This window comes from Pseudorca crassidens, chromosome 9 (assembly GCF_039906515.1).
Source record: "Pseudorca crassidens isolate mPseCra1 chromosome 9, mPseCra1.hap1, whole genome shotgun sequence".
NCBI lineage: Eukaryota > Metazoa > Chordata > Mammalia > Artiodactyla > Delphinidae > Pseudorca > Pseudorca crassidens.
This window is the reverse complement of record NC_090304.1, coordinates 94,760,269-95,256,298: the sequence shown is the minus strand read 5'-3', so window position 1 is coordinate 95,256,298 and position 496,030 is coordinate 94,760,269. Positions and strand designations below refer to the sequence as shown.

At 50.8% G+C, this 496,030-nt stretch overlaps 4 protein-coding genes, 2 long non-coding RNA genes and 1 other non-coding gene across 12 annotated transcripts; 5 read left to right on the top strand and 2 right to left on the bottom strand.

The window, feature by feature from the left end:
* The first annotated feature begins 26,178 nt into the window (after window positions 1-26,178).
* TMPRSS13 (transmembrane serine protease 13) lies at window positions 26,179-56,366 on the top strand. Of its 2 annotated transcripts, none has more exons than XM_067751162.1 (13): window positions 26,179-26,429; window positions 35,383-35,617; window positions 36,690-36,794; window positions 39,933-40,055; window positions 41,047-41,176; window positions 43,362-43,454; window positions 47,001-47,044; window positions 48,302-48,464; window positions 49,349-49,521; window positions 52,272-52,370; window positions 53,584-53,726; window positions 53,881-54,033; window positions 54,731-56,366. In XM_067751162.1, exons 1-13 carry the CDS (start codon window positions 26,193-26,195, stop codon window positions 54,746-54,748), a joined length of 1,716 nt encoding a protein of 571 aa, XP_067607263.1. In that variant the 5' UTR covers window positions 26,179-26,192; the 3' UTR covers window positions 54,749-56,366. The 2 variants fall into 2 exon arrangements, with proteins under 2 accessions (XP_067607263.1, XP_067607262.1); XM_067751161.1 differs by having other exon boundaries at window positions 52,260-52,370.
* Window positions 56,367-71,637: 15,271 nt separating this feature from the next.
* On the bottom strand, window positions 71,638-74,615 carry LOC137229729 (uncharacterized). The gene is made up of 3 exons (XR_010945817.1): window positions 74,078-74,615; window positions 72,806-72,868; window positions 71,638-72,334 (listed from the first exon to the last, which is right to left on the bottom strand). It is a non-coding gene; the product is annotated as an uncharacterized lncRNA (long non-coding RNA).
* A 5,330-nt stretch (window positions 74,616-79,945) lies between these two features.
* Window positions 79,946-106,136, top strand: FXYD6 (FXYD domain containing ion transport regulator 6). Of its 3 annotated transcripts, none has more exons than XM_067751156.1 (8): window positions 79,946-80,240; window positions 100,371-100,433; window positions 101,026-101,064; window positions 101,185-101,259; window positions 101,870-101,906; window positions 102,694-102,743; window positions 103,286-103,336; window positions 104,907-106,136. In XM_067751156.1, the coding sequence occupies exons 2-7, from the start codon at window positions 100,376-100,378 to the stop codon at window positions 103,312-103,314; spliced, it is 288 nt and encodes a 95-aa protein (XP_067607257.1). In that variant the 5' UTR covers window positions 79,946-80,240; window positions 100,371-100,375; the 3' UTR covers window positions 103,315-103,336; window positions 104,907-106,136. The 3 variants fall into 3 exon arrangements, with proteins under 3 accessions (XP_067607257.1, XP_067607256.1, XP_067607255.1); XM_067751155.1 differs by having other exon boundaries at window positions 80,105-80,240; window positions 101,029-101,064; XM_067751154.1 differs by lacking the exon at window positions 104,907-106,136 and adding an exon at window positions 104,656-104,889 and having other exon boundaries at window positions 80,105-80,240.
* Window positions 106,137-114,303: 8,167 nt separating this feature from the next.
* FXYD2 (FXYD domain containing ion transport regulator 2) lies at window positions 114,304-122,517 on the top strand. 3 transcript variants are annotated; one of them, XM_067751157.1, is made up of 7 exons: window positions 116,185-117,104; window positions 118,063-118,155; window positions 120,113-120,151; window positions 120,333-120,407; window positions 121,814-121,850; window positions 122,026-122,056; window positions 122,336-122,517. In XM_067751157.1, the coding sequence occupies exons 2-6, from the start codon at window positions 118,131-118,133 to the stop codon at window positions 122,048-122,050; spliced, it is 201 nt and encodes a 66-aa protein (XP_067607258.1). In that variant the 5' UTR covers window positions 116,185-117,104; window positions 118,063-118,130; the 3' UTR covers window positions 122,051-122,056; window positions 122,336-122,517. The 3 variants fall into 3 exon arrangements, with proteins under 3 accessions (XP_067607260.1, XP_067607258.1, XP_067607259.1); XM_067751159.1 differs by lacking the exons at window positions 116,185-117,104; window positions 118,063-118,155 and adding an exon at window positions 114,304-115,560; XM_067751158.1 differs by lacking the exon at window positions 116,185-117,104 and having other exon boundaries at window positions 117,646-118,155.
* Window positions 122,518-140,337: 17,820 nt separating this feature from the next.
* Window positions 140,338-482,218, top strand: DSCAML1 (DS cell adhesion molecule like 1). Its single transcript, XM_067751153.1, has 33 exons — window positions 140,338-140,660; window positions 156,136-156,453; window positions 159,968-160,114; window positions 380,675-380,821; window positions 386,599-386,877; window positions 390,342-390,617; window positions 392,852-393,148; window positions 395,097-395,369; window positions 404,743-405,021; window positions 405,449-405,568; window positions 406,457-406,633; window positions 431,434-431,633; window positions 432,239-432,335; window positions 432,924-433,052; window positions 439,749-439,916; window positions 441,110-441,180; window positions 446,649-446,889; window positions 450,240-450,386; window positions 452,678-452,833; window positions 460,545-460,684; window positions 466,624-466,777; window positions 470,026-470,143; window positions 470,524-470,687; window positions 470,970-471,068; window positions 471,817-472,005; window positions 472,388-472,675; window positions 474,344-474,499; window positions 476,330-476,360; window positions 476,509-476,627; window positions 476,930-477,082; window positions 477,702-477,896; window positions 479,108-479,419; window positions 481,191-482,218. The coding sequence occupies exons 1-33, from the start codon at window positions 140,429-140,431 to the stop codon at window positions 481,655-481,657; spliced, it is 6,339 nt and encodes a 2,112-aa protein (XP_067607254.1). The 5' UTR covers window positions 140,338-140,428; the 3' UTR covers window positions 481,658-482,218.
* LOC137229728 (uncharacterized) lies at window positions 333,222-337,249 on the bottom strand. The gene is made up of 3 exons (XR_010945815.1): window positions 337,172-337,249; window positions 334,535-334,672; window positions 333,222-333,364 (listed from the first exon to the last, which is right to left on the bottom strand). It is a non-coding gene; the product is annotated as an uncharacterized lncRNA (long non-coding RNA).
* TRNAD-GUC (transfer RNA aspartic acid (anticodon GUC)) lies at window positions 429,291-429,363 on the top strand. The gene has a single exon. It is a non-coding gene; the product is annotated as a tRNA-Asp (tRNA).
* Window positions 482,219-496,030: the final 13,812 nt, after the last annotated feature.

The window sequence follows — 496,030 nt, the reverse complement described above, 5'->3', positions numbered from 1 at the left end:
AACAGAAACAGACTCAGACTTAGAGGACAAACTTATGGTTACTGGTGGGGAAGGGTGGCGGGAAGGGATAGTTAAGGAGTTTGGGGTTGACATGTACACAATGCTATATTTAAAATGGATAATCAACAAGGACTTACTGTATAGCACTGGGAACTCTGCTCAATATTATGTGACAACCTAAATGGGAAAAGAATTTGAAAAAGTATAGATACATGTATATGGACAACTGAATCACTTTGCTGTACACCTTAAACTAACACAACATTGTTAATCAACTATACTCCAATATAAAATAAAAAGTTAAAAAAATAAAGTCTATTTTGTCTGATATAAGTATAGCTACCCCTACTCTTGTTTTGTTTTGTGTTGTTACCATTTGCATGAAAAACATTTTTCCAACTTCTCATTCTGTTCATGTATTGTTTTGCTAATTTCATTTAAACGTCTATCTGTGTGTTCTTGTAGTTTCTAAACTTCTTTAAGAGGATTATTCTGAATTCTTAGTCTGACAGTTCATAGATCTCCATTTCCTGAGGGTCAGTTATTGGAGCTTTATTAGTTTCCTTTGGTAGTGTCACGTGTACTTGATTTTCATGATCCTTGATTCCTTACATTTGTATCTGTACATTTGAGACAGCCGTCTTCTTTTCCAGACTTTACAGGTTCACTTTGGCAGAGACGGTTCTTCACTAGGCTTCTCAGGTTGGAGTTCTAGATGTGTCAGGTGGTAGCCTCCTCGGATAGGTGGGGCTTACTATCAGGGTCTATTTTTGGATGAGGCCACTGCCCAAGCTCTGAGGTTGGGGGGCTGCCATTGGCTGAGAACAGTTAGATAGGACTGCTGGCTTTGTTCCCTGCACATGCAAGGCTGCAGGATAGGTTCTGTGGTTGTCTGAGTTCTCTGGTCAGTCTTCCTAGATTGTTGGTACTGGGTACTATACTCAGCAGTAGATGCGGCTGTGAATTAGCTTCCCTGCGCTGCGGGGGGTGGGCAGCAGAACGGACCCAAGGCCTGCATAGCTTGTTTTGGGGACATAAATTAGGTAAGACTGTGCACTGACTTCCCAGGCGGATGGGTGCACTGGTTTTGCTCTGTAGACAGGAAAAGCTATGGGATATGCTCTCTGTTCAAATGCCACTGGAAGGAGGGTTGTTGTAAGATGGGCTACACAGCATCCTGTGTCCTCTGGTTAAGTTCCCTGGTTGGATGGGCTGAAGGCTGTATTCAGCAGTGGGTGGGGCTATAAGTTAGTTTCTCTGTTGGGGTAGGTCCCGCAAGGCTATTGTTTAGGGGTCAAAGTTCTCTGACCTGATGGGCCACCATCATAGCTATACAGATGGGAAGGACCACTGACCAGGTTCTTTGCTCAAGTCTTGCTGTAACCAGAGTTGCAAGATAGCTCTGCAACTAGAGATGATAGGTTTCTTGTTTGGGTCAGGCCAAGGGCTGTATTCAGCTTTGGGCAGAGCTATAAATTAGTTTCTCTGCCAGCTGGGGTTGCAGAACAGGCCCCAGGGCTGTCAGGGCTCTTTGCTGGGTGATCAAATCAGACAGACCTGCATGCTTAGCTCCCTGGACAGACATGGTCACTGAGTTGGCCCTGCAGGCTCAGAGCCACTGGCTGGGTTCTCCAGTCAAGTGCCACTGTAATCGGGGCTGCAGGGTGGGCTACTGAGATTCCCAGGAGCTCCTGTGAGGTTTCCTGGCTAGCAGGGTTGGAGGCTGTATTCAGCAGTAGGTAGGGCTATGAGTTAGCTCCCTTGCCTGGTTGGAGGAGCAGACCAGGCTCCAGGGCTGACAAAGCTTTTCGTTTGAGGTCCCAAATCAGGCAGACTTGCACCCTGCCGAGTTCCCTGGTCAGACTGCACCACTGTCTTGGCTCTGCAGATGAGTAAAGCTCCTGGTTGAGACTACCACTTAGGTGCTGCTAGTAGGAACTTGGTCTGCCAAAATCCAAACGCTGGTTCCTACAAGCCCTCCTCCCTTCTCCATCACAATCTGATTCCCAGTGGTCAAGCTCCACAGATTCCCCTGCGATCCCCCTGAAGCAAGACAAGAGTGGGACTCCCAAGAAGTGAGCCACAACAGTGGGGAAGCTGGTTGTCCAGCCTGGGCTCTCTTTTGCCTCTGGAGGAACTATAGGCTCAGGGGAGACCTCTCCATGTGGTGCTGCACCACATGGGGGAGGGGCAATGTGGTCAGCGTGTGGTTGCTCCCCTTAGCCTCCTGATGTGATCAGTCTTGGTCTCTGTGGTACGGGGTGTGCTTCAGCCTCACCTCTGTGTTCGAGGATTTTCACAGTCGTGTCTTGTCCATGAATAGTTGTTCGTTGTTCTTCTTGTGTGAGGGCTTGAAATCAGGACTGTCCTATGTCGTCATTTTGGTGACATCACTCCATCCCTGTCTCTGTTTAATGCAAAGGTTAAACATGTAAAAATATATATGGCTTTAATCATATTGCGGATATAATTTTGTTTTTGTTTTTCATATTTCTTATTATATCATGGGTATATATGATATACATGTGATATGTATGTATATATGTCTATGATGTATATGATACATATGTGTGTCATATGTGTTATATATTATATCATATATACTTTTTCATATTATAAAATTATTGCTAACACTGAGCAGTTACTAAGTGTTGAGCATTGTGTTAATTTTTTTCATTAATTATCTCACTTAATCTCACAATATTATGATGTAAAAACTTTTTTCATTAATTATCTCACTTAATCTCACAGCAATATTATGATGTAAAAACTTTTTTCATTAATTATCTCACTTAATCTCACAACAATATTATGATGTAAAAACTATCATTATCCTCACTTTACAGATAGGTAGTTGAAGCTTAGAAAGGGAATTGGTGGAGCTGGTATGTCCAACCCAGATCCATTTGAGGTCAGAATACAGGCTTTTAACCACTACTCTATTTCACAATGATTTAAAAAATTGTGATATAATTACATACGGTAAGATCCACAGACCTTAAGTGTATAATTTGGTGAGTCTTGACAAATGTATATACATGTAACCACAATCATTTTTAATGGCTGCATGATTCTCCTCTGAATCTAATTTGAATTTTTAGCCTAGTAAGTAGGAGGATAGCCAGTGGTACAATGCCCTGTCTTCCCTTCCAGGCTGCCCTGGACACCCCTCCCCAAACTTTTCACAGTCTGGCAGCTAGAAGGTTAACACCTGGCATAGTAGGGCCTTCAGAATCCTTATTTGTACTGGTTGTTTAATGTTTTGACTATTATTTCCTACCTAGCCAATTCCTCTCTTGTTTGACGTTAGATTAAAAAATTTTACTTAAAACACTGCAATGAACAACGTGTACACATCACAGTCTTTGTGTGACTCTATTATTATTTCCTTAGAGAAGATTTCTGGAAGTGAAATTACTAGATTAAAGGGCATGGACCTTTTTTTTTAAAAACAGCTTTTGACGTATCATTTTTGTGTGTAAAGGTTTTCTCTTTTTAAGATCATTTCCTTAGAGGAAATGTCAAGAACTGGGATTATTAGGGCATAAATATATGAAGGGTCTTTGATGTGCACTGAGGCAGGAGTTTTGCACGCTGACCAAGCCTCACTCCCTAGCTCACTTAGCGGATTTGAGTTTTGCCGAAAGTTAGCTTTCCTTGGGACGGTCAGCTGAAGGTTATAAACGTGTCCTTTCCATGGCCAATCCTAGTGTGGGGATGACTGGGTCTCAATGGGCCATTCCCCAACTTCTGAATGGGTAGCAAATTATCATCTGGGGAAGGGAAGGTACTCAAATTTCTGGGAAGCCACCCTGCCTCTCTGGTTTTTCTCCTGTCTCATAGTGGAGACCTTGCCTGCCTTGTCCAGCACCTGGAGGACACCTTATAAAAAGGCAGCTCCTCTGATGCATCTTTGTGCCTCCAAAGCTGGCATGGAGCCTGGCACATACTGGTATCCAATAAATAGTTGTCAAATAACTAAAATGAGCCTCTACTATGTAGGAGGTTCTGCTCTGTTTGTTCACATACAGTATCTAATTTAATAGCCAAAGCCATCCCGAGAGGTTGGCTTCATTATCCCTATTTACAGATGAGTAAATTGCTCAAAGAGGAAAGACACTTGCCTGAAGCCACACAGCTAAGGTGCAAAGTTAAGATTTGACTCCAGACATGATATTTCTTTCCATTATCATTGGAATGTGATATGTGAGTCACACCGTTTTTAAAAACGGTGAGGGGTGCTGTCGGTGCTCCGGTCGAAGCCTGACACTGAACTTCCAAGGAGAGGACTGTGGGTCAGAGACTCGGGGAGGGCTCCCTCCCCCTTTCTCCCTCCCTCACTCGCTCTCACCATCACTGTCTCTAGCTTGGTCTCTGTGTCTGTAGATACCAGTGAGCTGCAAAGAGAATTACCCCCCTTACATGAATAGGACTTCTCAAAGAGTGGGCTGCAGACCACAGGCATCAGAATCCCCCACCGCATGCAGATTCCTGGGTATCCCCACAGCTATTAAATCAGACTTTCAGAGTCGAACCCAGTCAAATCTGCATTGTAACCATTTCAGTATGTAATTATCATAAGCACACCCTCAAGTTTGAGAACCATTGCCTTAGGAAGAAGTGTCCACAGTTGGAGCTGCAGGCCTGGCAGGAGGGGTTGTAATCAGGGACAGACATTGTTCAAATTTGGGTCACCAAGGTGCCCTGGGACTGTCCAGCATGACTGAGAGAAGACCCTGGACTTGTCCCAGGTGGGTGTCACATCTCAGACACACAGAGCTGCCCTGTGCTGTGATATGACCAAATCAACAGTCCCATCTCAATTGACATTTGGTGGAAGCAAGATGTCATGTCAATTACTGATCAGACTGTCACTGGACAACAGACCAGAGAAGTGTTGCCTCGAAGCATAAGTATATGTTTTCGCCTTTTCTTCATGTTCTTAGGAATGTTCTTTGACCTTCGCTTGGCTTCTGGGGCCAGAGACTTCAAAGGCAGACAAGGTGGGTGGAGTGGAGGATAAGGGAAGGATGGGAGAGGCACTTTATAACATCAAGAGAGGAACTAGGTGGGGCCCCATGTTTTATTGAGAAACCACAGCAGAAAAATATCATCTGTGGTTGTTTTGGGTACAAAAGACTCTGGGGTTAATTGATTAATTTTCTTCCAAACTTTCTGTATCTTCAGATTTTCTTTAACAAACGTGGAACAATAATACCTACTATTATGATATCAGATGGCAGACACTCTTCTAAGCACTTACATGAATGAACTCATTTCATCCTCACAACTACCCCATGGTGGAGGTCCTATTTTTAGCCCCCTTGTACAGATGAGTAAATTGAGGTACAGAGACATTAAGTAATTGTCCCAAGGCTGCACAGCTAGTAAGTGGCATGGGTGGGATCTAACCCAGGCAGTTTGACTTCAGAAGCTATGTGCTTAGCCTCTATCCTCTACTGTATTTTATGTTTACAAGAAGATGAGCATTCAAAAAAGACTTTGACACAAAATTATTCAGAGCCCCACCCACACCCGTGTGCTGTCTCTTTCAAGTGGTGAAGTAATAACACCAACATTTACCCTGCACTTACTTGGGACCAACTGATTTCTTTCCATCAACTCATTCAATTTTTATTACTTCCTAAGCCTGCACTGTCCAGTATGGCAGCTACTCCCTACATGTGGCCACCGGGTATCTGAAACCTGGTTAGTCTGAATTGAGATGTGCTGTGTATAGTAAATACATGCTGGATTTCAAAGACTTAATATTTTAAAAAAAGACGATAAAACAACCCCTTAAATTTTTTCATTGATTACACGTTGAAGTGATAATCTTGTGGATATCTTGGGTTAAATAAAATACATTAAGATCAGTTTTGTCTGTTTCTTTTTACTCTTCATAATATAGGTGCTAAATATTTAAAACTCGCATCTCTGTGGTTTGCATTTGTGGCTCATGTTATATTTCTGTTGGATAGCGCTGGTCTAGAAGGTAGGCGTATGTTGCCATCTCCTCACTTTTCCGATGAATAAGCTGAAAGGGTAAGTAACCTGCCGGGGTGATCCAGAGGCAGGATTGACATCCAGGCTCTGGGCTCCACCTCGCCGCACTGCTTTCTTCTCTGCCCTCACAGAATCTCTAATCCCACTGATCGGACAGTCATGTGTATGTGAAATGAGTAGTGAACAAGGAGTTCCGCGCCGATACCCCAAGTCACAAACACGTGCTAGGCACAGGTCAGGCGGGAGGCGTGGTGGGAGACGCCACCGCCCTTGTTGCTTGGCCCCGTGCAAGGTGACAGCTACCATGATTGCTGACGTTTCCCAAGTGCTCACCATTGCCAGGCACTGTGCAAGGCACTTCATCCACATCCCCTCATTTAGTCCTCAAGACACCATTGCCGTTTGTAGCCCTGATTAACAGAAGGGAGGACTGAGCCTTGGCGAGGTTAAAGCCATTGTCCAGGGTCACACAGCCAGTGTGGGCTGCAGCTGGGACTCAGTCTCGACTTTGTCCACATCGAGAGTTTGTGCTGTTGAACCTGCCTTGCCAACCACAGACTAGGGGTCGGGAGGCAATGTACATACTCAGGGAACTCTTACAGTGTAGGAAGTGACAGGGGAGCCAGCACAGAGCCGCAGCACAGGGGACAGGGCCCCACCCCCCACCACCACCGCGAACTAGCATTGGTGAACAAGGGAAACAAGAGAGCCTCTTGAGAGCTAACCTAGAAAATCAACACATCCCAGGTCAAATCAGGAGACTTGTTGGCTTCCGGCTAAGAAAGATTCACCATAACCTGGACAACGTGCCCTTGGGAAGAAGACATGTGGGTGAGGAAGGAGGTCGGCAGGGGAACCCAGGTTTCCCTGGAACTGAGCACTTGAAGGTCATCTGCATTCAGGACTAGAATCTTTCTGGAAGAGTATAGCTTGGACAGTCCTGGGGTGAGAAAAGCACTTTCAAAGGAGACTATTAAGTTCATTCCTCTGTGGGGATTCCCTCCAAACTGAATGAGCAGTTGGTTTTCTGAGGGTCTGCTTCTGGGAAGAAGTTATTTCTATGCTAATGAGAACCTTCTAGACTGTGTGACCCTTAGGTTTCTTTGTGGTAAATTAATGAGCGTAGCTTTGGAGAATTCACTGGTCTCACTCACATGGGTGGTATTTGGCCTTGTTCCTGGGCTCTTTCCCTTTGGCTTTGTCCCTGTGGCTCTCAGACTATCGCCAGATCTTGATCTTTCTAGAAAGACTTCTTCTGGTATCTGTTCTCAGGTGCCAGTGCAGCAGGACAAGTGGTACCCAGGGCTCTTCTTCCCCTGACTGCCGGGGAAGGAGCTCAGATACCCCAGGACTTTGCACGGACTTGAGGTTTCCTTTCACTTTCCCCCTTCGTTTTTTCTAGAGTGTATTGCAATAGCGTCTATGAAGAGCGGGGAGGGTTCTTGCTTGTTTTGGTTTTGGGGGTCCATCTGCTTCAAAAATTTGAAAGCTCTAGTTCTTATGCTTTTTTTGGCTTGAGGTGAATCATTTCTTCAGGACCTTATCATCTTGGAGAATTCACAAAACCTAGGTTCTGGGTGCTGCTAGCTGAGCAACAGCTCCCTGACTGAGGTTAAGTCATCAAAGTAATGTTGAGTTGGCCAGCTAGTAGCTTTCCTCGATGACATCTTCCACATCAGAGTTTCTCAACCTCAGCACGAGGGACATTTTGGTCTGAATAATTCTTTGTTGTGGGTCCCATGCATCGTAGGGTGTGTAGCAGCATCCTGGCCTCCACCCACTAGATGCACGTCACCACCACCACCAACACCAACAACCAAAACGTCCCCAGACGTGGCCAGACGTCCCTGGTTGAGAACCACTGCTCTGTGGAGTCGAGGTCTCTTTCAAATTTCAACAGACCAGGTACTATGGGGGAGTCAAAAGAGCTAGGGATTGCTTGTGTCTGTGGGTGTCTGAGTGTTGGGGTGAGAGGAAAGGAGAAACGTTCATTAAAAAATTCATTGTATTCACATTGTAGAGTCTGATCCAGGGCACAGGGTTAGAGTCAGACTCGAATTCAAATTCTACGTCTTCCACTTATGAGTTAAGTAATTTTCAGCAAGTTACTGAACCTCTCTTACCTTAGTGTCCTCATCTATCATGTGGAAATAACAGTATATCTCTAAAATGAGATATTGGAAGTGAAGTGCAAGTGTGCAATGAACATTGGGAATTCTCTCTCTGCTCCGTGGGATCTAGCTAAGATGAGTTTGAGCCTCTAGTCCCAGACTGGCTGTGGTCTGAAACCCTGCTGAAGAGGAATTCCCAGGGGGACCTGTGAGCTCATGCTTGCCTTTATCTGTGAGTTTCTGTTTCTAGATCCATGTTTTCTGTTCTTCTCCATGGGTGACAATCTCACTTCTTTCCTTAACTTCCACCAAAACCAAAACAGAAACAAAAGTAAAAACTCCCTTGCAAAAAAATCCATGAGTATGATCGAGTTACTGAAAATGAGTGGCCACACTGTACCCCTCCATGCACACACAATTTTGAAAGTGTACATTGAAATTCCTGTCCTTGAAAATCACATGGGTTACCTTGCTTTGGGGAGGTCTCTTCTTGACCCTTCACCCCAAAGGTGAAAGGCCAATCCTCTGACTCCTTTCCGCCTCTCTTCCTGACTGTTCACCTTTCTCCTCCCCCTTGCTCTGTCTCCTTCTCACCATGCAGGTCCTGGTCCACCTCTCACCTTCTTGGAGAAGTCATCCTTGACATCATTTTATGCAAGTGCCTCCTTTCTTTTCTACTAGCCACTCCCTATCACTTTGTTTTCTTTATAACTCTTATTACTACAGAGGTCACCTAGTTATTTACTAGCCCAGTTGTTTATTGCCCATCTCGCTCCACTAGGATGTAAGCTTCATGAGGATAGGACCATTATCTCTCTGTCCATGCAGAACTCCTGTCCAGAACTGATCTGAGCTGTCCTGGCGCCTCTATTCCCACAATAAGGTTAGATCTGTAAATGGCATCAGGCCAACCTTAGCCTCCCTCCCCCATCTCTTGCCCAGTGTTGAGTTATTTGACGAGGCACCTCCCTGCTTGAACACCCCCTTCCGACTCTACACCTTCTGTAAAGTGTGCTGCATGCACAGCCTTTGGTAGTTGGCCCTTTGGGGAACAAAGCAACAGGGGTGTTGTCTGGTGGGGCACATGGTGCAGAAAAAGGGCAGCACGTGAACAGGATGTAAAACCTAGAGCAGCGAGCAAGGGTTCCAACATCAGCAGAAGAAAGAATGCAGATCTAAAGGTAACTCTGGGAAACGTAAGTCCCCCTCCATAATCCTTGGAGGTGTGGGGAGTGACCCCGGCTCCCCACTTGTATGGGCTTGGAAGCAGAGGGTAATAACTCCAGACAGCTGAATGCTTTAGGGACATATAAGTAGCTGATACACAGGTGACATTTTCCCTTAAAAGGATGCTCAAGACCAAAGCCGCACAGGAGGATTATAGTAAGGGTCTTGGAAGAGGATTGATTCTGCTTTTTTGGGGAACTTGGACTTTGGGGTTCTGGTTTCCTGGGTTACCAGCCTGGAGGACTCTGAGGCTGGCCCAGGTGGGGAAGGAGGTGGTGACCTGGAGAGCCTTTCCTAGGAGTGTCAGCAGGTGGCGCCCTAAGCCAAGCATGTCCTGGGCGGCTAAGCCAGCAGAGCGGGAGGTGGTTCTCCAGGCCACTTCCCAGGAAATGACTCACCAGGATGACTTCAACAGTGGGGTGTTCGTCACTAGGTTCAGTGGGGTGAGACCCAGGAGGACTGTATCGCCTGTTATATCTGAGGTGAGGGTGCAGCTGGGGGTGCCCTTCTTGACTCATTCATTCATCTGACATTCATCTGACGTTCTAATGAATGCCTGGACCGGAGGGACATGGCAAGCATTTCTACAAAGATACCCCTGTCCTGTTTCCTTCTGAGTTTGGGCAGTGGAGTGGAGGGTGGAAGTGAGGGCCAAAGACTGGTATCTGAACATGGAAAATGTGGGATGTGAATGACACAGTGGAGAGCGCCCCAGCCCAGCCCCGCCCACGGTTCTATCTAGTACTCTCCCTCCTTTGACATTGGGCACTACTTCACGACTGTACTACGTCTCTGACATTTATTGCAAACTGTCCTAGAATCTGATAAGCTTTTTCTAAGTACATATCTCTCCACCCAGCTGAATGGTAAAACATGCTAGGTCAGAAATTACGTCTCGTCTATCATTATTATCTTACCAACTCCCACCCCAGCCACTGCTTTCCGAGCATTCAGCACAGTGACTAGAACATAGGATGTTCAATAAAGATATGGTGATGATGATGATGTTGGTGATGATGGTGATGATGATAAATCCATGGGCCGTCTGTATCGAGGTACTAAGAATGTGACAGAGGTCCTGCTTGGCAAGCCCTGAATGTCACAGATACTAATAGAGATGTCAGTGGTTACTGAGACAGGGAGGTGTGTGGATTGGACTTGAGGGTAATCAGAAGTTCTGCTTCAGAAGCAGCCATGTCTCAGGAAGCAGGTGGCAAAGAGAGGCCTCTCAGCGAGGCCATCACTCCCCTCATTATCATCCTGTGCCTCTATACTTCAGAGGATGATGAATAAATTACATTTACCGTAACAGTATGAAACCCCCTAGGCAAGAACTTAACCCTTAGCCCCTACTGGTTTGAAATCTCCCAGTGATAGAAGGATGTAAGGCAGTGTTACTCCCTGGGCACGATTATAGGTAATGATATTCATTATTCATTCATTCATGCGTGCCTACATGTATTCATTTGTTGAGCACCTACTATGTGCCAGATACTGTGCTAAGTGCTGAGATCCAATAATGAGCTGAAACAGACATGGCCCCTGTCCTCACTGAATTTAAAATCTTGACAGATGTCAATCAAATTATCACACAAATATAGAATTACTACTGTGATAAGCTGCAGAGGAGAGGTATGTGGTGACATGAAAGCTTGTTCTAGGAGAATTTAGCTGGGAAAGGAGTCCCTCTGTCACCCCACAGAGGCAGGAAGCCAGCACGGTAACATGTCTGAGCAAAGCTAGATGTGGCTTCTACTGAGATCGCCTGACTTCCGTCCTCTCAGAGGCTAATGGACTGACTGTTTTGTATTTGGATTTGGGGGAGGTCATGTCCTGAAGGGCAGCTAGAAACAAAAGCTCTACCACATTAGGGATTTGATCAAACAGCAAGATGCCCAGTTGCTTGTCCAGGATTCACTGATCATCTAATCTATCATTTTAAGTGGAAAGAGCTACCGAGAATAGGGAGATAAATGTTTTAGTTAGGATGATCAACTTGTCCTGGTTTACCTGGGACTTTCCCAGTTTGGGCATTGAAAGTCTCATGTTCTGGAACTGTTCTGGTTTTAGAACTGAAAGCTCCACATCCCAGGAACCCCCTGAGTCCTGGGCAAACCAGGATGGTCATTTATCCTAGTTCAAGCCACTGCCCAACTCTGCCTCTCAGTTTCCTCCTCTGTGAGATGAAGAAGTTGGATGAGAACAGGGGCTTCTCAGCCCCAGCTGCTCATTAGAATTACTGAGGAAGCACCTCAAAAATACCAATGCCCAGCTTCTCTTCCAGAGCGTTGGTTGGGGTGAGGGCCGGGTATCAGTGATGCTGGTGTGAGGCCAGGATGGGGAACCATTGCTCTGAGAATCTAGAGTCCTTTCTGGTGGTCTGATCCTCATTTGCGGTGAGTGTTATACCTGAACCCATTCATTAATTTATCCCTAAGCTCAAGTGCTGGCCCGTGTGGCCACTGTTGTTCCTGCTGACAACAGCAGGTTCCTTTCTTTTCCCTCTTCTCCTTCTCCCTTTGCTGCTCTCTTGGTCTTTCTACCTCTGATACCTGGATTCCTAACGCTGGTTCTACCCAGCTTTGCCCACTAGGCCTGGACCAATCAATGGTCCTCTAATCAGTGGTCCAATGATATCAATGGTCCAATGACATCCCCTCCTCTGTCCTTCCTCTTTCTTGGCCTTCCCCTTCCCCAGCCTCTCTCAGTTCTCATCAGAGAAGCTGAAAGAGATCTCTAGGTTCAGATGTCCCCTCCGCTGGGGCCAGAGCCAGGCCCTGTGCCCCGGGAGTTCTCCTCCTCTCCCTCTTCGCAGTAGAGACCATTTCCAGTGTGTGCCTCCTCCCAGTTGTTTCCTAGGGATCACCCAGCCCGGGGGCCATGTGGCTGCCTGGAGGCCTTAATTTCATTCCTATTTTGGGGTCAGAGGCTGGTACATAGCTCCCTGCTTCAGACACTAATGTGCTCTGTGGCTACAGAAATAGACCAACAAATATATAGTCAGTTGAGTTTTGGGCAAAGGTGTTAAGGTAATTCAATAGGGAAAAGATAGTCTTTTCAATAAACGGTACTGGAATAATTGGATGTCCAAAATGAAAAAAAATGGACCTCGACCTTTACCTCACATCATACACAAACGTTAACTTGAAATAGATTATAGATCTAAAAGTAAAAGCTAAAGCTATAAAAATTCTAGAGAAAAATAGGAGAAAAATTCCTTGGGTTAGGAAATGACTTTTGTTTTTAATTTAAAAAAAAATTTTTTTTTTGGCTGCACTGAGGCTTGTGGGATCTTAGTTCCCCAACAAGTGATCGAACCTGGGCCTGGCAGTGAAAGCACCAAGTCCTAACCACTGGACCATCAGGCAATTCCCCAGGAAATGACTTTTAGATAAGTCATGAGAAACACAAACTCTAAAGGGAAAAATTGACATGTTGAATTTCATCAAAAATTAAAACTTCTCTTTAAAAGACACTGTTAAGAAAATAGAAAGATAAACTACAGACTGGAGAAAATATATGAAAACATATATCCAGAGTGTATAAAACATATTCAGAATATATGGAGAGCTCTTACAGCTCAATAATAAAGAGACAAACAATTAGATAAAAAGGGGAGGGGCCAAAAATATTTGAATAAACAGTAAAGAAGGTATGGAAATGGTCAATAAGCACAAGAAAGAATGCTCAACATCATTAGATATCAGAGAAATGCACATTGAAACCACGTTGAAATACTACTATACACTCACTAGAACAGCTGAAATTTTAAAAGGCTGACAATAGCAAGTGTGGGTGAGGCTGCAGAGCAACTGGAACTCTCGTATGTTGCTAGTGGGGGGTGCAAAAATGGTACAACCACTTTGGGAAACAGTTCAGTTTTTCTTATAAGGTTAAAACTTACCATAGGACCCAGCAATTCCACTCCTAGGTGTTTATACTCAAGGGAAATGAAAACATGTCCATACAAAGATGTACATGAATATTGATAGAAGCTTCATTCATGATAGCCCCAAACTGGGAATAATCCAAATGTCAATCAACTAGTAAAGGGACAAACCAATTGTGGCATATACATACGATGGAATACCACTAGCAAGAAAAAAGGAACAGACGATTCCTATTTGCCGATATAGATTAATCTCAAAAACGTTATGCTGACTGAAGGAAGCCACACAGCAAGGAGTGCGTATTTATGACCACATTTATATGACATTCGAAAAAGGCACAAAAAATGAATCTGTGGTTGTCGGGGACAGGGAGTGTGGACAGAGGATTGACTGAGAAAAGGTATAAGAGAAACTTGGGGAGATGGAAATATTGTCTATTTTGAGCACGGTAGTAGCTATGCAACTGTAATAGTTTTCAAAGCTCATCAAACTTCATACTTTAGAAAGGTGAAGTTTATTGTACCTAGATTACACTTCACAAAATCTGATTTAAAAAAAAAAAAAAAAAAAAATCAAGGGCTTCCCTGGTGGCGCAGTGGTTGAGAGTCCGCCTGCCGATGCAGGGGACCCGGGTTCGTGCCCCGGTCCAGGAAGATCCCACATGCCGCGGAGCGGCTGGGCCCGTGAGCCATGGCCGCTGAGCCTGCGCGTCCGGAGCCTGTGCTCCGCAGCGGGAGAGGCCACAACAGTGAGAGGCCCGCGTAGCGCAAAAAAAAAAAAAAAAATCAGATCAAGCCTCTACACTCCCCCCACCCCCACCCTCCCGCCACTTCCACCACTTACTTGAAAGAACACAATGGCTTTTCATTGTTCTTGGAATAAAATTTAGATCATCCCTGCCTGTGGCCTACGGGACCCTAGGACCACTCTTTTCCTTGCTCGTTCTGCTCCCACGATGCTGCTGTCTTTTCTTCTGAGCTCTTCCTTCTACCTAGAGCACTGCCCGATTGACTCTTTTTCATTATCCAGGGCCTTCCCTGACTGTACCATCCAAAGCAACTCCCTCATTCTGCTCCGTTTCATCAGTTTTCTTTCCGTTGCTATGTGAAATGATTGTGCTTATTTACTTTTTCTTGCCTACAGCCTGTCTTCCTTTTTAGAATTCGAGCTCCATGAGGACAGAACCTCATCTGTTTTCTTCACTAGAATTTATTCAGATTTTTTTCACCAGATTTGTCCAGAATCCCTAGCACCCAGCCCAGGCCTGGCACATAGGAAGCTCTCAAAATTATTTGTGAAAAAGTTCCTTAAAATGTTAAACACAGAGTTACCATATGACCCACCAATTCCAATCTTAGGTATATACCCAAGAGAACTGTAAACATATATCCACACAAAAACTTGTATATAAATGTTTGTAGAGTATTATTCATAATAGCCGAAACGTAGAAATAACCCAAATACCCATCAACTGATGAATGGATAAATTAAATATGAGATAACCATGCAATGGAATATTATTCCACAATAAAAAGGAGTGAAGTATTGATACAAGTTGTAACATGAATGAACCTTGAAAATATTATGATGAGTGAAAGGAGCCAGTCACAGAAGATCACATGCTGTATGATTCCATCTATATGAAATGTCCGGAATAGACAAATCTATTGAGACAGAAAGTAGATCAGTGGTTGCCTATGGGGCTGGGGGAGGTAAGCTCCAGCTTACCTCCCCTGACCCCATAGCAGTCACTAATGGAGAGTGACTGCTAATGGGTGGGGTGTATCTTTTTGGGGTGATGAGTATTCTAAAACTCATTGTGGTGATGGTTGCATAACTCTGTACCCTGTAAGTGGGCAAATTATATGGGATGTGAATTCTATCTCAATAAAGCTGTTAATTTTTATTTTTTGTGGGACGAATGAATGCATCTTCTCCTTCTGACCACTTCCTGGCTTTTAGGGGAGACAGATCAGGTAACACATGCCCCGTGAGCTGGTCTATTCTGCTCTATTCTGCACATGCACAGTTGATGCAGGCGTTCCATCTGTACACATGCCCTGCCTACCTCTGGGATTCCATCCCCATGGAGCCCCCCTGGATGCCATGAGAGACCTAATGGGAAGGGTGTCCTGGAGGGCCACACAGGGTCCAGGCCCAGGTGGGACTGCTGGAATTTTCTCTCCAGCTCTCTGAAGCTAGAGCAAAGCATTCTCTTAGTCACTGGCTCTGTCACCCCGCCCGGGGTAATTAACCCTCGTTAGCCCCTCTGTGTGTGTCATCCACACATGTGGGTGATTATACTGAACTTGGGCCTGATGATTCGGGCCACATTGCATCACACCAGCCTTGGCCCAGTGAAGGCAGGGAGAACCAGCTCTTCCAGGTGCTCAGGGTGAGTGGAAAGCCAGGGCACCCAGTACTGAGAAGAAAAGGGGACAGTGGTGACACAGGAGGGCTCTCTGGTCTTCCTCACTCCTCACCCCAAAACTGGAACCCAGAGCAGGTGGGGCCGTGGTGGTTCCAGCTGGAGCTGAGGATGGCTGGCTGGTTGGCCTTGTATTTAGCCTTGAAGCATTGAACTTAGTATAGGAGGGTCTGTGGTTTGGTGTTGAACCAAAGAAGCCTTGGGCAGCCTTCAGACTCTGAGGTCTGGGCACAGGCCTGGGTGGAAAGGCCAAAGGCAGGAAGTGGGTCTTTAGAATCCTGGCCTCTCAAAGCTCTGCCATAAGATGTCAGAGGTTTACCCTGCAATCAGAAATTTAAAAGAATGATTCAGAAAAGAGGATCCCTGAGGTTCTTCCAGGCTGGACCTTCTGTGAGTCTGACTGCGAACATCCACGGAGCACTTGGTCTGTGCCATGGCTGTACACGCACCAGCTCTGTTCACCCTCGCATAACACCATGAGGTGTAGCCTATTCACAGTAATTTTTCTTCATGATGGGGAGATCAGTGGAAGCAATTTAGTTATTAAGCAACTCCTGATAGGCACATAGTACAGACTCAGTAAAGACTTGATGACTGACTAACTGATTGCTCTGATTTGTGCTACACATTATGAGGAGATGCAAAAGAATTATATCAGTCAATTGGTGAATACTTATTGAGTGTATATTATGGGCAAAGTATTGTGCAATCTTGGAAGGGGAAGCAGACTTCTTTGGGGTTTTTAATGTTGGCAATTAATTCAGGTAAAAGTAATCCCATCCAAATTCAATAAAATATATTGTGGGGCTTCCCTGGTGGCGCAATGGTTGAGAATCTGCCTGCTAACGCAGGGGACACGGGTTCGAGCCCTGGTCTGGGAAGATCCCACATGCCGCAGAGCAACTAAGCCCGTGAGCCATAACTACTGAGCCTGCGCGTCTGGAGCCTGTGCTCCGCAAGAAGAGAGGCCGCGATAGTGAGAGGCCCGCGCACCACGATGAAGAGTGGCCCCCGCTCGCCGCAACTAGAGAAAGCCCTCGCACAGAAACAAAGACCCAACACAGCCAAAAATAAATAAATAAATAAAAAATAAATTTAAAAAATATATTGTGAAATAAGAAATTTATGTATTGGTCTCTGTTCCCCACAGTTCCTGTCACAGGGCTCCTGAAACCCTTGTAAATAGGATGCTAGGAGAATTTTTGGCTTTAATATTTAGTCTTTGATCCTGGTTCTGGACACAGGGTTCCTAAAACTCTTTTAATTTCCTGGGTGATAGGAGTGTCTTTTGTTCTAATGAGGCAGCTCTGTGTGGGCTCTTGAATGGCTCTTGGTGGAGGGCTGGTCACCAGAAAGACCAAGCCATGATGAGAAGCTTGGAATTTTCAGCCTCACAGCCCCCATGCCCTAATGAGGGCAGAGGGGCTGGAAATGGGGTTGATCATCGATCATGGCTACATGAGGAAGCCTCCATAAAATCCCAATAGTGTGGGCCTCAGGGAGCTTCCAGGTTGGTGAACACATCCATGTACTGGGAGGGGTAGGACTCTACAGAGACAGAAGTTCCTGCCCTCCCAGACCTCACCTATGTATCTCTTCATCTAGCTGTTCAGCTGTGTCCTTTATCATATCTTTTAATAAAGTGGTAAGTGTAAGTGCTTCCCTGAGTTCTGCGAGCTGTTCTAGCAAATAATTGAATCCAAGGGGGTGGAGGTCATGAGAATCTCCAATTTGTAGTTAAGTTGGACAAAACTGGTGGGTAAGCTGGGCTCCTACTACTTGCAGTGGCATCTGAAGTTGGGAGGCAGTCTCGTGGGATGTGACAGAATTGAGTTAAATTGTAGGACATTCATCTGGTGTCACAGAATTGCTTGGTGTGGGGGAAAAAACCCGCCGACTGGTGTCAGGGTGTTGTGGGTAAGGTAGTAATGGAGAAATATAGGAGGAACACTGAGTTTTTCCCATCACACACATCTTAATCCGACTAGAGAGAAGCTAGTTTTCAATGTTTGTTTTAGATTTTCTAAATATGGTAAAAGTTCCAATATCCAAGACTATTGAAAACATTGTGATTAAGAGGAAAGTTGTATGGTAACATACATTACCGTTTTATCTCATTTAATCTTTAATGGGGTATTGTAACCCATCAGATAGGTATTATTTTCTCTTTTGCAGCTGGAGAAACTGAGATTCAGATAGTAAACTTGTAACTAGTGTGACCAAAATTTCACCCTAGGGTGTTTTTTTTTTTTTTAAACCATAGTCTAGTTTACATTCTTAACCATTATGTTATATTGCCATATAGAAAAGCAGCTAGCCTAGAATGGAAAACCAACCATAGAGAAAATTGGAAACTTCTCTATACAAAGAATTAAGTAACATCCTCTAAGAATCTTGGAGTGGACAGACCTTATTTAAATCTTCATGAATTCTCTGGAAGACAAAATGACCATTCATATTTCTATGTCTGAAGTCGATGGTGAGTTGGGAGACTGTATAGAGAGGCATAGAGTAGCATTAGAAGCAGTTTCAGAAGTCCAACAGAGCTGTTTTCAAACCCATTTCCAGCATGACTAGCTTAGTGGTCTTGGGGCAAATTACTTATCCTTTTTGAGCCTTGATTGCTTCTTCATCTGTAAAATGGGTATAAAATATCTATTTATAAGTTTGATGTGGCAATTAATTAAGACACTGTCCACAAAGAGGGTGCAATACACATTAGCTATTCTTTTTCTGGTAGCAAAGTCCCAGGGTGGGGAGGGTGAGGATGGAGGAGAGTGAGGCTCTCACGGAAGGGTAAGCTTCATAACGACGGGTGTGATGCTGGGCTGCCCCTGCTAGGTTTTAGTGGCCTGAGCAGTACCTGGTATACGATAGGTGCACAGCAAATAATCGTTTACAGATGTATAAAAATCAAGCAAGATTTCAGGGGCTGAGTGAGTGGGCTTTGATTTGGTAAGTGAAAGGGAACATATCTCAGCAAAATGATCCATGCACTAGCTTTAAGGTCGTGGGCCCTGAACCTTCTGTCTTGACTCAAGAAAGGGATCTAAACGGTGCTACAAACAGTTTTGGATACAGCCTACCAGTGGGTGATCCAAAGGGTAGTCGTGATCCAAAGGGTAGTCTCAGCCCAAAAGGCCGATGGAATCTGGCTGTTTTCAGGGAAACATCAGCTGGAAACCTTGTCCTGCTCTGTGTAACAGCCTCCATTCAGTGCTTCCGTGATTAAGGATCTCCATGAGAAACTGCTAGAAACGTCAGGACCCCTCAGTGTGGGAAAACTAAAGCTGAAAAAATAAACCCAATATAATCTTATAAAACTTGGAAGGCTGAACTGAATTCTGATGTGTTACAAAAGGGCACATCTTAGCGGTCAAAAGCATTGAGGGAAGACATACTGTAGGGAGATCTGTTTACACAGAGTTTTAAGCTGATAGTAATAACATCCTATATCCTTAGAGTACGTCAGCGTTTCCCAAGAGCCATCTCACAATATCATTTGATCCCTAAGGGACAGGCAGAGCAGATCTTACCTTTGCTGGATCGCAGTTGAGAGAACTAAAGTGAAGTGATTTGGCCAAGTTTCCACTTCTGGGAAGGAGCTAAGCCAGGGCTGGACCTGGGTCAAGGTGCATTGTCCCTAAGCAGTGCTCTAGGTTGGATATAAAGATAGTTTCAAGGGAAGCATTTGTCTTCATGAATTTTATGTTGATCATAATTATTAAGGGCCCCTGTTTGGGGTGTACCATTAATGTGAAATGCACAGACTTGGAGACATTTCGGCTGCAGCTGGACCCAGCCACGCCACCAGCCTTGGGACCTGGAGCCTCTCTGGGCTTTCCTGAGATCACCTGTCCTGTCTGCTTTGGAGGGCTGTCCTAAGGGCTAGAGGAGATGAAGAGAAAGTGCTTTACAAATGTGATTACTCAATGTCTTAATATCCATGTGCATAGAGAAAAAAAAATCATATTCCTTTAGATTAGTTTGTTCTAAACTGAGAAGTCTTTTGAGGGCCAAAAAAGCAGAAAGGCTCATGTTCTCTTTCCAAATTCTGAATGACCTATTGGAGAAATGGAATAATGTAGTTGCATGCTCAGACTCACAGACGTAGAAAACAAACTTATGGTTACCAAAGGGGAAAGGGAGGGAGGGATAAATTAGGAGTTTGGGATTAGCAGATACAAACTACTGTATATAATAGAGAAGCAACAAGGACCTACTGTATAGCACAGGGAACTATATTCAATATCTTGTTATAAACTATAATGGAAAAGAATCTGAAAAACTATATATATATATAACTTAATCACTTTGCTGTACACCAGAAACTAACACAGCATTGTAAATCAACTATACTACCAAAAAAAAAAAAATCTAAAGTTTCTCATGTTATCTAAAGTCTGTATAACTTTGTATCTTTTAAAAAATAATTCATATTCTAAAAGCCAAAATCTCAAAATGCATAACATTTCCCTTTCGCTGAGCAAACAATATAAATGTCTATCTTTTGGCGACAGTTGGCAAAACACAGAATGATTAATCTGGGGACCTGCAGGGATTCACCTTCAGTGACTTCACACTTATCATCTGCTCTGATAAAAACACATCTGCAGCAGCTGAAAAAATGAAGCTAGGGAAAGAATTACATCCAAAGGAAGCGTTCCTTTTAAAATACTCTGAACTGTAAAGACTATAGATAAAGGTTCTAACAATAATGTACATATTTAACATTCTATACTGTTTATTATCAAAACAGTGTATTGATAGTTTGGAAAATTTAAAAATATGATGATCCGTTATACCCGTCTATTACAACAGACACTGTCATAGTAAGAACATAGATCCACATGGAAGCAGAGAATGTGGATTTGAGCATTCGCTCCATCCTTCATAAGCTGTTGACAGGGGAGAGTGTATTTATTTGACTCTTTGCTCCCTGTTGCAAAATGCAGTTGTGTTCTGAGGACAAAGTGAAATAATATTCGTGCAAGTGCTTTGCAAATGTGAGTTATTATTTCCTGGTGTTCTTTTTATATTTAACCATGAAAAAATATGTAGTTTCTCCTCATAATTCTTATTTACTGCACATTGCACCTGTTTTTCCTTTTCCTCTGGGTTCTGACCCCCCTTCTGTTCTGTCTTCCTGGGCAAAACCTTTAGGCAGCATTTTATTCTTTCTCAAACTGTAATTCTATTTCTTTCTGTCAGATTCTCTGTTCCTCAGCTCTTGTGCAAGGATCTCCAGACTGCCTGGTCACCTTCACTGACTCTCTTCTCTTGTGCCCAGTCTCTCTACTTAGAGATTAGGTTCTCCAGAGCTGAAAGGGACCTCACTTTTTAGAGATGAGGAAGCTGAGCCCTGGTGCCCCTGAGAAGTTGCTCAGCAATAACAGAGAAGCAATAAAAGCCCAGTCTCGTGTCTTAGCCCAGGGCTTTCTCCACCAAACTGTCAGCAAAGGACCATTTTCTCCGGGCTTTGAATTCAAAGCATACGTCTTAGCCCTCTCCATACCTGCTCAGAGCACTACCTGTTGTTCAACCAGAAATTATATCATCTCACAATGGCTCACAATGGCTCACAATGGCTCACAAGTTATGTCATCTCACAATGGCTACTACTTATTGGTGAGTACTATGTGTCAGACCTTGCGCCAAACGTTTCATACAAATGATTTCAGTGAATGGACATAAATACTCTCTTTGAGAGGAACCATTATCCCCTTTTAAGGAAACTGAGATTCTGAGATGGGGAGTAACTTGCCCAAGGACACAGAGGGAGTACCCGAAGAGCTCTGATTCCATGACAGATCTCAAAGTCTATTGTACAAACCACTCAACACTTCCTGCTCTGAACGTTCCTTTGAGGACTCTCACACCCTCCTTGGCAGCCCCAGAGTGCCAGGCTGTCTTACTGCCTGTCTCTCACACCTTCTGGAATCCCACCTCCTCCTCCAGAAAGCCTTCTCAGATGGATCGGAGGGGAGTAGAGATGCTCCTGTCTGAATGTGGGAGTCTCGTGGTCACAGCAGTGTCTCATTTGTCCTCACTCTGTGAGTATTTGAATGTGGCTGTGGCTGTGTGCAGGTGACCCGTGTTTGCCTCTGCAGGACTTAATCCCTACCTGTCTTTCAGCACCGCTGGTCTCTGGGCAGCTGCTTCAGTCCTGTGGAAAAATTAGCAGCAGCCCAGTTGGTGGTTCTGGTGAACCACTGGTTGGTTTTATCTCAAGGAGGAGCCTGTAAATATTGCTGTGGGGACAGTGGCTCTGGGACCACCCTTCAGGGGGGCCATAGTGCCCGTGGGCCTGCTTTTGGAGAAATCCATGGAGGGAAGAGGACTTGACATCACCCCACACCAGGAGCAAGTGAAGGAACTGGGTGTGCTCAGGTGGGCAGAGCGCCGACTCAGAGTCACCAAACTGTTCCCTCAAGTGTGAGAGGGGCTGTCGTGCTGAAGTGGGGTTTGACTTCTGCAGGGAGGGGAACTGGTAAGACAGAAAAACGGGTGTGGGCGAATCACGAGGAAGAGCAGCTGCGTCAAACGCTTCTTTGGAAACAGGTGGCACCTAAACAGTCAGAACTGTCTCCGGATGGTGGTATTTTCCACTCCAATCTGGGCACAGCTGGGTGACTTCCAGGTAGGCGGGTCACAGGTTGTCCACCTGAGAGGACTCGGCTGCCCTGGCCCGGGACACCCTGGAGGGCGGGGCCGGCCCTCCTCACGGCCCATGGCCCACTGTTTAAGGGGCTGGTGGCCAGAGTGTGCCAGAGGGAGTCTGGGGTTCTGCCAGAGGCTTTCTACATAGTTTATCCCATCTAATCACGGATTTGGAGTGATGCAACCAGAACTATGATAGTTACGGGGAGAAGAACAGGGCTTGGTCCCTCTCTGCCTCCTGTTGGTCCTGAACAAGACAAATGGGGCAGCAAATTCCATGACTAAGGGGAACGCTGGCTCCTGGGTTGAGGGTTCTAGACTTTCTGAGGCCCTGACCTGCTGGGGGGTCATCAGGTGGTCCTTTGGCCAAGCTCAGGCTTTCTGGCCAGCTTTCTCTTCTGGGTGTGGCTGGCCTTCCTCCCTCCCCTGTCCCTATTACTCAGCTAAGAGGCCCCATATCTGCTGGATGTGGGGAGCCTCAGAGTTGCCCCACCAGCAGAGTCCCCTGCCAGCCTTCCTTAGGCTGGCTGAGGGGCTCCGCTTAGGCTCACGAGCTGTTTCCTCTGGGTTTGAAAAAAAAAATACTGCCACCCTCTCCAGCCTCCCTTTATAATATCCGGGAGCACCCTTAACCAAGCACCTGGTGTGGGTCCCGGCCAGTAGCCTTGCTGGTCTGGGCTCAGGGAAGAGCGCTGGGGTGGGGAGAGCAGGGGCTGGGGGAAGAGTCCAGGCTCTGGGGTGGGGAAGGTGTCCTGGCCCAGGGGGTCTCTCCTGGTGACTTATTCCCTTGAGGGTGGGCTTGTTTTGTCCTCTCTGCCTGGCCTCTAAGTATGTGGTCTGTGTGTCCCAGCTTCCCTTAGACCTGGAGGGAAGTCCCTCTGTTGAGCTCTAAGTGATGGAGAATCTCAGAAGTGGGCTACACAGGAGGGATGGTACTCAGAGCTTTCGCGGAGGGAGCGGGGAGGAAATTCACAAGTAGGGCTGATGAAGGAGGACTCACGAACCAGGACTGTTGACAACCAGGTGGGACTAGAATGGCCAAGAGCCCTGTTTCCCGGTCTGTAGGCGCAGGAAAGAGCTTGCAAGGCGCTGGGTAGTGGCAGCTGGAGCAGCCATGAAAGCAGAGCGCTAGGAGTTTAGTCTCAAAATAGTAGTGAGATTTCTGTCACTCCTCACTCTCTTGGGGCTGCCTTGAGGCATGTACTTGTTTGCATGGATGATATATTTTCTGGAAAACTCCCTCCACCCTAAATGAAATGAACCAGAGGCGGGAAAGGACCAGGCTACTAAAAGCCTGGAGTCCCCCATGAAGGCGAGGTAAAAGGTAGAGCAGATGAACACCTGGGCCCAGTGCGCTGCTCCCCTCTGGGTGGAAAGTCGTCGTGATCAGGTCTCTGGAGGGAGGAGGGCGGGGAGGCAAAAGAAAGGCGGTAGTCAGAGGGATGCAGGGATGGCACGGACGGGGTCTCCTTCCTTCCAAGGAGACAGGAAGAGGCAGAACAAGGCTGGAGCCGGGTGCAGAAGCCGGGGTAGGTGGTTACTAAGGCCAGCTCTGTTGGGGGAAGAGTCCAGGCCTTGTGCCACCCCAGGACCTTCCCCTCTGGAAACAGGAAAACCACCAGCAAAGAACTTCATGCCTCAGTGTCCCCTGGCCCCAACGCAGGATATTGCATGTTCACCCCACCCCCCGGGGCAGGGTCCCCACACTCCTGTTCTTTGCCACCTTCACCTCCAACAGCTACGGCGGGGCCTGGTGCCGAGCTGTCAATGCTGATTGAACTGAACGGACGGCTGATGGGCATTTCCATGTGGGTCAGCTGGTTTGGTCAGCAAGGACCCTGGGACGACTTGTGCCTCTGATGGACCCAAGGAACAGAGCAAGAAATACAACCCACGTCTCTTCAGAGCCTCCCCAGGGCCGGACACATTCTCTGGGTGGCTGTGTCATCACGGTCTTCCAGAGGGTGAATCTAAAGACCTCCAAGTTCACATTGCTGGCATTTACCTCCGAGGTGGGGTTTCCAGCCCCGCCCCCCGCCACGGGCCCAGAGTCCCAATCCTGAGCTCTTACCAGAGGACGGGGGGACCTTCAGGGAATGAAGCCAAGGGTGACCCTGGGAGGCCAGTGGTCTGCCTGGGAGACAGAGTGGGGTTCCTCAGGTCTGGTCTATGGAAGGAAAGGCCCAATGCCAGTCTCCAGCCTCAGAGTCCCCGGTGGCCTGAGGAGGGGTGGGGTGCCTCCCTAGGAAAGAGGGAAGAGGAGGTGCTGAGGACACAATTCGGTGTCTCCTAGGGACTGGATGACCACGTGGGAGGGGTCCCTCTGCCCTGGCAGGCTGGTGGCGGGAGGAGGGAGAGATTGGAGAAGCCTAGGGTCTCTGCCTGGGCCCACCATCCTTCTGCCTCTGGATTCCATTTCCTTCAAGACACCTCTGGAGCCAGCAGCTTCCACTCCGAGCTAGAAATTCCTGTTTTCTTGTATGTAAATGGAGAGAAGAGTAGTCACTTCCCTTGTCTTTGCTTAAATGTCAAGTCAGTGATCCCCTCCCTGACCTTCCTGTAACTCTGCCTGCCCAGCCCTCTGGATCCCCTTCTCTGCTTTGTTTTGCTCTGTGGCCCTTTCCACTTTCTGCTACACTGTATCATCCACCTATGGGCACCACTGTTGTCTAGCTGGTTTTTTTTTTTACATCTTTATTGGAGTATAATTGCTTTACAATGCTGTGTTAGTTTCTGCTTTATAACAAAGTGAATCAGTTATACATATACATCTGTTTTTAAAATTCGTTTTGTTTGCCCCAACCCACCCGAATGCTACTGCCATAGGGTGGGGGTCTTCGCTGAGTTTGCTCACTGTGTCCTTAGTACTTTGAACAGTGCCAGGGACATAAGCACTCGATAAATACTTGTTGAATGGATGAGTGAAGGATGGATGCACAGGATTGTTGCAGGAATTAAATGCATTGCTGTATGTAAAGCATTTCATAGGACACCCAGCACCTTATTATTATTGCTGCCGCTGTTGTTTGTTAGATGTGACTTGTGAAGTTTCCTCAGCTGCTTGACTCTCTGTCTCTCCATCTGTAAAATGAGGAGATTGAATCACTAGATGAACTCTGAGCTTCCTTCCATCTCTAAGGGTCTGCAGTTCTATGATCTCTATGCCCCCAAATACTCAGAGGCTGGAAAGTTCTTCCCAAAGCTTACATTCTGCTGTTCTCAGCAGTTCTGCTGGGTGTGGAGGTGCTAACTCTCCCTTCGCAGCAGCGTTTCCTCTGTTTCTTTAGACTATTTCTTTCGACAGGCTGGGGCAGAGGTAGGGAATCATGAGTCAGCATAGTATTTCTTGGAATGGTTTCCATTCCAATATATGTATGTTTTATTTTCATTGGTTTTGATGTGTTGTTTCATAACATTTTATTATTTTCAATAGAGGCAATTTATTATGTGCGTAATTAGAAGCCATTTGATTTGAATTTCCTTGTTGAGAGTTGTTGTGGAAATAAGCAAAGTTCAGGAAAAAACTTCTTTTTGCCAGCCTACGTGCCCTGATTTGGGATTTGGGCATGTGGTCCTTGGAGATGAAGGTTCACTCTGTCCTGCCCTGGGTAGGCGCTGGTCCCTGATCTTGGACGATCCTTATGGGGACAGGGTCGTACCTCAGAGGGCTCAGAAACACCTGTTTTAGGGGCCCAGGTTGGCATGGCTAAGATTGTCCTCCCAAGGCCTGGGCCACTTCTCCCCAGAATCCCCCTTTGAAAAAAGGTGGTCTGGAACCCCTGGTTTCCCCACAGCTGACTCTGTGGGGACAGCTTTGGGAATAAAGGTAGCTTTATCTTCCCAGTATTTGGTATTTGCTGAGTAACTAGGATGGCCTTGGAGGAGGGGCGAGGGACAGGTCTGGCTAGTTCTGCCCTGTTGTTCATACACAGGATTACCTCACATGTCCCAACTGGCTTCCCCGCCCATCTGGTGAGGGCTGGCCCTCAGCCCTCCAGCCCCCTTTTCCTTACCTGCCTGGGAAGCCAAACATGGATCTTCCCGTCAACATCAGCTGAGCCTGGAGGCTTCACCCCTCTGGAGACCATGGAAAGAGACAGCCACCTGGTGAGTGCATCTGTGGAGCTCGGGCCAGAACCTCCGGCACTGAGGAAGCAGGGATGGGGCTGGAAGCTAGGTGGGGCAGCGGCAGTGTGCCTCGGTTTCAGGGGAAACTGAATGTGCCTTTTACAGTTTGAAGCTACTGGGGATCACGATCATGCAGCCTCCTTTTATCATGGTTCCTAAAAGGGGCCCCATGGGAGGAGAAGCTGATGGGACCTGGGGTCTGGTCAGGAAGCACCCCGGGGCTGTGTGGCTGAATCCTGGGCTCCCGCTCTGTGGCCCCTGAGTACCCCAGCCAGGACGTATGTGCTGTTGGGACAACTTTGCTGGTTTGAGAATCATGGAAGCTTAGCATTCTAACTGGGCTTCAAGGTTATCTTTGGGTAACCCTCTCACTAGACTCATAAACCGTCTTAGAAAAGGTGGTATTGAAGATCTTCAAGGGGATTTTAAACTTCTCTTGGTCATTATTTTCAGGCTTAATAATCTTCATGCTTGGAAAGTGATTCTTTATGTCTAACCATGATTCCTTCTGCTACAACTAAGATTACTTTCCTCTTCCGTTTTTTGGTAGAGAGCAGCTAAGTGTCCTCTGTGGGAAAGCCAGTCATATACACGTGAAGGTTTCCAAAGGTTTTTTTTTTTTTTTTTGCGGTACGCGGGCCTCTCACTGTTGTGGACTCTCCCATTGCGGAGCACAGGCTCCGGATGCACAGGCTCAGCGGCCATGGCTCACGGGCCCAGCCGCTCCGCGGCATGCGGGATCTTCCCGGACCGGGGCACAAACCCGTGTCCCCTGCATCGGCAGGTGGACTCTCAACCACTGCACCACCAGGGAAGCCCGGGGTCTTCTTAAAGTGGAGCAGGTTTTCAGTCAGCCCAAGACCACAGATGCTGTGCACTTGAGAATGGCTGGAGGCCCCAGGGCTGGTCCAGGATGAGGCACCGTCTTTAGAGGGGGCTGGGCAGGTTCCCAAGATGGCAGACCAGTAGGCTCAGGTCGCTCTGCTATCCCCTAGACCCCAAAGTGCAGGCACCCCCAGGATTCCTGGCACCTGCCCTTTGTCCCTGCAGGTATGCTGCCCTCACCTGAACCTCTGTGTTGCATGTTGGCACTGGTGCCGAGCAGCCTTACACTGGGCCCAGCCCACCCTGCCTCCCCCTGTGTTGTCCCTGTGACCTGGCAAATGTAAGCATGAAATGTGTGGGAGTGTGTGTGCGGGGCTCTAGGCGGGGTGCTGGGTGGGAAGGCTGACTGATGGAACAGTAGCCACTTGGCTTAAGTGTCCTGCTTTGGCAAAACAGCTTCCTCTCGGTACGGCAGCAACGGTGGTGGACGGTGTCCAGCCAGGCAGGGAGGGATGCCAGCACCGGGAACCCAGGGCTTTGTCAGCCAAGTGGAGGCCTTGGCGATGCCAGGCGGCATCTGGCTCCTGTGATAGGGAAGCAATACCCAGGACTGTCCATGGGGCCCCCCTTATGTAGCAGCCCTGTTACCACCCCAGCCTTGCAGAGAGGGGGCATGGGGAGAAACTGAGGCACCAAGGTCCTGGGCAACCAAACGTTATTTGTTTGGCAATAGGGGGTACTCAATGTTCTTTAAACTATTTGATGAATGAATGAATGAGCAGGAAGGTGTTTTGATTCTAGCCTAATAGGGATCCCCAGGGTTTTTTCACGTGTATAAGAGGCATCATAAACTAGAAGAAGCCTTAGCATCCAATCAGACCTGCAATTTTCAAGTTCTTTGCAGTAGCAGCCTCTTTTGTTCAAATGAAATCTTATGTGGAACCCACTGCATAAAACTGAAAAGTTAATCTGCTCTGTTTGAAGTGGGGTAAAGGACTCGAAGTCCTTTACCTACAAGCTGGCCTCCAAGGCATCTCCACGGAACTTCTAATGCTCAGTAGAAACTTGGTTGAAAATAGATGATTGTCCAGCCTTTTCCTTGGTTGGACCCAGAAAGGAATGTGACTATCCTTAAGGTCATGGAGCTGGTTAGGAGCAGAAGCAGGGCTCCCTGGAGCCTCCTGTGCCTGGGGTGAGAGGGGCCTCGGGGCTCTGGCCCGAGCCCAGTTTGATTAGACTGGAGCCCAGTTTGATTCGTCTGGAGCCCAGTTTGATTCCAGGCCGACTGGGGTCCCTGAGGTTAACGTTGCATGTATGTGGGGCGTGCTGGTGGCTGGGTGGCAGGAGGTGCTGGGAAATCTGCCTGTGGGTTCTGAGGGGGCCTGTATCTGCGTGGTTTCTCTGGGTCCAGGGAGCGGGAAGGGTAGGACGGAACCCTGTGTACCTGGAGGTGTAATGAAGCCTGGGTTGGGTAGTGAGGACGGGAAGAAGCATCAACCACTCCTATCCAGTCCAGTCCACGCTGGAGGGGGTTCAGGCTCCCCTGCCATGGTCCAGGGGGTCCCCAGGCTCCCAACAGGCAAGGAGGCTTTTTAAGTTCTGTGAAAGGGGGCTTCTGATCTTTCTTGGTACCGCTTGTGCTTCTGGTGGGGATTGGGGAGCACCTCATCCTGCGTAGCCTGGAATACTGGGGTGCCGGCTTGGGGTGCCACCCTTTGAACATCCTTGATTCTCAGGGTCACTGGGAGAGAGACGCTGCCACCGGGGCCTAAATCTAGCAAGGGGTCCTTCCTTGTTGGAGCGTGGTAAGGGGCAGGCAGTGGGAGAGCATGGAGGTGTGCAGCAGCCTGAGGACGGCAGTCAGAAGAGCTGGGTTCTGGTCCTGGCACTGCCCCCAGCTGGCTGTGTGATCTTAGACAAATCACATCGCCTTTCTGGGCCTTAATCGCTTCATCAGTAGGAAAATGGGCTGTACTAGAGGGTTTTCAAGATGCTTCTAGCCTGTGGTATGCCCAGCCTGAGCGTGGCCCGGAACTGAGGAGGGAGGCCCAGTCAGCTCGTGCTGGACTTGAAGGGGCCCCGAGAGACATGAAAACGTGTTCAGGTCACTGCAGGTGGACATTCTTAAGCCTAGCGTGAGACTTTATTATGGGGTTCTTCTCCCAGTAATGCCGGGTGCTCTGAGTGACCCACAGTGCATCTGGGCCGGAGATCAGGCTGCCGCCTGTGGGTAAATAACAGTCTCTATAGAAAGCCCAGGGCACAGTCCATGGGGGGAGCCACATAACCACTGAGGTGAAGCGATCCAGGAGGTGACTGTGACATCACTCAGCACAGCAGAAGCTCCCTCCTCTCTGGCCCTGCTGGCTAGGCCTGCAGGAGACCCAGAGAGGCCAAGGGTAGGACCCACTTGGGGGCTTGTTAACTTACTCCCATCCCCCACCAGGTAAGGGCCCAGGGCAGAGCTGCCGCAGGAAACCGTAACACTGGCCCAGGTGCCATGGGCTGGGGAATCTACCCCGGAAACTGTGGTATAGAGGGCAGTGGACCGGGTGCAATGGGACTCGGGTTTTAGTCCCTCTTCTGCTCTAAGACGTATCTGAGCGACTTTGAGCAAAGCACACAAATATTTTGGGCCTCTCCTTCCTTGTCTATAAAATGCGAATAATGATCCTTATCAGCTCCTGTCCCGGAAGGTGCTTGGAACGAGCCCCAGAGCCAGGCACTGCTCTTTCCGGGCCTCTCCCTGGCCCATCCGCTGCTGTCTTCCTGTGGACCCTGCCCTGCCCGCTGCCTCCTGCCGCAGAGTGTCTTGAGGGGACTGGATGAGTTTTGAGTAGGGGTCCCCGGGAGCTGCAGAGACACAGGCAGGTGGCATCAGTGACAGCCTGGGGTATAGGCCTGGTCCATGACACAGTGAGGGTTCATGGCTGTATTAGCCCAGGGGGTAACCCCAGAGACCATGCCAGGGGTGGCGGGGGCAGAGAGGCAGAGAATGATTGGCAATGTTAGGCCAGGGAAATGGCCAGAGTCACCCACGCTCTGCCCTGTCCCCCTGTCCCCATGAAGACCGAGGAGCCTCTGGTCTGCAGGCAGGTTGTGGAGAGTCTGGCCTTGGTCATCTGATTCCCAATCCTGGGTCTGCTGCTCGCTGGCCAAGGCTAGGAGTCTGGCCGGTTCTGGTCCAGGCTCTGTCCCTTGTATCTCAGGACCTTGGGCAAGAATTCTCCTCCCCTCCCTGTTCCCCACCTGCTCAAGACATCTGCTCTGAGGGAGAGGTCAGGCCTCCAGGAGGGATGCTGGAATCTCAGCAGTTGATCTCCAAGAATTAAGGAAGGGAAATGAGTTCCTGCTCTAGTAGGTTAGACGTCAGGAAGAACTTCCAGGAGGGTGGGGTGGAAGGCTGTGAAACGGGTAAAGAAGGAGAGCTGTGGAATCTCCTGCTCGGGTAGTCCTAGAAAATGAGAACTCTTCCCAGCAGCGTCCTGGAAGTGTGATGGTTTGGAGTCAGGAAGATGGAGTAGATGGCCTCACTCTGGAGGCTGTGTTCCTCTGGTCTTGGCGCTGCGCTTCCGTCCTGCTGTCCCTTGCAGCTCTCTACGTGGGCAGCTCTATCTGGCACTTTGGGGACTAGGGCCCTTCTCTTGTCCTGCTCTGTGGGGCCAGAAACTCTCCACCTGTCTCCCACCCTGTCCGACACCACAGTGTTCGTTCTCGAGGCCAGGGCCTCCAGGGCCTCCCAGGCCTCCCGCCCCTTCTTGGGTATCACCCTTTCTCCCCTCCCCGCCAGCTTCCCCTCCATCCCCACACCCCACTCTGCCCAACCTTGGGAAGACTTTGTGCTGGACCGCTGAGGCCCAGAGGTAACAGTTTGAAAGAGTCTGGCTGGAGACTACTCACCCCTCCACCTGGTTCCTTGGGTAACGAGCCCCAGGTTAGTTCCATTTTACACGTCCCACCTCCCTCTAGACTCAGAGAAGAGGGACCCAGGTGGCTCTCCTCCCCACTTCCTGCCGGCCAAGGCTGTGGGTGGGCGCGTTGGGACCCACCTGTGGGTGGAACCAGCACTGGGGAGAGGGACCCGCAGGGCTCAGGAGGTCTCCCTGCCTCCCTGGCTGCCCCCGGCTTCCTGCTATGCCTGCCTGCTCCCTGTTCCCTCCATCCTCCCCCAGGTCTCCCTACCCATCTTCCTCTGGGCCTCCACCACCTGTGGACCTCTCAGCCCTCTCTCTCGTTCAGGCCCTGCTGATGGGGTGACAGGACCCTAGCTGGTCACGGGGTCCCGCTCAGGTGGAGGGTCTGAGCTCTTGCTGGGGAGGTCAGAAGTTTGTGATAAGAGTCCCAGGGCCACTAATCCTTTCTGGGGTTTTAGGCATGCTCTTGTGTCCCTCTGAACCCCAGTTTCCTCGTGTAGAAACTGGGGATGATAACTCCTGTCCAGCTTGCTAAACTAGGAGCATGGTGAGAAATCAAGTGGAATAATGGGTGTCAACGCTCTTTGCAAATTGTAAGCCCTGAAGAAATGCAGGAAGTTACTGTGGGCATTCGTGATCATTTGGGGCCAGACTCAACTTGCTCTGAGGAGGCCTGGATAGAATCCAAGCCCTGTCACTTCCTGAGATGTAAATTTGGGCATGTTCTAACCACCTGGGAGCTCAGTTTCAAAACCTATAAGATGGGGTTAATAATACCAACCACAAAGGGCTGTTATGAGGTTGAAATGGGATCAGGTGAAATGCCCAGTGGGGCTGTTCCTATTATTACGGTGATAGGCGTTTATAAACCAGCCTCTTTCCTATTTATTCCTTGTCAATCTGGAGGAAGAAGGTAAGATCATTCCCATTTTATATGCGGGGAGACAGATTCTGAAGGGTTAATGTACTGGCCCAAGCCAGTTAGGAATGGATGTAGTCAAATTTGAACACAGAGTTTTCTATTTCAAGCCCAGTGTCTTTAGCAAACAAGCAAATAGACAAACACTCACCCACCATCACAGCTAACGGTCACCAAGTCTTACTTTATGTACATCAGCTATCACTGCGATGCTGTGAGGCAAGGTGACCGGCTCACCGCACAGGTAAGGAAACCGAGATGTGAAGAGGTTAAGTCGCTTGCCCCGTCGCCAGCTGGCTTTGAGAGTACTGCAGGGCTGTGATGCCACTGCTTCTGACGACCAGGCTTGTCCTGGCAGGCCACCAGGCCCAACCCTGCTTCCCACTGGAAACTTTCAGTTCCCTACTGGAAAGACCAAGATCCCTGCAGGAAGCCTCGGCTCCACCCCCAGGCTCCCCATGGCACTCCCAGCCCGGCAAGGTCCCGGGCCCGATTCTCAAGCCACGTCACAGATGCAGAATGAGCATCCCATGCACAGGGTTCAGAGGAAAGACTGGGAAGACTCAAGAAGACAGGAGACTCAGATGCAGCTGGGCTTGGGCCAGGTTCCTGACTATGTGATTCTGGGCAATCTGAGCTCTGAGGCTTGGATTCCTCACCTGTAAAATGCGCTTCTAAACATATCAACCTCTCAGGGATGGAGTGACGACCTCAGGAGGCCAGAGATGTGCAGGTGTATTATAAACCCTCAATACCATACATTGGGAGCTATAATCAATCATATTTAATTATATAATCAATTATATAATCAATTTATATTTATTGGATTGAGTTATGGGAATTTCCCCTGAGGTGAGGGACGATGTACACTGTGAACATAACAGGGAGGGAGGCCTGGCATGCCAGCTGAGGTGCCACAATGCCAAGGTCTCGCTCAGGTGCCGAGGCTGGGACCACCACTTGTGGGAAGGAAGCACAGGGCTCTACACAGCCTGGGCTTGTTCCTCTTGTTGAAGGACCTTAGTCTGGCCTTCGTTGAGCATCCTCTTTTCTCCCAAGATGAGCTCACACCACCTTTTAGCCTTTAGAGGCACCTTTGGCCAAGCCTCAGGGCTGTTAAATCTTAGCACGGTGGGCGCTGGGTGTGCCAGTGCAAAGGGGGGAGAGGAATGACCGTTTCCTGCCCAGCCACTGTGTGCCAGGCACGGGCAAGAGATTTCCTATTTTATCTCATTGAATCCTCAGGAGTATTAGTCCTATTCTACAGATTAAGAAAAAGAAAAAGGAAAGTTAAGTGCCTTGTCTAAGGTCACACTTCTAGAACTAGGATTGGGACCCAGGTCTGCCTGACTCCAAAGCCAGTGCTGTGAACTGATGCATTGTACGTTTCAGCATATCCTCACCCCCTCTCCATGCTGCAACCCCAGTCCTGTTCCCCTTGAGGCTTCCAGGGGCTAACGGGTCTTCGTTTTGTGGAAATCTAGTCTCTAGACAGCAGGGGTGAGAGGGAAATCTGAGCTCTGGTTCAGCTGCCCTTCATATCCCTAAACACACACGAGTGTGTCCCTGCTCTGCTGGCTGGGGCATCCGGACTCATGTGTATTTACCCATGTTCATCAATTAACCCCTGGGATAGTCACTCCTGGTCCCTGCCTCTGGCAAGCTGAGTGTGGTCAGGGACTCAACAACCCTCCTTGAATACATCCCACAGCCTCCAGAAAAATGGAGACGTGACCAGATCCATTACCTCTGACTCTTAGAAGATGGAGTTAAAAAAAACAAAAAACCCCACCCTGCCTGGCAGGCTTGATGGTGTTCACTTGAGCCGGATGCTCTAATGAAGAGGACTTTTTATTAACTGAGCTGCTTACTAATGTCAAATGCTTTTAAGCACAGTGGTAGGTGAGGGAAGAAATAGAGGTGCCCAAGGTCCAGAGCCCGTCTCTTCCACACAGCCCTGCCGACTGTGCCCAGAACGCAGGGTCCCTGAGCACAGGTCCCTTCCCCCACCATTCCTGCTGCTCCCCGGCTGCCCTCCTGGGTGTCCAGTCAGTGTTCAGCAGAAATGATAGTGAGGGGCAGACGTGGCCAGGTCAGTTTCCAGCTCCCCCTGCTGTTCTGCTTAGAAAGCAGAAATGGTGTGAGGGAGGGCAGAGGGAGGAGAGAGGATGCCTAATCTGGTGACAGGGACTGGGGTTCCTGCAGACCAGGGCTTGGCCACCAGTAGAGGCTGCTTAAGGACTTTCCATCAGCCCTGGCTGCCCACCAGCTCCCAATCCCAGATTCAGTGCACGCAAAGGCTCAGACTCTCCAGGAAGGAGCAGTACTGGTGTTCACTGATTGCCTGCTCTGGCCACTGCTGCATCATCTCACGCATCCCTCCTCAGAGAGGCAACAAAGCCTGGTGGTTGAGTGTGGCCTCCACAGCCCAACTCTCTGGGCTCAAATCCTGTCTCTGCCACTCTAACTCGGAGAGTTTGATCAAGTTACTGAATCTCTCTGCCTCTGTTTCCCCTGATGCAAAATGGGGATAATAAGAGTTCCTACCTCGTAGGGTTGTTCTCAAGATCAAGTGAGTAAATACATAGGGCACTCAGGGAATAAGTCCTCTGTAACTACAGATTAAAGTGCTGAATCTAAATGAAAAAATCACTCCACCTACAGCCGAGGAAGGTTAAGGACCTTGGTCACCTCCTTCCCCTTCATCTTGCCTCTCCTTTTTCCCTGACGTATCGGGGTGTGTGTGTGTGTGTGCGTGCGCGCGCGTGTGTGTGTGACTTCCTGTGTTACTGAGAACAGTGGGGTACAAGGCAGGTCAGGGTTTTCCTTAGGTAGTGCTTTCACACTTTTTGATGACAGCTCATTGTAAGAATGATGTTTTATAATATAACACACATACACAGAAGGGCGGGATGCAGGGGCGTGAAGAGGGCAGAAAGGGTGGTTACTTCCCCCTCAGAGTGAGGATCCGGTCCAGCAACCTCTTTTCTGAGGGTCCCTAGACACGTGTAGCCAAAGCAGGTGCCCCCATACCCCAGGCAGATGACCCACAGCCCTCTGCCCACCTCCGCAGGTCCCTGTGATGGGGAGAGACTGCAGGGAGTAGGGTACCACAGGCTCTTTGAGCTTTCCTCCATCCCTGGACATTCTCTTCCCTGTCTGGGAGGTCTGTTCAGCCCCTAGCCGCCTGCTCCAGGGCATCTATCTCCTGGCCCAGCAGGGCTGACAGCTGGGTGGGAAGCAGCCTGAGAGATGGCTTTCACTCTGCTTTCAGAATGCCTCCCCAGCAAGGACGCCTCCAGCCCGGGCACCGCTGGCCTGTGCATGCCCAGCCCGGGTATCACCTCCCAGGTCATCGCCCGGCGGGTCATCGTCTGCCATGTCAGCCTCCATGACATCGTCTCCAGCGAGAGTACACCTTGTTAGAGCCACACCAGTGAGGGCCGTGCCTGTCGAGGCATCTCCTGCCAGGTCCACACCAGCTGCCAGGGCCACCAGGGAGAACCCAGGTAAGAGGGGCTCCTGCAGGGAAGGCAAGAAGAACAGGGAAGCAGTCCAAGGGCGGAGTGTGGTGCAGTGGGGGGGAATCTCCAAGTTGTCACTCTCTGCTCCTCTAGCTCTTGAATAACGATGACTGGGAAGGAGCGGGGATGGTCCGGGTGGGCAGTGGGGGACCTGGGGAGGAGGGGGCAGAAAGGAACCGTGACATGCAAACCCAAGGCAGTGGGAAATTGCAGCAAATGGGGTGGAGAATAAGAAAGCAGGACCGACAAAGCAGATGGAACTTCGGAGGCTGCTCAGTCTGGGTCAAGGTGCAGATTTTGAGAGCCAGGGCTCCTGGTTAGAAACCAGGGTTCTTTCCTGGGGCTGCCCTGGGGGTCTGCCAGGGAAGCTGGGGTCTGCACTGGAGCACAGTCATGATCGTGGGCTCATCTGTGGGTAGAGGGGCAAAGAGAGAGATTCTGAGCAGGCAGGCATGCCCCACCCCCAACTTCCCAATCTGGCTGATAGGATTCAGCTAATAGGGAGACAGAGACGTCAAATGGTCCTCAGGGACTGGCTCTGCCCTTAGGGAAGCAGCCTGTCTGCCCATCCCAACTTTGCCCTCTTCCTGTCCTCCTGCCCCAGCACTGCAATATAAACAGGACTGGAGGAGCATCCCAGATTTGGGGCCCAGTCTTGCCCTTTGCAGGACCGGTGAGGCACTTTGGTGCGGAGACCTTTGGGATCCGACACATTTCATTTGAATCCCTACTCTGCCACTCACTAGCCAAGTAAGCTTGAGCAAGTTATTTAACATCCATGGACCTCAGTTTCCCCATCTATAAAATGGGCGTAATGACACCCAGCACACACAGTTGCTGTCAGAATTAAATGAGGTAACACACGCAAATGCCCAGCTGGCCCACCGTAGATGCTGAGTAAAAGGGAGCTTGGTTTCAGGCAGGGGCGGTGCCGTATTCTGGGTGGAGTGGTCCTCACAGGGCCCTCCTGGGCCAGCTTGCTTTCCTTCTCCCTCATCCACTGTGCCAGACTCCCCTCCAACAGCCTCACCCTCCCCTACTTCTGGCCTATTCCCAGGTATCCACTTGCCCAAGTTCACCAGGAAGGAGGGCCTGAAGCAGCTGCTGCTCATCGGATGTATCTTCTTCCTCATTGCCCTCGTGGTGTCCCTCATCGTTCTCTGTGAGTTTAACAGAGGGAGCAGGGCTGGGCTCTGGTCACTGCGGGGTGCAGTGGGGTTCAGGGATGGGGACACGCAGCAGGGAGACGAGTGGGGAACACACACTCACCGGCTGCCATGTTCACAAAGGGACACTCCTGCAAATGGCCTGGGCCCGTGGCGCCTCCAGGCCCCTTGGAGACAGTTGGATCGAGAGGGTGGGAAGTCAGAGGAACCTGGCTTTGGTCCCATCTGTGTTACTTACTTGGGCGAGTAGTTAACCAGTCTGAGCTCGGTGTCTGTTTCTTCAAATGGGATTAAATTCATTCATTCAACTTATTATGTGCTCAGTAAAATTTCCTAAAGATTTCACTGGGTTATAAGGAATAACTGAGCTACTGGCATAATGCCTGGCACAAAATCCCACTCTAAAAGAGTTAGTTATTTAAAAAACAAACATAAAAACATTGATTAGGAAAAGTCCCCAGGCATTTTTAATCAATGGGATAAAGTGTTCAGGGGTCCAGGCTCCCTCAATTCCTCGCCCTCCTTTGGGAAAGATACTCAGGACATGTCCCTGGACTCCCTGCCAGGGAGCCCAGCACAGTGGGAAACCTTAGGAGGGAGCGAAGGGGATCACACATCACACCACCCTGTCCTCAGGGAGAGGACTGTCTCCTGGGGGACGTAGGTGGAAATGATTAAGACCAAGTGGATTTGAGTGTGACCATCAGCAAGCGAGGACAGCTGTATGGGCTGGCAGGGGACAGCTCCTAAAGGCCGTAGGGCCAGATGAGGACCTAGAAGATGGGGGGGGTGCGTCTTGGGCAGGGCATCTGAGCAGGATGAGGAGCTGCAGGAAATGTGGGGGGCAGATGGGCAAGTTGGCATGGGGAGAGGGAAGGGACCCACTTAACCAGACAGAATATTCATTTGGGGACCTGAGGGCTGTCGTTTGGTTGCACGTGGCTGGGCCACATTGTAGAGAGCTTTAAATGCCAGGCTGAGGGGTAAGGATTCTGTTAAAGAGGCAGCACGGGTGGCGAAGGGCAGGTCTGTCTGAGGGAGAGGATTGCGTGGGAAGAAGTTGCACGCTGGTTAAAAGTATGACTTTATGTTTCCTTTTTTGGTAAGTGGCTTGAGGTGACCTCTAAAAATGATTTGCTCTTCACTTGACCCAGAAAACCCCACAAAATCATGCAAGTCAAGAGGTTCAAATCTTCGTGTTCACTTTAAGAACACTTGTGAAACTGCCCAGGCCATTAAGGGTATGCTTATCCGAAAAGCCATCAAGTATCTGAAGGACGTCACTTTAAAGAGGCAACGTGTGCCGTTCTGTCATTACGATGGTGGAGTTGGTAGGTGTGCCCGGGCCAAACACTGGGGCTGGATGCAGGGTCGGTGGCCCAGAAGGAGCGCTGAATTTTCACTGCACATGCTCAAAAATGCAGAGAGTGATGCTGAACTTAAGGGCTTAGATGTAATTCTCTGGTCATTGAGCACATCCAGGTGAGCAAAGCCTCCAAGATGCGGCACAGGACTTACAGAGCTCATGGTCGGATCAACCCATACGTGAGCTCTCCCTGCCACATGGAGATGATCCTTACTGAAAAAGAACAGATTGTTCCTAAACCAGAAGAGGAGGTTGTCCAGAAGAAGAAGATATCTCAGAAGAAACTGAAGAAACAAAAACGTACGGCCCGGGAATAAATGCCGCAAAAAATAAATACAAATAAAAGTAAAAAAACAAACAAACAAGGAGTATGGCTTTAGGACCAGACAGACCTGCCGAAGCATCTCGGCTCTGCCACTTACCAGCTGTGTGGCTTCATCAAGTTAATTAACTTCCCGAGCCTCAGTTTCCCCACCTGCCTGACAATGCATGTGAAGGCGTCAACACAGAACCTGCCGCCACGTGGCATGCATGTGAACCTCCCGCTGGGGTGCCCCACCCAGCTGCCTCCCTTCCCCACACGGGACATCTGCTCCAGTAGGAAATAACCCATGGAGGGGGGAGATGGCAACTGAGGGCAGGTGCTCAGCATGATTTCACAGCATTCCCTGAAGCCCCCTGACCTCCGGAATTCCCAGGGAAGTGGTCACTGAGCAGCTGTGCAGTGGGGTCAGGACTAGAGCCCCCGCCCCCTGAGAGCTCTCTCTGCTACACATCAAAGTGATCCCAGGAGCCTCAGTGCCCAGGACGTGGGAGAGGGAAGGACCAGGGCACAGAGAGGAGGGGGACGTCCAAGAGGTTAGGAGGGATTGGTGTCTGGACTTGGAAGGAGCAGTCACACAGGGCTGACCTGCACCCGGGGTGACGGAGAGCATAGTGGGACCAGTGGGATATGTGAGGGCTGAGGAACAGGTTGCAGACAAGAGGCAGGGTGAGGAGTCAGAACCGGGGTTTCTTAGGCATCCAAGGGGAGGTGTTTCCGGGAAGGAGGGATGACGGTTCCTAGTTTGGAAAGAGATGGGTCTTAGAAGAAGTCATGAAGCTGATTTTCACATATGGTTTGTAAAGCTGTCGGCTTTTCAGCACAACTTGTACGTTTAGGAATCAGCCACCTGGAGTTGCTCGCGGAGTGGGAAGACATTTAAAGGCATCAAGACAAGTAACGGGGCAAGAACTGAGCCAAGGGGACATCCCTTGTTTAGAGAAGAGGGAGGAGGAAGAAAATCCAGGAGCTTCTGAGGCTGGGAGGACAGCCTTTGCGAAGACAGGACAGGTAGTGGTTGCAAGTGTATGACTGAAGATGGAAATGTCTCTGCTACAACCCACAGGGCACAGAGGCAGAGGGATGCCAGAGTGGCTCTGAGAAGGGGCCTCTGGGATGGTGGAGGAAGGGCTTTTTCTGACCACCACTCTGGCCGGCACATAGGGCAGGGGAGCTCCCAGAGTAGTAACCGTCTCCACACCTCCCTCCCTCCCTCCCTCCCTCTCTGGGTGGCCGCTCTTGAGTGCTGCCCTGCTTGCAGAAGCTTTCTGGAGCATTCCGGAGCATTCCTGAGCAGCCTTTCTCTCCATACAGAAGGGGGACGGGAGACCCAGAGTCCAGGAGGGATTGCAGATCAGTGTCTCAGAACACCCAGGGCCATGGGCTGCTTAGTGTCATGTCTCTCTGGGGCTGGCAGTGACCTGGCTTCTGCTTCATTTTTTTCAGTCTACTTCTGGCAGGGCCACGTAGGGATCAAGTACAAGGAACCGGTAGAGAGCTGCCCCAAGCGTGCTGTGCGCTGTGATGGGGTCGTGGACTGTAAGCTGAAGAGCGACGAGCTGGGCTGTGGTAAGGAGGCCGGCTGTGTGTGTGTGTGTGTGTGTGTGTGTGTGTGTGCACGCGTGCACGCGTGAGCATGAGCAAGTGCACACCCGCGCATGTGCACTCTGGGGACTGCAAACTGGGTATCAGCTCAAATGGGAGGCAATGGAGAGAGACTCAGAGGATCTGGGTTCTAGTTACAATAGGCTGGGGTTTGGAACCTGGCTTTGAGTGCTGTGTGACTTGGGTTAATCACTTACCTTCTCTGGGCTTCAGTTTCCTAACTTGGAAAATGAGTGGATTGGACAAGATTAGTGGTTCTCGGATACCATCTGACAGCTCGCAGCTACCAGACTGAGCAAAGCAGGGCTGCTCTGGCTGGAGGCAGGTGTGGGGTCCAGAGCTCTGTCCATGTGCCCAGCAGGTGACCTCTGACCTGCCACCTCTATGGTTCCATGAAGGTCAGTTTGTAAATGAAGGCTTTCATGAGCACAATGATCTCTTTGAGCGCTGGTCCTCAGTGGTTTTTACTTGTGTTGTCCATGTACAGCCCCAATGTGGGTGTCTGTGGGTGCACAACTGGCCCTTTCCACCTGTGTGTACATGTGTGTCCTTGCCCATGACCACATCCATCTGTGACTGAGCCTGTCTAGCGAGCACTCAGTTGGATCACCACTCCCCTTGTCCCTCTCTTATTTGGGCACATCACTGCCCTCGTGGGGTGATAGCTCCTGGCAGCGCACACCCCTTCTCCCAGTGACGGCTGTGGGTCCCATCGGATGGAGATCTCTTTCTGCTCTGCCCCAGCCCCTCGCCTTGGCTCTGCCCTTACTGAGCATCTTGGGCTCTGAGCACTGGCTGACGACCATCCCGTCCCGGGCCAAGCTCCCGGCTGTTTGCAAGGCCTCAGTGAGAAGCCTTAGGACAGGAGCATCTCAGAGCCTTACTCAGTTCATTCCTCAAGAACTTGGAGCTTCCTGGTGCTGAGGCCCTGCCTTGACCTTTTTTTGCCCTGCAGTGAGGTTTGACTGGGACAAGTCTCTGCTTAAATTCTACTCTGGATCCTCCCATAAGTGGCTTCCCATCTGCAGTGACAGCTGGAATGATCTCTACTCGAACAAGACCTGCCAGCAGCTGGGTTTCAAGAGGTAAACCTCCCCCATGAGTCCCAGCTTCAGGGGCGCCTCAAACTCTTCACAAGGGCATCTCAGGATCATTGATGGAAACACATACTAAAAAGACTCTTGGGGACCAGGGCTGAAGTCACTAGCTAATAGCATACTTGAATTATTCAAAGGGACAGTGGCCTGGGGAGCCCAAGTCTGGGGACAAGCTGTTTCCAGGAGGCCAATGTAGTTATTTGCAGATCTACAGCAGGATGACGCTCCTGTATGGTTTTTTGCATCAAAGCGTCCTCGTGCCCACGCTTGCATTCAGTGGTCGCAGAGGCCCTGTGAGGTGGGTGGGCATTCGGGCAGGTCTCGTCTTCTCCTCACATCTGGGAACCAGCAACTCAGGCTGTGCAAACCCTTCAGTGGACTTTGAGCAAAAAAGCAGCTGCGGCTTGGGCTAGAATGCGTCAAACGAGGAACGAGATGGGCAGACGTGGCTAGATAAAGTCATTAGCATCTTTGGCCCTACAGATCTGAAACAAGAAGCTGGTACCAGTGGGTGGAGTAGGGAGTGGGGTTTACCGTGACCTTCCCCCTTGAAGGAGCCCCCGGTTGGCAGGCCACATAGTCACCTCCATCCTCCCCCTTGGTCTGGGTTTCAAACCAAGTAGTTCGGGGGTTCACCAACGTGTGTGAAGTTGTAGCGAGAAAGGTTTGTTTAGGATCTCACTGTGGGCTCTCTGTAGAAACCACCTAGAACACCAGGGCTTGGGGACGAGGACTTAGAACCAGTTCTCTGCCCCTACCTCAGCCTCAGAGTTCCCATCTGTGAAAGACGATCTGGGTGATCTAGTTGGAAGACAACGGACATCGTTTATCATTGAGTTGTGTGACCTTATGCAAATGCGAGCTTCCTTTGGGCTTCAATAGATAGTGTCATTTATTCAAAGAACATTCATCGAGCTTTTATTATGTCTGAGCCATTCACCCAGACAAGATCCCTGCCCTTGGACAATCTCTGGTATGGTGCGGGTGAGCGAGGCTTCAACCAATAATCACAGCACCGTGTGATGTGTAACGGAAAGGACACGTGGGACGCATTATGCACACACAACGGAGAGGGTGCCTGACTGTGCCCGGAGGTCAGCAGAGCATGGACGAGGCCCCTGGGTAGAGGGACAGTGCCCGCAAAGGCATGCTGTCATGCAAGGGTGTCCCGTGTTCTAGAAACACACCGAAGGGCCACGCAGATAGCGGTCCATGGATCATCCACAGAAGAATCACCTGGGGTGCTTGTTAAAATGCACCCTGAAATCAGAATCTCTGGGATTAGGATTTCAGACCTGCTTAACAACACCCGGGGGTGATACTTAGGCACGTTGTGGTCTAAAAGCCAAATGGTTCTCAGGCTTTAAGGTGCAAACCCATAACATGAGGATCTTTAAAATGCAGAGTCTGGCTCAGCAGGTCTGGGGTGATACTGCTGCTGTCAGTCCGTGGATCACAGTCTGGAGAGAAAAGGGCTAGGTCAGTGTTTCTCAAACTTGAGAGCGCATCAGAATCACCTGGGGAGCTTGTTAAAACGGAAAACCAGAATTCTTGATTTGGTAGGCCTGGGACAGGGCCCAAGAATTTGCATTTCTAACAACTTCCCAGGCAGTGCTAACATTGTCCCCTGGGATTGGACCACACTTTCAAAACTACTGGGTTAGGGGCTTCCCTGGTGGCACAGTAGTTGAGAATCTTCCTGCTAATGCAGGGGACACGGGTTCGAGCCCTGGTCTGGGAAGATCCCACATGCCGCGGAGCAGCTGGGCCCATGAGCCACAACTGCTGAGCCTCCGCGTCTGGAGCCTGTGCTCCGCAACAAGGGAGGCCACGACGGTGGGAGGCCTGCGCACCGCAATGAGGAGTGGCCCCCGCTTGCCGCAACTAGAGAAAGCCCTCGCACAGAGACGAAGACCCAACACAGCCAAAAAATAAAAATAAATAAATTAAAAGAAGGCTCAACATTAAAAAAACAAAACAAAAACTACTGGGTTAGTGCGTAGGGCTAGTAGGGGCCAGTGGTGGAATATGTGGGTGGGGTCTGAGATTGTTGGGTTTTAACTGCCTTTGGCCTCTGCAGCAGGGCTCGCTTGGGACTCTAATGCTGGCTGGGGAGCCATGGGTGTGCGCTGTCTCGAGGAGGTTCATTCTTCTCCCCTCTCCTCCCTTGCAGTGCTTTCTGGACAGCCAACGTGACCAACAGGAATTTTGACAGCAGTTTCTCAATCTCCAAATATAGTTCCACCTTCCAGGAGAGCATCTACAGGTGTGTGAGGCGGCCCAGGCTGTCAGCTGTGAGCAGGGGAGTGAAGGAGTGCTCTGAGTCAGGGAGCCCCTCTCCCTCGGCCTTTCTGGGATCCCACCTCCAGGAGTCCCTCGTGAATGTCAAGAGCATCTCAGAAACAGCTCTCATTCATTACCTGCCTCCTGACTTGAAAGCAGTCGAAGCTGGGTGCACAGAGCACCTCGAGGTCAGAGGGGCCCCCAAGAGTTCACCTGGTTGGCAAAGACAATGAATAAACCTCGGGGCCACTGGTCAGCCTGATGTTTGGACAGAAAGCTGCTGCAGGGAGGGGGCTTGGGGTGGAAAGGGGGAAACATCAGTGGGGTGGGGAATGGGGCGGGGGAGCTTCAGCAGGGGGAGTGCCAGGTGCAGGTAGTTAGGGGGCAGGGAGGCCCATCTGAGGAGCATCGCCATCCCCCTGGGCCTCGCCATCTGTCATCTTTGCACTGCAGCTGCTCTTTCCCACCACCACTGGGTGGAGGGGAGGAGTGGGGGGGGGGTGCCCCACCAGCTAGCAGTGTTTACCTTGGGGAGGGGAGAGAAGAAACCAGGCTGTGAGATAAGTAGGCATGGGGAGGGAAGGGAAGCAATGAGCTGCCTCCTGGATGCCTGCTTTGTGCTGGGTGGTTCACATGCTACGTTGCTGGCTGAACATTGAGCAACTGTCAGGGGAATGTTGGGTCACCTGTTTAGCTTGGGAAAGATGCTGGGACAGTGAAGTCATGAGTTCAAAGGACATGGACCTAGCCAATATGTGCGATCTGCCACAGAAAAACGGACGTTGGGAGAAGAGTGGGCATGTTTTGCACTAAGCCATCCCCATTCCTGCAGAAAGCACTGGAAGGGTCTGTCCCACTGGGAGGGAGAAAGGTCAGAATCTCCATCTTCAAGTGGGGTTTATCCCAGGAACGCAAGGATTCTTCAATATACGCAAATCAATCAATGTGATACACCATATTAACAAACTGAAAGATAAAAACCTTATGATAATCTCAATAGATGCAGAAAAAGCTTTTGACAAAATTCAACACCCATTTATGATAAAAACTCTCCAGAAAGTAGGCATAGAGGGAACCTACCTCAACATAATAGAGGCCATATATGACAAACCCACAGCCAACATCATTCTCAATGGTGGAAAACCTGAAACCATTTCCTCTAAAATCAGGAACAAGACAAGGATGCCCACTCTCACCACTGTTATTCAACATAGTCTTGGAAGTTTTAGCCACAGCAACAGAGAAGAAAAAGAAATAAAAGGAATCCGAATTGGAAAAGAAGAAGTAAAGCTGTCACTGTTTGCAGATGACATGATACTATATAGAGAGAATCCTAAAGATGCTACCAGAAAACTACTAGAGCTAATCAATGAATCTGGTAAAGTAGCAGGATACAAAATTAATGCACAGAAATCTCTTGCATTCCTATACACTAATGATGAAAAATCTGAAAGAGAAATTAAGGAAACACTCCCATTTACCATTGCAACAAAAAGAATAAAATACCTAGGAATAAACCTACCTAAGAGGACAAAAGACCTGTATGCAGAAAACTATAAGACACTGATGAAAGAAATTAAAGATGATACAAACAGATGGAGAGATATACCATGTTCTTGGATTGGAAGAATCAACATTGTGAAAAATGACTGTACTACCCAAAGCAATCTACAGATTCAATGCAATCCCTATCAAACTACCACTGGCTTTTTATCACAGAACTAGAACAAAAAATTTCACAATTTGTGTGGAAACACAGAAGACCCTGAATAGCCAAAGCAATCTTCAGAAACAAAAATGGAGCTGGAGGAATCAGGCTCCCAGACTTCAGACTATACTACAAAGTTACAGTAATCAAGACAATATGGTACTGGCACAAAAACAGAAATATATCTCAATGGAACAGGATAGAAAGCCCAGAGATAAACCCACGCACATATGGTCACCTTATCTTTGATAAAGGAGGCAAGAATATACAGTGGAGAAAAGACAGCCTCTTCAATAAGTGGTGCTGGGAAAACTGGACAGCTACATGTAAAAGAATGAAATTAGAACACTCCCTAACAGCATACACAAAAATAAACTTAAAATGGATTAAAGACCCAAATGTAAGGCCAGACACTATAAAACTCTTAGAAGAAAACATAGGCAGAACACTCTATGACATAAATCACAGCAAGATCCTTTTTGACCCACCTCCTAGAGAAATGGAAATAAAAACAAAAATAAACAAATGTGAAACAAAAGCTTTTGCTTAGCTTTTGCATAGCAAAAGAAACCATAAACAAGATGAAAAGACAACCATCAGATGGGAGAAAATAGTTGCAAATGAAGGAACTGGGATTAATCTCCAAAATATACAAGCAGCTCATGCAGCTCAATATCAAAAAAACAAGCAACCCAATCCAAAAATGGGCAGAAGACCTAAATAGACATTTCTCCAAAGAAGACATACAGATGGGCAACAAACACATGAAAGGATGCTCAACATCACTAATCATTAGAGAAATGCAAATCAAAACCACAGTGAGGTATCACCTCACACCAGTCAGAATGGCCATCATCAAAAAATCTACAAACAATAAATGCTGGAGAGGGTGTGAGAAAAGGGAACCCTCTTGCACTGTTGGTGGGAATGTGAATTGGTACAACCACTATGGAGAACAGTATGGAGGTTTCTTAAAAAACTAAAAATAGAATACCATATGACTCAGCAATCCCAGTACTGGGCATATACCCTGAGAAAACCATAATTCAAAAAGAGACATGTACCACAAGGTTCATTGCAGCACTATTTACAATAGCCAGGACATGGAAGCAACCTAAATGTCCATCGACAGATGAATGGATAAAGAAGATGTGGCACATATATAAATGGAATATTACTCAGCCATAAAAAGAAACAGAATTGAGTTATTTGTAGTGAGGTCGATGGACCTAGAGTCTGTCATACAGAGTGAAGTAAGTCAGAAAGAGAAAAACAAATACCATATGCTAACACATATATACGGAATCTAAAAAAAAAAAAAAAAAAGGTTCTGATGAACCTAGGGGCAGGACAGGAATAAAGACGTAGACATAGAGAATGGACTTGAGGACATGGGAAGGGGGAAGGGTAAGCTGGGACGAAGTGAGAGAGTAGCATTGACATATATATACTACCAAATGTAAAACAGATAGCTAGTGGGGAGCAGCTGCATCGCACGGGGAGATCAGCTCGATGCTTTGTGACCACCTAGTGGGGTGGGATAGGGAGTGTGGGAGGGAGATGCAAGAGGGAGGGAATGGGGGATATATCTATACATATAGCTGATTCACTTTGTTATAAAGCAGAAACTAACACAACATTGTAAAGCAATTATACTCCAGTAAAGATGTTACAAAAAAAAGAAAAAGAAAAGAAGAAAAGAAACTCCATATTCTTGTGCAGAGGGGATGGGATGAGACTTAGCAGAAACCAATCACGGAAGGCTTCCTGGAGGAGCCAGCTAATGTGCCCTTTTCTCATCTTTTGTGTTTCCTGCTGCAGGTCTGAATGCCCTTCCCAGCAGTATGTGACTCTCCAGTGTCCCAGTAAGAAGATGCCCTTTCTCCTGGATAGTGGCCTGTGTGGGGTGGGAGTCAGGGGGCAGAGCAGTGGGGTCCCTATGAGGGAGAGGGCCAGCCCTGGGTGTCCAAGCCAGGAAGAGGGGCTGGAGCAGCAGGCCTGTTTCAGGGCCAGGGTCCCTGTAAGGCACCTGGATGGACATTCTCAGGGTAGCATTTCCCCTTCTCCTGACTCTGCTTAGCCCAGCAACCTCACCATCCAAGTCTCCTGGATTCTGGGCAGAGGACAGAGGACTGGGAGAGCACATCAGGGCCAGCTTAAAGCTCTGCTATCGATAGATGTGGAGCTAGATCCAGAGCCAACATTTACGGAGCACACTGGGTGCCAAGGCACTGCGTCTATGGCTTTACAAACGTGATGACATTTAATTCTTATGAGGCAGGTGCCATTATTGTCCGCTTACTGAAAAGAGACTGAAAATTTTGCCTTACTTAAGGTCAGACCGCTGGTAGGTAAGGAGCTGGTATTGGACCTTGGGTCTGACCCCAAAGCCCAAACTGTTAACCGGTCCATGAGTGCTGTGTTCTCATGATGGCCGGGCGGGGTGCTCCCCTGAGCAGGCGGGCACAGTGCTGCGGATGGAGCCCCTCGGACCACCGCTGGCTCTTCACTCGCTCCTTCTTCAAAGAAAGAACACACATGTGAACAAACTCTGTCCATGATTTCGGGGGGAGGACTCACTCCAGAACATGTTTGGAAATGTTCGCTTGGGGTGCAGGGTCCCCAACAGCACAAGATGACCCACTGAGGAAACACGTGGACGCCACCTGCCTGTGCATCATGGGAAGGGCTTTTCTCCTTTGTTTTGAAACGATCCCCCTCACAGTGCTTACCAATTCAGGGTCATGTTAGGCTTGGTCTGCTTTCGCGAGGTCCTGACAGCAGCCCTGGAATTCACCGTTGTGAGCCTGGCACAGTGCGCAAAGCATGAGGTATTTAGGAAGCATTTATCGAATTAATGGAAGAATGAATGAGGGGGAGGAAAGAGGATCTTTCCTAGGACCAAACTACCCATTGGATGATCCCAGAAGGCTAACCCACCATGTGGGAGCTCTGTTGGCAGGAAGCAGCTGTGCTGCATCAGATTAAGTGAGCAAAGCGGCCTCCTGAGTGGGTGGTACCCTCAGGATGCGGCTGCCTGAGATTCCCTGGGCCTGGGAGCATGGTTGCAGCTCTGAGAAAAGCTGAGTTCGTACTAGCTTATCTCTTCTACTTCTCCCCAGGCTGTGGACTGAGGGCCCTGACCGGGCGGATCGTGGGAGGGGCGCTGGCCCGAGAGAGCAAGTGGCCTTGGCAAGTCAGTCTGCAGTACGCCCACACCCACATTTGTGGGGGGACGCTGATTGACGCCCAGTGGGTTCTCACCGCCGCCCACTGCTTCTTCTTGTAAGTGCCCAAGGGGGCAATGATGCGACACCGCTGAGGGTCGGGGACGCCAGCAAGGGCTGAGGGCAGACTACTTCTCTCTGTAGAGGGGGGCTTTGTTGGTAAGGCTGGCCCCTGTGGGCTGGGCAGCTCGTGTGTGGTGAGGACCATGGTTTGCCATTGGTATTTGGTCCTGGGACTGTGAGTCGGGATTACTTGTTCTGAGCCAGTACAGATTGGTGGCTCCAAGGGAGAGAGAGAGGCAGGTAGAAGGAAGGAATTGTGAGCCTGCCCTAAGGAACAGGGTGAAATAAAGAGGGTTGGGACTTGTTGCTGCTTCCAGAAACTGCAAGTTAGAGGGGAGGAGCCCAAGACATCAGGAATGCTGTCCCAGGAATTGAGGGATGGGGATTGTGGGAAGGGCAGTGCGGTCAGCTTCTGACAGTCACCAGCCAGGCCTGTCCTTTGAGCTGGTGGACAGGAAAGGGCTCGGAGACAAGGCCTCAGGGGCACTGGCTTCCCCAGTAGTGAGGCTTCAGTGGGTCACTTTGTCCCATCGAAAGCTCCGTTTCTGCTGAGGATACTACCACTGAGATGTGTCCCACCTGCCTTATTTGATCCTTGGTGGCGTCCAGAGGAGACAGTGGGGCCAGTGGTCCTAGAAGTCTTACTCATCCCCTCCCGTTTTCTATCGTAAGGTACAGAGCCGCCAGTTCAGAGCGGTTGTTTGGAAGTAGGGGATTGTCCTAGATCCCCGGGCTAAGATAGAGAGCTCCCCCCAGAGGTCATTTCATCCATTCTCCTGCCTCCAGTGGCGCTCTGGCCGCAGCTCCCTGTGTGCGGTGGAAGCTGCCAGAGGGCTCTGCCATGTGGTAACTGGCCCATGCTCTCTGTGGCCCTAGCAGGACCCCGAATAAGATCCTGGAGGACTGGAAGGTGTACGTGGGCACCAACAACCTGCACCAGCTGCCCGAGGGAGCCTCCATTGCCCAGATCATTATCAACAGCAACTACTCGGACGACGAGGACGACTATGATATCGCCCTCATGCGGCTCTCCGAGCCCCTGACTCTGACCGGTGAGTGAATCCATGCCTGTCACACCCCACCCTGCTCATCCAGCAGCCCTGGGGCCCAGCCTTGACACTTAGCAGCGTCCACTGACCCATCCCAGGGTCCAGAGCTTCAGCGTGGTGGATGTCAAAGATTGTTAGAGATCATTTAGTGGAACACCTCTGTCTTACAGTTAGGGGAACTGAGACCCAGAGGTTGGAAACAAACTTGCCCCAGTGACACATCTGACATTGCAAATTGGTGACAGAGCCAGGGGTTGGATACTGGCCTTCATCAGGATAAACAGATCGAATTGTTTCACTGGTATATCGAGCACTTAACAGAGACCAGACCCTGTGGTAGGCACTTTACATATACAATTTCATTTACTCTTCACAACCCATCCTGTGGAGCAGGTACTATTATTAACTTCATTTTACATTTGAGAAGAGGAGCTTGAGAGAGAGAGAGTTCCCCGAGGCCATGCAGTAATGAGTGGCCGCTCCAAGACTAGGTCCAGTTGGGTCTGGCTCCTAAGCAGTGCTCTTCCCTTGCTGCTCTCTGCTGGCAAATTGCCAACGCCAAAGTTGCGAACACAAGAAAAGTACCTATACATCCAAACATCTAACTGCCGTGAGAGCTGAGGGTGGAGCTGAGGAGCAAATGGGGCTACAGGAAGGAAATGCTACTGAAGTTCTCAGGAGATCAGGGTTTATCTTCATTACTTCATCCACCCATTTGTTCACGCGTCAAACACTGTGTGTCTCCCACATAGCGGCTCTGCAATTTCACTGCAAAGAGAACAAAACGGATGACACACACAAACAGCCACTTAGAAGCTAGTGATGTGATGTCGGGGGCACCCCGGGGAGCCGTGGTGGCACAGATTCGGGCACCTAATCCGTCTTGGCAGGCTACAGAGGCTTCTGGAAGCCTTGGAGGGCTCTCTGCTTAGTCCAGCCTTTCTGGTGCTCTGGGCCTGTGAGGGGGCCTTTGTCGGCACGTGAATTATGGAGGCGGTGTTGGTCCTGAGTCACAGCGGTTAGCTCATCACAGCGGTGTGCGGAGGAGAACCCCAACCCCAACGCAGGACTGGGCTGGGTGGAGCTGGCCCCCAGCGGATCCCAGCAGAAGCCAAGCCCACCACCCGCCACGGGCGAGCCCTCTCAGCCTTTCTCCTGCCCCTCCTAGCCTCGTCTGTGGAGCCTGGGGCGGTGAGATGGGAGTGCCGTGCTGCCCCTGCCCTGCCCCTCGCGCACACATAAAAGCGGGCAGGCAGTCTGAAGGATCAGAACAGGCCTTCCCAGCCTTGTAAAACCCAGACTTCATTTGACTAACCGTCCAGATCTTACCTGCCATCACCCCAAACCCCCTGAGTATTATTTGGAATTCCAAATAGAATTAATTTGTAAAACTAAATTAAAGCTATATAGCACTACCTATGCTTTTCAGACTGCAGCAGTCCCTCTCTAGACTCTGATAGCCGCTCCCACCCCCTCCCACTCTCCTGGGAAGGAGGAATATCTCTAGGCTGAGACACTCACAGCTTAGATTTATGTAGTCCTGTGGTCAGACCATGTGCGCTGATTTTTGGTTTAGAGATCAGGGCAGAGTTTCTTAAACTGTCTGGTAGGCTGAGCGCTTCGAAGTCACAGTACTAGCTGAGGAAACCTGTGGAGGCTCACTGATAAATTTAATTATCCCATAAAAAGAGTAGAATATATAATAGTGTTACATGGTTTTAAGACTGCATGTCTCTAAAATAGACACACACTATTTTAAGAAGTCAAGTTTTGTGTTTTTGCTTAATAATTGATGGCATCCCTTCATTTATTTTTTGTTTGTTTACTCTCTAGCAGAGAAATGTGTTCGACTCCCAATTTACAGGAGAAAAATTTTACATTAATTCTCCCTCCCTCTGTCTTTCTCCTCCCTCCATCCCTCCCTCCCTCCCCCCTCCCCCCTCCCCCCTCCCTCCCCCCTTCCCCTTCCTCCCCTCCCTCCCTCCCTCCCTTCCTTCCTTCCTATGAGCACTTTCTATGTGTCAGGCACTATTTTAGGCACGGGAAGCTGCAGTGAGCATAACAATCGTGAACACTGCAAACATTCTATCAACTCTTTTCTTCTTGCAAATTGGTCGATGCTCTAGTCCACATGGGAACACTGGTCCTCAGAGGGAGCTTATGAACTGATGCACAACCGCACCTTCTATATGATTCTGAGTGTGGGAGCAAGGGAGCAGCAATTTCGTGGCCTGTGCCTCTAGGGATGTGCTCTCCCCACTTGGAGAGGTTGTCTCACCCTGGAGAGAGAGGCTCAGGCCCTGGCCAAACAAGGGTGCCCTCCCCAGACCAGGCAGGACACACCCTGAGACGTCATGGCAGTAATACCTGGGATTTAGCCTGCACTGCTCCCTGCTCTGAGGGACAGGCGTGGAAGAGGCTCAGCTGGGACAGCCACTCTTGAAGAGAGAGACCCTCAGCCACCCAGTACCAGCTTGGCACAGGGGAGCTTCCAAGACATATGCATTTGCCCACATGTCACCCACCGAAAAATCAGAATGTCTGGGGGACTCTGACGGCACCCTGAAGGCTGGAGGGGCAAGATAAAGTGATTGAGTTTCTTGCCTGGTCCGTTCGAGGCCCTGAAAGATTCAGAAGCACTCTGGGGGGAAGGAGGAGGTCCTGGGACATTGGTACTCCTGTCCCTCCACACACACCCCCCACCAAAACCTCCAGCCTTGTCCCTTCACTGATGTCTTGAGGTCTTGTCACAGCACATGTGCAACCTGCCTGCCTCCCCATGCACGGACAGACCTTCAGCCTCAACGAGACCTGCTGGGTCACAGGCTTCGGCAAGACCAAGGAGACAGATGGTGAGAGGCAGATGCTAGAGTGTGTGTGTGTGTGTGTGTGTGTGTGTGTGTGTGTGTGTGTACATATGTGTCTGTGTAGAGTGTGGGGGGGTGATATGTCAGGGTATAGAGATGAGGGTCTACCTAGAGGAGGGTTTGGATATATAGAGTCATGGGCCTTGGTGTGAATGTGTGTGTATATACACCTGCGTATACATCAGAGCAGTTGCCGTGACAAGGCCCCAGCCAACAACACAAGGAAAACCCCTGTCTTTGAAAGACCTGGGTTCATTGCTCATTGAACCGAGGGAGAACTCACACCAGGGAGAACCGTGGGGCGTCTCAACAAGAGGGTGTCAGAAAGGACTTATAGGATTCGGGTACTTTGAAGGGGGTTCAAAGAAGTGAAGTATTTCTCTAGATTGGTTGCCTGTAGGAAGCAGGGATAATCCTGTGAGTGGATATCTTAAAATCTCATTTAGAAAGAGTTAATAGACTGCGTCTAAAGCTATAGTTGGTGAAGAAGCAGGAGCTGCTCCTCCTGGCTGGGACAGGGGGCTGTTTGGTCCTTTCGTGGTTTGACCTACCTTGTGTTTTGTCTGTGCTGAAACGAGGCTAGGAAGCGGTTTGGTTTTCCCTCACTTCATCGTGATCACAGGTGGCCGTGTCTTGTGTCCGGTCTGTAAGATTATGTATACTGGGCAGGAAGGCACAGCAGTCAGCTGGCCTTGCCGTGAGCATCGCAAGCTCGTGGCCGCTGCAGGTGTCGGGGCCTGCTCGTGGGATGGAGCGGGGACTGGCCAGGAGCAGCCTCGTTTTGATCTTGGCCCTGTGACTGACTCGCTAGGTGACGGTGGGCAAGTCCTTCCTCAGCCCTAAATTTCTCCTTCTATAAATGGATTCATCACACCTGCTCTCCTCAGAGCACGTGGTTACCAGAAACAAATGATCTATTTGACGTTGCTTTGGACACAGAAAGGCATTGTGCAGCATGTGAGGCAGCCTGAAAGGCCTGTGAGTTTGTCTGGGTACGTGTGTCTCTGTTACGTGTAGTGAGTTGTATCTGGTGTGAGGGTGTATGTGCCCATACATCCTGGGTGGCCTACCATGGGAATGGTGCCCTCCACGCCCAGGAGGCTGCCAGTCTGGGGTGTGGGGTGGGCAGCTGGAAGGCCACAAAGCCGCCCAGAGTCTCACTCCCTTCCCTTCTTCTCTCTCCTCCACTGCACTGAAGAGAGGACATCCCCATTCCTCCGGGAGGTGCAGGTCAACCTCATCGACTTCAAGAGGTGTAACAACTACTTGGTCTACAACAGCAACCTCACCCCGAGGATGATGTGTGCGGGGGACCTGCGGGGAGGGAGAGATTCCTGCCAGGTGAGGCTGCTCCCACGTGAGGCTCAGGCCCTGGGACCCCAAGGGAAGGGAGGAAGGCTGAGGTTTTGGGGTCGGTGGGAGAGTCAGGTGCCCACCGTTTCCTGCCCAAGGACTGCCTCTCTCACCCTGCTGATGCGCGTGCACTCCCCTGTAGGGAGACAGCGGGGGGCCCCTGGTCTGCGAGCAGGACCGCCGCTGGTACCTGGCAGGAGTCACCAGCTGGGGCATTGGCTGTGGCCAGAGAAACAAACCCGGCGTGTACACCAAAGTGACGGAAGTCCTGCACTGGATATACAGCAAGATGGAGGTGAGAGCCCTGCGGGGTGTGTGTACCCAGCAGGCGGGGACTCCTAAAGGTGGGGTTCCTGGAAGAGGGCCTAGCCTTTCCCCAGGGTCTCGGCGAGGTCCCCTTGCCCCCTCGCCTTTGGGGGTGTTCAGAATGTGGAAATGACCAGGACAGGACAGGAGTCAAATGTTGGGCCGACCCCAGCTGCCTGTGCTTCTTCCGCCCCTTTTCCTCCTGCAAAACAGAGCTCAGAGGGTTGGAAAGTGGTGGGTCTAGGCTGGGTACTGGCCCCAGCCTCTGCCCAGTGATGGCCGCGTCGTGAGCCCACATACTGACAGGAGGAGGCCTCCCCTTATTGGCAGGAGGTGGGTCTCCCGGGAAACTGGGCATCAGGAAACGGAGGTCTACCCCCCACCTCTGTGGACCCGGTCCAGCTCCTACCTTCCCTGGGCCTGCATCCTAGCTGTAGGGCAGGGATGCTGTGCCAGCCCTTCCCTTCTCTGCCCAGGCAGTAGGGCTCAGGTGGGGATGGGAAGGCTTCTCTGGAAGTCCAGTGGGGCAGGTCCTGTTCCCATCTTTTCCTCTGGGCTGCCCCTCTTCTCTGAGGAGCAGTGCCTGATGACAGCTGGGCTGAATTTTAGGCTCTGAGCCCCCACCTTCAGCCTTCTGTGTTCCAAGCACACCCTGCCCACCCTCACCCTGTTCTCCCTCTCCTCAGAGTGAGACGCGCTTCTAGAAAGCCTGAGTCCGGCTCCACCGCACGGCACTGGCTGCTGTAAAGACTCTGGCCAATGTGACCGGGCCATAGGCACCATCATCTGGGCTAAAGGCCACCAGACACCATCATTACTGCCACCTCCACTGTCTGCTGCCTCTGTGAATACACATGTGTGTGTGCGTGGGCACATGTGTGTATCACTGCTTTCCCAAGGTCTTCAGAAACCAGGAGCGCTGTCAGCTCTTCTCAAACGCCAGGCTGGAAATCACCTGAAGAGAACTGTTTGGACACCATGGAGGTTCCCACAGGGGTGACCATAATGGATGCAGGAGGTGGAGCCCAGGGAAGGGCCTGGAAGGTCACATCAGGAATTCTTGCTTCTCTGACCCTAACTTGGAGACTAGTCCAGAATGGGCTGCCCCCCCCGCCTCCAGTGGCCCAGCCATCACTGCTGTCAGGGGCCAGTAATATGTTTCATGGAGTACTGGGACCATCCCTAGTGGGAAGATATTCCCACTGACCTTCTGCGTGGCCTCTCCCCTCTCAGCCCTCCCGCTGGGGCCGTGTCGTGGCTGTCCCCGCGGACAACTCAGGACAGGGCTTGCTGTCCTCGTTTGGTCACAGGCTGTTGGAGGCAAATTTCATTTCATTTTATTTTTATATTCAAGAAATAGAAGTAGATGTATTTTTAAAAATTCTCCACAAATCCCAGGAGCAAAAGAATCTAAAAGAAAAAAGAGTGGATATGTGTACACGTGTAACTGAATTACTTTGTTGTACACCTGAAACTAACACAACATTGTAAATCAACGATCCTCCAATAAACATTAAAAAAAAAAATTCCAGGAGCCAAGAGAGCTAACGTCAATCACCTCAGGAACTCAGAGGGACTCCCGGCAGCTGTGCCCCTCTGCAGTCCCACAGAAGGCTCCTGCCCTCAAGGGGCCCTTTGAGATACTCAGGGAAGCAAATCCTCACTTGGGCTGGCGGACAAATCCATCATAAAGAGAAACACAACTGTTGCTGCACCCAAGGGCTGCAGGAGCATGAAGGAACCGATGCTGCTTCTCTGCTGGCCCCGGAGCCTGGGAAAATCCAGGTGGATGGACATCCCTGGTACCCAGGGCTGTCCTTGGACTTTGGAATTTCTTCTCAGCTTTCTCCATTTCAGCTTCTCATAGACACAGTGTTGCCATGAAAACTGCCTTGGAGAGAAAGCTGGCTCTGTCCCCAGGCCCTCCAAGCAGCTTTTCTGAAGGATCCGAGTTGCCCCTCCTGCAGGGCATCAGTGCGTCTAGTCCCCGCACCAGCTGAAGTCCTGGACCTTCCCCATCCTTTTCTCTGGGGCACCCGATCCTCCTGCAATCCCATTCTCCTACCATCTTTGGGCCTGTCTGGTAGTGTTATGGCTTCCATCGGCAGGGTCCGAGCAGATCAGCCCAGCCCAGCCCAGGCAGGCTGCTGCTCGGGGGAGACACTGTTCTGGAAGAGCAGTTGGAATTGGCTAGCGTTCACTGGGCAGGGTCTGAGGGGATTGGTGACATGTTATCACAGCTGGGGCTTTTTGGGGGACGGCAACATTCACATCCACCCCTAGCAGTGGTCTTCAGCAATAAATGTTGTGTGACCTGAAAAATGTGTCGCTGGATGTTTTCACGGTACCCTAGGTAGAAAACTGAGATTGTCCACCCAGGTGCCCAGACATCCTCCGTTTTTGTTCTTAGTTTTGGTTCTTCAGTTTGGGGTTCTGCTCATTGAATCATACATTCATTTATTTATTCATTCACCCACCGTATGGGTGCCTGCTCTGCACCAGGAACTTGCGCCAGGCCCAGGTGGTACAAAAGCCACAATGGTCCTCAGGAAGTCATGGTCGTGACCCCGTGTGATAGAAGCTGTGATTCGGTGCGGACACCGTGCTTGGAACACAGCCAGTAGCTGCACCTAGAGAGGTCAGGGAAGGCTTCATCGATGAGGTGAGATTTGAAATGAGTCTTAATAGAGTAGGCGAGTCTTCGCCAAGCAGCTGGGGTGGGGCAAGAGCAGGCCAGTGCCTGTTCTGTTTCCCTCCTTCCTCTTTCTCTGCCTCTGACTTTGCCAGCTCAGCAAAAGGCATGTTTACAAAGAAGCCCCGGGGCTCACTCAACTGTTTCCAGGAGAATTGGGTGGGCGGTCCCACTGGCCTCTTCTGAAAGCTCTAGCCCTCCTTGCTCTGCACTTTTCCTCCGTTTAATATCAATATATTGACTTCACCCATTATGATCCACGATGAATTCCCAGCACCCTCAACACACACGCATGCCTCTAGCCATGAGCACAGACTTCTCCAGACCTGCCTCCATGGGCCTGGCCTTTGGACACCCCAAGATTGTTTAATCTCCCCTGTCAATGCCAGGGGAAATCCTTCCTCCAATTATTTTCTCGCTCCGTCTGCACGACAAAGCATGGGGAGGGGGGCAGGTGCCAGGCTTCCTATATTTAGCAGTAGGGGTAACACAACTGCTGTCACAGATCCCCAAATTTCCCACAATCTCAGTGGCTTGACCCAATCCAAGTTTATTTCTCATCTACCTAACAGTCCAGTGAGGGTGTCTGGCCAATGGGAGGCTTTCTTCCACATGATTTTTCAGGGGTTCAGATTCTTTCAGCCTAGTGACTTTGTCATCTGCTTCCAGCTGGTGGACAGAGGAAAGAAAAGATGAAGAAAGCATTTCCACTTCTTAAATGCTCTGGCTCCGAAGTGACACATGTCATTTTCACTCATATTTTATGGGTGTCAACATATCACATGGTACCACCTAGATCAAGTGGGAAAGACACTAAGAAAGTCAGTCCCTGGGCAGTTCCCATGCAAGAGTAAACACCTGTTTTGGAAGCTAACCAACCATCTCTGCCCCCCAGAGGAAGCTGGTCATATCCCAGAAGCCAGGCCTTGGGGCCGAGAGTTAGGGCTTAGGGCATTTCTGTTCGATTTTACTTGGGAACCAGACCCTTTCTCTCCTCTCTTGGCTTCCTAGGGCAGAAATTGATTTGCTGGGGGTGCAGAGGTGTGTGTGTCAGGGAGAGGTAAGAGAAAAAGCAGTATCTAGATGGGAAGAGAAAAATATTCCTTAGGCCCAGGACATCTACAGAGGCTATAAAAATCATGGAGGGTGGGTGATGAGATTTCCCACACTGATCCAGAATCCAGGGAGATGGGCGTGTGTACTGAGGGGAGGTGTTGCTGGTGACACTGTCCTATGGTCCCTGGGTCCCAGGCATCTCCAGGTTCCAGTCAAGCTCTCTGGCTTTGTCAGCTCTGTTGACAGCTGAATTTCCCTGGGGAGAGGGGGAGGGTCAAGTGAGCGCATTGGGGGTGGGACAGGTGATGACGGCTCTTTGGAGAAGGAGCCAGTTACAGCCTTGCTGCCCATCCAGCTGCCTCTGGGGTTTGGTTAGATTCCCAAGACCTATTGTTTTCCATAATTGCTTAGCCAATGTCCTGATGCAATTGGGAGGACATTGAGAGATGCACGTGGAGAGAGCTCCTCGAAATGATAACGAGGAGGACGATGACAGTAATAGCTAGCCTTTGCTGAACGCTGCTACGTGCCAGATGCTGTGCTGACCACCTGACGTGTATTATCTTCTGCGAGCATGAAGTAGGCATTGTTATTATCTCTATTTTACAGATGAGGAAACAAGGCCGAGAGAACTGGAATAAGCTGCCCCCAAACTAACAACTACTAAGTGACAGAGCTGGACTTTGAATCCAGGCTGTCTGATTTTAAAAGCTGCTCTAGAAGCAGGTGGAGGCTTCCTAGCTGCCGCCTCGTGGGGTCTGCCATCTGGCTCTGCGGATCTTTCTGTTCTCCACCAGGCCTGTGCTGTAGGAGGGGCAAGGTGGCACAACTCCCAGAGGAGGATGGGCATATCCCTCAGAGTGTCACACGACCAGAGCCTTAGACCATGCAGCTTCTAGAACCTGGGACAAATGCATCGTGGATGGGACGAGGCCCCCTGGCACCTTCCCCACCACCCCCAAGTGGATGGTTTCTGGGAGACCCTCCCATGCCATGACCCACTATGGCCCCAGGACACCTCCATGTCTCCTCCATGTGGGTGGGTGACTCTGAGAGGTACGTGCCACTCATTCCCTACCTCCTCTGCACTGGCCCAGGCTTCCTGTTCCTTGGAAACTGCCACCCAGCCCAGGGAGAAAGCCCCATGCTGGTTTTATAATGGGCCTACCCAGGGAACACAGAGTGCTGTGCTCGGGCGATAAGCAGCTGGGATGCTCCAGGCAGGAGCCTTTATTGGATGAGTCCTTTGAGAAGGGAGGAGCATGGCTTGGTCTTTGGTCCTTCAAGCTCAGTTCTTGCCAGCGAAACCTGTGGATATAACAAGCTGTCTCCTCTGTCCAAGTCCCAGGTCCCAGAATTTCTTCACTTTTCATACAAGGAGGGAGCTGGGAGCCTTCTTTGAATAATTCCTCCTAATTACACTATGTTGTAGTGGAGAGAGTCCTGGAGCTGGAATCAAAGCAACGTGGAGGTACAAATTCCAGCTCCGCCGCTTGTTTGGCTCTGTGGCAAGCTGATCTGCTCCCTCATACGTGAGATGGGTGTATCTAGGCCACACGTTGTTGCAGGATTAAGTGGGAGGATGCATGTAAACACACAGGGCAAAGTGACTGGCATATTAGGACCTCTCAACAAATGTTGAGTTTGCAACAAAAGGGCCAGATCCTTCACCTCCGTATCACTTCACTCAATAAGTGAGATAGGAGAGGGAAATTTGGAAACATCTCCAGGGCTTAGGAAATTTGCCATTTCTCTCCATAAACTTTCCTCTCAGTCTCATAGCGATGGCTGATCTTCCATGGAGATGACACTACCATCTGGGGTAGATGGCCGTCCCCGACGGGTGGCTTCTCTAAGTCACGGAGATGCACTGAATAGAGCTCACTCTTCTCTCTCATCACTGATGGGACCAGGATGGATTCCTGTCACTGGCCCTGCTCTGGTGGCATCTGACTGCTCAGCCAAAGGAGCTGACAGTTCAGGGCTGTGAGGGGACACACAGCCTTGTTCCCCATGGACTCCTCCATCCACGGCCATCTGGCTCCTGCCCCATCATGTCAGTGAACTGTCATGTTGCCAAATCTGATGGAACATTTTTAGTCCTCATCTCACTGGAACTGCAACATTTAACTCTTGAGTACTTCCCACTTTGTGAAATTGCCACGGCTTCTGTGGCACCAAGCTCTCCCAGTTCCCCTCCTGACCCTCTGGCTGTTCCTTCTGTCTTCCACAAGCTCTGTAAATGGTGTCCCCAGGACACCAGCCTCAGCTCTCTTCTCAGGGTAAATGTTCACCCTGGGTCATCTCATCTATCCCTGGGTTTTCCAGCTAACATCGGTAGAGCCAGTAGGAATTTGTTCCATGTCATTGAAGTGTAAGAAATGTCATCTTTGTCTTTACAAGTAGATTAAAATCTTTGAACTGCTGCAGCCTGGCTGGAAAACATCTCTCATCATGTTCTGCCCCAGGAAGCTCAGCCCCAGGAGAGCCTGTCCGCTGCTCTTCAGGCAGGGTGCTCAGTCCGCAGCCATCACAAGCACCCTCAGGGGGTTTACAGGTCAAGGGAGTAGCTCACAAACTCTCTGCTCTCTGTACCCCTAGTCTCAGGAACCCCACTCTCCCTGGGTCAGGCCCAGGCTGCTCCCCTCTCTTCAACCCCCAAAGCCCTTCTGCTTGCAGACAACTCAGGCCTGTCTCTTATGAACACTGTACAAAGGCCAAGAAATTCTCTCTAGGATCAAAGCCATTCTTTCCTGATGAGATCATGGCAGAAATCAAGATAAGCATAGATTTCAAAGATCGTGTACAGATTTTCATGTGAACCTCAGTTTTCACTCCTCTAGGACAAATTCCTGTAGGTGAGATTATGGTTACCATATGTTTAACTCTATAAGAAACTGTCAGGCTGTTTTCAGAGGGGCTGTACCATTTTGCATTCCCACCTGCAATATGAGAGTTCCAGTTGCTCCGTATCTTCACCAGTTCTTGGTATTGCCAGATTTTTTATTGTAGCCCCTCTAATAGATGTGTAGTGGTGTCTCATTGTGGTTTTAACTTGCATGTCTCTAATGGCTAATGCTGTTGAGCATCTTTTTATGGGTTATTTGCCATCTATCTAGCCTCTTGAGTGAAATGTCTGTTCATATTTTTTGTCCGTTTGTTGGGTTGTTTCTTATTGTTGAGTTTTGAGAGTTCTTTATATATTCCAGACACCAGTCTTTGTTGAATATGTGATTTGTAAATATATTCTCCCCATGTGGCCCGTCTTTTCGTTCTCTTAATTGTGTCCTTACAGAGCAAAAGTTTTTAATTCGGTGAATTCCAATTTATCGATTTTTTTTTCTTTTTGGATTATTCTAGGAACTTTTTGCCAAATCCAAGCTCTAGAAGAATTTTTCTGATATTTTCTCTTAAGAATTTTATTGTTTTATGTTTTACACTTGAACCTAAGATCCATTTGGAGTTACTTTTTGGATACCACTGAGTTATAGATTGAGGTTCATTCTTTGTTTGTTTCTTTGTTTGCAAATGTATGGCCAGTTGTTCTAGCACCATTTGTTGAAAAGACTGTACTTTTCCCATCCAAATGCCTTTGCATTTTGTCAAAAATCAATTGAGCATATTTGTACAGGCATATTTCTAGACTTTTTATTCTGTTCCATTGATCTACATGTCTATCCTTCACCAATGCCACCCTGTCTAAATTACTGTAGCTTTATAGTATGTCTTAAAGGTGGGTAGGGTGAATCCTCCAATTTTGTTCTTTTTCAACATTATTTTGGTTATTCTAGCCTTTACATTTCCATATAGGTTTTAGAACCGGTTTTAGAACTATTGAGGTTCTTATTAAGGTTCTTATAAATATTGAGGTTTTAGAACTATTGAGTCTTCCAAACCGTGAACACGATATGTCTCTCCATTTATTTAGATTTTACTTGATTTCCTTCATCTAGGTTTTGTAGTTTTTAGCATACAGATCCTTTTCCTATTTCATTATATTTGTAGCTGAGTACTTAATGTTAACAAAAATAATGTTTTTATTGAAATAATACTTTTTAAACAAAAAAGGGAGAAGAGTGGCATTGCTTTACATTTTTGCAACTGTCTTTAATGTCTGGCTGAATGAAATAGCTGGATTCTCATTTTTGTTTCAGTGTTCAATCTGTTGTGATATGTTGTTTGGGTTGAAATATATGAAGAAAATTCAATATCACATAGATATAGAGTTGGAAAGTGGAAACATAGTTTATTAGCCTTTTCAGGTAATTGTGGATACTTTTTTTTTGATAGTTACTATACTCAAACTTGACAAGTGGCAGTTTCGTAAAGGTCAGATGCAATGTGGAATCTAAAACCTGTCAATGAACTTTTTTACTCAGTTACATTAAAATCTCTTGGTCTGTGTTGCACTCCAAATGGGTCTTTTTACCCACGCCTAATATTGTAACATCATGCCTTCATCATTTGGAAAATATTGATTCTGAGTTATGAACATCTTCCACATGCTGACACACTTCATTATACAATATCAAAAATAATATGTGTTAATATTACCACTGATCTCGGGACTTCCCGGGTGGCACAGTGGTTAAGAATCTGCCTGCCAATGCAGGGGACATGGGTTCAAGTCCTGGTCGGTGAAGATCCCACATGCTGCGGAACAACAAATCCCGCTAGCCACAACTACTGAGCCCACGTGCCACAACTACTGAAGCCTGCACGCCTAGAGCCCGTGCACTGCAACAAGAGAAGCCACTGCAATGAGAAGCCTGAGCACCTCAAGGAAGAGCAGCCCCTGCTCGCCACAACTAGAGAAAGCCCGTGTGCAGCAATGAAGACCCAACGCAGCCAAAAATAAAAAAATAAATAAAAATATTACCGCTGATCTCTTAGAAAAGTATTTAAGGATTGGAAATCAGTCAAGCTCATGGGAAGGATGCAAATTTTCCAAAATTCTAATGTTCAATTGAGAGTTTAAATTCTATCCCTAGCAACAAATATTGTCTGTTGTTTTCCTTGCTGCGACAAGCTCATTCTGTTCATTTTTGAGAAAATGATTGCCAACTATCAAGTCTGAACAGTCATTTGTATGTTAATCTTCATTCAAGGAAAAATGGTATTTCACGAAAAAAATGTGGCTAGTTCAGCTTGCAGCTCAAAAATATTGGGTTGGCCAAAAACTTCGTTTGGGTTTTTCTGTAAAAGCTGTTACAGAAAAACCCAAACAAACTTGTTGGCCAACACAATACAAGGCTTTTCCTCAAGAAAACCTTAGTACTTTGGGATGCAGCAGAAGTGGTTCGTGCATATTTCCCATTTTTTCACACTGAACGTTAAAAAGACATGTATTTAGGATTGAGATTAAATAAAATGAATACTTTTCAATAATTAATCATTTCTACCACTTCATCAAAGATGTTCTTAAGTGAAACTGGCAAGAGTGTGCTGGCAAAGAACACAGTGACTACACACACGGTTTGGTGCCGTGGCCTTGATTCATGGTAAGGAGCCTGTAGTTTTGCACACCACTGCTTTTGTACCATTGGTAAATGTCAACACAGTGAAAAATGCGAATGACATCATAGCATTATTACGAAAATAGTTTTGACCCTGCTGATCCCCTGAAAAATGTCTCAGGCACCTTAAGGGGTCCTCAGACCACACGTTGAGGACTGCTGTATTAGACCACACAGCAAGACAAAAACAGGGAAATCCGCAGGTATTGATTTTGGATAGGCACTTTCTGGAAATTCTACTGGAACCATATCTTGATCTTACTTTGCTGCTCACTCTGAGGAAAAAGTGAACAACCTCTCCCGTGAAGGGGGCTGAGGCTAGTCAGGTTTATGTGGTGATGTTGGGTCTTGTTGAAGAAGAGGGATGTTAATTTAACTGCAGTTTAATGAAGAGCTCAGTGGGTGGGAGAAAGAAGAGTGATTGGGAATTTGCATTTTCTTAACTTCCTCGGCTTGAAGCATCCCAGGTGTGTGTGCTAGAAACACTTCGATCATTCTGCCCAGGATTGGGGAAGCATGGCCAATAGCTTCAATATTGCAGATGAAGCCTGTGTGGGGTCTGCTTTGTGGTTGGGACTGGAGATTAGAACTCCATCAGGCTCTTCTCTGATAATCCTTCTAATTGGACTAATAGATGCCCCAAATTCTGTTGAATTCAACAAATTATGACAAGCAGTCACTAGTGCAAGGACTGCATTAAGTGCTGGGAGCAGGACTTGTGGTTGGAGTGGAGGACACACACCTATATCATGGTGTTCCTTCCCTGCCCCTTTCTACTCTGGTCTTTTTTTTTTAAAGCTTGATTGTTTCTGTAATTTTGCAATTAACTCTCACTACAGGAGCATCTGAAAAAAATCCAAACAATCCTGAAGACTATAAAAATAATATAAAGGGTACCATTTATTTGCCAGGCATAAACTCTCCACATCATCACATATTTTACTATCTCATTTAATCTCTCAACAACTATTACAATAGTAGGTACTATTGCAAAGAAGAAAGTAAAAATCACTTTAAATCCCACTACCCAGAGGTAAATATTATTAGCCCTTGGGTAAAATCTTTCTAGATCTCTCTCTATGTATCCATAGAGAGAGGTCTACAATTTCATATGAATGGGATCATACTATACAGATTATTTTGTACCTTGATTTCGTTTCCCTCAACAATAAGAGATAAACACCTTCCCCAGGGGGACGGATATTATCATCTTTAATGGTTGTAGAATACTCCATTGTGTAGATGTATCGATTTACTTAATCTGTCAGTGGACGTTTAAGTAGAGTAGTTAGTTTCCAGATTTTGATATTATGAACGTTAACGCCATAGATTTCTCTGTGCATGCTTCATTCTGAAGCAATGATCTCCTAAGGGTAAATTCCTGTAAGTAGGGTTGTCTACATATTTATCCAAAATGCTAAACTCTTTTTCAGAAGAGTTTAATTAACTTCTACACCTCCACAGTGTCTAGGTCTGTTACCCCATGCTTCAAAGAATGCTAAAGGCAGACATAAAAGTACACATGAACGTGTTCTTACATGAATACCTGTGTGTCTATGTGAGCTGTCCACATGCATGAGGGGTTCATTTATTCATTTAACAAACATTGCTAGCATCTACCGTGAAGCAGGCACACAGCTAGGGGTGGAACTTTGAGAAACTCAACGTGATCACAGCTCTCACGGACTCAAACATACATTTTTTAAATATGTGAAGAAAAATTATACAAAGATATGACCAATGTTGATGAAAAATTAATCAATACTCAGTCTAAGAGAGAAATGGAAAATTTTATTTGCACCAATCTAGGGATTATAACCTGGGAGACAGTCTTTCAAAAAGCTCTGAGAACTGTTCCCCCTACCCCCCAACATTGCTATTAGACAAAGGGTTATATGTCAAAGGATTATACATCAAAGTAATATACTGACAGTTTACACAGTCCAGCAAGGTGAGTAGTTGGCCATTTTGACCCCTTACAGGATTAAGGAAGGAATGTTATCTCCTAAGGAGTTACCTCGCTGGCACGAGGAGGAAATTTCTTTTCTTTTTTTCTTTTTGTGGCTAATAGGCATTGCTGTGTCATCTAAGGGGATCTAGTTAAAGTATAATGCAGATGCACAATGCATACTAAAGAGGGGCGGTAGTGGCTCAAATAGCAGAGACAATTTTATGTTAAATTTTTTCCTTTCCTGACTTAAAATAATTTCATTTTATCACCACCTATAATTAGACTCTGCCCTGGTCTAGTGACGGTGGTGGGAGTGGTAGGGGAATCAGGAAGGCTTCCTGGAGAAAGAGCTGTTAGAACCTAGATCTGAGGAGTTGGTAGGCATTAACTAGACAAAGAGTAGTGAAACCGAGTCCCCCTAAAACCGAGTTTTCATACCGAGTTTATGATTCATCTCTCTAGCCAAAATTTTATTCTTTTTTTGTCCCCTCTTACCTCAGTTCTATGCTAACTGAACACTAATCAGAGTCAGACTAAAATTACTGTTGTCAATAACACAGTTAGCATACTAAAATTGCCGTTGGTGTTACTGAACCAAAACCTGGGTCTGCTCGCCCACTGCACAGCAAAGCCAATCTACTGACACCGGGTTGTGGTGAAGGAGAGTACAGTGTTTATTGCAGGGCACCGAGCAAGGAGGATGACAGCTTATGCTCCAAAGACCTGAACTCCCTAATGGTTTTCAGGGAAGAGTTTTTAAAGGCAACATTTGGGGTGAGGGTTTGCAACTCGTGGACTTTCTTCTGATTGCTGCTGGTGAGGTGAGGTAATAGGGTGGTATTCAAGGAATCTTAATCATCAACCTTCTGGTTCCAACCAGTCTGGGGTCTACATGCTTGTGGTCAGTATGTAGTCACCATCCTCCACCCATGTGGGGGCTTAGTTTCTGCAGAACAACTCAAAGACAGATTGTTCTGTATATCCCTTGAGGAGGAACTAGGACTCTGCTCTATTGCTGAACTCTTGTTTAAGCTATCATTACTTTTCTTGCTAGACTGCTTCTCCTTTGTTTCTGCATTCCCTCACTTCCCTAATTAGGACATACTTCAGTCTATTCTTTGGAATTCAGGGAAGGCCTAGGAGACTAAAGCCTTTTTCTACAAACGAGAAACAGGAAACACGGAGGGACTTTTGAGGAGGGCCCCTCAGGATCCCACTTGGTTTCATTGCCCACAATGTGAATATACTAAGATTGCTATTATACACATCATCATTAACATACAAACTCAGGTTGCTTCTCCAGGGCAAGCTGAGCTAACAGACCCCCCAAGCTATGGACCACCTGGCCAGAGAATTATAAACCAGAGGCATTCTGACTCCCGAAACTATGATTATGAAATATCACAAGACGATGATTAATCTCAGTCTTTTTGTTCTCCTTTTTAAAAACCGCTAGCTCAAAGGTCAAGTGGAAGTGGATGTGAGGCTTGTCTCCCACTCCCTTGCTCAGTGCCGTGCAGTAAATCCTTACTTTGATGCAAACTCCCACTGTCAGAGTTCAGCTTTCTGCACCACAGACACACAAGCCTTTGCTCAGTTTCAGTAGGAGAAAGTGTGTTCCAGGCAGAGAAAGTTTTTGTCTCTTGTTCCAGCCTCAGTGAGAACCATCTTGCCAGGAGAATCTACTGCCACTTCCCACTGTCGACTGAAAAAAAAAAAAAAAAAGCACAACCTAAAAGTTGAGAATTATGTTTTATTCCGCAGACTTGCTGGGGACTTAAGCCCGGAAGACAGCAAGGAGCCAGGATATATAGGAGTTCTTGAAAAAAAAAAAAAACCCGGGCAGCTGGAACACCAAAAGATTATTGTTAATTAAAGAAAAAACAAACAACTAAAGTTAATGAATTTAGCACTTTTCTATGTATGGGAAGATGCAAAAGTCTGGCTTAATGAAATCATTCCTTTGATATGCACCTCCACTATCTAGGGCCGGTATCCTGTTCTTTTCCATCCTGAATCCCCTCCAGTGTATACCGTTGGGGGCGCTACAGTAGCTGATGGTGTGGTGGCAGGCAGCCTGTTTGTCTCCATCCTGAGTTCCCTCAGGGCGCACCGTCAGGGTAGCTGCAGTGGCTGATGGCTTGATGACTGCAACATCCTCTGTTTGCTGATTCAGCAGGCAGCGTTCTTGGTCCACAGCTGACCACAGCACACATGAGCGGTTCTGCTTTTCTGCCTCAATTTATTGCTCTCCTACCTCTCTTTCCTCCTGAGGCAGGAGGACCATGGCTTGAAGAATGCAGAGAAGACTGGAGATACTGAAGCCCAAAGACTGAGGGAGAGAGTGGGGCCAGAGGATGCTTAAGAGGTGGCAGGACCTGTGTCTGAACACGTGTGTCTTTGTGTGTACATGCATTGCAGCACACGTGTCAGTATCTCAGTGCTGTTGGTAGAGGCATTATTAGTGGGCTGGTTCTCAAAGTGCGGTCCCCTGGGGGCGGAGCCCAGCACTCTGTTTTAACAAGCCCTTCTGGTGGTTGTGAGGCTCGAGTCTCGCTTACATTCGTGAACCCCTCCTAGAGGACCTGTTTGTCTGAACACACCTGTGTGCACCAGGCTTGGGATAACTGACTTGCAGGTGGAGATTTGCATGTAGGCCTCCTGGCAGCAGGAAGCTCACTCCATCTTTCTTGACTATGTCCTCTCAGAGCACTCCCGAGTCTAGGGCAGGTGCTCTGGGGGCACTTAGCAGATACCAAATGATGACAATAATGACAGTAGCCAGATGTGTCTCCAGCCTATTTCTTACCAGTTTCTGGTTAGAGCAGCCACAAGGCACCCTTCTTTGATCACAGACAGAAGTCTAATCTCAACAATACAGAAAGCAGGAAGTTCACGATGGGAGACCGAGGGAGATGGCCTATTCAGAGGGAAAAAAACTTCCGAGCACTTCCCCTAAACAGGTTGCTGGGACAAAGAAAGCAATTTCCTGCCTATCCCTGGCTAATGGCTTCTGGAATGCAGAGAGGGCAGGGGTGGGTGCCAGCGCCTCAGCCCAACACAGGGCAGGGGTCAGGGGTGGCTGGTGGCTATGAGAGGGTGTCCTTGTGTCACAAGATCATGCATAATGGGAGCCCTGGGGATTGGGGTCTTCTCATGGGGAGAAGGGGCCAGGAGTGCAGAACCCCTGGAAGCTGTGAGCCGAGGTTGCATCCTCACCAAACAAACCCCAAACAAGTACTTGCTTTGCACCTGGATTTGGGTCCTGGCTCTGCCACTGATCAACTGAGCAACTTTGGGAAATTGCGTCATTCTTTTAGGCTCAGTTTCCTTGTCTGAGAAATGGGGACAAAAATAGGATCTGCATCGCAGGGCTGTTGTGTGGATTAAATGAGGGCGAGGCAGGAGATAGATGGGCTCCAGGCTAGACATTTACAACTGGCCACCTGTTCACACTTCTTGGGGCCGGAAAAAGATGGGCTCCAGGCCGGACACTTATTACCAGCCTCCTGTTTATATTTCCTGAGGCAAGAGACAAGTGGGCTCCGGACAATGTATTTATGACCAGCCTCCTGTCCTCACTTTGAGATCTGCACTTTGATATAAAAACAACAGGAATAGGGTAACTAGCCAGACATAGCACAATTTTATAGCAGGAACAGAGAGGGACTAAACCCTGTTTAAAAGATCAAGAGGTCACTTACTTCCCATCCTTGGGGCAAGGGAGACATGACACATGTGCAGAAAGGCTCCGTGGGGTCGAAAAGGCAGGGGACGCCAGACCATAATTAGTCTTGCCATCCTCCGCAGACGCCCTTGCGCTGAAATCCACCTTTGCTGAGGGGTTCTTGCGCACCTAGGGGAGGGCCCTGAGAAAAATTAGCCATGGGGTCAAAGCAAGACGATTGGCCAAGAGAAGAGCAAAGTCCCAGAAGACTGGCCCCTTATAAAGGATCTAAACTTCCCAAAGGCATGACTCTAGCTACTCTCTCGATGAGTTCGCCCATGCGTCTTTCCCCACATATTCTGCTTTTCTAATAAACGCTTTACTTTCATCTATACCTTCTGTCTCCTTGTCAGATTTTTCCTCTCAAGGCAGACAAGGACTGGGGATTTAGACCCTAGACGCTGGCCCCCATGGTCTAGCAGTTAGGATTCCTGGTTTCCACCCAGGCGACCAGGGTTCGATTCCCGGTCAGGGAACTAAGTTCTCTTCCAGCTGCTGCTTACCGCAAGCTGCCACTCCCTGCTGCGTGCACCCGAAAAGAAGAGGATGTATGTGAACTCATCAGTGCTGTGCCAGGCCTGTGGTAAATGCTCAGAGGTGGCTGTTGGCATTTGTATCTCCTGCAGAATCCTCTCCCAACCAGAGAATGGTATTCAGTTCTCTTGGTCACTCCCCGAGCCAGCCTGATGAGTTAAATTGGATCAATCAGGGTCCCCCAGATACGGACAGGGTTAGCAGAACTTGGCACTTTCATCCTTCGCGGAGCACCCAGTTTCCCGCCGACGTGCAAAGGTCCACAGTTCAGAGCAGGGGGCGTGTCCCTCTGACCCTGCAGTCGCTGCTGTCTTGCATCTCTGCACCTGCTAGGACTTTTTGTCACAATGGTCTGCTACAGGGTGGAGTTCACAGGAAACTGGGAATCGGGAACACCTGGCACTCAAGGTTGTTGTGTGAGAAGGAGTGGGATGCGCCTAGTTCCCTGCCTGGCACACGGTAGGTCCGTGATAGGTGTCAGTGACAGTTCTCTGTTGGGGCTGGTCAAAGTGGGCTTGGATAGTACAGGAAAGTCAAGAAACAAATGTCTGTTGAGCAATCGTCATTGCCAGGCACTGTGGTAGGTATCTTACACGTGTTTTCTATCCCAATCCTCATAATAATCCCATGGAATAGAGACTACCAATAATATGTCTTCACAGGGGAGGAAATTGGTGCCCAGAGAAGTTAAGCAGCTTGCTTAAGACCAACAGCACTCGAGTCCAATCAGTGATTATCCATGTCTGTTCTACGACTGGCTCACCGCCTTCCAGAAGAACCTGTTCTCTGGCATGGCGTTGTGGATCTATCTCTCCGATGAGCAGGAATTATTTACCAAGGAAGTAAATTTACCAACCTCGCTCATTTTGCCCACTCTGATCACAAGGGAGTTCTTCCCTCTACGGGCCTTGACCTCTCCTACTACAAGCAAAATCCCTTCTCTCTTGTAAAATCTTGGGCCAAGGGCAGTCGGGAACATATAAATTGTGTGCTCCGTGCCTAGCAGTTCTTAGGAAAGAATGGGAAACTGAAAAGAAACTCAGCTGGGTGGTGTCTCTGAGGTCTCCCCTAATGATGAAGGGGGGGCTGGACTTTCAGGGGAGAGGGGGGCAGAGAATGGAATTCTGACACCAAATTCAGGTGTCCAGGTCCTCCCACTTGGGCACCTGCCAGGCAGCCCTATCTCTCCTCCACTGGTGGAGGAACCAGACAAGAAAAACAGGCCCTAGATGGAAACTTACAAACCCCGGTGCCTTCCCGGCAGGGCTTCCAAATCTGCCAAGTAGATGGCCTGCACCTCCCTCACATCTTATTCCAACCTCTGAGCCTCAGCCTGCTCTCCCATCCCAACCCCCAACCCTCCTCCTTCAAAGCCCAACTCTTCCAGGAAGATGCCCCTGATTAGTCCCACCTCTTATTCTGATCCTTCTCTTGGATTGGGACATTAATAATAGGCACTCAAGTACACAGCTTAGTTAATATTTTAAAATATTTTCCATGCATTTAGGAAAGCGTGAGTTTTCTCAACTGCTCAGTTAGGACACAGAAACCCCGAGAGATGGGTGGGGCAAGGGAAGAAGGATAGGCCAGTCCTCAGGAGACCTTGCTCTGGTCCCCACTGGGCCACTAATAAGCTCTGTGACTTTGAGCCAGTCAGTTCCCCTCTCTGGGCCTTGGGGTCCCAATTTGCAAAATGTTCTCTAAGGTCTCACCTGGCTCAAATATTCCATAGCTCTGTTTCCTTTGACTCTCCTGCTGTGTCTAGTTCAGAGCTCCACACACAGATATCTCTTGTGCCCTGTTTCTTCGAGATTCTGCCTTTCTGAGTCTGTTTGATCTCTCTTACTCTGTGTCCCTGGCCTGGGTTCCTGCAGCTTTGACCCACTGAGTCTTGGGTCACGGGTGAAGCGGCCATGGGAGGAATAAGGGGGAGACCAAATTCTCCTTCTCGGTGCCAGGGAGGGCCTGTAAAAATACAGATGCCCAGGTCGATCCCTGGAGAGTCTGGTCCATGGGCCTGCGGGGGACCCAGTCACCTTGTTTTAGTCAGCTATGGCTGCAGAACAAAATGTTCCCAAATTTTCTGTTCATTTATTATACTTATTTATATATTTATTATTTTTAATACCTGGAAGACCCACGTTTCCTGGACTGAGAATCAGCGTGTTGGGCCTCAGTGTGCTCTGCAAGGGCTGTGACCTGAAACTTTTTAAAGAACCATCCACATTTTGGGGAAGCATTTCTGAATTGTCCATCACCAACCATTTCTTCTTGGATACCATCATGAAACACCTGTTTGCCGATTGGAGCTGTCCTTCAATTTGATGCACCTCTCGATCCGAATGAAACATTAAATTGTCTTCCTTCATCAGGCGTACAGTTTTTAAACTATCATTGGCATTTCAAGTCTTCTGAAAACAACATGGCAGTCTATGCACCAAATTTTCTGTTTCAAACAACAACCGTTTCATTTACTCCTGATCTGAGGAGCAGGAATTCAGGCGCCACTCAGTGGTTTGCGGTCAGCCTCACTCAAGGGGCTGCCTTCAGCTCGGCTGGGCTGGGAATGTTCACGTGGTCTGTCTGTCTGTCTTTCTCTCCCTCTCTCTCCAGGAGGAGTCTGACTTCTTCCAAAGCAGATGGCCTCCAAGAAGTGGCATTCCAAATGTCTAAGGCAGAAGTCGCAGATCTCTCAAGGCCCAGTCTAGAAAGTTACACGATGATAGTTCTGCCTCTTTCTGTTGCTGAAAACACGACATAGAGCCAGCCCAGACTTTCAGTGGGAAGAGTGGTGAAGTTTCACTGTAGAAGAGCCTGTGGGATGGGAGAGGCCATCTTTGGAAACACAATTTACCATAATTTAAAACATAGTCTCCTGGGACTTCCCTGGTGGTCCAGTGGTTAAGACTCCATGCTCCCAATGCTGGGGGCACGGGTTCGATACCTGGTCAGGGAACTAAGATCCTGCATGAAGCCAGGCACATCCAAAAAGGAAAAAAAAAGTCTCCAAATGAGTCTGCTGCACCCGGTGTCTGCTGCAAACCGCGTCTCAGGGAGCCTGCTTCCCATCTCTCCCTTTCTCCTTCCCGTCAGACAAGGCACAGCTTCCGACTGCCTCACAGCGCCCATATAGGGGCTAATTATTGACGCGTGGTGGTCTTCTCTGTCAATATCATTCCCATCATTTGCATTCAGTAAATACTGACCGTACACTAATTATATTGGTGAGTGGGGAGAGGGTTCAAAACATAACCCAGACACCCCTCCCGTCTTCAAATTACTCACCATGTAAAAGTAAACAACTTAGTCTGTTCCCTGGGTGAAATCATTGCATCCCTTCTCCTGATTCTGAAAAAGAAAGTCCTGAGCTAAATTTAGGAAGATGATTGCAGATTCTCTTTTTAACAAGGTCTCGGGAAGGAGTTGTGTGCCATGGGCTATATAAATGTTTACAATTAGAGTGAGTGGCTAGAATGGTGAGTGTTTTATACCTGTCACCTCCCACAAGCTACATCTAAGGTTCCGTACAAGGCCTGAAAAATGAAAATCAATAGAGATAATGCTTGAAATGGTGGACATCAAATACGCCTCTGGTCTGAGAGGCAATTACTTGAACAGCATCATCAAAGAGACAAGTGAATTACAGGAGGGTTGAGAGGGACAGAGCAGGCAATGGTCCCAGGAGTCCAACATAAACAGAGGGAGAGACAGAGCCTCCATGACCACAAGGGGTCTGCTGACCTGCCCAGGATGCCAGGCTTCTGGCTACTGCCCTGTCCCCCTCGGGAAAAATGCAGGTTTGTCTCTAGGCACCCGATTTTGCTCTGTAGGGAAGCTCCTCCCCTCATGGTAGTTAATCTGCAGGCTTCATGTGACTTCTCTATACAGAAGTTCAACAGTCTGCCAGCCCCAAACCATTTTAATTTCTTTCCTGAACTCTAGCTTGGGCTTTGGGGTGGGGCGGGGGGGAGTTGGGGATGTGAGAAATAATAAGTGGATTCAGATCAGTCTTACTTGACCAGCACATGTGCCTAGACTAATGGGTTATTGTCTAGTTGCAAAGCTGGTTTAGAGACTGAATGGAGGTGCCTTCTGTGTCACTATAGTTCTTCCTGGCCCCCAAACTCAGCTACAGCCTCTGTTCTGAGCCTGGATCCAGTGGGTTGGAAGAAAGTGTATGATGATAAACAGGTGTCTCTCTCCATGAACGCTGGCTCCAGGCACTCAGGGAGGGGCGGGGAGTTCAGATGCCTGCTTATGCTAACAGGCTGTCAGCTTCTCTGTGCATAGGGATAACAGAAACACGAAGCTATTCTGGTCTTGTTTGGGAGCCATTAGGTATTGAATTTCCAACGTTATTATCTCCAAAGGGCAACACCACTCAGTTTTCTCCCATTTGCATTCACTGGGAAAAGACAAATGGGTGCATATTTGCAGAGTGGAAAGGCTGGGTGGGGGGAGGAGTGGTCATGTGCTCTAACTTGGATAACCAGCGGCTCTGGAAGAAGTGTGCTCATAATTAGAGATCAGCACCTTGAGGTGACGTTACACGCTTACAAGTTTAAGTTAATCAGGCAGCAACTGGTTTTCCAGACTACTGGGATTGGGGTGAATTTTTCACTTAGAAACAAATCTCATCCGTGCTTTGGCACGCCTTGCTTCCTGACATACGTCATAGTTTTCCTGTGGGAAGATAGGGAGAGATTATTTCAGACTTCCCCCGCCCTGACTGCCTTTGCTTTCTTCCTTTTCGAAAAATCAAGACCCAGATAAAGAGAGCTAAGGAAAGGGACCATGCAGGACGCACTCCACAAAGAGTGACGCTGGGATTTGCGTTTCTGATGTGCTGGTGTGTGTCAAGTGTGTGCCAGTGGGGCTGTAAGTGGCAGGTGTAGGTTTTATAGGGGAGGAAGGCTTGTGCTGAATTTCTGCTTTCTCATGATGAAAGGCTGCTCTCCCTTCTTGTATCCCTTAGGGGTGTGTTGGCTGCATGGGACAGAAAACCAACTACAGTCGATTTATGTACTGGGGGGTACAGCCGGTGCCACCTCTGACAGACTCAGCAAGAAGAGCCACTGTCAGCCTCTGACGGGAGGGAGGGGTGACCTGGCCTGTACAAACTTCTGCCCCCCATCCCTGTGTCCTCATCTTTAAAAAAAAAATTCTCAGCCTGGAAAAAAAATTTATGTACTAGGAGCTGAGTTTTCTCATGTAACAAGAACTCTGAAATGAGGTAATTCAGATGTCGTTGATGGCTCTTTCGAGCTGCTGCCCTGTCATCCTTAGCTGCAGACTTCTTTCTTCATGGTTGCAAGATGGCTGTTTCATCTTCAGGCATCCTATCCATGTTTCTGACAAAAAAAAAAAGGACAGGACATAGAAAACAAACTTACAGTTGCCAAAGGGGAAAGGGGAGAGGAGAGATAAATTAGGAGTTTGGGATTAACAGATACACACTACTGTACATAAAATACATAAACAACAGGGACCTACTGTATAGCACAGGAAACCTTATTCACTATTTTGTAATAACCTATAATGGAAAAGAATCTGAAAAAGAACACAGGTATATATATGTATAACGGAATCACTTTGCTGCACACCTGAATCTAACACAGCACAGTTGTTATAAATTAGTTATAAATCAACTATACTTCAATAAAAAAAAAAGGAGAAGGGGGAGGGGGAGAAAGGACAGGAGGAAGAAGAAAAGGAACAGAAGAAGGGAGAAAAAGAAAAGGGCAAAGGGCAAAAGGGACATATTACTGTGTCTTTCTTAGAATTCTTCCTGAGTATAGTTCTGTTCCCATCTCCTTGGCCGGAACTGGGTCATATGGACACCCCTAGTTGCTGGGAAATCAGTAGTTTAAACTGAACACGTTGCAGCTGAATTAGAAAAATGTTCTGACAGAAGGGAAAAGGAAGCGGGGGAAGGGAGAAATTAGGAGTTCGGGACTGACATATACACACTGCTCTATATTAAATAGATAACTAGGACCTACTGTATAGCACAGGGAACTCTACTCAATACTCTGTAATGGCCTATATGGGAAAAGACTCTAAAAAAGAGTGGATATAGGTACATGTATAACTGATTCACTTTGTATACCCCTGAAACTAACACAACATTGTAAATCAACTATCCTCCAATTAAAAAAAAAAGGTTTCATTGATGAGGAAATGAAGAATTAAGTGAATTAACTAAAATCAAATAATAAATCACATTCTAAGGGGAAAAAAAAGAAGGGAAAAGGAAGAGAACGTACCTGGTCTAGGGAACCAGGGGTGTCTGCCATCCTACCCAGTCCCCACTGCTCCACCCACAGTCAGAGAAGTCCTGCTTTTCAACCCCCAATGTCAGTGTCAGGGTTCCCTGCTCCTCCTCTCCAGGCAGTCTTGCCTGGGAACCATTCTCTCCTCTGCCTTGGGCCTCAATAGCACTAGTTTCCTCATCCCTTCATCTTGGGAAGAGAGAACGAAGCAGCTGCAGCTCACCGGCGTGGTCTGGGCCCAGGGTACCCGTGCCCAGGGAACCAGTTCTGAAGACACTTTGGTTAAGCTGAGAGGTTGCTGGCTGGAGAGAGAGCATGGAAGAAAGTGTTCGGAATGCACCTGGAGAGGTGGGCTGAGGCAGGATCATGTAGAGTCTTGTGAGCTGCAATTCACTTAAATTCAACCAGTTATAAGAGAGTCACCATGCAAGACACTAGGGCGTATAAATGGAGTGAGATGCCTGGCTGATCCCAAGGAGTTCCCATTCTACTTGGGCCACACACACGTGCAATTAAACACAGTAAAATTCAGACTATGATATGTACAAGCACAGATGAAGAGACACAGTGCAGTTCATGACAGTGTGGACAAGACGGCTTTAATTTCAAGAAGGTGATATTTGAATTTCACTTTGCACGGTAGGTATGACTCATGTAAGTAGAGAAGGGAGGGAGAGGATATCTCAAGCAGAGAGGATTATATGAGCAGAAGTTTTGGGGTGGGAAAGCAAGCAATGTATTTGGATAATTGTGAGTGGCCCTCTTGAGCTGGGGGACAGCGTTTGCAAGGACTGGGGTGACCAGAGTGATGAGATGGGGAAGGCAGGGCAGAGAATGGGTCGGAGAAGAAGCAGAAAATGTAGGTGGGTGTCAGGTGGTAAAGACTGAATGTTGGATTTTAAGAAGTTGGATTTTAACTTGTAGAAAATAGGGAGACTTGGAAGGTTTGAATCACATCTGTGTTGTGGAAAATTATTACCAAACAAGAGTTAGTGTGGGGTGGGGAGACTGAGGCAGAGGCACCAGCGGGAGGCTGGTACCTAGAACAGAAGCAGTGCGGGGCAAGGCATGAGGATGGTACACACTTCTCTGGATGAATAACTGAGTTGGGAAGGGATCAGGACCAAGGAGTGCTTTTGAAGTGAGAAGAGCTCTTTCAGCGAGGGGCTTAGCATTCGGCCGAGGGTGGGAGAGAACACGCTTTCAAAACCCTACAAAGTAAAATGAGTACGAATGGACCCAAGGTAGCAATTGGTGGGCAAGTTCTGCTCTGCTTCTGCAGTCTGCACCCTAGGATGAAACAGCACCCAAAGCTTGCTGTTTCTACTAGGAACTGCTAGGAGGGACGAGGGTCTCCTCGGGTGACTCCTGGTCTTGCCCCTTTAATTTTCCCTGCAGGCCCTCTGCTTCCTGTCCGTAGCTGTGTGACCTGGGTACTGACATATTGCAGGTCTGTTTTTGCCACAGTACAAGGGAACTGGGGCAAGTGTTATCCAGATGGAGTTTTAGCTGAACAATTGCAAGATACTTAGCTCAGCACAAGTCCTTTAAGTTCCCAACACTTACACTATCCTTCCAAACCCTACGTCCTGGCATGGATCTTATTCTGGGCATGGGGGGGGTGGTGAGAGTGGGGAGGGTTTTAGAAATGGCTTCTGTGCTTTCGCGCCCTATGCCCACCGTGGCTGGGCACACCTGCCCCAGCTCTCTCTCTTTGCTCCTTGGCCTCTAGAGAAGCAGGGTTCCCTTCAGTTGGGATCCAAGCCGATTTCTCAGCTTCAGATGAGCACTGCTCTCCTGACAGCTCCTGATTCTTGACTGTAGGGTCCCCCACACTATGGAGCCAGCAACTCCCCAATTCTTGCTTGCAGTAGTTTTCTTAATGCCCTTCAGTGGCTTCCCACTGTCGGGAGAATAAAAGCTGGACTCACCCAGGAACCACCAGGTCTGCCCAGTCTGGCATCTGCTTCCTTCTCCAGCCTGTCTCCTCTGCTCCAGAGCCACTGTGGCTCCTTTCACGACATGCTCCTTCTGCCTCAGGGCCTTTGCGCATGTGGCTTCTGTTCCCGTGTCAGAATCAGTTCCCAACCCTGCCTGTCACTCCCGTTCCTGGCTCCTTCACCTCATCTCCTTAACACCTCCTGACCCTTCAGCTCGCTTCTCAAACGCTACATCCTCAGGGCTCTGAACGCTGTTTTAATGACACACTTCTCCATGGGATTATTTGATCAATCTCTGCCTTGCCAATTAGCTCTAAGGGACCGTGACTATCCTTTCACTGTGGAGCCTGGAGCTTGGCCCAGGGCTCACTGCCCAGTAGCTCCTCATGCCAATAACTGTGTTGCAAGAATGAGGCAGCTGGTGACCTTTTTTTACTGACGCCCACATGTTTCATAGGGGCTAGATGTGTTTATTCCTCCCCTAGAAGGGAGCCAGGACTCCCGCTAGAACAAACTTGTGTGTGACTTCATAGCTGTGTCACCCCAAACTCCCTCAGCTGTGCCTCTGGATGGACTGGGGAGAAGCACATTTCAGGGGCAAGCCAAGGTCCTTCCGCACGTGAATGTAGCCCCGGCTGCCCCTCTGCGGCCTTTCACTGCTAAGGGGCATCTGAGTAATTTGGCCAAACACCTTGGAATTCTCTGGTAAGACAAGGGCTGGTACTAACAGGTGACTCGGCTTTGGAGTTCTGACCCCTGGCCTGTCTTTCTCAAACAGACTTTCAGACCTGGGTTTGAAGTGTCCTCACCGGGAGGAACTCCGAGAGGCAACACAGTGAGATGCTGGCAGGCAGTCCTCAAGGGCGTCTGCGAGGGACTAATCTACTTGCCCAAGGACATGGGCCTAGCGAGTGATTTTCAAAGGCACCCAAGGAACTTCGGGACTGGGCCAGAGAGACGTCCACTCTGTCCAAGGTTCTGTGCTCATGGAGTCCAACCTGTCCTCTCGAGGGTTCCCCACTCTTTCTCAGTGGCCATTTATGGCTTCCACATCTGTGCGAAGCCTTCCGGAATCCATGTATACTTCCTGCTTTGGGGTTTTGAGACTGGACCATTCATTAAAATAATTCAATCTAGGGTTCGAGCTGGAAGGGGCCTCTGGATTATCTAGCCCATGTCCTTCATTTCACAAATGAGAAAACTGAGGGCCAGGGCTTGGGGTGTTGAGGTAGGGCTGGGTCGCTTCCTGGCAGTACCCAGCGTACTAGGGTTCCGGGTGTGTAAGGAAGTCCCTGCGGCTCCTCTCGGGCTTGGACAGTTACAGCCTCTCTCAGGAACCGGCCCCCTCTCCCCCACCCCCAATCCTGTCGATCCCCCTCCTGGCTCAGGCTGGGCAGCCTCATGGCCGGCAGCATGGCTTCCTGGCTACCAACCGAGTGGCCAGCCCTTGCCGTGTCCGTGGTTTCTGCCAGTGCCTGGCCTCGGGCCTCGCAGCGACTGCCGGCTTACAGAGCGCTCGCTCTGAGCGCTGGGTTCAGCTCCCGGGGGTCAGGGTTCTCATCGCCGTTTCACATGGAAGGAAACTGAGGCTCAAGTGTTCCCTTCAGTGCTGTGCTCAAGGTCACATCACAGGTGCAGGTGCGGAGCTAGGATTTAAATCTGTTCATTAAGTTTGTCGTCTCGAATTTGGACCTGAGGAGTGGACTGGGGAGGGGGCGGTACTGTGAGCCGGCAGGAGCAGGACGAGGGGCCCTGATGAGGGGGATCTGGGCAGCAAATCTGTGGTTCTAGCGAGCCCCCGCCCTCAGCAGCCCCCCTGGCTCTTGCTGAAAATGACAAGTCCGGCCAGAACCGGCTCGCGCTCCCACGACACAGCCATTCATGCTTTAGGTGCGCATCCCACTTCATTGTCAAGACTTCCAATGAACGTGGGTTGCTGTGTCTGGTGCTGGGTTGTTTTCTCGTATTTTTCCGTCCCCCCTCCCCCCCTCCCCGAGTTTACTATTTCGGAGAGACACTTAGCTCTGTCATCGTGTTTGTCTCGCTCCCTCCCCACCCTCAGCAGAGGAAAACCAAAAAGCCACAGCTGGCGGCGAATGCGCGCCGGCGCTGGCCCGCGCCCTCGACGGCGGTCTCCTGTTGCTTCTCGGAGCGGCCCGCCCGCCCTTTGAAAAAGAATCTCTCCCGCACCCGGGAGCAGCGGCGGCGCGCTCCGAGGAGCCGGCGGCGCGCGGCGAGCAGGAGAGGGTCTGCGCGCGGACGCCAGCCGGAGGTCGGCGGACGGTGACATCGCGCTCGCCGGAGCCCAGCCCCGGCTGAGCTCCCGCCCACCACTCCCCACCCCTGCAGGACGCGCCTCTCCAACAAGCCCCAACCCTTCCCAGCAGGGGAGGCGGGAAAAAAGCGAAAGCCTCGCCCACAGCCCTGCCCCCAGCCCCGCCGCTCCCAGGCTCCTCTGGACTCCGCGCATCCTCCTGGGATTGTCTCGGAGGGGACCGCGCCGTGCAGGTAAGTGGCTGCGGTCGTGGCAAAGTTGGGTTCTTCTTCCGGAGAGGGAGAGAGGCTGGGGTGGGGACAGATCGCGGGGCACCGGGATGCTGCCAGGGTTGGTTTGTTTCGGTGGGTGTGAGCGGTCCTCGCCGGGCAGCTGTCGCCTGGGCCGCGGAAACCGGGCAGGGGATGGAAACCCGGAGGTGGTCGTCGGAAGAGAAGAGGGGCTGCCGAGGGGAGGCAGGCCGTGGCGGTGGGAGTGAAGGTGTTCTGGAAAGGGGCTTGCCGCTACCTGGAGCTTGGGGCTACGGTTTTGGGAGAAGGGGAAAGGGCTGCTCTCCGCTGTGTCCAGGGGGTTTTCCTTTGTTACTTGGAAGCTTGGACTCTTTAAGTGGAGTGTGCGGAGGTGAAGAGAGGGAGGGCGCCGGCTGTGTGTGTGCACACATAACCATACAAAATGGAACTTGCTGGCTCGGTGCTTGGGGGACAGGGAGAGCTGGGGCTGGGCAGTGGGCGCTGGGAATGGGGGCAGATAAGGAAGGCTGATTCCAGGGCATGGGGCTCATGAGAGTGGCTGCCATCAATTTTCCTCTCCTCTCGTCTAACCAGTCCTAGCTTCTTCCAGGGGGCCCTGACCGCCCCCCCCCCCCGATTCCCTCCTTTCCTGGTACCCAGCCCTCTTTCCCCAGCAGGGCTGGCCCTGGCACAGCCTTCCCCATTGTGTCTCTTGGGCTTCCATGGAGACTTGGAAGGGCCGCCTGGGGCTTCTGGCGCTCGCTTCTGGGCTCTTACAAGTGGTGGCGGGTAAAGGGAGCACCCGACGGTGGGAGCAGGGAGCAGCCACACTGGAGCAATGGGCCTGGCTAGGCCCCTGCTGCCCACCTCCAGACACGGTGGGCTGTGGCTGCCGGGGCTTCTCGCCACGAATGGGGCCTCTGTCTCCACTTGCTTTGTCTCCTTGGCGTTGTGCTCTCTGGCTGGGCCCAGATTTCCAGGTTTGGAGATGGATCAGTGGGCAGCCCACGTCCTCTGTTGAAGGATCCCTCTGTGAGGGCCCAGTACCCTCATACTGTGTATGTGTGGATATGTATATCTGTTTCCGCAACTTAGCCTTTTTCACGTGACCTGCCCGGTAGTTGCCATAGAAACCCCTCTTCAATTCTCAGCCTCCCTCCTTTTCCTGCCCATTCTTTACCTCCATATCTCCTCCCCTCCCCCCAACATGGTTGCCTAGATACTGGTTATCCCTGACTTCTCAGAGTAGGAGACTCTGGAGAGCTAGCTAGCTCCCAGCTCAAAGTGATGTGGCCCCTACCCCATCCAGGCCCCCCAACACACAGTACGCATCACAAACACACCCCAAACATATGCACACTTGCCACACCACCTATACACTCACACACACACCGCACATCCTACTTGCCACACACACTGCATCAACACACCACACACACACATATATCATACCACACGTACACCACACAACACGCCGAATACACCATACATATACCACACCACAACACGTCACCCCCAATGCCACACGTACAGTCTGTCATCGCACGGTGTGTGCTTTCACACATACCAGCAATAACATCCCATTGCTTCCCCAACACACACGCAGTACTTCTTCGCAGTAGGTCTCAGGCTGGAAGAGAGAGGGCAGTTTCCTAGCTCTATGCCAAGGAGCATGTAGGGGAAGGCTCAAGACGGCCAGAAGGAAACACCTCCCCAAGAACCCTGCAGAAGAAGGTGGAGAGGAATGCACTTCCAGATGTCCTCAGAGGGCAGCCCCTCTCCTAGGTGCTAGATGCAAGAGGCTGGGCATGGACCAGAATTTAAATCTCTCCATGGCAGCTTTCTACCTGCCGTGACCCTGAGAAAGCCTGAGGCTCCTGGCCCCTCCTAGGAGGCTGGACTCTGCTGCTGAGTCTTCCTGCCTAGCAGAGGATCAGGCAGCTCTGGGACCAGCAGGAGGCTCTGAGCCTCCCCAGAGGAGGGAGGAAAAGTGTGACTGTGTTTGGAGAGCGGAGAGCGGAGAGCAGAGAGGGCAGGGAGAGGAGACAAAGCCTGGATGGGGGCTGGGAGGAGAGGGGAGCCAGAAAGAGGAGCCAGGTGAGTGTAGAAAGTGTAGGTAGGGTGATGGCAGGGAGGAGGTCCAGGCTATCCTCCCTCCCGCAGGTACACTTTCCTGCTTTCTCCTTGGCTCCGCCAGCCACATCTGTGCATCTAGGAGAGGAAGTGGGTTTGCAGAGGGCTCCTGGATTGCCAGGGCTTTTCTAAGACCTGTCGCTTCTCTAGGGGTCCTCGTGGTAGTCACCGGAGGCAAGGGTCTCCTTCCTGGCCGCCTTGTGATCTCTGGACTGACTTAGGCCCCATTTCATTCAATTATTCAAGGAATTGTTTTAAGTACTTACAATGTGTTCATTGCTAGGGCCATGAGGGTGAGAAGGAAGACACAGTCCCTGACCTCAGAGTCCTAGATTTCTCAGAGCCGGAAGGGGAACATCCAATCAGGACATCACGTAGATGGGGAAACTGAGGCTCGGGGTCACACACCCAGCTGTGGCTGAGGCCTCTGACTCTTTAGCCAGGATTTGTGACCCCCATACTTCCTGTCCCACATCACTTGCCTTCTTTTCTTTATTGCCAGCAATCCTCTGGGGACCAGGATCCCTTCCAAAGTGTGGGTGCCCTAGTGGGTGGGGAGCCTGCTCCATCCTATTTTCTGGGAGAATGTGGCCCGGAGAGGGGCCAGGAGGAGCACTTCCCTAGACCCTGGAAACTCCCCACAGCCATAGGGAAGCCAGCCCACCAGACCCCCCGTAAGTCAGAGCCCAGCCCTGTTGGACCTAGCTGGCTGCCATCTGGGTGGCAGACTGTGCCAGGCAGCCCCCAGGACTCACTGTCTGACAAATCACCCACCAGCTTCTGCCTGAACACCCTGGAGGAAGCAAACCAGTCATGACAGGCACAGCCCCTGGAGGCAGAGAGCCTGTAGCAGAAAGGCTGTGAACTGGAGACAGACCCAGGTTGTAGTCCTGGCTGTGTTCCAGGGGGAAGTGCATTCATGACACAGATATCCTTTAGGATACAAACTGGGTTTCTGGCAAAAGTCAGAAATGGTTTAGACTGATCTCAAGCAGCTGAAAGCCTCCACGATTTTAGACCTCTGTTTCCACATCCGTCAGCAGAGGGGCTAGATTTCATGATTTCTAAGGCATTTCTGCCTCCTAATTTTTATAGATTGTACAGTCTTGAAAGAGATCCCTTTTCTCTCCGGGTGACAAACTGTACTCATGATTTCATAACACAGGGTTGTAGCTGAGCTGAGCAGGAAAGGGGCTGGTTTCCGGTCACTCCGGAGAAGGCCTCCCCTTTCGCCCCGTGGGCCAGGAGATGCTCAGGCAGCTCAGACTGGGCTTCTTTCTCTCAGGCTGCAGTAGCCGGTCCCCCTGGACACCATGTGCACCTGGTCTCTTCTGCCAGGATGAAAACTGGGGCTGGGTGGAGTCTTGGGAGATGTGGTCTCTGGAGAGGATGAGGTCCAAGGCCATCATTTGCTGGGTCTATGAATCCTCTGGACGGAGAGCCTTGGACCAGCTGGAGAGCATGACGGGAGGTGCCGATCAGGGTTTTCTGTCTCTAATGAGAAGCAGGGTGTCTCTGGCCAAGACAAAAGCTTGGAACCAATTTGGCATCATCTTCTCTTCTCTGGAATGGGAAGGGGGAGGGGCCCTCTGACCTGGGAAAGTATGAAGTCAGCTTGGAGCTCACACAGGAACACACTTGTTACAAAGATGCGCGGGGGAGCGGGGCTGGGGCCCTGGGAACCAGGCTGGGACCATGGGAAGGTGCCTGCTGAGCTCAGAAGATCTGATCTGAAGCCAGGGATGAGGGAGGAATGACAGTGCCCCCCATGCAGCTGGAGGGCAAAGCCAGGCCTGGGAAGGGACAAGAGGCGAGGTCTTAAATTCATACAAGCCATCCCTTGAACAAATGTTAACTGAGTCCCTCCCCTATGCCAGGCCCTGTGGGCTTCCCAGGACCCACAGAGCTGTGAGAAAGTCAGATGCTGGTTTCATTCACCGGAGCCCTCCTGCACCGGTAGATCCATCCATTAGCCCTGTCCCTCCCTCTCTCCCCAGCTGACCTTACCCGCACCTCCCCTGGGAAGGCCCTGCAACGTCCTTCTTCAACAAGCAGGGCTCCACGCTTGCTCGTGTGTCGCTCACACTGGCACACACTCTCCCCTTCTCACACATACATAATCTCCGTACCTAACACACAGGCATGAGCTCACAGGTTCCCGAGCACCCTCTCACCTCACCCCGGTGCAGTCTCTCACCCAGACCATTGTGACCGCCTCTTCCCTTCCACTTTCTCAGCCCCCATCCTTTTACCACTGACCTTGTGGCCCCATATGTCCGATCTCTCCATTGCCCTTTTTTTAAAAAATTTTTTTTAAAAATTATTTGTTTTATTTATTTATTCATCTGTGGCTGCATTGGATCCTCGTTGCGGTGTGCGGGCTTCTCACTGCGGTGGCTTCTCTTGTTGCGGAGCACGGGCTCTAGGCACATGGGCTTCAGTAGTTGTGGTATGTGGGCTCAGTAGTTGTGTCTCACGGGCTCCAGAGCGCAGGCTCGGTAGTTGTGGCACGTGGGGTTAGTTGTTCCGTGGCATGTGGGAGCCTCCGGACCAGGGGTTGAACCCGTGTCCCCCGCACTGGCAGGCGGACTCCCAACCACTGCGCCACCAAGGAAGCCCTCCATTGCCTATTAATGAGGACAGGTACTTGGCACTGGCCCTCGAGGCTCTCAGGAACTCGGCTGCAGCCATCTCTCCAGGCCCCTTCTCCAGATGGTCATCCTGAGCCTTGCACTTCCTACCCTCTGCCTCCACTCAGGCCCTAACAGGAATGAGCTGAGTAGGGGGTAGCGGCCTTTGGAGACGCACAGACTTGGGCTGTAATCTGGGTGCTGACGCTTCCTAGTTTTCTTAACTCTTCTAAGCCTCAGTTTTCTTATCTGTCAAATGGGCATGAGGTTTGAGCCAGGGGTAAGCTATGTCAAATGCTTCTTGGTGCCCAGCATATGGTAAACACTCAGTAGATACTAGCTGCTATAATAATAACAATAGTAATAATAATGACACATGGTTATTATTAAAATGACATTGTTGTTGTTATAGCATCCTTTGAGGCTTCTCTCCAGTGCTCATTCTTTCAAATAGCTTTTCCTAATTCCAAGTAAACAGACAAGCTTTCCTCTTCCTGGTACCCGTGAAATGCTGGGTTGACTCTTCCCTTAGAGTACACGCCTACCGAGCCTTCATGTAGCTACTTATGTCCACACCTGCTCCCCACACCTGCTCCCCATACCCGCTCCTACCTCTTCAAAGGCAAGGTCTGTTTTTTGCCCCACACGGGGCCTGGCACAGTGTCAGACATGGAGAAAGCCCAGAGACCATCTGTGAACTGAACATATGTGGGAAAAAGTCCTCACCCACCAGGGCACGGTGAAAGCCCACTTGTCCCTCTAAGCTCTCTCCCACCTGTCACTGCTACCCAGGTACCCACCACACATACCTGAAGGATACATTCCTTTATGTCCATGTGTCATTTCAGTCTGCCTGTTCCTTTGGTAGAGTCTGAAAACTAAGAGTCAGACCCTATCGGAGGTCTGGAGGTGTTTAAGAGCTGAAGGCGATGGAAGGAAGCTTATTCATCACAGCGTTTTGGTGATTGGGGCTTGACGGAGACCTGGAGAGCTGGCTGGAGGAGGTGGGGGCAGGGGAGCACTGAGAAAGTTTTAAAATTCCTTTAAAATTCCACACAGATCCTCAGGTTATTCTGGGCTTAGATTGGATTATGACTAAAGGCATAACGATACTGAAGCATCCATTCATTCAGGCATGGGCATTTACTGAGCAGCTACTATGCAAAGTGTTGGAGCTTCAGAGATGCCTAGAATGTGCCTCTGCTTCCAAGGAGCTCACAGTCTGATGGGAGAGACGCACATGGTCGTGATGGTGGTACCTGGAGACAGGCGTGGGCCTTGGCTCTGTGGGAACTGGGGCAATGAGGCGTGTGGCAGGAGGGAGGAGACAGTGCATTTCCCGAAGCAGAGGTCGGGTAAACCTCCACGCAGGCGACGGGACCAGGTTGGGCAGGTTTCCAGGTATGCAGGCCCACGGGTCAGGGTGCATCCCTGTGTCATTTCTACCCTCAAGACAACGTGAGCATAGACAAAGTGCCCTGTAGGTTCAAACGCGCCGCCCGGAGCTGTGCTTTCAGAGGAGGTTGGCTGTTGAGCGGAGGCTGGAAGGGGCAGGGACTGTGGTCTGGCTGTGGGCAGGGTTACTCGGGCCTGGCCCCTGGGCCTCTGGCCGCTGCTCCGAGTTTCTGTTTCTGCTGCTAGGACTGTTCGTCTGGCCTCTCTTGAATGGGCCTTTGTCAGTAGGCTGCCCACCATCCAGACTCCCCGGAACTGGACTGAGATCCCCCGGGGGGCAGGGGCACGGGCCCCTGGGCTGGCAGGTGGCAGGCATAGTCCCGCTCCCTTACTCACTCTGGACAACTGTATCACCGGCCTGTGCTGGGGTTGGCCGCACAACGCTGCCCTGTGTGCCTGCCTCTGAGGGCTGTTGGGACAGCCCACAGGGTGATGTCTGGGATGGCGCTGCAAAGACGGTCATAGTCGGCAGTGATGGGGGAGGGGGAAGCAAGGCCCTCTGACCCTGCTGGTGGGCCAGCTTCAGGTCGCTCCAGGGAATCTTTTTAGAAACCAGGCCTGTGTTTGTGATTTGTGAATTCGGTGTGTCCGCTTCTAGGGAAAGGGTCTTATTTCTTTTTGTGGTCAGGTCTTTTCTTCCTTTGCCTCAGAAGTAATCCCACATTAAAGATAAAGGTGCCTCCGAGTTAAAATAGTAAGTTCTCTGTACGTGATAAAGCAGTTTTGTCCCTCCCATGCCCCCTGTGCAGCCGGGTTGGATTGGGTCTGGGCTCACGGAATGGGAAGAGCTTTGAGTCATGGGGACCAGCGGGCCCAGCCTCCAGCCTCCCAGCTGTGGGGTGCCCTCCTCCCTGAAGGAAGGACGGTGGGGCAGACCCAGGGATGGGGCTACACAAGGGGGCCCTGCCAGGCCTGAGGGCCCTTGTGATGAGAGGGGTCTGGTAGGAAGGGGCCACCCTGGTGGGTGTCAGCAGCGATGATGGGGGCCAGAGGCCCGGCCCTGCTTGTAAGGAGGTCCAGCTGCCCTGGGGCAGTGCAGAGAAGTCAGTAAAGTGACAGCAGCCACTGTGAGCCCCTCGACCTGTGAGAATGTCACCACCCTCTGCTCTCTCCTGAGTCCCAGGCTTTGAGTTCTCTCTGCTCTTCAGCCCTTCTCTGGAATTTTATAGTTAGGCTATTAAAGAGAATAATTTATGTTTATGCTTATTTGATGAGCGTTTAACATGCAGATCAAGGGAACACGTTGCATGTTCCTCTGAAGGGTACAGGTCCATCAGCAACCTCTGGTTGGACCCAAAGCACTTGTTTGAAAAGGCAGCTCTAAAAGCCTTTGCTGGATTTTGGCTCTGGTCTGAACCAGAAGCCCAGCCCCTATCACAGAAACATCAGACACCACCAGCAGAGCACAGGGCTCCACACCGCTTGCCAGGAAGGTGAGCATGTGTGGTTGGGGAGCTGTTTTGTTTTAAAATGAATTAAAAATGTATTAAGTTATTTTTAATAGACTGTTTAAAGAAAAATTTTAGATTTACAGAAAAACAGAACAGCTAGTACAGAGAGTTCCAATATAACCCTCCTGCACAGTTTCCCTGATTAATATCTTACATTAGTGTGGTACATTTGTTACAATTGATGAAATAATATTGATATATTATTATTAACTAAAGACCATGCTTTATTCAGATTTCTTTAGTTTTTCCCTAAGGTCCTTTTTCTATTCCAGGACCCCATCCAGTTAACCACATCCCATTTAGTTGTCGTGTCTCCTTAGGGTCCTCTTGGCTCTGACAGTTTCTCAGACTTGCCTTGTTTTTGATGATCTTGAGAGTTCTTGAAGAGGACTCGTCGGGTATATCGCAGGATACCCCTCAATGGGGATTTAGCTGACGTTTTTCTCGTGATAAGACTGGGCTTATGGGTTTGGTGGAGGAAAATCACAAAGGTAAAGTGCAACTTTTATCACATCAGCACGATTCATCACTGTCGTTGTTGACAGCGCTGGGTTTCCAGTCCCTTTTAGTGCCCCCACTTCAGCAGGGTTCCAGGGCCTGGTGATCAGAGCTGTGTTTTCCACTCCTCGAGACAAACATCGATCTGTCAACCAGCACTCGCCGGCTGTCTGCACCGCCCCAGGTCTTACAAGTTGTGGAGTAGCACAGAGAGCTTCCAGGCAGGAGAACCTTATTAAAGAGAGCATTAAACCAGAATGTGCTGTGTGGCAAATCAGTGCTAATGACAGGTCACAGGCTGGAGAAAGAAAGTCAGCCCGTGGGCTGGAGTGGCAGTTGGACAAAGACAGCATTTTTCAACCTTGGCTACACGTTAGAATGAGTGGAGAGATTCTAAAAATTACTGATGCCTTGGTCCCACCCCCAGAGTTTAGAATTTGATGGGGCATAGTTGATCCCCATTATTATTATTATGAAAAAGCTCTCCATGTGATCCTGAGGTGCAGCCAGAGCTGAGAACTGGAATAAACAGGGGAGGGAAGGGCATTCTAAGTGGAGGGAACAGAATATACAACGGCCTGGAGATCAAAACACGCGTGGCAGGGGATGGGAGTAGACCATCTTAGCTGAAAGTAATGGGAGAAAATACTGAAAGGGTAGAAAAGGGATAGACTTAGAGGTATTTATATGCCAGAATAAAAAGTTTTGATTTTTTAAAAAATAAATAGAATATGGAAGCACCATGATACACTTGAGTTTGGGAGAGAAGTGATCAGCATACCAGCAGCCCAGGGGCGCAATGATGAGGGTCTGAACTATAGAGCGAGCAACGGGAGAGAAGACGATAGGGATAGCGCAGGAGTCAGCGTGGCTGGGACTTTGCCACCGACACCACGTGGAGTTCGGCAGGCGGGGAGGAAATCCTGTGAACTCAGTTAAGACTGTAAGCTCCATGAGGCAGGGACTGTGTTGCTGCAGCTCCCCCAGTGATGACTACGGTCCTGGGCAGCAGTAGGCCATCAAGAAATGTTTGTTAATTTGGTTACTGGAAGGATAATGATGCCACTCTTTCCAAAATTACACCTTGCTCCAAAATTATCCTCTCTTCTCCACCAATTTCTCCACCTAAGTGCAGGCGGATCTCAGCTCTTTGGAAAGCAATCTGATTCAATAACTCAGGCCGAGATATAAATAACTGTTAGGAATGTAAGTATTTACCTTTTAAACGAAGCATTTGGTTGAGTTAAGAACTCTCTCCTTGGGAGAATGTTGTGGGCGTGGATATATTTTTGAGTAGGGGTGGTCTTTATTTCAATTCTACACCCTAATCTAATTCTGAACCATACCAGAAGAGAAGGGGATCTGCAGCTTGGCAGTCTGCTCTGAAAGGCTGTCCGTTGCTGGGCTGGTAGTTCTGTTGGCATCGCCTGTGAGCTTAGCTCCAATGGACAGGATGCCCTACAACTGGTCTGGGATGCTGTGTAGCTCCCTGCATACATACACTGATGTTCTGCTAGGCAGAGAGCATCAGGGTGCCCAGCAGCTGCTGTGGGGAGACTGGGGAGGGACAGCAGGGACCGTGGTGGTGCTGAAGCTCAGCTGGGAGCAACGGGAAGACCTGTGAATAGCTGGGGGCCAGCGATGGCTGAAGGATATGCCAGGCCTCCTCCCGCCTCCTGAGGGGCTCCAGGGTCCCAGCCTTCACATCAGTCGTAGTGGACAGAATAGAGTTGAGCAGGAAACTGTGAAAGGGAAAAAATGACAGAATACATGCCAAAGTTAAATAAAGCTATTTAATTTTATTTGGGTTATTCTCTCACACTGGTTTTTCTCCCCTGGCCTGGGTAAGAACACTCCCGTCCAATGAGCCCTGCATGGTCTTGGGTCAAGGTCAGCATTTTGATTTCCCTTAGTCCCCATGCATTGCCACATGTGCCAGGGAGGCAGCAAGGAAGAGTGGAAAGGGCCTAGCATGTGGCATCCACAGAATTAGGAGCCGATGCCAGCTGTGCCATTGTTAGCTGTGGGGCCTTGAACGAGGCAACGTAACTCGGAGCCTCACCTTCTCTAATCTGTTAAATGGCAATGATATCCAGCATCGCCTGCAGTTGTGATGTTCCTTTGAGCTAATGCTTGTGAAGTTGCCTGGTGAGTCGGGTGTCTTACAGATGTTTGGTGTTATCAACATCACCACCATCACCCTCATCAACCCCTTCAGCCACCGTGGGCAGGTAGCAGGAGCAGGGTTGGGTGGAGCGTACACAACACCATCGGTCCCCCTTTGTCTTAACGACAGCCACAGGTACACTCGAGGGTCTGGGGCTGTAGGACAAGAGTCTCTGCGCTGATATATCTTGCCTCAACCTCCCTTAAATCCAAGAGGCAGGAGGACCAGGGTGCACAGTATCCCAGTCTAGCAGAAGTCTGCTCGGCCCTGCCCAGCAGGCTGCTTGGACAGCAGAGACCCTGTGTCTTCCACTGGGCAGCTGTCCTACAGTCAGGGAGGGGGATGAAATGTCTTCTCCCAGGAGCTGCAGCTGTCCGTTGACTCTCCTCCCCACGCCCTGCCCAGGGGCATTTTCCCTTCTCTGCTCTTTGGAGCACCCGTGTGACTGGGGCAGGCAGGGTATGGTGGAGGCACACAGGCAGCCAAGGATGGAGGCCCAGCTGGGGCCTCATGGGGAGGGCTCCCAGCGTGGAGCCTTGCTTGATGTTTCTACAAAGCCGATTTCTTTTCTCAGCAGTCTCCGCCTCTCCTTGCTTTGTCACCGTGTGCATCTCTTGCTCAGTTTCTGCTGGGAGCCCCTCCCCTTGGCCAGCCTCCGTTCTGTCCTGCAGACTCTTCCTTTCTCTTCCCTTTGCCTGCCTGTCTCGCACTTCTCTTTGGGCCCCTCCCCGTTCAGCCGCTCTTCCTCTGGGGTTTCTTTCCTCTTCTGTCTCAGGTCCTGTCTTGCTTCTGTGTCTCTTGGTAGGGGCTCACCCATGTGGCCCCGTCCCTGCTGTCCCAGGCAGATCTGAGCTCCCCACGCCACTTGTTGGTGGCCCTGGGTGATGCAGCCTGTTTTTCTGGAGGCCAGTGGCTCTGGGGAGCCTTTTGCATCTGTAGAGCCCTCCTCTGCCTGCTTCCTCTGCGGGCTGAGGCCTGTCCCCCGCCTGTGTTGGGAAGTGAAAGGGGGCACCCGGGGCCTTTCCCCAGCTGTGTTCTCTGTATCTCTTCCCCATTTCCCAAGAGAAGCTAGATAATAAAGGTGGAAGCTGAGGAAAGAGTTGGGGGGATGGTGATAGAATCAACAGTTGACACTTAAAAAGCAGTTGGTATTTACCATGCAGAGTGCTCGGCTGTGACATGGTATCTCTTCATCGCAAATGACCCAAACAGCACTGCATCTGCCTGGGGGCAAGGCAGGGATTACCGGTTCATAGAGCCGGCCGGCCTGTGGGATGGGCAGAGCAGCGCTGGGCTGAGAACAGATGAGCTGGAGCACGGTCAGCCACTACCCTGTCCCCATCTCTTCTCCCTGCTTCTCTCCCACGGGCTCTTCACCTGTGAGCTGCTGCCTGACTGCCCCCGCCAGATCCCCCCACCCCCAGATTTCACAGCTTGGCTGCTTTGACCCTTCTTCCCTTGCCTCCAGACGATGTGACAGCCCCTGGGGGAATACCGAAGTCTCAAACCCAGTCCTTTTAGCAACAAGGGAGGGGCTGTGATTGGCAGCCCCCAGTAGACCTGTAGCTTTGGAGTGGGGGAGGAGCTGTCTCCCCTCCAGAGGGGAAGGTGTGGGCAATTAACTGTGCATGCACAGAGGCTGGTTCATCTAATCCTCCCAGCTCCTGAGATGCCTGTTATTGTTCCTGTTTTACAGTTTCAGAAGCAAAGGCTCTGAGAGGTAGAGTGACTTGTTCAAGGCCCCAACGCCACCGGGTGGCAGAGAGGCAGGATGGTGGAGTGGTTCAAAGCGAGGACTCGGTTTGCAGGGCAGAAATAGAGGCACAGATGTAGAGAACAAACGTATGGACACCAAGGGGGGAAAGTGGCGGGGTGGTGGTGGTGGGATGAACTGGGAGATTGGGATTGACATATATACACTAATATGTATAAAATAGATAACTAATAAGAACCTGCTGTATAAAAAAATAAATAAAATAAAATTCAAAAAAAAAAGCGAGGACTCGGGAGCAAAGACTTTAGACAACTTGCTTAACCTTTGTGTCCTCAGTTTCTCCATCTGTATAATGGGAATGATCAGAGCCATTTCCTAGAACTACTGTAAGGATTGAATGAGTTAGTACACGTAAACCACTTAGAACAGTACTTGGCATGCCATGAATGCCTAATAAATATTAGGTATTCTTATCACAGAGCTTCACAGTTTACAAAGAACCTTCACATATATTATCTCACTTGACCTTTGTAATAGCCTTGGAGTGGGCAGGGGAGTTGGCTGATCCCCCACTGCTCCCGACACCATGCTGTCACCTCTGACCTAATCAACAGCATAAATCCCATAATCTGTTACCAAAAAAAATCACCCTCTCCAGTGAACAGCTCTCTGTCCAACAAGGGAATAGAAATTCTCTTTTGGGGGTGAGCTGGCAGGCACTGTCCATGCCGCTGTCTCCTTCTCTCGTGAGTATGTATGAAGCCAACAATGTTAGAGGGCTTGGTTGGTAAATGTTCACCCAGAGGCAGGAACCCCTCTTTGCAGAGTTCATTTGATTCTCTCAGGGGGCTGAGCCTTGCAGCCTAAGCCCGCTGGACTGGGACAGGAGTAAGGAACAGAGTGGCAGTTGCTTGGGAGGTAAGCCCTCTGGGAGCAGCAGTGCAGGTGGCCCATCATGGCCCTTTGCCCTGAGTGGGTGTGAGCCCTCCCCTGGGATGTGGGGCTGGGCGGGCTGGAATCCACGACTCACAGCAGGAAGATTACCCTTCCTACCCCCAGCAGGGAAGCAGACTGAGCTGGGCAGAAGTTTGGGATCCAGCTCTCACTCCCCAGGGGACTGCTCTTCCTCTGCCTCAATTTGTTTCCCTTTAAAATGGATTTGATGGTAACACATATTTCACAGGCTACTTTTAAAGATTAAATGAGAATGAATACTTAAAGTAGCAGAAATAGCACCTGACCTGTATGCTGCTTATCGTGATTATTATTATCATTTCTTATATCCAATCCAGGCCCCAAGCTAGGCTTCAAATATGGGCTTCCCATCCCAGAGTTTTCATTTCCTCTCATTTCCGCCAGGGAATTCTCCCAAGATGGTGTTCTCATGGAGAGCCCAGGAGCCTGGCAGTGCTTCTCTGCTCCCCGCCTCACTGCCCTCGTCACCCGCATTCCTAGAGGTGCCGTGTCTTCTTTCCTGGCTCCGGCTGGGCTGCCCGAGGGCTCTCGGGCATTGCTCAGCCTTCCCTGCTGCCGTCACTGTGCTCCTCTCCTCCGGCCCTGGCCCGCCCACTGCCCAATCCCAGCAGACCAGAGCAGTAGGCAGGGGCTGGAGGCGTGGGTTCTGGGCCCGGCTCTGCCCCTGACTAGCTGGACGAATTGGCTGCAGCACTCCTCTTGGGGCCCCAGTCTCCTCAAATAAAAAGTAAGAGCTTTCATCTCAGTCATTCGAACTCACTGGCATTCTGTGATTCTAACTCCGTCTGGCAAACCTCAGATCTTGCGTATATCCTGTTTATATACAGTGGGATTTTCTTTTAACCAGCTTCTTTGTCGCAAAGGTTTGGATACGTCATAGGCTAAATCATACAATAACGTGTCTAGGGTAACCTGTTAGCCTAAACGTTGGGGCTCGGGCGTTCTGTGACCCCATAAAAGGCTCCCTTCTGGCATGTGCTGTCTGGAGAGGGGGCCTCATCTTTCTCTGGGGATCCTGCCAGTACCCAGGCCTTGATGATACCCCTGGGCATGTTTTTGATGGGCTGAACCCAAAGGAAGGCAAGCAGGTGGGATGGAAGGGATGGGAGGTGAGGCCTTGGGGGCTGAGTGAGACGGAGATGAGGATGAGATAATGATGTTCCACTGTAATTTGGAGCCTATACATTTGAAAGGGAGGTCATTTCTGAGTTATTTTCACAATAGAACTGGGTATTCTGATCTACCTCGCTGCTGCGTGTAATCAAAAATAACATAGCATGATGCTGGATCATCAACTAGTGGCTTCTCTTTCTGAGCAGCTTTACCCAGCAATTATGTGAAATTATGTGACTCAGATGGAAAGATAATCACCGGAGAAACTCTTCTGATTGCTTTTCTCCTGCACATGCAGAAAAGCAAGTGTGCAGACAGCAGAGAGATCAGGGAGGAAAATTAACATGGATGTGCTATTGCCGCCCAACGTGTCAGCTGTTTACCAATGTAGAGATAAATGAGAGCATGGAAGGGAGCAGAAAAATGAATGGAAAATCAATCCTTTCTCAGGAGATGCTGCCGAGGAAGCAAAATGTGACTGGTTCCATTTTCTACATGGGGAGGATGATCTGAATGATCTAGAGTTCAAGACTCCCCATCTAACAGTGATGATTTCGCCAGAGCCCCCTCCCAGGGAGCCAGGTCCTCAGGCAACCCCAGGTAGGGGGTCCATGACCTCACATGCACGGGAAGCTAAGGTAATATTCCCGAACGTCCTCTCCCAGCTCCACCCAATTCTGCCTTGCTTTTCCGTCCTCCAAAGATCCCTCCCTCCTTTCTTCCATCTACTTCTTAAACTCTGTGGCCTGGAAATGAGATGTACCACTTCTACCACCTCTTAATCTCCCCCTCCCCCTAGCCAGCCCCAGGCAGCCCAGCTTCCTTTCTGGGATAAAGGAATGTGTGGGAACTGGGAGGGTGTAGGACACAGAGGGGCGGCTGTGTGGGAGGGAGGGAAGGCAGAGAGAGAGTCTCTGGTGCATCAGTGAGAGAAAGGTGTTTTGTGTCCCGTCAGAGGCTCTGTATGTGTACATGGCCACTCGACTCGAGGGCAGTGCCAGGGGTACCAGCGGGATTTTAAAAAAATGGGTGTGGGGGTCCAAGAGGCACCCTGAGGAAGCTTGTGCTGAGGTGTGGCTGGTATAGTCCAGGCCTGGGCAGCAGCTTGACCGAGCGAAGTTGGTCCCTTTTCAAATCTGTAACAGTATTTCTTTCAGCTCACTGTAACTTGATCAGGAATGTTTTCTTTAGAATACAAAGACAGGTCTTTACTCTTTAGCCTGGCATTCAAGATCTCTAGAGGCTGTCTCCCAAGTGTCTTACCAGAATTCTCACCACCCACACCCTCATGCTTTACACAACCCGATTATTCACTGTTTTGGAAGGTATCTTACTCTAGAAATGGCAAATACTTTGCAGATGGCTGTCACGGCCCCCTCCTGCGCTATGTAGACATTACTAATGGATGAAGGCCCTCTCTCCTGCCCCACTTCATTCAGAATCCTTCTGAGGAAGCCACTAAAGGTGGCCACTTTTTTTGTTTTGTTTTTAATTTATTTTTGGCTGCATTGGGCCTTCGTTGCTGTGCGTGGGCTTTCTGTAGTTGCAGTGAGCGGGGGCTACTCTTCATTGCGGTGTGCGGGCTTCTCATTGCGGTGGCTTCTCTTGTTGCGGAGCACAGGCTCTAGGCACGCGGGCTTCAGTAGTTGTGGCACATGGGCTCAGTAGTTGTGGCTCAGGGGCTCTAGAGCACAAGCTCAGTAGTTGTGGCTCACGGGCTTAGTTGCTCTGCAGCATGTGGACCAGAGCCCTGGACCAGGGCTCTAACCCATGTTCCCTGCATTGGCAGGCGGATTCTTAAACACTGTGCCACCAGGGAAGCCCAGGTGACCACTACTGAATGAAGAACCTTGAGGTTCCACTTGAACCGAACTTGAACTTGAATACTATTTGTTATCCCCGCTTCCCATTTTCCCTTCTCACTGCCTTTGCTCATGCTGTGTCCTCTGCCAGAATGCCCTTCCTCTTCTCTCTTCTTACCCCTGTCCATCAAAATCCCATCCTGCTTTCAAGGTTCAGCTGGAATGTCAACTCCTCCATGGAAATGTCCCAGGTCTCCTGTTGTATTCCCTGCTCCCCTTTTCCGTGCCCTGCTGGCTGAACCTTGAATGTAGTCTCTGCCTTTTGTGAAGCTCTCTTCACATTTGCTGATACACCAGAGCCCTCTGCTTTCAAACCTTGCCGCCCTGTCCTGTTCACCTGTTTATCCCTTGCAGAACCCGCTATCGTATAACCCCGTCTAGGAATTCAGTGTGTATGTGTGTGGGGGATTAACTTGAACGTGAGCATCTATGGAGGTGATTGGGGGGAGCTGAGGGGAAGGTGTAGCAGTGACTAGTGGCCTGGAACCCTTGATATGTGTCCTTCCTACTCCCAGGAGGGGCCCTGCTCGCCTAATAACCCCTCTCCTGGCTAGAAGAAAGTCCCAGCTGCTACTCCTGTTCAAGGGGAGGGGATTACACAAAGGTTTGAATACTAGAAGGTTGGAATTATTGGGGATCACATTAGAGTCTGTCCACCCAAAGGGTGAAATTATAAACAAAAACTGAGTTTACAACTAATAGATCTTCATTAAAGAAAATTCTAAAAGATGTTCTCTGGGAATTAAGAAAATGGCTTGATGGAGGTCTGAGATTCAAAAGGAATCACGAACAAATGAGTTAGTAAATAAGTTGTATTAGTTATCTGTTGCAACATAACAAATTACCGCCAAACTCAGTAGCTTAAAACAACAAACGTTTGTTATCTCACACAGTTTCTGAGGGTCAGGAGTCAGGCAGCAGCCTAGCTGGGTGGTTTTGCTCGAGGTCTTTGATGAGGTTGCACTCAAGCTGACAGCCAGGGTGGCAGTCAGTGAAGGCTGGAGAACCTGTTTCCAGGCTCACTTCCGTGGTTCGTGGCAGGCTTACTTCCTAGTGGGCTTTTGAACTGCGGCTCTCAGTTCTTTGCCACGTGGGCCTCTCCACAGGGATGCCTGAGCATCCTTAAGACATGGCAGGTAACTTTCCCCAGAGCAAGCGATCCCAGAGAGAGAGAGAGCAGGAAAAGAAAGCTGTGGTGCCTTTTATATCTAATACTGGAAGTGACATATCAGTTCTGCCATATATTATGGGTCACACAGACTAACCCTGGTGCACTGTGGAAGGGGCGTATACAAGGATGTGAATACCAGGACGTACTGGGGGCTCGCTTGAAGGCTGGCCACTATACACGTGGGTGAATCTAAACAAATGTTCTTTCCAAGAAATAGAAACACTAGCGTCTGTTTCATAGGATTAAGAAAAGAACTGAAAATTGGTACAGTAATAGCATATATATCATGAAGGGGGTGATTTGTATTTTTCAAGAAGAGTATTGTACCTAATAACTATTATACATTTTAACTTTAGACTTTTAAAATCTTTGTTAAGTTGAATACTGTTTTGGTCTGTTCAGAGGCTGCTATAACAGCATACCATAGACTAGAAGGCTTATAAACGATAGCGATTTATTTCTCACAGATCTGGAGGCTGGGAAGTCCAAGGTCAAGTTGCCAGCAGATTCAGTATCTGACGAGGGCCTGCTTCCTGGTTCATAGACAGCGTCTCCTCACAGACCCCTCACATGGAAGAAAGGGCAAGAGGGCTTCCTGGCGTCTCTTTTAGAAGAGCACTAATCCCATCACGAGGGCTCCCCCCACTACTAGAGCACAGGCTCAGTAGTTGTGGCATATGGGTTTAGTTGCTCCATGGCATGTGGGATCTTCCTGGACCAGGGCTCGAACCCGGGTCCCCTGCCTTGGCAGGCGGATTCTTAACCACTGTGCCACCAGGGAAGCCCTGGTTATATAGTCTTAAATGCTGATATTAGAAAACAAGAAAGGCTAAATATTAATGAACTAGGCATCCAACATAAGATAAATCTAAAGCAAAAAACAATAGAATAAACTCAAAGAACCTATAAGGACATGTATTTTATGATACTTTTATATGAAATGTCCAGAATAGGCAAGTCCGTAGAGACAGAAAGTAGATTAGTGGTTGTCAGGGACTAATGTCAGGACTGGGAGAAAGGCAAAATGGGAAATGACTGTCAGTGGGGACCCGCTTTCTTTTTGAGATGATGAAATGTTTCTTAGTGCTGATGGTTGCAGTTTTCTGAGTATACTAAAATCATTGAATCATACATTTTAAAAGGATGAATTTCATGGTATGTGAATGGTATCTTAATTAAAAATTTTTTTTTGAAGAAGAGCAAGGGACTGATTAAAAATATATATTCAGGGTACTGTTTACTTTTGGGAGTAAGGCAGAGGGATGGGTTGGAGGAAAATAGAAGTAAATGTAGCAGTACGTATAAAGTTCTAGTTCTTAAGTTACTTAATGGGTGTCTCCTTTATGTTTCATTACATGTGTGTTATATATTTTTTTTAAATTTTATTTATTTATTTATTTACCTATCTTTGGCTGTGCTGGGTCTTCGCCTCTGTGCGAGGGCTTTCTCTAGTTGCGGCGAGTGGGGGCCACTCTTCATCGCGGTGCGCGGGCCTCTCACTGTCGCGGCCTCTCTTGTTGCGGAGCACAGGCTCCAGACGTGCAGGCTCAGTAGTTGTGGCTCACGGGCCCAGTTGCTCTGCGGCACGTTGGATGTTCCCAGACCAGGGCTCAAACCCGTGTCCCCTGCATTGGCAGGCAGACTGTCAACCACTGCTCCAGGGAAGCCCACATATATTTTTGTACATATAAAATGTAATGTGAAACTTAAAAGAAATACAAATATTAAATGAAGTAGCATTGAAGGCAAATGACTGCCTTATGAGAAACGCTCCTTGAATTGGGAGTCCAGAGTTCTGGGTCTGTGCCTTGGCCTGACCCTGGATGGAGCTGTTCTGACCTCTGCTGGCTGGGAGGTGAAGGGCAGCTGGGGGCTGCTGGCTGCGGGGCCGGAATGGAATAGGGCGTGAACCGACAGAGCAAGCATGGTCCTGGCCCCTAGACAGTGTGCAGGGGGTTAGGCCGCTGCCAGTCTCACCCCACTAAGAAAGAGGAAGCAGCCTTGGGCTTCGTGTTTCAGGTTTCATTCCCCTTTCCTCTCTGGCTCTTTACCACATTCCTTTAATTAAGCCCAGGAATGAGGTGTGTGTAACTGCACCGAAATCCATCCCTGGGAGGGACCAACCGGCCCTGCCCTCTGCCTCCATCCAGGGGCCACTGACCCCAGAGACCAGGGGCTTGAGCTCACGAGCAGAAGTCTCAGGCCCTTTCTGGGGAAGGAGAGACCAGGGCGCCGATGCTCAGAGAGCATGTCTCCGTGCTCCCTTTGTTTAATCAAACCACCTATCTGGAGGATTATGAACTAAAGTCTATAGGAAGAGTTGACCTGGGCACTCTGGAGGGGAGAGCGTGAGGGGTACCTTGATGGAGAGCTGTCAGCATTTCAGGGTTTACTCTAACGAGTCCAGGAAACAGCAGGCCTTCCTCCCCAACCCCTGGCTTACCTGCCCCATTTAATCTGATAGAAAGAAGAACTTCCGCCAGTGGGTCTCAGTTGTAGGGAACCGGGCCAGAAAGTCCCAGACATCTTAATGAGCTAGAGATGGCCACATCTCTAGGTGGCCCAGAGAGGAGGACACAGGTGATGTGATCTCCCAAGCCCTTGGGGTTTTATGACTTTGGCACCAGAGAGGCAGCCGGGCAGAGGCATTCCTGAGCTGCGTTGGGATCCAGACTGCGCTACTCGCTACCATGAGTGCCCTTTCACCTCCTTAACCTCAGCCTCTTCACCTGCGAAATGGGTTGGTCGCAGTGCCTGCTAGTTGAACTGATTCTGTTGTAATTGAACTCATGCGTGCAGAGCACTCCATAAGGAGTCTATAAACGTCAGCTGCTTTGGCTCTGTTGTCTGACCTCACACCGTGTGGAGAGAGCTCAGAGTCGGGGTGGGAATCCAACTGGGGCCCTGAGGGTTGGAGTGGGGAGTCTCCTACCCAGAGAGTCATTTTCCTCCCTCCGTCCCCAGACGCCATGGAGGTGGTGTTGCTCTACCTGTGCGGCCTGCTGGCCCCGGCGGTCCTGGCCAATGGTAAGTACCCCTTTCTGGTGGAAGGTCCAGGCCCTTTGGGACACTAGGGTTGGGGGGCTCTCAGGTTCTACATGTCTGACCAGCTGTCCCGCCTTTAGTCAGCAAAGAAAGTCCTGGAAGGCAGCAGCTAACACAGCCCCTATTCCAGCCTGCCCACCTCTCCCCATGGGCTCCAGCCCTCAAGCCCACCAGGTCCCTGTAGACTTTTAACCAGAACTTTGGGAGTCAGCCTTGTACATCAGTCTCTAGATTGTGCAAGTCACGTGTCCTTCCGTGGTCTTAGTTTCCCCACCTATAACAAGAGGAAAATAGACCCTGCCTTTTGATGATGACGTAAGGTACAAAGGAGCAATAAATGTGGATGCTGTGAATGCAGACTGATTGGTGCTCTGAGCTGCACCTGCCTTTGGCTTCTAGGCTGGCCCTGGCAGGCAGGCCCACCCTTCCGTGCTTCTCTGGGCATCCCTGCTTCGTGGGCCCTGTTTCCCAGGAATTCCTTTGTGGGGAGTGAGGCCTGTGAGACAGGGTAGGATATTTGGGAATCAGGATGTGTAGCTGTCTCCCCCTTGACCACACCTGTTTGTTTTTCTAGCAGCTGAGCAGGAGAAAGAAAAGGACCCTTTTCATTATGGTGAGCAGGGACAGTGACCCTGGGTGGGGAGGGGGAGGCACAGCCCCGTCCAGGGGAGGGATGGACACGCTCTCCCTGGCCCTTCCCCTCTTTCATCTCTCACTCTTGTTCCTCTGGCAGACTACCAGACCCTGAGGATCGGGGGATTGGTGTTTGCTGTGGTCCTCTTCTCGGTGGGGATCCTGCTTATCCTAAGTAAGTTTGTTTGTTCCTTTGTTCACTCTAAGGGCAATGTCTGCAGCTGTGAAGTGAGTGGGGAACGGTGTAAGAGACTGGCGGTTCTCTTTTCTGGAGAGGGAAGGAGCCTGTCTGTCTTCCTAGTTACCTCCAGGGCCTAGTACACTGCTGGGCACATAATAGGTGCTCAGTGAAACAGTGAAGAATGAACAAAATAAGTGCTCGATGAAAACAAGCACAGATACGAAGGGGCGGAGGTGGCTGTCCCCCTGCTGTCCCCATCAGGGCGCGAGTGGGGGAGTCACAGGAGAGGAGACAGGGGCTGTCTTTAGAGTGCTCCAAGGGGTGTGCCCCTGCGTGTGTTTCCCCTCGTGAGCCTGGGCTGCATGGAGCTGTCTGCGTTTACATGGTCAAGCAGACAGTGGTGCTGTAGCCATCCAAACTGCTGACGGTTGAACCTTGGCCGCCGAAGAGCCCTGCTCCAACCAGGGATCGCCGCATGCAGCTGTGCAAGCCGTGCAGTGCCCAGGAGTCGGGGCTGCTGTTCGCACAGTCTCACAGACTCACTGGGCAGCCCTGCTGTGGCTAAGGCAGGACATTGACCTTGGATGGTTTCTTTGCTTTTCAGGTCGTAGGTGCAAGTGCGGTTTTAACCAGAAGCCGCGGTAAGGATGCCATGGCTGTGGACATCTGGGGTGATGACGCTAAGAGGGGACAGGGAGGGGCCTGTGGTGTGTGACCCCAAATGAGTGTGCTTTTGGATTCTTGTCTCAGAAACAGGCTGTGTGTGTTGGGGTAGAGGTGGAAGTTTTGAGGATTGTCAGACAGTCTTTGGGGCAGAGGAGAGGTCAGAACATCAAGGGTTAGCCCATCCTTCCTTTTTCTGATGTATGTGTGGGGTGGGGGAAGGGGGAGAAGATGCTGGATCCTTGTCTGGAGGCCCTTGAGTTGGGCTTGGGAGAAGGGAAGCAGAGGGCCTCCGGGCCTCTCCTGAGATCTGTCTCCTCTCTTCAGGACTTGTGACACTGCCCTGTGGTCACCTGCTCATGAGGTTCTTTGAGCTTTGTGGAATGTTGGGCTTCCTTTCGCCCACCCTCTACCTCCACCTAAGGGCACAACCCATTAGTCCACCATGGTAACCCAGGGCAGCGCTGGACCTCAGGAGTCCAAAGTCTGTGGCAGGACACAACCCAAGACCCCATGCAGCCCTAGGCCATCTCTTCCCAGTACTTAGCTCTCTCAGGGGCCGACATTGAAGGGTACCTGTAAGTTCCCCTGACTACATCCCCTTTGGCCCTGGCCTCCCCCGCCCCATGAGCCCCATGGTGGGGAATGATCCACTATGACTTGGAGGAGAAGGATCCTAGGGCCCTGCCCCAGCAAGGTGAGTGGCGATGCTCTCTGGGTTTGCCCTGGAGACCTCTGACGGGCTTGCATTTCATCCTCTTGCAGGGCTCCAGGGGACGAGGAGGCCCAGGTGGAGAACCTCGTCACTGCAAATGGTAAGTGTCAGGACCACCCGCCCAGGTGGGATGGAGGGAATGGGCAAGGGTTCTCCTACAGCTTGAGGGTCGGGGACGGTTGCCAGGTGCCGTCGTCTCTTGAGAGCTGGCCGGTCAGACGTGCTTGCATAGTGCCAGAGTGGGGGGTCCCCAGGGCTCTGCTGTGCATCGCTCCCTCCCCTCCACCAACAGGCTGCTGCTCCTGAGGGCTGCTGTTTACAGGGAATCTTCTTAGTGTTTGGCATGATACAAAGTGCTTCACTTCTCATTTAATGGGCGCACAGCCCCTCGGGGTAGGCGTCGCTCTCCACATTTTACAACCAAGGGACTCAGAAAAGTTAAGGAACGTGCCAGGTTCTCTAACAAGCGAATAACAGGACAAGGATCTGCCCCAGGTCTGTCTGACTCGAAATCCACATGAGTCACCTTTGCTGTGCGGGTCAGGTTCCCCCCAGAGACAGGCACAGTCACGGCTGTGGCAGGGGGTGGCCCGCTGGGGTGAGGGGTTCATGCACTACCCTCCATTCTGGTTCTCTTTCCAGCAACGGAGCCCCAGAAAGCAGAGAACTGAAGTGCAGCCCTCAGGCACAAAGGTAAGATGCTGTCTGCCTGCATCTTCCTGTCACCATCACTGTTCTGACTGAAGTCCGGCCGAGGAGTCATCAGGGAAGAACTGGGCTAGCTCTTGCAATGCGCCCAGCTTTTATTATGAGCTGTGCTCTCAGGAGGCTCATGTCTGAAGGGTGATGAGACAGACGGATTGAAACCTCCCAGGTGTACCACACACACACAGAATGAGCAGTCGGGAAATAGAGCTTCCGTAGCAACCCAGCAGTCAAGTTGATAGGGTGCCATCCTAGCTACCACGTGGGCATGACTTGGGAGAGAATTAGTCAGTGAAATACTCCTAATGTCAAAGTAGCATAAAGACAATGGCTTTCAGTGATGATTCAGAGAGTACCTTCAGGCCGCTTTTTAAAGTTAACATTTTAGTCTTAAACTTTCCAACCCTACGTAAAAGTAGGGAGAATAGTATATGACCCCCCCCATACCAGCATTATCAGTTCTTGACGTTTAGGGGCGCTGTTTTTAGTTCTATTTAGTATCCGTTTCCATTGTTCATTATATCAACAGTAATGCAGGAAAGTAATAAATGCTGCCACAAACACAAACTCACTCAAGCCTGCCAGAAGATGTAAGAAGGACAGGTAGGGTTTAGCCCCATTTTACAGATGAAGAAACTGAGGTCAGACAGAGTAGCCATACATATAGTAAGTAAGCGGCTGGAACTCGAGCTCAGGGCTTTGTAGTTGAGTGCTGCGTCTCACTACACCCCTCTGCTCCTGCCCGTCTCCCTTGGTAACATACCCTGGAATATACTGGGGCGTGGCGGGGATCAGTCTTCTCTCAGCTCACTTCTGCCTTTTTTTCCACACAAATAAGGGATATACTTTATCCTAAGTCGTAAGTTAAAGGAGATTTCTGGATGTAAAATGCCTGGCACGCCAGCTTTTACCATCACGGTAATAACACAGGGCACTTGTGGAGCATTTGAATTCTTTCCTAAGGGTGGGCAGAGTGGGGCTCATTACCTCCTGTCTTCTAGCTGGGCCTCGGGAAGGTTAAAGATGCCTCAGTTTGACGTGGCCATAGATCCAATCCAGGAGGCAGGCATCCCAGCTGCAGCTCGGTGTTCTGTCTATGTCATGGCAGCTGGCAGCTCGGAATCTGGGGAGCGGTGTGGGAAGGCTCCAGGGAGAGAGCCTTGAGCCAGCAGTTGTCTTTTTTTTTTTTTTTAACTAGAACTTCCTCGGAAACCCTGTTTTCCTGAGTCTCAGGACTGTGAGCGATTCTTGGAGGTGTCCTGAGATAGAAATCCCGGGTTTAACAATTTCCTTTCCACATCTACCAGGTTCCATCCCCCTGAGAGAGCCCTTCTCCTGAGCTCCACGCCCTCCTCCACCTTCATCTCCTGGCCCTGCTTCTCAGGCTCGTCCTCCTTGATTTGCTGAGAATAAGGCACTCAGAGTGGGTCTCATCTTGGGAGTTTCCGTGGGCAGAGGGTCTGTCCTAATTAATGGCTGGGAGACGAGCAGGTAAAGAGTTTTGAAAGGAAGCCAGAGCTTCGTTTTAATTTAAATTCTCTCTCACTTCAACCTCCAGAACCTGAAGGCAGCTGCTTGAACCTTTAGATGCAAATTCTGATGCTTAAGAAAACCGGCCACTTCAGCAACAGATCTTTCCCCAGGAGAAGCCAAGAACTTGTGTGTCCCCCACCCTCTCCCCAACCCCTCGACACCTGTCCTCAACTTGATGATGCAACCCCTGCCTCCCTGCCGCCTGTGGTCTCGTCCGCCTCCTGTGACGTGTGTCTGTGTGTGTGTGTGTCTGTCTGATGATGTGGTCTTTGTGGCTGCTTGTTCGTGGATGACATTGTATCTTAGTGAACCTGGCCCCACTTTCCCGGGCAGGAGCTGAGCCATGTGGCTGTCAGCTCGTCTCTGCTCTCCATGGCCCCATCACCTTCCACTCCCGGGAGTCTGCTTTGTCCCTAAGAGGCCAGTTCCTTCTCTTGATTTACGGGTGGATGGAGGGGTTGGGCACGGGCGGAGTCTCCGATCGGCTTGGGACTTGGGAAGGTTTACATCACCTTCGTGATCCTTCTACATGGCCCGTCTTCACTCCTTTTATAAGAACCTTGCTTCCATATTTGTCCCTGGACCAAGTCTGTTCTGAGGTCTCTTGGCAGTGGGAGGTTCCCAGCAAGGAGCCGATGAGCCCGCTTTGCCCTGGGGCAGCTTCACCCCTTCCCTGGTGCCCATCTGCCCCACCTTACTCCGCCCCTGGGGAACGTGCCCCTTGCATATCTTCTCAGCAATAACCCCGTGGGCTCTGGAACCCCACCCCCTTCTCCAGCCTTTCCTGCTCCCAAGATGCCCATCTATAGCCCAGCTCGTCTGGACTCAGACTCCTGTCCCTGGACTGAGGCTCTGTCAGGTGATGGCTGAAGGGGTGCATTCAGCTGGGGCCGGTGCTCTGGGGAGGGGCAGCTGGGAGAGCAGGGGTCCTTTGCTTCTCTGTCCACATCCCACTGGCCAGGCAGCAGCGGGGGCTCCTGCACCCTCTGCTCGCCTGTCGCCGGCCAGAACGGCAAGTGCAGCGGCTGTGCTGCGGGTTAGGGACCCGGCAGGGCTCCGCACAGCCCTGCTGCAGGGGGAACAGCACGAGGTCGAAGCTGGTGAAGAGAGTGGAAAATCAGACCCCGCCCCTCCCGCTCATCGTGTTCTCGTGGAAACTAACCAAACCGTGCCGCTGTGACCAGGACTGCTGTTCTCTGTGTCGTGATCTCTCCTCAACAACGACGAAAAGGAATAAAATACCACTTGTTTCCTAGTGGCTCTGAGGTGCTTTCCTTTCTGTGAAAGAACTTGAATATTTGTAGGGTCTGTGGTGCTTGAAGGGCTAAAGGGACCGTGTCCTCGGTCAGAGGGAGGAGGTGACAGCTGCAGGGCCAGCTGGGAGGTGTTTTATTTCCGGGGGTGGGTTTATCTCCGCTGCTTGACCACTTAGCTCCTCCCCTGTTTCTCCTCGTGCCTCCCCTTCCTCTCCCCTCCTTTACCTGCACCCCTCCTCCTCACCCCTTCCTCCCCCTGCTTCTGCCCCCAGTCAGTGGGTTCAGGCTCCACCCCATAGCTGGACCTGTGCCTCCCACATGCCCTAGAGAGAAGGGAATCACGGTGGCTTGACCGAGGGCTTGCTGGCCTGGAAGGAAAGGTTCTCGCCTGTCCCTTTGGTCAAGTCTGGGGCCACTACCTAAGGACCTGACAAAGAGGGGTGTGGGCGGGTTACTTGGGTTATGATCAAAGCCCTTTTACCCTTTCATCTTTCTCTAAACCCAAATACCCCCTCCTCTGTGAAGCCTTCTTGGACTTAAGGTAGATGAGTCCCTTCTTTCTATGCTCTAGTCACACTGGTTCCTGCCTTTATCTTCATGTTTAATGCCCTATGCCTTGGATCACAACTGTAGAGGCCTGTTGGATAATGTCTGTCTGGTAGTGACACAATAGATGGGGAGCATAGGGACCTGGGGTCACCTCGAGCATCCTCCCAAAGACATTCCAATTCAGCTTTTTAAAAAGTACTGTTGGGCAAACAAATACAGCTGTGAGCTGATTCCCTTGGAGGACGCCCATGTGTGGCCCCCACCTCTGCGTGTCTTACGTGTCTTTATGGTGTGACCCAAATCCTAGAGGGCAAGGGCTATGTCTTGTTCTGACCTAAGAATGCCTGCAACACCTTACGTTCTCAAAAAAGTCTTCATAGGGTCTGCCTAGATTCTTTGAGTTGTTTGGAGCTGCAGACTCACAAGGCATGGGTCCTGAGGGACTTGGGGGTCCAGCCACTCACGCCTGGCCACCCCTGGGACATCCGTGTTGCCTGTCCTCCTTCTCCACTGCTTAGGCCCTCGGTCCCCCAGGTCCTTGAAAAGACTGAGGCTTATAGTTGAGGTGAAGCTCGGCATTGTCGACCCAGAGATCATGGTGGTTAAAACATCTCTGGTCATGCTTAAACTTGGGAATAAGCCAATGACCCCCCGATCATGGAACACTCACTGTGTGCCAGGGAATTGCAGCAAGTTCAGAGGAAGGCTGGATGGAGATGCTTAGAGGCCCCAGGTACACAAAAGTTGGTGGGTACCTTCCCACATTCGTTATTGAAAAGAAAACATTAAACTACAGAAATAAGTGTAAGGAAGTCCAGCGGGGAGGTTCTGATTTTTCTCATAATAATTATGTTAACAATAGAGAATGGTAGTTCTCATCTCTAGCATAGATAGAAAATGGTTACCTCTACTCTGGCAGACTCTGAGAACCTACCTATTTTTCCTGCTGGTAATCCAGCATGATCTCTGAGCTAGATGTTCACGTTGTAGATTCTCTCTGATAAACTTGTGACTGGTCTAGGGCCACACGGCTGGCAGGTAGAGGAGCTAGGAGTTGAGCCCAGGCTGTCTGTCTCCAGAGCTCTTTATAGTACACACGTGGCCTGGCTTCCTTCTTCGGGAGGCTGATATCCAGATAGAGGAAGAGGATCGTCTGGGCTGGTGAGGCTGCTTCCGGTGCCTGGCGGCCCCTTCAGGGCATAAACTAGCTGAACTGTGCTCTGAGGAGAGTCCTGTGAGAGGTGAGTGGTCTGGAAACAAGACACGTAAAGAACAGTCAAAGAAACTGGCGATCAAAATAATGACAATAACCAATGAATGGATGCAGCTAACATTTATCAAGCACTTACCGTGCCAAACACTGGGCTGAAGTCTTCGTGCACCAACTCATTCAGAACTCACGACTCTGTACGATGGCATCCCTATTTTACAGATGAGGAAACTGAGGCTTGGTGGATCCTGCCTGAGTTTGCACTGCTGGTGTCAAAGCCAGGGTCTAGCCCAGGCCCATCCAGCTCCAAGCCAGTGTGACCCTGTGCCACAGAGGCGAGGACCCAGGCCCATCAGCTGGACGTGAGCAGGAGGTGAAACTTGGCCTATCGTGAGTGAGGGCTTAGTCCCCAGGCTACGGTGATCCCGAACTGGAGTGAGCTCCCAGTCACCGGAAGTGTTCAAGGTGAGGGAAAATAACCAGCAGATAGGATCCCCTAGGCAAGATGGACTCTGAGAACCTACCCAGAATGACCTGAGTGTCCGGGCCTGAACGGATGACCCCCTTACCTCCCAACCAATAGATGAGCTGCTTCTTCCTCTTTGGTCTAGCGCTGCAGGGCCAGGGCAGAAGAATCCGGAATCCAGGCATGGGTCACTGCTTAACGTGTGTCTTCCTTCTGGGCCAGAATCCCATGCAGGCAGGACCGCGTCTGTCCACTCAGCCTCTAGGCACGCAACTTATATTTGTGATTTGACTGAATATAGCAGATGTAACTCGGTGGAACAGGAAAGCTGTCGTGCTGTGCCGGTTCCCAGAAAGGTCTCAGATCTCAGGTGTCCTGCACGTTTCACCTCCCGGCTGTACCCGCTGCTCCCCACCTCCCCATGAATTTCACTCCAAAGATTTTCAAGTCTATTTACATGAGCTGTCGGTGCTACTTAGTACCACATAAAAAAAGGTCAGTCTGCCTTCCGGGTCCCCCTGGGCTGTGGCCCTCCCCATCCCTTTTTTTTTTTGCAGGTTGTGGATAGGAACTTGCCAAATTGTTCTTGGAAGAGAGTCAGAGGCCCAGTGCAAGCAGCAGGGAGAGAGGGGTGGGTGAGGGGGACGCCAGGCTGAAGCACACCTCAAGGTCAGCGGGCTCCTTCTCTTCTTGTGGGGAGGAGGGTGCTGCCCTCCGCAGGATCATGGGCTGGCAGAGCCAGGGTGGGAGAGTGGTCCAGCTCTGTCTGGTTCCCCCAACCTTGTCCCTGGTAGTTCTGCCTCACCCTGGGCCCAGAGAGAGTGAGACAGGTGGTGGGGGGTAGGTCAGGTGTGTTTGCCTGAGCCAGGGGAGGAACCTTGGAAATACCTGTCTCTAGGCCACAGAGGGGGAGCGGCCACCTCTCACCATTAGTGTGATTCATGGCTGACACAGTTGAACTCCAGGGGGCCAGGATCAGCCAGCTCAAGCCAACCGGCTGCTGACGTTACGGAGCCAGCCCCAGCCCCAGCCCCGTGCCTGGTTGCACAATAGTGGGGCACTTTCCAAGGCGGGGATCGCAGAGCAGGTGATGGCGTGATCGGGTATCCTGAAGGACTTGGGGTGTTAGGGGCTGCCAGGGGGTGGGCCCCCTGTATCATCCAGAGGAGTGGGTTCCTGCCTCCCAGCCAGGCTTGGGGGTGGCCTGGTGGAACAGAAAGAGGCTCAGGACATTTCCTTGTGTTCCCTCTAGCTGTGTGATCCAGGGCGGACCCCAGCGTCTTTGTCAGTTTCCTTCTCTGCAAAATGAAGTCCTTCCTAGCCATGGGGTAAGCTGGGCTCCTGTGTACACCTGGGAGCCTTGGTTTCCTCAACTGTCCAGTGGGCCTATCAGTATCTTTCCTGTTACCTCACAGGGTCAGAGTGACACGATGGACATAAAAACACTGAAAATTTTACGTGTAGATATTATGTTATTGTCGACAATAACACACAACCTAAAAGTTGAGAATTATGTGTTATTCGGGGGTACTACTGAGGACTATGGTGTGGAAGACAGCCTCTCAGATAGCTCTGCGGAGCTGTTCCAAAGAGGTAAGGGAGAAGCCAGGATATATAGGAGTCTTTACTGAAAAACAAACAAACAAACAAAAAAAACCATGTACAGCTAAACATGAAAAGATTACTGCTAATCACAAAAACCAGGCATCCCAAGTTAAGGATTTTAGTGCCTTTCTATGTATGGGAAGATGCATGAATCTGGGCTCATTGAAATCATTCCTTTGATATTTATCTTAACTGCCTAGGGCCAGTATCCTGTTTTTCTTCACCCTATATCCCCCTCAGGGTGTACTGTCACCAGCAGTGGCCGATGGTTTGATGGTGGGCGACATTCATTGTTTACTAAAATATGGAGGCAACATTTTTTTGTCCACGTTATTAATATTTACATTACCAGCCAGTTCCTTATGTGCTCTTTCTTTGATAGCAGGGTTCCCCTTCTGTCTTTTAGACTGGGGTTCAAGTTTTGACTTGTGCATATACCATGGGAGATTCCTCTTCTGTAGGATGGGTATCTCAAAACTTGCTTGACTAAGTCGTTGGACGGAACGAAGCAGATCAAACAGGCAAGAGTTCTTTGGAACAATCAAGAACCATAAAATGGATGGAATTGTTACCAAGTGATCTGAGATGGGCACCAGACTCAGTGAAGACAGACATTTAACAGACCCCATGAACTGTGTCCTCGAAAAAGCCAGAATAGACTTGGTAGTCTTGTGAAATAAATGCTGAAGATGATTACAAAGCCAGGTGTGAGCCGTTTGGGCCATGTCAGTGGCATCCAGAAGGTCATGGAGGAAGGGTGGGAGCGGCAAGGGGCAGGCTTGATCCTGGAGGTCTTCCTGGAAGTAGTGAGTTGGGACCTGCCTTTCAGAGGTAGGGAGGGATGTGGTTACTGGAAGGAGAAGGGCTGCAGCTGGAGAGAAACAGCCTCCGCTCTAGTTCAAACCCAGAAGTGACTGAAAAAAGTCAAGAATGCATTTCTCTCCAGGGTATTCACTGTGGGAGAGGTGGGTCAAACGGCTTTGCCCTTGTCACCAGCTGTAGACGCAGAAGGGGACGTCCCCATCTCCTGCCTGCTCAGGGAGCAGAAAGACCTGGGCGACCTTGACTCTGAGTACATTGCCCTTTGGCAGCTCCCAGGACCTGTGTGCCCCATGGCTTGCGCCATCTTGAAGCCAACAATTAAGGAATGGACCCTCCAGGGCCCACCCCCTCCCAGCCCTGCCTTATAAGACCCCAGGGACCCTGGCATTCACAGCCACAGCAGGAGACAGGAGCCAGCGTTCCTTGGGGTTCGGGACACCTGGGCAACACAGATGGGGCCTGAGAGTCACCACCTTCCCTGCCGAGTGACCACACGTGCCATGGAGCTGAAGACGGACCTGAGCCGGGAATCGGGGCTTTCTAGGGGCTTCTGGCTTCTCTCCAGCTGTGAGCCAGCACCAGGAGGATTGGCTGGGGGCCTGGAGTCCAAGGCTGTGCCCTCTGCCTTGCAGCCCCCACACCCAGGGCAGGTGAATCTGGAGGATCCTGTCTCGAGGAGACGTGATGAGGGCCCTCGCCTCACTGCTGGTTCTTGAGCACCAGGGAGACAAAGCTCAGCCGATGTCCCAGTCCGTTAACTCCCTGCCCCACGAGCCCAACCATGACCACCCCAGAGGGCTGCCCAAGGCTGAGGAATCCGGGGACAAAGGAGGCCTGCTGGGGGAGGACGGGAGAGGCTGAGGCACGGCAGCTGAGGACACTGTCCCTCTGGACAGGCAGCACTGAAGGAGGGGTCTGGGAGTTGGGACTGCCTCTCCGTACCTCCCAAATTGCTCCTTGATTTCTGAGTCTTGGGGGAAAACAGCAGAGTGTGCCCCTCTTTGGCTCTAGCCTGGAACAACAGATGAAGGAGGAGGGCTTGGGGGTCTTTGCCTTGTGGTCTTTCCAGGATGGAAGAGTGGTGCTCCCACCCCAGTTGCCCCCATATCCCAGAAAAGACTGGAAGAACAAGAGGTAGGGCCAGATGCCAGCAGGGAACAGCCGTTTTGCATGGGGTTTCGGGGGAAGAAGGGAAGGCTGGGGATGCCGGATGGGTGGTTGGCTGGCAGAGATCATGCTGAGGGTCTGGGACAGAAAGGTGCCCCAAGAGCCTGCTTTAAAGATCACCCCACTGGCGACTGAGCCCAGGGAGGGGGTTGCCGCCAGTGTCCACAAGGAACTGGAGGGCCAGCTCAGGGTGAGGGTAGTGAAGCTGGCCCTTATCAGGACCCTCTTGCCAGGCCTTCTACCTACATCACATCTATTCCTGCGACAGCCCTGCAAGGTAGGTGCTATCATCCCATTTTACAGATGGGAGAAGAGGACTCGGAGAGGTAAAAACCTTCCGCAGCATCACGCAATCCGTAGTAAGGAGTCGGGATGCAAGAGGATTTAAGCGTGGGTGCATCTGTCTGCAAGGGACCCCTGTGCTGCTCGCAGAGATGCGTGGGGGGAGGCTTCCCTGGGCTTCTCTCCGGGGGATCGTGGCCATGATCCAGGTTGAAGGAGCCAGGGCCTCCCTGGAAGGCTGTAGGGTCTCTGGCGGTGGCGGGGGGGGGGGGTCCCTGTGCCCAGTGTCAGCCAGGCTGATGACCTCAGTCAGGACAAGGAAGGACTTGGTTGTGGGTGAGGTGAGAGGGGCAGGACCTCCTTGACTCTTAACATCTGGCTTCCCCTGAACGGACAAACGAACACTTTTATGAAAATTGCTGCAGGGCTCCAGGTGAAGCGCTGGAGGGAAGCAGGAGGCCGGGGCCGGGGAACTCCCCAGGAAGGACTCTGGGGAAGCTGTCTGCTGGGGGTGGGGTGTGCTGTCTCTCCGTGGGGACAAACTAGTTCTTGCTACTTATTACAGGTGATTTCATGGGAAGAGGCTGCGTTAGGCAAGTTGTGGGTCTGCCTGTGCAGCTGGCAAAATTATTTCACCTCTGGAACTAATCCATTCATTTAACAAAACTAGGGATCCGCTAAGTGCCAGGCCCTGTTCTAGGCACTGGGGATCTAGGAATGAACAGAACCAACAAAACTCCTTGCTCTCCTGGAGCTTAAGTTTTAGTTAGGAGAGAAATGAGAAAGAAGATAAGGAAAATATGTACTTAATCAGATATAGTAAGTGCTACAAAAAAAGAACCCGAATTTGAAATGTTGCAGAGTGGGCGTGTAAATACTAGGCGGGGATGCAAGGAAGGGTCTTTGGAGTCAGTCTTTGAAGAATGACCTGAGCAAATTCAGCCAGGAAGTCCTCTGGAGGAAGAGTCTTCAGGAAGAGGGAATAGCTGTGTGAAGGTCCTGAGGCAGGAGCGTGTCTTGAGGATTAGAGGACCGTAAAGGGGACCAGTATGGCTGGAGTGGAGAGAAGGGGCAGGGAAGTCATTGGAGACAAGGTCAGAGAGGTCAGCCCTGTATCTAGAAGCCGGATAAAGACGGGCTTCTAGGACACAGAAAGGGCTTTGGCTTACACTCTGAGCCCTCAGAGTGTAAGCAGGAGAGGGAACCCTTAGTGAAGTGAGGGCGTTGGGTGGGATGACCTTGGAGGCCCTTTCTGGTTAGTCTATGATGCAGGGTCTCCATTTGGGATGGAGATGTCTTTCTTCACAGTGTTCGTGTCTGGGAGTGTGTGTGTGTGTGTGTGTGTGTGTGTGTGTGTGTGTGTGTGTGTGTGTGTGTGTGATGGGGGTATTTCTGGCTGAGGTCTCCACTCTTGGGACCACTGACATGTTTGGACGGGTAACTAGACTGGGACTAAAGGCCCATCTAGCCCCAAGATTTAGGAACTTCTCCAAGTGCCCAACCTGGGGAATGTCTGCTTGGCGCTCTGGGCCGTGAGCATGCAGGTTTCCACTTGGGAACATGTGACTAGGCCTGGTCTTGTGAGAAGCTGGGTCCCTGGGCAGGTGGGTCCCTGCCTCGTGGGGAAGGGATGAGGAGCCTGGAGGCAGGGCTGCCTGCTGGGGGGGGTGGCCCCCCAGGACAGATCTCAGCCCAGTCAGACAACCCCCTCCAGGCCTGCCTGTCTCTATTTCCAGAGTGTTTTCCAGCCCGGGCAGCTCTGAGGGGGTGTCATGAGTCACCCTCTCAGGGCAGGAAGCTTTGCTAAGGAGGGACAGAGTGGCGGGTGTCATCTGACCAGAGCCAAGGGTCAGTGTCTGGGGCCAGAACAGCACCTCCCAGACCCTGCTTTTCAGTGTCTGTGTTGGGATGGCCGAGCAGGGCGACCCACAAGGAAGGGACCTGAGGACGGTCCTGTGGTCCCGAGTGAGCCACACAGACTGCTTATTTTTTTTTCTTTCTCTGTGGCCACTTATTTTTTATTTTTTTTATTGGAGTATAGTTGCTTTACAATATTGTGTTAGTTTCTCCTGGACAGCAAAGTGCATCAGCTATACGTATACCTATATCCCCTCTTTTTTGGATTTCCTTCCCATTTAGGTCACCACGGAGCACTGAGCAGAGTTCCCTGTGCTATACAGTAGGTTCTCATTGGCTGTCTGCTTTATACATAGTATTAATAGTGTATATGTGTCAATCCCAATCTCCCAGTTCATCCCCCCGCCGCCCCGCTTCCCCCTTGGTCAGAGGCCTCGGCGGCCAGGGAACAGGGTCTTGTCTGAGCCAGGGTAGGGGCTGCTCTGCCTTCCTGCTCCCACGGTTGGCTCCTGGCTCCAGCTGGGAGGCCGGCCCTGCACACCTGCCTTCCCACTGGAAGTGCTGTCTTCCATCCTCCCCGCGCTGCGGCACCAACCAGCAGCCCTCAGAGGCCTCGCTGAGCTGCTGGTATCTCCTGCTGGGCCGCTGGGCGGATCTGACATCATAGCCTCAGGTAAGTCACTGGGGGCTAAGTGGGGGTTCCCAGCTGAGGAAGGGTGAGTCACACACCGGCTCCCTCTCCCAGCCCCAGCGGCTCCCCATCTCTGCCCAGGTCCCGGGGTGACACAGGAAGCTGCAGCTGGTGCCCTGGGCCATGGCCTGGACACATTCCCTTCTCACCCAGGGCAGCTTCCAAGGACCTGCTGCAGTTCTGCCCAGTCCCAGGGGATTCCTAGCTGGAGAACAAGCCCTCAAGGCAGGATCATCAGGGCCAAGGCCTGACTGGGCTGGAGGAGTGAGGTGTCGCTGAGTAAAGGCCCGGGGGGACCCCTGAGTGTCTCCCTCAGCTGCCTCAGGGGCAGGTGGAGAGCAAGGGCTCTGATTCCACGGGCTGTGGCCCCGGCCAGTGCCCTCCTGGCTCCTGGTGACCTTTGCAGGCACCTTGGGCTGCACGGAGGCTGCTGGCTGTGGCATCTCTCCCCAGTGCTCTGCCGTCCCGCTCCCACTGTTTGCTGTGGCTCACAGCTTCCCCCTTCCTCAGGTCACCTTGGAGGTCAGAGAATCTCCCCCACTCTCGCGTGGATCCTGGCCTAGCCTGGCCCCGGCAGCAGGCGGCACGAGATGAGGGCTCCCTTGCCAGTCCCTCCTCCCTGCCTTTGTCTCTTCCTGCCCGTGGGCTCGGCTGGGGTGTGGAGGGAGGGAGGGCCACTCTTCCCATCCAGGCCCTGGGTCACTAGCACCTCATAACTTTCTCTTCCACTGAGGACACAGCCAGCAGCTCCTGCCATGGACAGGTGGTACCTGGGTGAGTCCCCTGAACCCCATCCCCCCACCTTCTCAGACTCTGACACAGGTGTCCACCCCATCACTTTCAAGTGCACCCCCAGCTCCCCAGGAGTACAGGAAAAGCAGAAACAAGGAGAGGCGGGATTTCTAGACAAGGGCATCTCGGTATGGGTCCTGGGCGTGCCGTCATCTCTGCTCCCAGCATCTCTGAGCTGCAAGAGCTGGGAAGGCAACTTGTGCAACAGCCCCCTTTCTGTCTGTGTGTCCATCTGTCTGTCCACCTGCAGGAACTCTGAAGCCAGACTGCTGGGTTCAGAGCTTGGTTCCCCCACTTTGTAGCTGCCTGACCTCTGGCAAGTTATTTTACTTCTCTGTACCTCAGTTTCTTCATCTATAAAATGGGGATGATAGTAATGCCTTCCTTGCCTCATAGAGTTGCTGTGATGATTAAATGAGTTAATTTTTGTAAAGTGTTTAGAACAGTACCTCGCATATAGAGTTAAAAACGCAGCTACTGATTTATTTCTCTTGTCTTCTATCATCTCCTATCTATCTACCTATCTATCCATCTATCATCTTCATCATCATCATCATCTATCATCTATTATAGTCATTCACCTATCTATCTATCTATCAACTTTCTACCTATTTTTATACTCCAGAAAGAATCCACAGTGGCTTACAAAGATAGACAAAATGTACTGAGATACCAAGATAATGTATAGTAAGGAGGTACCAGTGTCTGTGTGGAGGGCCCCAGGAGTTTTGGGAGTACAGCCGTGGGGGCTTTCTAGCTCCGGTTTTGTCCCTGACTGGGTGTTTCAGGCAAATCCCTCAACCTCCCTGCCCTCAGTCTTCCTGGGCTGCCCAGTGGGGATCATGGCGCTGCCCTGGCCACCTTCAGGGTCATTGTGGAGTCAATGACCAGCTCAGTTTCTTTATCTGTGGAATGGAGCAAACGTGCATTCGGCAGGACAATGCATGCAAGAACTTGACACACGCTCAGCCCCTACCAAAGGTTAGCTCTGTTGTATTTTGATGAATATTCATCACTTGGCCCTGAAAGCAGAAGAGCTGAATGGGTGTCTCGGCTCCTGGTCTGCAGGCTGTGACATTTCCTCTTTCCATCTCACCCTCATGTTCATTCTGCTGGAAGCTGGTTGGCTTTTCTGGGTCTGACAGTGTATGACAGTAACAATAATGACACTTACTGTGTACCAGGCCCCCTGCCACACCCTTTACTGCATTATCTCACTTTCTCCTCATCACAACCCATTCTACAGATGAGGAGACTGAGGCACACAGAGGTTAAGTAACTTGACAGAGGCCATATACTGAGCAAGTGCAGGGGCCAGGAAGTGAACTCAAACCTTGATCCCATGGCCACTGCTCCAGGAAGATTAATAGATGGAGTCCTTTTGAAGGACTAACCCACCCCTGATGAGCACTGACTGCTGACCTTGGCCCTTTGGCTATAACTGAGCATCAGCCTCTACTGGAAGCCAATTCGATCGATTAGAACTCAGCTAGGAATGTGAGCTACCCAGCGCTGCGGTCCCCAAGGTGAGTGGGGCCACAGTAGAGGCGGGGAGGAGGCCTTGGAAGTGTGGGGAATTTCCTGATTCCTAAAGCTGAGGGTGTGGCTCTCAGTCTCCACCTTGCCTCTCACCGCTGTGTGCCCTTGAGCCAGGGCCCTACCCTCTCTGTGCCTCAGATGACTCATCTGTAAAATGGGGAAATAACACAAAGTGCAAGGAACTAACAGGAACGTGTTTTGCAAATCATGAAAACAAGGCGCTCTCCCTGTGGCAGGGCTTGGTCCCTCCCGAGGGAGCCTACCGTGTAACAGTGGGAAACTGGCACGGAAGCTGTGCTTCACGGCTGGAGAAGGAGAGTGCCAGAGGCTGCAGGAGACGAGGGGTTCGTTAGGGATGACACTGACTGAGGTGTGAGCTGTTAGATGCAGCCTGGATGGATGAAGAAGATAACAGAGGAAAGGGCGCTCCCAGGCAGCGAAGGCCTGGAGGTGTGAACGTGCATGGGGGGCTCAGGTGGGCTGTGAGGCGGGAGGGGCCGGGTACCCTGGGACCACCGCAGAGGAGCCTTGAGTGCCAGACAAGACACATCAGCCGAAACAGCGATCTCCATAGCGGTGGGTGAGGTGGGCAGCTGCTAGGGTCAGGGGTCTCCATGGGACCCCCGACCTTGCCCCCCAGGCTGTAGTATACACGGAATATATTTCGAAACTCCCACTTCCCCATTGTCACAGCCGCAGCCGTGACCTCTCGGGCTGGGGGAAGGACACCACGGCTGATCTGTCCCCAGCACTTCTCTCTGGAAATTTCCTTGGGGAGGGTTTGGAAAGCCGGCCAATTCCTCCCTACCCCTGCTGCCCCTGCACCTCCTCATGCCTCAGCAGGAGACCCGCTACCCACACCAGGGCCTTTCTTGTGACCAGGGTAAATATTACCTGGCACTGTTAATGTTTAATGCCCCCCCCCCATCCCTGGCCACCCCACAGCCAGGCACTCTCCCCGAAGCAGAGGCCGCGGGAAGAGGGCAGTGGGACGTGCCCGTCTGCGGGGGGACATGGCAGGATTGTCAACAGATGATGGTGAGTGTGTGTGCGCGTGTGAAACATTAGGTGCCTCGGACCATCTTTGGAGGGTGAGCAAGACCCCACTCTTCCGTCTCCTGGCACCCCTGCCTTCCAAGTGTACCCACCACCTCTGCCACATCCCGTGCCAGCCTTCCCGCTAAGAAAATATGCTTTTAAAAGAGAATCCTGCCTTAACTCCAAAGAAATCTAGCTTGAATGGCGGAACCTTGGGCGCCCAGTAGGAGCTGCTGGGGGGTGGGGAGTGGTGAGCTTCTATCCTGACTTTCTGGCATGCATCCGTCCTGGTTCCATGTATCTTTGGGACTCTCTAAGCTCAGAGCAGCAGGCAGATGGGGGTCAGGCTGGCTGGGGCAGGAGTGGGCCCCTCTGCTCAGCCTTTTCAGGCTGGCTTTGGGGTGAGAGTCCCCAAGTTCAGGACACGCGCCCAGAAGTCATCCTGCGAACGAGGGTGATCAGGCCTGGAATCCAGTAGGCCTTCTGTCGTCTGTGGTGGTCTTAGAGCCAGATCTAGAAAAGACGAGGGCTTTGGGTGAGGGCTGGCTCATCCAGTGGCTCAAGACGTGGTGGTCAGGGAGGAGACGGGTTCCTGGTAGGGTGAGGGAAGCTGTGAGTTTGCTCATGGCTCTGACACGAATGCCCCATGTGACCTTGAACAAGACCTGAACCGAATCTGGGGAGACAACTTCGGAGGTCTTCTGCATGGTGACGGGTGCCTGGGCCCCCCCATAGGCTCCCTTGGCCTCAGGCCCTACAGGCCCAGGAGCAGACCCCCTCTAGCCTGTTCTCTCCTGGCCTAGGGCGGGTGTACCGCCAGGACAGCTGGGCTCACCAGGCCCCACGGCCCAGGCACAGTTCAGCACAGCCTGGGAGGTGCCGACTGGTGCGTTCCTTTGACCTTGGGCACTGCTGCCCTAGTGCCAAGAAGGGGCTCAAGTAGGGCAGAGAAAAGGGGCCACCCCTAGCCATGGCAGAAAAGCTCTGGCCAGGTGCCCTCCAGCTGCCCAACAGTGAGTGTGCTCAGTTTACAGGGCCGGAAGCAGAGCCATGATACTGCTCGGGGCTGGAGACTGGACCGAACCACCTGGCCTTGAAATGTCTCCTTCCTCCTGACCATGTGACAGGCAGCCCAGCAAAGGGGTTAAGCACCTAGATTCTTAACAACCAATTGCCTGGGTTCATTCCCAGCTTGACCCTTTTCTAGCTGTGTGACTGTGGGTGAGTTGCTTTGCCCCTCTGTGCCTCCGTCTTCTCATGGACTATATTGGAAGAATATTAATGCCTCATAGGGTTGTTACAGTGGTTAAATGAGCTACTGCTTTGTTAGCCGCAGCCTGGCACATGGTAAGCACAATATATTAATGCTTCTGAAATAAATTTGCTTCCCCCTGAGGATAGCAATGTAGGAGAGAAGAATCTAGAAACATGGGTCCAAGACTCAGGTCTGCCTCCAACTTTTATTGGGACTTTAGAGTCTTCAAACTGGGCCTCAGTTTCCTCCTTCTGTTCAGTGAATGTTAAGGTTCTGTTTATTTATTTATTCATCCGTTCACTTCACAAATATTTGCTAAGTACCTTGTAGTTCATTAGTTATATGGAGAGAGGTTGCTGGTGAGTCTTATGGGAGATGCCTCTGTTGGTCTTTTCCTACCTTTGTATGAAGCAAGGAGAGGAAGGAACCAGCCCCTCCCAGAGGTGCCAGGGGCCTCCACAGGCATCGTGGGTCCCTGCTTGGGAGGCACAGTATCTGGTCCCAAGCCGATGGTTGGGAGCTGCCTAGGGCAGTGGGGACTCACCAGCCCCCACTCGTGGGTGTCTCTCCACCAGCCTCACCTGGCCCCCTTGGACCCCTAGGGGTGCTGGGATGGGAAGGATGGGAGTTCCACAGTTTCTGTGGCTGAAACACACCGCCGTCGGTGACTCACCCTTGACCCACTTCTGGCTCTCTCCTCAGGTGGCAGCCCCAAGGAGGACGTGGACCCATTCTCCTATGGTGAGCCTGGTGGGCCCCTCCTCCGCACCCTTCCTGAGCCCCCCCACCCATGTAACCCCGGTTCCTGGCTCTGTGTTATGTGTCCCCCACCTTCGCCAGTTACTGTAGGGCTGCTGCCAGGTTGGCTGCAGGGAGGGGTCTGGGATCACTCATCCCACTTCCTTGCCCTCTCCTCCCTCAGACTATGAGACTGTCCGCAACGGGGGCCTGATCTTCGCTGCCCTGGCCTTCGTCGTGGGGCTTATCATCATCCTCAGTAAGTGGGGCCTTCGTGTGGGAAGTGGGGCGCTGATGGGGACACATCACTGAGCGCACTGGCTTCCCAGGTGCGGGGTGGAGGGGGGAGAGCCCTCTCGCCCCCTTCCCAGATCCAGGAAGGGGGAAGTGAGTTTCTCGGACCCCCTCCCGTCCCCCACGCAGGATGTGGAAATGGATGGCCACCTTGATGGAAAGAGGAGTCTTGGATGCCCCATTGCTTGGTCCTCAGACCACCCAGGAGGTTCCTTCTTCCTCCAGGGAGCCCTCCCGTGGATGCTGGGGGGAAGGCTGTGGAGATGGGAGAGCTGGCTTCCAGTGGCCCAGGGAAGCTCCAGTGCACGTGGAGCCAGGCGAAGGGAGGGAACCAGCCTCCACTGGACACCCCCTCCCCCAGATCTGGACGCCTCCTTGGCTTGAGCTGCATCTCGGCCCATTTAATCCTTTTGGCAACACTGAGGGATGGCCACCAATGTCACCATTTTGCAGATGAAAAACCAGACCCACCCTGATAGGGGCAGCAAGCTGCCTGAGGTTCCGTAGCTGAATCGGAAGCGGAGCGGGTTCAGCTGCAACCCCCCCCCCCCGCAACCCCCTGCCTGCAACCGTGCCTGGCAGCCAGAGGCCTTCGGCACCCCTACTCTCTGGGCCTCAGTTTGCTCATCTGTTAAATGGGGATGATCCCACTTGCCTCAGAAGGTTAGGGCTGGCAGCCAAAGACACAGCAGCCAAGGAAGCACTCAGAACGCTCCAGCGTAGGCATGGGGCGTCCTAGGGGAGAAAAGGGTCCTGGCTCCAGCCCCAGCCCCGGCAGGCACACAGCAGGAGCCCTGTTCAGGTGCAACCAGAAGAAACATACACGGAAACACACCAATGAAAAGAAGAGAGAGAATGTAGCAGATACACCTGTGTCCTGGGATCCTAACACATCCATGGGTGGTGCCCCCCCTGCTGACGGCTGCGCTTTGCAGACGTGGCCAGTCTCCCCGATTCCCCTGGAGGCTCCCTGGTGGCGGTGTTGAGCACGTAGGAGGTGGAAGGCAGATGGGCAGGAGCAGGGGTCTTGGCTCTGGACTTCCTGCCATTCTTCTCCAAGACCTTTTACTGAGCAGCGTCTGCAGGCCCAGCGCCACGCAGCGGGCGCCACAATGGCCCAGGCTCAGCCCCACGCTCAGGGCGCTCCCCACGGAGCCACTGCAGCGAGTGTTTGTTGACTGACCAATCGACTGGCTTGGGCTTCTGATTGCTTATGGTGCAGCCCTATATAGAGAGAGAGACAGTCAACTGTGGCCTCCAAGGCAGACACCAAGCGGTACAGGCAGGTGGGAGGGAGGAGGGAATACAGAGCCGAGTCCTCCAGGGCAGAGAGGGTCTCCTTGGAAAACTAACTTCCTGTCTCTCTTTAAGGCAGACGATTCCGCTGCGGGGGCAGGAGGAAGCACCGGTGCGTGCCTGCCTGGGTGACTGATGGAGTGGGCGGGGCGGGGGCGGGGGCGGGGGCGGGAGGAGCAGGTTGAGGAGTTTGGTCACTGAGGCCTGTGAGGAGGGTCTACAACTTCAGGGACCCCTGAACTCGCCGCCCCCCCCCCAACTTACCTGTCTGCTTTCCTCCATTCCAGGCAAGTTCACGAAGATGAGCTGTAATGAGAGGTAGGTTTGCGAGGGGCGGGCAAGGGGGTGGCCGGGGATGGCTGTGGTTAATAAGGAAGAGGTGAGGATGAGCTGGGAAGGACGTCAGGGTCTTTCATCCATCAGCCAGGTGTCTGTCACCCTCATATGTTTTTAAACGATGGCCAAGTGCCTGGCGTGGCACGTGTAGCCAAGGGAGGCTGCTGAGACATGCCAGGGAGAGGTAAGATGAATAAGGAACGAAATGAGAGTCCCGACCTCTGCCCCCTCACAGCCCCAATCCTGTCTTTGTCTTTGCAGAGCCAGTCATGTCCACCATTGCACCGGGGCCGCTTGGGAAGCGCTCCCTGAGCTATAGGTCTTTGTACCCGGGACCGCCAGGCCCTCGGGCTGAAGGAAGCCCCGGGCTCCGCATGACCCCTGGGTGGGCATCGCCTCCTCCCACCCAGTGCTGATAATAAAACCAGCCTCAGAGACGGCTCCTTCCCTGGCCTGCCTCCCTCCCTCCTTCTCTCCTGTAACTGCCACCATCCGCTCCTCCAGGTCGGAGTCCATACAGCCCGGTCCCTTGTTTTTCAATCATTCGCTCAGGTGCCCATGCCTACTTAAGCAAGAAGTTCAGTACCATCCCCTCTAGGACTTTCCTAGTGATGCCAAGGACCCCAGAGACAGATGGCTCAGGCTGCCTTCCAAATGACAGGCAAAGAGAAAGATGGGAAGGTCAAGGTCACAGGTTCAAAGCCGCTGGGTCTGTTGGAGCTGCCTGATCATCGGCCCAGGCCCTGGGTGGGGCTGCTGGAGCTCTCCAGTGGGAGACGCTGCAGCCATGCCCTGGGCTGCCAGCGTTGTAGCTGTTTGTAGCCATATTATGTGCTCTGCCATTTCCCCAGGTGCACCAACGTGCCAGGGTGGGTGGGTCTAGGGGTCCAGGCGGGGGCCTCAGCACATGCTCTCTTCCTATCCCCTTCCTGACCCTGGTGCTAAGCTCCGGCCACCCCTTTTCCACTCGTGGGGCCAGGGGGCCTCAGCTGGACCTAACCTCATCCATCTATTTGGGTGCTGACTTGGTTAACCCCAGGGCCAGGGGCCAGAAAGTGGACGGTGAGGGTGGGCCCCTTGTTAACCGTTTCCTCCAGCCCCCTGTCCGCTCTGGCAGGCACTCACCCAGGACAGCTTCAACCCAGGATGGTGTCAGGCCGGCCCTGCCACCAGCGCCTGACTTCCTGTTGCCTGGGGCCCCCTGGCAGCCCAGCACGCTGCTCCCCTCGGGCAGTTTCTGTGCCCTGGAAGGAGCCCCTCTTCCCTCTCTCTCCCTTCCCGGCAGAGGCCTCTGCGAGAGGCTGGATGGGACGGTGGGATCATGGCACTACCTAGTGTCCAGTTTACTCATCTGGGTCCTGGAGCAGCCAGGGAAGGAGGCGGGACTGGCCTGGGAACCCAAGACAGCAGCAAGTGAGCAGAGTTTAAAGCGAACAGGGAGGGCGTGTTTGGGGACCAGAGGCAGGGTAGGCAGCATTCTGCTTGAGAACTGAGCTCTTTGTCATAATCCACTGCTGCCTGGACCACCAGCCTTCACAGACTCGCAGAATGCTTGAGCACCAAAGGCCCCTAAAGAGTAAAACAAACAATCCTCAATTTTCAGCAAGGGAAACTGAGGTCCCGAGAAAGGCAGCGACTTGTCCAGGTGACCCTGCCAGCCTGTGTCAGAGACAAGCTACAACCCAGGTCTCTGGCCCCCCAATTTCAGAGTCCTTCTCACTGACCCCGTGGGTTGGGAGGAGAAGCTCCAGGGAGACACAGAGGGGAAAGCCTGATTCTTACAACTCAGAGCTAATGTCTTTGTGACACCCTGCTCCGAATGTGGGCTCACCCATGACAAATAAATCCTGAGAGGCCAAACCCTTAAATAGAATTCAGTATTTCCATACACAAGACACTGGAGCCATCCACGACAGTGGGAGAAATGAACGGGAATGGGGCAGGTCCAGCCAGCGGGGCTTTTGGGAGGAGGGGTCTCCTGAAGCTTCTTGGATGTAGCAGCAAGGTGAACGAGAAGAGGGGTATTCCAGGCCTGCGGCCTGCCTGAGGAGAAGTAAGCGCCTTGGAGAGGAGCCACATTTCTAGAAGGTTCCATACACAGGCCCTGAGCTGCCAACCCAGAGGGCAATTCCAGCTGCTTTGGAGGGAAATGGTCCTGAGTGAGTCACTTCCGCCTCTGCCCCTGCTGCAAGCCCTCTGTCTGCCAGTCTTCCAGACTGTCGCCCTGCAGAACCTGGGGTGCTGTTCAAAGCACTAGCTACCCAGCATCCCCTCCAGAACTATCAAATATTAACCTTGGGATGGGCCCATGCCAGGTGATGCTTAACCAGCTCCCAGGAGAGCAGCCAGTGCGGAAACCACAGATCCAGGTGACATTCAGAGCCCTCATCAACACTTTCCCTTCCCCCTCCATTAAGGTCACGTTGACTGGGAGCTACTGAACTTTCACTTCACTTTGGGATTTTCCACAATTCGTACACAGATTGTCACAAATAACAACCAAGGCTGGGAAGTGATTGAATGAATTAACTTTTAATCACACAACAGCAACAATAGCAGCCTTAGTCTGAGGGGATGCAATTTCCTTTGTCACCACCAGATGGAGCATGTGTCTTACTCCAAATCCCTTTCAAACAGGCTTTCAACTCAGTCTAAGGGCTGGTGGAACCTTTGCTGGGAGGAGGGGCCTCCCGGTCTGCCAGGGGCTCTGGTTTCCCAGGAAAGCCCTGCTCTTCTCATTCCGTCTGCACACCCCTCAGGTGTATCACCTGCCCTTGCTCTGGGATAATTCTTGGCTGTGTGATCTCGAGCCCTCCTCACTCCTCTTGGAAGGGAGAGACCCTCTGTGATCTGCACATCTTCCTTACCTTAGGGTGACCATGAGACCTTCACCCACATAGTTTGAGTTAATCAACGTCATGAGCATCAACGTCATGAGCAGGACCCAGAGAGAGGTGGGTTAGGAGAGGGCGGCCCCAAGACCCCCCACCCCCAACCGCCGCCCGCAGCAACCCCACTGGTCCTATCTCACCCAAGGGAGTGGGCGCGCTGAGCTGAAGAGGGGCCCAGGGCAGAGGGGAGTGCTGAGCCTTCCCCCAGGCCCTCCTCCCACTCATCCCTGCTGGAGAGATTAATGGCCGCCCTGTTGATCTGCGGCCCCAGGCAGCTGAGGTCTGAACTGCAATTCAGCAGGGCCTCCGGGCGGCAGTGACCCACTCCTTGCCAGGCGTTCATTCTTCATCGTCCTCCTGACGTACACTCGGCCAGGGGAGATCAGAGGCCAATGCTGTGGCCGCCCAGCCTTGTCCTGTCGTCGCAGTGAGTCTCTGGCTGGGAAGATGGATCGGGCCTGGGCCTTGGAGCCGGGACCACAGCAGTCCCACTGCAGGGCCTTGGGAGGGCAGCGCGGAGCCCGGGGCTGGGCTGGGAGAGTCAGCGTGGCGCCCGAGTGAGCCAGCCTTAGAAGAAACCCTCCCCTTAGCCTCGGTGTCCCCCTCCCACACTGGGGACACTCAATGTCGTCTGCAGTTGAGTGACTGAGGGCTTGGGAAGAAATCCTGTTTAGAACTTGGGGCCTTGGTGCCCATGACCTCAGCTTGACACTGGGGGTTGGGGGGACCTAAGGAGGCGGCCGCAGAAACCAGGGTGAGGGGTTTTCCCAGGTATGGAAGGGCCTCCTACCTGAAAGGAACTCGAACCCACTGCATGTAGGGGTGGCGGCTCCCCAGGCTCTGACTCAGCAGCTTATTTGGGGGGCTATTAGGCTGCCTGCCCTGAACCTGCGTGACCCCCCAAGCCCCCTCCTCAGGCCCTGGGGTGCTCCTGGCTGCTGTTGGTCTCCAGAGCTCTTAAACTCGGTTCCCTTTTCAAGAAATTCTCTGTTGCTTCCCTGAAGGCCTTCCTTGGTGTCACCAAGAGGAATTCCTCAGGTGAGGTGGCGGGGCGGGCATAGAAGATGGGCAGCTCCAGGCGGGGGCAGCAGCTCGAGGCCCCGGAACCTCGCCTGCAGCTCAGTGCCGTCCGTGCTGCGGACGGTAGGGAGCTGGCCTCACTGCCAGCTTTGCCTTCAGCCCACTGTGTGACCGTGAGACGGCCCTCGGCTGCCTCTGGACTTGGCTTTGGGAAAAGCAAACACAGGACAAAAATTCCAGGCGCTGGCTTCAAAGTCAAGGGGTTCTGGGAAGGGATAAGTGGGGACCTGTAGCTGGTCCCCTTGTTGCCTCCTGCCCCCAGAAGAGCAGTGCTCAGGGAGGCTGGGTGTGTGCGCGTGCACACACACACACACACACAGACACACAAATATACACTCGCTCCCTCCTAGTAGTTAAAACAGAGGCGCCCAGCAAGTAATGAAGGCAGACAAAAAGACACACTTGACAAAGCAGAGGAGATGAGGCTGGCCTGGCCCAGAGCCAGGAGCGTGTTGAATTCTCTCGTGGTCTTTGTTTCCTGAAAGGCCTATCAATCAGTAACACAGCTGTGCCAACCCAGCCTGCACGGGAGCTGAGTGCCCACCACCCCTGCCGCAGTAAGTAATATTTCAGGTCTCGTGTCCGTGGACCATCTGCTCCTGATGCAGTGACTCACGTCATCCCGGAGTGGCCTCAGCCCTCAGATGCCCTCCTCCCAGGGGACCTGCTGGGGGCCCCATAACTCCTGGCATTCTGACAGTCCCTTTATGTCTGTCTGCGCGGCCTGCAAGCCGCATGAGGGCGGGGGTGGCGTCTGATGGTTTACCCAGCAATCCCCAGCGCCTCGCCCATCCTAGCATGTGCTCAATAAATGTTTGCTGTTGACTGAGCACATGACTGGCTGGCCGGAGGAATGAATGAGTGATTACCCACAGCTGGACCTACCACTTCCCTGCTTCTCAGGGGGCAGGGAGAGCTGCTGGGCATTGCAGTCTGGGCAGGTAGCTGGGTAGTGTGTCTGCCGGGTGACGCTCATGGAGCTTGGACGGGGAGGGGGCTACCAGGGGCCTGTCCCAGTGACAGCCGGCATTTTGTCCCTGGCATCACAGTTAAGATCAGAGGCTTTGGAATCAGCCGGCCCAGATGTGAGCCCTGGCTTGGCCAGCTGTGGACTATGGGACTGTGGGCAAGTCCCCCCTGAGCCTCAGTTTCCCGAAATGGAGAAACAATGTCTGACTCGTGGAGTTCCTGCTCCTGACCGGTCCTCGGTGACCAGTGGCTGCTGTGATTACTTTCTCGAATGTTCTCCCAGTGCTGACACTGGATGCTGCTGTCTTTCCCTGGACCCCTGCAGGCATCTCAGCCCTTGGCCATAATGTTTTACCGTCCAGTGCATTCTTCCCAGGACACTGTTCACGGCCAGGAGGTAGGGGCTCCTGAGTCCACCCTCAGCCCCAGACCCTCCTCAGCACCCTTTGGGCCACAGTGGGGACTTGGTCTGGCCCATCCTGGGAGGCCCCGCCCACTGGGTCCTCTGCCAGCTTGGCCATGGGCTCCCCCGCTCCCTTGAGACCAGTGGAGGGTGGTCTATGGCTGCTGTGCTGGGACCAGGAAGGGTCTGTGGAAGAACTTTCTGTGTGTGTGTTGGGTGTGCGAGGGATTGTGTGTGAGTGTCCATGTACGTGTATGTGCATTTGTGTGTGTGTGTGTTGGAACGGGGGAAGAGCCAGACAGACAAGGTGGTAGGGAACTGACTGCATGGAGGATGCAAGAGGCTGGGCCCAGAGTCTGGAGGCCAGGGAAATGGGCAGCTCCACTCTGCTGGCCCCTCTCTGGACCTCGGCCCCCTCAGCTGAGAATGGGGGCTGGGTCAGAGGTCATTGTCTGTTGCTCCCAGTGATTCTTAGACACACAGACACAAAGCTGGGGCAGGGAGTGAGTCCAGATCCCAGCTTCACTGTGACACATGGCCTGGGGTGAGGGGCAGCTTGTGTGGTGGAGGATCTGAGCCTGCGGCACCCCCATCCCGTCCCGGGATGCTAGGGGAGGCAGATAACCAGATTCCCTGTGCAGAGACCTGGGAATGGAGGCATCTGCAAGGGACCAGAGACTACAAGGTGCAGGCAGTGGGATGTCCCCTCTGGAGGGCAGAGCCAGGGCCCAGGCAGAGGGAGGGGGGCTCCTGGGCTTTTAAACTGCCCTCTCCAGGGAGTTTTGGAAGACTTATTCTCTTCTAGATCTGATGTTTTTCCTCCCCTCAAACCACGCAGTGAAACAAGCAAAAGCAGGAATAGTGCAGTGGAAGAGGCATTGGAGGTGGGGCAACACAGGCTTGGGTTTGGAGCTTGGCTCTGTCACTGACTAGCTGGGCAGCAGCGGGCAAGTCCCTTAGCGTCTCTGAACCTCAATTTCCTCATCTGTAAAATGGGGATCACAATGCCCATTAAAGAGACTGAATGAGATCATGTGTGTAAAGGAGATCTGTAAGCCGTAAAGCGCTACAGAAATGCAATGTGGATGTTTTAAAGTTTTACGTTCTTTTTTTTTAAATTGAAGTAGAGTTGATTTACAATGTTGTGTTAGTTGCAGGTGTATGACAAGGTGATTCAGTTATACATATATGTATATCTATTCTTTTTCAGATTCTTTTCCATTATAGGTTATTACAAGATATTGAATATAGTTCCCTGTCCTATACAGTAGGTCCTTGTTGTTTAATTATTTTATATATAGTAATGCATATCTGTTAATCCCAAACTCCTAATTTATCCCTCCCCCTTTGGTAACCATAAGTTTGTTTTCTATGTCTGTGAGTCTGTTTCCGTTTTGTAAATAAGCTCATTTGTATCTCTTTTTTAGATTCCACATATAAATGATATCATATGATATTTGTCTTTCTCTGTCTGACTTACTTCACATATTATGATAACCTCTAGGTCCATCCATGTTCCTGCAAATGGCATTATTTCATTCTTTTTTATGGCTGAGTAGTATTCCATTGTATATATGTACCACATCTTCTTTATCCATTCATCTGTTGGTGGACATTAAGTTGCTTCCTCATCTTGGCTATTGTAAATAGTGCTGCTATGAACATTGGGGTACATGTATCTTTTTGAATTAGAGTTTTCATCTTTTCTGGGTATATGCCCAGGAATGGGATTGCTGGATCATATGCAATTCTAGTTTTAATTTTTAAAGGAATTTCCATAGTGGCTGCACCCATCTACATTCCCACCAACAGTGTAGAAGAGTTTGCAAAGTGGGATGAAGCAATGTCAACCAAGGTTTTCATTGGGTTGGGTGTTTGATTGCATGCTTTTCAGTATACTTCAGCAAAATATATGTTGAATATTTAAATATCAAGTATGTGCTGGTCATTGTGTTTGGTATTTTGACAAGCTTGAGTGGAAATTTTTTATGAAACAGAACATAAGCCCATAGAAGATCTTCTAGTCTGGTGTTTCCCAAATGCCAGTCCCAAGACCCATGCTGAGCTGCTTACCTTCAAATTACCTGGGATATGTAGAATACAGATCCCTGCTTCTGGAATCTGGAATCTCTCTTTCTCTCCCTGTCCCCATTGCGAGTGAGCGTGTGTGCGTGTGCGCGCGTACGTGCATTTGATTAGTTGAATTTGGGAACCACTGATCTAGTTCAGTCCTTTTCTGAACAGTGGAATCTGAGCCCCAGAGAGGGGAGATGCTCTCAGAGGACAGCATATCACAGGCCAGGGGTTTCGGGAGCACCCGTACCTTTTACACTTTTTCCAGCCCGTCCCAGGTCCCCTCAAAGGCTTGGCTTCTGAGGACGTGCCTCAGCAGGGTGCTAGAATATGGAAGCAGAAGACTTGAGCTGGAGTCTGAGCTCTGCATTTAGTGGCTGCTTAACCTTTAGCAAGTCACTTGCTTCTTGCAGCCTCGATTTCCTCATCTGTAAAATGGAGGTATTGATGCCTGTCTTGCTGTGGGGGGTCTTCCTGTGAGCGTGCTCTGAAGGCTGCACAGCTCCACTTTTTAACTCCGGGTAGAGACAGACCTGACCTTTCTTTCTTTCTTTCGTGGCTGTGTCAGGTCTTAGTTGCGGTGTGCGGGATCTTTCGTTGCGGTGCACAGGCTTCTCTCTAGTTGTGGCACGCGGGTTTTTTCCTCTCCAGTTGTGGCGCGCGAGGTCCAGAGTGCGTGTGCTCTGTAGTTTGCGCCACGCGGGCTCTAGATGAGACGCGTGGGCTCAGTATTTGTGGCACATGGGCTTAGTTGACCTGCAGCATGTGGGGTTTTAGTGCCCCGACCAGGGATTGAACCCTCATCCCCTGCATTTGAAGGCGGGTTCTTTACTACTGGACCACCAGGGAAGTCCCCAGACCTGACTTTTCTAAGGAGAAATTCCACAGGCTGAACTTTCTTCCACTTCCTCCAGGTGCAGCCGGGTCTAATATGGAAAGATAATCCTCTCAATGAAGCAGCTGCCGCCCCGCTTCACCCCGCCCCTCCCCAAGGTTACAGGTGCTAGTCTTTGGGCGACACCTGCTGACCAGGTCTGGTACTGCATCCTCCGGTAGCCCAACCACAGCGGGGAAAACTTGTCTCCTTGGACATTCACAGCCACCGTATGAGGTAGGTGTTATGTTCCCATTTTACAGGTGAGAAAAGTGAGTTCATGGGAGGCACAGTGAACCTCTGATTCCAGGTGCTTTGTTCAGCTCCATCTCCTCCCTACCTCTTGCTCTTAGACTGAGCAGAGTGGGGAGCCGTTCTCTCCTAGGCAGAAGAGAGCATGCTGAATCACCCTGAGTTAGGAACTGGGATTAGGGGCGTGGCCAGAGTTGCGGGGCCAGCTCCAGGCTGGTCCGAACTGTTGTCCTGTGGCAGCAACCCCACCAGGCAGAAGACTTGTGTTCCCCAGCTCCAGACAAGCTAGACTGATGGCAGGGGCTTCAGCTGCAGGAAGACTCTCTGAGGAGGCTCAGGGAGGCTGTTTGGCCACACTGCCATGAGCTCGGCTGTTTTGGGCAGTGACTGGCCTGAAGCCCAGCACGTGTGTGTTGGGAGTTGAGGGCGGTGTGCCTGGTCTAAGCTACTTCTCAGTCAGGATGGCATAAAGTGTAATGATTGACAGTAAGAATTCAGCCTTATCTTTTAGAGATGCGCACGAAAAGATCTACGAATGGATTTATATAATGCATGAGATTTGCTTACAGAAATCCTTGGTGATGGGAAGGGAGGGTGGTCGGGGAATACAGATAAGACAAGATTGCCACGAGTCAACAATTGCTGGCCCTAGAGGATGGGTGCACGGCAGTTCGTTATACTCTTCTCTCTACTTGTGATATGTTTGAACATTTTCCGTATTAAAATCTTTCTGAAAATGTGACAGCAGAGATACTACCAACCACCACCGACAGCAGTAAAGAGAAAGAAAACTCTGCGGTCAGACCACCCAGCCCTGCTCAAGGCTTGGGCATTTGATGCTTACTAGATGTGTTAATGTCCCCGTGTCTCAGTTTCACTATCTGTAAAATGGGGATGATAATAATTATGCCAGCCTTATAGGTTGTTTCAAGGGTTAACTGAGATTATGCATCTAAAGTACTTAGCATAGTGCTGGACCACAGCAGGGTTCAATGATAAAAATCGTTATTAGGAGTCCATGGCTCTGGCTATAATTTGCCAAAAGAAAAAGCCACTTTGGCTGCTTCAGACAAACAATTGGCCATTGCGATCAGCTCCAAGGTTCTAACCATGAGTCTTGGAAGACACAGCCCTGAACCATCTCGTGCCAGGTGCGTGGGTATCTCAGATGGGCAGACACACACCACAGAGCCAGGTTCATGAAACCCCCCACAGGGAGGCCCTTCTCCCATCACCTGGTACATCCATTTCCATCCAGCTTTGACTCTTCAGGCTCTTCCCATCACCCAGGCCCACTCACATCCTGCCTTGGTTTTTCCTAACCACTCCTTTCTCTGAGCTTAAGCAGCTGTCTTCACAGACTAATTGAATCTCAGCCCTAGGTGGGATCTTAAAAGTCTTTTAACCCAACCCTGTGGCTACTGAGGATGGAGTGGTGGGCAGGGCTACCCAGTCAATGGGCCGGAGACAGAGGACAACACGACCTGGGCCATGAATGTCACGGTAGACGGAGTGCAGGCCTGGGATTCAGGAACCCTGCATCCAAGCGCTGCCACTGACCTTCAGAATGTATGGCCTGGATGTTCTTCAGCTGCACGACCACCGTTTCCTCCTCTGTGACACAGGGTGCTCCCAGTAGATGGCCTCCAGCCCCCTTCCCACTCTGACCTTTAGGCTCAGCATACAGACCTCCGCATGCTGTCCTCTATACGTCTCCTTCCCCGCTGAGCACAAGCTTCCCAGGGCAGGGACCTGTCTTAGAGTTTCCGGGGATGCTGGGAGCTCCTTGCTTAGGGGCCGGGCACAAAATTGCTGAAAGTGTAAATAAACCGACAACATGTGCTTCCTCTGAGTCGAGGGTGGGCAGCGGCCAGTGAAAGGACAGAGGTTTCAGACCAGGAAAAGTGGGAAACCTTCCCAAATACCTCACACTGTATCCATAACGCCCAATAGTGTTTTAAAGGTTCTGGGATGTCCTTACAGTAAAAGAAACCTATTTACCTCTGGTTATTCCAGTGTTTTCCAAACCTATTTGACCAGAACTCACTTTTTGCATATCACCTATTTCCTTCTCATGAAACTCTTGGGAAATGCAATGTAAGATCTTTTTGCCTTTTCAGCTGGGTTTAAGTACGATCGCGTGTGGTAGAGATGCTACGCTTTCATGCCACGTGGTCTGAAATTGGGCCTCCCTTCGTGCCTGCATTCTCAGCTGAGTCTGCCCCCCTCACTGGGGCTGAGCTAGGACTTCAGGGATCGTTGAGAGTCTTAGCCGGTGTGTGTAAGTGATGCCATTTGACCCAGGCAGCATTTCCTCTCCCAGCGGTCAAAAAGCAATGTGTCTGTCTAGTCGTGCATCCCACCCTGACCCTGTCCCCAAGAATCCACCTCAGGGTCACAGGTCAGCAGCAGTTCATGGGAAAGAGGCCCAGCTTTATTGGCACGTCGGCCCCCAAAAGCCAATCAAATATTGAGACACAGAGAAAGTCGAATACCTATCAAGGGGGTGACAGTTCCTGTTCTCAGAGCTGTTCAGATCTCATCTGGAGTGTTGGGGCCATTCTGCTTTTAAGAGAGACGTTGTTAAAGTTAAATATGTGCAAAAGGGGAAACCAGGAGAGGGAAGGGTCTGGAAATTATGTTGGAAAAGGAGAGGTTGACAGAACTGCGATATTTAGCCTGGCAAAAGGAAGGCTTGTAGGAGGGCGGCGCTATGGTGGCTGTTCTAAGATATTTGAAAAGCCGTCATCTGGCGGGTCCCGTGAACTCCAGCGGGCTAAGGCAGATTGGGCTTCGTAAAGAAAGGTGTGCGTGATCACAGAGAGTCAAATTAGGATGGACTTCTGTGTGGGTAGGGAGCCCCTCATCCCTGGCAGCATTTAACCAGGGACTGTTAGCACCTATCTGGTGGGGTGGAGAGAGCTGGGGGGTGTGAGATGGGGCCGTTCAGATGGGCTCTAAGGCGCCAGCCGGCCTCCTCGCTGAGTCTATGGCTGTTGGGCTGGTACCCCCCACACCGTTCCCACACAGTGTCCCCCATTCCCTTGGCAATCCCAAACGGCATTCCACCCGCCACTGTGGCGCTCTGGCTCTGTGGCTTTGCCCCCCGCAGGTGGACATTCTCTGCTCAGCGAGAAGCCCCTGCTCACCAGGAAGCCCCTCAGCTGGAGGGGCTTCCTGGTGTCTTCCACAACCCCTGGGCTTTGAGGGGCATCTCAGTCCTTCATGCTGGTAGCTCCGTCCCAGTGATGGGAGGGGCGTTGTCCCACAGATAGGGTGTAGAGGGGGACTCTAAGCCGTCTTCCACTCCTGAGATCCTCTGGTTTGTGGACTTACGTGGCCAGATTTCCTAGGAAGAGGGCTTTGAGCATCCAAGTCAGGGCCGATTCCATGGGCCGGACCTTGGCCTCCCCTTCACTATGGAGGACAGTCTCTTCAGGGGCTGTGGCATTTCTAAGCATCCTCTGTGTGTGCAGTACTGTACAAACACATAAATTACACACTGTGTGACACTCTGAGGCAAGGGACTGTGGTGGGAAGAGCCCTGCACCAGAATCCAGAAAACCTGGTTCTTGGCCCAGCTCAGCCTCCATGGTCTGACCCAGGACAAGTCCCTGGGATGGACACAGGTTTTGTAGGACCTGAAGCTTAGACCATTCGAAGGGACCTCCTTAAGGAAAACAACCCACAACTATAAACACAAAATGAGGTACAAACGTGAATATTTAGGATGCTAAAATGAAATTGCCACAAATTCTGTAAAAACGGACAAATACCACAGATATCACACAATCTGGACAAATAACAGTATTTGTGTGAACTCACTGCCTCACACACCTCTATAATGCCTTAAAATTTTTTTTTTTAACATTTCTTCTGCTCAAAATTTTACACACCAGCTCCTGGCTCCATACATCTCCAACCTGGTTTCTCTTCCAAGACACACATCTCTAGTGCAGGCACCTCAGGCCATAATCCTGCTGTGATACAACTTGGGCCCTGCAACTTCGTGTCACGAAGCCAAGTGAATTGGCCCGATGGGTGGTCGCATTCCTGCAGCCATTCCCTACGCTGGGATGGCTACACAGTAGTGCTAACCATTCTCTACGCGTAAATATATCTCACCGATCCCAAATCGAATGGATCCACCACTCACTCATTTGGGGGATCCTGAGTCAGATCCAAATGCACACCAGACCCCAAATGCACATCAGAGTAGAAAAGAAGAGAAGCCATGATTGCAGATCAACTGTGGTATTCTACCAAATTACCAATACCATCTGACTATGTGAACTTATCACTGGGGCCCTACGAGACCCTGGAGCATAAGTTGTCTTAGTTTCACGGTAGATCTGCCTCTGGGCACATCACAGACCTCTTAGAGTTTCAGTTTCTTCATCTGTACAATGAACAAAACACTTCTGGCCTGATCTTTCTGTTTCGGACGAGGATCTGAAATGAAAGAAAATGTGAAGCCTTTGGATCCCCAAAGTCCTGAGGAAGATGATGGTGACGCCGGCTGAGCGGGCATCTGCGGAGACTCCAGCTTTAGGGTCAGTGTTCCTGCAGCTCCGGGCCTCACCCTTCCAGGCCAGAAACTCTCATATGAGAAGGGGGAAGCTTAAGGCTTTGGTTCCAGTTAAAGCATGTGCCTCTGGAAGGCATGACCTGTGAAGTTGTGATCGGGTATTTGCAACCCTGTAAGAATGAGCTTGATTGGTCATTAAATTGGCACTGAGTGCCCCCTTGTGTGAGGAGGCATCAGGCTAGGCTCCACAGGTACAAACCGAAAGGGCTTGGAACCTAGCGTTTGGAAGAGGAGGCAAGTCAGACGTGTGCATAAGCAGCACAATGCAGGATGAAGGGATGAGCGCCACGGGCCAAGAAGATGTCTGCGGCGGGTAGAGACCAGAGGGGGGCTGGTCCGTGCTGGTCCGGGAAAGCTGGGGGTGCCTGACCAGGCCTTGCTGCACAAAGAGGCTTACGCAGGTAGAGAAGGGGCACTGGGTACTTGAGAAAGGAGTGAAAAACATAGCATCCAGGCTTTCCAGGAGAGAAGATGCTTCAATACAATGTGATGAACACATTCGTGAGTGCCTCGTGGGTCAGAAGAACTGCAGGATAACCCAGGAAGCCAGCAAAGTGAGCTCCCACTTATGGAATTTTCCTGATTTTCTTTCTCTCTTAGTTTAGATTCCGCCCACCTCCCCCGCCGCCACCCCTGAGAGAGACCTGGCAATGAGCTTCAGGTGCGCGGAATTCCAGCTTCATGGAACCTCTCTGGGTTGGCTTCTCAGCCAGTTTCAGAGTTGGGAGCAGAGAGGGGACTGCGGAAGAGAGGCCATGATTATTGAGGGGGCTTCTGCAGCCCCTGCCCAACCCTCCTGAGACAGTGGCTTGAACAAGGGCCATGGAACCCCAGAGACGCCATCTGTAGGGGAGGAGCCTCAGGGATTGGGGCCCTTTGTTCCGTGAGCTTAGGACCATGATGCTAGAATCCAAAATGTTGAGAGGGTAAGTGGCAAAATGTACCTAGACATCCTCGGAGCTAAGCATATAGAATTTTGGTTTAAGGAATGCCCGGGTACTTTAATGACATGTGCTACCTCTTTATATAGGCACCATAGCCTATTAATTGCAATGATTCACCTCATCTCAAGAAGACGGAAGTATTTTAGATAGACGTGCATGCATTTGGAGCAAAAACTGTTTATTTTGTGCGTTTTTTGTTTGCTTCTGAGTATCAATGCATGATAATACGTATTTCTGTCTCTTTGCCTGCATTAGAGAATGTGCATAGGTGAGGAAACTGAGGCCCAGAAAGATAAAGTGACTTGTCCAAGATCCCACAGCTGGCTAAGGTGGCAAAAATGAGACGAGAACCGAGGATTTCTGAATCGTAGTCCGGGACTGTTCATATAACATTAAAATCAATTACAAATTGGAAAAAAAGGTGGGGAAACCCTTATTTGTTTTTTTCTCCTCCCATCAATGAATTAGTACTAAAAACGTCAATCCCAAATTAGCTATATAACCCCAAATGTCAAGTTTTTACCATTGACCTGGTTCAGTATCGATTCCTTTTATGAAAACCATATTTATGCTGAAGTTGTTACAGCATTTCAGAGCAATAAGAAGCCTTTGCTAAAATAATTATATGCCTTTGTTTTTGAAGAAAATTATCCAAAATATGTAAGCTGTTGTTTGAGTTAAACAATGAAAACATCTGTTGTTTCTCATGATGGCTCTAGTCCTAATGTAACATGGCAAAATAATACCCCCCAAATATCCATGATTAACCTGAATTGGAAAGGGTTCACCTTCCAGTGTCTTCATATAGCCGCTTCAACTGGCATTGGTAAAACACACACATGCCAGCTACATCATCACCCAGCATTCTGATGTAACAAATTATTGAAATTAATTAATCACTTTTTAAATGAGCGGTGTGTCCCTGCTGGAAATGAGTCCCACAAATTTGAGGCTTTAAACAAGTGTATTAGGGCATATGCAAAGGTGTCAATGCAGGATTTTTGGATTGTATTCAAATTGCATCTGAGCACAGGTGTGCCTGTCATTAAGTATTTATGTTTACCTGTACACATGGATGTTTGCCTGGGCAACTGTGTTTGTTCTCACATTGGTGTGCATATATTTGTGTGTGGGTGTGAGGGCTTCCATCCAAGTTGGGACTTTGAAGGAATTGTCCCTTTTATCAAAATAAAAAATTAGCCCCTCCAAAATATCAGCCGTGGGAGGACAGCATCAGGGTTTGGCGTGGGCGTGGGTGAAACAAGCATCCCACTCTCTTCCCTGGAGTTCCCTTGCTGTGCTTTTTGCTGACTCTGCCATAGCTCCCCAAGTACAACTCCAGTTAAGAGGGGACTTCGGAACACATCTGAGCCAGACTGTCACTTGCAAAGATATTTTCCTAAATACTAAGCAGGAACAAAACCTAGGAAATGGAAAATACAAAAAGCATATGGACTGTCTGTTTTCAGGTCCTTTCCTTGCTGACAGTCACTCTATGCCCTTCCAGCCTCAAGCACACCTTTTCTCCATGTTTCTGGGGCCTCTTCCTGGATTCCCAACTCCTGAATTCTGGCCTTGTTGCCATAGGGACTGCAGGATGTCATCCCAACGTCCCCTCCCATTGAGCTATTCCCTCCCCCACCCCCATAGTTCAAGGTCCTCTGAGCAAAAGCCAATAACATTAGTGATATATACATTTACTGTGCTTACTGCGTGCTAGCCGCGGGGCTTGTCTTATTTAATCCTCACAACAGGTCTCCAAGGCAGATGCTGTGGCTGTCCCCACTTTACAGGCGAGGGAACGGGGGTCGGCACACATTAATTCCCCAAGACTGCACAGCTAGTAAACGGCAGAGTTGGGCTGAGATCTAATCTCTGGCTCTGAAGTCGTGCTCTTAACCATGACATTATATACAGAGAGAGCCTCCTTGTGCTAGAGAGAGTCCCGAGTCTGCCCGCCTCACCTGCCCACCCCTGCTCCCCACATCCACTCGGCCTCTTCAGGAGACAGTGAATGACCTCACCCTTCGGGTAACACCTGACTCTCTACGCACAGTGTTGTGGTCCCTGAAAGGCCCTCAGGTGTAACCAGCATAAAAGGGACACTTAGGATAGAGGAGGTACTTCAGGTAAATGGAGAGCGGAGGGTCCCCCTCTCTCCTTCCAGCATGTGGGGCTCGAGCAGCTGTGCTGACACCCCCAGGCGCATTCAGGGCCCGTCTCCTCCCAACAGACAGCAGCCCCTTTCATCCTGTCTGACTTAGCAGCTTATTTTAGGCATGGCCTGACCAGGTGCCCTGGGTCAATAGGCTTAGTTTAAAATAACTGGATTCCTCTCAGCAACCATCTCCTTTAGAAGGGGAGGAACAGGACGGAAGAATGAGCCCAGTAGGCTGGCGGTGGTGAGGGAAGCTATCAGCCAGAAGACTGGAGACGGCTGGGCTCTGTCGCTGCCTGCCTGACCCCAGGCAGGTCCATCGCCTCCCTGCTCAGGGCCTCATCTTCCTCATCTGTAAAGCGGAGGGCTGGGCTGGGTCATCTCAAACACCTGTTGCAGTCTGCCCCATGTCTCTGTTCTGAGCCTGTGTTCACAGAGGGCAGAACACCTAGTGAAAAAGCATCCACTTTGGAGTGGTGACTTCACATCACGCAGCTGGGCCACGAGGGCAGGCAGCACCGTGCAGAGCAAGCAGTGCTGCCCTGGTGTCTGGAGACCTGGGTTCCGGTCTTGCTTGTGATACAAACTGGGTGACCTTGAACAAGCGAAGCCTCGCTTTTCTCACCTGTTTTAATGGAGAGTGATAAAGCTTCAAAGGATATTGTGAGGATTACACGGAGCAATTGCAGGTGAGAGCCCTTTAAACTCTGAAAGTACTATACAAAAAAAGTAAATGCACCTGGCAGTTCCTCAAAAAGTTAAAAATAGAATTACCATATGGTCCAGCAATTACCACTCCCCAGAGAGTTGAAAGCAGGGTCTCGAAGACATACTTGTACACCCATGTTCATGGCAGCATTATTCACAATCACCAAAAGGTGGAAGCAACCCAAGTGTCCGCTGACAAATGAATAAACAAAATGTGGTCTGTACATACAATGGGTGTTACTCAGCTATGAAAAGGAATACGATTCTGACATGTGACAACATGGAGGAACGTTGAAGACGTTATGCTAAGTGAAAGAGGCCAGACACAAAAGGACAAATATAGTATGATTCCACTTAAGTGAAGTACCCGAAAGAGGCAAATTCATAGAGACAAAAGTAAATTAGTGGTTACCAGGAGCTGGGGAATAGGGAGTTATTGTTTAATGGGTACAGAGTTTCTGCTTGGATGATGAAAAGTTCTGGAAATGGGTAGTGGTGATGGTTACACAACACTGAGAATGTTGTCCTAAATGCCACTGAAGACTGCACTTAAATACAGTTAAAATGGTACATTTTATATCATGTATATTTTAACATATTTTAAAGAGTAAATGCCTTGGGCCCCCGTGCCTAACCTGCTGCCCGGCACACAGCAGGTGCTCAACATTCATTTTGTAACTGAGAAGATACCTCACTCCAGCCCTATTCAATTCTATGACGACTTTATGCAGATTGACATAAGGAATAAACCAATTTCTGCTTAGTGACAAAGCTGTGGGGTAGGGGGGACAGATGAGGATGAAGGAGGAAGATACACGAGATACAGCTGACATTGAACTATTTATTGACAATAATGTCTGAGTAATCACAGTGTGCCCAGTGTGAGGCAAATTCCCGCAGAATGGTGGGGTGGCGGGCTTCAGCGGGGCTTCCCACGAGGCAGGCTCGCACAGGCAACTGGGGCTTGGAAGGGCAGGCAGCTTTCAGCTTGGAGGTGGGGAGTAACCCGGGCCGGCACCAAAGGGTCTCAGTCTGGCTTTTACTCCCAGCATCCATGCTCCCCCATCCCAGGGGGTAAACTGAGTCGGAAAGAGGCAGGCTGCCTTGGCCCCAGGTGACTGGGCCAGGAGACACGGGGCGCCCTTGGCCCGAGCAGGGCGGTCTCTTGGCACATGTATGACACACGCTTGTGTGAGACCGCAGGCTCGGAGCCGGTGGGTGGCGGGGACCCCTCGCCTCTCAGACGGCGAAAACTGGTCCGGGCCGTACGGTCCGGGCCCCCGCCGCCCCTGTGCCTAGGCTTGTGGGGCTGGGGGCCGTGTGGGCTCGGGGCTCGCGCGGCGCTCCCCGGCCGGGGTGCCGCGGGGGGGGGGGCGGGGGGGCGGGGAGAGCGGCGCCTAGCCCAGCCCCGCGGATGACAGGAGCCAGGGAGCCGAGGAGGGAGGAGCCGCCGCCGCCGCCGCCGCCGAGCGCTGGGCTGAGGAGCAGAGAGAGCGGGGCGCGGAGTGCGGGCGGCTGGGAGCGCGCTGAGCGGGGGAGAGGCGCTGCCGCACGGCCGGCCACAGGACCACCTCCCCGGAGAATAGGGCCTCTTTATGGCATGTGGCTGGTAACTTTCCTCCTGCTCCTGGACTCTTTACACAAAGGTGAGACCCGCGCGGGCGGCAGGGCGGCGGAGGCGGCGGGGCCGCGGTGCGCGAGGCTGGCGGCGAGGCGGAGTGCCCGGCGGGCTCCAGGTGCCCGGGGCGGGGGGTGGGTGGGTGGGGGGACGGACCCCGGCGCGGGGCCGCGGATGGGGCGCAGCGGGGGAGGGGCAGGCACCCGGGGAGCGGCCAGGTAAGAGTCCGCCCTGGACCGCCCCGCCAGCTACCCGCGCCTGCCTTTTTGGGGCGCGCCCGGCGGGGAGGTGGTGAGACAGCCCCTCATCTCCCCGCTCGTTGCCGGGCCGCCGTTCTGCCCGGACCCTTCCCCCAGCCCCTTGCCCGCTGCCTGCGGCTGGGTGGCGCTGGGACCCCGGGGTGCCCTCCGAGTCGAGGGTTCCTTAGGCCGTGACTGTTCACCTGGGAGTGCTGGCGGAACCGGGCCGCGGCTTACTCCCTCTCTGCCACCGCGCGCCCCTCCGCCGCCCCGGACCCCCTGCATCGCACCGCACCGCGCTTATCCGCGCCCTGGCTGGATGCAGGGCGGGGAGAGCCGGGGGTCCCGAGACCTGGGCTCCCTATAATAGCAAGTTTGTTCTCCAAACCTAGAGGTCGCCTTCGTCCAGCCCCACTGCCCCGGGCACTAGCCCCGGCTTGGCTGCGTCGCCTGGCCACCTCAGGCAGCGCGCCCCAAGGTGCGAGAGTCTGCGCTTCGGCTCCTGGTCAGCGGACATGGGGACGAATCTTGGGTTGGGGGGGGCGCGTGTCGCTTTCCCCGGAGAGAAGGCGTTGCTAAGGGTGGGTCCAGGTGTCCGGCATGTCCAGACCTGCTGCTGGAGCGCTGCGCACCTGATCCTCGAGGTAGCCGGGATTGGGGGGTTGGAAGCGGTCAGACATTTCCAACCAGAATCACCTGGGCACCGAGTCGGGATCAGGCAGTCCCCGGCTGTCGGGCTTCCAGGCGATCGCAGAGGACGTGCCCCCGGGCGCACAGATGGCGGGAGATGAGGCGGCCGAACTCGGCGCCCTTGCGCTGAGAAGCACACACGCTCTTACGAGCTCAGCTTTACCTGTGCAGCCCTCTAACTTTTCTCCTTCGCGCCCTGGGGGACGGCCTCAACCCCCTTTGCCCAGGCGGGTGCCCTGGCCCAGCTGCAACTCTTGACCCCTAGGCGATGGGGGAAGGGCAATCCAGCAGAGGGTTGGCGCTCCCGGACGGGTCCGGTCAGTCCTTGCCGACGCCCCAGGGGTCTGGAGTCTGCAACCTGCCGGAGCTGACTGCAGTATCTCGTGGCTTTGGGGGAGGAGGGTGACCCTATTTTATTTGTAAGTACCGCCCGGTCAAAGCCAGACTGAAGGCCAAGATGCTGCTGAGGTGCGGGGCGAGGGCTGGCCCCTGAATCGTGGACAAAGTAGTTGAGTTTCTCTGACCCAGCGGGGTCCACGGGGTGACACACCAAGGCTGGTCTAGGTTGATTAACCCCTTGACCCCGCATAGCACCCTCTTATACCCCGTCCGTCCGCGGAGCAAGCAGCCTGCCTCCTGTTCCCCCGGGCCCCCCACCCGCAGTCTCCCTCTCCCCAGGCTCTTCCTGCTTCCCTCCGCCTCGCAGGCTGGCTCGGCTCGCAGCTTTAATTACATTAATATTAAAAATACATAAGGTGAGGAGAGGCAGCTTTCTCTCTGGCTAGTTCCCTCTCCACCCGCCACCCCTTTCCATTTTGTCGGGCGAGGAAGCACAGGCTGGAGCTGCTCCCACACTCTTGCCCAGCCTTGTCCACACACACCTCCCACCCCCTTTCCGGAGACCTCTTCCAGAGCAGCCCATTCCCCGGGAGTCGAGGCCCCCTAGCAAATACCTGATGGACTCTCCCCTCCCCCTTCTAGAAGCCGGCCATTAATAAATGAAGCCCAAGCTATTTGATAGGGAAGGGGCAGATGGGGATGGGGTTGGAGAAGGGCCCAGAAGGCGGCAGGACGGCCCGAGGGGCAAAGTCCTCTCCAACAGGAGAAGCCAGTAGCTCTGGCCTTGGGCCTGCGGGAGGCTGGAGGTGCCAGGTGAGGCGGCACCTAAGTGGCCTTTGGGTCTGCAGAGCTCCCGCGCCCCTGCCATTCAGAGGCTCCAGCATCTGCGCTGGGCGCCAGGGCGACTTGCCAGACAGGCCTTTCTTTTCCTTCGTGCCTTAATTGGGTCTTAGGTGCCAGGCTGGTCCCCGGGGCCTGTTCTGCTTGGGGTGGCGTGGTGGTGGCGGAGGCGGCTGGGGGAGGATGTTGATGTGGTGAGAGCGGCGAAGATGGGGTTTGGTGTATTTTTCTCTCCCGTTGCCTGTCACCCCCGCGGCACCAAGGAAAATGTAAATGTGAATGTTCGAGGCTGTTACAGAAAACAATATCCTCTTGCAATAATTTGTATGTCCATCTGTGAGGAGGGGGAGGAGGCAGAGAGAGAGGGAGGAGAAAACAAGATGAGATGGAGCGTCCTCTGGATGGAATTAAGCAGTTATTGAATGTGTTTTAAGCGTCTGTTCTTTCCATTCCTCTCGAAATACCTTTTTTTTTGATGAAGCCTGAGCTCAGACTGATTCTCCAGAACTAAACTGGGAAGGTGTTTTAATAATCGGTTGTCGAGTCTTCAATAACTGCCTTATTATTGCCAAAACAAATCCAGGTTCGGGCAGCCAGAGGAACCCCAGCGAGGCTCTCTCCCTTGTTCCATCCAGCGTGCCAGCATCTGTGTTGCCTGCAATTGCATTTTTACTGTGTAAAAGAGCAAGCTTCCCCGGCACTAAAATTCCTGTTTTCTAAAAGCCAAAATAATGGGGTGCATTGATTTTTTCATTGCCCCCCCAACCTCTCGGATGGGGACTCATGGTTCTTCTCTCCAGAGAAGACCAAACTAAAAGCCTTCGACAAGCCATTAAGAAAATCTCTAACACTCTGTTCAGAGTCTAATTAAAAGGGGGGTGGGCACTCAGGGAATGTGTTTTTTTAAATCTCGAAATGGCAAACACAACTTAGGGGAAGGAGGTGAAAGACCAGTGAACGTTGGGGAGGGGGTAGGTAGGCAGAGAGGCCCTGGGTGCTAGGATAACATGGGGGAGAATGGGATTGCCTTGATGCCCGACAAACCTTTCAGATGCTTCGTAGTTCTGGGCATCAAAGTCAGCTGCCTTGAATATATTTCTGCAGCAGACTGGGGAGCTCAATTAGAAACAAAAAGCAAGTAAGCAGTTGACCCAAAGGCAGCGCGTAAGTTGAGCAGATCCCAGTAGACTGGCTGAATAGGCTTATTTTTCTCAGATTGAAGAATCGAGAGAAGGTGGGCAAGCAAATGGCAGGGGTGGAGGGTGGGGTTGGCCCAGCGATGCTTGCGCACCCCCACCCCCGGGCACAGGGTGGTTGTCTGCACAGGGCACCTCATGGGCTGTTGGCTTTTGTCAGAGGGGTGCAGACCTCCAGTCCCCCTTACCTTCTCCGGGTCTTCAGGAATTCCACCCTTGTGACTTGCTTGGTCCCCTGCTCAGCTTGGTGAAGGACGATTTTATTTGTGGATGAGTTGAAGGGAGGGTGGATGTTCAGAGAGCTTTTTTGGGGGGTATGGGTACCAAGCTGGGAGATTCTTCCCTCCCACGTGATCCTGGAGGAGGTGTTTCTTGGGGGCATTGGAAACAGTCAAAAGGAAACGCCCCCAGCTCCCGAAGTGCTTTCTCAGCCCCTAGCTCAGTAGATTCTAACCAGCACCAGGTGCACGAATGGGGTGAGCCACAGGCAGCAGACATGACAGGGTGCCAGGAACCCAAGGGCAGGCCCTGGATTTGCATATAATTTGCATACAGATTTGCATGCTCACCTAGCCAGGCCAAGAGCCTCCTCACCCTCTGAGTAGCCGCATCTTGATCTCAGCCTCAGTTGCAGCCAGGCAGTGGCTTTTCCTTCTGTGGAATGGGGGTGGGGCAAGAGTGGGGAGAAGGATGATGTTTTGGGTGGTGCTTCTCTCTTGCCTCTGAGTTCTAGGCCTACAGGGGCTCAGCATTGAGTTTTTCTTCTGGCAAGGCAGCCCCCGAGCTTGCAACTGGGGTGGGATGGGTGACCGGCAGCAGAGACACCAGAAGGCAGACCAAACTTTGGGTGTGGGTTGCGCCTCTTGTACTGCAGGAAGAAGAGAGGGGCAACCTGCTTTGGGGATCCAGGGCCAACATTTGTTTTCTGGTGAGTGCACCCCCAGAATGGAGGATGCTTAGGGCTGTGGTCAGTGGGTGGAGAAGCAGCAACTGATGGGAAGAGGGTATCAAGTGAGGCAAAATGCTCTTTCACCCCGCTGGTTTGTCGGTGTCCAGCTTGGGAGGGGGTTGTGGCCTCTGAGGGGAAGAGCCCCCAGCGGCTGCTTCTACCATTGTTAAGACGCCTTCTGTCACATGCAGTGGTGGGGGCGCGGTGAAAGGCAGGCACTGTGGTCAGACGATGGGTGTATAAAGAGTTGGGAGTAATGCTTGAAGAGCACACAGTTCAGGGCAGCTGGAGTGCTGCTTCCCAGAGAGCCAGCTGGGATGCCCACAGTGGGGGGGGGGGTGGCTTCGGGAATGATTCTGTCTGCATTTCCGGGGCCCTGGGCAAATCCCACCCTGGCAGGTGCAGCTCCAAGGCCTCCCAGAGTGTTTTTCTGCACATCTAATGATCTGGGAGAGCCCTGGTCCACCAGAGCCCACAGAGGTTTCTGAAGGAGGTGGGGGTGGAACCCTAAGGTGTTGGGTAGAGCCTCGGGGGATGGCCGAGGGAGAGAGGGAGAGGGCCAGTGGGCAGAGCTTCAAGCCCTCCTCCCCCAGTTCTTCCAACCAGAGCATTTTATATACTAGAATTGTGAAGAAAAATAAAAGAGATTGCAATTCGATGGTGCAGTGGATATTCGGAGTCAAGGCAAACCCTTCATTTGCATCCTGGCTCTGCACTTAGTATGTGACCTTGGTCCTCTCTGAACCTCCCTTTCTCCAGCTATGAAATGGGATTAAAGGAGCTAATGCATATGAAGTACCTAGAATATAACTCGTTTTCAATAAACCTTAGACCTCTTCTTTTTTCTGCACTACTCCCAGCTTCAGCCCCCTTCCCCCCCAGAGCAGAGCATCTGCTTCTGTCCCGAATGGTGGTACTAATGAGCCGCAGTTTTGGCCAAGCCAACGGACTTAGACTTTGTAGCAGTGAGAGAGGCTGAATGGTGGCCAGGGCAGGGGGCGTCACAGCTTCCTTCCATCACCTATCAGCTGGGTAGCCTGCAGGACCCGTCCTCAGCCAGATAGCCGAGGCCATGCAGCCACCTGGGTGGCCCTGGGGTGGGGCGGGGTGGGAGCACCCAGCACACTCCCTTTCCCCAGCCACAGCTGGTGGCAGTTGTAGAAAAGGTGAGGGCACAGGTTGGCTCCAGATTTGGATTTGAGGGTGAGGCAAAGGCCAGTCTCATACCTACCAAAGGAAGGCTGGGGTTGGTTGATAAAGCTCTACCATGACTGGACACAGTAAGAGCTGATTTAATGCCATAAATCTATGTACGTGGGCTGCACAGGGGGAGCCCCCATACCTTGTAGCTGGATGGATTTCTGTCTTTCCCTGCTAGGATGAACTTTGCTGTTTTTCAGGTAGTTTCATGTATAGAGAACACCCTGACAGCCCCTGACCTTGGGGATCCCTGGACCACTCCTACCTCCATAACCCGGTCAGCCATATGACCCAGGGAAGCAGCATATGACCGAGAGGTCAGTTGCTGCTCATGGCAGGTTGTGGCCTGTGGGTCCCATGAGTGGCGGGGTGAGGGCTGTGGCACAGCAGCCTGTGTGCCCTGTTTAACAGCTGTTTGTCCTGTGCTGCTTTCGCATGAATAGCATTAGCCTTGGGCACCACCCCTGCCATCCAGCTGCTATCCCCTCATCCGTTCAGCCACCCCCTGCCCCACTTCCCCATGCCCTTGCTCTACACGCTGTTTGCACTGACAGTTTCCAAGGTCACCGTCTTCATTAAGAACAGTTATTCAAAGGCAAGTTGCATCTCCATTAAACTCCGTGTGTGTGTGTGTGTGTGTGTGTGTGAAGAAGCATTGTCCATAGACCTAGAAAACAAAGCTCAGCTGTCTAATATAGGCACGTTACCTAATAGTTCATGTGCCTCTATTTCCCAATCTGCAAAATGGGCAAAATAACCCCAGTCCTGGCTGTCCCCCAGAGCGACTGCTGTCGCATATGCACAAAAAGGGTGAAGGCCATACAATGGTATAGCGTGTGACAATGCTTTGTAAACTGAAGAGGGCAACATATAAACACACACATGTAAAAGCCACAGCAAATCAGTTTTAGCCTTATAAATGCTCTGCTGAAATGAGGTATAATTACTGTCATCTCATGATACAGGAACAACGAAGGTCTCACAGCTGTGTGTGGCTGTCTCCCCCTCCCTGGGCCTCACACATATGGAGAATTTTCCTAGCCTTTGCTTTTCATCAACATGGGGAACAGCTGATGAGACAAAGCCAGGCTGCCAGCGTCTTCATGGACTAGACTTGGCAGATTCCCTGTGGCCCCAGTGCCTGGGGGCAGTGGGAGGAGCTTACCTCTGCTCCCTCCCCAGGTCCTTAGATGTACCGTTTAGTCCATAATCCTCTGGACACGCCCCTGAGGGTGTTCTCCCTGCTGGGACTCCACAGTTTTTTTGTGGGAAGGGGAGTAGGCACAGTGTCCCACCTTGGGTCACCTTGTTTGAGGTCACAGCGATTATTGGAATCCAGGCCCTGAGAACCCAGCTGACTCAGGGTCATGGACATCCTGTATCTAGGGTGGCCTCCCAGAGCCATGGGGGAGAAGGTGAGTGGGGGACCTGCTCTGGGGGTGTGACAGCCATGGGTCAAAATCTTCCAGGTTGGAAGGCACCTTCAGGGACATGGGATCCGTCCCCTAATCAGCTGTCTGATCCCCTCTGCACTGTCCCACCAGCGTTGTTCTTCCTCTGCTACAGCACTTCTAGCCACTGGAAACTCCTTCCTTTCAAGGAGGCCATTCCTGGCCAGGGAGCTATTACAGCTCTCACCCTTACAGTCAGCCACTTTCTTGGTCCTGTACCTTCTACTCACTGGCTCTGCTCCTACCTTTTAGGCCACATAAATCCAGGTGAAACCCTCTTCCACCTGATGACACTTTGACTACTTGTAGACAGATGAACTGCCCACCTGAGCCCTCTCCTCTGGGCAGCCAGCAGCCCTGGTCCCTCTAACGCTCCCTCCTACGACATCATTCCCTTTCTCCACGATGCCCTCCGTGCCTGGGTTGTTGGGATCTGAAAGTGGAGCGGCCAGAGTTGCAAGAGCGGTGGAGACGGGGGTCTGGTCCCAGCCAGGATGCTGGCCAGCTGTGCACCTGGGGCAAGTGACTCTCCAGGCCTCACTCTCCCCATCTGTAAATGGAGGAGATCGAACAAAATAATCTCTTAAGTCCCTCCAGTGTGAACAGTCTAAATCTAGGAATCTCTGGGGACAACTGTGCTGTCTGAGCCGACTCCCAGGAAAGACCTTTCTGGCCATAAGGGGCGTTCCTTTGACAGGCCCTGTCTAGAAGGGGCTGGAAGATTAAAGAGTCTGTTTGACTGTCAGCTGTTGCTCATAACTTCTGGAGCTGATGGTGAGGGGCCTTGTAGCTTGAAGGATGACTGATCTTTACTGGATCTCAGAGGTTTCTGGTTGCTGGTTACAGGAACTATGTTTGTGCTAAGAATCTTAAGAAAAAAGAAAAAAAAACCGTTTCTGATGGACAGAGGTGACCACTTGGGCACTGGAGCGGTGCTTCTCATTGGGGTGGTACTGTTTCCTTAGGGCTGTTTGGCAACTGGGGGGGTACTTTTTGGTTATTTTAGTCCCTAGAGTAAGGAGGATATAGTGGAGGGCAGGGAAGGATGATTAGGGATGAAATGTCTGATGCCTGGGGCAGTCCCAAATAATTCAGAATTGTCATTTCCCAAAGGGCTCTCTTTCATCAGAAACCCACCTTATAGGATGATCACAGCTTGCAGACACTCTGAGAGTAGAATGTAGCGCTGCCGTTGAGAGACACAGCCGGAGTAAGGGAGGCCTGGGTTTCAAATGCTGCTCTGTCAGCCCTGGCTGGGCCACCTAGGAAATTACTTGATCTCTTGAAGGTCCTGTTTTCTTATCTGTAAAATGGGGTCTTGGGCAGTAGCTACATTAGAGGCACTCATAAGGATTAAATGCACTGTAATGGAAGGAAAGGGCTTCTCACAGGGCCTGGCACACAATTAGTGCTGAAAAGAAATTGTGGCCATGAGGATGGTGAGTGTAGAGGTAAAGCAAGTGTGTCAGGTTTGGGGACAGAAGGTCTGGGACTTGGTCCAGCTGCACAACCAGTTCTGGTTGCCTGTAAATGCTCAGATGCTGTCTGGGGAGACCGGCCCTTTCCCTCCTCAGAATCTAGACTCCGATTGTCTCCAAGGTGTGAACACACCATAACGGGGTTTTCTGAGGGAGGGGCCAGACCCCGTCTCCCTGGTCCTCACCTGAGTTTTGGATGGACATGGTGGTTGACCTGAGACCCCACTGGCTGATCCTCTCTGGACCCGGTTTTTCCAACTATGGAATAAGAACAGAGTGAAGACAAATAATACATCTCTTTTATGAAAACCTTTGTGTGGAGATGCAGCGGAGTAATCAACCTTGCAAATTAATCTGAGAAACCTCACATCTGCATTAAAACAACCACAGCTCTGTGTGTGGCCCGGGAGCCGTGTAGCTGTGGCAATGCTCTGTTTATTGATCACACCATTATTCTTTCATTAACTCGATCACCAAATTAAGTTACTTAATGAGGTGCTGAGGTTCTGTCAGCCAAGCCCATGAGAATGGTCTGTTGTTGGGAGAGTGGATTGAAGTCCGGTATGGCAAACCTTTTTCCTATGGAGCATTACTCTGAGTGTAGACAGAGGACCACCTGCCTCAGAAACAGAGTTCCCTGGCCCTACGACAAACTCAGCGAATCTGGTATCTCAGGGCGCGCATGTTTAACAAGGTCTCCAGGTGGTTCTTATGCATAGTAATGTTTGAAAACTACTGTCTGAGGTTGCCATCATGATCGTCATTGGTGAGAGGTATTTGTTGTGGGATATACTTCCTGCCTGTCTGCTATCATGATAATATTTATAACAACAGCAATGAATACTTAGGTGGTTACCTCTACCACTTATATGTACCGGAAACTGTCATACATATTAACTCATCCAATCTAACAACCCTTGAAGTAGATACAGTCACCCCCATTTTATAGATGAGGAAACCAAGGTGTAGAGAGGCGAGGTAATCTTGCCTGCAGTTACCCTGCTTGTAAGGGGCAGAGCAAGGATTCAAGCCTGGGGAGCCTGGCACCAGAGTCTGGGCATTTAACCACTGTGCTAAGTGCCTAGTGCTATGCTAGGCCCAGGGGACAGAGTGGTGACCAAGACGGGGAGCTCATAGGCCTGCAGGGGAGCCCTGCCCGCCCCTCGTCCCCGCTGCTACCATCCAGCCACGCTCCCCGTGCCCGGGGCTGGATACCCCTTGCAGGCTCTTGCCCATCTCTCGGGCGGGTGCAGGTGGCAGGGACTCCAGCACTGGCAGATGCTCCTGGATGAAAGATCCAGTGAATGAGACTAAATATTGTAAAGGGAGAGAAGAAGTGACTCATTTCTCCCTGTGGAGGTGGTGAGACGTTAACGTTTCGGTCCCCTCAGGTTGTCATTCACGATGATTGGAGATGATGACATGGGGATAATTCAAAGTGCACCTGGGTGGAAGCCTCAATTGGCCAGACACCTCCATCCCAACCCGGGCAGGTGGGGTGGGGGGCCCCTGGGTGTCGACTGCGTGGGTGTTGAGTTTCCTTCGCCAAACTAATCCCGATGGCCAGACAGCGTGGGGCAGACGGACAAGTTGATGCGATGGATATTTAGGTTTCAGGGGTGACCCTGGGGCAGCCCAAATGCCTGGGTGCGATTTCTGGTTTAAAAATATTGCTGTGCTATTTCTACGCTTCTAATCTCCCAGCCATTTGGAGCCTGTTTTATGAAACACGGCATCAGGGTGGTGCTCCATGTTAACCGGCGGAGAAGATTAAAGGGGTTTAAGTCTGGGCGTCTGTCACATCACAACCAAGCCCATAACTTCCATTTTCTATTAAAAATCCATTTCCCCTTTGACCAGCAGAAGCTTTGCTGTTGATCTGATCTCTCTTTATTTACGAAGTGTTTCTCCCTCCTGTCCTTCTGTCTGTAAGTCTGCCTGGTACTGTCTGCAGAGGGAAGAAAGAGCTGGGGGATGGCTGAGATTTAGGCGAAAGTCGGAGTTTCCCGTCCAAAGATTTGCTTTCCAAATTTGGACTGGCTTCCAGAGAAGAAATGAAAGAAAATCCTCATAAGGCCCCAAACTTTGAACTCTTCAGCTTTGTGTTGGAAAAAACTCTGGCTTGGGAGCCAGGCAGACTTTGACTGTTGGCCTGGTGGCCTCCTGGCTGTACGATCTTGGAGAATCTCCCCGCATGAGCCTCTTTGACCTCACCTGTAAGGTGAGACTCACAGAGCCCACCTCGGACCTCTGCGTCAGGATTATGTGAGGAAATGCCCTTGTGGCACACAGTAGGCGCTCAATCAGTTAGTCTCCTTTCTTCTGAGAACTCTGTACCATCAGCCAGGCCACTAAGCCTCCAGGGGAGAACGTGTAGAGCCAAAATGAAATTACAGGAAGGGCCATAAACCCTTCTGCGAACCCTGCCCTGGGCGGCGGGTTAGCCCTCTTCGGCCCCCATCTCCTTTGCAAGCTCCTGGATGGCGGGGACCGTTTTCCCCGGCCTTTGATGCTTTCCACCACACCTGGGGGCCTGCTGGGCCTGTGGCTTGTGCTGGGTAAAGATCTTCTGAGGGAACAAGTCTTTCCTGGCCTCGGGTCAGGAAGGACCTGGGAGAGGAGAGCGTTCAAGGGTGCAGGAGTCACCCTCAGGTGCAGGACGGCAGGGTTGGGGGGACTGGACCCTGACCACGCTTTGCAGTAACTTTCGCCTCCCTGGTCCCCTCGGGGAATCAATCACTGGGATGCGAATAACAATCCCATCCCTCCTAGTCCTGCATCCTCATTTCGGGGAACCAAGTACTTTCACGTTCTCTTTTGCCTGCTTAGCAGCCCTGGGGGACAGGTAAGGTCCCCCTTTTGTGAATGAGGACGTTGAGGCTCAGAAAGGCTAAGTGGGTTGCCTGAGGTCACACAGCAGGTCAGGAATGAGCCCCAGGAGGGAAGGTAGCACTGTCAGACTTGTCCCGGGTGTCTGACTATTGTCCCATGCTTCTGTGCTCCTCAGAGCTGGCTGAGGCTTTGTCACTGCTCTGAAGGTTCAAACAGGAGCCTGAGGAGGGAACGCTGCCACCATTGAAGCCTCTCCAGACTCCGTGAGGTGGGGGTGAGGCCCCCAGACCCCTGCTCCTACCCCTTCCGTGGCCGGTGACTGATCGTACCCATTGCTACCGCAGCCACTCACTGGTGCCCTGTGCCAACCTTCATCTTAGCACATGGCAGAGATTTCAGGAGATTCGTGCCTCAGTTTCCCCTTTATGGATTTGCTTATCCCTCTCTCTTGGCAGGTGGGGTGAGGCTGAATTAATATTTATTTAAAGGCTTCTGCATTCCAGGCCGACAGGTGCCTTGTGATGGTAAGATATGAGCCCGAAGTAAGTGCAAAATGCTATTGTTTCACACCTGAGGGTGATGTTTCATAATGGCAGTGCTCTGTCAGAGCTACAAGCTGAAACGAATGGTGTGTCTAATCCTCCACAGCTCCCCCAGACCCAGAAGACAGCAGCTCACATACCAGGGGGGAGAAATATGAGGCTACTCACCTTTGGCTATAAATCCGCTGTTTCTTCAGCCCTGACAGGTGGCTGGACGGTCCCCGTCAATTCATCAATTACATCTACCCATTTGTAGTTGCTGAGAAGCCCGTGTCCTTGTCTCTGGCAGGATCCGAGACCCAGAGAGCAGGAAGGCTGCTGCTACGGTGGCTGACAGTCCTGCCCGGAGCCCGGAGCCGAGAGAAGCCTGATCCCCAGGGGTTGTCTCTGCAGGGAGGGTGGGATGGATTTCCAGCCGGGAGAGAAGACCAGGAATGTGTATTGAGAGTGGGTTTGGGATGGAAGAAAGGATGGGGAGGGATACCCAGCCTGGAAAACCAAGATTTTGTGGTTTGATTCCTTTTGTCTTCGGTGTGGTTCGTACAAAAGGGCAGTTTCACCCCCAGGCTCTGAAGGCAGGCAAAGTTGGGTTCTGGCCCAGCTCTAATACTTTCACTCTGGGTTACTTTGGGTAAATCAGTTAACTTTTCAGAGCCTCGATTTCCTTATCTGTACAATGGGATGATAATAATAGCATCCCCTAGAGAGTCATGAGATTAAGTGAGAGAACACCTGTAACAGGTCTAGCGCCCAGCCTGGCCTGTAGTTAATGAAATCCATGGTGGCTAGCAGTAGTGGTTTTTTTTTTAAACATCTTTATTGGAGTATAATTGCTTTACAATGGTGTGTTAGTTTCTGCTTTATAACAGAGTGAATCAGCTATACATGTACATATATCCCCATATCCCCTGGCTGGTAGTATTGCTGCTGGCCTTAGCATCACTGAGGGCTACTTCATACTGATCCTTAAATATTTTCTTACGCTGCCCCTTGAATCAGACAATTCCTGAGCTCCTCTCTGTCAGGGATCTTTCTCAGCTTCCTAAGTCCATTTGTCAGGCATAATGTCTACATTATGCCTCTTTCTGTTCCTTGATGGATTTTGGCATCCAGAATCCATAAAACTGCCACGGTGAGGGTGTCTGATTAACTACGTTGTCTCAGGAAGTACCCAGAACCCCAGAGTGATGTTCCTGCGCCCACAGGCTAAGCATGTCTGAAATGTTGAGTCCGACACGGGCCCCTCCCAGGGGGTGTGCGTGTGCGTGCGCGCACAGGCGTGTGGATATATTCATCCTGTTCTTGGCCAGCTGAAAAGGGAAGTTGGGGGCCAGGTGCTGTTTGAGGGAGGTATAAGCCCCCTCTTTATTATTGCAGTGGTTACAATCATCTAAGGGTTAAGAAATCAGACTCCGGGCTCAGATTGCCTCAGTCTGAGTCCCAGAGCCCTCACTTACTGGTCATGTGGTCTTGGGAAAGTCTCTTTGATCGCTCAGTGCGTTAGTTTCCTCATCTGTGAACGGGAATAAGAATAATACCTCCCTCACAGGGTTGTTGGGAGGATTAAAAGTCATACGAGTAGGGCTTCCCTGGTGGCGCAGTGGTTGGGAGTCCGCCTGCCGATGCTGGGGACACGGGTTCGTGCCCCGGTCCGGGAAGACCCCACATGCCGCGGAGCGGCTGGGCCCGTGAGCCATGGCCGCTGCGCCTGCGCGTCCGGAGCCTGTGCTCTGCGACGGGAGAGGCCACAACAGTGAGAGGCCCGCGTACTGAAAAAAAAAAAAAAAGTCATACGAGTAAAGTGCTTACAACAGTGCCTGGCATGTAGAAGACGCTTAACGAATAATTGTTGACTGAATGTCAATAAAGAAGTCTTTCAGAAGCTGAGCGGGCTCCTGGGAACCTGGGGAGTGTGGATCCGAAGAGAAACTTCCTAAGCCTCAGTTTGCTTACTTGCAGAATGACATGATTTCATGACCTTGGGGAATACTCTGGTCCCTGTGAGTTGGGCAGGCTTCCAAGGGTCCCCACCGGGGTCCCCTCTTCCACAGAGCAGACTTCTCCACCACCAGCACCGACACTGTCACCGGGGAGGCAGCGTGAGGACGTGGACGGGAAAGCTATGCTGCCCCCCGTGCCCCGGCACCCCCCTCTGCCCCCTGCAGCCGCTATGGGCACGCAGTGCCGGGTAGGGAGGGCAAATGCATCTGCAGCTAAGAGGATGCCCCTGACACCCCAGCAAGGAGCCCATGGATGTGTTTTCCAGCACTGCTGCTAATGGCTTCATCGCAGCTTTTTATGAGATGATGTGAATTGCTCTGACCAATGAGGCTTAATGGCCTTCCTCAATGAGCTGCCCGGTACATTCTCCCTGGAGGCTCGGCTCGGAGCTAAGCCGAGAATATTAATATGGTCGGACGCAGGCCCTTCCCCTCCCCATAAAGTTGTGGAAATTGAGGTCAAGTTGGGTCCCCTGCAATGGTCTTTAAACAAGCGGCAGAGTGGTTGGTTTGCTCCTTGATCTTCCTGGGGGAGAGGGAGTGGCTTCCAGCTGGAGACCCGGGACCAGGCCCCCTCTTCCTCTGGGTTCGCTTCCACTTGTTCAGAGGTGGCCCTTCTTAAGGGAGCAGGCTCCTTGGTAGGGAGGGAAGGCCCTGATTCCACCATTCAGGGCTGCTTCCCACGAGGGCAGGCAAGACTGAGGCCCTGGGCTGGGATGAGAGTTGCAGACGGCTGTCCTCCTTGTCAGGCGGCCTTGATGTTGTCAGGTAGCTGCGGTCGTGAGCATGTTCGCCCGTGTGACTGAGTGTTGCAATGGCAACGTGTCAGAGATGCACGGGGTCTTTGCAGCCTCATGTATCCTCCCTCCATTTTACAAGTGAAGGAGCAGAGGGTCAGAGAGGGGAAGGGAATTCCACGGTTGGTCAGTGTCAGGGATGGTTTTAGGCTTGCGGGGGTGGGTATCCGTAGTCCCCAGGCTTGGACTGGTCTACCCACGGTGCCGCCAGTCCGCAACCCATCCTCTGGGGCAACACACTTTCCAAATCGACCTCCAGAGGGGAAGACGTCTCTGCAGTCTTTTCTCGTCCAGGCCAGCATCCCGCTTCGTGAAGCCCTTCCTCGTAGAACACGGTCTCTGACCTTTTACCTTTTGGCTGTGGTATGACAGAAAGTGTGCTAAGATCCTCTTCAGGGCAGTGTGTTCAGATTTCAATCCTGTAGCTTATTGGCTGTGTCATCTCAGGCAAATCACATAACTCGCTCAGCCTCCAAAAGGGAAGGATATAAAAGGAGGCAGTACTGTCTCCTCTCAGTGTTGTACAGGTGAACCAAGGGACCGGGTGTGAACCTCCCTGATATAATAGGTACTCAATAAATACCCATTATCTAAGCAATTTCAGTGTCTCTCCCGAAGTGTTGATGGGCGGCTGGGGTGCGGGGACGTGGATTATGGCTTGGTACCCTTCACCATAGCAGAGCGGTGGCCGCCTCTCTCCGTGGACTCGGCTTGGCGTGGAGGACGAGACGTTGCAACTTTTGCCATCCCTGTGCTAGGCTGGAAGCTTATGCAGGGTGGGAACTGTCTCTTCATCACCGTTGCCAGTGCCTGGTGTACAGTCAGTGCTCAGTAGTGCTGTTGAATGACTGGTGCTTGAACGTTTTATGAATGAGCGTGGGTGTTGCAGCCTCCCGGGCCTACGAGGGTATCATTAGCAGGCGCTAACCAGCCTCTCCCCTCCCCTGCAGCCCGCCCTGAAGATGTCGGCACCAGCCTCTACTTTGTAAATGACTCCTTGCAGCAGGTGACCTTCTCCAGCTCCGTGGGGGTGGTGGTGCCCTGCCCGGCCGCGGGCTCCCCCAGTGCGGCCCTTCGATGGTACCTGGCCACGGGGGACGACATCTACGACGTGCCGCACATCCGGCACGTCCACGCCAACGGGACGCTGCAGCTCTACCCCTTCTCCCCCTCCGCCTTCAATAGCTTTATCCACGACAATGACTACTTCTGCACCGCGGAGAATGCTGCCGGCAAGATCCGGAGTCCCGACATCCGCGTCAAAGCAGGTAAAGGACCAGACACGGGCTCCCCTGCAGGGCGGGAATGGGGAGCCGGCAGCACCTGTCGTTTTGAGGATGTGTGTGTAACATGGAAGAAGGCAAGGCAGCCCATCATGGAAAATCATGCTGTTCTTTGGAATCTTAGCTCTGCCACTTCCTGTGTGTCCTTAGGTGGAGAACGCACTTTTCTGAGCCTCAGTTTCCTCATCTGCAAAGCTGATGCCAGCACCCACCTTGTTCATCACTACGTGTGTTGGTCCAAGGAGATAGGGCCCATTTATATTAAGTAATGTGCTCATTTTAGTACTTGGTTCATGGAAAAATTCAGTGAGTTTCTTTAAAAAACACACAAACCCTTTATTGAAAGAGAGTATATAAAAGAACTGCACATGTTGTGAGTATATAGCTTGATGAATTTGCACAAAGTTTAATATCCAGGGGAAGGTATCAGCATCTCAGAAGCCCCTTCATGCTTTTTACAGTCACTCCACCCTTAGGGGAAACCACAGTCCTGACTTCTAACAAGACAGATGTTTGCCTGTACTTGTTTCTGTACTTTATCTAAATGGAGTCCTACAGCACATATGCCCTTGAATCTTTTGCTCACTGTTGTTTGTGGGGTTTAGCCCTACTGCTGTGTGAAGTTATATGTCATTCATTCGCATTGCTGTATAGTCTCGTTTGACTATACTGCACTTTATTTATCTATTCCACTGTTGATAGACATTTGAATATAAGATCTCTCATGAGAATAGGCATTTAGGTAAAATTCATGATGGACAGCTCTTAGCAGTGAAGCATTCTGGTCTTGGGAAGAGGTGATGGAAGCAAGGAAGTGAGGGCTTCTCAGCTGTTCTCTTTACAGAAACTAGAGAGTCTCATTTCTCTGGGTTAGGTCTGGAGGTGAGTGCATGGCTTAGATGAGCTACTCTTAACTAGGTTGTTATGATATACTGGTGAGTCCCAATCTGTTATAAAGTGCCTTGAATAGTAATAAAGCATGGAAGTTTGGGGAATGGTTTTTTTAGAAGAGCTTTTTGAGTGGGAGAGGATAGATAATGTTCCAGCCAGCTCTCTGCGGTGGCTCCAAGGCTTGGGCGTGCCATCTTTCCTGGCGATTGTGTTGGGCAGAGGGTAGTGGGTTCTGGGGAAGTCTCCCCAGCCCGTGTGCCTAGCGATGGATCCTGCGATATCTCTGACTTCCTGTCCTGGCAAGGAGTCAGGCCCTCAAGGGAAGTTGTGTTGTGCTTTGGAATCTTAGCTTCGCCACTTACCTTAGGCAGAGGACACACGTTTCTGAGCCTCAGTTTCCTCATCTGCAAAGCAGATGCCAACACCTACTTCATTCATCACTCTGTGTGACGGTTCAGCGAGATAGCGCTCTGTTGAATTAAGATCCTTCCGCCTCAGGAGAGCCTCTCACACGTAGAAGGGTCCAAGCAGCTGGGAATGGGTGTGTGTAGCGGTGATGTGGGGTGGGAGTTCTTAATTAAAGAGCTGGTCTTCATCCACTGGTTTGGTTGGGGGAGGGGGGTGTGAGAGTGTGAGCTCTGAGGACCCGCTTAGATATCTCCTCTGGGCTCCCCATGGATCCTCTTTTCAGGAACAGCACTAACCCCCTAACACGACACCAGGTGCTGGACTGGGAGCCCCGAGGCCGGGATGTGGAGCCCAGTTCTGGCCTCCACAGCCTGGAGGATTGAGCTAACGGCAAGCCATGTTCTGTCTCCTAATACCTGCCTGTTATTGGGTTAGGATATAGTTTTCACAATAATCCTGTCTGATGTGTCTTACAAGGGAGGGAACTAAGTCAAATAAAGTTTAAGTCACTTGCCCGAAGGGCACCTGTAGCCAGTTAATGACAGAGGCATGGCTGTAATGACCAGCTGCATTGCTGTAGTGCTTTCCACGTGCCAGGCCTTCTCCATTCTGCTGTTATTGTTTCCTTTTACGCTTGAGGAAACCGAGGCTCCGGAAGGTTCACGAGCTCTTATCCAGGGTTACACTGCTGCTCAGAGGAGGACACAGAGCCTGCTTGTTTGATACTCCTAACCATAGGTCTCTGCAGGCTCTCGAGGACTGTCTCCACGGTGTGCACCCAAACCCCAGCCCTTCCCACCCTCCCCTCTGCTTCCCTCCCCTTAGCCTCCTCTCTGCTCTCCCCGCATCTGCAGGCAGTGCGATGTCCAGCCCACGAAAGGGTGGACCACGGCCCCACAGAGTTGGGAGTGCCTCCTTCCATGCCTCCGTTCTCCACCTCAACTGTGTCTCTTCCCATCACAGCCACAACACAGGGAGGGAAAGAATAAAGACCTGGGGAGGGACGGGCAGGGCTGGCCTGATGGGAAACACAGCCAATTAAGAAGCTTTTGATGAAGCCAGAGGGACTGCAGGTGCACAGCCGGAGGGGCTGCAGGGCCCTGAGCATTGCCCTGGCAACCATGGCAGGGAGAGCAGGAGGGCACACAGCCCAGGTGCCTGCAGAGGGACAAGGTCGGGAAGCAGCGGGGCTCTGGCTGCACCAGCTCTGCTTGGCAGAGAAGAGGTGGAAAGACAGAGAGGGCCCCGGGGAAAGGCCAAGTGGAGGAGGACCAGAGAGAGGCAGAAGCAGGCCCCTCGGCCCTACCCCTAAGGTTGGTCCAGCCCACCCATGGGACCTGATACGTAGAGCACCTGCAGGTAACAGCGCCCCAGAAACCAGCCCTGGGACCGACCGAGGCAGGAGGCCTCCACTGCACACTGTGGGGGAAGGGATCTGCTGAAGCTGGGGGCAAGACTGGGGGTCAGGCTGTAGGTGGTGTCAGGAGGTGGGAGAAACCAGCAAGGATGCTTTGTTTTGTAGAATCTTGGAAATCACCCATGTCTCTGGGGTTCCGTGTTATCAGAGATCATCACTGTGTCAAGTATTCTCTCCCATTGTTCTTATAAACCACCGAGCCCGGCAGAAAGTTCTGTATGTCAACTACCTTTTCCCAGGCTGCCTTTCACTTTGAAGTGGCACAAAAATCTGTTTTTAGATCACGTGTCACAGTTTTTCTTTTGGCAAATGATGGTCATTGTGCCCCTAACTCTTACCACCCTGGACCCAGGAATCAGGTAGGAAATCAAGCGAGGTTTAATTAGAGGGATTCCGGCACTTTTGCTTAGAAACCACACATGCCCTTGTTGAATACAACCCCATTGCAGGGCATAGGTGCCGCCCTCCGGGCCCTTACAATCTAATGCAGTTTGTTAAAACTCACCAAAATTGGAAAGGCTAGAAGTTGGATTTACGGTCCTGTAGAGGGAGGCTGGGTATTTCTGCGGGAGAGTGGGTGTCTGGTGGAGTGGGAAGGAGGTTGCTGGAGAAGGCAGGAATAAGACCCTGGCAGGAACTTCCGGGCGGGGCAAGTGGGAGGTGGGAGAAGAGGTGAAGGAAGTGTGGCCTGGGGTGCTGAGAGGTGGCTATCTCAGGCCCCCACACCGTGTCCTAGTCAAGCCTGTGACACCCTCTTCTTTCCGCCCCGCAACCTGTCTGCAGTTTTCAGGGAACCCTACACCGTTCGGGTGGAGGATCAAAGGTCGATGCGTGGAAGCGTGGCCGTCTTCAAGTGCCTCATCCCCTCTTCAGTGCAGGAATACGTTAGCGTTGTGTCCTGGGAGAAAGACACAGTCGCCATCATCCCAGGTAAGAGAGGACCGCGGGGCCTCATAGGCCCGGATGCTGGGGGGTGGGAGGGCGGAAAATCAGAGGTACTGAGTTGGCGGCTGAGCTCACCCAGCTCTTGAGGTTGGTCCTGGCAAGTGGTTTTTCATTGTCCTGGTGATGCTTTGTCAAAAAAGCGCCTTTGGTCTCGGCTTGGTGCGTCTCCGTGTGGGTGGTGAAAACCCACGTGGCAGCGGCCTCTGCGACGTGTGTGAAGGTCCCGTCAGACACAGGGTGGTCGTGCTGCCCCGAAGGAGTGGGGTCACTGTCTTTCCTGGCCACCAGCTATTTGATTGCCCTTGGCCTTAGAGATGGGAGGCAAGGCTGGAAGGACCTTATCTGTGAAAGTCTGTGGGGAGAGGAGCGATAAGAGGCCGGTGTGTGGTCCGTGTTCCTGGGATTCTCGGAGGACCAGACTTGAGTGAGCATGCGCGTGGGACTTTTATTTCACGAGCTGCCTAGACGCTCCGTCAGAATTCTAGCCGGCCTCACGCTGGAGGTGCCAGGTGTTGCAAAAAGAGGTTGATACCATGCTGTAGGGTCACCTTGTTAGAGCTGCCGTGATTGCAGGCACTCCATTGCTGGTTCCTATGCAGGGCTGTCCCTTCAACAGGAAAACGGGTCTGGAAATCTCAAGAGAGGACCTCAGATCCTCAAAATACCTCCAGGCCTCCAGTTACAGAACCGTGGGGTTTTCCCGTCACTCCAGCATTTCTCCCTGCATCCCTGCCCATTGCAGCAGCCCTGACGCTTTTTCTTCCTCCATCAAGGACCTTGGTTTTCCTTTCTGTAAAATGGAAGCACTTGACCGGATGCTCGCTGAGTGCCCCCCAGCATCGATGGCCCATTGCTGGGCATATGAAATGGTTCTAGTTGCTCAAGGTCTTCAGGTTAGTTGGAGAAGACAGACTTCTTTGCATGAAACCTATAAAGCTGGGATTCTTAATCCTGCTACACAATTGAACCCCTGGGGAGCTCTTTGAAAAACACCAGTGCTTGGGCCCAACCCCAAATCAGCATCTTTAACAGTAGAACCTGGGCACTAGCTGTTTTAAATCTCCTTGAGTGGTTCCAAGGTAGAGCTCTAGGAGACGAACCGATGCTTCAGCACCTTGACAGCCAACGTGGCAGGATACTCTTTTTGAGACATTAATTTGTGTTTTGCTCTTGGAACTTTTTCCTTCTCTCAGTCCCAAGCCGATGGCCAGGCCATTATATCTCCTGGTCTCAGAGCTTGTAGTTGGACAAGAATCAGAAGCTACTTCCTGCCTTTTGTGAGCAAACAGGAAAGGTTAGGATGGGTGTTCTGCCCGGGGAGGAGAGCCTCTGAGGGTGGTGCACAGACAGGAGACCATCGGATGCCAGAGGCAGGGTATTGCTGTAGGCAGCTCAGGGGGTATGGCGGGAGGAAGCGGTCGGACCTCAGTGGGGTGGCTGTGTGTGGCTCTCTGGGGTCTGGGACTGAGGCCTGGGTTCTTGTGTCCAAATGAGGCATGAGGTGCACAGCCCAACACCCAGAGTGATCACGCAGGCAGGGACAACGGGCTGGTGAGGACCAGAGAGACCCTGGACCTTGGCACGTCCCTGGGGAATGCACCAACAATGATGGGGACTGAATGTCCTGTCTCTCCAACAGAGTCACATGGAAGGTGATGTAAAGAACATAAAGACATGTGATATTTCTTATACACCTGAGTTTATGGACCAAGAGTTATACTCATTAAAATAATAATAATAAGTTTTTGAGTGTTTCCCCTATGCCAGGCACTGGGCTAAGAAACTTTCATATGTGACCTCATTTTATCCTCACAAAAAAGTCCATAAGTGTATTTTTTTCCCCTTCCACTTTACTGAAGAGGAAACTGAGGCTCAAAAAAGTAAAGGGACTTCCGGGTCACACATGTTATCACACAGAGGGCAGGACTGGACCCAGGTCTGTTCTTTCTGCCTATGTCCTGAACTCCCGCACAGGACCACCTCCCAGGACCTGCACAAATGTATCCTATGAAGTGTCACTCTGAGTACAAGGGAGGCTGTGTGCTCCAGGCAAGGAGAGCCTTGGCCTCAGGAAAGCGAAAAAGTCAATGCTGGTTTGTAGGGAAGAACTAAGTCAAGTGTAGTGATTACGAGCCCAGAATCTAGGATCAGACTGCCTGGGCTTGAAGCTCACTCCTCTGGGCAAGTCTTTTACCTCCTTGGTGCCTCAGTTTCCCCAGTGATAATAAAATAGGGGTAATGATTGACCTACTTCATTGGGTTCAAGTAAAAATGAAACGAGGGCTTCCCTGGTGGCGCAGTGGTAGAGAGTCCGCCTGCCGATGCAGGGGACACGGGTTCATGCCCCGGTTCGGGAAGATCCCGCATGCCGCGGAGCGACTGGGCCCGTGAGCCATGGCTGCTGAGCCTGCGCGTCCGGAGCCTGTGCTCCGCAACGGGAGAGGCCCCAACAGTGAGAGGCCCGCGTACCACAAAAAAAAAAAAAAAAAATGAAACGAGTTCATGTATGTCAAATGTTTCAAACACTGCCTGCCACGCACTGAGGATGGGCTGGAGCTGTGATGATGATTCTTGAGGGGATGAGAGCGTTCTCCTCTCTGTATTGCCGATTCCTGTTTAGGTGTACGTATTTCTGTGTAACAGAGTCTGTGTCCCCCACTAGACTGAGTTTCCCGATGGTGGCACCTGGGTTGTTTTAGGGCGCACATCCCTAGGCTCCTGACGCACCGCCTTGCACCCCCAGGACAAATGCTCACCAAGTGTTCAGTGGGTGCATGATAGGTGATCAGGAGAGTTCTGAAAGAATACGGGAGGCATTGGGATAAGGCTGGGTGCAGTGGGCGTGGGGTAGTTAGAAGCTCAGCTCAGACAGGAGAGACGAAGATTAACCTGGCTCCTGTGTGGAGGCACTGAGCTTCCCCCAGACTCACTGTAGTTGGTGCTTGTAGTTGGTGCTTCTGGGCTGTTTTTGATGTCAAGCCCGGGCTGGTGGCTCCAAAGGACATAATTATCAGGGAAGTGGGCTGGACGCTAGTCTGCAGGGCTCTGTTACACGTTGCCTGTAGAACCTCCTCCTTTCCTTTAGCCTTGGAGAATTTTCCTCCCCTGCCCAGCCCTCCAGCCCCATCCAAAATCATTCTAGTCCCTCTACAGCTACGTTTTAGATCCAGGGATGGACTTTCTAGAGCACGTGAGTCCAACGAACACCCTCCCGGAGGCATTCATGAGAACCAGAGGGAGTGGAGTTTTGCATCCTCCGTGCTCTAAAGATGAAGGGCCAGAACCTGGGTCCCCCTGCGCCAGGCTTTAATGTTGGAAGATGCAAATCGTTTATTGATTTTTTTCCATAAAAATAGGATTCTCTGCTCTCCATACCGCACTGCCCCGTGTGTGTGCGCATGTGTGTGTGTGCGTGTGTGTGTTTTGGCTGGGATGTTGGACGGCAGCTTCTCACGGTGGGGGGAGATTTAATGCTGAGGCCACCTTGAGGTTCAGGAAGCACTTAGGAGCCTGAGTGACTTCCCTCTGACTCCTCAGGGGCAGCTTCTGGAGCGGGGAAGACGGTGTTGACTTTGATCTCTGGGCCGGCTGGGCTCAGATCCTCCACCAACCACGGGGCCAGTGGGAGCAGGTGCAAGAGAGCGGGAGGACGAACGGAGGCTGACGCGGGCCAATCAGGGCCCGGGAGACACCTCTTTGGGGAGGGTGGGTGCCCTGGGAGGAGGGGCCCAACGGGGTGGCTGCAGGCCCCTGTGAATGGTCTGCCTCTCTGAGGGGGTGTGGAAGGACTTAGAGGCTCGGGGCCTAAGCAAGCTCGGTGAGTTGGGTATTGGCTTACGGGTTGGCCTTCCCAGCTGTCCACACTGGGAGGGCAGGCAAGCCTCCCGGAGCCTCCGCTGAAACTCTGAGCCGCTTTTGGGCTGTGCTTTTTGCACAGGCTGGACAGACAGCCCAAAGTGCTACCTTTCTCAGAGCCACCTACTGCCTGCCCCCCAAGCTGATCAACTTCCTCCCGTCAGGCTATTCAGAGATGTGTGTGTGAAAGCACAGAGCCTCTCACCTATGAGCTGACAGACCCCTACCCCTTACTTCTCTCCCAGGAGACCTGGTCTGGAGGGAAACTGGCTCTCCAGAGCGGGCGGGATGGGGGGTAATAGGGCAAAGGGCTGTGCATAGACATAAATTAAAACTAAGGCCTCCAGTGAAGCCGGGATGTGGTTTAATTTCCCATCTGCATGATCACCATTACAGTGCATGTTATTGGATATAAAGGTAAATCCGGCCCTGTTCCTAATAGCTTTTAATTTCCACCAGACCTGATTATATTGGTGCAGGCTCCTTGTGGGAATTTCCCAGCATGCTCTTCCCCAGCATCCTGACTGGCTGTCTGGGCCCCAGTGGGGAGTTTTGGACACTGCTCAGATGCGGGCCAGATGTATCTGCCGGTGCTGTGGAAGGCAAGCCTGGAGCAGCTCCCTTGTCTAAGTGGATGGGGCTCTGGACTGCTGGGTTGTCATCCTGCCTTGGCCAGGTTGGGAGTGCACTGGGGACACTCTGTGTTGGGGAGGGGAGAAGCAGGAGCAAGGAGAAACTGGCCAGAGGGGTCTTTTCAGAAAAGTGGGCAGTGCTCCCGGACCATAGGTGGGAAGGCAGTGAGCCCGCCACCCATCACCCACGTCGCGCTAATTGTCCCCAGGGTTCCAAATTGTTCATGGGTCTTCGTACCTCTTTGCATTTGGTCTTGCATCTCCTCTGCCTGGTCTGCACTGATCCCCTCTTTTCCTTATTGATACTGTACTCGTCTTTTGTCCTTTAAACTTGGTTCACGTGTGTCCCCTTCCACGAAGTTTTACATAAGCCTGCAGCAGATCTATCAGTCCTCTGGTTCCATTCCTGGAGCACTTCCTTCACTGTGTCTCACGTTAGAGGCTGTTGTTTCTGTCTGTCTGCTGCAGGAGGGTGTACAACTCCATCTTTTGCATCTCTTTATCCCCAGGGCCCTCATAGCACCTGTTATAATAATAATAACAAGATTAATAATAATATTTATCATGTACTAAGACCGCTTTTGTGTTAGGCATTGTACATATATTATCTCTAATCCTCACAATAACCCTTTAAGATAGTTTTTTGTTTGTTTGCTTTTCCAGTTTTCATAAATGAAGACAGGGAGGCCCAGGGAAGTTAAGCAAATTAGCCAAGACCACACAGCTCATCAGTGGCTTGGGTTTGAGCTGGGGTCCTCCGGCTTGCACTATTCCCCGCTGCCTCTCCAGAGCCGGCTCCTTATTAGCAACGGACTGTTCTAACATCGGAGGAGGGCGTGTCCCTGTCTCCTGCACTTGCTTGGGGACAGAAACATGTCACCAGCCCTTGCCCTGGCCTCTGGCTCTGTGTGCCGTGACCAGAGACTTTGGCTTTTCTGAAGGTCAGCAGCTCTCCAGCTGAAAGATCAGTGGGCAGTCATTCTAACAAGGAGGTTTTCTTGGACACTGGCTCCGTCTTGGGCCCAGTGGGAGACACAAAGGTGGTCTGATCTGGGAATTTAGGATTCCGTTCATGTTGTCAGCTCTGACGGGCAAGGATGATAATTCCAGCACGGTAAGCAATCAGATATTATCTTGGTTTGCTTTGGAACGAGGGCCAACGTATTAATTGCATTTTGCTCCAGCTGATATTAAAGCTACTTTGATCCCATGAGTCTCCACCAACTTGGACAGGGGATGGCACAGATGAGAGAGAGCCCAGGTGGTGCTCGGAAACCAGTTGGACACATGTAGGCTACAGATGAATGGAGTCACTGATTGTCAGAGCTAGAAGGGCCTTGGAGGTCACGTGGTCCAGCCTCTTCATTTACTGATAAAGAAACTCAGGCCCAGACCAATGCCCTCTTATGCCCCTTCCCCCTTCTCTCCTGCTCATTCTCAGGGCACAGTATCTGAACTACTCATAGGGTGCTCTTTTTTTTTTTTTTTTTTTTTTTACTACTGGACGTCTTTCCTTCTTTGTTTAAAACCTTCCCATCTTTTAAAGTCTGGTTCATATACCCCCTTTCTTCCCCCCATGATGTCTTTCCCAATTTCTGCTAAGAATGGATTTAAAAATCACCCAGATTAACCTCCTTCCAGGGGATCCTTTTCTGAGCTCCCTCCAAAATTTATCAGTTCCTTGCTGAAGACACTAATCATATTTTGTCCTGTAATATTGTAAAATCTGTGTTATTCCCACTATGAGAATGTCTAATCATCAAGAGCAGGAACTGTATTTCATTCAGACCCCTTTCCCCTCCAGTGCTCAGAAAAGATGATTCATGATGGTGATGAAATGACAGTCTCTCTTCCCCCTGCTGGACTGCCCTGTGGCAGGCAGGAAGGAAGACTGCCTAAGGTCACGTGGAAAATTGGTGGCATTGCGAGATCTAGACTTGGTGGTCCTTGGTCTCCATTACACCGAGCTGCTTCAGAGCTACCTTGACACAGACCACTTCTGTGGGGTCCTCCTGTGACACTTTGTAGTTTAGATGCAAAATTGGGGATCTCAGCTCTTGACTACTTAGGGGCATGGAGAAAATGGGCTGGGATGGTCAGTATGCTAATATGAAATAAATGATGTGTTCAAGGCAATTTAACAAATAGGTGCTAGGCAGAGTCTCATGCCTTGCAGAGGAATTAAACTTGACTATGACCATTTCTTCCCTTCAGCAGCTCCTATCTAGGGGTTATAGTATCTTCCCAAGAAGAGATACCCAGGAGGCTGGGATTCTTTCTGCTGATGGCAGCCCAGCAAGGCTCAGGGAGGGGAGGGGGGCCTTGGAGCAGAAATAGCACGTTGGGTGAGGTAACAGCACGGGGAAAGGCAAGCAGGGAAGGGGAGGATGGAGTGACCTGGCTGGAGGGTAAGTAGAAGTGGTGAGAGAGAAGTCTGGAAAGGATGCCAGGATATTTAATTCATAAAGGTTCTATCTAGTTCTAGAAAAAAAAGAAGAGGCAAACTTGTTGGCTCCTCCCAGGAACCCCCATTCCCTTCTGCATTTTACAGATGAGAAAACCGACGACACAGTGAGGTTCAAGGGCTTGCACATTTAGAAGAAAAGTCAAAAAAAAGAGCAGATAAATACGTAATAAGACATACATGTATGCAGGGCCCTGTGACAGGCACCTGGATGTCATCCCATTGAATTCTTCTCAACCCTGTGAGGGGGGCGTGCTACCCCCATCCTTAGGTGTAAAGAAGTGAGATTCATGGGGCTTCCCTGGTGGCGCAGTGGTTGAGAGTCCGCCTGCCGATGCAGGGGACACGGGTTCGTGCCTCAGTCCGGGAGGATCCCACATGCCGCGGAGCGACTGGGCCCGTGAGCCATGGCCGCTGAGCCTGCGCGTCCGGAGCCTGTGCTCCGCAACGGGAGAGGCCACAACAGTGAGAGGCCCGCGTACCGCAAAAAAAAAAAAAAAAAAAAAGAAGTGAGATTCAGGGAGGCCAAGCAATTTGCTCCAGGGCACACAGCTTCTCAGTGGCAGAGCCTGTGCTTGGACACAGAGCTTCTGTCCTTAAAACCCAAGCTCTTTCTTTGTAAAGTACTTTAGTGACTCCGGCATGAGGGCTGTCCCAGGTACTCATGACAATTACTATTTCTCTCATCAAGGCAGTTGTAGAGAGGAAAAGGCAGCTGGCCCTTAACGTTGCTGGTAGTATTTGCTTATTGTTTGATTTGATGGGGAAGGGAGCCTCGTCTTGAGGGCAGAGAGAAAAATCCCACCTTCTAATGCCTTAACACGTGCTTTGCAGGTTAGAGATTACAAGGAAGTGTTCAGAAGCAGCAAAGGAATTCTCTCCTAAGTCAGATGGCCTAAATTGAAATGATAATCATAGTGATAATAATAGTAAGAAAATAAGTGATCAGTTCTTGAGCTCTTATGTGGTAAGTGCTTTTCACAAGTCATTTCATTTCATCTTCATAAGTGCGCTACGTACTAGGTGGTATTATTATCTCCATTTTGCAGAAGAGGAGCCTGAGGCAGAGAAGCTGGTCACCTGCCCAAGGCCATGTGGTGTGGCAGGATCTGAGACCAGGGCGGTTTGATTTCAGCTCTTAGAGGTGACCTGGGCCACCTCGCAGCTGTGCCCTGATGCCTGTGTCATCTTTCACTTATATAGTGCTTTCCGGTTTATAAAGCAGGTTCACAGGCAGCATCTTACTGAACCCTTCCAACCCCATCTGAGGGTGACACATTCTTAACTTCACTTAATAGGCAGGGAAAGCAAGGCTTGGGGGAGCTGAAGGGCCCTCCCAAGTTTACACAGCCAGGGAGGTGGGTACCAGATCTCCGGTTTGATGCTTGCATCCAGGAGCTCTTGAGTCCCCACGTGCCCACAGCTCCTCAGCACCCCTGCCAGTCTCCCGGTGGGCGGGCTGCTCTGCATCCGCTTGCCAGTTGGTTGGTTCCAGAGCTCTCAGCCGCGGCTCCTCAGTCAAGCAGAAATGTCTGTGTTCACAGGTGCCTCTGGAGGCGTATGTATGTGTCATGTTTTGCTTTTCCATTTAGTTCATGGCAGGTGATGCATTTCCAGAGCACCCACTGGGTGAATTTCAGGAGATTTAAGACAATTGCCGGCGAACGCTCTGCCCTGGGATCCCACTGTGGCAGTGGACACGGAACAAGCGGCATTGTTTCGTAAAGTTGGCACCTCTGTAAGTTACTCTGATATCAGAGCAGAATTCTTTATAGAAGGTTATCCTACACATAAATCATCATTAGACTACCTCATTTTTGTTTAATGCCTACCTAACTGTGCTGTAGTCTAAAAATGTGTGTTTAGTGAAGTCAAGGGTTGCAGGGAAATTATAGGGTTTTCAAAAACCCATTTGCTTTGCTGGTGCTCACATCAGAATCAATCTTGCCTTTAGTTCTCAGTCTCATTACAAACATGCAGTATTGCTCGCCGGATTCTGGCATTTAATGTAGGGTAGCGTTTATTCAGAAGAAGCCAACGGTGCTTACAGAGTGGGAGAGCTATGTATAGACGCCACTTCCTGCCAAGCCTATGATTTTGAACCCTGTTGCTTATCAGTGAGACTTCGCCGCAAAAGCTGGAACCATGTGGGACCCGGCAGAGCAGAGGCCAGAGCTGGATGGCGGTCGTGTTGGGAGGGGAGCTGGTATCCATCACGCCACAAGCCTCACTGTGCCAGCACACAGTAGGTGCTCAGACAATGATTGTTGAGTACCTGGAGGAATGTTTAACCAGGAAGGGGACTGACCCTTGGATTAGGTTGTAAATGAGATGGATTTAAATGAAGGGAAGGATGTGGTTCTGGGGCTGCTAGAATAAAGTCTTCATTTGCTCCTGCGACGCCCCACAACAGCAGGACCTACCTGCAGCCCCTTTTTGGTGGAGGGAAGCTGTGTAGCAAAGCAGAAAGGGCGTGGGCTCGGGCCTCAGAGATACTTGGGCTCAAATCCCGTCTTCTTCCTTCCTTGCCATGTGACCTTAGTTAAGTCCTTTAACCTCTCTGAGCTTCAGTTTCCTCACATGAGAGGAATAGAAATGATGTACTTTTTCTCTACAGGGAAAATGTTTTTTATGCATAGTTTATATTTTTCTATATAGATCTGCTTTCTACATATAGATCCTTTCTCTATCTGTAGGTTTTCAATTTTTCCTAGTTCTGAGCAGACACATGATTAACTGCCCAGGATTAGTCATCTTCTTCTTGAGACCTGGAAGGTCTCTCTGAGGAGTGAGATTCCAGGGGTGGGCATCCAGGAGTGAGCCTCCAAGTGTGGGCATCCAGGGGTGAGTATATAGGAGTGAGCGTCCAGGGTGAGCATCTAGGGGTGAACGTCATGGAGTGAGTGTATAGGAGTGAGCATGCAGGTGTGAGTATATAGGGGGCGAGCATCCAGGTTAAATATACAGGGGGATGGGCTTGGCTCTCATTACCCTGGAGGTCACTTGGCCTTCAGGGTGAAGGGCACAGGTTAGGAAAGCTAGGAGACAGCTGTCATACTGGGTCAGAGGCAGGGTAAGTCCTTCGTGTTACCCTGCATGGCTGAAGCCCATTCCCTAACATTATAATCTTGGTTTTTGTAGTCTACCTGTCATCTTGCTGTGTGCAGAATTCTCAGGAGTTTAGGCATGTGTCTTTCGGGGCTGCCGAGCCTGCCTTTTGCAGTGGAATGCAAAGCCAGTTGGAACTAGGAACAGCCCTCTGTCTTCCGGTACAGAGGGCAGTGGGGCTCAGAGGCTTCCTGGAAACTGGGAGTGTTTTCCTCTCACACATGGAGACCCCCACGCCCCGCTCCATTTCAAGGTCAGAGCATATCTTTAGGGACCTGGAATCTGCCAGAATCTGGACCGTCAGCTGGGAAGCAGACGACAGAGTGGGAGACAGAAGCCTATGACAGTGAGTGGCATTGGGCAGCCAGGCATCGGGTGACCTTTGTCCTCTGTGTGGTGGTCCGGTGGGCTCTTGGACTGCCCTTCAGAATGGGACACAGAAAAGGAAAGGGCTTGTATCTAGAATATTCCAGAGCCTGCTGTACCTGACATAGGCCGAGGCAAGCAGTTGTGGGAAGCCCAATGGGTTGCAGGAAGAGACACAAACTCCATGAGGCTGTTCCTGGCAATGCCATGTCTTAGGTTGGCTTCATCCCCTGAATCTCTCTAGATGGCTGTGTTGGCATAAGCAACAGTCAGTTGGTTGAATTTTCAGTTCATTATTTAATCTAGCAAATGTTTTTTGAGCACTTCCTGTGTGCAAGATGCTGTGTTATTAGACAGTGATTCCCAAGGGTCTTTGCTTGAGGATCTCAAGGGGTTTGGAGAAGTTCCTCTTCCCGCACACCAAAGAAACTCATTTTAATTATAACACATATGTGCGTATGTATATGAATAACATGCGTGGTGTAACTTGTACATATTGACGACACAAACATGTATACTCACCCTCACCCTTCTTTGCCTGTGGAGAGGGGTGAAAGATTCACCTAGAATCTAGACCCTCAGAAACACCCCAGGGTGGAGACTGGGGCAGACACCTTGGCCCTCTGTCCATGGGAAACAGCATAGCCACGGGAGCATCTAGGTCAGAAGTGTGTCTGGGTGAGTGTTCAGGTCTGGGCCTTTTCTTCTGAGCAGAGAGGACAACTTCTCGTTCCCTCTTCGTCTTCTGGGTCGGAATGTGGGTGGCCCACATGTTCTGAATTTCATGGACAGTTTTGGATGGATCACTATTTAGTGAGGCCAATTCGGTTCAAAAAGGGTAAACAGAAGCACGGAGAATGTGGGGAACGATCTGCTTATCTTCAGGGGACTTGCTGTCTGACAGGTAGGATGAACTTGGGACACGGGTGATCCCAACATGAGGCAGAGTGTGATGAGGAAACACACAGCCTCTCGGGGCTCAGAGGCAGGAGCCCCGTCTTCTATGATGAGCGCAGACACCGTGTAAGGTGGCATTTCCCACGGGTCCTGGAGGATGGATGTTTGGCAGGCGGGGCTCCTGCAGGGGAGACTGTTCTAGACCTGTCAGCTCACAACTTTAGAACCACCTGGGGAGCTTTTTAAAAGAAACACCAATGACCAGACCCCACCCCAAACGATTAAGTAAGGATCCCTGGGGGAAGACCCGGGCATCTGTATTTGTGAAAGCCCCCTGGGTGCATCTGGTGAGCAACTGGGTTGCAGAACCCTGTTCTGCTTACAGGAGGCCACGGGGGTGAAATCTGGGAGCACTGAGAACAAAGGCTGCTTCTTGGGGGAGAAAAGCCAGGTCTGGCTGCAGCTCGGGATCCATCTAAGGGTGGGGTGTGGTTGAAGCTGCATGGAGTGCGTGTAATTGAAGGGCAGTGGGGAGCCACTGAAGATTTTGAGTAAGGAGTGTTCTGGAAGGACTTTTGGGAGTTGGTCTTCAGTGATTAAGGATGCTCCCAGAAACATGGCGATCATCCCCGCTCAGCCTCCTGGAACCCAAGTCAACCCTTGGATTTCCTAAGAATGATCCCTGGGCCTCCTTCAGGCCGGTGGGCTGCAGGCAACCTCTGTCCTGCACCCCACACTCCCTCTTTTTCTCCTGTCTCCTCTCCAGGGGGCTGTCCCATAAGTCAGGGCACTGGCAAGGTGAACGCAGGAACTTGCCAGAGAGGCCTGTGGGAAGAAAGGCCCCACAGCGTCACGCAGTTTAAGCAGTACGGGGATCTAAGGCGAGCTCGACAGTCTCTATAATATTAGTGAGTAGATCTGTATTGTGCTTTTAGAGTTTACAGGACACTTTGACTCTTGTAACAATTCTGTGTGAAACAGTTATCCCCATTTACAGATGGGCAAACAGAGGCTCAGAGAGGTTCAATGACCTTACTCTGCTGCCTCTCTAATTTCTCCTATTACTCTGCTGCCTCTCTAATTTCCCTTCTACTTGAGAGAAGAAAACCTTCGGAACAGAAGTAGGGAGCACTGTGGGCCAGCATTTATTCAGCCACGGGACTGACACTATGCCAGGCACTGTCACAGCTGTGACCTCATGTTTTAAAGACAGAATATCTTTTCTGTTTCCTCACGGTCTGTGGCCCATGAAGAATGGGAAAATACTTGGCTCCACCAGCAGTTAGATGACTAGATAAATAAAACCACAAGACCACTATTCCAGGTCTATTTCAGGAGTGTACCTCATCAAGGCCCTTTTGTGTTGTTTGATCTCATTTTATTCTTGTGACAGGTGGTGTCAGCCCTACTTTCAAATGAGGAAACTGAGGCTCAGAGAAGTACCTTTCTCTGGCCAGGTAGCAGAGTCAGAGTGGCAGGGGAAGCCACGCTGTGCAGAGTGCATTGACGCTGCACTGACTTGTTGTATGGAATTGGTGGAGGGGGAGGTAATAATAAAACACATAGCACCTGCCTTGCCACTGTGGAGAACAGTATGGAGGTTCCTTAAAAAACTAAAAATAAAGATACCGTATGATCCAGCAATCCCACTCCTGTGCATGTATCCAGACAAAAGTCTAATTCAAAAAGGTAAATGCACCCCAATGATCATAGCAGCACTGGCCAAAACATGGAAACAACCCAAATGCCCGTCAAGTGAGGACCGGCTTAAGACGAATGTGTGTGTATTACACACACACACACACACACACACACACACACACAAAATGGAATTACTCAGCCATAAAAAAAGAATGAAATAATGCCATTTGCAGCAACATGGATGGACCTAGAGATTATCATATTAAATGGAGTAAGTCCAACAGAGAAAGACAAATGTGATATCATTTTTATGTGGAATCTAAAAAATAATACAAATGAATCTATAAACAAAACAGAAATAGACTCACAGACATAGAAAATGAACTTAAGGTTACTGAAGGGAGGATAAATTGGGAGTATGGGATTAACAGACACAAACTACTAAACATCAAATAGATAAGCAACAAGGCTCTACTGTATAACATAGGGAACAATATTCAGCATCTTGTAATAACCTATAATGGAAAATACTCTGAAAATATTTATATATATATATAGATATAGAACTGAATCACTTTTCTGTACACCTGAAACTAATACAATATTGTAAATCAACTATACTTCAATTAAAAAAGTCCACATAGCGTCTGCCACGTGCCAGACACTATTCAAATTGCGTTATACAAGCTAACTTGTTTAGTCCTCCCAATATCATGATAAAGTAGGTAGAATTATCATGCCATCCGCATTTTAAAGATGAAGGAAATGAGGAACATAGAGGTGAGGTAACTCACCTAAGGCCAGGCAGCTAGTAAGAAGTAGAGTGGGGACTCCATTCCAAGCCATCAGGCACCAGAGCCCATGCTTCATCTCTTGACCATGCCATCTGGGTCTCCTGGTTTCCTGTTCTAGGCTGTTCCACTGGACTGGGTTAGGAGGAGGAAGGGAGAACAGAAAAGGCAGGCTTCAATCTGGGGGCTGGGTATGCAGATCCGAGGCGGCCTCATCTGGAGGGGGCGTGTCCAGGTGTGAGACCCCACTCTGGAGGCTGGGTGTCCAGGTGTGACCCCTTTGGGCATCATTCTGGTCTCTGCCTCTTCCCTCTCTCCTTTGGATCATTTGTCTAATAGTCACCAGCTCCCCCAGAGCCTGGTAAGGATCAGGCTAGAAAGGTGGAGAAGGGGCCTGGGGTTTCCTATTCCAGCTGTCTCGCAAAATGGTTTTATGCCCTTTCTCTGGATGTCAGTTTCCTCATATGTAAGTGAAAGGGCTGAAACGGATGATCCATCGACCCCTTCAGTTTAACAAATCCTCCCGAGCTCCACGTGCCCTCCGTCATGCTGGACACGGGGGACACGGTGACAGGTCTGTGTCCTGCTGGGGAGACACACATGTTAAGAAAAGAGCTCCAGCAGGTATAATCCTTAAAGAAACTCTCGCACAGGTGCAAGACAGGAATTGTCATGGCAGCAGTGTTTGTGATAGCAAAAGAACAGAAACCAATATGGATACATTAAATCTGTTACATTCCTACAATGAAATACTATACTGCAGAGGAAATGCATGAACCAGAGCTTTACAAATCAACCTGGACATGTCACTGAAACATGTTGCATGGAAAAAGCACGTTGCTGAAGGATGCGTACATTACGGTACCATTTGCATAAAGTTTGAAAACATGCAGAACAGTATCCTGTGTTTCTGGATACATACATATGTAGCAGAAGTATGAAAACATGCAAGAGAATGATAAACACCATATTTATGGTAGTGCTTACGTCTGAGGAAGGAGACAGTGGGCTCATGGAGGGCAATATAACTGTTTTCAGAATGTCTTATTTTTTTTTAAATGTTTCTTCTAAAACAGATCAGAAGAAAATACAGTCAAAGTAAACATGGATATTTTCATATTATTTTTTTCCTTTTTCTGTAGACATGCTATATTTCATTAGAAAAGTACCCATGTCCATACCATATGCAAAATGCCAGGAGGGGGTGAGGTCGCAGGCTAGGTCCCTCTGTGACATTCTAGGGCTGGGGGACTGAGAGCGGAGAGAGGAGGTTGGAGGTGAAAGTAAGATTTGGGGGCTGATCCTCGGGGGGGTGGGCGTCTGTGGTCGTGGGTCCGGGGAGGGGCGAGTACACAGCGTGCATCTCAGCTATGCCCTAGTTCCTGCTGCCTCGGCCAGGGCCACCTTGGGCAAGCTTGGTGCTCAGCAGCTATTAAGTAACAACAGTGAGAATAGTGTAAATAGAAGAGGAGGAGAGGTGTATCTGCCTCGGGATCCCACTGTCACCCGTCTCCCAGTTTAATGAGAGTCTGAAGACCCAGCATGAGGCCACTAAAAATTAAGAGTATGGGGAGTACTCATAGGGCTACGAGGCCCCTTTGCTCTGTGATTTCCGAAGCTGGGAACCAAGGAGCATCCTGGCAGCCATCCACCTGTCCTGCCCTGAGGGGCAGTCAGTCAGTGTCAGAGGCCAGCTGGAGAGGGACAGGTGACTGGGGGGTGGGGGGAGATGCCCAGATAACTACCTCCTTTGAGAAGTTTACTCCCAATTCCAGCTCAAATTACAAGAGGAGGCTGGGAGCCCAGGTCAGAGCCAACAGGGAAACCTGAGAGAGAAAAGTGATCTCCCGGTGCTCCTGCGGCCTGGAGAGCACAGGGTGTGCTGGGCTGAGGGTGGGCGGGCAAGGATCACCACATGCTGCCTTCTAGAACACCTAGTTCTATTCCAGTTTGCCCTGAAACACTGATTTCCCCTGTCCTGCTCTTCCTCTGTTTCCCCAACCCTCTTACATACCCAAGTTCCCAGGTGGTACATGAAGATGATAAATTGGTTTTTCAGGGCTGGAGGCGGCCTTGAAAGCCATGGAACCCCATCCCCTGCTCATTTTTTAGATGCCCTTTGTGACCTTGACTGGGCCTGAGACCCAGGCCTCTAGAAGCATCCTGCTATAGGATGAGGGCGGCTGTCATCCTCGACAGGGTGGATTTGGGTTGAGACTCTCCAAGGTATGGAAGGATTGCCAGCATTTTCAAAGAACACACTAGCGTGTGTATCAGGGTGTGTGCACAGGCCAGAGTCTGTACCGTGTTTATCATAAGCAGGCAGATAACAGACGTGTTCCTGAAAAGTGAGGTCTCAAATCTCATCTGAAAACGGATGAGCGCTCTTTTTAGGATGAGCGCTCTGTTAGGTGATGAGTGCATCACCTTCACGTGATGTTGGCAAGCATGGGAAGAGTTGGGCAGGCTTTGCTGATACAAAGAGACACCGGGACAGCCTTTTTGGGAAGCAGTTTGGTAGTAGGTAGCTGAAGCCGTAAATGTCCATGTCCTTTGGGCTCTATCCTTAAAAAGTAACCAAAGATGGCAGTAAAGATTTCTGTTAGCTGCAATGTTATTTACAACAGTGGAAACACAATCCTACATATCCAGTAATAGGAGAATGATTAAGTAATTTATGATACAATAATAGAAATGAAATAGTCTAATACATTTTCAATTACTTGAAAAAAGATCATAATATGATGTTAAGCAGAAACTACATCATATACATATGGTAGGATCCCAATTGGCTAAAAAATACACACACACATTCACACATATATCATAGATGGATATCCTGACCTACTTGAAAGCTATTAGTGATTGCTATGGTTCTTTCTGGGTCGTGAGATTAGGAGTGATTTCTGTTTTTTCTTTTATAGTTTTCTACATTCTGTGAGTATGTTTTGAGGAGATTAAATATGAAGCTGTTTTGAAAAGCCATATTTAAGTGTAGGTACCTTGCAGAGTAGCTGCTGCTCGTGCTAATTTAGGAAGTTCCTCCTTTATGAAGTTCCTTCTTATGTTGGGCTAAAATCTGCTTTCCTGAAATTCATCCCTTAGGTCTTCACCCGATCCCCTGCCCAACCCCACCCCCCAAACTTCCACAGAATTACATAGTTTCCTTGTTTCTCTGTGGCACCCTCTGTAACTGAGGACAGCCACCATCCTCTCCTGCACCCCCCGCCCCTCCCAGTGTCCCATCCTCCTGTCTCACACAACCTGTTTCTGCAGCAGGCCCTTGTATGATCTCATCTCATCCTGGGTGCCACCTCTGGTCATACTCCAGTTTCTCAATGTCTTTCTCAAAACCCGGGCTCAGAGTGGATGCCCCGCACCACAGATGGTAGGAACAGAGGGTTCCATGACACCCTCGCCCCCTCCTTGGTTGGAACATGCTGTTTCCACCAGTGCAGCCTGGGATCTGCTTTCTCATCGTCCACCTCGTGGAGCTGGTGCTTCTGGGCTTCCTGGCTCTCAGTAGTCCTGGGCCCTTTACCCAAATCTCTCAACTTCCTCATTTCTAACATAGGAATATTATTCTATAACCCAGATATCCTATAGAATAGGATGGTCCCTGCCTCCTAAAAGCTATAAAAGTTGCCTCTAATTTTAATTCCACATCCTTGGGAAAGTCCCATGTCCTTCCCAAGATGTCTGCAAGTTTCAGGAAGGTTTATGGTCTCATAGCTCTCCCTGACTCCTGCTTCCCAACTCTTCCGAATCCTTGTTCTTCTCTCTGTGTTTCAGGGATGCTTTATCTCTGTCCTGCTGCTGACCAAATGTGACCTCAACCTCCTTCCTGATTTTCACAGAAGTCCCACCCTCACATAGGCCCGCATGTATTTTGCAGACCTTCTGTGAGCTTTTGGGTGGCCGGGTGACAGGGACCACAGAAAGTCATCCCCAAGGGTCCATTGGGCACCTGCCATGTTGAGTGGTCTTCCTTCTGTGGTGCTGGGCTGCCAGTCCCATCTCTGAGAGGAGCCCAGAACCACTTTTCCCTTTTCAACTTCCCAAATTAACCTTCTAACAGGGAGGATTCAGAGGGTCACTGGGATCTTCCACACAGTTTCAGGGAGTGTGTTGACGTTGACATATGTTAATACCTTTAATAGTGAGAAAACCTGTGAGGACTTGCTTCCTTCTCTTTCCCTCCTCTGATGCTTCACCAAAGAGCAGGGCACTCCTGCCCCCAGGACAAAGGGCCTTTCCCGCAGGGCGTAACAGAGACTCCAGACACACCAATGACTGTGGTTTCGGTGAGACGGGTACAGGTGTGACATCTCATCTTTATGATGGGTGGGCGACGGTCTGCGGCCAGGTGCTCCTTCGTTTTGATAGTTTCAGCCCCAACACTTGGAGTCCCCCTACCCCACCCTGGGTGGGGAGAAGTTTATAATCTGATTTTGTGACTCAATGAAAAGGAAATGTCAGGATTTCTTAAGAAGGTTAAAACACAAAACCAAGAACTCTTTAACGTGGCCCATTTTGCATTTCTGACTTGACTCTGCAATTTGATTATAGTCAAGAGGAGACTTTGTCTGGTTGGCATTCCTGAGCAAGTGGGAACCTTCCAAAGGTGTGAAGCTCTGATGTAGGGGAGAGAGAGCAAGCCGGAGGAAGCAGGAGACTGACTGGGACTGGGTCTCAGCTGGGTCTCACCTTGGGCAATTACTTACCTCTGGGAACTTCCTCATCTATACAATGGGGATGCCAATGGGAGTTATTACTTTACTAGTGTTATTTCATTGGCTATACCTGCCTCAACCAGGAGCCCAGACCAGCTGCTAATATTTCCCTGGGGGATCTGCCTCCTTTTAGGGCAGTTCTTCCTTAAATCTCTCTTCTGTCATAAATTAGCATCACATAATCTACATTCCCTCTCCCTGGTCTTATGAGTGTTGTATTTTTCCTTACCAGCCCTGGACAAATCGTTTGGGGCTCCATAGAGAAAGAGGAATTAAACTCAAGTGCTGTCTAGTGACTTACAATAGAAGCCACTGGAAGGCTTTTGAGGCATTGTTTCCTTGGACTGACAGATCTCAGAGACTGGAGCCCTAGGGCAGTGCTTCCCAACTGTTTTCACTTCTCAACATGAGTAGAAAAAGATACGATTGATATGGCATATTGGGGCAAAAGGAGGAGGTTGTCTACAGTGGAGGTGACTGGTTCCCATGGGTGGTGGTGGGGATCTGCCTGCCCCAGGTCCCGTCCCGACTCATCTAGGGATGAGGGAGCTCTTCACATGGGTCACCCACCTGTGGAGTCGGGAGGAGACCGTGGGGAACGTAGTGGGTAGGAAGGAAGGTACCTATAGGTAGAGGAGGGGCGTCAGTTTGGAACCTGTGATTTTCTATGGGCAAGGAAGTGTCGTGACAGGGTGGAGTGGCCCAGGTAGCTTCCCTGCCAGCCCTTCTCTTTTTCATCCCCCTCCATCTCCACATGACTCCTCCCAAATGGACTTTAATTATAAAGTCACTGTTTCAAGAATAGCTAAAAGGAGGTGAGCCGGTGAGTTGCCACTATCAGCTTTCAAATCCTTGTTTCTTCTGCCGGTAGTGGAGAAGGATCCATCGTGGCCCGTGGTCCTTCCTTCACCTGCTTTCTAGGAAGGTGTGCGTATGTTGATCCATCCACCCCCCCACCCACCCACCCCCGCTATGACCTCTGGATCTGGGCGCTGGCCCTCAATGTAGTCATAGCTCAGGTGACAGTCAGGGGAAGCTTCCCTTCTCAAGGAGAACTTTCGACATGAAGGTGGGGAAGATCAAGGAGCAATGGCTGTTGAGGGGAAAGGGTGATGGAGACAGAGTGACGGCAGTGAGTTGAATTAATTCCCTGGTGTCAGATTTAATGAAGGGCTGCCTTCTGTGCTGCCTCAGAAAGGCACATCACGGAGTGATCGGTGCTGGATGCACGCACAGCTCCAATTAAGAGTTTCTGCATCTCGCAGGGCTGGGGTGCCTTTGAATCTCTAGACTTGGGGGCTTTTCGGCCCCCTCCCCCTTCCAGGCTCGCACAGCCCTCATCCAAAAATCAGGGATCTTTGCTTCTCTTAAAGGGAAAGAACTCAGGGATCTTTTTGAGCTGCGTACATACGTTTCTTGTGGCCCTCTCTTCTTCTCCCATCTCCCTTAGTTGTCCTTAGGTAAGGTCCAAGCCTCTCTTTTGCAAACAATGCCTATTTCACCTGATCCCCAGTGACTGAATCCTAGAATCACAGAGGCTTAGCACTGGGAGGGGACCTTGCAGGTGACCTAGTCCAGAGTCCCAGAGTCAGTGACAGCTGGGACTGGAACCAGGCTGTCTAAGACCATCTCCCTGGCCTTCCGTCTCTGTTCTGCCAACACTCCGAGTGAGCAACAGCTACATCTGAGCCCCACTAAGTCACAGGTCTCAGCTGCCAATTCAAAGTGATGCCCACAACCATTGCAACTTACCCACATATCACAACTGACAATCAACAAAAGTATACATGCATCATCTCATGTTATACGTGCTGTGCTGAAGGCCAGGGCGATACTCTTACCCTTGGGTTTGAATCCCAGCTCAGCCACTAACTAATACGTGACCTCGTGCTACTTCTAGTTCTTAACTTCTCGAAGCCTCCTTGTCTCATTTGAAAGTCAAGAATAATAACACTGGGCTTCTCTGGTGGCGCAGTGGTTGGGAGTCCGCCTGCCGATGCAGGGGACACGGGTTCGTGCCCCGGTCCGGGAGGATCCCACATGCCGCGGAGCGGCTAGGCCCGTGAGCCATGGCCGCTGAGCCTGCGCGTCCGGAGCCTGTGCTCCGCAGCGGGAGAGGCCACAACAGTGAGAGGCCCGCGTACCGCAAAAAAAATAAAATAAAAAAAAAATAATAACACTTATCGCACAAGTTCACAACAGAGTAGACTCTTGTTTTGTGGATGAAGAATAAGGCTCTGAGATGAAGTGACGTGCCCCCAGCACGGTGACGATGAATGTCAAAGGGGGAACCAGAGCACAGGGCTTCTCTGTGCTGTGTTTGCATCACCTTTTGCTACAATGAAGTTGCCGCCCTCCTTCTCCTCCTCCAGCATCCTCACCAACATCCCCCTCATCATCTCAGCTACCATTTATTGAGCCTTTACTTTGCGCCAAGCACTCTGCTGAGTGCTTTATACATTTCACACCATTTAAATCTGACAGTGAGCGGAAGGTAGGTTTTAAATTTATTCCCATTTCACGTTCGAGGAAACAGAGGCTCAGAGAGGCTGTGTGGCCTGGGGTAAAGAGCTATTAAGTGCCCTCTGCAGGATTCACAGCCAGGAGCACTGGACTCCCACACGCATACAGTTACTCCTTGTGTCCCACCAGTCCTGCCGCTGTCCTGGGGTCACAGGCCCCCTGGGACAGCTGTGGGCTGAATGACAGGACAGGCTTAGGGACTGGCTTTCGCCGGCTCAGGTGCCAGGCTCTGTGCTCATCCGGGGCGGGGGGCCTGCCTGGTCCTCCTGGTATCCTTGCTTCTCCACAGGCCCCTCGCGCTAACCCCACCCCTGACATCAGGATTTGCAGCATTTCCCAACAGTGACAGAAATAGGCGTCTTCTCCCTTGTTCTCATAGTGGGAGACTGAGGCCCAGAGAGGAAACAGTGCACAGCAGCCTCATGCAGAGCCTCTGGCAAATGACAACATGCTGGTCCCCAGACCCTGCCATTTACCCAGGCTGCTCTGCTGAATGTGCCCTGGTCCCAGCAAGCAACCCCAAAGAGACATTCTCTGCCTAATACTCGAAGAAGTCTTTTTTGTCCCAGCGACCAGCTTGCGGCTCATTTCTTCCATGTGTGCTGGCCCGGAGGGATCAGGATGAAGCCCCTTGGGAGATCCAGCATCCTTTCCTGCCCCCCAGGGCTCGCTCTCCTAACTCATTGTCCCGTAAAATGCTGCTGTGAGATACACTCAAAAGTTTACGTGTCCCCCCAACCCCTTCCTCTTTATCGGTGGGACTGCTGAGACCCTAATATGAACCACTGGAGTAAGTGAACCCAAATCATTGTTCCGCCCTGTAGGTTTGGGCTGACAAAGCTTTCCCCGTCTTGCTTGGCTGTGGTTTTCATGATGAACCTCTCTCAGCTTTTATGGGTGTGTGTTCAGTTCCCCGAGGCTTCAGTGAAAGAGGCCTCCAGGATTCAGAGCTCAGAGCTCCTATCTCCTCTACCCTGAAACTGGGACTTTTGATAGAAATGAAAAGGCTTGTGCTAAGGAGGGAGACTCTGCCTTCTATAATGCACTCTGGATCCTTTAAGTCACACGCACGCACGCACGCACGCACGCACACAGGCACACAGCAGAGGTTCATGAACTGGTGGTGTTAAATGACAATTAGGTCAATAATGCCCTTTACAAGAACCTTTTAACAAATTGCATTCATTGATAATTAGCCCCTGTGAGAATCTTAGTCTTGATGGAAACTGGATCCAGACGCAGACCCAGTGCTGGGAGTTGACACTCTCCTTTTCCAGGAAAACCTTTCCTTGCTTAGCTCTACTTGAGAAGGGCAGAGCCATGGCCCTGGGTCAATTTCTGCAACTCCTGTTGCCTTGACCTTGAACAAGGGCGCCATCTTTCCCCCTGTAGACCTCCATTCTTCTCCCCAGGTGGCTCACACGGGTGGCTGGGGAAGCCATGAGTTGAGGATATGTTGCTGGCTCTGTGGCTGAGGGCGCGGCTTGGCACCAAGAGCATCTCCGAAAGACGAGTGCTTTCCGCTGTCTGTCCAGGGCTTCCCAAAGAGGTGGTGGCTTCTCCTCCAGCTTGTCTTCTGCCCAAGCCCAGAGATGGTGCCCAGGCATGTTACAGAGAGAAGTAGCTTGAGAGGGGTGAGAAACTGTCTGAAATAATTCCATCCTTCCCTGGAGACTTGGCGTGAATTTTATCTAATCACCATGGCAACAGATAAAAAAAAAAAAGAAAAAAGGTGTGAGCATTTCGCCTTTGCTGTGATAATTCAGATTTATATATTCAGATCAGATTGGAGTTGGAGATTTTTTTTTAAGGGAGCAGATGCAGCAGAAGGTGTGACGACAAATAATGTAGCACAAATGTTTGATGATCCTGCCCTTTAAGAAGTGGAACGCAGCTTCCTGCAGTTTTTCCAGAATATAATTATTCCATCAAACCCATTGCAACGAGGACTCATTACGGGCCTGAAGAATGCAGAGTCACGTCCATGCCAACAACACGCCTGCGCACACACAAACACACACAAACACGCATGCATGGGCAGCCCCCGCCCGCAGCCGCTGGCCTCCCCCAAACAGAAACCTCAGAAAGCACCCAGAAAGGCATGTAGGCCTCGGCAAGGGGCCTGAGAAGGCTGGGACTGAAGGGCTAGGCAGGATAGCTCAGACTCCACCCCGGAAGGGAACATATTCCCAGCTGATGCTGGGTGAAGGGCCCTCCTTCCCCTGTCGTCCCACCCACGTGAGCCCCCTGCCATTTTGGAGAGCATAAACCCTTGGGGGGCAAGCGCTGGAGCTGGGTGATCCTGTCGTACAATCTCTGTCCAACCTGGGGGATTAATTCAGACATTTTCATTAAGTATGTGATTCTGTACGTTTGTTGAAAGTACCGTCTGATCTGAACAGGTCTGCTGATTCTCAGGCCAAGCGCTTTTCCTGTAAAGGCTTCACTTGGGGATTAGAATTAGCACCGAGACCTATACTCTGCTTTCTTTCGTCCTTGCTTTGCTCACTCCAGGAAAGGTTGGCGTGCGGGCTGCTTGGCAACGTGGACACACCCAGGAGACACCTTATCAATGGTTATTGGGTGTTATCTACCCCTTCTCTGCCTAACACGTGTGCCTGCAGGTACCACCTTTCAGCAGCTGACAACTTCTCTAGATCTCTCGGTCTCAAGCCGTTGAAAGTTCCGCCGGTGGGATCGCCTTCGTAATTCACTGCCCCTGGTGGAGACTGTGAGACTTCCTTCCATTCTGCCAAAGGGGCACAGTCCCCGTTGACTGCACCCACCCTGGGCCGCACAAAAACACTGGCATCTACCTGCCCAGACCAGCCCTTCCCAGCTGCCCCCAGGAAAGAGCGAGGGCGGTGCCAGGGCGTGCAGCAGGAGGGGGTGGGAGGAGGGAGACAGAGCCCCTATGGACTTAGGGGGGAATCCCTTCAGTGCTGTCCCCACTTCTTGCTGGAGGATGAATCCTCCATCATTCTCTCTCCTCCACCACAGACGCCCCTGAACCAGCATTTCCCAAATGAGAGACCCAGGCCCAGAAGTATCACAGGACTCACTGGGGGCAAAGCAAGAACATGAACGCAGGACCTCCAGCTTCGAAGCTGTCACTCCCCAGTGCCTCTTGTCAACCACGTCAAACCCTGATATGTCAGACAGTGACCAGACACAGGCTTGTCGCTCTATGTGCCATGTTTCCCTTCAGGGTCCCTAGTGGCCTGGGTGTCTGCTATCGTGAAGGTCCACCAGACCCTCGGGGCTGTCTCTTCTAACACGTCCCATTCATCACTCCTCCTTGGGATGCAGCCTAAAGTCTCCCTGCTGGAAGGGGAGTTCCTTCCCTCCTCTGCTTTCGGTTGCATGCCCTTCATGCCCAGGCGGAGCTCCCGGCAGACCTGCCCTTTGTGATCCGGCTTAGCCTGAGTTCCTGCCCATTAGGAGCCCCTACCAGCAGGCTGGGTTCATCCGTGTCTAGGCCTCAGCATCTTGCCAAGAAGGGTCCAGGTCACCCGCTGCCTCCTTCCCAGCAGATGGGCTGGGTCTGCTGGCCGCGTGGTGCTGTTCTCTGCTGCCCTCTCAGCAGACCACTCAGAAAGGTCCTTTTCCCATAATGTACCTGAGATGTCCAGGCTACAAGATATGGAGCGCTTGAGACAAGGGTCCAGTCCCCGCTCTGCCCCCCCCCGCAAGGAATTAACGCTGCTTCTCGGAGGACTCCTCGTTCCCTGTGTGCACCGCCCTCTGAATGGGGAGAGGCAGGCCGCAGGTTGTTTGTGTTTGGTGTGTAATTTATTTACCTGGGAAGGCACAGCTCCGCGGCAGCATCTGCTTTCCAGCGTGTTCCCAGGCCCTCGTCCTGGCTCACGCCCCATCTGGCCCAGAGGAGACCAGGAGTCGCGACCTGGGGTCTGGAGGAGGAACCCGCAGTTCTGGGCCTAATCCTTGTTTCTTCTGCATCCCTGGGCTGTGGGTCCTCTCTGGGAATGGGAGTGTTCCATCCACATAGGGGAAGGATGAGGAAGACCCCAGAAGCCCTGCTTCAGAGCTCAGCAGGGCCCCACAAGGTGTGTGTAAGGCTGGGTCCTGGGCTGTAGGAACACAGAGCCGACTGGAGCCTCTCCTGACCTGCTCCATGCTCTGCCAGCGGCCGGGCCTGCGCAGTGGGTCCCCGAGAAGTTGCTGCCCCTAGCACCCCCTGCCTCTCCTGCTGCCACGCCAGTTGTGGGCAATGGTGACTGAGGTGGGCAGGGAAAGGGTAGGCGATGCAGGCCCTTCTCAGCCTCCTTACATCGCTGGGTCTCCCCAAGTGAGGGTCGGGTCATCCAAGCCCCAGGTTCCTGTACATAATAGTTGGGCCGCAAGCAATGGCCCAACTATAGTTGGACCCGATAGTTGGGTCCAAGCAACACCGCCAGCCTAGATGGAATCCCAGCCCTCCTGTCCTCCAATCCCCATCACCAAAGTGCACCGCAGGCAAGAGAGGGCCGGGGCCCCCGTGCTCTGCACTGCCTGGACCCTGTGCTCTGTTCCGAGCCACTCCAGGGAGTGTGTCGATGGCTGGTGACCAGGGAGAGTCAGGTCTTATGAAAAAGCTGATGGAATTAGGCCCTGTGGCTGGAGATGAGAAGACTTTGAAGGACATGGTTCCAGCCTTCCTTCTAATGTGAGGTGTTATCCGAGAGATGGGGAGCAGGCCTACTTCCCTTGTGCAACAGGCTCTAAGGGGCAGGACCAGTGGGCAGGAATTATGGGGAGGACAGAGGTGCTTCAATATCACTTCAATATCAACGTGATTTTTCTGACAAAGTGGTCAAGCAGTGTCTTGGATTCCCTCGTGAGGTAGTGAGCTCGCCATTACTGAGTGTGTCTAAAGCAGGGCCAGATGGTAATAATGTTAGTTACCATTTACTGAGTGCCTGCTATGTGTCAAGTGTTCTTGCTCTGTGTTTACTTTCTCCTAACAACCCGCCATTAGGTATCATTGTCCCCATAATGCACTGGCGGCAGTAAGCTCAGAGAGGTTAAGTAATTTGCTCAAGATCACACAGCTTGTAAATAGCAGAGCAGACCTGTCCTGCGGAGCCTGTGCTCTTCCTGGCATCTTACGGGGCTTGTGGAAGAGAAAGCTACTGTGTGGGGGAAGAGGTCACCAGATGACCTCTAAGGGCCTTCTTACTAAAGAGTTGGTGGCTTACTCCCCTGTGAAGTCATCTTTGCTTAACCCTTTGACCACCTGGCATTTCAATCTGACCTCGACACTTAGGCTCACCTGGACCCTCAGCACATGGCTACAGCAGCTTATAAAACTCTCTCCCACAAGGTACTGCATTCCATACACACCGCAGTTGTGTGAGTTGGGCCTCATCCTTCTCCCATGTTACCTGAGGGAACTGAGGTCTGAGGATCTGCGTGGTCTGTCCCAGGTCCCGAAGCCACATGTTCCGGGCTAGACCCCTGACTCCTGCGGTCAGTTTGCCATCTGACTGCCTTGGTGTGCCTGGACCTCCCTCCTCTGGACAACTCAGTAGGGCATTGCAACTTTTATTCATTCAGGTATTTCTTTCTGATACGATGGGTTTTCATGGAGCCACCTGGAACTCCAGCCCTGCCCTTAGCGTTGTGCTGATGGTGTGGCCTGAGGGGGGTCAGGAAGAGGGTGGTGAGTGCTTATTGACTGACTGGCCACCGGTCACCCAGGCCACCAACATACCCAGGCTGCTTGGCGGGGGCTCTGTAAGCAGCCCCTGGCCAGGATTACATCAAGGTAGTTCCTAAAATCTGAGAAAACCTACTCCCAGGGCTTAGGGTTTGGGGCTGATAAAAAGAGAAGAAAAGAAAAAGCTCTGTTGTGTCTCAGTTGTTATGGAGAGAAGGACTCCAGGGAGGGAAGTTTGGAGTCTAGAGGCAGGGGCCACAGGAGGGAGCATGAGGCAGCACAGACCAACACAGACGCGGAGGTGGGGAGGGAGGGAGGGAGGGAAGAGGGAGGGAGATGGGCAGAGAAAGCAACAGGGTGGCAGGGCGCCTGGCGTCGGGTTGGATTTGTTCGTTCGCTCATCTCTCGTTCACTGTGTGCTCTCGGGGGCCCCCACCCAGTGGTGAGATGGGCCTCACAGAGGCACAGCTTCTACGCAGGTGTTGTGCGCTATATTGGAGGCGTGTCCTGGGTGCTTAGGGAGCCTTGCTGGGGGGGGGGGGGGGGGCGGGCCGGGCCTGCTTAGGGAGGTTCCAGGAAGACCTGAGATTTCCGCTGAGTCCTGAGGCAGGAGCTTGTGAGGCAAGGACAGGGACGAGAGAGTTGGTCCAGGTTACGGGAGCAGCGCTGTGCAAAGGGCCGAAGGCAACCTGTGGTCCCAGGTTGCCCACAGCACAGCCAAAGCTGAGGAGTGGGGACTGTATTTTAGAAAGATGCCCTGATGCCAGGCAGCGGGGAGGGTGGCTTGGATCTGAGGAAATGGGCTCCCAGCGCTTCCATAGGTACCACCGTGCTTCCCTCAACCTCCCCATCCCTGTGACAGAGCAAGGGGCACAGAGAGGGGGCCTCAGAGCCCTCTGCCAGGGCGCTTCCCTCCGGCCACACAGCCAGCTGGGGACAGCCCTGGCATGAGGCCCAGGTCCCAGCTGCCTGACCTCTGGCCTGCTCCCAAAGGACCGCATCGGTGCTGCCTAACACATTTGCAAAATGCTGCATTATTATAACACGAATTCACTTACTGTGGGCCTGGCACTCTTCTAAACACTTTACATATATTAATTAATTCAATCCTCAGAGTAACCTTATGAGAAATATGCTCTTATTATCCCCATCTTACAGATGAAGACACCGAGGCACAGAGAAGTTAAGGGGCTTTTGCCCCTTAAGTTACACGCTAGTAAGTGGTGCTACGGGGATCTGCATCTAAGCACTGTAGCTCAGACGCTCCTTGCTTGGTCAACTTAGTACCGTGAATCAGAAAAGCAGTTTAAGAACTAGCCTGTCTGAAGGGGAGGGAGATGCTGGGTGCCTGTCTTGCATGGGGTGACGTGAGTCTCTCTGGGGGCTGACGTCCACAGCCCCCTGGCCCTGGTGAAGGGGGCGCACTCTGGCTCAGTGGGAGTGAAGGGGCACAGGAGAAACGCAGCCAGGGAAGGCTCCCTCTGGTCTGGTCGGTGCTGGTGCACCTCCGTGTGAAGGACAGAGTGTGGCAGGGTTCCTGCTACCCCGTCCTTGTCCCCCCTCCCCAGCCCGCCTTGTCCTTCAGGGAAGGAAAGCTCCTTGGGGTAGAGTAGCCCAGACTCCCTGGTTCTGTTTTCTTTTGTTTTGTAGCTACCTTGGTTTTTTTTTTTTAATTGACTTTTTAATGAAGTATGACATACATACAGAAACGTACACAGACCTTAAGTGTACGGTTCAATAAATCGTTACAAAACAAACACACCTGTGTAGCCACCCCCTAGATGAGCCTCCCCAGCGCCCCGAAGCCTCCTGTGTGTCCCTCCAGCTGTTACCTCCACCCCTCCCCGCAAGGTGACCACCCTCCTGGCACCTGTCACTATAGATCAGTGTTGCCTGGTCTTGAACTTCCTACGAGGGGAAGCACATGGTGTGTTCTCTCAGCCTGGCCTCTCAGACTCAACGTGACGTCTGGGAGTTTCGCCCTTGAGTTGTACTTGTCCTGGTCTTTAATCACCTCTGCTGTCAGGCAGCCCCTGGTCCTGCCGACCTGCACCTCCTTTGGTTTACCTGCCCTCCGTGGTGGGGTGGGCGGTGAGGTTAGGTGCAGAACCCGTTTATCTCAGAGCAAACCCACCTCGTTCCTGGGACATCCTTTGCTCTCACCTGTAGTTTCGAGAATTTTGTCTTACTTTTCCGATAGGAAACCATGGTTTAGAATCAAAACCAGGGTTTGGGGACGGAGGCTCCCTTTCACAGCCTCTGGCTCAGGCCCAAATGGGATGCACAGACCAGGCAGAGGGTGAGGTTGCTGTGGGCTTTGCCCACCCCTCCGCCCCCCACCCCCCGAGGCCCTGGTTACCAGGGTGACCAGTGGCTGGGGCTAGTTGGAGAGTGGAGGGAACACCCACCCGCTGTAAGCCTGGTGGGATGCTGGGAAGGACTTAAGGGATTTCAAAGGTCCCTTCCGGCTCAGAAATCCCAGGAATCCAGCTTTCTTGTAAAGACTGTCTTTCTGGGGGCTTCCCTGGCGGTCCAGTCATTAGGACTCCGCACTGCCACTGCAGGGGGCACGGGTTCAATCCCAGATGGGGGATCTAAAATCCCGCTTGCCACACATCATGGCCAAGAACAAAAATAAGGCCGTCTTTCTGCAAAGGGAAAGATGCTAATGTGTATCCTTGAGGCCTCACCTGGCATCCCAGGGGCTTGTCAAAATGCAGAATCTCAGGCCCCACCCTGCCCTACAGGATCAGAATCTGCATTTAACAAGACAGGTTGCTTCAGCACATTAAGCTTTGAGAGGCCCTGCTTTGGGCAGCACGCTGAGGGGATCAAGAACTTGGACTCTGGAACCAGGCTGTCTGGGTTTGGATCCTGGCTCAGCCACTTACTGTGTGACTTTAGGTAAGTTGCTGAACCTCTTTGCGCTTTAGCTATAAAATGAGGATAATAATAGTCCACACCTCAAGGGGTTGTTGTGAGATTTCGTTGAGATGACCCCCGTGAAACACTGAGCGGTACCGTAGCACGTGGTTAGCAATATATAGTATCTAGAGGAGCCAGGCGCTGGACCGGGCACTGTGCACACATGACCTCATCGAACTCTCACAGCAGCCTTAGGGTAAACAGTCTGATTATGTTTATTTTACAGATGAAGAAACTGAGGCTGAGGAGTTAGCTTGTCCAGGAGACAGAAGGAGCCAGAGTCTGAAAGAGGAGTTCTCTTCTGGTGTGGGGTAGAGTGGGAGGTGTGGCCAGTAGCCACTTTCTCCCCATATAGGTGTAGGGATGAGACTGGTACTCGCAGGCCAGAAGCAGGTTGCTGGTGTGTTAATGGATATTAAATTCTGCCCGTTAATCGCCAAGGGTTCACTGTTAAGGATACACACAAGGTGTTTCTCTCCCAGCAAGCTCTAAATTAAATGCGAAAGGGAGAGGCAGAGGCCTGTTGGAGAGGAAGAGAGAGAATGCTCAGAGGATCGGGGCTTCGGGAAGGATCTGCTCCTCAGGATAGCGGGCCAGGGGTCAAGCGTGTGGTTATGCCGCAGAGCGGGAGATGAGGCGGCCCGCGGTACCGGGCTCCACTCAGCATCCTGCATCTCAGGGAACCGCTGGGCTGATGAGCAGCCGGCTCCCTGGGGAGCTTGGGAAGACGGAGGGCCCTGGCTGCACACGGGTGTGGCTGGAAATGTCCGGGGCTGAGGGATCTCCGGGAGGCATGGGGTGTACGTTGGTCACGGCTGAGCTCTGTGTCTGTTCCTGCTCATGTGTGCGTGCAGCCAAGTCGTGCCTGTGGCCCAGGGAGACTGACCTGGCGTCCTGCCCGGCACCCCGCTCCGCCGCCTCCTGGGCCTCCGCGTCTGGGCCCGGCTGTCTCCCGCTGCCCCCTCCCAGCCTCTGCCTGCCTCCTGCTCTGTCTCACCACCTTCTCCCAGGTCTGCTCCTCGTCTCTGCTACCTGAGGCTGTGTTGTGTTGCCTGTGTACTTGTCTGTCTCCCCTGTTGACTGTGAGTGCCTTGGGGGCAAGAACCCGTGTCTTATTTTCCTCTGTATTCCCTCACCCTGGCCCAGGGCTTGGCACAAAGCAGATTCTTGATACTTGCTGGCTGGCTGGATGGAAGGAAGAGTAGAGTGGGCATTTCCATAGATGCCCTCCTAGAAGGGACATTCAGGGGACAGGGAGAGGCCACCTGAGGCCACAGCATCACGAGTAACCCAGCTGCATGGTGTTCATCACTTTTGTCTGACACGGGTCCCTTGGTATGCCAAGGACAGATTCTAGAGAGCCGGTTCTCAGAGAGAGGACCAGCCCCTGCCCTGCCCCCAGCGGCCTTCTCCTCCAGATATGTTTCTCTGATCCAAATATATTGACTCTCTAAGGATAGAATTGGAGCTGAGGGGGTAAACCGACCCAAATGCCACACACATTTGTTGCTAAATGGAGTAACTGGGTGTGTGCACAGTGCAGGGGCCCTGGGGGTTGCCCAGCTGCAGGGCCTCACCTTGGCTCCCTGTGTGAAGCTGCCCCATTTTGTCTCACCCCAGGCACACTCCACCCGGCCACCTCCACTCACTCCAAGCCCAGGGTGTCACCAGATGGACTGGATCCTGTTACTTTTCAGATCATTTGAGATTCAGTATTAGTGAGCGGGAGTGTGCCACAGCCAGGGTTGAGGTGGGGCCCCCGAATGGCCACAGCGCCCCCAGTGTCCTCAGATGAGCCTCTGCCATGGCCTGGGCCCTCAGCGCTGTCGGTGAGTCAGCTCCACGCTTGTGCCGTCATCCCCAGATTGGGAGTGAGGAGTTCAGGTTCAAATCTAGGCTTTCCCTTGAATGCCTTGGGTTAAGCCATTTTGTTGGGTTTGTTTTATCTATCTATCTATCTATCTATCTATCTATCTATCTATCTATGTATCTATCTATTTATTTGTTTATGACTGCTTTGGGTCTTCGTTGCTGCACGCGGGCTTTCTCTAGTTGCATCGAGCTGGGGCTACTCTTCGTTGCGGTGCGTGGGCTTCTCACTGCGGTGGCTGCTCTTGTTGCGGAGCACGGGCTCTAGGCGCTCGGGCTTCAGCAGTTGTGGCACGCGGGCTCCAGTAGTTGTGGCTTGCGGGCTCTAGAGCTCAGGCTCAGTAGTTGTGGTGCACAGGCTTAGTTGCTCCGTGGCATGTGGGATTTTCCTGGACCAGGGATCGAACCCGTGTCCCCTGCATTGGCAGGCGGATTCTTAACCACTGCGCCACCAGGGAAGTCCCTTTTGTTGGGTTTTATAATTCCTCATCCAAGCGTCCCTGAGACTCTCTTAGATCCATGTGAACCCAGCATGAGAAGGTCTGCTGTCACCTCACAGGGGGCCAGGGGCCCCTCCAAAGGCCCATCGTCAGGGAGCTGGAGCCCAGGAGAGATGACACCTCATTTTGCTTCCTCCAGGGTAAGCCCTTTGCAGCACGGAAGCAGATCATGACCATCCAGTAGGGACAAAACCCGGTGGATGCCAGCATGCACCCTGCCTTTCCCCACGTGTCCCTCTGTCCCACCATGAAGGAGATTCTAGGCTCAGCCCAGGCTTTGCCTGAGGTCTGGAGCAGGTGTGGAATGACATCCAGCCTCCCTCAGGTTGCAGGCAGCTCTCAGGCTCCCGGTGATGCTGAGGGGACCTGGACCGGAGCGCAGAAGCCTGCAGCCTCAGGGAGGAGGGAAGCGGTACTTGCTTGAACACAAAGAGCATCGTGCTGTGTGGAGGAGCCTGGGGAAGTGGAGGGAACAGGAGATTGGGGTTCCACCTCCCCTAATTACTATGTATTCCTAGGAAAGTCCCGAGCATCTTTGAGCCTCCGTTTCCTCAACTGTCAATGAGAATAAAACTTTAATCATTAAGGTGGTACAATCTGTTGTAGTATTCGAAAACCCCCAGATCTCAGCGGCTTAACGCAGTGGCTCGTGAAGAATCCGATGAGCAGCGGAGTCTGCCCCGCGCGGTCACCAGGGATACAGACTAACTGACGGTCCGCTGTGTTTAGGATCCACTGTCTCAAGGTTGCAACTGGATGCCACCATCCAGGGGTAGTTGGCAGGAGAGAGAGAATGTGGAGGAGGAGGTGCGGGGGGAGGCTTTGGGTAGGCCAGGCCTGGGCTGGTGGCCATCACTTCCACACACGTCCCATGGGCCAGGGCTCAGTCCCATGCCCCACTGAGATGTCAGGAAGTCTGGGAAACAGAATCCCTGGCTGGGCAGTTGCTGCCCAGCAACAGCTCCACACTGTGGATGGGGATGCACAGATCTCTGGTGGGCGGCACAGCCTCCCTCCCAGAAGCACACACACCTCCAGGATTGGCATGAATATTTACCAAGAAGAGTACAAAGCAAAGGTGCTGGCATGCAGTAGGTGCAGGGTAAATGTCCTTCCCCCTTTTCTCCCCAATCAAGGAAAGCGCCCTTCCTCTTGCCTGATGGCTCCATTTGGGTCAGAAGATCCACTGGGGGAGCCTGCACTTGCCGCAGGGAGACCCTTGACCTTGGGCTGGCTGAGCCAGACTCAGCCGTGCAGGTCTTCCCGGCTGAGCCCAGCTGTGGCTCCTCGTCAGCACACTTCTCCGGGCGATGCTAGCGTGCCAACAGCACGTCCGTGGCCATGGTTATTGGCAGGCCGCGTTTGTTTCTTGAACAGTAAATATGCAACCTCGGAGTCAGGGAGGCTCAGGACAGGGTGGCCATGGCGAGGGCTTGCCGCCTCCTAAGACCAGGCTGGTTCCTTCTCCACACGTTGTTGGGCTGCTGGCATCACGGGAATCCAAAAAGGCAAGGTCAAGGAGGAGGTGTGTCAAGAGCGAGCTTTTCCCGGGATACCTGGGCAGCATGCAGCTGGACAGAGGTTTTCGGCATCAGTAATGAAGTCCACTGACTGCTGCCGGAGCTGGAGAACTCTCAGCTCTCTAGCAGGGTGACCACTCATCCCGGTTTACAGGAATTTCCTGGTTTAGCAGTGAACGTTCCATGTTCCCGGAGCCACCCCAGACAAACTGAGATAGTCGGTCACCCTAGCGCTGGATGGCCCAAGTCTAAATTCTGACTGTGGTATTTACTGGCTGCACAACCGAGGGCAAATTCTGTATGCTGTCTACACCTCAACTTCCTCATCAACGAAGTGGGGTTAAAAGCATCGATCGCACAGAGCCATTTCCGTGATTAGATAAAATAATCTATGTAAGGAACCTGGTCCTCCCTTGCTATGGGTAATTGTCCAACTTCTTCCTGAATCTTCCCTGTGACCAGGCTGCCCCTCTCTCCCAAGACAGCCTGTTCTCTCTTCACCTGGCTCTTTGTTAAAAACATCCCTTTCAGGAATCTCTACTCACTGATTTTTCTTGTGGGCTGGTGCACATCACATCCCCTAAACTCTAGATGAGGATCATGTGCCCAACTGTCTGAACAGATGGATTGGTGTGAAGGTTGAGATGCACCATCTCCAAGGGGACTGGCGCTGGGTCTGTGGTGAAGAGCCCAGGCGCTCTAGAGTTAGAACCAAATGACTCTGAGTGTGTGACGAGGCTGGGTTCCACCTCCTCATCCCGTTTCTGGTCAATTTGTTTTGCCCATTGCCACCACCACGTGAGACCAGCAGCATGGCCACCACAGATGGCTCTGCAGCGCATCTCCAAGGGCACTGTTTCTCCTGAGTCGTGCAGTGCACAACCTGAATAACCGTACACAGTGTCCAATACACGCTAGAGGTACAGTGGGTGACTAAGGTTGACTTCAGTGAGAGGACTCACACTGTGTAGAGCTGAAGTAAGCAACCGCCACTTCCTGGCCATATGTAGGCTTCCTGGGATTGTTTGTCTTATCTCGTTATCCATCTCCACGTCCTTGAAGAGTGTTCTCAAACTTGTGTGCACATCCCAGTCAGCTGGAGAGCTTGTTAAAACACAGATTGCTGGATCCCACCCCCAGAGTGTCTGCTTCAGTAAGTCTGGGATGGGGCCCAAGGATTTGCATTTCTAGCACTATCTCAAGTGCTGCGGCTCCAGGACCGCCCTTGAGAACTGCTGTCCTAGGTTGGTATTTCGTGGTAACCTGTGCGATGGGAGACGGGAGACCGGAGTTCAGATCCCTTCTCTGCCTCTTATTAGTGGCAGCAGTTTAAGCCTGTCACCTCCCCTTTCTGTGTCTTAGTTCCTTTATCACTTAGGAGTGGAAATGCCTGCTTTTGGTACCCTGGGATGTTGTTTGGAGGATCCGATGAGAGCTGCGTGTTGTTTGCTAGCTGTGTAGTGTGCTTTTCAGCTGGTCATTTCTTCCCCGGGCGACGGGTGTTTTCCTTCTGTCTTCTGGTGGAATCTTCTTCTGGTCTCCTCCTTCTAGGATGTAGCAATACACTTCTTCATCTCTTATCTTAAAAATTACCAAGATGGGGGAAAGGGACTGGTGGTACAGGGCGACTTCTGGCTGGATACCTGGTAGCCATCAAAGTCTGCCCTCCCAAAACAGAGGTATGGTTATACTGGTGGAAACCTCCGGGCAGCACAGGGGCTGCCGCAGGTCATGTGGAGGGCTGTGCTAAACTCCTTCTTTGGGCACCTTGGAAATCCTTGCAGAGCCAGGGAGAGATGCCCGGCACCCAAGGCTTTGGACGTGGAATCTCAGTGGAGAAGCCAAGAGTCCGTATTTTTTATGAATATGTGTGTAGGTACATTTTATAGAGAGAGCTGAGCAGGGTACCTGGGACTAAATGTGCACAGACACAGGATAGCGGGTGAGGACGGAGTGTGGTTGACATTGACGTTGTGTGACTAATGCTAACGTCAGCCAGAGGGGTCTGGCTGATGTCAGCATTCAAGGGAAGACTTGAGAAGCAGTGAGCTAATTACTGCTGTACCCACAAAATTCTTTGTAGGGAGGGAATGACCTAGAGTGCAAAATAGGTTTCATCCTGTTTGGAAAACTGAGAAGATTCTAGCGAGGAAAGTACTGAGAAGGTAGGAATCGCCGGGGGTGCCGGCAGAAGGTGAGAAAGGAGTTCAGAGTCTGTGGGTGGCGAAGAAATGAATAGATGCCATTTGAAATCGTCCTATTCTAGAACAATGGATAACGTGTGCCTGTATATAGATGTATACTCACACACGATCATTCAGCATAAACAGCTATTGAGTAACCTACATTCTGCAAGTTTCAGGCAGCCGTCATCTTTCACCCATGCAACCTACAATCGCTTCCTAACTGATTTCAGTGCCTCCAGTTTCTTCCCACCTCTAGCTAAAAGAGAGGTCTGATCATATCGCTGTCTGATTTTAAACCTTTCATGACTCCTCACCGTCTATGTAATAAATATCTCCACCCGCTGGACTTCTCCCAGGCCCTGGACCACACCATCCCACGCCTCTCTGGCCTCCCTCTAGCTGTTCGTGTTGCCTGGGTCACCCTTCTCGACGTGGGAAGCCCAAGTCGTCCTTCATAAATCCCTCTTTGCACGTGTCTCTCAGGGAAGCCTTCCCAGGGGCCAACAAACGAACCCATCACGGTTGCTGAATTGTAGAATGTCATTGATCCTGAGCTGGACTACTATCTTTTTAATCATAATAAACAGCATCTTATAGGTACCCATCATTGTGCCATGTATCCCAGATTCCAGAACTTCCACATGTGCAGCAGCACGCCTCCTAGGACGGTAGTTGTTCTCTGCGCTGTAGGCGTGAAGCTCGCTGTGGCAGCCCCAGAAGGCATCATCCTGTGATCTGCCTTGTGTGTGGCTCACTAGCCTAGAGCTGGCCACAGAGTGGGCACTCGGCGCATCCTTGCTGGCTGGCTGACTGGCGCAACTCAATGGAGACATAAAATGAAGCAGACACGGAACTTGGCCCCCGTTCCCTACACTCCAGCTTGAACTCCTGAAAGTCCTTTTGCACCTACTCTTTCTTTTTCATCATAGATTTACTGGAAAGGATAAAATAACTGAAAATGATTTTTCCTAACTTATAACTAAGGGAACCGAGGCCCAGGAAAGTTTAAAGCAACTCACGCAAAGCCAGGAACGGAGGTTGAGCTTCCTAATTCACAAGAGAGCGGTTCTTTCAGCCGGTCAGTGCCGCCCCCTTAAGCAGTGGATATTAAAGAAACAGCGCATCTCTGGCAGGAGCCTGATAACAGTGCCGTGGACTGTGGTTTGCTGGGTTCTTGCTATGTGCTAGGGGCTTGACACGCATAATCTCATTTACCCCTCACAACAGCTCTACAAGCTAGGTCTCTTACCCCCATTTCCCAGATCAAGAACCTCAAGGGGAAGAACGACAAATAACTTACCCACATTTACAACAGCTCGAAGAGGTGGGCTGCGCATCTGAGTGACCCTGGTCGCGGTTGTTCTGCTCTCCCATGTTACAGATTTCCTCTGCGTTACTGCTACTGCCGAAGCCATTTACTCACCAGTAGAACAAGGGGATGGAGCCAATGGTCCTGTGACGCTTTGGAAGTGTGTGGCGTGGAGGGAGTAGGGGAGTGGGGGAGGGCAGGACGGGGGATGTTTTAGCTGTAGTATGACTGGAGGAAGCCACTGGCATTTAGAGGGGAGGGCCAGGGATGCCAAACCCAGTGAAGAACTGACTCAGTCCAAATGCTACAGCACCCCCATGGCAGACAGCCTCCTGGATGACCCCCAAATCCTCCCCTCCTTATATCCACACCCTTGTGTCATGCCCTCCCACTTTGTACCTGGGTTGGTCTGTGTGACCAGCAGTGTATGACGAGTGGTGAAGTCCCTCCCGAGGTTGGGTAATAAACAACTGCGGCTTCTGTCTTGGTCTCCGCCCGTGGGTCACTGGCTCAGAGGAAGGGTAGCCAGCGGGTTGTAAGCGGCCATAGGGAGATGAACACGTGGCAAGGAACTGAGGCCTCTAGCCAACAGCCAGAAGGAATAGAGGTCTGATACAGCCACGTGAGTAAGCTGGAGATGAATGGAGTTGAACGTGGAGGAGACAAAGCCACAGCCAACAGATGTACAAGCTCATGAGCCAGAGCTACCCAGCCTGGCCACCCCTGATTCCCGGCCTGGGAAACTGTGTGGGGTTATACATGAGAGCTGTCTTAAGCTGCTCAGTCTGGGGGTACTTTGTTATGCAGCAGTAGGTACCTAATACAGCCCTGTTAAGAGACATTGCCAGCCTGTGATTTCTGGGAGGGCTCCAGGGAGCCCTATAGTTGGGGTTAGGTTCTGAGTAGGAATAGTAATATTACTGTAGGAGCGTGGGTCCCTGTTTGCTCACGGTAGGAGCTGTGTTTGCTCTCGGATAGCTGGGCTCTGGGCCTCCTGGCTTCTCCCTCAGTCTTGCCCAAATGTGTCTGTCTGTCTGCACCTCCCCGGGAACCTCGGAGTTGGAGGCAAGCCTGGATGCATGAACAGCCTGGCCACCGTCTCCTTGGTGGTGACAGTGACAGGACACACTGGGCACAGCTCCGCTCCCAACACAGTCTATGCTTTATTACAACCCCTCTTGTTTTTCAAAACGTCTTTCATTTTGTATGAGGAGACAGATGTGAGGGCCCTGCAGGCTCACACAGGCTGCCGTTCTGAGAAAAGAAAAAGATATTTTGTGTTCCCCTCTCTTTCTGTGGAGGTCCAGACTTTTCTTGCTTTATTTTTTCATGTGCTTTTTAAAGGGGTGATTGTTTCCCTCTTGGACGGACGGACGGACGGACGGACACACACACACACACACACACACACACACACACACACACACACACACACACACACACACACACACACACACACACACACACACACACACACACACACACACACACACACACACACACACACACACACACACACACACACACACACACACACACACACACACACACACACCTCTCTCTCTCTCTGTCTCTCTCTCTCTCTCCAGGGGCAGGTGTCTTGGATCTGCCCCTTTCACCTGTGCGACCTTGAGCAAATGTTTCAGCTTCTCCGAGCTTTAGTTTTCTCATCTATAAAATGAGGGTAGTAATACAGGCCCTTTGAGCTTTGGAATAAGGTAACGAATGTGAAAGCCCTTTGGAAACTAACATCACATCTCTGCCTCTGGTGTTCTCATGACCTGGACGCAGCGCTTGGCGTATCCAGGGAGAGTTGTCCCCGTCGGCCTCCTTCCTCCCTGGCCTCCCAGTGGGGGCTGAGGCTGGGAGCTCCTGGGAAGGGATGCCCTGTGGGACCCAGACAGTCCGTCTCCCCCACCCTCCGCCTCCCCAGATACGCAGTGTGGTCCTGGTCCCTCGGGAGGAGCCACCTGTGTGGACTGACGTGGGGCGGTGAAGCGCCTTCCGCAGTGTGACCTGGATTCCCATTAAATAGTCCCCAGATCCCGGGCTTTCTCATGGAAAGGTGACCAGCCACCTGGGGGGGGGGCACACAGCAGTCCAGCATGCCCCGTCTCCTGCGGGTTGTCACATGTCTGAGTCCTAAGTCTCCAAAGCTCAGCCCCAAGCTTGCCCTCCTAAGCCGTGTCCTCTCCCCTCCCCCTCCCCTTCCCCGTGCCATCTCTCCACCCACGAATCATTTACTCAGCAAATATTTACGGAGCAGAACAGTCATGTGCCTGCCTCCACAGAGCTTACAGAAGAGAGCAGGAAACAGATGTTAACCAAACACAAGCGCCCAGGAGGAAGGGCTCATGGGGAGAGTAGAGGAGTGGAGGGGTGGGCTTCCCAGAAGACTTCTGCAGAACTGCCCATGAGGCAGGGGCTTCAAAACTCGAGTAGGCGTCGGCCAGGCGGAGTGGGAGGAAGCGTCGGAGGTGGCCCAGGTCCACGGAGAGCTCGGCGCTGGCTAGGAATGGGCGAGCCCGGGCTGGGGAGGTGAGTTCGGGAAGTGAAAGCGACCAGGGTGAGGGAGGGAGAGGGGCAAGCAGGGCTTTCTGAGGACCTCAGGCGTCTCAGAGATGGAGGGGGGCTCCAGCTGGCCTTTCCTCTCTCCACACCCGTCCCGCCGCTGGCTTCCCCACCCCTTAAGTGGTGTTGCTTGCGAGGGAAAGACTCCTCACCTCAGCGCCAAGTAAATCAGTTTGTGCTTTGGGGGGATGTCCCCACAGCTGCAGGGACTGTCTGCATACAGGCTTGGGGAGGTTGGAGAAGAGGTGACTTTTCCAGATGGTCCCCCAAAAGGGAAGACTCATACACTTGGCTCCAGAATCCCAAGACCTAGGAGGGCTCTCTTCCCACCCCCTCTCCCTGTCCCCTCCCCAGCTGCACACTTCCTTCCAGGACTCGTCAAGGGACCACGTGCCAGACTGCTTTCCCCTGAGGACCGTGTGCCTGCGGGACTAGGGCAACAGTCACTGGCAGTTTACCTATAATCCTTTAGTCGTCAGCCAAGTAGCCTGCCACCACCTGAGTCTACCACCCCGATGCTCAGGGGGACGCAGCAGCCGTTTGTAGAGAGCAGCTACCCATGAAGAGCGAGCCTACGCTTACAGAGCCCCACCTGGCGCCTCTGAGCGAGGGCGTGCGGGTCCAGATCTCTGCCTCCTCTACCATTCGTTGATGATTTGTAGCGAGCCTACTGTGTGCCAGGCACTGTGCGAGGCCCAGATGGTGAACATTTTAAAGCATGTTCAGCAGGAGTTTCATGACACAGAAGGGCTGGCTGCTCGGGTTTCCCAGGTTTCGCAGGGCCATGGACCCCACTCCCAGTTCCCCATCCACTCATTTTGAGTTTCCCAAGGGCTGGGCCTGAAAGCCTCTGGCAAGTCAGCGGCTCCCCCGCTCCCTGCCCACCCCAGCCTGGCTGTCCCTGGTCCCTGCTTCTCCTCCCTGCCCCCACTTCGGCCACAGCCCTTCCTGTCCTCCTTTCTTGCCATTTCACCCCTAGTGATGATATTCCTACTTAAAAATAAATCACTGCGATTGGACTTCCCTGGTGGCGCAGTGGTTGAGAGTCCGCCTGCCGATGCAGGGGACACGGGTTCGTGCCCTGGTCCGGGGAGATCCCACATGCCGCGGAGCGGCTGGGTCCGTGAGCCATGGCCACTGAGCCTGCGTGTCCAGAGCCTGTGCTCCGCAACGGGAGAGGCCACAAGAGTGAGAGGCCCGCGTACCGCAAAATAAATAAATAAATCGCTGCGATCTTTAATTGCAGACTAAATAATTGCTTCATTTTATTTAAATGTGGCTCTTGGAAGCTCTGGGAACCGTTAGAAGAAAACATAGGGCAGTGCTGGGGGCATGTTTTGAAGCACGTAATTTTTTTTTATTATTATCATACCGATGATTGAAGGATCTGGAAAAAGAAAGTGTGCTCCTCCTTCGGAGTTAGTCATGCACAGTTTACATGCAATAATAACTAATAATGATAATAATAATTCCTGACTTTTTCCGGATTTCATGCTTGGCTCCCAAGGAAGCTGGGCAGTCACCGTGCACTTTCCAAAAGAGCTGAGAGCAACCCCAGCTGCCTCCCACAGACCTTGGGAAGGGACCCAGGCCCTGGCCCTTCCTGTCTGGGTGCTGGGTTTGATGTGGGCTGAACTGACTTTCCGTGTGTGGTCTGAGAAGTTCTGGGCAAGTTCAGTGCTCTATCCTCAGGACCCCTCACGGTGACCGAAATTCCACCATTCATCCGACAGTCAGTGTCAGAGCTGGATGGGGCCTTAGAGGTCACGTACACTCCTCTTTTTTATAATGGAGGGAACTGGGGCCAGAGGAGTGATCTCCCCCCTCAGGTCACAAAGCTTGTTAATAACAGAACCAAAGAGAGGTCTTTGTGTGCGAAACAGGGGAGCAGGGTCCTTAGGACCAGGAACACCTAGATTTCAATTCCAGTCCTGCTTGTCACTATCAGTGGGATCCTGGGCACACTTCTCCCTCCGCCGCTCCCTTTTCCTTCCTTCTTTCCTTCCTTCATTCTTTCTTCTCTTTCTTTCTTTCCCTCTTCCTTCCTTCCTTTCTTTTTTTAAATTAGTTAAGAATGTTGGGGTTGGTGTCAAAATGGCTAAAGTTAAAAGAATTTTAATATATGTTAAAATTGAAATTGGTTCAAACTGTTTTAAGATTTCTTTTTAATTTTTAAATTATATTTTAAATTTATTTTTAAATTTTTTATACAATTTTTAAAGGTTACACTCCATGTACAGTTATTACAAAATATTAGCTCTATTCCCCATGTTGTGCAGTATGTCCTTGTAGCCTATCTCACAGCCAGTAGTTTATCTCCCACTCCCCCACCCCTATATTGCAGCCCCCCGCCCCTACTGGTAACTGGGCACGTTTCTGTATCTGGAACAATGAGAAATAATGATACTTGCTTACTTTGAGGAATAAAGTATATAATCTATGTGAAAGTTTCCAGCACAGGACCTGCACACAGGAGATGCTCAGTCAGTGTTCTTCTTTTCTTCCTTCCAAAGCTCTTTAGTCTTCGAGTCAGCTGGTTGTATGTAACTATTCCTGGGAGGGGTAGCGGCTCTGACATTGGGGCTGGATGACAGCTGGAGGAGAAAGAGGCCATTGAGCACAGAGGGTACCTGCTGAGAGGAAGCGGAGGATGACACCCCATCCAGGCCTTGTGTAGGCTGTGCTGAGTGCCCCCCTCTTCTCCCTCCAGTCCTGATGCTTTACCTTCCCCACTGCTGTGTGTCCAGCTGGGTCTTCCCAGGTTCAGGCTGGAAAAATGGCCTGTCAGGCTGTTTAATCCACATTACTGAGCACCTGCTGTGAGCCAGACGCTCTAGATACTAATGCTACGAAGGCAAATAAGAGATGGCTTTTACCTTCAAGGAGCTTGAAAGCTGTGTTGACAGAGACATGGAATGGTTGTATTTATTGTGATGTTAAATGATGGGAAGAGTATCTTCAAGGAGCTGGGGAGCCTGGGGAAGCAGGAGGGAGGGCAAATTGCCCAGACTCTGAGGTTCAGGGCCGTCACTTAGGGAAGCTTCACCTGAGTGGGGTCTTGAAGGATGTGTAAGAGCTGGGTAAAGGAGGCTTACAGGGAGAAGGGGCAGCCTGGGTGTGTAGACAACCTCAGTAGTTCAGAATTATGCCCTGTGTGCTGTGAGGCTGGAACAGTGGGAGACTAGCTGGCCAGATAAACAGGGGTCTTTGTGGATGGTTTTCCAATGTCCATGTTGGGGACCTTGGGCCATGGGAGGGCAACACCTACCCTGCCCTGGAATCAGAACTCTGGTAAACCAGAGGGCTACAGATTTTTCTACTGGACTAGGTTTGCTAAAGTGGATCTCAGGGATCTTTCTATGATTAACTACTTCCCTAAGGTAGGACAGGGTAGGCAGTCTTTTTTTTTTTTTAATAAGAGTTTTACTGAGATATAATTCACATACCATACAATTTACAATGTTAAAGCGTACAATTAAATGGTGTTAGTATATTCACAGCTTTGGACAACCATCACCACAGTCAATTTTAGGACATTTTCATCACCCTAAAAAGAAACCACTTCTCCATTATTAGTTATTCCCCATTCCCCCTCCTATGCACACCCTGACCTCAGCAAATACTAATCTGTACTTGTTTAGATTTGCCTGTTCTGGACATTTCCCACAAATGCAGTCATACAGTATGTGGCCTTTTGCATCTGACTTTTTTCACTGCGAATGTTTTTGAGGTTCACCTGTGTTGTAGCATGAATTCATATTTTCTTTTATCCATTCATCCACTGACGGACATTTGATTTGTTTCCACTTTTTGGCTATCGTGAAAATGCTGCCGTGAACGTTTATATACAAGTTTTCACATGGACACGTACTTCCGTTTCTCTTGATGGGTACCTAGGAGTAGAATTGCTGGGTCATTCTTTGTTTTCCTCTTGAGAAACTGCCAGACCATCATTTAAAGTAGCTGCACCATTTTACACTCCCACCAGCAGTGTTTGAAGGTTCCAGTTTCTCCATGTCCTTGCCAACTCTTGTTATTGTCTGACTTTTTTTACTGTAGCTGTCTTGGTATCCTATTGCTGCTGTAACAAATTGACTTCAACAACAGACATTTATTATCTTACAGTTTTGGAGGTCAGAAGTCTGAAATGGATCTCATGGGGCTAAAGTCAAGGTGTTGGCAGGGCTGAATTCTTCCTGGAGGCTTTAGGGGGGGAATCTGTTTCCTTGACCTTTCCAGCTTCTAGAGACTGTCGGTAATTCTTGGTTTGTGGCCCCCTCTGGCTTCAAAGCCAGCGAGGACATCATTTTGACCTCTGCTTTTGTTATCACCTCTCCTTTGCTGACTCTGGCCCTCTTGCCTCTCTCTTTCACTTAAAAGTATTCTTGTGATGACATTGGGCCCACATGGATAATCCAAGCTCCTCTTCTATCTCAAGATCCTTGAGTTACTTGCATCTGCAATATTTCTTTTGCCATGTAAGGTAACATGTTCTCAGGTTCCAGGGATTAGAATGGTGGACATCTTTGGAGGGTCATTATTCTGTCTAGCACAACACCCACCCTAACGGGTGTGAAGTGGTATCTCGCTGTGGTTTTGATTTCTGTTTCCCTCACGGCGAATGATGTTGAGCATCTTTTCATGTGCTTATTGGTCAACTGTATATTTTCTTCGGAGAAATTAGGCAATGGTTTCTTAGATATGACATCCAAAGCACAAGCAACAAAAGGAGAAATAGATAAATCAGGTTTCATCAAGTTAAAATGTTTTGTGCTTCAAAGGACAGTATCAAAAAGGGAAAAGACAACGAGTAGAATGGGAGAAAATATTTGCAAATTGTATACTGAAAAGTGACTCATATCTAGAATATATAAAGAATTCTTATCACTGAATAATAAAAAGACAAATAACCCAATTAAAATATGGGCAAAGGGTCATGAAGATTTACCCCTATGTTTTCTTCTAAGAGTTTTATATTTTTAGCTCTTAAGTTTAGATCTTTGATCTCAGTCAGGTTTTTTGTATATGGTATAAGGTAGGGGGCCAGCTCCGTTCTTTTGCATGTGGATATCCAGTTGTCCTAGCACCATTTGTTGAAAAGACTATTCTTTCTCTGCATTGAATGGTCTTGGCTCCCTTGTCAAAAATCAATTGACCTTAATTGTAAGAGAGTATTTATGGAGTCTCATTTCTTTTTCATTCATCTAAATTTCTATTCTTATGCCAGTACTACACCATCTTGTTTCCTGTAGCTTTGTAGTAAATTTTGAAATCAGGAAATGTGAGTCCTCCAGCTTTGTTCTTTTTCAAGATTGTTTTGGTTAATCTGGGTCCCTCCCAATTCTTTATTAATTCTAAGACCAACTTGTGAATTTCTACAAAAAAGCCAGCTGGAATTCTGATAGGGACTGTGTTGAATCTGTAGAACAATTTGGGGAATATTGCCATCTTAACAGTATTAAGTATTTCAGTCTATGAACGTGGGATGTCTTTCGATTTAGTCAGGTCTTCTTTAATTTCTTTCAATAACATTTGTACTTTTCGGAGTATATGTTTGGCACATCTTTTGTTAAATTTATTCCTATGTATTTTATTCTTTTTGATGCGATTGTTCATAGCTAGTGTATGGAAATACAATTGATTTTTGTGTATTGATCTTTTACCCTGCAACCTTGCTGAACTCACTTATTAGTTCTGATAACACTCAGTGGATTTTTCTTGGGATTTTTTTTCTATGTAGGATTATGTCATCTGCAAATAGAAAGAAGATAGTTTTATTTCTTCCTTTCCAATATGGATGCCTTTTATCTTTTATCTCTTTGTTTTGCCTAACTGCCCTGGCTAGAACCTCTAGTACAAGGTTGATAGAAGTGCTGAGAATAGACATCCTTGTCTTGTTCCTGATCTTAGGGGAAAAGCATCTGCTCTTTCACCATTAAATATGATGTTAAGTCTAGATATTTTGTAGATGCTCTTTATCAGTTGGGGAAATTTCCTTCTATTTTTAGTTTGTTGAGTGGTTTTATCGTGAAGGGATGTTGATTTTGTCAACTGCTTTTTCTGTCTATTGAGATGATCATGTGGGTTTTTTCCTTTATTTTATTGATGTGGTGTATTACATTAATTGATTTTCTAATGTTAAACCAGCCTTGCATTCCTGGGATAAATCCCACTTGGTCATGGTATAGAATCATTTCTTATGTGTTTCTGGATTCAGTTTGCTAGTATTAAGTAACTATTCTGATGTCAGTGTTCCCTGGGAGCAACAAATCACTGCTCCCTCTTCCCAGACCATGCTACAAAGTCATCCTCAAGAATCCTCCTTCCCTTGGCTTCATCTTTCCCATGTTAGCCCATGGACTGTTTACTGATGACAGTGGGAATGATCCCCTGAGCCCACCATCCTTAAGCGTTGGCTCAGGTATTATCTTGGGTAGAAGCCTTCCCTAGTGGCCCTCTACCCCCCTGACCCAGTAGGACTACCAGCCCCACCCCCTTCACCTGTGCTATCACCCTTCTTCATTCTTTACACATAACTTGTTGCAGCACAAGCCAGGATGAACTTCTCCAAACAGACCAGGCTCTGCTTCTGACATGGGCTGTGTCTATACATGCATGAAGGGACTCTTGATCCCTGCCAATGTTTGCCTGGCTGTAATCCCTCACCTCACTGGGCTCTGATATTCTACCATTAGAGGTTCATGTCTTTGACTTAAGAATTTGTCCCAAGTTAAAATGCAAATACATCAGGAGAAGTAATGTGCTAAACTCTGCAGTCACATCTAATCTAGAAAGCGTAAGTAAATCCACCCTTTCTGGAGAGAGGGCTTTGCTTGGGGTGCTGGGGGAGGTAAGGGCAGAGGGAAGGTGCTGGGATCCTTGTCAGCCCTTGGGCACTGACCTGCTGTTTTCCTGAGGCTTGTCTGTAATCTGTGGATCCTCTTAATCCGCAGTGTTTCAAAGGGTTGACATGGTCTTGGTGGTTGGAATGGGGGAAGACAGAGAACTTTTATTGTCAACAATGATAACGGAGAAGCTAGATTTGAATCCCAGCTGTGTGACTTTGAGTAAATTATTGACCCTCTCTGTGCCTCTGTATCTTTATAAAGTTGGAGGTAAGAATAGTACCTACTTAATAGAGTTTTGTTAGAATTAAATGATTCAATGAGTGTTAAAGCTATGGAACTAGCTGGCACATAGCACACATTCAAAGAATACCAACTAGCCTCATTATTAATGAACCAACATTTACTGAATGCTGTGTGCCTGACATCAGGCTGAATGCCACTGGGGTACAATACACCAAGCTTTGCTTTGGCTGCTAGCCCAGGGTCTCCTGTTCATACAGGTTGCTGCTGCTGGTCCAGCTCTCTTACAAGTCCAGAGGCCCCCACACCTTGGATCCAAGGTCGAGGTCTCATCGTTATTCCCAAAGCTCATTCTGATACTGGTGGTTGAGCAGGTCACCAGCCCTGCTGCCCACTTCCCTCACTGTGAGTCCTCTGTTGTGGCTCTTAGGGTGTCCTCCTTCCGTCAGAGCTTCTGCAGTGCCGCCCTAGCTTACACAACAGATAGCTTTAACTTCAGACCTTACAGAGAAAGGGTTGGAGTCTTGGGCTCCTTCCTCCCAGAAGGGCCTCGAGTTCCTCCTATACATGGCCCACCTTCCCACAGTCTGTACGCCTGGAGGGGCAGCCTTTCTAATACACAGAGAAAGCATCCTGATGTACCCTTTTCTTGGGTCAAGAGCATCTCAGGGGCCTTATATTTACATAAATAAATACAAAATATAATATGAAATAAATATAAATAAGTCACCCAAGTGATTTTTGCTATCCTAACAACAACAAATGGCCCCCAAGGTAATGTCCCTCCTCTCCCTTCCCCCACGTGGAAGAATTGGCTTATTGGTTTAAACACCGCTTCCTAAAGCACCCACGGATGCACATGGGTTCATTTAATCCTGCCAACAGTGGGTATCGTTACCCTTCTAACAGATAGGGAAACTGAGCCTCAAGGAAGCCGGGCAGTTTGCCCAGGCTTTTGGCCCCAGGGCCGATGCTCTGGACCCCCATACCGTCCTACCCTCACAGGGGTGGGGGCGTGGCTTGTGGGCTGCAGTGCCCTCTGGGGGTGGTGCACCCGGGGAGGGTGTCCAGCCTGGCTGCAGGAGCCCAGGCTGAGGACGTCAGGCATGGCTAGATCTCTTCGGTTCCCTCAACGTGGACCCAGGGGCGAGGCAGGAAACGTGTGGGGCTGGCAGGTCAGGCCCAGCCGGAGCATCTGTGGGAGCACAAGGCACCCTGGGACAGGTGAGGGGAGCAGTGAGTGAGGCCTGGACTGCAGGAAGCCTTGGGGGCAGGCACTGCTGCAAGGTGAGGCCTACTGTCTGCTGCCGGCTCCCAGCTACCACCCACCCGCTCGCTTTGTTTTCAGCATAACTGCGGCCTCTTCCCTCTGCAGAGGCTCACAGAGCCTTGACACTCCACCTCCCGCCCGCTGAAGCTGGGGTCTGGGGCCAGCCCAGTCTCTAGGAGGGTCTCCCCCGCCTCTGCACACCTCTGTGCCCCAAGGCAGCAGGAGGGGTGCGCTTTTCGACTCCGCAGCAGCTGATCGGAACGGATGATCTGTTTTCACTCTGGTGTGTTCAACAGTGCGGATCAGACAGGGAGCGGAAACAGGAAAGATAAGTGGGAAATAAATCACCCAACTTGATTTAGTCACAATAGTAAAGAGAGGGCGATTGCCGAGCCACGATCAGAGACGCCATCGGCTCTCGGGGGGCAGAAGATGGAGCTTCCTCTGCTCTGCACCCCCCTTCCAAAGCCCCCCGCTCCACCCCACGGAAGGAGGTGCTGTGGGCTCAGAGATGGGGCGGGGGGCTGTCCTGGAAACACTCTGAGCTTGTTGGGGTCCCCGAGGTACAGAGGCCTGCTCTGCCCCATAAGCCTCTGTTTTCCAAGGGGACAGACAAAGGGAATACAGCAGTGGGAGGGCCCAGCCCGCCTCCTCCCATGGAGACCCCTGCCCAGCTGTACCTGGGGAAGTGCTCTGTCTCTCGGACTCCCTAGTGGGGGGTAGTCAAAGTTGGTGGGAGGGCAGGGGAAGTACTGGTGGAATCTGACTCCTCCTACTTTTAATGCTCTCCAGAACACATCTTAGCTTGCCATTTTTCCAGGCAGGACTGGACCATCTCTGCCAGCCTGACCTTTGGGGATGTCCAAAGAAGGAGAAGTCACACCGTCCCTCTGCCTCTCCACGCCCTCTCACCCACCACGTTTCCATTCCGGAGTCGCACCCCTTGTAATGAGCCCAGGTCTAACCTGGAGCCCTCCCGCTGCATCTCTAGGCCACGTCCCCTCTGCCTGTGTGGCTGCCACATTCCAGGGAGACGAGCTCCCCTGGGGGAGCCCAGTGCCGTAGGGCTGGGGAGGCAGGCAGTGGTTCTAGAGGCCTGGGCATTAGGGAGAAGACAGCTGAGGTGACACAGGAATATCTGTTCCAGTTCACTAAGGGATATCTGCTCTGGCGAGTTATAAAATACCATTTCCACCGAGGCTGCGGAATTACGTACAGGAGCGACAATGAAACCAGACAACCTTTCAATCAAGCTGCCTGTTGTTCTGGCTTCAAGGCTGGCGAAATAAATACTGAGCAAATAAAGTTAGTCGGCATCTGAGCATTTTAATGAATAAAGAGTAGCAGGAAGGCCAGCGGAGCGGGGAGCTGTGGCACATCCCCAGTGTGCAGGCAGATGAGGCCCGTGTGACAGCTCCAGGCTGCGTCTCTCCCTCCTCCCACCCTCGGCGGTGATGCCTGAGTGCAGGTAACCTGCCCCATGGCCCCAGCACCGTATATCCAGCCTCTGAGGGATTCACAGCCTCAACAGACAGGAAGGCGCCTTTGAGGTCCACCTATTGCTCCCCATATGGCAAGGGTAAGGAGGGCTAAACGGCAGACGCAGTGAGACGGGAGGGAAAAAATGACATGAAGACCTTAAGAAGGAACTTTAAAAAGTGGCTTTCGTAGCAAGAATGAGGTACAGGGGTGCAGATGGTGTGACATTCGTGGGAGTTAGAGGGCAGGCGGCAGAGCCCCGTCTGAGAGAAGGATGGCTGGGCGAGGAAAGAAGGACCTGGTCTGTGGGAGCCCAGGGTGGCACAGAGCCCTGAGGAGGTCACCTGCTGGGCGCTGAGGGGAGATGCTCGGGTGAGCTTGCTGAATCACCGCAGGCCTCCCTGGGGACCTGGGCAGAACTGGAGAGAGGGCCGTAAGGGGAGAAGGGCAAATGTTGCTTTGCTTTTCAAGGGAGAAGGCAAGAGAGGGCAGCAGATGGTCCACGGAGGGGCCCAGTACCAGCCCCGGGCAAGCTTCTAACACAGACGGGGTGTGGATGACTGTGGACTCAAAGGGAAGTTCTGGGTGGGCTGACTGAGGACTGGCCGTGCCAGACACGAAACCTCTTTTTCTTTTGTGAAGTACGGGTAGGTCAAAAGAATATTCTGGACCTAGGAAGAGGATTTCGGTGTGGCACTTGTCATAACTTTTCATGGCACCCCCGTGGACAAGCTGGATGGTATCCAACGAGGAGCATTTGTAACAGAACAATGAATCCCTAACGATTTCCATCAATCTGGAGGGAACGTTCTCAGGACGTGGGGACCCCCCTGTTCTTTCCGAGATGCGTTCTCAGTGACTTGGGTGAAGATGTGGAAGACATACTAAATAAGATTTGTGAATGACCTAAAGCTACAAGGGGGTAATAAATACCTTGTATAATAGTAATAAAAAATAATAGCTCACACTGTATAGCACTTACCATGTTCCAGGCTTTGTTCTAACACGTTGCATGTGTTAACATTTCATTTTTTCAGCATCCCAATGAGGTAGGTAATATCATTATTCCCATTTTACAGATATGTAAGCTGAGGACAGAGAGATTAAGCTGTAGAACCAGGATTTACTCCCAGGCCATCTGACCCCAGAGTGTATGCTCTTAACTCCTTGCTGTGAAAGAAACATGATACAAAGCAATTTCATTGGACTAGAATTATGGGCAGAATATGAGATGAAATCTAATAGGAAAACATGGGAAGTACTGTTTCTAGAATAAAAGTATCGAGACAGGATGAGGTGAGAGGTTTGTCACCAGCATGTCTGAAAAACTCAGAGAGGTTTGATTGGCTGCATCTCAGGCTAAATCAACAGGGTGACAAGGCTCCCAAGGGAGCTCTGGGCAGTAACAGTCCGGCCAGTCCATAGCTGGACTGACCATGTGTTTAAAAGGACATTGACAAAATGTGTTTAAAAAAGACAGGATCACGTGTTTAAAAGGACGTTGACAAAATGAAGCAGGCCATGGCAGAAAGGCAGGAGGTCAGGAGAGCGGAGTCACCTCTGAGTGTAATAACTAACTAAATAATATGTCAGCCATTGAGGGACGGTTGAAGTAATTGGAGATAAGTTGGGGGAGGGGTGATTATTGTCCGTGGACACCCGGAGGGCTGGCACATCATCGGGGGTGGACTGGCTGCACCTCTCCAAAGGGGAGTCCCAGGACCCATGGGCTGTGACAGTAGGAGAGGTACATTTCAGCCCAGGGCAAAGAAGCGCTTTCTAGCTCTTCAGGCTGGTCAGCCCTGGGCCAGTGGCTGGAGCATCGTCTGGGGAAGTATCACCTACCTGGCTTAGCCCAGTGCGTGGTGCATTATAAGTGTGCAAAAAGTGGTAGCAATTATTGTGATTACGATGGTTCACTTCAGCATGTGAATCCAGAATCTGCCACCTGTCAGGTGTATGATTCTGATCAAGTCCTTTCACCTCCGAGCCTCAGTTTCCTCATCTGTAAAATGGGGATTATAAGGCCTATGTCAGACCATTGTTGAGGATGAAAATTCAATGTATTAAAAGCCGAACGTATACACTAGGTGCTAGTGAATGTGAATGTGTGGAACAGTAACCGTAAGAGCGGCCATTTCTTTCTCAAGCGCTTACTACGTGTCAGGAGCTATGCTAAGCCCATGGATAGCATTCTCTCCTTCAATCCTCACAACTCCCACTCGAGGTCAGTGAGGAAACTAGAATTTGGATGACAGGAGAGCCCGGGTTTGAATCTAAGTCTGGCTGATTCAAGTGCAGGACCGTAACACCACTCGCTGCCTCCCTGGGACTCAGTGAATTATTTGGGGCGTGAGAAGGAGTCAGAGTGGAGTTTGAAGGTGCAAGGGATATGCTCCACGTTTCCCTCTTCATTCAAGTGCTTTCCTGGAGCCCTGGAGAGGGCAGATCGGCCCACCTAGTGATTCAGCCCCTGGCTCCCCGCCCCCATCCCCTTCCAGCCCCACTGCGGGCATTCGTCTTTCAGCCTATCTGACACTTTGTCCTGCTAATTGTGAGGCTGGAGGGCGCGCGCACTCTTGATGCCGTTCAGCCCTAATTAGAAGTTCCTGACAGCTTGTTTGGGCCCCTGTCAGGCTCTCTGACTGGCCTTGCACCAATAAGTAGAAAGGAAAATTGCTATCTGCGCTGTACCTGGATGCCTGGGTGTCATTCTGAGCAGCGTGTGCGGGCGGCGGGCGCTCACTGGCTACTCCTATTCTGGGACTCCTATTCTCTGCTAACTCTGCACCGGCGGGCCAGGCGGGTCCTCTGTCCCTCCAGGGTCCACCCAGGGCTCCAGTGCCTGGACCAGAAGGGACCTATTGACTGAGACTTGATACATCCTGGAAGGGGAGGTGGGGCAGACTGCTGGGACTTTCATATCCAGATTTCAAGTCCTTTCTGCCTTGGAAACCCCACATGTGTTCAGGGCCAGAAGGCCACAGAACACAGTAGGCTTCTACCCACTGACCCGCCTCAAAGAATGCGTGGAGAGTTAAACAGTTAAGAGACAAGGCTGTGAAGTTGTACCACCTGGGTTCAGATCTCTGTCACTGATAAAGTATGTGCCCTTGGGCGAGTCATTTCACCTCTCTGGACTTAGTTTTGGCATCTGTAAAATAAGAATAATAATAGAGTTACAAGGATTAAATAAAAACATCAGAATGTACCTGATTCCTAGGAAACACGCTACAGATGTCATCTAGGAGTATTATTATTTTTACAAGACTTTTAAGTAGAACAATATAATTAAGTAGTTTGCATTCCAGCCACACTGCGTATTAAATTTATGATCTTGGGCAAGAAATCTAACTCTGATCCTGAATTTATTTCCAAAAATGAGTATAAAAACAGTACCCATCTCCTAGGGTTATTATGAAAATTAAATGAGATTATGTCCCTAAAACACTTAGCACACTCCCCCCACGGAAGAGGAATCAGCAAACTACAGCCCATGGACCTAATCAGGCCTATCACCTGTTTTTGTAAAAAAAAAAAAAAAAAAAGAAACGAACACAGCTACACTCTTTCCTATAAGGAGTGTCTCTGCTGCTTTGGGGCTACAACAGTACAACTGAGTCTGGCTCACAAAGCTGGAAGTATTTCTTATCTGCCCCCTTTACAGAAACAGCCACCCCCTGGCCTAGAACTTGGTAAGTGCTCATCAATGCTTGCTGTTGTTATTAACAGGTAATTGTCATTGTGATCCCCCTGCTGCTTCACAGAGGAGTTTGGAGGCCAAGCGTGCAGTAACAGGTAGCTTCTAAGACTTTCTAGCCAGAGAGGGTTTTTTCCAAAGGTCTTATATGGCAGAGGGGAGTGTTTGATTGTTCAGCCAGCTGGTGTGCATTTTTAGAAAGGAAAACTGGGCGCGATATTTAGTGTAGCCATCCACCTTCCCCCCCGAGCCACGTGTTTTCTGTTTTAAGGAATATCAGTAAGTGGGAGCCACTGGATTAATCAATTCACCTCATTGATGAATTCTATCAGTGAGGGAACTTTCATTCCCCTCTGCGCCTGCCCCCAGGAAAGCCCTTGCTGGATTTCAGATATCCAAAGCTCTCTGAATAATCGGACAGAGGCCACTGCCGCTGGGCTTAGAACTGAGTTTGTGGTCCCCTCCACGCACTTCATCCTCCCAGTATAGGGGCTTGTGAAGGGTCCTGGGAGCTGCCTCGAGGTCATACAGGCCAGGAGAACCCTGCCCATTCGCAGCAATTCAACACACGCGGGGAGGGCCGGTGGGGCTCAGGGGATGCCCCACTGACCTCACGTACAGCCAGGCTGTTATCACTCGATTTTTATACTGTGTTCGGGACACCGGTCCGCCTGCCAGCGATGTGCGGCCATTAAAACCTTAACGTCTGGCATGTGGCAAACATTTAAAATATGCTCAGACAGGGGAGCTGCTGAGCCAGGCCTTGTTCACATACTGCCTCACCTGGGTGTTGTTTGCTATGTAAATGCCAAGGATTCCTCCCCAAAGTTGGAACCTGCACTTCTGTCCTGGCCTCTCCTTTCCTCCTGTGACCTGATTGGTGATGCAGGTTAGTTTCCTGCCCAGCAGTGCCTCGCGGGGCAGTTCTTTGAGAACAGGCCAAATAGGTGTGTTTCAGTGCTAGTTACCAGGAGGCCTTTGAAAGGGCTGGTGTCAGGGTATTGTCACTGGCAGCTCCCGGTGGGGTAGGGGATGCTGTGAGACCAGCTCTGGTCCAGGCACAGCAGGGCGCCCAGGGTGGATGTGGCCACTGCTAGCCGGGAACTCACAGTTCGCAAGGGGGGTTGACGCTGTTCCCCAGTGCCCAGCCCACAGCAGAGCAGGCAAGGCAAGATGCCCGCAGTGGGCTCTGACCCTCTGGTGCTGGGAGCGACCATTGCTGGCTGATCAAGACCGTCTCTCGCTGATTTCTGAGCAGCTTCACACTGCTTATCACACAGGAAGCCCGCACAGGAAGTCAGCTGGAACCACCTGAGAGGAAACCAGTTTGTTGTCTTCAAAGTTTGTTGCCTTCTTCGGTAGAGGAAATAAGTGATAGCAGGGAAGTTCTGATGAAGTGCTGAAGGGGCTCTGGCGTGGGTGATGGAGCCCTTTGGGATGGAGAGAGACAAGCCTTCCTGGAGGAGGTGACCTTTGGGGTGGGGAAGGAGGACAGCGCGGGTAGAGGGTGCGTTTGGGCAAAGGCTCAGAGGCAGGAGTACGCAGGGCGAGGGCAGGAGTGACAAGCAGTGTCCTTGGTTGTTTTTGCTGTACCGGGTGGTAGGGGCCAGCCTGCCCAACCGTCCCAGTGGTGGAGGCTCAGGGCTGTCTCTCATCTCTGGCTTCTCCCAGCGGGATTTCTTTCACTGATAAAAACCTCAGGAGATCCTTTCCTCCTGCTAGGAGTGAGTCTCCTTCCCAAACTATAGAGAAAACTAATGCCACAAACCCAGACTCAGGCACATCTAGGATGGGCACTCTGGCCTCGCCAATCATCTAGCCAAGGGTTGGCAGACTTTTTCTGTAAAGGACCAGAGAGTAAATATTTCAGGCCTTGAGGGTCATAAGGTCTCTGTTGCAACTCTTCATCTCTGCCGTGTGGGGCAAAAGCCGGACACTCTGTGGACCAGCGTGTGTGGCTGTGTGCCCAAAAGACTTTATTTATGTACACCAAAATTTAATAATGTAATATTTATGTGTGGTGGAATGTTATTCTTCTTTTGACTTTTTTAAAAAACCATTTCAGCCATGTAAAAACCATTCTTAGCTCCCGGGTTGCACAAAACAGGGAGCAGGCAGAACCTGGACCCCTGATACGGTTGGACCGTCTGGTCTCAAAGTTGGTTGGCACTTCTGACTCCCCTGGGCTTCCTCCCCACTCTTGCTTCGTGCGCTCACCTGTTCCCACAGATGGGCTGGTTTTGCGGAGCTCACGCTCTAACGTGGAGTAGGGAAGCTAGGGTAGAGTTGGCCGGGTTAGGCTTTTAAAAAGAAAAAGAGTCCTTGTGGGGTGATAGCTCTACAAGCTGGTTCTGCCCTTTCCTAAGACCTCAGTGGTCAGAGGGAGTCAAAGATGGGGCGATGGAGGCCCAGAGAGGGGAAGTGATTTGCTCAAGGTTGCTCAGTTAGTTCACAGCATAGCTGGGATAGGACCCCTGCCCTCCAGGCCTGGATTCTTTCCACTTGACACAAGATAAAAGGGCCTCCAGGTTAAGCAACTTCTCGTCCCCCCACTCTAGGCTGTCAGGAAGCGGCCCTGGCCTTTGCTACTGTGATCGCTCATGCCCACTTGATGCACCTTTCTGAGAAAAGAAGGACACAGCCAACGGGCCCCGGTGTCGAGTGGTAAACGGAGAAGTAAACCATGATAAATTGCTGCTAAAGCTGCTGGGTGACTGAGATAAAGGCTTGATTGTTTGGGCAGCATAAATCAACACCCTGAGCTGGATGGGAAATAAAGCAATAATTTAAATCTATTTTCAGGGTCTTGTAGGCTGAGTGACCTACCAGCGATTGATATCTGAGGATGGAATAATAGATGGGGAGGGTTATAGATGGTTAAACCACACCGAGTGGATATCTCTGTACTCCCTAGGCTTGTCGCAAGCCCTGTGGGTGGGATCCAGGCAGAACCATAACTCCTGGCCCTGCTCTGTAAAGAGATCCCAGTAATCTACCTACCTGCCGTCTTCCCCAGCCAGCCCACCCACAGACAGCCTCTGCCCCTCCTCCAGGCATCCTTTCCTCGTGGAGGGACTCTTTGTGAGGCCCCGTGCTGGGCACAGAGATTCAAAGATGCACAAGACAAAATTAGCATTACTAGATTGTAAGCTCCCTGAGGTCAAGGACTATGGCTGTCTAGTTCACCACTATATCTGCCATGCCTGGGACAGTGCCTGGCACGTAGTAGGTGCTCAGTATATTTTTTGGGTGAATAAGAGACTGACCAAGGCCCCCAGAAGGTCACAATGAAGTACATTAACTGCTATACAGAGGATGCTCCGTGGCAGGGCCACAGGGGAGCCGAGAAGTGGTGAGGATGCCGTTGTTTTCGGTAGATCTCAGGAGGAGTAGGAAAGTTGAAGAAGTGGTGAAACCTGGACTGAGTCTTGAGACAGCAGTGGAGGTGGTCAGGGGGCCACGAAGGGAAGGAGAGCACTCCAGGTGGAGAGAACAGCCCACGCAAAGGCCTGGAGGAGGTAGCACGGCTGCTTCTGAAACCAAAGAGCATCAGAGTCTCGAAGAAAGTGGTGCCGAGCCAGAGACTTATGGTTTCCAATTTCAATTCATATTTTCTTACACGACTTTTTCGTTACCAACCACCCTTCATGCGGTTTCTTAGTTTGTGATAGTCCACGTGGTGGGAGGGTGGGCACGGTTGCATGCAAGCATGGTATGGTAGAAGGACACTTGGGCTGGTCAGGGGCCCAGGGTTCTAGTCCAGTGGTGTCATTACGTAGCTCCCTGGCCTCAGGCAAGTCCCTTTGAACCTCTCTGGCTCTTCTTTTCCTACTGGGGAAAATGACAAGATCGGAAGTGTTCCATTAGACAGACTTCCGGGCTCTTGCTGACGTTTTAAATCATTTCTGGGCATGTACCACCTGCCGAGGCTGAGATGCTCTCTCGGCCCCTAACCAAGGGTTAGGCACTTAGTAGACTTTAATAAATACTTGGTGACTTTGGGGCAGATTTCCCTGTTTTTCCGAAAAGGGAGAAAGATGAAGTTCCCCAAGATATACTGGAGCTATAGATGGTCTGTAGTCTTTATGCAAACTTCAGTAACCATAAGGCCAAAATAAACACAGGTGACATTGCGTGTACAATGCACCAGGCAGTAGTCCAAACCCCTTAGTGCATTAAGTCATTTAATTCCAACAAGAACCCCAGGGGGTAGGTGCTATCACTATCTCCATTTCACGGACCCAGACAGATGGGCTAACTTGCCCAGCACCACGCAGTTACTAAGTGGTAAAGACAGGGTCTGGACCAGGCAGTCAGGCCCGAGAGGCTGAGGTGCTAACCAGGATGCTGTGGCCGTTGTGCTGACCTGAACCCGTGCTGCCCCAAGACTGCGGGAGAGACAGGTGCAAAGATGAGCAGCCCGGGGATGCGGTTCCAGGTGCTGCCCTCAGCAGCAAAGTCTGGGGTACTGGGGTAGTTCCACCTCCACCGTCTCCACACGGCCTGTGGCCACTGATTCTACAAAGTGTCGAGATGGATGAGTTCCACAGGATCTGTCGAGGCCCGACAAGGGGATACATCTGAACCGGTGACGGAGGCCGTAAATTTTTATGTTCATTATGTTTGTTTTGTTTGGTGTAATTAATGGATCTGTTAAGCTTAATCAAGCTCTGACCTCTTTTATAACCATTAAAAATCAGCTCAAGTAGCTCTGGGAGGGTGGTTGGTGTCATTTTGCAGGCCTCCCTGGGAGGGAGTGGTCATTCCCTGGAGTGAGGTCTCAGAAATGGGGTACCAGGCAGGGGGAGGGAGGAGGCCGACATGGGTCCCAGGGGACTGATTAGGGATGGGATCGGAAGCTATCAACAGGGCATTGGGAGCGGAAGGGAAAGGAGCCATGGGGAGACTGAGGCAGGGAGCCTTGTTGTGTGAGCCCCACTCTGGTGATGCTTAATCATTTGTGTTTCTGAGTCCCGGGTTGGGGTTTGCTGCAGAAAAGGGTGTAAGCAACAGAATTTCTCATACTTTAACCTCTTTTCCCTACAAGTGACTCCCTGAGAAATGAACGTGCTCCACACAGCACCATGATGGGGGCTGGGCACGGGGAGGGGCGGGTGGGGGGAAGGAGAAGACGGGAGGAACCGGAGGAGGAGCTGGGAGGTGCAGACAGAGCATGGAGCTGTGATGACGGTGTCTCTTTTCCATCTCTGCTCTCTCTGGTTTGGTGAGCAGAGTGACTGAGTGCGACTGAGCAGGGTCGCAGAAGCTCGTTCTTGGCTATTAGGATGAATGGATCCCTGGGATACCAGCAAGGATGCTGTGGGTCTGTGTGTGCTTTAATAATAATAATAAAAAGAAACTAAAAAAAATACCATTCTCCATCATTAAAATGCAGAAGCAGATAGAGAGCAGCTCCTGTGTAATTACCCAAAATTCTTATTTCCATAAGAAACCAGCACTTCATAAATGTTCCAACCTGAGCCTTTCTCTCCAGGGAAACTGGATTTCTATGAATATAAAAATTTGATAATTGCCCCTTGAAACTGTGCTTTTCTGTGTTAATGACTAGCAGAAGCTTGCTTTTGCTTACAGCCCCAAATGGAACAGTTTCCTTCCCCATCATGAGGTCACTGAGTACCCCCACCATCACACACATGATACCCATTAGGGCCTCAGGACTTGGGTTTCAGAAGTGATTTCTTCTCAGGGGAAGAAGGGAGTGGGAGAGAGCCTGCCTGTCAGGAGCCTAGTTCTGCGTTTTCCCAGTTGCATTTGTATTCTTCCTTACCACAGGTATACATTTTGCTTCAGTGCAACATGCTTTTTAAAAATGAGATAAAATAAATGCACTATTAGATTAAAAAATGTACAGCATTATATAGCTCATAATGCCATGGTAGATTTTAAACCTCTAAAAGCATATGCATTAAAGCAATTTTCTAAACTAATACAGCAAGAGGTCCACAAAAACGCTACAGCGTTTGATAATAGTTGCCGTCTTCAGTTGAGCATAATGATGTTAACAAATGTAATGGGAGTAAGGAGTGGAGATTCAAAAAGCTGCTTTTGTTTCAGTTTTTGTAATGCAAATTAGTTTGCGAATGAAAGAGGGGGGAATGAGGGGGAAGCCCTCTTATTTGAAATAAATCTTAATCCTAGCTGACGATAGGCCAGTAGTAAGCAGAAGGGGCTTCGTTGTGGAATTAAACAATCTGGAGATGCAATTGTTAAGGTGATGGTGATGAAATTAAGAAAAACAACAACAACAAAAACGGAGCTACAGAATCGAATCTTCTTTCTTGAGCCTGGAATTGCAGATGTTTCAACTAAGAGGCCTCCAGATGCCATGGGTGTTGTCCCTGGAGTTATCTGTGCCAGGGATTGGAGACCTCTTCCTGGTGGACCAAAGGGTGGGGACTCCTAGACCCAGTTTTAGGAGCAGCTGGTGTAGGGAGAAAGGGGTGGTGAGGATGGGAACTGCGCTGGACCTTCACCCAGGCCAGGTTGCTCTATGACATTCTGAGTTACTTTATCAAGCCCTGCACTGGTTCCATTCAGGGACTTCAGCAAGCTATTCTGCCCCTCAGTTCTCCTCTTCTGTAGAACGGGATGGGTACTCATAGCACTTTTTTGAGGGTAGTAGGATTCACATCTTAATTTCTCAAAAGGAAGGAGGGTGGCACAAAGCAGAGCAGACATAACTTCTCCCAGCCTCATGTTTCTTTGCCTCCGGCTGAGCTCAGCCTGCCCTGCAAGGCAGAAATCTAACCACAACTTTGATGCACAGGAAAAAGCCTGTTCAAGAATGTCGTCCTGGAAGTCTCCTCTGCGCTCACTCAGGGGTGCACTCAGTTTTCCTAGGTTTCTCTAGAGAAGGCAGGAGCAGCAAAGCTTGAGCCACTGGATACGCTTCTCTAAGAATCTCTGGATCTTGGGAGCAGGGGCAGATGTAGACGGAGAACAGCCCTCACTGGGTACAGCTACGTGACCTTGAGCTGATGACAAACACCATGTGGGTCAGGGCTTGGTATGCCCTTTCTTTCGAGTATGTTCCACTTCCCCAATTAGATTGTCGACTCTTAGAGGCCAGAGATGCTACTGTATCTATGGTATTGTCCACGGGAGCCTATCCAGTACATGGGCTCAGTAGACACTGCCTAACAGCGTCTATTACTGAACTCTTTCTACGCAGGCACTTTTCTAAGTGCTTTACAAAATGCATTTCATAATTATCCCTATTTCACAGGTGGGGAAACTGAGTCGCAGAGAGGCTAAGTCTCACAGCTTGGAAATGGCAGAGCTGGGCTTGAAACCAGGAGTCTGCTTCACTGGTTCTAGTCCCTAAGGATTGTGCTGGATGCATTTTTGGGTTGCTAAAGTTGGGGGAGGGGGCTGCTTGCCCAGGAAATGTGTCAGATCCCACTGCCCACAGCCAAGAAGGCACGACTGGAGGACAGCCCAGTCCAAGAAGGCTGCCTGCTGGCTATAGGAAGGTTTGGGGGCATAAAATTATTTTTAGGGAGAGTATTATAAAATGATATGATTTTGAGAGGGTACAGAGAAGTGGGGAATATGACCTACAGTCACTACCTTGCCCAGTTTACAGCTTTAATTAATCTGAAATTGTAACATAGGTTTTTATGATTAGCAGGGACATCTCAGTGAGCAGAGAAGGAACCTTTAATGATGATCTCAAGATGAATCAGGGAGATGAGCTTTCCATGCAATAAACAAGGCAGTGTTAGAGAAAGCAAAGTAAATGCAAATCCCAGGCCATCAGAACAGTAATCCATCAGCAGGATGAGGCCTTCCTGGACCTGTCCCTTGCAGAGGGGACAGCCATTCTTGTACCAAGGGCAGCCCCGAACTGAGGCTGGGTGAGGTCCAATGACCTATTCTTTATATGTGTTACCATGAAGGCTCAGCCAGGGAGCAGAGACACTGAGCCAGCTCCCTGCTTCTTGCTCCTTTGGTCTGGGTCTGTCCCATTGTCATTGTCACCTTCAGGGACTGACTCCTCAGGGGCCTGGACCTCACAGGGACCTGGGGGGGTCTCACCTTTCTCTCAACTGCTGCTGAGGCTGAGGGGTCAGGAGACTTGCCTATTGCCCTAAAGATGCTGACTACTGGCTTCTTTTTTACAAAGACGTACCCCAGAGCCAGTGCACTGAGAAAGAAGAGGCTAGGGGTAGGGAGGGGTGGGCTGTGGTCATGCAACCATCTCTCTCTCTCCACGAAATTTGTTGAAATAAATAGCCACTTAAAAACCCCTTTTGGCTAATTTTATGGTCTGAATGTTTGTTCCCCTCCCCACCAATTTCATATGTTGAGGCCCCCACTGCCCCCATGTGACTGTATTTGGAGATGGAACCTCTAAGGAAGTAATTAAGGTTAAATGATGTCATAAGGGTGGGGCCATCATTCAGTAGGATTAGTGCCCTTATAAGAAGAGGCACCAGAGGGCTCGCTCTCTCCTTTCTCTGCCATGTGAGGACACAGCAAGAAGGCAGCCAACTGCAACCCAAGGAGACCACCCTCGCCAGACACTGAGCCTGCTGGCATCTAGGTCTTGGACTTCCAGTCTCCAGAACTGTGAGAAAGCAAATTTCTGAGATTTAGGCTACCCAGCCTGTGGTATTTTGTTATGGCAGCCCAAGCAGATTAAGACAGCTACCACCTGTTCCATGATGGCTAATAGCTGACTGGACCACAGATTGTATTTTCAGATTCAGGCTGTATCTGAAGTCCTTTAGTAAGGTACCAAGTTTGGCATCAGTCAGGTATATCATTTCAGTTTATTCCAGAATGAAAAGTCCATGAGCTGGGTATTATCAATGTCCTCATTTCACAGATGAGGAAACTGAAGCTCAGAGAGTTTAGATTTCCTGCCCAAGTCAAAGAGCTAGTGAGGACACTGGAAGGAGGTTCTCCAACTCGGACAGGCTGTTCCTGGGATAGCACTCTGGCCTTGGACGAAATCAGGATGATTTACTGGGTGGTGCATTATGGGAACCTGCACCCCTACCCACCCCCAACTCATGCTCTGCTAGGTGTCTGGGTCCCTGGAGTGAGAATGAAGAGAAAGCCTTGTGATGGATAGAGGGGCTTGCTCCTTGGGAGGCCCTCCCACCCTCCAGCAGGACCCATGTAACCTTGGGCCCTGATGGAACGGTATTGCTCCATCCGGTGCCATGTGCCACCTCTGACACACACCCCCTCCCACATCTCCAGAGTGCCTGAGAACACCCACTCTCTGGACAGTGTGTATCCCTTCTGAAGATGAAAATATCAGGAATGCCTTCGTGCAAAGGAACATATCAATTCCTCAAAAGCGAACTATCAGCCACTAACATTTCCTGAGGGGTTACTACGTGCCAAGCCCTGAATAGTTACTATCTCATGTGACTCACACAGCAGTCCTCTGAATTAGGTATTACTAGTATCCCCACTTTATGAAAAAGGAAATTGAGGCTGAGATAGGTTAAGAAATCTCCCCCAAATCAAACGGAATTTACTTGGTCTGGGAGGAGGAGGAGAACTTTGGGTAACTAAGATAGTGTGAGATTTGACATCAAGCCCACTTTACAGCAGGGCTGTCCAAAGAGATGGGGCATCTTTGCAAGGAGTGGGTTTCTTGTCACTATAGGTTGTCCATCAGAAGGGAGACACTCCCCTGATGTGGAGGGGATGACACGACAGAGCTGTAGCTTTAGGTGTTGGGATTGAATCGGACAGGTTGCAAGTCCCTTCCAACTGTGAGTCTCCTTGATTCTGTGCAATTAGTGTGGAAAACTGGGTGTCACGCTGTCCTATTCGTGGATCAGGAAGTGTAGGGCACAAAGGGAGGCAGGATATATTGGAGATGTGGTTTGCTCTGTGAAGCTCACGATTTTCAAATTCACCATCTCCCTAATCCAGTCTATGTCTTCACCTCTTGTTGAGTCTACATGGGGAGCCCAGTCTCTGCTTGAACCGCTCAGGGATGGAGAGGGTACTAGAGCCCACTCCCCAAGACTGGAAAGATGGCGTCACGATACTGTTTTAGAAGCATCTGGTCTACCTGCCTTCAGGCAACTCAGAAATCTTCCTCCGCCTGCATTTTGGCATGCCTAGGAGTGGGCTAAATGTGCTGGCTTGGTAAGACAACTGGAAGACTGGCTTGGGAGGCAGGTTGGAGGAGCAGAGAGGGGAGATAGCCAAGAGTACCTCCAGGATCATTCGCTTCTTGATCATCCACATCATTCCTCTCTTCTTTCCTCTAGGAGCCAGGAAAATGGCTCTCCCATCTTCCTAGCTTTCAAAAGGTGGTATTTATTTAATCACCTGAAATTTCAGCTGATTCTGGGCAGCGAAGTGACTGCCCCTAACGAGTGTCCTCCGTCACAAGCATCCACTTGCCTATAACCACGCACCTGCTGAGCTGAGGGTCAATCATTTCAGGGACTTGGAGCATTGGCTCCCACAAAGTCCAGGCTTTGTAGGTAATCTAGATACCCCCAGTCACGACCGGAAGGCAAGCCAAGCAAGACTACATGCTGGAGGAGGAAGAGAACTAGATTCTGTTTGCACCCGTGCACGGGTGGGGCACCCACGTGTACATGAATCTGGGCCCATTTGCAACGATATATTTTCACATGTGAGTTGGTCACAGAGGCATGTGGCTTCAGAGCTGGAACACTGGCCTCATGATGTTGCTTCGGAAGGCTTTGATCTCCCTCTTCATTTTGTAGAGGAGAGAACAAAGGCCTAGAGCCAGGGCTGTCAGCCTGTGGTTCATGAACCCCTCGAGATTCTATGGGATTTGATTCTAGGTCAGTAGTTCTGTGAAGACTCCATGAATCCACACTTTTAAATAAGGGCCCCGGGTGATATTTACAATTGAGGGAGTTTGGGAAAACTGAGTCAAGGGACTCCCCAAGACACTGGTGGCCGAAGTGGGGCTAGACACGAGGCCTCGTGCCTCTGTGCACGCTACACGTGTGTGTGCAGATGAGGGAGTTTGCTTAGACACAGAAGTGTTTGCACAGATGCGTCTGCCTTTGTGGATGGCTGCCACCCTCCTGGCTCACAGCTGACCGAGAAAAGTCAGTCTGGCCCAGAACGCGTGTGATGAAAGGATTCGTCGTACAGAGGGTCTTCCTGTTCATACCTCTCCCTTCTAGCCCTTAGTCCTGCTGGACTCTCTAAACACTGAGCTCTGATTGCTCTCCTCTCTGGGAACAGGGCCGCACTGAGTCGTGGGAGAGTTAGGAGTGATCCGAACTCTGATCTCTATCTGCTTATAAGCTTCAGTTCCTCCCAGTATGAAATAGAGGCAGATTTGAAACCAACCAACCAACCAATAAAATTAAAACCTAGGGCTTCCCAGGTGGCACAGTGGTTGAGAGTCCGCCTGCCGATGCAGGGGACATGGGTTCGTGCCCCAGTCTGGGAAGATCCCACATGCCGCGGAGCGGCTGGGCCCGTGAGCCATGGCCGCTGAGCCTGCGTGTCCGGAGCATGTGCTCCGCAACGGGAGAGGCCACAGCAGTGGGAGGCCCGCGTACTGCAAAACAAACAAACAAAAAAACCTAGGCAAGACCTCCCACTAGCAGAAACTGCTCACTGCTAAGCAGTAAGTTGGAAGAGGAAAGGTGAGCCTGCTGGAGAGGGGTGATTTTGGTGTCCATAGCCAGCAGGGGGAAGTTTGGATCAGTATGAGGAGATAGGGAAGTCAGTGGTTGATTGAGAGCCCTTTATTCCTAGTGGTCTCCCCAAAATAATGCTCACTGGCCGAGACACCCTCATGTTTCCAACTATATCAGGACCTGTGAGACATTGGAAGGAGCGTGCATTCTGAGGTCGCCCTGCCTACCTTACTAACAGAGGTTGAGGGTGAGTCCCACTCATAAGCACAACCCTTCTGTGCCAGGCAGGGTACCATGCGCATCACCTTGCATGGTATATATTCTACCCCATTGTACGGATGAGAAAGTTGAGCCTCAGAGAAGTTAAGCACTGGTGTAAGGTCATGCTTCCCTCCCTAGCCTGCTTCCCACCTCCCCCACTACTGAACACATGGGAACTTAGAATTTCAAATTTCACTAATAAAGAGAGAAAACATTTTGAGACTCTGGGAGGAGGTGAGTGGAAGTAATAAGACATCCACCTGTGTGAGATCGTTTAGTTATGGTTCTGCTTAGAGACAAGTGGATGGACAAGACATGTGGTTGAGGTGATTCGGACCCTTACCTGGCTGAGTCAATTTTTCCACTCCTAACTGGAGATAATTCCAGGCTGCTCCCATGATGACTTAGAGCCTTGAAGAAGTCCCTTGTTTATCACAGAGGGTATCTTCTGTACAGAACATATGTTAATCATGATAGATGGTGGGGGTGAGAAGAAGAGGAATTTTTAGCAGGGAAAGAAAATCTTTCTCTTCCATGTCTCTCAAGAGTGGAAGTGTCTAGTTTCTAACAAAACTTAAAATTTTTAAATTATCTTAAAAGGAAAACAATATTCCTACTTAGAGTGAATTGCCTTTGGATTAGGATTGTCCAAGACAAATTTAGACTCTCAGGTTGGATTTACCTGCCACCCAGCACTAACCTGGCTTCTGTAGCCATCTGAGTGTTCTCTGAGAATGCAAACTTATTTTAATAACGGCCGAAGCAAAAGAAAATGAGAAAGATGATTCTGCTCGGGGGGTGGGGGGGAATCATTTATTGCCAGTCAAAAGCAAACGCACACTATTTTTAGGTTATGCATTGCAGGGGGTTGTCTGCATTCTCCACCCCTCCCCAGCCCCCGGGCTCCCCTCCCCCGGCGTGGGTATGGAGGGCTGACACACCGCACACACATCCGGGGCGCACAGGCAGACCTTGACAGTGCTGTACTTAGCTCACTGCCTTCACCACCCACCTAATGCACAAGGGGAAATGGAAACACTTTTCCAACGTTCCCCTGAATGAAGAGCTCTCTGTTAGTCACCACCAGCCTGGCTGGGCCCCCGGTGGATAGTACCATCCCCGCAATGAGGTACCAAAATAAATGGCTTTTGAGGCACCATGGGGAAATATGCTGAGACTCGCATACAATTAAAACAGTTATTAATACTTGCATTGTTCCTGGGGTGTGGGTGTACGTGGCATCTACCTTTTCCCTTTGGCTGGAGCGAAACAAGAGAACATATGTTCTCATCACTGGGACTCCCAGCCCAGTCACTGGGAGGAAGGCAAAGTGTACGGAATCTCAGCCCCTCCTCCAGCTCCTGGCATCTCCGCCAAACTGCCTGGCCTGGCCCGGCCCGCGACGTCTGGGCTGGGGATGTCCGCGTTTTAACCATAAGATTTTTTCAGACGTCAATTTTGCCATCAGTCTAAACAGATTTTTTAAGTGTGTGTATGGTATGGGAGGGGGGTGAAGGTAGGGACGGGGGCCAGGGAGAATGAAAGGAATAGACAGACTGGCAGATACTCTGACCCACCTTGTTGGGCTATAGGCAGAAAAAGGAGCAGATGTGAGGATGCTTTGAGGTTTTCAGTGAATAAGCCTGAGGAATGATAATTAAGTTTTTATCTTTTTTTTTTGACTAAATTTCATTATCATCATCTCGCCTGGTTTGCTTCAGGTCAGCCTGTTTTCCCTCCCTCCCTCCGTCCCTCCCTCTCTCTCTCTCTTCCCCTCCTTCCCTCCCTCCTTCCCTCCTTCCCTCCCTCCCTCCCTCCCTCCTTCCTTCCTTCCTTCCTCCCTCCCTCCCTCCCTCCCTCCCTCCCTCACTCCCTCCCTCCCTCCTTCCCTCTCTCTCTCTTCCCCTCCCTCCCTCCCCACTTCCTTCCTCCCTTCCTTCCTTTTTCTATCCTTTCTTTTTTCTCCCTCTTCCTCTCTCTTTCTCCTTTCTTCATAGGAGTGAGGAGCAAGAACTTTGAAGTCTGCTGTGTGATCCTAGACAAATTACTTAACCTCCAAAACCTCAGTTTTCTCATCTATAAATGGGCATAATAATTCTTGTGAGAATTAACCTAGGTAATACCAGTGAAGAATTTAGCACAGGACCTGGCACATAACACGCGCTCAATTAATGTGGGGTGGGGGGTAGTGGTAATAGTTGTTGTTTTTATGTCATCACTGTCGTCATCCTTTCTTCTTCCTCCCATCATTTATTGCGCTGCCTCTAGTTATAGGTTCCAGGCCCGGCTCTGGAGATAGACAACCCAGTAAAAGTCCCTGTCTTCAGGGCAACCACTATCTTCTGGGGTAACATGTTTGCTTCCACTTCCACTCAGCTGCCTTTAGAGAGAGAAAATTCTAGATGGAGTAAGGCTGACGACTGAAGAAGAAACTTTGATTTCCAGGTATTGGAAAAGGTCAGGAGTAGAACAGAGATTTATATTTTGTGTTTTGGTGATAGGATCGCTAATGGACCTAAAATCCATTTGTCACTTGGGAACTGAGGTTTCCTGGGACCAGAAAACTAGCAACCGCAGGAGCAGAGTTGGTTTCAGTGTCAATATTTGCCACAAGTGGTGAGTAAACAAAGTCAGCATCTGGGAAGGGGAGATGGTGGTAGGCAGGGACCATAGTGTAGAACAGGCCGCTCTCTGAATTACAGACAAAAGGCTTCCCATGGGACAGAGAACAAGAAATCTCTTCCCAGTTCCCGGCTTAGAGCGTTAGGTAGGTGGTGAAGGCAGCCTGGAAAATGTCGAGATGAAATAGCCCTGGGGTAATTGAGAGTTGGAGGCCTGAGCTCTGAGCAATATGCCTTCAAAATCGCTGGTTTGCATAATAGCGTTGTTGAGCAGCCCTGGAATTCTCTGCAGGCTCCCTTCTCCTTTGCCCACCGTTTCCACGCTCACCACTGGCTGCTGCACTGGATCTGAGCCCCCTGATCTGCATCTTTATGGGATGAGCCACAGATGCAATCACATTTTCCGAGAAACTGCAAGTTTGCTCTGCTAATTTAAGGAAACCTCCAAATTCAAATTTACCAGGTAGATAATTAGGAGGTGGTTATATGCATTCCAGAAAATCTCCTATTTTATGTTGAGGCTTAACCACAAGAATCCTTTAACTATCAGCCTCCACTGGATCATTCTGGGCTTGAGTTCTACCTGACAGAGGCTTTGGGGGAAGACACATGAAGTTAAAGAATTAGAACCACTGTTGATGTCTCGACAGTTGGAAGTGAATATAAAGCGTCTCTGACATTATAACAAAGCTTAGCGGGAAATACTGTTTGAGTCACAAAAACTTGATCATTACACAATTTTTATAAAGCTGTATTAAATATTTGTTCATGCATTCATGCAACAAACATATATTGGATACCTACTTGTGTGCTAGGAAATGTGATGTAAGACATAGTCCTTGTTTTCAAGGAAGCTTCGAGAAACAATAAATCAACCCTGATGGTGTGGAATCGGAATTGCTGCGAGGAGGGTAAGCAAATGCAGTGGACTCACAGAGGAGGATCTATATCAAACGGGAGGAGAAGCAGTCAGGGAAGGCTTCCTGGAGGAGGGGAAACTTAAGCTATGGAGAGTCGGTGTTTGCTAGCTGAAGAAGAGGGGAAAGGGCAATTCTGGCAGAGGGAACATCCCACAGGAAGATGGTATGTTCTAGGAGAGACTCCAGTGACCAGTGCATGGAGGGAGATTAGGTTAAGAAGGAGGGCAGAGGCCAGCCCAGGTCAGGAGAGGTTTTCCATGACTGACCAAAACAATGGGGCCATTGAATTATTTCAAGTGAGGGAACTGAGGTGATCCTATTGGCATTTTAGAAAGATCACGCTGGCAGCCACAAGAAGGGGTTGATTATGGATCCAGAAGGGAAAGAGGCAAACTGGAAAAGAAGTGGCAGGGGCCTGCGTGAGGTGTCAGAGGACTGGAGAAGCAGGCTCCGGGACCAGATAAGGTGGCTGAGGCCTTGGCAGTATGTAACTGGAGGGTGTGGACGGAAGGAGGGGGAGACATCTACCGGAACAACAGAGCAGTAATCACAGCTGCCAGGCATTGTCTGTTTACCCTGCCCAGTGCCGTGCAGGGTTTGCCTTCCAGATGGTTGGCATGGGGTGAATGCCCTGGGAGTTAGGAGGCTGGGTGTTGGGGTGACATCCAGACCACCAGGCCTGAGGGTAGGGGGGTGTAGACTTGAACCAGGAGCTAAAGCAACAGAGCAGGTGACAGAGCAGGACAGCAGAGCGCTGTGCCCAAATGGCAGGGGTGGGCACCTAAGGTGGCATTTTTGTTTGAAGATGCGGAAATAACCATTTGGAAGCGGGAAGGAGGATGCAGAAGCAGGCTGTTCCCAAACCCCCACTGGTTTTGCAGAGGGGGGCCTTTTCCACAGCCCCTGGTGGCCCTTCCTCCTTGCCTCCCACCTGCCGCCAGATGCAGCTTACCCAGAGCTCAGTGGCAAATATTGAACTACTTTGTCGAAGTGTTAATTGGAATTTTTAATCGACCATAAGCAGGTGATCAAAGCCTGTTAGTCTCTGGCGGTTGTTTATTCTCCAGGGGACAGTCCCACCCAGCGTGGTGTCACCACTCAGGGAGCGTATGTTCCCTACCCCCAGTTGTTTCTCGTCTTAGTTTTTTTCTCACTTAAAAATAAAAATAGGGCTTCCCTGGTGGCGCAGTGGTTGAGAATCTGCCTGCTAATGCAGGGGACATGGGTTTGAGCCCTGGTCTGGGAGGATCCCACATGCCACGGAGCAACTAAGCCCGTGCGCCACAACTACTGAGCCTGCGCATCCGGAGCCTGTGCTCCGCAACGGGAGAGGCCACAGCAGTGAGAGGCCCGTATACCGCAAAAAAAAAAAAAAAAAAAAAAAAAAAAAAAAAAAGCCTTAGCTAGACAGGCGGGAAGCCTTAGAGCAAAGGTCCCTTCTTCCAGCCAGGAGTCCTGTGTTGGTTGGGGGTGACCCAGCTCTAGAACCTGGGCTGTGCTCCCTCGCTGGTTGACAGTAGCCTGAAGAGAGCCTGGTCTTGGCATGAAAGCTACGCTGGGTGCAAAGGTACGGCAGCTGGAGGCTCTTCACAGCACTTCTCTCCCAAAGGGAGGTCCAAGCAGTACCCTCCCGTGGCTGCCGCATCCTATTTGCCCACACTGGCTCTCTTCGAGCTTCTGGCTGCTCCCCCTTCACTGCATCTTCCAAACCTATGCTCTGGGGTGAAGACGAGAGCTCCGATCCACTCGCCGGGACAAAGGTCTTGTCCCTTAAGCCCATCCTCACCTTCTCTTCCCATTTGAGACAGAGCCTCGTTCCTGCCCGTTCCCTATATAACAATCCCTCCACACTCTGCTCACCAAGGCGAGGGCTGTCCCCACAGGTCTGCTGCCCCGCCAGCTTGGCTAACACCTGCCCTATTTGCTCAGACACTTTCTGTCTGGTTCCCTCTCCTTTTCTTCACCACTCATTTCCACCAGGACCTGCCTTCAACCTGTCAGGAGCTGCCTGTCCAGTGGCCCTTTCCGTGATGGATGGCCACGTAGCTACACAGGTTAAGGAATCTAAGGTAGAGTGTTACTGAGTCATGGTGACGTGATGAATTACCTCTTCTGGGTAACATTCACATGCTGACAGACCTTTTCAACGCTTTAGCCCCAAAGAGTGCGGTGTTGTGCATAAGTGTTCTATGCTTTGCGAACCTAGTCAGATGGGGTGGAACAGAGGAATTTCTTTTGCTCCCTCAGAGCACTGCCAATGAACTGTCCCGGGAATATGTGTGCAGATACAGAAGGCAGAGGGTCAGGGCTTTTTACAGGTCATGGTTTAAAGCAGCCAGATTCAAAAATGAGTCGAGGGCTTCCCTGGTGGCGCAGTGGTTGGGAGTCCGCCTGCCGATGCAGGGGACGCGGGTTCGTGCCCCAGTCTGGGAGGATCCCACATGCCGTGGAGCGGCTGGGCCCGTGAGCCATGGCCACTGAGCCTGCGCGTCCGGAGCCTGTGCTCTGCAACGGGAGAGGCCACGACAGTGAGAGGCCTGCGTATCGCAAAAAAAAAAAAAAAAAAAGAGTCGAATAGACATTTCTCCAGAGGAGACATAAAAACGGCCAATAAGCTTAAAAAGGTGCTCAACATTATTAATCATTAGGGAAACGCAAATCCAAACCACCACGCGATACCACCTCACACCCATTAGTACGGCTGCTATCAACAAAACAGAAAATAAGTATTGGTGAGGAGGCAGGGAAATAGGAACCCTTGTGCATTGTTGGTGGGAATGTAAAATGGAAACAGTATGGCAGTTCCTCAAAAAAGTTAAACATAGAATTACTGTATGATCCAGCAATTCCACTTCTGGGTATATACCCAAAAGAATTAAAAGCAGGGTCCTAAAGAGATGTTGGTACAGCCAGTGTTCACAGCAGCATTATTCACAATAGCCAGAAGGTGAAAGCAACCCAAATGTCCAACAACAGAAGAATGGATAAAGAAATGTGGTCTATCCATACAATGGAATATTATTCATCCCTGAAGAAGGAGGAGATTCTGACACATGCTACAACATGGATGAACCTTGAAGGCATTATGCTAAGTGAAATAAGCCAGTCACAAAAAGACAAATACAATATGATTCCACTTATAAGAAGTACTTTAAGTTCAGGGAGACAGAAAGTAGAATGGTGGTTGCCAGAAGCTGGGAGGTGGGGTGGGGAATGGGAGTTATTATTTCACAGAGTATGGAGTTTCAGTTTGGGAAGATGAGAAGGTTCTAGAGATGAATGGTAGTAATGGTTGCATAACAATATGAATGTACTTATACTAAACTATACATTTAAAATAGTAAATTTTGTTATGTGTATTTTACCACCATAAAAAAAATTTGAAAAAAAAAGTCATGATTTATCATGAGAAGAAAGAAATAGATTAACCCAGGTTTGCTGGAGGATCTCTACTTTGTACCTTGAAATCAGGATATGTGACAAGGCAGGATCAAAGTCCTGAATCCAGGTTAGAAACCAGGAGGAAGTGCCAAAGGGCATCCCTGTAGGAGGGGAGCTACGTGAGGGCAGGCAGCCGGGTGCAGGAGGCTGTGCACAGGAACCACGCCAAACCATGATTTCATCTCAGGGCTGCCAGCTGAGCAGTGTGTGACTTTGGACAAGTGATTGTACCTCTCTGAGCCTTTGTTTCTGTACCGATAAAATAGGGCAACAATGCTAACAACACCAGAGCTGTTGTCAGCCTAAATGCAATCTGTCTGTGGGGTGGGTGCATAAGGAGGTTGCTAGCAAATAGAAGGCCCTTGTTAAATGTTAGCTCTGTATTAGGCCCTGAAGTTTCTGCAGGGGAGGTAGGGTTTTCAGGCTGTTTAAATGCCAGCGGCTGCCTCAGATGACAAGGGAGGTTGTACTCTTAATGGGCGAGCATGTGAGATGTCCTTTTCCATGGTGTTGAGCAGAAATTTAACATGTTGGAAGTGAGCTGAATAGTGAGTATTAAGCTTGTGGTTATAACTATGGGAGATGAGCACTTCTAGCCTCCATGTGAATCCAGGTGAATCCTTCCTTTTTGTAAGGAAAGTAATTACATAAGTGCTTGGGAGCCTCTGCTCTGGGCTGGGCCCCGTGGCAAATGCTGGGGGAGAACAGATGGGAGGAGATGGGTCCTGCCCACCAACTGCTCCCAGGCTAGGCAGTGAGGGGAGTGTGAGATGGAGTCAACAGCCATCCGGGGGGGGGGCTTCAGGGAAGACAGATGCAGCCTCTTCTGGGAACATGGTGTCACTGATGGGTGATCAAAACCAAAACGGCAGAACTCTCTAGCTTCTATTTTTCCTTAGCAAATAATCTTCCAAGAACACGTTATAAATGTATGGCTTCCAGCCTGAGCTGTGCCTCCAGTGCTTCTTGGAATTCTTGTCTTCAACCCCTACTTCATTCTTCTCAGCCCCATTCCAGGCCTTTCCATCTCTCAGTACCCCAAGCCAGCTGTGGCCTCAGCAAAAACACACCACCACGGATAAGAGAAAGCACCCCAGGTGTGGACCAGCTCCACTCTCCTGTCTGCGGCCTCCAAGGAAGCCTTCTGTTTGTCTGAAAAAGAGAAGCGGTCGTAGCCTGGGCTAAATTTCCTGCTTCTATCTCCCCGTTTCATCTAGGACCTTCCTTTATTGTTACAGATTACTCTTTAGCCTTTCCATCCTAACTGTCCCCTTCCCTCCACCTTCAGCCATGTTTAAATCCTCTCACCAAAAGAAATGTGATGAAAAAGCTATTCTCCTATTACCCCTTTCACCAAACCTCCAAATTTCTGGACTTTTGGCTAACACTTATTGAGCATCTGTTGTATGTTCTAAGTGCTTTACTTATATTATCATATTTAATCCTAACAACAACCTACGAAGTAGATCTTGTTATTATCCCCATCCTATAGGCGAAGAAACAGGCTCAGTGAATTCATCAATTGCCCAGTGTGACATGGCTGGTAAGTGGTGGAGGCAGGATTTAAACCCAGGTTCATGGCAACTACCCAGTCCTCCGGCCATGAAAGAAGTCTCTCAGTCACCCCCACCAACTCCTTCAATGCCTCTTCTTGTGGTTCTCGCCCTCTGGAGCTCTGTACCTCCCTCAATATGTAGCACTGGGGATTTGCTCCTTTGTGCCCCTGGATACCACTCTCGCCTGGCTCCCCTCTACACAATTTCTGGCTTATCTGTAGTAGCTCCTCTTTCCTCGTCCATCCCCTACACATCAGTCTCTGCCCAGGCTCTGTCCTTTGCCCTTTTGTCTTGTTCGGCACATGCTCTCTGGGTGAGTTTATCCACTCATGATTATAACCATGCCCTGTACCTGCAGCCCGCCCCTTCCTCACATGTCTGTAAATGAACTCATGACCTCCCTCACTTCAAATCTGTTCTTACTCCTTTCTTCCTGAGACTGGTTAGTGAAACCATTGTCTGCGCAGTCATTTAAGCTAGAAATCATGGAAAGCATCCCCTATGGTGTCTTTCTCTTGTCTCTAAATCTAATGGATAACCAAGTCCTCTTGAGTCTATTTTCCAAGCAGTTACGGACCCTCTTTCTCTTTATTCCTGCTGATGTCAACTGCTCTGCTTTAAGACCTTATAATATTGGCTTGGCCAAAAAGTTCATTCAGTTTTAAGTAAAAATAAAAGACATGTTTCATTTTTACCAAGAACTTTATTGAACAACGTAGTCATTAACTGAGCAAACTTTTTGGCCAACCCAGTATTTCCCTTGACCACTTATTGTCTTGCTTCTGCCATTGTCCCCTCTAGTCCATCCTCCACACAGTTGCCAAGGTCTTTCTAAATCGTAGTCTAGCAGTATGCTCTGGACATTCCCTGTCTTCCAGTCATCTAGAGGCTGAAGTTTAAGTCCTTGCCCGCATTCAAGGCTACTCACCACCTGGCTCCCATGTACTGGCCTCATCTTCCACAACACACCCCACCTGCCACCCACCTGCACCCCGACTTGCATTCACATTAGCTACTGATGAGTCCTTGGGAGCAAAACGTAAATGCATGCCAGCATCACAGAGCAGGCAGTTCAAGATCTACCTGCTCCAGCATGCTTTCCTCAACTGGAATGGATGGCTCTCTCCTCCTCAAGCTTAGTTCAAACAACTAACGTGGCACTTTACACACCGTTTTATGGCAGGCTGTTCAAGTGTACGTGTCCTTGCCTAGATGGGGCAGGGACCTCGCAGGGACCTCCCCAGGGCACAGCACTCACTGCTGTGAAAGTAGATGGCATGGGCATGTAGCACATCTTAGGCACTCTCGAAATGTTAGTTTCCCTTTGTTTTGACACATAAACAGGTGCCAGGAGACTGTAGATGGATTCATAGCCTAATTTGCAAAAAAGTGGGAAAGATAGAGACTAAAAATGACAGGGGGAGGGAAGCCCCTCCCCTCCACACTAAGCCACACTGCCTTTAGAAAAGAACCAGCTTGTGTTCAATCAAAACAAGTCACGTCAAGAAACGCATCTCCTGTTTGCATAAGGATACTGTGCTGGTAGGAGAAGAAAATATTGGAGCCACAAGATACCTTGGCTTGAATAAGGCTTTTGACAAAGTCTGTCACTGTTCCTAGCGGGCAAGGCTGAGAAGCATGGTTGCGGGATAGTCATTGATCCATTTAAGTGTTGAATTGGAAGAGAACTTGGAGGCTTCCGATCTAACCCTCTCACATTACAGGTCAAGAAACTGAGACCCTAAAGGCTCACTTTTCTAAAGAAACACAGCTTATTAGTAGCATAACAGGTCCCATGGTCTACTTCTTGCAATTCCAGAGCCTCTGCTGACACAAGGCTTTTCCTGGAGTCCGTTGGTTTGTGGCGCGCTGAGCAATCATGCCCAAAGTAAGCTTTCTCGCTGGCTGACGTCTACCTGACGGGAGATGTCACATGATATGCTATCTGCCCGTTCAGTAATTTATCAGGTTTTGGAGTAGAACCCAGAAGGCATGTTTTTCAAATAAGTGAGTGACACAGATGCAGAAGGGCTAGCTGATATGTAGGACTGCAGAATCAGGATCCGAAATACCTTGCAGGCTGGCATGATGGGCTGAAAGTAAGGAGTCGAAACTTAACAGGAATAAATGGAAAGTCTTGCACTGAAGTTTCCAAAAAATCAATTCCATAAGTACAGGGTGGAGAAGCCTTGACTTGATGTAGGTTCAAGAGTAAAGACCTGTGTGTTCGAGTTGAGTACAAGAGGATCTTAGGGCATCTTAGCTGCTGAAATAGCCACAGCAAGGTGCTGAAGTCTGTTCTTGTTCTGAAACAATAAAAGTTAGATTCCAAAACAGAGTATGTAATGCTTCTACTGTACTCTGTACAGACCACATCCGAGCCAGGGCTCCAGCTCTGAGCATCTCACTTTCGGAGGGATTTTGACAAACTGAACATGCTGGAGGCAGGCGCTCAGGATGGTGCTGCGTCTAGAAATTCTGTCAAATGAGCAACACTTGGGAAAATGAGAACCCTTAGTCTGAGAAAATACTCAGGGTAGTTGTTATGTAGCAGGACACGTGGACTGGCTCTGTGAACTCCAGGGGGCAGAACTTGGGAGCCGGAGGCCAGCAGATTTTGGTTCCACGCGGGGAAAACATTCCAACTGGGTCTCCACATCCAGTCCTACATCCGTGCGAATCATGAGCTCCGTGGGCTGAAGATGTGACACTCTGTTAGGGAAGCAGAGAAGCAGACACTCTTGGGAAAAAGGTTGATTTAAGTGATCTTGAGGGTCCCTTCCAATTATTAGCTGCTACTGTACTATGACCCTGCATACTTTTATAAAACCAGACTTGAAAAAAACAATTCTTCCTTTTTTCAGCCCAATAGGATTCGCCAGGCTAAATGGTAGTTTTAGTTTTAAATTCCAACCAACATTTAGTCATTGAGCACCTACTACGGACAGAGTCCTAAGTGTCTTTGTTTTCTTCAGCTGAACAAAAATTACTTTAATAGTTGACTTAGACATGAGGGAAGGAAACAATGTTGATTGTAAACCTAGAGTATAATTTATGTTCTAGGCACACTATACATTTATACCTATAATTTTTTCCTTCTGTTGATCCTTTTTATTAAAAAAAACAACCCTTAATTATAGAGGAAAGGGCTTAAGTAGATAAAGAACAGAAGATATTCCCAAATGAATCTTTGTTGTTTATAGTGGCTTTTTTTTTTCCTATTTCTTCAAAGTTAGAAATTTCTCAAGAAACCTCTTACATTGACAGATAATTATTTGATCATGAAGTGAATAGTGATGATCATAATTATAATGGCCACTATACAATGTATATTAAACACTATAATGAGCCCCAGATTTTCTGTGCCACCATGATTTCCTCATCTGGAAGACGACTTTGGCATTGGCTGAAATTATTAGCAAGTACAGTGTGGTTTCCAAATTATCTTGTATATATCTGCTCTCTGTAAAAACAGTTTGGAGCTTTAAATAGAACCAGTTTCTCCTTAAATATATATTGATATTTACATGTATCTATTTATGTATGCAAATATATACTTATGCCTGTTGGGGAAAAAACCGCTTTATTGCAGTATGATTGACATACAAAAAGCTGTACATATTTGATGTATACAACTGAATGAGTTTGGACATAAGTATACCCCTGAGAAGCCATCACCACAATCCATGCCGTAAACATATCCATCCTCTCCAAAAGTTTCCTTCCCTAAGTGTCCCCCTAAGGAGGAGGGAAATACAGAAGAAATGGCCTGCACCCTCCTGTATCCCAGGACAAGGGATGAGATGGGCGGGGGCAGGGGAAGCGACAGGCAGAAGGGGAACAGGGCCAGTCGCGGTAAGCAAGCATTAGACAAAGGGGGCTGATTAGGGAAGTGAAAAGAAGGCTGGGAAAGGGGAGCAGGAAGGTGCCCCAAGCAAGGGTGAGATGGAGGTGAGGCTGAGGTGCGGAGAGAGAGCAGAGCGGGGCTAAGTGAGCTGTGCCCAGCGGCTGTATCATTAGGAACCTTGCCTAAGGAGGAGGAAAGCACACGTGTCCCTCTGCAACACAGCTTAAAGACTTCACACTCCCTTAGGCCCAGCTCTCCAGCCGAAATGGACTTATTTATTTTTAATAGAGCCCATTTGAGGTAGCTGTGTTTTCAAAGGCTGATGTCCTTGTAAGTACTTTTTATTCTCACAGGTTGAAAAAAAAAATCCTTTCATGGCGGGAATGCTGAGCTGGGATCGGGTGGAGGGAGGTACCCCGCAGCCTGCTGCAGCCTGACTCACTTAGGGGGCAGTCTCACGCCCGCCAGAGAAAGCCAGGGATTGTGGAAAGGAAAGTTGTGATCAGAGCAGCAGAAAAAGGCAGTGGAGGAGGGGAGGGGAGGGCAGGGCAGGCCTTACCACCCCTCCCCCCTCCCTTTTCCTGAACATGGAGTATCCGTGTAGTCATGGCTTTTAAACAACATTACACACACTTGTCGTCCAAGATAAAATGTTATTAAGATTAAATGCTGAGCAAGGAACGGAATCCAACTTCCCACTGTCATATTTCAGCTCTGGTGAGTGATTGCCTTTCGGTAGCCCTAGCTCCTAAGCAGGGAAACGGCATTATTATCATTAATAAGCCCATAATGGGGAAGAGAAATTATAAACATTTCTGTAACAAGCGGCCCTCCAGTGTTAATATTTTATGAGCACACAGAGGAGCCGGCAACTGAATGTAAATGGCAGAATTATACGTAACTGTAATGTAAACACACATAACTGGGTTGAGATTGTGGGAGGAGGGGAGGCCGGTGGCAATGGGCGGAGGGTGGCACTCAGGGCACTGGGTGGGGTCCCAAAGGCAGAAAGTAGGACGCCCCAGGGCCCCTGTCGCTAGTCTCTCCTCCTCCTGCTTCTGTGTGTTTTCAGGGGGACCCGTGTCTCTGGGAGCCCCGTGGGCAGGGAGGCTGCCATCTGCCCCCACCCCCTACACGTCATCCTTTGGCATTGGGTTCCTTTAGATTTTACTTACTCTGGGGACGGACAATTATGGGACTAAATGCTGCTTCCTGGGGCTTTCAAGTCTGTTCACGTGTGTGTGTTCTCCCTTTTAGTAGTATACGCATCTGGAGGACAGAGATCTGTCTTCTTTTCTTTGTGTAATCGCCAAGTGTACAATATGTGTGTTGCAGGAGCCCCATATATGTATGTGTGTGTGTGTGGTGTGTGTGTGTGTGTGTGTGTGTGTGTGTGTATAATTTTTGGTTAATTGTTTTGGTTTGGGTTTTCAGCTGTGGGACCCTTGGTTCAAACCAAATATTTCAGGGGAGCCCAGTGAACAAGAGGGATGCTCCGACTTAAGCACGGTAAGGGCCCAGAGACCCCCTAGCCAGCCCCCTCCTCTTCCAGGTGTCCCCAGAGGCACCTCTATGGAGCACAGTGTGGGGACTCCTGAAAGATCCCCCCTCGCTGTTTCCAGATGACAGAACTGATTTCCAGAGAGATGTGACCTGTCTGTCCCAGAGACTGGTCCCAGGTCCCCTGCCTTCCAGGGAGGTACACAACTTGGTCCAGGAGGGGTTCCTCCTCCAGCTCTGCCAGTAAGTGGCTGGTGGCCTGAACAAATCTCACTGCCTCTCTGGACCTCCCTTTCCCATCTGTGAAATGAACGAGACGACTAGATGATCTCTCATGCTCCTTTCCAGCTCTGAGATCTAAGCCGTGTACAGACCTCCAGAAAATTTACATTGGCCTGTGCAGTATCCAAGGTGACAGGTGTTGAAAGGCCAGCAAGGGACACCCTGGAGACCCGTAGATGCCTCGACACCTTGTGAGGCCGTTAGTCACTTGCCTGCGTTCTGCCCTTGGGCTTTAAGCTTCCTGGGCCAAGACCTTGACGGGGGCCCCCCCACTGCTGTGTTTGCCCACAGTGCGCTTAGCCAAGGAGGGCAGGGACCACAGCGCCCAGCACAGTGCCTGACTCATAGCTGGTACGCCATAGAATCTTGCACAGTGATTGGTTGGACAACTGAACTGGTTAATAGACTAGTTAGTTAATGAACTAAGCAGCTCTCTCTTCCACTTCACTTTGTTGTTTTCAATGTAGTCTGTGTTTTTTAAACTATTTACTGAATGCCTACTGTGTGTTAGCAACATGCGAGTGATGTTACAAAAAGACAAGAACGCCTCTGGCTGGAAGCCAGTCTCTGTTCCTTCCCCTTCCCCCGTCCCCCGCCTCCTTGATTTTCTCTTTCCCTCTGCTCCTATTCATTATTTCTCTCTGCAGTTATGTAATTATTGGCCTTGGCAAAGAGTTTCAGGGGTGTTGTTTGTCTGAGAAACATTATGCAGAATTAAGTTCCAGGGTAATCTCGGATGCAAATACCTATCCTTCAGGAGAATGTGAATTAAGCCCGCTGGTCTCAGCTCCACAGAGGCGGCTGCATTTGAATCCGGGTCTCTAGCAGTCATGGAAGCTGACTCGACGGGTGTATGGGACCCCCTCCGGCTCCTCCTCAGGAGCCCAGGATGTGTCTCCCAGGCTGGAAGGGAGCCTTGAGCAGTCATCATGTTCATCCCCTATCACTCATCTGAGCATCCCAGGAAGCTGAGCATCTCTGCCCTGGCCTCTTCCATCCCCTCCATAAGCATATTTTGTGACCAGCTGGCAGGAAGTTTTTCTTTACAGTTAAACACAATCTTTCTTGTGATGTGCTGCTCTCCTTTAGATACATGTTTCTCAAATTGCAGGATGCTTACCAAGTACTGGAAGATCTTGTTAAAAAACAGATTCTGGGGCAGGGCCTGAGATTCTGCATTTCCAACCAGCTCCTGGGTGATGCTGTTCTGCGAAGCACACTTCAGGTAGCAAGGCTTTAAAAAATAGATGGGCAGGAAAAGACAGAGAGAAGGCAAAGCAAACATAAAAACAAACAGCCCTGCTTATTTGAGTTTATTTGTATGGTCCCTTAGACATCTCCATTTCTGCTAAAAACTACTCTTGGTCTGCAAATTCCTGAGCCTCTGTGGGTCTTGGTTTCCTCATTAGTGAAACAGTAAAACAACTCTCTCCAGAGCTGTGATGAGGGTTAAGGTAGACGGGGAGGACTCAGCACTTGCTGAAACAGAAGTCCCTGGAAGGAGGGAGGAGGATGGCGGCTATGCCGCTTCCTGGGCTGTTAGGTAGGAAGGGGATCCCTGCAACTCTGCAGTTCGATCCTTCCTGTGGACCAGTCCTCAATGGTACCTGGTGGCCAAGTGCTGAAAAGGTTACTCAGCTTCCTTGGGGAGTTTGGAGGGTGCCAGCAGGGCAGAGCCCATCCCAGTCTGCTTAGGTTGACCTTGATTTAAAAGAAAACAAAAAACTATTTGTGTAGCTTAGCGTATCTTACTAGCACTTAATAGATTTGAAGAAGATGCTGGTGATTAGATTGTATATTCATCTTGGGCTTTTATTCTTTTCAAAGTATCTTCCCACGTCTTCTCTTCGCAGCCCTTTAAGACGGGTAAAGTGGGCATTGATCATCCCTACGCTACGATACAAGGTGTGCAGGGGTTCAGGGACTTGCCCAAGGTCACACCGGTTGTCATTTTTTTTTTTGCGGTATGCAGACCTCTCAATGTTGTGGCCTCTCCCGTTGCGGAGCACAGGCTCCGGACGCGCAGGCTCAGCGGCCATGGCTCACGGGCCCAGCCGCTCCGCGGCACGTGGGATCTTCCCAGACCAGGGCACGAACCCGTGTCCCCTGGATCTGCAGGCGGACTCTCAACCACTGCGCCACCAGGGAAGCCCCACACCGGTTGTCTTTGGTGAAGCCCAGCCCAGAAGCCTGTCCCCTGCCTCCTGGTCCTGTGTTCTTCCTGCTGCCCTTAAAGACGGGGGCTGCAGGTGTGTGAGGGGAGGGGGCAGGGAAGGGGGTGGATCTTTGATGTTGCCTGAGGAGGGGCAAAGGAAGCCACTCCCCTCCCCAGCCCTTCCCAACTATTGTCCTGCTGGGACTTAGGACCTTGTTGGGGTACACGGGCCTGGCCTGGGCCCAGCTCAGAGAGCAGAGCCTCCACACTCCCCTGCCTGGAGAAGAGAGGGGATCATGGACTGCCAGACCCACCCAGGTGCCACGCACGATGTTCCATGAGCACAGCCAGCCTGGTCCTCCCACTCTGCCCCTTGGGGTTAGCACCTCAGAGGCACTTCTACACTCCAAACTCTCTGAGTCATTATCTTCTTAAAAGACACCATTCTTTTTTCCCCTGCTGTCGCTGCTGCTAAGAATTCATCCCTCCCTCCCCTTCTCCCAGCACTGGCCTTCTCTCCCTTGGGGGCTGGGGGCTGGTGGCAGGGGGCGATGGCTCCAAATGAGCTTCTCCTTCTTCCAACAGCTAGCAAGGAGAAGGGGCATTGGGCCCGCGCCTGTTCTGGGCCTACAGGAGGAGCTGCCTGGGTTCCATCTCAGGGCTTCCCTGAGACCTCCTTGTGGCTTGGACCCTGGGGCCTGCCGGGCCACAAGGACAGTTGTGGTTAGATCCGAAGTCCAGGCCACCCAGCTGTCTTTTTCCTGAGGTCCCTGGGGACCTTTGTGCGGGAATGCAGGCCACCTGCCTCTATAAGCTTCCCTTAACAGTCTTGCTAATTTTTCAGAGCTGTGGTTTCTTCCCTTGCAGCCTAGAGAGACCACTCTTCTAGGCTTTGATTCCCTCACTTTTCAAACCAAGTGGTAATATTAACCTCCCAGAGTCCGGGGGAGTGCTCACTCTACCATACTCTGCTAGGCACACAGTGGGTGCCCAGTGAATGTTTATTGGAACAAAGTACTGCAGAAGAATTGGCGATTTAAATTCAGGTTGGCTCCCAAATCCAAGAAGCCCTTGACCTCTCCCTCCTCCATTCATTTCTTCAACTGTGAGCTCTATGGTTTCCTCCTCCCCCTGTGGCCGCTTCTCATTTCTCTCCTCCTCCCGTACATTTTCTTCCACATCTGGTCCTGGACCTTCTTCTCACTGGTCCACATTCTGCATGACTTCCTGCATCCCCACGCCTGCAGCCTCTGGAGAGATGGGCTTAATAAGATATTTATCCTCAACCAGCAAACTCCTCGCAGTGACGGACTCTTAAAGAGTGGAAGACACATCCTGTGTGTCACCGTCCACTTTCCCACTCGGTGCCTGAATCACCCGTTCCTGGAGCCAACTTATAAAGGCTTTGAAAACACCGAGCTAAATCAGTGAGGGGCACCATCCTCATCAAGTGAATCATTGTTGCTGGGCGGGTGGAGGGTGTGCCAGACGAGCTTCCCCCATTGGCCAGAGTGGTCCTTGCTGCTGCGGTTAGATTTCAGAAGCCCTGGGGTCCTGGTGACCACGCTGCTTCTCTCTCCCACCCCCAGGTATATGCCTGCCTCTTCTTTAAAACTCTGAATCCACTTTACACCCATGTGCTCCCAGGAAAGGTTACTGGAAAGCTTTATAGTCGTTTATACCTGAGGAGTCCGGAACTGGCCACAAGCAGTGGGGAGAGAATTTTGCCCAGGAAGAAAACACCAGGTTTCAGAGCAGCTCGTAATGGGGATTCTGCAGAGGGGGGCAAGGACCCAGAGTGGGGAGGCTGGGGAACAGCCCTAGACTAGGTTCTGTTCTTGGCTCCACCGGTGGCACGATGGTGCCCAGTTACTCTTTTCCCAAAAGGAAGAGTTGAAGCCCGTCTGCACTGTGCTGTGCTGTATAGGCTGCTCATGCCTGATCCTCATGGAGGGCTGTATGAGCGCTTCTGCTGCACCTCTGCCAGCGTGAGGGGCAGGTCAGCATTGGGGATTTCCTCCAGTTCCTGCGCTCTAAGCCGAGGAGTGAGCCAACCAACCGAGGCCAGTCCCCCCTCCCCCCTTCCCTCTCCCAGACTGCTGTTCAGAGTCAGGCTCAGCTCTGTCCACCTTGCAAGTCTCAGGCCAGGAGTTGGCACCCCTCGGGGGTTTGGATGGGAGCCTGGGGCCTCGATTCTGGGTCTCAGCTTCTCTATAGTCCTGTCCCGACAAGCTATTGCCTCTGGGTTCAGCCTAAGAATGCTCATTGACCAGCAGGACAGGTACAGCAGCAAACAGAATCTACCAGTGGAAAAATCCCTCCCAGTCTCAGGGAAGGAGGTCATAGCACATCTTCAGGGGATTGGCTCTCCCCAGGTCCTGCTTTCCAAAAGTAAACTTAAAACGAGGTAAATACAAAGCGTCCACGCTCACTGCCCATGGGGTCGTCCTCATACCACTGCTAGCCATCAGCATCTTCCTTCACAATGACTGGACTGTGCAACTCCCAAGACTTTCCCACCCACACCTACTTCGTCACGACTTTGGGAGTAGGGCAGATAAGGAGAGGCTCAGAGAGGTGGAGTTGCTACCCATAGTCACCCAGAGATAAGAGGGCTTTCCATCTCCGCTTGGGGAGCTCAGAGCTCACAACAGCTCCATGGGTACAAAGCAAAGTACCTACCTAACATCTGTAGGTACCCATCCAGAAGCCTCATCCCCTCAGCCAGCAGGCCTGGCATCACACCACAGGCCCCGTTAGCTGGAGGTGATGGAGCCTCAGACCTGCCCCCAGGGTCACGTGTGCCCTGTCACTCTGCCTGGACTCAATTCTGCATGCCTTGCCCATGACCCTGGCATCCACTGACCTGACCAGAAAAGGTGGGGATGAGAGGGAGGTGGAGTGATGAAAATATCACCTGCCTGGGAACCAGAAGACCTGGATTCTGGCTTTGGCCATTAATTTCCTGTGTGACCTTGGCTAAGTCACATAACCTCTCTGAGCTTCACTTTCCTCATCTATAGTAGAAAAGGGCCTGCCTGACTGGATGGTCCCTAAATTTCCTTCCAAATCTGAAATCCTGATGTCTACAGTTTCTCCCACAATGATATCACCCACTATAGGATCCAGCACCAATTAATGTTGAGAGGTTGAAGGAAGCCACCTGGAGATCCCTAGATGTCTCCCTTTAGATGGAGGACCTGCTCTATTGCCAAGTTTCCCACCCCACGCTCTGGGCACTGGCTGGACTGGCCGTGACCTCCAGTGGGGCTTTATCACGAGGGGACTTTTGAGCGGTCCTCCCCTTGAAGAACTGCAGTAGGCAAGCAAATTCCAATCCCACCCTTTGCCTAAAGATCTGAGAGCTCGGCAAGCCCTGGCGATATATGAAGAGAGGGGTTACTCACTCAACGCCAAGTTCTCTGTTCTCAAGCACTCACGCAAATACCCTTCAATTTTACATTATTGACTAAAAGTGTGTAACATTCGGCAGTACATTCTAAATTACACAGACACATCTTATCAGCGCAGAAAAACCAGCACAAAGACAATGGGCCACCTCCTTCTGAACCTGGTCTTTTCTTTAAATTTTTTTTTTTTTTTTGCGGTACGCGGGCCTCTCACTGTTGTGGCCTCTCCCGTTGCGGAGCACAGGCTCCGGACGTGCAGGCTCAGCGGCCATGGCTCACGGGCCCAGCCGCTCCGTGGCACGTGGGATCTTCCCGGACCGGGGCACGAACCCGTGTCCCCTGCATCGGCAGGAGGACTCCCAACCACTGCGCCACCAGGAAGCCCTGGTCCTTTCTTAATGAAACTCCATCCCTCCCTGCCACCCTGCTCCTGGTTAACGCCAAGTCTTCGTATATAATTTAGTTAAATGGATTCGATATGCTGGCGTCGTCACCCCACACACCCCCTTTCTCTTTTTTTGGTTATTGAAATGTGTGAACAGTTTGTTCCCAGTTGAAAGTAAGCTCCGATGGGTTTCGTACCTTTCTGTGTAGGAGGGAGAGGCAGGTTCTGAAGGAGATGCTGGCTGGCAGTGGGGAAGACAGGGGAAAGATCAGTACAGAATTTTGTGTGCGATGTGTCCTCTTGAATTCTCCCCGTGTGCAAGCCCTGCCATGGGCACAGGGACTGGGGGAAGGTCCACCCCTTTCAGAAGTGAATCAGCACATCCCTGGTTTAGGAGAAAGGGATTGACACTTGGGATGGCCTTCATAGGAGGCAAAATCCTCCTAAGGGTGTATTCCTTGGTATCCCTTCCCAGGGAGAGAAGGCAAGGGTGGATAAGAAAGTTCCTGTTGTCTGGCTTGAGGATGCCAGCAGCATATATGTATCTATGTGCATTGGTGCCCACCCTTCTGTGTCCTTCTTTGAAGCCCCTATTGGGACCTTGATGGGCATAATGGACAGGAGACAGCCAGCTGTGTGATAAAATAGTAGTAGCAAACATTTTTCTGATAGCTCATGTAAGCCAGGAGTTTTAAGTGCAGTGCTCACTTATGAGAGGTACCTTATTTCCCCCATTTTCTATATGGGGAAACAGAGTGGTTGAGTAACTTCCTCAAAGTCACACAGCTTTTAAGTGTTGGATCCAGCACATGAACCCAGGCAGTTTAGCCCTGGAATCCACATACTTAACTCCTGTGCTCTATAGGAAAGGGCCTGGAGATAGAGGCCTGTGTTACCTGGCGGCTGTGTGGCCTTAGGCTGGTCACTCACCTCTCTGACCATCCATTTCCTTACTGGGTTATTAGGAGACCTAAAGACAGAAATGATGTCAATGTCCTTTGCAGATTTTGGAAGGGATGTTGGTAACTTCTGGATAACTGAGCCCAAGCTTTCATCACTATGTTCCAAAGGGATCGGCATACTTGATATTTGCTTTACACACAGTAGGTTCATCACTTTCTCCGGTTAGAAGCATGCAGTCCAATTTCCATTGATTTTTAGGAATGACCTAGGCCTGTATGCCCTGGATTTCCTGGGGACCAGCCATGCTCTGACCTCTGTGCAATTGTCCTGGTCATTTGAACATCAGTATCCCCGCTCATTTCATACCTCATCCCTCATGTCATCAGATATGATACTGCAGGTGTCTTTGTAAGCTGCCTCTAAGTCGTACTGGAGTAGGTTAAGCTACAAATTAGTCAAACAAATAAACATAGCCGGTGATCAATAAATACTTCTCAACTGATGGAATGAAGGAATAACTGAGGGAGACGGAATGAATGACTCAGTGAGCAGACCAGCCAGGAAAGGGGCACACCCTCTCCAGGGGAATGGAGAGATATTGTGGCATGGTGGAGAGTGGGGCAGATATGGGTCTGATTTCCATTTCAGCCATTTAATAACAATGGGATCTTGGACAAGTTGCCAGTTTTCTTTGAGCCTCAGCATCCTCATCTGAGGAACAGAGGAGACAGTGGTGGAAAGACAGAGAAGCCTGCTGAGGGAGCTCTCTACCCTGCCCCTTCCCTCCATGGCTACTCCAGGCAGCCTCGGGCCTTCATATGCTTACCAGGGAGAGTCACATGCCTGTCACAAACCTGTCACCCCCAGTCTGGGTGTGGCAGCAGAGGTGGGGGGGCGGGCAGTGTCGTGGGGAGACTGGACTGGAAAGGCAGAGAAGGGCAGGCTAGGGCAGCACCTTCCTCTCACATGTTTCTCAACAGGACACGGCTAGCATTTGCAGAGAGCAGAGGCCCCTCCACAAGGCTCAGCTCTGGGACACGGTGATCCTTTGGCACCCAGGCACCCCGTCTTTGTGACAACCAAAACGCCCCAATTTCCAAACCTCACCTTCATTGAGGACCACTCTGTAGGTGATGAGGGGCCCCTGAAGGATAAGGCCTGTGCCTCAGAAAGCTCACTGTGGTGCCGGGGTGGGGATGGTGGAAGCAAGGCAGCCAGTTAGGAACTTAAATAATTCTATGACTTTGTAATGATATTAATAGAAGAGGTTCCTGCGAGCCAGAGGGCTTTATGTGGCTGTTTGTGATTCTGCCTGGTGCCTTAGGAGCGCTCCCAAGGAGGTGTAAAGAAAAAGCCCAAGGATTCATTTATTAAATTAATTAAAGAAACTGTATCCACTCATAAAGTCATCACGTGGGTTTTCTGTTTTCTTTTTAGAGGGAGAGAGGAGAGGATGCTGGCCTAGAAAAGGCGGGCTGGGGGCAGAGCACTGGAGGAGAAAGCTGGGCTTTCTATCCTGTTCCATTGATCGATATTTCTGTTTTTGTGCCAGTACATACTGTCTTGATTACTGTAGCTTTGTAGTATAGTCTGAAGTCAGGAAGCCTGATTCCTCCAGCTCCATTTTTCGTTCTCAAGGTTGCTTTGGCCAAAAGACAACCCTCAGAATGGGAGAAAATATTTGCAAATGAAGCAACTGACAAAGGATTAATCTCCAAGATTTACAAGCAGCTCATGCAGCTCAATAACAAAAGGCAGCCCAGAGATAAACTCACGCACATATGGTCACCTTATCTTTGATAAAGGAGGCAAGAATATACAGTGGAGAAAAGACAGCCTCTTCAATAAGTGGTGCTGGGAAAACTGGACAGGTACATGTAAAAGTATGAAATTAGAACACTCCCTAACACCATACACAAAAATAAACTCAAAATGGATTAAAGACCTAAATGTAAGGCCAGACACAGATGCTCAGGTGACCTTGGGCAAGTCCCTGCACCTATCTGAGCCTCAGTTACCTTATCTATAAAATGGGGTTAATAGCAGTATTTCATTAGCATGATGTTTAAATGAGATGCTGTGTATGAGGTTCTTAAAACAGACCCTGACCCATAGGAGGTGCTCAATAAAAGTGATCCCTGGTTATGGTCCTTTGTGCCCTCCATGGTGTCTACGGCCCCCTCAGTAAGCAGAAGTCCCATGCTACCAACACAGCCCTCCAGAGCCTTCTCTGCTGCCTCCGCCCTGGGCCAGGGTCATCACAAGCCCCTGCCTGCAGCCCTGTAACTCATGTCTAGCTCATCTTGAAGTGTCCCACCCCCCAATCCCAGGTTCCCAGGGCTGCCCTGGGCTCACAAAACCCCTCGCTCGGACCATGGGTGGGATGCATTTTTCAGACACATGCGGAGACCCATGGAGCACCCCACTTTCTTCAAAGAGACCCTCACTCTGTCATCTTATAGGAAGTCTGTGCAGCTTTTGCCCGGGCTGGAGTGATGATGGGCCCAGGACCTCAGGACCCGCTCTCCCACCCACGATCAAGCCCCTCGTGGAGAGCCTAGTGCCTCTTCTTAGAACGTCCTTGTCCTGTGATGCCTGGCTCTGGGCTTCACGAGCAATTCTGAGGCCATGGGAAACAGCCTGTTTTCAACCTATTGTAATAAATTTGGGATGTTAGAGCAGAAAGGAGACTTGATGATCTCCTGGTTCAGACCTTCCGGGTAGATGTAAAGAAACCAAGACCCAGAAAGATGAAATGATGGACCCAGGAGTCCTCCACTAGTCAGTGCTTTGCAACCTGCCTCTCAAGCAGAATGGTGCAACTCTGTCCCTGCGAACGGCCCTCCTTTGGTTAGAAGAGTCCCCAGGGCTTGCCCCCGTCCCTCAGGAAGGAACACTGTCTGGGGGCTGACTGGGCTGGGCAGGGCTCACAGCCCGCCCACATGCCTCTGCTTCCCAGTGACTGTGGCCGGGGACCCGCTGGAAAGCTTGTGGCTCGGGGTGCTGCCCTGTGGGGAGCTGAGTACTGCCCTGCTGTCTGGCCTTGTGACGTGAACCCCCAAGCTGGGCTACTTGTTTAACAAGATGTCTGCTGAGCAGAGGCTGGTCCTTCCAGACAGCTCCAGGCCATCCCGGACGCCTGTGATGGAGGCTGACTCCGGGGAACAGCAGCTTAGGAGAGCAGAGAAGGGCTGGTCTTAGGGACGGCCCTGTCTGTGTAATTGTGGAAATGCGAACCCTTGGAACCCTTGTGGGGAAGGGAACCTAGGCTGTGAGAGGCGGGTCTGGGGCCTGTTCTTGTGACAGGGGCCATGGGACTAGAAAAAGAGACCCATATGGTACCCTATAGCTGTCAGAGGTACTTGCATTTGAAATGCGGGGTTAAGATGTTGACCGGCAGAAGAGTTTTCCTAACCCTGGTCCAAGTTCTTTCCTGGACCCTCTTGTAATTGTAAACGCTCTACTATCTAATGGTGTCGCTTTCCTCTCCCTATCTCCCTTGTAACTGCATTTTTTTTTTTTTGTAATCAAAACTAGCAGTGATTTTTTTTTTTCCAATTTGTGATAATATTGCCAGTCCTTTTACTTGGCTCTCTGCTCTATTTTATCATTTCAATCATAATGAACTTTTTTTTTTTAAAAAAAAAAACCTTTTTATTTTATAGTGGAGTATAACCGACTAACAACGTCATGATAGTTTCAGGTGCACAGCAAAGCCACTCGGCCATACATATACATGTATCCTCTGCTCAGTGTTAGGCGGCAGCCTGGGTGGGAGGGGAGTTTGGGGGAGAATGGACACACGATGAACTTTTTTCTGAGAAAATCTGGTGGCATTGGAACCCATAAGCAGAATCACAATTCGAAAGCCCTATTTCCTCCTCTGTTTCCCGGTCTCCCCCTCTGACCCCTAGCCCTCCGCTTGTAAAAAGCTGTCCCCGGAGTGTGGATCACTCAGTACGTAGAGAGAATCATAATCAGGAGAGTGAACTGTTTGAGGAAGTTTGCATTTTGCTGGGAGGAAGTACTGATAAGATGGACGCTGAAGTGGGCAGCTGAGAGTCTGTGGGTTGCTTTCGGTGCTGCTGGTGGCAGAGGGCTGAAAGCAGATGGATACTTGACCTTAATACAACAAACAAGAAATGATGCCCAGGGTACTCCAGCTTCCCTCTGCTGGGGAGTGAGACAGGACTGGCACTTAGAAAACCAGGCCCATGCATTTAGGGATTGCATCATTAAAGGTTTCTTCCCATAAGTCCCAACTGCAGACTAGGAGCCAGGCTGAATGGAAAAGAGGGCCCCTGCCTGGCCAGGGGTACAAAGTTTAACCTGAAGTTTTGTGGCATGTTTGGAAGTGTTCGGAGTCCTGCTGTTCTGTGTGTGTGTGTGTTTTGAGAGCAGCACAGTGAGGAGATGGGCTGTCCACGTGTGTAATTACAAAAGCTAACACTGACACAGACACTGTTCTGTGTCCTTCACGTCTGACAACTCATTAAATCTGCGTGACAACCTCATGAGGGATGTGGCTATTATTATCTTCGTTTTAGAAAAGGGAAGCTGAGGCACAGAATGGGCAAAAGCTTACCTCAGGCCACACAGCTGGGCCAGAGCACGGCCAGGCAGCTGGCTCTGGCATCTGTTCTCTTAACCACTCCACTGTCTGCCTGATGAGATACTTTACATTCCACAAATCTATACACACATCATCTCCTGTGGTCCTAAATATCCCTCTTGGGCGAGCAACCAGGGCAGGTTTGCCCCATTTTACAAATGCGGAAATGCAGGTTCGGAGGGGTCATCTAATTTGCCCAAAAGTCACATGGCAGGTAGCAGCCGAGAGACTCAGAGCATGCAGGCAGGAGAGGTTTAAAGTGTCATCTCTTTGAGGGCTTTGAAGATATTCTTTCTCTTGTACCGTCTGTTCAGCCCTCTGTAGGTGTAATCAGCTCTCTTCAGTCCATTCAGAAGAAAGGGGGACTTGGCAGGGGCCCCCCTGGAGGATGGGGGGTCCTGGATCTGGACGGGGATATCTGGGTTGCAGTAACATGCGGGGGTACTACCTTGGTGAATATCCCATTAATATCCAAGAGAGGGCTTGGCACATGGGCCACGTGGCACAAAGCATGAGGACACGGTGCCCTTGCCATTTTGGAGGCCCCCATTCGCTGAGAGCCACAGCAGCTCCATCTGGTCCATCAGAAATGCCTCTACCTAGAACCCTCTTACCTTGCCACAGAATGGGGGTACTGCTTCCACCTCCCCCTCCACCAAGAACCTAAAATATCCTGCAGCCAGGAGTGACTGCACCCCACTGCCAGCCTAGGAGCCCCCAGTCCCTGGAGATAGGCCCAGCTGGGAAGCCTCGGAAACTAGCTCTGTTTCAGGTACTGTCCGCAGCACGTGCCTCGCACACACGTGGGCGAGAATCGGGAGTGGATGGGAGCAGACCGACATCCACCCAGAAATCAGGTGAACACAGAGGACCCAGACAAGAATCGACAAAGTAAATTGCTCTGGGTGTAAGTGCCGCGCTCACTTCCTCCCATGGAGAAGCTTCTATTCAGGGCTGGCAAGGTGGGGGGATTGAGGGAAACCCACCACACGGGTGAGACTCAAGGAAAGGTGGGAGTGTAAGGGAAGAAAGCGGAGTACATGCTTCTCATTGAATCCACTGCTTGACGGCCTCGCCAGTCCTGGTCTACCTTGTGAGAGTGCACGGAAAGAGGAGATAAATGAATGGAAACACGGAGTTCCAGGGCAGCCTAAAAGCTTGGGGAATGAATCGATGTTCTCCCCAGGCAGCTGTCCGGATGAAGTGTAATAGTTAATAAAAGCTGATTGTACACACACAGCTGGGCCGGCAAACAGAGCAAGCCGAGGCCTGGGAGGCCCATCCTTCTCTCCAGCCACCCCCTCCCCCCAGCGGTGATCACAGGCTGATTAAATCAGACTTCTCGGCAGCGGATCCAATTAGCGGGGAGTGGGAGGTTGGACGTTACCAATGACTGCCCAGAACATGTCCAGTAATCCTTAATCTCTCTGATTTGCTACGCTGGGCATGGGGGCAGGGTGGATTTGGTTGGGGGAGGGTAGGGAAGAAGGGATGAGGGTAGGGACAGACTCCGGAGGAAAATAGAGCGTCCGACCGTCCGCACTTGGGGTAAGCCCTTGTGAAAGCACTCTCTCAAGCACCGTGCGGAGAAAGGCAGAGGATGAGGCAGGATTCCCGCCCTTGGGGAGCTGCCCAGCTACTGGTTGGAGAAGCCCACCCACGGGATGGCTCAGGAAAGCGCTTGACATAAACAGAGACACCCGCACAGATCTTACGCAAGCAGAGGATAATTCGCAAATCATTGATATTTGGCTTTGGAACGTATTGATTTTCCTCCCAGAAGATTTACCTACCTAATTCCACTCAGCTTAAGCAAGTAATAAAAACGTGTTTGCCTTTCTTGATCACATTTAGACTGGCAGCAAGGGGCAAGGAGGCTCCGAATCCTGCTGGCTGGCTGGAGAAAGGTACTTTGAGTTTACAGCCTGTCCGTCGAGAGCCATAAAAACAGGCAATGAAAACTGCCTGGGGAGATGCGCGAACACACTAGAGCAGGGGTCTCCAACTCCCGGGCCGAGGACCAGTAGCAATCCGCAGCCTGTTAAGAACCGGGCCGCACGGCAGGAGGTGGGCGGCGCGCCAGTGAGCGAAGCTTCATGGGCCGCTCCCCATCGCACCCCATCACTTGTATTACCCTCTGAAACATCCCCCAACCCCCATCCGTGGAAAAATTGTCTTCCACAAAGGGAGACGCAAGAGGGAAGAGATATGGGGACATATGTATATGTATAACGGATTCACTTTGTTATAAAGCAGAAACTAACACACCATTGTAAAGCAATTATGCTTAAAAAAAAAAAAAACCGTCCCTGGTGCCAAAAAGGTTGGGGACTGCTGTGGTAGAGCAAAAGTGGCAGGGGGTCTAGGGCGGCTTCCTGGAGGAGTTTCCACCTACCTTTGGGAACAAGTACAGAAACTCACAGCTCACCAAAATGTTTCCCCCCGCCCTCCGCCTCCCACCTCCAGATGCGGGTAAACCAAATGGCATTTGTCTCCTTAGCTGGCATAAAGACTACCTATCCTTCACGGATGATTGCCCTTAAGTTTGTCACATCACACGTTCAAGTCTTTGAATCAGTTCACCAAGTATGCCAGGCCCATAATGGTACTCAATCTAAGGGCTACAGGGGAAGCGTCAGACAGAACCCTGAATGGTAATGGCATGGGCTGTATGAGAAAATGAGACACCTTTGACAAACAGAGCAGAACACGTACATCTGTGTGAGTTGTCCGCTCGTGGGATTGCCCTGGATGCCCGTGGGCTTGTTCTGCAGTTGCTGCAATTGCTTTTCCAGGAACTGTTTCATGCACATGCGCTTGTGCTGAATTTCCTGAGTGATGGCAAACCCTCATCCTGGGAGCATTTTTCCTTCCAGTTTTGCTAGAAGTAGGGCATTGGTATATAAGGTGCCTCTGTGAATCTCTGTGTTAATGGACAAGCCCTGTGTTTGGGGTGAGAGAAAATGGCCATTTGGAAATCTCTTGAGTGCCCCTAAGGAAAGAGCTGTTGGCAAGGCATTGATGATGTTGCTACCACACCCTAAACTGGACAACAGGGACTGCCCGCCCTTAAGGGACACTTGGCTGGGAGGCAGGAGGTCTGGATCTAGTCCTTGCTTTGATGCGAGCCCGCTGGTTCCCTTGGGCACAACCTTGACCTCTGAGAGCCCTGATTCCCCATCTCCAAAATGAGGGAGTCAGACTGGATGATCCCCAAAGTTTCTTTTGACTCTGAAGACCTGTGATGCCGTAAGATAAAGTTCCCCCATCCCCACCCCTCCTCTCTCTGACTTTCTAATACTATGGCCACGGGGCTTCTATTTTTATTTCTTCTCATGTTCCAGGATCTGAGCATTGCTTTCGACTGACTGTAGGTGTAATAGAATTTGTACTTTCTCAAAATTTAATTACTAGCAGTAAACGATCAATCAATCCATTTATTAACTACTTATTGATTCCCCCTGACATGGCCCTTGAGACAGGCTGCATTTGGAACACAATCCTTTGGTAATTGGCTTATCCTCCTGGGCACATAGCCTCTGTTAAAAGGCATTTGGGTCTTGGTAAATGGCTTTTTTTTTTTTTTTTGGTGGTACGCAGGCCTCTCACTGCCGTGGCCTCTCCCGCCACGGAGCACAGGCTCCGGACGTGCAGTCTCAGCGGCCATGGCTCACGGGCCCAGCCGCTCCGCGGCATGCGGGATCCTCCCAGACTGGGGCACGAACCCATGTCCCCTGCATCGGCAGGCGGACTCCCAACCACTGTGCCACCAGGGAAGCCTGGTAAACGGCTTTCTATCTAAGTATTTATTTCTCAGATCCATGGACTGCTGTTGGGAGACATTCTATGTGTGCCTTGGGTTTAGCAGGTAAGCCCTGAGATGTGAACATAGACTCCACACGGCCTCCTGACATCCAGTGCAAGAGGTTCAGACCGTCTAACTGAGGGTCTCAGGATAAGTCATTTCAGCTCAGCATGCCTCTGGTAGCCAGTTTATAAAATGAGTGTGTGGGGCGTCATGATGTCTAAGGGCTCAGACTCCCTGAACTCTGATTCGAACTCTCTGTTTCACAAACAATCTAGCTTAAAGAGATGGGAGATTTGCATATCAAATGCTGCTGCTGGCTTAGGTTGTCCAGGCTTTATCCCTCTTGGGGGAGATGTGGACCCAGTTGGTGCTTTGAAGTGTGAGCATTAAGTCCATTCCTTATGCCAGGCGCAGGCCACAGGGAACCGGCCCCGCAGTTTCCAGACATGCGCCACTTTCAAGGTGCAGCTGCCTCTCGGTTATCCACGTGGACACGAGTATGGAGAAAGGAATTCCAGTCCGACTTCCTCTGCCACGCAGGCCCTCTGGGCTCCTCCCCTTCTGTCTAGTTCTTGCGTGCCCAGGAAGGCAAATTCATTTCACTGTCAACATCGGCAAAATGACACTGCGGGATAGGTCTGTCCCTTCCCTGTCCTCTGCCTAAACCCTTAGTGGATTCTAAAGTCCAGAACAGAGGCCCCTGGATTGTCTGTTGGATTGCAGGATCAGATTATGGCATACAGGAAATGGGAATACACTAGAAGCTAGGAACAAAACGTCCCCCAGGCATAGAGGTGCGAAACTTTCATTCTGTCCTGGGAGTTGGCAAACGCCTCAAGGAGGAAGTGCCGCCTCTCCCCGGGCAATCATAGTGGCCTTAGACTGTAGCCTCGGTGGACCCGTCGGGTCCCCATGGAAAGCACACACCTCAGATTGGGACTCAGATCCAATCCCACCTCACTTGGGACTTGAACCCACAATCTTGTAACCACGCTCCTTTGGATAGGACTCGAACCCAACCACGCTTCAGATGGGACTTGAACCCACAATCTCTGACTTAGGAGGGGACTTGAACCCACAATCTCCCAGCTGAAACTGCACACCTGGTCACAGGACTTAAGGAAGCTCAGATTCTTTATGTCTCAGTGTGGAAGGAATTCAGCAAGAGGCAAAGGGATAGGTAAGAAGAGGATTTATTAATAGAGGATGCTTGTAAGGGATACAAGCGGGCAGGCAAGAGGGCTCTGCCCTGAGAACTAAGTGGGAAAGCAGGTTTATTTAGGAAGATACACACTACACTGACAGAGTGCAGGCCGTCTCAGAAGGCAGGAGGCCCCCGAATATGAAGTGGTTAGTGTTTAATGGGCTGGGTAATTTTACAGGCTAATAGTGGGAGGATTATTCCAACTATTTCGGGGAAGTGGTGGGCATTTCTAGGAACTGGACCACCACTAACTTTTTGACCTTTTATGGTCAGCCTTGGAACTGTCATGGCATCTGTGGGTGTGTCATTTAGTATATGTTAATGTATTACAATGAGTGTATAATGAGGCTCAAAGTCTAATGGAAGTCAAATCTTTCGCCATCTTGGGCCAATCGGTTCTAACCAGTTTTTCTCGTACCCTCAATGGCTATGTCACTTTTTTTTTTTTTTTTGGTGGCACGCGGACCTCTTACTGTTGTGGCTTCTCCCGTTGCGGAGCACAGGCTCCAGATGCACAGGCTCAGCGGCCATGGCTCACGGGCCCAGCCGCTCTGCGGCATATGGGATCTTCCCGGACCGGGGCACGAACCCGTGTCCCCTGCATCGGCAGGCGGACTCTCAACCACTGCACCACCAGGGAAGCCCTCTGTCACTCTTTTAAAGGTTGTACCCTGCCCCTTCCCTCCTGTCTCACCTCCTCACTGCAGTCAGAGCCTCCTTTTGTAGTTCAAACCCAAGGTTGTCACTTCTCTTGTTTCAAAACCTTGTTCAAAGTGTCTCCAGGGTCCAGAATCAAGTCCAGCCTCCCTGACATGACACCCAAGGCCCATCCTGATCCAGCTGAACTCGCCTCCTATCCACCTACGTTTCTGCCCTGCACTTGGGTATTCAGTATTTACTGGAGTGAATAAATCAGTGAATGAGAAGGTTTGGTCTTGAACAATTACAAGAAGTTAAGGCACATAGAACATACCTAAAATTATGGTAATCAGCATCAGAACTGCTGTCTTAATTTCCTTCCTGAAAGGCAGGCAAAGGTTCCTGAAGACCTAGGAGCCAGAAAGCTTCTCTCCTCTAAAGAGGGTCTAGCATCACAGGCTTGGCCGGGCTGTCAGCCCAAGCTTGACAGTTCCATTGTTAAATCCCGATGTCACTCTGGGGCCCTAAGGCCCCCATGGTCTGGCCCTTGACACTCTCTGACCCCATCTCACGCCACAACCCTCCTCGCTCGTTGAGCTCTAGCCACACCTATCTCTTAGTTTCTCGGACAAAGCAGGGTTTTCCACCACTCCACCCCCAAACCCAAGGCCTTTGCAGAGGCCGCTCTTCTGCCTGGAAAGCCCTTCCCCTACACACTTCACATTGGGCTCCATTTCACCTCTGTCTGTCTTGGGCACTGGTATTTCCCCAGGGCCTAGAACAGTGCTGGGCACCAAGAATGTCCTTTAAATAGTTGTTGAATGAACAAACGCGCCAACACAGACAGCTTGGACTGGGAGAAGCCACTGCAGCCCCGCCTGCCTCCATCTCCCATGCTCGTCCAGCTCGGGCAGATGGGGACCCTAAAGTTCTCCCGGGGCGAGATGCCCCAGCCAGCCACGTGCAGCAGAGTCTGCCCAAGGGCCCTACTCGGCCATCTCCACCCCCAGTGCCCGCCCAGGCCAGTGCTGCCAGGGCCATCGAGGCCCCCCTTCCGTGGAGGGCTTGCTTTGAGGGCTTCTCTCCCCAGCGGGGAGCCCTTTGGCTTTCTCCTTTTATGGGGGTATTTTGCTGCTGGATTGTCTATAATTGTCAGATTTGCATTTGGTACACCTGCAGCAAGAGGCCCCGGGGGCACCTAGGCCTTTGGAAATCTATAGGAATAAACAAACAAATATATTCATAGGATTGGGACCTGGAGAGGAGGGGCGGCTGGAAAGGAAGAGAGAAAACAAATCAAAGGGCCTGGTTTACCATCTGCAGCAGGAGACCCACTCCTCACCCCCACCGTCCCACAGACCCGACGCCAAGCTCCTTGCTCAAGTACCCACCTTCTGTCACCACAGTGAAGCCGAGACTGTAATTTCAGCGCTAACCTGAATGGGCTCGTTTCTTTTTATTAACTCCAGCATTGGGGTTTTAGGCAAGTTGGCTATTGTTCGAGCCACGCTCCTCTCCTCTTTACTCCCCACGCGTGGAAGCGGCAGGAACAGCCAGAAGGAGATGGCACTGAGCTGCGGACGTGGCTGGTGTGAGACCAGGTCGCCCTGCAGTCAAATGGAAACCAGTGACGGGGCGGTGGAGGGAGGGCCGGGGAGGGCCAGCGCTCTCTGCCTGGAACCCAGTGCTGTTCAGGATCTGGCCCAGGCACCTTCCTGGGCACAGCTGCTGGGGTCCTGCAATTAGAAGGGGACCTGGCTGGCCTCATAGGGACCCACTGGACTCCAGCCTTTACACATCCGTGTGCATGAGCCAGTTCCTGCGGGGTGGGGGGCTGGGAGGGGCGGTGTGTGTGCACTCTGGCATGAAATAGTCCCATGGGATTTGTAGACTGCAAAGCACCCTGCGAGAGGTGTGAGGCATGAGATCACTACCTGGGGAAGATATCACGAGGCCTTAGCCAACCTTTCCTCATCTGGATCGTAAGCTCCCATGAGGACAGCTGTCTTATCATCGCTGTACTCCTGCTGCCATCCCTGGTATGTCGTAGACATTTTAAAGGAACGAGTAAATGAAAAGTGAAAGAAAGAAAATAGGGATAATAATATCCACCTCCTAAGATTGTTGTAGGAATAAATGAGATAATGTGTATAAAACTCTTAGCACAGAATAAATGCTAATGGTGTTTGGTGGTTATCTTGTTCCCAGAGTGGTTAAGTTACTTGCTCCAATGTCAGACAGCTAGTAAATAGTAGATCTTCTGGTGCTAGATCCCATATCCCTTCTTCTCCAGTAAAGCAATTATAAAAATAAATGTGGGGCTTCCCTGGTGGTGCAGTGGTTGAGAGTCCGCCTGCCGATGCAGGGGACACGGGTTCGTGCCCCGGTCCGGGAGGATCCCACATGCCGCGGAGCGGCTGGGCCCATGAGCCATGGCCGCTGAGCCTGCGCATCCGGAGCCTGTGCTCTGCAACGGGAGAGGCCACAACAGTGAGAGGCCCGCATACCGCAAAAAAAAAAAAAAAAAAAAAACACAACCCCAAAAAAACAAACAAACAAAAAAATAAATGTGACTTAAATGTGTTTGGATACAGGGTCACTCCTGGACAGGAACAAGTGCTGGAAAAAGCTTTGAAAAAAATGGGTGGGAATCAGCATCTCCTCCTGCAAGTATGAGGGACAGTAGTTAAGGCAGAAAAGGGTGTCAGGCCTGGGGGTCCCTAGGGCACTGGGCAACCCACAGCAACTGTTGATAGACGTGGCCCTGACGGTGCCCAGCAGACTTGCAGCCAGGTAGGGACGTGGTAGCTGCTGGTTCAGCTAAAGTAAAGCCAGGGTGCACGGGGATGGGAAACTCCGCTGTCATGGGTCCGTGGGCTTATTATTTCAAAGAGAGCTGGAGGCCTTCGAGAATGTCAGGTCTCCCTCACTGCACTGTGTATTCTCATTAGCATGTACACAAGGCCATCGGGAAACATTTCTGCAGAACCTGTGAGTATTCACAATGCTTGCCAGCCAAAAAGCCACTGGACTATCTTTCTGGAATATCCGTTGGGTGCTAGGTACTCTGTTTTGTTAATTGAGGTGAAATTCACCTAAAGTGCTGGGTACTTTTTAGACGTGAACTTAAAGGCTCCCAAACAGCAATGCAAGGTGGGTATGGGTGTCCCTATTTCTGCAGAAAGGGAAACTGAACCTCAGAGAGAGTATGTGACTTGCCCCAAGCCACACAGCAGGGAGGTATCAAAAGGGGCACTGGAACACAGATTTGTCTGAATCCAGAATCCACAGCCTTTCCATCACACCATGACGTATAAACATACCTATTTATATAAATTGTAAGATAAAATTAAAGTATCTGCTCATAAAGCCTGTCACCAGCCAGTGCGTCCTCAGGCATCATTGTTGATGTGGCTAGTGGCTGGCCACAGGCCATCGTGGGTCCAGGTCTCTGGTTCTCTGCAAGCCCGGCTTCCTGTAGGCCCCTTAGCTGTTTGCCTGGAGGACCCACCATCTTGCCCTCTCTCTTCCCAGGCCCTGCCCTGTGCTCCACGTCTCCTCCCGGCTGCTGTGAGCCACAGCCCTTTCCGGGGTGCGCTGTTGTGTATCAGATGCTCAGTGTTCGCTGAGTGCAGCCTCGCTGTACTTGTTACCGCTCGGTGGAAACACCGGTGCTCTTTGGAAGAGCAGAGGAGGAATAAATGCTTCAGTCATGCTATAAATAATATAGTGAGGAAAGATGTTGCGAAAGTGGTGCTCTGGGTTTTGCCAGGAGGTATGTTTTCCTTCTTTCTTTCTTTTTTTTTCCTTTTACCTTCCTCCCCTTGTCCCCCCGCCCCATTTATTCAGTCCAATACAGAACACCTCCAAGGGAAGGAGAAGATTAAACTGTTGAAACTAAACAAATCAATCCCTGTAGAGAAAGGTTGCGAGGGGAGAATCTGGCCTGGCCAGGCCCTTGGCAGTGATCTGGGGACTGAAAGAGAGAACCTCCTGGAAGAGGTTGGGTGTCATTCATGCTGGCACGGGGGTGGGAGAGGAGAGGAAGAACCACGGGCAGAGAGTGCTGCCTGGAGAAGGAGGGTTGGGATGCGATTCTAGACCTTTCATCTTCCTTTCTCAGCCCAGGAGGTGGGAGAGCTCCCAGGGGGAGGCTGGCTGGGTTCTGCTTGCAGGACTGGAGCAAAAAAGACAAAGGAGGTGATGAGGGGCAGCTCCAAGGTGTAGGGGCCTGGCAGCCAGACTGGGGAGCCAAAGGCAGTGGAGCCAGAAGCAGAGCCTAGATCGTAGGAAAGGTGGGAGCCAGAGACTGAACGCAGGTAGGAGAGCCAGGTAGAGCCTTGGCTGGGAACGTAAGCTGCAAGGCCAGAAGTACCCAGGAGGTGGGTGAGCTCTCAGGACCAAGTCTGTGACGTGGCAAGGGTACTTGGAGGCCAGCCTTTCGGTGGTATCAGATGTATTATTTGGGGGTGGGTCTTATGCTGAAAGATGCCTTCATCTTCTCTGGCTGCTCCAGGCCACAGAGTTTCCTGGGGTTCAGTCAGATGAGATGGAGGCCTCTTCCATCTCCAGGAGCAAGTGGATGTGGGGAAGTCAAAGGCAATGGCAGCTCTGATGGTGCTGATATCAGGGAACCAGAAGAACCCAGGACTTTTTATTGTAGGTCTGCATTTCTTAAAGTGTGGGCTGGCAATCCCAGGCATAGGAATCAACTGGAGCTTACTTTAAAATACAGGCTTTTTTTTTCGCATTCGAGATCTACTGAATCCAAATTTGGAGTGGGGCCCAAGAACCTGTAGTTTACATAAGCACGTACAGGACTCCTAATTACATGAATCTGATAACCCCTGTTAGGAGCTACATTCATTACCTTTGATTGGAAAGAGGTTTTCTGGAGAAGGTCTTTACCGTCTACTCGAAAGCTGATTCCCCCGTGTAAGTTAATATTATCCATCTGACAGTCTGGAAACATTGATTGAGTACTTACTGTGTACAAGGTGCTATGCCAGGGCTATTGCCTGGGTTCAAAGACAGCATCTTAGGGTAGAAGGGACCTCAAAGACCATCTGCCACCCAGAGAGAGAGCATCTTCTGTGGTCTTCCTGAGGAGTGGCCGTCCATGAGCTCACTATTCTGTGAGGCGGCCAAGTCCATGGTTGGCCGGCTTGCAGGTCTCGATTCTGCCTCCAGATATACAGGTCAAGTCCACTCCCTCTTATACGGGACAGCCGGCTCTCATGGTCCCCTGAAGTCTCTTGTTTGGACTGGAAACTACCAGTTCCCTTAAAGGACCTCTCACCTTCTAGCTGCCCTTCTCTGGGTCCTTGGGTTCATGGCTGTCCTTCTGAAAGGGAGGCACCTTGTTCCTGGAAGTAGGTTGACCAGCAGAAAGGAAGGACTGAGACAAACCCTCTCTCCTTTTTTGGATACAGACCAGCCTTTCCCTGGAAAGTTGCCCTTAGAGGAGGGAGGCTGATTCCTCATAGGATGACTTTTGGGGGGTTAGAAGGACTTAGGAGGAAGGCGAGAAGCAAGTGGATCCAGGCCACGCCAAGCCTTCTTCTCTCCCAGAAACTCGCTGGCCCAGAGTTTCTGTCACAGCATCCAGCCTTTGAGGAGCCATTTGCCCAGCTTCAGCCAGCAGGTGGGCTGCAACCCTAGGCCATGCTGGAAGGTGCTGACTCCCTGGTTCATATCCTGCCCCTCTTCTTCATAGACCCAGTCGCCACGACTCTGCTCATCGCCATCTGACACCCTCAGCTCTTCCCCCCCACCAAGGCTACACCAGGAGAAAGCAGCTTATTAGCAGGGAAAGAAAAAGGGAGAAAAGTACCTTTTGATGGAGACAAGCCACAGAAAGGACTGTGCCCTGGATCGTGCTCTGTCACCTTGGCCTTCAAAAGGGATGCAGGAGAGGAGACCTAGGAGGACCAGGTGGCAGGCGAGGAAAATGATTTGAGCAGTGGCATTTGGGACTGATTGGGGGGGAGAGAGTCTGGGGCTGGGGAAGGTTCATTACAATAATTGTATCCTTCCCCTGTAGTTACGACCTTGCAAAGTGTAACTTGATGTTTGTAATGAGCCATAATTAGACAATCACCAAAAGTTGCAGTAAGTGGAATGAATGGAAAACCCAGCCAGTGATGGGATTCACTGTTCTCGCGCACCTGTCGTGTTCTCAGTTTCCTCCCCCAGGGGAAGGCCTTCCATTGCCATGGCTACCTCCTCCACTGGTCTGTTTTTACTTGGCCGGGGTCTGCGGTCCTTGTGAGGCACCTCCCTTACAAGGGTTTCCAGCCCTTGGATTTCCGCCTGCCATTTGGGTCAAGTCCCAGGGTCATCAACCCTGAGAAGGTTGAGCACAGGTCTAGGATTCTAGGTCCCAAGAAAGAGAGTCCAGGGGCCTGGCCACTGTAGCCCCCCTCATCCCCAGAGAAGAAGCCTAGGCATTTTCATCACTCTTTCAAAGAAAGAACAGGACCGGTGCCCAAGACTGCACAGCTAGGAAGTGACCAGTAACAAAACATATTACGTCTTCCGCGCTATTTGCCTAACTAATAGTAACACCATCCCTAACTCACCCCTAGTCATAGGATTTTATATAAAATGTATTTATAAAGTATGTATATATGTGTGTACATGATGGGATGGAAAGATATTTGGGGACAGGGGCTCTTTCTCAAAATCAAGACACAAAATCGCCTCTAGATACAGCTTGCTGGAGGACACCCAGTCTCTCCTCGCACGGCTGCTCCATGTGCTTGAGATCCCTAATAGAATTTTGCACTGGCAGCTATACAGGGCACCTGTTAACACTAATAGTGGCGAATGATGCCCTGACCCCTCTCAGCAGCTGGGCCCCAGCTCCCAGGGTGGAGCGAGTTTGAATGTTTACAACATTTACATTTTAATTAAAACCCTTTTTGGGCTCTCCAGAGTGTCCAGGAATCTATTAGTCCCTGCTCCAGCCTCCCCTTTACGGCAAAGTCATCTCAGAGGGTAGAATTTATACAAAAGCTCTCCTCTCGCTGTTTATCAAAGAGTCCTCATAGAGACTCAGGGAACAGGAAGAAATTTAGAGATTATAGGATCCAACCTGTCATTTTTCAGATAAGGAAACTGAGGCCTGGATGGGGAAAGCCATTTGCCCGAGGACACGTGAACTGTGGCTGACCTGGGCCTTGCATTCAGACCTGGCTCCTCGTTGGCATTTTGACATTCGACCGTGACACCAGCTCCTTGCCAGAGTGGAAGGACTAGGCCCTTGGTGGCTTCAGTCTCCCCTTCCTGGAGCTTTGAATTCTGAGCTCCTTCTGTGGGGCTGGAGCCCTGGGAGGGGACTTGGAGACTCTGCTTATGTAGCTGGGCCGTTTCCTACAGCCCGTGTCAGGGAGGAGAAAAAGAGAGAAGCAGGAAAGGAAGATAGGAAAAGAGAGAAATGGTTCTGGGTGAATAAGGACAAGGGTGTGGGGCAGAAGATGGAATGCTGGGCGAGTGGGGAAGCTGAGGTGCTCTGGCCCAGAGCAAAGCCAAGCCTTCTCCTCCCCTGGGGGATGCTTAAGAAAGCTAACTTTTTCCACCAGTTGGGGCCTTTGGGCCTCAGAAGGGCCAGTGCTTAAACAATAAAAAGCTCTTGGCAAAGGGCTAGGTCGACCAAGCTGCTTTGGAAAACAGTCTTATTGTACTCAGGAGGCAGCAAATCACATTTTTAGTCCGGACTTTTCCATTCACTAGGTGGCCTTGTTCTAGGTCTTTAACCTCTTGTGGCCTTGGTTTCCTACGACTAAATGAGAATAGTATTAGTGGCTTCATATTCTGTGGTCAGACTTATATTAGGTACATGTGAGAATGGTCCATAAACTGAAAAGCACCATAATAATGTCCAAGGGCTGGCTGTGATCATCTCTGCCAGGGAGGCTCTCCTGTGACATTTACCCACAGGTGCCGGGGAACGTAAACTAGGCACAAGAAGAAATAGTCTTTCAAACACTGGTCCCTTGTCACCGCAGGACTGTGCTGAGCTAAGCTCTCCTTGACTCCCAATCACGTAACCCTCTAGGAACTCTGAAATAGCATCAGTGCTTACCCCAGACTAGGAGGCGTGTGTGGTGCCCATCACCTGAACAGGCTGCCTAGGAGTCAGAAAGGAAGTGTGGGTCGGTGGAAAGCTCTGGAAGCCAGAGCTACACCCAGCCTGGTCCTGGGGACAGATAGGCTGGCCGGAGAATTTAGAGTCCCCATCTTTTCCCGGTGACCCAGTTAACTGGTTTTTGCCTGAACAACACCAGTTAGAAGTATCTGGACATTGGGATGCTAGGGAAAAGGTGCACATGGTTTCATTGACATTTTGGTTTATGGGCTAAGCAGCCCGGTTGACCTAAGGAGAATCTGTGCCACTTGAAATTGTGTTTATCCTAATCCTGAACCGTTAATTGCCTCTTCCTCTGGCTGGAATGAATTGTCTGAGCTTCTGTCACTCTCTCCTGAGATGTTAACCCTCTGTCGGTCCAGGTCACAGCTGTTCACCTGGGCCGTGGCATGGGGTCTAGCCTTTCACGAGCCTGGCCTCGAACTATACCTTCTTCATAGAGGTGGCCACCCTGACAATGCCAAGAGTAATCTTAGCTCTCACTCTGAAGATATGGGTTTTAGTTCTGGCTCTGGCAGTAAGCTGACCATGTGACCTTGGGCAAGTCATAACTTCTCTGGGCTTCAGCTTGCCAGTCTGTAAAAGGAGGGAATTGAACTCCATCGCCCTGAGAAGTGGATCAGGAAGGCCTCTTTGACACCAGAAGGCGAGAGAGAGGTGGCACCCCATCACATGGGCCTGGCATCGGCAAACCTCTCAAGCCAAGACCATCTGATACTGAGCCTCAGATGAACATGGACCACAAGCTCCGAAGACTCCAGGGCTACCAAAGGACGCCATGGTGTCTCCCCTTTCTGTTTAAACATGGGTCCTAACCGAGTCTCACTTCCTGTTCTGTGCTCGTTGGAAAGACAGCCCGGTGACTCCACGGTCCCCACCAAGCCTGTGTTGCCAGCTAGCAGGCAGTTGCTTTGTGGAAAGACCATTGTTCTCAAGTAGTCAGCTCGTTGTGCCTCGTGCCAGCTGGCATCCCGTGACCAAGCCCAGCTCCAGGGCTGTGAGGGGACGCCAGCAAGAGCAGGTGTGCGTTCGCTGTGCCGCGCCAACCACACACCAGAGTCAGTCACTCCTTGACATTCCAGAAGCCCAACCCCCTTTTCCAGGAGGCGAAGAAGAGGCTCGGCTTTTTTTGTGGAAGAAGGGTGTGGCAGACTGTTGAGCACAGTCCCAGAATCTCAGAGCGAAAAGGGGGCCTTAAGACGTCACCCATCCAGCTTCCTCTCGACGCTGAAACCTCCCTCTGTAATCCTGCGGCCATCTATGATGTGTGTCCTACCAGCTTCCAGAAAGGAGAAGTGAGACCATTGACAGGTACAAATAAAGTCAGAAAAGGAGATCCCATATCAATAGAAGGATGGGGTGAAGAGGAGCTCGTGCTGCCGGGGACCTAGGATTAGATGGTTACCGACAGTGAACGTTACATTCAAATCTGAGCTCTTTGGGCAGCAAAGGCGAAAATGGAAATATGACTGTTACACGGGTGTCTGACAAAAGGACTCATGGCAGGAGAGGCGGTCTTTTCCCTGGTACTAAATTTTAAAGCAAGCCACAGTCACTTACTGGCCAGGGAAGATGACCCTGGAGGTTGGGATTTAGAGTTTCTTTTTCCCTTTTCTTACTCCGATGCCATACGTTCCAAGAGTCTATATGACTTCTCAAGGCTTGCTAAGACTGGTTTGTTTTTCTCCATTTCTTCTTTCAAGAGCCCGTTGAGTTAAGTGTGAGCCTGAAAACCTAAGGAGCCAGGTCCCCTTTGGAAATTCTAAGGCTTTTGAGAATCTGGGAGGAAGCCGCTTGACGTGGGATGTGGATGTTGGCAGACAGGGCAGGGGCAGGGGCATCGCCTGCAAGGACCAGCTGCCCTGAAGCCTGGGAGCCCTGGGAAGCATGGGTGACATGCAGTGTTTCTGGCAGTGCAGCCCACAGACCCACCCTGCTGGGGGTTCTGCCAGCCTCCAGTAGCTGGTATAGTGACTCCTTGTATGAGTCAACAGTTAAGCTGTTTTTTTGTTTTCCTCTTAGAGTAATAAGTACATTTCTAATTCTTCATTTAATTAGTCAATGGCTAGATCCAGGCGGCATAACACTGGCACCTCCTAGTAAGCCTCCAGTTCCTTGGGGCGGCCTGGGGCGTTTGAGGACCATGTACTGTCCCCACCACAGTGTGGCATTGTACTGGGCACGGTCTGGGCACCATTGCTAGACCCTCCACATGTGTTCTTTGGAGGCCGTATAATGTGGTGATTAAGACCACAGACTCTAGATTCAGGCTACATAGGGTTCAGATCCCAGCAGCCCCACTAACTTGGTTCTGTGTCCTGGGTTAACCCTTTTGAGCCTCAACTTGTTCATCTATAAAAGGGGAAGAAGAATAATACCTTACTGGGGAATTGAAAAGTTAAATTGATAGGTAGACAGGCAGGCAGACAGACAGATAGATACACTTAGAGATATTTCGGTAAAGATTTAGAACAGTTGTTCTCGGCACAGAGTAAATGTTACATAAGCCCGCAGCCATCCTCATCCTCTTCCTCAGACTGTCCAGAGGCATAGGCGTTATTATCCCCATTTTACAGCTGATCGCACTGAGGCTCAGAAGAGCTAAGTTCCTTGCTGAAGGCCAAGACCACTAAGTGTGGTGTCAGAATTGGGATCTGGTTCTGCCTTACTCTGGACCCTGACCCCTGTTCTGAAGAGTGTGAGTAATCACCCTCTTTGTCTCACCTTCTGAGATGACGGGCAGACCCTGCTCTGTCCTGCAGTCCTGTAGCACGCTGCCTGCTCTGTTCCAGAGCCCTGACCGGGAGCTGCTTTTCACAGGATGCGGAGAGACCAAAGCGGTCTCAGCAGCTGTGACACAGGGAACTGAGGGGCAGTGCTGGGGCCAGGCTCCTGCTGAATCTACGTTTGCCTTCCAGGCTCAGCCCTGCAAAGTATACCTCCTCTCCCTGGTGTCTCCATCCTGACAAAACAAAATCCCCTCTTGGCACTTAACAAATGTGGTTTGAGACTGGACCCAACTCCCACAGGGGCTGGGGCAGAGTTGAGGTGGCTCTCTGCAGAGCAATGGCTATCAGGATCCCTGAGCTTTCTGTCACTGGGGCTCCTGGTGGGAAGCCTGAAGGGGCTAGGGTATGGATGAGACTTTCGCACCGATTTTGCATCAGACAGACCTAGTTTTAAATTCTCTGTTTACTGTTTACTAGCTGCATGACTTTGGGCAAGATGCTTAACCTCCCTGAGCCTCACTTTCCTCATCTATAAAATGAAGATGATAATATGTCCCTCATAGGTTTGTTTTAAGTACTGAATCATAATACCTGCAAGTCTATGCCTATAATAAAGTAGAAGCTATTTATTATGATGATTATTGTTTCTATTATTAGTATGATCACTATCCTTATCATATCCTGCTGCCCCAGAATTCAAAACCCTGAAGGAGCCAGCCCTCTTCTGCCTCCACATTAAACCTACCCCTGTCCTGAACCTGGGTACACTCAGATCCCCATGATACACAGGCCCCAGCAGGTGTGGATCCCCCCGCTGCAGATGGGTCCCCATATCAGGGTATCAAGATGGCAGCTGGGACTTCAGGACTGGAGCTGGGTCCAGGGACGGTAGGAAGGCTCGCAGCCATAGCTCAGCCCTGGGCTGTGCACTTAGGCTTTGGAAAGAGGGAGTGTGCTGGCAGCTGTCACAACACCTGGACACCTGGCACTGGGGCTGGGAGGCAAGCGTGGCAGGAGGGTTTTCTGTTTCAGGGAGGCGGTTGCGTTTAATTCTATATTTTACATCCTGGGGTAGAAATGAGGAGAAATGCTGTCCCAGGTGGCCCCACCAGGGCGCCCTAAGAAAAGCACGGCTGTTCCTTCCTGCCGCTTCTCCATCAGTTCAGTGCCCTCCACGCCTCAGATCGATGTTTGTGGATGGTGGTGGGGCGGGAGGGACGTGTACCTGGGCAAGAACAGGACTGTTCTAGCTGTGTTCCTGATTGGTCTCTGAGGCCCCCTGCAACTTAACATTCTGCGGAAGTCGGAGCCTGTAACTCAGGGACGCCGCAGCTTCCCAGGGCAGTGACATCTCGACAGTAAATCTTGTCCATTTAAATAATGCCTCTGTTCCTGTTCTACTTGCAACATACCTGCCATCCCCTGATTCCTCCCGATGCTCCTCAGTGGCAGGCATGAGTCTCTCCTGCCTCGTGGATGGGCCAACGGGGCTCAGAGAAGTAAACGGCTTTTCCGGTGTCACAGAGCAAACAGATAGAGTGTCCAGAACGTCAGCCCACACCTCCCAGTTCCAGTTGGATGTTCTGGTTTTTTCATTTTTTAAACCAGCTTTATTGAGATATGATTCACATACTGCACAGTTCACGCATTGAAAATACAGAATTCAGTGGGTTTTAGTCCATTCACAGATACGTATAGCCATGACTACAATTTTTGAACATTTTCGTCACCTCAAAAAGAAACCCCCTACCCTTTAGATAGCACCCTTAACCACCACCACCACGCCCCCCGCCCAAGCCCTAAGCAATAAACAATCTACTTTCTATCTCTGTGGGTCTGCTATTTTGGACATTTTATGTAAATGGAATCCTGTAATATGTGGTCTTTTGTGACTGGCTTCTCTCAGTTAGTATAATGCTTTCAAGATTCATCCACGTTGTAGCGTGTATCACTACTTCATTCCTTTTTATTGCTAAATAATATTCTGTTGTATGGCTATACCACATATTATTTATCCATTCGTCAGTTAATGGACACTTGGGCTATTTCCATGTTTTGGCTATTAAGAATAATGTGGCTGTAAACATTCCTGCGCAAGTTTTTGTGTGGACATATGTTTTCATTTCTCTTCGGTATCTGCCCAGGAGCGGAATTGCCGGATCGACGGCAGCTCGATGTTTAACCGTTTGAGGAACTGCCAGACTGTTTCCCAACTGGCTGCCATTTATATCCCGCCAGCAGTGTATGAAGGTTGCAATTGCTCCACATCCTTGCCAACACTGATGTTCTCTTAAATCTTCACCTGGCTTACAAGCAAGCTAGAGGATCCATGGGGAGGCGAGGATGAAATGAGACAAAGCTGATTCAGGCCAAGTGGTAGACGAGTGGGTTGGGGGAGAGGGAGAAGGAATCTCTTCTAGAGAGCACTGTGTCCAGCCATGCAGAAGGCATCCTCGTATCAGGCTTGACCAAAGACCAGAGCTGGTCTCCACGGAGATCATCCGAAGTGTTGAGGCCAGAATATTGGATTCACTTAGTGTCTGGGGAAAAATCACAAGAAGGGTGACTACAGTTTCCTGTGTAGCTGGTGGTGCTTCCCACCATCTCCCCAGCACACACGATTATAAACATGACAGTATTTTATGACTAGTCCCAGTCCTTCGTCTGCTAATCCAGATGCTTCTGGAGGGAAAAGCAAGGGTCTCATGACATTTTGAAGCTGAGCGTGTAGGTTCAGGCTTCCACCGGTCCCCATCTCTCCACCACCCTATCTACCGACCCTGGATGAGACCAGAGCTGTGGCTGCCTTGAGTGTGAGCATCTCACCTTTAAATGGGAGTGTAGTGCAGCTGGAGGGCCCTCAGAGGCCTCCTCACCCACCCCCTCCATCGCAGATGGGGAGGGGAGGGCTGGGAGGGCACAGGAGTGGTGGGACAGGAGCTCTGGAGGAGTGGGCACGTGTCAGCCACTCCATCTCCCAGTCCTAAGGCGTGTAAGGCGATCACACACAGCTGCCTTTCCTGGTGCAGGAGTAACCTCATGGCAGCCTCTAGTCACATTTCCACAGCCCAGGTGACCTCTGATAATTTAGAGGGAGACCTGGGGACTAGAATAGGCAACACGCCTGAGATTAATCCCACTGATGCTAATGTCTCCAAAAAGGAGAAGACACTGTCGAGTATCTGTTTCAAAGTTGGGGGTTTCCCTGCTGGAGTCCAGCCTGGTCCGAGGGTTCGCTTTCAGCCTTGTAATCTGAGAACTCTGATGAGGAAGGCGGTGCAAAGGAGGAGTGAGAGCCCAAAGTCCGGGTCTTGCTGGTTTAGAGGAACCACCCTGAAGACAGACAGAGGCAAGCCGGGGCTGCCCTGGGCAATAAGGGATCGTGGTAGCCACAACTAGCCCGTGGTGTAGGCACTGGCGTCCCTGATGTCTCTCTGGGCTACAGGAGGGAATGAACATCTGCCTTGAAGGGATGCTGTGACTCTAAAACTAGATAATGTTAAGAAAGTACTTAGAGGGCGTCCCTGGTGGCGCAGTGGTTGGGAGTCCGCCTGCCGATGCAGGGGACACGGGTTCATGGCCCGGTCCGGGAGGATCCCACATGCCGCGGAGCGGCTGGGTCCGTGAGCCATGGCCGCTGAGCCTGCGCGTCCGGAGCCTGTGCTCCGCGACGGGAGAGGCCACAGCGGTGAGAAAAAAAAAAAAAACCCAAAAAAACAGTACTTTGAAATTCTGAGGGACAGCAACATTTTAAGGGTCTAATTATTCTTACTTTGCTCAGATGCAAAGCAGGGCTCAGACAGCTGAGCGGAGCATCCGTGAGTGCTGGAGCTAGGAAAACGGGGCCACGGGACAGAAGTGCTGCCGCTGCAGCCCCTGCCAGGATCTTAGCATCCATTTGTCTTCGTTGTCCCCTCCCAGGGCCAAGACCAGGGCCATGGGACGCTGGTCCAGCAGCTGGGGACAGAGACAGCTGTGATAGGCTGTAAGAGCAAAGCACTCTGGGCTGAGGCTTCGGTCAAAATGTGGCCTTAGTCTGCACCCTGGGCTTCTGGGAAATGGCCCACAAACCAGGCCATTTCTATTTGCACACAGTCACGGGGCTGACCTCCAGGATCCCTCACCCACCCACCGGAGACACTCCTGCTCTCTCCCTGGAGGTCCCTGGGGAATCCTCACTGCCTGTACATTCCTGGGGCCGGTCTGGGCTGTTGTAGAGAAGCCACTGTGACCCTGCACTGCAGGTTCCCTTTGGGCTCGAACCCGTGACCACAGCCATGGTGGGAAGCTGGGCGATTAGCTGCCTCATCCTGAGCAGCCCTGCGCCAGTCCCAGTAATCTTGATAATCCTAGCAGGCCACCCACCTGGAACCCCAAGCCTTACCCGCCAACACACACACACACACACACACACACACACACACACACACAGACACACACACACACACACACACACACACACACACACCCCTTAAACAGGATGATTGAGACCAGCTCCTAGGACAGCCTCCGATCCACTGCTCAGCGCCATGACCTTCCTTTAGGTGTCTGTTCAGACCGTCACAGGCTGCAGCAGCCCCTTTGCATGAAGCTGCGTGTGATTTTTTTTTTTTGCGGTACGCTGGCCTCTCACTGCAGTGGCCTCTCTCGTTGCGGAGCACAGGCTCCGCACGCGCAGGCTCAGCGGCCACGGCTCACGGGCCCAGCCGCTCCACGGCATGTGGGATCTTCCCGGACTGGGGCACGAACCCGTGTCCCCTGCATCGGCAGGCGGACTCTCAACCACTGCGCCACCAGGGAAGCCCTGCGTGTGATCTTTTCTGGCTTTCTACCTAATTGTCTTGAAAAAGCTGGAGGGGAGGGTTTCTAAAGAGCTACAGCTGCTTCTCTTCAGGGCATTCATTCATTCATTCATTCAAGTAACATTTATTGAACATCCTCTGAATTCCACAACTAGGCCTTGCAAACCTGCAATAAGACACGGGTCCCGTCCTCTTGACGTCTGTAAATGCAAAAGCCATCTACACTAGGCCAATCCACATGTACAGGTTCTCTAGTCCAGGGACTCCCCAAACCGGCTGTGGCTGAGAATCACCTGGGAAGTGTTCTCAGACAGATTCCTGGGTCCCACCCTGCAGATCCACACTCAGAAGGCCCGGGGTAGGACCTGGAAATCTGGGCTTTCTGAAAGTTCCCAGATGATGCCACGGGGAGCCATGTCCAGGGACCCCTGATGGAGTCCATTCTCTGATTTCACAAATGAGGAAACTGAGACCCAGAGAGGATTGATTAACTCGCCCAGTCAGTGGCATGAACCCCTATTCAGTGCCCTTTCCAGGATGTCCTGCCAGCCAAAGGCAGGAAGGGATGAGTCAAGCAAGTGGCTCTGGTGAGGGACCATCTAAAAGGCTTCCCGAGAGGCAGAGCTTGGGAGGGCTGTGTTTCAGAGGGAGGAAGGAGGAAGGACTTTGTAGGCTCAGGGGGGCATGGAGGGGGCCAAAGTCTCAAAGTGAGAATTCCCTGGGCCTTCGGGGTGGGATGGGGGCGTAAGAACTAAGAGATAGGTCCAGAAAAGTAGACTGGGGGCAAATTTGGGACCAAGGAACTCATACATTATTCAGGAGGCATTGAGAAGGTTTTTTGGCCCCTGGTATTTTTAAGACAATTACTGTCACAATAAAGAGAACAATTGGTTCAAGGCTGGCCAGCCCAGAGCAGGCAGATCAGTGAGGAGGGAGCCCCAGCGTGCCCCGTGTGCACGTGGTGGCTGCAGTGGGCCCAGGAACCAGGCCCAGAGACCGCAAGTGATGGTGGGTCAAAGATGTGATGGTTTGGGAATTCCCTGGCGGTCCAGTGGTTAGGACTCCATGTGCTCACTGCTGATGGCCCAGGTTCGCTCCCTGCTCGGGGAACTAAGACCAAGATCCCACATGGCGCGGCCAAAAAATATATATATGTATATATGTGATGGTTTGAACCTTCGTGTCGGGAAGTATGACTAGTGTAGATGGGAGACCTATCCGGCGGGGGAGATGGATTTTAAGGGAAAGGCATCTCCTTTGGGTGCTCAGCTGAGATGATGTACGTGAACCATGAGCCACCATTCCTGGCCAGAGCAAACGCTCAAGAATTTGTTGTTGTTTGTTGTTCTACCACCAGCTCAAGTCTGAGCCTGTGGGACTCTCACATCCCCCACTTCGGTTGATTTTCTCCCAGTGCAGACGCACCTTCCCAGAAAGCATCAAGCCTTTGACTTTGCAAAGATTTTACCCCCTGTCTCTGGAGGCGGCTGCCTCGGACTCTGGGCCCCCAGGGTTGCCGGAGGCTGGAAGGGGCAGGAGAGCAGGGGGCGAGACACTTATTGAGTGGCCACCAGGAGTGAGTCTGCAGCAGGCCTCTGCTGTGTGTTATTTCTCTCTCACTTCACACAACCACCAGCCAGGGGTCACCACTGCCCCCATCCTGCAGAGAAGGTGAGTCACACATGGGTCACTCCATGACCTGGGATTAAGGGGCAGAGCCAGCCACAAACCCCATGTCTGCTGACCCCAAAGCCCATGCCACTTCCCTCACTAGGGCCACGGCTCCCCGCAGAGTCCTTTCCTCTCTTCCTTTCTCACGTTTGATTTCTTCTGACGCGTGAGGAATTGAACTCAGCTTCTGAGAGACCGATGGCCGGCTGAGGTGAACTGCGCGGAAGCCTGTCCCGCTCTGCTCTCAGCCCTTTTCAGAAAGGGCTCTGGTGCTCAGGCAGTGGCTGCCAGCTCAGCCTTGAGCCTGCGCCTCTGGGGAAGCCCAGGAGCACCCCTCACACCGCCACCCCTAACCTTCCCCTTGGTTTCCAGAGTGGAACTAATTCACCCCAGGGACACACAGCTGGGCAGAAAAACCAGTCCTCCTGCTTTCCAGGTCACTGCGGCTCCCGCTGCAGAGGGCGAGAGCGTGAAGCTGGGCACAGATGGTGCTGGCGGGGAGACGGGGTGCAGGGGATTGGGGAGGGGGTGTGGGCTGGACAGTGCCTCCATGCAGGGCTGGGTGGCATGACCACCCAGTGGGCTGCTTCTGGGCCCCAGCATCTGTCAGGGCACCTCTCTGAGCCTCTGCATGGACCGCTGGACTGGAAGCCCCAACAGGGAGGGCACTCAGGCACAGCGTCACCCGAGCTGCCGTGGGGGAGGGGAGGACATCTGAGCCAGGTCAAGAAAGGCTCCGTGGGGACAAGTCTCCCTTGCTCCCCTCTTTCTCTCCCGGGACTCCCTCAGCCTCTCCGGCTCCATCCTCCTGCACTTTCTCTGCTCTGCTTCGCTCTCTCAGGCTCCTACCTTGTCTTTGCTTTCCACTAGCCAGAAGGCTCTTCTCTCCTCGTCTGCCTTCCCTTTTTCCAGTTGTCCTTCCTCTCCCTCCTCCCCTCCCCATTCCCTTCCTTTCTCGCCTTCTCTCTCTGTTTTTACCTAAGCATCTGCCTCTTTCCCAGGCATGGGCACCATGCTTGTGCCCTAATGACATAAAAGCCTGAGGTGGCACCAGTGTGCTTGCTCCCATCTTCTTTATGTCCCTCTACCTCCTGGCTCACACCTAGGTCTGGGGAGCAGACCCCTGCTCGGACCGTCTCGACACTGCTCACCGCCTCGTTAGCCTGAGTCTGTTCAAGTGTTTGCTAAGCCCCTACTAGCCCTTTCCTGGGAAAGCAGGGTGAGGGCAAAGGGGCAGGAAGTGCTCAGTGCCTCGCCATTCCCATCGCCGTGCCTTTGCTGACACCACTTGGGCTCTGCCTCAGGTGACCTCCTCTCCATCTCCAGCTGAGCAGGCTCAGGATGAGGCATAGGATACGGTGTAAAAAGTACTAGGAAAGGAAGCTGTGAATTGTAAGCCCACCTGTGACATCAATGAGCTTTGTGACCTTGGGCAAGTCACATCGCCTCTCTGGACTTTGTTTTGCTTTCCAACGTGAGGGGACCGGACAAGATAACTTCTAGGGACCTGCCTAGCCACCAAATGCTAGCCAGTGGCTGCTTTGCTGAGGTGAAATCCTCTCACTCTGTCTCGTGTCTGAAATCTGACCATGTGGGAGTCATTCCTTTGGCTGTTGAGTGTTTTGCTTGTCTAGGGGAGACCCTTAAAGGCGAGTGTCCTTTGACCAGTGGTGTGCTGGCCAACGGTGAATAACCAGCTCTCCGGGAGAGGGGAAGCCCCGATGGGTAGCGTTTGCAGATTGATTTTCATGACTTAGATACCCCTCTGGAGGTATATCACTGAACGAGGAGTTGGGAAGAGAGGCGCAATGGGCTCTTGGCATGAGCGGCTCCAGCGCACTCAGTGACTTGTGGCCACTAGCGGGGAGCACAGCCTGCAAGCAGGGGGCAGAGGCATGGAGTGGGGGAGGTGGGAGGGCTGGGGGTCGGGGGTGAGGGAAGGGAAGGGAGTCGAGGCGGGACAGGAGACCCGGCAGAACTCACCCAAGGTTGAACTTTCTACCCTTGTCTCCTTCCTCGCAAGCTCCTCCTTCCTCAGCAAACATGCTGGGGGTGGGGTGGGGCGGTGGCGGGTGGGGTGGGGCGGTGGCGGGTGGGGGGGTGGGGCGGTGGCGGGTGGGGGGGCGGGCGTCCATCTTGAAACAAAACATTTCCCTCAGATTCTGCCTCTCCGGAGTCTGGGGAATCTGTAGCAACTTCCCTTCCCTCCAATCGTGCCAGACCACAGCCCCAGAGACTGTCTCTCCAACAAAAAAATCAGGACCCTCTGCTCTGACAGAGGGCTTTCCCCACCCCTGGTTTTGAACGTATTTAAATGAAGTCTTCCAGGGTCTAAAAATTAAATCCTGGTTATACATTTAATGAAATGCCTTTATTAAAAAGAATAAAAATTATTTTACATTTGAATAGAGCTATAAAAATTCAGCTAACCGTATAGCAGCTAATACCATATTTGAAAATAGAAATCGTTCAAGTTATTAGGATTTGTTAATACTGGATAGTGGCTACATAGATATTAGCTGTATAATTCTTGATGCTCTTCTGTACATTAGAGATATTTCATAATAAAAAAGAAAATGAAATGACTCAAGAAATCAAGAAGCTTGGCTCTCCTAATTTCAGTCCCAATCCTCCCAGGAATTTCTCTCCCCACCCCTTTAAATCACATGGGTGGGGAAAAAGTAGCCTCAGTTGTCCTGGATCCTCAGATAAAGGGGCACAGAGGGCACACTGGGTCCCCGTAGGTGGGTAGGGTGGGTCCTACTGGGTAGGTAGGTGGGGAACCCCAAGCGAACCCCTTCTCTCTCTGGGATTTATTGTCCTCATCATCAAGTGGAGAAGGAGTTTCCAGGGCATCTGAGGTCCCTTTAGGTCCTTTGGGGCTGCAGCCACTGTCTCCAAACCTCCTTCCCTGGGCCAGATGAGCCCTGCAGGCTTCTGTGGAAAGTGTTTCCACACTCCAATGTGACCCACCAGCTGGAGGGATCTCTCAAGCCACATCCCTGCCTGTCCGAGCGGGGACAGCCCACATGGTGGGGATGGTGATGCCCACACCTAAGGCTCCCAGGTCCCGTCTGTGACTCTGAGGTGGCCCTGTGGGGTCTGGGACAGAGAGGGAGTATATCTGCTCTTCACTGCGCCGTTTGAGGTGGAGTCCAGTGCATGGCAGGTGGATGTTTTGCTGTGTTGGCTCCACCCTTGACCGGCCAACCCCCGCTGAGTTTCCTTGACCCCCCCCCCCACTGTGGTCCCTGGTGCCAAGTGCGTGAGAGCTTGCGGTGCCCCTTCAGCTCTGCCTGCTACAGAGAAACGCTTGTAAAGGGGGTCCCCGACCCAGAGGTTGAGATGCAGGCTGCACGGCTGAGAGGGCTCCCAGCCTCCCCCGCGGCTTCTCCGTGACAGCTACAAATAGGCTCTCGAACGTATTTAATAAACCCGAGGAAGGAGTTGTGGCCGCCTCGCCTCTGCTGGGGAAAGTGATGGATGTCTTCAGTGGGGAGAGGAAAGAAAACTTTCTAAATGGGCTCAATTTAGGGAAGGAAAGCGGTCTGGAGGGAGTGTTTTGGATGCCAGCACATATGCGGCAATGTGCAGGGGAGGAGAAGCGTCCTTGCGGCCCCGGCAGGAGCTGGACATTCCCAGGAGCCTTAGGCTACACTGCCCGTGCTCACCTCAGTGCCCAGGACAAGTGCGCAGAGAAGCAGGCAGGCCCTGGAAAACTCTTCTCCACGCAGGCCTGTAAAGTGAGGGTCGGAGTGGATGGTCGGTGACTGGAACTTTGGGATTCTAAAATCACCCTTTTATTTCCCAAGAGGAGGCTTTGCATCTTGCACCGGGAACCCTGCAAGATGTGGGAGCTGTGGCTGCCAAGTGTGTTTCTCTCGGGAGAGAGGAAGCATGCAAGGCCAGGGGTCAGATAGAACTGGGTGGCCATGAGCACAGCACATGACCACGGGTCCTCAACAGGGCCCAGCTCTGCAGGCTTCCTTGAAGAGCTGTGCCCACAGATAAGGAGCGCTCTTTCGGTAGGAACTGGGGGAACCAGACAGGTGTCTGACCAGCCTCTACCCAGATGTTAGTTTCATAGCCCAAGGGAGCCTCTCTACACCCCCTGCCTAGACAGGCTTGTATATTACATTTCACTCTGCCACCTCCCCACCTGCCTGTGGGTGGGCCTTGCTACTTTTTGGTTTTGGTTTTGTTTTTAATTGAAGCGTCGCTGATTTACAATGTTGTACCAATCTCTGCCATACAGCAAAGTGACTCAGTTATAAACATATAGACGTGCTTTGGGTCTTACTACTTTTCAAGCTGCTTTCCTCACCTGTGGAACGCAAATAACGCCTGTCCAGCTTACCCCGTGGGGCGAGGGGGAAGATCACAGGAGCCGAGGTACATGAGGGCTCTGAGCCTGCTGCAGGGTGATCAACGTAAGTGTCGGCAGGCTCTATGGGAGGACTACCCAAGCATCGTTTCTATGGAGTGGAGACACCACGGGTGCCCTCCCCTGCAGAGAGCAGCATCTGAGTCAGTACTGAGGCTTAGGCTGGGCCACCCAACTCACCTGAAACTGGACAGGCCTAGACTGGGTAGGATCCGTATTTTACAAATGATTCAGCAGCTCTTCTTTGGTGAATGAAAGGCTGCAGAGAAGAATCCTCCACCCTCTGGAAAACTAAAATAAAAGGAAAACTTGCAGAATTCTTTAAGGGATCAGCCTTGAATTTTCCTCCCCAACACCAGCCTCAAAGAGTAGGGATGTGAACCAAAAGACATGGGAATATTTACTGGGGGGGATGGCATGTACTCCCGCGTCACATACACGCAGGGGCTCACAATCAGATATACAGGCAGTCACTTTGGTTTTCTTCAATTATCTATCATGGTCTGACATCCATGAAATGAGCTCAACCCTTTCAGAAACTGTATTTTCTCAGCTTGTCCCACCTCTTGGGGTCAGATGTTCCCAAAGTTTACAAGCTTCCGTATGAAGTCACACTTTCTCTCTCAATCTTAAACTAGCCCCGTAAAAGCTTCAAAGGGAACTATACGGAAAGAAGCAGATATAAAGAGAACACAAGGTGGATAAATTCAGACTCAGAACTAGGTAACAAGTACACCAGAGGCGAAGTCTGAAATCCCTGCAGGTGGAGGGTTAAAGGTTTTAGTGGAGAGCTTAGTATGGGCGAACCAAAGGAGTTCTGCGTTTCTGGAGAGGAAATTTGGGGAAATGGTCCTGCCTTCTCCTCCTCTCGCTCCTCGAGGGCACCCCAGGGGAGGCAACGTTTCCCAAGCTGCTTGAACACGGGATGGCTTTGGCAACCTGGGCCAGGAAGGGTGTTCCAGACAGAGGGTCGGAGATGGAAGGAGGAGAATGGAATCCAAGAGCAGAATGGGCATCGTCAAGGGGTGCTTCTCAGCCCCTCCACTCTGATGTCCTCATCTTAGCAGCAGCAAGACCTGGGATCATGGCAATCCACTGGCCCATGAAGGAAGCGGGACCCTCAGAACCCACTCTGGGCCACCACAGCCATGGCCCCCAGGTGCTCATTCCCATCCACAGGGACACAACCCTCCGATGTCTCAGAGTTGCTCCTTACCAAACCACCACCTGGCACCATGGTGCTCCTGCTGTCCCAGCAGCTGTCTATGTGGCTTTGCCAACCTGGGGTCCCACCGAGGATCTTGGCAGTGGGGCCAGATTGTTCCCATTCTTGTTCCCTAGACTGTGCCCAGGTGGCCTATGGGGGCAAGGCTTGTGCACAGACCTGGACGGAAGCGCAGATTCTTGCGGGTAGGATCAGAGCTCAGGGAAGACAAAAGGAGGAAGGGAGCTCAGAGCTGGACAGATGGAGATAATAGTACTATTCACCTGCTAGGGGTGCTGTGGGGATTAAAGAGAGAATGCACTTACAGGACTTAGCACAGTGGCTAGCTTGTAGTAAGTGCTTAGTGAATGGCTGCCAGTAGCCTCGAGCCCTAGAGGTGTCACCCGGCCTCGGTCATGTGAGCTCAGCTACTTCCTATTTGTTTTCTGCTACTCAGGGCTGTAAGATGTGGGCTTCCTCCTAAGGGGAAGGAAATTCCGTCTCTGGGGAGCATGGAAAAGGAGAAATACAAAACTGAAAATGATATAGTGAGCGCCTCATATGTGCTGGGGCAAAATCCGAGATCCTTTTAGTATATCCTTTTCTCTCACATGTATTATTTTTACCTTTTTTGGTATTATAATTATGAAAAAAATTTCAAATATACATAGAAGTTGAGAGGCCACCCAACGAACGCCCTTATGCCCATCACCCAGTTTTAACAGTTACCAAGATTTTGCCACACTAACTTCATCTTCTACGTTATTGCTCATTTTATGTTTACTTTTGGCTCATTTATTTTAAAGCAAACCCCAGACGTTTTATCATTTCACCCCTAAATATGTCAGCAGTCATTTATACAAAATAGGGACATTTTCTTACCTGACCCTAAGGCCCTTGTCACACCTAACAACAATGACCTGGTGTCATCTGATACCCAATCCAGATTTGAATTCCCCCAACTTTAAATACATTGCTTTCGGGAGTTCCCTGGGGTCCAGTGGTTAGGACTCGGCGCTTTCACTGCCAAGGGCGCGGGTTCGATACCCGGCTTAGGAACTCAGATCCCGCAAGCCACCGCTGCACGGCCAAAGGCTAAAACAAATAAATAAACACATTGCTGTTTATCCTTATCACCTCTTTGTTAAGTCAGGTGCTAAGTCTCATTGAACCATACCAGTCGGAGAGGTTAAGTAGCCTGCCAGGGCCCCAGCCACCAGCAATTGGCCAAGCCCTGCTAGGGGGGCCATGCCCACGTACTGGACCTGGGTCGCTCTGGCTGGCACCATGGACCCTACCTGATAGCTGGTTTAAGGCCCAGAGTCTGCTTAGCGAACAGCACTGTGACGTCCAGAGCACCGTAAGACTCAGATGCGGCAGGACCCCAAGTCATGGTTTCTGCCCTCTAGGAGCTTATGATCCAGGGGGCTTGGGGGTGGGGTTTGCAAACCAGAAGCAGCTCAAGCGCAATGACAAGGGCTAAGTGGGAGGTGGGAAGGAACACAGTAGGAGTTCAGAGGAGGGACTGGTGGAGTGGGGAAAGCTGCTGGGGAGAGAGCGGCAGGCCGGTGTGGCAGGAGAGCACGGGCTTGGTGGCCAAAGACATGGGTTGGAATCCTAGCTCTACCACTTTACCAGCTCTGCAACGTTAGGCTCCGAAGCCTCAGGCTACCTCGTTGGTAAAATGGACTCAATAATAGCTCTCCACGGCACACGAAGGGCCGAGCTGTGAACGATAAGCAGCAATTGCTCGTTTCCTTCTCCTGTAGTTCCGTGAGAGTGGCAGGCCCTGCAGTGAGGCATAGGGCAGGAATTAGCCCTTGGTGACATTGCTCCCAGCCTCAGCCTCTTCCCTCTCTCCAAGTCTCCCCCTTCTGAGGACCCTCCCATCTGGGAGTTTAAGGAGGTTCTGCTCTGACACTCTGGAGCTAATGCTGACCGGACCCCCTCCATCTCTTCCTAGACAATTAAAAAGCCTCCACATGAGTCCCCATTGGCCGGGTCACATGGGATGGCTGCTACAGTCACAGGCAGCTGTGTGCGGATGCAGAGTGGGTGTCTGTGGGGGGGGCTGGGTGTATGCGTGTGTGAGACACCAGGGAGGTCATTATATCCTCATCTTGGATGTAGACAACTAACCGTAACAGGCATTCTCGCACTAATGTGCTCGCAGAGAATGCCGAAATTAGTCTTGAAAGATAAAGAGCTGAGGCCGAGGTTGCCTGCTCCCCAGCAGCCCTGCAGCCTTCGGAGCGATCAGCCTCCATTGTTAGGGCTGGGGAGAAGGTGACATTTAGCCATCTGTGTCACACATGATCTCTATCTGGGACCCTTGGGTCAACTAGCTCCCGGTCCTGGCATCCGATCAAACCCAAATTACTTGGCAGGATGGCAGGGGAACTGAGATGTGGCCTCTCCCCGACTGGAAACACACCATCTCATCTTGCCAGTTGGAGTGGTTCTAACCTGATTAGCTGCACAATGTAATGTGTGTATTCCCCTCTCTCTATGAAAAAAAGTAGGGGTAGAGTAAATAAGCTTTTGCTAAGAGTATGGCTATGTGCCTGGGTTTTGTATCCTTTTGGTTGAAGCCAGAGCACATCTGTGTTCATGCACACACATGTGCACACACACACACACACACACACAGCAGGAAACAAATCTCATCTCAGTTCTGTTACGTGACACATCTCAGTGAGTGCAGCTCTGGCCCCACACTGTGCTGGGGGAAGTTGAGGATGGAGAAGAAACTGAAACAGACACAAAGGGGGAAGCAGGAGCGTGCCTGGCCTGTTTTCAGAGGCCAGAGGTGGGTTGCGGGTAGACGTGGGCAAGAGGTGCGTGTGAGAGAAAATAGGGATTTGGGGGTTGGGGCCATGGTGTGGGGATGAGAAGTGATCAGATTTAAGACGTATTTTGTTTCTTTTTTTAAAATTAGGGTATAGTTGCTTTATCAAGATGTATTTTGAAGATAGAACGAGGAAGATTTTCTGATGGGTTAGATGGGCCAAGGATGATGCCCAAGTTTTTTTTGGCTTGAGCAGCTGGAAAGCATATGACTGGACCAGAACCCAGAAGCTGGCTTTGAGTCCTGACCAGGGCACTTGCCCTATAGGATTTAGAGCATGTCATTCATATAAACTCAAGCCCGTCTGTAAAGTGAGAGCAGCAATGCCTCCCCTACTTCGTTCCCACGATTTTCCTAAGGACTAAACAAGATCTTGGATGTCAGGATTCTCTGCCAGCATGGTGTTAGGATGACAATGCCAGCAAGGTGCTCAGCAGTTGAATGGGCTGCCTGGGCAGGGAAGGAGCTCTTTGCCCTATGGGCTTTACACGTGTGTGGGATGGGGAGTGAGGAAGAAATTAGGAGAGAGCCACTGCCGCAGCCCAAGCACTGGCAACTGAGCCGTGGTTATGCTGCACGTTTGAGAACGGTGGCAGCAGAATGAGATGCGGCTGCCACTTCTGAGGCTTCCCGAGCAGCCCCGTGCACTGGAGTACCATCCCCCGCCCCTCCCACCCAACTTAGAGCACCCGCCTCTTCTGCTCACCTCTCCGCGGGAGAACATTCCTGGGTAGCTGAAAAGCCCCTTCTAGGGTGACAAGACAGAAACGGAAAGGCCAGGTGTCAAAGGGAGGATGGGCAGCAGAGCCCCCCGAAAAGAGGACAGGAGGCACGTGGGGCAGTGGAAAGGGCATGGTAGTGGAGGCTGCGGTTTCTGGGGCTCTGCAGCCGCGGCCAGTCCTCCCACACTGGACAGCAGCCGCACCCAGCCAGCAGCTCCTGAGCCGTCTCTGCTTCCCCTGGCAGGCCTGCAGCACAATCTGGGGGGGCGGGGAGCAAGCGTGTGGGTCTGCACCCCACTTTCCGCTCCCCTTTGGATTCCTTCACCATCCGTCCCCCTTCCAGAGCCTTCCTCCAAACCCCTCAGCCCCAAGAGCAGGGTAAGAAAGACTTTTAGACCTGTTTTCATCCAACCCCCCAGCCAACATAGGCAGCCCTTCTCCCGGCTCATCCCGTTCGGTGGGGATACTTGTGATGTCAGGGGTCTCACCACTTTGCAAGCAGCCTAGTTAATTGCCTCAGGGCTCTGATTGTTAAAACATGCCAGCCACACCCGCTGGGACAACTATACTTGAAAGGACAGGTAATAACACGAGTCGAGGACGTGGAGGAATCAGAACCCTCTCACACGGCCGGTGGGACTAGAAAACAGTGCAGCCACTTTGGGAAACAGTCTGACCTTTCCTCAAATGCTTAAACATGGAAGTACCATACGCCCAGCGATTCTGCTCCTAGGTATCTACCAAGAGAAATGGAAACAAACATGCAGACAAAAAGGTGTGCACAGATGTTCATAGCAGCATTGTTCATAAGAGCAGAAAGACGGGAGCAACCCGAATGTCCATTAGCAAATCAGAGGAATGGTAAATAAGGCGGAATGTCCATGCAAATGGGATATTATCTGGCTGTAAAAAGGAGTGAGCTATGGATTCATGCTATAGCATAGACGAACCTTGCAAACATTATACTAAGCCAGTCAAAACAGACCACGTATTATATGATTTCATTTATACAGAATACCCAGAACAGGCAAATCTATAGAAATAGAAAGTAGATTAGTGCTGGGGGACAGAGAGTTTTGCCCAGGACTAAGGGGTTTCCCCAGGATGTGGGACTTTCAGTACTAAAGCTGGGATAGACCTGGGCAAACTGGATGGTGAGTCATTCCACGCAGAACCAAATCTGCCTTCCCCAAATGTGCACTGATTGAGTTGGGGTCTCCCCCTGGAGTCACCCAGAATACGTCCAGTCCCTACCTTGCCCCATGACAGCTCGACTTGAAGAGAGCCCTAGGAAGAGGCCCAAACCACCTCTGCTGAGCTAATATCCTCTGCCCCTTGGCCATGTCTCAGTTGGGGTCCCCTCACCATTTGGGGTGGTCTCTGCAGAATGGGCTCTGCCATGTAGGTGGCTGTTTAACAGAGGGGGCTGGAGCAGTACCCACCACCCCAGCTGGTTTACCCGTGTGCAGGGGAGCAGAGCCGACATCCTTTCTGTCTGGAGACTATTTCCCTATGAATGCAACCCCCTTGCATTGCCTTTGGGGTTGGGGGGGCCATATATTAACGTGTGGTCCTGGTAAGGTCCCTACGTGCTTTACGTGTGAAATTGTCGCTTCCGTTGCCACTTTTCCCTACTTATTTTTATCTGCTTGTATCTCATTTTCTCCCATTTCTCTCATGTATCTATTTTTTGAGCATCTATTATGGACAGTGACGTGGGGGACATCACAGTACCCAAGGCCTGGTCCCTGCTCCTATGGAGCTCACAGCCTCCAAGGAGATTTCCAGACCCTTACACAGACATTTCAGATGCTCTGAGAGAAACTCTGGAACTGCAGTGACCCAGAAACCGAGGTGCACAGGTGGCAGGCCTCCACCCGAGACAGGGAAGGCTCCTCCGAGGAAGCGACTTCCAAATCCAGAGTTGATGGGTGAGCAGGGGTTACCCAGGCAAAGTGCTAGGGCTATGGGAGTGGAAAGTGGGTTCCCAGCCAGGGAACATCACGAGCAAAGGCCAGGAAGCAAGAGAAAGCGTGACCTGCCCGCTGTGACAGTTAATTGGAGAGACCAGCCTGCACTGACGTGCTCATGAAGCAGGGTGTGTTTTATCAGGATCTCCTGGAAGTGGTTCCTCTATATTGTCCACAAATAAAATAATAATAGGCAATGATACTAGCTTCGCTTTATTTACTAACCACTACTTAAGCGCTGTACCAATTTCTTTCCACATATAAGTTCTAATCCTTTCAACAACCCTACAACGTAGATGTACAATTCACATTTTACAAATTAGGAAACTGAAGCTAAAAAAAAAATCAAGGAATTGCAGAACTAGGAAGTGGGGACCGTGGGTTTTAAGCCCAGGACTACCCCATCTTCTAAAGCAGGTTTCTTGCCAGCAGTGCTTTGAGTAGGAAGCTTTGGGGGTTTCAACAAGTTTTGGGGAGATATGGCTTCCTCCTCTCCCCCTCAGGGAGTGAGGGAAGCATGGAACTCCCATCGTGGCCCACCCAGGATGGAGCCCGCTGGAAGCCATTTCCTTGGCTGGGAGGGGAGGGGCAGGTGTAGAGATAATTTCTGAGGAAAATACGTCTGGTTAGTGTGTTCCTACATGCTGAGTTACTGGGTCTCAGGTGCTGGTTTTTGCTAATCCCAATACATTGGGAATTGTTTAACAGGATTTTTCCTTTTAATTAAAATATGGTAATGAAACTTACTGCTTCACTCTTAAAAAGGAATGCCTATTCCCCAGATGTCTGGCCAGGAGAAGTATGGGTATAATTTTATTCACTGTAGCCATAATGCCGATGAAGGGCTCAGCTTTTCCTCAGACACAGTGTCTCAACATCAGCACATTAACCCTTCTCTGACCCCGCTCACCTGCCAGGACACGGTCCCTGGCTTCAGGGAGCAGGGCAGGTGGTCTGCACACCGGTTGTGATTTGGACGTGGTCAGAAGAGAAATTACCAAAACCCCTGCGTCGGAATACAGTTTGGTTGGGCCACTCTTTGGAAGGGGTAGGGATGAAAGGAAGGGAGCCCAGAGAATGAGGTCAACCCTTGGACCAGTCGTTTAAATGATCTGGGCCTCCACTACCTCCCCTGTTCCCCAGCAGTAGGTTTCCATGATTTTAACGCAGTTTTGGCTAAAGCGACATTTCCCAGCCAGCATCATGACTTTGCTACATCATCGCCTCCTCTTCTGCATGTCGTAAAGGATGGATTCTTCTTTTTCCCATTCCTTCTCTTTTCGCATGTACTCTGCTCTTCTTTTCTCCTCCCGCACCTCGATCCAACTCCTTTGCCCCTTCTCTTCCTCCCCTTCTTCTTGGTGACCCCTCTGTCGTCCCTTTTCCTCTTTTCCTTCCCTTCTCCCCTCTCCCAGACACAAATGATTCCGAGGCTCATCCCTGTTCCTTCCTCTGAGCCCCGGGGGCACCCTGGCAAAGGGAAATTGACAGATGAGTCACAGAATTTTTTTTAAAAGCTGTTGGGAAGTTCTGCATTTAAAGCCATAAAACCCAACCACTGGCACCAGTTCCCTCGTATACCCGTGATTCTGGCGCTGTAGAAGACAACCCACAGCTTACTGAATTCCTGACCAGCCAGGGATGAAATGGTGAAACCGAATTTTCCCGGAAAGAATGGGCAGACAGAGCTGGGCTCGCTCTCCGTATCCCCGCACCCTTCCTCCCCCTCTCCTCCTCCCCTTTCCGTGCACCAAACTGAATGTGATTGTTTGCTGCGGCGGAACATCAAAGAGCAGAAGAATTGCTTAAGAGGAAAATATTGGGGTTATGCATTTGAGAGCAGCCTGAGCTTCAAGTAACCTCAGGGACTGCACATCCATCTTTAATCAGCCCCCATAAGGTGATGTGCTCCCTGTTGAGCAGCCTGTCGGGGGCTTGGTGGGTGGCAGGCATGGCCGTGCCAAGGGAGGAGAGGGTTTATGGCTTGGGCGCACTGCTCCCTGTGCCTAGCCACAGCGCAGGCAAAATCCCATCTCAAGGCCCATTTCTAGCCAGAGGCCTTGGCCCCTTAGAGGCGTCCCACGTCGGCTCCCTCTGGCACCGAGGAAGGAGAGCCCAGCTCCTGTGACCAGCCAGGCTCGGGATCCACCAAACTCTAATCTGTGACAAAGGTCAGCCTTGAAGGGCAGGTGCGGCCACCCTGCAGGGGGCCCAGGTGTGGGTGGGCATGGAGGGGATGGGAGGGGCTGGCGAGAGGGAGGAGGATTTGCAAGTGGATGTGGCCTCGGGGCCCAGCTGATCAGCTCCTGCCACCAGAGCATTAAGGAGAAATCACTAAGGCAAATTCCAGGCAGCACAGACCCCAGGCTGCCTCTGAGGCCCTGGGCAACTTAGATGAAACCCGCAGGCCCGCAGCATCTTATATTGTTGTTACCTTTTCCTGACCTTCTAAAGCCTCCTATAGGAGCTGCAAGGGGCCTTAAAGATGGCCTGTTCTACCAAGCCAGGCAGAAGGGGAGTGCCGCTGCAGTCTGATGCCACAGTATGGAAGCGGAGGCTGGGAAGGATGTAGTGATACACCAGTGTCACACAGTTAGTGACAGTCTGGCCCGGAACCGGTCTGCCTGATTCCCGCTGGCTCTCTTTCTGCTCTGTATGGGACAGCCTTTGAGACATCCAAGGTTCCAGCCCACATGAAACACAACCCCATCCCTGTTCCCCCACACCTCCAGGAAGCCTTCTAAGAAAGCGGAATCACCTCTTTTTCTGTCACTTGCTGCTCTATTACAGCCCCTATCCCAATCTGCCCCATATCAGGTTCCCTGCTGGACTGTGATTTCCCCAAGGCAAGGGTCAAACTTTACTCATCTTTGCATCCCTCACAATCCCCAGCACAACGCATGGCACATGATAGACTATTAACATACATTTGGTGAACTTGAATTTGAACCTGCCCCATTGTTTCTCTGCCTTGATCATGGTACCACTCGGAGCACAGGGTCATGGCCAATGCCAACCCATGCCAAAGCATCTGACCCTTCCTGCTATCACAGAGCCCCACTTAGCAAGCGTGACAGTCTGGAGGACGAGAAAGGTCAATGCCATTAATCAGCCAGGTAGGTGGCTCTGTACCTTCTCCTTGCCCTCCAGGAGGACAGGCTTCCGTTTGCCGTGTTGAATTTTGAAGAGACAAGTGTCTCCCCCCACCCTTCAATCCCGAGGAGGGATTTGCAGTTTCATTATTTTTGAAAACAAGTTTGTGTAAAATTTGATTTGAGAAAACATTCTTCTCCCACGCGCTGAAGGATTGAGGGTCTGTAATCCCTCTCAAATCGCTCAGACGAGGTTGGTATTGCAGTGTCGGCATCAGAGCTAACAAAGGGGGATTAGCAAGGAAAATTCTATGTGAAAACCTGCCATGCGCTGAAGGCTTTCAGCGTAAAGCAGATAAGATAGGTACAGCCAAGCCATTTTTAACCCAGTTTTTAGAGCACTCAGAGCCCTCCTTCTGCGCTGACAGGCAGCAAGGGCTGGATTCAGTTGCATCTGTCTCCTCCCTACCCCTCGGGCCTTCTCAGCTGGGAGACGTGTCTTTATGGGGAGGACAAGGGTCTCCTTCTCTGAAGGGTGGCTGGAGCCGGGCTGGCCAAGGTGTCTCCTGCCCAACCTCTCAGCCAGCGGATGCATGGGTTCCCACAGGCCACGGGGAGACGCTTACTGTCCCCGGGAGTCCACCCTTCTCGGTACAGTTGTCAGCCCAAACTCCAGATGATAAAGAGAGCTTGCTTTGTGTTGTCTTTCCTGATCAGGAGGCTGAAGGCCAAGGTGGTACTGTCCCAGGCGTGGTAAGATACTTAGCACCCACCTGGACCAGCCCGCTCCCGAGAGGCTGCGGGGCCTCCTGGTAGGAAGTCTGGCTTTGAAGTGACCACTTACTATTTGTGTAAACATAAACGAGTTAATTCCTATAAGCCTCAGCTTGCTTTTCCTTAGTAGACAGTGTCCACCTCTAGCTTTGCTGGGAGAATTAAATGAGATAATACACGTAGAGCCCTTTCCATGGTGCCTGGCACATAATAAACGCTTAATAAATGGGTAGTGAGAGTTATTCTGAGTGAATTAGTGCAGCTCTTACATATGGAGAAATCAATGGGTGAGAGACTCATGTGAGCCTGAATTTTCTGAATAGGGAAAATTCTTGGGCTCATTCCCGTGAACAAAATCCAACTGCAGACCAAATATTGGGGCTGTGTCATAAAACTCAGTGCAAGTCTTGGCCACCCCCTAGAGTGACTTTACAAGCACTTGTCTTTTGACCAGATTGTCTGGTGGCATCTCAGCTCCCAGAACCAATCCCTTCGATGGCCTGCTCCCTCCTAGGATGAGGGGGTTCAGGATGGTAAGGGGATGGAAAGGTTTAGACGAGAAGGCTTTGAGGAAATACAGTGCCTACCTTCAGCTGCCTAAAGGCCCAGGAGGAAGCAGAACTAGTGCCAAGGGATGGGGTTTGGAGAGACCTGACTGTTTACTATAACCTGACAGCTCCAGTGGCCTGAGAACGCAGTGGCCGCGCTGGAACGTTGGTGAGCTTCCCAACCCTTCCCCCAGCATGTGGATAGCCTCTGATAACCCGGCCGTAGAAGACATTACTTTATGGGCTGGAGGCTACAGCTAGTTTACTGCTAGTGTCCCTCCAGCAGTCCATGGGGCGCCGAGGCTATCCCCTCTCTGGGCTACGACATTCTCATCAGCAAGTGAGAGGCTTTGCTGCCCCTCCGGCCTGGGATAAGCCTGTGACTCAGCCAGCCTCTCCCGTCTGTAGACCTTCTCCCCTCTGCTTAGGGGGCTTCTCCCCGGTGACAGGGACCAGGTCGCTGTCCTCTGTCACCCCAGAGGTTAGCTCAGGGCCTGGCCCAGGGAAAAGGCTCCAAAGTGGAGGTGGTTGGATGGTTAGATGGGCAGATGGTTGGCTTAAGGAGTAATGGACACCCGAACGCACACACTCACACACACATACCTGTACACATACACGCACACACATGCGCACCCATACATGCATACGTGTCCACACAGCTGCACACAGACACACATGCATACACACGGCTCCAAGGCCTCTGAGCTGAGCAGATGTGTGTTCTGTTTGTTAGGCCGATTAGCAGTGGGCATATTAAGTGCATTCACTGACCCGTCCACAGGCCATGTGGCCGGGCCCCCTTTGGCCTGTCTTGCTTCTCTTTCTCTCCTTCCAGCAAGTTAGGGAACTGTGAGAAGAAGGGGGAAGGGGCTCCGGGGTGGGAGGCATCATCCCTGTGCCCTACAGCAGTGCCGTGCGGGGCAGGGGCGCTCTGGCCACCGCCCCACAGAACCTCCACCGTCTGCAGCCACTGTCGCTCTGCCTCAGTGTGCTGTCTCTCAGGCCCTGTGAGGCCGCATTGGGCTCTCCTCTCTTTTTACGTCTCTTTCTGGCTTCCCTCCCCTCCCCCAGTTTCTAAGCCTTCTCTGAGCCTCACCGACTGTCTCTCTGTCTCTCCCACTGTCTGTGTCTGTCACTTGCCATTTCCCTTGCTCTCTCTGCCTGTCTGACTAGTAGTTTCTCATCAGCCTTGCCCAGTCCATCCAGGCCCCTCCGGCTGCTTCCTCCTGGGAGGAGAGAACACTGTCCTCTGTCCCCAGGGCTCCCCGGGGGCTGTCCCAGATCCCAGAGCAAGCCTCCCGCTGTCACGTGACCCTGAGGCCACCTGCACTCCCATCCCGGGGCTCAGCCTGGCAGCCATCAGCTCTGCAGGTCCCTGGCGCGGGGAGGAGCAACCTTGGAGCTTCCTGGCCCGGTCAGCCCAGCAGCCATGCAGGCCTCTTAGAGGGGGTCCAGAGGGATAGCTGGGGGTGCTGGGCTCTCGGCACCAGGGAAGCTGCCTGGTCACCGGCACTTGCCTATCAGCACTGCTGAGCCTCCAAACCAGACCTCACACCCCAGGGGTGCCCAGCACAGCCATACTACCCCTCCAGACCGTGACATGTATCAGTGAAAACCCCCAGACCGCCTCTCTGTGGAGCAGATTTACACTTGAAGTAGAGCTGATTCTTCTTCATCTTTTTTTTTTTTTTAATCCCTAGATCCGTTGGGTTTGGGGGTTTTTGGTTTTCTGTTTTTTAAGCCTCATTAATACTGATCAATCTGCCATTTCTAATTTCTATCTGAGTTTGGGAAATTCATGTTCCATGTGGGTTAGCCATGCTCGGGGCCAGGCTGGGACCACACGTGGAGGGACTTGGAGTGATGGAACGGGAGCAGGTATTATGTGACAGCCACATGGGCACATCAGACCAAAGGGAAAGCAGCGGCAGAAGCACCGTCTGGGAAGCTAGGGTGGTGACCTAGGTGTGGAGAAGACAGGCCTGAACTTGGAAAGTGGGAGAAAATGTAGACGGGTGGACGGGCGAGGCTCTGGGGAGGCGTGCATTGTGGGGAGGCCAGGTGTGCAGGCTGGGAGAACCCCTGCAGGGAGGTGGCCAGGGGGACGCCAAGCTGGGCAGGCAGTCAAGTCCCATCTGGGAGCAGCAGCAGGTCTGGAACCCAGCCTAGGACCAAGACAAGTGGAGTAAATGGTCAAGGGAAGGAAAAAGTGAGTGGGAGAGGGTCCATGCAGGGCACAGGTGGAGTCTCATGTCAGGAGCCTAGCTGTCCTTCGAGGAATGTGGCCTGGCTGCTGGCGTACCTGCCCACGTGAGGAGCCACTCTGGGCCCACTGAGGTGGACTTAAATAGAACTTGGCAGCAGGTCAGCTATCGAGGGCAAGAGAGGAAAAGTCAAAGCAAGCCAGAATAATAAAAGCTGACACGGATTGAGGGCTTACTACGTGAAGGAGGCATTGGCATCATCATCCCCATTTTACAGATGAGGAAAATAAGGCCCGAGATGGTCAGTATCTTGCTCAAGTCTATGCTTCTGGGAAGTAGGGGCTGGAATGTGAGCCCAGGCAGACTGGCGTCAGAGTCCAAGCTCTCAATCAAGACAGCTAAGTTAGTCCAAGGTCTGAAAACCATGAAAAACAATAAAAAGTTTATGCTAATGAACTCCAAAGCTCAGGCTGCAGGCCTTGCATGATCTGGCCCCTCTCTCTGTCATCCTGGCTCACTCTGGTCCAGACACACTGGCCCCGGCCTCAGGGCCCTTGCACTTGCTAGTTTTCCATCAGGAACACCTTGCTCCCAGCTATCCACGTGGCTCACTCCATCCTGCCTTCCGGTGTGTGCCCCAGCATCACCTTATGACAGAGGCCTTCCCTGACCCTTGTGTGAAATAGCAGCCCCCGTATCATTCTCCTTCCCTCTTTATCCCCCTTTATTTCTCTTCATAGCACTTATCAACCACTTGACCTACAGTGCCAACTTCCTTACGTGTCGATTGTCTCCTTGTTGATTGTCTCTGTTACATTAGAATGTAAGCTTCATGAGGGCAAGAATTTTTTCCTCTATTTTGTTTACTGCCACGTCCCCACAACCTAGAACAGTGCCTGACATATAATAGGCACACAATAAAGCTTTTTAAAAATAGTGGTAAAATACACGTAACCTAAAGTGCGCCTTTTTAACCAAAGCGTACAGTTCAGTGGCGTTAAGTACACCCACCTTGTTGTACAGCCATCACGTCACCATCATCCACCTCCAGAACTTTTTCATCGTCCCAAACTGAGACTCTGCACCCATTATACAGCAGCTCCCCATTCCCCCCCCCCTCCAGCTCCTGGCAACCACCATCCTACTTCCTGTCTGTATGAATTTCACTACTCTAGGGATCTCATATAAGTGGAATCATATAATAGTCATCCTTTTGTGTCTGGCTTATTTCACTTAGCATAATGTCTTCAAGGTTCATCTTTGTTGTAGCACATGGTCAGAAGTTATTTTTCCTTTTTAAGGCTGCATAATATTCCATTGTATTTATATACCATATTCTGTTTATCCGAGTGTCAGTGGACACTTGGGTTGCTTCTACCTTTTGGCTGTTGTGAATAATGCCGCTACGAACGTGAGTGTACACGTATCTGATGAGTCAATAAGGACTTTTTTGAGTGAATGCGTGAATGAATGAAGTCTGGAGGAGGAGCTGTGAGGGAGAGATAGCAGGAGAGATGTGTTTGAGGGACAGGCTGAAGCCCAGGGCAGAGGCTGGGGCTGGGCCCAGGTTGAGGGGCTGACAGTGCCATGGTGATCGTTGAAGCCTTGGGAGGGCAAGATCCAGGAGGGTGAGCGTGTGCTGAGATGGGGAGGTTGTCCTGCTCTAAAACCGGTGGTTCTAACTGTACCAGGAACCTGGGCAGGGAAGGCAGGGCCGCCAAGGACTGATGCTTCCTCCTCAACTCAGAGGTTACGGGGAACATCTGCCCTCCCACCCTGGGAAGGGGCCATGAGCAGAGGCTGGCCCTGTGGGTTTTGCAGCGAGTACGTGGAAGGATTCATGCCATCCTGTACTCAGTTGCATAAGCCGGTGTTGTGGCAGGAATATCCCTGGACAAGGGGAAGAAGACGTGACGCTAGTTCTGTCTGTACGTCCACCCAGCTGTGTCACCCTGGACGCCTCCATCTCTCATCTTTAGAATTGGAATTATGACATAGGGATGTCTCCCTCACAGGGATATTGTAAGGTTCAAATGCAGTATGGGATGGACAGGCTTTGTAAAACATAAATCCCTTTAAAATATCAGGATAATGATTGAGAAATCCCGGGTGCCCAGGCCCACGATGGTCTCTGTGAGGAATCTGGGGCAATGGAGCGTGCAGAGGGGCCTATGGTCCCCTCGGGGAATAAGAGTGGTCTTGCCCGGAGCTGGAGGAGTTTGGAAAATGAAGCACTCATGAGGTCTGAGAGGGATACAAGGGGCCTAATGCCTGATAGAATGTCAACCATGGGCCCAGGGGAGCAAGAGAAAATGCATGGGCTCCGTGCCGGATGCCTGTCCAACTTGACCACACCCCCAGGTGTGTGATCTTGGACAAGGCGCTTAACTTCTTTGAGCCTCAGCTCCGAAATAAGGATGTGGAAACCTCCTTCGAAAATTTAATGTATGCAGCGTGCCTGGTGCAGAAGTTGCCCACGTTCCCTACTGGGCGCTGCACGGATACGCTCATGCAAAGACTTATATCGAGCTGAAAGCTGAGTTAAGCCACGGTCCTGGACGGGGTTTACATAGAAAGGGGTACCTGGGAATCCAGGCGGTAGGGAACATGAGCCCTGCGGCTCAGAGGCGGGAGTGCGTGTGGTGATGGCGGCCTGGCTGGCTTTACCAGATGCTCCCCCATGAAGGACATGAGACAGGCCTTCAATCAAAGCTTTGAAGATCGACACCAGCCCATGTGCCCAAGGCCTCAGGGAAACTGGGCTGATCTAAGGAAAATCATCTTCAGATGGTGGCAAGGAAAGAGCTTTTGCGTGAGAACAATGTTTAAGGGGGAGAGGAGGGCTGGGGAGCTCCTGGACCCTCTGGGAACCTCTTGGTGGAGCAGGGGCTGCGGAGGAAAACTTCCCCTGCCATCTCAGCTTCTGGTGGGGCAGGATGACAGGATAAGCCCTGTCATATCCGCCCAGGAAGAAAAGGAATAAATTATGTTTCTCTTATAATATGTGGTCACCTAAAAAAAAAAAAGAATTAGAAAATTAATTGTCTGCTGTAATTAGTGTAATGGCCTACACCATTAGAGGTTATTTACCACAGAAATAAAACTTCCCACCATAAATGTCAGCTCGTCTTCCTACGTGTAAAGTCTCGCGGGAGCCGCTGCCGACAGGCCTGGCTGACTTCTTTTGCAGGTTTCTTTTCCCCCCTCTCTCTTTCTTCCTAGGGAATTAGGGCGCTGCTCGTGGGCAGGTAACAAACACCATGGAGTATATTATGAGATTTGCCCTACTGTATGCCTGCTCCTTGTTGCCAGGCCCTCGGGGCCCTGCCCCAGGTGGGCAAGGTGTGGCGGACAGTCCTTGGGGACAGCAGGCCAGGGGAGCTGGGTCCTGCCAGGCCTGAGGGGTGCAGGTGTGGGCCCTGGCAACAGAGGGGCATTGGGTGCCTGGAAAAAGGATGACAACATAAGTGCCCCCTGTGTAGAGGGGGTTTTTTGTATAGAGTTAGAGTCTGCCACACCCTTGTACATGCTCTACCTCATCTGGTCCTCACTGCAGTGGGGCGAGCAGCTGGATGACCCACTTTATGGATAAGGAAAGCTGAGGCTCGAGAGGACACAGGATGGCCCCGTGAACAAATGAAATCGCCTCGGCCTCTTTAAGTACCTGATGATGGCCCGTCCATCAGTCTAACCTCACCTCACTATCAAATCAAGAAACCTTGATCTAGAGGAGAGGGGTAAGCACCTTGGGTTAAGAGGAGAGGGGTACCCCCAGTAGACAACCAGGCAGCAGCCTGGATGCCCAGATTCACCACTCAGTGTCCTATCTGTTCAAGAAAGGGCAGCCCTCGCTGGCAAGCCCTTTGCTGTGTGTAGCATCCACAGGGGACTGGGGCCACGCGGGCTGGGCACAGGGCAGATGGTTATTTGGTCTGAGTCTTTGTCTAGGTCTGATGCCAGAAGAGGGGATGGTCCCAGCAGGAGCGGGCTTTGTGGAACGCCACCCACGGGGCATTTTTACCCCCTGACCTGAAGCTGGTATGGAGGTCTCCAGCCTCCCTTGAACCCAGGGCTTAGCTCCAGATCATGGGGCAGAGTGGCAGCTGTGGAAAACCCCGCTGCCCACGTACTGGGCACACAGTGCCCGTGGAGCCTACCTGGGGGTAGTTGCTTCCTGTGCCGGCATCGTGGCTGAGCCCGCAACGTGGGACCAGCATTGCTGTAATGGTTTTAGGGGAAGAAGGGCCTCAGAAGCTGCTGCAGCCCAGGGTTGAATAGTGTTTCTCAAGGGGACACCGATGCCACTTGGGGCTGGACTATTTTTCCTTGGGCAGCACGGCCCACACATTACAGGATATTTAGTGTCCCTGGACCCCGCTCACTAATGCCAGCAGCACCTATAGGCATTGTTAACAATCAAAAAACGCCCCGACATACTTCCACACGGCGTGTAGGGGGCAGCGTGATGTCTGATACAAAAATCCACCACAGACACCTATAGGATGCGCCTTCAAGGCCAGCCCCACACCGAGCTGTGCTGAGTGTGGAAAGGATCCACTCTACCCCCAGGCTCTACGGCTGACCTGCTGAACAGATCGCTTTGGCCAGATCGCATCACACCTCTGGGGCCCCGTTTTCTCATTTCTAAAATGAGGGGACCCCCTCTAGCTTTCCTGTTTCCACAGGCAGGCAACGTGGCTAAGCCTCCCAAGGGCATTGCTGTTCTAAGCCTTATCTCTCACTGTGGAATAAAGAGCTTTGTCCCAGCTAAGGGAGCTGCAGGTGTCAGGGAGTAGGTGGGAGAGGTGATTTGAAAGCCAGAGGGCATTTTGCCAGGCCCCTGAAATCCCTTTCTTCAGACACTGCCTTCTCATAAAGCAGTCGTGCTGAGCCCAGCAACCTGTGAGGCCCCGTAGAGATGACCTGTGTGCTTGCGGTGGGAGAGGTGGAGTCTGGGTGTGAACAGGACTCCTTCTCCCAGGGGGTCCTAGGGATTCCCAGACTCGACTGGGGGAGGGGGGTTTAAAACGTCCAAAACCCAGGCCACACGGAGACTAATGACATTATAGTATGTGGGGTGAGTCCAGGCACTGGTGGGTTTGGAAGCTCTTCGAGTGGTTCCAGTTGCTGACAATTTTGGGAACCACTGACCTTGACCCAAAACCAAGTCTGCCTCCCGAACTCCGGTTCTCGCTCACCTGCCAGACCCCGCATTCATCCATGCCCCTGCCTAGAAGGCTTCTCTGCCCCACAGGCTGGCTCCCAAAGCTGTGATTCCAGCCAAGGTTGCATTTGGACCCAAGGTTTATGAAGCTTCTCCGTGAGGGATGGATGTGGGTGCCTCCAGCACCCGGCTGGGGAGTGAAGGAGTTAAAGGGCCAGGGAGTGACTGCGGGCTGTTTTCTGGGCCACCAGAGTACATGCAAATGCCTGTCATGATTACCTCACCCAGACATGAGCAAACCATAAATAAAAAGGCCAAAATGTAGAACGAAGAGGGCAAAACCCAGGTGCACTCGATGCCTTCTTTTGAACTTGTAATGGACTTACTTTCCACCCTGTCTCTCTTGTAGCCTGTTTACAGATCGGTTTGGAACCTCCAAATCCCGTTCGATTTGCAGGTTAAGATCCCCTTACTATTCATCCCTCTGTCAAGGGCTACAGGGTCAAGAATGGCTCCGGTCATTCCTTGGGGGCTGAGGAAGAGGCACCCCGTCTTTCCAGGCCTTGCTGACAGTCCCTCCTCCCGCCCTTTGTTGCTCACTAAGCCTCTGCTTCTGACCCTTCTCAGCCTTCTCTGTGAGCACCTGGTGAGGCTGTCACTCCCGTCCAGCTCGTTTCAATCAAGTTGAAGCTGGTGGGTGGCTTTGCAAATTGGCTAGACTCGCTTTAATTTGGAACCAACAAATGGTAAAAAGAAAGTTCGTCGCTTAATTGAGGGTAAGCTGTTCTATCTCTTCACTCTACCTTCTGTACAGAGAGCTCTCTCCGCCTGTCCTCCATGGTACCTGAATGCCCACCATCGTGCTCTTTGGCAGACACTGTAGCCATATCTGTAGTTTTCATGCATGGGAACAGTAAGCCATCGTCCCTATTACGCCACCACTGGTCTCGTGCCAGAGACCTGGCTTCAAATGCCAGGTGGGTATCTTGGCAAGTTACTTATACTTCAATTAAGAAAAAAAAAGAAGTTAGTTGATTTACAATGTTGTGTTAGTTTCAGGTGTACAACAAAGTGATTCAGTTATTTTTATATATATATATATTCCTTTTCAGATTCTTTTCCCTTGTAAATTATTACAAAATATTGAGTATAGTTCCCTGTGCTGTACAGTAGGTCCTTGTTGTTTATCTGTTTTATATATGGTAGCGTGTATATGCTAATCCCAAGCTCCTAATTTATCTCTCCTCTTGAGCCTCTGCTTCCTCTTCCGTTAGGAGTTTAGTTAACAATAATAGCTAAGATTTATTGAACATGTACTGTGTACCAGGCACTGGGCTAAGTGTTTTAGGGTCATTTGTCTTATTTAATCTTCACAACAATAGAGTGAGATCAGTATTAATATTATCCCCATTTTAGAGGCAAGGACACTGACTCTCAGGTTATTTAACTTCCCCAAGGTCCCAGAACTGGTGAGTGATGGAGCCAAGACAAACTGACCCCAGATCCCACACTAAGGCATCTTCTACTGGAAGAGTTTAGCATCTTAGACCAGCGGATGCCCTTTAACATCACAGGGGTTTCCAATTGATGTTAGTTGATGAAAACCAGGGTCTCATGTCCTTTAAGAGTGAGGAGGGGGTAGGCTTAGAGCTTCAAGATATTAAATGATATACCCAAAGCCACACAACTAGTGAGAACCAGGATTTGAGCTCAAACTAGCCTACTGTCAAGTCAGCACTCATGATGTCTACACTGTTCTACCAGTGGAAGAGCTTACGTGTGTGTGTGTATACACCTTTCAGGGTCTGATACACAGAATGGACTCAGTAAATATTATTTTTTTCTATATAAACACATATGATGTACTGAATCTGTTACCCATAGGATCCTGTAGAAGTGCAGCCTGGGAAACATTGTGCATGCTGAGTGCCTTGGAAGAGTGAGGAGTGCCAAAGTGTATGCTGTTAAGATGAACTTGATTTTGCTGAAGGCCCTGGGTCCTGGTATCCCCTCATCCCTCATGGGTTAGGGCTCTGGTCATTCAGAACTGAAAATAGTAGGATGACCCAGACATGAAATGGGAGGCTTCACCCAGGACTGAGCAGTGGGGTGGAGTTCCAGAACATACACATGAAAATATTCCAGGCGAGGATGGAGGGAACGGGCGCTGGGTTGGTTCAGACAGTGTTCTCCGAGACCTGGGCTGGGGGTGTGTCTGATCCACATGTGAGCTATCAGCTCGACAGGCTCCCCCCCATTGGCAGCCAGCTCCCTCCTACCTGCACACCATCCATCACAGGGGAAGATAAGGGGGGGCAACTTTGTATAGCCTGTCCCTTCTCCCAGAAGACAAGTCAGAATCCACATCTTATAGATGGTGGCTTTTCAGCTTCCTTGTCTCACACCAAAGAGGGTATGTATCTCCACGGTGAAGCAAGGGCACAAAGCCGCCTCATTTGTTTCCATAGAGCTTCCAGGCCGCTGGCCCTCTGGCATGGGCAAAGCTAAATATGGATCTGGTGGGAAAAACCAGTCTGGTAGTAGTCTGGTCAGACCTCCTCTCCTTTTGAGGGAGTCCTCATTTTGGCAAACATCTGAGCCTGGACTAGGCAATGGTCTCTCAATCCACCATTCATTCATTCAGCAAAAATGGAATGAGGGTCATCTAAATTTCAGGCCTTGTAATATGCTTGCAATAGTAATAACTAAATGTTTAAATAGCATTTCAGTGTATAGAGCACTTTTCACAAAACACATCCTTTCATTTGATCCGCATGGTAACCTCATGATGACCCCACTTTTGAAACTGGAAAACTGGGGCTCAGGGCAGCTATATTTCTTACCTATGGATGCACAGCTAGTAAGTGGCCAGTACTTTCACACATTATCTCATTTAATCTTTAATCCTTTGAGGTAAGTGTTATCTCTAGCAGATAAATAAGGAAATGAGGCTTAGTGGTGTTGAGTAACTTACCCAAAACCACACAGCCAACAAAGTGGCAGAGCCCAGCTTCTAACTCCATATCCCATGTTCTTTTCCCCAAAGAAAGAGATACAGCCCTACTCTTGGGATCCTAGAGTCCAATTGGGCAACAAGATACATTAATATTTGTAAAGAAGATTTTCCTGCTGCTATCCAAATAGGTCCTTTTCCTGAGCCTAGAATCCCCTGACTTCTCTCTTGAAGCACTGTTCTCCCTGCTTTCCTCCTTTGGTTAAAATATTTGTCTAATAGAGCTGGTCTGTAGCACCAGACTTAACAGATAGGTGTCACTGCTGAGCCATCTGAAAATTACTTAACCTTAGGTTTTCAGACATCAGCAAATAAATTTGTTCCTAACAATCTGTAAGTTAAGCATCCACCTATTACGCTTACTTATTATTATTATTATTATTTTTTTTTTTTGCGGTATGCGGGCCTCTCACTGCTGTGGCCTCTCCCATCGCGGAGCACAGGCTCCGGACGCGCAGGCTCAGCTGCCGTGGCTCACGGGCCCAGCCGCTCCGCGGCATGTGGGATCCTCCTGGACCGGGGCACGAACCCGTGTCCCTGCCTCGGCAGGCGGACCCCCAACCACTGCGCCACCAGGGAAGCCCTACGCTTACTTATAATAGAGCTTTCTCTATATCTGTGTCTATAGGTGCTGAAGGGCAACCAATAAAAAGAGCAGTAAAACTTGAGTGGTCTGATCAGAGAAGATTTCCTAATGGAAGGAAATTTCAAGCTGGGCTTTGAAAGGAGCACAAGTATTTCCCATTTTCAACTTAATTATCCCAGATGCCGTGTCCGTAGACTGTAAACTGTTTGGTTGGCATAAAGACATTTTTACAACCTGGGAGACTTCTCTATCTCTGCCTCGAAGCTGAAATGCAGACTTTAACTGGGCTGTCATCTATTAAGCACCTACTGTGTATCCCAGGTACTACATGACATATTTTCACATGCATTATTGTCCTTAATTCTCACTATCACGTGCTATAGTAGTTATTATTGTACCCATTTTGCAGTTGAGGAAACTGAGAGCCAGAGAAGTTTAGTAATTTCCTCAAGGTCACACAGCTAACAAGCAGTGGAGATGGAATTGGAACTCATCTCTCTGACTCCAAGTCCACTCCGTCTAGCTTCCACACTGATTCTAAATTCTGTGTATTTGGTTTCCACTTGCCCCTGTGGGTTGGGTACCCCATCTGGACCTAAGATGGATCTACAAAGGCAAGGGTGTTTCCTCTGTGACTTGGGGGAGGAAAGGGAGGAGGTGTGGTAAAGTGGGGGGCCCTAGTCCAAACGGGTGGCAAGCAGACAAGCCTGTCTGTGCAATGGCTTGGAAATCTCCCCCTCTGGAGTTAATTTCAGTCACAGTGTCTTTCCTATTAAATGGAGCAGTTGGTTGGCTGTAGGTGTCAGAAAGGACTTATAAAACTGGAATCCAGTCTAATCTTAGGGGGAGGGGAGTATGTGTGTGTGAGAGACAGAGAGAAGAGGGGGGAAGGAGAAGGGAGGGAGAGGAAGCTGGCAGTGTGTGCACATACTCGTGGGGTAAAGAGAGCAGTTTGTTAGTTCTCCACTGTTGGTGGCTGATGAAATTCAGAGCTAGTTCTGGTTTGTGCAGGGAAGCTGGATCATGTCCCCACGTCTGCTGGTCTGAGATGCTTCCTCATCTACTTTAAGAGCTGTTGCCTGGCTTTACCTGCTGTTCTGGGGAAGCTAGGACACTGTTTTAGGACCACCGGTATTTGGCACCTCGGAGTCACAAGGCTGTAATTGACCAGGCTAGTCTTCATTCAAGCAATGATTTATTGTTTCCAGTGAGTTAAGCGCTGTGCTGTGTGTGTGACCAAATTGGTTTTAATTAATTTTCTCACCAAATTTATGGAATTGGAATTATTATCCCCATTTTACGATTGGGAAACTGAGGCGCAGAGAAGTTGCCCAAGGTCACAAAGATAATAAATACAAGATTGAGAATTTGAACTCAGGTTTTAAAAATTATTATCCCCATTTTACGATTGGGGAACTGAGGCGCAGAGAAGTTGCCCAAGGTCACAAAGATAATAAATACAAGATTGAGAATTTGAACTCAGGTTTTAAAAATTATTATCCCCATTTTACGATTGGGGAACTGAGGCGCAGAGAAGTTGCCCAAGGTCACAAAGATAATAAATACAAGATTGAGAATTTGAACTCAGGTTTTAAAAATTATTTCCCCTGAAGCATGCCTTTCAGTACCCTTCCAAAAGAATTGGCTGAGGAAGGGGCAAGAAAGTTAGGTGCCCTATGACCTATGCCCTGCTGTGGATGTGTGAAAACATATAAAGATGTATCTATAAACTACTTCACAAGCAAAAAAAGTAAGATAAAATAAGAGAAACTTTGCATTTCCCAAAATGTAGCCATGTTTTTCAAATCTTCATTTATACCCTTGTAAGTATACCAACATGAACATTTTGGAATCAAAATATGTTATCCATAATCCACTTTTAAGTTCCTTAGCTAAAAAGGAACTACAGATTCGCAAAGGGCACAAAAAAAGATTAAACATCTTTTCCGTTATCCTCCAAATCTTAATTTTTCCGGAATAGCTCTCCACCCTGTGGTCTACAAATTCACAGTGAAGGAGGCTCTCCAGCCTGGGAGGGTCTTGCTCTTTTGTACTTTTCCAAGGACCTGGGTCCTGACCAGGGGTAGTTTCCGCAGAAGGCTGGCACGGATGCCCGTCAGGTGTCCTGGGCCAATAGCCATGGCCCGGCCACAACGCCACCACATCGAGGCCCGGCCCCGACGCAGCAGCCAGGCTGTTTCCTAGCGACCAGGTAGGGCAGAGAAGGCCTCAGACCAGCCGCCCAGGCTGGAGTAGAGTCACTGAGCACCGGGCCTGACTTGGCAGCCCTCGCGGACAGCATATGGGACTGAACAGATGGGCTGGCACGGGCACCCCCAAGCTAGAAACATAAAGGCGAGAGTGGAACGGCGGAGGGGACAGGGAGAAAGACAGAGAAGGATGGGTCAGGAGTTGGCTCGCTGAGCCAGCCTGGGTGAGGCGCTTTGGGGGCAGGCTTGATGCTGGAAGATGCAGACAAAGGACACAGCTTCTGCGTTATTCAGCAGCCCCGTATGGAGAGTCTCGCTTTCCCGCACACCCTCCCCAATGAATGGTAGTGGCACTCAAGGCCATCCCAAGGGGGGACTGAGGCACATGCCTGCAGGTATCAGTTTTGGGCTGCCTAAGGCAGCCTTAGCAGCAAGAGGTCCCATTTCTCAATCCCATGCTCCCCCTTTCCCTATTGATATGCCTCTCTCCTCCCTGCTCTTCATTTGCCCCAGCCCAAATGCAAGCATCTCTTTGCCTGCAAAGACTGATTCTTTTTATTTATTTATTTTTTAAGCAAACCAAACCTAAAAAAGAGAGGGTGACAGTCACATGAACATTTTAGACTAGGGACCTATTTTATTTTAGGGCTAGAATGTGTTTATATTGAGATGGAGGAGTTTCTGAAGCTGGCTTGGAATGGTAGGAAAGGTCATAAGAACAGGGGATCACCAGCCTGCAGAAGGGAAGACTTGGGTGTTTGGGGGAACATGACTCATAGGTAATGAAAAACTGAAGAGCTGTTGTATGAAAGAGGAAATTCACTTAGTCTCCAAAGAGTAGAACAAGCAGGTGGAAGTTCCAAGGAGATAAATTTAAGTTCCATTATATGGAATTTGGTTCTCATAATTAAAGCTACCTTACAATGGAATGATGCCTTCAGAGGGTAGCGAACTCCCCATCAGTGGAGGTGCTCCAGCAAAGACTGAACAACCACCTGGTAGAATGTTGGAGAAGCCATCCAACCACTGAATGAGATTAAGACTCTTCCAACCCTGCATGTCTATAACTGTGTGAAAGGAGCTATACTGAATAGCTCAAAAACTTGATTCAGGTAATGTTGAATTCCACACTCTTTGGCAGTTGTCCTTTTTGAATGAGATATCATCCTAGAAAAGGCATTGTGGAGATCAAAGGTAGCATGAGAGAGAGAAAGAGTGGGGGGGGGAGCGGGGGGGGTGCGGGGGAGAGGCAGGCGGAGGCTATTATACTGTTGTAGACCTAGTTTATTAAAAGTCTTTGCCAGTTGCCCAGGGGACATTGTCCTGCATGGTCACCTGTGCATGGATAGACAGTGTGTCCTTCAACAAGTCCAGCAGGACCTGGCCCTGCAAGCCCTCTTCCTAGCTAGGTGGGGCGGAGGGAGGGAGGTGCGGGAGCGTACTGAAATGTGACAGGGGCCATTTCTTTTCTAGCATCTCAGAGAAGCCCCACCATCCTGTGGCCTGGAAATGGGGACTTGTTCTGGGTCACAGAACTGCAGGGAGTGTATGAGTGTGCGTGTGCGTGTGCGTGTGCCTGTGTGTTGTCTTGTGACAGTGTGTTTGGGTTGTGGTTTTTTCCCCAAATGGCTTAATACGCCAGTGTTTGTGGAGCATCCTTGGAATCTTTGGCGTAATTATTGTTAATTGCTTAGACTATTCTATAAACTCATCCAATTAAGAGAAAGTTATTAACTTTATAAAATATCACAGGCATCCCACAGTGCCATGTGTAGACAGAATAACAGTTTGAGAGGCAAAGTCAGCGTGAAATATCATGCAAATGAGGAGGCTTATTTACTTCTTTTTAAAAATACGACAACATCCACACTGTAGGGGTGGGTTTCCTCTCAGTTGGCCAGAAACACTTGGGCCAGTGGCTGAGCCCGGAGGGCTTCCCAACCTGGTCCAGCCTCCCTAGAATTTGCCTGGGGCACTTTTATTTGAGACATCCAGGAGCTCAGATGGTGTTCCCAGCAGACTCCAGAACCCCAGCTCCACCACTTAATCAGCTGTGCGACCTTTCAGTGCCTACCTAACCTCTCTGAGCCTCCATTTCCTTCTCTGCAAGATGGGAATACCAATCTCCTAGTGTTGTCTAGAGGATTCAATGAGTTAATACACAGAAAACATTTCAAGTAATACCTGACATGTGGTAATAGTCAACAAATTTTGGTGAATAAGGATATCTTTATAATTGCTAGACTTTTCATTATAACTCTGTGAAAGGGTCAGTATGTCCCATAAAGTTCCTCTCATCTGTTATACCACAGTAAGATATTATAAAGTCCCATTATATTGGTCATTATAGTATTATTATTGTAAGATCAGTCATGGTTGGGCTGAAATTTTTTTATCTTTTTTTCCAGCTTTATTGAGATGTAATTAACATATAATATTGAGTAAATTTAAGATGTACAATGTGACGATTTTAGATATGCAAAGTGATTACCACAATCAAGTTAGTTAACACATCCTTCACCTCACATAATTACCATTTGTTGTTGTTGTTGTTGTGGTGAGAACATTTAAGATCTACTGTAAACAGCACAATATTATTAACTATAGTCTTCAGTCTGTCTGTTATATCCCCAGACTTTGTAATCTTTTAACTGGAAGTTTGTAACCTTTGACCAGTATCTCCTCATTTCCCTCACCCTCCAGCCCCTAGAAACCACAAATCTACTGTTTCTATGATTGTGACTTTTTTAGATTCCACATATAAGTGAGATCATGCAATATTTTTCTTTCTCTTTCTGACTTATTTCACTTAGCATAATGCTGTCAAGGTCACCTATGTTGTCACAAAAAGCAGGATTTCCTTCTTTTTTATGGCTGAATAGTATTACATTCATCTTTTATCCATTCATCCACGGATGGACATTTAGGTTGTTTCAGTGTTTCGGCTATTGTTAATAATGCTGCAGTGAACACAGAGGTGCAGATATCACTGTGAGATAGTGATTTCAGTTCCTTCAGATAAATACCGGAAGTGATATTGCTTGATCATACTGTTATTCTATTATTAATAGTTTGAGGTGGGATGAATGGGGAGATTGGGATTGACATATATACACTAATATGTATAAAATAGATAACTAATAAGAACCTGCTGTATAAAAAAAATTAATTAAATTTTTAAAAAAGATTCAGATCTATCTGTGGAGTCAGAACAAACATCTCTCGTGTAATAATTCCTCAACTAATAGGAAACATTTAAATTTATGTTCCCATTCAGACTGGGGAAAACAAAAAACATTCTGCCAGTTAAACTATGGCAGATAGTCATAAAGAGGGAACAATCTGTTGTCAGGAGAGACTGTGGGAGATGAAAAAGGAAAATTGAAAAAAAAAGGAAAAAACATAGTTTGAGGAACTTCCATACTGTTTTCCAAAGTGTCTGCCAATTTACATTCCCACCAGCAGTGCACAGGTTTCCCCGTTTTTCCACATCCTCCAGGGGAATTATCTCTTGTCTTTTTCATGATAGCCATTCTAGCAGGTGCGAGGTGATCGCTCAATGTGGTTTTCATTGTGTTTCCCTGATGATCAGTAATGTTGAGGATCTTTTCATATGCCTGTTGACCATTTCTCTATCATCTTTGAAAAAAATGTCTGTTCAGTTCTTTTGTCCATTATATAATTAGGTTATCTGTGGTTTTGCTGTTGAGTTTTATGAGTTCCGTATATTTTTGATTATTAATCCCTTATCAGTATATGGTTTGCAAATATTTTCTTCCATTTGTAAGTTTCCTTTTCATTTTGTTGACTCTTTTTTTTTTTTTTTTTTTGCGGTACGCGGGCCTCTCACTGCTGTGGCCTCTCCCATCGCGGAGCACAGGCTCCGGATGCGCAGGCCCAGTGGCCATGGCCCACGGGCCCAGCCGCTCCACGGCACGCAGGATCCTCCTGGACCGGGGCACGAACCCGTGCCCCCTGCATCGGCAGGTGGACTCTCAACCACTGCGCCACCAGGGAAGCCCATGTTAACTCTTTCTTTTGCTGTGCAGAAGCTTTTTAGTTTGATGTACTTGTACTAGTATAACATATGTGTGTCAAAGGACATAGATTACAGGTGTAGGGCTTGCTGATTTTCCACAAAGTAAACATATCTGTGTAATCATTGTTACTCAAGAAATAGAACGTCACCAGCACCCCAGAACCCCCTTGTGTTCTCCTTCCGGTCACTAACTTCTCCCTCCCTGAAAAAAAGCACAACATCAAATTATGCAAAGTATATTCTTTTGGGGGTCTGACTTCTTTTGCTCTACCTTATGTTTGTGATTTGCCTTCATGTTGCCTTCATGAGATTCATTCATTCAAGCCTGGAACAAACTCCAATGTCCGTCAGCAATAGAATAGATAAACAAACTGTTCTATATTTATACAATGAAATACTGTACAACAATGGGAAGGAACAAACTTATATACACCAGTGGCAGTATGGCCTTCCCATTAAGGACATGAGGAGTATTTGTCAGCACTGAGACTGACCAGAGATCACTGAAATTCTTGGACTACCAACTGTGGCCACCTTCCTGAGCCCCCGTGTCAGCTCCAGCAGCAGGGTCAGTTTCTCAGGCTCTGTCTCTCCCACAGGCCATGGTCCCGGTGACTTTTCAAACTGCTGGGAGTGCCAAGCAATGCCCCAGTCCAATTAGACAGTGAATAGTAAATTCAAGTGGAAAGCTTGGTAGGTCGTGAGCACTTCTTCACTAGAGGCATGTAAGTAGACATTAGAAGGCTGCTTACAAAAGACATTCAAGCATCAAATGGCCAAACAAAGGGCTGCAGCCACAAAGCCTGGCAGCGGGACAATCTCAGGGCCATGTGGGTTAGATAAAAACGGTGATTGCGAGCTGGCTGCTGACCCCAGCTCCATCCAAGTGAGCAAAGCTTTCTATCAAGAATCTGCGGGCTTCCCTGGTGGCGCAGTGGTTGAGAGTCCGCCTGCCGAGGCAGGGGGACACGGGTTCGTGCCCCGGTCCGGGAAGATCCCACATGCCGTGGAGCGGCTGGGCCCGTGAGCCATGGCCGCTGAGCCTGCGTGTCCGGAGCCTGTGCTCCACAACGGGAGAGGCCACAACAGTGAGAGGCCCGCGTACTGCAAAAAAAAAAAAAAAAAAAAAAAAAAAGAATCTGCATGTCCCTGCTCTGCTGGGATTCCCCACGCTGCTCCCAGCCCTGGTGGGAGTAACACTCAGTAGAAGAACACTCACCAATGACCCAAGGGTCATGGATGAGGACACTTTAGCCAATAGCTACTTGGTCACCTGGCCTAGTCAGGTGTGGGAAATTGCATTTGTGAGGCTTTCCTTCCCAGGGATGGGATGCTGCCTTTCCACCCACTTGGTTGGGGCTTAATGAGGTCCATGCCCAGGTGTACTTCCTTCTCTGTAACCCAGCCAACATGGCCTCAGCGAGAAGGGAGGGCATCCGGTGAGCTGCCACCCCGACGGTGAGAGACCTGCTCCCACCTCTCCCTAAAACTGACCTTGAAGACCAACAGGTTCAAGTCATTGGACTTTCCCCCACCCACTCCCCTGTATACACGCCTGCTTCCATGAAATCTTCCCCAACTTCAAGAAAGCAAACTCATTCTGGTCCGAAGTTCATGCAATGAGTGTTGCAAATAGGATTAGCATTTGCTAGCTCCCCAGCAGGCGTGGCGTCCCCGACTTCAGGGTGTGATGGGGGTGCAGGAAAAGGAGACAGAGGCCAGCAGCTCTTCCCCAGGATGAAAGGCACGGGGCAGCATCTTCTTCCATTTCAGCATCATTGTCGCCTTCATTTTCTCATTTCACCATCTCAGCAGCCCATCGGGAGGGCATTCTTGTCCCCATTCCCCAGAGGGGGAAACAGCACTGCCGGAGACCTAAGTCACTCCCCCCCAGATTGACAGATCTTTGGGCCACGTGGACCAGAGGCAGCCTGGGAGGCACTGTTCCACTGTAGGTTCTTGGCCAGCTTTCTCCTGGGCACAGTGATCTGACCACGAGCTGTGCCCTCTGTCTGTCTGTGTCCTCGGAGCCGCCCCCTCGCCCCAGCCTAGCCTCCAGCCTGACGCTGCCCCAGGCCGAGCTCCCTGCACAGCCAGTGCCCACCAGGCTATGAAGGGGCAGATGCCGGGTCTTGTGTGGTGATCCATGGCTTCTCCTTGGCCACCTTGGCTTCTCCTCCCCCAACTCCAAGAAACGAGCCGCGATCTGTTTCAGGTCAACTCCCTGAATGTCCAGACCCTTCCCGTGGCTTCCGCCGCAGCCAGGGAGAGCAACCTGGGCTGGGCACCCCCAGGCCACGGGCTTCTATCCCAGCAACACTGTCCATCAGCTGTGGGACCCTGAGCAAGTCACTCAGCTATTTTGAGCCTAGGTTCTTCTTAAATCCCACGGGAATAATGATGCCTGCCCTGCCTACCTCAGGAAATTGTTTTAAGACTCAACAATAGGGTATTAAAAGGGGGAGGAAGAGAAGGAACCCAGAATCAGCTGAGAGAATGAAAGCTTTTTCATTAGATAATGCGGCTTTGCTTTAGCATCACCTGGGGAGCTTGTAAAACTCCAGATGCCCAGGCCGCACCCCAGACCAGTCAGAATCCAGGCATCCAGGTGGTTCCACTGAGCACCAGTGAGTTGAGAACCAGTGGTGTAAAGTCCTCTACCACATGAGGGGTATAGGCAAGACTGTCAGTTCATCTGGTAACCCACTCACCAAGGCGCTATCCACACTGGGCACTGGGCTAGATGCTGGAGCTGGAAAAGGGAGCAGGCACAGGGCCCTTGCTCTCAAAGAGCTACAGTGTCTGGAGAAAACAGACATTAGATGAATAACCATCCAATGGGTGCGGAACTGCCCACGGGGAGCATGCTCTGTGGGAGAAACATGCAGAGACATACGAATCTCAGGGGTCTTTTCTTCCCTGTGGCCCCTTCCCTCTGCTCTTTCCAGGGAAGCATGCAGGAAAAGTAATCCTAAATGTCCAGAGAGCCCCTAAACTTCCCCAAAGCCCCGCCCACCCCAGCATCCGGATCAGGATGTAGCCCATAGAACTCAGCGGCCCTCCCTCCAGACTCCCCGCATTTGGTTAAGGAAAAGGGTGGCCTGGGGGCTGCCTGCAGCCCAAACCTCAGTGCTCTGCAGGGCCTACTCCCAGCCTCCCCTCGTACCCTCCCCTTGTTCTGGCAGGAGGCAGCTGGGAAGAGCAGCCTTAGTCCCAGACCCCCTGGGGCGGGTTATATTTGGATGTTAAAAGTAATGACACATCTCCACGCAGTGCCCCCTCCCTCCTGCCTAACATGGTGAAGTCTCCTGGCAGGGAGGGGGCTGGCTTATATTTAGGTCTGGCATTCCCTGGTAGGCATCCTGTTCTGAAATGGAAATTCTTTTAATAGCTAGCCAGCCCCGAGCATTTAATGAGCTGGTGTTTGACTTTTTGATTTCTTGTTCTTGGTGGAGGACTGTGAGCTGCCTCAGCTAATTAGGGGTCCCCCCGCCCCCTGCCTCACAAAGCCTCCTATTTTTTGAGCATAGGGAAGAGGAGAGAGCACTCTGTTATTTCTCAATGTCCCCTTTCCCTTTTAGGTTTCTGAGAACTTTGCTTTCTTGTAGAAATTCACCTCTTCCAGGAAGTCTTCCCAGATTTATCCACCTGCCTCCAGCCCTCCTTACCATTACTCCAAAAGTGCCCTTGAGTCTTTTTCTGAGGTGCCTGCTATGTGTCCCCAGCAGCATCAACAGCACTGCAAGAATGCCTGTCTCCTCTTTGGAATCAAAGAATGTTAGGACCGACTTGACCACCTAGGGTCAAGGATTCTTTTAAGAATCTGATTTTAAGGGCTTGTGTGTGTTGTGGGGGGAGGTGGGTGATGACAGGGAACATGGACCCTCTACCCAGAAAAAAATATGCGTACACACAAAATGGGAACACAATTTCAGGGGTATGTGGACCCTCAAAAGCCCACCCATGGACCCTAGGTTATCTAATCTAACCTCCTTGACTCACAGTAGAAGTTATGACCAAATCAGAGATGGAAAGTGATTTGCCCAAGGTCACACAGCCAGTGAGTGGCAGAACCGAGACTTAAACCTTGGCCTGTTCTCTGTCCCCCTCACCCCACCATCCTTCTTCCATCAGCACCGCCGTGTACTGCCTCTTCAGAGGCTCCTCCCCCACCCTCCAGGCTGTCAGCCCACAGGGCCCAGGGCAGGGGGCTCTGCATTCAAAGGATGCTCGCCTCTTGATGAGGACAATGGCTTCTCTGCAAGGAGACACAGGCTGGCTTGGTCCTGGGCTCACTGAGCCTCTGCAGATGCCAAGGGTATGGAAGGAGGGAGGCATGGCATGTGGCGGTAGACCGTGGCAGGGGTGTCACTGGCCCCTCGCTCCTGAGCATTCCAGTGTAACCAACCAGTATTGATCTCCTTATTACCTCCTGGAAGGGCAGCTTCATTTGTCAAGCAAAACTACCTTTGTATCTGCAGCACAGGAATTGATCCACAGCAGGGCTAGCGGTTGGCATGTTAGGGCTGGGGGTGGGGAAGCAGGAGAAGGAAGCAGGGTGGAGAAGAGATTGATAGCATGATGCTGATGTGGAAAATGAAAATAGAAACCTTCCAGACTGATGGGAAACATCTGCCTTGTCTGATGATATTTCCTGAGTTCTGGGGTGGGGATAATGCAGTTTGAAATCTGGCGAGCCATGGGGTTTGGCGTGCCTGTGCTGGGGAGAGGGGGAAGGAGGGAAGAGGCTCTCAGCCTGGCCTGGGAGCTGTGTCCGGAAAGCCTCCCCAGACGTCCAAGAAGCGAAGACAGACCCTTTTTGTTTCAGCATCATTCGCTTTGATTCTATCCAGAGTTTATTGAACACCTACTGTGTACAGAGCGCTGTGCCTGGGGCTGAGGAGCATTCGGAAATGAACAAGGATGGCTCCTGGCTCCCCAAGACCTTACATCCCATGCAGGGACAGGAAAATTCATAAACTACTCCAAAATTCAGCCAAGGAAAAGGCCCTTCAGCGAGACGGTGTTACGGGGTTGTGGGCGAGGTTAAATTCCACTTAGGAGAGCTAGCAGTTTCCTACAAAACATGCAATATGTCTTAAAGGCAGAATAGGACTTCATCAGGTAAAGGAAGGGGGAGAGGGCACTTCAGGGAAGGAAATGACTCAAATAAAGACCTAGAAAGGAAAGAGGAGTTTCTACAATTGTGTATGACAACTGCTGGGTATGGAGGGAGGAGAGAAAGGAGTTAAAGAGAACAATAGCGTGTCTTGCCAAGGCACTAGAAGGATACTGATCTTTACCAGGCAAACGAGCACAGGATATGAAGTGTAGCAGAGGGAAATGATGAGTCGGTTTGACTTCTGTTCAGTCATCCAATAAATATGTTGGTATCTCCTGTAGGCCAGATACTGCATCCCGCTCACGGAATACCATGGTGATCAGACATGGTGCCTGCCCTCGTGGAGCTTAGAGTCCAGTTGAGAGACAGACATTTATCAAATAATCCCCCAAACCACAGTATAGGGCGTTGCACTCCAAGAGCTCAGGGGTTCATGAACTCGCTAAAGAAGCGGTGGGTGGCTGAGATCTGAAGGATACGTAGGAGAAGGCAGAGAGGAGCGTTCTGGGCAAGTGAGTGGTGCATGCGGAGGCCATGGCCAGCAGGGAAGGAGGGAGGGGAGAAGCGTCACCCTGCAGACTTTGAGAAGAGGCAGGTCGGGGCCAGACTTGGGGGTGCTTCATGGGCCATGCTGAGAGCTTTGCCTTTTTCTAATTGTGCTGGCCGGTGTGGGCAGAAGCTCTCTCCCGTGCTGCTGGGGGTGAAGGTGGGGTGGGGAAGAGGGGTACACAGGTATATCCTCCCTGGGGGGGTAACTTGGCAGGAGATAGAAACTTTGGGAATGTGCATGCCCTTTGACTCAGCCATTCTACCGCTAGGAATCCCCCCTGCAGGGGTGTAAGCCTCCATTAGCACACGTGCAAAGAGATCTACTTACCAGTTTGTTTGGGGCTTTTTGTGGTTTTTTGTTGTTTGTTTTGTTTTGTTTTGTTGTTTTCTGGGGGCAGGGGGTTTGCAGTATTACCTGCAGTTACAGAAACTTAGAAGCAACTTCAACTCTCAGGAATAGAGAACTGGTTAAATAAATGGATATAGCTGTGTGTAATTGAATACCGGGCAACCATTACAAAGAATGGGGTGACTCTGTGCATACCGGTAAGGAATAACCTCCCCAAGATTATTTTAAGTGGGAAAAGAAAAACAGAAAAGAAGAGGCAAAGTGCACACCGGACTCCTCTGGGAGGTCTGTGTCAAAGACCTCACACCTCCACTACCCCTTCCTTCTGAGTCTGTCCTCACTGCCTGGCCCCAGCAGCCCTGGCTCCTGCTAAGCAATGCACTGTCACCACATTTGGGGTTGGAGAGAGGAGAGGTCACCCCAGAAACTAACTAGAGATGGCTGTTGACGAGGTCTCTGTTGCCACATCGATCCCTTAGACGACCAGAAAAGAACCCTCACCGCCCGCCCAGCACCTAACATCTAGGGCCCTGGGAGGTGTGCATGTAATATGTAGCTGAGAGGGGAAGGAAGCACATGTGACCGGAAGATGCAGCTGTAGCAACAAAAGGGGGCGGGAGAATCCCCTGTTGACTCCACGGTAAAGGAGCAGAGTGGTCAAGAGTGTCTTGTCGGCATGGAGAGCGTGCACAAACAGTCCATGGCAAGCAGCCACAGTTCCTCTCCCCAGGCTGTTGGCTGGGAACAGCTTCACAACCCAGATGCAGACAGTGCTGGCGCCTCCTTGAGGGGGCAGGTTGCTTCATTGGGTGTGTTTGGGGGTTTGTTCCTCTTTGGGGGGCAAGGTGGGAATGGGATGGTTTTCAGGTCAAGAGTGATCGCTGGGGTACCCTCAGAAGTTCTGGTAGGGAAGTTCATCAGTGTAGGTTTTGAGGGTTACAGGGAGACCAGGTCAGATCCATAGACCCTCTCTGCACTGGCCCGTTATGGCCATGGGAGAAGGCCAGAGTGCAAAGCCAGTCTTCCCAACCCTTAAACGTTACACCTACCACTTCATTTCATCCAGCAAATACTGTATATAAAGTTAAAAGGAGGGCTTCCCTGGTGGTGCAGTGATTGAGAGTCTGCCTGCCGATGCAGGGGACACGGGTTCGTGCACAGGTCCGGGAGGATCCCACGTGCCGCGGAGCGGCTGGGCCCGTGAGCCATGGCTGCTGAGCCTGCGTGTCTGGAGCCTGTGCTCCGCAATGGGAGAGGCCACAGCAGTGAGAGGCCCGCGTTCTGCAAAAAAAAAAAAAAAAAAGTTAAAAGGCAAACTACAAGTCAAAAAAAAATTATTTGAGACAAATATAGCAATGGGTAACAATTAAAATCCTTCAAATATAGTACTCTTTTAGATCATTAAGAAAACACTAACATCCGAAGAGAAAAAGGAGCAAAGAACATGACAGAGAGTCACGAAAGAAGAATAGTTGAAACAAATCTATTTCAAGAATCAACCTCACTAGTAATCAAAAATGCAAATTAAAACAAGCTGCCGTGTTGCCCTTTTCAGTGTGGCACGTATTTTAAAATATATAATGCTCAGTGTTGGCAAAGGTGAGAAGGACACTTCAGCAAACCGCTGATGATAGTAAAACTTGGTACAATATTTACAGTGATACGTGTCAACACTTCTGGCTGTATGTGTCACAGAGCCTTAAAAATAATAGTTCCTGTAGACCTAATAATAATTTCATTTCTAGGAATTTATCATAAGGAAATAAATGGAAAAATACAGATAAAGGTTTCTAATAGTGGAAAATCAGAAGTGGTCTAAATATCAACAGGGGTTGTTTAAATACAGCACAGTACATCGGCATAATGGACTGTCACCTGGGCATGAAACATACTAGTTTAGGAAGACTGTGCCAAGATATTAAAATGTTCTCAGTTGAATGCGAAGAAAAATGAGCAGGAAATATAACTGTACAGTCTGATCTCAACTGTACTGAAATATGTGTATACGTGAGAGTGTGTTGTGTACGTGTGTTTAAATACACATATAAAAGTTTTAAACGATATTAAGGAAATTCACTGAACTGTTAGTAGGGAAAGTTGGATTGTGGATTTCAATTCTCTTTTTTGTATTTCTTAATATGTTTCAATTTTTTAATAATAAGTATACTTTATTTTTATGGTCAGAAAAAACATGACAATAAAAGTTACATCTATTTTCAAGGCTGTGTTAACCATACCAGATCATTAAGTATTGATGTCATCTCTCCGTTGTGGAATTGCTGTATTCCACAGTTGCATTGCTGGAACTTTTCATTTGTTCATGCATATTTGCCACCCAGATTTCCCCCACGGTCTCATCCGCCTGCCTCGCCCACAGTCTTGGCTCAATGCCCTTACATAGGAGGTCTCAAAGCACATGTCATGGGATCAGATGTATACACCACAATGCGGATGAAACTTCTGTTAGCTTCCCTGACTGACCTCGTTTCTCAAGAGCTGCCTTCCCTCTGATGCAGGCGGAGAGAGGAATTTATATATATATATATATATATATATATGTATATATATATATATATATATAGCAGCTATTTTATTTATTAAAGTATAGTTAATTTGCAATGTTTTGTTAGTTTCAAGTGTACAGCAAAGTGATTCAGTTATACATATATATACTCTTTTTTAGATTTCTTTTCCATCATAGGTTATTACGAGATACTGAGTATAGTTCCCTGTGCTATACAGTAGGTCCTTGTTGTTTATCTCTTTTATATATAGCAGTGTGTATTTGTTAATCCCAAACTCCTAATTTATTTCCCCACTACTACTACTATCCCCTTTGGTAACCATAAGTTTGTTTTCTTTGTCTGTGAGTCTATTTCTGTTTTGTAAACATGTTCATTTGTATCATTTTTTTTAGATTCCACATGAAAGCGATACTATATGATATTTGTCTTTCTCTGTCTGACTTCACTCAGTATCATCTCTAGATCTATCCAAGTTGCTGCAATTGGCATTATTCCATTCTTTTTTTATGGCTGAGTAGTATTCCATTGTGTAAATATACCGCGTCTTCCTTATCCATTCATCTACTGATGGACGTTTAGGTTGCTTCCAGAGAGGAAGTTTCAAACTCGCCACTTAAAGAGACTGCAGTCTCTCCCAGTTTAAAATGGCCTGTTGGGATTTAATGAATAAATACTCTTGCGAGTTCCCATTCTTTATCGAGAGTCTTTCTCCCCTACTGATGTGGCCTCTGCATTCTTCCTATCCAAGATGGCTTCTGGGTGCAGGGGAAACACCTATCCCTGTGGCGTTTGGAACAGACCCCTCTGGGCCCTACACTGCCCTCTTGCTGCGAGGTCCTGCCCTCACCACCTCTCCTGCTAAGGTCTGCACAGCTGGTGTGACCCAGGGTGTGTTCTCTTAGCAAAGACGAGCCGTGGGGACTGCTTTGCCTGCGACGTAGGCCCGCACTTTTCACTGAGGTGCCGTGGATGCATCTGCAACTGGCTGCTTGTCTCCGGGCGCTAGCCCCTTCCTTAAAGCCTCTACTTTTGAACCATCCGAGTTGAATTCTGTTTCCTGCTGGGGCCCCAGCTGATACAACAGAGACACAGCCTCTGCTGTGGATGGTGGCTCCCAGGTGGTCAGCATCGCTTCGGAGCATGAATGGCAGAAACCCAGACCAGAGCCCCGGATAGCGTCACTTTGGTTCTGCACCTCCTCGTACACGTCTTTTTCCTGAGACTGGTAGGCTGGCTTCCCACTCTAGGCTGATGGACTGCCACCCTGTCTGCTTCTCCTTCCCCTGCCTCCGAGCCTGTTCTGGCCCAGTCTCCAAGATGGATAGACTCAGCCACAGAGGCCGTGCTGGGGTCAGGAGACAAGGTGATGGGGAACTTGTCGCTGGAGTTGTGGACGGCCAACTGGAGAGTCAGTACCGCCCTGCCCCCTCCATCAGCTCCCATGCCTCCTTGTGAAAGAGCCCCGTTTCTGGGTGGTTGGGCTCTCAGAGCTGGTGCCTAGAATACCATCTGGTCCAGGCCATGGTGAGCTTGCTGAGGACAGGACTATGATTGAGTCGTCTCTGCATCCTCACCAGTAAGCACTGCCTGACTAAATGAGTCCACGCTCTTCCCTAATCAACTTCTCTACCCAATTCCACTTCCCTCCCAGAGAAGGAAGCCGTGGTCTGACAGGCACATTTGAGGAACGCGGACATCAGAATCTGAGTTCAGACTCCCTCCTCGGGTAGCGATGATGGTCTGGATGAAAAGTCATGGAGATAAATAAGATCTCTAAAATCTCCTGTAAACACAGAGGGAGGGGGAATCTGACATACCGATTATCTGTGGAACCAGAGCAAGGTCGGGGTGGGTGTGATGAGTGGAATCTGTGTCAATTAAGAATGACTTTTTCTTGCAATGAGTGTATTATATCTAAGTGTAGAGAGACTGTTTCAGTGGGTTTTATAGCTGTCTCCAATACTGGAAGGGGTATCGTATGGAAAACAGATCACACTTATTTCAAGGTATAACTACAGTCAGTGGGTGAATGTTTAGGGAAGGGGGTTTGTTTGATCCCCAGAGCTATTCACAAGTGGGACGGGCAGCCTGGAGGTAGGGTTTGAGCAAAGGCTGAGTGACCTTCTCCAGGAGGACTGAAGATTCCTTCTGGGGGCTATAGAGGCCCAGGAAGGAAGAGAAGGTATTCCTAGCTCCTGGTTTCCTCTCTGCTCCTCAGAACCCACTCATGGGGGAATCTCAAGAGGGGAGGAAAGAGCCCTGAGAGGGTGGGAGCCCCCGACCCCCAGCAAACCTGAGAGTTCAGTGAGGAGGGGTCATGGCCTCTCCAAGAAGGATTCCCCACATACCCCACAGAAGAGCCCCACCTTGCGCTCCCCGTTACACAGAAGGGAAGACTGGGCCTGGAGAGTGGAAAGGATAATAAACCGTTGCTGTGGTCTGAGCACTTACCAGACCCTGGGCCAGGCGTTGTGCGCACACAGCCTCTGACCCTCACAACTGCCTGCACGGCGGCCGGGGTTGGCTCCCTTGACAGATGAAGAAACCAAGTCTCAAGGAGATTAAGTGACTGCCCCGCCCCTGATGGCACAGCAAGAGAGAACCCACGCCAGGGTTCAAATCCAGGTCTGCCTGGTTCCAGCCCATCACAGTGCTCCCTGGGGTGGGAGGCCCTCACCCAGACAGCTTGAACTAAAGCCAGACCCCCTTCCCCACCCTCTCATCTCTCCCCATCACGCCAACCTCCCTGCCTCTTGTCCAACCCTCCCTCCCAAGCACCTCCCTCCTCCCCCTGCAGGCTACCCTGACCTAACACAGAAATCTAGTCCAACAAAGACAGACTCCGTGTGCCCAGGACTAAAAGAAGCCAGGTGGCAGAGTAAATGAAAGTTGGCTGAGGGCCTCTGCTTAAGTGCTTTTCCATTCTGCCTCGTCTCTGCATTCTGAGCTGGCTTGCACGTGACTCCGTGCGCAGGGAGAGAGTGCTGTGCTTGCCGCAGAGGGAAGCCCTCCGAGATGGTGATGGGCGATTGGTACAAGAATGTGGGAGGCCTGAGCTGAGCTTCGGGAGACGAGGGCAAGGTCAGCCCCATCTTTCCCAGCCTAAACGGCGTCCCTGGGAAGTGTTTGTCAGACCAGCCCTGCCGTGGGGTAGGGTAGGGGGTACAGGCAAGGAGGAAGGTCATGCTGATCTAAAATTCGGGAGGGCGAGGGAGGCAGAGCAGAAGGAAGAGGATACTCTTCAGCCCCTCTGATCAGGTCCCTTCCCAGACCTACAGCCAACAGACAGCCACAGGCCAGGCAATGGCGGTCCCCAGAGCACCTGCATCGTGTCCCCATGGCAGGGTGCCCTGGATCCCAGACAGGCCTGGTTGCCAGGGACGCAGGGCAGGCAGACTGGCATGGGAAGCAATCTCCTTCCATTTCCGTCTCTGGCTTCTCCATCCTGGGCTCCCCGGACGATCCGGCTACTTGGATCCCAACCTCATCCTCCGCTGGAGCCCTTGGAGGGAAGCTAGAAGTTGAAGGAAAGGGGAGTGGAGAGCAGGATTCAGTGAGGGAAAAGATGTCTGCGAACGGGCTTGGCCCACCCCATTCAAGCATGAATAAATAAACAACTGCAATAATGAGGCAGCCTCCCTGCCACACAGCTCCACAGCCAAGAGAGAATTCCTTCAAAAGAAAGGAGCTGGTGTGGGTTCATTATTCATGAGCAGGGCCCTCCAAGGTGGGGCCTCTGTTTTTTGTTGCAAATTTAACACAGGCCTTGATGGAGAGGGAGGGGTGGGGGGATGCAGGGAGGGAGGGAGGTCTCTGGGCAGCTGCCAAACGCATTAAGGGGTCAAGTTCACAGAATCAGCCCAGAAACACGGTCGGTGCAGTTTGTCCTCCTCTCTAACAACGGTCGGGGAGCTGTGGCCGTGTTGGCTCACACACGGCACCTCTCTCTCCACCCCCTGCTACGTGAAATAGTTTATGCCACCAAACGTTCAATTCGTTGCCATGTACTGGACACGTGCCATGGCCAGACACCGAGCAAGTGAGCAAGGCTCCTGAAGACGAGTGAGACGCCTGCATTACCTGCAAGAAGCTTGTGCTCTAGTGATACCAGGGCGTGGAAGGCGGTCTGCTTAGGAGAAAGACCGGGCTTTGAGTCAGACGGGCTTAGGTTTGAACACCAGCTCTGCCAGTGCCCAGCCATGGCACCTGCCCGTTAGAGCTTCCTTGTCAATTAAATGGGGATAAGAATGCCTTATTTGAATTGTCATTTTAAGGATTATAAATAAGGTGTTTGGAACAATTCCTGACACATAGTAGATGCTCAGTAAATTAGAACTGCTGACGGTAGTAATAGCATTTGACCTTCCTACAAATATCTTGACCTTCAAGATCATTCAGGAAATTGCCTAAGGTTTTCTGTTTCTACCCCAAAGTTTGACATTTTTAGAGTAGCCCTTCTTATCCTGAACAATTCCACTGTTGCACTTCGCTGGAAGAGAGGAGTTGATTTGACCTTTTTGAATGTGAAAATCTTCCTTCAGAATGCATTCTGTTGCATAACCCTTACGACATTAGCCTGATGCATTAGGAAATGATAAAATTAAGTCGCTAACATTTATTGAGTGTTCACTATGTGTCAGGCACTGTGCTAAGTCCCTTATGTCCATTATCTCGTTTAATCTTCACAGCAAGCTCTGACACAGGTAGCTCTCTGTTGCCATTTTACAGATGAAGAAACCGAGGCCCAGAGAGGATCACTTGCCCACAGTCACATGGCAAGTGACAGAGCGAAGGTTCAAATTCGCCTGACCCTGAGCGCTCAGCCCCAGGGCTGTTTACACGTGAATTTCCTTCCGCTTGGAAGCCACGTGAATAACATGTGATGCAGGATGGGGGCGCCCCTGATGGACAAAATTAGGACCAAGTTTAGCAGCCGTTTTAGGGTGAGCATTGCAGTACGTTGAGAATTCCCAGGCCAGGAGCTGGAGGATTCTGACTCCCCTCTGTAGCCAGGTTGGTAGACTGTCCGCTCCCTCTGCTGTGGGGCCTCACTGCTCTCTGAGTCTTAGCTGTGTGTGAAGTACTTGCCTTACTTAAGACAATGAATTACTCAAAGGCAGGGACTGGCAGCCAATCAGCTAACACTTATTAAGCACCAGCTGTGTGCCTAGCCTTATGCTGAATGCTGCAGAGTCTAAAGAGAGGGACCCTGCCTACAAGGAGTCACAGGCAGGGAAGGAACGGACACGCGCACACGCATACGCATACGCATGCGCACCGAGATACCAGGTTACCTGTGCCCAGGGCCTGACGGGGAACGGAGGGAGCGCTCTTGCCCAGCAGCAGATGAACTGTCTCCTTGTATCTGAGGGCACAAAGTAATAGGTGCTCATATCTACCTGAGAAAGTGAAGTTCCTATTTTTAGAGATCACCTAAAGGGAGCACCTCTGGGCATGCCCCCCTAGAGGTGCCGGTTGGGAGGTGGGAACAGAGGCAGGAGATGCAGTGGTCCTTTTGATAAATCTATGCCTTTAAAAGAGAAATGAGCTGGAGCTTCGTGGGTGGGTGGCCTCATCACAGCAGCAGGAAATGCAGTGAGACTTAAAGGTAATCCTTCCAGCTCCTGTCCAGGATTGAACCCAGGGCCCTGCTGTCCTGGGAAACCTAAACTCAGAGAAAGGACACAGCTGGGCTGGCCTGGACCCCAGTGTGCCCAGATCTCTCCAACCAGGAACAAATGAATCAGAACTGGCTCTGGGAAAAAATACGAGGATCTTCCCGACACAGATACCTTGCCCTTCGGGTTTCCCCTTTCCTGGGGAAAGCTGCCCCCACCCACTCAAGAGGGTGAGACCCTCAGGTCCTTGTCCCTTCCGTTATAATCAGTGCTTCTTCTCAGAAAAGGCTGGAGAAACTTATTTTTACTAAGGACTAAAAAACAGAACACATTTTATAGTGTTGCCTCTCTTGGGGGTGTTTGCATTTAAACCAGGATCAAGTGTTTAAGTGAAAGGAATAAAACACAAATAGTGGAATTTCAGGTCATAGTGGATACTGAACAGTGTTTTGGATGGCAGAGCGCTTCTGGATCTTTCATAATGGTACCACCTACTCTAAATGTAAGCTAGTCCTGACCTTGGGCATCTCGGCTTGGCCTCAGCAGGTTAAACTTAAAGTAAAGTCTCCCTGCTGAAGCGTTTCTGCCCCCTCCCCCAACCAGCCCTAGGGATAGGGCCTTTGGACCCTGGTTTCATGATAGGCTGTGGACGGTTTACGATCCAGGGTTGGGGAATCAATGTGAGATTCTTAGCCTTTAGGTCTTTTTTGTCTCTCCGTTTCTGAGACCAGAAATGCTGGACCAGCACAACTAGGCGTCGTAGCATTTGGATCTTACTGTGATTTATTTAGAGCTGGAGGTGGGGGAGGGACAGAGAGGAGAATTAGTGGGTGAGGGATGGGGGAGGGGAACAGCTGCTCTGGAGCCTGCTCTGTGGGTATACAGCAAAATTGTGGCTTTCAGTACTTTTCAAGGGACAGCCTCATTCAATAAATTCCAGCTGAGGGGGTGGGAACTACCCTCAGATGATTCCTGCCCTCCCACCATCCTCCTGCAGTGGCCTCCAGAGACCCTTGCCAGTGCCCAAGCACAGTGGGGTCCATGGGGTCCTATCACCTTGTCTCCACTCCACCTCCTCTTTCAGCCCTGGCCCCCTGGCCTCCTTCAGAGGCCAGCTAGGGCAGGAGGAGAGGTCCCCGGCCCTTCGTCAATCACCTCTCCTTGGCTGGCAGTACCCAGGGAAAGGAAGCCGCCATCTCCACGGCCACGTGTCACAGTTACCAGCAATGCCAGGAGATAATGACAGGTTGAGTGTTCTCTGCCTGGCGAGGAGTTGCATGCAAATGACTGGGCTCTGAATGGGTTTAATTGTCACTGCCTGATGTGGTGGCTCAGACCACCCCTCCTCCCTCCCCTGGTGGGCGGGGAGAAAAGAGAGCAGGGAGCATAGGAGATCCTGTGGTTTGGGGAGGGAGGGTTGGCTCAGAATGGCCTGTGGGACTCAGAGCCGGAGGGCGAGGGAAGCTGGCATTTCCCCTCTGCGGGACCAGCCTGCTAGTGCACAGCTGTGAGCGGGGAGTGGGGATTCACTCCCAGACATGATCCACAGTGAGATGCGGCTCTACAACCGTAAATCCCTTTACGCATCGCAGCTCAGCCGGGAGGGGCTGTCACGTGTCTGCAAGATGTTCCCGCTTGGCCAGCCAGGCCCCGGAAGAGAGGGGAGGGGCTGCAAAGAACAGGCAATAAATGCCCTCCCTGTGTGCCTCACGCAGCCCTGCCCCAGCGCACACTCCGGGAACTCCGACCACGGGTGCTGGCAGAACCAGGGCACAAAGACCAGGCAGGGAAGATGTGAGGGTGATCAGCAGTAGAGACAGACGATGCTTATGGAATTCTTCCTTCATTTCAGGCATTTTCCTAAATCACTGCTTATTCTCAGAATAAACTCATCCACTTCTCACCATATCTCTATAATGTAGGGTCTGTCAGTAGCACCCACCTTATCTGTTTGCAGATAAGGAAAACGAGGCCTAGAGAAGTTAAGTACAGTCGTCCCTCGGTATCATTGGGGCATTGGTTCCAGGAGCCCCCACGATTACCAAAATCCGTGGGCACTCCGGTCCCTTATATAAAATGCCGTAGTCCAGTGAATACAGTCGGCCCTCTGTATCCGTGGACCCAAAACCCATGGATACAGAGGGCTGACTGTAACTTGTTCCAGGTCACACACTTTGGCAGAGCCAAGATTCAAACACAGAACATGGCCCTCCACTTTGCGCCCTGCCATTCCCCTCTGTATGGTAATGCACCACTTACCTACTGCTCTCCTGGAGTCGTTGATCATTCCTGGATGCTACCTGGGGCTTTGGTGTCTGTCTCTGAGCGCATATCACTGTTGGTCTGATGTTCGTACATCTGTGTGTGTTCTATGTCCATCTTCTGACCCAGCTGAAAGTCGTTTGACCCAACCAGAGCCAGGGCCCTGCAACGCTTACTGAGTTGTACCCTGAATTGGAGTTCATCTTGATGCAGAAAACACAGGGTGGTAGCAGATATCTTGTGCCGAGGGGAGAAGGCTGGGGAAGAACTCAGTGAACACGTTCACACAATGTGGAGAGGGGCCGGGGTGCTGCTGAGCAGGGAGGGCTCTGAGCCCCTCACAGGGGCCTTATTTAGAGCATCATCTTTTCCACTCATTCCACACATTGGAGTTCCATGTAGAATTTCATTTGGAGGAAGGCATCCATACCCTGAAGCAAAGTATCTGACACTAGAAGGTTTCCAAGGCCCTATTCCTTAGTTCTAGAGTCTAAGTAATAAGGAACCACTGAAGACTTTTGACTGGAAATCCCCTTCCAGTCACTAGTGTCCCAGGGTTAGGAAAGAGTATAGACCAGAACTAAACTTGGACATTCAGTGGCCGAGGGCTGGAAACCCGCAAAACCAGAAACCACCCAAAAGTTTACCCCAAGCTGCAACAAAATGTTTCATGTTAATGGGTCAGAAATTCTGTAATCACTGAAAGGAGACTGATGCTGGGTTCTGTATCACTGTGATAATTCTGTGATTCCACCATGTTAGTGTTATTTAAGGTCACGGAGTGATTACTTTCCAGGTGTTTACATTCTCAATGCATTCATCCTCGCAAAACTTCGGGCGCCAACGTCAAAAAAAAGACAACACCGGAGACCCCACTCCAAAATGGATAGTCAGAATCCTTCCTCAGAACTCTCAGAGCTCTTAATCAGTTTAGACCAAAGCAATTCAGCCCTGATTTTTTTTTTTTTTTTTTTTTTTTTTTTGTCTGCATTGGGTCTTCGTTGCTGCGTGCGGACTTACTTCTAGTTGTCGCGAGCGGGGGCTGCTCTTCATTGCGGTGCGCCGGCTTCTCACTGCGCTGGCTTCTCTTGTTGCAGAGTACGGGCTCTAGGCATGTGGGCTTCAGTAGTTGAGGCACGTGGGCTCAGTAGTGGTGGCTCGCGGGCTCTAGAGCGCAGGCGCAGTAGTTGTGGCGCACGGGCTTAGCGGCTCCGCGGCATGTGGGATCTTCCCGGACCAGGGCTCGAACCCGTGTCCCCTGCATCGGCAGGCGGACTCTCAACCACTGCGCCACCAGGGAAACCCTCAGCCCTGATTTTGAGATGACGACAAACATACCTTGGGTTCTATGTAATTGCGTCCCCAGGATGCTATAATGAAAGTTGGCACTCCCAACTCACCATGCAAAGTGCTCCTGTTGCCTCTTCTTCAACCCCTTTCCCCCACCCCCACCTCAAACCCTGAAATGACATAGAAAAGGGCAAAGAAATGTTTGGAGTTTACATTTGGGGAATAAGAGATGAGATCAGTTTTGATGAACCTGAATATAGACAGAGACGGAAAAAACAGAGTTTCTACATAGAGTCAAGAACTTCCGAAGTGGGCAAAAAGCATAATGGAGCCCAAAACCAGTTCATCCTAGTTTCCAGTACTGCACGTTGGATAGCTGCCATCTCCTAAATCACCCTAGACACCCACGATATAGCAGGATGTATCTGGGACTGGGATAATAGGAAATCTGAGTTCCGATCTCTCCTTTCCCCTTCAGTCTTAGGCAAGTTGCTGAACTAATTCCTACTCTTCAGTTAAATAGGGTAATAAGTTCTACCCGTAGGATATGGGGAAACATTAAGCTTCTACGAAAACTGTTATCATTCCTTATTTTTATGTTGTAAAAATGCATTATACCAAAAGGTAATCCCCTTAGAAACCTCAGGCTGTGACCAGGGTGAGGAGATCTCTTAGGCTGGCATTCCAGATCTCTTAAGCTTAGACAGCGGGAGAAAGGAGAGCTGGAGAGAATGTTTGAAAGTGTTGTATTCTGCTTTCTGTCATAAGCAGCAGCCATCTACCCTGTTGGGAGAATATTTTTAACAACTAAATGACCAATAAATGTTTAACTGATCAACCATATATTTCTTGTATTCCTCCTATAGCGCCCAGCCTAAGTTTATGGATAGGGCTAGACCCAATGTGTCCATACAGTCAAAAGACTTAATGTGTCTTTGGTTGAATTTTGTCCTTCTTCTTACTTTAAATAATGACAGTATTCCCAAAGGTGCAAAAAAAAAGTGAGTTTATGGAATATGATGCTGGGGTTGACAATTTTCTTTTCGAGTTAGAGAAGGAGCATTTAAGCTGCAAAGAGAGGAGGTCAGGAGAAGGCAGCACCCAAATGAAAAATCAAAAGTAATCCATGGAAGCTCCTTCTCCCAGGCTGACAAAGGTCCTGGCCTTGAACCCAGGTTGCGTCTTAACTGCTCAGGGCCCTGGTCCCATACACCTCCCTTGCAGTGTCCTTCTTGCAGAAGTCTTTCTGGCAAGTAAGGTGACTGAGGCCCTTCTGGCGCTGTCCCAGGTCCTGAAATGCCACGGATTCTCATCGTGGTGATGGAAGTGGCTCTGGAGCTCTCCCCTCTAGTCAGCTGTTATGTGGAAACCAATTTCCATATAATAACATTCTGTTTTTTGTAATAAATCATAACCACAGTAAGGTGACTGGGTTATGTCATTATATGCAAACCTACAGAATGTAATTATAATATGTCTGAAAACCTCCATGCAGAACAGTGCAGTTCCAGCCCCAGCACCATCTAATAATAATAAAAATTTATATTGTGCTTTATGTGACCACTCATCACAGTAACCATTCTATGCCAAGGGAAAAGAAAGCCCACAGCAGTGACAAATTCACGGACATGGAAACCTTATAAACGCCAAACTACTTGATTCCAAAGCTAAAGCTAGCTACTGGGTTTCCTCCTCTTTTTTCCTATGAACCTTTTATAGTAACAGACTGGGTGTCCAGGTTTGCCTCTGCATTCAAAACAATGAGCTCTTTTTGGCGTTTCCTTTTTATGCGTCATTACATGCACGTGCATCCACCTTGGTTGATGTTAGTTCATAGGGATTAGCTTTTCGAACAGCATTCCTATGTGGTTCCCTTTCACATCTTTCTCCCTGTGTCCTTGTCTCCCACCTCCCATGCCTCATCTTATTTTTCTAGAATGCACGGTGCCATTGCTTTCTGTGAGCATAGTAAAGCATGTTCCATGGGCAGTAACTGAGACACTCACTGGTATTCATCTTGCATGTGTTTCCAACATGTTCTCTCATGTTGAATTTCACCCAAGTGTAGAAATATATTACTGCACGTCGAAGTGGGCTCTCCAAAGCTACTGTCTGTCCTCCCCAACCTGCTGCTTCTCAGGCCTCTGGCACATCCTGCTGTGACTTTTTTCTGAGAGGAATTGCAAATCTGACTGATCAGAAGATACTCTGAACTTCCAGGGAGGTTGTGTTTCCTGGTAGCAATCGCATTAAGCATAGAGCTTATAGTTTCAAAAAATCTGGACTTAAGAGTAGCATTCTTCACCATCCAGTACCTTGAGATCTTGTATAATGTTCCCCCATTTTAGCTGCAGTGGTCTTACTTTTATTGTGTGTGTGGTGGTGGCCGATCGCTAAGATCATTTTGCTTAGGGCTGTGAAATTTGCCTTCAAGCCCCAAATTGAATTCAATCCACGGCTTTCAGCAGGAGCTATGGGCTCGTATGTACATCTCTTTCCCAGGTATGTCCGCACTTATTGATGCTGAGAGTGGTCATTTATCACGGACAATACAGAACCAAAAAGGGTTTGTTATTAAGTTTCTTGCTCCCATGCGATTTGTCTCAGAGCTTAAGACATGACATTTTGTTCCTTAGCCACTTTTATCTGCATATTTCCACACCTGCCTCCTTCTACCCCTTCACTTCAGGAGGTTTTTTGAGAAAAGGTGGTTATGTTGGTTGCAATGCTTGAAAGGTTGCTTTTGTTACTGTGCACGGGTTTGGCAAAAATCTACCTCAGGGTGACCTACATGAGCGTAGAGATAGGGATGGGGATGGGCTGACAAGCTCTTCCTGACTGTGAAGTGAGACAGGAAAATATATCACCGGGGAGGGGGGTTCATCCTTTGTCTCTTTGTCTTTTCCACAAAAGGAGATTTTTGTGGAAACACGAGGTGAGGCCAGTCCTAACATCTTAGGGTTCTGGGATATCTGGGAGGTCTATCACAGTCTATCCATAGGAAGGAATATTATGTAGTCCTTAAAATGGTGTTTTTGCAGATGATTTAATGATACAGAATAAAAGCTCTTACTGTAATATAAAGTAGGGAAAAAAGAGCACATAAAATTGCATATGTAGCCTGATCTCGGCCCATCTCCCTCCCTCCCACCACCACTCCCCTCCCTCCCACCACCACCCCCCTCCCTCCCACCACCACCCCCCTCCCCCGCAAAAAAAAAAAAAAGACTGGAAGGAAAGGCACCAAATGCACCAAAAACTATCAACTTTCTATCTCATGTTGGTGGGGCTACAAATAATTTTTATTTTCTTATTTCTGCTTTTCTGAATTTTCCAAATTTCTTACAATGCATATGTATATTTCAATCAGAAAAAAAAGCAGATATTTTTAAAAGCCCTTCAGAGACAGGGGCTCCACTGACTTCCTTGATCCCTATTCTAGTTGAGTCTCTTTCCAACCCTCCCCCAACCCCACTAGGAAGAAAGCCTTTCTCATTAAAGCTCCCCTACAGCCTTCCTTCACCCTCATCTCTTCAGAGAAGTGTCTTAAGGAAATATCAAAGGGTGTGTGTGTGTGTGTGTGTGTGTGTGTGTGTGTGTGTGTGTGTCTGATTGTGTGAGTGAAAGAGAAAGACAGAGTAATCATTATATCAGGAAGGAAGAAACCCACCATAGAAATGCAAAGCAGAGCAGTTGAAGAGAAAGGCTAGAGTGAACTACAGAGGAGTCCCATCTTGACAAGAGTAACAATGAGGAATTAAAATCCCACCACGGAAACTGTCAGAGGGCAAGGGATGAAGGGAGAACTGAACAATAGAGAGGGTCTATCCAGAGGGGAAAGGACTCACCCTTTACCCTTCCCTGGCCCCCTTTCTTCCTTAGCTCCAACCACATAGGACTAACAGTAAGACGTCTTGGGAGTAGAAGGAGGATACCACAAACTAGGGAGGGCCTGGGAAGTCCAGACAGAGAGAAAGGACCAAATAGCTGGAGTCAGAGAAGGAGCTGGGGCTGCTGCAGGACCTTAGATGGAGGTCATCTGACCCACTGGGAACACGTAGAGCACAGATGTCAAAGCCAGAGCACAGCCCCCTGTTTTGCAGAAGAAGCTGATGCCCAGAAGGAAGATGTGACTATTACTAGAGTCTTAGGACAAGAGGCCTAAGCAGATGTGCACGCCCTGCTAAGAGCATCGCAAGTTGGACGGGCTTCTCCACCAGGGGCAGCATCGCTCACCCCCAACTCCCAACCCACGTGGGTGTTTGAACATGGTGGAGGGGTGGGGGAGCAGGCAGCATATCTTATTGTCAAAAATGACTGGCGCTTAGCACATGAAGAGGAAACATCCTTCTTTGCCTGGGGTAGACTCAGGAAGGCGCCTGCCCAAAATGCCAATGTTGCCCCCATATAGAGAAACAGCGGGAGATTTAGACTGACATGGAAAAGGGGGCCCAATATCTGTGCATCTCTCTTGCAGTTCCTTGAGGTTTACCTCTAGCGCTCTTTGCTCCTTTTTCTTTCCTCTGGCAAGGCTGAGAAAGGCTGGTGGATAACCATGCCAGGTGAGACCGGGCTGCCTTTTTAAAGGGCACTTAGAAATGCAGCTGATTCAATACAGTGGTTTGAGGAATATGGGAACCCCACATCCCCATGATAAGCAGAAAGAGGAGGCTCCCCACTTTGCTTCTGTGAGGGCCCCAAACCTAGCCCTGGGTCTTTTCCTAATAAAGGAGGCTCTAGTGCTGGCCTGACACTAGACCTCTGGGACTGGGGGTTATAAGAAGCCTGCGAACTGGCCTGGGTGGCAGTCAGCCTGATGCTCCCACTGCAGGGAGGCTGGGAGCCGCTTCCATTCTCCCATTTCCTTTGTCAGACTCTAATTAAGGGACCTGCACACAGTAGGCTTGAGGTGCCAGCTGAGTGACCCATGTGCACAGGCCCCCGTGAGGCACGTGGAGAGGCAGCTTCGCTGCTGCCTGGGGGATCTACCTTTTTAGGGAAGGTGTGCAAGAGGTGGGGACAGGTGGGAGGGGGTAGAGCAGACAGCTGTGCTGGAGGGCACAAGACGGCTGTTTTTCTTGATACCGAGGCCAGAGGTTGCCCACCACTGAGCATCTCTCTGTGTAGAACAATTTGGTCAGAACTACCAAGAACGGGACAGGCAAACTCATGGCCTTTGACCCTCTATCAGTGGATTAGGAAGCTGGGCCACTCCCCCTACTGTCCCCTCTCCCCTCGTAAGTGACTCATGAGTGCCAGGTCCTGTGCTGGACACTTTGGTTGGCTTACTTCATCTCATCTTCATGGTTACCTCTGAGGTGGGTGCTATCAGCCATTTGTGGGAGAGAACACTGAGCCTGGAGGAAGTGACCACACACAGCGACAATGTCAGGGTTCACGCCCAGAGCTGCCCAATGCTTGAGCTCTTTCTCTTGAGCCCTGTCAGGGCAGCAGGTTGCTGCCGCAGCCAGGAGCCTGGGCTCTAGAACCAGGCTGCCTGCGTTCAAATCCTGCTTCTCCATTTGTTAGCTCTGTGACCCTGAGGCATCAGTTTCCCCATCTGAAAAATGGGCTAATAACAGTTCCTACCTCATAAGGTTATTGACGGGACTATATCATTGAATACTATAAAGCACTTAGAACACTGCCCGGCACATCGTGGGTGCTGCGTGACTATTAGCTGTTAATACAGCGCCCACTGTCCATTAGTGAGCCCAGCCTTCCATATCCAGTCTTCAATAGTGAGAGGCCTTCACAGTTAGATGTCAGGGGTGAAGAGGTCTTTGTAGCCCTGTGCCAGACCCCAGGAGAGATCCCAAGGAAGGAAAAGACACAGCCCCAGCCCTCAGGGGGCTTTCAGGAAAATGAAAGACCCTGGACATGCATGTCAGCATACACACACACACACACACACACACACACACACACACACACACACACACGCTGTTTGGCGTTCTTAACTGACACGGCATCCAGGTGGAGGTGCACTGTGAGTTAGGGAGCAGAGGGATGACAGGCTAGGACTCGGCAGAGAGAGTGAGATGGCAAACCCCACAGCCCAGAGCTGTGGAGAGCCCAGTCTGGGACACTGGGGCCCCGATGGCTGTTGTCCAAGGCCCCTGCCTTCCTGATCGGCACAGGTCCCACCACCTGCCGCCCCCAAGTGGAGACGACCAGCTCAGATCAGGGGCCCGGGGCCCGACCTGGCCCAGGGCATCCATGCCAAGGCCTGTGGCCCAACCCCCAGGCTGTGGCCTCTCCTGCCAGGTCCTTCTGGGACGCCCCCTTTACCCAGCCCTGCCTCCCCTTTGTCCAGACCTGCAGAAACCCACTTGGAACCAAGGGCAAAGTCCTAACAGCCTGTAGTCTCTGATTAGTAGCCTTCAGCATGGAAGTGGACCCTGGTAACGGGCCTGGATGCACCAGGAAGCAGAGTCCTAGGGAAAGAAGAAATCCCTGGGAGCCGCCTCCCTGGGAAGCGATCCCCCCTCTTTCCAGAATGTGCAGTGAACAGGGCTCCCCAAAGCTTCTGTGACACAAGCGTCTGAAGGAGAGAAGTTAGACGCTAGCACCGGAGTCCGCTAAAAGCCCGTCAGAGAGCAGAGGTAATTTACGAGGAGGATGCTGTAGCAATGCAGGCAGAGCAAAGGAAGCAGAGGGAGTGCAACCCGGACACATACATATCAAAAACAGAAGCGTGGGTTCCTGCCTCTGCACGTCCCCAGACATATAATATTACAGATCACAGCTTGCATGGAACTCGCATATTCCTGCAGCTCGGATATGATACAGTGAATGCATTGTGACAGTAGCTGAGTGGATTCTATGTGCTGAACAGATGTCTTCTAGCAGACGAGGTTTCTGTGACTGTATCACATTGTGCTTTCATCAATTATACATCACTCCTCATTACAGAGGCAGGCGCTCATGACAGTGTGCAGCGGCTAGGTGAGAAACCCGGCCAGATTGAGAAGTGAAGGGCATACTTTGGGGGAGCTGGGATGCCCACTGGGTCCTGGGGTGCTGGAACCACCTCTTCTCCCCAAAGGCCCCACATCACTCCTCCTCCCTGCTACCTCCTTCTAGTTCTTAATACCCACTTTCCTATTACTAGCTGAGCTAGGGTCATTTTTTTCCCCATTCGAAAAATAATTATTATAAAATATTTCAAATTGTGTAAAATAATGAATTTTATATACCCCTCAGCCCATCAATCAGATTCAACAACTGTTGAGACTTGTCCACGTTGGCTTCTTGTCTCTCCCTGAGGTCAAGTGTTCAAGTGTTTGAAAATTAATCCCAGGCCTCCTGTGATTTCACCTCTATACAACTCCGTGTGAATCTTTAAAGGAAATATGGCTGTTTCCCATAGAACCGTACGGTCATTATCACTGCTTATAAAATCAACAATATTTCCTTGTCCTCATGAAGTAGTCAGGCTGCATTTGAGGGTCTTTGGGGTTTATGGCCACGTGTCTCATAGCCATTGCTCTGGGACCCTCCCTCCCGCCCGCCCCCGCCACTGCACTCTCCCATTAGAGTTTGACCTTTCTGTGGCGGCTCTTAGCCCCCTGATCCCCAGACCCCATCGAGAACTCAGGTAATATTCTGTCCTCAGCCTCATGCCCCTCCTCAAGGCTACAGCAGGGTCACAGGTCTGAAGAGGACGTACTGCAGACCCCTGGCAGGGTGTCTGTGGGAGGAACGATCCTTCCTTGCAGGTGTTGGGGGCGGGGCAGTCAGTTATGACAAGAACAGCTGAGACATGCCAGGCTGCTGCTTTGAGGTGTAAGCCAGTGCTTCCCAAAGTGTGGTGCGCGTGCCCTCATGGTACACCAGGCGATTCTATGGGGTGCACAGACAAGCATAAAAGAAAGAAGTTATGTATTCTTCCTAATCTTCATTTCGAAAAACTTACAACCACACATCAAGCCCATCGTTTTGTAGGTATCGTTACTGTAGATGAGGCCAGCCAAAATATTTGGTGATTTTAAGGTTGATTTTGAGAAGAATATTAAATAAATACTAATACAGAGGTATTTGGATAAGGCAAAAAAATTCCTAGTGGGACCCAATCCCTCAAGTCTAGGAGCCCTGGTGCAGTGGAAGGAGGAGGAGGTTTGAACCAAGGTCATTTGAATTTCAGTCCAAGCTCTGTTAATTGCCAGCCAGTAATCAAATCACTTCACCTCTCAGGGTCTCACCCTTTCACCTGTACAGTGGGGCTATGCCTGTCTGCCTTGTTGATGTCAAACTCAAAGAGGGCAATAAAGTGTTTTTAAGCAGGGAAACCCTCTACAAAGACAAGTTTTAAAGCTATGCTAAGAACTGCTCTGTTTTCAGCCTTCTGTACCTCATGTCACTTACCTGCTCCCAGGGGTCTATGCAACTCAAAACCTGGACCCATCCACTCTGATCAGCTCTAAGTGCTGCAGGTCGTTAAGCCTGGCCATTGTAATAAGCATCGATTATCATTAGCAACGTTATTATATTTACCTAAGATCCCTGGTGCATACGAAAATGCAGAGAGCTCTCACCCATCTTCTGCTTTACAAGAACGATTTGCCATGTCTAAAAACCATTTCTAGAATTAATTTGCCTACTGCAAACAATTTATATTAATGAAAACACATTGAGTGGGGGGAGGTTGGCGGGGGGCGGGTGTTCTGCCTGCAGAATATATTTGCTTTGTTCACCTAGAATAAAAAGATTTTGAGTGCATGTTTGTTTTGAATAAATGAATAGCTGGGTGACAGGAGGAAGGTCTGCCCATGCATCTGATCCAACGTGGTCTAGCAGTCCTCTCCAAGATGGATGGGGACGTGGGCAGGTGGCAGTGCTGATCGCTTGCATTTTAATAGGCAGTGATGTCTGTCATCTGCTTCTCTATATTTACAGACCCCCTTCTCAGGCTTGTATTTGATCGTGGTGGAGGAGGGAGGCCGCCACCCCCTTCCCCAGTCTCATCCGAGGTTTGGAATAAGCCAAAGTGGGGGCCTCTGAGTCCGCGACCCCGACTCACCCTGCAAGAGTCTCCCAAAACCATGCCTTGTTCTTTGCAGCAGCCGCTCTCCCCCGGTGTGTGCTTATTTTATTTATTTGGGTCGATGAGGCTCATTTTCCTCTCTGCAGATGGCAGCAGGGTTCCCTGATCCTGCATTATGTTCCCCGATTGTCAGAGGGGGAGGGAGATGGGAGGAGGAAGAAGAGGAGAAGGATCCAGTGAGGTGGGGTGGCTGTGAGGATGGGGACACGAACCCCAAGCCAACCTTGCCCACCCGCTTCCCATCCTGGGCGTTTATGTCCACGTTTGGACCTCAGCCTGCCCCACCCCCTACCCCGCCCCACTGGATCCTTCTGTTTGGATACAAGCAACTCAAATGTTTAGTGATTGACAGTGCCTTGACGACAAGGTACTTCAGAGATCTCCCCAGCAGCCCGGCCGAGGCTGTGGGGTGTGAAGGCTCTGGCTCTGCCTTGCCAGCATCCAGGGCGCATGTGTGTTTGCATAATAACCTACAAAACGCTTCATGTCCCTCGATGCGCCCACTCAGGGGCCTCCGAGGGAGGAGGGCTTTGTCAACACGGCTTTGTGTGGGAGATGCAGCCCGTGTTAGCCTGGATTAGTTTGCCCCTGCAGGTTGCACAGGCTACCTAAGGCCAGACAGGAAACCAGAATGGGTCCTTCAGTTACCAAGGGGGCACTTGGTCCTCAGCGAGCGGACCCCTCTGTGTGGCACCAGCACATGATGCCCCCCGAGAGGACAGCCTCAGGGGTGGTTAAGAGCCCAGACCCTGGTGCCAGACTGCCTGGGTCACTTCCCGGATCTGCCACCTTCTAGCTATGTCACCTTAGTGCCTCAGCTTCTTCCGTCTTGAAATGGGAGTGACAATGGGACCCAGCCCAGAGGGTTTTCATGGGATTAAATGAATTCATGTCACCAACGTGCTTAGAATGGCGCCAGCCACGTTAAAGTGCAATGTCAGTGTTTGTGAAATAACTACAAGGTACTGTTTTCCCCCCAGTGGTGGTGGGTTACAATGAGGTTTAGAATGATGGTGTCACCAAGTCCCAGGATATCAGACCTCGAGATCTGAATCCTGGATAGAGAAGGGCAGGGACTCCTTCGGGACCACAGGGCTCCTGCGGGCACAGGAAGACTTAGCTCAACCCTCCCACTTCTCCCCACCCCAAGGAGGGAGCCCTCTGAAAAGCCCCGTCAGTGCGGGCTTACTCTGCCTCTGACTCTTTTTTTTTTTTTTTTTTAAGTCACATTTTCCTTCCCTTTCATTCTCCACTCCCAGAAGAGTAACCACTCCGAACCTGCCCCCTGCTCCGTGACGCGTCATCTCTGTGACGGCTCTGCAAGGCAGCCAGGGGTCCAGGCTGCAGAGGAACCTGGAGAACGCTGGTCTGACTCAGCTCTGACAGGCAGCTCCTCCATCTGGGATCCCAGGCTCCCTGGAGGAGACGGGGGCGGGGGTGACAGGGAGATGTCATCAATACTCAAAGCCTGGACCAGGATGACGGCACTCACTGGCATCCCTCAGACCTGCAGTGGGGCTGGGGAGCAGAGTAGGTGCTGGGAGGCAGAGCCCAGGGCCACAGAGAAGCGAGGTGGCAGGGTGAGGGGAGCGTGATGCGGAGGTTGAGAGGAGCACAGAGCTGGGTGTCAAGAGCCTGCCTCGCAGGAACCCTGGCTCCGGCCTCTTCTAACTGGTTGACTTTGAGCAAGTTACTAACCTCCTTTCACTCGCAATTCCTTCAGCTATTAGATAGAGATAATAAGAGCGTCTGCATCACAGGTTTTTTTTTTTTTTTTTTTTTTTTGCGGTACGCGGGCCCCTCACCACTGTGGCCTCTACCATTGCGGAGCACAGGCTCCGGACGCGCAGGCTCAGCGGCCATGGCTCACGGGCCCAGCCGCTCTGCGGCATGTGGGATCCTCCCAGACCGGGGCACGAACCCGTGTCCTCTGCATCGGCAGGCGGACTCTCAACCACTGCGCCACCAGGGAAGCCCCATCACAGGTTTTTTTGAGAGAATTAGATGAGATGATGCTTGTAGCACTGATTCATTGCCCAGCATGTCAGCTATTTCAGTTACCCAGATGAGTAGGGCAGTCGTGACAAGTCTTGGCCTCAGAAGGCATCCCCGGGGATAGCAGCGATAGGAATGACCCCTGGCAAAAGTTGAGTGGCTGCCACAGCATGTGGCCACCTGCCTAAAGAGCTCATCCAGAAAAGGGCCAACTTGGCTATGTGTCTGTCCTGGAGGATAGGATCAGATGGGGCTGTAGGAGGCTGTTGGGTAGCACCCCACGGGGCCTTACCTTGTGGACATCACTGTGCTCCAGAAAGCTCAGCTGGGCCTTGGCGCTGGGCATTCTTTATCCCCAAAAGCTAAGGTGCCAAATGTCTTCCCCAGATCACTGAAACCCTGGGAGATGACAACCTGGGTCTGGAAAATGTTTCCTCCTCCAGGAACCGGCCCCGGGCAATGTCCTTCAGCAGATAAGAAAGCTGTTGTAGAGCTTCCCTGGTGGCGCAGTGGTTGAGAGTCTGCCTGCCGATGCGGAGGACGTGGGTTCGTGCCCTGGTCCGGGAGGATCCCACGTGCCGCGGAGCGGCAGGGCCCGTGAGCCATGGCCGCTGAGCCTGCACGTCCGGAGCCTGTGCTCCGCAACGGGAGAGGCCACGGCAGTGAGAGGCCCGCGTACCAGGAAAAAAAAAAAAAAAAGAAAGCTGTTGTATTGCCCAGCTCGTGGAAGGGCTGGGTCCTGAAGCCTCCTCCCCGCCCTTAGAAGCCCATCACAGAAGCATGGGCAGATGTGACCAGCTGGAAAGAGGGAGAGAGAGAAGGCTGCCTCTCTGGAGAGTTCTGTCCGGCTCCCCAGACCCAAGGAGGTTTCCGGGAGACCTTCACTCTGTTCTCTTGGTTGAGCTTGTTGGGCCCCTCCCATCCAGCATTTCCCCTCTGACAAAGAGGAGAAGTGAGGCCAGAGACTGGGGAGCTGGAAGGAGCAGGCAGGCGTCAAGGGTGAGTCCCTCCGTAGTTGCCAGTACACCCCAGGACAAGGCGGAGGAGAGAAGCGGGAAGGGCTGTTGAGATGGTACACTGGAGGGAGTTCAGGCTACCCTATGCCGTCAGCCCCCTCCCCAGCACCACTGAAACACCAGCCTGTGCTTTAGGTAGGGGAGAGGGCAGGGTTCAATCCAATGCTGCTATGGACTCCCTGATCTCCTGAAAAGGTCCCAGATTTGGATTTTGTGTCTCATGGCAAGCTTGGGTCTGCCCAAAGAGACCAGCAGGTTGCATAATTGGAGCATAGGTAATAGGGTGTCTGGGAAGAGAACACTGGAAAGAGAGGGTGTCTTTGCCATGGCTGACTTGGGGGAAGGAGGATGGGTGGGATGCCCTGTTAGCCCAAGGTGAGCTTTACCAGAAATGGTACCCCACTTTAGGGAGGTCATAGGGCAGGCTGCCCTTAAACCTAGGGGTGGGAAGTTACAGACAAAAGTTGGTCTCCCCACTGGGATGTTGCAAGGAGGTAGGGGTCCTCCCCCACCCAGATGACTACCTTGTGGGGTCACAATGGAGGGCTCTGAAGGAATGGTTGTTTCCTATACCTTGGAGGTGGGGTCCCCAGCCTCTCCATCCATCCTCCCATAGAGCACAGATCATGCTCTAATTTTCACAGGTGGAGGAAGGGGTAAGATGGGTAGCAGGGAGCTGCAGTGTGCAGAAAACAGAGCCCCAGGCCCAGAGTCAAGAGACCTGCATTCTGATCCCACCTCTGCCACCAATTGTGTCCCTTGGGGATGTCCCTTCCGTTCCCTAGTTTCTATAAAAGGAGGACGTTGGTCCAGTTGGCTCTTAGGTCCCTCCTCCCAGATTCTAAGCTTCTAGAAGTGACCAGTCACACCAAGGGCATTCATGCCTTTATCGGCAAACACTTACTGAGAGCTTCTCGTGCTCCAGGCGTGATGCTGGACACTCAGGACACTTGGATGAATCAGAGACCGTCCAGCCCTCAGGGTGCTCGGGGTATAATCAGTGAAGGTCCGTGGTATAATCACAAATTCTATGAGAACATGGAAAGGTGTGATTCATTCTGACAGGAAATTGGCCAAGAAGGTTTCACAGAGGAAGTGACATTTCAACTCAGCCTCCAGGAATGAGGCGGTCGGGGGGGTGGTGCCCTGCCCTGGCAACTCACATTCCCTGAGCTCCCCGACAAAGGCACCAGTTTTGCCTCCAGTCTTGTCCTGCTGCCACCTCCCACATGTCACAACTCAGTGTAGATCAACAGGGGATACTATTAGAAGTCAGCTGTGTGACCCCAGAGTCCCCATGACATCCCTGAAATACCAGCACAGCTCTGTTTATGCACTCGTACAGATATATTTGTAGAAACCATGAAACCGCTCACTTAAGACAACAGATAACCCCCAAATCAACTCCATTTGATTTGAAATGCACTTTTGGGGGTAGAAAATATGAATTCCTAATTCCGTTTTGCTGAGCATCAGAATGAGATGAGTCAATGGAAACACTGAATGACTGAAGAGAGGAAGCCCAGAAAAATCCCGGGATAGAATATTGATCTGGACGGAATCATCAAGATGAGACAGTAGCACATAGTCGGGCCATCCATTACTAACTCATAATCTTTGCTCTGGCTCCATGTCACATTATAATAACAAGGGCTAACATTTACTTCAGACCTGCCGCGTGCCTCATCCTCCCAACAACTCAGTGAGGTAGGTCCTGCTGTTAAACCACTTTACAGATGAGGAGACCGAGTCCCTTGCCCCAAGCCCATGCTCTTTGCCACCGTGTTGCATTTGGAAGTGCCACGTCCTCTCTGTTCAAATTTAATAATCAACACTCAAAGCTATTCAAAACCAGCTCACGCGGCCACACACTGGGGGTGAGGCACACGTCTGATTTTTCCTGACTCAGAACACAGGACAAATAGTGGAGCTGCCAGACACCACCCAGGCCCTGAGAACTTTGCTCTGAGGACCCTGAGGACAGAAACGATCTAGTTTCACCCTAAGCAAGTCTCATTGATTCCGCCTGGCGTCCAAGGGGTGCTCTCTGGATCTGGGCAAATCTGGTCCCAGGCAATTCCTTGATATAGCTCCGATGGCAGACAAATACCTTGCTTCCTAGCTCAGCTTTGGGATTGGTTATTCCTCTTAAACGCCCCGTCTCGGGGTCGAGTCTGCTCCCCCAACACCACCACCACCACACCCCGCCCCCAGAGCTGGTAGGACTCTACCCTGCTGGGGGTGGGAGTCGGGGTGTGGGACAGGTGGTGAATCAGCCCAAGATCCCAGCGTCTGAGTTTCCCATGTGGAAATGGAGCTAGAACAAAGCCGTTGCCCCTGGCCCTCGAGGTTAGAGCCCAGAGTTAGCGATGGGGGAGATGAGGCCAACATGAGTCAGTCATCTGAATGCAAGAGGACAGAAGCGGAAAAGAATTTACATGTGCTTCTATTTTCTTGGTTCCCTGAGGATCCCTTAATGTCGGTGGGGGAGGAGGCAGTGGGGAGTAGAATAATCTCCACAAAGCAGGCTTGGCCCTTGGCCATTTGGAGATGGTCCCCTGCAGGGTACCAGGAAGCCCCCACCCCAACCCCAAAGCATCAGAGCTTCTTTCCTTTGGCTGAAAGCATTGCGCCTGTTAAAATGCAAATTCCTGGAGAAGAGCCATGTCAGACCTTTCCGTCCTTTATATACCACTGTCTGGAGAGGTCCACGGTCCATCCATCGTAGGGAATGTGGGTTGGAAAGGACCTCTGAGATCTCTGGGTTCCACCCCCTCCCATGTTGTGCAGAGGGCTTGCCGGGTCACATGGCAGTGGGGTGGGGGGCTGGGCCTATGCTGTCAGATGCTCCCTGAAGGGCTCACGGGCTAATGCGGGGAAGGCAGACCTGCACGTGGAAAGGGGTGACGAGCAACGCAAGGCAGAGGGTAATGGCGCTTATGACAGGGGTTAAGGGAGAGAGCGGTATGGGCTGACACAATCAGGAAAGTCACCCCAAGGAGATGGCGCTGCAGCTGAGCCTTGAAGGATGGCAGGCGTTCGGATTTAGATGGGCAGGGGATTCACGTGGGGTGAGATGAATCAGGCCATGGGGGCTGAACGAGCAGGCTTACACTTTGGAGAGCATCGCTTAGGTAAAGGGGAGCAGAGGGCTGCTGAGGTGGGAGCAGTGTTTGAGAAGATTTGCCAGGCAGAGGGGTAAGCAGGAGGGATTGGAAGGGGACAGACACAGACGCAGGGAGACTCAGATGTGAGCCGTCTGGTGATGGAAGAGGCACTGATAGGGAAGAAGAAATGAGGGGCAAGGATCCCAAGACTGTCCAGACTTCCCCAGAGCAGTGTGGGGAAGGAAAAGGGCATGGTTTCATGAATCAGAAAACCACCTAGTCACGGGGTGACCATGAGTCACTCACTTCATGTCTCTGGGCCTCAGTGTTCTCATCTATAAAATGGGAATGACAGCAGTGACAATATCCCTGCCTTCTATGCAAAGCTATTGTAAGAATGAAATGAGATCATGATATGAAAGGACTCTGAAAAGGGCCGGGAACATTTTCTGGTCCACTTTCCCCCTCGGACATCAATATTGAAAAGCTCCATACTCACCCCCACCCGCCAGGCTCCGTCACTTTCAACCTTATTCACTTCAAAGCACAAATAGAAAATCTTTCTTTCTAGGACACTGGGATCGACTAACCAGGCTGCTGGCGGCCGGAAGTCGCTAGTCACTAGTTGGGGCTTTCGAGGGCCACCCCGCTGTGCAGGCTCCACCCGGCTGCACTGGGGCCCGAGGGGATCTGCATCCCAGCACAGACACGGCCCACTGGCCAGGGCAGCAAGCTCAGGCAGTCCCAGAAAGAGACGGTCCTGGCACTGAGGCTGGGCCCTGTGGCTTCTTTCATCTGCCTCACAGTCTAGTCCTCTCTGGTTTTCACTTGACAGGCTTGAGGGCCCCTCACTCTCCATCCATCCATGAGCAGCTCTCTCCCTTCCTCCCCACATGCTTGCCCAGGCGTCCTTAGGCAAACCATTTAATTTATTTATATTTATGAAACCTCCAACTAGGTCAATGCACTTTCATGCACATCTTAATAATTGTTGATATGGTGGCGGGGAAGAAAAGGATCACGTGGGCTGTGGAAACCGGCTCATGACTCTCTCCACCAGCGAGGTCATCCGGGACCCGGTACAAGGGAAATGCCTCTGTTGGTGTAATAACTGCTGAGTCCGTAGCAACGCTGCCTTCCACAGCCCCCGTCAGCACTTCTCCAAAACACGGAGGAGGGTTTTGTGGTTTCAAACCACATTGCACACCCAGATCCCACTGGACCTGTAAATGGATACGGAGCCCGAAATCAGCAAAGCAGCAGCTGAAATGAAATTAGACACTGAGTCCAAAAGAAAGCAGGCTGTGATTCTCACGGCAAAGGGAACTTAACCTTTCTCTTCTGCAAGTCCAGATGCCCTTCTTGTCCCCTGCACTCACCTCTGTCCTCTCAAAATGCACCTGCTCTTACTTGATCTAGAGACCCGCATCCCATGACTGTGGGGTTTCTGCCTCCATGAGCACGTGGTGTGTCTTAAAGGAAGCTGTAACCTAGGGGTCAGGCATGCGTCTCTAATTCACATACAAGGTGAAGTGAATTTTGAGGAGATAGGAATGAACTCAGGGGACAAGAAGGGCCTCTGGAAAAGAGAGTAGAATCAATTCAAACAATTAACCAAGTTTGCTGTGTTGGTTTCTAGAGAGGCCATACCCTGCGATGCCCAGGGAGGGCAACAGTGATTAAATCCATGGACTTTGAGATCAGAAATCTGAGTTGAAACCCTGGTTCCATGATTCACTAGCTGGGTGACCTTCATCAAGTTAACTAACATTTCTAAGCCTCAATTTCCTCATCAATAAAATGGGGATAATAATAGAGTACCTAATTCAGAATTATCTTTAGGACGAAAAGAGATAACACGTGCACATAAAATTCTCAGTGCATGGACTTTACATGCATTGATCTCAACGCATTATGCTCAGATGCACTGTACTCGGTGAAGGAAGCCAGTCTCGAAAGGCTACCTGCTATATAATTCCATGTATATGACATTGCAAAAGGGACAAGACTGCAAGGACAGAAAACAGATCAGTGGTTTCCAGGAGCTGGGGGTGGGGAGAGGGGATGACAACAAAGGACATGAAGGAATTTGGCAGGTGACGGAAACGTTGTGCATCTTGATTATGGTGGTGGTTACAAGACTGTTGGTGTATGTCTAGAGTTTTAGAACGGTACACTAAAAGAGTGAGTTCTACTGAATGTAAATTGTACCTCGATAAACCTGACTTCTCCAAAAAAAAAGAGAATTCATTCTTGCAAAATCCTGGAAAACTATACATTCATGGTGAGTAGGCAATATATGGTAACGCTTCTTATGATCGCTCTGGTGGGGCGTCCCTTCGTGCCTTCTTCAAAGGGTCAAAAGGCCGAGTCGGTTGCGATTCTCCTCCAAGGGGGCAACCTTGACTCAGCAAGGGTCCCTTCCAGTCTGTGACAGTTGCTAAAGATTCTCCACCTCCGTGGCTCACCACGGAGTTTTACATTCGAATGACTGCAAGTTTTCTGTTCTGGTTTGAAGACCTTGGCAGGCTGGCAGACCTGGGGCCCCAGCCTCAGAGCTTAATAGCCACTTTCTCAACTCCCCTTATTGTTCTGTAATCTGTATAATTTTAGGACCCTGTATGGCGCCTTCTCTAAGCTCATGGTTCCCATTAATAATCATGATCGGCACTTACCTAGGTGCTTTTCATTTTCAAAGCCCATTAATTAACACTAATTAATCCACACAGCAGTGCTGGAAGGAAGGGGAGCTATCATTATCCTGGTTGTAAAAAAAAAAAAAAAAAAAAAGAGGCAGAGAAGAGGAAGGCTCCAGGTGACTGCAGGTGGCTGCAAAGGGTAGGAAGGGATGAGGAAATCCTAGGCAGAGAATCCTGGTACCCAGGTCCCTGCTCAAGGCTGCAACTCTCAGTGATGATTAAAATGGCCAACATTTATTGAGCAACTACTGTGTGCAAGGCACCCCACAAAGAGCTTTCCATGCACTTTCTCAGTTCATCATCACAGCAATCCCTTGAGCACCTCTGGCTGTGATTCATTCCTTTTTACAAAAATATTAATGGAGACGTGGAGAGATGAAGTACCTGCCCAAGGTTACACAGTGCACACACAGTCCATACTTAATCTCTCACTGGCCTCACTCTCCCACCTTGCCAGATCACCCATTAGAGCTAAAGTTGACCTCAGGTTCCTCAAAGTGGCACCCAGGTGGGACAGGTGCTGGGGACTTCGCTTTGTTCTCGCCATGTACGAGGAAGGACGGAAAGGAGCTTTGAAGGCAGCCAGCCCAGAAAGTAGAGAACAGAGCTGACGCAGAGGCCCAACTGAGTAGCCGTAGCATCCCAAACCCGGAGCACACTCCTCCCTTCTTCACCTCCAGTTCCTTCCTTAGCTCAGGAGAAGACCATCCGTTCACTGTCTTAACATTTATGGAGCGCAGCACAACCCTGAGCTCCAGAAGCACCTAAAGATGAGTGAGGCCTGTCTCATGGAATTCACTGTATCTCCAAGGAGCAGAGATTTTTTTTTAATTTTTTTCTTCTTATAATTTACTTCTTTGGGTCTTTGTGGCTGCACGCGGGCTTTCTCTAGTTGCGGCAAGTGGGGGCTACTCTTCGTTGCGGTGCTCGGGCTTCTCATTGTGGTGGCTTCTCTTGTTGCGGAGCACGGGCTCTCGGTGTGCGGGCTTCAGTAGTTGTGGCACGTGGGCTCAGTAGTTGTGGCTTGCGAGCTCTAGAGCACAGGCTTAGTAGTTGTGGTGCATGGGCTTAGTTGCTCTGCAGCATGTGGGATCTTCCTGGACCAGAGCTCGAACCCGTGTCCCCTGCATTGGCAGGCGGATTCTTAACCACTGCGTCACCAGGAAAGTCCCAGGAGCAGAGCTTTGATGCCTGAAACATCCAGAAATCTCAATGGCCACAAGAAATGGTGAAACTCTTCCCGATTCCCCTACATTCAAAACCACATTCTTGGGCTCCACAAAACTTGAACACGGAATAACATAATTAATTATTAAATATTCATTTTTTGGATAAAGTTCATTTTTAATTTTTTTTTAACTTTTATACAATTTTTTAAGTTTACTTTCCACTTAGTTATTACACAATATTGGCTGCATTCCTCATGTTGTATACTACATCCTTGAGTGGATCTCACACCCAATAGCTTATACCGCCTACTCTCCCGCCTCTCCCTTGCCCCTCTCCCCCACGCTGGTAACCACTAGTTTGTTCTCTATATCTGTGACTCTGCTTCTCTTTTGTTATATTCACTAGTTTGTTGTATTTTTTAAACATTCTAAATATATCATGTGCCTCTAGAACTGAACAGGAACTTCCGTTTATTCACTTATTTAATAAGTATTTCTGGAGTACCTACAGTGTGCCAGGCTGTGTTCTAGGCTCTAGGAATATAGTGGTAAACAAAACAAATAATGTTCTAGAGATATGCAACAAACAAACAAGAAAAACGTCAGCACAAACTATTAAATATCACACCGTGGTTAATGCTCTGTAGAGAATGGAAATAGAATAAAGAGAGGGTTCTGTGTCCACTATAAAGTGGGTTGTCGGCAAAGGCCTCTCTGGGGAGGTGACATTTAGCTCAGACCTAAAGGACAGGATGGGTCCAGCCGTGTGAAGATCAGGGGCAGAGCTTCCAGACAGAGGGAACAGCGAGTGCAAAGGCCCAAAGTAGAAGTGGTCCTGTACTCAAGAGAGCTGGAGTGGCCATAGTAGTGTGAATAAGGACGAGAGAGCCACAGAGATGGGGTCCAAGAGGTAAGCAGGGAGCAGATTATAGAAAGCTTTAATTAGGGTCATGGTCAGGCGTTTGGATTTTAAGTGCTGTGACAAGCTACTGGAGGAGACGACATTGTTTTTAAAAAGAAGAATGCTTTGGGGACTTCCCTGGTGGTCCAGTGGTTAAGAATCCACCTTCCAATGCAGGAGATGCAGGTTCAATCCCTGGTTGGGGAACTAAGCTCCCACATGCCACAGGGCAACTAAGCCTGCGTGCTGCAACTACTGAGCCCGCGCATCCCAACTAGAGAGCCCGCACACCGCAACTACAGAGCCCACGTACTCTGGAGCCCGTGTGCCACAACTAGAGAGAAGCCCACATGCCGCAACGAAAGATCCCGCAACTGAGACCAGACACAGCCAAAAATAAATGAATGAATGAATGAATGAATGCTTTCGTTGCTGAGTGGAGAGATTACAAGAGGACAAGAATGGAAGCAGAGAGAACAGTCAACCTGCAGAGCCTGGGAAAGAAATAAAGGAGGCTTAGACCGGGTCATGGCAATATACTTGGAGAGAAGTAGATGGATCTGGGATATATTGGGTTGACCAAAAGTTTGTTTGGGTTTTCTTTTTTTTTTTTCAACATCTTACAGAAAACCCCAAATGAACTTTTTGGCCAACCCAATATTTGGAGATCAAGCCAACAAGACTTACTAATGATTGGATGAGGGCAGAAAGGAAAAAGGATAATGCCTATTTTTTTTAGATTAGCATCTGGATAGATCAGAATGGAGATAGATTAGAATAGATTTATGGCGACTAGGAAGACCAGAAGAAACAGGTTGGAATGCTAGGGTGGAACTAAAGTTTCTGTTGTGGACAGGTAACTTTGAAATGACTGTTAGACATCCAGGTGGAGGTGAAAAGTAAGCAATTCTATGGAAAGACTGGGGCTACAGGTTCAGACCTGGGAAGCCATTGGCATATCGGTGGGATTTAAAGCCATGGAAGCAGATGCAAAAACCAAGGGAGAGAGTCTAGATAGAGAAGGGGGTTTAGGACATTGGGGTACACCCCCATTTAGATGTGGAACAGAAGAGAGGAATCAGGAAAGGAGAGTGAGAAGGTGTGGCAATGAGGTAGGGGGGAATCGGGATAGAATGGAGTCATGGAAGCCAAGAGAAATTAAGGGTCTTAGTAAGGAGAGGGTGGTCAAGTGGGTAAATGCCTCTGACGGTACGGATAGAATAAGAAAATCTTCCCTGGCCACATAGTTCCCAAACCTGGCTGTGCATTAAAATCACTGTGGGAATTTTTTAACATATAGATGCTCAGGCCCTACTGCAGAGCTGTTGAATTGGACAATCTGAAGGTAGGACCAGGATATCAGTACTTTGTAAAACATCCTTCATGTGATTCTGGTCCAGCCAGGCCATGGACCAGGACCAGGGAACACTAATCTAGTCCAGCTCCTGGGCCAGAGACCCGGGAGACTCAGTAACCTGGGGAGATGCCTGTACCAGGAGACTCTAGGATTAGACCACAGACTCCCTCTAACCTAACACGGTGCTCTGTCCATTATACTGTATTGCCACTGTGGACTGGCAGGGGAGGGGATAGGCTTCACCATGTGGAAATAAGTTGTAGAATAAATTTAGCTCTAAATCAGGGGCTTGATTTTGAAATGAAGCCCAAGCCATGTGCAAAGTGTATTGCCTCTGTGTAAGATGCCTAGAATATTCACATCAATGGTAATCGGCCTTTGAAGGCCACCGTTGCTGTGGCTCCAGCCCAGTTCTCAATTTTCTGCGCTTGGATTATCCACTTGCAGTGATGAAGATGTTGACTCTGCAGCCGATTGTTTCCTGACTCTCAGGACACAGCTGGATCCTTCTCTCCGGCAGCTCCTGCCTGATCAGGAACTGAAAACGAAAAGGGTTTTGGGTACAGAGAGAAAAAAGCTTGTTGCGATCAGGCTTCACTTGTGTTGTATGAGGCTTTGGGAAGGGATGGCGGGGAGATTTCCATTTCTAACCATGTCGCGTGTGCCAGGCACTGTGTTACGAGCTTCGTGGATACAGGGACCAGCCACCCTCTCTCTGACCTACAATTCCGACAGGCCTCACCCCAGCCAAATGGGCACGAGCCTTTTCTTTCTGATCGCCACCCTACAGCACGCCACCCCGTGTAGAGAGATGAGCCCTGCCTGCTTTAGAGACCATGGTTCACAGCATCTTAGTTAGCGGGGGTTGGGGGGCGGGATGGCACAAGCCTGTCAGCCCCAGCCGTGCAGCAGGGTCAGCAGAAGGAGCTTTATACAATCAGATGCCAGAACCTACCCCAACCTACCAAGTCAGAAACTTCAGGGGCGGAGCCTAGGCTTCTGAACGTTGAAAAGTGGTCCTAATAGGCAAAGATTAAGAGCCACTGATTTAAACTTGATCATCAGGTCCCCTGCAAACCTTTCCTCTTCCAGGCAACTCGTCATGACTGAGCCTTCCTCGTAACGCCATCGGCTCACGTGGACCTGGGCCCCTGTGGTTTCAATGTGTGGCCAGGTCTGTTAGGCCTTCCCTTCCTGGCCTGTGCAGTGGAATCATTTTTTGCTTCACAAGGAGTCTGGTGCTGGTACCCAAGAGGGTTCCAAGGTTTGCTGTAGGCCCCAAGGCAGGTGAGAGCCCAGAGGGCCTCATGTACTAGTGTTCATCTGGTCTAGGGCCTGGACCTCTGTCCTTGGGAGGTAGCAGGGAGCCAGACTCAGGGGCTCACATGCCTGGAACTGGCCTCAGAGGAGAGATGACAGCAGAGGAGCAGCAGAGAGGATACAGGTTCATATAGTTCATGTCCAAGACCCAATGCTGAAGAGCCCACGGGTCGGAGGACAGGCCACTCCACAGCTATCTGGCAGAGGCCTGTCTGATGGCAGAGGGCAGGGGCCTCGGGCAACCCGACCATGACAGCCCAGCTTCCAGATAACAAGAGCAGGCACCCCCCCTCCTGAGCCCACCACCGATGTCCCCCCATCTAGTCTTCTCCTCACAGTGGGGGAGTCTACAGGGTCTTTTGAGAGCAGGGCAGACACTCCAGTAGCAGGCCTCTGTGGGACCAGCCGGGGAATCAGAATTTGCTGTTCCTTCCCAGGCCCCTAAATGGGTGGGTTCCCCTCAAGGATACAGTGCCCATTTGTCCTTCTCTGGAGTTGGATCCCACAGAGGACAAAACTGAGACCCAAGGGCCAGAAAGAGGCCCTCCCAGGATGGCCTTGGAGTCGAGGTCAGAGGGTGGGTGGGTGCTCTGAACCCCCCTCTCATCCATCCAACTCCTGGATTGAGAGATTTAGCACTCCCTCCTTCCCAGCTCCAGAAAGCCCTGGAATGTTAGAGCTGGAGGGACCCAGAAGGAAGAAGGGAACTAGCACATGTCCACCTTAGAGGTGCTTTGGGGCCAGCCCTTCACTTCAGGGATGAAGAGATTTCCCCCGAAAGCCTGAGCTTGGAGGAGCTCTTGGAATGAGCCATCTCCTCACCGTGCTCATGCCACTGCTGCCCTGGGGACCCCTGGGCACAGCTGTCTTGGAGGGATGGGAAAGACCCAGGACCGGAAGAGGTGTGTGAGCTGGAAGCCCAGGCACCCCGGCTCCCCAGCCTCTGCTCTGCCACCAACCCAGCGGCCTCACCAGAGGGCATGTCCCCCCGAAGGCCGGACAGGAGAGCCTGTAACGTAGCCAGCAGCCTGACGAGGGGCTTCAGCTGATCCAGAGACCCCTGGAACACACGCCTGTAGACAAGCCTTTACTCCACTGTCCCTCCTTCTGGGAAGGCCCAGCCCCTCCACTCTGTTAACCAAATCCCCCAACTCCTTAAAGCCTGAGAACCTGATATCCAGCAGAATCAGAGATGCCTTCCCTGCCTGCTCCCCTGCCCCGGGGCTCTCCCACCTCTGAGCCCAGGTGCCGACTCACTCATTTCAATGACGCTTGGTGGAGTCTGGCTAAACACCTGTCACCTGTGTCCGCCTCAGTTCCCCGACTAGACTATATCCTCCTTGAGGGCAGGGACTGTTCAATATGCACCTTCACATCATTTACTCCCCTTGCCCTGAATGCATAGAACATACAAGACTGAATACATTGTGTGTGTGTGAGAGAGAGAGACAGACAGACAGACAGACAGACACAGGTGGGCCAGGCTATGGGTCTTCAAAATTATATTGACTCAAACACAGTAGAGGTTTATGTCCAAGGTGATGGCCCGATCTGTAGATGCCTTTAGGCACCCGGGCCCCTCCCATCTTATGGCTCCTCCACCCCTAGGGCCTCACGTTGGCAGCATCCGTCCACAGAAGGGGAAATAGAACTTGGATATCCACAGCTTCAGAGAAGTCTTGGTCCCAAAACAGCTCAGAGGGGCCTGGGAAGTATGTTCTAGCTGTGCGCTCAGGAAGCAGGGAGGATGTTCTGGAATAAAAATCACTGGGCATCAGGCTGCCCACCCCAGCCTGGACGAGGTGCTCAGCCCAAGTGATCAGTTAAAGTTTGGAGCTGAAGGAACCCAGAAGGGGTCTCTCCTCTCTTTGGCCCTCAGTTTCTTTGCAAATAGATGAGGATAAAGCACCTGGCTTTCCCACTGTAGGCTGAAGCCTTCCCACTGAAGGCTGCCAGCTTCGCTGGGAACTGTGGTCTCTGCAGGACAACTGGATGTTGTCACGTAGGGATTTCCACCTGAGAGGGGGATCAGCTGGGGCTGGCAGAGCACAGAGGTGACACTGTCTGGGGCCTGGGACTAAGGTATCAGGAGAAGGCTCTGAGAGAATGGAAGGTAGACTCTGACTCCTTGCAGCTGCCAGGAGCTGAGGGGGGTCTTGAGAGATTCCTCCAGACTGGCATCTGCTCATCATCAGTATCTATAACTGAGGACCCCTGAAGGCCGCCACAAGCTTGCAGAGAACATATGGACAGTTGACTCTGGGCCTGACCCGCCGACCGGAGCAGGACCGGGTTTGGGTGTTCAGACCACCTTGGGCTGCTCTAGGACGTGCCTGAGTTTTGAGTGCTGGCTGGAGCCCCTTAGCAGCAGCAGTATGACCTTGAGCGTGTCCCCTAACTTCATCTCTGCAATTGGGGAAGGGGAGGCTGAAACAGTAGCTCTCTCACAGGACTGTTCTGAAGAACAGCTAAGACAGCATCTGTGAAAGTGCTGGGCTTCCACACTGTTAGCTGGCATCACCGTAGTCACCACTGTGACCACGAAGGCTGGAAGGCACCAACACGTGGAGGTCTCTTTTCCCCTCCCTCTGGCAAAACCTAATCGACCCAGCAGTCTGTAAGAGCCGGGACTGTGGGGCCCTCCTGCAGGGTCTGGTTATACCTGCACTTGAACTAGCCAAAGGGAACTTGAGCAACGAGCTCCTATCGAATGAAGGGGGTGAGGCAGGTAACCCACCTTTATTTCCCCTCAGGGGACAAGGCTTGCTTGATCACCTTCACTCGGCTGAATGTTGAGGACCAGCTTTTTGCAAGGCCCATCCCCCCAGATACTGGCCTTCCTAATAATTCACCTGCACATCCTCACTGACCACCTCCTAAATGCCCATCATTGGTGTTACACTGGAAACAGAGCTAGTATGACCTGAGCACACACCCCGGGACAAAATGGGGGCGGGGCAAGAAGGCCCTGGCAGGATCACAGGGGTGTGGGTGGGGAGGCCGAGGCCATGCCAAGGACCGTATTCCACAGCTGGAAATCCACGTTAACAACGATGACAGCGAAAGGCCAGATCCAGCTTCCCCGCCGCCACCGGAGGCTCCCTTCCCAGCCTCGCTGACCTGGTCTCCCAGGACTAGGCTGGGAATCCAGTGAAACCACAAAGAGTTTCTGCCCTGTGGGAATTTTTTTGATTTGAAGGGCAAGGCCAGAGTGCACAGCTGGAGGTGGGGGGAGAGTGAGGTGAGGCCCGTTCTCCGTCCTCCCCCTCCCTCTCACTTAGCTGTTCTGAGCGGGAGAGCGGAGAACTAGCTGAGCCCCAGAGCCAAGGCTTCACCTGGGAATGCCTGGATCACAGCAGCACAGAAGGACAGGCTAGGGCTCCAGGAAGCCACAGAGAGTAGACGAAAGAGCACTGGGCAGGGAGTCCAGGACTGGGTTCCTCCTCCCAACCTGGCCACTCACTCCAGGATCTTGGGGAAATCAATCTCTCTCTCTCTCTCTCTCTCTCTCTCTGAGCTTCAGTGTCATCATCTGTAAAATAAGGACACTAATCCCTACCTCTGCAGTACTTGAGAGGACTCTGTCAGTGTCTGGTGCATAGTAGCTGCTCAATAAATGGTACCAGTGACTGCAGTGATGAAGGTGATCTCGAAAGCCCCTTCCTGCTCTGAGGCCTCTGCTCCCACCCCAGAGGCACCTCTCAGGCCCCCCCAACCATGGGTGCTTGAGGAAACTGAGCAGGACAAGCCACAGGCCCTCCAGAGCGCTGGTCTCCCTGTACCTTCCCCACCAGGGCTCGGCTCTCTGGGCCCTATTCCTTCCCCCAATGAAGCTTGGATTTCATTATCTCATTTGTCTGGGCTCCTGGTGCCCAGCTGAAGATCATTTGACATGGGAGCTGGGTCCTGTACAAGGCCAGTATTAATCCTCAGAGCTTAGCCTCATCCCTCCACTGCCATGTGTGGAAAGCTGGCCCTGTAGCTGGCGTGGAGCCAGGCTGGCGGGAAGCAGGAGACCTAATCCTGCTTTCAGCTCTCCAGGGAGAGAGGCTCCAGCCTCAGCACCAGGTTCCAGCTGCCTTGGCCAGTGGCATCCTTGTATTTTAGCTGAACCTCCCACCCCCAACACCATGAAGGGTCATGGCCCTCAGTGGCCCCTGGGGTCAGTAGGCACTGTCAGCAAAGAACTCCACCATCTGCCACTGGCCACAAGAACAGCATTTACGAAGTGTGATAGTCAAGGGAAATTGTAATAGGTCTTGCACACACAGTAAACCAGTTCTTTACACAGGACTTCTCAGAGCCTTTAGTCGCTCAGTCGCCAAATGTATATCGAGCACCCACCAAGTGCCAGGTACTCAGCTAGCTGCTGGGAATAGGTGGTGAATAAGACAAGTTTTATGCTCTCACGGGGCTTATATTCTAATGCAGGGGAGATAGAAGATAAATGTGTAAGCAAATAAGAGCTTCAAATTGTGGCGAGCGCTATGAAGAAAGTAAACCAGTAAAGGCTAGAGTGGGATTGAGGTGTTAATGTGTGTTGTGAACCTCCAAGGGCAGGCAGAACTGCATTTTCTATGAACAACTCTCAGGACCAGAATTCCCTGGAAAGGTCTTGAATAAGCAAGCACTAGAATGATCCTTCTAAAACTCCGATTAAATGTGTCAGTCTTTGGCATAAAACCCCCTAAGGCCCCCCATCATCTCCAGCACAGCGGCTGGCCCCTGCCATTCTAGCTCATTTCCCTCCTCCGCTCTATAAAGCCTGCCGGCTTGACAGCCCCCCCTCACATTCCACAAGTTTGCCCAAAGTGTTCTTTTACTTCTCAGGAAGTCCTTCCTCACTTTCTTTGCCTCTGCAAACACATCCTCATCCTTCAGGGCTGTATTAGCCCGTCAACAATCTGCTCAATAAACAGCTCCAAAGTCTCAATGACTCAGTACCTTACACGTTTATTTCTCACATCACGTCCCTCTCAGTCGCTGGGGGCAGAGCTCTCCTTCTCCTGAGGTCTCAGAGCCTTCCACTGGAATCCATGTACTGGCCCAAAAGTTCATTCGGGATCTTATGGAAAAGATCTTTTTCCGTAAGAGCTTATGGGAAAACCCAAACGAACTTTTTGGCCAACCCAGTATATGGCCAGTAAGCAGAGAAGAGGGGGTGAGCGTGGAGGAACATGCAGGAGGTCTTGGGAGCCAGGCCTGGAGTGGGTGCATCATTTCAGCCCGCATCCCATTGGTCAGTCATACAGGCCTGCCTGGCTGCAGGGAAGGCTGGGAAATGTAGTTCTTCTCTGAGCCTACAAGGAAAGGAGACTTGGCCCATAACATTATCCAGGCCACAAAGACCCAGTTCAAATGTCACCACCCCCGCGAAGCCTTTCTGACCTTCCCCTTAGCAAAATTAGTACAGAATAAATTAAGGATGGTAGCTTGGTGTGATAGAAAGGAGGTAGGATGGGAATTAAGGGGCCTGGGTTCATGCTCTGTCTCTGTAATTCCTGAGCAGGGGGGGAGGGTAACCTTCCTTCTGACTCCTTTATTTGACCAGCTCCTCTAAAAGCACAGGTTCCAGGACTTCCCTGGTAGTCCAGTGGTTAAGGCTCCGTGCTTCCGCTGCAGGGGGCGTGGGTTCGATCCCTGGTTGGGGAGCTAAGATCCCACATGCCTCGCAGCGCAGCCGAAAAACAAAACAAAAAAACACAAGTTCCTCTGTAAGTCTCCATTCCCTCCTCTATAAAATAGAGGTGATGGTGATGATAAAAATCACCTGGGAGGATAAAATAAGGCAATCCACATGAAGTACCTGAGCCATAGTGAGTACTCAAAAATGTTATCTAGGATCAGCATAAACTCTGAGAACCAGGTCAGGTCATCAGTCCTCAGACCCTGGGGCGTGGAAGACCGTTCTCCAAGAGATGCCCGCCCACCTCACAGAATGAACCGGCTCTTCTGCAGCTGTCAGCTCCGGCACTCGGGGGGCAGGGTCTGCACTATCCCTGATCTGGCCGTACCCCCAACTCAGTCTTCCGGTTGCCCTTTTCACGTCTTGTATAATTGCTCTCTGCCCTCGGAGTGGTCCTCACTGTCACACAGTTCATCCCGTGGGGAAGCGGTGCAACATTTGTCATTTTCTCGCCACTTCTCATTTCTTAGAGTCTCCCCGTGTTGGTACCCATCCTAATAGTTTTCCTCCTCTGCTCAGCACTTAACTGCTTCTCCATTTTCCAAACAAGAAGGAGTTAATGTAATGGTGGTGAAATTCCTCAAAACTGAGCACAAGTAGCAAATGGGAGAGACACACACACACCGTGACAGAGGAGACCCAAATGACGCAGGAGGGCGCTAAGGACCTCAGGGCCTCCAATGAGACTCAGTTTCCCTCTGGCACGCAGCTTTGTTCACATCCGTGAAGGTCTGGAAGTAGAAAGTTCACAAGGAGAGGAGCTTCCATCAGTTGTTTTTAAAATGCAGCTGGCCCCTGAACCCTCCTTCCCAGCCCTGCCTAGTTTCCACCTCAGCTCGGGGCTCAGTATTTAACAAGCTTCTAGAGCTGGGGGCCTGGAGGAGGAGAGGGCCAAGGCAAGCTGCCTCAGCACGATGGATCCTGCAGCTCCGTCCCCCTCATATGGTGCTGGTTTGCTCTTTGGGTTTGCTTTTTCTATTCTTGCCTTTTTCCCCCTTTCCCCGGATCTCTTAACTTCCCTTCTATGTGTAAGAAAGAAGGACACTGTAATAAAACAGCAAACTGCCCCTCTCCAGTTAGTGACAAGCAGCCTCCATCCCAGGACTGGAGTTGGGGTGGGTGACACACCACCAGGAAGTGGGCTTGGTGCTGCAGTGATGGCTTTCGACGGTCACCTCGTTTCAGTAAGCAGTGGGCTGGGCTGGGAGGCATGGGTGGCGTGCGCTGATGAGTAGCGATAATAGTAATCCTTTATTTTCTGCATCGGACCCTTCTATGCCATGTCTGCCAGACTCACGCTATCCCTATGATATGGATGTGATGCTCCCATTTTAGAAAGAAGGAACTTGAGTTTAGAAAAGTAAAGCACCTTCACTTATTCATTCATTCATTCATTCATGCTCTATGTCAGCTACTGGCAAAGAACTCACATTCAGCCCAAGTCTGTTGGTCTCCACTAATTCATGCTTCCTTGACCTTGGGCCTCAGAGCAACTTGCCTTCCACCAAGGAGACCCACATGTCAACATTTCTGTGCAACTCACAACAGCGTTAAACACATGCCACGAGGTGTGAGGGCTCAGAGCAAGAATTGGTTCCAAGGAGGTCTAGAGGCACACAGAGGAGGTGGCATTTGCATGGGGGTTGCATGGAGCCCAGACATAAGGGGAGGGGGGTTGTGATGTGTTCAAGGAGAGGCGTACCCTAGGTGGGGAGCATACATGGGGCCCCAGGGGCTGCCTGGGGACCCATGATGTGTTATTGATGGGAGCCTGAGCTCTCAGGCTCCGCACGGCAGGCTGGCATCTCAGAGGGCCACTGGCATGCTCTGTCAGACCCACAACCCCGGAATGCCTGCCCCGCTGAAACAAGGCTGCAGGCAGAAGAGCTCCTATCGTGGGTGGTCTGTGATACCCCGTTCTCTCCCAGCACTGTCTCTCCCAGCACTCTCTCTCCAGCAGAGGCTGTGAGGCTGCTCCAGCTGCCTCCCCACCCCCTTCCTTCCCTCACCCCCCATCCTTGCCCTGAAACATGTTTCTCCTGGGCTTCTATGCCCGTGGAATCATTGCATGCAGTCATTTATTCATTCTACATCTACCAAGCCACACTGCGCAAGGCAATGGGGATACAGCTAGGGTCAAAACAGACGCAGCCCCATCCTCAGAGAGCATATATTTGAACAGGGAAACACGTCAAAGGCAAATGCATGCGGTGGTGTGCAATACCCAGGTGCTCTGCAGCGTGTACAAGGGGCGTCCATCCTGTCCCGAGTGGTCCCTGAGGGGTTTTCAGTGAAAGTGAAAGCTGAGCTGCAGCTGAAGATAAGATGCTAGTGGAGTGGGCAGATGGGTGGGAAACAGAGACCCAGACCTTCACAGGTGGGGAAGCTTCAGGTGCAAAGGCCCCTAGGAGAGGGTAAGAGAACCAGGGAAAGAGCATGTGGTTCTGGGCAGATGGAGTAAGGTGAGGGGCAGGGAACGGCTGGAGACGCAGGCAGTAGCCTCATCAGGAAAAAGCTCGCGGAAGTTAGAAAGGGGTTCAGCTTTCATCGTGACGGCAGCACAGAGCCACTGCAGGGTTTTAAGAGATGGAGTGGCGGCATCACAGAGTGCCCCAACTGGGCGAGGTCTAAAGAGTCATCTGACAAAGTCCTCACTCTGCACAAAGAAGCCAGAGCTGGGAGAGGGGAAGCCACAGGTCCAGGATCACTGAAGTGGTCAGGACCCAAGCCCCCTGACACATAGCCCAATGCTCACTGCCCTGGGCGTAGTCTAACTTCCCATTAGGGGGGATCTGAAGGTGCACGAGGAAAAGGGCTTCCACTCACCTTGCGCTGCTCTGATGAGAGGCGGGCCTCATTCCCGGGGGGCTTCCATCTTGCACAGCGCACACGCTGCGTGTTCACTAGTGAGCCCTGTGCCCTGATCGCCTGGAGCGTCTGTTCCTGCAGCCTGGGCTTTCCTGCTCACCTGTGGCTGTGCCTGGGAGCCCAGTGCCCACCCTCCATCTCTGTCTCTGGGCAACCCTGAAGCCTAGGCTTCGGGACAGCTTGTGGTCCAGGCCAGCCGGGACTGGGGAGTTTGCGCTTTGTTAAGCATTTCCTGTCACTGCCTCATGAATTATTGAGTAAATGAAGATTAATTTTACAATAATAAGGAAAACCTCAAAGGGATGGGCAGTGGGGGAGATGGGGTGAAGACGTGTCCAGGATGGAAGCCCTTGCCCCTGAGGCCTGCATGGCTGGGCAGGATCTTACGCCAGTTTGCTCTGACATCACTCTGAGCCCACGGGCCTCTCCCAGGTCTGGTACAGGGAGCTGGTGGGACGGCTCAGGCAAGTTGCACCGGAGCTGGATGTGATAGCCCCCTCATGAAGAGGCAGAGGCAGAAGCAGGGCAGGAATGCTTGCCCTCTCTAAGTTCTAGAGAGTTCTGGAAACAGCCTCGGCTAGGAGTCAACAAGCTGGGTTCTAGTTCTGGCTTTCCTACTAATACACTAGGTGTCCTCAATTTTCTTAAATATAAAATAGATTACTGGTACTTGCTCAGTCTACTTCATGGTGCCACGTGCGAATCAAATGAGAACGTTGTTTTGACGGCACCGATACAAGCTATGGCGAGTCGGTAAGGTGACGACAGCTTGGACCATGTCTTCACCGCTCCGGGCCTCTCTGCACACCGCATGGAGTTGTCATGCTGATTAAGTGAGGTACTTTATTAAAACGCCTGCCACTGTGCCTGGCACGAAGCAGGTGCTCAACGGACAACAGCTGTGTTACAACTGTTATTATTTCCATTATCATCATCCTCGTTGCTAATAGAATGCAGTCCCTTCCAGCCCTTGAATTCTTCAATATGTCCCTGGTCAGGGTGGTCCCTCCTCTCTTCCAAGAAGAGGCTGACCTCAGCCCCTCACCTGCTCATTGTACCCCCTACCCCATCCCAGAAGCCACACCTGTTCACTCGGGGAACGGGCCTCAGGAGCTCGGACCCAGGCTGGAGCTTCTCTGGGTTTGGGGCAGCCCCTTCCTCTCCCCCAGCCCTATGCCCCAGCTCCTCCTAACCTGAGCCTGACTCACCCAGCCAATCCGCACATCTCTGCGCCTGAACGGTGGCCCCCCGTGTGACCTTTGACCTTGCCCAGGTCTGTATTCCCTCCACCCTCTTTCTCTGTGCCGAGGTCTCTGCCCCTCCTCAACCCAGCCTCCTTATCCTGTGTTTCTCCAAGGCACCCGGCCCTGGTAAAGTGGGTCCTGACAGCAGCTTATCAGTTTGCCCACAGCTGGACACCCACTGCTCATTTTGTTGACCCCGCAGCGCCCAGCGCTGCCCTGTGCCTGGGAGACACTGGTTAGAGCTGAGGGCCCACCCACCTCCTCCCTGCTTTTTGTCCTCTCTCCTCCGATTCCACCCAACCAGGGTTTCTCAGCCTCAGCGCTGTTGACCTGATAAGGGAGGCTGCCCTGTAGGGTGTTTAGCCGCATCCCTGGCCTCTACCTGCTAGATGCCAGGAACAACACCCCCGACCCAGTTATGATGAGCAAAACTGTCTCCAGACACTGCCACATCCCCTGAGGGCCAAAGTCGCCCCACCTGAGAATCACTGTCCTAGGCCTTTCCCCTCTTGGCCCCTAACGCCCACCCCTGTGCATTGCTCCCTCTCACTGCCCCTCTCCCCTCTCCCCCTCCTCCCCTCCCCCTCCTCCCCCTCCCCCTCCTCCTCCTCTCCCCCTCCCCTCCCCCTCCCCTCCCCTCCCTCCCCTCCCTCCCCTCCCCTCCCCTCCCTCCCCTCCCTCCCCTCCCCTCCCCTCCCCTCCCCTCCCCTCCCCCTCCCCTCCCCCTCCCTTCCCTCCCCTCCCCCCTCTCCTTCCCCTCCCCCTCTCCCCCTCCCTCTCCCCTCTCCCCTCTCTCATTGCCTCAGAGCAATGCCCCTCCCTCCCCAGTACTACCACCAACACGTTACACCCCACACTGGACTAAGCACCTTCTCTGCTTGAGCCGCTGCTCTTTCTCCTGGTTGCCCAAAGCCAGGCTGCTCAAGATGGAGACTGAATGCAAACTGCACGCAGCAGAATGCTTTGCTGGTGCCTGGGGCCTCTCCCTTGTTTTTGGCTCCCATGAAAGGGAGGAAGAGGGACTGGGGCTCTGAGAAGCTGAAGCTTTACTCCCTCCCAGCGCCCACTGTACCACCCCCTCTGTTGACACTGGGTCCTCCAGTGGGGGAGAGCAGGGGTGGGGCTGGGACTGCAGGCCCAGAAGGGCCTGGTTCCCTCCAGGACAGGAAGCCTGGGCCAGTTCCATGCTCTGCAAAGGTACAGAGGCAGGTGGGAGCAGGGTGGAGCCTCTTCCCTGGAAGGCAGGGGTCCCGAGCCCCATGTCTGTCCCAGGGAAGCAGCCTGCACTGGCAGTAAGCACTTTCAGCCTCATCTCGGGAGGTGTCTTCAGTCTCCTGTCAGAGCCCCTCCTGCCGAGCTCTGCCTTTGCACCTGCTTCCCAGGCCCCCACGCTCTTGACCTCCCATCTGTGACCCTTGACACGCACTAGAGTTTCTAGGGGACATTTTCATTTCCTTCAGCATCACCATGAAGGGCTCAGAAGTAATCCTCATGTCTGTTTTAAAATATCCCTCATCCAGGGCTTCCCTGGTGGCGCAGTGGTTGAGAGTCCGCCTGCCAATGCAGGGGACGTGGGTTCATGCCCCCGTCCGGGAAGATCCCACATGCCGCGGAGCGGCGGGGCCCGTGAGCCGTGGCCGCTGAGCCTGCGCGTCCGGAGCCTGTGCTCCGCAATGGGAGAGGCCACAACAGTGAGAGGCCCGCGTACCGCAGGGAACAAAAAAAAAAAAAAAAAGATCCCTCATCCAAGGTCTAGTCCCTGCCTGGTCCTGTCTGGACTGGCCCCTCCCTGCATCCATCTCCAGGAAGGACAATGCTCCCCTTTTGCTGGGGAGATGCCAACGTGTCACCTCTTTATCTAGCGCTCTCTTCCCCACCAGACCAATTTAATCTGACAAAAATGGATCAGTACCACAGCTAAGAAGATGCAGATAAGCGGGCCGTTAAGCTCTAGGTGGGTGTGGCTACAAAAGGACGCCAGCCCTTCCCCAATGCATGCAAAGTCCTGCCGAACAAGTCGACTTCTCAAAGCACTTGACCTTCACTTGGAGGTGGAGGACATGAACACATCCATCTCTTTGGCTCTCGTGGGCGCGTGGGGTGTGTAGCTGTAGCCCCAGGCTGAGTGCCTACTCCCTCGGCCCTGGAGTCAGGTGGGATCTCACACAGGGCATGTTGATGGGATGTGCCTTTGTCTCTAGCTTTTCTCCACATCCCCTCCACCTACTTCCTCTTAGACCCATTAGTAGGGCCAAGTTGAAGGGTGAAAGAAACTGGACAGGACTTAGATTGATGACTATGAGCCTGGAAGGGAAAAAGTCTGGTCCTCTCTCGCCTCCTAGTCTCCAGCCTCCCTCTCCCTCCCTCCCTCCCTCCCTCCCTCCCTCCCTCTCTCTCTCCCCCTCTCTCCCTCTCTCTCCCTCTCCCTCTCCCTCTCCCTCCCCCCCCACCTCCCTCCCTTCCTTTTTCTCTCTCTCTCTCTTTGCTCTATAAACGGAAACAAATTCATCTTTCTAAAGCACTCCTCCCGTCCTACATACATGCCACCATCCAGAAACCTTCAGATGATCCCAGACTCCTTGCCCTGGCATGCAAAGCCTCTGCCATCCAGCCCTCCCCTCTCAACCACCTGGACCTCCTGTAGCCCCCAATTTACCCCTCAGCTCCGGCCACAGGTTTTACTGTCTGTAAATATCCCACAGGGGGACTTCCCTGGTGGTCCAGTGGTAAAGAATCTGCCTTCCAATGCAGGGGATGCAGGTTTGATCCCTGCTCAGGGAACTAAGATCCCACATGCCGTGGGGCAACTAAGCCCACGTGCCACAACTACTGAGCTCGTGCTCCTCAACTAGAGAGCCCTCACGCTGCAACTAAGACCTGACGCAGCCAAAAAAATAAATAAATTTAACAAATAAAAAAATTTTTTTAATAGCCCACAGGGACTGAGGAGGGTCCCTCTCCCCCCTCTTCCTTCAGGGTCACTGAGCACTTGCTGTGTGCCAGGCCTCGTGCTTATCACTTATAACCATTTGTCTCACATAATTCTCATGACATGCCTCTGAGATTGGTAACACAATGACCTTCTTTTGCTAATGTGGAAATGGGCACAAAGGAATTGGAAACTGGCCCTAAGTGACATCAGTAAGTGACAGAGCCAGGTCTTGGCCCTAGACTGCAGTCTCCTCTCTCTCTCCTGCAGACCCCACCCCGCTCCCCCTCCTCTGTCAGGCACCAGGACTCCTGCAAAAGCTCATACCGTCTTCCTGCTGCCACCCCTCCCGGTTCCCCGCCATCCTCCACACTTTGCCAGAGAGCTTTTCATGAATCAGAGCTGATCACAGTGGTTAAGCTGACAGGTATGCAGCGCTGACTCTGTGCCTGGCTCCTGAACCCCCAACATGACACTTTCTCCTCTCCTCTCCTCAGCAGCCCCTCCGTGCAGAGGCTACAAAGCAAGCTCTTGACACTGTAGCCCCATCATGTCATTGCCCCCCAAGACCTTGCTTCGCAGAGGCTCCCTGCGCTGTCATGCCTTACGCCTTCACCCCTACACCGGGAGGCAGACACCGCCATTCCAGGAGGAGTCCTTCCGGCCCCAGCTCAATGGTGACCTCCCCTGTGACAGAGCAGTCATTTGGTCCTCTGGGCATCCCCGGCACCTCAGGCCACTCCTCTCAGGGAACTGCTTCTGGGTCTGAATCCTTCTCCTCCAACTGTGACCCCTGGGAGTCAGAAGAGTTCTGGTCCACCCATCATTACCCAGCACCTGCCACATAGCGCCGGGCGTCCAGACCCGAACAGATCTTGAGCTTCTAGGAGCTTGCTGTCTAGAGGGAAGAGAACATGAACACAGCCACTCTCGAGAAAAGTGGTAAATACCATGAGAGAGTTGGGTGTGGGGTGCTAGGGCAGTCCTGACAAAGGGTAACTCACCCATCCAGGACAATGCCCAACCTGAATGCAGGAGGCCATGGAAGAAGCTCTTGGAACAATCAAGGAGGTTGCTCAGAAGGAAGGGCTTGCAGAGGGCCTGGCGTGCACAAAGGCACAGAGCCTGGCATTTCCAGGAGATACAAGGTTCCATCGTGTCAGAGAAGTTTGAGCAGGAAGATAGCAATACAAGAGGCAGGAGGGGTGGAAGCAGCCAGAGGTGATGAGCTTTAGAAACTGTGTCCATTAGGATGGTGTTTGGCTGCATGTAACAAAAAGGCAACGGCTTAGCCAAATTGGAGAGTAGTTTTTCTCGTATAATGGAGTCTGGGTACAGGTAGCTTAGGGCTGGCCCAGTTGCTAAGAAACTAAACTCCTTTTCCCTTCCCGCTCTGCCATCCTCATGACTGCAAGACAGCCTCTGTGCTTCTGAGCCACATATCCATCTTTTTAGCAGGGAAAAAGGAGGAAGGACAATGGTTGAAAGGTTTGTGCCAATAGAACCTGCCCTTTTGTTATTATTTTTAGTTATGTTAGAATACAGAGAACATAAAACTTGCAGTCTTAACCATTTTTAAGTGTATAGTGCGGTGGCGTTAAGTATATTCGCATGGTCGTGCATCCATCTCTAAACAGTAATGTTGAAGTTCAGTTTCGTTTTGCAAAACTGAAACTGTACCCATTAAGCAACAACTCCCCGTTTTCCCCTGCCCCCCGCAAACCCCTGGCAACCAGCATCCTAATTTCTACCTCTATGAAGTTGGCTATGCTAGGTTCCTTATCTAAGTAGAATGATACACTTTTTGTCCTTTTGTGCTTGGCTTACGTCACTTAACATAGTGTCCTCAAGGTTCATCCGTGTTGTAGCACGTGTCAGAATTCCTTTTATTTTTAAGACTGAGTAATATTCCATTGTATTTACAGACCACATTCTGTTCATCCATTCGTCTATGGATGGACACTTGGGTTGCTTTCACTTTTGAGTTATTGTTCATCATAATGCTGTGAACATGCGTGTACAAATATCTTTCAGAGTCCCTGCTTTCAGTTCTTTGGGGGATGTACGTAGAGGTGGGATTGCTTGATCGCATGGTGGTTCTATTTTTAATCTTTTGAGGAGCCGCCATACTGTTTTCCATAGTGCTGCATTATGTTACATTCCCTCCAGCAGTGCACAAGGGTCCGGCTTTTCCGCACCCTCACCAACGTTTGCTGAGGGGCTTCGATTTGACCTTGAACTTGACCTCTAAAAGATCTTAAGCATCTTTGTATCTGGCCCTAATTTATCACAGCACCAGATATACAGCAAGTGCTCCATAAATGTCTGTTTAATGTTTCCCTGACTTCTGGTCGTCTCTCCACACCCCACACATCCTTTAGGACCCACCGTGAGTCCTGAGTCCTCCAGGAAGCCCTCCCTCAGGGTGCCGGCCCAGGGTCTTTGCCTTTGTTACTCATCCACAGGACTTTTTGTCTGGGCCTTCACACTGTGCCCTTGGGTATTTGTGGGGGTGAGGGAGGCACCCTGACTTGAATTCTTCTCATTGCTCCTTGGCTCTGACTCCTCTGCCCCACCTGGATGCCAAGCTTCTTGATGATGAGGACTCTGTCCTTGCCCTCACTCTTTCCCCAAGCCAGCCTGGGAGAACATTGAGTGCAACGTGAGCCCTTAATAAACAGATATTAAGTTTGTGCCAATTTAAGACCCTTGTGATTGCCTAGTCAAAGACGAGCCCATGGAGTGATCTTCCGGCAGCAGAAATGACCCTGGATTTGAAACTAACGGTTCAAGCCTGGCTTCCCACTTCCACCTCGTTACGTCCAGCAAGACACTTAACTTACTACCTCAACTTCAAAATGGCCCCAAACATCACTTCTGTGTAAGTAAAATGTTCGCAGATTACAAGGTCCTCTTGCCTACACTGTCCTTTTTAATCCTGACAAGGACCCTGTGAAGTAGGTAGGGCAAGATTTATTTAATCTCTGTTTTTAAGATGAGAAAATGATTGCTCAGAGAGGGTAAGCCGTTTGCCCAAAATACCAAGCTGGGAAGTGCCAGAAAGGGCCCTCTAACTTCCCAGGCCCTGTAATCCCATCCCCGCCCCCCTCCCAGGGGGCGGGGCCACAAGGAGAAGTGAGACGCCGGCAGGGACCTGCTTAGCAGACCCATGGTGTGCTTTGCTTTGTCAGCATCTACACAGATGGGGATGGTCATCTTTGACCCATGGGAGATATGGTCAAAGAAAGAGGTTTGAGAGCCTGCTTTTCTCTGGTCACCTGTGGGTTCAGACAACGGGCGGGACAGGGAGGGTGTTCCCAGCAGCTCAGCAGGGACTTAGCCATCAGGGAGGGGTTTTGCCCCTGGCCTCTAGGGCAGGGACAGGTGGGGAGTCCTCTTCCCCCAGACGCCTGCCACTCACACGCCTACTTCACGGGAACCTGCAGTCTCTGTAACCACGGCTCCCCTACCTCTCTCCTTCCTTCTCCAGGGCTAAGCCCCCATCACACGCTCCCCCTACCTCCTCTTCCCCCTCTTGTTCCCTCCTTTCAAAAGCATAATGAGTTTGATAAGAAATTGTCTTGTTAACAGGATTAGCCACGGAAATCTCTTGTCCCCTCCCATTCATTCTGTAATGCTCCCGTCTCATGTTCTGTAATTTTCTGCTGGTATCAGGAGCTCCGGACCACCTCAGGGATATTAATTCCTATTTGTTCTTTGATCCCGTGACTGCTGATGTGCCAGGACACCCCACACAGCCGCTGGGCCACAGAGGCCTTGTGGGGAAATTACCCCGAGGCCCTCACTGGCTGTCTCCCTCCAGAGTCAGCCGCTTTCTGATTTTCTGCCACTGTTACCCACCCCCTCCTACCCCCACTCCTACCTGCCTCAGCTGCCAGTTCTGGGGCAGCAACTACCTCGAACTTATGGGCCAAGGAGGCAGATCTGATGCTGGAGCTTACCTGGCAGAAGAATGGTAGATGAATGCCACCCCACCCCCCCCCACATCTACTCCTTTCCTTCCCTTTCTACCCCTCCCCACATGCGCATCCCTCAGAAGACTCTAGAGAGGGAGAATGCAGAGGTAGTTGAGCACAGTGGATGAGAGTGTTGAATTTCCTGGGTCTGTGGCACAGACAACAACTTGGCCAAGCCCTCTGAGCCTCAGTTTTCTCATCTGTACATTGGGGATGATCATGCTCATCTGTGGTAACGCACAGAGTATATAGTACCTGACACATAGTAGGAGCTCAGTTCATGCTATTTTCCTACTCTGCTCTTTCGAGACAGGAATTTACTGAGGGTGGAGTATACAGTTCTCAGGATTTACCAAGAAATTCTTGTTCAGCTTTGAGTTATATCCCCAAACTCTTTCCTTGTGCTGATTCCCTCTGATCTCTGCCCTCCCAAAGTTCTTTCTCTTTACATGTTTTTAGGGACTTATGCAGAGGAATCTTTATGGCCCCTTCAACCCAAAATATTAATTAAAAGAAAGCTCAGCATATAGGGTGAATCCCAAGAAGGGGTAGCAGGAAAAGAAAGGAATTGCCTGTCCTGTGCCCCGAAACCACGGTCAAGGACAGAGCAGAGAGGCATCCTGAGAAAGAGATCAAGTCCAGAATAGTCTTGGCCAAGGGCAAGAGGGTCAGGCTGGACAGAAACCCAGTCTCTGGATCCGTAGGAAATTTACAGGAAAAGACAGACACCCAGGGAGTGGAGCCTGGGGGAGGAAACCTACCCCGGGGGTAGGTAGGAAATTGCCTGAGTGGAAAGAGGGGAGACCGGAGCTAAATCTAGGTTAATTTGGAAACAGTTTGTGATCGATTGCACAGGAAGTGCCGGAGTGTGAGAGGTGGGAAATTGCACCTGTCTGGTGAATGAGCTCAGAATTCCAAGCGTGTGGGGAAGCTGGGGAGCTGGCGCCAATCTGGGCAAGGTGGAGGTGGCAGCGTGTGCCCAGGGAGCTGGTAGGGCCAGAGCTGTGCTGAGAGGACGTGGGCTGTAGCCGGGGCCAGTGTCACGCTCCGGGGCCACATACATGCAAGGAACACATACACGCAAGGACACAGCCCTCACTGTGTGCCTGGCCAAGGGGGAAGCATGTACCTACGTTTCTTGTTTCTCGTTTAATGTTATACCTCCCTGAAAGATGGCCAATGTCAACGGCTAATGTTAATTACAGACCTTGGGCTTCCAGGCCAGGCCCATGGAAATCCCGTGGGGGGATTTGCGGCCTCTGTCCTCGAGCAGCTGGGGAGTCACGCAACCTGGACTCCAATCCCAATTATGTTGTTTTCTAGCAGTGTGACTTGGGCAAGTTTCTGCATCTCCACGAGCCCGCTTTCCTCATTTGTAAGATGGGGATGATATTGCTGCTCTCAGGATTAAACTGAGGCCATGCACATGAAGTATGTAGCCCTCTGGCTGGCACATAATGGAGATCCGTAAATGAGAGGTACATCCCTATCACCCTCCCCTTTTCATCCCCCGTGCATTGCTGCCAAGGAAGACAAGCCACCGATGCATTTTTTAAATCAACAATACAAACAAGCGTATGATGAAAGCCGGGGAAAGGGTACAGATATTACAGGTTTAGGGGAGGAAGAGATGACAGAGGGCTGGGTTGGGGAGGGGAGCCTCCCGGGAACATAGGATATAATTAAGAGCTCAAAGGTGCTGAGACTGCACGGCTTTGGGGGAAAAAAATGAATAGGCCAGTAGAGTTGGGGCAGAGCGCTTCTGTGTTCGCATCATTTCAATGGGACGGACTTGCTTTGGGAGCTGATAAGACACAAATGTGGATGGGACTGTGACCATGTCTACCTTTCCTGATAAGATCCCTGGCTGGCATCACTGGGGTGCCACCCAGTCATGTTGATTAGCCTGTAAATAAAAAAGGTAGATGTTCAAAAACAGCAGAATTGCCTCTGGAGCAATCTAGAACCACCAACACGAGTGGCCGCTCCAAGCTCCCGAGTGGGTTGAAGTAGACGTTAGATGGAGCAACGAGAGCTATCGCTTATTGAACCATCGCTGTGCAGGCAGCAGCCAGGTGCTTTCATTCTTGCAACAGCTCCAGCTCTGATTGGAACTATTATTAGAGGAGAGGAAATGAAATCAGGTTAGGTAAGTTGTGCAAGATTCCGCAAAAGTCTGGCTGACTTCAGAGCCTAAGTACTTACCATGGAGGCAGAAAGGCTGAGGTTCATACACTCACTCCATTTATCATTCATTCAACAAATATTTTTTGAGCATCACCACTTGCAGGTGTTGTACACAAAACTGAGCCTGGAGCAGTGGACAGGGGGCAGCCCCTGCCCTCATGGAGGTCACGGTCTCACGAACATGCACTGGGCCAGGCCTGGGAGGCAGAGGTGGACGGACCTTCCAGCTGCTCTTGGCCCTCGGGGGCTCCGACCGCTCATCATGGGAGCATCATCTCTGCAGCGTGTGGACCCTGGAGGCCTCTGAACCAGGCAGGCCTGGGGGTGGCAAAGTGGTGGATCTGGAGGCAAACGTAGGAAGGACGGAGGGATGGTCTCCCCTGCCATCTCAGCGCCATTAGAGCCACATCAGATGGCTTTGAGGGGCCATAGTGCCATGTCCCTTTTAGCCACACCCCCTTCTGGGACACTGTAAGACCAACTTTCTCATTCCCATTGTCACCAAACAGAGGAAGGAATAGGACAAGAGGAGAAATGAGCTTCTGTGAGGCACCACCTCTGCCACAGATCATTGAGGCCCCTCAGTGACCCTGTGGGGTAGGTGTCATCAGAACCACCTTCTAGACGAGTGGTGGAGGCTCAGTGGGCTCCTCTCCAGGTCACGCAGCTACTAAGTGGCAGAGCGGCTCTCCTGGCTGCAGTCCGATGCTCTGCTGGTCGTGTATTTGCAGTATCCTGGCCCACGGGTACTGGGGGTTCAGAAGAGCGACACGCACTGTCTTTAAGGAACCTGCAGTCTATTGGGGATATAAGAATGATCCCACAGAACAGGTGGGAGCAATCCAAATGGGAAACTTGAGGCCCTGTCTGCAGAGGGGGTGAGGGTCTGCACTAGCTGGACTGTCCAAGGAGACTTCTAGAAGAAGGAGGGTTTGAGAAGGGCCTCGCTGGGTGCAGGGGAGGTGGGAGGCAGTCCACGTGGGAAGGAACTGGTAGGAGTGCCCATGGTACCAGGAAGTATCATAGGAAAAGCATGGCTTTCAATTATGGCAGCTCCGGCTTTGTGCTTTGGGGCAAATTGCTTTGAACTCTCTGATTCTCAGTTTCCTAGTCTATTAGAGGGGAAGGAAAAACCCTGAGCCTCAATAAGCCTGCAGCAGGATGAAAGGAGCTAAGGTATGTTATCGGGAAGTCCCCGGCACAATGCCTGGCTTCCATCCCGTTGTACTGAGCCTTTACCTCAGAGCGGGGTGGTGGGGGCGGCCAGGACCCACCCTGCCCTGCCCTCAACAGGCTTACAGTCTAGGGACAATGTCAGGTCTTTAGTGACTCAGTACAGCTGTGGCAAGTATGCAGGGAAGAGGACAGGAGACAGAAGACTGGTGGGAGGGTCTTCGGGAGGAAGGGAGTGTGAGCTGAGCTCCGAGGGGTGGGTCAGTGGAAACTTTGGGAAAGAGGCAGCTAAGTGTCCCGAGTAGCAGCAAGGTTTGGAGAGAAGGCAGGAGCTGGGCACCACGGAGGACAGAGGAAGGCTGGTGTGGCTGGAGTTGGGGCCAGGGCCAGACATGGAACTAAACAGGGCCAGTGGAAGGGTGGTGGGCTTTGGCTGCCCTGTTAAGGGTTTTTGTCTTTATCTGAAGAAAAAGAGGAAGCTTACGGGATGGTTTTCGGTATGATCAGATGTCCGTTTTAAGAGGATCGGGCTCTAGCGAGGGGAAGAAATTAAATGAGACCACAGTAGGTACGGGCACCTAGCAGGCAGGCCTCTGACCCCTAGTAGGCTGCATATGGTACACACAGTATGCTGTGGGGACCGTCCGCTTCCGCAGGGAGTAAGGCCCTGGGGTCACAGTGGATCTCCGACGCCTGATGCTTCAGAGCCACCCAGGGTCAAAGAAAACTCACAGCTACTCAGTGGCCCATGGGAGTTCAGGGTACGGGTGGTCATTCAGGGGGAGGGACACAGGGGTGGGGGCCTTAAAGATGAGCGCTGGAGGGACGGTCACCATCCCTCCCCCTTCCCGAGGGCGGCAGCCTGGCTTTTGGGGTTCTGTCAAAGCAAGGCAGCCTTCCTGAATGGTAGTAACAGTTTTTTCTGTGACACCATGAGCATCTGACACAGGGCACAGGAGCTATGAAGCTCCCCCAGAGGGTACCATGAAAGTGTGGGCGGGGGCTCCGGGGGGAGGGCTGGAGGCCGGGCTCGGCCACGTGCAACAGGAGGAGGCCGGGGAAGAAAGAGGCTTATTTCAGCACCCTGTTATTATGGCATCTTGTTTTCATAGTTTGTTCAACAAACCTCTCTCCCTCTCCCTCTCCTCCCCTCGCCTCTCTTTTTTTTCATCTTCCTCTCTCAGCAAATCCATTTAAATGCAATTCTATTCTTAAAGCGCCCCTCTCATGCATGTCTAATGAATGTCAGGGAAATGCTATTACAATGGGGCCGAGGAGGATCCCATCGGCGGTGTGTGTACAAGTCATTTGAAAGGAAGCCTGGGAGCGCTCCAGTTTTATTACAGCATAATTAGAAATAAAATCTTGTTGCAATAGGAGAATGAGAGATGTGTGCTAATCCTGTGGTGGAGGAAGATAGAGCTGTATTTAGAGAAAAGGACCCAGGGAGAGAGAGAAAACTAGCCATTGCCCCTCTGCCCCGCTCCACCAAGGCTCTCCTGCTGGCTCCCCTCCCCAAGACGCTCCATCCTCACACCCCCTGTGACCCCAGCTCCCTGGGGGCCGCTCCAAAGACAGTGCTTGACCCCCCCCCCCCCTTCTAGATCTCAGCTGCCCAGAGTGGTCAGTCGGCAAGGTCCTGGTGAGCTGAGCCTGGTGCCTCCCTGGAAATTTACACTCTCTCACCTATAAGAGGCCAGTTGTGGGCAGTTGGGAGGCGGTGGGAAAGGTTGGCTTGGAGGCTGAGACCCAGATCAAGTTCGGAGTGCCCACCTTACAAGAGATATACATTCATTTATTCATTCGATCGTTCAGTCATTCAACAGCCACTAACCACTGCCTAACTGTGCCAGGTACTGTGCTGGGTGCATTCATTAACTTCTTGCATTCTCATAGGAAACAGGTTCAGAGTCTCATCCGGCATATTCCAGCTCAAGAGGGGAACATAGTTCAAACCCCACTTCTGACTCAAGCCGGGCTTTTTCTACTCCATCATGCTATCAGCTTGCTTGGTCCTCCTGAGGCACCTGTCTTCCCAGTAACCCCATCTCCTGTAGAGCCCCAAAGGCAGAGATAAAGATGGGGGATCTGGCTAATCCCTCCTACGGGGCAGAAATGGGCATTGCTCCCTAGTTCTGTGTCTTCTTCTCTGACCGCTCGCCCTCTTCTCTCAGAGGTGGCAGTGGTGCTGCTCCCGCAGGCCCCTGGGGACACATGCATTGTGCCACCCACTCGGAGCCTGTCACGCTATCCCCTGCCCAGCCTGGCATCAGGTTTTGAAGATGAATGTGGGACCATGGTGTCTTCCTCGGAGCCCCTGTGCCAGAAAGCAGGCGGTGGACCTGTCACCTGCCACAAGGAGGTTGTTAACTTGTGACCCGCTGTCAAGCTCTGGCTGCCTTCCCCTCCCTCTTCCAGCCAGCCGGGGCAGGGCAGGGTTTGTGGCTCTGCATGCCCCGTACAAGCTCGCATAGCAAAGGTCCCACCTCCCAGCCATCCAGACTCCCTGTGACCCAGACGTGTTCGCTCTGCCTGAACTCAGTTCCGTGGGGAAGAGCAGGGGGCCCGGAGACAGGAGGCCTCTCCTGACAGCTCCACTCTGACCCAGACTGGCTGCGTGACCCTCTGTTTCCTCGAGTGTCCCCTGCAGCAGTGCATCAGATTGAGTGATTGATGACGAGTGTGGACGAGGCCCTATCTGTGATCAAAGGCCCATTCCCCGCACCGGTGCCCTGCCCACCTCATCCCTCCCTCTGCTCTTGGTACCCGTGGGGGGCGGGGTCCTCGGGATCAGTGTCTCCCCACCCTCACGCTCTCACTCTCTGAACCCCACCTCTGTGGTCCGCCTGCTGAGCTTCAGGGCCAGCTTGCCTCTGTCCTCCTCCCCATTCCTACCCTACAGTCCTCACCCCAGTGTCTTACGGAGCAGGACCTGACTCCAGAATCGTAGCCCTGGAAGGGTCCTCAGGCAACAGCATGGCAGGAGGAGGAGGAGATTCATTTCCTAGGGCTTCCATGACAAAGTACCAGAGCAGGTGGCTTAAACAACAGAAATGTGTTTCTCATAGTTCTGGACGCTGGACGTCTAAGATCAAGGTTTAGTTTCTACTGGGCCTTCTCTCCTTGGCTTGCAGGTGGCCACCCTCTCACTGTGTCCTCACGTGGTCTTCCCTCTGCCTGTGCATCCCTGGTGTCTCTCCTTCTTATAAGAATTGACATATTGGATTAGGGCCTCACTCTTATGACCTCATTTAACCTTAATTACCTCTTTAAAGGCTCAATCTCCCAATACAGTCCCACTGGGGGTGAAGGCTTCAACATATGAATTTTGTGGGGACACAAATCAGTCCACAACAGGGAGGATCTAGGGTTTAAAGCCAGCCAGACCAGAGCTGGGACTTGACTTCAAATTCCAGACTCACATGTCACTATGCTGCAACTCTCTCTCCAGGGCCTCGGTGGAGGGCTTGCAATCCTGGGGGTCCAGAGTCCAGGGAGAGCAGAGGAGGCAGAACAGGGCCTTGGCTTCCCTTGGGCTTTTCAAACCCAGGCTAGCAGGTTCCCCCAGGGCCCTCGCCCTCAGCAGGAATAACAAAGGTGTGAGAGGTGGGTTCTCTGCAGAGCCAGCCTCAAGTAGCTCCCGGTAGGCTGCCCTGGTGTTGGCGCCCAGGCAGGGCTAATCCTGCCAGCCCAGAGGTATTGGTCATCCCCACCTACCCTGCCGCTGGGAGGAGTTATCTCATTGGTCCATGCACCACCCACAGGCCCCAAGCGGCAGGGTGACCACATTGTTTTGATAAATCTCTATGGGATAGAGCAGTAACTGGTAACCTTACTGACTGCAATTTCTCTCTGGGAATTGGGAGGCCCCAGGGGGGCAAGTGAAGCATCCTGAGGCCACCCCAGGAAACTTAGGGCTGTGACAGATTAAGCATCTCTTCTCCCGCAGGAGACCAGATGCTTTTTCTGACTCCGGCCAAAGCTTGGTCTCAGGGCAAAGCTCCGTCCGTTCCTCCGCACCTCCCCTCCCCCACTCCATACCTCCCACTGCCTCCTGGGACCTTCCTTGCAGGGGCGAAGGAGGCGGGCAGAGCAGAACCCCCCATCCCTAGCCTCTGGTTTTCCTGCTTCAGGAAGGCATCTGATTCCCAGAGCCAAGAATCATCTCTACTGCCAGGATTCATCCATTCAACAAAACGCCTACACAAATATCTATACCCCGTGTATGTGTTATGGACACATACTCCTTGTGCTCTTACACACTTCACATTACGGTAATAACCCCTCCTTACACGTGTAGAGCGCAGTATATGTCACAACGCCCTTTCATGGTCATCATCACGTGGGCACCACAAACAAACCCTGTGAGCCATGGAAAGCAGGGGTTAGTGTCCCCAGTGTCGGGATGAGAGAACAGAAGCCCAGAAAGGTTAAGGGATTTTCCTAAATCTACCCAGTTGGTAGGTGGTGGGTCTCAAATCTCCCGTTTCTGACTCCAAATACAGTGCTCCCTACAGCACCCCTTGGAGCATATGCCCCACCACCCAAGCCGCCAACCCCTTCTGTGTCCCCTGTGGTACCCCACAGGCCCATGCACGGACCCCCAGCAGTGTGCGTGCCCGCACGTGCACTTCGTTCCCTCACAGACACGTGCAGTCCCCTGCCCACGAGCCCGCCCTCCTGCTAGCGCATAGCACCCGGAGCCAGCAGAGAGTTTCTTCATTCCCTGAGTCCTCCCAGAACGGATGACCACCTGATAGCCCTGACCTGCTGCTTCACTGCACACCGGCCTCCTGATGGATAGCGTTCACCCATCCTTTCAGTCAATAACTGCATGCTGGTCGCACCTCACCCTCTCTGCTCGCCCACCACGCCTGCTCTGACTAGTGAGAAGGAAACCTCTTCCAGAAGAAGCAAGGGGCCCGGCCACTACCCAGGGGGGATGGAGACGTCTGCCCCGCAGGGAAGGGGTGAGCCGGAGCGCCTCCAAACCGCAGCATCCGCTGTCCTGGCAGCTCGATTTGTGTTCAGGAGACCCAGGTGAGAGTACCGTCTCTTCCACTTACCGGACGAGTCTCTGCCCAAGCCAGCGTCCTTGTCCGTGAAACAACAGCGCAGGAAGGAAGCGCAGCACACACTTCCTAGGCCGGTGATGACACTGAAGAGAGGGATGTACATCAGGGGAAAGTGCCAAGCCCAGAGCCTGGCACACAGGCTCCCACTGATTCCTGCCCCTCGGGGCGCCCTTCCTGCTGAGTTTGTAAAACAACTGAAGACAAGTCCCCGGCTAAGCCTGGATCCCTCGCCCAACCTGGGTAGACGCTGCCCGGGAGGGGTCCCCAAGGGCGCTGGAGACGGGAAGTTCACAGCTGCAGGTTCCTGGACAGAGGTCTCCTTTCTCAAAGGCCCCAGCTCTGGAAACCTCTAAGACCCAGGGGACTGAGCTCACCTCCAGACAGGCAGAGGCAGAGCCACTCAGGGAAGCTCAGTTCTCCAACTTCCCTGTCCACAGAGGGGCACTGCCCTACTGCATTACCTCTGGTCTGAATGTTGGCCCCTGGGACTCTCATGGGGTTCCATCCCGGAACCAGTGGCCTCTGTCGTTAGTGATTTCTCCTCCGAGCGAGGGTAGCATTTCTGCTCCAATCACCTAAGGAAGAGGCAGGTCTTGGTCAGGGAAGGACAGTGGGAGGCTGGCTGGAGATGGAGTGTCCGTGTCCCTCCTTCTCCCTGGGCCCTGCTGCCCTGGGTCTCCTCGTGTTTCACGAGCTCCTGGGCAGCGTGAGGTCATCCCCTGCTGCAGGCCTCTCCCTTAAGATGAGTCAGCCAGAGTGTACGCTCCAGATTGCCCAGCTTGTGTCACCATCTGTTGATTTCCCTTTTGTTAGCTCCAAACCATCAGTCTGGTTTTGATGTGCCCGCCTGTACCTGGGGAACCGAGACAAGGACCAAAGTGGCCTAACCGGGGAGCAGAGGCCCAAACATTGCAGCATGGCAGCGGGGGCTAGAGGGGGAAGAGACCCCAGGGTGCGGGGGACCTCAGGACGGGACTCCAGGCTAGAGGTCCAGCTGTCTCAGCTCATTGGAAGCGCCCCTTTACTGTAGGATTCATTCAGTCGACACATGTTCGCTGAGCATCTACTGTGTGCCAGCACGTTCTGGAGCTGGGATACTAAAATAACTCCCTCTCTCAACAAAAAGCGCCATGTGCTCTGAAGACACGAAGGCAGGGTAAGGAATTGGGCAGGAACGTGGCACTCAGCCTAATTTTGATAGAGGCGTCAGGCAAGGCCTCTCCAAGGGGTTGGCATTTGAGCAGAGATCTGAACAGGGCCAGGGGTGAGTCAAGGAAAGAGCATTCCAGGCACAGAAGGAATAGTCACAGCAGAGGCCCTGGGGTAGAAATGAGCACATGCACACTGATTTGAAAACCATTGTAGTAGATGACCTTCTAGGGGTCTTGCTGCTCTGATTTCTTTAAGCTAGGAATTTATAACTTGCTGGGAGGGAAGGACCTTAAAGAGGATCAATTAATCTCCCTCACTTAATACTTAAGCCTTCTATGCAATATCTCAGCCAAGTGCTTCTTCAGCCTCTACTGAATTACCCCTGATGACAGGAAACTCACTGCCTCACAAGGACACCTTCCAATTCTTTATAATCTTGACCTTTAACATTTTAACTGTGGTAAAATACATATAATGTAAAATTTACAATCTTAACCATTTTAAGTGTTAAGTCCAGTAACGTTTCAGTTTAAGTTCAGTAATGTTTAAGTTCATTGTCATCTTGCAAAACTGAACCTCTAGACACATTAACAACTCCCCATTCTGCCGTCCCTCTAGCCCTTGGCAACCACCATTCTACTTTTTGTTTCTAAGAATTTCACAGTTCTAAGTACCTCTTATAAGTGGAGTCAATCACACAGTGTTTGTCCTTTTGTGTCTGGCTTATTTCACTTAGTATAATGTCCTCAAGGTTCATCCATGTTACAGCATGTGACAGAATTCTTTTCCTTTTTAAGGCTGAATAATATTCCATTGTATCTATATACCACGTTTTCTTTATCTATTCATCCATCAATAGACACTTGGGTTGCTTCCATCTCTTGGCTATTGTGAATAATGCAGCTATGACCATGGGTGAACAGACATCTTTTCGACAACCTGCTTTCAATTATTTTGGGTATATGCCCAGAAGTGGATTTGCTGGGTCATATGGTAATTCTATTTTTAATTTTTTGAGGAACTGCCATACTATTTAATCTTGACTTCTGAATGTTCAAAAGTAGTTATTTTTAAAAGTCTAATTGAATATAGTAGAAACAGTGATTAGCAGTGGCAAGAGGTTTGCCAGATGTACAAACCCTCAGAAATGGGAGTGGGCTAATCTGGGAAGGCTTCCTGGAAGAGGTAAATTTAGAGCTGGGATCTGGCTTTTCTGAGTTGCACATGGGGATAAAACAAACTTAGAGTTGGGGAATTCATTTACTCATTCATTCATTCTAGAAATATTTATCAAGGGCCTATTTTTGTGATAGACACTGTTTTCACACTGAGTGAAATGGGAAAACATTGAGGGGTTTTGAGCAAAGGAGCCACATGGTCTGACTTAGGTTTTGAAGCATCTCTCTGGCTGCCTCCTAGGAAAAGACAGAGGAGGGGCAGGGCCAGTTAGGAAGCTGCTGTCCCTGCTTCCCTCAGTAATTCCCTTCCTTTGCTCTACAGGTTGAAGGGGGATCTATCCAAGTCACACCTTCCAGCAAACCCTTCCTCCCCTCTCCTCTGCCCGGGACCCTCTCCCCACCAACTCACCCTCACACCTCCCTGAGGGAAGGGAGAGGGCCCCACCTTTGCAGAAGACAGATTTTCTCTCCCAGCCCTCTGGGGCCACCAGGAGCCCCAAGGTTTCTGTCCATTACCTCTCCGGGACTCCTGCAGCTCTGGGGAGTCTCCGAGGCCCAACTCTCTGACCTCTTAGAAAAAGACAGAAAAGATGTTCTCGGCTCACTTAGCATGTGTGTGCAAGGCCACTGAATTGCCAAGGAGGGCCTCCTTTACTTTCAAGCTACTGAGAGGAAGGGGGAGACTTTGCAGGAAGCCTGGCCACAGGGAGGGGTGGAGAGCCCCCCAGCGGTGTGCAGCCCACCATCTCCCTGAGATGGAGCCACTTGTGATGACATTTAACCAGTGCCACCCACGTGCTGGAGACCTTCCCATGCAGTAACTCATCTTTCATCTAATTCTCCCAACAACTCTGTGACCTAAGTCCTAGTTATTATCTCCGTTTTCCTGAAGGAGAAATGGAACTCAGAGAAGTCTGGTGTGATCACAGAGACATCCATTTCCAGAGTGAAGGGGACTTAGTTTTTCTAATCCAGTTGTTCTCCACCCTGGCTTCACATTACATCACCCAAAAAGCTTTTGTAAAATACCAAGGACTTCCCTGATGGTGCCATGGTTAAGAATCCGCCTGCCAATGCAGGGGACATGGGTTCGATCCCTAGTCTGGGAAGATCCCACATGCAGTGGAGCAACAAAGCCCGCGAGCCACAACTACTGAGCGCGTGCGCCTAGAGCCGGTGCTCTGCAACAAGAGAAGCCACCGCCATGAGAAGCCCGCGCACCACAACAAAAGAGTAGCCCCCACTCGCCACAACTATAGAAAGCCCATGCACAGCAACGAAGACCCAACGCAGCCAAAAATAAATAAATTTTAAAAAATACCAATTTCCAGGGCACACACCCAGAGATTCTGAGTTTAATTTTAAAAACTTCTTAGGTGATTCTAATGTACAAACACAGTTAAAAACACATACCTCCTCTACCCCTTCCCTCTTTGTATGGGTGGGAAAACTGAGGGCCTGAGAGAGGACTGGACTTCCCTAGGGTCACCCTGTATCCATTTCCCAAGGCTGCCTTAACAAATTACCGCAAACTGGTGGCTTAAAGCAACAGAGATTTACTGTGTCATAGTTCTGGAGGCCAGAAGTCCAAAGTCAAGGTGTGGGCAGGGCCCTGCTCCCTCTGCAGGCTCTAGGGGAGGATCCCGCCTTGCCTCTTGCCTGGCTTCTGGGGTCGCTGGCAGTCCTTGACTTTTCTTTGCTTGTAGATACATTTCTCCGATCTCCGCCTCCATCTTCGCACGGGCTCCTCCCTGTGCGTGTGCACCTGTGTCCAAACTTCCCTCTTCTTATAAGGACACCAGTCAGATTGGATTTAGGATCTACCTTAATCCAGTGTGACCTCTTTTTAACCTGATTCTATTTGTATTCACAAGGTCTGGGAGGACATTAACTTTGGGGGACACTATTTAACCCAGTATATACCCCATCATTAGTGGCAGAGCTAGGGCTCCAACTCAGCCTCCTAAGTCCCAGTCCTGGGCTTGTCCCCCAGTGCTGGGTGGCTCGGCCCCTCTTCATCTTCCTCTTCTCACTAATGGCTTCCATCGAGCCCCCTCCCCACCCTTCACCAGCCCTCAACACTGAAGGCCAAAGCTTTCCTGGTGGAAGAACATTCTCTTCTAACTGTGGAATCCCAGAGGGCGGATACCAAGTTCAAGACTTCTCCATGGAGCCCAGTTCAGTACCTAAGGATGCTCCACAAAGACTCGATAAATGGAGCCAAACTGAATTGAATGGATGACTGCTCCTTCGTGAGGAAGTGAGGACCCCATCAACAGAAGCAATCAAGCAGAGGCCAGCTGAACGTGTGTCCCTATAAAAGTGCTCTTGTTCTAGGAGAGTCAGCCTAGCACAGAGCTTTGGAAGAGCATAGGAAGTAGACTAATGGTCCAGGCTCTACCACTTATCAGTTGTGTGACTGTGAGTGGGTTATTTAACCTCTCTGCTTTGGTTAGTAACAACAATAATAACCATTTCAAAGGGGTGTGGGGATTAAATGAGATAATGTTCCTAAAGCCCTTGGCCTAACATGTAATGGATGCTCAATAAATATTTAGCTTTAAAAAAAAGGAGAGCTGTGCTCCAGATCACCAGGAAAAAGGATAGTGAAGCAGGCTGGAGTATTCGAGGAATAATAAAAACCAGAAAAGGATTCATTAGCCATGCGCAGCACTTCTCAGGTCGCAGGCGTGTTTCAGATGACACTGCAGACTTTGAGATGCACCAGTCAGGCAGCGCCAGCGGCAGAGTCTACATTTAGACAGTTCCATATCCTGGTCCTAGAGCCTAAAACCAAGTGATCCTCCATGGGCACACTGTTGGCATTTGGGGTAGAATAGTTGTTGCTCTAACCGGACCACTGAATGCCATTGGTACCCCCAAGTTATGGTGTCAACCAAAAATGCTCCCAGACGCACATGTCCAAACGGCCTCGGGCTGGGGGCTGGACGTGGTGGTCCTGGCTGTCCACTCCAGGTGGACGCAGCCTGCCCCAAGGAGGAGGAAACAAGATGTGGGATAATGGCTCCTCTACCCAGTCCAAGGATAGCTGGTCCCATTTGGGCTGCGGAGGATGGGCTGCCAGACTGCCAGGGCGCCCCGCTGGAGCCAGCCTTGGAGGCCAGCCGTGTTTGGAGCCCTGGCCCTTCTGAACCCCCCACCAGCTATCTGTGCCTCCGCCGCTCTCCACACCGTATGCCTCTCACTCCACAGGCCCCCTTCTCCTTCCTTCCCCAGCAGGGCCCATCATCTGATTCTCATCAAACATGCAGAACTGATGTTGCACAAGTCCCCCCCAGTGGGGATTAACATAATACCCCTGATTTCTCCTTCCTGTCTTGCTCGCTGCGCATCCCCCTGGCTGCGGCCTGCCTTTGTTTCAGGAGCGATACACTGTATCTGGAAATGTTACTGCAATTAAATATGAACACGAAGGGGGGAAGGGAGGGGGAAAATGAGGACAATGAAGGATGTGAAACATCAGATGCAGCAGCTGCTTGTTGCTATAGAAACCCCAGCTCCCCACCACCAGCATGGCAGCACCCCTCCCCAGCTTAAAATTCCTTAGGGCCAAGTGCACCGTTGTCAGTGTCGTTCTGGCGACAACAGGGTCCTAGCTGTCCAGGCTGGAGCACCTGTGGGTTGCTAGGGTTGATTTTAGGGTCTTTCCTGTTTTTCCTTATCCCACTGCCACCACCACCTCCAATCCTGATACTTCTGATTGGCAGCAACACCCTCCAGTAGTTCTGCATCCCAGTCCCGGTTACATAATAAATTACGGGAGAGCTTCCGCATTTGACTTTGGGATGTCACAGCATGGAGACAAAACGGCACATGCAGAGTCTGGTGGGGGAGCCAGGCTTTCTCTGTGCTCCGCGTGGGTCTTCTGACTGCTGGCAGCAGGGCCTGGCTCCCTCCTGCTCCCTTTTCATCTTTTACCCACAGCACTGAGCCGGAGTCTACAAGGTGTGGTCTGCGTGTTGGAGGGGGCGGGGCAGGGCTCCACAAGCTCCAGGCAGGCTGCCAGCTGGCCAAGTGCTCATCTAGGGAGATCCCAACAGGATGCCACTCAGCAGGGATCCGTGTGAAGTCCTGGACCTGGGCCCACATGGCCAGGTGTCCAAGGATGGAGAGAAGAAAAGTGGCGTAGCCGCAGCTTGCAAACGCACGACCAGAGCCTTTAGTTGCGGGCAGAGTATGAAGCAGTAGTATAATGGGTCTGCCTCCCCACCCCCACTCAATCTCCCCTAAAAAGTTAATGCCGCTTAGGCTGGAAGTTGGTAGCCCTGCTCTATTCCACCCTGGTCAGATAAGCTGACAGTTGGATCCCCACCACTTGGCAAAGTGCCTGCCACATAGCAGGTCTAGTCCTGTACAAAGATACATGGAAAGGAGATGGGAGAGAGGGAGGGAGACAAGGAGGGGAGGGTGGAGAGTGGGAGGGAGGGAGGGAAAATTCAGAAATTTGTAGATAAACCAAAGTTTATTAAGCGAGAGATCAGTCAGATTGATGAAGTTATTTAAAACCATACTAAATAACGATTAAAAAATAAAATCCAGAGACTGCTTAGCCTGATGAAAAGTCAAAGGGCATGATAGTTGCCTTCCAGTTTGCGAGGGAGTGTGTCAGTAACACAGGTTGAGGCTGGTTCTGTAAGGGTCCAACAAGTAGAAACCAGGACCCATGGAGCTCAGTGGTGAGCAAGGGAGAGCTTTCTCAAAGTCAGAGCTATCAATTTTGGAATGGGCCACTAAATAAGGTAGTGAGTTCCCCGGCCCTGGAGGTATTCAAATGAAGGCCAGAGAAGCTTTGTTAAAGATGTGGTCAAGCACATTCAGCTTTTCAACCCTGCAGTTCTACAGCTTTCATTGTTGGAAAGTATCCTTTGGTGAGGTCCCTGTTTGCTGGTGCTGAGATCTTGGGCTTATGCTTGGAGGGGTGAGACACCACAGGATATTCCTAATAGAATGAGCCAGTATCAGGGCTCTTGTCAGTGGCTGAGAGGGCTCACTCAGCACCCAGGTGGGAGGAAGCAGACCTCGAAATAATAGGATTTGAAGGACATGGGGCTACCCAAAATGTTTCCTTATGAAAGCCTGACAGTCCAATGTTAGCAGGTCCTTTGTATGAGGTCAGCATTACCCTCTCCCCTGCAGCTTTCTTGTAAGTCATTGTTCACTGTCCTGATTCTGATGCCCCCTCTGGTGAAAATGGCAGCCTGAGGTCTGCTATGCCTTCCTGGGGAAGCAGCTGTGCCCCTAGAGAGCAGGCAGAGGGACCCTAGATTAGCTTCTCGATCTCAGTCTAGCTGGGTCTTGGGTGGGAAACCATGAGCTTAGAGAGTCCCAAAGCCAGATGCAAGCCCTTCCCCAACCCTCAAGTCCACATTCTCCCCCTTTTAAAATCAGCCCTGACTAGCTCAAGTTCAGGGTTTGCCTTAGAACCTTGGACAAGAAAATCCATTCTACCTCGGAGTGTAGTCTTGTCTCGTAATCAGCTAAATGGGTGAAACTACTCTGTCCTTTCTGCTTCGCGCTGTCACGGCAGTGAGACCGTGGAGGGCGCAGTGCTGGCACCTTTGCCTTGAACAAAATGGTATCAAAAACTGTATGATGAATTAGTATCGTAAATCTGTGTCTCCACGCCCCCGCTCCTAGTATAGCTTATCCTCAATAATTGTTTCTTGGGTGAATAAATGATGAAAACTGAGAGAAAGGGATTTAGGCGTGTGTTTAGGCTCAGTGCAAAGGGAGAGCTGGGAGCCGGAAGGCCTGAGTTCTGATCCACTTACTGGCTGTGTGATTTTAAAATGGAGATGACACCTCAAACAATTGTAAGAACAAGCAAGCAATGAACATTAAAGCTTTGCAAACTCTTGCAAAGAGATGGGAAAGATGAGGACTGATATTCACTAAGAGAGCACACACTGTGTGCCAGACACTTTATTATTTTTTAATAATAATAATAATACTCTAATAATAATACTCTATGAAGGATTATTTGCACCCTGTTGCACAGATAAGGCTCAGAGAGGTTAAGTAACTTTCCCAAGGTCACACAGCTAATAAGTAAAAGAGTCAGATTGGAACCCAGATCTTAGTCTGACTCCAAAGCCCAACATCTTCCTGTAAAAAGCTGAAGTATCTACATTTAAAGGAATAATCATTGTAATTTCTATTGATTTGCACATGGAAAATCCTCATTGGTTAGAGGTGCTCTCCTGCCTTCAGCACTACATCAGCTTCACCCCCTTGTTTTCCCCATCACCTCCCCTCCCCTGGGCAGCAGTCCTGGCCTAGGAGAAGGCCACCTGCAGGCCCAAGTTGCTTCTGGTAGTGTGCCCAGCCAGAGGAGTAATCGACTGTGTCCTGATTATGTCTCCAGAAAACAGGTTTTTTATTACTTACCACGGCGGGCTGTACATCTCTGACGTGCAGAAGGAGGACGCCCTCTCCACCTACCGCTGCATCACCAAGCACAAGTATAGCGGGGAGACCCGGCAGAGCAACGGGGCCCGCCTCTCCGTGACAGGTAGGCGAGAAGGCTGGGGAGGAAGGGCACCAGCCCACCCCCGGGACTGGGTGGGCATGTCGGCACCACTGATCAGGGAGTCTGCTGTGTGTTCAGGGGATTCAGAGAAGGAGGTTAAAGAACACAGGTGCAGAAACCACTGGGGGAGACCTTGTCCAGTTTGGTTTTGGGTATCCTTCACATAAGGACCCTACAGTTAAATTCTTTTCAGGAGTCTATACCTGAGGAAGCTTAACTCTCCTGAAGAATTGTTATTTTACCATTTATCAAATAATGAGGGGTATGGGACCTATCCTGTCGTTCCTTTTTTGCCTTTGCTGCCAGGAAGTTCATAGATACAATCTGCTATGCAAACATAGTAATGATTCGATGGGATTGGATTGGATTAGGGAGATTTTGTATTTCCTTGTGTCCCTAAGAATTTTTTAGGATTCTATTCTATCTATTTTTGAATACATGTATGTCTTTTGTTATAGCCCACCTCACAACATTTGAAAGTAGGCAAACAAAAGGTTAAAAAAAATAAACCTCTAAATTAAATAAGGATTTTTATTCTGGAGTGATTATAGCTCCTTATGGAAGGATGAAAGCTAATATTTACTGAATCCCTCTGTGTGCCAGAAATTTCACTTATGTGCTGTATCTTAGGCAGTGTACTAGCCTGGTGAGGTGTGCACTGCTCTCCTTATTTCTACAGGTGAGAAAACCAGAACTTAGGGAAGCCAAGCAACTTACCCCAACTGTTTAACCAGTGGGGGGCACAGCCAGAATTCACACTGAGCCCCCGACCCCAGCATCCTCCAGCTGCACACCCTCATGGAAGGCGCTAATCAAACACCACACACGTGCCCCAGTCACAGAAGAAAGAAGGGCACTTGGCGCTCTTCAAGGAAGGCTTTCCGGAATAGCACTTTTCAAACTGCGGACAGTGATCCACAGACATCATGACCTATGCAACGCACGCTGGTATTTCCTACCACGTGCGTCGCGATGCACTCTGATATTTTCTATTCTATTCTATCCCACTTCAATTTATCTAAATGCTGGACGCAACTCACCAAATGGATTTCATAACTTCCTAACAGTTTGTGACCTGCAACTTGAAAATCTCTGCTCTTGTGGAGGTGGGATCAGAGTGGCTTTTGGAAGGGAGATGAACTGATAGAACACCTGGGTTTGGGGACTAGCCCCCACCAAATCATGCAATGTCTCTGGATCTCTGAAAAAGGAGCTAGATTAGGTGACAGCTCAGATTCTGTCTACCTCTGACATTCTGTGGTTTGCCGAGGACTACCCTGACCAGCAGGTGACTCTATCCAGGACCCCCTCTTATTTGCCTGGTGCATTTGGGGGCAAGAGCGGAAAAGCGGAAGCCAGGAGAGCGAGGATCGGGCTCTCTGATTCCCCCTTGTGTCTCCAGAGCCTGGCCCTGTGCCTGGCACATAGTAGGTGCTAGGTAAATATTTGTGGAATTAATCAGTGCCAAGGGAAACCGCACTGTCACGTGGGGAGGAGATGGGGCTGTGCTGTGTGGCCCCATCTTTGTGGCTAGACCTTGCCATCTGCAGCCCAATTCCCAAACGTGTCAGTGGTTACCTTCCAGATTATACGGACTTGTTTGTGTAGTGTTTTGCATCTCATTTGCATGTCTTTCATACGCTGTGGGAAAGGCACAGAAATACTCCCTCCTGCAGGCCTGCTCCTTTCCCCTGCACGAATATTTAGCCCCTTCATCCTACTAATCTTACTTCCACTCTTGTCCCTCAAAAAAGGCACCCTTTAAACTGGAGGATATGCCAACCCTTCTCCTTCTGCTCTCATTGCCCACCAGCTGGGGATGGCGGGTGGGGATGCGGAGAATGGGAGATGCTACCAGAGACTAGGAGATGAAGCCCAAATAGAGAAACGGAGAAGCAAAGACAGGGAGGCAGCCAGACGACAAAAGGGGAGAGGCATGGGCACAGAGAGAGAAAAACATAGGGCAGAGAAAAACAGAAACCTAACAGAGAGACAAGGATAGACAAGATGACTGCGACAGGGTGGAAGACGTTAGGAGCGGAGGGGAAGGGGCCCCAGGAGTGACGCGGGCCCTGATGTGATGTGATGTGACAAGGCAATCTACAAGCAGCTTGTCTCGGCAAAAATGCAACTGATACCCAAGTGAGGCAGTGCAGAAGGAGATTCGTGTCAGGAGGGCTCAGGCCTCCGCCCAGAGCCTCACATTTCAGATCCATTCCCAGAGTTGAGGGCAGGGGTCAGTCCCAAGGCAGCTTTCAACTGAGATGTTTCACTCCTTAGTGGCCAGAACCCTGTGAGCTCCTGGGGCTGGTGGTCGGGAAGGGTGTCATCCCTCCCTGGCCAGAAGCTCCGGGCCAGCCCCTGGAATCAGGGATGGGAGATGCAGCTGCATGTCCTGGCAGAGCTGGGCCCTGCCAGGGCACCTGGTGGCTGAGGGTGTCTGAGCCCGGCACACCCCAAGGGATGGCTGCCCCTCCTCCTCACCAGGTACAAAGGCAAGAGGAAGGGGCAGAATGATCCCCTCCGCAGTGCCTTATCGATGCTCACTGGATGAGGGCAGCAACCACACCTGCGGTTTTCTCAGTTCTCACCAGGTGTTTGATTAAGTAATAGGGAGGGACGGGGGAAGGAGAGAGTGAGACGTATTGGAAAAAGGACTCAGGAATCAGACCAAGGTTTCAGTCTTAGCTTCAGCACTCACTAGCTGTACAACCTGGCATCAAATCAATAATGTCTCCAAACCTCAGCTTCCCCATCTGTAAAATGGGAGTGACATGTTCTCCTTGGGGTCGTTGTGAGAATTAAATAGGGTACCGCGCGTAGAAAGCTTAGCCTGGGGCCGAACACACAGGAAGGGCTCAGCAGAGAGTAGCTGCTGTTTGTTGTGGTCCTTGTTATTGTTGTTCTATTGTCTCTGGATTATTATTCCTACTACATCTCAGGGGGTGGGGGCGGGGGCGGGGAAGGACTTTTCATTTTTCTGTTAATTCTCTGAAGAGGAGGCAGTCGTGAGGAAAGACTGAGCCCCGTAAAAATACAACCTAATAACCCTTCGTCACATCGAGGTGCTTTTTGGAGTTTACCAAGTGCTGTCATGGGCGTTAGCTCTGTGGAAGAGGCACCATCATTTGCATTTATAAAGGAGGGCACCAGGGACCAGAGAGGCTGAGAGACTGGACCAGGGTTCCCCCGCTCACGGGGTGCCGAGCCAGGTGCAGAAGTCATATTCCAGGGCAGAACTGTTCAGCCAGCTGGGAGAGGTCCCAGCAGCCCCCGACCCCGACCCCGGGGCACACTGACCCCCTACCCCCCGCCAGCCCAGCCCCAGCGTATCCCCAGAGATTTCTCAGGACCAGGCCATCTGTCTCCCAGCCCTGCACTGGCCCTGGCAGCCCCCGATCCCCCCAGGCTGCCACCATACACGCCACAGCATTTTACTTCTGCTCCAGAGTAATGAAAGAGGTTTCTTTCCCTCAGAATTTAATTTCACGCCTGAGACTCGGCGATTAATTCCATCCCCACCCCCAGCCCCTTCCTCCACCACCCCATGGGCCCCTCCGCTTGTAAATTCTGCGGTGCGCCACGGAATTTGTGTATTTTGCATCAATTAAGTGTCACATTGAGTAATTCTTCCCTGGCACCGAGTTTGTTTAGCCCAACCATTCCCACAGGATGGGGAAGAGGCCGCAGAAGCTGGCAGGGAGGGAGGGCGGGCGGGGGCAGAATAGTAATCGCCGGGCATGTCTGCGTGGTGGGTTAGTGTCACTCGAGCTCTTTGACACACATTTTGCTCTGTTGCCCACAACAGCCTTAGGAGATCTGGAAGCAGTGGTATCACCTCCACGTGCAGACGAGGAAACTCAGTCTCTGGGAGATCATAAGACTCACCCAAGGTCACACGGCTTATCAGTGACCCAGGCTGACTGGTGCCTGGGTCTCCTGATTCCCAGTCTCAGGCTCCCTGTGAGAAGCCATGGACAATAGGGAAGGAGCAGAGAATCTTCTGGAAAGTTCTTTCCCCAGGGAGGAGCATTCCTAGCTCAGCCTGTCTCCAAAGGGGGCGAGGGGGGGGGGTGGCGCGGGTGAGCTGAGGACAGAGGAAGTTTCCCATTTAGTCAAGAAGGGGCCGAGAGGGGCATCAGCGCTCTCACGGTTCACTCTGGAGCAGAATCCGGGGTTAGACCCCATTTACTGAACAAGGGTGGCAGAGACCTGGTTTCGGATCTTGGCTCTGCAGTGTGATCTGAGCACGTCACTGCACCTCTCTGGTCTCCAGGCCCTCATCTGTGTGTGCCTTCCGAGTCCCTAAGCCAGCTCTACTATTCCATGAGCCTGTAAAGTTCTGCCATGTGGAAAAGGCAGACCACCGGCCCGCCCCATGCCCACGTGCCCCCGTTCACCCTCCCTCAGACACCCTCCCTCAGATGGTTCAGTAGCCCTGCTCTGTGCCAGGCACGTGGAGATGCCGTAGGGGATCAGCGCTGCCTCGAGGAGCTCTCGGCCTTCCGGGGAGCCAGATACATGGCCTGGTGCTAAGTGCTGTTGGCAAGGGCCTGGGGGGACGTGGCGACAGTGGTCGCCCCTGGGAGGGAAGTGGGGTGGCTGGGTGCAGGGGTGAGGGGGACTCCCTTTGCACTGTGTGCCCTCCTCTACTTTCTGAAGTTTTGTCATGTGCATATTTGCACTTTTCATTCTTTTTCTTTAAAAGAAAAGGCTGCTTGAAAATAAAATGAAAGCAAAGGAAAACTATGGGAATCCAGTGAAAGTGGCCTGAGGGAGGCGTCCAGAGGAGGTGACGTTGAAGCTGGTTTTGAAAGATTAGTAGGAGTTGGCCAAGAAGAGTGGGCTGGCGGACAGCATGCCCTGAGTGGGGAACTGGTGAGATCAGAAAGGGGTCGGGGGACGGGAGGCAGGCCAAGCCAGGGACCTGGTTGGCGTGAGATCACAGATCCCAGAAGGCCTAATTCAGGATAAGAAGTGTGGATTGTAATATGTAGGTAGAGGGAGCCTATGGGAGTTTTACATCAGGGGAAGGTCCCCGGTGGGCAGAAAACCCAGAGAGGCCTTTTAGGGTGAGAACTAGACTGAGGTAGCAGCCAGCACGCCGCTCACATAACACGGGCATCACACACAGAATCCCACCAGTGAGGGCCTAGGCCTCGGGCGATGTAGGGCGCAGGCCCACAGTCGCTGCTTTCTCTAGGTTTGGGAATGCAAAACACAGAAGCATCGTTGGGGTAGCCAGTGTGCTTTGTGGAAGGCTTAACTTCCGAACCCTTCTGGGCCCTGGTGGAAAGGCACTGCCCCCTCTGAGCCTGCCCAGATTGCAGGTGGGAAGAGACAGGAGGGGACAGGGAGGCCCATCCTTGACGGGCCCAGACTGAGACTGACCAGAATTACAAACCCAAGATGTCAGGATCCTCATGTCACAGGGACTGTTTGTAGGAAAGTCCCTCCCTCCCTGTGTCTCTTGCTGTTTCCCTTTTTCCCTCTGTCTGTCTGTCTGTCTGTCATTCTAGCCTAGTCTGCCCACCATATCCTCTCCTCCCCCAGCCCCTGCTCCCAGCCGTGCTTCTCAGGGCCTCCGTCTGGCCCGAGTAGGAGCATTTGGGCCAGAGTCTGGGGCACAAGGAGACACAGTGAGCCTCCCACACTGGGTATCATTCACTCCGGGCACTGGTGGGCAGCAAGTTCTGGGGGCCTGCCTTCCTGCTCCCACCCAGGGCTGGCCAGGACCTCTCGTGTTCTCTGCCTTCCAGACCCGGCCGAGTCGATCCCCACCATCCTGGACGGCTTCCACTCCCAGGAAGTGTGGGCCGGCCTCAACATGGAGCTGCCCTGCACCGCCTCCGGCTACCCCATCCCTGCCATCCGCTGGCTCAAGGATGGCCGACCCCTTCCAGCTGATAGCCGCTGGACCAAGCACATCACGGGGCTGACCATCAGTGACCTGCGGACCGAGGACAGCGGCACCTACATTTGTGAGGTCACCAACACCTTCGGCTCGGCAGAGGCCACAGGCACCCTCACAGTCATCGGTGAGCGGGGAAGCCCCTCTTCCAGCTTCAGTAACCTTTGAGAGCACCGTGTGTGGTGGGGAGGGGCGTGGGGGCAGCCGCCCCTGCCTCTGGCCGGCCCCAGGGGATGATTCCCTGGTTGGGGAAGGCAGGTTGGTGTCCTGGGGAAAGCACTGGGTTTGAAATCAGAAGACCTGCCTTTTGGTTCTGATATCACCAGATCGTAACTGACTTGGGGAAAATCATATAGCCCTGGGCATCATCTCTGTGCCCTTTTCTGTCAAAGGGGATAATAACCCTGGCCCTCCGACCTCCCAGAGGTCACGAGGGTCAAAAGCGACAATGACGGTGATGTGATAAGCCCACAGGGCTTCTCAGCTTCTTGGGAGGAGGCAGAGTCTATACTAAAGGAAACAATGCTGACGTGAATCCATCAGAGGACATATGAACCCACCAGAGGCGACATTCAGAATATTTAGTGATAATTAATAGAAGTACCGATTGATCAGCGCAGACGCTGGAGGCAAACACCCAAGGCAGCCTTTCCAGGACCTGCCAGTTGGGCATTAACTCTGGTCCTTCCTGTTCCTCCCCATCCCAGAGCCCCAGGGCCCAGGGAGCACGTGTGGAGAGCAGGAGGTCTTCGCAGACCCCCGCTGCTGCTGAGCTGCCGGAAGGGCAGAGAGGTCGAGGCAGAGGGGCTGAAGCTAGGGAGAGAACCCTGGAGGGGGACTTATGAGACCCAGGGGCATCCTTTGCCCCCCGGCCCGCCATCCCTCCCTCGAGTTCCCTGCTCTCGGGGCTGCAGGGAAGGTGTTGGCAGCAGCGGGGCTGACATTTAGAGATTTGGAGACCCAGGATTGTGGGATCTCACCCCTGTGGGGCAGCAGTAGCCTGAGTCCTTGAACTTTGCACCCGAGGGCATTGTGAGGGATTCGGCCTGGGCAGCAGAAAGAGGCCATCCAGAGGGGATCCCATCCCCACCCTGCAGAAAGGGGCGCTCTGCCGTTGAGATTGACCAAAGATGCTCTCCGCCCAGCTCACCACCTATCTCATGAGCACAGAGCTGCAGGTCTGCGGACCCTCAGGTGGACCAGAGAACCACACAGAGCCCACCCCCTCCTGGCCTTCTGCTGTCCTGTCGCCCTCAGCCCAGATATGGGCCCAGTGTCCTCCCCACAGTCAAGGGGGTCTTGGCAGTTGGAGCACATTTATCTGCAGTGTGGGGAAGAGACCCCCCCTCTGCGAATCCACTGTGAAGCTGGAAGAGCAGGAACAGCCCCAAGAAATGCTCTGGGAGCAACAGTTCATAATACAAATGCTTAGGTTACGACGCTGAAGGCTTGGGGGGAAGGGGCGGTCCTCTTATATAGACAAACCCTGGACCGCAGAGGAGGCAGGTAGAAGGACCAGGATTAGTACCCTCTTGACCTAAGCACTGTCCAAAATTGTCTGGTCTAGAATTACCTTCAACCCCTCCTGCTATACACACACATACACACACTCAAACTCACATTCATACACACACACTGTCTCAGGGAACAGGTCAGGAGGGCCACGTACCCCCAAATCCTTGGAAAAGTAGCAAACTTAACTCTGAGTAATTTGGTGTTCAGAGCTCCTGCCTCAGGACAGACAGGCAGGCAGGTACTTACACACACACACACACACACACACACACACACACACACACACACACACACACACACACAGGCAGATGTGTTGAAAGTTCACATGCCCACCTCCCCATACACACGTGCACACATATATGGTGCCCATATACACTCACAGATACACACATTCCTCCACGTAACACACTGTCATCCTAGAGCACGCTCACAGTAAGTAACTGCCTACGGCTGTGTGCACGCACCGCCTGCCCCTGCCCCCGAGTGGAAGGGTACACCTCATTCTCCTCTGAGACAGCTCCCCACCCTCTGCCACACTGGGCTTGGCTGGACAACCAGGTTCAAAGGGAAGTGACTTGGCTTTTCTCTGTCTTCCATCCTTGTGATAGCTCCTCTCTGCCAGGTTCATGGAGAGGAAAGCAGTGCTTCCCATACTCCACATCATTCTGCCCCCAAGCCTCCCACGCATCCTAGCCCGTGCAGGGGCAGTGAGGAGAGAGCGGCTGGCTGGCTGGCAGGGCCCTGAGAGCCCTGGCTCGTGACTGGGACAAGCAGGATGCCACCTGCGTCACGTTGCACTGACATTTCCTGGACAGCAGGCAGAGGCTCTGGCAGTGAGTAGGGAGAGCACAGTGTGAGCAGACTCGTGTGTGCTTTGACTGTGCCCCCCCAGACGGGCCTGCCGTGCCCCCATCTCCTGCAAGCTCCCTCGTTGGGGGTCCAAGGCTCCTGTACAGAACCCCAAGCGCATGGAGATGAAGGGAGAGAGGCCAGCTTGGGAGTGGTAACCAGCCAGCCAGCCAGTGAAGCGATCAACATGACTCAGACAGCAGTAGTGATATAAAGATGAGGGACACCACCCTGCTTTCAAGTGGCTCAGAGTCCAGAGGGAGAGATAGAAACACAAAGAGGTGATTAGAAGACCATGACCTTAGTCTTGTGTTAGTTACACACAGGGAGCCCCAGAAGAGAGATCTTTAACCCAGCCTGGGAGGAGAGTGGTGTCCGGGAAGGCTTCCTGGAAGAGATGACACCTGAGTTCAATGTGAAGGATGAGTAGGAAGTAGGTAGAGGGGGCAAAGGGTGCTCTAGGTGAGACTCTGGGTGTGCAGGAAGCACAGGCAGGCTGCTGGTCTAGACACTGCATTGCTGAGAAGGGTGCCAGGTCCCCAAGGGCCTTGATGGCCTTGAATGCCACGCTGAGTTTTTGGGCGCCGTGGAAGTTCTGAACAGGGCGGTGGCTGGCTGCAGCATGGAGAACCGATGGCGGGACACAGGGAAAAGGGGGGCAGGGAGAAGAGAGTACTGCATGGGTCCAGGCCAGGAGCTGCAGGCCTGCAGCAGGACAGGGGTGGTGAGGATGAAGGGCAGGGGATTAACTGATGCATATAAAGGAAGTCAGACCAGCAGAAGGTAGCAAGTGGTTATCTGTATAAGTACAGGAGACAGGTGGCTCGGCCGTGGGTGCCTCCCTGGTTTCTGGGGTGGGTGACAGCAAGGACAGTGAACGAGACGAGCTCCCATCGTCCTCCTGAGCCAAAGGGAGCTTCCCAGCCCCGCCCAGCCAAAGGGCCCACATCAGGAAAGCACAGGCCATCAGAACAACAGACGTAAAGACATCTCCTGGCCTGACCCTGCCATTTAACAGATGAGTAAACTGAGCCCTAGAGAAAGGAATTCGCTCGTCCTGGTCCCCCCTGCTACAAGGAGTCTTGGAGACAGAATCAGGGCCTCCTGACTCCTGGGGACTTTTGCGACCACAGCCCACTCCTGGCCACACTCCACTCACAGTGAGTCCTTTTTCTTTTCTTTTCCTCCCTGTTTTCCCTCGCCTCTCCCCTGCCTGGTCCGGCACAGACCCTCTTCATGTGACCCTGACACCAAAGAAGCTGAAGACCGGCATTGGCAGCACGGTCATCCTCTCCTGCGCCCTCACGGGCTCCCCGGAGTTCACCATTCGCTGGTACCGCAACACCGAGCTGCTGCTGCCCAACGAGGCCATCTCCATCCGCGGGCTCAGCAACGAGACCCTGCTCATCACCTCGGCCCAGAAGAGCCACTCCGGGGCCTACCAGTGCTTCGCCACCCGCAAAGCCCAGACCGCCCAGGACTTCGCCATCATCGTGCTTGAGGGTGAGCTGGGGCCGCCGGAGCAGACGGGCGGGTTCAGGGCTCCTACGGCCCGGCCAGAGACAGGAGGCATTCGTTCAGCACTCACAGCACTCCAGGCAGATGCACTGTCTTATTTAATCCTCCCAAGGGCCCTGTGTGCAGATACTTTTTTTTTTATTTTATAATAACCATTTGACCGCTGAGGAAACCGAGGCTTCGGTGACTTGCCCAAGGTCACACGGCCCTGCTAAGGAAGAGGGCTGGGGTGTGAACTCAGGGCTCTTAACCGCCATACTCTGTTGACTCTGCCCTTCAAAATTACTAGAACTTCACTATTAGAAGGGCCTTCAGTAGGGTCTCAAAGACTCTCGGTCTCCCAGAGGCTCTGGAAGGGTGCTGGGAACCTCTGGATTTTTGAATCCTCTCCCTGCCTGAGGTCTCTTCACAGCAGGCCCTGTTTCTTACCATGGACCTGGCTTTCTACCTGCTTCTCTCTCCTTTTAAAGCTACTACCCCCCGCAAGTTTCCGCACCCAGCACTTCTGTGTATGGTGGTTCGGGTCGTTCGCTACACGAGGTGCTCAACTAAGAGGGTGAGGATTGAAATGCAGCTTGCGCTCCACTTACCAAGCCACGCACCCACACTGGGCTGTGGCCACGCAGAGGAGGCACCTTTTTCTTATTTGCACAGAGATGCGGGGGGGGGGGGTTAGCAGAGGCCCTACCCTTACCAACAAATTTAGTGGTTCCCCAGCTCCTTTGTTGCTCCCATAATCCTGTTCCTTCCAAGGATTTTTCACTGTGATAACGAAAACACCAAACCTAGGCAAACCCCACGGGTATCTGTCTCACTGTTACAGCCCAGGGGTCCTCATTCCTTGGCAAGTGGGGCATGAGAGCCGGGCATCCATCGAAACTAAGCCCTCATCCTTCACCCGGTGCCCAGCAAACTGCCTTCCTCAGCCCCTGCCTCCTCTTGTCCTGCCCCATCCCTGGTCGCTCTTCCCAATGAGGAAACACATCAGCTGGGCACAGCCTAGTGTGAAAGGGGTGCCTTTCATCTCAGGGGACCTCCTGTCTGAACTGCTCCCCACCCAGGAGCAGACTGCTCCCACCCAGTGCATTTTCTCTCTGAGGGTACCCCTGTGCCGTTGGTGGATCTCACAGGGCAGCTGGTGCCCACCTGTTCAGAGCTGGGATGTGGAGAATGAGGCTGGTGAGAGGGGCAATGAGCTGGAAGGGAGGGGCAGCCAGAGAGGGAGGGCTGGGGAGAGAGGCAGAGGAGAGGCCAGAGGCAGTGGCCACGCCAGGCAGTACCAGGCTCCACCAGGCACCGGGCTCTCCCTCAGAAATGGGGCCAGGGGCTGGCAGCCTGAGTTAACGTCAGCATTTTGGTGTGACATGTGGGTGGGATGTGGAGTGCCATGTTACATTTGCCTCGCTTTTTTTTTGTATGTGTGTTTTGGTGTTTGACTTTTTCAAGGATTTAGCACCTATTTTAATCCTTTACAGCAATCCTGTGTGGAAGGATGGCCAGGGTTAATGATTACATCCCCCATGATCCATGGAGGAAGTGGGGCCCCGGGGGTTACTTATGCTGTCCGAGGTTATTCCATTAACCAAGACTTAAGCCCCAAAACAGACCCCACCACCACCACTGGCCCCGGGCAGCTCACATGTTAAGACTCAAGCTTCAGGCTTTTGCTAACAGAGTTACAGCACCAGCACCCCTCCCACTCGAATCAGAGCTGGAATTGGACCGTTCAGGTCCTGGTTCCACACATAGCTAACCTCTGAGCCTCTATGGCTTTATTTAAAAAGGGAGGAGAAAGAGGCAGAAAAGGAAAAGTTGAGAGGAGCTAACATTTATTAAGCACTTGCAGAGTGCTGTGTAAGCATCTTGAATGCATTAATTCATTTACTCCTCACATCATCAGTACCAGGAGGATATAATCATTATCCCCATTATCTCCATCCTCCACAGAGGGGAGATGGAAAGACTCAGAGAGGTTAAGTAACTTGCCCAAAGACACAGAACTAACAGGTAGTTGAGGGAGGATTCAAATCCAGGAGTCTTCATTCACGTGCACTAAACAGGGTTTTGCGGATGGTACATGAATCTTGGAAGTACGCGGAAGGGCTTTACCATTGTTACGTCCTCTGCGTTGCCTCCTCCCCATGACGAGGTGGGGTGGCCTGGGGGGATGGTCTCTCTGTGATTCGGTGAGCCTTAAGGGGGCTCCTCGCTCCCTGCAGACGGCACGCCCCGCATCGTCTCGTCCTTCAGCGAGAAGGTGGTCAACCCCGGGGAGCAGTTCTCACTGATGTGCGCAGCCAAGGGCGCCCCGCCCCCTACCGTCACCTGGGCCCTGGACGACGAGCCCATCATGCGGGACGGAAGCCACCGCACCAGCCAGTACACCATGTCCGACGGCACCACCATCAGCCACATGAATGTCACGGGGCCCCAGATCCGCGACGGGGGCGTGTACCGGTGCACGGCGCGGAACTCGGTGGGCAGTGCTGAATATCAGGCGCGAATAAACGTAAGAGGTGCCTGTCTACATTTAAATATCAGAATAGGCTTTTGAGTTCCTTTGCCATCTCTGTGCTTACCATTCTTCTTGTGGTGATTAGTACTTATTCTTAATCGTCATTTTGATTTTAGTAGAGGTCTCTCTCCTCTCTCTCCCCGTTTCCCTGCCCTCCACAAATCCCATCATCCATTCGTGTGTGTGTGTGTGTGTGTGTGTGTGTGTGTGTGTGTGTGTGTGTGTGTGTGTGTGTCTGGTACCGTTCTCCCCCTTTGCATTCCCATTCCCCATACCCCTTCACCCCTCCCACAATCCTGCCCCCCACCCCGTTCCTCCCCATCAATCTCTCTGGCCCCAGGTACACTAAGTGCTCCACTGGCGCCTACAGTCCCACCAGGGCCTTGCAAGGCCAGGGACAAGGAAGGGGAAGTGGGGCCAGGCTTGCCCTTTGATAGGGGTGTCCACCGAAGCTGTATCCCACTCCCACAATACTCCAGGAGGTGTAAGCAGCCAGGAGCCAGGGCACCAGCATCTCTCAGTCCACCCTCCCCTGGCTACCCTCCAAGACCCCAGCCATCAAGAATAGGGGACTCAGGCTGGGTGAGGGTGCCCCAAGGCAAGCACCTTCAAGAGAGGGGGAAGGAGTCCTCAAGGTGACCATCCCCGTGCCTCAGGTCTCCAGGTTGCTGTGGTGAGAGCAGAGGATCCTCTGAAGCTCTTTGCAGCCCTGTGGTGTCAGATTGGTCCTCATCTGACCCAACCAGTGAGCCCTGACACGAGAGCAGAAGAGGCACAGGGGAGTGGGGGAGAAGGGGCGCTGGACTAGGGGCACTGGTGGCTGTCATAGGCACGGGGAAGGGGAGTGGGGGGTTCATGCTAAATTCACCTGTGCCAGGTGTCCGACCCCCCATGAGAAATGTGGCCTCCCTTTGGCCACCCTCCCACCCTCTCTGAACTGGAAGGGGACAGAGCTGCAGGGTCGTGGGAGATGCCCTGGTCCTGCCCCTCACCTACTGGGGGGGGAGCTGGAAGCCCAGAGTTTCATGTACCCATTCCAGCACTAACCCTGCATGGTTGCCTCTGAGCCCCCTTTGCAATTCCCACGTGGCCATCCGCCTACCTGACCCAGGTGATGACACTCCCTCCCCTCCGCCAGTGTGATCAGAGCCCCTCTTTATAGCCCCTTCTCAGGGGCCCACAAAACACATTTACCTGTTGAAAGAAACTCATCCATTGAAGACCTTCCTATCGTCCTTTAAATAGTTAATGTATGTGCGATCCTTTTTGGTACAAGACCATTATGAGCAAATCAAATGAAAATAACAAAATCTCTACTCTTCCACTTTCACCCCCGAATCTTAACCTCCTCATAAATGAGGACTCGCCCTCCCAAATCCCAGTAACTTCTTGGTGAGGCTTTAGTTCGCTCATCTAGCCTCTCCCGTTAGGGGAACGGAGTCTCGCCCTGGGCATGAATGAATGCAAACGTGTCTGTTTGCAACTAATTGAAGATAGTAACAGTAGTCCGGGAGAGACCACGGGGGCCCCCAGTTCCAACCTCTGCCTTTAGTCTTGTTTTTGTTTTTGTGGGTTTTTTTTTTTTTTTGGTACGCGGGCCTCTCACTGCCGTGGCCTCTCGCATTGCGGAGCACAGGCTCCAGACGCGCAGGCTCAGCGGCCATGGCTCACAGGCCCAGCCGCTCCGCGACATGTGGGATCCTCCCGGACCGGGGCACGAACCCGTGTCCCCTGCATTGGCAGGCGGACTCTCAACCACTGCGCCACCAGGGGAGCTCTCTGCTTTTAGTCTTATAAAAAAGGCCTCCCTCTCCCCCTGCCAAATTTCCATCCCCTAAGAGTTTCCGAGTCCAAGCAACTGAGAAGAGCATCGCGGGGCAGCGCCCGGCCGTCCCTGGCTAACCGCGCCATCGCCCCTCCCCTCCCCCTCCCTCCCAACTCCTGCCCAGGCCCCCCCAGCATCCGGGCGATGAGGAACATCACAGCTGTCGCCGGGCGGGACACCCTTATCAACTGCAGGGTCATCGGCTACCCCTACTACTCCATCAAGTGGTATAAGGATGCCCTCCTGCTGCCCGACAACCACCGCCAGGTGGTGTTCGAGAACGGGACCCTCAAACTGACTGATGTGCAGAAGGGCATGGACGAAGGGGAGTACCTGTGCAGCGTCCTCATCCAGCCGCAGCTCTCCATCAGCCAGAGCGTCCACGTGGCCGTCAAAGGTAGGCCTCCCCCAACTTCCAGCCTGAACCGGAGCCCTCCTGGTCACCCAGGATTGTGGGCCACTCTTCAGCCAGCCACTCAGGCAGCGGCAGGCAATCCTGAGGGAGTGGAAAGCCACGGAAGAGAGGGCTCCGGCCTGGAGTTTGGACAAAAGGGGGCAGGGTGGAAGATTGCTGGGGGCTGGGAGGGGGGAGATTGTAGGGGGTACATAAGAAGGCCACGGGTACCTCTACATTCCAGTTCCTTCTGTGGGCTGCACGACACGGCAGCACTGGCCCAGGGGCATGAGGGGTCAGTGGCTCCTGGGCAAGAGGCCCAGGTCAGAGGGGACAGGCTATATTGTTCCCCTGATGTTAGCATGGAACCACCCAGAACTCAGCAGGGCCCCTGAGAGACCAACGGGTAGGAGAGGGGCAGGAGTCGCAGAGCGGAAGCAGCAAGAAGCTGGGTGGAGGGTGCATGTGCTGGGTGCCCTGACTCCCTTCCAGGGTTCAGACTGGCCGGCCGAGGCTGCTTCTATGGGATGGGCAAGGACCTTCCACCTGCTGACGCAGCTGGAGGCCTGGAGAGCACCGCCTGGTGCCTAAACTTCTCCTCCCTCCCAGGCCCGCCACACTTACCTGGGTGAGGTCTGTGTTTTGTGCGGGGGCACCTAACACAGTGCCTGGTTCATGGCAGCCGTTCAGTAAATGTCTGTGGATTAAACAAATGAATGCATATAAATGAGCAAATAAATGAATTCGTGACTAGACGACAGCTGTCCCCTGGGTTTAGGGGCTGTGCGGGGGTGTGAAGCTCCCTCCCAAACACATTCTTTGGAACTGACAGGCCTGGAGATTGTCTGGACGGTGGGTGAGGGCAGGGTGGCCTGGTCACCTAGGAGGCAGGATGGAGAGGTGGCGCCTGCCAGGCCTGGCTAAGGAGAGGTCAGTAAAATCCAGGCAGCTGGGGTGGAAAGTCACTGGGTCAGTGGTGGCCGTGCTGGGTAAGGGGCTTATGTCCCTTTCTGAAGAGCCAGGGCAGGCTCACGCATATCCCCAAGGGACCACATGAACCCGGAGAGGGGGCCAGCCTGTGCTCTAGGGCCCATGGGAAGGAAGAGAAAGCAGGGGGGTCTGGGCCGGCAAAGGGGCCCTGGCACAGGGGGAAGGCCCCAGGGGGCCCCAGACTCCTGACGCAAGATGGAGTGGAGGCCTTGTGGACAGGAAGAGGGGAGTCTGGGGGAAGGAAAGGTTTGGGGAGACAGATGCTGCCTCCGTTTTGGGCCCCTTCACGCGTATGGTGAAGATGGGACCTCCCGGGGCAGATGTCAGGAGAACAGCTGGAGAAACGGAAGGTAGCAGCAAACGTGCAATCAGTGCTTCACCCCTCTGCTCCGGTCACCGGGGCTCACCCTCATCGGCACACTGGGGCCGTGTCCCATGCGCCCTTGTGCGTCCACCACCTGTCACAGTGCCAGACAGTGTTTGTTTCTTGAGCTGAAACTGAGACATTAGTCTGGGTTGGAGTGACTTTCTGGGAAGCCTGGCTCTGAGCCTGAGAACTGGGGGACGGGCTGTCTCTGTGGCCCATCTCCAGCCTGGGGAGGAGAGAGGAGACCCTAACAGCATCTGCCTCGCTGGCCCCCCCTCCACTGCTGCACCCCAGCCAGGCTGAGGGGCATCTTGGCCCCCCCTTTCAGGCTAAAACCTTTGCCCAGCCCAGGGGCCTTGTGCTGGCGGGAACCTCACAGCCCCCAGGCCCCATCCCCAGCCTGCCTTCCGTTCCCAGCATCTCGGGGCGACCTGCCTATATCCATTTCTGTCACAAGCCGTGGACCGAGAGTTTACAGTGTAAACATCACATATTAAAACATCTAACCTTTGCTCTACTCCCTTCACCCGCCTGCACCAGCGAGCATTTGGCCGGGTTTGTTGGCTTAAAAAAATAAATAAATACCAAGGCTCCAGCGAGCCTCCGAGTATGCGGAACATCCTGAAAGCTGCTTCTGCTCATCAATTATTCAGCCCCATTCAGGGAGCGATCAGTCCTAATGAATTGAATCTGATGCATTCCGTCTCAGCGACTCGCTGGGCCTGTTGTGATTGTGCTGAGCGACCATGTCTCCCAGCCCTGGGAGAGGGAAAGGGGCATGTGCGCGCGCGTGCATGTGCGTGCGTGTGTGTGTGTGTGTGTGTGTGTGTGTGTGTGTGTGTGTGTGTGTGTGTGATCACAGAGGGCAGAGCCCCTGCACTGGGCACATGTGGCTCCCGGCACACAGCACAAGCTTGAAGTTCAAAAGCAGGGGCATATGTGTGTGTATAGTACACAGGCGTGTGTGCACACATGGCCCCTTGCCTACCCACAGGGTCTGCAAATCCAGCCCCAGAAGGGCTATAGTCACTTGTTTTCTCTCCAGACCGAGAAGCAGCATTTGTATGAGGGCTCTGGGACCCTGTGCCCCTGCCTGTCCGAAAGCTTAAACCCATCATCCCCGCTCTCTCCCAGTCTCCCTCTCCCCACTTCATTAGAATGCGCTTTTGCAGAAGAACCCATCAGAGCTGATTATGAACATGCTGCTTGATTAGCTGTTGTGCTGTTCTAAGAGCTACTCAAGGAGGAGGGTGGAGGAGGTGCCCCTGGGCGTGGAAAGCGGCCCCGACTCTGGGGGAGAGAGGGACAGGGCCCAAGGGCAGCACTCTCCACCCCACTCCTGCTGCCTGGCTGGGACGTGCGTCCCACCCAGAGGATGAGAGCAGAGAGCTGGAGTGTAGGAAAGGGCGAGTGGGGGCAGGACAGGGCACTAGAAGGCTGAGATTTGTTGGAAGTCCTACCCCCCATCTCTCTGTGAGGCCAAGAGCCCGCAGGCAGGGCAGGGCATAAACCCAGGCTGCTCCATGAGCTGGAAAAACCACTGTTGACTCCATTCCTTCTGGGACTGCTTGTCTTCTGATGAATTTTTCAAACACTGAGCTGAGGAGAGCAGAACACACCAGACACACATGCACATGCATGCTCACACACGTGCAGAGACCTGTGTACATGAGTACACACGCATGGACGCACTGTACGCATTGTACGCACGTGCATGCAACAAATAGACACGTTAGCCTGTCCACACTTGCACACACGCAGCTGCACATACACAAATGTTCCCTCTGTCTGTATCCTCCTGTGAAGCCACATTCCTGAGCCACAAGAGGTGGCTGCAGGTGCTACCATAGAAAATGTCACCTAAGCGAGCCTGCTGTGACCCAGCAAGGCAGGAGGGCCAAGGGGAGAGAGGGTGAGGATGCTTCGAGGGCTGCCTGGACACTGACTGGCAGGGGAGAGCCAGGCTGTGGGGAAGGCAAGTGCTTGTCTCTGGGCACCCAGAGAGATCCCTGGCGGGATGCCAAGAGGAGGGCCCAGAGATCCAACCTAGATTTGGTGTCTTTAGGGCCCTCTGTAGCTGAAAAATAATGTAGCATAAAAGCATCTCTGGGCACGCGGGCCGAATGTTTAATTAACTAAGAAGGCAGGCCTGCAAGTGGGGCTTCTTGGCTTTGGCTCAGTGAGGGAACATCTCCACCCGCGCATCTGAGCCTCCGGAGCCAAAACAAGGGCATGAGGTGCTTTCTGCCCATGCTCAGTAAGGCCAGGACCCAGAGGTAGTGCCAACACACACACACACACACGCACTCACGCGCGCACCCTCACTCCCTAGTGCCTGTACTCCTCATCCACACTCTTTCCTCCCTTGCTGCTCAACAAGTCCCTGCTGTGTGCTTGGAGCCTTCAGGGAGGCCCCCTTCCACCCTAGAGAATGTGTTGGGGGCTTCTATGATCGGGGGCTTAAGAGAGAGCCAACCCCCTGGCCAAAGGCCTGCCATTGGCACAGGTGGAGTTTTGGAAGGAACACACCAGAATCCAGAGGAAGGGGGCACAGCAGGTTCCGCAGGGGCAGATTGCCAAATGTACTGGGGGGAGGGAGTGCCAAGGATGCTGCTGCCAACGGCCCTTTTCCTTGGCAGAGGGAGCCAGGAGCACAGGAGCAAGCATCCTCCTTACTGGACAGGCAGCGATCACGGTGATGGCAGTGTCCACGATGAAGAGGAGGTGGACGAAGCTGTATCTATTTATTCATTCAGTGCCGTTAACTACGCACCCACTATATTCCAGGCGCTATTCTGTGAACACAGCTGTGCTCAAGACAGACAAAAATTCCTGCCCTTGGGGAGCTTACATTCTATTAGGGAAATGGTTAATAACGTGAAATCCGTAAAAGATGTCTCATGTCAAATAGGGAGTGGGAATCAGAGTGCCAAGGGGCAGGAAGAGTGGTTTGCAATTTTTTTTTTTTTTTTTTTTTTTTTTTTTTTTTTTTTGCGGTATGCGGGCCTCTCACTGTTGTGGCCTCTCCCGTTGCGGAGCACAGGCTCCAGACACGCAGGCTCAGCGGCCACGGCTCACGGGCCCAGCTGCTCCCCGGCATGTGGGATCTTCCCGGACCGGGGCACGAACCCGCATCCCCTACATCGGCAGACGGACTCTCAACCACTGCGCCACCAGGGAAGCCCTGCAATTTTAAATAGGGTGGTCAGGGAAGGCCTTCCTGAGAAGAGGGGGTTGCATTAAAAAAACTGAAGTGAGTTATTAATATTCCTATAATATTAGACTTGTTACAACTGAAAAATCAGCATCAGGCTTTAGAGATTACTTTATCCAACTCCTCCGTTTTGCAGATGAGAAAACTGAGGCTCGGGGGCAGAGACAGGGTGGTGGTGACGAGGCAGCTTGCCCACGTCACTCTTGGATTACAGTGTCTTTCGCCATTTCCGTGCTGCACAAGCAGAGAAGCTCCAGCTTCACACAGCGCCCATTTTCTACTAAATGGTGCAATAAATAAAAAGGTTCGGTCCCAAAGAGAGATCATGAGAGACACCATAAAGTGTTTATGGGCTGGGCTGGCGGTCAGCATGCCGTCCTCTGTGCAACACCCCCAAACAAGTGGCCGAAACAGCTTTATGGTGGCCAGGGACCACAGGGACTGCCACGACCGCTGTGTCTTCTCAGCCACGCCAGCCTCTGACCTCTCGCCATCACAGCAACTTGCTCTGACCCTGCTTCCCTCACAGCTGACTGAGTTGCCCTCTCACCAAAGATGACTGTGGCCAGAGCAGGGCTTCCAGAGATAAATCCCTTGGTTATGCAGCATCCGTGCCCCTTACATTCAGGCCATGTGCTGGGGAAATGCTAGGAGTCATGGGCAGGAGGGGAGTCCTTGTGGACTATCAACCCTGAAGAGGTCCCTTGTCATCACCGGCCTGGAGGTGATCCAAGCCTCAGCTTCTTCTTTCACAGAAGTGGAAATGGACACACGCACACTCACCGAGCCCGCGTCCACCTCTGAGCGCAGGGGAGACACCAGAGACTCACAGTTCAGAAAGCAGTCCCATGTCCACATCACGGGGCACCCCACCCTGCTTCTCAGAGCCTCCCATCACAGCCTCCTGCCGGTGGTATTCAGCGAGCCCGTGAAGGAGCCGGGATCCCTAGGCTTTCTTCTCCCTCCAGGCGGTCCTCATGTGCTGGAGTTATAGGGTTATCGGAATGCCAGCCTGGGGCCGAGGAATTCTGTGAGCAGCTCTGGCCTCTACCACTCCCACCAAGGAGTTTCTAAGGGAACACTTATCCCCCCACAGAACCACACCTGCCCCATCAACCAGCAGCAGGGCAGAGTGGGGCAGGAAGTAAAGAGCCTTACTCCTTGGACCCCTGGGGGGTGATCTGGCCATCTACTTCCAGCAGGGCAGCAGTGCACTAGAGAGCTCTGGCTGGCCTGGGTGAATGCCTAACCACGCCCCCCACCCACCCAGGATGGAGGTTGGCCGCTCTCTCCTTCCCTGGCCACTCGAATTGCCATTAGTGTTATTCCTGAAGACCGGAAGGGAATGACAGCCCCTGGTTGGCCTCTGCCTCTTGTCTCAGCTTTTTCCCACACTCTCACTCCATATATTTTGTAAAGCGTGTGCATCCTTTAAGCCTCCGTCCAAATGCCACCTCCTCTATGCAGCTGCGCTCACCTGACCAGATGACATCTCTTCTCGTCTCTGAGTTCAGTATCTGTGTATTCACGTGGTGCTTGTCCAATAACCATTGAGGGAAATGTCTTAACTTCCCGAGCAAATGCCATGCTTCCAGAGGTTCTATGCATATTTTAAGCATGCTTCCACTTTCCCCAGCCCACACGGAGCATAATGCCTTCACAGAGCAGGCATTTCATAAATATTAGATGAATTAGTTAATTAATGAATTAACCTGCCTTAGTAACTTATTCCATTATCTAAATCCCTTCTTACTGAGAGAGACAATCTTTGCCTTGCCTGAGCTAAATCTCCTTGCCTAGTTCCAGTCTCCACTTGCTCTGTCCTCAACGGAAATGGAGCTCTTGGCCATCCATCCCTGGGGCAAGGCCCTCTCCTTTCTAGGCAGAGCCCCCCAGCTCCTTGCTTGACCCACACATTCCCCTCTGCAGGCCCTCATGACTGCCACGACTCTCCCCATGTCCCTAGGGCTCTTAAAGGAGCCAGCTCTGGTGCTAGCAACAGCCTGAACCTCAGGAAGAACCAAGGGAGAAGCTCCCAGCTCCAAAATTCTGTAGCGTAAATACAGCATCTTGAGGAAGAGGGTAGAGCTCCCCCTTTTTCTGGATGAACCCCCATCCTGTGCTCTCCCCACCCCTTGCCCACCTCATAGGGAAACTTCTAAGCTCAACCCAGGAAATGATATCCAGACATATATTTATTCATTTACTCACCTGACAAGCATTTATTGGGCTCCTACAATTTGCCAGGTAAATAAGTCCTAGTTACTGCCCTGCAGGAACTCCCCGGCACCCAGGGAAGGTGGTAATGCAAACAGATACCCCACCGGCATGTGATGAGTGCCATGATCAAGGTGTGAACCAGGTGTTGTAGGGCTGTGCAGGAGGAGGGCAGGCTTCACAGAGGAGGTGGTACTGGAGCGGGGTCTGAAAAGACAGAGAGGAGTTTCCCATGAGGCCTGCTGGGCTCTAGATTTGGGTCTTTGTGGGAAGGAAGACTGGACCAGAATTGGTTCTGCTAAACCTAAGGAGACAAACTGGCTGGCAGATCTGGGTCTCTGCAACAATTCCATCAAAAAGTCCAAGGAGGGCTTCCCTGGTGGCACAGTGGTTGAGAGTCCGCCTGCCGATGCAGAGGACACGGCTTCGTGCCACGGTCCGGGAGGATCCCACATGCCGCGGAGCGGCTTGGCCCGTGAGCCATGGCCTCTGGGCCTGCGCGTCCGGGGCCTGCAATGGGAGAGGCCACAACAGTGAGACGCCCGCGTGCCGCAAAAAAAAAAAAAAAAAAAAAAAGTCCAAGGAGGCCAGAGGACTCAATCTGACCAAAGTACCCCAAAAAGGGCGGTGGGAAGATCAGCAGAGCCCAACGAGGAGTCTCCGGGAAATCTCAGCAGTGAGCATTGGGCCGTTACTAGAGTCGGGGTTCCAGAGAAATCTCTCTGGAGATAGCCAAGGCCCCACAAACCGCTCAGAATACTGGGGGCAAGACCCCAGCCCAGGGAGTAGCACAGGCAGAGTTTGGGGGTGGGGAGATCCAGACAATGACCAGAGCCCCAGAAAACCTGAACTGCAGACCTAGATTTGGGCCCATGGCAGAGCATACATGGCAGTTATTTCCACCCAGGGCCCAGCTGTGTTCACCCAGGCCTGGGCTGAATTTCGGAGCTGTGGGTGTTTATGGAAAACCGATGGAGCCCCCGTGGCCAGAGTGAAGGGTAAGGTGGGAGGTGACATTGAGAAGGTCAGCTAAGGCCCCTGCTCTCATCGCATAGGGCATGGGGGCAACAGACCTAAATGTCACTTCCTCTGGACCTAGAACTCTTGACCAGGAGCTTCCCCAGAGATCCAGAGGGCTGCCTAGGGTTTTCCCTGTCCACACCTGGCCACTGCACAGGGACCACTTCCTCCTGAGCCCTGAAAACCCTTGGGGTGCCTTGGGCATGCATATGATGTCATCTATCCTTTTCCCCTCAGGGTTCACCCCCTGCTGTGTCCACTCTGGGTGGGGAGAGTAGCAAGCTTCCAAGGAGGGGTGGGGCTGGTGCCCGGGAGAAGGCCAGAGGACCGTGGACAGCCTTGTAATCTAATTATTTGACTGCAGAAAGGATGTCTCATCTACTGGGTGCTCATCCTTGTTAAGCTAATTGTCTCCTTCTCTCTCTTCTCCCCCCACTTGCTGGGGAAGTCACTGTGTCCTAATTGAGTTATCATAAAGATAATGGCTGTTGCTCTAGCCAGAGCTGAGAAAGGAGGATCCCTCTTGCAGAGGCTCAGGCTCCAGACAGGCCCCCCCAGGGGCTGAGATGTGGGCAGTAGGAGAGGGGGAGGGCCGAATCTCTGGGGGGTGGGGGCTATGTGGATGACGTGTAGCTGGGTGAGTCTAACCAACTGGCTATCTTGCAGATGACAGGGCTCCCTCTCTGCTCTTTCCTGCCACCCATGGGGAGCTTGTTTACGAGACAAAGGGGTCTCTGGTCTGGGTATGTTTGGGGCTTTCTCAACAAGGCAACCAGCTAGCATAAGAAAGAGAGCTTGGACTTGGAGAGCATACAGATCAGGTTTCAAATCCCACAGTCCCCTCTTATGAGCTGGGTGATCTAAGGCAAATGAAGTCTCTGCTGTGAACCTCAGTTTTCTCATCTGTATAGTGGGGACAGTTAAGCCCATATCACATTATTGGTGGGAGGTGTGTATAAAGGAGCTGAAAACAACCAGTGATGGGAGCTTCCTCTCGCCCGTCCTAATGCATGAAGACAATGGGGTGGGTGATGAGACCTCTACAGGAGGAGACCAGGCTACAGCAGCCTGGCTTTAGATGAGCAGCTGTGGGGTGCACACGAAGGACAGCCTCAGCATCTGAGGCACGTCATCTCTATCCATCCCAGGCCCCCAGGCATCTGGGAGACTCAGCTCTGGGATGAGACAGTGAGCACAGGGGCACCGAGGAATGGCAGGGAAGTCAGGTTAAAAGCTGGGCAGTGTGTCAGCAAGCAGACAGGAGTCAAGAAGCACATGAGTCATCACAATTCAAGTTCCAGTACAAATCTGAAGGTCATGATTAGTTCAGGCCAGCCCAGGCCCTGAACAGAGACGGCAGATCCAGGCCTGGGTGGGCAGAGGGACGGGAGCCAGGGGACAATGACAGGGCACCCCAGGAGATTCTGCACATATGGGAAAACAGGCACCAGTGCCCATGGAACTCTATTTGCAGCCCACCCTCCTGAAGGCCAGGCAGGGATGGGCATGCTGCTGGCCAGGCTGGGGAGAGTGGCGGCCTGACAGCAGCACTCCCCTTGCCTTCCCAGTGCCCCCTCTCATCCAGCCCTTCGAATTCCCGCCTGCCTCCATTGGCCAGCTGCTCTACATCCCCTGCGTGGTGTCCTCGGGGGACATGCCCATCCGCATCACCTGGAGGAAAGATGGACAGGTGATCATCTCAGGCTCGGGCGTGACCATCGAGAGCAAGGAATTCATGAGCTCCCTGCAGATCTCCAGCGTCTCCCTCAAGCACAATGGCAACTACACATGCATCGCCAGCAACACAGCGGCCACCGTGAGCAGGGAACGCCAGCTCATCGTGCGCGGTGAGTGAGACGGGCCAGCGAGGGTGGGAGGAGGAAGGGTCCAGCTCTGTCTGCTGCTAAAAACAGTCTCTAGTTTTCAAGTTTGCATCACGGGCTCAGAGAAAGTTGACTCTGGCAGGGGCCTTAAAGATCAAGAGGTTCAAACCTCTTACTCTCCAGGCCAGGACACGGAGGCCGTGAGAGGAGAAGACCCTGGCTCAGTTGGTCACTGGTGAAGTCAGAATTGGCACTCAATTCCCAGCTCCCAACCCAATGCGACTGGCAAAAGCTCTCAACATCTTGGGTTTCAGATGTTCAGAGGTGCCTGCTCCCAACTTTATAATGGTCCAGGCTGGGCTAACATTGAATGGAAGGCGCCCAAAGCCCCCAGAAAACCTATCAGAGCCCGAGATGATCTGTTCCTCCCCCACCTTCCCTCTTTCTGCAGTGCCCCCTCGATTCGTGGTGCAGCCCAACAACCAGGATGGCATCTATGGCAAGGCTGGTGTGCTCAACTGCTCGGTGGACGGCTACCCCCCACCCAAGGTCATGTGGAAGCATGCCAAGGGTAAGCCCCTGGCCAGCCAGCATCTCTGAGCATGGCCAGGGATGGGATGGGGAGGATACTAATGCGACTTGGCCTGGTCTCTACACATGCATGACTCCTAGCCCTGGGTTCTGAACTTTGAGACCCCAGGCTATACCTGAACTGGAAGTCATCCTCAGCCACCCCCAAAGGGTCTATGGACCAGGAATAGCTGTCATGCTAATTCCAGATTTCCTCTCGTCCCCGTAGATTGACCTCTCCCCTCCCCCCTCCAACCCTAGAACTCAGTATACTCCCCAACTCTCCCCACCCCACCCTAGGGTCCCAGAGTCTCACTGACCCCTGCTTCTCACCAGTCCAACCTATTCTGGGATCTTGGTCCTTCTTGGAACCCAACTTCATCCCAAGGATGCATTTGGTTTCTGACTAAGCCCTGCGCCAACCTCTTATCCTTACTGTGCCCATGGCTGACTCTGGGGCAATGGGAGGAGGCATCCAAAGCCCCCCTTGGAGGATGGCTGGCTTCTTTCCCAGGCCTGACTGCCTACAACCAGGCAACCGCCATTTGACGGCTCGATCTTCCCTTTGCCTATTGCCAAGTGGCCCAAAGAGAACTCTTTCTTCCCCTCCAAGGAATTCAGCCCAAAGGAAGCCCAGTGCCAAGGTGGGCATTGAGCTGAGGCCCCCCCAGCTCCATACCTCAGATCCATACCTCAGATCTGAGGCAGGATCAGGCTTCTGTGAGGGTCTTTCCTATTTCCCAGGAAACAAGAACTATGTGAGCTCCCAGCACTTTGGGGATGCCACAAAATGGCCCTAGATCAGCAAGAGAAAGGTGTCAGCCATTCCTTGAGGCACTCCAACCCCCCAGCCTAGACGCCAGACCTCCTAACTGCCGCCTCCTTTCAGGGAGCGGGAACCCCCAGCAGTACCACCCAGTGCCCCTCACCGGCCGCATCCAGATCCTACCCAACAGCTCGCTACTGATCCGCCACGTCCTGGAAGAGGACATCGGCTACTACCTCTGCCAGGCCAGCAACGGCGTGGGCACCGACATCAGCAAGTCCATGTTCCTCACTGTTAAGAGTGAGTCTTGCCCCCGTGCAACCCTCCAGACACCCCTGATCACAGACCAAGGCCCATCTCTGCACTCACCCTGCCTCCCCCTTTGGTTTCCATTGCTCCTTCTGTGAAGGGAAGGCGGGAAGGATTCCTAGACAGAGGTGGGCTTGGGAACCTCTGCTGGGGGATTCCAAAGCACTCTCATCTAAAACGATGGCCTCACTCTAAATGGCCCCGGCTCGCTCTACTCCAGTCATGATAGGCTCGTGATTTGCTGTACCACGGTATCGTACGACAGCCCATTTATTTTGCTCTGTAGGTTGGCAATTCCATCTGAAGAGTCATATCAAACAATTTATTTCTTTTATTTAATGTATACTGCTAGTGTATAACCTGTTTGTGGCTTAGCAAGGAGACCACGTATGCAATGTAGGAGATAGGCCTATGGGCAGAAATCCTGGGTTCCAATTCCAGATCTGTCTGATGAGCTTCCTGGCTTTGGGCAAGTGACTTCATGTTTCTAGGTTCCTTTCCTCACCTGTGCTAGAGGTTCATTCCCAGCCCACTCAGCTCCCAAAATCATCGTAAGTAACACAGGAACTGATCATGGAAAGGGGAAGAAGCTTTGGAAAAGCCAAAAAGGCAGTAAAACTCACTCTAGCTCAGTACCATATCTCTGGCTTCTAAATCCCCAGACCTAGAGCCAGAATCAATGGTGTTGAAGTCTAGAATATCCCTGAGTTCTGTTAAGTCACACACAGACATTCCTACTAGACAAGCCTATCCCTTTACGCTCTTAGGGGTCTGTATAGTGAGCCCCCAGGAATCATATCAAGACAGTGTCTGGCCCTTTGTCATGAAACAGACCATGGGCCACGGAGAACAGCAGTAAGAGCCTGAGTTTTAGCATCTGACCAAGCCAACTGTGAATCTGGGCGCCGTGTGGTAATTACAGTGACCTCTAACAGGTTTCCTTGGCCTCTGTGTCTCATTTTCCTGATGTACAAAAGGAGGGTCAAGAGAGCGCCTTACCTGTTATGTTTTGTATCAAGAGTAAGTCAGATGACATGGACAACGCAACCAGTATGGTAACTGGCACCCAGTAGGCCGTCACAGATTTAGCCACCAGTTTTGTTTTTAATGGAAGACACTCCAAGGTACGTGTAGGAAAGGCAGCTGAGAGCAGCGCCCAGTGTGCGGTCCGCCCAGCGTCTCCCTGGAGTCCCCGCCTTTAAGAATCATAGCTTCTTTATCGCTTGCCAAACCCTCACTCACTCAGCACAAGACGGGGAAGCCCCAGCAATCGATCGATGCTCGGGAAGCTCCGGGCACCGGAATCCCCGCTCTGGGGAGCTCTTCCGTCACACTATCAAAAAGCACTTTGTCCTTAATAAAACCAGGCAATCAATCTACATCCCTCAGCTGGGGAGAACTTTGCTAATTCCGCCTGCGTGTGGCAAGAGGAAATAGGAGGCACCTCGTGGAACTATCGCCGTCCTTGGTATTTGATCCTTATCTCCCCACTGTCAGCAGGAGAAAAGAGCTCAAACTCTCAGGCTTGTTTTTTTTTTTTTTTTTGGTCTTTGCCTTTTTTCTCTAAGGTAGGGGATTCTACTGGGCAAGCGTGGCGGTGCCTTTGTGGCCCGTGGCTTCTCTGTGGCGCTGAGGTGGATTTGGGTGAAGGGAGACGCAGGGGCCAGGGGGTGGGCTGTGTGCAAGGTGACCCAGCTCACGTCGGCCTGTCCCTCATGTCCTGGGGCGTCCTGGGCAATTCTCTTCTCCCCTCTGGACCTGCATTTTTCGGTGCCATCCTCACGTCACGACCCAGGCAGCAGCTACGAGCACACACCTCGTAAATCCCGGGCAGCCTCACGAACACGCGTAGCACCAAGCCACACACTCAGCCACCACTCTCGCAGTAGCGTACACCTCTGGCCCCTCTTCCCAAGGAATGATGGGAGCTCCGTACTACTTGTCCTCACTTGTGGGCAGCATCTGGACCTTGCTCCTTCCGTCTTCCCCCTCGTCCTCATTCCAGCCACCTTGTCGCTTTGCTCTGCGTCCTTCCATAGTGAGGCACAGGCGCACGCCTTCCCTTCATCTGCTCTGTCTCACAAACACCTCCGGCTCGTATTCTCCCACTCGCCGTGCCTCCCTCATCGGCTGCCTGTGACACAGTCTCTCCGAGCTGCTCACGCAGCATCCCCCCTCACACGGCCCTCCCCTACAGGTTGCTTTCCAGCTGGGCCCCCTCCCACACCCTCTGCACACCCGGGGTCTCCAAACCCTCACCCACATGTGCCCCCTCGATGACCCTTTCCTTGCACAACTTCCTCTGTCACAAACGCCTCCTTCCATTCCAGCCTCGCTCTCCCCAGTGACCTGCCAGCCATGATAGAAGCCCCTGTGCCGCCCCAAATGCCAGCAGGAGCGGAGGAGGAATTTGAGGCCTGAGGGCAGTCGGTGTGGAGGGCTGAGCACGGCTGGGGCCTCTGCCTAGGGTTGGAGAGTCTGACTGCTTTTCAGTACCAGCCTGAATCATTCCACCCAGATCTGGCTTTCAGAAGGGGCTCCTGTGACAATGGGACCGTTTGGTGATGGGGGTGGGGTAGTCCTGACCTTCTTGAGGAACTTCCATCCCACTTCCTGCTGCTTTTCTGCAGGCACACTGCTTCAGGTAACCCACCCTCAGCTCCTCCTCTAGGACGTCCTTCCCCCTGCCTGCTCTGCCCTTTTCCTCCTTCATTCCCCCTCTACCTCTCCCACCTCCCCCAGGTAGGCGCAGGTAGATAGGGAAGGACCCACAGGACCTGGGCCCGTGGGTCACAGATGGGCTTGCCAGGGCTAAGCCCTTCCTGGTCAGCCCTCAGTCCATCCCAGACAGCCCACACCACCAGCACTCCCCCACCCCCACCGCCACCCGCAAGGCCAGCTCCAGAAAGACCTGCCATTTACAAAGCCAACTGCGCAGCTTTCCTTGATGCCCCCACCACACTCAGGAAAACGTTGACCCTATACAGCTCCACCTTGTCAGACCTCACACTTGTGTGACCTCTCAGAAGGCAAACTGACCTTAGTCCCCGCTTTAGCCAAGTAGAAGTAAGAGAGTAAATGTCTCAAAGGGATATACATCATAAAAAGCATTCAAGTGTCAAATTGGACATTTGTGGTTGCCCTCTGTTGGGAACCATTGACCCTGACAGTTTCCAGTGATAACTCAACAGTTGCTCACTGGGCACTCACTAAATAGTCCATAAAACTCTGTGGATTAGGGCACAGACTTCAGAACCAGAGAGACCTGGGTTCAAATCCCAGCTCTGCCACTTGATAGCTGTGGGATCTTGGACAGCAATCTCTGTAGGCCCCAATTTCCTCCTCTGTAAGTTTGGAAATATAATGCTATTTACTCATTGCTAAGATTCAAGTGAGACACGCACTTACAGCAATTAACACAGTACCTGACACCAAATACACATTCAATAATCATTAGCAATCATTCGTTTTAGGTGCTGAAAATCTAGTGCTGGATAAAATGGAGTCGCTATTCTCAGGAAATTGAGGATCTTGAAGAGGAGATAGACATATACCCAAAATAACTATAATACACAAAGTGATAAGTGCCTTAAAAAGCCACAAACAATGTGACACAGAGAGAATCAGGGATGGAGTAATCAGTTTTAATTTGCAGGGCCTACAAGGGAAAGCCAAGAAAAGCTCCACAAAAGCAACAGTCACTAAGTAGGACTTGAAGGATGAAAAGGATTCTGACAAGAACCAATAGAAGCAAAAGTCATTCCATTCCAGGATGAGGACAAAGTATAGCAAGAGCGTGGAGGCAGGCAAGGCCATGCGCGTCCTCAGATGAAGGGGGAACTTAGGGTGTCTGGTGGAGAATGAAGGGAGGATGGACAGGGAGAATACATGTGAGGTGCTTACGGGTTTGGGAAGTGAAATGTTTTCTTTTTATGCAATGCTGACTCTCAATGTCAGGCACCAGACCAGAGTTCCGGAAGCTCAGGGGTCTGATGGCGGCTGGGATTCCAGAGGTGGTTCTTGGAGAATTGCTTTCCTCGAGGCCCCAGATTTCTAAGAGTTCGTTAAAGGGAGCAAAAGTCTTCCCTAGCCCCTGGACACCCGTGTTGGCAACCATCCAGTCCCGATTGGTCCCCACTCCTCCCTGACCCCGAGAGCGTGGGTGGTGCCTGAGCACATAGCCCAGCCTTCCCACTGGCACAGCACAGCGCTCAGCACTTGACAATGTACAAAGCCCATACCTTGCCTGTGAGGTTGGTGGGCAGTAGCTCCTTCTCAGGGAAGGGAAGGCGCTGGATCGAGGTCATTGGGTGACATCGGCCCAGCTGAGACAAGAGCTTGCCTCTGTCTACTCACGGTTTGGTAGAGAGAGCACAGAGCAAGAGAGAGAAGACTGGTTTCTGGTCCCGACTCTGACTCACGGGCTCCGTATCTGCGAGCCATTCCTTCCCTTCTCTGGGCCTCGGTTTCCCCATCTGTACAATAAGAGGCCTGGACTAGAATCTAGTCATAGCTGAACCAAAGGTCCCTGCCAGCTCAGACAATCTATGATTCTAGCTGTGTGCATGGTCCTTTCAGGAGACCAGACCACCTCCCAGAACTTGGTTGAAAAATAAATGTAATTAACAGAAGAAAATACTACATCCACAGAGCTACCTTTTATCTCCCTGTTACAAAGTAAAATTTAAATAAAAGAGAGATAATGACCAAAAGGGGAAAGAGGCAATCCGTCCTCCAACTGACACATTGGGGAAAAAATAAAGCATCTTCAAAGAGAATGCTTCACCGAGAGGCAGTTACAAAGAAAGGCTGCTTAGTCCGGGTTGCAAGGGGCTGGCTGTGTTTTTTGGTTTTTTGTGTTTCTTGAGGTTTTTTTTGAATATTTGAATTTTATTTTATTTTTTTTGTACAGCAGGTTCTTATTAGTTATCTATTTTATACATATCAGTGTATACATGTCAATCCCAATCTCCCAATTCATCCCACCACCACCCGCCCCAACCCCACCACTTACCCCCTTGGTGTCCATATGTTTGTTCTCTACATCTCTGTCTCGATTTCCGCCCTGCAAACCAGTTCATCTCTACCATTTTTCTAGGTTCCACATATATGCGTTAATATACAATATTTGTTTTTCTCTTTCTGACTTACTTCACTCCGTATGACAGTCTCTAGATCCACCCACGTCTCTACAAATGACCCAATTTCGTTCCTTTTTATGCCTGAGTAATATTCCATTGTATATATGTACCACATCTTCTTTATCCATTCGTCTGTCAATGGGCATTTAGGTTGCTTCCATGACCTGGCTATTGTAAATAGTGCTGCAGTGAACATTGGAGTACATGTGTCTCTTTGAATTATGGTTTTTTCAGGGTATATGCCCAATAGTGGGATTGCTGGGTCATATGGTATTCTATTTTTAGTTTTTAAGGAACCTCCATACTGTTCTCCATAGTGGCTGTATCAATTTACATTCCCACCAGCAGTGCAAGAGGGTTCCCTTTTCTCCACACCCTCTCCAGCATTTGTTGTTTGTAGATTTTCTGATGATGCCCATTCTAACTGGTGTGAGGTGATACCTCATTGTAGTTTTGATTTGCATTTCTCTAATAATTAGTGGTGTTGAGCAGCTTTTCATGTGCTTCTTGGCCATCTGTATATCTTCTTTGGAGAAATGTCTATTTAGGTCTTCTGCCCATTTTTGGATTGGGTTGTTTGTTTTTTTAATATTGAGCTGCATGAGCTGCTTATATATTTTGGAGATTAATCCTTTGTCCGTTGATTAGCTTGCAAATATTTTCTCCCATTCTGAGGGTTGTCTTTTCATCTTGTTTGTAGTTTCCTTTGCTTTGCAAAAGCTTTTAAGTTTCATTAGGTCCCATTTGTTTATTTTTGTTTTTATTTCCATTACTCTAGGAGGTGGATCAAAAAAGATCTTGCTGTGATTTATGTGGAAGAGTGTTCCTCCTACGTTTTCCTCTAAGAGTTTTATAGTGTCCAGTCTTACATTTAGGTCTCTAATCCATTTTGAGTTTATTTTTGTGTATGGTGTTAGGGAGTGTTCTAATTTCATTCTTTTACATGTAGCTGTCCAGTTTTCCCAGCACCACTTATTGAAGAGACTGTCTTTTCTCCATTGTATATCCTTGCCTCCTTTGTCATAGATTAGTTGACCATAGATGCGTGGGTTTATCTCTGGGCTTTCTATCCTGTTCCATTGATCTATATTTCTGTTTTTTTCCCTCAAGACTGCATTGGGTATTCGGGGTCTTTTGTGTCTCCATACAAATTTTAAGATTTTTTGTTCTAGTTCTGTGATAAATGCCACTGGTAATTTGATAGGGATTGCACTGAATCTGTAGATTGCTTTGGGTAGTAGAGTCATTTTCACAATACTGATTCTTCCAATCTAAGAACATGGTATACCTCTCCATCTGTTTTTGTCATCTGATTTCTTTCATCAGCGTCTTATAGTTTTCTGAGTACAGGTCTTTTACCTCCTTAGGTAGGTTTATTCCTAGGTATTTTATTCTTTTTGTTGCCATGGTGAATGGGATTGTTTCCTTAATTTCTCTTTCTGATCTTTCATTGTTAGTGTGTAGAAATGCAAGAGATTTCTGTGCATTAATTTTGTATCCTGCTACATTACCAGATTCATTGATTAGCTCTAGTAGTTTTCTGGTGGCATCTTTAGGATTCTCTATGTATAGTATCATGTCATCTGCAAACACTGACAGTTTTACTTCTTCTTTTCCAGTTTGTATTCCTTTTATTTCTTTTTCTTCTCTGATTGCAGTGGCTAGGACTTCCAAAACTATGTTGAATAATAGTGGTGAGAGTGGACATCCTTGTCTTGTTCTTCATCTTAGAGGAAATGCTTTCAGTTTTTCACCACTGAGAATGATGTTTGCTATGGGTTTGTCATATATGGCCTTTATTATGTTGAGGTAGGTTCCCTCTATGCCCACTTTCTGGAGAGTTTTTATCATAAATGGGTGTTGAATTTTGTCAAAAGCTTTTTCTGCATCTATTGAGATGATCATATGGTTTTTCTTCTTCAATTTTTTAATATGGTGTATCACATTGATTGATTTGTGTATATTGAGGAACCCTTGCATCCCTGGGATAAATCCCACTTGATCATGGTGTATGACCCTTTTAATGTGTTGTTGGATTCTGTTTGCTAGTATTTTGTTGAGGATTTTTGCATCTATATTCATCAGTGAAAATAATCTGTAATTTTCTTTTTTTGTAGTATCTTTGTCTGGTTTTAGTATCAGGGTGATGGTGGCCTCATAGAATGAGTTTGGGAGTGTTCCTTCCTCTGCAGTTTTCTGGAAGAGTTTGAGAAGGATGGGTGTTAGCTCTTCTCTAAATGTTTGATAGAATTCACCTGTGAAGCCATCTGGTCCTGGACTTTTGTTTGTTGGAAGATTTTTAATCACAGTTTCAATTTCATTACTTGTGATTGGTCTGTTCATATTTTCTGTTTCTTCCTGGTTCAGTCTTGGAAGGTTATACCTTTCCAAGAATTGGTCCATTTCTTCCAGGTTGTCCGTTTTATTGGCATAGAGTTGCTTGTAGTAGTCTGTTAGGATGCTTTGTATTTCTTCGGTGTCTGTTGTAACTTCTCCGTCTTCATTTCTAATTTTATTGATTTGAATCCTCTCCCCCTTTTTCTTGATGAGCCTGGCTAATGGTTTATCAATTTTCTTTATCTTCTCAAAGAACAAGCTTTTAGTTTTATTGATCTTTGCTATTGTTTTCTTTGTTTCTATTTCATTTATTTCTGCTCTGATCTTGATGATTTCTTTCCTTCTGCTAACTTTGGGTTTTGTTTGTTCCTCTTTCCCTAGTTCCTTTAGGTGTAATCTAACCTTACACCGAAAGGTTTATTTGAGATTTTTCTTGTTTCTTGAGGTAGGCTTGTATTGCTATAAACTTCCCTCTTAGAACTGCTTTTTGCTGCATCCCATAGGTTTTGGATCATCATGTTTTCGTTATTTGTCTTTAGGTATTTTTTTATTTCCTCAGTGATCTCTTGGTTATTTAGTAACTTATTGTTTAGCCTCCATGTGTTTGTGTTTTTTACGTTTTTTTTCCCTGTAATTGATTTCTAATCTCATAGCATTGTGGTAGGAAAAGATGCTTGATATGATTTCATTTTTCTTAAATTTGCCGAGACTTGATTTGTGACCCAAGATGTGATCTATCCTGGAGAATGTTCCATGTGTACTTGAGAAGAAAGTGTAATCTGCTGGTTTTGGATAGAATATCCTGTAAATATCAATTAAATCTATCTGGTGTATTGTGTCATTTAAAGCTTATGTTTCCTTATTAATTTTCTGTCTGGATGATCTGTCCATTGGTGTAAGTGAGGTGTTAAAGTCCCCCACTATTACTGTGTTACTGTCGATTTCCTCTTTTATAGCTGTTAGCAGTTGCTTTATGTATTGAGGTGCTCCATGTTGGCTGCATATATATTTATAATTGTTATATCTTCTTCTTGGATTGTTCTCTTGATCATTATGTAGTGTCCTTCCCTGTCTCTTATAACATTCTTTATTTTAAAGTCTATTTTATCTGATATGAGTATTGCTACTCCAGATTTCTTTTGATTTCCATTTGCATGGAATATCTTTTTCCATCCCCTCACTTTCAGTCCGTATGTGTCCCTAGGTCTGAAGTGGGTCTCTTGTAGATAGCATATATATGGGTCTTGTTTTTGTATCCATTCGGCAAGCCTGTGTCTTTTGGTTGGAGCATTTAATCCATTCACGGTTAAGGTGATTATCGATATGTATGTTCCTATTACCATTTTCTTAATTGTTATGGGTTTGTTTTTGTAGATCCTTTTCTTCTCTTGTGTTTCCCACTTAGAGAAGTTCCTTTAGCATTTGTTGTAGAGCTGGTTTGGGAGTGCTGAATTCTTCTAGCTTTTGCTTGTCTGTAATGCTTTTGATTTCTCCGTCAAATCTGAATGAGATCCTTGCTGGGTAGAGTAATCTTGGTTGTAGGTTCTTCCTTTTCGTCACTTTAAATATATCATGCCACTCCCTTCTGGCTTGTGGGGTTTCTGCTGAGAAATCAGCTGTTAACCTTATGGGAGTTCCCTTGTACGTTATTTGTCATTTTTCCCTTGTTGCTTTCAATAGTTTTTCTATGTCTTTAATTTTTGTCAGTTTGATTACTACGTGTCTTGGCGTGTTTCTCCTTGGATTTATCCTGCCTGGGACTCTCTGTGCTTCCTGGACTTGGGTGGCTATTTCCTTTCCCATATTAGGGAAGTTTTCGACTATAATCTCTTCAAATATTTTATCAGGTCCTTTCTCTCTCTCTTCTCCTTCTGGGACCACTATGATGTGAATGTTGTTGTATTTAATGTTGCCCCAGAGGTCTCTTGGGCTGTCTTCATTTCTTTCATTCTTTTTTCTTTATTCTGTTCTGTGGCAGTGAATTCCACCATTCTGTCTTCCAGGTCCCTTATCCGTTCTTCTACCTCAGTTATTCTGCTACTGATTCCTTCTAGTGTATTTTCCATTTCAGTTATTGTATTGTTCATCTCTGTTTGTTCTTTAATTCTTCTAGGTCTTTGTTAAATGTTTCTTGCATCTTCTCAATCTTTGCCTCCATTCTTTTTCCAAGGTCCTGGATCATCTTCACTATCATTATTCTAAATTCTTTTTCTGGAAGGTTGCCTATCTCCACTTCATTTAGTTGTTTTTCTGGGGTTTTATCTTGTTCCTTCATCTGGTACAAAGTCCCCTGCCTTTTCATTTTGTCTATGTTTCTGTAAATGTGGTTTTCCTTCCACAGGCTGTAGAACTGTAGTTCTTCTTGCTTCTGCTGTCTGCCCTCTGGTGGATGAGGTTATCTTGCTGGCTGTGTTTTGATGCCACTACTGCACAGGACTCGGCAGCCCCCTTGTGCTGCAGGTTACCTGATTAGATAGGTCCTATTGCATCTCCCAGGCTCCCCTCCTCTCTGTGAAATCTCCAGTGATGGGGCCAAGGCAAAGCCCTTGGCCAATTAAACCCATAAGGACTCTTTGTTTGGTCTGAGTTTTGATTTGTTTGTTTAGCAAAATGTGAGACCAATTAAAGCCAAATCCAGGAGCCCTCCCGAGCAACTGCACAGGCAACTGCAGAGTCACAGATTCAGGAGGGAGGAGAGGAGGAGTCAAGTGGGGATTGAGGAAGTGGGGAAGGGGGGTGTCCACCCTGGTGAAAGGAAGCCCCAGGCCTGAGTAGACCAGGTCACCCACCAGGGGTTCACCACTGGTGCAGAGGTCAGGATGCAAAACCTTGGAAAGATAACTGTGTATCCGATGACCTGAGGTGGTCCTAATTTCAAATTTGCCCAAAGGAATCTCCTCCTTGTCAGGCAGAAGCAGCACCTCCCTCAGGCCTGGTGACTGGGGCTCCTGCTCTAGAGGGCCTCTTCTGTCCTCCTCAGCGCCCACCCTTCCCACAGGGCAAGGAGTCTCCAGCCAAAGGACATGCCCTCCCAGAGCCCACAGCTCCCTTTCTAGACCAGGCTGGATGCATCCTTTCACCAGGCCAGGCTCCCTCCTGCAGCCCCCACTGAGCCCTGGCCAGGAGGTCAAGCCATGGGCCAGCTTGGGCTCCCCCGCCCTATGTAGGACCCAGGGAGGCCAAAATGAGTAGAAGGCTTAGGGAACAGGAAGGCCTTGACCGGGGAGATGAGAGTCCTGACCTCTTGTCCCCCACCTCCCCCACTGCTTCTGGGTGAACTGGGGTCAGTCACTCCCTCTCCCTGGGACTCAGTCTGCTCCTGTGCTCAGAGGAGTCACGATTCTTCTCTCCCTCTCCCTCAGCCCCCAAGGCATTAACAGAGCTCAACGAGTGGGTGACATTTGCTGTGCCAGTGCAGACCTGGCAGGGAGTGTGATCACAGTTCCAGAGCCTATCTTTCAGGAGCTGGGGCCTTTAGTGTTTTAGGGGTTTATTTTAAAAAGCAAGTCTAAATCAGAGAAACATGGGAGATCATACTGACCTCCAAAGGCAAACAGTATCATTGGAGCAAATTACGTCACATCAAAACCCACCCCCAAAGGAACCTTTGTACAAAGGTTTTAAGGTAGGAAAAAAAGGTCTCCATGTGAAACAACCCCCCAACCCAGTGCCACCCCCTCTCATCATCACAGCAAGCCAGGTCCCCTGACAGCAGGAGAGATTTTAGTGAAGGGACAGGAATGAACCTGCCTGTACAACCTCCATTCCCAGTTGGAAAACTCCTGTCCTACGCCCTCATCTGGGCCCTTACGTCCTTCTTGGAGGCTTTGGGCAGTGGTGGCACAAAGCACACCACCCCCACTCCACCGTCACCCCTGCAGTCAGTGCCCATGACCGTGAGCATGGCAGACTTCCAGATGGATCTGGGCTCTAAGGGGTCATCTGAGGCTTTCCCCACATTCAGCTCCAGCAGGTCTGGATGTTAATAACAAAATTTGTAATAACAAAATTACACTCATTGTACTTGCCAGCCAAGGAAAACGTGCCAGTAATTTCGAGGCACAAGGGAGTCAGGGCTATCACTGGGTGCCTCCGTTTCCTAGATAAGAAAATGCAGACAGGCCAAGAGCTACATTGGTGCCTCCAGACCCTGCCGTAAGTGGGGAGCCCAGAACTGCTCCTCCCGGTTGTGATCAAAGCCCCTCTGAATGGCAGGGGCGGAATAAATTATTGGATCGGTCAAGCCATACACATGTACTTCCTGAGAAGCCCCTATGTGTCCAACGTGGCCTCAAGGTCTGCGAAAGAGAAAACAGCAAGAGTAAGTCACCACCCCTGCCCTCAGGGTGCTTACAAACTAGTTAGGAAGCTGGCACTCACCTTCAGGAAGAGAGGCAAGATAGCGTGCTAAAAGGTCCGCTTCATTTTCTGATTGTTTATACTAATAGGAAAAAAAACCCATTTTTTTGTGTGCATTGATTTTGTACACTTAAATCTTGCTAAATTCACTTTAATAAATACAAATCATCCAGACTGGGAAATTTAAAAAAATAAAATAAAAAGGTCTGGGGTTACACGTGCAGTGCTGGGTTTGAGAAGGGAAAACCCAGTGTGGACAGACATGGTCAGACAGAGCTTTCTAGGGGAGCAGGACTCGGGTGGAACCTTAGGAATAGGTAGGGTTTGGATCAACAAAGGGAAGAAAGGAGGACGGGCAGGTGGAAGGCGTGGGAGGCGGTGGGGAGGACGTCTGATAGGAGGGCTGGGGATGAGGGGATGGGTAGTGGCGCTGAAGTCTGGATGTGCTCCTCGGGTCTTGAGCAGGGAATGGAGAGAAAGGGGGAGCCTAAGAGTCGCTGAGAAGGAACAGGTGCCAGCCCGGATGATGGACTGGGAAAAGGATGGGGGAGAGTCAAGGGCTCCAGACTAAGGGATAAGTATGACGGTGCCACCAGTAAAAATGAAGGAGGTGGCAGGACTCCCCTGGTGGCGCAGGTGTTAAGACTCTGCGCTTCCAGTGCAGGGGGCCCGGGTTCGATCCCTCATCCAGGAACTAGATCCCGCACGCGTGCCACAACTAAGAGTTCACGCGCCACAACTAAGGAGCTGGCGAGCTGCAACTAAGACCCAGGGCAACCAAATAAATAAATATTTTTCAAATTATTTTTTTTAAAAAATGGGAGTGGAGAGATGACATGTTTGCTTCGTGCTGGGGGTGCCTTGATGCAGCCGAACCCTGGCTGCCTTTCTGCCAGGATTTCTACTCAGAGGAGTGTGCTGGACCCAATGACCCCTACAGCTCCCACCTCGCCAGGTGACTCAGGAGTCATTGTGTGACTAACAGCTGTCCTGTCCTGGGCCGGGAAGGATGACACGGGTGGGCTTTCCCCGGCAGCCCAAGCCCTGACCCCAGCCCCGCCCAGTCCTCAGGACACCGTCAGGCTCCCACGTGGGCCTCTCAGGTCTACGGAGACTTGAGACCTGGCAAAGTCGAGATTCGGAGGAAACTTTCTCCTTGCACTGCTCATGGGCAGCGGGTGTGCATCCCAGGGCCAGGTGCTGGGGTGGAAGTTGCGGGGAAGGGCACTGTGGCCCGGGCACACTCCTGCCACTGCTCGCCTGCTGCCAGCCTGTCCGTGGCGCTGGGGGTGTAACGGGGGTGGGCTCCCCACAGAGCAGAGAGGGTAAAGCCCACAACCTCCCACCTCAGGAAGCCCCCACCAGCTCCATGGGGACAGGCTGTGGCTGTCCTCCTGGAAACCCTGCACAGGGAATTTCTGTCACACACTGGAACCTTGTATTCGTTCCCTAGGGCCCCTGTAACACACACTGGGTGGCTTAAAGAACAGGACTGTATTTTCTCACAGTTCTGGGAGGCTAGGAATCCCAGATCAAGGTGTCAGCAGGGCTGTGCTCTCTCCACAGGCTCTCAGGGAACACGTTTTCTTGCCTCTTCTGGGGCTGCCAGCCATCCTTGGCATCCCTTGGACTGTAGATGCATCCCTCCAGTCTCTGCCTCTGTCTCCCCGGGTGTCTTCAAACCATCTTCCTTCTGTGTGTGTCTCCCTTCCCCTTCTTTTTTTTTTTTTTTTTTTCTAATTTACTTTGTGATCTTTTTTTTTTAGATGTTGGGGATAGGATTTAATTAATTAATTTTTGCTGTGTTGGTCTTCATTTCTGTGCGAGGGCTTTCTCTAGTTGTGGCAAGCGGGGGCCACTCTTCATCGCGGTGCGCGGGCCTCTCACTATCGCGGCCTCTCTTGTTGCGGAGCACAGTCTCCAGACGCGCAGGCTCAGTAGTTGTGGCTCACGGGCCTAGTTGTTCCGCGACATGTGGGATCCTCCCAGACCAGGGCTCGAACCCGTGTCCCCTGCATTAGCAGGCAGATTCTCAGCCACTGTGCCACCAGGGAAGCCCTCCCTTCCCCTTCTTATAAGGACACCAGTCATATTGGACTAAGGGCCCATCCTACTCCAGTAAGACATCTTAATTATATCTGCAAAGATCCTAATAAGGTCACATTCACAGGTCCTGAGCTCAGGTGGCCTCGGCCTGCAGCAACTTGAAGCAGGATTTCGATTCCCAGCCAGAGATTGAGTTCGGGCAGCGGCAGTGAGAGCGCTGAATCCTGGCCACCAGACCACCAGGGACCAGTGGCCAGCGACAAGGCCCTGGCCCGTCAGCTATGAAGAAATGAATGTCCACACAGAGACGGAAAGTAGTGAAGCAAGTAAAGTGTTTATGAGGAGGAAAAAGTGTGCAATACATGTGGATAGACACATGGGCGGGCCTAGAGAGAGAGAGTCGCTCACTCGTGGCAGTTTAAATCACTTTTATGGGGCATTTCTTCTGGGTTTCCCTTGGCCAGTCATCTTGCTTTGCCTGGCTCTGAGTCCGTATTTGGTTGATCTCAGGGTCCTCCCCTGTGTGCGTGCGCATCTCTTAGCCGAGATGGATTCTAGTGAAGAGGCCTAGGGGTAGCTGGCATCGCTTACTATGAGGTGGCACCCCCTCCCTTTTTGACCTCCACGGAGCCTTTCTGCGCATGTGTAGCTGGGGAGGTCCCCTTGATTTCAAGAATGAGGAATATGTGGTCTCTTATCTTCCATCTGGGCAGGGCCCAGCCTCCTCCATCATCCTGCTTTTATGGAGTTTCCGCTATTATGGAGTTTCTGTCCACAGGGGAGAAACTGTTCAGCCTGGGGCCCATCTATCTCCTGCCTTAGTACCAGGATCTAGGACTGGACCTATCTTTTGGGGAGACACAATTCAAACCGCAACGATCCCCAAGCCCAGTGATTTATTATCCATAACTGCGTGCTTTCCAGAACTCTGGAAGCTGAAGTGCTGTCCTTTCCAATATCCTACAACTGCCTTTGTCTGAATGCAACCAGCCTCCTAACAGAAACTCCTTCTTTGTTGAGAGTCGACAAGCCAAGCTTCTCCTGTGCACTAACCCTGGAGCAGTGGTCAGCAAACTGACCAAGGGCCATATCAAGCCCGCCACCCGCTTTGCTGGAGCCCAGCCACGTCCATTCCTCGTATCCTATTGTCCATGGCTGCTTTCGAGCTACAGCAACTGAGTTGAGTCGTTGAAACAGAGACCTATGGCCTGCAAAGCTTAAGACATGTACTGTGGGTCCTTTGCAGAAAAAGTTTGGTGACCCCAGCTCTAGGGTATTCACAGCAATGACCCCTAAATACTACCTTCCAAGTAATTACAGAAAGATGGTGGTGTCTCCTTTTGTCTCTGAAAGGATTCGGATATTCAGGGTCATTTCAGAGTTGAGTGTTTTCTCATCTCTAAGATGGGAATAAAAACACGACCCACCTCCTAGGGTTGGGGGGCGGATTTCATGAAATAATTCGTGTAAAGCATTAACCAGGGTGCATGGCACATAATAAGCATTCAGTAGACATTAGCTGTTTTCATTATTACTGTCACTTTTCCGAGATTCTAGGCAGAGTAGAAGGTAGTGGAGGACCGAGTCCTACCCTCATGTAAGAATAATACCCCCACCTCCCGGGCCCCGGCCCTGTGCTTATGCTCCTTGGCGAGCAGTCAAGAGAGGGACTGACTGATCCATGTTATGGCCGGAGAAAGCAAGACCCGGTGAGTTTGAGGGTCTCAGCTGGGCCCACCGTGCAGCAGAAACAGGGCTTCAGTCCAGGTCTCAAAGGCCCCACAGTTGTCCCTGACCCGCGTCCCACCTCCTTCACACATACACTGTTTATCAGTTCTGCTCCCCACGTACACGGGCAGTGGGCAGCTAGGGTCCCCTGGCACCTCCCCACCAGCTCTCAGAGCCGAGGCTGACTGCTTCCATGCAATTTGAATTAATCTCATGCTTCAGGTGGAGCCTGGCTAATCAGGGGAGACAAGAAGCCGAAGTGGGTGCGATCAAATTAACAACGCTAGGCCCTGGCTCTTTAAGAAGGGAAAAACAAGGCAGGCACCAGAAGGCTCCCCCAGTGCCAGCCCTTCCCCAGGGAAAGCCTGGAGCGCCTGCCAGGGCTGAGCGCAAAGAGCTTCTCCCACCCACCCCGCCCCTCCCCAGGCAACCACCCCAGATGCCAACAATGCCCCTTTGTGGCAGCTTATCTCACGCTGCCAAACAGGGCTGCGTTTCTTGTCAGGATCTTGTTAACAAGGAGCAGAGACACAAGCCTTTGGAGGGAGGGAGGGGAGTGGGCTGAGCTGGGGGGAAGGAGGGGCCCACTCACCTCAGATGGGTGCCTGTAATCCTTTTGGAAACAAAAGGAGATGAGAGCCTCTGAGCTGGGAGGTTCCCTTCTCCCAGGGCAAGGTGGTGTGCAGAGCTCTCTAGAGCCTTCAGGGCACACGCTCTCCCCTGGAAAAGCCTCTCCCAAAGGCAAGGAGGAGGACATCCAGTAAAGCATTTTAGCGTGCCAGAGAAAGCATCCTTTTTAGCAAAGAGACTCTTGGAGAGATTTCGGTTAGACTCTCAGAAGGACTTCCTGAGACAGTCAAGTCCCATCCTTAAGGTTGGTGAAGAACACCCTGACCCTGCTGCCCTTCCTCCAACCTTATCGGCCTTGAGGTTGTCCTGCCTGAGGCGGCGGAAGGACCAGAGGGATATCCACTTGAATGGGGATGGAAGAGGAGGGTCATCCAGCACTAGGGCTCTTCCCTCAGACCCTGTGAAAAGCTCCTCGACCCCCTCCCCCAGGCCACCCACCTAGAAGAGCAGAACAGCCTAACACCTTGGTGTCCGGGTTCCCAGACCAACCTGCTTCACCCCCAGTTTGGCTGCATTTCTCTTCAAAGAGGCTGGACTCTTTGCACTCCCATTCTGCTCCCCTGCCTCCTGCCCTTCTCTGACCAGTGTCACATCATGGCTAAAACCACAGATGCCCTGAATCCTGGCTCTGCTGCCTACTAGCTGTGTGGCCTTGGGCAATTTACTTCTCTAAGCCTCAGTTTCCCCATCTGTAAAGTGGGAATAAAAACAGGGTTGTTCTGAGGATTAAATGAGTTACCCATGTAAAGGAATACAGAATAGTGCCTACAAATAGTAAGCCTGCAATAATGTGAACTTCTAGGGTTATCACACACTGGTGCCCACAAACGGGGTTAAGAAGTACCCCAGGCTTCCTTTTGGAATGCAACATTCCGCACCTCTTTCCCATTTTATCAGGCCTCTCCCAACAGCTGGTGGCATTCATGTCCTTCTTCTTCCACGTCCTCCTTCCTGCACACACTGCTCTCCGCCTTTGGGTATTCGTAACTGAATCTTCCCTCCCTGGTGACTCGGGGACTGTCAGAAACACCAGCTGAGCTCCGATCATCAGGCGGAAGAGAGGGAGGGTGACAGAGACAGAGAAGGCCCGAATCACCGCCCCCCTAACTCCTGCCCCCAGCCCCAGCTGGCCCTGGACTGACCTCCTGCCCCACGGGCCCAGCCCTCCTGTTCTCAGCCTCCTGCACTGCCCCCAGGATTCCTCCACATCGTGTCATTCCCACCCAGCTTCCTACTTCTGGGACAAAGCCCAAGGTGGGAGACTAGTCCACCAGGCAGAAGGAGAAGGCTGGATGAAAGCGGAGGAAGGGGCGCCGGTGAACTGTCAGGGGACTTGGGGCTGCCGCTTCTTGCCACTCACCAGCTGTGTGACTTTAGACAAAACACTTAGCCTCTCTGAGCCTCCATTTCCTCACTGATACTCTGGGGGCTAAAAGCCCCCAGGCTACCTCCTTAACAGGAGTGAAGCTCCTGATAAAGGATGTTCTGGTGTTCTGTAAACTGCAAAGATCAGCGCACCCCAGCTTATGGGTGGGATCCCCGAGAAGAGGGAAGCTGGAGCGGTAAAGGTGGGGCCGAGTAGGTGCAGAGTTCATAATCCCCATGGCCTAGAACTCCATCCCCAATCCTGGGGGTTGGTCAGAAAGTCTGTGGATGCTCGGGGAAGGGGTGGGGGGGAGTGAGGAAGCAGAGCTGTCTTGTGGTGTTTTAAAAATCTATCAGCCTCTCAAAATTTACATTTTATCAAATTAAAATGTAAATAGCAGCTGGTCCAGGCGGGACCTGGGGGTGACAGGAGCCGGCCTGTGAGTAATTTCACAGACAGAAACCGGTTACATCGGATTCTGACAACTGTCTTGTTTCTGAAATTGATTTCCTCTCCCCTCGGCTTGCTGCCCCAGGAGGGCTCTGGAGCGAGAGGAGGGGGTGAGTCCACTGTGGAGGCTGGTGCCTTTCTCCCCTCTGTGGCTTCAGCCAGTAAAGCCCCATTGGATCCAGGAGGAGGAAATCTGGGAGTTCTGGAGGGCTATAAGGCCGTGGCTTGCAAGCCAGAGGCCCAGCGAGGCTCCTCCCTGCCCTGGAGTGAGTCTGTGGACCAGGGCAGGCTGCCCCAGGGCACTGGGGGAGCCTGCCTTCTTTCCACAAAAACATGCTAAGTCCTGAACAGGGATGCTCCTACCCTGGAGTATCACAGTCAGAGCCAAGGACACTGCAGTATGACATGTACCATGCCAGGGACACTCGATGCCCAGAGGAGGGGTATCTGCAGTGACATGGGGTGTCAGGGAAGGGCCCTGGGAATCATCAGGAAGCCCCTTTGGGTTCGACCAGAATTTGCCCCAATTTGGCCATGTGCAGTGCTGGCGCTATACCAAGTACCGGGGTTGTAAAGCTTTGAATAAGACTGGCCCAGCTCACCCCAGGGCCTTCCAGATCCCAGGGAAGAGCCCACCCTCCCCACCTAAAGGAGCTGTGTTGGAAGGAGCTATGTATTAAGGGGCAGCTCACCCACTTGGGTCTCCTCGATGCCCTTAAGCCCAGCCCCTCCCTGCTCCCAAGTCCCCAGAGAATCTCTTACTGCACCCCTCTTTTGTAAAAAGAAATTAGGTTTCCCTGGCTGTTAATTGAATTACACTGCAGGAAAGCAGAGAAGTTGTATCTCATTAAAGCCTCCTGTGTCCTACTGGAGCACGGTGTTGCCTTTGCGGCTGCTATTAGCACTTGTCACGAAGAACTCAGCCCTGTGCATACGGTCCCCGCCCCCTCCCTGGCTCTCCTGCCTGTTCCCCTAAAGCTGCAGTCCCTGACACCTGCCCTAGGAGAGGCCGGCTGAGGCCGCCCACCATAGAGAAGCCACAGCGTTTTGCTGACAACCAAATTCCATTTCCCAAAGCCAGATTCTTCGTGCATGCATGGCAGACAGACAGACAGCCAGAGGTGGCCAGCCCCTACAGTACGACAGGCTTAAAGAGGGAAAAACTGCCTTCTTACTACCGTAAGACTTACTTCTCATGGCTGTTTTGGGGGAAGGCCAGTAAGTAATGAACCAAGAGGCCAAGGCATCCAGCAGACTGCCTGCTCCATCAGGGGCATTGTGGGCACAGGAAGGCCATGGCGCTTGGTCAAGAAATACATCAGGACCCAGGCTTTGGAGCGGCGGAATAATAACAGTACCTACCCACATGACTTAATTCATGTAAAGTACTAGAATACTGCCAGCACATGGTACATGGGAAGTTCCCAGTAAAAGGTAACCATAAAAGTGTGTGTGTGTGTGTGTGTGTGTGTGCACGCGCGCGTGCGCATCTGTGCTCCTGTGGGTGACTGCACACGAGCATCTCTCTAGGGAATTCCTGGGGTCTGCCTTCACCCAGGAAGTGCTCTGGAGCACAGCCAGGTCTCGGAGCAGTGAGGATTCAACTGTGTTTACCCCTGTGATTCAGTGAAGCAGAGTGACTTTGTGGTCCAGAGCAAGAAGCAAGAGAGAGATGGAGGGACGAGGAGAGCAGATAGGGCGGGCACCTGCTGCCCTGGGCTCCCCTCTATTAGGGGGCTGCAGCAGCCAGGAGGGCGGAGGCCCCTGGTCTGTGGGCTCAGGAGGGCACCCAGGCCCTTGGAGGCCTGGACAGGGTCTGGGGGAGGGGCACAGTGACAGAGTCCCCTGTTCTGGCATTGACAGGCAGACTGCGTAGGGCAGGAAGAAAAGAGGAAGCAGGTCCTCTGATTCTTGCCCAGGATGAGGGGCTGAAGACCGCTATACGCAAGAAGAGTATGATCACAGAATCCTCCCATAACAATGAGCCGGATTCTCAGACCATCTTTCCTCTCTCCTGAGACCCGGACACCCGCAGGGGCCCAAAGACATGGAATCTTCTCTGCGCTGCCCTGGAATCTTCTCCACGCTGCCCAGGTGGTCTAGTATGGGGAGCTCCCTGCCTCCGCGGCAGCCCTTTCCCTAAACAGCCAAAACTACTGGAAAATTCCTTCTTAAGCCAAACAGGAGGTCTGCCTTCCCCCTTTTGAAGAGCTGTTGTGCCATGTCCCACCCAACTCCCTGTAAGTTACGCGCTCCCAGTTTCCAGCCACTCTTCAAATGGCATGGCTTGAAGTCTGTCCATCTTCCTGGTCGCACTCCAGCTTGTCAATGTCCTCCATCAAGTAGAGAGCCCAGAACGAGACGTGATGTTTCACGAGTAATTTAGAGCTTGTCATTCTATGTTCTGAAGACCTGGGCGCTAGTTCTCCTGGCATCAGTTCACCTTCCACCATTAGTGTTAGAGCTTCATACGTTATGTATCGCCTCTCCCATCTGTCCACTTTTAAGAAGTGTTGCTGTTTATTGGTATGACTGGGGCAAATCACTTCCCTGAGTGGCCTCAGTTTCTTCATTTGTAAAACGAAGGGTCTGTGTAGATGATCTATACCTGTGCCCTTCAATAGAAACAAAATGCAAGCCTCCTATGTAATTTAAAATCTTCTAGTTGTCACATGTTCAAAAAAGAAACAGGTGAGATTCACTGTGATAGTATATGTTATGTAACCCAATATATCTAAAATATTAACATGTAATCACCATAAAATTATTAAGGAGGTACTTTACATTTTTCTTCCTGTGTTTTTGAAATCCAGTGTGTACTTTACAGTCACAGCACATCTCAGTTTGGACCGGCCACGTTTCTAGTGGCCAATAGCCGCGTGTGGCTAGTAGCGACTATGCTGAACGTTATGTGGGCTGTGCAACTCTAGGACTCTGCGATTCTGTAAAATAGATGGCAAGTAACATCTTAAGGTGTGCGTGTATTTACCTGATGCTTTTCTTGGAACAGGAGAGGAGCGTGAGACGCTTGGGGTGGGAATAGTACCCATGATGAGCCTGAGGCTCGGAGAAGTCAAGTAGCCCCTATTAAAGACCACATAGCTGGGTAGAAACACGTCCGTCTGGCCCCCAAGCTCTTCAAGCTGGGTGGGGTCCACAGAAGCAGTATCTTCTTCTCAGAGGAGCTCCCCTGAACCTGCCCTGAGCCGCGGGGCTGTGAGGAGAACATCGGGTTCTGCTGCATGCTGTTTGCTGCCATAACAATGGTGAAGGGAGCCCACCCCCTGGCCCCAGGTGTGGTTGATACTCAGGGCTGAAGGACCAAGTGGGTTCTTGAGGCCCTGTGGTCTCTGGTTGCTCCTGTGTCTGTCTCTTTGAACAAACCTGATTGGGAAGACCCTGTGAGGTGGGACTGGCGTGTATGAATACACAGGTTGTGCACTGCTCAAAGTTACATAGCCTAAGGGGCAAGTAAAGTCTGGAACCCAGTCCCTGTTCCACTGGCCAAGCTGCGGCTCCCGGCACCATGTTGCATCCAGCCAGAGGGGTGCCTTTATAATTCACACACAGGCCCTGGACAGGCTGGTACAGCCCTACCTGGAGAGCAAAACAGGGATGAGCTGCCAGTTTCTCACTCCGGTGCAGAGTCTTGCGGTCTTACCAAAAATGAAGACTCATCATTTCCCCTTCCTTCTTTGGACCCGTGACCTACGCTGAGGCTTGACCCTGCCCCCATCCCCCTTCACACGCGCGTGCACGCTCACGCACGTGCACACACACCCCCCTCAGCATGAACACCCCCGCCTCGTCTGTGGCTTCAGCGGCAGCCTCTTGAGAGCTAGGCCTCCGCTTCCCCAGGAAGGCCTCAGGACTCAGGCCAAGCAAGGGCGCAGGCCCCAGTCTCTGACCATTCACTTTGCGGGGAGCAGAAACAGCTCATGCGCCCCTCCCGCCACATCCGGCATTTCAATCCTCCAGGAAAAATGGAGGCTTCTGCAATGCGAGGCCCGACTTGCTGATGTAAAATCTTACTCTATATTCCACCCAGGTTTATACGAGTGAATTATGCAAATCTTTGATAGAAAAATATTCCTCCGCACATCCTTGAGAGTGTAAAACCTTAGTCAATAATTCATACTCGCATGTCTCTGACTGCAGGCTTTTTCTTCATTATAACCTGCACCTTGTTATTTGTGTTCCACGTTTTATTGTATACTGGCGTGATGCCGTGCATTATAAAATTCATCTGCTTCATTATATGATGAGCCGGGGCTGGGGACTGTGCTGAGATGCTGGTGCAGGGGCCAGGGACCAGAGCTGCCCTCAGGATCCAGTCCCACATGACAGAAGGCAGAGGAGGTGGCTGGCTGCATGGTGACTTCAGGGGATGCCAGAAACCACCCTTCATCCCCCAGACCTGTTCCAGATGTCCCCTCACCCGCTGACTGGCATCTCAGGTCACACTATTACAGCTCCATGCCTTCCTGCCTTTCTCCAAAGGCTTATTTGTCCTTAGAAGTCAGAGGACCCTGGAGAGTTTGCTGGGAAGAATGTTGTCTGAGTAGGTGTTTAAAACTGGAGGGGAGGGACTTCCCTGGTGGTCCAGTGGTTAGGACTCTGAGCTGTCACTGCAGGGGGCCCGGGTTCAATCCCTGGTCAGGGAACTAAGACCCCGCAAGCCAAGCAGGCAGCCAAAAACAAAACAAAACTGGAGGGGAGAAAAATCCTGAGGATGCTAGGAGGGGAAGAAAAGGGCATCCACAGAAGTGGAGCAGGGATGCGTTGCCCCAGAGGGGAGCCTCCGGGGTGGGGGGGTGTAAAGAGAGAGAAGACAGAGCATCCTCTTGTTGCATGGCCCAAGCAGGCCAGTGAGCGGGTGGCTGTCTACTCTGCAGACCTCAGTGTGAGCAGGGGTCCTTCCCGCAGTGCGGGGGTGGGAAATGCGGTCTGATTATTGCAGTCAGCCACAGCGCCCCCTAATGTGTGTACTCCAGCATGGCTCATGGGCACTCCTCTGGAGACGAGAGCCCTGGGGACCTGTACTCTAAGAGGCAAGGTTTCCCAGGAAAGTGGTGAGGAAATGGCAAGGACAAGGACAGTCCTCCAGCTGCATCAGATCTCTTATCTCTCTGGGATCTGCCCTGCACATCGCTGCCTCTGAGCCTTTGCTCCAGCAGTTTCCACCGCTTAGGGGACCCTTTCTCCCCATGTGTATCCTGCCACGTCAGATGGTGAGCACTTCTCCTAGCACAGTGCTTAGCAATCTTTCCTGGAACTGCTACTGTGTTGTCTGTTCTCACCACTGCAGCGAAGCTCGCTGAGATTGGGTCTGTCCTGCACACTGTTGGTTCCAGAACCCAGCATAAGGTCTGGCCCCTAGTAGGTGCTCCACCAATGCTCGTTGAATGGCTGGGTGATGCCTTCCCTGACACTCCTCCGCCAAAATTAATTTCTCCTGATACCTCCTTGAAAAACTCATCCCATTTTCCTTATTTTCATGTTGCTCGCACAGGTGCCTACCTCCCCCTCCCCTTCCCCCCCTTCCCAGGAGGCAACGACCCCGTCTCCCCCAAGCCTGGCACCATGCCGCGTAATGGCATAGGTGCTGGATGCATGTTTGTTAAGTTGATGGGGGAAAAAGGGGTCAAGATGTCACTGGCCCGAGACCATCTTTCCCTCTACCCCACCCTCCTCCTGCTGCCGCCCATGGTGCTGAGGCCTGGAGGAGGGTCGGGATTGAGATGCCTCTTGTGAGGGCAGTGGGCGGGCTCTCCTGACGGCCAGCCAGGGCCTTGGTTGTTTCATGACGATTTTCTCAGGTCATTGGTTGGGGGACGGGGGATGGGGGAACCTGTTAGTGGGCTTGAAGGTCCTTAACTACGGTGCTGCTAGCCAGGGTTTTCTGTTGCATTTTGTTTGGAAGAACAGGAGAGTTTCTCAGCTGTCTGGGAGGGGCCTGCTGCCTAGAAGCAGGGGGTAAGCCAGCTGACCGCTGTGGAGAGAGCTCGAGCCATGGACACAAAGCAGAGGCACCAGGCGTGTAACCCAGGGTCCACAGGCCTCCCCACCAAAGGCGCACGGATCCAATTCAAGGGCTCCGTGAATTGGGGCTGGGGTAAAATGGCATATTTTTTTTCACTAACTTCTTTTCTCACTAACTCAACTGAAATTTTGTACTTCTTCCATTTTGAACGTAAGCAACAAGCCACAGCAGTAGCAGCACCTGTGACTGTGACCAATAGGTATTTTCATATCACAGCCCTGGCAGATACCCCAAAATATCATTTGTGCTCATCACTGTTACAAAATCGTTCGAATACAATCCAGCACTAGATCTTATTTCATAAAGAGGATACAGAACATATGTGATATACTGTATCAAAAGTTTGCTTTTGAATGTTCATATTGGTATAACCATACTTCAGCATATCTGGTTTCCTTTGTCATTTTATGTATATTACGCATTTTAAAAGATTCTGAAAAGGGGTCCATGGAATATCAGAACCCCTGGTGAAGAGAGAGGCTGCCCCAGTCGTGGGTGGGCTGGGGAGAAAGGGACAGGCAGTGGGCTTTTCTGTACCCTCCCCCAACCGTTACTAGACCCTCTCGCTGGGCATGAGGTGCTCTGTGGGGAGGGGCAGCGGGGGGCGGGGCCTCGGCGCTGGGCATGTGCTCTCCCCGGGCTGGCCTCCCTCGCCCTCACTGGGACCTCCTGGGCCTCCTCCCCTCCCCAGTCCCGGCCATGATCACCTCCCACCCCAACACCACCATCGCCATCAAGGGCCACGCGAAGGAGCTCAACTGCACGGCGCGGGGAGAGCGGCCCATCATCATCCGCTGGGAGAAGGGGGACACGGTCATCGACCCCGACCGCGTCATGCGGTATGCCATCGCCACCAAGGACAACGGCGACGAAGTGGTCTCCACGCTGAAGGTGAGCACCCACGCCCCAGTCTCAGAAAGTGGGGAGCCCACAGCTATTGCATCTGTATCCAAAGGAGGTGAATGGGGAGTCTGGGAGCCCCTCCTCCACCCCAAAAACTACCTCTCCCTTTCCCTCCTTCATCCACCAACCTCTGCCTTAGAACCTCACTCTATCCCCTTTCTGACAACTCCTCACCTTTAAATGTGTGGAATCCCCAGCCCCTCCTTCCCTCCCCCCAGGATGCCCTCAGCCCTCTCCCTCCCTCCTGGACCCTCTCAGCCCCTCCCTCTATCCTGGGTCCCCCCCCTCAGCCCCTCCCTCCCTCCTGGACCCTCTCAGCCCCTCCCTCTATCCTGGGTCCCCCCCCTCAGCCCCTCCCTCTTTTGGAACTCCTCAGCTGGCCTCCCTGCAGGGACTCTTCCACACTTCCATCCTTTGAACTTTCTGGAAAGAGGAGCCCTTGACAAACCCCTGGGGGATCCTCTCCCAGAAGAAGGTGGCCTTGCTGATCCCTGGCTAGATGGGCCCCCTTCAGCAGACCAGCTCTAAAAGACTCTCCCCATTCCTCCCTCTCTCCCTGCCGCTGCCCTCTGCCCCTGCTGGCTGCCTCCCAGCTCAAGCCTGCTGACCGTGGGGACTCTGTGTTCTTCAGCTGCCATGCCATCAACTCGTACGGGGAGGACCGGGGCTTGATCCAACTCACGGTGCAAGGTACCTCACCTGCCCCACGCCCCCAGCCCCTGCCTCTGGGACCCCGGCGCTCACTGCCAACTCCCCTCAAGAGCAGGGACACCGCCCACATCTAGCGGAGGCTGACCAGAAACAGCTCTGAGGCAAAGCTCCATCCACCCTCCTTCCTGCCCAGAGTGGGGTGATAGGGTCTTTCCAGGCACACTGCATACAGCGAGGTTTGCAATGGCTGCGGCCCATGTGGAGCTTAGCTGCTCCCAGAAGTGGAGGGCCTGGATTTGTGGGTGCAGACCCTGCAGGAGGTATGGGAAGGGAAAGTCAAGATGGGAAAAGTTGGGAGCTCTGCATGGGGGAAAGTAGGAAAGGGGCTAAGGAAGAGAGGGGAGCAGAGCAGGAACCGAGCAGGCCCCCCTCTGCCTCTGAGCCCTGCTGCCGGGCACCCTTCACCCCCTCCTGCCTTGCCTGAACTCCAGGGCTCAGGGCCCTTGGGTGGATCACAGGTGACACGGATCCTCCAGGGCAGATCCCTGGTCCTCTGTAGGGGTCGGCAGGAGGCCAAGCTCTCTGCTGCCATCCTCACTTCTGCCCCCTTCCCCTGCCACCCCCCAGAACCCCCCGACCCCCCAGAGCTGGAGATCCGGGAGGTGAAGGCCCGGAGCATGAACCTGCGCTGGACCCAGCGATTTGACGGGAACAGCATCATCACGGGCTTTGACATTGAATACAAGAACAAATCAGGTGGGTGACGGCTGGGCCTGCTGTGACCCCTTGCACCATGTGCCGGGACGGTGCCCCTCTGTGGGACAGCCCCGGGGTGTCAGGGCTGCCCATCTAAGGCAGACACACAAGCCCCTGTGTCTTCCAAAGGGAGGAACACTGGTCACTGGTTAGGAACCCTGGGGGCAAACAGGGGGACCCTCAGTTGATGGGGAGGGGGTGTCAGCCCCTTTTTCCCAGGACTGTCCCTGGGCAGGTCCATAGGGTGGTTTGATTTAAAGCAACTTAAAGGCCCTGAGCCAGGGGACTATGGGCTGTATCTGTGGGGGCAGAGACAGCACAGTTTCACTGGGTCATCTAGGCACTCCTGGTTTGGGATGATGGGGTGTACTTGGGAGTCAGAGAGTTGGTCCTTGCCAAGAATGAGTCACTGGGGGATGGGAGTCCCTGGAAAAGCATAGATCTAAGTTTCCTCCTCCAAGAAGCCCTCCCAGATCCCTCCCTTGGGACCCTAGCTAGCTCCTGAGGCTGCCCGCCACTGTGAAGCCATGTAGAGCAGAGTGAACAATGGGCCCCTAGGTCTCTGGGGAAACAAGGGACCCACAGTCATGTGGCAAGAATGGCAAGGAGGGGACAAAAGGCCAAGCCAAAAAAGAGCAATCATGTTTGTATCTGTGTGACTCTCTCTAGAAGGTACAGCAACAGGGGGCTGCCCCCTCACTCCCAACACAGGAGTGAGAGAACGAGAAGCATGCTCCCCTCTTGGGTTCTTTCATACCTTCGGAATTCAAGACCATAAGCCCAGAAACGCTTTTCAAAATAATCTTAAAATAAAACACAGAAAGAGAGTCTGGAAAACTCAAGCCGCCCCAGCCTGCTTCTCCCACCAACTCCAACTCATCTTCCAGGTCTTAGCGTAGATCCAAGGTTTTGTTTCCTCAGAAGCTTTCCAGACCCTTCCTCTCTTCCTTAGCATAGCACATGGTCATTGCAGCTGGCTGTCCACTCCCCTAGGGTGACAGCCCCTGGCATGGCGTCCACAGCAAATCTCTGAGCTGTATTCGCCTCTTGAGAAGCCACCGTGTCCGGGGCACTGGGTTCGTCATCCTTGATACAGGTTTCGGCAAGGAGGGGCCCTGCCCTCAGAAGCCTACAGTTCAGTTGGGGAGAAAAGTCAGCTCACAGCCAGCGCCCCTGGGAGGTCGCTCTCAGTGCAGGAGGCGGGCCGTAGAGAGGAGGAGGGGCTGTGCCCACAGGGGTCGTCAGGGAAGCATCTCTCCGGTCCCTGTAGACGCTCTACTGAGCTGGGAGAAGATGGAACGCTAACAGGCCTAGATTCAGGGAGATGGGAACGGCCAAGCCCCAGCAAGATGCAGTGCTCTCCAGGGAGCAGCACGTCTAGCAGAGGGTTCACAGACCCAGTTCCTGGTCAACAAGACTAAAATGTGCTCTGGGCTCCGGGTTGGGGGAGCGGGGGCGGCTCTGGGCTGAGCTTTGACTTCCTTGGGGAAGGTCATTGAGAGCTACTAGCAATGCCTGAGGTCCCAGAGAGAGACTTGGCATGGCACCTTGAAAAGGGTCATCAGGTGTCAACAGGAAGGGAAGGCGTCCAGAAGCTGAGTGAGCAGGCTGCCGCAGCCCTGCATCTGGGACAGGTGATGAGCAGCGGCAGGGCCTCAGTGGAGGCAGAGGCCGCGGGGAGGAGAGGAAGCCCACTGTGTTCATCTCACACCTCGAGGCTTCCCGAGTCTGGGCACAAGCTCCCCAGGAGCCAGAAAGATGGGCCAGCATCTCCCTGCCTGGATGATGTGGCCTGTCGGGGGCGGGGAGTGGATGCCTGGGCTGTCACTCGGGCCTCTCCCCTATTGCTCCTTTTGACTGCCCCCCTGCCCTCCTCCCCCATGCTGCCCCGTTGCCCACCCGGCCCCCTCCACTGGCCACCCTCCAATGTGTGGAAACCTTTCCTGGGGCACTGCTCAGCAGGGCGAAGCTGAGAACATCACACATCTGGAGAGCGGTGCAGAAGGAGAGGTGGGCAGGGAAGATGCTATTTTCAGAGCTCATCCACATCTTCCCCCCACCCCCTCTGGCTCTCCTGAAAGATGAGGAATGGCCATACCCCACTCCAGAGCCAGGATGGATGGCAAGGTAGAGAGGTGGGTAATGAAAACTCAACCTCAGACTCTCCCATCCACAAGGGCTTTGCACCTGTAAAAAAAAAAAAAAAAAAAAAAAAAGCAAAATAAATCACAGGATCGAGAGCACAGAGAAGCTGGCTGGTCCTTTCTCCTGTCTTTAGGTAGGACTACTCCAGGCCACCCCACTCAGACGGGCATCTATCCTGGCACTTAGGAAAAGGAATCCCGTGGGAACTGCAGTGAATTACCATATTGGAGTCAGGCAGAGGCTGTGAGCATAGCACAGCTTCCTTGTCTGTGAGGGGGAAACAGTAATGCCTACCTTGTGGGATTGCTTTGAGGAATAAAGAGAAAGCATCTAGCATGGGGCTGTAGTCAACCTTTAAAAGATGTAAGTTCCTCTCTTTCTTCTAACTCAGATACTTCATGCGGCAATTTATAGTCCTATGGGACTTGCAGGCTGAAATATGTGTCTGTCAGTCAGCAACATGTACTGAGTGCCAATAATAATCTTGCAGAATCATGCACCCGCCATGTGGTAGGGAAAGAGAAAGAACAAGGAGACAGAGTGTTGCCCTTGGAGCTTACAATGCAGTTGGAGTGAGAATAAACACTGTGTACACACGCTCGCATGCACATACATACACACACACACACACACGAAGGCACTTCCAGGACCATTGCAAAGCATTATCCAATCACGTGTAATACACCACAAACTGAATTACATGAGAACTGTAAAAGGTATCCTAGGGAACGGATGGATGACCCAAAGGAGGGAGGGGCATGTGTGTGTGTGTGTGTGTGTGTGTGTGTGTGTGTGTGTGTGTGTGTAAGTAGATCTTCTGCCTGCAGGTGGAATAGTAGAACAAGAACAATTCTCAAAGCAGAAGACTTGGGTTGACCAAGTGTCAGGGCTGTATGATGTTTAGCAAGCAACTTAAGGTCTTTGGGCATCTCTACCTATCAGTGGAGACAATAACACGTAATCCAAGGTGGCTGTAGGGATTACGTGAATGTGATGGCTTATGTGCATGTGCCTAGCACGGAGCCTGACACAGAATAACCCTCTATGGGTCCCCATCCTGTGCCCCAGTCTCCCTTCCCCTCTTCCTCTTGCCCCAGACCACACCCATCCTGGACCATCTGCTCCTGACCCCCTTCTGTGTTACAACTGTGCCTTTGCCAGGTTTTCTGCCATGTTGCTCATCATGCTAATTTTCCAAGGGAAATTACCAAGTCTGCCCTTTCTAAGCCATCCCGCTCACGCTGACTTCTCCTGGCCCCAGGCAGCAGAGTAATAATACATGAATGCTGAATGATAAATAGCACCGTCCACACAAATTTATCAGATGGCGCCGTGCAGATTTAAAAATGCAGACACCACATTTCACCCCTGTTTTCCAAGCAAGGAGCAGGGATGGGTTCTTTGAGGACGGCCCTCCAAGCCCAGAAGGCAGCCTCGTGGTGCGCGCCGTCAGCCACCATGGGGTAAGCCAGCCCGGTGTGGCGTGGTGTTCTGTGTGAGCTGGAGTGGGGCTGTGAGAGGGTCTGGTGTTGGGATGAGGTGAGTGGTGGTGGTGACCCAGGAAACCTTTTCTCGGTGCTGCGGAGATTGCCGTGGTGGGCTCAGAGCTGTGATGCAAGGAGGAAATCAGAGATGCAGAATGGATTTGTTTCCCAAGCACAGGCAGCTAAATGCTCCAGACGTGACTTTCGTCCAAACTGCTCCCCCTTCTACAGTGAATGTGTCCCCTGAAACACCAAAGGCCCCAGGTCCCCTCCCAGCAAGCAGCCCACAGAGTGGAAGGCACTGACGTCTCCCCAGCCACTTCCTTATTTTTTAAGAAGAATATTTTGCATCATAAACCCTTTGATGAAGAAAGGGAGAGAGAGCCCTTAATGAAATATGTTAATCTGGGTAAGCCAGGCTTATATGAAAGGGAATATTAAAAGAGACAATGTTCACCAAAGCCAGCTCAGTACTCTGAGAGCTGAAAAGGAAAGGGAAGAAAATAGGGCCCCTGATTTCAGCTATTGAGGTCAGAGGGATGGCAGTGATCAAGTATGGAAAATCAGCTACAGACCTCCAGATTTGACTCATGCGCTAGCCTGCAGGCGCTCTGCGGAGAGAGCCATTTTGTGGCGACATCAAAGGTGATTTGGGAACACAAGGGCAAATCCACCTGCAAATGGCTGGCAAAAGCAGAACAAAAAGAGGCCACTCTCTGGGGCACCCCCCCCCAACCTTCCTGTGACTGACAGTCGAAGGAGGCAAGGGAGGGAAAGGCAAAGGGTATTTCTTGAGACTACAAAATGCAGAGGAACTGCAAGTCCAAAGTCCAGGACAACGAAGTGGCTCTGATCTAAAACCAACAGTGGGTTTTAAGTGCCCAAGGCGTGCCAAGTGGGCAGGATGGGCAAAGTTTTAGACATGATTCCTGCCTTCAGGGAGCTTATCTGTGTGTAGATGGAAATAGAAGCCACTGGTGGGAAAAGTGTATGGAGTGAGAGGAGAGCCTAGGATGGAGCCTTGAGGAACTCGAACCGTTAATGGTAAGGTAAAAAAGATGCACCTGCAAAGTGAAGAGATGACCCAAGAGAATAGGAAAAGCTGGAGAGTGTTTTCATAGGAAACCCAAGAGAAAAGTGTTTCGGGAAGGGAGAGGTCTAAGCGTTGAACACACCTGAAAGGCCAAGTGAGAAATCGGCCTTGATGACGTGAGCATCACCTATACAGTGGAGATATGGTGCTGATGTCATTGGAAGGAGGGAAGAGTAAATCGTGTCCGTCACTGCACCTGGCACATCACAGGTGCTTGATAAATATTAGCACCTCTTTTCTTTAGCCCCTCTGTTTTCAGACACATCATATGGTCTCCTTCCTCCGCCGCACTCATCAAAAATGAATGCACTGACTCGTGATCACTCTCCCTCTCCTATAAACGCAGGCAAATCATATATGATGTGTGAGCTGGCACCAGCTCCCAGAATGCCGCAGAGAGAAGTGAACACCTGCCTCCGCACGCTAGCCCATTTCCTCCCAAACCAAAGCAGTACCCACCGCAGTAGGAGCCTGCGTATTTGCAATTCTGGCTTAACCTGCCAGCCAGAGTGACTCTTGGGCAGTTGGGGTGTTTTAAATGACAAGGAGAAAATACTGTTTTTCTGAGCATCCACTGTCTGCCATTTGTGACTTTGGCTCATGAAACCAAAGAATTAAATGCAAAACTGCAGATGGGGAGCTGGGCCAGTGCCCTTCACAGATGCCAAGCCTGTGTAGCTAAAAGTGGTGTTTTGAAAAACGTCAAGACCTCAATTAACCAGAACCTGGGGGGATGGGATAGTCTTTTCGAGTGAACCAATTCTCCTAATTTACCAGGCATTAGCTTAAAAAAAGTCTTCCTAAAATTTGTTCTAGAATGTGCTAGCCTCCCTCCCTGATTTACGGGTCAAACTGTAGTGAATACAGTTTAATCTTGTCTACTGAGAATTTTCAGGATCCTCTACTGTGGATTTAAAAGACATGGAAAATTAGACTGAATAGGCACATCAGGACGCACCCTGGGACGATTTTTAAGCCCCACTATCAGCTAGTTTCCTTGTGCTTTGCCTTTTTGTTTCTTTTCAAAGCAAAGTGCCAATAACGTAATCTGGTTATGAATTCTGCGTGTGGAAGGTCCTAGGCTGAGGCATTGCTGTGACTGCAACCCCTTGCATGTCTGTCTGGGATCCCCTGGTAGGTGCACAGCACAAATATATTGAATGAATGACTGGATTCCTCTGGAGGTGCAGAGTGTTTACTGTCACAGTGTCCCTGAGTGGTATTTATCTGGTATTTTTCACATTCTACAGTTTTGCTAAACATTAGCCCTGGAATGGGCTGTCAGTCCCCCTGGATGAATCGGGAACATGCTCATCCCTTTGTTGGCTTCTGACTGTAAAGACTCAGAGACCATTCTCTTGCTGGTGAGAGAGAGGGTAGGGTTTGCCTAGGGACTCTGGCACATGGTTTGTCCCCCCTGACAGCCCAAGAAACAGTCAAGACCACCACCACACAAATGCACAGGGAAAGGCAATCCAGAAGCACACATAGGAGGAGAAAGAGGTATAAGACTTGGCTTCCCCCTTTGCACTGGGATCATGTGTTGAGGGGGTGTCTCACAGTTATAACAGGTCTCTGATGTGGTCTGAGAAACCAGGAGCAAGGGCACTGGCCAATCAGACCCTCAGGAATAGCAAGCAAATGGTGATCTTGGAAGGGACCATAGGAGACATCTGACCCCCATCTGAGGTTTGAGTTCACCAGGCGGCCCAGGGAAGAGAAGGGTTAAGCTCCCTGAGTTTCCAAGCAGTGCATTTGCTGCTCCCATCCTCAGGCATCCCTTGGCCACTTGAGCTTAATGGAACAGAACCCTTTGGTCCTCTGTGAAGTTGTGAAGGCTCTCTTGCTTCAGTCTCTGTGAACTAGACCTCTTCTGGGCATCTAAGTTGACGTTGGGATGTGCTGCTGCTTGAGGCTGGAGAGGGGTCCTGGAGTTTGCCTGGCTGTGGTTAGAAATGGGTGTCCTCTGTCCAGATTCCTGGGACTTCAGGCAGTCCACACGCAACATCTCCCCGACCATCAACCAGGCCAACATCGTGGACTTGCACCCGGCATCCGTGTACAGCATCCGCATGTATTCCTTCAACAAGATTGGCCGCAGCGAGCCGAGCAAGGAGCTCACCATCAGCACTGAGGAGGCCGGTGAGCATCTCGCCCAGCCACCCCTGCGCCTGGGCTCGGGATATCCGGGGCCACACCCACCCTGTCCACTGGCAGTGGGCTTGCAGTTAGAAGAGGAGAAGGGGGAGATTCCGAGGTGTTTGTGTCTGCCTCTGAATCATTGGAGATTCTTCCGTCTGACCTTTTCCAGATGGGGTTCTCGATGCAATGCTTTCGGGAGCTGTCCTTGGTCCTGCCCCCACTCACCTGGCCGCAGCCTGTCTGGAAAGGACAGATATGCTAGATCTGCAAAGGATGGGGGTGCTAGTGCCCTGGATTATCTCCTGTGATTTTTGTCATGAAGTTTTCCTGAAAGTTTAAACAAGATTTTCCTTGCTGTATTTTCTCTTACCTGTCATTGCAAAAGATAAATTAATACAAAAAAGTACATATAACATACATGTTCAGTTTTACAAATAATCATAAAGAAAAACTAGTATAACCAACACTCGTTACCACTTACCAGAGGTCCTCCATATGCCCTTTCTCAATTATAACCTCTCCCCCTGAAGTAACCAGTATCCCAACTTCCTTTCTTTCCTTTTTTGTACTGTCACCACAATGCATGTACACATAACCCATGCAGTTCAGTTTTGCCTGTTTTCTAATAGAATATATGCATGACATCATACTTCATATATTCTCTCTGTCTTCCTTGTTTTGATCAATATTCTTTTTGTGAGCTTCATGTCATCAGTACAGCTGTATCATTTGTGTATTTTCATTCCCCCCCCCCCAAGGGATATAAGCAGTCGTAGAATTACAGTCATCAGATGGACAAACTTCTACCTTTAACCAAAAAAATGCCAAAATGTTTTCCAAAGTTTTGTACCAACTTGCTCTCACATGATCAGTGTACAAGAGCTCCTGCCACTTCATGTCTTTGTCTGAACTTTGTACTATCAAACTTTTAAAAAATACTTGCCAGCCTGCTGGATGTGTAGCAGTATTTCATAGTCATTGTTTGCTACATTTTCAGCAAGTTATGGAGAATGAAGGGGAAACATAAACCCTATGATCATTTCAGAAGGACTCAAACAAAGGTTCTCTGCTTCTGTAGACGAGCTTTTCCTTTCTCCCCAGCAGTCCTCCAGCTCAAGCATGGGAGTAAGAACATAGGACTCTTTTCTTCCAAGACTTGACTCATAATGTTATTTCTCCCCACCACCCCCCAGCTCCTGATGGGCCCCCCATGGATGTAACCTTGCAGCCAGTGACCTCACAGAGCATCCAGGTGACCTGGAAGGTAAGTAAATTCAAAGACAATTTCCTCTGAAATACCTCCTTTCTTCCCCTCTCAATCTACAAATGAAACCCCAACAGACTAGCTAGTCTCTGGTCTCTTACAGTGCCCAACCCTGTTTATTGCTAAATCCATGAGGTTGGAGGGGTGGAAAGAGAGGAGGATAAAGAGGCTGGTTCCCTCACCAATCCCCGCTCCCTTCTCCACCCTGACTGTCTTATGGACGCCCATGCCTAGGGTGGGATGAAGAATTTGTCAGTGCCAAGGAGGGAAGATGGTTCTTCCACCATGCTGGTCTGTCCTACACACCCCACATGTTGTAATAAGTCTGGAGTTAGAATTGATTATGTGTAAATTTCAAAGGGGCCCTGTGGATTATGGGAGATGAAACGACAGAGTCTCACCCTCATCTTGGCCCTGTGACTAGAGCTGGGAGGTAGGGTGAAGCCACCCCCTATATTCTCATGGTAAAGCGTTGAACAGGGAGCTTGGTCTTTTCAGGTCTTGATTTCCTCCTCTATAAAATCAGGATTAAAAAATGACTGCCCTCCCCAGCTCTGGGGGAGGGGATCTGCAGAGAAAACAAACCAGTAGGTGCTGCAGCCGTTTCTAAGAGGAAGAAACTTGTAAATCTAGAGGGTATCTGAAGACTGTCACTGAGGGGAAATCTTCGAGGCAATTCCACAGCTGGGCAGGGAAACAGATCAGAATAACCTTGAGCAGGACCAAGAAATGCTTTCCTGGGTAACTCTGGCCTCACTGCTACATCCCTGCCATGGGCACAGAAGGGCTGCCCATCCTTGATGTCTTCCTGTTGCACCGCATTTTCCAGTGTTTGAGTATTTTCTTGCACTAATTTATCTGACCCTCTATTCCTGTGGAGTGGACAGAAGAGGTATTTTTATCCCCATCCATCAGAGGAGGCCACGGTATAGAGATGCAAGGTGACTTCCATGGTCATTCAAGTTGTGACAGGTGCAGAACTTCAGTGCACAGAGTCTGGAGCCCCTGCCCAGTCTCCCCACCAGAGCCCAGCGCATGGAGGTCATGAACAGAGAGTTTTCTGAGTCCCATCCATGTCCTTCTTCTTGGATCTCTCCCATCTCAACAGTGGGGCTTGGGTGGGGGGGCTGCCTCATCTACATCTGGGATCAAAGTCCAAGGTCATTTTCTGACTTGAACTCCTGGTGGGAAAATTCAGGTGCTTTAGTCCTCCTTCTGGGCCCTTCAAAAAGGTAGACTCAAGAATAGGAGATTCAGAAGGGCCTAGTAATATTTTTCCTAAAAAGACTACATGCCTGGGCATGTACACACACACGGACATACACATACACACACACATACACACACACAAGGCAGCAGAGCCTGGTTCCTTCCCTCCCCAGAGAAATGACCAGGATAAAGGTGGGACAGAGGCTGGGCAGTTGGTCCTCGCCCTCCTAGCAGATAACTCCAGAGCCATGGTTCCCTCCAGGTTCAGATCTGGGTGCCAGGGCTTCTCTCAGAAACTGGGGATGAAGCCTGGAGTCTGGTCCCCAAGTCTTGTCTGCATCCTGACTCTGCACCCATTTCCTAAGAATATTCCAAGGAAGCCTGGAGGGGGGGCAGGGCTGAATAAGTATGTAAACCACTGAGACATCTGGCTACAAAGCTCCGACCTGGAGGTTGATAAAAATTTAGAATCAGATTTATTTCTCCAAAGTCTCATAATGAAAAATAAAATTGATTAGAAAGTTAGAACTTCAGAATGAACGAGCCCGTCAATAAATTTGGGGCTGACTTCTCAGGGGATTTTTTTTTTTTAACACCAAGAAACAGATTAATGAAAAATACAGATTCACTTGAAAGATAAGTCACTTCATTTCAAGACTCTTTCCACGAGATGGATCACCACTGCTTTATGACATAAATTTGCAATCAGCCCTATTGATTTCTTAATGCTTCAGAGAAATATTGTTAAGATTGATTTAAATCCTGAGTGTGCCTGTTTGGGGGGAGGTGGGGCAGTATGGGGAGAGGGAAGAGAGAGGGAGGGAGGGAAGAAGGGAGAGAGGGAACATGTGTCAAGATTTATAACAATATGTGAATATCTATATGTATGTAGCAGGGTATGCCTGGATGCCTATCCAAGGCCTCTGCCAGTATATTTTGATGTGAATGGAGGTGACGTGGTACTGTGTATATCACACATATACAGGTGTATATCATGGTGTAGGCGGCTCTGCGTATGTAGGCATATGTGTCATTGTGTACTGATGTATATATCAGTGTGTTTCGATACGGACGTGGGTATGTAATAGGAGAGTATATGTCAGTGCGAAAACAAGGACACCTTGCAGATATATTTGTGTCTATAATAGATGTCTGTCTGAATGTGTGAGTGTATAGATACGAACCCAAATTCAGAAATTTGCCCCCTTGCAAACTAGCAAACAGGACTGCCCAAGTACAGAGAGAAACGTTATTCAGGCATTAACAAAAAGTCAAGTGAATTAAATACACGCACACCTAGTTAATGAGTTCAAAACAATTATGTTAAATTAAAAACTTCATTTTATTGCATTAACAGTGAGCTTAAAAATGCAGTTCATTTTAAACATTCATTGAATTTTAAAAAACGGGCTGTTTTACTAACTTAATTGTTGTACTATTAAGTACTATTAATAATATTAAGTACTATTAAATAATAATATTAAGTACTATTAAATAGTAGTACTATTAAAATAATAATTATTATTTAAAATAATTAAAATAATATTGTACTATTTTTTAGTACAATAAAACGTGGGCTTTTAAATTAACTGCATTGTCTTTAAAGCCCTGATTCAAGCTGTTTTTGTATGCCCTGGGGTGTGTGCTCTCTCTCAGTATATAGACGGGCAGACCCCACATTAAAAGAGCCAGTTTCTATTAGTGGGTCTAAATGTTTCTGGCCACGGGTAGGTGTGGACTGGGATGTTTGCTTTGATGGGTCTGGATGTGAAGGGATATTGGGATCCAGCGTGTGTGTGTGTGTGTGTGTGAGAGATAGTGTATGAGAATGTCTGTGTTGGTGAGTGTTTACCTGTTGATGCGTTCTCTCTCAGAACACCTGTGTGTATGGCTAGTTGGGTATCAGGGTTCAAGCTGGGGGTGACCGTATGTTTTCCACCCTCCAGGCTGATGCCAGTGGAGTTTTCTCCCTTTGCCTGGCCAGCTGGGATCAGCCCTTCATTCCAGCTGGCCCAGGCAGAGCTCCGAAGTGCCCCCTTGTCACCGGCCTGTCCTCGCCCATCTCTGTCCCTCCATCCAGGAGCTGGCTTCAGGCCTCAGCTCTCAACACTCCCCAGCCATTGGCCAGGATGTCAAGGGCAAACCAGCTCCAACAGGAGCTGGGCCTACACCAGAGTCAAGGACTCTTTTTTTTTTAACTTGTGGTAAAATATACATACCATTGTATTTACATAAAACTGAACATTTTAACCATGTTCATGTGTTAGAAGTCAGTGGCGTTAAGTACATTTACGGTGTTGAGCAACTGTCACCACTGTCCATCTCCAGAACTTTTTCATGATCCCAAACAGAAACTCTGTGCCCATTAGACGTTAACTCCCCACCCAGCCATCCTCAGCCCCTAGTAACCTCTATTCTACTTTCTGTGTCTCTAAATTTGCGTGTTCTAGGTACCTCAGAGAAGCATCATACGATATTTGTCCTTTTGTGTCTGGCTTATTTCACTTAACGTATTTTCAAGGTTCATCTATGCTGTAGCATATATCAGAATTGCGTTCCTTTTTAAGGCTGAATAATTCCATTGCATGTATAGACCACATTCTGTTTATCCATTCATTGATCTGTGCACACTTGGGTTGCTTCCACCTTTTGGCTGTTGTGAAGAATGCAGCTATGCATATGGGTGTGGAAATACCTCTTCAAATCCCTGCTTTCAATTCTTCTGTGTATATACTCAGAAGTGGAATTGCTGGATCATAGGGTAATTCTATGTTTAACTTTTCGAGGAACTGCCAAACCGCTTTCCACAGCGGCTGCACCATTTTACATTCCCACCAGCAACGCCCAGGGGTTCCAGTTTCTCCACATCCTCACCAACAGTTGTGATTTTTCATTTTTTAATAATAGCCATTCTAGTGGGTGTGAAGTGGTATCTTGGGACTCTCTCTCTCTCTTTTTTTTTTTTGCAGTACGCGGGCCTCTCACTGTTGTGGCCTCTCCCGTTGCTGAGCACAGGCTCTGGACGCGCAGGCTCAGCGGCCATGGCTCATGGGCTTAGCCGCTCCGCGGCATGTGGGATCTTCCCGGACCGGGGCACGAACCCGTGTCCCCCGCATCAGCAGGCGGACTCTCAACCACTGCGCCACCAGGGAAGCCCGGGACTCTCTCTTTTTATTCAAACTAATTACCTACCTCCCTCTCCATCGGGTTACGTTCTGTCTGCTGTTGCATTTCTCCCGGGCCCCTGAGCCCATGCCAAATGATATCCCTATTCATTCATTCATTCACCCATTCATTTATTCAATAAATATGTATTGAAGGCCTGTTACATGCCAGGCACCATTCTAGACTCTGAGAACAAAATAGGCAACACTCCTCATCCCCACGGCACTTACATCCCAATGGGGACAGATAGTCAAAGACATAAGTAAACTATATGGAACGTCAGATGACACTACTGCCATGCAGAAAAATAAAACCAGGAAGAAAGGTAAGGAGCACTAAACGGAAGGCAGGGAGCACTCTTACACGAAGAGCTTAAGGAAGGCCTCATTGAGAAGGCGGCATTTCAGCAAGGACACCGCAATGTTGAGGAGGCGAGCCATGTAGATATCCAAGGAAAGAGTGTTCCCCTGGATGGGAGTGTGCCTGGTGTGAACAGCAGAGAGGTGTGTGCAGGAGCAGAGGAAGCATGGGGGAGAGGAGACGGGTCCAAGAGGCATGGGGGTGGGGTCAGATCATGTAGGGTTTTGTAGCCATTGTAGGGACATTGGCCTTGACTCTGGGTGATATGGGAGCCTTTGAAGGCTTGGAAGCAAGGGAGTGACATGATCCGACTTTGGTTTTAAGAGCATCTTCTCAGGGCTTCCCTGGTGGCGCAGTGGTTGAGAGTCCGCCTGCCAATGCAGGGGACACGGGTTCGAGCCCTGGTCCGGGAGGATCCCACGTGCCACGGAGCAACTAAGCCCGTGTGCCACAACTACTGAGCCTGCGCTCTGGAGCATGCGAGCCACAACTACTGAGCCCGCGCACCTAGAGCCCATGCTCCGCAACAAGAGAAGCCACTGCAATGAGAAGCCCGCGCACCGCAACGAAGAGTAGCCCTCACTCGCCACAACTAGAGAAAGCCCACAGGCAGCAACGAAGACCCGATGCAGCCAAAAATAAATAATAAATAAATAATTTATTTTTTAAAAAAAGAGCATCCTCTAAGAATGTCACTGTGTCTGTCTCCTCCCCACCCCACCCCATACTCACAGGCACCCAAGAAGGAGCTGCAGAACGGCGTCATCCGGGGCTACCAGATCGGCTACAGAGAGAACAGCCCTGGCAGCAATGGGCAGTACAGCATCGTGGAGATGAAGGCCACTGGAGACAGCGAGGTCTACACCCTGGACAACCTCAAGAAGTTCGCCCAATATGGGGTGGTGGTCCAGGCCTTCAATCGGGCTGGCACGGGGCCCTCATCCAGCGAGATCAATGCCACCACCCTGGAGGATGGTGAGGGCACCAGTAAAGGGTAGCGAGCGGGTACAGATCTCAGCTGTGGGCAGAGCCAGGGCTGCCAGGGAGGGCTCGGGGCCCTTCCCTCCTCCTGAGCCCCGTCATGGTCCTGTGGTCCACACAGTCTCCCTGGATCCCTCCATCTCCTCTCACCCATCGGGTCCTCGAGGGATGCTTGGTCCATTTAGCACTCCGGGCCTCTCCATCCATTGGCTGGCTCTCTATCCATCGCTTGCTAATGCTGTGCCCATCGGTCTCTCTATTGATCTATTGGCCTGTCTGAGCGCCTGTCTGTGCACCTGCCTGACTCTCCGTCCGTGCTTCTCCCTCTACCTTTTCCTCCTTCCTCATTCTGGCCCCTCACCCATCTTTGTCCCCAAGCTCTTTCCTCTGTACTCTGGGTCCTGTTTCTCCTCCCTTACATCCTCCAGGTTGGAAAAAGGGCAGGAGCCACGTTACCTTTGTACTTCTGGGCTGGAATCTGTCCACCATCTGTTTTAGGGACCTGAGATGAGACTGTGGAGGTACGATATCCCAAGGTCCATGGACAGAGGATTTAGGTTCCGATTTTTAAAACTGAATTCTTTGAGGACTGGAGAGCACTCCAACTCTGATGAGTGAATTAAGGGGCCCGGTTTCACGGGGGAGAGAGGGTTAGAAGGCAGCAGGAGCCTGCCTGCTCTCCAAGCACAGAGAAGAGCCAGCTGGTATCTGAGCCTGTGCCAGGAAGGGAGAGGAGATGTGACCCTTGATGCCCCCCAGAGATAGAGCCGGGCTGGTCACAGCCCCACAAAGAGCAGATTAAACAGAGCTTCCTTCTTGATGCTCCAGCCTAAAACCACGATGTGAGATTAAAAACTGTCACTAAGTCTGAGCCTGCCCCCAGCAGAGGGAGGGAACTGAGTGCCCCAGTAACATAATGACATCACCCCTTGGCCATCAGGATACCCAGCATTCCACCCTCTTGTTAAGCATTCCATCCTTTTGTTAAGCAATGCCCGCTCCCTGCCTCATTCTCTCTGAAAATGCAGACATCCTTGGGAGGGAGGGTGCATCAGGCCAGAAACACCTAAGTGGCTACGAATTGGAATTATCTGGGGAGTTTTAAAACTCCTGATGCTTCATCCCCAGAGATTTCCATTTAGTTGCTCTGGGGCACAAGCAAGGCTTTGAGAGGGAGCAGGTGTCAGTAGCCCCAGAGCACTGGGCCCCTGGGGAAAAGGGAGAACACAGAGAGAGGGAAAGGTGCATAGAATGCACAGAGGTACAGAGAAGCACCTGAGCTACACTGCCACCAGCTGCCCAACCCCCTCCACCAGCCCGGAGCCTCACCAGCCCCCCATCGTCCCCCTCCCTTTCGTGATGCTGGCCACGGGCCCGGCTGGACTGAGGAAGGTCAGCTTGTCGCCTCTTAGTACCATCAGTACCAATCCCAAGCAGTGCTCTGACACAGTGGTTCTCAGACCTGAGCGCACGTCAGAGGGCTGTAAACAGATTGCTGGGCCCTCGCCCAGGGTTGTGCTTCAGCAGGTCTGAGGTGGGGGCCCAAAACGGGCATTTCTAATAAATTCCCAAGTGATGCCGATGCCATTGGTGTAGGGAGCACCTGTGAGAACCACCGCGTTAACAGCCAGGTCATTACCCATAAAAGGAGCCAAGGCTCGCGGAGGTTAAGAGCCTGCGCAGAATTGCCCGTCTAATGAAGAAGAGTCCAGGTCAAAATCCAGGCCTGACCCTGAATCTCGCCCTCTTTCTACTTCACCCTATTGTTACCCTGTTGCTTGGGGGCAGGGCTGGATGCAAGACCAAGTGATGTGGATGCAGGATGCTCAGGGAAGTCGTGTCCAGGGGGAACAGCTGCCCCAAGACCACCCAACACACCTGACCAAACACTAAACTCCGTCCACTGGGGCCATCCCAGAAAACAGCCAGGCCAGGCCCACCTTTGGCCTCCATCAGAGCCCCACCTCCCTTGCTTTGGGGGGCTGCAGTGGGGGCTGGGTGCTGGGATTACCAACAGGGAGAGATCAGCACGGGCTGTGGAGTCCTTTTGCAAACAAAGGAGGAGAAGGGGATGAAAGTTTCCAGCAGCATTTGCTCAGCAGTTTTTCATACTTAATTAAGGGCCTCGTTAGCCTGTCAGATCCTGATCGTTTCCTTGCAATATTAGCACTCCTCCTGGGGTATTCAAGGACCCCTGCTTTAGCAATAGTGTCTCTTCCATAATTATATTACCTTCATTTTGTTCGAACGGGCTATCTGTATTAGTTTATGACACTGGGTCCCTAATTACATGGTGCTTATATTTTTACACCTAAGTAATATGAAACAATAATCATTCTCAAAGAGGATCGTTAGGGTGATGTATTATCATTTAAATGCTCATAAAAATTAGAGTTGCCTCTTGTGGGGCAACGGGATCTAATTACCTTCCATCCAGCCTGTGCCTGCTTTCTCCCACTCAGAGCAAAGCAGACGTGGCCTTTCCCTTTGCCCCCAGCTCCTCAGAAGCCAGTGGAAGTACCACCAAAGTTGTCACTCGCCGACGTGGCTCTTTGCGGCCTGGTGTCACCACTGTCTCTCATCATCATCGTGCAGCAGGGCCGCCTGCAGGGGGTGGGACTTAGGTTAAACTCAAAGGTAGATCTCAGATGGAGAGGGTTAATGGCAGGGCAGACCACCCAAGTTGGTCTTAGAGAGTGTTTTCCATCACCCAAGGCATTTTGGTGTCTTCAGAGGCAGGGACAAGGGACAAAAATGTAATGATCCTAGAGGTCCTAAAGGTGTCTGCGGAACCTCTTCTCCCCTTGCCCCAGGGTTGGTTCAAATCCTCTTCTTTTCCTTCCCTTCAGCTTGGTATGAGGACACAAGGGTCCCTAGAGCGGGGCCTTGGTTCAGACCCCGAGCTCAGGTGACATAGAGGGCTGGCAGCCATCAGATAAGAGCATCAGTTACAGATCCCTCCAGCACTGGCTTGGTCTTCCAGGTTCCGTTACGTTCAGTGGACGTGGACTCCCTGGGCTGTGGTGCCTACTGGTGAATCCCCAGGGGCTCATGCCTGGAGTTCATCACCTCCTTCCCCCAGCGTTTACCCAGAACCAGGAACGTGCCACCCAGAGCCCAGGCACCAAGCTGTAAGGATCTCTATTCACCCAAATCTCCAGGAAAGGAGACTTGGGTTGACTTCCCGGTCACCAGCCCAAAACTCTTGCGACTCGTTGAATCAGGAGGGCCTCCCACTTGTGTCACCCAAAGTTCCTCTGGCTGGGCAGCAGGGCCCCACCTGCGCGTGGATGTGTCCTGTACCTTCCTAACCAGGCCTTTCAACTCTCCCCCCGCCCCTGCAGTGCCCAGCCAGCCCCCCGAGAACGTCCGAGCCCTGTCCATAACTTCCGACGTGGCCGTCATCTCCTGGTCAGAACCTCCACGCAGCACCCTCAACGGCGTCCTCAAAGGCTATCGGGTCATCTTCTGGTCACTCTACGTTGATGGGGGTGAGTCTGCTGGGAGTGGTGGCCGGCTTGTGGAGCGAGAGGCACGGGGTTGGTGGAGAGCCATACTAAGGGCTGAGCACCTTCCATGGGATGTCGAGTGGAAGTCCACCCCCTCCTCCATACCTGTCATCCGGGGGTCAGAGCCGGGACCAGGGTGGGTGGGGTACACATAGTCATCTCCCTGGTGGGGACGGACACCAGCTGCTCCTGGACAGCAGTATGTTGGGCAGGGATTTGAGGGGTGAGACAGGCACATTTGCTTTTCTGATGGAATGTGTTGATATTGGGACTTTGTGGCTGTGTCAGTCAGGACAGGTGGCGCGCTCAAACGGGGCAATTGAGGAGACTTTAATGAAGGCGCTGCTTCCCAAGGAGTCTGGAGGGAGGACAGGGCCCCTGGGACTAGCAGAAGCAGGAAGCCGTCACCGCCTAGGACTAAAGGAGCAAGAGGAGGAAGCAGGGTCACCAGAACCCAGGGAGCCAGACAGACAGCGAGGCATGTGGTCTGTGCAGATGAGCCGCCCAGGACCTGGAGAAGGGTGCACAGCGGAGCTGGGGGGATAGGAATGGCAGAAGGAGAAAAAACAAAACAATGGCCCGACACTTCAGGTGCCTGCCTTCCCCTGGGATGCAGTAGTCCAGACAGGTTTGTGTAGCCCCAGACACACCAAGGCCCTGCCCACTGGTGTAACAGAGCCCTTGCAGTGACCAGGAAGTCTGCAGTCTTGCAAGCCAGAGGCCCAGCATCCCACACTAGGGAAATGAGTTTGCCTCCCCAGATCCTCAGCCTTTTGCCACGTGTCCCCTGGCTCCTCCCTTCCCTCCTGGAGGACCTGGGACTCCAGCTCATGGTCATCCCTCCGTGGCAGCGGCCCTCCCCTTCCCGACCTGGATTCTGCTCTGCCCAGAAGCCCTGCTGACAGTAGTTGTCTCTCCCTGCCACACCTCCATCATCTCCTCCCAAAACACAGAGACCTGAAGGTTTCCCGAGGCCTTATACGATGAGATGGCCTCACACAGCTGTGCTGAGCCAGGGATGGGGCCTCATTTTCCAGAATTTGCTTCCACTTTTCTAAGCCTGTGGCTCCCCACTCAGCCCTTAGGTGAGGAAGGCATCAGCCTCTCTAGTCTCCAGAGGCAACGTGGATTGATGGCCATGCCGCCCTCTTCCTGGGTCTTTCTCTGTCTCTAGTCCTAGACAGGTCCACCCTGGTTTCTAACCTTCCCAAGAAGGAAGGTCCCACCACACAGGCCTCTGAGGTTCCCCTGCACCGACCTGGAGTCCCCTCAGGCTGGGCCTGGCGTCCTCACCCTCTGGAATCTGGCCGACTGCTGCCTACCCCTGGCCGGGCCCTCTGCCGGGCCTTTGCCTGTGCCAGGTCCCTGAGAGGCTCCAGGGTAGGTTTGCCGGCACTAGTCTTCTACAAGCCGGTGTCTGGGGCTGTTTTCTGAAAAGCCAGTTGTACCAGGGGTAGGGCCGTGAGCTCAGGAGTCTGTCTCTTTCCTCCTCCTAAGGCCCTGGCCATTCCATGGGACCCTCTCCCTAAGCCCTTCTTCAGAGTCTACAGCACGTTCCTTGACGTGCTGAGAGCCAGGACGACAGGTCCTCGCTGAGCCCGAGGAAGGCTTGGCCCTTCCACTGGCCTCGCCCGCGTTCTCTGTGCGGGTTCTTTGCAGGGAGGGTGTCCTCAGTGGTGGGGAGAAGGTAACGGGGATTGACCCCTTATCCTCTCGAGAGTTCAGGGCGCTGGTCCGGGAGTGGTCAGGTGCAGGGGAGGCACCCTCAGCCTGCCATGCCCCGTGGATCCGCTGCCTAGGGAGAGCTGAGAGCCCAAGGAGGGGCCGGGCAGCCAAGAGGAGCAGCTGCTGCCTGGCCGCCTGGTCCAGGCTCCCCTCCAGGTCCAAGTCACTCCTGGGGTCCCTCACGCGGAGAGAGGTTTGGGTGGAGGACAGGGGAATGTGGCTTGGAGAGATAGAGAGATGGGACTGTCCTGTGGGGGGAGTATTAAGCTGAATTTGGTGCAAGGTTGACTAGGGGCCAAGGCCCAGCTGGCATTTGTCACTCACCCTGGTTGGGCCACCTGGGGAGAAATGTGGTCCAGGAGCAGTGCCCCAAATCCGCACCCATGACCTTGAGGTGGAGGGTCCCCCTAGTCGCCACAACCACGGAGTCAAGGTCTGAGCCCAGTGGAGCAGGCCGGCCCCGAGCCCAGCCTGGCGGAGGGGCGGCGGCTGGGGGACCGTGGCCTGGCCGGCCTGGACCGCACTCAAGGGCTGCTCGTGTCCGGCAGAGTGGGGCGAGATGCAGAACATCACCACCACGCGGGAGAGGGTGGAGCTGCGAGGCATGGAGAAGTTCACCAACTACAGCGTGCAGGTGCTGGCCTACACCCAGGCCGGGGACGGCGTGCGCAGCAGTGTGCTCTACATCCAGACCAAGGAGGACGGTGAGTGCGCTCCTCCAGCCCCGGCCTGGCCTCGGACCGCGTGGCAGCTCCCAGGGCCTGCTGCTGAGCACTGCCCTCGAGCCGCCCCGCTGCTCACCCAAGGAGAAGGGTGAGAGCAGAGCCCCGTCCTTTCTCCTGTCCCTTTGGTTCGCTGAAGGGTGACTCTGAGGACACTGGGGCCCTGCTTTGGGAGAACACAGCTTACTGTAAGTGGTGGTGAGGTGCTCCGAGACTCGAGCATAACCTTACGAGCCACCGTACCCCCTCCCCCTGCCGCACTGGGTCAGAGGCCGGATAAAGCCTGTCCCCCCCACCCCAGGAGCATACTTTATGGCACCTGCTCCCCTGCAGGGTTCAGCCTGGTGTCCTCTGGGTACAGGTGGTTGGGACTGGGGGAAACGGGAGCATCACCCCACATATCCTAGGCTAGAGACTCGGCGATCACCCCACAGAGGCCCCAGAATGGGCCAGGCCCTGGACGCTGGTGTGCAGGGGGCTCTCAGGGAGGGAATGGGATGTGCTTCCACTTGGAGCTGTGATCTCAAAGCCCTTCTCCGTGGGGGCGGAACCGGAAGAAAACAGAGCTAAGGAGCCAAACCTCAAGGGGAGAGTGATGGAGTCACGTGGCGGAGGCTGGGAGCTGAGTCAGCCCAGGAGGGGTCAGGTTGGGAGAAGGGCCAGACTTCCTGCCTGGGCTGGAGCTGCACACCTCCAGGGGCCTTGCCGGATCCAGGAGGTGCTGTGTGTGACCATGCACAGCTCCAAGCCCGTCTTCCACTCCCTTCCTCACCGCCCCCGAACCCCATCACTGAGTTGATTCTAACCCTTCTGAGCCAGGTGCTATATCGGCAGAAGAGTCGGTTGGTGTTAAGTGCCTTGCGCACACTGGGCGCTTAATAAACGGTAGCCAGGGTTGCCATCATGGCTTTCTTCCCACGCAGCCTCGGGTTTTTCAAAGGATACAGAGACCCACAGTCTAGGCCCTACCCAGACACTTTAGCAGAAGGAGCTGGAGGGGTGAGAGGAGTTACAAGGAGAGCGGCTCTAATGTGATGATGGAGATGTTCCCAGTGCAGCCCCGCGCTTGGTGACTTGGTGACCGGACCAGCACAGATTAATGCTCCTTACTCTCCCTAAGCCCCTCCCTTTCCATCAGATCATCCCCCTCCCCCACTTAAGCTCTGAGCAATTAAATATTTACCAACCTACCCGCCCTACTTTTCCTGTCATTAATCCCCCCATCGAGATTTCCTGGGACAGCTCCAGGCAGAGCCACCTGCTCTTGTGTGGAGACCGAACGGAGATGGTGCTCAGCGCCTGGCCCCTTTCAGGGCCTCAAGGACACACACACACACACACACACACACACACACACACACACTGGCACCTTCTTGGCCTCTAGAAATTAACCACCCAGACCCCCAGACTTTTTGTGTCCTATTCTGATGCAAGGCGTGAGATGTAAGCACCTACACATGTTTAACTGACCAAGGCAAGACCCCACAAGGGTATCCAAAGGTCTAAGAGCACCATCCCTCCCTACAAGGAGCTGTCGACCCCCTACCCTTGAGCTGCCTACGGAGCCACACACAGGGACACGCACAGGCAGGGGCCAGGTCCTAAGGCAGCAGCTTCCCCGAGTGGAAGGGACACTGGCAAACACAGCAGCCGTGCGCACCCCAGCCCTGCCACTTATTGGCAAGTCACTTAACCTTTCTGACCCTCAGTTTCCTCATGATAAAATGGGGACAGTGCCTCATCTAGATGTTGTAAGAAACAACATAGCTATAGAATCCTTTCTAAAATGTCAAGTGCTAGCAAATGGTAGTTGCTTTATGCCTGCCAAGAGCTGGCAATGAAATGACTGCTTCTGATGGACCCAGGTGCCCTTGAGGGAAGCCTAAGCTGAAAGGAGCCTGCTGTCAGCTGAGGTCTCATCCAGAACAGTGGTCATAACTTGACATGTGTGTGACGCGCCATCATAAGCATGATTTAACCTTCCAATAGCCCTATAGCATAGGTATTCTTTCCATTTTAGAGATGAGAAAACGGAGCCCTAGAGAGCTAAGGCAACTTGCTGAAGGTCACAAAGCCAGTGGGTGGCAAATCAAGGCTTTCTTGCCTCCCTAGCCTCTATACTTTCCATCATACCACCTGTATCGGTTAGGAAGCCTTTGGTTGATTTTAGCAATAAGCATATTTATTATCATATATAACAAGAAGTCTTGAGTAGGGCAGCTCCAGGGTTGGTTAGCTCAGTGGTTCCCATCTTTCTGCTCTGCGATCCTCAGCCTGTCAGCTGTTCCTCCCCTGGCTTCAAGATGGCTGCAGCTCCAGGCACCACGCCAGACAAGACAGAGTTCAGGATGAGAGAAGCAGTCTCTTCCTATGGGCCTCTCTTGGGAGTAAAAGAAACCTTTCCCAGAAATCCCCTCAACAGGTTTATGCTCATTTCCCATCAGCCACAGTGGGGCAGTGTGCCTCTAGTGAAGCTAGTCACTGAAAGGAGAAGGGAATTATCACGGCTGACTTACTCTAATCCTGATAAATCCTCTGGTGAAGGTGACGGAGACAGCTTTCTCTGAAGGGTGGAGGAGCATGGGTGACCCAAGCAAGAGTGAGACTCTGCAAGGAATAGGAAGGAATGACAGCAGAGGGGTAGGTGGACAGCCATGCCCGCCCCAGCCGTGCTGCTCCAGCCCCACCAGATTCTCCCATTTGTAGGTGGTAGTCATTACAGTTGTTACTCAGCTGACTTGGAAAGCAGACAGACCCACATTCCAATTCCAGCTGTGCCATGGGACAGATACCCTCATCTGAAGACTCTGTGACTCCGTACCCACCACTACCACTCCCCCTCAGGAATTTGCATTTTGCCAAAGGAAAAAAATTACCAGAAAATTTAGAGAAAGCCAAGATACATAAAAAGATAAAATGCAAACATATCAATTCAAGCTCATTTCTTAAGTCCAGATCTCTCAGTCCGAGCCTGGTTTCAGGCTGGCTCGGCTGCACTCAGTTCACGAGCTACAAAACCTCTTGCCTACCGCTTGTCTCCCCTGTGAATACCAGACCTAGCTACATGGCCTCGGAGTGCAAAGTTGGGCTGGATTTTAGACCACTTTAAAGGTCTTTAACTGAGGAAGAGGCTTGAACTAGAGCCGCATGTTAGGATGGTAACTCTTGTAGAAGCGTGGAGGATTGATTGCAGGAAGGGGATGGGGGATTAAGGACTTGGGTCAGAGAGGCCTCTTAGAACATGTGGGCATCTAGACAGAGAAGAGGAAGGTGTGTGCTAGTTCAGCAGCAGTGAGGATGAAGGGAGGAGGACGGACACGTTTAGGAAAACATATCAGGGGAGTTCCACTTCCAGGAATGGTAGACGCGGTAACTCAAACCCACTCTCCTCCTTGCTGGGACACTAGGAAACATGAATAAAATATTTTTTAATACTTGCTTCAAGGTATCAGAGAGCTGGCAGGAAAGTAAAGAGTTACTGGGCCAGGATCCAAGGAAGAATGGAGGCCCAGGAGGTGAGCCTGGTATTTGGAACAGCTCTTCCCCTCCGGGGCATTTGCTGAATCTGGAGGCAGTGACTGAGAAACTAAGCAGTACTAGAAAGACATTAATTGGAGGCCAGGGCCTGCTAGGGTGTGTGGGTCTGTCTGGTGAACCCTCCTCCCATCCCCTTCACCCCCCACCCCTGCCTACTTTGAGTTGAGACCATGAAGGGTAGAACTCTAAGATTAAAAGTGGACCACAAAGGGCTTCCCCGGTGGCGCAGTGGTTGAGAGTCCACCTGCCGATGCAGGGGACACGGGTTCGTGCCCCGGTCCAGGAAGATCCCACATGCCACGGAGTGGCTGGGCCCGTGAGCCATGGCCGCTGAGCCTGCGCGTCCGGAGCCTGTGCTCCACAACGGGAGAGGCCACAGCAGTGAGAGGCCTGCGTACCACAAAAAAAAAAAAAAAGGGGGGGACCAAAAGTAGCTCAGCCTCAAATCATCTCAGTCCTAGAAATTAGATTGAGGTGACCTCAGGTTGCTAGTGCCCCAGATTGCAGGTGCCTGTCAGAAGCAAACATGAATTCTCTCTTTAGGAAGATTACATCACCTGAGACCTCAAATTATTTCCACAAGCAATTTTGCAAATAATGTGTCTGGCATACAGTAAAAAATAATGGTGACCATGTGAATAAAAGCCAGCAGAAAAAAAAAAAGACAAAAGAAACAGGTCCACAAGAGTTCCAAACATAGGTTTTATCAAATATGGACTTTAAAATAATTATTCTTAACAATTGAAATTTGAAATTTTAAGAGTATTGGAAGCTATCAAATGGAAAATCTAGAAATAAAAACTATTAATAACTGAAGGGCTTCCCTGGTGGCGCAGTGGTTGAGAATCTGCCTGCTAATGCAGGGGACACGGGTTTGAGCCCTGGTGTGGGAGGATCTCACATGCCACGGAGCAACTAGGCCTGTGAGCCACAACTACTGAGCCTGCGCGTCTGGAGCCTGTGCTCCGCAACAAGAGAGGCCGCGATAGTGAGAGGCCCGCACACCGTGATGAAGAGTGGCCCCCGCTTGCCACAACTAGAGAAAGCCCTCGCACAGAAACGAAGACGCAACACAGCAAAAATAAATAAAATAAATTAATAAACTCCTACCCCCAACATCTAAAAAAGAAAGAAAAAGCATACAAGAGAACAAACTCTACCTAATAAAACACAGGTGTTGGAGGAGCAACAGAGCAGAACAGAATTAAACCAGAGCCCCTAACTCCTCATAAAAAATAAAAAAAAACTATTAATAACTGAAATTAAGAACTCACTAGATGGGTTTAACAACAAATTAGTCACAGCTAAAGAGATAAATAGTGAACTGGAAGATAGGTCAGAAGATAATACTTTCTGACATTATAAAGACAAATGAATGGAAAATAAAAGAGCAAATAAGAGAATGGAAAATAAAAGAGCCAATAAGAGATATAGAGCAGTGATTTTCAAACTTTACTGTGCATACAAATCACTTGGGGATCATGTTAAAGTTCAGATTCTGATTTAGTAGATCTAGGATGGAACCTGAGATTTTGCATTTCTAACGTGCTCCCAGGTGACACTGCTGCTGATCCATGGACCACATTCTGAATATCAGGGACATAGAAGATGTGAGAAGATATCCCAAAGAAGAGGAGAAAGAGAATGGAGCAGAAGATAAAATGTCTGAAAACTTTTCAAGGCTGTGAAAGACATCAAGCCCAAATGCACGAAGCTCTACAACCCTCACAGGCAATAACTTAAAGAAATCCACACCTAGGCTTATCATAATAGAGCTGCTAAAAAACAAAGAGAAAAATCTTAAAAGCAACTGGAGTATAAAAAGGCCACTTACCTTCAAAGGAGCAAAAATTAGATTGTCAGCTAACTTATCAGAAACAATGGAAGCCAGAAAACAATACAATGCTATATTTAAAGTATGTATGAAAAAATAGTTATCAATCTGTAATTTTTATACCTAGCAAAAATATTTTTCAAGATTAAGATGAAATAAAGACATTTTCAGACAAAAAAAAAACTGAGAGAATTTATCATCAACCTACCTGCCCTGGAAGAAATACTAAAGTGTATTCTTTCACTAGAAGGAAAATGATCCCAGGTGGAAACTCAGTGATGTAGGAAGGAAAGAAGAGCAATTAACAGTGAACATATGGGTAAATCAAAATCGATATTGATTGCGTAAAATGGTGATCATGTCATCGTCTTGAAGGGGGATCTAAAATATATACAGAATTAAAATATACAACAGTGGCATGTAAATTGAGAGAAGGTAAATGCAAGTTCTAAGTCCTTGCATTGTCTGAGAAGAAAAGTGCCAATTAATAATGTTAGACTTTGGTAAGGCAAAGATTCACATTGTAATCTAAGAGTAATTAAAGACTGTAAAACTAACAGAGAGGGGGAAATAGAGTGTTTTTAATACTCAATCCAAAAGAAGGCACAAAGGAGAAAACAATAGGTGGGACAAATAGAAAGTATTTAGTAAGATGGGATATTTAAACCCAAATATATCAGTAATAGCATTAAAGATAAATTGACTAAATTCTCCAGCTAAAAGATAAAGATTGCCAGATTGGCTAGCAATGAAACAAAACCCAAATATGTGCTGTTTATAGGAGACATCTAAAACATAATGGTGTAGAAAAGTTAAGCATGAAAAGATGGAAAAAGATAGACATACCATGCAAAACTAAGAGAAAACCAGAATATTAATATCAGACATAGTATGCTTTAAGGCAAAAACTCATTCTTAGAAGGACACTTTGTTATGGTAAAAGACTTAATTTACTAGGCAAATAAAGCAGTTCTAAATTTTTATGAACTTAATAACCTTGAAATATATAAAACAAAAACCAACAGCACTACCTGTAGTGTTGGGATAAATAGATAAATCTATAATCGTAGTGGGAGATTTCAACATATTTCTCTCAATAACTGATAAGAAAAAAAAGGTATGCAATGACAGAGAAGTTGAACACTGCAAATTGTCCCAGTGGCCATCCATAGACCCCCTTGCATCCCGAAACTGCAGAGACCCCTAACAGAGGTAAATGGCAAGGCTATAGCAGTGAAGAAGGACAGAGTTAAGGATGATTGTGAGCTTCTGGGTTCAGGTCCCTGGACGGATGATGCTGCTGTTTTTAATTATTGTATTTAACCTAGAATTGTTGACCACTTATTAGATTTAAAAAATTGAAGTAGGTGCTAAAAGCTGAGAGTCACGGGAGGGAATGCAAAAATACTAGTTGTTACAATCTATTGAGTGTCTTCTGTGTGTTAGGCACTGTGCCTAATTATTTTAATTAGCACTAATTCTCACTACAGACCTTTAATGTGGTTGTTATGTCCCTATAGATGGGGAAACTGAGGCTCAGAAAGGTAAAATAAGTTGAATAGGATACCATCACAATCTTCAAAGGAGCATAAAAGCTCCCAGGAGGGAAGGCAAGTCACAACAATACAAGGGAAAGATGAAGAAGGAGACTGTGGGCTGCAAACAGGATGCTTCCAGTCTCCCAGGCAGAGCCCTGGGGTCCCAGCCAGGCCAGGCAGGCTCAGACATAGGAGCAAGGGGAGGTCAGAATCCATACAGATTGGATCCACTTAGGATGGATTTCTCAGCCAATTCTAAAGAGAAAGAGAAAAGGGCCTAGCCAGACCCCCAAGGGCAGTGCCCTGAGCACATGACAGGAAACACAGTCACCCACTGGCTGACCACTGACCCTTGACCCTCGGGAGGAGGCCTGCTCTGTGAGTCTCTAGAGTCCCCAGCCTCAAGGAGCTCACAGGGCAAAAAGCAAATTGACCTGTATATTTGTTTGGCCTAAGTACAAGCTTCATTAGTAGGGTCATTGGGATCAAGATGAATTCCTTATGGGTTCTGTTTCTTTCTCGTGTTTCTTAAGTCCTTGGTTCTGGCCAAACAGTTCTGAAACTGGCCACTCCCAGTGCTTCCATCTCAGAGACTTTGTTACAAGCCCCTAATAATCACCACCTGTTTGCCATGCTAGAACCTCCTCCTTTAAACCACAGCTCAGAGATGCCTCCTTCAGGAAGCGCTCCCAGATTGATCTGCCTCACTCTCCCCACCCTGTCATTCTTTCCCAAAGGCTTTGCTCCTCCTTTCTCTAAACTGACCCGACCTTCCCCTGCTCAGTTCCAGGTCCCCCCGCTGGCATCAAAGCTGTCCCTTCATCCGCTAGCAGTGTGGTTGTGTCATGGCTCCCCCCAACCAAGCCCAACGGGGTGATCCGCAAGTACACCATCTTCTGCTTCAGCCCCGGGTCTGGCCAGCCGGTAAGTGGGCCCAGGGCCAAATGATGAGCAGGACAGGAGAAAGAGAAAGTACCTGTAGATCAGCTGGCTTCTGAGCCAAACCCTGGGGCTGCTTATATCTGTGCTGCTTCTTGGATTCATGCATAAGTATGGGCACTGGTCACCCAAGAGTGGCTAAAGCCTTACCCCAGTCCATCTTGGGTCAGTCCTCTGTTCCAGGGGCTGCAAGATTATCACAAGCCCTGGAAGCTCCTTTGAGTCAGGGGTCACGTTCAAGCAGGTGGGAGGACAGGGCCTCGGCTCTTCTGGTCTGGCTGACCAAGGAAGCTCCTAGCAGATCCCAGAGCTCTGGACTGGGGACTCGCTGGCCCACGGCCTTTGGAAATGAATCAACTTTTCAGTATGATCAGTCCTGGCTTGGAGGGCTGCTGGAGCTCTACCCTGAGTGGCCCCCCTCAGCATGGCGCCAGTTGAAGAGAGAGGAGAAGGTGGGGACAGATGGGGGAAGGCAAGGGCATCTCTCTCTGGGCCAGGGTCTGGGCCTAGCCTAGGGGAGAGGACTGAGAGATAGCTCTATCTGCCTAAACCTGGGAGCAAAGTGGGCAGCCCCCAGGCTGGGGCACAGTGCGGGGGGCTAACCCCTGCCCTCTACTGAGGGCTGCTAAGGGGGAGGAGAGGATGAGGGCAGGTGCCGTGGGATATGCATCCGTATCCCATAATAGGCATCCTTCCCTCTGCCTCTTTCCTTATCTCCAGCCACTCAACCAGAGTTCTGCTGGGTGACTGCTCTGCACACCTCTTATAGTTACAAGAGCAGGTGCAAAGACACCTGCCCTTGGGGCGCTTCCAGTCTAGTGGGAAAAGCAGAGGGGTGCTCCCTGGGGAGGCGTGAGTACTATCAAGGGATGTGCTCAGGACCGGGGAGAGCAGGGAGCAGCAGGAAGCCAGCTTCTCCCTCCATCAGCAACTTGTGATGTGACAGCAGCCCCAGCACCTGCAGATGAGCTTCCGGCAGCCCGGAAAGCTACCCTGAAATTGCTCGGTAACTGTGTCATCATCTCATCCTCTGTTCTCTGCTTTCCTGTGGTCTTTCTGAATTACCTCTGAGCCCTAGGTGGCCCCGCGCCTCACCAGTTAGGCCAGAGTTCTATTACCAGAGGGGAAGCCCAGAAATGTCTTTGCAATGACTCCGTCCCCTCCTCTCCATCCTCATAGCCACTACGTCACATGCAGAAAAGTACATATATGATGACTATACAACTCCATGAATTTTCACACATCCAAGTATGCAGAAGGGGGGATTCCCAGAGCAGGGAACAGGACAACACCCCAGAAGGTCACCACCCTCCCCCTGCAGGCGTAACCACCATCCTGACTTCAGAGTAGCATTGCCTCTTTTTGTACTTTATATTACACACACACACACACACACACACACACACACACACACCATTTGCCTAGCTTCTTTGACCCAACATTATTTTGAGTTTGTGAATTTCATCCATATTGTTCTGTGTGGTTAGAGATCACTCACTGTCACTTCTGTATAGTTTTCAATTACGTGTGTGTATCACAATTTATTTATCCATTGTGTTATCCGTTGATAGGCATTTGGGTAGTTTTCCGTTTGGAGCTATTACAGATGGTGCTGCTGTGAAAACTCTTGTCCGTGTCTCTTGGTGCTCTTGTGTATGCGTTCCTGTTGGGCCTATGAGAGGAACTGCTGGATCACGGGGTCTGCAGGTGTTAGGTTGAGAACACCCTGCCATTGTTGGGGGGTTGCACCAATTTTCCAATCAACATCTTCAGCCACGTCTTCTGCCCCTTTTGCCCCCTCCTCCTGCCCCTCCCCCCCACACACGTCCTAGGCTCTTGTTACACTCGGCTTGTCACCATCTGGACAGCCGCTCTGCCTTTCACCCCCCAGCCCTCTGCCCCCGCTGATCCTACCGCCCATGGCGTGTTCCTCATCCTCTAGCACACGCTGAATGCATTCGCTGACAGTTAGCTGCTCACTCACCTGTCTCCCGTACTGGTCTGAGGGGCCCTGTGAGGACAAGGGCAGCATCTATCTATTCATCTTTGGGTCCCCAGCTGTGGAACATGGTGCCTGGAACATCATCGTCACAGAATACGTGTTTGATGAATGAATTACTAGCAACCTGGCAATTGTAAAGCCTTAGACGTTGGGCAAGTTTCCCTTCATAAGTTGATGAGAGGGTGGGAACTCATTCTCCAGCTTGGGTTTGTATGGTCATTACTTCCTCTGATAATGAAGTCTTTCAAAGGGATTTGTATCTGGAAATGCAGCCTCCTCATTAACTCAGGCTCCAGGATGCCCAGTCAACTGGCTGGGGACACATGTCCCAGGCTCCGGAGCAGAGTGCCTGGTCCCCATGCCCTCCTCCTGCTGCTGGAGACCTGGGGACCCTCCCTCCTTCCTCTTCATGCCCCGAGCATGGAGGAACCTCCTCTCCCCTGGGGAGATTTCCCATCAGACATTGTCACATGGTGGGTGGGGCAGGTGTGCTAGTGTGATGAGAACTGCAGTTCAGCCATGTTGCAAGGCAGGGACTGGGCTGAACGAGGGACCAGGGGACCTAACCACCACGTGTGATTGTGTAATATGATTGCTTTGCAGAAATATATTCCAGATTCCAAACAACTGCATCACAAATTCATTTATGAAAGAGCTCCAGGAGTGAGGGCACACTCGTGGACGTGTGATGGTGCAAGACTGTGGGAGTGAGTGTGGGGTGAGAGGCAAATGCACGTGAGTCTGTGTGTGTACATACTGGAGTGTATGAACTTGTGTGTGCGGAATCCTCAGAATAGATGAGGGAAACTACATATGGTGCAGGATCCCAGGAATTACACCCTAGGGCTGGCCACAGCTGCATTGAGTCCTGTTAGAAATTTTACCAAACAATTTAATACACTTGTTGTTTTTCTCTGATTATCAAAATAATACAATTTTATTGTAGAAAATTCTGTAAATATATAAAATATAGAGAGGAAAGTAAAAATTACTTGTAATCTCATTCCCTAAAGATAAACATTGGCAACATTTTGGTGTATAATCTTCCAGTCTTTGATCTGTACATATACCATGGTTTTGTTTTGGTTTTTTTACAAAATTAAAATAAAATTTTACACAATTGATATAATCTGCATTTTTCATGTAACATATGAAGGGACTTTCCCACACCATCGAATATTCTTCTTTGTGGGATTTTAGTTCCCCAACCAGGGATTGAACCCAGGCCCTTGGCAGTGAGAACGCAGATCCTAACCACTTTACCACCAGGGAATTCCCATGACATCAAGTATTCTTTTAAAATATTATCTGTATGTACATAATCTATTTAGCCAGTCCCCCAATTATTCTATATTTAATGTTTTTAATTTTTCACCATTATAATGTTTCATTGAGAGTTCTTCATAAAAGTTTGTATGTACACGTTTTATTTTTTTCTTAGGTTAAATTTCTATAGGAATTCCTGGGTCACAAAGAGTATGAATATTCTTAAGGTTTGCATACATGTTTGCAAATTACTCGTCAGAAATTTTGCACCAATTTATACTTCTTATACAGCATTATAAGTAGTATATACTTCTTCCTTGTGCCCATATTAATCCAAGGTGTTATATATTTTTCTTTTTTTGACAGTTGGGATTTTTTAAAAAAGAGGTCTTGTTTTAAGTTATATTTCTTGGATTACTAGTTAGGTTGATTAGTGCTATGTGTTTTCTGGCAGTTTTTTTCATCTTTGGGTAATTGTCAATTCATGTCCTTTGTCCATTTTTTATTTGGGTGTATTGTGGTTTTCTTCTTATTGATTTGTAAGTGCTCTTTACGTATTAAGGATAATAACCATTTTTGATCATATATGTTTCAAGTATTTGCTTGCCTTTGATTCTAGTTTTTATTATACCATAGGTTTTCTTTTTGTATAATTTAAATTTATAAATCATTTTTGATTTTTGCCTTTATTTTTGTTATTAGGACAGATAAATTTTAACCTATAGTTTCTTCTTTCATAGTTTTACCTTTTTTTAACCTTTGATTCACTGGGACTTTATTTGGGAGTAGAGTTGTTTATTTCTGAAAGTGATTTCAGGACATTCTTGGGGAATCCAGGTTAAAAGAAGGCACCCAGGATCTGGGTAATATGCTAATGCCTTCAGGGGGAAGCCAAAGCATTCCTGCCCTGTGTAGACACAAATGTACATTCAGGTACACACTGACACACACAAGCAAGTACACTCAACTTTTCTCTACACATGCATACACACACACACCTCCACCCTCACAGAAAAATGTGCCAGGAGAAGACCATTTCCACTTTTACGAAAGACTTGCACACCCCTTGCCTCATATGTGCCTCACTGTAACCACACAGGGTAGGCCGAGCTGTATTGCTTTCTCAGTGTGCAGGAGAGAAAACTGAGGCCCCAGAAACCATGGGAGACACTGTGGATCATATAGCAAGTGAGGCAAGCAGGTATCAAAGCCACTGCCCTGCCCTGCCTCGTGCTCAGATATGACCTGCAGATACCCACACGGTCCCCCAGTGCTGCAGCCTGAGAGGACTTCCCAACTACTAGGGCTCAGGGTGGCTTTCAGGGACCTCCTGGATTCAAGGCCAGATCTCCACAGGGGAGGCAGGAGGAGGAGTTTGCCAGGGAGCTCTGTGTGTGTTGTGGGGATGCCTGTACCTTCTCCCGAGCATCTCCCTGCAGACAGTCTGGGGCCAAAAAGGATGTTTTCTCCTATTATAAGTCACTGGGCCCCTCAGCCCTCCCATGGCGGACAGAGAATGTCCTTCTGTGACCCCATATCTGTCTGGAGGTCTGTCCCTCAGCACGTGCGTGAATGTGTCTACATGTCCGTGTGCGTGTGAGCGTGTGCATGTAGGCGGTGTGTGCAGGATCCCGTGACTGCAGAGATAACTAATTATTAGCTCCCTCTGGCCTTGGGGGCCCCCCATCTGTTCCGGGGCTGCTCCCCCTCCCTAGACTTCCTCCCTGATGTCAAAGAGGCCCTGGTGTCCTGCTTTCCCTTCCCCACAGCTGACCAAAAAATAAAATAAAATGAAAGTCAGCCCCATCCCGCCTGCACCAGGAAAGGGGCTGACAGGAGGTCTGCAAACTAGCGCTTATCAAAAGCTCCTTCTCAAATTCATTTCAATATCTGAGCCTCTGGTTTCCAAGACAACGTAATCTTTTCATCAAAGCAACTGGTAAAACCACTGGGATCCGATATTGTTTTGTTGGCAACTTGTCAAAACTGTCATTTGGTTAAAAAAATTTTATAGATTTATATAACCTACAAATATATATATGGTGATCTATACCACTAATCATCATTAATAAAGTACTGCCCCCTGAAGGTTTCTTAGTTCCCTCTCCCACCCCTTCCTCCCCCAGAGGTGGGGGGGAGGGGGGAGGAATGAAGGAGCAGTCATTAGACAGCAGGGCTGGGAGGTGACTCTGAGTGGGGACAGGCTGGGGGAGCCTGTCTACAGCCCTAATAAGGCAAATGTAGTAATTTAGCTTCTTCCCAGAGACTCCCATTACTCAGGGTTTTCCTGAGACCCTCCCTCCCCGCTTCTCCCTTCTCCTCCATCTCTCACTCAGAACACTCACATTTCCTGGCCTGGAGCCACAGTGGCCAGCGCCTAGATCAGTCCAAGAGGTAAACTGAGGCTGACCCAGCAACACACCAGAGCAGGCCCGTCAGCTCCCAGGGCCGAGCCCCGTGCCAAGTCCAGGGCAAACTCTGTTCACTGTGGCTCCAAAACCAGAAAGGGCGGACTAGGCAGGATCCTGCCTCCCCGGCCCCCAACCCGGCCATCACCTCCTCTGAGCCCAGGGCCCCCAGCAAGGCTGGAGGCGGAGGTGGAGGCCCAGGGGACTTCGGTCTCAGCATGCGTTCGCCTCTGCCCTCTGCCCCGCAGGCTCCCAGCGAGTATGAGACGAGTCCGGAGCAGCTCTTCTACCGGATCGCCCACCTAAACCGAGGACAGCAATACCTGCTGTGGGTGGCTGCTGTCACCTCTGCCGGCCGGGGCAACGGCAGCGAGAAGGTGACCATCGAGCCTGCTGGCAAGGGTGAGCAGCCTGGGACTGCGGCAGAGGGCAGAAGCCGCCCCCGCCTAGAATTCCGGTTCTCCCCCGGGAGGGGATGTCTTCCCTCCACCCTGTCGGTGACCTGGCTGTAAGGGGCTGGCCGGCCGCCCGCCTCCCTCCTGCATGCACCAAGACCGGGCCTCTGCTGCCCCCTGACTCCCAGAAAGCCTCACAACAGGCTCGAGGCAGCACCGCTAGCCAGGGGCGCTGGGCGTAATGCACCCTGGTCCCCAGCTCCCAACTCCAGCCCAGCTCAGCTCCTCCAGAGGGGACTGAGGCGGGGTACACCGCTTCCACGGCGCAGAGAGCTGCCAAGACGGCCCCCTCCTTCCAAAGCCGGGACACCTCAGGCAGGGGTGACCCCACTGATCGGTGGTTCCTTCAGCCCACAGACATTTACAGGGGGCATGCCAAAGGAGACTGTGGGCTAGATGGGGCACGCAGGGTGAATAAGACCATGTCTACTCTCGGGGGTGCCCCGCTGAACCCCTGGCCTGGGCATAAGTGTGGCATGGGGGCACGTGTACCCCCACTTTACAGGGAATGACAGTTCTGAGGCCTCAGCCCAAGATCGAGACAGAGGCCACCTCGCGGAGCTGCCGGGCCGCCTGCCCTGCGCTAACCCTGGGGCATGGGACTTAGCCACACAGGCCCGAGACTTCCAGCCTCTACTCTGACCCTGGGCTTCCCTGGGCCCTCCCTCGTCCCACAGCCACCTGTCACTGTAGCCCTGGGGCCCCAGGACCAGGGCTCGGGTAGTTGGTGCCTGCCTCAGCCCAGCCGCCCTCCAGGGGTGACCAGCTTCCTTTGGCTGAGACCCGAGAGGCGCCTGCCCTCCCTGGCCTCAGGGTCAGCGGGCACTGAACGGAGGGCCCGCAGCTGCCCTGCCAGCGGGGGCTGTCATCCCATTTTCCAGTGGACACTCTGAGGCCGGGGTGGCACGGTCTGCAAAGACAGCTGAGAGTGGTGGGCTAGCGTTTCTGGCTCCAAGTCAGGGCTCTTTCCACACGGCCTCAGGTGTCTAACCTCCCCTGGCCCCGCCTCCCAGAGGGGCTACCCAGCCCTTCTTCTGCACTTGTCTCCTCCAGGAGGGAAGGGGCCCAGGGCCTCCGCTCCTCCCAGGACAGCTGGCGCTGGCCCAGAGCGTGGTCTGAGAGCCTGGGTGTCTTGGCTGAAGGCCGGCCCCTTCCCCTGTGGAAATCAAATGGAACATGTTCCCAGAGGGCTTCGTACTTCTTCGAATGTGGACATCACGCACGTCTGTCCTCACAGCAGCCCTGGGAGGTGGAGGGACAGGAGCCAGTCCCAGCCACAGGGCAGAACTGGGTCTAGAACGGGATCTCTAGAGCCCCTGGCACCATCCCTGAGGCCCCCAACACTTCTCTCTGCCCGCGATGGAGGCTGTCTTCGCTGGGCCCCTCTGTCCAGTCCACGTCTTTCTGGCCCCCGGCGGTCCTCCCCAGGCAGCTGCCCTCAGGGGAGAGGAACCTCCATTCCCTGCACCCAAACCTCTAAGCATTGCTTCCTCAGCCACCTTACATCTTCCCTCTCCCCAAGAAGGGTCCCGTGGCTCAGTGGGGCTGACTGTGTCCCCCCGAAGCACGTGGTTGCTTGGTTAATTTAACACTTTCAACCCTGGGCCTGGAGATCTCCAGGGTGCCCGACACGACTACCTTCTCGCTGGGCCCTTGGCATCTCTGCCTCCCTTTGCTTTCCGTGATGCCGCCTGTGCGTCAGGGTCCTCAGGGCGCTCCTGTCTCACCGGGGACATGCCTTCCTCCTCTGCGCCTGCATGTTGGGGACCCCAGGGCTCGGCCACTCCTCTGTCAATCTGCAGTCCCCCTCCTGGTGACCTCAGTCAGTCTGCTGCTGAGTGCACATCAGTGCGGTCCAGTCATCTCTCTCATGCTCCAAAACATTTATATCCACCTGCTTCCCAGCTACGCCCGTGGGCGTCCCCTAGGTTTAGCATGAGCAGAATCTTCCCGGCTCTCCCACCTACCCTGCTCCTCCTCCTGTGGGCCTCAACTCCACGAGGGCACCAGCACCCATCTGGTTGTCCCAGCTGGGATCCTGGAAGTCACTCTCACCTCCCAAACTAGGGAGACTCCACGTCCTGGCATGTCTTCCCTTGAGCCCCTAGTCTGTTCTCCACCACCCAGTATCACCTCTCGCCTGCACTCCAGCCACCGTCTTGTCCCTGGTCTTCATCCTGCGAGATCACCTCCACCATGGGCTTCCCTGGTGGCGCAGTGGTTGAGAGTCCGCCTGCCAATGCAGGAGACACGGGTTCGTGCCCTGGTCCGGGAAGATCCCACGTGCCGCGGAGCGGCTGGGCCCGTGAGCCATGGCCGCTGAGCCTGCGCGTCCGGAGCCTGTGCTCCGCAGCGGGAGAGGCCACAACAGTGAGAGGCCCGCGTACCGCAAAAAAAAAAAAAAAAAAATCACCTCCACCAAACCATCCTCTGCAAGCAGCCAGGGATTTATCTAAAACTCTGCTTTGAACATACCACTACTTACTTGTAAGCCTCCTCGTGACCTCAAGGGGAAGCCCAGCCTCCTTGAGGTGGCAGCAGAGCCCTGCTCGCTCTCCTCCTGCCTCCTGCTCACCGCTCTGGCCCCGGCTCTGCTGCCCCCTCTTCACTCACCCTGGGCTTTGGTCGCCCCAAAGGATCCTCCCACCCATCATGTGTTTCAGGCCCCCGTGCCTCTACTCAGTGCCGTTCCCCCTTCCGACATGCCTTTCCTTCTCTGTGTGGTGAATTCCTTCTTAGCCTTCAAGTTTCAAGTCAAAGCCGCCAATTCCAGAAGCCGCCCCTGGCCTTCGCCTCCACCACCACTGCATTGCCGGAGTTCATTCCTCCTTCTTTCTGCTCCTAGGGTTATTTGTCTCTACCCCTACCATAGTATTCTTCACCCTAATGATTTTTTTAAGTATCTGCCTCCCTCTTGGTTGGCGAGCAACTTGAGGACAGGGAATAGATCTGATTCATTTTGTGGCCCCTCAAAGCCTCCTGTGATACCTGGCCCAAACAGGTATTTGATAAACGCTTGTCGTATCAATGACTCGCATCTGAAATTTCCTGGACTCTCCCCACACCCCAAGCCCAAGGTAGCGGTCAGGTAGGGGAAAGAGGACTTGAATTGTAAATTCAGGAGCCCTGAGAAAGGGGAGCCAGTGCGGTGCTGGTGGTAAAAGTGGGGTGTCTCTCATCCTTTCCTTCCTGTAGCCCCAGCAAAGATCATATCCTTTGGGGGCACTGTGACAACACCCTGGATGAGAGATGTCCGGCTGCCTTGCAATTCGGTGGGAGACCCAGCCCCTGCCGTGAAGTGGACCAAGGACAGGTGTGTGCTGGACCCCGCAGGGATAGGTGACCCCCAGGGATGGGCACAGCAGAAAAGCCATGAAGAGAACCAATGTCCCTCCCTTCCAGCGACTCAGTCACCTCCAGCCCTGCAGGGGCCCAGCCAGGTACGCGGCTACCACTCTCACACGCAGGCCTGACCTCCCTGGCTCCCCTCTGTCGGCTGCCAAGGATATCCCTTCCCTGGGTGATGGAAGAGGCCAAGATTCCTGGATATGCCCGGGAAGCACTGAGTAACAGCCCAAGAATCCAGGGTCCCCGAGCCAGCCCCCTACTGCTCCCAGCTCCAACTGCCTGCAGACCTGGGGGAGGCCCCCGGAGGAGGGGATGCCTGCTATAACCCATCCCCCACCCCCGCAGCGAAGACTCGGCCATCCCCGTGTCCATGGATGGGCACTGGCTCATCCACGCCAATGGCACGTTGCTACTGCGTGCAGTGAAGGCTGAGGACTCGGGCTACTACACCTGCACAGCCACCAACACTGGGGGCTTCGACACCATCATCGTCAACCTTCTGGTGCAAGGTGAGACGCTGCGAGGCGGGTGGGGCTCCGGTGCCAACAGGGATGGAGGAATTCCATCGCGTGAGAGAGAGGGTTGTCGAACGGAAGAAGACCCGCCACTGGGGAGACCGACCCTTGGTGGATCAGAGGGTCCCCGTGGAAGCGGGGGCAGGAGGGCTAGAGAGGAGAATGAGCAAGTGTGAGGGTGGCACCGAGAGGGTGGGACAGCCAGCCCCTCGCCCTCAACCCACCCAATGTCAGAGATTAACCCTCTGGTGCGGGCTGGTGGCTCTCCCCTCACAGTTCCCCCGGACCAACCCCGCCTAACTGTCTCCAAAACCTCCGCTTCGTCCATCACCCTGACCTGGATTCCAGGTGACAATGGGGGCAGCTCCATCCGAGGTGAGAGGGGTCTGGATGAGGAGGGGGGAGGCAGGGGAAGGAATTCTGGGCCCAGGGGCAGAAGAAGGGCTTCGCTCACTCCCCCTGCTTGTCCTCATAATGCTTGGGAAATAATGGGGGGGGGGGCGATTCAGACCACAGGGAAGTTACCCAAGTGCCCCGGAAAATATACCAGCCTAGACGTCTGGGCTTTCCAACACCCACCTTCCTTGCCACTGGTGAGCTGTGCGAGCCTGAGGCAGTCTGTTTTCTTGGGAAGCCTGTCTTCTTCTCCGGGCCTTAGTTTCCACATCTGTAACAGTAGACGAATGTTCTAGGTAGTGCCTCTCCACCTTAAACATGCATGTGAATCACCAGGGGATCTTGTCAGAGCACAGATTCTGGTTCAGGGGGTCTGGAGCGGAGGCTGAGAATTTGCACGTCTAACAAGCTCCCAAGTGGTGCTGATGCTTCGGGGCCAGGGGACCAAATATGGAGAAGCAGGGTCTAAACAGGACCCCTTGTAAGCCTCACAGCTCCGGTTTCTGCTCCCCTCCCCACCTTGGCTTCTCAACCCTAACACAAGCGCTGACAGGAGAGAGCCCTACGACTCACCCAAGGGCCTTTCCGTTTTGCATCGAATTTGCATCCACCCCCTCCCAGTGGCCAAAGCACCCCCTGCCCCCTGCGGCGCCCAGCCCCATGATGCCTGTTGGGGTACCCCAGGCCCCGCCCTGCCCAACCTGAGCCAGGCAAACCTCCCGGGCAGGCTTCGTGCTGCAGTACTCGGTGGACAACAGCGAGGAGTGGAAGGATGTGTTCGTCAGCTCGAGCGAGCGGTCCTTCAGGCTGGACAGCCTCAAGTGCGGCACCTGGTACAAGGTGAAGCTGGCGGCCAAGAACAGCGTGGGCTCCGGGCGCATCAGTGAGATCATCGAGGCCAAGACCCATGGGCGGGGTAAGGCCCAGGGCGGGTGGAAGGCTGCTGGGGTAGGGAAGGAGGGCACAGGGGAGCATGGAGACTCAAGGGGAGACTCCACCTAGTTCCCATCACCGCAGCATCAGATGAGTCACGGTAGCAGAAACTGGCCCCGCTTCCCTGCGGTGGGATGGCAGATGGGTGGCTCACCTCTTCCTCTTTCCTGCATGTGTCTTCCTCCTTGGCCAGGCCCTTCTCTCCTTGTCCTTCTCTCCCTCCTCTTCTTCCTCCCCCTCTGTCCCCTGGAGCATCCCTACTCCCATCTGCGCCTCCCACCGATCCCCCGTAGCCACTGTGGTCCCAGCTGCCCAGGGAACTCTTTCCCAGTCTCTCTAACCTCTCTCTCCCTCTGGCCCCCCAGAGCCCTCCTTCAGCAAAGAGCAGCACCTCTTCACCCACATCAACTCCACACACGCTCGGCTTAACCTGCAGGGCTGGAGCAACGGGGGCTGCCCCATCACAGCCATCGTGCTGGAGTACCGGCCCAAGGGCACCTGGGCCTGGCAGGGCCTGCGCGCCAACAGGTCCGGGGAGGTGTTTCTGACCGAGCTGCGAGAGGCCACGTGGTACGAGCTGCGCATGAGGGCTTGCAACAGCGCTGGCTGCGGCAACGAGACCGCCCAGTTCGCCACCCTGGACTACGATGGCAGTGAGTCGGAAAGGGTGGGCAGGGCTGGAGCAAGGTGCTGCCAGGGAAGCTGGCAGAGAGGCAGACATGTAAAGAGATGGGCACGCATATAGAAAAGAGGCAGGACTATAGTCAGGGACAAAGGCGGACAGGTGAATAAGCAAGCAAAGGACAGGCCAAGGAACAGCAGACGGGTAGACAGGTAAGTGGGTAGATATACCTGTGACCAACACACATGGATAGGCAGACAAGCAGGTCAGTAACGCTAAAGACAGAGGGCCCTTGAAGGTGCAACCCTTGCTCTCCATTGCTTCAAAGAGATGAGAGGGGGCTTCCCTGGTGGTTCAGTGGTTGAGCCGATGCAGGGGACACGGGTTCGTGCCCCGGTCCGGGAAGATCCCACATGCCGCGGAGCGGCTGGGCCCGTGAGCCATGGCCGCTGGGCCTGCGCGTCCGGAGCCTGTGCTCCGCAACGGGAGAGGCCACAACAGTGAGAGGCCCGCGTACCGCAAAAAAAAAAAAAAGAGATGAGAGGGAGGTAAAGATGCAGTTGCGGTCCTGCCCTATAAGAACCCTCTGCTCAGATGGTACATTAGCCAAGACAGGGTAGCCTGTGCTGCAGTAACAAGTACACACTAAAAGCTTCATGGCTTGATCCAATAAAGATTTGTTTCTCGCTCTCATAACACCTTGTGAGGGTTGGCTGGCCACCATCTTTAGCTATGCCATCTTGAACATGTAGCTTCCGTGGTCACCAACGAGAGAGGGAGGAAAAAGAAACAGCAGTTCCTAACTGCCCTGGCCAGGAGGTGATACTCATCATTTCTAGTCGCACTCTGTTGTCCAGAACTAGTAACATGGCTCTAACCTAACTGCCAGGAAGTCTGGGGAATGTAGATGAGCACACGGATGTTTGGTGAGTACTAACTGGTATCTGCCACATAGGGGCACCTCACACTCATGCACACACATGCAGTTAAGCACATAGAGGGCTGAATTCATAGGGACCAGCTGTCACAAGCTAAATTGAGTCTACCTATGTGTTAAGGAAACAGAATAAAAGTGGTATCGGAAGGGGATGGGCTCAAACAAGGAAGGCTTCATGAAGGAGATGACTTTTAAGTGAGGTTTTGAAACAAGCAAGCCTCGGGGCTTGGCAGAAGGCTATGTCAGCAGGAGAACTCAACATTGCCTCCTTGCAGCCCCCAAGGTTAGCAGATTTCGCCCACGGGATGGGGAGCAGGGAGAGAATGCAGGGTGTTTAGTGGCTTTTGCCTCCATCTGGGGAAGAGAGCACAGGATCCCACTTCCCTGACTTTTCTCTCCTACGGTCCTCACCATCCCCCTCCACCTTACCAGCTGGATGTGGGAATCTAAGTTCAGCGTTCTAGAAATGAACACTGAACTCCAACAAGCAGAGTAGACTATCTCTGAGAGACTTTAGGAAAATTCTAAAAGGAAGTCATTAATATCATATGCAGTATAAAAACTACACAACTGTTCATGGCTGTCTTGATGGGACCAGAATTAGGGGGAGCAGAGGGGAGAGTTGGGGCTCTGCACCAGGAAGTAGAGATCAGAGTGAGACCAAAGGCAGCAAAGGAGGTCCAAGGGCTACCTTGCCCATGAGACTCTGCATAACACTCAACTCATAAGGGACAACTGACTCCCTTCTTCACCCCTGTTCAGGCACCATCCCACCCATCAAGTCTGCACAAGGCGAGGGGGACGATGTGAAGAAGCTGTTCACCATTGGCTGCCCGGTCATCCTGGCCACCCTGGGGGTGGCACTGCTCTTCATCGTTCGCAAGAAGAGGAAAGAGAAGCGGCTGAAGCGACTCCGAGGTGGGCGAGTTTCCTATGGGCTTCCTGGGAGGGACTGCTGACCCTCAGCCACGCTGGCCACTTTCCACTGGCTCACAGCACCATCTGGACAAGGGAGAGTGCCCGTGTCCCCTTGAAGGGAGAGCTGCCACTCCAGCCTTCTGAAACCCCTTAGTTGTTCACTGCTTCCTCCTCTATGCCCCCAGGACTTTGTGCCTGCCCTCACCAGGGCTGACTTTTAGAGGTACACAGTGGTAAAACCATATTGCTTGTTAAAATATTTAAACATTTCCATGTTGATTGGTAAATAGATGTTGCTCCCTTCTACCCTGGGTGTTCCATTCTCTCATATAGGATCCCCGAGACTTTCCTAGGACCCAGCCACTAAAGAGTAGACCTCCAAGTGGCCTCTAGGACTTTGCTCTGGTTTGACTGAGCTGTTTCCATGCCTTGTCAGGTGCTAAATATTTTTAATATCATCCCCTGTCCCAACACCTGCTACCATAGTCTGGCATGAATGGGTCTGATTTACCTTGATTTCCCCAGGACCCACTAGTTGCTTAATAAATGTCTGTTCACACATCTGGAAAATATTTATTGAGTATCTGCTGTATTGTAGATACTGCCAGACATTGGAGGTGTAAAGATGAATGAAGAAGGAACAACCCATGCCCTTACAGAATTCACAGCCAAGGCACAATAATACCACAGAAGAGGGAATGACTAAGGCTGCCTAGGGTGTTTGTTTAGGAGTTGGGTAGAAGAAAGGATGGTTCAGTGGGTGGTTAATGGTTGTTAAATGGATGGATGGTTGGACGGATGGATGGAAGATTGGATGGTTGATGGATTGATAGTTAAATCGATAGTTGGTTGGATCAATGGAAGGATGGATGGATGGATGGATGGATGGGTGGATACTTGGATGGACAGATGGATGATAAGATGGATAGATGGTTGTATGAATGGATGATTGGATGAATGGTTGAATAGATGAATGGATAATTAGATGAATGGTTGAACAGATGGTTGTACAGATGATTAGATGGTTGGATGGGTTGACGGTTGAATGGAGGAATGGTTGGATCAGTGGATGGCTGGCTGGCTGGCTGGATGGATGAGTAGTTGAATGAATGCATGATGTATGGGTGGGATGGAGTGACAGGTGGAGAGATCAATAATGAATGGATGGATGAGTGGGTAGATAGATGGTTGAATTCGTTCATGAAGCTAGATTTGATCTAACAGATCATTCTCAGTTATCAGAGGTCTAGTGGATTACCTGGGTCCTTTGCTTCTCCTCTCTTATCAATTCCTAACCTGACAGTCCTGAACCTATTCAAGGCTCCTCTGAGACAAAGCAGTGACCCTCAAATCCATCCATGGACTTTTTTGGGACAGATGTCCTAGAGAAGGAAATGAAACTTCTTGGTTGATGTCATCTGGAGATACCCATTGACCCCCTCTACTTCATTCCCCACTCTCTCCTCTCCCCAACAGATAACTGAGGATAGACCTACCACTGATGCCCATTTCCAGACTGCTATGATGTTTTGTTTGATTAGAGTTGATTCAGGAAGCTGATGGAGCACTTTACATACCCTTTGCTTTGGGGAGGATCTCCCTATTAGATAAAAATCTGAGGAAAGGAAAGCAGAACTGAGCCAAATCCCGAACTGGGAGCAGTGAGACCTTATGTTTTGGACTGTCTCAGAACTCCTTATATTTCTTCCCAGGAGACAAGCCCTGGCCGCATTTTAGGAAGTTCTCCCACCTTGTTCCCCATGCCTCTTCCAATTCTCGTCCTTCTCAGACTCCATTCTCACTCAGTCCCCTCTCTCTACTGTTTTGCAGATGCAAAGAGTTTGGCAGAAATGTTAATAAGGTGGGTGTCACATAGCTGCTTCCTCTCTCCTCCCCTCCCCCTTCCTCCCTTCAGGGTACAGGTTTCTAAGACCCCACTGTCCTGCAAAACCCCTCCCCCAACCCGTTATGGCTGCTGAGTCACCCTCCTCCAACCCTTCTCTCCACAGCAAGAACAACCGAAGCTTTGACACCCCCGTGAAGGGGCCACCCCAGGGCCCACGGCTACACATTGACATCCCCAGGGTCCAGCTACTCATCGAGGACAAGGAGGGCATCAAGCAGCTGGGTGAGTGACAGGTGCCATGAGCTCTCTGTCCTGCTGAGTGTGCTTCCCCAGGCCACATCCCACGAAGGGCAACCACCAGTCCTCACACAGTGCCCAGGGTTCCAGAAGCAGCCCCGTCAACAACTCAGCAACCTAGGAACTCGCTGCAGCTTCTCTCAAGGACTAGGTTTCCTCCTCCATTGATGGGAAGACTTGACCTGACCTTTCTTGGTCTCATTGTTGGATAAAGACAAAGAGAAATTTGGGGAGCAAAGATGGTGCCCAAAGGGAAGGACTGCTGCTGATTGCACTTCTTCCCCCAGGAGATGACAAGGCCACCATCCCTGTGACCGATGCTGAGTTCAGCCAAGCTGTCAACCCTCAGAGTTTCTGCACCGGTGTCTCCTTGCACCACCCAGCCCTCATCCAGAGCACAGGACCCCTCATCGACATGTCTGACATCCGGCCAGGCACCAGTATGCATTATCCCTGGGGAGACAGCCCTCCTCCCACATGGGGTTTCGTGGGCACAGCATAAGACAAAAGTGACATTTTTTAAAAAAAAAAGGAGGGAGGAGCACTATGGAAGAAGGGAAAGAGCACTGGAATTAGAGTCTAGAGACCTTGATTATAGACTCACTAGCTATGGCCTTGGGCATGTCACTAACCTTATCTCTCTGGGCCTCAGTTTCCTTACCTAGAAGTTTTGAGAGGGTTAGTTGTTCTTTCTCTCCAAGGGCCTTCTGCATCTTCCACTGTGACTCTGGACATAAGCATAGAATACATCCAGGACTGTAGGGAATGAATGGACAGTCATGAGGCAGCAGGAGATGAGGTGACATTCTTCCCAGGCTGAAGGAAAAGACAGGGTGGCCCGGGAGGACTAGGACGCCGCCCAGTGCCCGACACTGCCGCTCTCCTTCTCCACAGATAGCTCTGTGGTCAGGAAAGGCAGCTCACTCAGCTTTCCCAGGGGAGCTTCTGTGGCTGCTTCTGCCTCCTCCCTTGCTCCTGCTGCCCTTTCTGGTAAATGCCAGCTGTCCAAGCCTGAATGCCTGCAGCTGGAGGGTACTAGCTCTTGCTTCCTCTGTGCAGATCCAGTGTCCAGGAAGAATGTAAAGTCAGCCCACAGCACCCGGAACCGGTACTCAAGCCAGTGGACTCTGACCAAGTGCCAGGCCTCCACACCCGCCCGCACCCTCACCTCCGACTGGCGCACTGTGGGCTCCCAGCATGGTGTCACTGTCACCGAGAGTGACAGCTACAGTGCCAGCCTCTCCCAGGACACAGGTAAGCCCAAGGACCTGCCTTCATTCTGCTCACTGTCCTCCAGCTCCCCCATTATCCATCTCCACCTTTGGTTTTCCCAGCTGTTGGAGTCCAAGGCACAGGTCAGTTTCATTTCCAGCTGGTCACTGACTCACTGTGTGCCTATGACAAAAACCCTTGACCTAGCAGAGCTCTGCTTGGTCAAGGATTTCATTTTGTTCTCCCAAAAGATAACAGAGAAAATGGTACACATGATGTTTGCTGGAGAAAAGGCTAAGTGTTGCTCAGAGGATGATGCTTATTTTCAAGAATGAAAGATGTTCTGCCCTTCATTAGGCAGCACATCAAATATCCCACTTCTGCCACCACCACTACCTTCACAGGCGGAGAGCAGGATCTTGTGAGCCTGCTCCACTCCATAGTCAGGCTTTCAGATGGCTGCTGGGCTTATGGGTAGGGGAACTGCTCAGTCTGATCTCATTTACACCCTTTCCCCATAAACCCACTTTATTTTTTATCGAGATATAACTGACGTATAACCTTTAGTTTCAGGTGTACATCATAATGATCTGATATTTGTAATATATTGCAAAATGATCACCACAGTAAGTCTAGTTAACATCCATCACCATGTATAGTTACAATATTTTTTCTTATAATGAGAACTTTAAAGAACTACTCTCTTAGCAACTTCCAAATATTCAACACAGTGTTATTAACTATAGTTATCATGCTGTACATTACACCCCCATGACTCATTTATAACCGGAAGTTTGTACCTTTTGACCACCCTCACCCATTTTGCCCAACTCCCACCCCCCACCTTTGGCCACCACCAATCTATTCTCTGTATCAGTGAGCTTGGGGGTTTTGTTTGTTGTTGTTGGGGGTTTTTTAGATTCCACATATAAGTGAGATCATACGGTGTTTGTCTTTCTCTGTCTGATTTGTTTCACTTAGCATGATGCCCTCAAGGTCCATCCATATCTTCCCAAATGGCAAGATTTCCTTTTTTATGGCTGAGCAATATCTCATTTTGTGTGTGTGTGTGTGTGTGTGTGTGCATGTGTGTGTGTGTGTATATATATATATATATATCACATATTCTTTATTTACTCATCCACCGATGGACATACAGGTGCTTCCATGTCTTGGCTATTGTAAATAATGCTGCAATGAATATGGGGGGTGCCACTCATTTCCCCTCAACTCTGTGCCTTCCGTCTCCCCAGACAAAGGACGGAACAGCATGGTGTCCACCGAGAGCGCCTCTTCCACCTACGAGGAGCTGGCCCGGGCCTACGAGCATGCCAAGCTGGAGGAACAACTGCAGCACGCCAAGTTTGAGATCACCGAATGCTTCATCTCCGACAGCTCCTCTGACCAGATGACCACAGGCACCAACGAGAACGCTGACAGCATGACATCCATGAGCACACCCTCAGAGCCTGGCATCTGCCGCTTCACCGCCTCCCCACCCAAGCCCCAGGATGCCGACCGGGGCAAAAATGTGGCTGTGCCCATCCCTCACCGGGCCAACAAGAGTGAGCGCTCAGACCACCTCCCTTGCTGTGTCCCCTGCCCCCAAACCCCACGAGCCCTGGCTAGACCTAGCCCTAACTGCACCTGGGTCCTGCCAGCCCAGCACGGCTCCTTGGCAGGCGGGGGGTAGTGCAAAGAACAAGGACTTGGGAGCAAGCAGATCAGGGCGCACATCCTGGCTTAACCTCTTAATACTGCTGTGACCTTGGGCAAGTCCTTTAACCTCTCTGGCCTTAATTTTCTCATTTGTAAAATGCAACTGACAGCATATACTTTGCATTGTTGTAAGGATCATTAGAAATGATATACGTGCCTGGCACATAGTAGGTTCTCATTAAGTAGTGATCATTCCCTTAATCTGAAGCTATGCCAGGATGGAAAGAGACTGCTTATGGGGTCAGCTGCCCAATGGCCATTGGTCTCAATACTGTTTGAACTTAATCTAAACCCAAAGGAGCAATCCTGGCAGTTCAGCCCGTGGTGGCCAAACCTCATGGTGGGCAATGACCTAGCCTGACTGGGAACCATCTGACTCCAGGGGCCTGGCCAGAGCATATGTCCTTTGGGGTCAGCAGGGCAGGTCTAGGATAACCAGGGAGACGGGGGCAGGGAAGCCCCCCAGCAGACATTAGGGCCACGGGGTGCAAGGCCCAGGCTGTCAAAGTAGGCAATCTGGTCTGCTCAGCACTGGCCTTGCTAAGTGGCCGTGCTGACCTAGGGGCTCAGGGTCATCTAGAGAAGAGCCTGGGGTAACAGAAATTACAAAGACTTAGGAGACAAGCAGCCCTGAATGACTTCCCCTCCCTGTGTAGCTGTGTGAATTTGGGCAAATTACTTAATCTCTCTGAACCTCAGTTTCCTCACTTGCAAAATGCAGGCAGGTATTAACCTATGCAGGGGGCTGTGGGGACTAAACGAGATGACCTAAGGAAAGTGCCTGGCACAGTGGACGGGAGAGAGGCACGTGCACAGGCGAGGGTGCTCGCAGGGCAGAGGGATCAGCATGTGAGGGTCCTAGAAGCTTGTCCCGAGGAGGCACTTTAAGAAATTAGGAACATTCTGCCTGGAGAAGAGGAGACGAAGGAGAGGAACGGGGAAATGTAGCTGACTTCAGATGTCTGAAAGGCTGCGGTGAGAAAGAGGGGAAAGCCTTGTTCTGGGGGTCCTCAGAGCACAGAATCGGGCTGAACGTGGGGAAGTGACAGGGAGTGACATTCCTCTCCTCCTCGGAGTAAAGAAAAGCTTTCTAGGGAATTCCCTGGCGGTCCAGTGGTTGAGACTTGGCGCTTTCACTGCCGTGGACCTGGGTTCGATCCCTGGTCGGGGAACTAAGATCCCGCAAGCCACGCGACATGGCCAAAAAAAAAAAAAAAAAAGCTTTCTAACAGCCAGAGCTCTTAGGACATCCCTGTTTAGAAATGAGCTCTTCACCAGCTGAAGCTGATCGGCTATAGTGATCAATTAACAATGGGTATCAATTTACTGAGCATTGCCGTGCGCCAGCCACTGTACTAAGCGCTTTCCTTACTTTATCTCATTCCCTCCTCACCGTATTCCTGTAGGGAAATATGATTATCCCCATTTCATAGATAAGAAAACTGAGGCTCAGAGAGGCCAAGTAACTCATCTTTCCTCGACTCTTTACTGCCTGTCTGGTGGAGGGACTCCTATGCCAGGTCAGGGAGAAGACTGAGGGGTAGGGGTGGGGAAACAAGCTGGTCGCTGGTTCCAAGAGGCCTCTGGCGCTAACACACCCTGCTTCCTCCATTCCAGGTGACTACTGTAACCTGCCCCTCTACGCCAAGTCAGAGGCTTTCTTCCGAAAGGCAGACGGGCGGGAGCCCTGCCCCGTGGTCCCGCCCCGCGAGGCCTCCATCAGGAACCTGGCTCGAACCTACCAGCCCCAGGCTCGCCACCTGACCCTGGACCCTGCCAGCAAGCCCTTGGGCCTCCCGCACCAGGGGGCCGCCGCCACAGCCACCTTACCTCAGAGGACTCTGGCCATGCCAGCTCCCCCAGCTGGCACGGCGCCCCCGGCACCCGGTCCCACCCCTGCTGAGCCCCCGGCTGCCCCCAGTGCCGCCCCTCCGGCCCCCAGCACTGAGCCTCCGCGGGCCGGGGGCCCACACACCAAAATGGGGGGCTCCAGGGACTCACTTCTCGAGATGAGCACATCAGGGGTAGGGAGGTCTCAGAAGCAGGGAGCCGGGGCCTACTCCAAATCCTACACCCTGGTGTAGGGACACAACCAGAAGAGTGGCCCTCCGCCTGGACCTGTCTGCACCTCCAGCCGTCACACACCAGCTGGGCTGATTTCCTGCATTATTTATATTAAATTGACAGATGAAAACCGACCAACAAGGGAAAGACAACCCCCAAGTCATGAACGCTTGTACATAGAACTCTTTTGTACAAATGAAACTATTTTCTTCTTCTCCATGAAGCCAGGGCACAAAGAATTTGACAGTGCAAGTCAAATTCCCCACCCCACAAAATATGTGTGGAGAGATATATACATATATAGAGAGAGAGGAACACATCGACAAGCTATATATCTATATATTTCTCTCACCTTATTTTGAGACAGAGGCACAAAGGCTCAGCAATTTTTCCCTCCTACTCACCCTCCCTCCAATCTAGGTGGTTTTGACAAAGACCAAAATCCCAACTCAGAGACACTGCATGCGATTTTACTGTTCCAAGAAATCCAGGAGTTGCTTCAATTTGCAGATGCTTATGTGTTGATACCTTTTTCTATGAAAAAAGACCCAGCGCCGTGTGCAATAAAGGTTATGTTTCTACATGGTGGCTTTTTTCCCATTTGGCAAGGGCCAGTGGGGAGGCAGGGAGGAGAGGCCCCTGTACCAGGCCGTCTGTCTCTCAGGGAGAGACTTCGAGAAGCCCAGTTTTAGCTCAGCACGTTAAACTTTTAAAAAGGCTTTCCATTAGCCAAGCTGCCTCCTTGAGCACTTCTGTGCTGGGCCCTAGAGGGGACCAGCTGTGTGTCTTTGAGCGAGCTCCTAAACCTCTCTGAGCCACAGTTTGCTTATCGGTAAAATGAGGCAACCTTGGCGAGAGCACTGGGGAGCTGGTATGGGGGTGGAAGGCTGTGTCTACTGGCTTCGCTCCTTTGGGAGAAAGCAGTGTAGCCAGGGGAACAAAGCTACGCTAACTGCTAGTGGGAAGTTGTGTAAGAGATGCCTGTAAACTGGGAAGGGAGGGAGAGATGATATTACCCTGGGGGTCCAGCCAGAGCCTGAAGTTCTGGGCTGACTGTTAGGACAAGAAAAGGCCAAAGGGAGAAGGAATGAGGTCATCAGAGGTCGGAAATGTGGAAAGGGCTCATGGAGGAGGGGAATGGGTTGCAGCCAGAGAGAATGAGGCAGCGGGCACCTGGTGTCAGAGGAGCTGCAATTAGATTCCAGGTGGAAGGAATCGCACCCACGTGCAGGTACGCAAAGGAGGCGTTTCTGAGAAGAGGGTCAAAGGGCACGTGAGCTGGGCCTCCAAGGACGTGAGGGTTTGGATAGGCAGAGGAGAGGGAAAGACCCAGGAGAATGCAAAAGCCCAGGGGCGTGGAGTTCACGGTGCCCCTCCACGGTGGCCAGGACCCCTGGGTGAAAAGGAAGTGTCCCTCAGAAGTACAAAGGGGGCTCCTGAGCTCAGCACCCAAAGTCGAGACTGAGTTGTGGACCCGGAATCTGGAAGGAAGGTGAGCCTGCTGTTCCCACCACCCTTTCCCCAAAACAGAGAGAAGGAAAAGGGAAGGGGTCCCCAGGGCTGGGGAGGGAGGGAAGGAGGAAGGGAAGGTGTGTGCAGGATGTGAGTTGTACCCGTCAGTCTGGGCCACAGGGAAGCCCTCCCTGGCATGCATGACCTTGGATAGAAGCACTTTCCAATAAGCAGCTCATTCCACAAACATTTCCTGAGCCCCAGCGAGTGCGGACACAGGAGCTCCCGCCCATGGGTAACTACATTGCAGGGGGAGAGCTGTTGGCATGAAAGAGGGGAGGAGGCAGAGGTTATGTGCTCCTGGGTGACTCCTAGGCCCTTGGGGAGACTCCCTCTCAGCCCGGATGCACCCGGAGAACCTGCTAACGGTATTAGTGGGAAAAAGCCCTCCAGACTCCTTCCATCACTGGAGGACGGGCCACCTCCCCAGGGCTGCATGCGCCACCTGCAGGTCACTTCTCAAACTGCAGGCACAGTGATCAAGCCCCGAGTTCTCATTGACGATTGGCTGATGTAAACTCACGGCAGGTTTGGGAAGTCGGCATCACCATCTCCATTGGGCAGGTGAGAAAGGTGGAACCCTAGAGAGCTGAGTAAGTTATCCAAGGTTAGAGGAGCAGGAAGAGATGGAGATGAGGTTCAAACCAAGAGCGTCTGATTCCTTAGCCACTGGGTCATCCTGCCCCATGTTTCACTATTCAGAGGCTGAGTTTCAGTTCTGCCCCGAGGATGATGCACTCCGCCAGCACCAAGTGACCCAGCTGGACTCACTGGCGGGAAAGCAGCCAGTGTGGAACTGTTAGCCATTCAGGGAGCGGAGCCTCTACAACATGCTGAGCTGGATGGAGTGGGCAGCTCTGATGGGCTGACTCTGGCAGGGACAGTAATAGCAGGGGAGGTGTTCAGCTCTGGGGTTCTGTTGGAGAAGGCCTTGGACCAGAGGTAGCCCGTGTAGGAGGAAAAGGACTTGAAGAGACAACAGAGCAGTGAAGTACAAGCCAGTTTCACTTGTGCTCAGTTGAGCTGGGCCCCTTACTAAGAAACACGAGTTCTGGAAATTCAGACAGACTCATGCAAAATCCACACAATTTTGTGGGCTGATGATTTCTAACCGCGATGCGTTCTTTAGCTAAACCACAAACCTGCCTGTTTGAACAGTACCCAGAAGCTAGTTCACTGATTAGCTCACCTCCTGCTCACTCACCCCCAGCTCATCATCACTGAACTCTGTCTGGAGCCGTCATCTTAAGCATTTTCCTGCTCCTTTCCAGATCTCCACCAGACAAGACCACCACGTGTCTAGCGTCTTGATACTCAAAGTATGGTCCACAGACCAGCAGCAGCAGCATCACCTAGGAGCTTGTTAGAAATGTGAGTTCCTCACCCCAGGACCACTGGATCAAAATCTGCAGTTTAGCAAAATCCCTAGAGGATTCGTTCGCACCCTAGAGTTCAAGAAGCCCTCCTCTAGAAAGGCTTCCGAGAGACCATGCCCTTGCTTTCTCCCTTCTGCCAAAAACCAGAGCTAGACCAGTGGATCTTAGTTGCACATCAGATTCACCTGAGAAGCTTGTTAAAAAACAAAGAAGCCCAGATCTCGCCAATCCCAACTGAATCACAATTTGCAGGCATGCAACCCAGGCATTTGTATTTTTTGTATGTGTGGTAAAAGATACACAAAATAACATTTACCGTTTTAACTATTTCTTAAATTTTTTTAACTTTTATATTAGAGAATAATTGATTTACAATGTTGTGTTAGTTTCTGCTGTACAGCAAAGTGATTCAGTTATACATATATCCATTCTTTTTCAGACTCTTTTACCACATAAATTATTACAGAATATCGAGTAGAGTTCCCTGTGCTGTACAGTACGTCCTTGTTGGTTATCTATTTTATATATAGTAATGTGTGTATGTTAATCCCAAACTCCTGATTAATCCCTCCCCCCACCTTTCCCCTTTGGTAACCATTAGTGTGTTTTTGAAGTCTGTGGGTCTATTTCTGTTTTGTAAATAAGTTCACTTGTATCATTTTTTAGATTCCTCATATAAGTGATATCATATGGTATTTGTCTTTCTCTTCCTGACTTACTTCACTTGGTGTGATAATCTCTAGGTCCATCCATGTGGCTGCAAATGGCATTATTGCATTCTTGTTTATGGCTGAGTAATATTCCATTGTATATATGTACCACATCTTCTTTATCCATTCACCTGTAGGTGGACATTAAGGTGGCTTCCATGTCTTGGCTTATTGTGCACAGTGCTGCAGTGAACATTGGGGTGCATGTATCCTTTCAGCTTATGGTTTTCTCTGGATATATGCCCAGGAGTGGGATTGCTGGGTCATATGGTAGTTCTTAAATTTTTTAAGGAACCACCATACTGTTCTCCACAGTTGCTGTAGCAATTTACACTCCCACCAACAGTGTAGGAGGATTCCCCTTTCTCCACAGCCACTCCAGCATTTATTGTATGTGGACTTTCTGATGATGGCCATTCTGACTGGTGTGAGGTCATACTTCACTGCAGTTTTAATTTGCATTTCTCTAATAATTAGTGATGTTGAGCATCTTTTCATGTGCTTTCTGGCCATCTGTATGTCTTCTTTTTTTTTTTTTAACATCTTTATTGGGGTATAATTGCTTTACAATGGTGTGTTAGTTTCTGCTTTATATGTATGTCTTCTTTGGAGAAATGTCTATTAGGTCTTCTGCCCATGTTTTTATTGGGTTGTTTGTTTTTTTGATATTGAGCTGCATGAGCTGTTTGTTTATTTTGGAAATCAATCCCTTGTCAGTTGCTTCATTTGCAAACATTTTCTCCCATTCTGTGGGTTGTCTTTTCTTTTTGTTTATGGTTTCCTTTGCTATGCAGAAGCTTTTAAGTGTATTAGGTCCCATGTGTTTATTTTTGTTTATCTTTTCATTACTTTAGGAGGTGGATCCCAAAAGATATTGCTGAAATTTATGTCAGAGTGTTCTGCCTATATTTTCCTCTAAGAGTTTTAGAGTATCCGATCTCACATTTAGTTCTTTAATTTCCTTCTTTTACATGTAGCTGTCCAGTTTTCTCAGCACCACTTATTGAAGAGACTGCCTTTTCTCCATTGTATATTCTTGCCTCTTTTGTCATAATAGTTGACCATAGGTGTGTGGGTTTATCTCTGGACTTTCTATCCTGTTCCAATGATCTATATTTCTGATTTTGTGCCAGTACCATATTGTCTTGATTACTGTAGCTTTGTAGTATAGTCTGAAGTCAGGGAGTCTGACTCCTCCAGCTCCATTTTTCTTTCTCAGGATTGCTTCAGCTGTTCAGGGTCTTTTCTGTTTCCATACAAATTTAAAATTTTTTTATTCTAGTTCTGTAAAAAATGCCATTGGTAATTTGACAGGAATTGTATTGAATGTGTAGATTGCCTTGGGTAGTATAGTCATTTTGACAATATTGATTCTTCCAATCCAGGAACATGGTATATCTACCCATCTGTTTGTGTCATCTTCGATTTCTTTCGCCAGTGTCTCATAGCTTTCAGAGTACAGATCTTTTGCCTCCTTAGGTAGGTTTATTCCTAGGTATTTTATTTTTTGATGCAATGGTAAATGAGGTTGTTTCCTTAATGTTTTAACCATTTTTAAGTGTGCAATTCAGTAACATTAAGTAGATTCACCTTGTGGTGCAACAATCACCATTATCCATTTCCAGAAATTTTTCATCTTCCCAAACAAAAACTCTGTACCCATTAAACACTAATTCCCCATTTCCCTTTCCCCCAGCCCCTGGCAACCACGATTCTACTTTCTGTCTCTATTAATTGGACTACTCTAGAAGCCTCATGTCAGTGGAATCACAGTCACACAGTATTTGTCCTTTCTGTTGGCTTACTTCACTCAGCATGTTTTCACGGTTCATCCATGTTATAACATGTATCAGAATTTCATTCATTTTTAAGGGTGAATAATATTCCATTGCGTGTATACATCACATTTTTTTTATCCCATTCACTTATTGATGGACACTTGCGTTCTTTCCTTTTGTTTGTGAATACTGCTACTATGAGCATTGGTGTATAAGTACCTGTTTGGATCCCCACTTTCAATTCTTTTAGGTATATAACTAGGAGTGGAATTGTTGGATCAAATGGTAATTCTATGTTTAACTTTTTTTCATGAAGAACATATTTCTTTTTTATTGAGGTATAGTTGACATGTAATATTGTATGTACATGATTTGATATTTGTATACATTGTGAAATGATCACCACAATAAGTCTAGTTAATATCTGTCACCATACATAGTTACGAAATTTTTTTTCTTGTGACTTTTAAGATCTACTCTTTTAGCAACTTTTCTTTTTTTTTTTTTTTTTTTTGTGGTACGTGGGCCTCCCACTGCTGTGGCCCCTCCCACTGTGGAGCATAGGCTCCAGACACGCAGGCCCAGCGGCCACGGCCCACGGGCCCAGCCGCTCCACGGCACGCAGGACCCTCCCAGACCGGGGCACAAACCCACGTCCCCTGCATCGGCAGGCGGACTCCCAACCACTGCGCCACCAGGGAAGCCCTAGCAACTTTTATATATGCAATACAGTATTATTAGCCATAGTTACCATGCTATACATTACATCCCCATGACTTATTTTATAACTGAAGTTTGTACCTTTTGACCCCCTTCATCCATTTAGCCCACTCCACCACCCACCCACCCCCAACCCTGCCTTTGGCAACCACTAATCTGTTCTCTGTATCTATGAGCTTGTAGTTTGGGGGTTTTGTTGCTGTTGTTTTAATATTCCATGTATAAGTGAGATCATGGAATCCCTTGACAGTGATTCAAATACAACAGTATTTGTCTTTCTCTGTCTGACTTATTTCACTCAGCATAATGTCCTCAAGCTCCATTCATATCATCACAAATGGCAAGATTTTATTCTTTTTATGGCTGAATAGTATTCCATTGTATGTATATATCATATCTTCTTTATTCTTCATTGATGGACACTTAGGTTGCTTCCATGTCTTGGCTATTGTAAATAATGGTGCAATGAGCATGAGGGTATAGACATCTTTTAGAATTAGTGTTTTTGTTTTCTTTGGATAAATACCCAGAAGTGTAATTCCTGGGTCATGTGAGAGTTCAATTTTTAATTTTTTGAGAAACTTCTGTACAGTTTTCCATAGTGGCTACACCAATTTACAGTGCCACCAACAGTGTACGAGAGTATACTTTTCTCCGTATCCTAACCAACACTTATTATTTCTTTTTGATAATACCGATTCTAACAGAGGTGAGGTGCTCTCATTGTGGTTTGATTTGTATTTCCCTAATGATTAATGATGTTGAGCACCTTTTCATGTACCTTTGGCCACCTGTGTGTCTTGTTTGGAAAAATATTTATTCAGATTTTCTGTCCATTTTTTAGTCAGATTGGTTTTTTCTATTAAGTCATATGAGTACTCTATATATTTTGGATATTAACCCCTTATCAGACATACGATTTGCAAATATTAGCTCCCATTTAGTAGGTGCCTTTTCATTCTGTTAATGGTTTTCTTTGCTGTGCAGCAGCTTTTTAGTTTGATGAATCCCACCTGTTTATTTTTGCCTTTATTGCCTTTGCTTTTGGAGTCAGATCCAAAATATCATCACCAAAAATGATATCAAGGAGCTTACTGCCTATGTTTTCTTCTAGAAATTTTATGATTTCAGGTCTTACATTCAAGTCTTTAACCCATTTTGAGTTAATTTTTGTGTATGGTGTAAGATAGTGGTCAAGTTTCATTCTTTTGCATGTGGCTGTCCAGTTTATTATAGAGACTGTAATTTCCCTATTATATATTCTTGGCTCCTCTGTTGTAAATTAATTGAGCATATATGTGTGGGCTTATTTCTGGGCTCTCTATTCAGTTCCACTGATCTATGTGTCTATTATTATGCCAGTACCATACTGTTTTGATTACTATAGCTTAGTAATATAGTTTGAAACCAGGGAGGATGATGCCTCTAGCTTTGCTGTTCTTTCTCAAGATTGATTTGGCCCCTTGACATCTTTTGTGGTTCCACACAAATTTTGGGGTTGTTTGTTCTATTTCTATGAAAAATGACTTTGGAATTTTGTTAGGGATTGCATTGAATCTGTAGAGCGCTTTGGGGATTATTGACATTTTAACAATATTAATTCTTCCAATCTATAAGTACAGAATATTTTTCCACTTATTTGTGTCTTCTTCAATTTCTTTCATGAGTGTCTTATAGTTTTCAGAGTACAGTATTTCACCTCCTTGGTTAAATTTATTCCTAGGGATCTTATTCTTTTTGATACAATTGTAAATGAGGTTGTCTTCTAATTTCCCTTTCTGATAGTTTGTTATTAGTGTACATAAACATAACAGATTTTGTGTATTGATTTTTATACTCTGCAACTTTACTGAATTTGTTTATTCTAACAGTTTTTTTGGTAGAGTCTTTAGGGTTTTCTATATACAATATCATGTCATCTGCAAATAGTGACAGTTTTACTTCTTCCTTTCCAATTTAGATGACTTTTATTTATTTTTCTTGCCTAACTGCTCTGACTAGGACTTCCATACTATGTTGAATAAAAGTGGTAAGAGTGGACATCCTTGTCTTGTTCCTGATCTTAGAGGAAAAGCTTTCAGCTTTTCACTGTTATGTATGATGTTAATTGTGGATTTGTCATATATGGCCTTTACTCTGTTGAGGTACGTTCCCTGTATTCCCACTTGGTTGAGAGTTTTTATCATAAATGAATGTTGGATTTTTGTCAAATGCTTTTTCTGCATCTATTGAGATGATCATATGATTTTTATACTTCATTGTGTTAATGTGGTGTATAATGTTGACTGATTTGCAGACGTTGAACCATCCTTGCATCCTGAGAATAAATCTAACTTAATCGTGATGTATGATCCTTTTAATGTATTATTGAATTATTTTTGCTAATATTTTGTTGAGAATTTTTGCGTCTATATTCATCAGGGATGTTGGCCTGTAATTTTCTTTTCTTGTGGTGTCCTTGCCTGGTTTGGGCAATGCTGGCCTCATAAAATGAGTTTGGATTTGTTCCCTCCTTTTCTATTTTTTTGGAAGATTTTGAGAAGGATTGGTATTCATTCTTATTTGAATATTTAGTAGAATTCATGAGTGAACCATCTGGTCCTGGACTTTGGTTTGTGGGAAGCTTTTTAATTGCTGATTCAATCTCCTTACTAGTAATTGGTCTATTCAGATTTTCTGTTTCTCCATGGTTCAGTCTTAGAAGTTTTTCTGTTTCTAGGAATTTATGCATTTTGTCTAGGTTGTCCAATTTGGCATTTAATTGTTCATAGTAGTTTCTTAAGATCCTTTCTATTTCTGTAGTATCAGTTGCAATGCCTCCTCTTTCATTTTTTTTTTTTTTTTCCACAACACCTGGCTGTGGGACCCTAGTTCCCTAGCCAGAGATCAAACCAAAGGTCCCTGCACTGGAAGTGTGGAGTCTTAACACTGGACCCCCAGGGAATTCCCTCCTCCTTCATTTCTGATTGTATCAATTTGAGCCCTCTCTTGTTTTCTGAATGAGTCTAGCCAAAGGTTTATCAATTTTAACTTTTCAGACAACCAGCTCTTCGTTCATTGATTTTTTTCTATTGTCTTTTTAGTCTCTATTTTATTTACTTCCACTCTGATCCTTATTTCCTTCCTTCTACTAACTTTGGGCTTCATTTGGTCATTATTTAGTTCCTTAAGATATAAATTTAGGTTGTTTTGAGATTTTTCTTGTTTCCTGAGGTAGGTATTTATAACTATGAACCTCCCTCTTAGAACTGCTTTTGCTGCATCCCACAAATTTTGGTATGTTATATTTCCATTTTCATTTGTCTCAAGCCATTTTTTAATTTCTTATTTGATTTTTTCATTGACCCATTTGTTGCTCAGTAGCATGTTGTTTAATCTCCACATATTTGTGAATTTTCCAGTTTTCTTCTTGTGACTGATCATTTTAACCATTTTTAAGTGTACAGTTCAGTGGCATTAAGTACATTTATGATGTTGTGCAACATCACCACTATCCATTTCCAGAACTTTTTCGTCATCCCAAAGAAAAACTCTATACCCATTAAGTGCTAGCTCCCTTTCCCCTCCTCCCAGCCTCTGGTAACCACCATTCCACATTCTGTCTCTGTTAATGTGACTAGTCTAGGAAACTCATATACGTGGAATCATACAGTATTTGTCTTTTTTGTCTAGGTTTTTTCACTCAGCGTAATGTTTTCATGGTTCACCCATGCTGAAGCTTGTATTAGCATTTCATTCCTTTTTAAGGCTAAATAATATTCCATTGTGTGTATATATTACACTTTTTGTCCCATTCACTTATTGATGGACATGGGTTTTTCCTTTTGCAAACTGTGAATATTGTTATTATGAACCCTGCTGCTATGAACATTGGTGTATAAGTAATTGTTTGAATCACTGCTTTTAATTCTTTTGGGTACACAATTAGGAGTAGAATTGCTGGATCAAATAGTAATTCTATGTTTAACTTTTGAGGAACTGCCCAACTGTTTTCTGCCAGACATCTGTATTTGTAACAAGAAAGATGATACCCAAGCATTTATTCACTCACCAAATACACTGAAACCCTTCCTATGCCCTGCCACTGAGCTAAGCAGTGGGGATGCAAAGGGCCAGTGGATCTGTTGTTAAGCTCCAGGGGCTCACTGTCTGGTGTGTGTCCAAATTGGCAGAGTCCTGAAAATGGAGGCCTGGAGGAACAGAATATGTCAGAGACAGCTAGCTGTCTGCTAAAGCCTCATGCTCCCCTCCACAGTACATAATGGCTGGGAAGTGGCTGCCCTGCTGGTGACTACAGTTCCTAGTCCCCTGACTTCTGGATAGGGTCCTAAGACTAAGTTCTGACCAGTGGAATGTGGTAGAATTGATACATGTTATTTTCAGAGCTGGATTAGCCACCCTCCACTTTCTTCAACTGGATGTCAATGCCAAAGGTGAGCTCAGAAGCCACTTACTAAAGATGACAGAGCTTCACTCAGCCTGGGTTCCTATACATCTGTGCAGAGCAGAGGCCCCTCTACCCCTACCAATGCCAACTGGACTTTCTATGAGGAAAAAAAAAAGAAACTTGTATTAAGCCACTGAGATTTGGGAGTTTATCTTTACAACAGCTAACAGCATCTTAATTTATGCAGAAGATGAGGAGGAACTTGGATCTCCATGGAAACCCTCATTTCATAACTCAGGTTCAGGGCATCTCCCCACATGCCATCTCCCCTTCACCCACATCTACGCAGGTGAAGTGTTGGGGAACGGCAACTGATGAGCTCAGAGAGGAGGGTAACTGTGTTTGTAGGAGAGGAGAGTGGGAGGACCAGTCAGGGCTCTGTTCTTCCTTCCAGAACCCATATCTTCTGGGCAGTGGCAGCAATGCTCTCGGGCAGAAGGGGCAACAGCTGCCAGATGTGTGTTACCCTGGAGGTAACACACATTGGTTTTAGTGTCTCTAAGAATCAGTGAATCTCATGATTCAAACAGGCCTTCAAGGCTACCTAGTTCAGACTTCCATCCAGATCTTGAATCCCTTCTGCAATTAGCAAAGATCGTCTGTCCTTCACGTGCTTACCTCCTGATAGAGAATGCATCACTTCCCAAGCAAGCACAGTTCACCTTTGGACAGCTCTGCTAGGAAAGTCCCCCTTATACTAAGCTTGATCTACCCCTCTGACTTTCACCCGAAGTCTTGGTACCATGAAGGGCAGAGAACGGCTCTATCCCTTCACAGTTATACCCAGGACAGTGCCTGACTTAATAAAAGCATAAAAATGTTAGATAGATGGATGACAGGTAAAGAGTGGAAGAAATGGTCAGGGAGTGGAAGACCAGTGAAGACTGAAGCCTCATGAAATCTTGATTTTCTCAGCATAGTGTCCCAAGGTACAAGAAAACAATACAATGTAACACACTAATAACTGCTGTTTTTTTAACTTTTTATTTTACATTGGAGTATAGTTGATTAACAATGTTGTGTTAGTTTCAGATGTACAACAAAGTGATTCAGTTTTACATATACATGTATCTATTCTTTTTCAAATTCTTTTCCCCATTAGGTTGTTACAGAATATTGAGCAGAGTTCCCTGTGCTATACAGTAGGTCCTTGTTGGTTATCCATTTTAAATATAGCAGTGTGTGTATGTCAATCCTAAACTCCCTAATTATCCCTCCCTACCACCCTCCCCCCTAGGTAACCATGAGTTCATTCTCTAAGTCTGTGAGTCTGTTTCTGTTCTGTAAATAAGTTCATTTGTATCATTTTTTTTAGATTCCTCATATAAGAAATATCATATGATATTCCTCTTTATTGAGAGTCTACTGTGTTAAGCACTCTGCTCACCACTTAGCATGGATACTCTCATATCTTTATAATTACCTGTAAGAAAGTATAAATCCTATGAAAACAAAAACACATGTGGTTCAGTCTCAGAGCACTGGTGCTGGTCAAAGAACCTCAGTCCAACAACCAAAGAGTTTTCTGTTTTAGTTTTGATTTGTTTTGTTTTGTTTTTTTGATTCCACGTATAAGTGAGATCATACAGTATTTGTCTTTCTCTGTCTGACTTATTTCACTTAGCATAATGCCTTCAAGGTCCATCCATGTTGTCACAAATAGCAGGATTTCCTCAGTCTTTTATGGCTGAATAGTATTCCATTGTATGTATATACCACAACTTCTTTATGCATTTATCCAACACTCAGGTTGTTTCTATGTCTTTTCTATTATAAATAATGCTGCTATGAACGTGGGGGTGAGATATCTTTCCAAGTTAGTGTTTTCATTTCCTTTAGAAATATTCCCAGAAGTGGAACTGCTGGATCATACGGTAGTTCTATTTTTAATTTTTTGAGGTTACTGTTTTCCATAGTGGCTGTACCCGTTTACAACCCCACTAACAATGCACAAGTGTTCCTTTCTCTCCACATTCTTGCCAGCATTTGTTATCTCTCATCTTTTTGTTGATGGCCGTTCTAAGAGGCATGAGGTGATATCTCTTTGTGGGTTTGATTTGCATTTCCCTAATGCCTAGTAATGTTGACCACCTTTTCATGTACCTGTTGGTCATTTGTATATTTTCCTTTGGAAAAAAAATGTCTCTTCAGGATTTTGCCCATTTTTAATTGGATTGTTGGGGGGTTTGCTATTGAGGTGTATAAGTTCTTTAAATATTTTAGATATTAACCCCTTATCAGATATATGATTTACAAATATGTTTTCCCATTCCATAGGTTCTTTTCACTTTATTGTTTCTTTTGCTGTGCAGAAGATTTTTAGTTTGGTGTAGTCCCACTTGTTTATTTTTTTATTTTGTAGCTGTGCTTTAGGTGTCATATCCAAAAAATCATTGCCAAGGCCCATGTCAAGGAGTTTTTTCCTATGTTTTCTTCTAGGAGTTTCATGATTTCAGGTCTTATATTTAAGTCTTTAATCCATTTTGAGTTAATTTTCGTGAGTGGTGTAAGATACGGGTCTAGTTTCATTCTTTTAAATGTGAATATCCAATTTTCCCAGCACCATTTATCGAAGAGATTATCTTTTCTCCAATGAGTATTCTTGGCTTTCTTAGTAAATATTAGTTGACTGTATATGCTTGGGTTTATTTCTGGGTTCTCAATTCTGTTCCACTGACCTGTCTATTTTTATGCCAGTATCATACTGTTTTGATTACTATAGCTTTGTAATACAGCTTGAAATCAGGGAGTATCATGCCTCCAGCTTTATTCTTCTTTCTCAGGATTGTTTTGGCTATTCAGGGTTTTTGTGGTTCCATATAAACATTAGTGTTGTTTTTCTATTTCTGTAAAAATGTCATTGAAATCTTGATAGTGATTGTATTGACTCTATAGGTGGCTTTGTGTAATACTGACATTTTAACTGTAGTCTTCCAATTCATGAACATTTATTTGTGTCTTCCTCAACTTCTTTAATCAATGTCTTGTAGTTTTCAGAATAGAGATCTTTCACCTCCTTAGTTTATCCCTAAGTATTTTATTGGTTTTGTTGGTATTGTATAAATGGATCTTTTCTATATTTCATTTTCAGATCATTTGTTCTTAGCATATAGAAATACTACTGATTTTTTGTATGCTAATTTTGTATCCTGCAACTTTACTGAAGTCATTGATTAGATCTAATCGTTTTTTGGTGGAGTTTTTATGATTTTCTGTATATAAAATCATGTCATCTACAAATAGAGACAATATTACTTCTTACTTTATAATTCTGATGCCTTTTATTTCTTTTCTTGCCTGATCACTTCCATTGAATAGGAGTAATGAGGGTGGGCACTCTTGTCTTAGTCTTGATCTTAGAGGAAAAGCTTCCAACATTTGACCATTGAGTATGAAGTTAGCTTTGAGCTTATCATAAATAGCCTTTATTATGTTGAGGTACATTTCTACTATACCTAATTTGTTCAGAGTTTTTATCATGAATGAATGTTGAATTTTGTCAAATGCTTTTTATGTGTCCATTGAGGAGATCACATGGTTTTTTTTCTTTCATTCTATTAATGTGATACATCACATTTATTGATTTGTATATGTTGAATTATCCTTGCATCCCACGAATAAATCCCACTTGATCATGGTGAATGATCCTTTTAATGTGCTGCTGAATTCAGTTTGCTAGCATTCTACTGAAATTTTTTGCATCTATATTCATCAGGGTTATTGGCCTGTACTTTTCGTTTCTGGTAGCATCCTTTTCTGGCTTTGATATCAGGGTAACATTGACCTTGTAAAATAAGTTTGGGAGCGTTCCCAACTCTTAATTTTTCTGGAAGAGTTCGAGAAGGATTGT

Coding starts and splice junctions, on each gene's coding strand:
- FXYD2 (XM_067751157.1), top strand. CDS start 118,131: ATGGCAGGATTGTCAACAGATGATG. Junction 120,152..120,332: donor CGTGGACCCATTCTCCTATG/GTGAGCCTGGTG, acceptor CTCCTCCCTCAG/ACTATGAGACTGTCCGCAAC. Junction 120,408..121,813: donor GGGGCTTATCATCATCCTCA/GTAAGTGGGGCC, acceptor TCTCTCTTTAAG/GCAGACGATTCCGCTGCGGG.
- FXYD6 (XM_067751156.1), top strand. CDS start 100,376: ATGGAGGTGGTGTTGCTCTACCTGTGCGGCCTGCTGGCCCCGGCGGTC. Junction 101,907..102,693: donor GGTTTTAACCAGAAGCCGCG/GTAAGGATGCCA, acceptor ATCCTCTTGCAG/GGCTCCAGGGGACGAGGAGG. Junction 102,744..103,285: donor GAACCTCGTCACTGCAAATG/GTAAGTGTCAGG, acceptor TTCTCTTTCCAG/CAACGGAGCCCCAGAAAGCA.
- DSCAML1 (XM_067751153.1), top strand. CDS start 140,429: ATGACAGGAGCCAGGGAGCCGAGGAGGGAGGAGCCGCCGCCGCCGCCG. Junction 140,661..156,135: donor CCTGGACTCTTTACACAAAG/GTGAGACCCGCG, acceptor CCTCCCCTGCAG/CCCGCCCTGAAGATGTCGGC. Junction 433,053..439,748: donor TGAATACAAGAACAAATCAG/GTGGGTGACGGC, acceptor TCCTCTGTCCAG/ATTCCTGGGACTTCAGGCAG.
- TMPRSS13 (XM_067751161.1), top strand. CDS start 26,193: ATGGCCTTGGAGGAGGGGCGAGGGACAGGTCTGGCTAGTTCTGCCCTG. Junction 35,618..36,689: donor GGCCACCAGGGAGAACCCAG/GTAAGAGGGGCT, acceptor GCCTATTCCCAG/GTATCCACTTGCCCAAGTTC. Junction 53,727..53,880: donor GAGGGAGAGATTCCTGCCAG/GTGAGGCTGCTC, acceptor ACTCCCCTGTAG/GGAGACAGCGGGGGGCCCCT.